This window comes from Crocodylus siamensis, chromosome 5 (assembly GCF_052110815.1).
Source record: "Crocodylus siamensis isolate JL-2025a chromosome 5, ASM5211081v1, whole genome shotgun sequence".
In the NCBI taxonomy this organism is placed as follows: Eukaryota; Metazoa; Chordata; order Crocodylia; family Crocodylidae; genus Crocodylus; species Crocodylus siamensis.
In genome coordinates this window covers 136156316-136691007 of record NC_143399.1, presented here as the reverse complement: position 1 = coordinate 136691007, position 534692 = coordinate 136156316, and the positions used below count along the sequence as shown (strand labels likewise).

Sequence of the window (534692 nt, the reverse complement as noted above, 5' to 3'; positions counted from 1 at the left end):
AAGCGGTTACCAGACATGTCTACACAGGAGGCTATATTAAAGGAAGTTTATTACTCTCCTGATGAAGCTGGCAGTTTTGGAGGGGTGAACACGCTTTTTGAAGCCACCAAAAGGCAGAATAAGGTTCTGAACAGAAGTGGGGTTGCCGCTTGGCTTTCAGATCAGGATGCTTACACCCTACACAAACCGGCAAGAAGACATTTTAAAAGAAACAAGACTGTTGTTTTAGATATTGATGTGCAATGGCAGGCAAATTTGGTGGATATGCAACAGTTTTCCAAGCACAATGGTGGGGTTAAGTTCATCTTAACAGCGATAAACATATTATCAAAGTATGCCTGAGCCATGGATCTAAAAGACAAGTCAGGTGGTGAAATAGCTCAGGCCTTTAAAACCATTTTTACGGAGGGCTGCGTACCTCAAAAATTACAGACTGATTGGGGAAAAGAATTTTTAAATAAGTCTTTAGCAAGCTGTTAAAACAGTATAATATTCACCATTTCGTGACAAATAGTGAAGTGAAAGCAGCGGTGGTAGAGACGTTTAACAGAACATTGAAATCAAAGATGTGGAAGTATTTTACAGCCTGCAACACCTTTCGCTACATTGATGTGTTACCAGAGTTTATAAAGAGCTACAACCACAGTTTTCACAGAACTATCTGCACCAGGCCTGTTGATGTGAACTTCTCAAACCCCCAAACGGTGTGGAAAAATATGTATGGGGACTATTTCAAAATAAAACCAGCAGCACCCGTGTTTAGAAAAGCAGACCACATGAGAGTGTCTAGGACCAAAGGGAGGTTTGAAAAAGGTTATGAACAAACATTCACCGATGAGATTTTCATAGTGGATGAAGTCCTTAGACACGTGCAGACGCCTAAAAGATTACGAAGACGAACCTATTGAGGGTTCTTTCTACCCTGAAGAACTACAAAATGTGAACCCCAAACAGGACAGAGTTTACAGGGTTGAAAAAGTTCTAGCAACGAAAAGAAAGGGAAGAAAGAAGCAGTTGTTGGTGAAATCGTTGGGGTGGCCATCTAAATTTAACAGCTGGGTGGAAGCCAACCAAGTTTGTAATATATAGGGGTACCTCAGTCAGAAGACCGAGATGTGTGATGGCGACTTTTACATTAATTTGCCCAGCAACGCATGTGTCAGCATTTTTCCACAGAACACCAGCTCAAGCTTTACCATACAACTGGTTAAACCTCTGGATCTGCTGGGGAACTGGGAGATAGGGTTAGCAGAAATACAATACCCGCACAGCTGAAACAACATCAGTGAAGGCACACCTTTCAAAATCATTTCTGGGACTAAAAAATGGCGGTGCAGCCTGCCTCAGGAGTATTATACAACCATCACAGAATTACTGGATCTCATAAACTACAATTACCACCAGTCCTGCTCTGCCCGAACTAGTTATGCACTATGACCGAGCATTCGGGAAAATGAGACTTAAATCCAAAGATAACTCTTATGGTTTTTATACATATGGTGAGCTAGCCTATATTTTGGGAATGCTACCCAGAGTCTCTGCTAAAAAACCACCCTTCCCTACTGATATTACCGGTTGGTTCAATTTGCTGTATGTCTGCATGGACATTGTGGAATATCAGCTTGTTGGGGAGTTTTCGGTACCTTTGCTATGCTGCGTCCCTATCCGTGGGAGCACAATGAGTTTGTCACCATCACATATAACAACCCGCATTATGTCTCTATCAGCCAGCACCATGTTGACACAATCAGCATTGAAATAAAGATGGATCAGAACAAACATGTCTCATTTCACTTTGGCAAGGTGATCGTTAAGCTTCACCTACGTCCCTGGAAGACATTGAGATTTTAAAATAAGTAAAAGCATGATGGTGATGGTAAAAAACTATGGGGATCCTAATTTGTACAGAAACTATTATAAAGCCCAGGCTGGGTATGGTCTTCCTGGATATCAGGGGGTGCCCGTGATGTACAGGGCTGGTGTGGGAGGCATATTTCACAGCCTCTTTAGAAAAGCTGTTCCGCTTTTGAGAAGGGGTCTGGAGATTATTAAGCCCCACGCTAAAAATGCGGCACAAAACATAGCCAAAGATGTGATTGGTCATGTCTCCCGAGCTGTCCTAGATAAGGTAGTCAAGCCGGCAGTGCAGGAGCGGGTCCGGTCTCATGTATATTCAAAGAAAGAGCCTTAAAAGAAAGAGAGATGCAACGGACTCCGGACATGCAGGACCTCCTCAACCCCTTAGAAAGAAGAGGGTAAGTTGACGGGGAGCCAGACACGAAAAACCAAGAAGCAGCCTGGGAGAAAGAAGGGGTGTTCTCCTGGAGGAAACAGAAATATATTTTAACCGCCATGGCCTTTGTTCACTGCAGGTCTGAAGAATGCGCCAAATCTGAACTGGATGTGTCTCAAATAACTCTATGCAGACCTGCATTGAGAAAAGCTTGTATGTTGAGATCCCCCTGCTCTCAGCTATTACCGAGTCCAGCCCCCTTGACATTTTCATAGCTGAGAATGGTGAAGATTACATGGATTTGAACAATACGCTGCTATACCTTTGCTGCAAGATTGTAAAAGGCGATGGAACTGATCTTGATGCTGGGGCAGCAGTGGGTTTGGTGAATTACCCACTAGCCTCTGTCTTCAGTCAGCTGGATGTCACTCTGGAAGACTGTCTGATAAGTCAGAGCAACAACTGTTACCCCTACCGAGCTTTCATTGAATCGGTTCTCAACTACAGCAATGACACGCTCACCACACAATTTTCTGCCGGCCTGTTTTATAAAGATACCCCCAGGCATCGTGAAATGGTTGTGCGGGATGGTGATAATCAGGGGTTTCGGAGACGGGCAAACCTGACAGACTGGAGCAAAAAGATAGAGCTACTTGGTCATCTCCATAGCGATTTGTTTTTTCAAGAAAAACTGTTGCTGAATGGTGTGGATGTGAAAATTATGCTGACACACAGCGAAGATGCCTTCTGCTTGATGGGTGCTGCAGCAGCTGGCCCCTGTAAACTAAAAATCACATCTGCCTCACTTTTTGTGAAAAAAGTGAAGGTAGCAAGAGCTGGTACACATGCAGCTGGTACAGATACAAAAGACTGGGCCCTGATAATCAACTGTGAGGAGTTTGCTCTGGGGTACACCTTATTTGCCTTTGACCTGTCCCCTGACCAGGAGTGTGCTGATCATTATTCGCTGATTAAAGCCAGGAACCTGAGAGCAGAAATACGCTTTGCTGCAGCTTTGCCCACTATGGTTAACATAATCGTGTACAGGGTCTTTGTCAACATCATAGAAATAAATCAGAGGAGAAATGTCCTGCTTGACTATATGTGAAGATGGACACTGAACAGCTCGTCAGGGTTTTATCCTCAGACCCTTATGCCAAAGAAACTTTCTTAGACATTTTCCCCTGTGACTGGCTTCCTAAGACTTGACTGTCTAAAAGGCCCCAGAGCTTGGTGATCAACACGCACCCGCATAATCAACCCAGGGAACACTGGTTGACTGTTTACTTGGAGGATCGGAACTGCGGAGAATTTTTTGACTCGTATGGTCATCCCCCAAACAGTGCTCTCTTTCCTCAAAGCATTATGTTGTTTTTAAACAACAACACTACTGACACTGTTTTTCAGACAAAACAATTACAAGACCCCAGTCTGTTGCCTGCGGATACCGTTGTGTTTTTCCTGCACCACCATAGGGCTATTGTTTGAACAGATTTTAAAATTGTATTATTCCAACAATTTAGCACAAAATGATAGGGTGGTGATGCATTTTGTAAAAAGTAAATATAGAAATTTCCATGTGGCTGGGCCTGCTCAAAACATGTTTCAACATATATTTCTTGCTATGACTTTCACAAATGCTTTGTCTAAATAAAACACTCAGCTGATGTTATGTAAAGTTGTTGTTATTTAAATGTGTGTGTGTGTGTATGTGTTTTCATTCAAAAAATCCTCTGTAGACAAAAACTTTATAGCAGTATAGAATAGTTTATTTCAAAGTGTAAAACTTTACATGGAGCGCCAGTGGCTTTTAGAGACAATTTTGCGCTTCTTAGGTGACTTTGTTGGTGTTTCTTGGCCTGAGTCAGATACTTTCAGGCATTCCAGATGATCACGATTCACAACATTGCCCATAACAGAAGATGGTACATTCAACTTGGCCATGGCTTTCATAAAGATGTCCCAGCCTTTAGGCGGGCACTTAGGAGTCCCAGTGTGAGTCTGAAGGGTTCTCTGGACCAAGTCAAGCATGTTAGACCCCTTGACGAAACCCCCTTGATCATCCCAAGAAGAAATGTCCTTGTGGTGGCTTAGCTTAGTAAGCAGTACTGTAGCATTTTTCCTGTATCAGGCATGCACATTATCCAATACTTCCTGAACGACTGTATCAGGTTTTGTGGGGGTTTCTAGGGGGTAGCCGGCTTCTAGGGGGGTCTGTACTGACAGAAATAGGGTTAATTTCCCTCTGTCCAGATCACCCAGCTTTATGTAAGTCAGGTATTTCTGAAGCACGGATGCATACAGTTTAGTCTTATCATATTCTGCTAAACCCGGCCTTTGGAGAATATCCCTCATTTCAACATTCAATAAGTGGGTTGCCTCGGTTCTGATATTTTCCTGAGGCAGTGGGGGAGCCCTTAATTGTTCCAGCTCGTGTTTGGGCACCAGGTACATTTTTGCTGCGTGCTCCATCACCGGCTATCAAAAGCCCCATAATCAGAGGAAGAGCAAAACTTAGCAGAGGTCTGATAAATCCCCCAGACTGTTTCACCAGCTGTTTCTTTTTTTTAAGAGGTAATCTTTTGTTACTTGGGTTTTTTATGATCCTGCGTCTCTTTTTCAGCACACAAATTTGATGCGGTGTCAAAGGGATGTTTCCTTTTAAGGTGTTCAGAGCAATTTCTGAAATGGCCACTGCTAAATCATCAGAGGCCGAGCAGAGTACAGCTTTTCTCTGCTGTGGGGTGAATTGAAGAAGCAGTTTTAAGAGAGCCAAATTTCTTTTTACATGGCTAGACATGTTCCCCTTCCACAGTCTCGAGAGCTAAGAAGAGGCCACTGCTACATCATCTCTTTTTATTCCCACCCGCTATTTTTTTGTACCCCTCGCCTTCTTCAGGCTCTTTAATCTGATGCATAAAGCACCAGTGTTTGTTTACATCTGTGATTTTCCCATAAGACTGTTTGCACTGCCGTCCCTTGCACTCGTGCTTTTTGTCCACGTAAGATTTACACTCATCGCACAGAGTTTTAGTCAGACATTCAATCCGTTTTTCAGAGGCCAGGGCCATGTGCCTTTCTAAGCAGTCTTTGGAATGAGAGAACAGCTTACAATTAGGGCACCTCTGTGTCCTGCCCACATTTTCAGAGCAACTTGGGCTCAGGCAAAGATGACATCGGAACCTGCACTTGTGGCTATGGCTATACAACATCTGACAAAGATCGCAATAATTTCTCATGCCAAACACCTTTTTCACATCCAAAATACCATACTAATGTTCACCATGTAGCAGAAGAAAACAGGTGTTGGGGTATCTGGGTGCGTCCTGTGTTTTAAGTAAACTCCACCCAGTTTTTTCCTTATGCATCACTATGTGAATGTTAACCTGTTCAAGGTCTTCAAACAAAGGTACTTGATGGAACATAACCTTTTGATATATAGACATGCCTAATTTCCTATGCAGTTCTTTGGCACCATCTAGCAACTCGACATCTCTGGTCCCGCTATGTTTTGTAACAGCCAATAGACTGCCTGCAAAACACAGGTTAGTATCATAGGTATTCAAGTCAATTAAATACTTCCTCTTTTTAGTAATGACCTGGGAATAGGGGATAGAGCTTATAACTCTACGGCTTCCACCTCCAGGGCCTTTCACAACGATCACAACCAGCCAAAATGTCAAATGGAGCAATATTTCTCTCCGGCTTTGTAACAGGTTACTGAACCACTCTAAAAACAGTTCTGGGGTCAAATTGTTTAAATTAATAGCTCGTGAGTATAAACAGTTTGCCATGCTATCTGCCTGAATACATAACTGTGCATAGTCATTGTCTGTGAATCTCTGTCGGAGTTCTGCTACAATTTCTTCTACCCCTCAGGTTATGGTTTCGCATGCCAGGTGTAATGGTACACGCTCCAAATTCACAAAACGGAACTCCTCAGTGTACCTCATGCCACCAAACCAGGCTACAGACCACTCTTGCCTTCTCACCCTCACCATATGTACATCCGGTAAAACATCCCCTGATGACTCAGGAGACCCAGGGGCGCTTGAGGGATCCTCTAAACTGTCTTCTACACCAGATTCATTATCCCCACCCTCCAGATCTTGGTGGTGGGGGTGGTCTGGGAACATTTGAGGGACCCTCTAATGGTCTTCCTAAATCATAGTCACCATCTCCCCTCTCTGGCTCTGTGGGTCCTGGTGAAAGGTCCGGTCTGGGAGGCTGGGGTACATTTGTGGAACCCTCTAATGGGCTTCCTAAACCATATTTTCCACCCCCTCTCTCTGGCTCCAGGGGTTCTGGTGAAGGGTCAGGACTGGAAGGAGATGTGTTTGAGGGGTCCCTAGGGAATCTCTTTTTTTCTTTCCTCAACCAGTGTTTAGCCTTCCCCATGCTCCTCTTTAACCAGACCCTTACTTTTTGCCCCGCAAGCTACTTGCTGGTTTGCCACCCATTCTTACCCCCGTGTTTACCGTGACTCCCCCTTCTATGATACAGACCACGCCTGCTGTCCGAGTTACACAGACTACCTCCTCTCTGAGTAAAATTTACCCGTTTGCTCTGGTAGTAATCACAAACTTTCAAGGCACTCTGCACACTCTTTCTGAGATGTATATGTCTGCTAGTATCACCCCCAAACCCTCTCAAGACAAGTTGTTTATACCCACCCTGAAAATCCACCCTCTTTTTTTCACAATAATCATGATCTTTCAAAAAAGGAGAAAGACTCTCCTCTTTCTCTAAATTGTGTGAGTAATCAGTCCAAGGTTTCTTATTCAAGGGGTCCAGATCACCTGTTTTGGGGGTATGAATCCTTGTCTTTTTACATATGGTTTTCTCAGAGGTATGTGGCTTGTTTTCCTTTGAGGAATCATATCCTTCTGCTCTGTCCCGGTGGTCTTCTGATCCTTGAGTATTATGATCTGCAGGCTGAGTATTTCTGGGGTTTTTTGCTTGTGCTTTTAGAGGTCTCTGTCCAGACCCCCGCTCTTCTTTGGGAGTGGTGGTGTGATCACTTAGGAAATATAAAATTTACATCTCAGCATTGAGAATTCACTTTCCTCAAATTTAAAATTTGCTTAATCGCCTACACACCGCTTCTCCTCCCTCAAGAAACACAAAGTTTCAGAAGCTGATTTAAGAAAAATTACCTTTTACTACTGGATAAAAATATGGCTGTATGTGCTTGTTCTGCTTTTCTGTTTTAGACGAAAAGGTTCTGTTTGAAAACAAACAGCTGTTGTAACTTAGTGTGATTATAGTAATGCTGCCACAAATAACCTACCATTTTAAAACAATTTTTACCTTTCTGTGGTAAAATTGCATGGGGCTTCCCCACCTGATGAGCTCTCTGTAATATAAATGAAATGATACAATAAGTAAGTCCGCTGTATTAAAAAATTAAATAATAGATTAAGGAAAATAGTGTATGTATAAAGTAAAATATAACTGTATTAAAATGGTCACCACTAAAAGACAACTCCACCCCTTTAGTCTTAAAACATGTAGAGATCTGGACACACTGATCAGCTTTTTTTTATTTATTTTATTTATTTTGATCTGGTTTATCTTTATGATACACACCCGTCACCCCATACCATACACAGTCTGTGAGAATATATATTTTTAAACTCAATCTTTATTTCCATCAGAAACTTTTATAATATTTACTGATTTCTTTTGTTAAACCTTTCTTCTAAGAAGTGTTTTTTATCATTTCCTGTGACCATTAAGCCTTGTCGGCCTTATCTTTACAGCTGGCCTTTTAGTAAAAGATAACTTCTTTAGTCTTAAAACAAGAAGAGCTCTGAACACAATGGTCATTTTTTTTTGTGTGGTCTATCTTTATAACACACCCCCCCACTAGCCCCCTACCATACAAAAGCTGTAAGAATATGTATTTTTAAATTCAGTCTTTAATTCCATCAAAAGTTTTACAATATTTACTAGTTTATTTTGTTACCCCTTCTCCTAAGGTTTTTTTTAATCATTTCTAGTGGTCATTATGTCTCATTGGTTTTATCAGTACAAAAAACCCTATATGTATGTGATTAGAGATCCAAGACACTAAAAGCAAATGCTAATGTACATTAGTTGTAGAAAACTGTTAATGTGCTTTACAACCTCACATCCCCCACCCTCCCACCAAGATCAGCAAAAGGTATAACCCCCCAACCTATTTTAAACAGTTTTTGCTAAGCCCTTCTCTTAAGCAGGGTTTTATAATCTCTAGTACCAATTAAGCATTCAATATGGGGTATGCGTGTTTTATCTTCCTCAGTGATCAAATCATGAAGGGCAGCATTAGGATCTTCTGCAGAATACAGTGTTTAGAAGCTCTCTAACCTGAATTAAATGTCACAGTAATTCTGAGAATGTTCCTGGCAAACCCAATGGTTATAACAGCATTGAAAATGCTATCAAGACATATTTCCTGGCAAAGTTCCTGAATTATTTGTTTTATGTCTTCATGTAACCAAGTAAGACTTTCGTGGCTTCTTGACCCCCTCAGTCAAATGTGCACCCCCAGCATAGGTCAAACAGTCTCTTCCTCAAGCAGTATTTCACTGCGCCATAAAAGGAAACGTGAACAAGAGACTTCATAACGACTTTACGTTCGCGTGATGTAATAGCTTGTGTTGATTCAATACCTAGATGTCTTCTGAATTCTTCAGGCTCATCCGGTCTTTGTTCTCTGCAAAAGAATACACCTCCTTCTTGTGTACTGGTGAGTAGGTTTTCTGGAGTCATTAAAAAGGCTTCATCTAATTGCAAAGGAGAATTGCAAATAAAGGACTTAGTTAGTTAGTTGCTGTTTAATCAGTCCTAAGCTACTTCTAAACACTGCACCAATACCCTAAAAACCCAAATGCCCCCACAAACATGTTCCAAATCTCTTACTGGTCTCTCCTCTGTGATGACCTCTACTTCGCATGCAGGCTCTGGCACAAAGATACTGTCTTCCAAATTCTCAACGTCTGCTTCGAGGGTCTGGGCCTCCTCCATTTGCCTGTTCATTGGATCTTCCCGAACAGGGTCAGGCGTCTCAAACAGTCTTTGGGCAAGGGGCCGTGTCTCCTCCTCAAAACTATTTCTACGGTAACGCTTTCTCTAAGGCTGTCTTGGAGTTGTAGTGAGTGGGCCTACAGGCATTGTGAAAGAATCCATATCCACCCCTGCTCGCCTTAGCATGGTCTCAGATAAACAGAGGGGTCATGTGGGAAAGCAGATAGACCTGGTGGGGTTGCCATCCAAATCCCACTCCCTCTACTCATTCCAATTGGTTCAGCATCATTCTTGGGAGGTCTGAGGCCTCTGAAACCTCTGCCAATTGGTTGGGGGTGGTGGGGTGGGTTGTTAGAGGGGTCACACCACCACCCTGCCACCCCATAGACCACGCGTGTGCTCCGGCAGGGGGCTAGATCAGTCTGGGACCTGATAGGGCATAATTACACCATGTGATCTAGGGTGGTTCTTGCAGCCTGAGGGGTTGGGCTTTGGGGGTTTGCATGGGCTGTCCTTCTGATGTCATGGACCATGTGGTGCTGGTGTCACACACCACGTGACTTGGGGTTGGGGCGGAGTTGCTAATGTCATGCACCACATGACTGGGGATTGGGGTGGGGTTGCTGATGTCACATACCACATGACTGTGTGTGGGGGTGGAGTTGCTAATGTCACACAGCACGTGACTGGGGGTGGGGGCAGAGTTGCTGATGTCACACACCACGTGACTGGAGTCAGGGGGTGGGGCTGGTGACATCACACCCATACAAGGGAAAGGGGGCGGGACTAAGGGGGCAGGACTTCCGGTCCCTCCCACCTGTCACATTTGCATTGAAGGGTGGTGAGCCTATATACTACTATTGTCCAGACTTGATCCTACATTGACTCAACAGATTGCAATGTCTCCAAATAGCATCATAAACATTGGTTACATAAGAAATCCATCTGAACAGAATAACTGCCAGTATTTTCTTGACTAGGAGAATCATGGTAGAGCAGTTATCTGTCACTATAGCTCAGAATTTAAGTCTTGCCCTCGACTTATGCCATAGGCTGTCCCCAATTGATCTAGCTGTAAAATTTTACCTAGTCAGGCAGACTGGGGAGACAAAGGTGTCCAAGTCTGATGGTAGTCAAATCATTTCCATATGTGCTGCTGGCTATAGAAACTGGTATGCCCTAACTCGGAAGCCAGGAGCAGGGAGGAGAGGAGGGATCCAGGCACACATGTGTCCCGCGTGCACTTGTGCCCCCTTACCTGACCCAAAGCAGAGGCAGACACAGCAGCAGCAGCAGCAGCACAGCCAGCAGCGGGGGCAGCAGCAGCTGATCCCCCTAAGGTAAGTAGGCAGAGGGACCAGATGCAGCTGAGCCAGATCCAGAGGGGAAGCCCCCTGGATCCCTTTTAGCTGAGCCAGTAGGGAGCTGTGCTGTGCAAGCAGAGCGTGCAATTGCGTCGGCGTTCACTCCAGTGGGTGAGCAGGAAGGGCCAGGAGGGAGACTCCTGCTAGGGCAGGGTGAAGGCACCACACTAAGCCATAAACAAGCAGCAACTCCTACGATGGTGTCGACGCAGAGTGCTGCCAGGGCCCCTGCCTGGGAGGCGCAGCCCACCTGGGGCTTGTCTGAGGCCTCCACCCAGACAGAGCACATAGAGGGGCTGGCGTTCCCCCACCCCCTGGCCTGCGGGAGTCACCCAGCAAGGCCTGGGGGGGGAGGGATTGGGGACCCCCACACCTGTCCTGCAGGCGTCCACCTCAGGGCCCTGGAGGCGCAGGTGAGGGAGCTCCAGGAGGAGGTTAGCAGGCTGAGGGGAATCAGGGAGGCAGAGGATGAAATTGACAGCTACTTCCATTCCCTGCAGGGCCACACACCCAAGGAAGAAGCACCTTGGGAAGTGCCCTCCACTGCAGAGTGGCAGACGGTCACCTCCAGAACCAGGGCTGCTAGTAACATAGCAGTACCTGTTACTCCAGTCCAGCTGGAGAACAGGTACAAGGCCCTGGCAACTCTGGAGGAGAAGGAAGGAGAGGAGGCAACTGGAGAGGAGGCAACTCCACACTCTCCACGATCCGAGCAGGCCAAAGGAGCTAAGCAGTCCCAGAGGAAAAAGCGTCGAGTGATCGTCATAGGAGAGTCCATCCTGAGAGGTGCAGAGGGCCCCATTTGTCACCAGGACCCCTTGACACGCGAAGTCTACTGCCAAACCTGGAGCAAAGATTCAGGACATGAAGGGGATGATCCAGTCTATGATCCAGCCCACCAATTACCACCCCATGGTCCTAATCCATGTAGGTACTAATGATGCAGCCAGGAGAAGCCCTGATCACCCGATGGTGGACTACCATGCTCTGGGGGGCATGCTGAAGGAGATAGGCGCACAGTTGGTTTTCTCTTCTGTCCTACCAGTAAGCAGACATAAAAGATGGCTTGCGATGTGCATCACAGACACCAACTGGCAGCTTTGGGAATGGTGTCTCGAAGCAGGCTTGGGTTTTCTCGACAATGACCCGCACATCACGACAAGAGACATGCTCAGATGGGATGGGCTCCACCTTTCCCCTAAAGGTAAGCATGTGTTTTCTTCTAGGTCGGCAGATCTCCTCCAGTGGGCTTTAAACTAGGCTCACTGGGGGAAGGGGAAGATAAGGGTGGAGGAAGCCTTGGACTGCCAAACCAAGCAACACCCACAAGCACAGCCCAGCCTAGACCGATGAGCAGAACATATACCCAGGTAAGCAACAGGGGCCAGGGTAATACTGAAAGTAGGGGGCCAGTGCACATATCCTCAGGAGGCCTCAAATGCCTCTACACAAACGCTTGTAGTATGGGAAACAAGCAAGAGGAACTTACCCTCCTGCTAGCTGACACCAACCTGAACATAGTGGGGCTCACTGAAATGTGGTGGAACCCAACACATGACTGGGTGGTGAATATCAAGGGCTATAGGTTGTACAGGAGGGATAGGACAGGGAGGAAAGGTGGGGGCGTGGCACTCTACATTAAGGAGGAATACACATCTTTGTCAATTAGCAAAGAATCAGAGAAGGGGCACTCTGAAGTGCTTTGGGTTAGAATACAAGGCAGTTGAGGGGAAAGAGATTTAATGGTGGGGGTCTACTACAGACCACCCAACCAAGGGGAAGAGTTTGACCAGGAATTCTTAAGTCAGCTCACGGAGGTAGTTAGGTCAAAGGACGTGGTCTTCATGGGTGACCTGAACTTTCCAAACATCTGCTGGGAAGAGCAGTCAGCCAGGTCTGACCGCTCATGTTTCCTAGCCAGAATGTAGGACCTTCATCTAACCCAGGAGGTGCACAGCCCCACCAGGGGAAATGCCTTGTTGGACCTGGTACTGGCCACCAGCAACGACCTGGTGAGGGGTCTGCAGATGCTCGAACACCTGGGCAACAGCGATCACCACCTGCTGAAATTCACCATCCAGCACAAGGTGGCAAAGGCCTGCAGCAAGGCAGCAGCCCTAGATTTCAGGAGGGCAGACTTCAATGAGCTAAAGAGAATAGTCGGGGAAGCACTGAGGTCCCGGAGGGGAGCCAGGTGTCCAAGAAGAGTGGTTGCTCCTTAAGAAGATGATCCTCCAAGCCCAAAGGGAGGTAATCCCAACACAGATCAAAGGGGGTAGGAAGGTGCAAGAGCCCCCATGGCTCACCAAAAGCATCCGGGAGTGTCTCCTAGTGAAAAGGGAGGCGTACACCCAATGGAAGGGAGGGGCCATCACCAGGGAGGATTATACTGCAGTTGCTCAGGGATGCAGGGGGGCAGTCAGGAAGGCCAAGGCGGAGATGGAACTGGGACTAGCTTCCCAGATCAAGGACAACAAGAAGTCCTTTTTTAAATACATAGGGGGCAAAAAGAAGGTACTGGGTAACGTGGGGCCCCTGCAAGACACGCTAGGAAATTTGGTCGTCACACCAGACGACAAAGCTAACATATTTAACAATTTCTTTGCCTCCATTTTCCTGAGCAGGGACCGGAACAGTCACCCCCCCTCTGGGCCCCCCTCAGACCCCAAGGGAAGAGCAACTAGGCCAAGGGTTAGTGAGGAACTAGTCAGGGAACTTCTGGAGGGACTGGATGTATTCAAATCAGATGGTTCGGACGATCTCCACCCCAGAGTACTGAGGGATTAGCTGAGGTCATTGCAGGACCCCTGGCACGGCTGTATGAGTACTTGTGGTGCTCTGGCGTGGTGCCAGAGGACTGGAAGAGGGTCAATGTGATTCCCATCTTCAAAAAGGGGAGGAAGGAGGACCCAGGAAACTATTGGCCAGTTAGTCGTACCACAATCCTGGGCAAGTTTTTGAGAGAATTATTCTGGCACATGTCCATGAGGGGCCAGTGGGGGAGATCATGCTTAGGGACAACCAGCATGGGTTCATTAGAGGCAGGTCCTGTCAGACCAACCTGGTGGCCTTCTATGACCAGGTCACAAAATCCTTAGATGCAGGGGTAGCAGTGGATATAGTCTTCCTGGACTTTCAGAAGGCCTTCGACACTGTCTCTTAGCCTGTTCTCATTAAGAAACTGGGGGACTGTGGTGTCAACACTTACACAGTCAAATGGGTCGCCAACTGGCTGGAGGGCCGCACCCAGAGAGTGGTGGTGGATGGGTCATTTTTGACCTGGAGGGATGTGGGCAGTGGGGTCCCCCAGGGCTCGGTCCTCGGGCCCGCACTGTTCAACATCTTCATCAGAGACTTGGATGAGGTTGTAAAAAGCACCCTGTTCAAATTTTCTGATGACACTAAGATGTGGGGGGATGTGGGCACGCTAGAAGGGAGGAATAGGCTGCAATCAGACCTAGACAGGTTACAGGGGTGGGAGGATGAGCATAGGATTCAACACTGACAAGTGCAAGGTGATGCACCTGTGGAGGAACAACCAGCACCATACCTACAGGCTGGGGAACTCCCTTCTCGGCAGTGCAGAGGCAGAAAAGGATCTTGGAGTCATCATTGATGCCAAGATGAACGTGGGCCGGCAGTGTGGGGATGCAGTTAGGAAGGCCAACCACACCTTGTCATGCATCCATAGATGCATCTCAAGCAGATCCAAGGACGTGATACTCCCCCTCTATGTGGCACTGGTCAGGCCGCATCTGGAGTACCGTGTCCAGTTCTGGGCACCGCACTTCAAGAGGTATGTGGACAAGATGGAGAGGGTCCAGAGGAGGGGCACTCACATGATCGGGGCAGCAGGGCAAGCCCTATGAGGAGAGGTTAAGAGACCGGAACCTGTTCAGCCTCCACAAGAGAAGGCTGAGGGGGAATCTAGTGGCCTGTTACAAACTAGTCAGGGTGACCAGCAGGCACTGGGGAAGTCCCTGTTCCCCGAGCACTACCAGGAATAACAGTCACAAGCTGGCAGAGGGTAGATTTAGGCTAGATATCAGGAGGCGCTACTTCACGTTCAGGGCGGCTAGGATCTGGAACCAACTTCCAAGAGAAGTGGTGTGGCTCTTACCCTGGGGGTCTTTAAGACAAGGCTGGATGAACACCTTGGTGGGGTTGTTTGACCCCAGTACTCTTTCCTGCCATGGTGGGGGGTCGGACTCGATGATCTGCTCAGGTCCCTTCTGACTCCACAAACTATGAAACTATACTAGGCTGATGGACCACCTAGACTTATACTTTGACTCCTGTTTTTAAATGTTGTTAATTAGTTTATTGTACAGCAAATAAGAAAAAAAAACTTGTATGATACAACATTCTTAACTGTGTTGGTTGTAAATAGACTTCAGCAATGTTTTGTTTTATATTAACATACCATTTTACTACTTTGAACTTCGTGATGAAATAAGCAGTTGTGCAACAATCTGGTATGGTAAAGGAACAGGACGTATTTTCTGGGTAGTTACCTAATATTTGTTTTGATTGCAGTACATGGATTTCTATTGTTAGTACTATTGAGCAATAATATAATACTGTACATTTTGGTGTGAAAAACAAGTTTTTGTTTGTGTGTGTATAAATTAGCAGAATTTTAATATATTATTATTTATATAAATACAAATAATTGATGTATCATTTTCAACTATACTAAATAAAGTCCTGATTGTTTACATGATTAATGTAAAGAATAATTATGTTGACTAGGAAATACTTATTGCTGTATATAAATGTGTAAATAATTTTTTGAAAGTGGTTAAAATTGTTTTAAAAGTAAATCATTGATACCACTTTCTGGCCTGGACTGTCAGCTGGTATTTGTTGTTGTTCCTGTTAACAAATCATTCTTGTTAATAGTCAGAACTTTCTTTGATGCAATCTGTTTATTTCAAAAAGAGAATACAGGAAGTTCTTTTTTCCCTGAACACATTGGAAATCATACAGCAGGGAAAGATTTCTTGGCTCACAGTTATAAGTCCCTTTCCAGCTCCTTGGTTCTCTCTCAGTGCCATATTATCAATGCTTCTCTTGCTCCCCTGGTTGCTTTCCTGCTTGCTACTTACTCCGTCTTCTTGCTGACTGCTTATTACACACAGCTCCACCAAACAATAGTAAGCCATTGCATTTGCATTCAGACCGCAGAGGAAAGCTTTCAGTTCACAACTCAGCTCCTTCCCCAGCCTTGCTATGCTGAGCTGGGTTTGACTAGTGCCTTCTCTTGTTTTACTTATTAATAAATAAAAGGCAATTAGCCTAAATGGGGAATTCTGTCACTCACACTGTCTTCAACAAAGTTGGAGATCTGCCACAGATCAGACACACTCCCAGGGAGCTATCTAACCTCCAGCATAACATCATGTATACAGGTTTTTTTTAATGCATATTTAGATATTTTCAACTAATCTCCTGCTTTCCCTTTCAGATTATGTTATACAGTTGAAGAGTACAACTAAAGAGATGGGAAGAGTACACCTAAAGAGATGGCAGCAACTCCAAGTGTTTCTATAACAAAAATAAATCTCTCGATATCCTTTGGGGATACAGGTTGTAGCTGTATTGGTCTACAGGCAAAAGGAACTGGAACTCGTGACAGAGGTGATATCTTTTATTAGACCAACTAGATATTTGCAACAACAACAAAAAATCATTATTTGCAAGCTTTTGGGCACATTCATCCTACCTCAGGTATAGGAGAAATAGGTAAAGATTGTAAAATTAGAAGTATCTAGTTAATCTAATGAAAGATATCATCTCTGCCACCAGTTCTGTTTCCTGGGTATCTTTTGAGCAATTGAGGACCTATAAGAAGGGATCTGCTCAATAGGCCTGTGTGAACAGGCAGCTATTTGATTCGGCTTTGGCCACTTCAATGTCACTGATCCAATCTGGAGCTCTGGAAGCTTCGGAGCCACTTCAGAGATCTGGCCATAGGGTATAATGGGGAATCAATTAAATATCTATAACTTTGTTGTTTTTGTCTGATTTAGATGAAACTTGCAGTGGTAGCCTCTGCTGTGAGCATGAAGTCCATCAAGTTTCAAGAAGATAGATGCAGGTGTTTAGGGGGAACTGCCCTCCAAATTATTGAAAGTAAAACTCATGTCACATGTACGTGTTACACCGCAGGAGGGTGAAAACTGCAGGAGCTGTAGCCCCTGGTGAGGCCACAAAGCCTACCAAGTTTCAAGAAGATAGGTGCAGGGGATTGAGGGGAACTGTACCCCAAATTCTTGAAAGCAAAACTCATGTCACACTAACAGGCAAAACTCATGACATGGGTATTTGTGCAACTGACTGTCCCTATCTTGGGGCAGTTGATTGTCTGTTTTGATTATTTCCTCTCCTTAGTCTTTGGTTTTATAGGTGTTAATCCTTGCTCAATTAACTCACCTATCTAAGAGCTAGGTACTGTGTATTGAGCTGGTCCCTGAGTGAATCATGATTGATTGGTAACTGGTTACACAGTAGCCTAGCAGCCAGGCCTGCAGTAGTTTCCCCACCCACCCACCCACCCTGTACCCCAAGATGGACACAGCTGCACAAGCACCCATGTCACAACAGCAATCATCAGCTACTAGCCTAGTTCAGGTGATTTGGAAATCTTTGCAATCATGGGCATGGACGATGACATAGTCAGGTGTCAATGCTTAAATCATGTGTGTTGCTATGATGTCTTGTGCCTGTTTTTCTGGTGGAAGAGGGTGTTGGTGACAGTGAATCCATGTTCCATGCATTTGGTCAAAAGGAGGATGTCATTGAAGTTGACCTTTCCTACTCCTTCATTGCCAATGATTCCATTCCAGAGGTTAGTGTTCATTCTGACTCTGACATTGAAATCACTGAGAAGAATAAGTCTGTCTCCCTCTGAAACTTCAGAAAGGACTTGGTAAAGGCTGGCAGAATTCCTCCTTGGTTTCATCAGTGGTGTCAAGAGTCAGGTCATATGCACTAATGACAATGGCTCCCTGCCAGTTTAAGATGGAGAGTTGTGAGGCACTCATTGAGTTGGTTTATGAGTTAATTCTTAATGGCAAAACCAACTCATAAAGTTGGGATTCTGTTTCTTGTTTAACCTTTCAGAAGAAGGTACAAATTATATTCTTTGAGCTGCCCATCTCTCACTTGCTGGGTCTTGCTAAGTGTAGCTACATCAATGTTGTGTTGCCTGAGTTCTCAGGCTATGATTGCAGTGTGGTGCTTTAGGCATTTGCTATTAGAGTTGTTCATGGAGGTCCTGATATTCCAGGTCCCAAAAATGATTGTGTGTCTTTGCTCATATTTTCGACTGCAGTAAGGGTGATGCACTGGATGTGGTTATCCAGTCAGAAAGAAATACAGAATACTGTATTAGACAGGCTATGTTTAGGGCACCTTTTCTAGCCCACTCCCCATGTAGGGTGAGGAGCATAGATCCTGAAGTGGGCTGCTCAGTCACAGCTGCCAAATCTTACACCCGTCTTATCCAAGTGCTAGATGACCTTCTTGTAACTGCCGCCTTCAGGTTTATTATAGTGGTGACCTGTACTCACCAAGTATAAGTCAAAGTATAAGTCACAAGGATATATGTGGCTTTTCAGGAGGGAAAACATTGCTATCTTCTGTCCTCACCACATCCTGGTGGTGCTTCTTGATCCATGGCTACTATTCATCAGAGTAACCCCTACTTATTTCCCTGATGGTCAATCCACTATCCACCACCTGTGGACACTCTGGGTACTTATCACCACAAGTACTATTCTGTGGTGGCATGATTTACTCCACCACAGTGTACATGTAGATGCTGACAGGGCTGGCTAGGGCAAAAGGGTGCTTCAATGGGGGGTTTGCCTGCTTGCTAGTTCCACACTGAAGGACCCTCATGCCCCAGCCAGTCCCTCTGCAGCACATTGAGCCAGGTTGAAGCAGCCCCAGGCTGGCAGGCTGATCCCCCCGGACCTCCTGGAAGCCAGGGCTGCTCCAACCCGGCTCAATGTGCCATGTGTAAACACACTGGCCAGGAACAAGAAATTCTGTCATGAACTATGTCAGAGTGTATTCAACTGAATTAATAGCACATGTAGACACCCCCACTAGGTGCCTATGTGGCCTTAAATGCCCAAACACAATCCTGTCCAACTGTGCTCAAGTGCCTGAAAAACTGTTAGGACAAAAGGTGGATAAGTCCTCTGCCTGCTTCTTCACTGCTTTCTGCAACATAGTCTTAAGGCTAAAGTGTCAGGACATTACAAAAAATAACATGTTAATTCTAAGTTTACTTACATACCTAACAGGCAGGATAGAGTTTGACACTTTTAAGTAGGGACCTACTCAAATTGCAATTGCACAGATTTTGCAGAAATTGTGAAATCAGGCGTAAAATAAATTGAATCTCCAACAAGCCAAGGCAGAGATCCAAAAAAGGACCCATGATATGAAGAACCAGTGGTGGGAACACAAGACTAAGTAGATTCAACATCTTGCTGACATCCGCGATATGAGGAGTTTCTTCAGTGCCACCAAAAGCCATCTACGGACCAAGCACTCAGGTACCAACCCCCTTGAGACCTAAGGATGGAGGAGACCTGATCAAGGAAGGGATAGCCACCAATGCCCATTGCAAGGAGCATTTTGAAAACCTTCTCAATCGAGACTGTTTTTGATTAAACTGTTCTCAACTCCATCCTGCAACACCCTTGACATGATCTTGGAATCCCTCCAACATGTGACAAGGTGAGGAAAGCTATCAAGCAGATGAAGAATGACAAGGCATCTGGAGCAGATAGAATTGCCATGACAATCTTCAAGCATGGAGGAGAGGAGCTCATATCACAGCTTCATGCTCTCATCTTGAGGATCAGGAATTCCAGATAACCTCAAAGATAGCATGACTGTGACAATCTTCAAGAAAGGGGACAAATCCAATTGAGGAAACTACAGAGGGATCACCTTGCTCTCCACCACATGAAAGATCACTGCAAGAACCCTCCTAAACCATTTCCTTTCACTTGCTGAAGAGCTTCTCCTGGAATCTCAGTGTGGGTTTAGGGCATCAAGAAGCACACCCAACATGATCTTCACAGCTTGCCAGCTGCAGGAGAAATGCCTGGGAACAAAATATGCCTCTCTACATGGCTGTTTTTGACCTCATAAAAGCTTTCAACTCTGTCAGCTGAGAAGTGTTGTGGAGGATCCTTCTGAAGTATGGATACCCACCATTCTCTGCCTGCTCTGTGGTGGTATGTGAACCATGGTTCTCAGTAATGGATTTTTCAAAGATCCCTCTAAGGTTAAAGTGGTAGTTAAGCAAACCTGCATCATCATTCCAACACTCAATATTCCTTGCTGTAATGCTACACCTGACCACCAACAAGCTTCCAGCTGGAGTGGAGCTAAACTACCAAATGAATGGTAAGCTGTTTAACTTCAGCTGACTCGAGCCAAAACAAAGACCACCCTGACCTCAATCATTGAGCTCCAGTATGTTGTTGATGCTGTAGTGTGTGCTCACTCAGAAGCAGACCTTCAGGCAAACATCAACATCTTCACCAAGGCATACAAGAAAATGGGACTGATGCTTAACATTCAGAAGACTAAGGTCCTCCACCAAGTTCCTAATGAACAGTCCCCAGCTCCAGGAATCCAGATCCACAGTGAGACTCTGGAGAACATTATTTCCCACCAGACTCCTGAAGCCATCTCTCATAGAAAACTGACATTGACAAGGAAATCCAACAACACCTCAAATATGCAAGTGCAGCCTTTGGACACCTGAAGAAATGGGTGTTCAAAGATTGCAACATCAGATCTGAAACCAAGCTCATGCAGTCATGATCCCTGCCTTGCTGTATGGAGTTGAGACAGGGACAACATACAGGAGACATCTAAAGTTGCTGGAGAAGTACCATCAGTGGCGGGCCAGTAGGGTGTGCTCCTACATTGAGCCACCCATCTCACTGTGCCCAACCACCTTCCAGGCTCTGAGAACCTCACGTCTGGCTGACTCTCTTCCTGGAGCACACCCACAAGCCTGAGGGTAACACTACCACTAACCAGGGTCTGGACTGATCTTGGACCTGTGCCCTCCGGGAAACACAGGCCTACTAGTCTGTAACAGGGGGCCTTCTTGGGGCTGATCTACCGATGCCCCACCCACCTGTTCTGGGCCTTCTTGCCTGCTACACCTTGTTGTTATCTAATTAAAATGTTAATTAGGCAGGAGGCTGCCCATTTCTTACCCCAATGCCAGGAGGCACTGTCTGTGGCTCTGTTCCTCCCCTACACGGCAGCCCAAGCCTCTCAGATGGTATTCACTGTTTTTATCATCACTGGCCCCACACTGGGCCCCAGAACCCTCCAGTCCAGACCCCTACAAGATCCCTCCACTCAGGCAGCCTACTGTACACTCACTCTGGGTTGCCTAGCTCTCTGAACTATTTCTCCTCTTGGGCGTGGTCCCCCAGGGACCTTTGGCCACACAGGCCCTGGCCTCACCTCCAAGGCCAGTCAGAAACCCCTGGCCCTCAGCTCTGGGCATCCCTCGTGGTGACCCCTTGCCCTTTTGACCATTCTGGTCCTGACCCCAACATTGACCAGTCAAGGGCACTCTAAGTCAGGCCTCTGAGCCTCTAGCCCACTTTCTCTCCCTGGGTCTACCTTCCAGGCCCACTAGGTATAACCCACCCAGTTGTGGGAGCTGGGGTTATTAAGGCACCTTGATCCACCTTTCACCAGGGTGGTAACTGGCTTGGCATTTCCATGGGACTCCTGTGCTACTGAGAGCCCCACCAGGCCACCCACTCCCGGCAGGGTGCAGTTTTAGGTCATGCCCAAGACCAGGAGCCTCCAAACCATCCCCTACAGCTCCTGCCCTTACCTCCAGGATGTTGCATGCAGCTAGGCAATGTTACTGCCTGGCCTGCCAGCAGCAAAATGCTCTGTTTATATAGGTGGCCAAAGATCTAAAATGGCCACTGCAATCAAGTACCTGCTGGCTGCTTAGTTTAGTTCTTAAAGTGGCAAGCACCAATAGCACCCTGCCACATAGTCCTTGAAGGTACTTGACCCACTGCAAGAACTTGGGGTGCTCCCTTCAATCTGAAGCACAAATAGTGGTCTCCCTTAGTCAGCTGAACCAAGGGGACCCCGAGGCATAATCTAGGCCTCCCCCAATAAGTCTCCCATGCTAGGTACAAAGGAAAACTTTATTGGTTACCAGGAGTAGGTTTGGAATAGGGTACAGAGTAGAGCAATATCATAGAAATACCTTAGAGCAAACAGTGGCATGGTAGCCTTTGATTATGCATCAGTGTTACTGCAAGCTATATATCTAGTTAGATCTCAAGTAGCTTACTCACAAGTATCATCCAGAGGCAGTTGGAGGTTCCCTCTGGAGGCAAGCAGTTTATTGAACATGAATTTCAAGAGAGAGAGCAAGTTTTAGATGGTCCAGCTTCTCTGAGAATTCTCATCATGGCTGCTGCCCTACCTTCTGGGCAGTCCTCTACTTATATAGACCTTATGACCTCATTTACCTGATCCAATGAAGGTCAGCAGTTGTTGGCTGCCAGCAAACCAATTTGAAATGCATCACTGGTTGCTGGCTAGATTGGCAGGGTCTCTAGCCTGCTCCCATTGCTTAGAACAATAGGGAGTTTAAGCCCCCACCCAAGTGTGTGAGGCCAGTCATGTAGGCAGAGGGAGCAGATTTCTCCCTCCTTCAGAAATGTATGCATCTCAGGTTACAACTCAAGCTTACCTGAAGCCGATGGGTCCAGAGGTGCCTGCCCTCTGTAGTGGCCATGGTAACCAAATTGTCAGATTAGACATCCACCTGAGAGTTTGAGGAGAGACAGAGATGGCATTCTGCTACATCATCAATGCTGCCTGCAGAAGATCCTCTGAATCCAGTGGGAAGACAGATGCACCAACATTAGCATCCTCCTGGAAGCAAACAACAGACTCCTGAAGCAAGTTTTATTCTCCCTGTTCAGTCAAAGCATACACTCAAGAGGGGGGTAGAGAAAGCACTTCAGGAATGTCCTCAAAGCCAACTTAAAAACATGCAACATTGATGTCAGCTTGTGGGAAACTGTCGTATAGGACAACCCCAAATGAAGGAAGAGTCTGCCGCAGGGATCTCAGTACTTTGAAACCTCCTGACAAGAACAGGAGATGGAAAAGCAGGAGTAGCAGAAGCAGTGTGTTGTGGGCCAAATCAAGAAGCCAGTGCCACCCACCCCACAGGGAAACACGTGTCTGAGCTGCAGTAAAATCTGTTTCCTGGATAGGCCTCATCAGCCACTTTCAGACACGCAGATGAGACAATCATGGAAGACAATCATCCTCGACTGTGAGTGATTGCCAAAGAAGGGAGACTATTTTACAGTAGCATTTATTTAGCTTACTGTGACCCAACAGAGCCACACATGTAGACACCAATACTTTACTACAGAGCTAATTAAGCAACTCCACAGTGAACATTGCATCCCAATGAGATGAGATCTGGCTTCTTTAGGTGTCATTTAGAATTCTCAATTACTCATAGGTGCTCAGGTATTTATTTTAGTTACAGAACACTATGAACCTGAGTAAGAATTGGTGGAGAAATTCTGTCAATAAAGAGAGCAGGGACATTACTTCTACCATTTCTCCTAGTAACTGCCCTCAGGACAGAAGTATTATTTCCATCTTACCAGAACAACTAGCTCTCATCCACCACACCTCCATGGCTAAACTGCATGAACCTCCAATGAAGCAGGCATAGAATTGGATGACATGCTTCCTGAACAACTGAGGTCTATTGTAGTTTTACTGCTAACTTGAATATTGGCAGGATATAATCCAAAGGCTAATGCATTCAGTAGGAATCTTTTCATTGAGTTTTAGATCAAGTCCTTGTTACATCATGGTCTCATTCAAAGTTAATCTATCTATAAAAATTGAAAATTCTGATTATGAAGAAATCAAACCTTTGATGTAAATCAAGAATAAAAAAGTAAAATGTAAGCCAAATTCTTCCTTCAGTTACTTTAAATTTATATAAATGTAAAGTGGTTGGCTACACTGGAACATTTCCAGGGCTTTTGAGAGCTGAACCTAAGGCAGGACTGGGAGGCAGCAAAAGCAACCACATGCCCAGCCAAGCTGGAAAGGAAAAACCCCAGGGTAAAAAAGACAGAAGGCCATTCTGAAGTTGGTACCCTTTCGTGGGAGCTAGAGATGGGTATAGCTTGAAAAGAACAGTAAGGGGCGGGGGGACTTCCTTGCATGTGAGGCAGGGGCATAGGAGTGGGTAAGGAAAGGAGGAAATACATGTTTGAGAGAATTGTTGTTTTTTTCATGGTGTTTTTCAATGTGGGTTAGGAAGTGAGGTGGGGTTGGCCCAGGAAGATGCTCTCCTTGGTCAGAGGCAGAGGAACAAGAGTGGGTAAGGAGAGGTATATTTCTTTTGAATTTGTTCCTCTCTACAGGTGGGTGTGTGGACAATTGTTTGCTCTTATTTTTAATATTTTATTTTCTTTCATCTCTATTTCTTTCGTTCTTGTTCTCTTTTATTGTAAGCCACCATGAGCCTTTTTGGGAAGGATGGCATATAAATCTTAATAAATAAATAAATGAATAATACTGCTGTAACTGAGAGAAGAGTTTTAGCCATAAATGTTTTGCAGTTTCATGAGGTTTTATGACCAGAAATCCTCACAGAAATCTTTTTGGTTTTATTTTGAAAGTCATTCCATGAAGCCTTGCAGCTAGAAGCTAACCTTTCCTGCTCAAGATACATTTGATTATTAAGTTTGGGGCTTCTATTCACATGACCTATCTCCTTTCAGTCTTAACACCGTTGCTTGGATACGTTTCCTTCTGCCAAGCGAGACATCTGATTTCATCTGGCATTTTTCTGTGCTTTGGACAAGGAAAATTAATTGTTATTGAATATCTTTCCAGGTTCTTTAACATATGCCTGTTTTGTTTCAAAAGAACTTCTGTCTTCTGTTGCAGATCTAAGCTAGTATTAGTATTTTATATGTTATATCTTGTACAACACGGAATCCATCATTTTTCTTTCTTTTTCCTGAAACATCTAATGAACAAAAAACATAATAAGTGAAAATGACCAATCCTTCAATATATTACAGATCTGCTAAATAACATGGGAATGTGTGTGTGCATACTTATGTGTGTGTATGTATTCTGTAGGCTGAAGATTTCTAGGACAATTTTCTGCATTGGATTCAGGCACTTTGTTCTAAACCTGGGTGAGCAATGTTAGAAAATGAGGATAAATTAAAGCAATTTAATTTAAGTAGAGGTACTCGGCATGGTTGTCCCATTTGGTATCCATGTACACGGAGGCCTGGTGGCCCCAGATTCTGTGGCAGGCCATCCATCCCTGGGCACAACTCCCTAACTTCCAGTAGCCCACCAGTAGCCAGATGGAGAAGCTTTTCAGGCAGGATCCAGTCCACAGGCCCTATATTTGGCACCCCTGTTATAAATTAATAACTGCTTGAACTTTTCTGTGGTATATGCTATGTTATTTTTCTTATATAGTCCTCTTAAGTTCATGCTGGAACTTTTGAAATTTGTTTTGTGGTAATAGTTTCAGGCCCTAAAATCCACGTGCCCATATGTTCGGCATATGTCCTGAAGTACCATGCCAAACTAAAACAAACATTTAAGTTACTTCATGCCCTTTTAAAATATCAACAGATAACTTTAAGTGCACAAGGATCTAGTTCTCTCCGTCTACCAATTTCTGATTAGGAAAGTTAATTTGGTTTTTGGTTCCTCAGATTAAAATAGATCTAAAATATTGCTTAAACTAGGAGCTTTCTGGGATTGCAAATTTTATTTGTACCGTTTTCTATCCTTATATTTTTTATCTGATATAGATTTAACAATTGATTTAAGTTGTTTTTAAAAAGTGGTTAATTTTTGCTTAAAATTCAGAAGTCAGTTGTTCCATACAGAAAGGGTCATAGTGCAGGGTAACAGCTGTCACATTAGAAGCTAGCTACATGAGGATATACCTAGTACCTCAGAGTGCCTTAATCCAGCACCGGGATAGGGACAGAAATTATACATAAACTGGTCGGAAACTGGTTTGAATCTGTAACACAACAGGGCTAAGTACAGACAGTCAAAAAGCCACAGGCTGAATCTGTTCAATCTTTGCAAGTTAGTCTAAACTGCATAGATTGACCTGAGAAGCAAATGAAGCCTCCAGCTTTCCCTGGTGGCAACAGGGGCCCATTGCAGGGCCACAGAAAATGGGAGCAGTTTGCAGGTAGAAGCAGCAAATCTACTTCCATGTCCCTGCACATGTAAACTCCTGCCTCAGAGCATTTACTCTAGAGTAGTTTACTCGAGAATAAACTGCTGCTGAATCAAATGCATGTGTAGATGCATGCACAGTTAAGTATGTATATATGCTTTTATTGAATTGAGCCTTAACATTTACTACTGTCTTCTCAGAATTGCCTTGAGGTTATAGCTATAGAATAAAATGAAAGTATGATTGCAGGAAGCTAACACAGGTACCAGTAGCAGTGAAGACACGCATAAGGAGCTTTAAGCATGCTACCAACCAGCATATAGATCCTCCATGGGCTCTGGCTTTGAAGTCCATTTCCTATCATATGCTGAAGCCACCTTGTCCATGATGCCACCAACATCCATGCTAGCTAGCAAAAAGCTAATCTGGGTGTGCTGCAATTACTCTTTCATTCATTCACTCCCAAAGTGTTAAAAGGGTCTGTACCTTGAGTAAACAGTATGTTCTTTACAAATGTGAAGGAGCTGCATGTCATGAAGTAAATATTAATTGTAAGGAAGTCTTTGCAAGGCTAAAAAAAGAATGTAGGCATAATTTGTATTACCTAGATTAGATGATACTTGTGTAAAGAGGAAGCTATTGTATGCAATGTGGAAGAAAATTAACATATATGTTTGTTTATTTGATTTTGGCCCAAAGACATCAACTCAGAAGTATGCTGATGCTTTTGAAGGAGCATGAACACTAAATAGACAAAACTGTGACTTGTACTTAAAAGTGACCAGAAAGTTAATAAAAGTTTTATTCATAAAAATACATTATGGACCAAATCCATAATAATTATTTAGGGAACATTTGTAACTCAATCAGTTAGGGATTTATTGTGCTAGACACTGTATATACATATAGTAAATGATACCCTTATGTCCACAGAGCTTACAATTCTATTTAGAACATCTCAAATGTGAAAAGAAAGTATGTTGCAAACATTGGTGATAATTTATCCAACAACAAAGGAGGATAAATTAATGTATTGGATAATTCAACATATGCAGCTTAGCAACAGATAGTTCAGCAATAGATACAGAAAAACACATATGATAAATGTATGTGTACCATCACAGCATTTTTAATACTATAATGATGCTGCCAAACTGCTTATTAACTACAGTGGAAGGGACAAAGCAAACCATAATTAAACCATTGAATATTTCTGTTACTCAGCCTGCTGCATTATGGCATCTTTCTGCTTTTGTAAAAGATCTAGTAGTCCAGAATGCTTCTAAACAAGGGCCCTGATGCTGTAAGCTGCTCCATCTATACAGAGCACTGTGTAAAGACCCACTGATTTAAAGGTATACAGAACAATCATATGGAGCAGAACCATGACCTAGCATGTAATGTTCTATCAGATGCTACAGGAGGTTTTGATTGTCTAACATCTGGGAAAACCTGATAGAGCAGGTTTAAATAGACACATTCACTCTAGAAGCTGTCATTGCATGCAGCTCCTGGAGTTCTCCTGAGGGGATGTCATCTCTTCACAGTTAACTTGGGCTCTTATTTGGGCACTGTGCATAAGAAATAAACCAGTCACAAAAACTTCTCACCTTAGTTAGTAACACAAAGTAGTTGGCTGATCTGGGTTTATAACAGAAGCATAACAGGACAGTTCTGTGTCTTGGGGGATGGTGGTGCATGTGGCAGTGGCTAGGCTGCATCCCCTTCCTCCCTCAAATCGACACCCATTTGTGTGTGTGTACTTCTATACATATATATGTATGTGTATATGCGTGTGTCTATATATATATATATATATATATATATATATGTATTTGTGTTCTATGCATTAAGGTCACTGTAACAGGCTGCATATTTGCAGCCTGGAGCAATTAGTCAGCCAGTTCGCAGGCTACCTACCTAAGGAGCTGCAGCCAGCTCAGCCAATTAGTAAATGAAGGGAAGTTGACTGGTTGACCAGGAAATAAAAGGGAACAGGAAGAGGAAAGGAGGGAGAAGAACTGGAGGGTAATTGCTCATATAAGGAGGCAGGTCTTAGGGCTGTGCAAAATGACACCATTCTGTTTCGACTTCCATGTCAATGTTTCAACAGAACAGCATTTCGTTTCAAATTTTGTTTTGATTAGAAACTGCTGTTCTGTTTCGTTTAATTGAAACAGTGACACTGTTTTAACATTTCACCCATAGGCTATAATGGGGAAGCACAAAACAGCCTCTCTCATCTGGCAGGCAGATAGGGGTGGGGAGGGCTGTGGGGGCTGTGCCAGTCCTCCCGGGGTTGTGGGCCCCCCATCTGCCTGTCATATGAGGGAGGGAAGTTGGGTGCTCCCACCTGGGACCAGCGTCAGCATGCCACTGGTCCCAGGCAGCAGCACCCAACTTCTTTCTTCCGGCAGGCAAATCAGGAGCCACGACCCAGGAAGGCTGCAGGTGTTGTGCGATTTGGCTCAGTTCCCAGAGTTGTAATCGATTGGGCTGAGGAAGAGAATTCAGCCCAGCTGATCCCCTCTCCAGCACTACAATCGGGCTCAGTTCCCTTCCTCAGCCCCATCGATTGTAGCGCTGGGCAGGGGAACTGAATGATAGGGCTCAGTTCACTTCTCCAGCCTCATCAATAGCAGCGGGGCTGTGTTCCCCTCCCCAGCGCCCTTCATAGCACTGGGGAGGGGAACTCACCCAGGCAACTTCGAAACATGAAATGTTTCAAAACTTTCAAAACATTTCAACTGCCCTCATTTTGTTTCGAGGCTGTTTTGAAGACTTTCATTTCATTTGAATTTTGCTGTTTCAAGCCCAAAGTGAGTTGAAACAGTGTCGAAATGAAACAGCCAGCAAAATTTTGCACAGCCCTAGCAGGTCTCTCCCAAGAGGAAAAGAGAGTTCAGGGAAAGAACTAACCCAGGCTTCTGGGCACTCATCGTGGACTGTTGGTATTTTATGTTGCTCTCTGTGGTCTGGTTTAACCCAGAGCTTGAATTTGTGTTGGAAGCTCAGAGAGACTTCCGTGGTGACCAGGTAATCTGGACCTGGGAGTTAATTTAAGGATTCAAAGATTGATTTGAGCCTGGAGGTGCCAGGCGAACTATGTGGCCTGCTACAGCTGGTGGAGAACACAGGCACTTTAAGCTCTCCCTCCAAGGATGGAAAAGGAGGCTCTTTTACAGCAGCTTCAGCTGCAACAGCAGCAGTTCCATCAGCTCCAGCTGCACCTACAGCAATTTCAAAGACACTTGCAGCAGCAACAACACCAATTGCAAAAACAGCTGTAGCTGTAACAGCAGGAATTCTTGCAACAGCAAATGGTATGGCAGTAGAACCTGGGTCAACAGGATGGAGACCTGTGCATCCCAGGAGTGAGCCTGGTGTTCTGTCCAAGATAGGGGCCAATCAATAACCCAGAAGTCTTCTTAGCCATGTTTGAACAAGTAGCAGAATTGTACTAGTGGGCCTGGGTCACCTGGGCTGTATGGGTAGCCTTACTTCTTATGGAGGAAACACAAGCTGCTTATCATGCCTTAGGGTTGGAGGCAGCTTGAGACTACAGGACGCTTAAGGCAGAAATTCTCGATCACCTGGGCCTTACTGAGGAAGCCTACCAATGGTGGTTTAAAACCAAGGCCTGGGACCCACACATCTGCCCCTGAGCTATGGTTCAGAGACTAAAAGATTTATGTACCCAGTTGCTCCACCCAGATACCTGATCAGTGGGGGAGATTGTGGAACTGGTGGTACTGGAGCAATTTTGCACTGTCTTCCTGGCAGAGATGCACACGTGGGTGTATCACCTCCATGTGGCCACTCTAAAGAAAACCACTAGGAGAGCAGAGGGCTTTCTGGGAACAGAACTTGAGTGTTAAGATCTCTGAGGGAGTCAGCCATTAAGTGGTAGGGGAAAACTCAGGGGGTGTGGGGTGTCTGCAGGGAAATGGAGGGTGCCGGACCAAGCAGCAGCCCAATCATCTCCCTGACCCCAGCTCAGGAAGGGGCCAGCAACTGATTTTGCAGGACTCTGGTACCCCTAGGGCAACCCTACAGTCTGCACAGAAGGCCAGATGCCCAACTAACCTGCTTCTGGTGCAGGGAGAAGAGCTACTGAGCCCAAGACTGCCCCCAGATGGGCTGTGGATATTAACTTATTGGACAAGGTTGCAGGGGGGACCCTGATGTGAGGAGCTGTGTGGTCCCTATAAAGATTTGAGAGGTCTGTGTCAATGGGCTTGTAGACTCTAGCTCAGGCCAGACATTTGACCAGGCCTGAGCTATGTGAAAGTTGAAGACTTCCCAGTAGGGGAATGTATTTATGTGGCCTGTATCCATGAGGAACCCCCCCCCCCCTACCCTGTGGCATATCTGTTACTGACAGTTGGTGAGACCAAGGGCCCTAACCAAGCAGAACCTACACTTCGGGAGATCTACCCTTTTTGGGACCCCCGGTTACTTGGGTCACAGCCCTGGTCATGCCAAGAACAGAGGCAGACTTGGCAAGAAGCCCTCCTTGGGCAACAGAAGCATCCAGGGAAAGGAGTTGTAGTCTGGTGTAATTTAGACCCTCTAGAAGGGGAAGTAACATATCAGGGCCCACTGAGCTGGGTCAATTGTGGGTGACCCAGAATTTTTTGTGGGACCAGCAGGAAGACCCTGTTTTGTTTGCCTATGTGGCCAATTAGCCCATTTGACCCTGCCTGACCAACCAGGATCCCCAACTTGAATTGCCTGGGGACTGGATGACTAAAGATCAGGCCATGGGAACTTGGCAGTTCCAGCTGTTGGTGACCCAGCTTTACTGCAACAACATCTGTCCAAACTTTCTTGGACACTTTCTTTAAGAAAGCAGACAAGACTCCAGAAAAACCTGCAGCCAAGACTCCACAGAAGACTCTAGCCAAGAACCCTTCAAAAAGTCCAGTAAAGTCACCTCAAAGAAGTCCTTCCAAATCAATATGATTGCTATTTACAATATAAATACATTGATGTGGCTATATTATGATCTATAATTGATTGAGTACAAAATTCTGAGTTATTTTTTATGAAAATAGGGTATTGGGTCCTTCCAAATCAATATGATTGCTATTTACAATATAAATACATTAATGTAGCTATATTACTCATCTGTAATTGATTGAGTACAAAATTATGGGTTATTTTTGGTGAAAACAGGGTATTGGACCTTAGTTCAGGAACCAATCCCCCACTTATAACATTGTTTCCCAGAGGAAAATTGGTTCCGAGTTACAACGTTTCAACTTAAGATGCTGTTTTCAGGAACCAATTGTGTTGTAAGTCCGAGGGCTGCCTGTATTACATGGGAGGCAGCCCTGAGGGGTGCTGGACTTACTGCAGGAATCATGGCAGTTCCAGATCTCCACTGCACAAAATGTTGTACAATATGTCCTTGTGGCAGGGCACTGTTGGTGCCTGACACTTTAAGGACTCAGCCGAGCGGCCAGCAGGTGCTTGATTGCAGCAGCCATTTTAGATCTCTGGCTGCCTATATAAACAGAGCAATATTCCCTGGCTGCAAGGCTGCATGCAACAACTTGGAGGTAAGCTGTAGGGGATGGTTTGGAGGCTCCTAGTCCTGGGCATGACCTAAAACTGCACCCTGCTGGGAGTGGATAACCTGGTGGGGGCTTTCAGTGGCATGGGAGCCTCCAGGAAATATGAAGCCAGTTACCACCCCAATGAAAGGCGGGTCAGGGTGCCTTAATAACCCCAGCTCCCAGAACTGGGTGGGTTACCCCCTCGTAAGCTCCAGAAGATGGACCCAGGAGAGAGAGTGGGGCTATAGACTCAGAAGCCCAACTTGAAATCCCTTGACTGGTCAATGCTGGGGCCAGGATCAGAAGGGTCAAAGGGCTAGGGGCCTACCACAAGGGACACCCAGAGCCAAGGGCCCAGGGTTCTGACTGGTCTGGACATGAGGCCTGGGCCTGTGTAGCCAAAGGTCCCGGTGGGACCACACCCATATGGGGGAACAGCTCAGGGAGCTAAGTAGCCCAGAATGAAGGTGGGGTAGGCCACCTGAGTAGAGGGATCTTGTAGCGGTCTAGAGTGGAGGATTCTGGGGCCCAGTGTGGGGCCAGTAAGGTTAAGATCCATGGATGCCATTTGTGAGGCTTGGGCTGTGGTGTAGGGGAGAAAAAGAGCCACAGATAGTGCTCTGTGGCATCAGGACAAGAAATGGGCCTCCCACCTAATTAATATCCTAATTAAATATCATCAAGGCATGGCAAGTGAAAAGGTGGGTGGTTGGCCCAGAAACAGGTGGCCGGGTCATTGGTAGACTGGCCCTGAGAAGGCTCCCCCTGCCGTTACAGTGCTAAAGTTACATGAATAACTGGATCTGGTGGGGATGCTCACCAAAGCAAATCTGGAAGTTGTCCAGAACAAGCAAGAACAACATTATAATAAAGGGGCCTAACTGCAGATATATCAGCCAGGAGACCAAGTGACCAGGAATAACGGTCACAAGCTGGCGGAGGGTAAGTTTAGATTAGATATTAGGAGGCGCTACTTCACAGTCAGGGCGGCTAGGGCCTGGAACCGGCTTCCAGGGGAAGTGGTGCAGGCTCCTAGCCTGGGGATTTTTAAAAGGAAGTTAGATGAGCACCTTGCCGGGGTCATCTGACCCCGGTGCTCTTTCCTGCCAAGGCAGGGGGTCAGACTAGATGATCTACCTAGGTCCCTTCCGACTCTAGCTACTATGAAACTATAAGTGATACTCTTGCTGCCATCATCAGAGAGCAAATTACTGGTAAAATGGCAAAACCCATTCAAAGTGCTACAGGTCATTGGCAAGTTGCCTATGAAATCCACCTTATAGGGAAGCATCATGAGTCACAGGTGTACTATGTCAACCTCTTAAAACCCTGAATTAGCCAAGAAGTCTGTCCGATATCCCAATAAACTGGGTGGTTTATTACTGATATTAGCTAGCCAAACCTAGGAAGGATTTTACCTGTCTTTTTGTTGAGGGTACTGGGGATTGTACCAGGGTCTATACCTTGTCTATCAGAGGCCAGGTCTTGCCATTGCCCAGGATATACCCTAGATACTTGGTCTCAGTCTTGCCTAGGTGACACTTGGTTGGGTTGATCATAAGTCTTGCCGTATGGATTGATTGTAGGACTGCCCTTACTCCTTGAATTCTCCAGTTTGCAGCCCTCACACCCCCCTAACTGATCTCCTGTGAAAGGGGGCCCTGCAATAAGTGCAGGGGTCACTGGAGTGTGTAACCACATTTGGAGAGAGAAAATGTTTGCTCTGCTGTGTCCTGGTCCTACATTCCCCAGACATGCAGAAAGAATTTATAATGCAAACAGAAGCTTCAGAATATGGTCTCAGGGAAGTACTCACATAGGAATTCAAAGAGAGGGCACACCCCTTTATGTACCCAAGCCAGAAGCTCCTTCCCCAAGAACAAAAATATGCAGTGATTGAAAAGGGGTGTCTGGTGATGAAATGGGCCATAGAGACCCTCCAATACTATTTCTTGGGGACCCACTTCTGATTAGTTACTGATCACGTCAATCATTTTCATCCACTTAACTTCAAGAGAGGGGTTCATTCCTTAGAGAAGGGGCAAATAGGGAAATAAGGCCATAGCTTGGATAAATTTTTCTCTTATGACTCAAAGTGGGTTTTATAAACAAGAGAGAAGATATAGTTATTCCTCAGTCTCCTTTTCTTCTATCTATTCTAGGAGAATAGATAGATTAGAAGAACAAAAATGTCATTCCTGCTCTTCAGCACATTCCATTTGTAATGTCTCCTGGAGGGTTTCCTAGAGTAAGTTCTTTTCAAACACATCTTTGATATCTCTCATTATACATGAGACTCTTTCAAATAAGATTATAGCATAGTATGCTAGATATAAAAGACAAAGTCAATATCATATATCCTTGGTCTAGACCATCTCTTGGAAATCTGATGACAACATGGGCTCGGTTGATGAAGAGCTGACTGAAGGCCAGGACCTCTTTGCTACACATGAAACTGGCTGAGTACAGGAAGATCAAAAAAATCGTGAAGTGGACCTATACATCTAGCCTTCTATTTGTGGCTACACATAGTCTTCTAGTCCTGAGTACACTGAGCCTTGCAGAAGACAACTCGAACAATAAGCAATTTGGCTTATTACATTTGCCTTCATTCTAATACCTGTGTAGCAGGGGGCCTTCTCAGGGCCAATTTTCTTGTGGCCTGCCCACCTGTTTCTGGGCTAACCACTCACCTTCTCACCTGCCACACCTTGTTGTTAATTAATTAGTTAATTAAGCAGGAGTCTGTTCATTTCTTGCCCAAATGCCAGGGGGTGCTACCAGTGGCTCTGTTCCTCCCGTAGACCGCAGCCCAAGCCTTGCAGATGGCATCCAGCTGTTGTCAATATCACCGGCCCCACACTGGGCCCCAGAATCCTGCTATTCAAACCCCATCTGGGATTCCATTCAGGTGGCCTATGATGCCTTCATTCCAGGCTGCATAGCTCCCTGAGCTGCTTCCCCCTTATGGGTGTGGTCCCCCCGGGACCTTTGGCTTTATTGGCCCTGGTGCACCTCCAGGCCAGTCAGAACCCCAGGCCCTCAGCTCTCGGGCATCATTCACGGTGGGCCCCTGGCCCTTAACCCTTCTAGTCCTGGCCCCAGCACTGACCAGTCAGGGGATGTCAAGACAGGTTTGAGTCTATGGCCTGACTCTGTCACGGGGGTCCACCTTCCAGACCCTACAAAGCGGGTAACCCAAACAGTTGTGGGAGCTGGGGTTAAGGTGCCCCGACCTGCCTATCACCAGGGTGGTAACTGGCCTGGCACTTCCTGGGGGTTCCCACACCACTGAGAGCCCTACCAGGCCACCCACTTCCGGCAGGGTGCAGTTTTAGGTCAAACCCAGGACCATGAGCCTCCTGACCATCCCCTACAGCTCCTCCCTGTAGCCAGGCAATGTTGTTGCCTGGCCTTCCAGCAGCAAAATGCCCTGTTTATATGGGCAGCTGTGAATCCAAAATGGCTGCCCTCATCAGGCACCTGCCGACTGCTGTCTTCAGGCCCTTAAAGTGGCAGATAGAAACAGTGCCCTGCAACAACCTGGTCTTAGAGCACTGCTTGCTTTGTTCTGTTGCACCAATAATTTCAAATGGCATTGTTCACACAACTATACTTTCACTTTTTGTTTCCAATGTTATTACCTTTTGTATAATTTCACATATGCCAAGAAATGGGTTTATTCAGCTTCCATAATTTGATGAACATGTTATAAAAAGTTATCCCATTATATTGGTATAAAGTTATAATCTGTATGTATAATCTATGAAGTTACACAGAGCATAATTTTTCTAAGTAAATTTCCATAAAACAGAGTTCTGAAACCATACTTTAAAAGAACTTTAAGTTAAATAGCACAAGTACAATAGAGTGGTGTCCTCAACTACAACACCAGAAGCAATTGTATCTTGTGGTGCTTTGGGTAGGATAGTCAACACTACCAAGTTAGAGTGGAAATTAGTAGGGCTGTACAAAATTTTGACCCGCGTTTCATTTCAAAGCTGTTTTGATGTGTTTTGAGCTTGAAATGACGATCTCAAAATTAAACAAAAGCCTTTGAAACAACTTCAAAACAAAACAAGGGCACTCAAAACGTTTCAAAGTCAGACTTAATTGGCTTCAGTGCTGGCTCCAGCCACCTGGGCAGCCTCCTGTCATCCGGCAGGCAGGTCAGGTCCCGCAGTACCAGGAGGAGTCCAGCACAGCCCCTGCAGCCCTTCCAGGGGTGAGGGTGAGCCCCTGATCTGCCTGCTAGTTGACAGGAGGCTAGTGCTGCTGGCTGGGGCACCGATATTCCCGGTGCTGGGTGCAGGCTGAACTCCGTGCCTTCCCAGGTGGCAGAAGCAGCCTCCTGAGATCCAGCAGGCCTATCGGGGCCCCCTGCACCCCTGGGAGGGCTGTGGGGCTCTGATGACACCTCCCGGGGTGCAGGGGACCCCCAATCTGCCTGCTGGATGACAGGAGGCTGGTGTTGCTGGCCGGGCAGATCTGGGGCTTGCCCACACCCACGGGAGGGCTGAGGGAGCTGTGCTGGACTCTTCCTGGGAGTGCGGGCCTCAATCTGCCTGCCAGATGACAGGAGACTGGTGCTGCCAGCTGGGGCCAGTGGCAGCACCGATCTTCCTGGTACTGGGTGGTTGAAACGTCAAAACAGCATTGAAATAGCAAAACATTTTTGATGAAATAAAATGGAACAGTGCTTTCAAAATTAAACAAAACTCGAAATGAAACACTGTTCTGTCGAAACATCGAAACAGATATTAAAGAGGAACGATGCTGTTTCACACAGCCCTAGAAATTAACCTACCTACCTAATTAACTTGCTGCAAAGCTGTGTAAATGCAACCACCTTGCTTCTGCTTTGGGAAACAGCCTGTCTAAGCAACACAGCATGCTTGAGGATGCCACACTGGAGCATGGTAAAAATGGCTTCAGAAATCTGGCCTAGCAGGTAAATGATGGCATATATTCCAGCTATTTCCCAGTGCATTTGGGGAGCTCCATGCATGCAAGGCTATCAATATTTTGAGGACTGGAAGCTTTATAATATATACATGTGCAAGGAGGCTGCTCTGATGTGCTATAATTCCAGCTTGTCAGAGCAGACTCAATTAATCGAGTCTGCTGGAGCATGGTAATTACCATGCTGCAGCAGACTCCAGCATCACCTGTATCAGCGTTCCCACACTAAAAAATAGCAGTGGGGTACTTTGAACTAAAGCTTGTTCAATAAACTTTCATTCAAAGTGCCCCACAATGATTTTTCAGCATGGGGACGCTGATACATATGACGCTTCAGGCATTTTAATTAGCACGGCTCTCAGAGCATGTATTCCAAAAGAAGTGGCTGCAGGACTTCTGGAAGAGGTGTAGCCGCTTTTTGGTGAGTGAGATCTGCCATGGGGCGGCCTGCCCCAGTCAGTATGATCGGCTGCCAGGGCCCTGCGCCCCCAGGCAGTGAGATCGGCTGCTGGGGGACTCCCCCCAGTTGCTGACTAGTGTCAGGGGGGTATGTGCCCCCCTGACTCAAGAGTCACCAGTCACCCATGGTGAACCTAATTCAAGAAAAGTTCCTCCCGAACTACTTTGTCTGCCTCCTTTTCCAAATCCACTCCCTTCTTCCTTTTTAACTCATCCTTGTACCATGCTTCTGCTATGCCTCCCATAGTTAATGAAGGCACAAAGGAGCATGCATACCCATCCCAAAAAGCTAAAAGCTTAGTGTAGAGGAAGTCCCCAGTGTGTGGAAGCAATGATTTGCACTGGAGTAAAAGTAAACTATCTATGTGGCTACAGGGAACACAACAGTTAGTATGCCCCAGCTCACTGAGAAGTAACTTACCCTCCTGTCATGTAGACAAGCCCTAAATGACTGTGCTCACCTCAAGACAATTAAATGCGGAGGTTATCATGTTTCTTGGATTGACAACAGATGTAGGGCTCTTGATTCAACTGGCAGTCTGCAGGCTACACACAGCCCACAGGCTCCTGCCCAGCTGCCACTCCCCACATTGCTCCTGCTGCTATGGTAGCTGTGGTCTTCAGCATTCTCCTCTCTTTCAGCTTCCCCTTCCTGCCACCATTCCTATGGCACAGCAGGAGGAGGCTGGGCTGCTTGTGGAGCATGCACGACCAGGGCTGTAGGGTATCCATGCTACACATGCAGCAACAGAAAGAGCTGGGCTGCCCTACTGTGCAAGCAAAGTTACTCATGCAGGCGGAGGCAGAGTGTCAAGGGGGCTGGCTGCCTGCATGGTGAGCAGCCCACATGGCATGTGGCCTCTGGCAGTCCAGAAGTTGGGCAACCTTGATCTATGAAATGGATGCTGGCTTCTCCTAGTGGTCAGGTGCCTATGTAACTACACAGCCTTTATGATATCTGTGATATTATGACATCTAGGACATTGCATCTAAAAGGATTCAATAACCAAAAAGTTGTGAGGGAAAAAAATCACAACATTGTACTAAGGAAAAGGAATGGGTTGTGTTAAAAGGAATATCCTAATATTATAAAAGCCTAAGTCCGTCTGTCTATCCATAATGCTTTATTTGTGCTCTGATTGGCTGACAAACAGCTAATCAGAGCGTGAAGAAGTGTTCTGACAGAAGGGAGCCCACCGCAATGATGGTGGGGACACAGAGGACAAAGTGTGTGTGTGTGTGGGGGGGGCCCTGCTCCCTGGAGACAGCGGCAACAGAGTGGACAGAAGACAGGGGGAGTGGGCCTCTCTGCAGGTAACGTGGCGAGGGGAGTGGGCCTAGGCCCAATGTGGGGGGGGGGGGGGATAGGCCTGGACCCCAAGCAGCGGGAGGGAAGGGGGAGTGGGCCTGGACAGGGGTGGGGACCCGGGGCTACGTTCCTGCCTGTTTCCACCCCCCACCCCGCCCCATCCTTCTTGATGGGCAATTGATAGATAAAAGTAAAAGGAAAATGAAAATACTGAAATGCTAACCATGCTGTAACTATCAATTATGTTCCCACTATATTAACTATACCCACTCCAAGTAATATTCTTGGTCATGTTACTAAACAGAATAGAAATGTAAGTGCAACCCCATATTTTACCGTCAGGTTTCATCTCATTAGTATTTGCATACTGCCGCCTATGCTAGAGCTCTTTAGGACTGATTAAAGAAAAAGTTAGAGTTGATGCTAAAATAAATGTCACAGGTCAAATCTTCACTTGGATACTGATGCCTTTTCCTTCGATGTCCTGTGAGCTGTGATCTGATTTTACACACAACTCTGTCTCAGACTTGGTCTTCACAGTTTTCTGAGTACTTTGTTTTGAGCAAAGTGTTCTGCTACAGTGAGAGCAGTGACCACTCAGACTGGAGCAAAGCCCTGTTTTGCTCAAATTCTGAACTTAATTTCCTTATTAAGGAAGACTGACAGTCCTCCCATTCTTTCTGAACCATATTCTGAGGGCTGTGCCTCTCCTTTTTCCTCTGGCCAGAGCTGGCCAGACTGGCCTTCTTTCTTCCTTCTTGCTCTGTTTGGGGGCTGGTGATTGTTTGGCTGGGGAGACAGGTTGCAAAGGTAGCAAAGAGGTGAAGCTGGACACTTATAATCAGCTGCACTTCTCTCAGTAGAAAAGGGAAAAGGATTTGCCTCTCTTGTGCGCTTCAGATTGAAAATAAACTTCCTTCCCTTCCTCTAAAATACATTTAGGTTGGATAAACATATCCAGAATGACCATATGTATACAATTTGGATGCAGTTTGCTGCCTAGGCAGACCAATCAGACTCCTCCCCCAGGAACTTCTCTTCTTCTATGGCCAAAATGTTTATAATCTAAATAGCACCCTGACCTAAATAGACAAAGGCTATCAGGGGAAACTGACAAGAGAAAGAAAAGACTAATTCAAGGTCACCCAGTACATCAGCAGCAAGTTAGGAATGGAATCCAGGTGTCTTGCCTCGCAGATCAACCTGCTATTGTCAGATTCCCAAGCACCTCAGGCAGTGAAGTTTGGTTTCCTGTCCCCTGTCTCTGTGTTGCTACATATCTATAGGAGTGTTTTTTTGCAAGTCCCCGAAAAAACAAGGAAGTTATAACTGGTGGGAAGACAAAATGCGTGATATGACTGGAAAAGTAATTTCTCTATATCTGTAAGGAAAACAATGGCATTTTAGCAGCACTCATTTCACTGCTGGACTTGAAATGGTCCTGGAGAGTCTATTCACAAAGATGCAACTGCATGTGAATAACTAAAATGTAACAAATATACAAAAACAGATCCAGCACTTTGTAAATGAGATGATCGGCACTGTAGGGGTGGCTGCACCCCCTTCCTAGCCTTTCCTTACCACCAGGGTGGGCAGACCATGTCACAGGAGCAGCAGTAGGGGATATTTTTTAAGTTACCGAATCAGGTAAGAGTCCCCACCCCCACCTCAGCACCCCTTCTCTTCCCCTCCATGCACAGTGGTACATCTCTTCCCATTCTCTGCCCCAGTGCCCACTGCTGCTGCTATCCCTGACTGACCCAGAGGTTCTGGGAGGTCCAGAGCTGCACCTGCCCTAGGCTGTATGGTGAGCTGGGCTCAAGGAAATTGGCAGTGTTGGAAGCAGTGAGCAGGTTCCCCCATCCTGAGCCTGCTCCCGGGCTGGGGGAACACCTGGGCAGATTGGGCAGGCAGGAGAAACCTGACTGTCGCCAGTTGTGCCACTGTTCCCAGCTGAGCCCAGCCCTTGCACAGCTCAGCTAGAAAGGGGCAGGAGCATCTCTGGTCAGCAGGGGATAACGGGGACAGTGGCAGCATTGAGCGGGGGAGGCGGGGAATGGGAAGAGAAGGGCTGTGTGATTGAGCACAGAGTGGAAGGAAGAGTGGGAGAATACTTACCTGCTAAGAGGACCTAAAAAATTCCTTGACTACTGCTCCCATGGCAGGGTCCAAAAGGAGAATGTGACCATGCCACTCTGAATCTTCCCCTGCAGATATATTAATTTTAAAGTATTACATAATTTACGTATTGTTTGTTAAAAAAGAAATAATTTAACCTTTAATATACTATGGTCTATCTTCCACTTTTTACTTAATCCAGCAGAACACTTGTTTGTGAATGAAACACAGTATTTTGTCATTGGTTACTTTAGGTTTTAAAACTATATTTTAAAAATACAGTTAAAAAATCCCCACTTCTTAATCAGATTGCAGAAGAGTATAGTAGAAGGTGGGCCCATACTTTCTTGTAAAGAGAATAACAATACAATAGTTCTGCTATACGGGTTTCAAGATTTAAAAAATGTACTTAAATCAACAACAGAGAAACACGAGTAATTTCGTTATGCTCTTGGGTTTTATACAGTTACTAGAAAATCATTTTTTTCTTTGGGTCTAACTGCAGTACATCTATTGTTTTCTGTCTGTAATTATGTTACACTAAGTTGCTGCTCTGATTGATGCTTAACACAGATGTGCTACTAGAGCACAGGATCCAGCCAAGAGCATCTCCAAACTGGACAGCAGAGTGATTGGGGGACAGATGGAAGTTAAGCAACAATTTGGATGATATGTCTGCGTCTAGTTATCCCTGCATCTACTTATCTACATCTAGAATTCCATTTTGATTTTGATAACATAGTGCTATATTTCAGCCTCCCTTGGGAATCTAACCTTTAGTGTGGTTTTGACCATTCACTGTGTAGCAAGAAATCAACACCTTGACTGTGGCTGAAAAGCTCTGACAGAGCAGGCACGGGCTATCAGCACTAAGTGGCTCTATTAAGTGGAAGAAAGAGTTTGCTAACAGCAGAGCCATTGACCTTGAACGACTCTGTCCCCAGAGCTAAAGGGCTTGGAGCCTGAGAATTCCCCAATGGACCACAGAGGCAAGAGTGTCAGAGGTTGCTTTAAAAGAATGCTCTCTCAGTCAAAGGTAGCCATTCCCTTGCCAGCTACAGGATGGGCAGGCCAAGAAGGCCAAAAGCACTGAGGGGCCTAATGAGTGTAGATCATCCCCAGGAAGAGTGGCAGAGATCCTGAGAGGGATGAACCGAGGTATTTGGTGATTTCCAAAGATCTGTAATTCTCTTCTGCTTTTTAAAAATCAAGTATGTATGTAAAACCTGTTTGTTCACTTTATTTGCATTGTCCTTGAAAGGTGTCAGTAGGAAATCAGAACTCCCACAGCCAGGGAAACTGAGAAAAACATGTCTAACCAACTGAGGGGTTGGGAAAACCTAGGTAATACTGAACAAGAGAGACTCAGAGCTAGGAATAGTAATCACACACTACTGAGACTGGGACAGCAGTTAAAAAGGAAGTGCGTTTTAGAGCTTGTGGAAGACCAGAGAGAGAAGGCAGGCGTGGGCCAAGTTCTGACAAGTGAAATCTTCCTTCCTGTACTAGAACTTCTGAGTCAATAACAGCTGTAGTTTTAACCACCTTTAACAATAAGGGAGAGTCAAAGATTTCATGGAACCATTTCTACAAGTGGTGCTCAACCATCTAGCCCCATGTCCTGGACACATGGGCGACTGTTGCCTCCCAAATTTGGGGGAGCACCAGATTGCCAATGGTGGGGGGACCCCAGCCGCCGATAGCTGACTAAGTGGGGGGGGTCCAGTTTCATGGCTGGTGCTTACAGAGGTGCACAGCTGATCTTGGGGGCGGCGGCATGTGCACCCGCATGCACCTCCTATGCCTGAGTCACCAATGCCTGAGTACATGGTGCAGGACTAGTCCATGGGCTGGATCTAACATGGCATCAGTGATTGGGGTTGGTTTGCAGGTACTATCTATCTATGTAGTGACACTGTACAACGGTGTCAGCATAATCCAGCACAACCTAGTTTGCAGAGCTGCATCATCTGATCTACAGGGCCAGAGGTTGAGCTGGATTTGACCTGTGAGCTGGAGGTTGAGCACCTTAATTCAAACTCTCTCTCTCTCATGTTAGAAATGACTAAAAAATAATTATTGTTGTCCTCAATCATGAGAAGCAATTTCTGGAGTAACTCCTATCATTCAACCTTTAAATTATACTTTCTTTCAGCTGAGCCTTGAATTACTGACAGAATTTAGAACATTTTTCATTTTGTAGCATCAATTTGGGTTCACTAGGGTCAAATGGTCATATATCAAATAATCAATTTCCTAATCACCTCGGGGGACGGGAGAAAGAAACAAGGAGCATTAATAAAAGTAGATCTCTTCTAAATGTGATGCTTCCCTTTCCCAGCTATGATTTTTCTATTTTTTAAAATCTTTTCTTATCTTTATTAAATCTCCAAGTTGAAGGCCACAAAGGACCTGAAGTCTCTCCTTTTCTGTTAACACTTTGCCAGTGAGCAGAGGGATAAGGAGCTGACATCTGAAGCACTCAGTCCTTTACTCATTAGAGGCTGGTGTCCTAAAGAGCAAATGATACTTAGTAAGAGATTGGCTAACAACACACTCTGGTACTCTTTAAAATTAATTGGGGTACCCATCCACTTTCACTCTGCAAAAGGCATTTAAGCAGTAGAAGATAACAGTGCAGAACCACATTATTTGCAGTTATATTTAGGGTTACCATATTTCCAGTTCCAAAAAAGAGGACACCTGTCATGTGGGAGAGGGGGATATATGATTGTGGGGGCCGTGATATGTTGGTGCCCTGCCTGTGCCCATTCTGTTTCCCCTCACTCCCAAAGCCACAGCCCTGCTACCCCCCCATCCCTAGCCCTGCTGCTGCCACTCACTCCTGACCCATAGACCTCTGACCCTGCTAGTGTCCTCACTCCCAATTCGCATTACCCTGCCCCTACAGCCATGGACCTCTGGCCATGCTCTGGATATATGATTGTGGGGCAGTGATATGTTGGTGCCCTGCCTGTGTCTATTCTGTTGTCCCTCACTCCCAAGCCACAGCCCCCGCCCCAGCCGTGCTGCTGCCACTCAATCCTGACCTGCAGCCCCCTGCTCCATCCAGGCCCGCAGCATCTCCCAGCTGCCCCACCCCTGTGAGCACAGGCACTAGCCCCAGTGCTGCAGGCCAGGCCACACAGCTCTCTCTAGTCCCTGCTGGAGGGGCAAACACATCCACCTTGCCTCCCTTGTCCTGCTGCATCCCCAGTGATTGGACAGCTTCCCCCAGCACTGGCAGGCACCTGCACCCCTCACACACCCATCCCTTACACACACCCTGCCACACACATGCACACAGCCCCCCAGACAGTCCCTAAGCCCTTGACCTCCAACCCCTGCCCACTATAGACTTACCTGCATGTAGCTGTCAGGGCTGCTTTCACCACTCTGCCTGGCTGCATGCCAGCCGCGTGTGTGTGTGTCCTGCCTCCAGTTGCCCTTCCTTCACTCCCCTCAGCCTCAAGCGATCCTTGTTAGAGCAAACCAGAAAAATCTTTGAAGCTGAGCTGACTAAAATCCCAGACATTTGATCATATTTAAAAAAACTGCCTGGACGGAGATTGGAGGATCCACAAAGAGACCATGTCCAGGAAAATCTGGACACATAGTAACCCTAGTTATGTTCATTACCACCCTTGAAAGTTTGGGTTTGCCATCTAGCCTGGGGAAACAGAGCCACAGCAAGCAGCTGTGCAAGACTGCTGAAGCACAACAGCATTTTGCTATTATTTTTATTTAAAAGAGTTCCAATTCTCTGATAATCTGCACAGGACTGCTGATAAGCTCCAGCTCATGAGAAGAATGGTACTCTTGGAAGTATGAGCCACAGCAAAGAGATGAGCAATTTGTCCTTAATTTAGCAACCAGGTGTGAGTTAAGCAGGTTACAAACCACCTAGATAGGAAGGATCTGGACCTACAATTTATGTTCCTCAGCTGGTGACAAAGAGCATTGTGAAGCCTGCCACCTGGTGGCTGGATTCATTATATCTACTAATATGTGAATTAAACCTCAAAATGGGTAAACCTGAAAGCTGTAGCTCTGCTGGATGAGCCAAAGGGGAGCCTCCCTGTGGCTGATAGATCTGAGTTAAGCTTGTCTTATCTGGAAACCAATCTCATCTGAATTCCTTATTTTGGGAAGGATCCAGGATTTGGTGAAAGGGGTGTGGGAGCAGTTACAGTGCTGCAGGTGGCTGCACCCCCCACTCCCATCCCACCCCTAACACCAGGGCAGGGAACCCACATGGAAGAAGCACCTGCCAAATTCCCCAATCAGCTAACAATCTTTCCCTTCCCCTCTGTGCACAGGGGTATGATCCCCATTCTTCAGTCCCATTCTACCTGCCCCCACTGACTGCTCTCCTTGCTGTCCGGATGGTGCAAGGAGGTTCCAGAGCAGCTCTTTCCCACTCCAGCTGGACTGTACATAAAACCAGGTTTGGCTGCAGACAGCAGCAGCAGCAATGGCAACAGCAGTGGTTGGGTTTCCTTTCCCCCTCACCTGCTCCTGGGCTGGCAAGGAACACTTGGTGGGACCGGGCAGGGAGGAGGAACATGTCCGTGTCCCAACTCATCACAGAGTCTGGCTGGAGCACGCAGGAGCAGCTCTGGAAACTCTCCCTACCACCACCCTTGGGGCAGCTGGAGACAGCGACAGCAATGAGCAGGTTGGGGAGTGGTGGGGGAAGGAAAAGGGAGTGGAGGAGATGCGCTGATGAGCATGGAAGGGAAGGGAGTGAGGAATTTTTAACCAATTCAGGGACTTAAAAACAAATTTCTGGATACTGCTCAGTCAAGACTGAAAGGGCGGGTGTAAGCCCCAATCTTTGCAGTTCAGAAAGACACATGGACAGAGGAAAAGGGGTCTTTTGTGCTCCTAGGCAAAGCTGTGCTGTGGAGGATGTCCAGTCCTGCAACAGAGTTACTCACAAAAAACATGTAGATAATTGCCTTCTCTAGTAATCTCATTCCAATGTCTGACTCTCAAAAGTTATCCAAGAAATGCCCCAAACAGATCAAAAACCCGTCAAAGAAAGTCTTGCATTTGAAAGCTTGTCTAACTTTATCCCAACTACAGAGCTGGTCCAATAAAAGATACCATCCTAAGAAATTCTTGCCTCATAATTTCTGGACAAATTGCAGTTACAGCATCACTCTTACACTACCCAACATTAGAAAGCAGAGAAGAGGGTGAAGTCTCTTACCTGCCACAGTCTCTCTAAGCAGAGCTGTACAGTAAAAGAAACAAAAATGCAATGTTTTAGAAAAACACAAACTTTTCTGCATGCTAAGAAAAATACCTTATTAGACCACATGCAACAGCTCCCAGCAACTCCCACCCCAATAAGATTTTTTGTATGAAATTTTGCAGTTTTATTCTTTACTAAAAACATGGTGAAATGAATGGTTTGGACTGTGTTGTGAAACGGGGCATTCTGTTATTCCAAATGTAAGAAACAATTTTTAGGAAATCTGTTTTGTAATTTTTGGAAAAATCCTACATCTGTCTGTACCCTAAATATATCTGTGCAGATTTGCACGTTTTACAAGAAAGAGCAGGCACATAATTGTCTCTAAAAGAGAATTATTAGTGGAATAGAAAATTATCTCTGCAAACAGGCCCTCAAGCTGGATAGACAAGCCTCTGTGAACAAGCCATTAAGCTGGAATTCCAACACATCGGAGACTCAATTAATTAAGCCTTCTGCATCTTCTGTATCAGTGTCTCTGCACTTAAAAAATGACGGGGGGGGTGCTTGAACTAAAGCTTGCTGAATGAGTTTTAGTTCAGGTGCTCCTGCCACCATTTTTAAGCGTGGGGATGCTGATACAGGAGATGTGGTGGCGCTTTAATTAGAGTGGCTCTTGGAGCCGCTCCTATTAAAGCGCTGCCCTCCACCCCAGGAGCATGTGTCAAAAAGTGCCCTTAATAACATATTATTTAGTTGTTGCTATATTGTAATTGCAATGCTCATCCTTGTTGTTCATCTGGCAACAGGTGGTTTAGAAAACAAACTATCCTTTACAGCAGAGGTATCCAACTCACCCCAGGCCCTAGGCTGGAGCTGGACCACAGGAGCTCCTCCTAGGCCGGAGGTGCCATGTTCAGATAGCAGTGTGGGTCTGAGCCAGGTGGCAGCTTTGATCGGGGGACTGGGGGTGGCATGCGGAGGTGAGGAGCCAGAGGCTTGTGGTGGTCTCCAAGCTTTACACAGCTCTACACATCCCAACTCCATGTGGATGCCCGGCCAGAGCTCCTCCTCACAGGATGCCTTTGGACTGGCCAATGCTGGAACCTGGCTCTGACCAACCACATGCCCCCATCTCAATGCTGCTGCTGGGTGGCACAGTGTTCTGACCAGTCAGCAGGGCCAGGGACATGTGGCAGGTGGAAACAAAGACGTACACTTACGGTAGCCCACTAAACAATAAGCAGGCTAGATGCAGTGGTTCCAGGGGCCCAAGCCTGCTTGCAGGCCATATGCTTGACTCCTGCTCTCCTACATCACTGTGTCAAAATGGCAGACGTGGGTTCTCTGGGTTGCAGGGCATTACAGAAGGCCCTGTAGTGGAGTTAGCAGTTCCCACTGGGGGGAATTGTGGGACACCGGGATGTCAGTGTGCAGGACTGTGCCTCTGATCAAGGCATGAATGAAAAGGGAACAGCCAGGCAAAGGGAGAAGAGAAGAAGGGGAGTGGTGGCTAACCCCAAGCAGGCATTGGGAAGACCACTGTTGACACATAGGGGGTGCACATGGGTGCACATCAGCATCTGTGGGCTGTTGCTGATTGCCGATTGCCACGCACCCCCAGGCCCGCTGCTGACACCACCGCGGACGTCTGTGGGTTGCTCTGACTCACTGCTGCCACACCTCCTCTGCCGCCAACACCGCCACCAGGCAGTTGCCGTGCCCCCCCCGCCTCAAGAGGCATGAGGTGTTCATGGGGAAGATGGCCCCTTTCCATGAGCATGCTAGTGCAGAACGTGTGATGGCAAAAGCACAGGTTACCATGCTGGGATGGCTGTGCGGGACTACCAAGGGGATGCGCGAGGGCTGTGGATGGGCTTGCACCCTGAAGCAGCCCCTTGGGGAGCCCCCCTGCCCAGTGTTGCCAGGTCTGAAATACAAAATTATCATATTGGAACCTCAGAACTACTGTATTTGCTGAAAAATGACTGTATGCTGAAAAAATATGCAAATGAGTACACAAATAAATCTTTTTCTTATTTATTTGATATTGTTCACTTGTAAAGCGCCAGTGCGTGAGTGAGCACTGGGTCATCATAAAGGAAGCATTCTGTATTTCCAGGCAAGCAGCCATAAGGAAGTGTTGCCGGCCAACCCCAAAGTCAGTTAAGGCTCCTCGAGAGCGATTCGGATTTTGCATGCCCTGCACCAGTTTGGTGCCTCACAAACGACCGTCCAATTTTGCAGACAAGGGTTTTGGGGTAATTTTGGATTACCCAGATAACCGCGTACAATTGCAAACACTTTGCAGATCATCCACCCTACGTCACGCCAGGCTGGACTTCATCCTACAAAGAGGATAATGCTCGTACGCCCGGCAACACTGGGGCTTGCAGTTGCGGGGGGAGGGGCACCACCTCTGACGTAGGCGGCGACTGAGCATCTGCCCCGCCCGCGCGAAGCACGAACCCCAGAACTGACTCCAGCGGGGGCGGGTCCAAGCGCCGGCTAAGCCGCCGGGGAACGCTCCAGTCCGGCCCCGCCCCCTTGGCGCGCGTGGCCCCGCCCCCGCCGCAACGCAGTCTCCTTGCATCGCCCCGGTCCCCCCTCCCCCTAGCTGCTGCTCCACCCGTCCCTCCCTTTGGACTTGGAATCGGGCCGTGGCGGGTGAGTGCGAAGGCGGCGCGAAGCCTCCGCCCTGCTTTCCGCCGCCCTGGGTGAGAGCAACGGGGGTGGCAGGCTGATCCCGCAGGGTCGGGGGCCCCCCGCCCCCTCCCCGCCCCACGCACATAGAGGCCGGGAAAGGAGCCGTTGAGGCTGCGGCGGTTGCCGGCATGGAACGCGGCGACGTCACGGACAGCCGTTAACGGGTTGGGGGCTCTGGGGCCCGGGCGGCGGTGGGGGAAGCTCCCATTTGTGACAGGGCCCCTTAGTCTGACTGCCCAGCCTGCTCTCGCCACCCTTGCCCCAGGGTCCTTGGACAAATTTGCACCCAGAGCAGCAGTTTGCATCCAGGGGGGCTGGTGCTGCACCCTGGGGTGCCTTGAGGTCCTTCCAGGGGTGTTGTGCTGTGCTAGGCATGCGAACACCTGCACAGGATTTGGAAAACCACACTGGAGATTTTGGATGGATGTTCACAGTTTTGGGGGGTGGAAATCTGTCCCAGAGCGAGCTTTGGTACAATTGTAGAAAATCTGAGCTGGAAGAGACCTCAGGAGGGTATGTAGCCCAATCTCTGCTCAAAGCAGGACCACCCCCAGCTTGCCCATAGTCGGGGTAGCTGTTTTCCTTTCTGAGCTCTTGGCTGCAGAAGAATTGCTCAGTTAGTCTTCTGTCTGGGGGGAAATGAGTGACAGTGAAGGGCTGGCACAGGTGCCTTGAGTCTTAACCTTGGGTGGCCTCCCATCAGAAAGGGGAAGCACCGATCTAGGATGTGAACCGATACGTTCTGTGAATCGCTTTGGTTTGTAATGATGTTGCCCTTCAATTTTTCACAATGCACTTTTAAAGAAAACATGCAAGTGTTTTGCTTCAGGATAGTAGCCCCAAAATACCACGTGGCCCTCGTGTTTTGCAAGAGATTCAGCTGCTCAGCCTGCCTTGTCAAATGGAGAGGAAACTGATGGGGCTAATTTCATTGTCCCAGGCAAAAGTGTCCAGCATACTGTAAATGATAAAAAGTAAAAATCTGATTTTATTTTCATGTCAGAAGAAGAAGATGACAGACATTTTCTTTTGACCTGAATCTTATATTGTCAAGAGGCCTGTAAATTGTAGCCTTACTTGGAACTGGCAATAAATATCCTTTCTTGTGTGTTTCACAGGGAAACTGGGAGAAGTTGTCATGTGAATACAGGATGTTAGGTGATTGGCTTGGTCAGTGAAGGGTTTCTGCACAGGTACGATATTATTTTGTTGGCTGAATAAGAGAGTAACAGGATTTAAAGTGAAGACTAATGGGGTGAAATCCTGGTTCTGTTGAAGTTTATGGCAAAATAATGTCACGTAGTAACATGATATCTGGTGTCCGTTGCTGTGGCTTGAACAGGCTGATCAGCGGATGCCCAATTTTAATTTGGACAGTGACTCTCAATTTTTTCTGTGAAGCATAGAGAAGACGGTTCATTCATTGTCACAGGACCATTTACTTAGAAATGTAAGAGATAGTGTCAGCATAAAGTTTTAGCTGTGGCCAGTGGGACTACTTCCATATAAAGCTGTTTACAAAGAATAAATGGCAAAGATGAAGGGGAGAAAACTTGGGCAATCTCATACCTAAATTTCTTTGCAATCTGGCTTTAACTTTTTTTATTTCTGACTTACACTTAAATGTCAGTCACTTAACCCCTCTGTGCCTTACTTTACACATCTGTCAGATGGCAATACTATTTTATTATCCATCTAACAGGCTTGTGAGGCTTTACTTAGCAGAGACTTGCAAGATTATAATGAAAATGTATTGCCTAGACCTACACACTTTAATTACATACTCTTATTAAGATAAAAAAATACTCAAGAAGAGTGAATTAAACCAAATAAATTACAATACATAGCTGCTTAATTAATTCCCTCTTTTATTAATGCTTTAATTCTCTAACAAATATGCTGTTGGCGACTACATCCTTCCCTAGTTATGGGAGTCCTTGCTGATTTTTCCCTCTTTGCTGAGGAAAAAGGAGACTGCTTGAGTGCCCTTTTTTCATCAATGCTATTTATTTTCCTTTGCTTTCTCACCACCAGTCTTGTGTCATAAATGGCAGCAATGGATGGAGAACAGGATGTAGCTGATAATAAAAGTAGCTCAACATTGGTCCAAGTGACAACCAGTAGAGATTGTTCAAGTGCTGAATGGCACTCCCTCCAGCAGACTAAGTATGCTATCTGTATTGCATACAACCATTCCTGTGCTAGCTGCAAACATTGCCAATCACTGTCGCGAGACTTGTGTGTTCTACAGATTGTATCACAAGTATTTTGATCATTGGTATGTCTGTTGTTCTTTTGTGTTTAGCCAGGTGTTCAAAGATGAAGGAAAGCTGGTCTGCGTTTGATACTTTTGAGCCTCATTTCAGGCCTCTAGTAGTAATTGAGCTAGCAAAAGATACCAAAGAGGAAACCAAAGAATGGCTCACTCAAAGAATTGAGGACAAAAAGAAAAATGGAGGTGAGTATAATGATTATTTGGTATATTAAAATTGTGCTAGTTCATGTTATTGGAACAGGTTCAAGGTACCATATTTTCACAAATAGAAAACAGCCCTGATTATAAAACAGCCCCCCCAATAATTAGATTCTGTGGATGAAAAATTTATAAATTTGTTATAATTTTCCAGGTGTAGAATCTGATTATTGGAGGTTTGCCTTGAATTTGTACCCTTCCCACTGCTACACCAGGGAAAATAAATCTGTGGTGGGGGTCAGGTAGCCCCTTTGATCTCTGTTTCTTTCTCTCCCTTTCTTCTCTCTGTAATGTCAGGCCCTGCTCTCCCTAAGCACAAGGTAATGAAGAGCAAAAGAGAAAACAACAGCTTTAAAATGAAAAATGGCTGTAGCAATTTGTACATAGTATTCATGCACTTAGTTCATCCAGAATTAATGCATGTTACCCTTTTTTTGAAACTGCTGCAAGTTTCAGCACATGTATTCCATGAACACACTTTTGAGCAGCACTTTGGCACCTACATCTATATAGTAGAAACCTCACATGATGTTAGTTCAAAGCTAAAGGCTTATAATTTATGACAGTTCATTGGGCTGGGCCCCAGTGGTCAACAGTGTTTTAAGCTATGATGACTCCACAGCTCAGCACTGCTCCAGATGTGCATGTATTCCACATAACCTGCACAAAGGATCCATATGCTAATTAGCCCCCACTCACGACTGGAACTGGGTGTCCTTGTCATGAGTCCTGGGATGCTCCAAAGTCTAAATGTATGCAGGGTAGTGGCTCACTGTGACTTGAAAAAGAGTCGGTGCCGAGAGGGACTGAGCGCAATGGACACTGAGCGCAATGGGTTTGTGTCTTTTGTTTTTTCACTATGCTAGAAAATTGGGGATTATACTTTACTTACCTGGCAGGGGAAACACCGTGTATCTGGGTGCAAGAAGGCAGTTTTCATTAAGTGTTCCTGGGTATAACTGCGCTTCTGGCCTGGTTTAGTACCCACCAAGGTGTTGGGGCTTAAAGTCCACTTTATGGAAATGGGAGGCTCCTCCCTGGCTGCTTCTGCGGCCATATGGCTGAGGGCAGGAAAAATTTGGGGTCATCCAAACCCCAAGCCTCTGAGCTTGGGCCTGCGTGTAGGATGCTTGCCAAAAGACTATGGAAATATCTGAAGCCCCTGGTGGGGGTGGAGAATGTTTGCTGGTTGTAGGGTCACTTATTGTTCTGGACTGACTCATGGATTTGGACTTGATGTGGCTGATTTGGCTTGGAACATGAAACATTTCTTTAAAAAAATAAAAATCGGGGATTATGATTAACAAATCTAGGGCATCATGTTTTCTGGAACACAACAAAATCAACAGTATTTTAGAAGTGAAAGGAAATTTTAGTGAATCTGTTTAAATTATAACCTGTAGAGTGTCCTTTCTTGAGCCACTGCAGGAAATTTGTAAGTATTGGAGTGAAAGTATATATTTCGCAGATACAGTATGTACAAATAAAGCAGGACTAAGTAATTTGTACTTAGAATAATTTGTACAGTTTCATTTAAAGTAGACTATAACCTGGAGTTTGGGAATACCGCTCTATTTCCATATCTTGGTGGAACATTCATTTTTCTACTTCACAACAGATGTTTTCAGTATCACGGCAATAGTTCTTCATAAATTTATGAGTTGCTATAATGTGTATTTACAGCATTAGGTATAGATGCATGATCTGTCTTCTGTATTGCTGGAAAAAAAGTGTCACCAGAGTTTCCCAAATTACCTTTTTGCCTGGCACCCTCTAGAATTTTATCTATTATACACAAGTAGAATTGTATACTTAAACAGTAAGGGAAAAAGTATATGTGATCAGATTTCTATGAACTGTAAATGGTTCAGGATAAAAAGGTTTGCAGAAGGAATCTAGGCCTTATTTTACTTGTATCCCAGGTACAAAATCATTGGGACTTCACTATGGCCGTGGATTTGCCTCTAGGCCTTTTATATAAATGTAGGTGATATTTCTATTGAGCTATAAACCTCACTCGTGAATAACTTGTCGAAGTAGATTGGGCTGTATAAATTAGGCTTACTTATGTTCTCTAAATAAACACTGCAGGAGTAACAACTGCCTGGTAACTGTCCTCCATATGCCTCACTGTCAGTTGCCTGTTGATTCTCCTGCAAATTCCAATTGGTCAGGATTTTTACAACAGTCAAACAAAACCCAGACCTAATCCTGCAAGGTGGTGAATGCCTCTTGTCAGATGCTGTAAACTGTAAATTCCTGTTGCCTTAGAGAGTTTTGGGTGCTTTACAGTAAACAGGTTTGGTTTTAAAGCGATATGGATTAAAATAAATAATTTTTGATGTGTGCCTTTATCCTATAAAGGTGCCCAGCTGTTGGTTAAACCATTGGCAAAAGAAGATGGAGGAAAAATAGATGGAAATGAAAATATTTATCTTGTTGGAGCCTCTCACTTAAGGCTGCTGCTGGGAGCTGAAACTGTGGGACTGGTAAAAGAGTGTAATGATAACTCAATGAGAACCTTTACGTATAGCAGTAGGAACACTTTCAAAGGTTTTGCAGGTGAGCATTTTGGGTTTCTTTCTGAATCACTTATAGCATTGGTTTTCAACCCTTTTTAACAAGTGTACCCCTTCTGAGCACATGGTGGGGCGTATGCTCCTGGATCTGTGCATAGGGCATGGGCAGGATGCTGCTAGGGCTGCACTGGGCTGTTCCCAGTGGGGGTGGGTGGGCTGTGCTCGGGGTCAGAGGTGGCAGCGCTGGGGGGAGGGCTATGTGGAGGCTGCAGCCACCCCAAAATTCGCCGTAGCCCAGCCCGACTCCCATTCCTAGTGCATTCCAGCCCAACAACTCTGCTGGGAACAACCCAGCACACCCCCCACCCATGCCCTCCTTGGGTGCATGCAGCAGCAGGAGCTGTCCTGCCACCCCTCTCGCGCCCCCTGGATGACCTGCTCATGGCTCTGTCCCATGCTGTGCTCTGTCTGGGCAGTGCCTACCCCTGCTCCAGCCCCACTCCCTCCCTTACTGTGGGGGGCATATGGGAGTGGGGCTGTGGGGAGGGGCACTGCTGCCACCCCAAAATTTGCTGTAACCCTCCCCCCCCCAGTTCCCTTCCCAGCACCACCACCACCTGCCCCAAGCACGGCCTTGCCCCGCACGCAGATCTGGGGACTCATGCTCCTCATGCCCTCTGGGGATGTGCATAGTGGCAGGAGTTGCCCCACCCTGCCCTGGCTGGGCAACCCTATCCCTGTCCTCCCCCACCCCCTCGCCCTCCTCCCCACAACAAACTTATCCTCCAGGACTGGCTGTTCTCTACGTGGCCGGGCTGTGTCCTGGCCACCCATGTGCTGCGCTGTGGCTGCACGCATGAATGCACAATTCCGTGTACCCCCTACAGCCCTTTTAAATAACCCTAGGGGTATGCATACCCCTGGCTGACAACCATGCATTTACAGAACTCTTTTCCCCTTGAATCCTGCCAGAGCCCAAGACTGGACATTTTCCAGATGTACTGCAAAGCCTTTCTGTTTGGGCAAGTATTTAGAAAGCAGGGCTAGAACAGCAGTATTGTTTAGGGAGTTCTTGTTTCATGTTTTATTTTGAATATTTCACTTTTTTTTATTTTGTGATAGTGGAAGCTGCCCTGAGCCTTTATTGGGCAGAACAGTATATACATCTAATAAGTAAAATTAGGACTGAAGATTAATGAATAAGGACACTAGTCAGCTGTTTAATTGCCATTTTGTTTCTTTTAACAAAGATAGATAAAATAAGACAGTGCTTATATAATCTTTTTGACCTATAAAAATTCAGACTATATTCGGAATTCATCCATAGTTCCTGTCTCTGGCTGACCCTTAGTCTTGGAATGTACTTCATTTTTTTTATATGATGAGTGATCATTTATTAATCTGAAAAGTGATGTAGAAAATAACAAATTCTAAAAAGAAAGTAGTCTACATGTGCATGATTATTAGTCTAAAAGAGGAAGTAAGAACATTTTTCTTAATTCTTTTATGAGGATAGTTAAGCACTGGAGCAGATTGTCTATGGAAGTTATAGAATCTCTGTCATTGGATGAGTGCAAGTTGGCTAAACCTTTATCTGAAATGATTTAGTGACAGATAATTTTTTTGTCCTGAACAGGGGTTGGACTAACAACCACTTGAAGTTCTGTTTTTCCAAGGTTCTGTGATTTGATTTTTTTGGTTAAATAACTTGTGAGTGAATGTTTGACTTACTGAGTTATGATTAGCTGGAAAAATGGGAATATTTTGCCTCATTATATTTAGACATTAAATATTTGGAATTGGAATCAAGCAACTAGCATAAAAAGTCAGGGTTATGTAGCCTTCTGCCTGACTTCAGAGTAACATGACTAACTGCCTCTTTATAGCATAAGAAATGATAGACTTCAGGTTTGTATGGATTAGATTGTGAGATGATTGTGTAAGGAACCATTCTTCTCTTTTTGTTTTGCATTTTGAAATTACTGCTAAATATATTAATACATTTCTCTGCAAAGGCATCCTAGACCCTCCTTGTAGGCTTGGTAACACACCTGCTCTCCAAGACTGCACTGTTCCACCTTTAATCTTGCCAACATTTTTATTTCTATTTCATTGGGGCCCTTATTCACATTTTCAGTATTAAGGTAGTTAAAGTTCTATTTCTAACAAGTAAAGACACTAGAAAGTTGATTCTGTTTGTTGTGGATTTTGACACCATTATTTGACATCAGTGTTGTTATAAAAAAAAAAAACCAATGTACCAGTGCATTTCCTTTCTTCTTTGGTGATCTTGGTATTGAAAAAGCATGCCAAGGCTCACTTGCTTATTTATCTCACATAAGTATTTACTTATTTAATATTCTAAAAATGCTTAAAAGGTATTTTAGATGTGTTTGACATAACTGAAAAAGTACAACTTAAATGCACCAGTTTCCCTCCCTATCCATCAGTTCTTCACCCTTCTAATTCTCTCATTCTTCCTATTTTCAGATATAGCCAAAAAAGTTGATATTTCCAGTGTCCAGTTTGGATTATTTTGAACTGTGGTATGGAGTAAATTTCAAATTTGGTAGACTTCTTTAAGGGATGCTCTGCCATTAGTGCCCATTTCCTTTATACCAGAGGGGCTCAGCTCAAGCATTTCTGTTGATTGCAATATGGCAGTTGGGTATGGGGAGAGAGATTATCTTTTAGCTATGTAATTCCTAAGTAATTTTAGAGCTGTAATAGGCAGAGCCAGGACCTTAAGCTTTACCTGGAAATCTACAGCCAGACAGTGCATATTATGGAGTACAAATTTTTAGTTTGCTTTTGATAGCTGTTCCACTTTCCAAGTAGCCTTCTGTTTCTGTCCAGGATTCAAGACTGAATGGGTTTAAGCAGTGGAGTGAATTCCATGACTCTGATCTCGAGGTGATAAGCTAAGGACACTATCCAAAAGGAATGGTATCAAAATTCTAGATGTAAATTATGATATAAAAGCTATCTATCTGGGAATCTAGCTAGATGTCTTTGCTGGAAAGCTGGTCAGTAAATGTTGGATGCAGACGTTTAGTCAAAAGGACAGATACGACTTCTGCCATATCCATGAGGTGCTTCTCTCAAATCTCAGTCTTGAAAGAAAATGTTAAGATGCATATTGTTAGCATTCAGAAGGCACCTCTGACCTTTTTGAGTGTGATCTTATTGAGGATTCACATGTTCCAATTATTGTATATAATGTTATAAGTCTCATTCTCCCTATTGGCTTTGATTTTCCTCCTGCTTCTTTATTATATTCTTACCTAGTATTTTTTTAAGGACATCATTTTTAATCTCCAAGAATAGAAATCCAATTGGATGCTATTTTATTAGGAGAAAAAGGGTTATCTGAAGACAAAGTTCCAACAGGACTCCCAGTTCAACCTCCTTAGAGTTCAAAGTTTCTATCTTAAGGTTTTTCATTGCTTATACTTTCTTACTAATTTTTGGTCATGACTAATCATTTTGAATTGGTTCATCATTCTGTGAACTTCACTTTCCATAAAGGACAGTGTTTGTAGCCAGTGGGTATGGGTGTGTAACTGCTACTAGGTATCTGGCATGTGCTCTTTTATGTGGCTTTGCCCTCTGAAGGTGAAATAACTGAAAAGTTTCACTTATTGTACATTGAGGATCTAAGACCCCAAAATGAAACTCCTGTCAGAATTATATGTACAGAGGAGCAGAAATTCAGATGGATAACACTGTTACGAGCAGGAATACTTTCTCGGTATTCTTTCAAGGCACTTAGTTATTCAGATTAAAAGTGCGCTGTTTGAAATGTTTCAGTTGTGTTATGCCAGTGCTCAGAGGTGACTCGAGCAGAGTGTGGGGGCTGGGGCAAATCAGCCCGTGCGGGGCCCCACGCCTGCTCTGATCCCATGGGCCCCAGACCCAAAGAAGCTGCCACCAATATCGGTGGCGGCTGGGGGGAGAGGGGTTGCGAGCCGCTAGATGTGGAGCCACGGCTCCGCCCTGCTCCGTGCTGCTGCTGTTCCGCCCCACTCTGTGGGGGCCTCCCAAAGCACAGGGCCTGGGACAGTCACCGTGATTTGCACCCCCTAGGGATGGTTGCCAGTGCTTCTGCTGGGACCCAAGCTGGGGTTTTCTGACTAAAGGGTCTTGCTTCTCAACTCAGGGTCAGACTGATCATCATGTTTGGGGTCAGGAAGGAATTTTACCCCATGGTCAGATTGATACAGACTCTGAGGGTTTTGGCCTTTGTCGGTAGTGGGGTATTAACCTTTTCTAGAAGCAGAACATTGACTGCCATGGTTCCCCTGCTTTACCTGTGTCAGATTAGGGTGTTATGTGTTGTGTTATGTCAGCATTGACAGTAGTCTTACAAAGAGTTTAGATTATTGATTGTATAAGATAGTCGATATCCTATACAATTGATATTGTGTTGTATTCTGCCTCAGGCAGGAGGTTGGATTAGATGACCTCTGGAGGTCCCTTCCTGCGCTACTTCTCTCTGACCTCTATGTTTTCTATTGCTGAAAGTATATATTTTTTAAGATTACTTTTCTCTAACAGATACTTGGTTGAATGGCATTGATATGCAGTATTTTGGATCCTGGACATTTTGGTTTCAATTTTTGTCTTCAGAGTCCAAATTAATTATGTTCTTTGACATTTTGGGGATGCTGAGGCAAAGAGTTACAAAGCATTTTCTTCCTGCTTTAGAGGACAATCACAGTTTCCTTACAATGGCAGAGTGTCAGTACATAATCAAGCATGAACTTGAAAATTTGAGAGCCAGAGATGAAAAAATGATCCCTGGTTATCCTCAGGCAAAGCTATATCCAGGAAAATCAATTGGTAAGTAATGTCATTTTATAATCTCTTTATCTAACTGCTTTGTCATAATATTTGTGAAAAATCTGGAATTGTGAAACCATGAACATGCAAAATAAAGGGAACTTGCAGTTTCCTGTGGCTGTGAGTGAAAACTTGTCCTCAAATTATTAACTTATTTTAAAGAAATGAAGCTTATTTTTTAAAAACCTTATCAGTGATCTTCTCAAAAGACAAATGGATACTTTAATACCACATGACACAGTTGGGAAAACTGCTTTTCTTAATATATTCCCTGCGTATTAAATTAAATAAGGAATTTATTAGCAATATGCATATATATGAAAATCTATCTAAAGTATGAATCAAGAAAGGAGTTCAGAATCTTATGGCCATAACACAATCTTTGTTTACCAGGCCTAAACTTTTTTCTTTTGCTTCACTTTCTGATTTTCTTTTCCCACATGCCTTTTTTACAGGTTTTCCTAATTATTTCTTGGCTTTTATATGTATTGTGATTGATATTATCTGAACAATAATGCTGAAGAACTCCAGAATTCGAATGTTAGTGATAAAGAACATTTATTTGATGCAATAATTTTCCCATATTTATTATTTTCTGTAATAAGTCAAATCGTATCTAGAATTCTCTGTCAGTTAAGAATATTTAAGGTTAGGACTCTGGAATTTCATTATTATGCTGTTTTAAACTGTATATAACATGCATACGTTTTGATAACTGCCATTCATTATTTTCTACCTTTGGTATCCAAAATATTGGGAAACTTTCTTTTTATCACATTAGTGAAAAGAATCAAGAGAGATGATATGGCATCTATTTGAGTGATACTATACTCATATTAGTGATGAAGTACTCATTCTGTGTGGCTAGATTATAACATCTTTTTTTAAAGCAGATTTTAAACAATGAACTAATCATTGATCTCAGGACTAGATTTTGTCTTGCTTTTGGAGAGGTCTTGCAGTGAACCTTATTTGATGTGGTTAAGATTAGATGATACATTTGGACTGTTGCCTTTATAGAGATGACAAAAACAACATTCATATTTACATAGCTATTAACATAGCATTGTGGAGAAATAAAGTTTGGTTTCACTTTCAGGAATTACTTGGAGAATTATAAGTTTACTTTCTTCCTATAACTTCTGTTTTGTGGGGGAGCAGTGAGGTGTTTTTAGGAAAACTGGAACTGGACCATTGGCACAGATGCTTCAGTTCATATAAAACTGCTTTAATATCTGTGAATCATGACTTGTTTTTATATGTCTGTGTTAATTGTCTAAAGAAAAGAAATGTTTCTGCCTTTCAGTAACTTGAATGATAGACACCCTTTGATGTCTACCTAAGTTAGAGCAATAAAATGAATTTTGCTTGGAGCAGCTATTGTATAGATCTAGGCATCTGTACCACATATAGTTAGTTGTCATGTAATTTGCAGAGCTGTATAATAAATTTAAGATGTGCCTTTTGCTGCCTTGTTCTCACCTTGTTTTTAATCTATTTTCCCTGGCACAATCTAAATTTCCGGTCCCTGAGCAGGTTCTATTAACAAATATATAGCAAATGGTACTTGCTTTCTGTTTTAAAATGTAAAAAAGCAAAAATGTTATGGAATGAGATGACTTTTACAGCAGACACAATATTCATGTGTTGATAATTTAAAAAGAAATATATGGTAATTGTTTAAGACTACTTTAAGACATGTAACAAGAGATTGAATTTTACTATTCCTTTTAGTTTGAATTTAAACATTACTTATTATTAAAGTATAATTTAAAATGTTCATCGTTTGTGGTGTTCATGAAAACCCTGTAGACCAGGAATCAAGCCTGATCTACATGACTTGGTTTTACTGGCAGAACTTAGTAAGTCCACACTCAGAGCTCCTGTGCAGCGGTGGAGCACCTTTCTTCTGGCAGAGCACCACCCGCTCTGCGAGGAATGGAAGGCTTTTGCTTAGGGATGCACCAATAGAGATTTTGGGGGCTGATACTGATAACTGATTTTTAAGGAAACATATTGATCGATACCAATCAGATTTCTGATACAGCTGCATGCAGCTGGTAAGTCTCTTGTGGTGGAAGGTGATCTGCGTGGGGCAGGGTGGGGGGGGCTACAGCTGTGGGCTGGGACCAGGGCTAGGGCAGTGTAGGGCTCTTCCCAGCAGGGGCTGGGCTGGGCTGTGCTTGGGGTGGGTGGTGGCAGTGCTGGGAGGGGAGCTATGGGGTGGGGTGGGGCGGGGCTGTAAGCCCCCCCCACCCTGCAGTCCCAACTCCTAACACTGCTTGCTCCGTATGCTTCCTTGGCCCAACCCCCACCCCCCTGTGCTGGGAAGAGCCACGGCTCTGTTCCCCCCTCCGGCTGGGCAGTGCCTGTCCCAGCCCCTGCCCCACTCTCTTCGTCACCGTGGGGGGCATTGATGTGCTCCCCCATGCCCTTTCCCTACCCCTTTCTCTTCCATCACAACAGACTTACCAGCTGTATGCTGCTAAACTGCCAGGCTATACTTTTCGCTGCCTGTGTGCTGCACATGCATGGGTATTTATTAGGCAAATTATTGGCCACACAAAGCCGATTTCCAGTGCAGTCAATTTTCTTCATATCGATGCCAGTCCAATATTGGACCGATGTATATGTGCACCTCTACTTTTGTTACTACTTGGAATTTTCCAGAAAACTCAGATAGGTGCGTCTGTGCTATCTGTTGAAAACTGGTCTCTTAACAGCTGGTGCCTGTTAGGGTGTGTTTGTGTACCCTCTGGTACAGCTGTTGCAGTTGAGCTGTGTGTCTTCTGCTGGCCCTGCATAGGTAGGGGCATGCTTTGACAGCCTACTTGTGGCAACAGCTGTTTGCCAGCAGAAGGCTTGTAGTGCAGACAAACCCTAAGCAATCCATAATTTTTGCTGCTCCATTCTGGTACAGTAGCAGGTTTGTCAAAATTTCCTGACATGAGTGTCTTTCAGTTTTGATTTGCTGTTCAAACCTTACTTGAATAGAATGCTGGCTTGTGGATACCAACAGACTCTTCTTCTCTCATAGACTACAATTGAGCCCAGGTCTTTGGAGTGCCATTTGTGCTTTCAGCCCCTACATTATATAATATATTATTAAATTAGCATGTAAGGATGTGAATATTAAGGGATTAAATTGTAAGTTAGATTAGAGTCTTTTCTTTGAAAGAAAATTTAATTTTGTTAGCAATAATGTAATCCAATGCAAGCACCAACTTTAATGTGACTTTGCAGAAGCAATAGATGCATGTTTTTTTCCTTTTCTTTTCAGTGAGAAGATTGTTGACCAATGGCATCCTAATTCAATTTTTTCCACTTCATGATAAAGATGAATTGAAGAAGCTCCGGCACACTTGGTATAGCCGAGTGAAAATTAGTTTTCAGCCATTAGGTATGTTAGTACTTCTTTCATTGAGGGGGGAAAAAAAAGCCTTGATACCAGAAATGGTTCCAGTGTTGATGAGCTTTTGGAAAGCTAGCTGGCCTTAGCAGAGTCTTCAGACCCTTGTCTCTCACTGAGCAATTCTCTTGAGACTCTTAGTTAATTGGGGTTGTATGGTACTAGGTTAAGGGAGGTGGGACTTGCTTGACCAGGGCAGCAGAGCCTGCAGCTGTTGAAGACAAGGTTCTCTTGTTTTTATTTCACGTTACTTGTTTTTCCCTTTTTAAAAAGCCCTAGGATAGTAAATGTAGAGAAAAATGCGTTTAATGATGTACTAAAGTTGGACTGTGAAGTATTTTAAGTAAGAAAATGCAAGAGAAAATATCTGAGTTTGAGTAATAAGGCATTTTTTCCAGTGTGAGAAGTAAGGGAAAGAAGCTTTCTTATCATAAGAAAAAGAGTTCTTAAAAGTACTTTTTGAATAGCTGGCTTACCAAAATAGGTTCCATAATATCTTATTATGACTTTTGGTGAAATTTTGTTGTGTAATCTTTTGTAGTAAAACAAAGTTCCTGTCAGCGTGATATATGAACACCTTGTTCTAAATTACATTTTTGTTTTTTCGGTAGAAGATGCTAAATATCTTTCCCTAGGAAAAAATGGTGTGATATGAATTGAATGTTTATATAACCATGTATTAAAAGATCAAATTGTAATTCATACGCTCTAAGAGAAGGGAGTCTAGGAAGCTGCATATTTAATTCTTGGATTTAGAAATTTTTATTTACTTTTTTAAATGATGTATCGTGTACATTTTTAAAATTCATTTACTTACAGTAAAAGAATATTAAAATAGCCTATAATATTACATTACATAATTTGAAAAATACTGTAGTCGTTTAACACAAGCGAACTTTGGGTTTTCAGACTCGTATGATAAAGAAGACTTCCTGGGTTACGACACCCTGTCCCCGATATTGTTGGCAGCTACATTTTCTAAGCCTTTCCGTAGACTGATTAAGCTCCAACTTAAAATTAGGTTGGCTATTTGCTATCAGTTGAAATATTGTTCCAGACCTTACTGCATCAGGTGTGAGAAATTTTCTTTTAAATATAGTTTAAATTAATTCGTGGCCAGTTTATACCCATTTGTTCTTATGCTAGCATTGTCTTTTAAATTAAATAGTTCTTCTCTCTCTGTGTTTGCCCTTTTACAAAGTAGTTAGATCCCTACTCAGTTTTCATTTTCCTAGGCTGAGTGAGTGAAGCTTTCTCAGTATTCTCTCTTACAATAGGTTCCCAGTTCTGTGCTTTTCCCTACTAGCCCTTCTATGCACCTGTTCAGTATGAGTTTGTCATTTTTGAACACAAGTGACCAGAGTCTTACTAGTGTCTTGTACAAAGGCATTTACTTCTTCTGTCAGTCACATTAAGCCTTGGAAGTATTAATATTCATATGTACTATATGGCCAGGGATAGAAATTACACACAGATTGATATAAATGATCAGAAACTGGTTCAAATCAGTAACGCAACAAAAATTCAATGCACTTAAACAGCTTTCAAAATGGCTGAAACCGGTTTAAGATAAACCTGAATGGATCTAGTATCAGACTTAACTGATTTAGGTTAAATCGGTTTATTGAACTTCTGTCTCAGATCCCCTTCAGATGCAAGTTAACTCACAGTCTCCCAGCACCCCAGGATGCTTTGCACCACTCCTGCAAACTTCCCTCCCCGCCTCCTACCTGCCGTTGCAGGGTGAGTGGGCTGGCTTGGCCCAAGCTGTTTGCTCCAGCCAAACAGGGAGGTGTTCTCCCTAGCACCCCCTAGCTTCTGGTGTAGGCCACTGCAGGCGCATGGCTACATTTCCAGAATCAAAAGTGAATGTCTGTTTGTTTGCTTACCTATTTAATCTGTACAGCTTGGACTAACCCATGAAAAGTGAACTGATTCATCCTTGGGCTTTTTTGTCTGTCTGTACTGTTACAAATTAAACTTGTAAGCCATGTGCAGTTCGCTCTGGACTGGGGCAGTGATCACGCAGAGCAAGTATCCAAAATCAGATAAAGAATCTTTATTTGCTGCAGCGAGGTGCCTCCGAGGAGGAACCCCGCCTACCAGATATAATACTATTTTATACTTTGTTAGTACGTCAGCATTAGTTCTTGATTAGCTCGTGCTCGTAAAAATACCCAATCATCTATTAACTAAATCACTGTTCTATCCAATCAAGTGGCGCTGTGCGCGTGAACACCGAAGTTTAACTCTCGTGACTACATGCCCCGTATATTCTTGCCAAGATGCATCTTATCTTACAAAAACCATCCTTGTACTGTTTTCAAGGTTCCTCTGTTGACGAGGCTCCTCTGTTGACCAGATTCAGCTAGTTTCATATCTTATCAGTAGCCCTTACACAGCACCTCCCCTCTCCCAGCTGTCTCGTAAGTGCTGTGTCCGCTTTTATGAAATGGAGGCGAAAGGACAAGGAAATGGCCTCACTTTAGCACATAAAAGGCCTTGCTTTAGCCCTACAAGATGCATATACAACAGTACTTAGCCTGTTATATTTGAAGTTCCAACAGAAACTGTAGAGACTTTAATGACAGAAATTCTCATGGCTTTGCTATGAGATTGTTTGGGACATTTCTGTTTTGTTTTGTACTCTCCATGCTTTTATAAGTTGTTTTGTTCTCTTGCTTTGTTCTCTAGTTTATTTTCCTGTTTTATAAGTTATTTTTGTTCTTTTACTGTAAACTGTCCTGATCCTTTATGGCGGGGGTGGGCAAGATATGGCCCACCAGGCCATTTTATCAGGCCCGCAAACCCCCTAAAGAATTTAATAAATGAATATTTATTTGCTCCTGGCTGCCTGTCAAAGATGATAAGAGCAAGAGGCAGCATGACCTAGGGGGAGCTGGCAGGACAGAGCAACCCAACCCCACCCCACCCCCAGCTCTTTCCCTGTCTTCCTACCCCTGCACTGCCTCAGCATGTGGCTCCCGGCTGCATAGCTGGAGCATGGGGCTGTGCCGGTACCCTGTGTGTGTGTGTGTGGGGGGGGCAGTGTGTGTGTGTGTGTGTGTGTGTGTGTGTGTGTGTGTGTGTGTTCCTAGGGTGACTCTCACATGCACACCCTACCATACACATGCACCCCCCCATACTGTCCTATACGCAGACCTCTACACCTCACACACCCCAGCCACCCTCCCTCCCACAGTCCCCTACAAACCCCATACCCACCTACACCCCATATCCACACACATACCCACACCCCTCACACCTATCCACCTCCCACAGACACACACACACCCTCCCCCACAGACCCACACACCCTCAGCCATCCACAAATCTATACCCACCCACCCATACTCCCCCCTCCACAGTATAAAAGAGTAAGACTTCATTTTAAGGTATTATATACAAGTACCTTGATGTACACCACACAAACGCATGTAAACCGGGACAAAATTCTTTTTTAATCAATTAATGAATGCTGTAGATAATCATTTTAGAATATAATTTGGTATTTCTATGGTTCCAAGATGGCAAAACCCCTTGCTGAAAGGAGTACTTCCAGGGGTAAGGGGAGGGACTTCTGGTGGAATAGGTCAGGAGCTAGGGGGCAGGACTTCCAGTCACAAAATGGCGACCAAGGGGTGGGGCACCTGTCAAGGGGTGGGGCTACCCTTGCAGCCCTCGACAGCTTGCCAAATCTTGGTAAGCAGCTTTCCACCTGAAATAATTGCCAGCCTCTGTGTTATTGGGAAGGATGACGTGTACATTCTAATAGAAAAACAAATAAATAACATTCCAGCTTGGACTTAAATTAAAAAAAAATGGGACAAGTCTTTGTGCAAGTTAAAACAAACATTTGGGCCCAGTGAAGGCTTCTGGCATGCTGGCAAAGTACATTTCAGGGCACGTCTACACTACATTTGACAGTGTGTGCTGGTACAACTAGGCTAGTTTTAATCAAGCTATCTAATAGCAGTGAAACTGCTGTGACACTGACAGAGTAGGTTAGTTACTTGAATAAGTAACTATGCCGCCATGGTTTCGCTGCTCTTGATACCTGAGTTATCTAAGTAAGCCTAGCTCAGTTATGTGTACACATGCTTCAGCCATGCAAGAGATTCAATGAAGACATACTCTTGGTTTTTCACAGTCTGTGTAGACCTCTAGTTCAAGCCCACTTCACCAAAATCTTTTAGGGCTATAACAGATCTTTCTAACCAAGAAGACTTTCAAGGCTGGGACAAGCTCCTGAATGTAGTCTCAGTAATCTTAAACCAATCAGCTATTGGTCTGTGGTAGACCATTCTGTCATTGTCATCCCTTAAAGACAGCGTATATGTGAAGTGCCTATGCTGTTGTATTGTGTTACACTTAATTTTCAAATCATAGAATCATAGAAGTAGGGTCAGAAGGGACCTTGTAGATCTTCAAGTCCGACCCCCTGCCTGGGCGGGAGAAAAAACTGGACTCAAATGAGTCCAGCCAGGTAGGCATCAAGCCTTTTCTTAAAGATCTCCAGGGTAATCTTTACAGTTGACTGACTATGTAATCTTTATATTACATTAGCATAGCATTTTGCATTACATCTTACTTTACTTGAAGCTAGTATTTTATTTCTACTAGATATTTAATACCATGGCTATAGACACTAAGAGAAGTTGTGCTAATAGCTTTCCTTCCATTTGATTTTTTTCCCGTTCAAATAGACCTTTTGGTGCTTTGAAAGTTGGAGGAAGAAATAGAAAAAAGTTATGTCTGTCTCCTGTATTTAGAAAACTGAGCCATGGTCTTTATATGAGTTTATTTAAATTTTTATTGATACCCATGTTAAAAATTGTTGACTGTAATCAAGTAAGAGGTTTGTAAATGGATAAACTGTTTAATTTTGGTAATCCCTGAGAGGCAATCATATCTTCAGAACACTAAAACATAGCAATCAACTGTTTGTGTCCTTTAGATCACTTACTTATATTGCTTTAGAAGCTAATAGGGAGCTATATGTATAGTTAACCCCCAATTTCTTTTTTTCGTTTCCCTTGGCTAATTTTTTCTGTCTTTCTCTCCACAGATGAAATACGCTGCTACTTTGGTGAAACAATTGCTCTCTATTTTGGTTTCTTAGAGTATTTCACATTTGCTTTGGCTCCTATGGCTCTCATTGGGATTCCTTATTATGTATTTGCATGGGAAGACTATGATAAGTACGTGATGTTTGCCTCATTCAATCTGCTTTGGTCTACGGTGATTCTTGAAGTTTGGAAGCGCTGCTGTGCCAGAATGACATATAGATGGGGAACACTGTTGATGAAACGGCAGTTTGAGGAACCAAGGCCAGGATTCCATGGGGTCCTGGGTATCAATCCTGTCACTGGCAAGGAAGAGCCAGTATACTCAAGTATTAAAAGGCAGATACGAATTTATCTGGTGTCTTTGCCATTTGTGTGCCTTTGCCTCTACCTCTCACTCTATGTCATGATGATTTACTTTGACATGGAACAGTTGGCACTGGATTATCATGAGGAGAATGAGTCTTCCTTTAGCAACTTAATGCTTTTTGTGCCTAGCATCATCTACGCAGTTGTGATTGAAATTATGAACCGCATCTATCGGTATGCTGCTGAATTCTTAACCTCATGGGGTAAGACTCTTTTTGTTTTGTCAGAAAGTAATAATCCGAAACGTTTAGGAATTATTTATAAATAAATCTCTTAGAAACATTAAATGTTATGCTCATAACAGTTTGAAAAAAATCCACCGTTTGCTTGTTCAAAATATGTTAGGAATTCTTATTGAATGGCATAAGCATACAACAGATGTTTAAGAGTGGGGGTGGTCAACCTGCAGCATGGCTGCCACAGGTGGCATGAGGAGCCTCTTTGTGGCACTTGGTAGACTGGAGATAGGACGGCAGCACAGCAGCCAGCCAATAGGGCAGGAAGCAGAAATCAAAGCAACAAAGCAGGGAGGGGGAGCACAGGGAAGGAAGCAGAAAGTAGAACAGCACAGGGAGCATAGGGCTGAGAGCAGAAAGCCGAATAGCAGATGGCAGAAGGGGATCAGCTTGGCACTTGTGGAGGTGCAGGGTTAATTTGTTGCACTGCTGTCAAAATATTGGCCCCCATTATTTCAGGGAATTCTTGAAGCAAATTTTTACTAGTAGTATAGTAAAACAAAAGAGTTTAACTGTCCAATGTTTTAGTTTTCTAATTGCAGCATTCTGACAGTGATGCTATAGGGATTTGGTGAGTGATATGCCCCATAGGAGGAAATAGGCAGGAATATGGAAATATAGATAATGACAATTAAAAAACCTCCAAAAAACAAAACCTAAAACAGCATCCTGTAAATGAGTTTTTTTTTTAAATTCCAGAACTAGATTCTATATGGTTATCAAGAGGTGGTGGGAAACATAATGCCTGACTGTTTCTATGACTTATTTTTAATGAATTGGATGTGATATTTTGTGGTCCAGACTGCAATATTGTGAAGCATGGTTTCAAAATATATTTTCCGTTTTGAACTTTTATCACTTTTGTGGACAAGGACATTTGGACTGTTCTGAGTAATGGTCAGATAAGTTGTTTCTATAGCTCAATGCAGTATATTAGTAAAATCAAAATTAACAAGACTGGGACCCTGAGGACCAATCTCAGGAAGAGTAACTAAAGAGGAGAGCAGTTTAGCCAATAGACTGAACAGATTTCAGTAATGCATGCTAACACCTTTTGTGCAGTACTAATACTACTGGACACCAGCAACAAAAAAGCAAAAATTTCTTGATATGGATATGTTTGGGATCAGCATATGTTCAACATTCAAAGACTGTTCTTCTGAAACTACTTTTTAAGTTTCTATTTTGTCTTCAGTTGCCTATCTTGTTTTATTTCTGTCATTAAATTGTGGGGAACAGATATTGCAGGATGCCAGTGACTACAGGTTTTTTGGTGCTAATTATGGAGGGTTAAGGTACAAGCTCAGTATATTTTGCATGCAACTCCTTAATTTAAATATTAAAAAAGCTAGGAGCTACTTTTGATACCAAGTGTCTTCTCCAAGTTCCGAAAACATATATATGCTTTGTAATCCTAATGAACCTCTTCAATCCTTTCGGCTTGTACAGGTTTAGACTTTTGAGTGGTTATAGATACTGTTTGATTGAGAATGCAGGTATGTCTGACTATGCTGAACTAAGAAGTCTTTTTACATCTTAACCTGTGAAATTAGAGATTGTGAGGCTGTAGTGTTTTGAGTAAAGTAAAATCTGCACAAGCCAGAAGGATTGAAGAGGATCGTTAGGATCACAAAGCATATACAGGCATACCTCGCTTTATTGCGCTTCGCAGATATTGCGCTTTTACACATTGAAGGTTTGTGGCAACCCTGCGTTGAGCAAGTCTATCAGAGCCATTTTTCCATCGGCGCCATTCGGCTCAGATGATGGTTAGTATTTTTTAGCAATAAAGTATTTTTTAATTAAGGTATGTACATTGTTTTTTAGACATAATGCTATTGCACACTTATTAGACTACAGTATAGTGTAAACATAACTGTTATATGCACTGGGAAACCCAAAAATGAGTGTGACTTGCTTTATTGGGATATTTGCTTTATTGAGGTGGTCTGGAACCAAACCTGCAATATCTCCAAGGTATGCCTGTATGTTTTTTTGAACTTGAAGAAGTGACTCCTAGCTTTGTTAATATTTAATTTAAGAGTTGCAGGTGAAATGTAGTTTCAGAACAGCAATCTCTGAATGTTCAGCATATGCTGATCCCAAACATATCCATATCAAGACACTGTATGCTTTTGTATTGCTGCTGTCTGGTAGTATTAAGTCCTGTGCAAAGGGGGTTACATGCACTACTGAAATCTGTTTAGTCTATTGTCTAAACTGCTCTCCTCTTTGGTTCTCAGGGTCCCAGCCTCGTTAATTTTGATTTTATTATGTTAAATTGTATACTGCATTGAGCTATAGAAACAACTTATCTGACCATTACTTAAATCAGTCCAAATGTGTATGTCCTTGTCCACAAAAGTGATAAAATTCAGATGGAAAATATATTTTGAAACAACACTTCACAAAATTGCAATCTGGACCACAAAATATCACACCCAATTTGAGTGATGTGTTGGGGAGGCACATTTCTCCTCCAAGATTTCTGCGCCAACAGTAGGGCATGGGGCTGCCATCTAGCCAGAGCCAGGGCCCAGCAGTAGTGGGGGTTGTGGCTGCAGTGCAATTTCTGTGCCAGTGGTGGGGTGTGGGGCAGAAGCCTGGCTGGACCCAAAGCCTGGTGGCAGAGACACCAACAGCACAGAGTTGTGTCCCCCTACTGTCAGCTCTTATGTGTCACCTATGAAGATAAGAAAGTATGATGGTTACAGGGTGATTCATATTTTAGAACCCTTTTGGTAACTTTTGAGTGTTTCATAGTTTCTAGGGTTGGAAGGGACCTGAGGAGATCATCTAGTCCAACCCCCCGCCATGGCAGGAAATAACAGTGGGGTCAAGTGACCCCAGCAAGATGTTCATCCAACCTCCTCTTAAAAACCCCCAGGGTAGGAGCCAGCAGCACTTCTCTTGGAAGTTGGTTCCAGATCCTAGCCACCCTGACGGTGAAGTAGCGCTTCCTGATATCTAACCTAAACCTGCCCTCTGCCAGCTTGTGACTGTTATTCCTGGTCACTCCTGGCAGTGCAAGGGGAAATAGTGATTCCCCCAATGCTTGCTGATCCCCCCTGACTAATGTATAACAGGCCACTAGATCCCCCCTCAGCCTTCTCTTTTGGAGGCTGAACAGGTTCAGGTCCTGCAGCCTCTCCTCATAGGGCCTGCCCTGCTGTCCCCTGATCATATGAGGGGCTCTTCTCTGGACCCTCTCCATGCTGTCCACATCCCTTTTGAAGTGTGGCGCCCAGAACTGGACACAGTACTCCAGCTGTGGCCTGACCAGTGCTGCATAGAGGGGGAGGATCACCTCTTTGGACCTGCTCGAGATGCATCTGTGGATGCATGACAAGGTGCGGTTGGCCTTCCTAACTGCCTCTCCACACTGCTGGCCCATGTTCATCTTGGAGTCAATGATGACTCAAAGATCCTTTTCCGCCTCTGTGCTGACAAGAGGGGAGTTCCCCAACCTGTAGGTATAGTGCCGGTTGTTCCTCCCGAGGTGCATCACCTTGCACTTGTCTGTGTTGAATCCCATCCTATTCACATCCGCCCGCCCTTGTAGCCAGTCTAGGTCCGATTGAAGCCTGATGCTTCCTTCTAGTGTGCCAACATCCCTCCACATCTTAGTGTCATCAGCAAATTTGAACAGGGTGCTTTTTACCCCCTCGTCCAAGTCACTGATGAAGATGTTGAACAGTGCGGGCCCGAGGACCGAGCCCTGCGGAACCCCACTGCCCACGTCCTTCCAGGTTGAGAAGGACCCGTCCACTACCACCCTCTGGGCACGGCCCTCCAGCTAGTTGGCGACCCAATTAACTGTGTGGGCGTCGACACCACGGTCCCCCAGTTTCTTAATGAGAATGGGGTGAGAGACAGTGTCGAATGCCTTCCGGAAGTCCAGAAAGACTATGTCCACTGCTACCCCTGCATCTAACGATCTGGTAATCTGATCATAGAAGGCCACCAGGTTGGTCTGACAGGACCTGCCGCTGATGAACCCGTGTTGGTTGCCCCTAAGCATGCAGTGCCCTGCTGGCCCCTCATGGATGTGTGCCGGCATAATTTTCTTGAACAGCTTGCCTAGGATCGAGGTAAGACTAACTGGCCTATGTGTTCCTTAGATGACAGGCTTGGCTTCCTGCATTTCTTTTAGAGTGAAACCCTGCTGTCCAGTCACCCCAAGTGTTTTTTTTCCATGTTTCTCAACTGTGTTGACACAACTAGCCCAGCAGTGTGAAACCATTAAGCACTTTTCATTCAGGCAGCTTTGCTCACAATTTGATATGTTGTGATTACATTTAAATAGATGATTGAGTATATTAGTCTAAGGCTGCTTGCAGACATTAAAAAAACAAGCAAACAATAAAACCCTGTACTTTACTGGAAGAAGCAGCATGTTAGTTGCGTGTGGCTCGCCCAATGTCTGTATAGATCGAGTGCCTTAGTGGGGCTTTTTTTTGCACTTTTTTTTTTTGCACAATAGCTGAATGAATCGGCTTTAGCTAAATCACCAAAAAGCCCTACTGAAGTGCCTGATCTATACAGATGCTGCAGAGCCAGGTTAAACAAATGCACTGCTTCTTCTGATAAAGCACAGGGTTTTGGGTTTTGTTTTGGGTTTTGTTTTTTTTCAAAAACGTCTACAAGCAGCTTAAATGTCCAAATCAGGATGCTATGACAGCTGTTGAAGGGTGTTGCCAGGAGATATGTGCATTCTCCAGTAAGGAAATAAGTGCAGGCTTTTCCCTTCCAGCCACTCCACATCCTCCCTGCAACTCACTGTAGTGCAGACTCTTGCCTTCCGGCTGCTCCTTCTCTTTTCCAGCCCCTCTTCAGGCAGATGAACACTACAATAAATAAATTTGATTTTTGAAATGGGGAGCCACGCAATTCACAAAAGATGAGCAGTTCCTTGAATCTTTTTTTTTTTTTAAAGTTGAGAACCACTGGTCCAAACCATTTAGTTAGCTAGCTGAGTGAAGTTCAAATTCAAGTTTAAGGGAGCTAAACAATCCTTGCTGATGAGTGCAGCTTGCAAGTATGTGAAATGTATCTTAACTGGTACATGAAAGGGTACAAGGGGGCTAGAGAGAAGTTTGTCCAGAGCTAGGAGGAGGCATGCCAAGGCTAGGAGTAGAAGTCCGAGAGCTATGTTTGCTACTTAAGTCAGTAGACAAGATGAAGATGGGACCCCAAGACCACAGTTAGGGTCAGACAACAGAGTCAAGAAACAGTGAAGGGTGTGTAGGGGGCTTAAAAATGGGGATTCTCAACCGGGGAGAAATGAGAATTCTCAACTGGGGTAAGGCGAGATCTTCTGAGTGCCATGAGGTGCCACACAGTATTAGCGAACACTTACACATGATACAAAAGATAAATTCAGATGTTTCAAATAGGAATCCATAATGCCATTCTGACCTGTTGTAGTCTTTCTGAATTATTTGCAACAGAAGAACTGTCTGTTGTTTTTCTGTAGTCAAAAAATGAGCAGACACTTTCTGAGGGTGCCTTGAGTCTAAAAAGGTTGAGAACAGTATACTGACTTAGAACAATAGTCAGAGGCTTCTGTATTGACTAGCTGAAGAGTAGCTGCTAATGCTGAACTCAGTATTAGGGCCACAGTTCAGTTGCTTGGGATGACCATACTTGTAGATGCAAATACCAAGCTGTGATATATGGATCATCGGGCTACAGCTTCAGCTACAGAGACTTCTGGGCCAGGTTGACTGTTAAGTCTTTGCAACCCTATCTGGTTGATAGAATCACTGGCAACAGCAAAAGGAAATGTCATGATCACCCTGCTCCATAGTCCTTTGCAGTATATCTGATCACTGCACATCTGAAGTAAAGTAATTAAACGGATGTGGAAGGTCAGAACCAAGGCACTGGTCTGCTAGATTGGTATTAACTGTGCTTGAAGATACCTTAGAGAAGCATTGTTCAATGAAATTACCTTGAAGTCAGGTGTTAGTTCAGTGGATTAAGGACACACATGGCCTGTCTTCTACTTTACAGAACAGATACTGGAAGACCACTTGTCGCCTGTTATCCGGAGGGATGATGTAGATCCCTCCTTCTTGGGGTGCATGTTATATGCATGCCTTCATTAACTTCATGTTATATGCATATCTTCATTAATGTCTGATAGTCCTGTGTGAAGAGATTTGAACCACGCTGAGGACTGATATTTTGCAGAATAGTTCAAAGCAAACCTAGAGCTAAATTGCCTCAGTTTTATCCTTGGATGAAGCAGGGATAATGTTGGAGTGGTTTTGCTCCTGTATAATTAACTTTTTCAGTGTATCAGCTGCTTATGTGGAGCAACAACTTAATCTCCGTTTTTTGGGAACATTTGTCCATACCCTAAATGTCTGTGAACTGACTCCTTAGTTTGAACCAGCTTGTTGGCTGATCAGATTGTTTCCTGTCCTTGTTTTCAGTGAAGTTTTGGTGAGATGTTCATTGAGATTTAAGGCATACTCTGATATAATGCCCAGGAAAGCTTTGAGTCATGGTTTTTTCTGTGACTATTCAGATAGATGCTGAGGTTTTTGTTGACATTTGTGTGTGTGGCATAGATGGAAACTGTGGCACTTGACTTTAAGTCCTTATCTTGTGCAGTATTGAGCCATCTTTGTCATAAGTATTCAGGACTTCTTTTAGATGACTGATGTCCTGGTCCTGTACTGTCAGACGTGATTTCCACGTAAATGCTTGGCAGTGATGCTGGGAAGAAGTCATCCTCAGTATAGATAGATGTAGAGCACCAGCACTTAACCACAAGTACTATGTGGTTTTGGGTTCAAATCTGCTTGTTATGTTTTAGCCAGGTTATGATTGCTGTGTCAGATTGTAGGTGTTTTATTCATCTGAATGATTAAATAGGTGGCTAGGCAGTTTCTGCTAATTTTTCCCAGGTTCTTTAAGAATTTGCAGATTTGTTGTCAAGTCCATAGATTTAACTGTTTCAGTTTCCCTTTATATTTCCTTTGCATTGAAAGGCTGGAAGTTGTTTTTGTTTTCAGGTATGTAGTATTTGGTTTGCTGCCATGTCGTCTTTGCTCCTTCCAATATTTTTTGTCCTCTTTTCTCTTATCAGTTTGGCATTCATTTGTTTGGAGAAATGCAGGAATGGTCTGGTACTAACAGCTGCTAAATTTTCTGATCTGTTCTTATGCTTCTTAGATGTATCTTTGTGAGTTCAGTTTTTCAATGGCCTGTTCCTACTTTCCTTTTTCGACAGAATCCAGCTTCTAAAAGATGTGTTGTGATACTTGGATTGATCAGTTGTGATAACTGTTTGTAGTATTTGAGGAGTTCTGCATATTTTTTATCTAGGTATGGGGTCTTAGTTTTATAACTGCTTCTTAGAATTGGCTTGGTGGCAGTTTGATAAATGGCTTTGCATGCAAATGTCTGCATTGGAGAGGATACAAAAGATATACCGTAGTTTGTGAATAGTGCAAGTGTGAGCCAGTTTTTTTCCCTGTTGAGTCCAGGAGGGTTGTTGTTTGTGTTCATAGTAGTTCAATAAGGATCAGATGGTGTTTACTCTGAGAAGCATCTCATCTGGATAAATGAAAAATACTTGCTGTTTTGGGTCCCAGATAATATGAAAAATATAAAGTGAAAACCAGTTCAGAGAGCAGTTTCAGTTTATCTGATCTTCTGTAACCCCAGGTAATGTTAAAATGCTTGGATTGGCTTAAGTGGGGCTTCAGGCTAGCATGGTTAAGCCACTTGAGTTTCTGTACCAAGTGTATACAGTGCAATGATGTGGCAGGCATCACATCTGGCCTCCTTTGACTTGCCAGTCTGAATACCACTTAGAGCTGGATTTAAGTGGGTTGGTCTGAGGTAGAAGTGTTGATCAGAACTTGATTTTACACCTTTAGGTCATACCAAGATGTCTTAACTGATCTCTCTCTGCTTTTCCTCCTATCATAAGTGATGTGATAGCTCATAACATTTCCACTATTGATGGCAGGGTGTGAAAACGTAGGAGAAATATTTGGAGTGGACCAGGTTGCTGCTGGAGTGGACATTTGCTGCTGTGAAATTATTGACCCTTACAATATATCAGGGGTCTGAATTAGATGGGAGTGGTTCTGTATTAGTATAAGTGTCATAGCTTGCTGTTGAGAAAGTAGATCATAAGGCCACTTGACGTTAAGGCAGCTGGCAGAATGGGACTATTTGACATCTGCAGGCATCGCGGTTTTGGACTGCTAGGAACTATGGGCCACCTCTGGATGGCAGCCAGTGTTGCTTGAAGTCCTCTGGGCCCCTTGTGGGAGCCCAGAGAAAGTCCAGATGTGACGTCCTCAATGGAGGATGAAGTAAAAGCCGACTGCTGCTGCATTGGGCGACCGATGTCATAAAAACATCAACTGAGTAAAAGAAGGTGTCAAAGGAGTCTTCTTGGCATCCGGTGCTTGGTGGGCTTCACGGTTAAATGGTTAAAAGCCTAAAAACCGCATTCTGGGGCCGCCACTGGGTCGGGCAACCAGTGCCTTAAAAACACCAGTAAATTACGGGGGACAACAAAAGAGAAAACAGGGCGTGCACGTGCAGGGTCACAGAGCCAAAACAAGTGCTCCACGGGGACACGGAGCAAAACACCCCAGACAGCGCCCACCGGCTCGCAAACTTGGAGAGCTGGCCAGCGGTACTCTGCCCAGAGAAGCTTGGGAAGGACACCAAGGAACAATGCCCCGAGGTCACCGGGAGCCTTCCCGGCCAGAGCCTCCTTCCTAGATGGCCAGATGACAAGCTGGGAAAATGGGAGTCAGCATGTTGTTTAGAGGGCAGGGCTGAGAGAATGCAGTGTTTAGTTGCTGAGAGGCCATCAATATTTAGCTGAAGGTTTTTTTTTCAGATTGGTCTAATTCCAAGATATTGTTAAGATAATTGAGTTAATTAGGAAGTCTGAGTTGGCCAGATCTGAAAGATTTTCCTTGCTAGCTGCAGCTTTGGTTTCCTCTTCCAAATCAACTACTTTTGCATAATCAAAACTTGGCTGCATTATTTCCCATTGAAAATTACAGACAAAAATCTTCTTAAAAAAAAGAAGCAGCATTTATCATGTGACTAAAGGTACAGAAAAAGCATAGTAAAGGGTAAAAATAATTAGTGTACATGCATATGTTCTCCCTTACCTAAACATTAACCTTGACTTACAAGTTTTCATGATTTCTGTTCATCCTCCTTACCTCCAACTCTGGATTAGAGTGCTTTGCAACTGCCTGCTCTTAAGTGTCTTCCATGCTTGATGTTGGCATTAGTCAGCCACCCACGTTTCCGTGCCCCCCGGAGTAACATTTTTTTAAATTGTAGCATTCTTTTGGCTGGCGCTTGGGTGCACATGTGGGAAAACCAACTTTACTAGTCTAGTTGGGGCATTCCTAATAAATAGGTTCCTCCATTGTTTATTCAAGGAGTATTGTTGTTCTCTTGGCCTCCTACTTATCTTTGCTGTTTTTTCATTTCTTAACTCTTTGCAGTATTGCAGGATAATGTTAAACAGGTAAACTTCAGTGCATATGATATTAAAAAGTATACTTAATGATGATAGGTGGTACAGAAGAAGAATATTTCTTTCTTTGCTTTTTCACAGTCTGGATTACATGCATCTTCCTTCAGAATTTATTTGACAGTTACTGCACTGCCAAAATGTATTAAAAAAATAAATATCTTTTGTACAATGATAGAATACACCTAATACATTCCGAATTTCTTCCAAAGGGATCAATCTGGTCAGTCTCCTAGAAAGATTTTTCTCATGCTTGCTTATTTATCTTATGGTAAACTTAGTATTAAGCAGTTCCAAAGTTTTGGCCATCTGTAAGATAAAGCCCTTAAGGCTAGGGACAGAAGTTGCACATAAACTGGTTTAAGTGATCAGAAACTGGTTTAAACTTGTAACAGAACAGAATTTCAGTGGACATAAACCAGTTTCAAAATGGCCAAAACCAGTTTGAGATAAACCTGGATGAATGTAGCATCAGACTTAACTGATTGAGGTCAAACCGGTTTATGGAACTTCTGTCCTAGACCCCTTCCTGGTTTAAGTTAAATCAGAGTCCCCCGACATCTCAGCATGCTCTGCAGCCCTGGGCTGGGCTGTGCTGTCTACTCCAGCAGATCAGGGCTGGCCACGCTCCTCTGCTTTTTAGAGAGAGCAGGGGTGGGCAGACGCCACCCCCCCAAGGTGAAGTGGGCAGGGAAGGGGTTTATTCTCCCCTCTCTCCCCTGTCCCACCAGCACAGACCTCATCTGGGGTCTGTCAGGCAGGGGTGCAGCAGCCCTGTCAGGCATTTCGCCCCACTTGAGAAGCAGGGGTGTGTGGCCAGCCCTGGCAGCAGCCTCAAACTAATGGGGGACAGAGGAGTGTTTAATCCCCGCCCCCCCCTTCCCTGTCCCACTGGCATTCCAGGATCTGCCTGGCTAGGGTGGAGTAGTCCATGTCAGGGCCTCCCCCTCACTGAGGCAGGGGTGGGGGCATGGCCAGACACTGGCCAGCATGCCCCCCTGAGGTGAAGGGGGCAGTAAGGAGGTTTATTCTTCCATCCATCCACTCTCCTCCTGGGGGGGCTGCACCTCTGCCGTTGGCCCCTGGCCAAATGGACCCCAGCTGGGATTCTCTGTGGGTAGAGGGGGAGGGAGGGAGGAATAACCCCCTTCCCTGCCCCCTTCAGCTCAGGGGCATGCCAGCCAGCGTCTGGCCATGCCCCTGCCCCAGCTGCTGGACTGGTGAGGGGGGGGGTACCCTGATGGGACAGCAGCCCCTATTATGGTGTCCTGGGGAGTGCAAGCCTCTTCTGGGGTGGGGTGGAAGCAGGGTGTGCAGAGCTGCTGCAGCCTGCGTGGGACAAATGGCAGTGGTGCTAGGGGGGCTTGGGGGATTAAGGCAACCCCAAAATTCAGCTGAGCCCCTGTAGCCATCCCTTCAAGCTCTGCTGCTGCTGTATGCCCTGTGCAGGCTGCAGCAGCTCTGCCCACTCTGCCCCTGCCTCCAAAGCAGTCCCCCCACCAGTCCAGGGGCAGAGGTGTGATCAGACACCAGTTTGGCATGGTCCCCTGAGGTGAAGGGGGCAGGGATGGGGTTTATTTCCCCCCTCCCTCTTTTCTTCCCTTGGGGAACCCTAGTTGGGGTCTGCCTGGCAGGGTACAAGTGGCGGAGGTGGCAGCCAGGGACTGGCAGACCCTGGCTGTAGTCCTCTGAGGGGAAAAGGGGTAGAGGGGGGAATAAAATCCCTCCCTTCCCCCTTTGCCTCAGGGGGCCATTCCGGCTGGTATCTAGCCATGTACCCACCCCTGCTGCAGGAGCAGTGGCAGGGGAGTGACCCTGAACAGGGGCTTCTGTATCCTGGCCAGGCAGACCCTGACTCGGGGCTGTCCTGGCGGGACAGGGCACGAGGAATTAAACCCGCCTCTGTCCCCTTTTTGTTTGAGGCAGCTGCTGGGGCTTGCCATGCCCCCTGCTGCTCCAGTGATGAGGTGGGGTGGAATGCTTGACGGGCTGCTCTGCTCTAGCCAGGCAAACCCTGCTGGCTAGAGTCCTCTGGTGGGAGAGGAGAGAGAGTGGGGAACAAATCCCCTTTTCTGCCTGCTTTGCCTCGGGCCCATGCCAGGGCAGTTTCTGGCCAGGCCCCTGCTACTGCAGCAGCAAGGCGAGGGGACCCTGATATGGGCTGCTCTGCCTTGGCCAGGAAGGCCCCAGCTGTGGTCTGTGCTGGTGGGACAGGGGAGGGAAGGGGGAATTAAAACCCTCTCTGTCTCCCCTTTCACCTGAGGCCGCTGCCAGGGCTGGCCATGTGCTCTGCTGCATGAGTGGCAGGAGGGGAGCGTGGGAAATGCCTGGCAGGGGCTGCTTTCCCCTTCCCCCTCCCCTTCCAGGCACACCCCAACTGGGGACCATGCAGGCCAGTATGGAGGTTTAAACCCCTCCTCAATCATACTCAGTCTTCCAGGGCCTAAGCCTGCCTCCCCAGCTCAATTTTCCTGCAGCCAAGGGCTTGCTCTAGCACCCCCTGGCTTCTGACCTGAACCACCAGAGGCATGTGCTTGCATTTCTGGAATAAAAAGTGAATGTCTATTCACTTGCTTGCCAGTTCAATCTCTGCAGGTTAGATTAACCTGCAGAGATTGAATTGATACAGGCTCAAGCTTTTTGTCTGTATGTAGCATAGAAGTGCACCCTGCCTTTTGTTTCAAGACTCAGATTCTGTTGTTTTCAGCAAAACATCTTTTCTTCCCATTAGGGATTCATTTTACAGCATTTAAAGCACCATGTGCACATTTATTATTACATTATATAGGTACCTGACCCTTCACTTATACTCCAGGTGTATGTAATTCATAGTGTATTTATTTTTGTGGGTTTAAATAAATACACAGAAAAATGTGCTGGGCTTTGGGGATCCTTGCCATAATCTAAACGTATAAGTACAATACAAAAAATCATAACAAAACTTAAAATAACAAGTATTCCCTACATATCCCTAAACATCAAGAACATTACAAGCCATATAAAAATCTCCCCTTTCCCTCTGTTCCCTAAAGAAATTCTTCCAACTACCTAAGCCCTCACAAACTCTAAAAATATTGGAGTTGAGTCATCTTTTGATAAGGAAAATTCATTTTATGTCTCATAATTAAAACTACTCCTGAGTCTGTTATTTAGAAAACAAACATTTTCACTTCTGATTTCCTTAAGCCTTCAGATGATTCATATATGACCAGTCTTTTTATTTGAAAGTGAAGTTCTATTTTGAAAAGTAAGGATTTGCAAATATCACCCTTGTGATCTTAATTGTTGCTTAAATAGGAACTGTGAGGTTGAAGATACTGAAAATTTGCATTGATAAAATAGTTTAACCCCCCCTCCCCCAAAACAAACAAAAAACCCTCAAAACCAAAAAACTTCCTCCACCAGCTGCCAGGGACTCATGAGAGGTTAAGCAGTATCAGAATCCTAAAGCCTGAATCACTTAAAGTACTAATATGCAATGACAGATATGGTTTGTACTTTTAGTATTGTTAGGGTAGGGAGAGAAAGCATGGACTTTGGAGCAGCTTCAGAAGAGGATGGTCAGCTGTTCCTCGGGGTTCAGCAGTTGTTACACTGTTGTTAATGAACCTATAACCCTATATATGTAGTATATATAACACTGGCTATAAAACATCAGTATTGCTTTTCCAACTTTAGCCCTGTTTCATTCATTTGGGGTGAGTTAGCTTCTTTGGGCTGTATTTGACTGTGGACTGAGTGTCCTGGGTTTTGACTTGGATCAAAACAGCTGTTTACACACACAGCCCTTTCAAGTTGCTTTGCTGCTCTTCTGCCAGTACATGATGCTGAAGAGGGCACAACCTGACAGACTTGTCCCTGGAATGAACCACAATTAAGGTAAATGAGCCTTGATCAGCTTACAGACGTACAGAGCATTGTCCCGAGGAAAAAGTGTTAGCACATTTTATCCAACGTGTTTTACAGTTACTTGATGTGGAAAATGGATGTGAACATTGTAGAATTCAAGGACAAAAGGCTTTGTCTCAGGAGATATACTGTGTCTGTTTATAGCTTTGTATTTCTATAGGATCATGCGCCCATGAAGGTTGCACCATAACAGCTACTGTGTACTCCTGAGCATCATATTGCGACCTCTTCTGAAGCCACTCCAAGTGTACATTTGACTAGGTCCTTTCTAGTCATAGGGCCTGATCCAAAGTCCATGGGAATCCATAGGAGGTCTGTTCATGGACTTTCGTGGGGTATAAATCGGATTCAATGTTGTTTGGTTCAATTTGCTTTACTTCCCACATCAAGTATTTTTCCATTTGATTTCAATGGGAGTAGAATCAGAACCCCAGTATTTAATAACATTTTCCTACTATATATGATTATAAAATTGTTCTTCTACAAAGACAAATGTTTTAGATGCAAATACCCTTTTTCTAAACAATACTGATGTTTTCTAGCCATTGGTTTTTTTAGTGTTACAGATGAGATTAATTGTGAGGATAAGTTAACCATTGAGGCAGTAACAGCACAGTTCATACTTTTTCCCCTTGGACATTGTTTAAATATTTCCCTCTCAACTGGGGAGTTGTTTCTTGTTTACTTTTGCAGTGGCATAAATTGTATCTAATGTATTTGGTTTGTACTGCTTTTCGGTTAATCATTATCTTAATATTTCAGAGAATCACAGATTGGAATCCTCTCATCAGAATCATTTAATTCTGAAAGTCCTTGCGGTAAGTATATTTAATGTAAGCAGTTTTCATTTTCTAATAAAGACAGAGTATGTTGTGTCTTTTGAAGTTCCTTTCCTCAGTGGCTAACTGATATTGAGAAACTGTGTCAGGTAGAAATTCTTACTTTCAGGATTCCAGATGTATTGTTTGTTTTCATTTTTCTTCAAGGGATACTTTCTTAACTGGAAGCTGTCATGATTTTTAAAAGATTACATTTTCAATTTACTTACCAGAAACTTTTGTCTTCACTTTCACTTGTCTATTAATATTCCCAGATATAGTACTTGGTTCTTAGATCCAAATTGTACAATTGGTTGAACATACATTACCATATTCACATGAACAAACACAGAACAGTTATGCATGTGTATAAGTGTTTGCAGGTTCAGGCTGTTGTAGCATGTGCTGAACTGTTTACTGTGCAACTGACAGTAAGTTGCATATAGATGTTTGCGTGCTTTTTTACGTATATCTCCTAGTACAGCATGAATTAGAAGGAAATAACACTACATAATTAGAATCATAAATATAAGATCTTTAGTATAGGACTGTGGTCAATTTTGGCTAATTTTTTGTAACTTACGCTACTGTATTCCTTTTGAAAATAACTTAACTCTAATACAGTATTTCCAAATGTATTCATTAATGTCTGCTTTTTGAAAAAAATTGGAAAGCATTATTTCAAAAAGCGCTCTGTCTAATACAGCTGTTACAATATTAAGCTCCAGATCCAAGACTACACCTTAGCTGTCAGCCATAGCTTTGCTGTCTTTCAAACATTTTTCTAAAAGTTTCCTTTAAATTGGCACATTCCATACCTGATTTCAGCCCAGAAGGATTTGCGTATCAAAATCAGAAATAAATCCATTTAGCCATATTGTTTTTATATATTAATTTAAAATAGAGTCCTTTTTGTTTTCAGAGACAATTGAGTATCTGTCTTCTGAAAAGCATGCCTGGTTAATATGTTCAAGTTGGACACCCAAAAATTGAGGTATCCCAAATCTTATTTTGAAAATATAATTTTTAAACTCCTTTTATTACTAAACAGCTTTTCTGTTCCTGCTGCTTATTCTTCTTGAGGTCATCATCCTCCACTTTGTTGTAATCCCATCTTCAAGTGAATGCCATTGCAGCTTATTATAATTTTATAATCATCAGGAACAGAAAAATGTGTAAACAAGTTCAATTTTATACCTCCAGTGATTAAAAAAGGAGAACCATATTGCAAACAAACATTTCCTTAATGAAATGTTTTTCCATGAGTCACCAACTAATATTTAAAATTGTTTAAAATAAATGGATTTTTCACTTTCCTAACTGAATTATAAATGTTAATTATAGGCTTATGTTGTATGCATTAGAGGGGTTTTTATTCATTTATTTATTTTTAGTAACTGGATTTTGCTAATTTATAGGAGTTCTTTCTGTATGTTTCTAGTAAGTCACTCCCAAAGTACAGTACTTTTTTTTTATTGAGCTTGCTCTTGTAATGGTACTTTATGCAGCAGTAGAGGGTAGGTGCTCTTGGTGCGACACGGGCAATAGAACATTGGATTCTGTTTGCAGAACGTCTCCTGTTATCTTGTTAGAAAATAAAAATCACTGGAAATTAAAACATGGGAGACCTCAGAAAACATGTGCTGATTTGTAAATGAAAGAGATGCTTTCCAAAACCATTGACTGCCTAATTGTTCATAACCAGATTTACATAGATAAATTTTGTTTCTGTGCATGATTACATAATATTTTATGGCACATTATTTGCAAAATAAGCTAAATAGTGAATATTATTTCCCTGTATGGGTTTATGGAGCCTTCAGACAAGTTTATTCTCCTAACTTGCAGAATTCGCAGATGACAAAGGTAATGATAGATTTGTATTAACAAATGCAGAGGAGGGATTGAAGCTGAGGTGGAATGAATAGAACTGCCACTTTTCCAAAACCTTGCCGCATTGATCATTGATAGTGAATAGGCTTATGATCAGCTGGGCAGTCTGCTGAGAGTTGTATTTAGGTGTGATGTTTATTTGTGATACCTAGATACAACTCTTAGTGGATTGTCCAGGTAGTCATGAACCAAAAAATTAATCCTACTTGCCATCAATGAGCAATGCTAGCAAGGTTTCAGGAAAAGGGGGAATTCTATTCCTATAGAACATGCACATATTATTTTTGTGTGTAACATATTGCCAATCACATAAATATAAAGATATGTGTATATAATGTGTAAGATATGAATATCTGTTTGTAAAAAATATGCAGAACATTTATCATACTTACCAAAGTGCACACAATCCATGTATTTAGGTGAAGACTTCTTTCATTTCAGTGGGTTGCTAAATACATATATTGATCACACTTTACACATGCTAGCTGTCTGGTTACAGTGATCTATCCCATTTTAAATATGGAGAGTATTTATCAAACTCGTAGAATGAACCTTGCATCCAAACAGCGTACATCTTGTATCCATATGTCCATCCTGCAGTAAATAATCCAGCAGAATCACATTTATAAATTATTTCCAACATTGAGACATACATTTTATTTAAACTAAGGGGTTTTTTTAAAAGACCAAAATTTGTCCTGCTTCAAATATCTTTCCAAGATCTATTTTTGAATACGTTGCCTATGGGAAATTGCCAGTGGTTTAAAGCTAGCTATATAGCTATAGGAATTTTTAATATTTATTTTATATATCCCTGTTTATATTTTATATTTGTAACATAACTATGCTCCACTTTAGGAAAGCAATAATCTTGTTCATAAGTGGTTTTTTTCAATAGCAATGCTTCCCTGAACAAGGGACAAAGCTAGCTTTATAAGTCTGATTACTCTTTCTTTTCTTTTCCCTCCAGCTCTCCTTTTGATTTTTTGTACCTTTGTGTTAAGTACACTTTTGCTGTAAAGGATGTATTTGCAGAGCTAGCTTAGGTACTTGTAGAAACATAACTGTGGAAAAAGGGACCTCATCCAAAAAATGGTAAATATTTCAGTGATTGATCTAGCTGGTTTGAAGCCAACTCATGTTTGGTTTCATGAATAGCAGTCATGCCTCTGATTGCAACATAGACACTATGGAACAAAAAATACCTGTTTTATTCTATTTGTATAGTACCAATTTTGCTTGGAACTTTGAGAAGTTAGGTGTATAACTGGCTTGGGATTTTCAAAGGTGCCTAAAATACAAACGGTCTAAGTTCATTGCCCATGGTGAGAAAAGTGCAAAAAAAAAATCACATGGATTGTTGAAAAGTAGATTAGAAAATCTAAGCTGAGTTATACAGATAAAAATATTTTTAATGCATAGTTTTCACCTGGACAACAACTGTTTAATTTAATTTGATTAACTATTAAATCAGGTGCTACCATGGATAGATCCAGGAGGTGAATTGAGGAGGAGAGTGGCCAAGTACCCCTTCTGCTGTATGGTGCGCACACAGCGAGTTCTCTGCTTGTCTTCAGCTTGTCAATGTAGCTGCTGACCAGAGCTGCCGCATCGGTACAGCCCTGAAACCTGGGGGAAGTGGAAAGGGGTGAGCAGTGGCAACATTCACCCCTTGGGTTCCAGAATCATGCAGAAAAGCCAGTGAGCTCGGAGAACTCACTGAACAGGTACCATACAGCCAAAGGGGTGGTGCAGTGGCATCCCTTCTGGATCTACCCTGGGATGCTACATACTGATCATATAATCCATTTGTTCTTATACAGTGAACTTCCTGTGTAATAATATTATTTATTTATTTATTTGCAGTTCAACTTCTTAAACTGCTTTGCCTCCCTCTTCTACATTGCTTTTGTCCTTTTTGATATGAAACTTCTGCGACAGGTGAGTTCTGGGAATAGTAAGATATCTAAGTAGTACAAAGTTTTTTGAAGCAGAAATATTGTAAGCTAAATATACAGCACATCCTTATCCTCATGTTAATGTTATCATACCAATCCTGTTATGTCCATATTTTAGTGCCTCTAATATATTTGCAAAATCACAGAAGTATGAGCAAAGCATGAATAAAATGTATGGATGTTTTCAAACAAGTTGACTTGTAAATGAAAAAGGTAAAAGATTGCATTTTTCTGATTTTTTAGATTAGAAAGTCAAGTTTTCTTTGCTTTCTTCCTGAGAGTTTCTGTTGATTTAAAGAACAGCAGGATTATGTCTATCACAAGAATTCAACAAGGAGTGAAAGAGGGGAATCATTTTTAGTTGTATTTTAAAAATTACTTTTTACTTTTGTTTAACTCAAATGTATGGGAAAGTAATAGGAAGGAAACATCCTTCTTTAAAGCAACTCAATGGTCTTCTCTTCGTTAATGTTGAAAATTTCACTTCTAGTTCTCTGGCCTTCTGAGGAGACCTCTGGCAGACTTGATTTTAATGTAAAGCTAAATGATAAAAAGGGAAACAAAGCATCAAACAAAAGCAGCCATTTTTCAGTGGTTTTCCTATATATCAAAAATCATAAAACTTATTTTGATGTTTGAAATTAAAAATGAAATGTTATCTTATGTATTACATTGCTTTAGATTGTCTATGATTTGGGGGTGTGGTTTTAGTTTGTGATCTACAAAGTTTCCTTTATTTCCCTCTTTATTTTTCACAAACTCTTTTTGTGTATGAAAAGGGATTAATTTGGCTTGCTTTTGAGACTGTGAAACACTGTCTAGTCTGGTTTCTGTGGGCATTTTGCCACCTGCTGTGGGACACAACACCAGACGCATTAAGTAGGGAGCAGTGCTAATTAAAAGTGTCCGTGCATCATGTGAATCAACATCCCTGCGTGTCCCCTCACTGAAAAAATGGTGGTGGAATGCTTTGAAATAAATTTCCTTGTATGTGTTTTATTTCAAAGTGCCCCTGCTGCCATTTTTTCAGCATGGAGATGTGCTGGGATGCTGATACACATGACACAGAAGGCTGCTGGAGCATGTCAGTTTCTGAGCTCCAGCAGACACAGCTAATCGAGTCTGCTCCGCCACACTGAATTTCCAGTGCATTGGAGTAGGCTCTGTGCTCTTGTATAGGAGCCCTTAGTTACTAGTCTTGGTGCATATTAGCAACGGACTTCTCTCACGTTGGAGTAAGCCTAAAATCTCTAAAATCTCCACAGCACTTAGACACAGATCCCTAAGAAGTCTTTAGGCATCTAATTTTAATTAGTTTCTACTAACCCATAGCAGAAACTGAAAATTGGATCCATCTGTTGTACTGTGATATTGCAAGACCACTAGCCTGGCTTGAGACTTGATTGTCTCATAATAGCCATTGACAGTGTTATCTCAGTGCACAAGTTATTTAATGATTATAAGTACATGACCTTTTTGTTAAATAAATATTGTTTTATTTCATTTTCTTTAGAGCTTGGCCACTCTGCTAATAACATCACAGATCCTCAATCAATTTGCAGAAGCCCTATTTCCTTACTGGCTCCAAAAGAGACATAATAAGAAGGTAAAGAAAAGGATGTGCGCCTTAAAAATGGATTCTGACCTCTCATTACTTGAGCAAATCAATATGGAAAAAGAAATGGGAACCTATTTGGTAAGTTGAATATATGTTGTCAGTGTCCTAGTCTTGAAATGCACAGCTTCTGAAAAGTAGCTGTAAGTTACTTTTAGGCAACTCATGTGGCAGTTTGCAAAGGCCAAGAGTTATTTTAAAGGGTGTGGTGAAAAACTGTATGTTTTATACATTAGTCATGATATGCCATGTACAAACAAAGAACAGAACACTATGTAGAAAGCCAGTATTCTAAAAACAGTAGCTTCAGTATCTTCTTTTTCATCATAGGGTAAGATGGAATTTTGTTTCCTCAGAAATAATCTTCTGTCAGAATCCCTGTGTAGGCTGCCACCTCCTACCTATCCATCTAATGCCTGTAGTATATTTCTTTAAAATGAGGGGTTTTTGGTGTCCCTTTTTCTTTGGTATGGGACCTGCGCTCCATCCATTCCTCACCTGGATGTTTAGGGTACACGCCTGGTTGTACAGCTAGGAGTCTGTATTTACCAGGCTTAATAGATCTGTCACATTCAAAAGCTTCTATTCAGGCACATTAGTGTGGACATTGATTAGATGCAGTGACACAGAAGCAGTTTCTGTAAAACGGTATAATTTATTTTGCCAAATGGTCTATACCACTCCAGAAATGGCACATGAGACCTATGTGCATGCTAGCTTGCATATTTTAGATGTCCTTCTTAAGAACCAAAGTAGATTCAACTTATCCTTAGTATACATGAAGCGGTTTGTGATATTTACAAAAAAAATTATACAGGTATTTCCCGGTTCTGAACAACTTTTTAATTAACTTAAGGTAAGTTACATTACCGTTCTGTGTTAATTTTATGTCATGTAGGTACTAAAAAAAATCATGTTTTAAAATAACTGTGATGAAAATATACTTTCTTCAGTTCTTAAATGGCTTTGTCACAACATATTTCATATCTTCTAGTAATAAATGTTGTAAATCCTATCACTTTGTAATCCTTATTGTTGAAATGAAAGGGCACGTGCTGAAGTTGTATTTGGTCTCATTGTTTAATATTTTTTTAATTGCATACTTATTTCTGTTGAATGCTTACTATATGTTCCAGGTTATGCTTATTAAAGATTCGCTCATTCTTGTTATAAGTAAAGTAGGAGACCCCAAAGATGCTTGTCTTACTGGGTTTCTGATTGTTGGTCTTTGCTTTTGGCAAAAGACTGCATGGGAACCCATAAAAGTTAAGTTCTGAATTGCTGAAGCACATGTACCTTAGACAGTGGCTTTGGCAGTCTCCAATTCCTAAAGTCAGTTTATTTCTAATTGCTTTTGGGAAAGGTACTTCTGAGACTTCTTGGTGCATTGGCAGCTTCTTTCTAACAACACCCCCCCTTTAAAAAAAAAAAATACAGTATTTTTGTGTCCTGAATATCCTTTGGATCAGATCTCTAATAAAAAGAAAATAAATATATGTTGGCACACTGGTTTATACTTTAGCTATCAGTTGAATAAGCTAGTCTTCTTTGAAGGTTTCAACCTTTGTTATGTTTATTAATCTTTTGAGCTGTTCTCACATCAACTTATTATTTGTCCTCCTTTTCTTTGCCTGCTTGCCAGGTGCTTTCTTGAAACATTAGACCACTTCTCCTTTTCTCTCTTGTCAAAATTAGCCCTTTGAATTCCTCTGATTATGAACTCAAAGGTCACTTCAGAGGAACCTAGTTTCTTGTGCAATGAATAGCGGGGTCAGAGGTGTTCAAGTATCTTGGAGAGGGTTTTTTTTCTGTTTGCTGTCTATTTTGTATCTCTTCTTGCATTCTGAAGTAATTTTAATTTATTGCCCGTCTGTTACTCCAGGCTCTTTACAAAATTTAAAGCCCCAGATGCTCAAATAATATTGTGAGGGGGCCAGGACCCTGAGGGGCCCGGCCCGAGCGGGGAATCCCGGAGTTCCGCCCCGCTTCCGGGTCCGGGCCCGGAAGCCGGGCGGGGAACTTAAGGTTTCCCGGAACTGGAACCGCGCCGACGCGGGACCGGCGCGGGGAGATAAAAAGGAACCGCCTACCCTGAGCAGGGGAGGACGGAGGCTCCGGCGGGAGCCTGCCCCGGGAGCCGCGGAGCTGGGAGCTACGAGGACTGGAGCCGCGGAGCCGGGAGCGGCGAGACCGGGAGCTGCAGAGCCGGGAGCGGCGGAGGCAGGTACAGCCGCGCCGCGTGCCACGCGGCGGGAGCCGGCAGCGGCGGGGCCAAGTGCCGGGGAGCCGGCGGCGGCGAAGCCAGGAGCCGGAGGTCCAGAGGCAGCTGGGCCGGGTGCGGCAAAGTCGGGAGCCGGGCGGCAAGGACCGGCGGCAGTGAGGCCGACCGCCGCGAAGCCAGGAGCGGCGCAGCACCAGCCGGCAAGGCCGGAGGCGGCGGAGCCGGGGGCGCAGTGGGCCCCGAACGGACGGAGGTACAAAAGGGACCGGTGGCCATTGCACCGGAGGAAGCCGGGAAGGGAGGCTGGGTCGGAGGGACCCTCCTCCGGCGGCTGCGGGCCGCTTGGCCGCGGGGAAGACCCGCGGGCAGGGGGGACAGAGTTGTAGTTCCCCCGGGTCGAGAGAGTGAGACCCTGAGTTAGAGACGCCTCAGGACGAGTGGAGCGATCAGCACCCGGGAGACTAGGTGCTGATAGGACTCCTGGGGAGGGCCCAGTGGTGTGGGGTAAACCCCCCCCCCCAACTGCGGAGCCAAGACGAAGACAAGGGAGCCCCAACAGAGGCTCCCCACCCGGCGGACCGGGCGAGGGTGTAGGGGAGGAGGAGCCCTCAGGACCCCTGGACCTTGGAGGTACTGTACCCCACGTGGACCGCCAGCTTCCCGGCAAGGGTGAACCCCATATTTCCATCAAGTCGTGGCAGGCGAGAGCGGCGAAGCAGGACGGTCCAACGCGTACCCCTCGTCTCCAGGGGACATCCGGGGATCGGGGTCCCACGGTAAGTGGCACACCCCCATCCCCTTACAATATATTTAGTATAAAGTACTTGGCAGCCTTCCGCAATAATGTAATTAACCCATAAGTAATCATGACTTTCCCCTAACCATCAACATATGTCCCCCTTGATACAGTAGAGCGAGGGGAAAAAAGAATGGACTTTCTAACTTATCTGTAATGGTCAAAAAGTCTGGCAGAACAGCAGGAGAAGTGAATTCCAGATTGGAGAGCATGTTAACCAGCAATTCTGCCAACTTGTCAGCAGCCCTGAGCTGTTCTAACTAAGTGGATTTCATCTGGCATGCATTCACTCCTTTTTGTTACTGCTGAATTAAATAGCGAGAGAAGTGTCACAGAAACCAGTCCTAACCTTTTAAGTTCTAGAAGGCTCGTTGGCAGCCACTGGCAATCTTGAAACACTGCTTTTGACATAATGAAAGCATAGATAATAGTTACAAGGTCCACATCATAATGAAATGATCCCACGAATAGATGAAAAATAATGCTCTTTATAACAGATGGTCTTGTTGGTAGCCTCTACAGACCACATTTAGATTATAGGCCCCAAGTGCACAATTCATTGTTCAGCTGGGAGAAATCTAGGTTCTAACAAGAATTCCTAAATTGGAAGCCTGTATTAGAAATGCCAACTGCAGCTCATCAAACATAATCCTTACCAGTTATTTTGGTTGCTTTTCTCAATGTTACTTGCAGTGAGTCAGTCCTGTTTGGTGTGCTCACCTGCTCCATGGTTCCATGGCAAATTTGGCCTAGCTGGAGAGGCTGGTCAGGAACAGCCTTGTGCTGCTGGCTGGAGGGACGGGGACAGGGGAGTGGCACAAAATGACAAATCTGTGCTACCTGGCCAGAGGCAGAGAAAAAGAAAGCTGGCTGGCTGGAGGAATAAGGAAAAGTCAAAACCCTGTACTGCCTGACTGGGTGGACTGGAGGTGGAGGAAAGCCTCATGCTGGCTGGCTACAGGGGTAGAGAAGAAGAGGAGGAAGGTGGGAACAGCCTCGTGCCTGTGCCCTCTGGTTGGAGGGATGGGGGAGGAAGAGGGAACAGCTCTGTGCTGCCTGACTAGAGGAGTTGGGAGCAGGTTGCCTCCCTGGGACATATAAGACCGACTATGTTTCTTCCCTCCCTGTTCTCCAGCACTTAGTACCCTCCCACATGCACCTTAGGGAGGTTTGGCCCAGCTCACAACATTTGTGATTTATGCCTTTGCCTGGGACTAGCTCAGCTTGGCAGTCCCAGAGCAGGACTTGTATGCCCACAGCATGCTCCAAATCGGGAGAGGCTAGAGTGAGACTGGGAAATTCATTGCCTCTGGCCAAGGCTTCCATGCTGGGTTCCCACAGAAATATAGCAGGGCACTCCTCATACAGCCCTGTGTGCCCCATTGCTGCCTCTGTCCCAGGTGTCCACAGTTACACCCAAACAGTGGGTTTCAGCATCAGTCCTGCTGTATCCCATTATGACACTAGGATTTCAAGGGGTGCACTCTCCCAAATCCAGTGCTTAGGGACACTCCATTCTGCTGCCACATGGAGTCACTTGGACCCTGAGGGTGGTGCCCAGCTGGGCTCTGAGAGTACAACTGAAGCCATCTGCATTGAGAGACCCAGTGAGAGGGAGAAGACTGCTCCAAGGGATCCCAGAAACATCTCATGGGCAGCCTGTGACATACAAGATTGTGTCATTGCTCCAACTTGGTTATCTATCTTTATCTCCACCAGAACGCACCTCGTCAACAGAAAGCTCCCACCTTGAGCTGAAATTGTGTATAGGATGGATGGAATATTCTCCAACTGCAACAGATTCAAGTCCAAAACAAAGACCACGACATAATGGAGCGCCAGTATGTGGATGACAATGCTGTCATTGCTCAAGCTGAAACAGACCTCCAAACCCTTCTTAATGTATTCTCTGAAGTCTACGAGAGTATTGGTCTAACTCTAAACATCAGGAAAACTCAAGTCCTTTCCCAACCTGCTCCAAATGAAGAAACAACCCCCTCCTCTATTCAAACCAATGGAGAATTGCTGGAGAACATGGATCGCTTCGTCTATCTTGGAAGCCATCTTTCATCAAAGGCAGACATTGATGCGGAAATACAACACTGCTTGAAATGTGCGAGCACAGCCTTTGGACAGCTGAATAAGAGACTCTTCTTAAATCATGACTTCCTTGCTGAAATGAAGCTCTTGGTTTATCAAGCTGTTGTCATTCCAACTCTGCTGTATGGCTGGGAAACTTGGACCACGTACAGAATACATATCAAGAGCTTGGCAAAGTACCACCAGTGGTGCCTTCACAAGATCCTTTGGATTAGCTGGGAGGATAGATGCAAAAACATCAGCATTTTGGCTGAAGCAAATTCCAGCAGCATTGAGGCCATGATCATCCAAAACCAACTTTGCTGGACAGGTCATGTTGTTCACATGCCTGACTCCCGCCTTTCAAACAGAATAGTTTCCTCACAGCTGAAAGAAGGTCAGCGAAGTAGCGGAGGGCAAAGAAAGCACTTCAAAGATGCCTTGAAGGCAAACATGAAGAGGTGTAACATCAACATCAACAGTTGGGGGGACCCTTGCTCAGGGTTGACCACAATGGAGGAAGGCTCTTTGGGAGGGACCTCAACACTTTGAAACAGCTTGTCCACAGGCAGAAGAGGAATAGAAGAGCAGGTGAAAAGAACATCCAACACAGTGCCCATCCCTCCTAGAAACACCTGTCCTCACCGTAACGAGGTATGTGGATCTAGAATTGGGTTATGGAGCCACTTGCAGACTCCTTGGAAGACTATCTTACTCATTCGTGAACGATTGCCCATCATCATCATAGTTACCCAAGGATGCAAGTCTCTATGTCAGTGTCACTAGCTTAAAGGTGCCACCTCACAGGGCCCTCTGGTTACCTGAGTGCTGCTCCATCCCCAGGCATGGAAGCACCAGCTAATACAAAGCACAAGTGCTGAAGGCCACACCCTGTCAGAAGGGTAGGGCCCTGCTTATTCTGTTCCATGAGAAGTGTAAGCCCCAAAACTGTCCCTAGGTACATGGCAAACCCATGACTGTGAAGGTGTCTTCACTAAGGCTGCCACCTGTTACAGGTCTGGTTGTAAAACAGCAGTGCTATTGCAGTTAATAAGGGGCATGGAACCCTCTAGTCCTGAGGCCACCAACCTTACCAACAACACTGTGCATGACTAGTGTGCAGCAGTGTTTTTTCATACCTCTTTAAAGTGTTTACAAGATAAGATTTTATTTTATTTTTCTTTTTTAATTCTCAGCCCAAAAGATGCAAAGCAATCAAATGGGGGTGGCCAACCCACAGCACATAGGCTACAGACAGCTACCTTATATGACATGCAAGCCCTGCGCGCTCAGTAAAGGGGGCGCCGTAATAGAGGTAGGGAGCCTCAAGCTTCTGGCGACATGGAGTAGAGAGAGGACAGAATGCTTCTATGAGAGGTATCACTGCCAAGAGACAGGTTAAGACTTCACTGGCTTCATATAGCGGCTGCCAAATGACGGGCTTTGGTTTCTTGTCATATAAAATTTGCTGGGCTGGTCAAGAGTTAACCTTCCTTTTAGTGCTTCTCTCAGCATTGTCCTGCTGCTGCTCTGATCTGTAAGAGATTTGAGGGTCCCCCCCCGCCTCCATTTTGGCAACCTCAGAGTGTAAGCTGTATCCTTACCTTTGCGGGGGCAGGAATCAGTGGTACTTTGGGAGAAGAGGGGCTTTCACATAGGTCTTACTGGATTTGCAGCTCTTTGGGAACTGTGTTTGAAAGAGTGACTTAAACTTTTAAAAACAAATTTAATCTTAAGAGCAGGTGCAACAAAGTTTTAAGAAAAGAAAGGCCTTAAACAATAAACAGCATATACTTGCCTCTCATCAAAAGGCTAAAATAGGCCTGTTTTGTCATGGCCTTCTGAGTTTCTGAGTCTGATGTCAATCAACAGTTTCTGCTTTAAACATGCTTGTTTTAAAACCAGTCAAAGTTTTTGAGCCTGTTTATACTGGTTCAACCAGCTCAACAGGGTGTTGGAGGTGCTTTTCAAATACATTGTGTATGTTCTCTCTTATCTCTTTTAAATGTTTAATAGGAGCAATGAATATCACTATCCCTCTCTTGGGTGCGTGTCCTGACAGATTACTAGCAAATTGACTCGGGCCAGGTTTATGCTACAGTCTAGATAAAGCATTCCTAAATGATTACAAACAACTTCAGACCTATTGCTTGATAACTTAGTTGCCTGTAACATTTAAAAAAGCTATATAAAAGAATTAAATGTATTGCCATTTTCTGGGGCATGTTTGTTTTTGTCATTTTGCCACTTTGGGGTATCGGTTGCCTCTTTTTAATTGTATAAGTTGCCTTTAAGCTTTTCTAGTTTCTGTGCTAAGGGAGTTCATCAAACAAAACGCTCATCCTTGGAGAAAAATCAAGTTGCATATTGGAAATGTTACTTTTATATGTTTCTCAGTGATTGCTGTTCCTTCTCTCTCCTCCTATTGTTGGAAGGGCTGTGTATTTTTTGGGTGCACTTTTACTGATATTTCAATTGCCTTGATTTTTGTACCTAAAATTTCCTTTTTTTAAATGAACTGACATTAGAAGATAGGCGTAAGTGTGTAAGTAAGGGCTCAGAGTTCCTTTGAGGCCAGATTCTGGAAGCACAGAGCTAAGAAAGTTAATATACTGTAATGTGTAGGTTCTGTATAAATAAAGTAGACAGTGGTGAATTTGAAATTTGGTCAGAACACCAGATAAGATGGATTTCTTCCTGCATAAAATTCTGTAAAATGAGAAGGGGAGCAGTAAATATAGTATTTTAATCTCTTAAATTCTATTAAAAAATATTCTTGCAACACCTCTGGGAGGTAAAATGCATTACTTGCATTTTACATTGCTGAGATTCAGAAAGCTTAAATAATTTACCCAAAAGGTCCCAGCAGGTCCCAGCAGAACTGGGATCATTTAAAAAAAAAAATTTATATAAATGTTTTTTTGAATTTCTGACTCCCAAACTTAGTTATAATTCAGTGGACTATGGCCATCCGTTAACACCCTCAAACACTGCAGTACTTTGTGTGGACTGCCTTCTTTACCAGAAGAGGTCCAGCCACCTGGTGCAACAGGAAGGAAAATTAGCATGAGGGTGGAATAGTTGACACACATTCAGCAGTGTTAATTAGCTTGCGTGCATTGCCATACAAACATGGGTTTGTTGGCTCTAGTTCAGGTGGCAGTCCCCTTAGAGCAGCAATGCATGTTTAAAGGGAGTGCTGCTGGATATGGTGAAGGTACAGTCTAGAAATGCCCTCAGTGTATTTAAGGGCCTCAGTTTTACCTCTCATTTAATTTTGCATTCGGATTGTGGAAGTGCAGTATGACACTTGTGGTTTTCTAGTAATGAACTGTTAATGGGCATCAGAACATTTGCACAATTACATCTGTCACAAGGGGGAAGCATCTGCCTACCTTTAAACACTGATGTTTCTAGGAGGCTAGCATAGAACAGTAACATTGTAAAATTTCTAAGGACTTTCTACAAACTACACTCAGATAAAACAAGGTGATCCTCAGCCCCAAGTTCTGTGTCATACTTTATGTATTCATTATTAGGGTTTTTTTTAGGGAATATAAAATCATAGGTTTTTAGATGATCTTATATTGGATGATGTGCCAAACAGAGAAGACAGAACCAAACGTGTGTGGAGAGATGAAATCTGTTGGGAGCTGCTGGCAGTAAGAGAAACTAAATAATAATAATGAAGTAGAGTCTTTAATTTAGAGAGAGAAATCATTGGCACATATACACAAGCTTTCAGTTGCATCCATTGCCTTAAAGCGCATCATGTTACTTTAATAGTGTCCTTCACTTAGCTTTATGTTTCTATAAGGAGGATGTAGAAATGGGATTCATTTTGGTTTTAGCATGTTTGCAGCCATATTCTTTTGTAGCTCCAGCATCCAGTTGAAATGTGGTTATATAGAGCACATTTTACACAAGTCCCTAGATGGGGACAATACCATATTTACGCAAATATAAGATTATTTTGATTGTAAGACGATAATTAGACGATAATTAGATTCTGTTTTCTGGACATATCATCTAATTATTGGAGGTTTGCCTTGAATTTGTCCCCCTTTCACCTCTATAACAGGGGAAATAAATTTGGGGGGGGTCCATGACACATCTACAGTTAAACCATCATCATCTCTGTTACAGTAGCCATAACTGCACAACTGCATGCCCATTACTACCTCCTTTACTGTCAAAGTCACGCAGAAGACCACCTTAGCACCCTCTTCCTCACCTCTGCTCACCCTCTTCCTCACCCCAAATCCCACACCTGCTTTTCCCAGTCCTTTCAGTCATCATTGTCATAGTCATTGTCATCATTATTGTCCTCTCCTGTGGTCCCACCTCTGGACAGTCTCTGCTAGTCTTTTCTCTTCCATGTGTCCTCTGCTGTCTTCTCCTGATTGTCTTCCTGTCGTACACCTGCAGCTCACTTGCTTCCGTTCTGACACAGTCCTCAACTGGGAGGTTTGTGTGCCTTCACATAACCAAGTTCCTCGTCTTCCACAGGGTGCTCCTGAAGCAGGAAATGAAGTAGTCAAAGTGGGTAGTGGGGTCCCTTGCTGCTTGGTTAGGTGTCTGAACAGCACTGCCTCTGGTGAGGGTCTTAACCCCTGTCACCATCATGAGGAGTACAGTTACTGTCCGCCACCCTTCCCTGGTGTGCGGGCTGTTCCATAGGAGCTGGTCAGTTGTTTCCTCCTTCCACCAGCAGTTTGCCTGGAGCAGTTTGGTTGGCTTCTCTGCCCTTCGCTGTCTCAGTGCCTGCATGGGTAGTGTCTGGTGGGCTGTCTAGCAGTTCAAGTCCCTGTGCTCCTTCTCCAGGTCTTTGTGGAAGATTGGCTCCCACGTTGCTTGACAACTGTCATCAGGTAGGTCCACGGGTGGCAGTCTGTCTGTTGCTCTTACCACCTCCTTCATCATTCGATGTTTCTTCAGGGTTCATAGATTTCATAGACATTAGGGCTGGAAGGGACCTTGGAAGGTCATCGAGTCCAGCTCCCTGCCCCAGGGGCAGGAAGTCAGCAGGGGTCATAGGATCCCAGCAAGATAAACATCCAAAAGTCTCTTGAAGGTGTTCAAGGTGGGAGCTTGAACCACCTCCGGCGGCAGTCTGTTCCAAACCTTGGTGGCTCAGACAGTGAAGAAGTTCTTTCTTATGTCCAGCCTGAAACAGTCATGGAGGAGTTTCTGACCGTTCAACCTTGTCATCCCTTGGGGCTCTCTGGTGAACTGATGGTCCCCCAGATACTGGTGAGCACCCCGATAAACTTATAGGTGGTCACAAAGTCACCCGTGAGGCTGTGCTTTTCCAGCCTGAAGAGTCCCATGGCTCTCAGCCTCTCATCATAAGGTCTGTTTTCCTGATGTCTGATCATGCGCATGGCTCTCCTCTGGACTCTCTCCAGCTTTTCCACATCCTTTTTGAATTGTGGAGCCCAAAACTGGATGCAGTACTCCAGCTGCAGCCTCACCAAGGCCAAGTACAATGGGAGAACGGTGTCCTGGGATTTGCCAGCGTTTTGGTCACTTTACTAGCCACAACATCACATTGAAGGCTTGTGGTTCATCTTGTGGTCAGTCATGACCCCCCAAGTCTGTAGCGCTAGCCAGCATAGCGTTGCCGAGCCTATAAGTATGTTGCAGATTTTTCTTCCCAAGGTGGAGAACCTCACGTTTTTCATTGTTAAACACCATCAGGTTCTCATCTGCCCATTTCCTGAGCCTGTGAAGGTCAGCCTGGATCACCCCCTGCCCTCACGTGTAGACACTTTATCCCAAAGTTTGGTGGTGTTGGTGAACTTGGCCAGTCCACTTCTGATTCCAATGTCCACATCATTAATGAAGAAGTTGAATAGTATAGGTCCAAGGTCAGAGCCTTTAGGGACCCCATTGGTCACAGTGCACCACGATGATGGACTTCCATCAACCACCACCCTAGCCAATTCCCCAGCCAGCGGACTGTGGTGAGGCCGAGGCCGCAGTTAGCCAGTTTTGCTCAGAGGTGATCATGGGATACCAGATTGAAGGCTTTTTTAAAGTCAAGATATATCACATCAATCTCTTCTTCCTTGTCCAGGTGGTAGGTCACCTGGGTGGCTAGGGCCATGTGTAGTTCGTATTTTCTCTGGAAGAATTGCAGGACATGTACAACCTTGGCAGCTCCAAGGTCCAGGGCATGAGTTATGCAGTGTGTGCACCCACCAGTATCACAGACGATGCCTTGCAAAGTATCTTATAAAGCAGGCTGTTTTGGATTCTGTTCCAGTTGCCAGTATGCAGATCTGGCTCATGTACTTGGCCCCGAGGAACAGCAAGATATCTGACATTCCTTGGCTCCCAGTTGGTTTAGTTTTTTACAGCATGGTCCTTATAACCTTTTCCCAACTGGAGCTCCGGAAGACACAGTTTTTCGGATTTTATGGATGATTTGCTCTGACTAAAGGAAGACCAGCGTGGTGTACAGAAGCACTGGTAGCAACACTGCACTCATGAGTGCCATGTGTACCCCCACTGACAAGCGGTCTGTATTCCACAGTCCCAATCTCTGCTTGACTCTTGCCTTGGTCTTTTACCATGGCTTCTGTTTGTTCAGCTCCAGGTCAAACTCCACCCCATGGATCTTCACCCACAGGGCTTACAGGTCCCTGTGTTTTCCCCGTCCTAGGCAGGTACTCTTGCTCACTGCAACAGGGAGACTGGTTCCAACCCTGTTATAGTACTTACCCCCTGGGAGTCCAGGAGACAGGGTGCAGAGAGATTGTCATCAGGCATCTCTCAATCTGTAAAACCTGACACCTGTAAAGAGAAAGAAAAAAATGAGTGAAGTACAGAAACAGCTAAAAACTGCCAGCAACAAGCTTAATTACCTGGAAGGGGGTGGAGAAAAAGAAGCAGCCAGTCGTGGTTGCTGCAGTCTGCATGGAGGTGCAGAACTTTACCAGAATGTTGAGATTTGGCTGTGACACCATTTGGGCGAGAGTGGGAGTACTTACTTGTGACAGGTTGGTGAATTACCTTCTTAAATAGAAGGCAGCTTATGACCCAGCCATAGAAGACTGAAAGCTGGGAGAAAATTGATGAGAATTTCGCCTTAAAGCAGACTAAATAACAGTCAGTATATTTATGAGTGTCTTTAAAAATGACCTGTTAGGTTCTAAGTGAACTCATTGCAGCAGAAGCCAAACAAAGAAGTTGGACTACTAGCTGATAAGAAGTAAACCAGCTGGTTGGTCCTGGACAGGGTGAAACAGGAGACAGAGCCCTGCTACAGTCATTCAAGAAATAAGTAAACTGCCTTGGTGTATATGCCAGTGACCATTTTTGTTACGATTTCTATATATTTTTTCCCTTCAAGACGTGGCAGACAAGTCTTCAAAGAAAAGCCAGCAGCATATCTACCAGGGCAGCTAAAAGATTGAGAGACGCTGTGAATACCTGTCACACTCGAGTTGAGTTTGCCCCTGCTACCACTCTTTATACCTGGGTGTGTTTTAACACTCTTTCCACTGACCACTTATCACTGCACAGGATGTTGAGGTCATCCATGTAGACTAGGACCCTTGTCTCTGCCTCCATTTCCCTGGGGATCATCATTCAGCTGACCCTGGGATCTTGCCTGAGAACCACTAGCCCAGCAGTGATCATGCAGGTGAACAGGATTGGGGAGAGTGGGCTGCCCTGCTGGATGCCTGACTCCACTGTGATCGGGGCAGTCAAAAACCCATTCACCAGCACCCTGCTGATCACATTGGTATACAGTGACTCTATCCAGGTGATGATGTTTGGTGGGACCCCCATCTTCTTCAGTGTTGAACAGGAGCCAGTGGATCACTTGATCATAGACCTTCTCCAGGTCTAGGTTCAGCACAGCAGTGTTCAGGCCTCTCTCCTGTTGGTACCACAGCATGTCCCGAGTTGCAGAAGGACCCTGTGGATCTGTTGCCCTAGCACCATGTACAATGTGTCTTCGTGGATTATGGCACCAATAATAGACTTAAAACACTCGGCCAAGACTTTGGCCGTCAAAGTTTGGGAGCTTTATAGGTCTCTGGTTTTTCAAATTCTCCCTTGCCCCCTTCTCATAAATAAGGGTTATGAAGTTCTGATCCATCTTGGCCCCTAGGTGATCCCCCTGCAGCTGCTCCCTATACACATCCAGCAGGTCTGGGCCTACTTGGTCTGAGAAGATGACATAGTACTCCTTGGATGGCCTGTATGCCCCAGGAGTTTGACCATTCTTAAAACTGTGGAGTGTCTTGGTGATTTCCAGTAGTGTCCACATCTTCAGCAGCTTCTGCCCTTCATCCCTGCTGAGGACCTGGGAGGGCTCTTTCAGGTAGTCCTGCATGACCTCTGGGTCCTCTGGGCACGTCACATACAGCTTTTGGTAGAAGGCTGCTGCTGTCTCTAGCATCCCTTCATTTGGTTGATGCGTCCACTCCTGCTCTGTCTACTAAGCTGGTCATGGCCTCCCTTTTGGCTTTCTTTAACATTCTGAATCAAGTAGACCACTCCTTTTCCTCCACGCTAGGGGGCTAGTATCATGCCCCGATCTGAGCTTTCACCTTCTGCCTGGCCTCCCTTACATCCCAACCCCAAGCTGCATGCCTGTGTAGGCTCTGCAGCTTACAGTTTAGGTGCTCGTGGTGCCTCCTCAGGAACTAGATTCACCTTCTGCTGCGTAGGGGTGTGCGAAGCTTCGGTCACCAATTTGATTTGGAGAAGATTCAGCCTGAATCAGAGACCAAATCACCAAATCTGAATTGAATCCGGAGACTAGAAAAAACCTCCGAATCAATTTGGAACCTTTGAATCAATTTGGAAAAGCTTCAGAGATTTGGAATGCAGTCTTTCAGGGGAACAGGAACTGAGAAGAGGGAGAGGGAGAAGAGGGGGAAAGACTGACATCTGTAGCTGGCCAGTGACTGTGATCTTTCCCCAAGTCCCTTCCCAATCGCGGTGCTCTGGGGGAGGGCCATAGAAACAACATACAAGCCTCTGTCTTTAGCTTTTCTGTTCCTTTTGTAAGCTGCTTCTGCCTGAGCACTGGGAAGGTAGAAGCATACAGGCTGTTGCAGGCTACCATACCTGCTGTTTTCATCCTGCTGTGCCTTAACACACACACAGTCACACATGTCACAAGTTTTACTTGTCAGCACCTTGAGGTGCAGTTTCCCAGAAACCCCTGCACCTATCTCCTTGATACTTGACAGGCTTCATGCCCTCAGAAGGGGCTACCATCTCTACTGTTTTTATCTAAATCTGCCAAAAACTGACAAAGTTATAGGTATTTCAGTGATTCCCCATTATAGTCTATGGCTGAATCATCGAATCTCTCTGAATCCGCGCTGAATCTTCCAAAGCTGATTCAGCCGAATCGATTCGGGACAACGATCCGAATCTCTAAATCAAATCACTGTCCTCCGAATAGGCCAAATCTGAATCAAATGCTTCCCTATTCGAACAGGCCTACTTTGGGCTGTTGGAAAAAGGCCAACACTGGCCTGCCTTAACATTGGCCCAAAACTCTGCGTGGCTCCAGTACCCAGCTCTGAGGGTCCTCCACCCTGCATAGCACTGTCTGAATTCCCACTGATTTTTTTTGTCATCCAGAGGTGGTTACACACCTCTGCCCCTTTTGGACTGCCCCTCTCCCCATCTCTGCCATCCCTGTTAGGAGACAGTGGTCTAAGAAGCAGACGGGTGTGGATTCAGCTTTTGCTACTGTCCACTCCTTGCAGAGGAAAACGGAATCTCTGCACAACTTCATCTGCCCCATGAGGTCCACCAGCGTAAAGTTTTCCTTGGGCCTTTGGACTCCTTGCCTGCACCCACCAGGCTTTCGTCGTTTCATAGTTGGTAGGGTCAGAAGGGACCTGAGCAGATCATCAAGTCCGACCCACTGCCATGACAGGAAAAAGTACTGCGGTCAAACGACCTCATCAGGGTGTTCGTCTAGCCTCCTTGTAAAGACCCCCAGGGTAGGAGCCAGCAAGGAAGTTGGTTCCAGATCCTAGCCGCCCTGACAGTGAAGTAGCACCTCCTGATGTCTATTCCGAATCTACCCTCTGCCAGCTTGTGACAGTTATTTCTACTCACTCCTGGTAGTGCTCAGGGGAACAGGGACTCCCACAATGCCTGCTGGTCACAGGCAAGCTGCTTCAACAGCATGGAGGATTTGTCCAGGCCAGTCTTTTGGTCTCTGCTTATTCTGTCTTCCTCTGATACAGTTTACATCTTCTGTGATCACTGCTGGCCAGATATTGGGCATTGCCACAGCCATGTTCTCTAGGAAAGGACAGCTGGTTTTTCTTTGTTGGATGGGGAGTAAATATTAAGGTCAAATTTTTCTCCCTTTGTTTCAAAGGTGGCTTGTAGCAGCCTGCCTACAGTAATCTTTCTGTGCTGTAGAGGCCTCATTTTGTCTCATCCGCAGGCACGTGGATGCAGGGGTGCATCTATTGTAATGGGTGCGTGGGTTTTTTAAATGCGTTTTAAGGTGTGTCAAGGAAAGCTAATGTGGGATACACTCTCTCTCTCTCTCCCTCTCTGTGTGTGTGGGTGTATATGTGTGTATATGTATATAAAAAAAAAAAAAAATTTTTTTTTAAAAAAAAGTTCCCACTTTCCACAAGGACCTGCAGAAGGAACACAGAGACTTGAAATTGCAGGCAACCCACTGGGCACTCCCTGTGTGTGCATGGAAAAATAACAACACAGGGCAGAGAGGTGCACCTAACTGCCCAAGGCAGTCCTGCTGGTAGTAGCTGGAAATCATTGACCACCTCTTCTGGGACTGCCCACATGCATACAAAGAAAGTATGTGCACCCCTCCTGGTGGCAATGGGATTCAGAACCCTGACCAGAGAAGCAGTACTCTATGGGCGCTTGACCAAACAGCCAGGGACCCCCACAGCCCGCTTTGACCAGTTCATTTTGTGCTTCAGGTATGTCCTGTGGAAGGCCAGGAACCTGCTCATAAACAGGCACTCAGACCCCACAGTTGAGGACTGTATTAAAATGGGATTGAGTGAAATGGTCTGGTACTACAGGAAGACAGAAGAGGATGAAGGGAATGGGATGGTGGACTGCATACAGAAGAGAAGGGTCTGGCATAGACTTTTCAGAGGCAAGCCCTCCGAAGAGAATGAGGAGGAGGATAATGGTGAAGACAACAATGAATATGATGATGTGTGAAAGAACTGGACAAATGGGATGATTGAGGAGAGGGGAGGGAGGATGGAACTGAGGGAATCTTTGATTAAACTAATGTTTTCAAGGGAATGGTGATGGGTACGTGGGCATGCGAGTGCACAGTGCGAACTTTGTAAAAGGACTAAAATAGCTTAGTAGTTAAAGTGCATTTTTGGTCTGTCAAGTAAACCACAGCAGTCACGTGACAGGTTGTTAGCGGTACAGTTATATATAGTTGTTTAGGTATGTAGACATTGTTTCCTTTTCTCTTATTCCCTGTCTCATTCCCAATCTTCCTCATTTCCCTTCTTCTCTTGATATTTCTTTTCACCTTTGTCTTTGGCTGGAATCTTCCTGAAGTAATCTGTTCCCCCTTTTTCATAGTCTACTCCTTTCTGGAATTTCTTTGAAAACCTTGTTTGTTGAGTTCCCCTTCTAGTTTGGCTGCCTCCTGGGAGAGGGGTGAGGTGGGGTGGGTATGGTATGCTACTAGAGTACTCTACAGGAAGAAGAAATGATGACCATATTTTCTTCTGAGGCTGTGCTACACTGGAAATGACAATAAGAATAGGACAAGGGTATCAGTAGAGGGAGCAGAGAGGGAAGCAGCGCTGGGAGTAGCCTGCAGTAAAGGTGGGGGTAGGGTGCCTGTAGCACTTTGAGTGAGTGACAGCAGGGACAAACATGTGACTGTCACTCCAGTTGAGTGACGCTTGGCAAGTATCCTTAAACAGGAATGAATTAAAAGTCAGAGTGTATATAAAATTTTTCTATGGGTAAGAATCAGTATATTTAAAGGTTGGGTGGCTCCCCTGGGATGTAGTCTACAAATTAGCATAGCTGGATCTGATTAGCTATATGGGTTAATAGCGAGCTTGACTGAAGGATGCAGCTGAAGGCAGCCATCCTCTCATATTTATGTGCTGATTTTTGTGCCTGTAGGCTTCTACTGCCTCTTTGTGTTTCCTAGAAAAAATACATTAGATGCTAGGGAGCCCAGCCAGGCTGACAGCTAAACTGTCAGCAGAAAGAGGTTGAAAAGAACCATGCTACTGATTCAGAACCAAAATTGGTTTTCTTTCTTTTTTAATGTCTTTGCTACATTTACTTAAAATGCCATCTAAATTTATATTTTCCCTTATCATATATAACATTCTAAGCACGAGAAAGTGTTGCATAGTAAAAATAACTAAATTGGGATCCAGCTAATGCTTTTTCATGGGCAAGAAGCAAGCATGACAGTTCTTTTGTTAAGTAGACATTTTTTCACATAATGTTTTTATGGTATTTTTGACTCAGATTACATGATTTCTTTTTAAATAGTAATTTTTAATAATTCTTTTTAAAAGCAATGTATTAAGTATGAAATTTGCCATCATAAAATTATTGATTAAACATGTAAAGGTTGGTTTAAAGGTCAGATGTTGTGTGGTGAGAACACTTCTTGTATTTCTTCAATATTCTGTTCAATTGCCAGTGCTACTTCTGTCTTGTTATTTTGCTGTTTCAGCCTTTGTCCTCTCCAATGCATTGTGGGTTACTAATTTTGTTTGTTGATCTTGAAATGAAGTATCTTAAACCCACAAAAACCATAAATAAATCACGTTTATGAATCTATAATCTCCCAAACTGTTAGGGCTTTTCTTGTTATACCAGACTATCTTAAGGGTTTTGTGCTGGTTTAAATCATGGCGACAACATTTTCTTACTAGGTGGTTCTCTTTTAATTAGAATTTAACTGAGGTACTTAGAAGATTCAGAGTGTTTATAGGATTAGTTCATATGTTTTATATCAATAATAAATGTAGCTATCAGTAATATTGAAGAACGTTTGTTAGACTAAAGAGCAAATGTACCCCTAAAGAAGCAGATTTAGAATAATTAACTCCAAATTAGACTAGAGTTGATCTAAATACTAACTTGAATGGTAAGTACTTTTATTTTTTTCTCCTGCTGCTAATTCCAGAACATATCCCAAACTTCCTGTTTTGGGGTTAGAAAGCATTTGGCTTATGTGTTTTTAATACTGGTTTTCATCATATGTTGTGTAGAAATGGATAAAATGTTCTTATTTTGTCTCTTTTCACAGGGTACCTTTGATGATTACTTGGAGTTGTTCTTGCAGTTTGGCTATGTGAGCCTTTTTTCGTGTGTTTACCCATTAGCGGCTGTGTTTGCAGTGTTAAACAACATCACAGAGACTTATTCCGATGCCTTAAAAATGTGTAGAATCTTCAAACGTCCATTTTCAGAACCTACAGCAAATATTGGTGTCTGGCAGGTAACTATTTTTCACCTGGTTGTTTATTGCTGTGTGAATGACACTAGGAATTGATGCCCCTACCACCCCCCACATTGCATCTGCCTCTTGTGGCTAGGGGGCAGGCAGGAGATAAAGACTGCAAGAGGCAGAGATGGTGGTGAGGAGGCAGTGGCAGGGCAAGGGGCAGGGGTCAGGCTACTTGCCTCCCTACCATCTGGCCCTCCACTGCCTGCTCCCCTGTCACTGCTTTCCCTGCTGCAGTGGTGGGAAGGATGAATTTAAGACTACTCTCTAATAATTAGATTCTTTATATGGAAGATTATAACACATTTGTAAATTTTCCTTGCATAGAATCTAATTATTGAGGGGTCGTCTTAAATTCAGAGTCAACTTAGATTTGGATAAATAGGGTATACATGTACATTCAGTGGGGCAGAATTATAAGAGAAGCACTGCAATGTTAAATAACATAGAGGGGTGATGATGGACAACCGTAACATATATAAATGAAAGTGCGATAATATTTTAACACAGCTTATTTTTCTAAGCCAGGTCCATACTATGGACATTTGCTGGCTTAGCTATGTTGATCAGAGACGTGATTCTGAGTGACATAGCTCTGCTAACAAAGCACCTAGAGTAGATAAAATCATGCTAGTAAAATTGCATTTTCGCTGATATCGTTTGTTTTACTTGCGTTAGAGGTGGGAAGGGGCAAGACTGGGCTGGAAGAAACTGTTCTAAGAAAAATATGTGGATTTTTTTTCTTTATTTTCAGTTTATATGGTTCATTTTAACTAATAGTGCAAATGTGATAAAAATGTTACTCTGTGATAAAAATTAATATAGATTCTAGGGTTCAGTCATTTATTTTGTGTGAGTGAAAGGAATAAGGAATTAGCTGAAGAGTTTTCTGTGGAAAGGACATTTGAATTATTGTATCAGACAAGCAGAGTTAGTGCTTTGCTGTCAAGGTGAACATTGCTTCTGCTGATTCATCAGAGCAGTCATTACATTTCAATGTCAGTCTTTTTTACTCACAAGGAGATTTCTCATTTACAGGGTCAGCTTTTCAAAGGTAAGTGTTGTATAGCAGGCAATTATATCTGTGTACACATTATTTCTGTATGCTCTTCAGACCAGGAGCTTCTCAGAGCAAGATTCATCCTTTTTGAATGTATAGAATATATTAAAATACCTGTGGGTTATACCAGAAAATAAATTACAACATCACCCATCTCAACACCATGCAAGTCATGCACCTGTATATTCACACATGAGACCAGTAAGTCACCTGGCTGGTGTGTGCATGCAAATACCCAATTTTGTAGGTATTTGCGATTATGCATGCTTAACTGTATCTCATAATGTTCCAACAAAATTTGGCATCCAGAGCCAATTTAAAATTTTACTCTGCGTTGCCATGGTTGGCGACATTAGTTTTCTGTCATCTAGTAATGAACATTAAGTCAGTGTTTTGGCATAGAATGTTGACAGTATTCATTTTAGTATTATTGAACTCTGAAATACTCTAAATTAAAAATGTCCTTTGGTATTGTTTACTTTAAAAGTTATCTTGCTTTTGGAATGTGCTATACATCAGGGGTTGGCAACCTGTGTCTTGTGGCCCTCAGAACCACTGGATCTGGCCCACAACATGGGGGCTTTGGCTTTAGGCATCATGGAGACAAGGGCAGGCTGTAGCTAGGTTTTAGTGCCTGCCCATCTACATCTGACTCCAGGTGAGTCATTTCTGCTTGCAGCCAAAAAAAGTTGCCTTTAAATTCTGGGTCAGTTGAGGGTACTAGAGATATCATTCTGTTTACTTTTTTCTATTGGAGTTAATCCTGATTTTTTTTTTTTTTAGGAGACAATTTCATGTCTCACAAATTTAGCTGGTGGGATGAGTTTCAAGACCTGTTAAATTCTATCATATTATGACAAATAACCCTTGTGTTTTCCCCAGCAAAATATGCAGGGCAAAGGTTAAGCTTGCAGAATGTCAGTGATGGATCCTGTATTGGTATAAGCCTTGTTTTGGCTCTTACCCATTTTAGAGGATTTATGGACCTTGTTTATTCATTTTAGATGAGATGTTGATAGATTCTAGACAGAACCTCTTTAGTTCTTTATTTGCCAGAAATCAAAGTCTGAGAGAATGGGTAGTACATTATTTTTTAGCTTTGTTCAAAATCTGATGAAAGGGCAGAGGTTTTGTCTTAGGTCAGGGGACTCAGGAGGTAGACGTTGTTTGAAAATTATATATGTATTTTTGTTTTATTTCAGTTGGCTTTTGAAACCATGAGTGTAATATCTGTGGTTACTAATTGTGCACTGATTGGAATGTCTTCGCAAGTAAATGCCATTTTCCCAGAGTCAAAAACGGACCTCATTTTGATTGTGGTATTGGTGGAGGTAAGTTTTAAGCTTTAAATATCTGCATGGATTTAATAGCAAATGGCATTTACAACAGTGAAAGTTTTAGTATTTCACTTTGTCAGTAGATCTTTTTCTTCCATTTACGAGGAAGTAGAAATTCCAGGATTACAACTAGTGTTTTTTGGCATTGTAAATCATTGTAGTTTCATCTTTTGATGTTGTGCTGCTGCTTTACATATTTGCAAAGTATCATTTCCATAACCCTCTTTTAATCTAGCATACGTTCTAGAAAGATACCCAGTCCAGTGTCATTCAAGTAATAGTCTTCACTAGTGCTTCTCCTCCACCCGCCTTTTTGGAGCTAATAACCTTTCATTTCATTTCACTGTCACAGTTGGCAAAAATAAAATAATAATGTGGTAAAAATAAATAATAAAAAAATATTCTGATTACATAGTTTTTAGGAAATTGGTTTCCTTTTTATGGCCAAAACTTTTAGGTTGCTTTTGTGAATAGATTCAATTGGATAGTGGCAGAATGATGTTCTTTTTCTCTTTTTTGTAGTACCTACCATCTTGTGTGAATGAGTCTGAGTTTTCATTTAAAAACATGTTGGCATATTTAAGCATTACAAAATTTACAGTTGATTCAGCTCTTGGGGTTAACTGTTGAATCTGCATGCATTCTGTATAGTCAGACATTAGACAATTTCTGTTAAGAGCACTGGCAGCATTAAGTGTGAAGTCTATTGTTGACAGGTTAAATGTAAACAACAAAACTATTATGGTTGATCACTGTACACAAGTGGGAGATCATACTGTGAAATCTGCACAATCAGCTCTGACTGGAATCTCATGTTAGTGTCAAGTAGACAGTTAAGTTTCTAGGTAGGCATTTATTTTTGGAGTACACTTCAGGAGAGCACCACTACTAGCCTCTCAAAATTTAATTGATGTTTTATGCATTTTTAGAATAGGAGGCAGGACCTCATTGCATTTGCTCAGATATCTCTTGCACCACCACTTTAATAATATCTTTCACATAATCCTATGTTCTATAGAGCTAGATTATAGCAGAAAGAATGAATAAATGAAGGAGAAAGATTTGAAAGGAAATGATAAGTTGATATTGAGTTATTCCATATGCAGCAAGAGGCTGCTGAGGGAAGGGTGCCCATCTCAGAATCAGCAGAATGGCGTAAAGGGACAGATCCCAAGTTGATACTGTGTGAATAAAGAATGTGGAAAGAAAAAACAAATACAGTAAATGAGATGAGAAAGGTTCCTTCCTAAGGGAAGACAGCCATTCAGATAAAGAAAAATCACCATCTTAAATAGCAAAAGTTAGGACAGAATAAGCATCCTAGATGTCTGCTTTGTATAGATATACCAATCCATTGATACAAAAAGTAATTTGTACAGAATTAAAAAAATAGAGTTGGAAGGGATTTCAAAGGATCATCAAGACTTGGCTTAAGACACAACTTGTCTGAATCATTCCAGATAAATGTTTACCTCCTAGAGCCAAACAGCCCAGGGAGATTTTTTTTTTTGTTTTCAGAAAATTCATTTTTATATTTTAGTAGTATAACAAATACTCTTCAAATTGAACATACTTTGTTTACACAATAACATTTGACAGTATTCAGTGCTAAAATCAGAGTTGTACAAAGCCTTTTTAAGCATTCTGTACCAGGCCCCTATACATGTGTGCAAAAGAAAATAAAAAAATCCCTGTGAACTCTGTTGCTCCCTACTGTTTCTATGGGAACAACATTGTAACAGCAAAATCAGACTAAGTGCATTTAAAATAACCAGTGTTTCCAAAGTGTTAAATCAGTAGTTTTAAAGCAGCTGACCCACTTTCATCAATACAGCATCTGCTTCCATGGCAACCTGATTTGAACTAACAACTAGCAGCAGAGTTACTGAAACTCTTCTTTCACTTGTGGAGAGATGGTGAATGAATGCGGCAAGTTCAGTTTTCACACAAAGGAGTAAAAGTAAATGCCACCATTGCCTGATGCAGCTTAAGAATACTTACTGGCCATAGTAGTAATGAGGGGGGGGGTTCCTTTTTTTAAAAAAAATTGTTTTTAAGTTCATTGCCCAACTAATTTGTCTTCGCTTGTTAGAGAAATGTGCCCTTTTGACGGATTCTAGGAAGTTTCTAGAAAATGAATATCCATTGAGGCCAGTTGGCTACCTACTTTCTTATGGGTACAGGAACCTAAGGACATAAACGGGAGAAATCTTCAAATCTATTTGAGTTTTTTTGAACCAATTTCATAATATGCAAGGAACATCTGTAAAGAAGTTTGGCACAGGGTGTGCATGTATATACATGGGTCAGTATGGCTCTATGGTAAGTAATAGTGTCTTTTTTTTTTTTACTTTGAAAATTGGCAACATAGATCCTTATTCCTGGTAACAACTGCATCGTAATTCCTCTCTAAAATGTCAAAAGAGTAGTTGCAGGACTGCTCTTCCAAAAGATCTTCAGATCAAGGCCAGGGAGTTGGGCAAAATAGCATTTTATATACAACTTCAGTTGTAAGTCTTGAACAGTTTGTTAATGAGGATATTGTGAATGCAAGCTTTGAAATCTAATTTAGGTAATGCAAGCTTTGAAATCTAATTTAGGTCTAAATGAATGTGTCCTAATCTCCAGAAGTGAATCAATATGCACTATGTCTATAGCAGTTAAATGTAAGAAACCATTTTGGACAGGTTTTTGTGCACAGGTGGATTTATTGTTTGTTTTATTTCCATACATCATAAAATGTGTGGGCACTTTGGGATCAGTTTGGTTGTATTTAATGGTAAACTAAAAGTCCTTAAGGGCCCTTTTGATATCTATACTATGAATCTATACTGTCATTTCCAGGATATGAATGTGGTTTTGGGAAGAATATAAACAAATTAATGCTTTGTTTTAGATGAAAATTAAAGACCACTAATAATTTGGGAGGAAGGACACATGACTATAAAACATGATGTAAAGGATCAGGCATCTCACTATCTGGGCTTTTATGAGAGATAATATCACAACAATAGTTCCATAATAATGTAAGTAATAATAGGAGTCCTGAGAACTTTGCCAAAACCATCTTCAGTTTTCTGATGGAAGAGATTCACACCTTGAGCAGGAGAAAATACAGCAGTCCTTTCAGGAACGTTTTTTTCTCTAAGACAGGGAAAGATTCACTCTTTGATCTACAGTAAAAACTATGGGAATTTTTGCAGATTACTTTTAAGGTAGTGTCTATGTGACAGGGGGCCCAGTTAAGGCTGGCTCTCAGCATCAGCCTGCCCACCTGTCTAGGTAGGGCAGTCTGCCCAATCTCTCCTGCCATGACTTGCTGGTCCATAAACTGGTGTAAAATGTGGGAGGCCACCCATTTTATTTCCCTGATGCCAGGGGGCATTGTGCAAAGCTTTACACCATCCCTACACCATTTCCCATGCCTCACAGATGACATAAGTTGATTATAACTCCAGCCTGAAGCCGAGCCAATTCTGCCCCTTGCTGGGCCTTTCACATTCTACTCGCACATTCGCCCCCTCTGACAGGGTCACATTCACTTCATCTCACAGGGCTTCTTACATACTGCCCCTCAGTGGCCCATTCAACCCACCCTGCTCCTCCTGAGTGACCCCCTGGGCCATCAGGCTGACCTACTCTCATGCTGGCCCATGCACAGGCAGAGCTTTTGGGTCACTCGAGCAATCCCTACTCTGCAAAGCACTGACTTTATGCCCTACCCTGGGCAGAGCTCATCCTTTAACCCCTTGCCAGGCAACTTGCTTCTGTTGTCCTCATGTCGGGGTTGACCCATGTACTGCCCTTCAGGCTCCCCCTGCAACCCTACTCAGCACACCCCTCGTACAGCCCTTCAGGTCACCCTATGCAACCCTATTCTGTACCCACCCTACACCCGTTTAGCATCTCACAAAAGAAGGGAGTAGGTCATGTTTCACAGTGGGTGTCTCACAGCAGAATTCCTGGCTGTGCTTGGAGTCCACATAGGTGTGGGCCTCTGGTTATCTTTAATGGAAATAGAAGCTTTTTGTCCATCACAGCTCAATCAGTTTATGATTGGGACCATAAAAACTGTAACCAATTAGTAATGTAAAGCATACATTACCAGTCCTTGCTTTGTTCTGGTACTGTAGCAATTCACATAGAGGAAGCTTATTGTATTTTAGACAGGTGTATACCTAGGGATCTACCTACAATGTGTGTGTGTGTGGGGGGGGGGACTTGCCAGTTTTTGTGGATCATGGCATAAAGTTCTAATTCCATAGTCTTTTTGCAGTGACCTTACCTCTTGGTACTGATTGGCAGAGGCACCTTGGGGATGGGGACAGGTGGACAGGGAGGCAGCTGCCATGTTGGCTGCTGCCTGCCCTTGGCACTGATTGGCAAAGAGGTCCTGATAGGGGAAAGAGGCATGAGGGGGCAGCAGCCATCTCATCTGGTGCCCTTCATGCTGCCCTGCTAGCTGGCATCTTCTCTTCCTGGCAGTGAGGACCGCTGGCTCCCACTGGGGAACCAGCATTTTATTTTTATTCAATTTTTTTAGTTGTCAATTTTTGTGGACAAACCCGGATTTCACGGTTTCAACAAAAATGCTAATTAAGTAGGTCCCTACCTATACCCCACCTGTTTACAACAAACAGCTAATAGAATTATCCAGTCTCCATCTGCTTACATCAAAAGTAAAAATGCAGGAATACCAAAGTACATTCCATTTTAACTGCCATTTGTCAGAATTAAAATGAAAAACTTGAAAGTGTAAGACACAAATGTAGAGCTGGTACAGAAGATAATTGGGGACCTACTTAAATCACGATGAGACAGAAGGTTTACGTGAGCTGCTCAGAGCTGCTTCTGCAGGCATTTTGTGGTGACCCTGCCCCTTTGTGCTGATTGGCAGAGAGGCCCTGGCTGGGCGAGGCAGGAAGGACAAGGGGGAAGTTGTCATCTTGCCTGCTGCCCTTTGCTGCCCTGCCAGGTGGTGCCTTCCCCTTCTGACAATGAGGACTGCTGCCTTCCACTGGGGAGCCAGCATTTTAATTTTGTTGATTTTACGGACAGTCCCAGATTTCGTGGTTTCCATGAAATCTGTGAGACTGCAAATTAAGTAGGTCCATAAAAGATAATTATTTTAAATTCAATTCAAAGATAATTCTTAAAAATAATTTCTAGGATAAAGGTTATGCAAATTTAGCTGGACCCTTAACATAAGGGAACAAGTATCACAGGTGTTTGGTTTACAATTTAGCAAAAGGCCTTTTTCCTTGTTAACGTAACAGCTAAAATTAGGTACTTAAACATATTTTTAAGTAGCATAACCTAAAATATATGTCCAATTAGCCAATAGAATTGAAATCTATAATGGTAAACAGATATGCCAAATGTAGCTCATACAAAGATACAAGCGACAAGGACAGGAAAAAAATGGGAAATTAAGTAACTGAAAATTCTGTTAAACATAAGAAGTAAAGAAACGGAACACAATTCAGAACAATAATTAGTCCTATTCAGATCAATGATTCTTCATTTTTACCCTAGTATATTCCATTGATGTTAACAGAGTAGCACCAGTGTAAAGCTGGAGTAAGACAGTGATGAATAGGGCTAAAGTATTTTTTTGTTGCTTTTTCAAAAATCATAATAATCTCTTATATCTAGAGAAGGTACATGTTTTTCAGATTGCAAATATTCCTTTAAAAATATGAAGCCAGTGGTTTTCACATACAGTTTTGGAGTTACTTCTACATCTTCTAGTCAATTGAAATATAGGTTCTTTTTGTCAATTAATTATCTTACTCCGTCACCCAGGGGGAGTATTGTGACCACTTCTGGAAAGGTTTGGGCAGTCGCATCTCCTCATTAATGCAGTATTTTTTATGACAGTTGTTAGTATTTGCTTTTCTGTCTCAGGCTATTGTTTTCTGTTGCCAGAGGTTAAGGCAGTTTTGCCTATCTCTATTCCCATAGGTTGCATTTTTGTTTGTTCAAATTGCATAAAATACCTAAACATTTTTTTTTATATAAAACAAGAACAATAAAATATTGTTGGTTAAATTATATTTGGTGTATATTTATATTAAACTTATTTCTTTTTTGGTTTTAAATAATGACTTTAAACATGTAAAAAGATATAAAACTAGCAGTTGTATGTTTAGACGCTAAACTTGGAAGCTAAAGGTTTGGCTTTAATTATATATACTTGTATACAAGGTAGAAACCTTACTGAAAGCTTTGAATCTTTTTGACTGAATAATTAATCAAGTTATTCAGCAGGTATTTTAGTGTCGTTTAGTAGATATCGGAGCCAAGAGCCGTCTGTGCTTGCAAACATAATGCAAAATTGAAAAATTTAGGGAGATAAGTAGAAAAAATGCAGTTTATGGAAATTGTGCAATTATTTGGTTCAGTGACATATACATATGTAAATCATTCTGAAGCATTACTAATTCAGAATGTTAAGGAAGGTTAATCAAAACCACTAGTGATTTCAATTAACATACTGTTTTTATTTATGAGTTCCTTTTATTTTAGCTACAAATAAGTCATTCTTATAAAAAAACCAAGCCCTAAATCCTCCTTTAAAACACAAGCTCTTCATGTTTTTATGTATTTTTATGTGGTACAAAACAAAATAATTAAAATGTATTACTATATGCTGGAAAGCTAGGCCACTATAGTCCAGTTTTTATGAGGTTACTATGAGGACGGGAGAAAAAATAACTTACAGATATTGATGCTATAGTTTCAGACTGCAGGCTTGTTAAGTACCACTGCCAAACTGAGTATCATTTATGCTGTGCCTCATTGAAACTTCTACATGCTACATCAGTATAAAAGCTTAATAATGAGTAGTTTTAAAATTACCATTCGATAAGCTTGAATGACTAAGATACCATGAATTTTGAAACAAGTATTCAAATATGTATAATATCAATTATACACCTACACTATATGGTAGAAAACATTTTTAAAATTTTAAATCAAATTTGAATTTATAGTAGTTAAGTCCTTTTAATCATTGAAAAGGAGGATAGATTTTACTCAGTTCTTTTTGTAATTCTTATCCCTGTAAGGAATTCGGTCTTTTCAAATAGGAGAATAATCTTGGTTTGATTTATCATTTTAAGTTGATGAAGTTGTTGCTGTTGAAACAGTCTTTTGAGGCCATGTTGCTAAGGTCAAAAAAGACAATCAAACTATAATGCTAATTATTATCTAGAGTAAAATTTCATTTTTAACAAATATATTCAGGGGTTTATTTTAGATCTGTTCACTGCCATCTAGTGTTTCTTGAGATATTTGTGCCAATTACTTGTGGATTTGTATTTATTTTGCATTTCAATAGTAATGATTAATGCAGTGTAGCCTAGATGAAAGGGGAGAAGGATTCACATCAAAGAATGCAGAGTCTTGAGTAGGTTTTCCAGGTGATAGTGTTATTCCATAGTAAAGATAAAGTGAAATTCCATTCTGGTATTACTGAGGTGGAAAGTAATTTCCCCCTGCCTTCCCTCCACATCAACCAGCTTCTGTTTCTAAACACTAAAGCAGCGGTTCTCAGCCTCTTTCTCACATCATCCCACGTTAGATCCATGCCCACATACCTGCTGCTAGTTAGTCATTGTAATGCTTACAGATGTAAAAAAAAACACTTTATGCTCAGCACGCCCCTGCGCCAGGTGCAGTACATGCACAGAAGAGGCATTGTGATAGACTGACCCAGCCTGTCCATTATCTATAGATCATGCACTTCTGTGGTGCTTTGTGGCACTTTTATCTAATAACTGATTGAAAAAAACCCACTGAAGAATGTGGTCTATTCAGACACTGGGGAGCTGGGTCCAAGTAATCTGCTTCCTGTTTCAGTAAAGAGCTTGCTTTTTTTCACATCTGTCAGCAACTTTAATTACAAATATTGTCCTGTTTGGTACTACAGGTACCCATAGACTTCATACAGAATTGATGCATGTTTCCTTTTTTGAACGTGATGCAATTTTTAGCATAGGTACTCCATAAACATACTTTTAAGCAGCACTTTGGCACCTACTTATATATAGTATAAACTATGCATGATATTAGTTCAAGGCCAGAGTCTCATGGTTTACCATATCGTTCATTGGGCTGTGTTCCAACAGGGTCAACAGTGTTTCGAGCCATGGTGACCCCACAGTTTAGCACTGCTCAATGTGTGTGTGAGTACTCCAGATTACCCCTCCCCCCATATACACAAAGGATCCATGTACTAATTAGGTCCCACACGTGACTAGAGCTGGTGTTCTTGTCACAAATCTTGGGATCCTGCAAAAATTTATATGTAGTTGCCTGGTTCGACTTCACCTCCAGGAGGGTGGGGCCATACTAATCATATGTGGCAAGCAGGGGGAGGAGGAAAGGGAGACAGGGATTCTAGTTGAACTCATTGGGGCCCCGTTTCATGATATTTGCCAGTCATTTAAGGCTGGTGAAAAAACAGGAATCATTGTTAATGGGAAAGAAAGGCATAACTCAGCTTTGGAAGTGAAGAGGAAGTTGAAATATATGCAGTGTACTGGCTTACCATGATGTGAAAAGAGTCAGTGCTGAGGGTGACTTCCTTCAGTGTGCCCTGCTATATACAGTGTTCAGATGGGCTGCACTTGTCTGTCCTTGTGGTTCATATGAGCTGCACTAACTTATCCATGTGACAGTGTTCCTGGCAGGGGAGACACTGGTAGGGGAGACACCATGATCAATCAGGTGGTTTTCCCAGGGCAGGTGGTTGTCTCTGATATGTCCTCCATCGGAAGTCTATATTGCGCAGATTCTTTTTGGTGTTGGGTGGTGGAACAGGAGCTTGTTCCATCCACTCCATGCATTGACCTGGTATTGCAGTGCTTCCAGGACCGGTGCAAAAAAAACAGAGAAAAAAAAAAGGGGTTTCTGAGCTCTCAATATAGACCTCTGATGGAGGACATATCAGAGACAATCACTGACCCCGAGCCAGCAGGTCATGTGAGGGGCCCGGAGCTTGCTCCATCCACTCCATGCATTGACCTGGTATTACAGTGCTTCCAGGACTGGTGCAAAAAAAAAAAACAGAAAAAAAAAAAAAGGGTTTCTAAGCTCTGCTCAGTGGATAGGTTCCAGTGCTGTTTTGGCATGAGACATGAATTTTCAAAGATAAATAAATAAAAACAGTATGTTCATCAACTTCATAGTTGATTTCCATTGCTGAGCACATGCTGCTTTTGGTAGTAGTTTAATGATAGGGAATTCATTTAATGAGGCTTCTTTGTATGTGAATGTAAGATGAGGGGGGGTTTCCCCCCCATGCTGATTGGAGGGGAGAATAATTTGTCTTTTATTTGAGTAAATATGGGATTGATTCTGTTACGAATTACGCTAGTAAGCCACGTGCAGTTCACTCTAGGCTGGGGCAGTGAGCACACAGAACAAGTATCCAAAGTCAGATACAGAATCTTTATTCGCTGCAGCGAGGTGCCTCCAAGGAGGGACCCCGCCTACCAGATATAATACTATTTTATACTTTGTTGGTATGTCAGCATTAGTTCATGATTAGCTTGTGCTCGTAAAAATACCCAATCCTCTATTAACTAAATCACTGTTCTATCCAATCAAGTGGCACTGTGCACGTGAACACCGAAGTTTAACTCTCGTGACTATATGCCCCATATATTCTTGCCAAGATGCATCTTATCTTACAAAAACAATCCTTGTACTTCTGTCAGGGTTCCTCTGTTGAAGACGCTCCTCTGTTGACAGGATTGAGCTAGTTTCATATCTTATCCATTCCCAGGTAATTGCCTTATGGATTCTGATGATGGGAACACTCCTGTAAGACGACATAGGTGCAATTAACTGCTTTAACCAGGGAGTTCTATATTAGCTAGTTAGTAACATAGTTTAATGAAGCTGGACCTTCTTGGATAAGCTGTGGATGTTACAGCCTGAACCATGCTTCTTTTTGCAGAGACAACAGTGAGGCTTTTGATGGTAGCCTGAGTCATTCACTTCTGCTCAGATGGAATGGGAGTCCCTGATTACATCAGAGACTTGCCTCTCATTACTTAGAGTGATGTTTAGGGAAGAAAACTAAGATATATCATCTTTTTTAGTTGAAGATAACTTTTGGAACACATTTTGTTTGGGGTCTGAGCTTGACCTGGTCTCTGTGGAAGGTAGGATAAGGTAGACCTGACATGTGTTCTTGTGAAAGGATAAAAGGGGATGAGGCTTTACTTTAAATCTTCTGCTCTGTAATAATTACCCATGTGCACTTGAAGAACAAATAATTAGCATTTTAAGCAAAAAAACCCCACATTTTTCTCCAGGTAATTACTGCAAACATGGATTTTTTTAAGAGTAACAGGAAGCAGGGAATGGTAGAGGTTTGAGAAATGATTTTGGTAATTTCAGAGCTAAAGGACAGTATAAAAGAAGGCACAAAAACTGGGAAGGAAAGCAGACAATTGAGTTACTAACATTAACATCTTTTGTCAGAACAGAAGAGTTTGGGAAGTAGCATGAAGAGAGATGATATCTTTGGATGCAACATGTTAACATTAATGCAATTTGTGTTTGTTTTGTATATTGACGTATATGTTATACTGGGATATGGTACAGACAGATGACTGTTTATCCTGGGGTAGTTGCAGCAGAAATGCTATTACAGTGCTTCACTTTTGGTGGTGGAACAGGTATTATTCTGCTTTCACTGGGCAAATGGCTACTGCAGAATAACTACAGACACATGATACTTTTCACTGATATAAGCTACGCAGTGTGTTTTTACTCTTTTTTTTTCTTTTTTTTCCTGCAGTAACTACACTGAATTCTAGTAGGTTACATCAGTGTAAGGCCTTGTCTCTGCTCCTTTCTTATACTGGTATAAAGATGGTTTACACAGGTATAAATGTGTCCAGGCCCTACATCAACTATATAGGTTAGGGGTAGGGAAATAAGAATTTAGGAATGGAGGCAAAAATTATTGAAATACACCATTTTTTTCTTTACCTAATGTTCCTGAATATGTTAAGTATTCTCCTGTAGAATGTTTTAAGCATTTTTCTCATGCTTCTTGTGCAGTCGCCTTGCTTATAGAGGCAGGATTTCATTTTGGAGGTTATATTTCCCTTGGTTAACGTAGGTCTTCATCTTTATTTAGCATTTATCTACCTGTTCAGAATTGGTGTATTTTAGAGGCCTTATATTCAAGGAGGGATGGATGAAATAAAGAAGGTGAGAATTAGCAAGTGGAGAGGAAGGAGATGGTAAGAAAGACCTCTGTTTGCAAAACATTCCTATACAAGAGAAGCCAACCTTGCAAGGGTGATTAACTATTAGTGTCTTCCCTGAATATATTAATAAAGACTTAATAGGAGTTAACCTTGACAAACAGGAGACCCAGTAGAAGTATTTTGCCTTCTCATCTGGAATCAGATACTGTTGACAAGATGACAAAACTTCAGAAAGAAAGATTAAAAGAAAATTGCTCTTAGGAGATGATTACAAAGCATTTGAAAAGATTTATGAGAATCGGACTTTACAGGTCCCTTTAAAGCCCACTTTGCTTAACCCTGCCCAGGATGAGATGCATCTGTTTTGTTTTGTTTTTATAAATATGGTATTTGCAGCTCATATCTAATTTTTGCCATTGATCTCTGTATGTTACAACCTATGTCTTCAGTAGAAGGTTGGTGTGGAAAAGAGGCAAATTGTTATGTAAGATAGCTTAGTTGTTGGTATCCATCTGATAGAGCACTGTATGTGATGGAGTATGAACTTTAAGGATCTGGTTTAAAACCAGGAAGCCTTAGAAGTTATTCAGTAATTTATATGACAGAATTGATCCTGATTTTTGTTTTTAAAGTAAATTCTTTGTTTATTCAATAAAATTCCTAGATAAAACTTTCCGTACTTCGTGAAAAGTTAAAACAAACAATACAACATTGGTCTGTAGTGAGCTGGTTTTACTGAGTATCTATGCAGTGGGCTGCTGGCAGTTGAAAATGTTGCCCAATTTAAGGCATTGTGGTAGTAAGGTGGGGTTTTCAAGCACAGCTGAACATGGAGTGGTGGCTCAAGGTGGTAGATGGCGACGGCTACCGTTGCATGCAAGCTCCTTTCACCCGCCGCTTCCCCCCCCTCCCGGTGCCCCCTGCATCCAACTAGCTGGGCGATGCTTGTGCAGCCCGCAGAAGGGCACTGCTGCCCTCACCTCACCCTGGTCCTGCTTCTGGGAGGCAGTGGTGCAGGTTGGTGGGTGGCATTGCTCCATCCCCACCTGCCAACATGTACCTCCTATGATCTTCCTAAGTACACCCTCTGGCATAAGGCATTCTGAAACACTTATGGTCACCACCACAACCAGCAGCACTTGACCAAAGAATCCACAGGATGACCTAATTCAGTATATTCCTGACACAGTCTCTGCTATGAAGTTCCCACTTAGTTCTAGGAAAAACGTTCCATTCTCTGGGCCTATGAATTCCCTCCTCTCCTAGATTTATTTGATCTTCTTTATTTAGACGGGTACAATTTTAACCTGCAGAGGAGGGGACTTTATGTAATTTATTCATTGCATCTTCAAATACTTTAAAGTTAAATACATTTATATGAAGAATAAACAGTTGCAGGTGCATATTGGGGGAGATGAGAAAATATAAGCAAAGGAGAAGATGAGTGGTTATAATTGCAGTTGGAAGGAAGATAGCTTATAGGCACTCCAAAAAGCTGGTTTTAGATGTCAGGAATTGTAGATTGGCAGTGGAGAGACTGAATAGGCTCTATTTGTCTGTTAAATTGCTGTCATTCAGATAGTTTCAATTTCCCAATGTATAGGACATAGTTGAACAACATTTTAAAACGCTTTTGGATTTCTTGAAACGGCTTGCATTTTAACTGACTGATTTCCAGAGTAATTGGGTGACTTGTTTTGCTATATTTTAAGCTCACTTAAGTGGATTGAAGCTATTCTGATACTACTTCAGGTCCCATATTCTGTTATTACTACTTCAGCAATCTTTATAAACTGTGGGCCAGAGCAGCCCAGTTCTGGTCTAATGCAGGCCACGGGGTTCTGGCAACATGTCTTTGCCTGTGCCTATATGTTCTGTGCTGGTGCTTTTCTTTGCCCCCTGTTCCCCAGTTATGGCACAGATACAGCCTCCAGGCAATGGAGAACTGAACCATGACTGGACAACTGGAAGCTGCATCTATAGCTACTTCTCACTTTCCCCTACCTCCTGCCCTGGCACCAGCACAACTTTACATATGACGGGAGTTTAGTCTGTTCAAAGTAGAACTTGTGGGGTGTGCGTATGCGTGTGTGTGTGTATGTAGCAGAGCAGGATGAAACCAGCACGGATGGTAGCCTGGTTAGATCTCCACCCACCCACTTATTTCTGGGCCAAGCGCCTGCCCCTCTTTTTCCTGCCACACCTTGATGGAAAACTGATTCAGCTGTTTCCCAGGCGGGAGGCTGCCCATTTAGGTGTCTTGGGGTCATATCCATTTTGCAGCTCTGTACCTTGCTTCACACTGCAGCCCATGCCTTGCACATTGCATCCTTCACCCTCTCTAGCTGTGGTCTCTTCTCTGGGACCTTTGGCTCCCTCCTAGGCCCTGGCCCCACCTTCAGGCCAGTCAGAATCCCGAGCCTCTTGCTCTGGGTGTTGCTCGTGGTGGGCCCCTGGCCCTTTGACCCTCCCCCCTTTGGGTCCTGGCCCCAGCACGGACCAGCCAAGGGTACCTCTGATATCTTTTATTAGACCAAATGAATAGTTGGAGAAATATACCTTAAGAGCTTTTGGGTTTAAAAACCCTTCGGTAGGCTGAGGAAGCATCTAGTTGGTGTGTGTGTGCTCTTCCTGGATGGAATGAATAATGAAGAAGCCAGAGGCTGGCATGCAATGCAGGCAAGAAAGCCAGTCAGTGAAAATGTAAATTGAGGTGTCTGGGGGTAAGGGATAGGCTGGGAGGAAAGGGGATGTAGCAGGTAAAAGTGGAGAGGTACCTGAGGAGTCAGATGTCAGGCATGTTACAGTGTCATAAATCCAATGTCTATATTGAGTTCATGAGTTTTTGTATCCAGGAAGTTGATGAAGTGAAGTTCATAGGCTTGTCTGTGAAAAGTGGTTTGTAAATTCAAACAAGCACCAAACCTTGCTAATCTCATCACCAGCAGCAAACTTCCTATAGCCCAAAATGCACCAAATGGATCCAGACCATGCCATAAGAAATGCAAAACCTGTGAACATATCTCCAGTACCCCCACAATTACTACATCCCACAACAGAACCATCACCATTCCTGGTGGTGATGGTGCTTACAGCTGCACGTCCTGAAATGTTATACATTTCATCCAGTGCACCAAATGCCCTGATGGAAAATATGTAGGAGACACCAAGCAAAAACTACGCCAGAATGAATGCACACTGGAAAGCTATTGCAGATGAGAATACCCAACTACCTGTGGGGGCACATTTCTCACAAAAAAGCCATTCTGTCTCCAATCTCTCAGGCCTGATCCTCAAAGGGAATTTACAAACTACTTTTCACAGGTGAGTCTATGTACTGTACTTCACCAGCCTCCTAAATACAGGAACTCATGGACTCAATATAGACATTGAATTTATGACGCACTACAACCTGTCGGACATCTGACTCCCCAGGTACCTCTCCAGTTTTACCTGCTACATCCCCCCCCCCTTCCCCCCACCCCAGCCTGTCCCTCACCTCCTGACACCTCAATTTCTATCTTCACTGACTAGCTTTCTTGCCTGCATTGCATGCCAGCCTCTGGCTTCTTTATTATTCCAGGAACAGCACACACACCAACTGCAGGTGCTTCCTCAGCCTGACAAAGGGTTTTTCAACCCTAAAGCTGGCATCCCAGGCAGCTAAGCTAAGCTCACCCGGAGCCTCATAACTCCACTGCAACCAGCAAGCCTCAGGCCTGTCAAAGATGTGACAGGGCTGAGCTTTTCCCAGCCAGGACTATGTTGTGGCAGCTGGAGGTTATAGCACCACCTACCCGCTTTTCACTAGGGAGATTCTCAGTCCTGGCATTTCCTGGGACTGCTGGCAGTCCCACCAGGCTTCCCGACCCTGGCAGAGTGCATTTTTAGTGGTCAGGACCTGGGGCCTCCTTCTTCCTCATAGCCTCAGCCCATACCTCGAAGTTCGTTGTGGCACAGAAGCTCAACAGGGGCATGTTCTTCATCTGCTGGCTGGTGATGCAGTGAATGCTGCCTCCAGCTCTGAGAGTGGGGCATTAAACAGTTTTTAAAAAATGAAAAAAGGAAATAGGTGTGGACAGAGTGAGGAGGGTGGCATTCGCTCCATGTGCACCTGGAACTTGGGGAACCCCGGCACCGAGAGGTTCATCGTCAAAAACACCAGCTGCTCCACCAAACCAGGAGGTGTCATGGTGTATCACTATATCACCAGCAATGCTGAAAACCCTCTAGCTTGAAACACTGGTTGGTGGACAGGACAGGTGTTTCCGGGAAACCATGGCCATGTCTGGCTGTGGCTTGCCCAGTAGGCTAAGGGGTCGCACAGCAGTGTCTCCATGTCCTCAGTGAGATAGGTAGCCTGATGGTGGGGTCTGGTGCCTCTGGACCCTACCATGGAAGCCATGCCTTTGGCCCACATTGGTAGTGCCTGTGGTGGAGGAAGAGCCTGGCTGGTGGATGGTGTGCTGGCATGAGACAGTGGATCCCCCTCTTCCATGTTCCCTTCCCTCCGCTCTTCTGCCTCCCTGACTGTTCACCAGCCCCTCCATCCACTGATTCAGGCTTTGGCTGCTGCATATGATATGCTTCACCATCGGGTCACACATGGAGGCCAGCACATGGATCATACTGGGCTGCAAGGGACTGTGCCGTTACCTGATGCCCTCCTTCTGCTGCTTTACCAGTGCCTGCATGTCTGGTGACAGTGGCTTGCCCCAGCCAGGAACATGATCCCCTGAAACTTCTTCATTTGGCTCTGAAGTTCCCTCACTACAGAGATTACCTGGCTAAAGAGGGCCTCACCAGTGCTGAGGGTTTCATTGGCCTTGAGGAAGGGCTTGAGGACCACCAAGATCTGGGTAATGGTATCCCACTCAGCTCTGATAAGGGGGGCGCTGATCCCAATTTCCCTGAGCAAAGCCATTTCATGGATGGCCTTCTATTGCTCCACCAGCCTCTCGAGCATCAGGTAAGTGGAGTTCCACCAAGTTTCTACATCCTGCATGATTTTGTGCTCCAGGATGTTCAGCTCTGCCTGTTTGTCCCATAGCATCTTGTCCCCCTTGATGCTCTGGTAGAAGTAGCCTGCCACCTTCCTGCATTTGGAAATGAGCTTGCTGGTGGTACTGGCACCATCACCAGCAGCCCTGTCCCCCTCCAAGGCATCCCTGACAGCGAGGTGAAACTTGTGTGCCACGCAGTGGATGCCAACCAAGTTGGTATCATGGACTGCCTTGACTATATTGGCCCCATTGTTGGTGACCATGAACCCATGGGTGAGCTTGCCCTGCCCAGCGAGCCACCCCTGCACCAGGCGGTCCGTGGTCCCCATGATCTCTGTTGCCATGTGGGACTCATCCATCACCTCAGCTTGAAGGAGAGCCCACTGATGACCTGTCTGGTCGCACCTGTACCCTGTGAGGGAGAGGTATGCATGATCTCCACCCTAGCTGCTTCAGATGTCCAAGGTGAAGTGTAAGTCCACCTGCAGACCTCCCTTGCGCAGCTTCTCCTTCAAGTACTCCCTGCATGCCTCATACAGGGAGGGCACTGTCCTGAAGGTGGTCCTTGCAGACACTTGGTATGATGGGGCCTTGAGTGCCATGAGCCTCCTGAACCCTGGCTGCTCAACTAAGGAGAAGGGCTGGCCATCAACAGCAAGGATCTCCCCAATGCTCTGGGTGATCTCACTTGCCCTTGCAGCTTGCTCCCCCCTTTGTCCTCACCTTTCCCCAACTGGTCCAGGGTGGCCCACCTCTGCTTCTAGGGGACGGGGGCTTTGGAGCGAGAGTGGGACTTGCTTTTGGAAGCAAGGGCAGGGGGATGATGCCTCTTGATATGCATCAGCATCCCTGTGGTGCTGAAGTGTTTCTCATTCTTGCCCCGGCTGGTATTGCATCGTCAGTGCAGGCAGATAGCATACTTGGGATCATCTGCCACCTCAAAATAACCTCACACTACAATATCCCCTTGCTTCTGAGGTGCAGGTGTGGATCCTGCCTTATCCCCCTTCTCAGCAGGCAGAGGCATGATGACAGGGGAAGTTGAGCCACCTGCCCCCACAACCTCCTCTGCAGTGCCTTCCAGAGAAGCAGACCTGGGTCTAGGGAAACTTTGAGGGGTGGGGAGCAGAAACTCAGATTTCCCCCTCCTTCCCCAGAATTTCCCTGGCTATGGCTATGAGTTCCCCTGGTTCCAGATACAGCTCTTCTTCTGGCACTGGGAGGCTCAAGCTGGGAACTGAAATTGGGGTGGAGGAGACTGTCATGCTGGTGCTTGTCATGCTGATGGTGTTGGGGGTTATTATTGCTGGTGTTAGTGGAGGTGGGGTAGGTGAAGACACTGCTCCCACCTCCTTGCTGCCACTGTCAGCAGAAGCCTGCTAGGGAAGAGGTTGCATCTAAGTTTGAGGTGGGGTGGGGAACTTACAGCTCTCCCTCTGCCCCCTCTTGGTCCCCTGCCAGAAGACCTGGCACCTGCCTTTCCAGCATGCTTCATAATGTTTGCTGTGCTAGAAAGTGTGTGTGTAAAATATATCTTCTCTGTGCAATATACCTTCTATCTGTTTAATATGTATGTGTTTGCTATATTTTCTGTGTATATTTTCTATGTGTTTACTGTATTTTCTTCTGTTTGCTTACTGTATCTTCTATCTGTACTATATTGGAAAGGTGTATCCAATCCTTTCCAAAAAGAGAGACTAGCAAGAGACTGACTAGGAAGCCAGTCACTGCAGCCAGCCAATACCTTTCACATACTGTTGCTTCCAGACAGACAGCTCACAAAAGGCAGAGAGAGGCTTCACACAGAGTCTTATATGGTGTTGTTGCCCCAGAGCACTGGGATTGGAAGGGACCTCAGGGACAGATTGCAGACACTGGCCAGCTGCAGATGTCAGTATCAGAGCAGTCCTTTCCCCCGTCTTCCCCCTCCCTCTTTTAATTTTGTTTCCCCACAAGCCAGCCTCTGAAACATTCTGAAACATCCAAAACGTTTCAGATAGTTTTGTTTCATTTCAGAGATGTTTTGAACCTCATTTCCTTTCGGATTCAGTGTTTCAGGTGCCAAAATGGGCCCAAACACCTCCAAAATGAAATGGCTGCTGAAATTTTTAACAATCCTAATGTCATTGTCCTGCTGGAGGCTGCTGAAGGTAGAAGCAGCTAAGGGCCCAATCTCTTATTTTATTTTATTGGCAGAGCCTGCTCACCTCTCCCATGGCCAGGAGCAAGCTGGCCGGGAAGGCTGCTAGCTGGCTAGGTGCTGCCCTAGCTCAGCGGTGCCCGATCCAACTCTTCCCTGAACCTACCTGTGCTTCCAGCACCCTGTGCAGTGTCCCTGTTGCCTTCTCCAGCTGCCAGCACACATAGTCACTATCCTGCTGCCTCCCCATGCTGTCCCAGGGATAAGCCAGCCCATTCCCAGGTGGCCCCAGGTGCCTGCTGAAGGCAGAAGCAGTAAAGGGGCCCAATCCTTTTTTTGGCAGAGCCTGCCTGTTTCTCCCATGGCCAGGGGTGAGGTGAAGGATTAATGGCTGCAACATTGCAAACTAAGCTACATAGGGATGTGGTTTAGTTTGTGACAATGCAACTCATTTAAAATCCCCAAAATTGCATATGTGTAAATTGTGATGCCATTAAGCCACACAAAAGGAAAATTTCATCTTGTGAACATGGTAACATCATTATGTGTACAGGTGCCCACAGATTTCAGCTGTCTGACCCTAGCCTAGGCACAAAGACCTCCAGCGTGGTGGGCTGGATAAATGGCTAGATTGAGTTCATTGGTGGTATGTTGCTGGCCCCTATCTTTAAGTAATCCATTCTACTGTTTAACATCTCTAGAAAGGTCTTCCTGATATCCAATTTAAATTTGCCTTGTTAGACTTCAAACTATTACATCTCCTGTAGACACAGAATAGTTGATTGCCATCCTTTTACTAAGACTTTTTTTGTATTTAAAGGCTACTTTCAGATCACTTCTCAAACTTCTCCAAACTAAACAATCCCAGTTCTTCCAATCTTTTCTCATTTGTTATGTTTTTTAAACTTCTAGTCATCTTATTAGATAATGCTAAGTATATTTTCTAAAGAAGTATAGTAAAAATGTTTGGAAAACTGATTGTATGTACTCTGTATTGTTTTATTAAAGTGAATTAATTGCTTTAATTTTATTTACCCAAAAGCTTCAACTAATGCACACTGTTAGTGGCTTATGAAACATCAGTTAAAAAAAATCACTTTTAGTTATTCAAGTGTCAAGAAATCATTAAAATAGGGGTTTTTGGGGGGTTTTTTAAACTTTAAACCAGTTTTGTTTTGTTTTTATTTAATTTAACTAAACTCAGTTCTGGACAAACAGTATAGTTCATAATGAATTTTCTACGATTGATTTTTATAACCTCTGTGAAAAGGGATTTATAAAATAAAGGCTGATAGACAGTCATGAGTGATGGTATGAAGTAAATGTCAGGAAAAGTAGCATTTATTTATTTGATTTTTACAGTTTTTATTCTGTACTTGAAGGAAGTGTCAGTCTAAAATGACACTTCTCTGATCAGGAAATTAGTAGAGTGAGATGTAATTCTTGAAGGCATATTTCATTAACTGTGGCACAGTTAAGTAGCACAACATGAAGCTGTTTTCTGTTCTAATCCAGTCAACAGTCCTTTTGAAGTTGTAGGATATTTCTAATGTAGGCTTATCAGCTGGATCTGTATAGTAGATAATACAAAGCAGGCACATCTGAAAGCTGCTGAGAATTCATCTATTGCATTATGTTTGAGGTTAATCAGTCAGAGGAGTTGTCATGCGATATAAAGTATGTACGTGTCTATGTATGTGTATGTATGTTTCAACAATTGTATGTAAACTTATACAAAATATGAAGGAGCCTTATATTAAGTTTGGAATATTACCACAGCACTCACAAAGATTGTTATAGCTTAGGGTTATCTGCATCTTCATAAAAAATTTGATGACATTGTAAGTGTTAGAAATCATGATTTTGAACTGCAACTTTATTTAAAGCCTGGCTGGGTGCAAAATGAATTTTAACTATTAAAATAGAAATATTTTAACAATCTTACATTTATAGTAGTGCAGATAAAAAAACAAAACAAAACCTACTGAATTCAGATGTTTTTGTGCACCTGTAGCTTTAAAAAGATTTGGCTGAATTCATTGAAATGCGTGTAGTTCATAATACGGATGAATGCATTTGTGCACCTTCAAAAATAATACATTGGAAAGATGCAATTTTTTATTAATGATTTATTCTAGTAGTAAAATCATCACACTGTGTATTTTCCATATAGCTGTGAGAACAAACAGCTGACATGAATAGGTGAAAAAATAAAAACTGATTTTACTATTGGATCTTGTTCAGAAAAATTGGCAGAAAATATTGTTATTTTTAATTTTTCTTTTTTCTTTTTAAAGATTGCAGCCCATTCTCAATAGCCAGAACCTTATTTATGGTCTTGTAACGTAAAGCCTACCTTTTCATGCCTGTAATTTTGTGTCCACTTTACAGGGCTTCTTTCCATTTGTAGTTAGAATCGCCTTTAAAAGTTAGTAGTGCAACAGGCAATTGAAGCAGCAGGTCAGGGCTGTAGTTTTTTCCCACCATGACACTGTACCAGAAAGGGACTGATGTAGGAACCATTATGTTAGCATTATACACTCTGTATATTCTTCTTAAATCAGGGTGATATTCATATGACAAAACAAGGAGCAATGGTCTAAAGTTGCAGCAAGGGAAGTTTAGATTAAATATTTGGAAACAGTTTCTTATAGTAAAACACTGGAATAGGTTATCTGGAGAGGCTGTGGAATCTCTACCCTTGGAGGTTTTTAAGACCTAGCTAAACAAAGCCTTGTCTGGGGTGATATAGTTGGGGATGGTCCTCCTTGTAGCAGGGGGTTGGATTAGATAGCCTCCTGAGCTCCCTTCCAACCATCATTTTCTATGATTCTATGACGAGATAATGCTGATTTTGATAACAGATTCCATCCGTGGTGTGGCAGAAAGCAGCTGCATTGCATTATGGGAGGACCTGGCTGAACTGAGAAAAAGGAGAAAAATGAAATATTTTTCTCTGTCTTTCAGTTATAGTAATCTTGATTGTTACAGATAGCTAACTATAATGCTACTATTGTACCATGCACTTGACTACTCTACTTGTTTATAGGAGCATCTTAGTCTCTGGGAACAAGGGAAAGTGAGGGTCTTTTATTTTGTTAATGACCACTCTTTGCAGCTTTGTGCTTTCATGTTTGGACAGCATTTAGATCACAAAGTAAACATGAGTCAGCAGTGTAATTCTGGCAAATGGAAAATGCAAAATGTAATTTTGGAATACATATTAAAAGTATGTCATATGTAAGACATATGAGGTAATTATTTTGGTCTTCATGCTGGTGAGGCCTCAGCTGTCATACTCTGTCCATCAGTAGATAAATTTCTTATAGTTCCAAGAGCAACAAAACGATCAGTTTTAGGAAAAATGACTTATGAGGAAAGGTTGAATAAAACGGCATCTTAATTTAGGGGGGTGCACCAATATATTGGTTGGCTGTCGGATTGGTACTAATGAAAGGAGAAGTGACGTTATTGGCTATCATCTTTTTTTGGTCATTGTAGTTGGTAATTATAGCCACATGCCCAGAGCATCCTGGCGAGCATAGCCCAGTCTCTGTGCCCAGCTGCCAGCCTGAACCTGTGGCAGACTACAGGTCCCGGAAAGTAGTGGGAGGTGGAGGAGATGCTAGAGAACAGTAAGAGGGCATGGCTCTCAGCAGCAAAGGTTGGCACAGCAGGGGGCTGAGCACTGGGGCGGTCTTGAAGATATTGAACTGCATGTGGGTGGGTTTAGATGCTGTCTGTCGGGGAGTGTGCGTTAAGTCACTACCGTCTCCCCACGTCAGGACCGCTCACTTGTTGCCAAGGAGTGGCTCACCTGCCGTTGGACATTTTTGCACGTGCTTGCCTCGCCTGCCACGACTTTGATGATAATACCGATTGGTTCAGATGGTCCGGCGCATGTCGTCCAAATATGAGACTCCTGAGCTTCTCGCGGGTCCGCTACCCCTACACCCTCTCCTGTTCCACCGGATGGTGACGGCCTATGCGGGCCGGTCACTTCTTCGGATATCCCTCAAAACGTCCATAAGAGAAATGCAAAGGTTAACATAAAAGGTTACAGCCAGGGATTCACGAGAGCGGGGAAGCTTCTTCGATCCTCAGCAGACATCCCCCTATATTCCCCTGTATGCCGTGGGGTTGGAACCCTTTCCTTAACTCTCAATGAGCTCTTCAGCCCTCACTAGGGCCTCCCGAGGCCACTCAGCCCCTAATTACGGGAGCGAAGGTTTCACTGTCAGTGATTGCCCCTATATTACAGTTTATATGGTACCCGGCTCCCACCGGGTCCCAGCCACTCCCGGCGGTGTCAAACAGTCCGCGGCCTCTGGGCCGGCTGCCTGGGCTCCAAAGCCCCGCTGGGGCTTACCCTTACCCCAGAAGGTCCTGCCGCGTCTCAGGACGGCTCGCATCTGCTCGAGGGTGCTCTCGCCAGTCTTGGCTCCTCCACTGCCTTCTTTCGGTTCCGTCGCTGCACTTGCCGGCGTCGGCGGCTCCTTTATGCTGGCCCTGGCCAGCCCGGCTCCTCCCTCCTCCGTGCACCTGGAAGAGGTGAGTTCCCGCCCGGCGTTTTGGGCCGGTGTGCGCACGATTAGTGTGATTGCATCAAGGCGGGGAGCCTCAGAGCCCGCCATCTCCTTCTCTCCCTCACACTGTCCAAGGGACATTTTGCTGTGATGGGCACTGGTCACCTTTGCAAAAGCGGCTTCTTCCTGGCAGTCACAGAAGCTCAGCTGCATGGGGCCCACCAGTGCTGAGGCAGCAGTGTGTCCTGTGGATCCAAATGTGCCTGGCACTGCTGTCTGCATGAAGATTTGCCCTGCTTACCTACGACAGCAGCATGGGCTGTGCTGGGAGCAAGGCTGTATAGGTGAGGGGGCGATGTACATGGGAATAAGGCAGTCACAGCCTCCCTCATTGAGTGCCAGAGCAGGCAGGAGGTGTGTGTGTGTGTTATATATGTCAGATAAACAAAAAAGGTTTATTTATGTCAGTAGTTTAAAATGTCTTGTACTATTATTAAATATCGGTTATTGGATTAGCATTAGCCAATATTGCTGGTTAATCATTGGCTATTGGTATCGGTCAAGAAAATCTTTATTGGTGCACCTCTAATCTTAATCTAGGGAAGGGAAGATGAAAGGAGTCACACAATGAATCATCAAAGACATGGATTTTTGGGCACCGTACTTCAAGAAGGATGTTGATAGACTCGAGAGGGTCCAGAGGAGAGCCACTCGTATGGTCAGGGACTTACAGGACAAGCCCTATGAGGAGAGACTGAGGGACCTGGACTTCTTCAGCCTCCACAAGAGAAGGCTGAGAGGTTATCTTGTGGCTGCCTACAAATTCATTAGGGGGATGCAGCAAGGGATCGGGGATGCTCTGTTTACAAGGGCGCCTCTTGGGGTAACAAGGAACAATGGTCACAAACTGACAGCAGATTTAGGCTAGATATCAGGAACAACTTCACAGTAAGGGTGGCCAAAATTTGGAATGGGCTTCCAAGGGAGGTGGTGCTCTCCCCTACCTTGGGGGTCTTTAAGAGAAGGCTGGATAGGCATCTGGCTGGGGTCATGTGACCCCAGCACTCTTTTCTGCCTAGGCAGGCAGTCAAACTCAATTATCTGTTGAGGTCCCTTCTGACCCTAGCATCTATGAATCTATGGAAGGTTGCCATAAAGCGAATGATGACCAGAGGTTCTCCTTGTCCACCAAGAGTAGAACAAGAGGTAGGTCGGCTTACTTTGCAGCAAAGGAAATTTCAGTTAGGTAGTAGGATAAACTTTCTTAAGGACAGGTGAGTACTTGAAAGGATTACCAGGATAGGCTATGGCATCCTGGTCTTTGAAAGGTTTTAAAAACAAATTTTAAAGACAGATTTGATAAACATCTGTCAGGGGTGGTGTAAGTATACTAGATCCTTTTTTGGAACGGGGTAGATGAGATTATTTTTGAACTCCTTTCTAGCCCTGCATTTCCATGGTTTTTGTTTGTGGAGATTACTGAAAACAGATAACAGCAGCAGGAAAAAAGGTCAAATTTAAATGTGAGAGTGCATTTTTTAAACATACTTGTAGCTGTTGTTTAATTTTAATGGAAAATAAAGGATATTTTAAAACTAATGGAAGTAAAGTAGATGTGGAAAAGTCATTTAGATTTCCCAGTCAGTGAGTGACACATTAACCACCTGTGTTTTCTTAAAAGGGTAGATAGTGGGTCTAGTGGGGAGTGACAGGGATATGAAAATGCTTAAATGGCAAGTGCTGGCATTGTCATACAACAGCATTTAAAACCTAAAAGGCAGAACAGTCAAATATTGCATTAGAAATGCAAACTAAACTGTTGCCAAGGTGTGGTATATACATGGTAAATCCTTGTCTTGTGTATATACGTTTAACTTAGAGGAAGACAAAGGGATTTTCATGGCCTGTTAACAGTGCAGAGCCAGTTTCTTGAGCATTCTGTGGTGGCCCTGACCCTCGCCACTGATTGACAGAGGGTCCCTAGTGGCCCTGGCCCTTGCTGCTGATTGGCCCAGAGGCCAAACCCATATAAATAGCAAATTTAATTTCCATGGAAATCTCATGTAAATTACCATATTATAAATATAAGTATTGAATTTAAATCTAAATTTAAATATATTATTAATAGAAATTTATAGAAAATATGAATCGTAACATATCATCATAATTTATTATTAGCATTCTACAAAAGGTTAGAAATATTAAGTAATGCTAACTTTGATAGAAACAATTCATGTTAGATTTTAAATGCTAGCATGCAGCATTCACCAGCAAATACAGCTGACGTCTTCTTTTTCTGTGGTATGAGCACTTATCCACGCTCTGAGAGCACATGTTCTGCATCCACTGAATTGGTTGAAACTGAAAAGCAACCAAGTTGTAGAGATACGGAAATGAGTCAGAAGCAGAATCCCAAAACACAAGTCACAGTCAAAGGCATCTGGCATTCTTTGACAAAGTTCATGGAAACAGCACATTCATAGTCATGCTCTTTTTGCCATCCAGTGATTGATATAAGTAGCTGAGACTTGCAACTCAGAAAAGGTACCTGATTTTGGTAAAAAATGCGAACAGATATAAAAAAGGAGGCAGCCAGTTGTTTAAACTGAGGTGGTAGGGACTGATCAGCCTTAAGTACTGATTCAACTTCGCACCTGTGCCTGGAATAGTTCTTGTCTCTGCTGGTTTTTACTTTGACAGTTTGAAAGTTGTTGTGAAGCCACGTTGTCAGTCCAGCTTATCAAATCCATTAGCTTGTTGTGTGCTTGGTGAATCAAAGCCTGCTGACTTTCAAACCACGTTAAAAGTTCCATGAACTGGATTGCATTTTCAGCCACAAGCTTAACTTGATCTTCAGTATCGCCCTGTTTTAAGAGATTGGGTAATTTGAATGTACATTGTGTTCTGGATGTGATTTCATATTCATTGCACAAAGATTTCCTGATAGTACTTAATATTCTTTGCATTATAATGAACTGTGTTAAACCACAAATTCCACCTCATAAGCACTGATTCTGGTGGAAATGACACAGTTGATTTAGAACCCTGTTTCAATTGGTAATGGACTCCTTGTTTTGAAGCTTACAGTCTGGACAATGTTTGAATGCTTTTTTAAAAAGAAACCAGTTTATCCACATCAAGAAAACTTGTCCGCCAGTTATCACTTACTAAAGAACAAATGTGTGCATTGTAGGTAACATGAATTGTGTTGGGTATCATTCTATGGAGCACACCAGAGAAAGCTTTGCACGTATACAGTGCATTATCACAGAAATGCTTGAGATCTTGTTAAATTGTAAGCCATAGTTTACAACAGCCTTCACTGCAGTTTGTGCCACAGTTGAAAATTTTACAGATGTAAATTAAACTGGTTTTGTTGAAAACCAGGCAGGTCGCGGTCTTTTCAGCTCCCAGGTACAAATAAAGTGTGGAGAACATAGTTATCCTGGGCAACTTTGTCCGCTACAATTGAAATTGATTCATATTCTGCCAATGCAGATTTTGTGGACTGAACACGTGAAGCAGTTACTTATGGTAGATAATCCTGTCTAAGTTTGTTTGCACATGGGGAACTGCCAGCATTTGGCACGTGCTTGTTCAAGTAGTCCCTTAATTTCAGGTTATCAGTTTTCTCCAGAGGTATGCTGGCAGCCGTGAATGCCTCCACTAGCTTGAATATAGCTTTTCTTTTCGTTAAACTGTTTTTAGTGGTTCTGTAAAATATTGGGGACATTGTTGCTTGTTTCTTGCTTTGACCTTCAGCCTCTGCAGAAGCCTTTCGCTTTATATTCAGTTTGGACTCTAAATGCCAATCAATGCTGTTTTTCTTTGACACATCCAGAGTCACGTTGCAAGATGAACAAAGCAATTTACCACCCTCTGAATGCAAGGTTCCTACAGGGAACTGTTGCACAATCCTGAGCTGAAATATATTTTACTTTTTTAGATTCCTTTTTTACTCGCCTTCGGACTATAGCATTGCTGCATTACATCTAACTTCTTAACAGGTGGCACCGAAACACTTTTTCGGGGAGAGGGGGTGATTCTACAGGAAATCATGGCCAATGCCATTTTTTGTGGCAATTGTGGAGATTGTAGCTGTGAATTGTGCAATTGTGAGACTGCAGTGAAACTACAATTTAAGTAGATCCCATATATATACATACTGTAGCATTTCTGCAAACAGCTTTTTGTCTTGCAGAAAAACAGGAAACCCAGGAAAATCTCCTAGTGGATATCAGTCTGCTTCCTAGTTTCAGATTTTTCAGTGTTAATCTATACTTAGATATGTCACTGGGATCTTACTAGTATCTGACCTCTCTCTTTCATTTCCAAACCTTGGAGCTTTTTAGTTATTTCCCCACTGGGTTCCCAACCCTACATGTGCAAGCCAAATGTTTACTACATTTTTAAATGATGCCAGAGGTCAGATACTGAAATGGTGCTTAACAGTCTAGAAGTTGGTAATGACATGATGCAGCAGGCAGCTGTTAGGACCATCTTGTTATCATGTGCATATTAAGGTCTAAAGATATTTATTTTAATGAGGCCAGAAATAAATGCCATTTTATTTTTTTAAATGAAAATATTACTAATTAGAATAAAAAGCAGAGCTTTTTAATATGTGGAAACACATAGAGAAAATATAGTTTATAAGAACATTGAGAAGAGCTTGGCTGCCTTGAAAGTCTTTGTCAGATGTACCAGTCTTTCCTCACTCTGTTACAACCAATAATGAAACAAAAATATTGACCTCCTGCACAATGACAAGTTCATAAAGTGATTTTTCCCTGCTACGTGCATTTTTTGGGGTTGTTTTTTTATATGGAACAATTTATAGTGGTAATATTCTTTTAATGAACATTTTATTTCTTAGTTGCCTAGGATCTTTGCACATAAATTATTTTCAAGTGAGTTTTCTTTTTCTTTTTTTTCTTTTAACATATTTGGAGAAAGGAAGGTGCATGTTAAAGGTTCTAATCTTGCTGCACTTAAGAATTCAAATGCTTGTCAGACATTGTAACTGGTCTGTTATTGGCAAATCAGGGAAGATAATGCTGGTGCATGAAAGAGAAGAGTTTCTAAAATATTTGTTTCTGGTGCATTTCTTAGAGCTTAGTAAAAGCTAAACTACTTAAACACCCTAGAGTTCTAAAGGAACTGGCCGAGGTCATTGCAATTTGCTGGGCACGGCTTTACGAGCACTCGTGGTGCTCTGGTGAGGTACTGGAGGACTGGAAGAGGGCCAGCGTGGTCCCCATCTTCAAAAAAAGGCAGGAATGAGGACCCGGGAAACTATAGGCTGGTTAGTCTCACCTCGATCCTAGGCAAGCTGTTCGAGAAAATTATGCTGGCACACATCCAGGAGGGGCCAGCAGGAGACTGCATGCTTAGGGGCAACCAACATGGGTTCATTAGAGGCAGGTCCTGTCAGACCAACCTGGTGGCCTTCTACGACCAGGTCACCAAATCCCTAGATGCAGGGGTAGCAGTGGACATAGTCTTCCTGGACTTCCGGAAGGCTTTTGACACTGTCTCTCACCCTGTTCTCATCAAGAAACTGGGGGGCTGTGGTGTAGACACCCACACAGTCAAATGGGTCGCCAACTGGCTGGAGGGCCGCACCCAGAGGGTGGTAGTGGATGGGTCCTTCTCAACCTGGAAGGACGTGGGCAGTGGGGTTCCGCAGGGCTCGGTCCTCGGGCCCGCACTGTTCAACATCTTCATCAGTGATTTGGATGAGGGGGTAAAAAGCACCCTGTTCAAATTTGCTGATGACATTAAGATGTGGGGGGATGTGGGAACATTGGAAGGATGCAACAGGCTACAATCAGACCTAGACAGGTTACAAGGGTGGGCGGACGAGAATAGGATGGGTTTCAACACAGACAAGTGCAAGGTGATGCACCTCAGGAGGAACAACCGGCACCATACCTACAGGTTAGGGAACTCCCCTCTTGTCAGCACGGAGGTGGAAAGGGATCTGGGGGTCATCATTGACTCCAAGATGAACATGGGCCGGCAGTGTGGGGATGCAGTCAGGAAGGCCAACCACACCTTGGCATGTATCCACAGATGCATCTCGAGCAGGTCCAAGGAGGTGATACTCCCCCTCTATGCGGCACTGGTCAGGCCGCAGCTGGAGTATTGCATCCAATTCTGGGCGCCGCACTTCAAGAGGGATGTCGACAGCATGGAGAGGGTCCAGAGGAGGCCACTCGTATGATCAGGGGACAACAGGGCAGGCCCTATGAGGACAGGCTGCGGGACCTGAACCTGTTCAGCCTCCAAAAGAGAAGGCTGAGGGGGGATCTTGTGGCCTGTTATAAACTAGTCAGGGGGGATCGGCGGGCATTGGGGAAGTCACTGTTTCCCTGAGCACCGCTAGGAGTGACCAGGAATAACGGTCACAAGCTGGCAGAGGGTAGGTTTAGGTTAGATATCAGGAGGCGCTACTTCACAGTCAGGGCGGCTAGGGTCTGGAACCAGCTTCCAAGAGAAGTAGTGCAGGCTCCTACCCTGAGGGTGTTTAAGAGGAGGTTAGAGGAACATCTTGCTGGGGTCATTTGACCCCAGTACTCTTTCCTGCCATGGCAGGGGGTCAGACTAGATGATCTGCTCAGGTCCCTTCCGACCCTACAAACTATGAAACTATGAAACAAATGGTACAGTATTGAACAGATGATTTTGCTTTTACTGAACACTTTACTAGTAAAAATGACTCAGAATAACATGTCTAGTACTTTTACAGTACTTTTTCAAAATACAGATGAGCACTAGTCTTATTTCTTAGTAGAGGTTATCGTCCATCTAATACTTTCAAGAAGGACCTAATTGGTTTAAGAGAAAGGAATACTCTAACGAAACTTGAGAAATCCCTGCTTCAAAAAAAAAAAAATAAAGGCTGGAAGAAGAAATTTTTAATTGAAGAAAGGATTATTTCAAAAATACAGGATTTTTATTCTTATACTAACATGAAAAATAGGAGCAATTGACAGTTAATGTTGACATAAGCAACTATATTTTTGTAGGTCAAAGCCATGTGAAATAGTTCAGCTAATACAAAGTGGGAAAAAAAAAAATTGTATACTTAAATGTCTCTGTATTGATGCATAGCAGTGTATCAGAGCATAATATTTATTAAAACTAGTTTACTACTTTTGGGCTTTGACAAAAACAAATATTTCAACATCCATGCAAGGTATCATCAGTTTATTTAGGTTTTTCAGGCTGGTTGTGGCAAGTATGTAAACGGATCATTTTCCTGTACCAGGCCTTATTTCCCACAGCCTTCCTGTAAGGGTTAGATGCATCTTGTATAATCTAATTGAGGGAGGAATGATATTGGTGAGCTGAATGAAGAAAATTGTTGTGTATAGCCCTTAACTGTAAACACTTTAGTGAAAAGCTTATTTTTCTTCTAAGGACTACACAGTTTGGGGGTATGTCCATGTTTGTTACTGAATTTAGAAGGTTCTTTTCACCTTTGTCTGCTCAGATATGTGCAACCTTTTCATTTTTGTCTTTGTGACTTGGACTGCATTATGCTAGTACAGGTTTTGGGAGCTGGGAAAAGACGGAACCTAGCTGGTGGGGTGTTAGGTAATCAGCATCTTCATATCCTTTTCTGGTTGCATTCAAGGTACTGAGCTTAGTCTGTACAGAGATTTTTGTTGTTTGATTCTGGATTATCTGAGAAATTATTCTTTCTCATTTAGCCTTCAGAACAATTAAAGTTGTCTGGAGTGGTTAAACTAAGACCTTGTCTATGCAGAGAGATTGAATGCAATGGCTATTGCAGAAAAAAACTTTTCTGGAATTGTTCCCTATGAAGACACTTCTGGAATAAGAGTCATTTTATTCCGGGATGGTTAATCTGGACAGAGAGAACCACAAGGGCATGCTTATTTCATTTGGTCCCACAAAAAAACCTGTGGTTACTATATAGAAAGTAATGTAAGAGCTTCTTTTTAAAGGTATTGAAAGACCTTTCATCACTTTACTGGTTTATGAAACTGAGTAAGACTTGTGAAAGACAGTTACATTAATGCAGCAGCAGGAGGTTTGCCTCACTGTTTTGTATTGGTATAGTTATACTGGTGCAAAAAAACCCAGATGGAGACAGAGCTTTAATGGGTACATATAAGACAGAGTCAAAGATGATCCCAAAGATGTTTTAATAGACAGTGATGCTGTCACTGATAGTTGTTTATCTTACCAGCTGTTAAATCTCTAAAGACAGGGATTTCACAGCCTCCCTGGTAACTTGTTCAAGGGCATAACTGACTTGCCTGCTCTTTAACTGAAATCTCCCTTGCTGTAGAGTTGACTCTCAGTGGACAAGGAGAACAATTTATCTATCTTTTTATGGCAATCATTTACATCAGAGCTGTCTAACTGGCACCCCTCAGAGGTTAGCATCTGACCCATGAGCTCTCACGTGGCTGCCATTCCCACCTCCCCCCACCCTTTCTGCCCCCCCCCCCCCCCCCCCCCCCCCACACACATAATTACTTCTGTCAGAGCTGGATCGCCTGGATTGCCCACATTGCATTGCAGGTGGGTGGTGCATGCAGCCAAGAGAGGGGGTGGGTGGGTGCTGCATGCGTGTCAAGGAGGGGCCGTGCTGCTTGTGCAGTGGAAGGGCTGGCTGCCTGCATGGCATGCACAATTGGAGGGAAGTGGGGGGCAAGCTGGGCTGCCCGCTCTGTGTACATGGCAGGAAGGGGTAGTGCTAGGCAGTTCAGTTGCTCCCTCCTTCTTGCTGGGTGTGCCATGTGCACGGCACTCTCTCATCCCTGCCACTCCCACCATTCATGGCCACACACTCTATATGGGGAAAGCTGCAGAGCCAGGCTGTACAAGCAGCACCATGCAAGTGGTGGGGCTGGTGGGAGGGGGTGGGTGCTGGGCAGTCCACTCAGTGGAAGGTTCCTGAGGGCACTTGCCTGTACAGCATGTGGTTTCTGGGTCTGTAGCACACAGCATGCAGCTGCCCAGATGTTGGGGAGGCTTGGTTTACCTATTGGAAAACTGTTCTCCTCAGTCCCTCTTTCAAACAAAAAAACCCGAGATCTTTCCAGTATTTACATCTTTCTTGAACTATGCTGCCCAGAGCTTAACCAAGTACACTAATCATGGCTTCTTTGGTGCTGAATAGAGCAGAGTAATTACCTCTTCATCTGATATACAGTATTCCTATTATTACATCTCAGAAAACATTTGCTTTTTGTGACAGCACCATGGTTTTGACTGACTCAGTTTGTGGTCCATTATAAGCCTTAATGCTTTTCTTCAGTTCTTCTGCTGTTTTTCCCCATTTTGTGCTTTTGTATTTGATTTCTCCTTCTTAAGTATAGTCCTTTTCATCTGTCTATTGAATATCATCATCATATTGATTTCAGATCACTTCTTTAATTTAACAAGATCATTTTAATACCAAGTATGCCCTTAGAAATTCTTGTAGTTCTTCCCAGCTTGGTATCGGCCATAAGTGTTATAAGTGTATCCAAGTCTTTCATAGGAATATTGAATAGTGCCAACCCAGGGCAGATTATTGCAGGCCATACTTCATATGACAGTGAAACATAAATAACAACTGTTTGAGTATGAGTATGGTTCTTCAAGTCATTGTGCCATCGATCCTTTAGCAATTTTAACGTAGGATGTTTTATGAGACATCACATGGAATTGCGCTAAAAGCCTTCCCAATAAAGGCCAAGGTATATCGCATCTACTTTTTCCGCATGTAGCATTCTCTTCCTATGCTTTCGTACGTTCTTTTCTTTGCTCCTGTTTCTCTTGTTTCTGTACAGACTGACTGGCAGTAGCATAGCACATTTTCCAGTTGGATTATAAATACCAGAAGTGTTATAGGGAAGTTTGTGATCTTCATCCATCTGACAGTGGCCTGCATTTGTATGAAATGTGATTGATGTGGAGAACCAGATTGTAATATGGAAGTGTAAGTGCATGAAACAAAATCATAAGGCAGACATCAAAATCATAAGGTAGACATCAGCCAACAATTCCAACATTTTTTATGCATGCAGAAAAAAATTGGCTGTTGGTGGAATAGTGTCTAACATATTTTCTTTCCTGTGGAAGAGCTCTGAATTTCAAATCACAGCTGGGAAATATGAGCCTATTTCGGCAACAGAAGATAGGGCTCTTTGAGGTAATGGTGTTAGTTTAACACCCCACATATATCTGTTCAGAACAGAAACCAAAATAGGAAATTATGGAGTGTTCCTCTGTAAACGTCCCATGATAGTGTTCTGATGAGGATGTTGCATGATCTCTTAGTACTTTCTCACTTACCTTATGACTGTGTTAGATCATGTCATGTTATAGAAAACACCCCATTAGGGTTAGCATCCCAGTAAATTTATTTGTTTATGTATAAACACTTTCTCAGAATATAAAGGTCTTATCTGACCAAGTGTTGGGGGGGTAGGGGGGAAGGGATCTGTTTCATAGGGACTGCTGAATATGTGCAGATTGCCTCCTCTGTGCACATATGTTGATAATACCATATTTTCTCACATGCAACATGCTCTGGAATATAATGTACACCTTGTTTTTTGAGAAGTGGAATAAAGAAAAAATCCAGAGTTATGGCTGCATAGAGCAGGGACAAGCCTAATAAGCTGACTTGCTTTCCCTTTTCTGATAAACTAAAACTGAAACCCTAGTTGCTACTGAAGACTGGCCTTCCTGGGTGGATCTATGATTCTGAAAAATGATAAACAATCTCTTTGAGAAGAGATAAAAAACTGTGAAATGGGAGAGGAGAGACCAGGAGCAGGTAGCAGACAACAACATGGCCCTAAGAGTGGTTAGCTTGATTAGTGGAACATCTGGACCATTAATAAGGGAACATCTTTCTTTAATACCTGTAGTACAGAACAATGAGCCGTTAAGTCAGTTGACACCCTCAGCTCTCTGAATAGTAATATCACAGCTACTGCAGTGTGGAGCAGGAATCAAAACAAGGTACTTGTATTTGGGGCAGAAAATCAGCTTCCCTGCTTAATACCTGCATCCCAATTTTGGGGAGCTGATTTTGGGAAAAAATGATGTATGATATATGTGCAAAAATACAGAAACAAGTGGTTTAGCTATTATAGTGGAAAGCAGAGTAAAAATAAAAAGTTGGAGGGACATTATTATTTAGTCTACAGTTCTTGGATAACACAGTGGTATGCTGGTTTCATCTCAAGTCTTTTCTGTTTGTACACAAGGTAGCATGTTTGGACTATTTAACAGTCTTGGCTCAGAGATCAGCTGGGGTTTTTCAAGTCATGATTATGGTATATTGGCATAATTCTGCATCAAAACATGTATGCAACCTAAAGCTCTAAGAATCTCTTTTTTGAGCTTTCTGTTCATGCATGAGAGTTGAATTTATTGAAAAAGGAATTAATACATTTGAAGAAATTTACCTTACAGTAAAAAGAACACACAAATATTTGCTTAAGGTTTTGGTATGATCAAATGGTTTGTCATCAGGGTAACAGCTAAGTTTGGGCATTTTCCTTTAACATCACTGAAGGAGAATTTGGTGAAGGAGAATTTGGTGACAGAATGTTATGTCATACTAGTTTTATACCTAAGCCTGTTCTTATTTGTGAAGTTAGGGTTTAGATCAACTTAAATGCAAGCTTGTCATTTTAGATAAATAACTTGAGAAGAGTTTAGAGTTCTGTCTCAGGTGGGTAAGCCTTGCTTCTAGCTAATATCAGAAAGCACCTTCAGTCTGGCTAGAAATTCAGCGTACATACATATTTAGATAAAGCATACATATTTAAAGTTGCCTAGAATAATAATATTATTCTGCCACTAGAGGGCATATGAGTATTTAGGTGTTTATTTGTAAAAACTTATCAGAAGTCTTCATTTTGACAGCCTTCTAATGATTCACAGGATCTAAGAAATAACATAGGAAATGTCAAAAATGGAAATGTGACAGCGAAAAAATGAGTATCACTGAAGCCAAGAACCACCATACTCAGTAAACATGAGCTAGTACCCTCAACTCCCTAGTTTTGCTGAATTCTGAAAGTTAAAATTAAAGTTTGTTAGAATAATCTATACCAAGGCATTGGCTGCTGTAAATGATGGGATTTTAGAGAAATACAAAACAAGATAATCCATCAAATTTTATTTTAGAAATATTTTGCTTTCATTTGCTTCAGTGAAAGCAGTTTTTGCAGCATGTTTTTATACGTATACTTTTATAAAATTGTCAGGTATAAATTAAAAACTAAAAAAAAATATTAGCTCTTGGGATGTTGTATAATTTCCTTGCCAACTACAGCACATAGTACAGACGTTACTAGAAAATAACAGCCAAGTAGTAAAAGAATAAGGAGTCACGATGAACACATTAGACCAGTGCTTCTCAAACTATCTGATGTGGCAGACCAGCAATTTTTTTTTCTGGTGGGCCAGGGACTGGTGGTGTCCTGTTCAGCCAGTGTCAGCAACTGCATGTAACAGTGCTACACAAATGCGCGACTGGCTGTTTCTTTCTCTTTCCTCACCTCACACGATGTGACGTCACCTGGAGCATTGAAACATATGAATTGTGGTGTTATGACATATCAGTGTTATGCTTCTGAAAATATATTTCTTTCTTTCCTGGCAACTTGCTGCTGTCTGGTGACCAGTGGCTCGCGGAACGGCACTGGTCTGCGGACCACCACTTTGAGAAGCGCTGACATAGACCATTTCGTAAGAAAATTTCCCTCCTACCTTACAGCATAATGCTAGCATTGGATGAAAGATATATTGAGAGCAAGAGGCTTCAGACTAATCATCTTTTACAAGATGAAGTAAATTCCTTTCATTCATCAAGGATTACAAGAATATGAGAGGTATTATAAAGCTTATCTGAATCTTTTAAGTAGAGCAACTTTCTCCAAAACATATATTCGATACATCTCTTCAGCAAACACAAGTATTCATTTTCTCATAAACTCTAAACCTTATTTCTGCTTCCACCTCAACTTTTTTGAAACAAGATATTCACTGTGCTTAGTTTTTCAAATACTTTATAAAACATGCTTCCAGGCAAAGATGTTTTCCAGTGAATCTGTTTGGTAAGGAATATGCCTTATTTTATAGCATTAATGAGAATCCCTGTGCAGCTTTTCTCTTTTTCCTGTTCATAAAGTCTAAATAGTAACTGGAGTGTGTAAATTTCTTTTTGGCCTTTTCTGATGGCCTGTCCTTGTTTGTAAACATTTTTGGCAGTTGCCTGACTAATCAGCACAGGTTCCAAAAACATGGATTTCCTAAAAATAATTGCTGGCTTTTGGTTTATATATACCTGTCCACTTAAATTAGTACAGAGGCAAGGGGGTTGTTTTTATTCTGTGCTTTTCACTGAGCAGCAGATCTGTTTTAGACTTAGTCTGGATATGTGGGCAAGGCGTATTCCTTAACATTTCCAACTACTGCACCGTGAGTGGTGAATCTGTCAGAAGTAACAAGGAAAGGAGCTTAAGTTTGCAAGGCATCCTCAATTTTACCAGTTTTCTACTGTAACTCAAAACATATTCACAACATGGTGACAAACATGTTGACATTTACTGAACATTAGAGCTCCTACTCCTGCTGCTGTCGATGGAAGTTAAAATGAAGGGAAGTTTTAAGAAAAGTATTGGTGCAGAAAGGTCGTGGAAGATTCTTTTCATTTTCATTTATTTTGAAAGTTAGATCAGAAACACATACACAGCACTCTGAGAGAAAACAGGACATGGTCTCATAGCTTCAAAGATGACAGCAGAATGAGTAATTTGTTGCAGAATAGGTACCAGTTCTTCAAGGTAGATGCACCTTATCAGTTTAATATAGTCCCAGCATGTTGGTCATCATCTTCATAATCTTTTTCCTGAAGGCTAAAAGGTCACCTGTCTAAGACACTTCACCTTCATCTGTATAATCCACTGATTTTTTTTCTGAATTAATATTTGAAATCAAAGACGATTTGCAAGGTCCCTTCCAGCCATAACAGTCTATCTTGTTCTATTCTTTAATTGAGCAATAAGCTCTTTCTCCCATTTGTTTCAATTACTTGCATGCAACATTCCAATAGCAAGTTGTCTTAGATCTAGTGGTAGTAACATTATGATTTATACTCTGTTTTGTACATCTTTTGCCTGATGGGAATCAGTTTTTCTTCCAGGGAAGCCTGGATACAGCTCTGTCAGAAGCCCATTAAGACCTTTTTGTTGCAAACATTCATGCGGTCTCCAGGAGGAGCTAAAATATGCTGTTGACTCTGGAATCAAGAACAAATGCTGTATTTCGGCTGTCACTAGGCCCACTAGAATATTAGGTTGGTGCTTTATTTTCTCATGGGGAGAGGGGTGGGAAACATGGAGTTGCTATGAGATTCTCAAGATACAAAATTGCATAATAATTCAGTGCCAGGCAGAGAAACCTACCTTGCTTGATTACCAGCAGTAGTATAGCTGCGTTAGTTGCTGTGCTTGACCCTATGTACCTTTGTCTTAGCAGAACTAATTAGTTTGGTGGAGCACCTTGCAAATACATCTATACTGCTTCCAGGACCCGAGCTAACTTGTTGGCTAAGTATAGACAGTCAAAAAGCCTGAGATTGAATCAGTGCAATCTTTGCAGGTTAGCCTAAGCTGGGTAGATTGGACTAGTAAGCAACCAAAAAGACTCGCTTTGATTCTGGAAATGCAGCCACATGTCTGCAGTGGCCTTGGCCAGAGGCTGGGCAGCATTAGAGCATGCCTACCTGCTCAGCTGGAGCAGACAGCTTTGGCCAAGGCTAGCCCACCCACCCTGCAGGGAGAAGATGGGGGTAGTTGTAGGCAAAGCACGCTGGAGAACTGGTGAGTTAACTTGAATTTGGAGGGGGTCTGAGACAGAAGTTCAGTAAACCAACTTAACCTAAATCAGATCAGTCTGATACTGTATCCATCCAGGTTTTTCTTAAATCAATTTGGGTCATTTTGAAAGCAGTTTATGTGCAGTTAACTTCTGTTGCGTTACGGATTTGAACCCGTTTCGCATCATTTATACTGGTTTATGTGTAACTTCTGTCCCTAGCCATTCAGTTTGGGTATCTCGGTGCACTACTAGATTGTGACATGTAGCCATATACTTGGTGTGTTTAGTTATAATATTGGTATTTGGCTTTGTTACTATGCACATAGAATTATTTCAGTAACCTTTTTTGTTATGTTTGCTGTGGTAGTCAACAGTATGTTAATTCTATTTTGTGTAGGAAAAATATAGCAAAGCTAGCAAGCACTGTTTTATCCATATTTTAATCTATTTTTTTAAATAGATATTATCCAAATTTTCTTTTCCTACCTTGCTCACTGATACTTCTTTCCAAAATGGTAAGATCCAGATTGTTACATAGCTGTATGTTTGTGCACACAGTGCTGCTGTAGTTGCTTGTTGTGATATATCTGAATTGCAATGCCTTGACAAAGCAAATAGTGGCACGCATCTCCTTTCAGCACTGACTTGGCTCTCTTATTGCTAGAGATATAGATTTTTTTTCCTTTTCCCCCTCATTCTAAGTGTTTGCAAGTTATGCAGACAACACTGAGGCTACTCATTGAGTGTCTCTGACAGCTGCAGGACCCATATGCCAAGATCTAGCTCTCAAACCTTGACCTCTTCCTTGGATTCTAGTTTGGTCTCTTGGCTGGCTCTGTTGCTGGTTGCTGTGGCAGCTGCAGAATACCCTACGGGAATGATACAAAGCTGGCTTGTTCAGAATCTGCTTTATTGTTGGTGGATGGCATTTGCCTGGGACTTATCTTAGTGGGAAGTATTCCTCTGTATTTATTATATTCTGAAAAAAGGGTTCTTAACAGATTGCTCATAATAAAATCAGCGTATAAAGCTTCTTTATTTCACATTTAATCCTACTTCTTTTTTTAAATAAAAGCATAATGGATTTTGTATACATGGTGCTCATAAAGTGGTATTTCCCCTTGGACCCTTTTGTGTGGCATTGGTCTTATCTCTATTTAAAAAAAGTATGGTAAATTTATGTGGGGGAAGATGAGAAGAAATGTGTGGCACATGAAGTTGGGCTGAGTAAAGAGCCTCTGGATCCTGTCTGGACCAACTGAAATTCATAAAAAGGAAATGTTTGAGAAGTATAGTATTCCATATAGTTTCCTTCGGTGAACAAAATGACCTCCAAAACTCATATTAAAATATATTATTATTATTAAAACCAGACTTAAACATCAAAAGTAAGAACATCCAAACTTATGGGTAATGATGTCAAGTGAGAAAATTGGTATTAAAGATGTAGTGATATTTGCAATTTGGATAAAACTCTTAGATTTGAATAGGAGCAAGTAAGCTTCTCAGTGAAGATTATGACAACAAGAAGTTTAAAAAAGGCACTTCAACACAGAATATGAAGGCCTTAAAGAAAAGCTGCTGTAACTAGATAACTTCATAGTAAATTTATTAAAATGCCTGTGGTTCTGTTTCCAAGCAGTGTAGTAGTAGGCATCTGTTTGTCTCATGAGACAATACAGTTACACCGAGTGAGACATCAGCTCACTGAACATAATCTTCACTTGAAAATAAAGTGAAGCTTGAATGACCTCTCCAAGACACAAAAGCCTGGGTAGTGTATATGGAGACACTGAGCTACCCATACACCAGTGTCCCGGTCTCAGCCTTGCTGGTTTTATCCAAAGGTAAAGGAAAGGCGTGTATCAGTACATTTGGAACCAGCTTGGCTGCAGGAGCAAAGCAGAAGACACAGTAATAAATACTGAGTAAAAAAACTTGAATTGTGTTAGAGACTTTTAATTAAATAAGTTGATGAGAAAGGGTTGCCCCCCTTGGTACGTGCAATATATTATGATGTTGGTATTTTCCCTCTTACACACCCAAATAAATTAGGGAAATAAATGTAGAGAGGAGTCAGCGCTCTATATACTTGAGAAGGTACTGAATGGATGTTGTGGGGAGAAAACAATTAGAAAAGAATGTATGGTAGCCTATCAAAGCAAAATTAGCAACAGCAACCGATTCAGAAAGACCATTTGACTGAGACAACTCAGTCCAAGGGGAAGTGCATTCTCAAATCTTTTCATTCATTCACTTATTTATTTATTCATTTATTTATTCTTATCTGATTCTGGTATAACTGCATCTTAAATGAATGCTTGATCATTGAGTATATTGGAAAGAGAACTGTAGTCTGAGATTCTTGTGAAGTTGTCAACCTGAGCCAGTGGAAAAAGGTGAACCAAACTGGTACAGTATGTATTGCAAGCATGAGTCATGTTTAATATTAGTGAGTTTTTTCCACAGTTAGTTTCCAATCAGCCATGTGACTGTACTGTAAGTTGCAGAAAAGAAGATTCTGTTAAAGGGAGAAATCTAACATGCTTGATTGGAATTAATTCATGTCACTCATTAATACTTTCAGTCATAATTTTTAAGGTACCACATGATCCACACGAGTTCTGTTTTTAAAATAATATATGATCCATCAGATTCTAAATGTATCATGTAAGTATATTTTATTTTTTGTGTTTTTCATAAACTAAGTGTACAAATATATTCATATAGTTTCAGTTTATCTAGAAATATTCTGTCACTGATTTTGAAAGTAATTAGTGCCCATGCAGCAGCAACCAGTATATTTTTAACTTCTGCTAGTTAAACATATGCACTGGAAAAGAACAGGAATGCATTTTACATTAGGGATGAGCAGATTTCAGTAGTTTAGTATATAAACAAAGACTTTTTTTGAAGTGGCTAAGTGCAAAGTTAGTCCAGAAATTAGACTGATTTTTATTTTTGGAACATTATATTACTTCATATGAATCACCCAGTTTTAAGATAATTAGAATATCCAGGATATTCTTGAATTTTGGGACTCTGAATTTGTTTTCAGATTTTGAAACCATGCAATGATGATTGCTTGAATCTGGAATTTTGGTTTGGGTCTATCTCTGTTTATGAAGATGGAATTACAAAGTATACATACAACTACTACAAAGGCTCTTGTTAAGTATTCTTTGTAGTAAATGCTACATGTTTTTAAGACCTTTACTATAGCTTTTTTTTTTTTTTCATAGATTTCATAGACATTAGGGCTGGAAGGGACCTCGGGAGATCATCGAGTCCAGCCCCCTGCCCAAAGGGCAGGAAGTCAGCTGGGGTCATAGGATCCCAGCAAGATAAGCATCCAATTTACTCTTGAAGGTGTTCAATGTAGGTGCTTGAACCACCTCCGCTGGCAGACTGTTCCAGACCTTGGGGGCTCGGACAGTAAAGAAATTCTTCCTTATGTCCAGCCTGAAATGGTCTTGTAGGAGTTTGTGACCGTTCGACCTAGTCATCCCTTGGGGCGCTCTGGTGAACAGACGTTCCCCCAGATCCTGGTGGTCACCCCGATAAACTTATAGGTGGCCATCAGATCACCCCTGAGCCTGCGCTTTTCCAGGCTAAAGAGTCCCATGGCTCTCAGCCTGTCATCGTAAGATCTGTTTTCCTGACCTCTGATCATGCACGTGGCTCTCCTCTGGACTCGCTCAACCTTCTCCACATCCTTTTTGAATTGTGGAGCCCAAAACTGGACGCAGTACTCCAGCTGCGGCCTCACCAAGGCCGAGTACAAGGGGAGAATGACGTCCCGGGATTTGCTCGAGAAGCATCTATGGATGCACGCCAGCATTATCCTTTTTTTAAAGGATTTTCTTTTGCACATACTTTTTCATTCCATTATTATTGCCTCCTGCTGCTTACCAAAAAGCACTTTACAACCTTATCAAATTAGAAATTCTGAATGCTTTTGTAATTTTCATACATCTTTTTCTGCTACTGACTTTTTCGTCTTTGCTCATTCAGATCAAGAGTGAGCTTGAAGCCATCCTAGCTGTATGTTGATCTATTTTTATCTAATGATTGGTTTTCTTGCTTCAGGGATTCACACATTGTAAACGAATATACTGATTGCCTTGTCTCTGCCTAGTATATTTGTTTCCTGGTGCATTGCCATATTATATGGTAAAATTATCTTGTTTGAAATAATAATTTCAAATATTTTGAAATAAATAAGTTAAATGAAAAATTAACTTTATACAGCTCATCTTTTATTTTTAAAAATTATTTTAATGTATTTCATTTAGCAGAATTTGACTACACAATGCTTCAGTTTTGTGGGGATACTACAGAGATGTGCACAACATGGATAATTTAACATATGCTTTTTAATAAAAATTTAAACGTATGACATTTATCCTAAAGACTGGTTTTAAACTACTTTTGATATTTAATTACATTGGGGTGAAAAACAGAATGCATCAAGTTTAGCATCAAGATACACATTCGTAGATGGAATGTGAGGAATTTATCTAATTTAAATTGTATGGGAGTTTGGCCAAATTATTGGAGCTAACCTCATAATCTGACAGTAGAATAGGATCCAAGTATTAGTGGTCAAAGCCTTGATTTTGAGATTAGCATCTATATGTATTAGCCTGCTGATGAATTCTTGAGAAATGATTTGGAAACACAAATTGTACTAAATATGTGTCTTCTAGAGCAGGGGTGCAAACATATCTGTCACTGTGGGCCAGATTAATTAGGCCCACAGACCCCCCTGCCAGGTCCCTGCATGCTGGTGCCCATGTGTTGCCCTCTCTGGCTGGTCCAGGCCTGTGTGACATGGCACCCATTCTAGGACCTGTGCTGCATTCTGGATGATCTGGGACCCACACTGTTGGGCGGCCAGTTTCAAAATGGCTGAAACTGTTTTAAGATAAACCTGGTTGAATGTACTATCAGACTTAACTGATTTGGGTCAAACTGGTTTATGAACTTCTGTCCCAGACCCCTTCCTGGTTCAAGTTAAATCACAGTCCTCCAGCATGCTTTCTGGCCCTGGGCTGGGCTGTGCTGTCTCTAGAGAGCAGAGATGGCCCTGCCCCTCTGCTCCCCAGCTGGAGCAGTGAGGGCTGGTTGACAAGGGTGTGTGGGGGTGGGGAGGGGGACAAACTCAGCTGGAGATGCAGCCTGGTCTGCAGGGGTGATGGGGGGGCTGCCCCCCAGGCAAATCCTAGCTGGGGTCAGGGAGGGGGGTTAAACACCCCTTCCCCTACTCAGACTTACTGCTGGCTACAACTGTGAACTACAAACCCCAGAGGTGCCTGGAAGCAGGACAAAGTGATGGGCAAACCTGCAGAGTCCTGCTGCTGTAATTCTGGACTACAAATCCCAGAGACCTCAGGGGGAGGAGGAAGAGGAAGTAAATACAGAGAGCTATGCTCTAGTGCCCCCAGGCTTTTGGCCCAAGCCGCTGCAGGCACGTGGCTTTATTTCCTGTATCAAAGGTAAATATCTGTTCACCTCTTTTTCAGTTTTATCTGTGCAACTTAGACTAACCTGCAAAGACTGAATCCATTTAGCGTCGGGCTTTTTGGCTGTCTGTACCTAGCCCTCAAGTCAGCGTTTGCCCTGTGCAACATGCATTTCAGGCCCTGCACTGGGACTAGTCCAGCACATGCCACATGTGGTATATAGACCAGTTCTGAGACCCAGGAGCGCCACGGGGCTGGATGATGGGGCTCTATAAGTCAGATCTGTTCTAGGTTTATTTCATAACTTGTTTGCAAAATTGGAAACCCTGAAAAGGTCATTTGAAACTAAAGTAAAATGTTGACAGTAGTATGGGAAATTGCTTTAAAACAAAGAACAGTAAATCATAGATTTCATAGACATTAGGGGTAGAAGGGAACTTGCAAGATCATCCAGTCCAGCCCTCTGCCCAAGGGGCAGGAAGTCATAGATTCATAGAAGTTAGGGTCGGATGGAACCTCAATAGATCATCGAGTACGACCCCCTGCATAGACAGGAAAGAGTGCTGGGTTCAGATGACCCCAGCCAGATGCCCATCCAACCTCCTCTTGAAGACCCCCAGGGTAGGGGAGAGCACCACCTCCCTTGGGAGCCCATTCCAGATTTTGGCCACTCTAACTGTGAAGAAGTTCCTCCTAATATCCAGTCTAAAGCTGCGCTCCGGTAGCTTATGGCCATTATTTCTTGTGACCCCTGGGGTGCCTTGGTGAGTAGAGTCTCAACAATTCCCTTGTGTGCCCCCATGATGAATTTATAGGCAGCCACAAGGTCGCCTCTCAACCTTCTCTTGCGGAGGCTGAAGAGGTCCAGGTGCCCTGTCTCTCCTCGCAGGGCTTGCCCTGCAAGCCCTTAACTATATGAGTGGCCCTTCTCTGGACCCTCTCCAGGTTCTCCACATCCCACTTGAAGTGTGGTGCCCAAAGCTGCATGCAGTATTCCAACTGTGGTCTGACCAGTGTCTGATAGAGGGGGAAGTATCAACTCCTTGGTTCTGTTATCATGCATCTGCTGATGCATGATACAAGTGCAGTTAGCTTTACTGATGACGTCATCACACTGATGACTCATGTTCATCTTGGAGTCCACTAGGACCCGCTTGGTCCACTAGGACTCCAAGATCACTTTCTGCTTCTGTGCTACCAAGCGGGTCATTTCTTACGTAGTAGGTGTGCTGGACATTTTTCCTCCCTAGGTGCAGCACTTTGCATTTCTCTTTTTTAAATTGCATTCTGTTGTTTTCTGCCCATTTGTCCAACCTGTCCAGGTCTGCCTGTAGTTGTTCCCTGCCCTCCGGTGTGTCCACCTCTCCCCACAGTTTTGTATCATCTGCAGACTTGGACAGGGTACACTTCACTCCCTCATCCAAGTCACTGATAAAGATTTTGAAGAGTATCGGTCCAAGAACTGAGCCCTGCGGGACCCCACTACCCATGCCCTACCAGGTCGATACCGACCCATCCTCTACCACTCTCTGGGTATGACCCTCTAGCCAGTTTGCTACCCTGTGTAATCATCCAAGTCACAGCCTCTTAACTTGTTCACCAGTATGGGGTGGGATACCGTATCAAAGGCCTTCCTGAAGTCTAAGTAAACAATATCAATCCCTACTCCTGTGTCCAGGTGTTTTGTAACCTGGTCATAAAAAGAGACTAGATTAGTCAGGCATGATCTACCTGCTACGAACCTGTGCTGGTTTCCCCTCAGCATAATTTTGCCTGCTGGGCTGTCACATATATGAGCCTTAATAATCTTTTCAAAGACTTTGCCAAGGATGGAGGTGAGACTGACTGATCTGTAGTTGCCTGGATCCTTCTTCCTCCCCTTCTTGAAAATAGGGACCATATTGGCCCTTTTCCAGTCCTCTGGGACCTGTCCCATGCGCCACGAGTACTCAAATATTCTTGCCAGTGGCTGTGCAATGACATCAGCTAGTGCCTGTAGTACCCTCGGATGGAGCTCATCTAGGCCTGCCGACTTAAACACATCCAGTCCTTCCATGTGACTCTGCAACATCTCAGGGTCAACGCTTGGTAGTCTGCCCAGCTGGGATCAAATGATCTCAGCAAGATCCAAGTGTTCCTTGAAAGTGTCTAGAGTAGGTGCTTGCACCACTTCCTTGGGTAGTCTATTTCAGGCTCTGGGGACTTGGACAGTAAAGACATTTTTCCTTATGTCCAGCCTAAAATGGTCTTCCAGGAGTTTGTGACCATTGAACCCTTGGTGTGTCCTGGTGAACAGACGTTCTCCCAGTTCCTCATGCACATCTCTTATGTACATATAGGCTGCCACCGAGTCACCCCTGAGCCTATGCTTTTCCAGGCTAAAAAGCCCCATGGCTCTTAGCCTCTCCTCATAAGGCCTGCTCTCTTGTCCTCTAGACATGAGCGTGGTTCTCCTTTGGACCCTCTTGAGCTTCTCCACATCCTTTCTGAATTGCGGAGCCCAGAACTGGATACAGTATATGAGATGCGGCCTCACCAAGGCCGAGTAAAGTGGGAGGATGACATCCTGGGTCTTGCTTGAGATACATTGGTAGATGAGAGCCAGAGTTCTGTTTGCTTTGCCAGCTGCAGTGTCGTATTGATGGCTTATGTTCATCTTGTGGTCAGTCATGTCCCCCAACACTTTCAGTTGTGATACTAGCAAGTGTAACACTGCTGAGCCTATAGGTGTGATGTGGGATTTTTCTCCCGAGGTGGATTTTTCTCTGTGTTAAACGCCATCAGGTTTTGATCCACCCACCTTGCAAGCCTGTTGAGATCGGCCTGGATCGCCAGCCTATCCTCTAGGGTGACCATACTTCCCCATAGTTTGGTGTTGGTAGCGAACTTAGCCAGTCCACTTCTCACACCAGAGTCCATATGATTTATAAATACACTGAAGACTATAGGTCCGAAAATGGAACCCTGGGGGACACCACTGGTTAGCATGCACCATCTTGATTTGGTTTCATTGACTATCACTCTCTGGGTCCATCCATGGAGCCAGTTCGCCAGCCATTGGACTGTAAGGTTGTTGAGGCTGCAGTTTCCCAATTTTCCCATGAGGACATCATGGGACACCAGGTCAAAGGCTTTCTTGAAGTCCAAATATATGATATTGACCTCTTCTCCTTTGTCCGGGTGATGTGTCACCTGGTCATAGAAGGAAATGAGAGTGGTCAGGCAAGACCTACCCGCAATGAAGCCGTGTTGGCTATCTCTGTGTGTTGTCTTCTGTTAGCCTGTTGTTAATGGTTTCCTTGATGATTTTTTCCAAGATCTTTCCAAGGATTGAGGTCAAACTGATTGGCTTGTAGTTGCCCCGACCTTCCTTTCTCCCTTTCTTTAAGATAGGCACCATATTGGCCCTCTTCTAATCTTCAGGTACCTTGCCTGAGCTCCATGAGTTCTCAAATACCTTTGCCATTGGCTATGCTATGATGTCAACCAGTTCCTTTAAAACTTTTGTGCATTCCATCTGGGCCAGCTGATTTGTGGATGTCCAGCCTTTCAAGGTGTTCCCTCACAAGATCCATGCTAATGATGGGTGTACGTTCACCCTTTTCCTGGTGATCGTTCATCTTGTCAGGCACGGTGGTTCCTTTGGGCTGGTGGAAAATGGACACAAAGTAATAGTTAAGGAGATTGGCTTCTTCCTGGGTGTTGGTTATTAGTTGCCCCATTTGGTTTAGCAAGGGTCCAATGTTGCCCTTGTTTTTTTTCCAGCTTCCCAGGTATCTGAAGAAGGACTTTTGATTGTCCTTGATTAGAGTAGCCAGTTTGTGTTTAGTTTCAGCCTTGGCTGTCCTAGTTTGCTTCCTACAGGCATAGCCCAGTGCTGAATACTCCTCCTTGGTGGTGTTTGCTGTCTTCCATCCTTTATAAACTTCTCTTTTTAGACACAGGAGGTCCATGAGTTGCCTACTAAGCTGAGGGGGTCACCCAGCCCTTTTTCTACTTTGTTCTATGGGCTGGAAGGTATTTTCCTTGTCCTTCAAGGATCACATCCTTGAGGAGTGACCATTCATCATGGACTCCCCTCCCTGTCAGATTATGGCCTCCTTAGGGCCTCGACAACTAGTGTCCTGAGCTTGTGAAAGTTGGCTTTCCTAGAGTCAAGGACTTCCACATTGCCTACTGACTTACCAGCTTTATGGTGGGTAGAGAAAGTGATCAGCTTGTGGTCACTGTCTCCCAGCTTCCCTTCAATTCTCAAGTCGCTCACTAGATTGTCCTCTTTGGCCAGTACCAGATCCAGCAGCTCCTTGCCTCTTGTCAGCCTATAGACTTCTTGAAACATGTAGAATTTGTCAATGTATATGAGGAAGCATTGCAACCGATTGGATTTTTTCATCTTCCCATCAGATGTCAGGATACTTGAAGTTGCCCATGACAACCATGCACTGACAGCTTGCAGCCTCAGCCAGTTCCATAGCAAATTCTTGGTCAAGTTCTTGTTCCTGATTAGGAGGTCTTTAGTAGACTCCTACCATTATATCCCCTTCACCACATTCCCCCCCCGTATTCTAACCCAGAGGGTCTCAAGTTGCCCTTCTTGATTGCCAGTCCCCGCCTGTGGGGAAGTGTATTGCTCCCTCACATAGAGAGCTACACACCCACCCTATCTTGCAACTCGGTGTTTAGCCATCTATACCTGTGATCCAGTCATAGGTGGAATCCAAAACAGGACAAGCAAAGAGAATTGAACTTGTTCATATAATTACGTAATTATAGCTAGGTCTTGCAAATAAAGACCAGTATATTTGCTTTAGATTTGTATTGAAATGTATAAAGTTACAATATTCTTAGGTTAGTTTATATTTCTGATGACATACCATCATAAAAGAAATTTGGAAAAAAAATCTGTACAGGAAGAATTGATTTACATTTGTGCTGAACAAAACATAAAACAATCTATATAATTTTTGAAAGCAATAGCTTTAAAACATTTTTTTAATTGGTCACATTTTATATTTTAAGTTTACCTTTTAAAGTTGTGAGAGCTATATTGAAGTATGGCTGCCCCAATTGAATGATAGTAGTAATTGGTATTACCCCATTGAGAGATACTGTATCCAAGTCAGTATTTTTAAAAATAACCACAAACAAACATCTTTAAGACAGATACAGGCATTGTCAAGCCAACGGTTAATTAGTCAAGGTTAATAAAATGGGAAGTAGGTGCGTTTACAGTGTGTTAGCAGTACTGAAAATATATCAAGTGGGATTGAGGAGCTGCTTTATGGGACAGAGTTAATTATGAAAATGGAACCCATGATGGAGAAGATAATTTTACAGTCCATATGTTAGTCATATCCTTGACTGAGATGTTAGTTGGCAGCATTTTTAAAACTGCATCTTTGAAATGTTTTTATTTTTTGAGTTTGCTGATTTCATGGTATGTTTTTTTACTTAATAGCTTGTGAGTAGATAATTCAACTGTATTACTGCATTTCATGTTGTCACTTTTAGACAGAAATTATTACTGTGCTTTAACCAGCACAAAATAAATTCTCAGCGATTGTTAAAAGGAAGAAAAATGTGTTATCATATAATGGATGGAATGAGTTGTTCTACTGTGCTAAGCACGAATAATTTAAAGGAAACTGAGTTAACTGAAGTGCCAGGCCATCATTTATCTTTATAATATCTTATCAGTTCATCCCTATCTAAAAAATGCCATTTAAAATACAAATTTGAAGTGTTGCATTGTAATTTGAATTGTTAGCAAGAATCTTGTACCATTTTACATCAGACTTATATTAGCAGAGATAAATATGCGTTATCACATTGCCCTTCAACCGTACATGTCATTCAAAGAGTTTCAAAGAGGTTTGCATCTAATAATTGTTTTCCAATGACCCTGTAAACTAAGCACTTCCAAAATACAATACTCATATATCTGGACAAACCTAGTGGTAGTTATATTGTTTTTCCCTCTAAATTTCTGAAATCTGGAAATGTAGAAATACAGAAGTCAAGTGACGAAAACAACTTTCAGCTTTTTAAAGTTTTTGTTATACTGTTTTTTAGGGGATTTTCTCATATTTTAAATAGCAGCAGCTGACAGTTGATTGTTGTCAGAGCAAAATGTATTGTATATTTTCAAAGGTTATAAATAGCCAGTAGTTCCAGAAGGAATCTTGAATGAATGAAAGTTAAGATCTACCTGGGCAAATACTCTAAAAGTGAGGAGCATATCTGCTTTCATAAATTCTGTTTGCTTCTGATTCTAAGTGCTTGTCTACATAAGGGAGTTATGCAGCAAAGCTATTATGCTGCTGTGGTTATACCATTATAACATGTTGACATTCTTCTTCCATAATAATTCCAAAGCAATATAAATTAAAACAGAAAAAAGTTACTCACTTCAGAATGACTGTCTAATTAGCTATAGCAGTATAAATTCACACTTTATCTTTCTAGGCATATTCTCCTAAGTACTGAGTGTCTGGTTTTGTGCAGTGCTTTCCCTGTCTTTCTAGAAGTTGCCCTTCTTTCTCCCCACTAGGTTTCCTTGATCTTCTGACACGCTGCCTGTTATTACAACTTTGCCTCAGCAACCAGATGGTTCAGATAACTTTAATTCTTCTGAGGTTTCAGTGCTAGAATGTTATTAACCTTTGTCCATGTACCTTGCAAATTCATTTGAATTCTGGTAAAAGATAGTAGTCTTTGCAGAGAAGGGCAGTGGAAGTTGATTTTTGGAGTCATATTTTTGACACATTAAACAGTGAAAAGTGTTTCACTGTAACAGCATTTTGAAACCAGTTTTCAAAATGACTTTATTATTTATTTTTTGTGCCTTACCAGGTATGATGGGGCATTCATACTTTATTCTTCTGCTCCCCTTTGTCCCAAGTTCAGTGGTATGAAATCCAAAGTGGCCTGATCTTCACTAGCATCCCTTACGTGGCGGGAGTATGTGTGCTATTGTAAGTAAGCACAATACAATTTTAATTAACATGGGTGCAATTTTAGAACATTTTTACGAGCTTTGTTGTTATAAGAAGTAGCATGATGTCATGGCAGGGAAAATTCTGATTTTCCTCCATGGAAAGAAATGAGTGTCTGCTGAACTGAGTTTCACACTTGCTATTTGAAGCTCTTTAAACAACAGGTTAGCATAAAACAAACCAAACAGGACATGTTCCTTTATTGCATAAAGCTACCATGTTTAGAGATTACAGTAAAACTTAAACCATTGAATGTATGAATCTGGGTATTTGTCCTGTGTACATCACTTTGTTATATAAATGCATTACAAGATTATATAAATGCAGGCAGATGGTCTACTGTAGACCTGTACTTTATTTTCTTTCTCTTTTTCTAAAGAATCAAGAAGTGGAGGTATGTGAAGAAGATAAATTGCATGCAGTTTCTTCCCATTGACAGACTGGGATGGTCATTCAACATCATGGGTGCGTCCAGACGTTCATGGATGTTTGGTTCCCTGGGGACGAGTAGCAGCAGCATACCTTATGCCACCACTTCCTATCCCCGGGGAATGCCTGTGCCAACTTAACTGGGATGGGGGGGTAGGAGAGGCTGAAGCCAGCACTGCTGGCCCCAGCAGCCTGTCTTGGGAGCCTCCTGGGGCTGCAGCTGTGGCGATTCTGCTGCGCAGAGCGTGGCTCTGGGTGGGCCAGCTCTGCTTTTCAACAGTGCTTGCTGGCATCCAGGGGTCAAAAAAACCTGAGAGGAAAAAAACGGTGCAACACATGCTCAGGTAGTATGTCCTTGCAGCATGAAGAATACCAAATTGTGTGTATGTGGCACTGCAAATGTGTTTGTGGTGCCACATATGCATGGCCACGCTCATCTGGATGCTGCCAATGAGTTGATGGACTTGATTCCTGTTAGGACCTGTTTTAGATTTTTCAAGAATAATTTAAGTCATGGGGCAAGCAAACATCCTTGTTATACCCTGTCTTAGTTGGGAAGCTGTTGGACATGGTGCAGTCAATCCCATAATGCTGTATATGAATAGTAAGTAATATTTAATTATAGAGAGATCTTTATCCATTGATGTTATCTTCCATGGTTTTTAATCTCTGGAGTCAAAAGCTCTCTTGAGATCTGTGAAGGCTACATACAAATGATTTTGTCTTTTTATGTAGTTAGATGCTAAATAGTACAACACCAAGTAATGGTCCATGCAGGAATAGCCTTCTCTAAAAACAAGCCTGTTCATCTCCTAAAATATTATTTTCAGAAATCTATGCCTGAAAATGCAAAAGTAAATGTCTCCCAAGTATTTTGGCAGGAACACGTATAAGACTAATGGGGTGATATGCTGCAGGATCTCTCTTATCACTATTTTTAATAATTGGGAATATTATATTTTTATTCCAGTGCTTTGGATAAATGTCTTCTAAAAATTATATTAAAATGTTTGGTCAAAATTGGATACCACCAGTCAGTGAATTCCTTGAAGATTTCTGGGGGAATTAAAAAGAAAAACAACAATGTAGCTTCAGGAATATACACATCAGGAATTAAGTTAAAGTTTTGTGTCCCTTTGGCTATAATCTGTCAAAAACATTGGTAATTATTATTTTCCTTATGGCTACCAGTTTCTCCCATAGCCTTATTTGATATTGTTTAGTCTTTCTGTCTATTAATTTTTTACAGTCTATATTTTCAATCTTGGTTTGTTATTTTTAATTTTTATTTTTCCAAGGCATCTATTAAATCATCTTAAGCTGTAGAATAGCCCTCATCAAACCATGGATGATGTCAGTGACACTGTCTATTCCCAACAAAGATGCTTTATTTTGTGAAGGCATTTTCCAACTTTTGGACGGCTATTTCATACTGAGTAACTGCTTCTTGGGGTTCTTATACCTTGCGAATGTGAGATAAGTGGGCTGAGAAAAAGTATCTTTCAATCGTTGACATAGAAGTTATTTAATATCCACAGCTCAGATATTGAAATGAAGCATTGAAAGGCTGTGCCTTGATGGATGTAAAAGCCCAGGTGCCTTTTTGCAATGCCTTCCTTCTTTGATGAACTCTGTGATTTCTACATGGTTTCCTTCTGATTCTTTGACTCTCTAAGTAATATCTAAGATCATACAGGACAAGGCCTTCATAACCCATATTGACTAAAATCATTTAATTTCTAACAACCATTACAGGTGTTCAAGTGCCTCTCATTGCCCTTCTGACCTGCCTGTTTAAACATGTTGGCATAACATTTGTTTAACTCCTTAAAATATGCCTTGCTGAAATATAATTGACTCATGAACAGCATAGTTGTACTGTCTTCTCAGACCCAGTGGTATTGAAATTCCTGTTAAAATGTGCCATGGTTCTATTTTGTAAATTTATTTTATTAATTCTAGTTGTTCTTTTAATTTGTTCTGCTTGTCTTTCTCTAAGCCACTCTGAGCCTTTGTTGGGAAGGATGGTGTATAAATGCATAAATAAATGCATAAAATATGTTCCTTGCGGGCATTCTTCATAATTGTTTTCTAGTCAAAGATTCAGCTGTGGTATGGGCATTGATGTCATGCTTCTAAAACTTAGGAAGACTCTCATTGAACCACTGTTTGTGTGCCTTGCATACCAACTTTTGCTCATTTTGCGCCATTAAGATTATCTTTCTTGGGGAAAACTTTGTCAGCCCAGAAAGTAAGCAAGCTCCATATGTTTGTTGTGCTAGCTTAGACCATCTTCCCCAGAAACTAGATAGTGATAAAATCACAAAACACAACCATCCTGGCAGTGGTCTTGGAATTCTAATTTAAGCAACATTGTACTTTAAGCCATATTCAACATTAGGAGAGATGCTCCACACTTCAGACCCCAAGATGTATTCAATACTTCAGTACTTTTATGCATTTCATGTTCTTTCTCTGCCTTTTTGTGGCCATGTGAAGCATTGAAGGCCACCCATATTGTCTGAGAGAATCTTGAAATGTCTCACCATGTATTTCAACTTACTGTCAGTTAGCTGATAAGTCATTCCTTTCAAAGGCATGTTCTACTAGAGCACAGGTGGAAGCATCCACCTGATCAAGATGTGTCCAGGGTGAGAGATCTGCAAAATAGGCTATATGAAGCAATCAGTGACCTATATCCATGGCCTGACAGGTACTTGTCAGAAGAATCATATCTCATGCACATGATGCATGTATTGGAGGATACATACTAACTAAGTCATCTTAAAGAACCACAGGTACTATCAAATAATTAACCATTCTTTTTGATCGAAGAAGTTTATTCTGTCTCATTCTTAAATACAGTAATCCTGGAATATGAACAGACCCCAAATAATAATAGGCTATTGACTGACATTCATTTGCTTTTTACAAAGTATTTTATGAAAAAAAAGACCAGTACATATAAGTCCATTTCCATACAACTTGTTTAAAAAACTCTATTTGCATCTCCCACTTGTTTATCCGAAAAGACATCCAATATTGTGTGTGACACATTTATGATTACACATGATAGTTTAAATCTAACTGCCCTCTTTGAGAGCAGTAAACATTTAATAGAGTAACAGCTAAGTATGAAATGACTGGTCATGTGTGCTTGAAGCATTAAATTGTGCATTCAGATGTTTACTAGATCCTCTGCTCCCTACATATCCATTCAGAGCATCTGATGAAATAAACTGTTATTTACAAAAGATTATACCTCTCTGAATTAGTCTATAGGTGCCACTGTGCTCTGCCTTCAATATAGCATGTTTTTTTTCTGGAAATTTTGATGATCTTTTAAATGGTGATCTTTTAAAAACAATAGTTCTGAGTAAATATTTAAAAATATCTCTATTGATCAGAGTGGACATATTGTTACTGTGATTCCTTTGATATACAGTATGTTGGATATGGGATGAGAAATAGTTAGAATAGATTCTTTCCTCTCCAGCTTTAATTTGTCACGCTGGAGATGGTTAAATGGTGTACATGATGTTGTTCTACTTTTATGTTGCTACTGTTATGTGTCATTAAGTATGACAATTAATTAAGATCGCTTTATGTATTTGGAATCTGAGCTATGTAGTCATATGAACGGAAAATTCTTGCGAATTCTGTTAGCGTTAAGGGCAGCATATTACATGACTCCTCTTTCTGTACCTCACAGCACTCAAAAAAACCTTGTAAAATAAAAACCTATAATGTGTAGGGAAGGAAATGCAAAATGAGAAATTGAATTTTCTTAGGAGCACTGCAGAAGTAGTGTACTTCTTCAGCTGGAGACACAGCAACATTTCCATTTCAATAAGTACTAGTTTTAACATGTTTTCAAGGGAGTGCCATAGTTCTGAAAGATGGTGACTGTAATGCAGGGTCTGGAGAGTGGAAGAAATGTGAGCTAAGGCAAATACTTTAACAGGATTTTTTTTGCATCTTATGAAGTTACCATAAAAATATTTCATTTTAGTTTAATAGGGCATGTATAAATGCTAACAAACAATTACCACCACACCATTTTTTGTGTAAAATACAAGTCTATAATCTTTGGGTTGTCACCTTTTATATGGAGAAATCCTGAATTAATTTCTTTTATGGTTCCTCTCATCAAACTGACTCCAAATTTTCACTTTTCTGGTCTTTCTGGAACTTCTAAGGTGTCTCTTCCTCTTCTGCTGGAGCTGGGCATCTTTTGTTTCATTTGCAGTCCTGCTTGCCTTTCATGCTCTTTACTGCTTTTTTTCTTGGCTGCTTTTCCACACAGTTTTCTTACCATTGGCTCCCTTTCTTCATGCTATAGACAAATTTTACCATAGTCTTTTTTTTTTTTTTTTTTTTTTTTTAACCTTGTCTCCCAATGCTTGCCTTAGTTTCACAAAGGTAGGACTACTTTGTGAACTGCTTGCTTATTTCCAGCTGCTTAATTTTGCTCAGCACTTTACCATAAATATACTAAGCAGAACAAGTAGCACGTCGGTCAGCAAAAATCTTACCTAAAACTCCTGCAGTAACACCAGGATTGCAAAATCTGAAAAAGGCAGTAAGTAATGAGGGAAATCAGGTAACTACCTACAGTGCCAAATTGTACGTATAATAACTTTACATTAGCTATGCTAGTAAGTCCCTAATGGGGACCTGCCTGCCAGTTTCATAATAAAAAAAGCTTTAAAGTTGATCTTAGTGATGAGATTGGAGATGGTGGCAAGACTCATAAAACAGCTATTTGTTGTTAATCTGCTTACCCTTTGTAGGTGAATACTGTTGCCTCTGAAACTCATTAGGTCAGTTTACTAACAATGGCTATTGACAGGCATAGGGAGAAAAAAATGCTGCTTTACTGGAAGAGGTGCTGCCTCAGTTTGACCTGGCTTGCCCAACATCTTCATAGATTGTACACTTCTGAGGGGCTTTTGGGTGCTTTTATCTAATAGCTGATTGAATCAGCTGACTCAGCTATTAGATAAGTGTCAGAAAGCCCTGCTTTGGGCATGCTGAGCTTGGTGCAGGGGTGTTCTGAGCTGAAAGTAAAGGCACCCCTGTTGACACTGGATTTTAGAAACCCAGTCCTTATACCTTTGTTCTGGGCAGGCACAACCCTCAGACTGATCACAACACCTGCCAGTTGATACTAAGAGAATTTATTGATCCAGAGTGATAACAAAAAAGCAACAGTACAAAAAATCAAACAATTCTATATCTACCAATCCTAGGGCTGTCATCAGAGTCCAGGTAAATCTAGTCAGGATGCAGGCTCCACTCTGAGGCTCTCTCTCTTAGGTGTCAGCGGCCTGGAGGTGGGATGCCGAGGCTCACAGCCCCCTTCCAGTGGATGCATGAGACAGACTGCTGGTATGCTGTTGGTCCATGGTGGCCTCAGGGACCTTTCCCGGGGGGCAGGGATGGGGTGGGAACTTTTCTTAAAGAAGAGAAGGAACAGGGAGGGAGAGGAGCGACCCTTTGTTAATCTCAAGTCTTTGCTTTTGTATTCTTCTTCCCCCTTCATGACTCCTGATGACTTTTTATCCGTGGCTATCTCTAGTTGGTTGTCTCTCAGTGTTCACATATCCATGTAGCCTTCTGGGCCTTCTCCTAATTTAGTCTGTTCCCTCAAAACTGGAACTCAGCCCCCCCTGCTCCTCTGGGACCTTGTAGCTGGTGTCACTTATCTTGTGTTATGGGACAGTATGGTACATACTTCCTTTGGTTCCCAGGCTGTGTGTCCTTGTTGTGTTAGACAACCTGTCTGCCTTAAAGGCTGTGGTCTTGTGTTATGACATGCCCCCCTCAATTCTCAGGCTGTGTCCATCCGTTGGCATTGTTGTGCTAGACATCCTGTCTGCTCTCAGGGCTCTGAGAAGCTGTGTGCATGTCTCCCAAGCTCTTTAGAAATCCATTTAACCCCTGCTGCCCATCTTGACCCCTTATAATGCATATATCTATACCTATAAGCCAGTTCCCCAAAAAACAGGCCTTTAACTACTGTTTCTAAGCCAATATATTCCCCTCCTTGAAGATATATCTTCATACTATACTGGAGCATAATCACTGGCATCACCTGAAATGTTCATGACATTTGTGGGGAGGACTTCCACCAGTCATCCCGGGAAAAGTATGATGGCATTCGTGGTCAGGGGCTCCAATGGGCTAGACACTGTGATGCACCCTTAACCATTGTTCAGATGTCACCCATAACCTCCTCTGACTCGGTCTCTTGCCTCAGCATTCCCTAGCTCAGCAACCAAGTTTTAGCTAATTGGGTTTAAATAGGCCTCCCATACTAGGACTGGGGAATGTATGGTTCAAGATGCCCACCAAACCTTTTACTCAGCATTTCAGGTAGCATGCCACTCCACAGTCAGTGTCTTATCTGACTGTCAAGGTGGCTGTTCAGATTAGAAGAAAATTCTAGGGTCAGAATTCCTGGGGACCAGACATGTATTTGGCAACTTTACCCCTCCTGTATATTGGGCAATGCTTTCTTGTTGTCTCAACTGGATGCTTGGTAGCACTACCAGTGCCCCTCCATCCTGTAAAAGGCTGGAGAAATGCCAGAGGTTAGAACTTTCCCAACCCACCTTAGAAACCAGGCATGCTGTCTGCACAGGAAGGTCTGGTCTTCCTGGGATCCCATCACTTTACTCTGTGTTCCGAATCTCTGCACAAATTCTGGGAAATGAACAAACTATATTACATTACTACTACTACAATACAAGCTAAAATATGTGTCTAACACAAACAAAACAAAAAAGAAAAAAAGGAAAGAAAAAAACCCACAAAAGGATGACAATAAAACAAACAATCAATCCAGCCTTCTCGATCTTTGGCATGGCTGAATTCCGTGAGGCCTTGGAGGCGATGCTTTGCATGATGCACCATTTCTTGTAGCCACTCTGCAAGTATTTTATAGCCTATCAAGAAGTTTTGCTTTACATTTCACAGTCCAGTACAGTTGACATCACAATCACTTACAGCAAAAGCATGTTACAGATGCAGCAAAACACAACCACTACGCAATATAGTCCAGCTCGATTCCTCTCTGTAGCTAGCAGACTTCATGATACTTCAGTGGTGGTTCCATCCTGCAAAACACAAAGACAAAAAGAGAAGGGCTCACCCTTCTTGGTTAGTTTTAATTTCAGGTGGTACACTGTGGCTGGCTTTGCTTGGCCTATAGCCATCCTGGCACTCATCTAAAATATTCCCTTTGCACCTGGCAGAGGTTGCTTTTACAGCAGTGCTCTCCTCTCAAAGTGGCATCAAGGTGTATCTTGCCACATATCTCTTTTCCTTGGTCTTCACTGAGGGTTTTTCTGTCGGGGTATGCTGCCCCTAGCCTTTTCCCAATGAATGGTAACCCACAAGGCAGTGGGACCTAGAGTTTTAAGGTGCCCTATATTCACTCCTGCCCATTCGACAGTGTGGTTATTATGTGTCATTTTGCAGAGACTACCCCGCTACGAATAGCTCCACCACACTAACCACACCCAGGAGGGTGGCAGTTTCAGGTCATACCCAGGACCAAACTCTCCACTCTCATACTCTGCTCGTCTTCATTCCTCATGGGCACAGTGTCTCACTTCTGGGTGCAGGCTTCAGCTCTGGGAAGCTTTAACAGTGGTCTTTTCTCTGTGCCCCTTCTCTGGACTGCCAGATTTCTTGGTCTTCTAAGGCCCTGCAGAGCCTTCATCAGATCTTTCTCTCTCTCTTGGCTTCACTCAGAGCCTCTGGACTCATCCAGTTCTATTCTCTCCTGATCTAACCCTTCCTGGACTCCAAGTCACTGACTCTGCCTCTCACACCTTTCAGACTGTGAGTTCCTGGCTTTCCGTGCTCTCACAAACTTTGGCTGGACTCTGCTCTTTAGCACCCACTCTCAATTATTCTCTGTGCTCTGTAAGTCTTATTTATTCTCAAATTATTCTCAAACCCTTCATAGATCTCTCACTTTCCAGCAGGTCTTTCTGGATTCTCTCTCAACTCTGATGGCAATACTCCAGCAGATCTCTCTAGCAGCTTTTTGGAATACCCACTCTCTTCTGGGTCTTGTTGAACTTCCAGCTTTCCTTTTCTTTAACAGATCTTAACCATATGCTTTCTGGGATACATGCTTCACTATCCGTTCTCATCAGTGGGCCCTTTTCGCCTTGCTCTCTGCAAACCAATCCATCCAGAAAATTTTGGTCTCTCTCTCTACCTGTGTCTAACAGCTGCATAATCTGTGCTGGCCTTGCTTTTTACAAACTGAAAACAATCTCTGTCTCTCTATCTCACAGACCCAAAGTCCAGAAAGCTCCATTTCAGGACCAAGAAAACCTCCCTCTGAAAGATTGTGGGTGACAAGTTACATGCCACACACAATCCCTTCAGGAAAACTCTTCCTACCTCCAAAGGAACCCTCAAACTATGCGTCTGCAGAGGAGAAAAACAAAAAATGCCTCTGATAAGCTCACTTCTCTTTCTCTGCTCAGAGTAACTCAGAGTAATTCTGGGCACGGATCTCTGTTTACACAGCTGTACACTGATGTTTCCCAAAACAAGCTGTTACACTCCTGTAACAATCTCTTCTAGGCTCTTCACTGTTCTTGGAGAGGTGGGGAGGAGAACCAAGTTTCTCCCTCACTGTCCAATCACAAATTCTCTGCCATTGCCTGAGCAGATGTCCAGTAATATACCTTGTTTCTTTCTGTGCTACCTCCTGCCTCTATTTTCTGGTCTACACAGGATCCCAAAGTATCTTTAACAAGTAACATACCTCTCAACTGTCTCTCTGATCTCTCTGAAACTGCTCTGCCAGGATAACACGGTGCCTTAACTTACACCTTCACCTGTATCCTACACCTTACAAACCCCACAACAAACACATAACTGCTCTTGACCTCTCTCCACACAGAAGACTAACCCTTCTGAAAGACCTTAGAGTCAAAGGACCCTGTTCATTCACACAGCCTTTCCAGCAGAGAGATGACTTTCTCTGCTATCTAGCTTATTGCAGACACAACAGGAGGTTCTTACTTAATCCCAAGTGGACCACAGCATGTAGCCACGTCCACTACTCTGCCTGACCTAGACGGACAGTTTTCTGGTCAGCAGTAATAAACAACATTTTCTGCACAACACTTACAACCTCAGTTAATTACCATACAGCTCTAACTTACTACAAATCTCAGCTAACCCCTCTAGAAAGGGTCACTCTGTATCAACAAATTTCCCAATCAGTTTGGTTACTGCCCTTGTGTCCCGACAGAGTCGCCAGTTGTTGACACTGGATTTTAGGAAGTCAGCCCTTATTTATACCTTTGTTTTGGGCAGGCACAACCTTCAGACCGACTACAACACCTGCCAGTTGATAATAGGTGAATTTATTGAAACAGAGCTATAACAAAAAAGCAACAATATAAACAATTAAACAATTCTGTATCTACCAATCCTACGGCTGTTGTCAGGGTCAAGGTACATCTGGGCAGAATGCAGCCTCTAGTCTTAAGACTCGCTCGCTCTCTTAGGGGGATAAATTCAAGACAAGCATCCAATAATTAAATTCTATACCTTGAGGATTATAACAAATTTATACATTTTCCATATATAGAATCTAATTATTGGGGGTGGGGGTTGGGCAGTACATCTTATTATAAGGTCATCTTGTACTCATTAAATATGTAAGTGTGGTGGAGAACAGGATCTGAATGCAGTGAACTTTACATAAATATTCATTAAATATTTTTAAAAATTATAGAAAGTGGATTATACTAATGAGGGCTTGAATATTATAAATTATAACTTGATTCTAACTAGAGTTCCTTATTCTATTTATTTTGTTTACTGATATTATTAACAAAAAACAAAATTCATTTCTATAATCAAGAGACATTGCTACTTTTTGGCAAAGTAAATGAATTGAAAGAGAGAAATATAATCCGTGATACTGTGACTCTTTACTGTATATGACATCATCCTAAAACTGGCACTTTTTTTGAATTATGCCTAATGACACAGGGTATTGCCTAGATTCACTCAGTGGTGGAATTTAATGTGGAACATGACACTGCAAAACTATGATTAGAAGTATAATCAACTTGGGCAGTGCTAGTGTTGGGTTTTTCTGTTTTGTTTTGTTTCTTTACCTCACCTCTGTTGAGCAAATAGTATGTTAGCTGAGTTATACAAGTAGAATGATTTAGTGCCTTTTTTTTTTTTAACTATAGCGTCTTTATTTTAAGCAGTTACATTTCAGCATTCATCATGTTTTTTGTATATGTGGAGAGTCATTTCACCACTATTCTTTTACTTTTTCTAAACTTTTTAATACTTACTTTTTTTTTCCGTGACAAACTGTATGTTGTCTCAGAATTATTCTTTGGGAGTTGAAGTAAAACTCAGGGTCAGGAGTTTATGGCCCTCTTGCTCCTGACGTAAATGGAGACAAAGATGGCAGAGGAAGGCACACTTGATGCTCTAGGGCCAAGAAAACAAGCTGCGTGGTTCACTATCTGTCTTCCATGAGTAGCACAGGTGTCAGTTTCTTTAGGACTGATCGCTCATCCTTGAGGATGAAGTGGATATGTGGTAGCTGTCAAAAAAAAAATGACTTTCCTTAAGAATTTCTGATGCTGTTTTCTTTCAGGTTCTGTACTTAAATAATTTATTATTATTATTATTATTATTATTATTACTGCCATTAGGTAGGAGTGAGATCTGGACTCTCGGACTCCTTCCATGACAGATCTATGCAACCAAGAGGTGGTGGCAAGAGTCCAGCAGCAGCGGGGAAAAGTGGCCCTGTATCACAGCCCAGGCTTGTCCCCACATCACTGGCTTTGTGTAATGGGACCCAGGTGCCCTGAATTATGCAGTAGGCCATGGTCTCTAGCAGGCCCCCAACTTCCAGAAACCCAGTAGGCTGAATGTTTGACACCAGTGGTTTAAGGCATATTCAGATAAAAAGCTGAACTGCATTCTAAACAGTAAGTAATTTAATTTGTGTCAGTTTATATCATTCCTTGGGGAATAATAAGCATATATAATAGAGGCTGAAACAGAACATCTATTTAATAGAGTCTGAAATATGAGACTGAAACTTCTGTACCTTTAAGACTTACTTCATGTGTTGTAAATAATGTCAAACTGCTGGCTAAGTTGACATAGGGATTTTTCAGTTTAACTTACTTGACCAAAACAGCAGTAAGACTTGAGGCTGAATAATCACAATATAAGATTAAACTTAATTACAGTATTAGAATGATTCTTATTTCTGGTCTTCACGAAAATATTTTTTTAACTTTATTGATGAAGCATCCATTTTTCTTTTCTTTAAGTGTCTATGAATTAAAGCAGGACTGAATTAAATAAAAAAAAGTTTAATTTAGTATGGATTTTTGGGTACTTGGTATTAGATCAGTTAATTTAACATTTTTACCCAAACATGCCCTATGAGCTTATTCAAATTATATTTAAGATACAATATAGATTTAGTATTTAACTTCCTGACTTATACTATATTAACATCTGCACGGGTATTTTACAGCTAAGTGATTGCTTCCTCCTGTTTAAGGAGATGATCTTCTTTCCATTTAAAGAATGTATCTTTTGTTCTTGCTGAAGATATGAATAGCATAATTTAAACTTCTGAATATATAGTGTTAGGACTGTTTGGGAGCTCTTACATAAATTTAGTTGATTTGAAATACAAGTCAATGGAATCAAGTACATTTACTGATTAAGCTTCCTCCTTTAGAGTACTGATATTTTACAGATAGATCAGGGTGCATTAGAAGTAGCTGACTAATCTGGGAATGACAAGGGCTTCATGGATTTTTTTATAGCTTACGCTCTGTTTTTAAAAACAGTATGAAATGAGCCTGTTGTCCTTCAGAAAGCTTTGAGCATCTCTTTCACATGAATATATGCACAGTTAGTATAATTTAAAAGTTGGATATTTATCTCCTGCAGTTTTTTAAACTTAGCTTCATACATTTAGAGGATGGTATAGTAAAAGTTAATATGTTTTGTAATGGTATCCAGTTTGTGTGTATATGTTTCCATATCCATATGTTTCCATATTCCATATAGCTTCAAAGGGATTGGACATACCCAACTCCCAGTGACTCCAGTGAGAGTAGCAGATGCAGGGGACTTTAAGGATTGGCATCCTAGTGATGAAGACAAGCTTCCTGTATCCAAAGCTCTTGTAATTTTAAGTAATTGTTAAAGTAGGATATAGAAATAACAAATAAGGAGAATGGAAGAAAAGCACAACTACTCAAGGTTATGTATTTGCTTTGGTTGTACATTATGCATCCTTAGATCCAAACTTTTTATGATTACACCAAATTCATTACATATATTTAAAAGAAGTATTCAGAAAATCTGGCTGAGGGATGACACTAAGCAGCCTGGCCTGAAAAGGAAGGGTGCACCAAGATACGGGTCAGAATGAGAAATGGTAACAGTGAAGGCATAGATCGAAGTAAAACTGGCAAATTTCAGGATCTGAACAGATGTGTGGTAGAGGTCAGAGTTGTGAAGCTTAAAGTAGGAATGATTGGAAAACTGAGGAAGAGGAAGTTTGGAATCACTGTGCATATAAAGTATACATGTGTCTAGTCCTAGATCACTGATATGTGTCACTGTGTTGTGTATGTGTGTAATAATATAATATGCCTATGTATTATACAGCCTGTATGTCTGTATAATTTTTTCCCTCCTTTTTCTCCTTAGTTGTATTGATTTTTTAACAGAAGTACTCTCCTTTTGAAATGCTATTTGTAAGTAATATTTGTGATAGTAGCTTGTTAAGGTGATATCTTATATTGTACCAATAATTTCTGAACTGTCACAGCTACAACATCATTCTTACACTTAGTAATATTTGGCATAGTTATAAAAAAACCAAAACTTTTTATTTCTGTCATCTTGAATAAGGTTTGACTATTTTATTTTTAAATCCTTATATTCTGTGTAATTAGTTACTATTGAATTCCATTGCTCTTTTGACATTTGAGCTTCAGATTCATGATTCTGTCCTGTCTTCCATTCGGTGCATGCTTGCCGAATATGATAGATTGTTTTAAAATGGCTTGGTAGAATGCAGAATTTCTTGATTATAACCAAGGATCCTGGTTTTCTCTGTTTAACAATTGCAAATTACCTGATTTAAACCCCCCCCCCCAAACCCATGTTCTCCACAGTTAAAATGGAATGCCACTTTTATTTTTATGTGCATGCATGCATGTATGTTGAACACAATTTTTTGATGTATTTACAATTTTAAAAGCAGTTTGGGGGCCTACCAGTGCCTCTATCGCTATCATAAAATACATTCTAAATACCTGTAAATTTTGGCATTTCATTTTGGTTTTTTCATTATGGAAACTTAGAGCTCTCCTTGGCCCCTTAGCTGTTGTTCACCCCTCTGATTTCCCCCCCCCCCCGCTTTGTGGCGATGAGCAGCCCTGATATGCCAGTGCCCTACCCATGCCCCTCACTCTCAAGTCATCGTCCCAGCCCTGCCAGTGGCCCTCACTCAGGACCCACAGTCTTCCAGCTCAGCTGGTGCCCCTCACTCCCCACCCACAGCCCCCTCCCCCAGCCCTGCTGGTGCCCCTCATTCCACACACACAACCCTCTGCCCCCCTTCCCAGTCCTGCTGGAGGAGCCCCCCAGCTGCTGGGGATGCAGGACCACAGACTCATGGCAAATGGAAAACCTGGATCCCTGATTATAACTAAAGTGTGTCAAGTGCTTCTAAGCATAAAGCAGAAATGAAAATTTGTTCCTCATGTAAAATACTGATATCCTGATCTCAAACTATATCAACTTAATTTGAAAATATTATTTGAATATTGCTGAATGTGAGTTCTGCTACAGAAAGCAGGGCTGCTCCCAAACCCATTTCCTCTTTTTCATTTAAAGTTAAGGACTACAGCAAAGGTTTAAAATAAAATTATCAAAATTCTGATTGTTCTGTGACTTATAATTTTCTCTAAATAATGAAAGCACTCTTGAGCAATTACGTTAATAAGATTTATTTGAATTATGGTGGGTAATAAAATGTAATAGAGGAATAGAAGATATATTTTCTTTTTTTAGTATCTACTGCTGCATAGTTGATAAGAAAGTAGAGGTGGTTAGTGGAAAATCTTAGACTCTGTCTCTGTCTCGGACAGGTCTCTTAATATTACCATCTTTAGAAATTGAGGATACCTTAGAGCAGATCCGTCACTTAAGTTGGCCAAAGGAAGGCAATTTAAAAAAAAAAGAAAGATCCTGCTCATCAAAATAATTTTAATCTAAAATCTAATTTTATATGTCTAAGAGGTTGACCTGACCGGAATGGTAGAGAGAATGATATCAGCAGTCTTACTTTATATGATTTGAATGCTGTATTTTTTTCTTTTTGAAGCACTGCCTATCTGGGCACACAGATGCAAGCTATGGAGGCTAATGAATGAAGAATTCAGTATATATGAAACTGTCATCTTATTTACCAGTAGCTGCACTATACAGAATGACAACGCAATAGAAACAGAAATTATTCAAGCATAGAGCTTGTGAAAGGCCTCAAAAATACTGACAAGGAAAAAAAAGGAAAAATATCTCACAACTTTTTATAATTGTATTAGGCAATGAGTGCCACCTTTGAGTTGGAGAAAAAAGTACTTATTTTAATATCATAACTAGTGCATAATTTTTATATGGACTAAGTTGTGAAAATGAGCTGTAAAAAATCTCTTAAAGTTTGAACAGCTCTTTACTTGAATATTTTACTATTTATTTTATCTTGTGCTATGCATTGTGATTTGATTTTATTACTTATCTCATAACTGAACTGTTGAATTCTGGGAGAAAATGACTAATGGCAATAGCATAAAATTGAACATATTCTAGGCGTTGCTTAACCTTTGAGCTTCTGTTTTCTCCTCTGTAAATCCTTAAGTCAGCCTGCCTCTCAAAAAGGTTGCATGTTCCTTTATTGCTCACACTGAAGTAAAAGTGAAATGAACAGTCTGCATTCATTCATTTCTTTTTTTAATGTGAATGGCATACATTGATGTGGCTAGACATTTCTTCTCTTAAAAAAGAGACTTCATTTGCAGCTACAAAAAGAATTACAAATATTAAGGGATAGACACCTTTTTTTATTGGATTATTGTAGTAAAACTTGTCTGCAAAACAGGAACTGCCCCTTTGTTGTCAGTTTTTACTTTGAGCACATCAGGACACATATTTATCTCTGATTGCTTGTTACAGGATGACATTATGTAATTTTGACAATTTGAGAAAGGATCCACTTTTATATCCAGTTGTACAATATGTTTCATATTCTGACATGGTGGAAATACAGTAAACCTCTGTTCCATTTTAGTGCAACTCTAGCACTGTTTAGTTGGACAGAGGAAATTGAGCAGCTTTCCTTATTTTGATCCTCAGAGTAAAATTCTGATAAAACTTGACCTTTGTCCAGCTGACTATAACTAATTTCAGTGATTTGTTGATACCCAGCTAAAGAGGAATACTTTACTGGTTATTTTTACATTATCATGCTAGCAAAACTTTTTCTTTCAATGTGTCATGCTCCTCTACAAAGTTAAATGTCAGTATGTTAGCTTTAAGAGAGAGAGACACTTTTTAAAAAGAATCAGTCAAAATCTCACTCTTAAATTGGGCCTTTAGCAGGTCTCTTATTACATAACCATCTCCCACTGGAACCTACCTTGAAATGTCTTGTTTTCCTCTGCTTATTTATTTATTTACATTTATACAAATTTATTTATTTATTTATGGCGGCAAAGACTCCCAGACAATACGTTTGTAAAGAGATAGTATATTTTCGTATTGGAAAGTAGGGCTGGAAGGGACCTCATGTGAGGTCATCTAGTGCAGCCCCTTAACCCAAACTACAACAATGAGAAAAGTACAATTTAAATAAGCCTTTAAAAGTATAGACGGGTGACACATGTGAAACTGGAATTGTGCTTGGGATGTTTCCACATGGAAGATGATTGTTGTTAAGATGGTTACAGTGTTTTATATATCTAAAGGTTTCAGGTTAATAGATTTTTAGAACCAGAAAGGACCATTGTAATCATTAGTCTGACTTTTTCTTAACCCATGCCATAGGACTCTCTTGAATTATATTCAGCTTCAATTCCAATAGCTGAATTAAAGTATATTTTTAGAAAGACATCTGGTCTCAACTTCAGATTTTTCAAAGACAGGAAATTCTCTATTAAATTATTTTAGTTGTTCATTATCCTTACTGTTAAAAACGTACACCTTAGCTCTTGTGTGAATTTGTCTAGCATCAACTTCCAAGCAGTGGTTCTTGTTTTGCTGTTTAAATTAAAAAGCTGTGTCATCAAAGTTCTATTTCCCACAGACATACACTTTGATCAAATTGTCTCTTAACTGTTGTTGAAAAAATAGATTAAGATCCTTTCAGTCTCTCATTATAATATTTCAGTCATTCTTGTGGTTCTTTTCTGCACCCTCCCTATTTTTTCAACATCCTTCTTAACCTACTGGTTATCAAAACTGGACACACATTCCAGGAGCAGTTGCAATAGGGCTGATTATAGAGGCCGTGTTAATTGCCTTCTCCCACTTCAGATTTTTTTGTTTATACATCCATGAATAATAGTCTGATCAGCCACAGCACCACACTGGGAGCTCATGTTAAGCTAAATATTTACCACAGTCTTTTTCGGTCACTGCTTTCCAGGCAATAATCTCCCATTCTACATGTGTATGGCTTTATATTCGGCCGTATAAAAGTGCATTTTGTTTGTTTGTGCTCGGATGACCAAGTGATTTAGATCTCTGTACCAGGGGACTGTTCTCTTCATTATGTACCTCTCCCAGTCTTTGTCATTTACAGTTTTTTAATAAAGATTTATAATTTTCCCATGCCATAAAAATGTTAACACCAGTATCATAGAGCCAAGAACTGATTTCTGTAGGACTGCATTGAAGGTATATGCACACAGTGATAATTTCCTACTTACAGTTAAGTTTTGAGGCCTATCTGTTAACAAGTTTTTAATCCATATAAAGTGTTCTATGTTCTTTCCATAGCCTTTCTGGTTAGCATAAAATAGTGTCAAAAACAAAAAACCTACCTGAAAATAGGACACCATCTTGTCCTTTGAAATAAAGATATGTATAATAGGTTAAAAAACAAAATAATCTTCTCCAGAACCCTCAGCCAAATAAAGATCTGGTTTCTACAAATTGTCACACTAGAAGGAGGGAGTCATTTTTAAATTTTCAATCATAGGAGCTCTGACTTCAGATATTGATTTGGGCTAGATCTTACAAATATTATTATTTCAGGATGGTCAAATTTGAGATTTTCATTAGCATAAAGCACAAAACACACTTGTATGTGTAGGTCTGGGCCCTCTAAATGGTGTTGTTTCCTTTACAGCAAATTGAATAGTTACATCTCCCCCTGTCATTTTTATAGGGTGAACCATATAAATACGGCATCTTTTTTTTTTGCTATTTGCCATTTGTACCTATAAAATATTTTTATTAGCCATAACTTTTATATATGCTTTAGAAAAATACTGAGAATTAGTCCATAATTACACTGAAGTAAGTAATTAGAAGATCAAAAAAACAGCACCATCTGAAATGGTTGAAAACACATAGCTAAAATTAGCTGCCATAGAGAGCCCATTCATTTTTAGAAAGGCAACTGAAATTTTTAGACTGGCAGATAAAAGCTACAGTTTGTTATAAAGTTTAATAGTCAAAATGCTGGAAGTACTTATGTACCAAACTTTGGGAACATACAAAATCTCAAAAACAGAGAACCACCTGGATAGCATTTGTGTTTGCATACTTTGCTGGCCAGATAGATACTTAGGTGAATGTGCAGCCTGAAAATACCTGCATCCCAAGGATACTATATTTTCTCCTCTTTTACAAAGAATTTTGTGTATTTTAATAAATTCCAAATATTTTTGAAGATTTATTGAAAACGGGGTAAATTATTTGCAACTCAGAGAAAACTGTATTAAAAATTCTTACATAACCCTGCTTGAATTTGAGCTCTGCCTCATGAGTAGAAGGCAAATACTTTATCCACCAGTGTAGCGAGACTTCGTTTAACATTCACTGACATTTTTTAAGATGTTGTTTTGGAACTAGGAAATCCTATACTGTTCCTTTAATACAGTAGGAATAAATTGAAAAAAATAACAAAATTTGTTAACAAAAAGTTGCAGAGCTCAAAAATGTGAATTATGTAATTTCTACAAGGTCCCCACACAGGGGATTTGGCCCCCCACAAAACTTGTATGAAAATCATATGTGGTTGGCTGTTTAATTTTTGTTTTGGAAAATAGTAAGATAGGTAACATTCTTGTTATTTTCCTCCAGCTATGGAATCAACTGTGTCCTCAGTATGTGATAAAATGGTCAGATCTGTGCAGCATTACATAAATAATGAAATTCCAAAACTTGTACTATTAGGATAACACCTGGATATTCAGTCTGCATATGTGGCAGCGGTACTGTGTGTATACTTATGAGTGAAGTTACACATTACCCTTAGACTGTACAGTATTACATTTGTGGAATTTTAAGTGGTATTAAAGTTAGAACATGTTGGGCACATCCACACATGCAAGCACGTGTGCTTGCAGCAGCTCAAATAAAAGTGGTGCAAGTTTGAGCCGGGGCTTTTTGCTTCAGTGCACATGCTTGGACATGCACTTTGGTGTGGAGCGAATTGTGCCATTTGGGGCAAAATAACCCTGCCTGGCTCCTCCCAGATCTGAAGCTAGGGGGAGCTAGAGCCCGGGGCCAGCACCTGTACTGTCTCCAGCAGTATAAAAGGCTGCCCTGTCCTGGCCTCAGCAGTATAAAAAGCCACCCTAGCAAGTAGCTCAGGCCTGCTAGCTCTCAGGAGCTTTTGGGGCCCAGCCAGTTAGCACCTGGGGACACTCCCCTTGTGCCAGCTAGACTGCTGAAGCAGCCCTGAGAGTTCCCTGCTCCCTCTACCCACTGCAGAAGTCTGGCAGTGGGGGCTGCTGCCTGGCTGAGACCTGCTGTGCACCTGCCAGACCCAGATGGAGACTGCATAGCCAGTAGAGACATCTGTCCCTGTAGGCCACCTGCCAGTGGACTATGATTGCAGGGTTGACTTCTGTGCGGCACTACTGCCACATGTGCCCCGTGCCCCCTGCCCGGCCATTTGGGCAGCTATCACCAGGAAGATGTTCTGGGTGTGGTGGCCTGCTTTGAATTGTCAAAGCATGTCCTCCTGGCCCCATTTGGCCAGGAGGTCAGTCACAGCCAGCTGGGTCCAAGGTGCCAGCTCTGAGCAGGCAGGGTCCTGCCACCGGCCTCCCTAGCAGGAATTCTGGTGTTCCCTATTGGAAAACTGAAAAATCCCTGATTTAAAAAAAAAACCCCAAAATCACTCTCTAAAATACCCCGAATCCACATTACTCCACAATTAGAACAAAAGACCACTATAAAGAGAGTGAGACAGAGACAGCAATTAGTTGGACAGTGTTTTATTGATAGATCTTACAGTGTAATAAATAAAGTGAACTGTAAATACATGTTTCATGAATACATATTTTGCTGCCCTCCCACAGGGCATTCAGCCCCCACTCAGGGGGTTTGGCTCTACACAAATGGCCCCCACAGGGGGTACTACCCCCTGCAAGGCCCACAAGCCCCAGCCCAGCCCCTTGATTGCTGCCCCACCTGGTCCCATTCCCCCAACAGGTGCTGCTGCCCCACCTAGCCCTACCCCTGTTCCCCCAGACCCCCAGATGGCTGCCCTACCCAGCCTCAGCCTCCACCCTTAGGCCCTCATGGCTGCCCCCACAACCTCAGGCACTGTCACTTTAAAAATAAACCCAGAGAAAGAACAGGGAAAAAATGGGAAAAAAAGCCTCTGCTTACCTTAGAAGCAGGGGTGGGGGTGCTCCATGGCCTCCTGGCAGAGCCCCCCGGGGTAGCACAGGACAGTGGGGGACAGGGCAGGAGGGCCCGGGCTGGGGCTGTCATCCTGCCCTCCACTGTGCAGGTGGGGCCCCAGGCAGACAGACAGAAGTTGATAAGTGCCGGGGTTTTTGGGGGGAGGGGGGGTTAAACTATGTGGAGACGGGGAAGGGATGGGAGGGCTTGGGGGGATGGGCTGGCCGCGTAATTCAGCACCAGGATGAGGGGCCAACCATAGAGATGCTCTGGCAGCCAGAGCATCTTCATGGAGGACCCAGCTCCTCTTTTTTTAAACTTTGATTTTTTTTTAGACCCCTGGATATCCAATTTGCAGTGCGGGGAACATTTTTTCATTCCCACACATGCCTGTTGCCCCGCCTCAAAGGGATTTGAGGCGGGGCAAGAGGCATGTGCACGCTCATCTGGGTGCGCCCACTGTGAGTAGTCACACATTAAAGGTTAATACTGTTTCTTGAATGCACAACTTTGACTTGCCACTAGAGGGCTGGCAAGCAGGGGTGTGTCTAAGAATCAGGACATCTGGGCTTTATCTGGTGGCGGTGGGGGCAGGGTTCAGAGTGATGCATCCTGGGATGCTGGAGGATACCAATTGCTCATTGCATCTCCATGGAGGAGACTGAAGTTATCTTAACTTTGTGAGACAAGCTTTTTCCTGTTGAAGATATATCCGAGTTCCAACTTCCTAGAAATAAAACATATTTTATAGTACATTACAATGAATAACTGTTATTTTTAAAGAAACAAAGAGCAGAAAGATGCAATTATAATTAAAAAAATAACGGTTTAAAATTGAGTGAGGCTATTCTTCAAATTCAGTGCAATGCTAGTGCAGTTGGCACTTTTCACAATACATTAATTTTATTTTTATTATAAAACTACAGTTTATTCTGTACACACCAAGTGGCAACATTTAAGTGATTTTATTCAGTTTCCTGTAGGTTTAAAGAACCTTAACCTGAACCCTTGATGCCGACAATGAAGTCGTTGCTAACATTATATAGTTCCTGAGCATTCCATAACCATTATTTTCTAACATAGTTCCATAAGTACTATAAAATTAATATTATTTCATAAGATTTCACAGGTTGTGCACAAGGTGCTGAGTTTTGAGTAGGAAAGGTATTTGTTTTGAATAAAGTGTCAGGACTCCTGTCTGTAAGAATCATTTAGCCCTCACCTGTTTGTATATTTATGATGCACATCTCCAGCATCATCTGTCTGCGCTGTAACTTTGTGGTAAGAAAACATCAGCAGCAAAAAAGCTACTGATACTGCAAAACAAAAGTAGTCTTCCTTCATTTTACTAAAGCAGTGGTTTTCAACTTATTTCATATGGAGACTCTTAAAAAATTTTCAATGAAGGTGTAGACCCTTTTGAAAATTTCAAGTGAAGGTGTGGGCCCCACTGAATTGTAAGGGTGGGCATGTATGTAGGTAAGCGTGGGTATTCACATACTTTTGATTGATAATAGTTATCTTTCATGGACCCCTTAGGCATAGTCTGCAGACCATCTGGGGTCTGTGGATCACAGGTTGAAAACTACTGTCTTAGAGGGTCTTTTATTATTCTGAAGACACTGACCTTGAGTCTTAATTTTTTCATAATTAAAATAAAAAGAGTTTTCTGGTCTTGTCTCCTTTTTCTTTGTTGTATTATACTTATGATTTTGGATATCCTGGTTTTATTTGAAATCTTAAGATACTGTAAAGATTGATTCTAAATGTAATCATTTTTTACCTTGTTAGTTGCTTATACAATTCTTTCCCCATCCTATATTACTGCTAATAATACTTATTTGGTGGAGATTTCGTCATAGATTTTAAAACAAACTGCAAACTAACAAGGCTCAAACACTGTTTTTTAATGCCAGTGTGAAGTTCTTTAAGTTGCAAAAACACAAACAAAAAAACCCAGATCATAATAGCATTATAAAATTCATTGGGAAAAAAAAGCCAATAAAACTGCAAACACAATATATTGAAGTGACTGAGAAATTCTTAAATAGATTCAGATGGCTGACACTGTATACAAAATGAGAAGCAAAAGAGGTCAGTGAGATTCCATGGCAGTCTTTGTTTAATTTCCAACCCTTTTCTTCATTTAGCATTAGAAACTTGTTTTGCAAAGAATTTTGAAGTTGTGTAAAGCAGAGTCAAACATCTGGCCTATGGCCCTGATCTGGTCTGGTAAGCCAACATCTGGCCCATGGGACTTCCAGAAGGACCAGGAACTCAGGGGTGGGGCAAGTACGGTGGGACCTGTTGCAGAAATCTATTGTTCTGAGTCATGTTGGAGTGACGTGTTGGTGGCAAGGGGGGAAGCAAAATCTGTGTTGACTTCCATCCCAGTAACATTCATCCCATCACCACATCTGATCCAGGTCAGGAGGAGCCTCATGGTCCAAATCTAGTGCAGGAGGAGGGGTGAGGTTGACATAAAAGGGTTCATTTTATTGACAGTGTGACAGGGATTTGTTTGCAGAAAGAACAAGTATACTATGTTATATTACCTGTCCATTGAAAAAGTAAACAGTCTTGTGTCGAGGACTGTTTTGTTGGCTGCTGCACACAATGCAATTGATTATGATTATTATGTAAAACTCCATTGGAGTAGAAAAATCTGGCTGGTTTCCTTGAAGCGCAGATCTTCAGAGTACATTCCTGCCTCCTTAGCTGTACTAAGTGTATAGTAACTGGTTACTTCATAGGTTTAAATTCAGTGGTGAATACAAAATGTAACTCGGATACTAATTTCCATATCATGGTGGGAATGGAAAGAGGGAGAGAGGTGGTGGTTTCTTTTCATAGCCCTAATGATTTGTTTTGCATAGTTTTTTGGGTTTTTTTTATTAAATGTTACGGCTCTGATCCTCACAGATTCTATTAATTGCAGGGTTAGCTGTAACACATTAAACTTTCAGAAGCAGTTTGAGAATGTAGGCAAGGCATGAATAGTAGCATAGTAGAACAGATGAGTATATTTATGAAATTTTCTAGTGCATCAGCTGCAGATTCCCCCTTCCCCAAAAAGGAAGCCTAAAATATTAAAGTATATCCTGTACAACAAAGCTATGTAATAAAATACCATTGAAAAAATTGTAGAAAACGTTGACTAAAATGCCATTGTATGCAACAGGGTCATCAAACTCTTCAACCCCCAGACTGGCCCTCTGTGCCAGATCCAGCATGTACCCCAGACCAGCCCTGCATGCAGTGCATACTGGAATCTAAACTTATGCGCCACTTGCAGCACATGTACAAGCCCCAGCCCTATATGCCACATGGCAGGATACCGGGCCAACCAGGGGTGCATGAGGCATGATCCTGGTTTACAGGCTGGTCAGAGGCAGTATGAACCAACCTTACTTCAGCCATCTGGCCCCCACTGTCCTAGCACCACTGGCCTAGACAAATATATATTTTGCAACTGGTGGTCTTAAAGGCTTTCTCCATTTTTGTTCTGCACAGAACACATTTCTTACTGTTTTACAAATGTTTTAGTGTTCTTACAAATACATGGTGCACCTGTATCTTGAATACTGTGTGCAGTTCAGGTCTCTACATCTCAAACAACATATTGTTGAGGAGAGAGCTATTTGAAGGTTGTATCTGATGCGTTTAAAGTGTTTAAAACATTAAAATTAAAGATAAGAATACAAAGCCTAATAAAGGACGGCACAATGTGGGAAGATAAGAGTAGAGAAAGGGATGTTATAGTGCAAATAATTTCTTTTTGTTCAGTGCATCCGTTTAATTCTGTATTCTAAAAATCTTAAAGCATACGTGTTGGATCACTGATTTCAAAAGTGTTTTACAGTACTTAAAAATCTTAACATACCATCTTACCTGTAGAAGAGTTCTAGAATTTCTGGGCAATTCTCTTAGGGTGCATCTACACATGATACTACATCATTGTAGTGATGCGCTTCATCGTAGCAGTGCACTTTGCCACAGCAGTGCACTAAAAATGGGGAAGTAGATTGCAAGGGCAGTAAACTTTTATGACGTGATGTGCATATATGATCTTTGCAAAATATAATTCCACTTCATTGGAAAAAAATAAAATGGTGTAATGGAATGTTCTACTATACCTTGAAGTAACTACTGCCAGGATTGTTTTATGTTGACTATAATAACATAATTGTTACATTTTTCTTTTTATTGATTTCCTATTTCCCTGCTGGATAAAAATCACCACACACACACACACACACACACACACACACACACACACACACACACACACACACACACACACACACACACACACACACACACACACACACACACCCCCCCCCCCCGGTGTTCATTATCAACATTACTTTAAGTATAGGGAATACCTGTTTGAAGAAGTTATAAACTACTAGTAGTGCACTGAAATCATGAGACTACATTTGAAGTGAAAGCAGTAATGGTGTTACATTATTAGCAGTGGAAATCTCTCAAATCTTTTTGGCAGCATAATAAAGCACATTGCATCAAATACATAAAATACCACGAATAAGATAAGAGTTCAAATTTATTATTGCTTTTGGTAAATTTAAAGATGTGTATCTAAGGGAACTGTTCAGCTGTTCTCAACATTTTTCAGGGTTGTGTTTTGTGTTTTTGTTTATTAAATAGCAAATATGCAGTGCAGATAAAAAGCAGATTTGCATATGGAAGTTTTTATTTTAGTGAATTTGAAATTACCTAATTTATGAGGGAGAGAAGGTTGGGATTGTGGCAAAGACTTGGATTTGCAGTATGGTAGCATTTTAACTTGATCCATTAGGAAGACTGATGTAAGCCTGTTTTTGTTTTGCTTTAGTTTTATTCTTTAAAATGAATCATAGTAATCTTTTTGGAACTGTATCTCTGCTAAAAAGCAAGCTTATAATGATTGATTGATATTTATTGTAGAGATTAAAAAAGTTAGGAAAGATATTTACTCATTAGGAGAGTGTGATGGTTCACTGAGCTCATCCTATCTCAGAGGATTTCTATCACGCTCGGACAAAGCCATAGTTTCATTCATGTTCAATCACAATGTAAACAGCATTATAGCTCTAGATCTTATCACCTGAGGAAAGTGTGTGTTCTGGAGATGGCTTTATGTATATACAGACTGAGAAGTAACAATGTAAATATGTGATGAACAGAATTTTTAAAAAGGCTTTGTATTTTTAAGGGTTAATGTTTATCTTCAAATATATGCTTCAGACTCCCATTGAAGCCAGTCCAAGTTGTCTGTATATAGCTGAGTGCTGATTTTGGCAAAATGGGTAAAGACTGTGATTACAATTGATTTTTGTGTAACAGTCATGTTATGTACTTCTGAGTGAGAAAATGATGCCTATAGATCTATGCATTTTACTTTCCATTTCCTGTGTTTTGTGGTAATGTTTGCCCTTTGTGACCTTAAATACTTTCATCTAAGTTTTAAATGTTTGTGTAACTATGACTGGGAATATTAAAACAACTGAGGTAGAAAGTCAGTTCGTATATTCCATTTACCTAAAAGTTACAAAGAAATTTATTTGGTCATTTATAAACTAGTTCTTTGGGTTTATTTTTGTTGGCTTGTTTGGTCTCTGAAACCTCTTGCTTTGTATTTTATATAATTCCTTCCACCTGGGGATCTCCAGGTGCGTTACAAATTATAAATGAACCACAAAACACTTTGAAGTTTGGTGGTATCTCCATTTTTTTTTTATAGAAATAGATTATTATTTACCCAAATTACGTAAGGAGACTAACAATGTTGCTCTCGTTTTTTCAGTCTTCTGATTTGTCTACTAGAACTCGCTTTTTTTCTTACCATGTTAGTTAATCATCATGTGCTGTTCAGACATGCAAATACTTACTGGAATTGTTTAAAAAAGTGACTTTCACACCATATCAAACTTGAACAAAGAGAACATTTATAACAATAAGAAAAAAAAAGCAAAGTGCCTTTCACACTGCACCAAACTTGAACAAAAGAACATTTATAACACAAAGCAGTTTTCTTGGCTCTTTCCCCCTCCCCATATTTCTCTTTCTGTTGTTCACATGTTTAGTTTTGAATAGGCTTTCACAGTCTAGTTTATCTATATGAATGAACCTTCAGTAGCTTTCAAATCCTGTGTTCATGACCTCAGTATACGTCTGTGGCAATGAATACTGCATCACAGATCTAGTGTTGTGGCTTTAAGGAATTAGCACATGGATGGAAAAGATGGTTGTTAGAAGAGAGCCCTGTCTAAATACTAATATCTTAAGAACATGCATGGAAAAATATTAAAATATGAAAAATAGATTTATTTTTTAAATTCCTAATTTAGGAATTCTTCTTATACTTTAGTATGAAAATATGATGTGGCTTTAAGTTTATTTCAGAGAATTGCATTTTATTGACAATAAGCTAACAATACAGGCAGTTTCATTTTCCAGCTAGCTGTGTTGTGAGATTTTTAACCTGTGTAGTTTCTCTCAGTGGGATCTTCAATATTAAGTAAAACAAAGAGTTGAAAGGAATAATTTGGTATGTCTGTTGTTATCAGTAAAATCCTAAGAAACTGTCCTGTCCTCATGTACAAGAGAGCACTACCTATATTATTGACTGATTAACCTGAAGTACTTAAAATAACTTTTAAAAACATCTCACAGTGACTATATCTTTACTTTAGGGACATTTAAAGAATTCTCATAAATCTAGTAATGTTTTAAAACATGTTTCTCAATCCATAGTTGGTTAGCATACTAGTATATTAAGCTTTTATAACTAATATTCTGAACTAATTATATACAGTAAAAGCTGTGTTAACTGATTTTAGTAACGGGCACACTCTACTAACTGGAATTTCTGGCTGGCTGGCCAGCCACTGGAGCGCGGGAGAAACTTGCATGTGGCTGCCACTACCACCCACCACCCTGCACTGTTGCTGTTCCGCATGTAGCTGCCACCACACTTTCACCCGCTCTGTGTGCCCCCCTCCCCCAAGTCCAGAACTCTAATATTGGCTCTACCTGTGATTTGCTCAGTGGCCTTGGGAGAGCACAATAATCTAATTTTTCCCAGCAGTACAGTGGAGTGAACTAATACTTTCCAAACTGAAGGATGCTTTGTTTTTTTTTTTTAAGAAAATTTTAATTTGCCATTTAAGAATAGTATACCTAGTAATACAACAAAAATTAAAAGTAATTAATACTTGGTAATATCTCTCAAAGCTGCTTTGGACTTTTTTAGCTTATTCTCTGCTAAAATAGTATAGAATAAAAGAAAAAAGAAGGTCAGGAAAAACTAATTTTCATTAAAACAGAAGAAGAGAGTTTGACTTGTAACCAAACTTTAGGTTAATATAGTTTTGCTGAAAGTTGTAGTTGTTGTTGCTCATTGTTGCACTATAGGGCCTTAATGTCTGAATCATGATTAAACTCCCATTTGTTATATAGTGTATGACTATTAACATGTATACCACCTGTCTCAATAAGATTCTAAACTAAAGAGGAAAGAATCATCAGGAAAAGAGAGAGGTGCCTGGGTAGGGATTTGCCATAGAATACAGCACAGATCTGAAACCAAGCTTGTGGTTTATCAAGATTTGTGATTCCCACCTTACTGGATGGAGCTGAGACATGGACAACATACAGATAACACCTTAGGTCGTTGAAGAAGTAAGTACCATCAGTGCTGCCTGTGGAAGATCCTTTGAATTGAGTGGGAAGATAGGTGCGCCAACATTAGTGTCCTTTTATAAGAAAACACCACAGACATCAACATGATGATCATCTGACATCAACTTCACTGATCCAGCTATGTCATCTGGATGTCCAACTCCAGACTCCCAAAGCAAGTTTTGTTTTCCCAGCTGTCAAGGCATACACTCAAGAAGAGGGCAGAAAGTGTATCAAGGACTTCCTCCAAGCCAACTTGAAAAAAATGCATCATCAAAATGGGAAACTATTGTTTAGGACCTCCCCAAATGGAGGAAATCTACTGCAAGGATCTCAGTAATTTGAAACCTTATGACGACACCAGGAGATGGAAAAGCAGGAGTGGCAGAAATGGCATGTCATGTTTCTTGCAAAAAGAGCATGTCATGGACCAGATCAAGAATCCAAAGCCATGCTCCCACATGGAAACACGTGGCCAAGTTGCAGCACAGTCTGTGGATCCCACATCAGCCTCAACAGCCATCTTCAGATCCACAGATAAGAAGACCATGGAAGACCATCATCCTTGACTGAAAAGAATTGCCAAAGGAGGAGAATACAGTAGCAAAATCAAAACTAGATCTGCTGATCTTGAGTCCAGTGCTTTGTCAGCAGCCTTTTCAGACTGACTTAGAATGACCAGCTTGGATCACCAGCCCTATGTGGTTTAATCTGAGCTCATACAGCAGGATGAGAGAATGGATATATTGGTAGTCTGATTCAACAATTCTAAGATTATGAAGCTCTTTTTCTAAGATTCCCCCCCATAAGGAGGGAAATTAGAAGTATGACATCTCATGGGGAGTGATGAAAACTACAAGTTATAAGTGTTCATTTGAAATTCCTTAGCACAACTTGATAGAAAAATAAAGAATGAAAATCAAGTTTAAAAAATATATTTGCCTAGACCAGGGGTGCTCAACCCCTCGCTTACAGGCCAGATCAAGCATCCGGTATCATGTCATCCGGCCTGCAAGGTTCCCCATGCTTATGAAAATTTGGTGGCCAAATTTCCAGGCCCATGGGGAGTCCTGTGAGTTGGATAGCATGGCCCTTCACATTGGATCAAGTGAGCAAGGCAACATGGGGCCTGATGCGAGGCTGGGTGAAAGCAGCACAGGACTTCAGGACTCTGGTGCATTGGGGTGTGGAGCCTAAACCCGATAGAGGATACTTGCCTGGTCTGCAGGCCGAAAGTTTGAGCATCACTGGACTAAACCAATAAAATACAGAAAAAATGCAGACCATTTTTTGAGTTGCTTAAAATCTAAGGACCTGTGGGCACTTTTACATGTGCTCCAGTGGCTTTGAGAGCCACCCTAATTAAAGCGCTGCCACATCATTTGATGAGCTTTAGTTCAAGCGCCCCCACTGCCATTTTTAAGCCCAAGGATACTGATTCATGAGATGCAGGAGGCTGCTGGAGCACGGTAATTGCCACACTCCAGCAGACTGGATTAATCTGACGTGCTGGAATTGTAGCATGTTAGAGCACCCTCCAAGCTCGTGTCTAGGTGCCCTAAATCTGCAGGCCTTATTTTTTTTTTTTTTTTACATGATTTACTGAAATTACCTTTTCTAATGCTTTTATTTGAATTAATGCTGGAGTTGCCTATAAACTAAAATTATACTTGAAAAATCATACTGAATTAGTTGCATTCAGGAGCTTATTTGGACAACAGTAAACAGTTGGCACTTTTTTAATGGAAACTTACATTTTGCCACAACCTTGGAGGCTTTTAGAAGATTATCAGTATATTCTTTCTGATAACATGGGCCCTGCTTCAGGAAAGCATCTCTGGTGAGCTTACGTCTGTTTAAAATAATAAAAAAAAACCCCAAATGCAACAAGATAAGTTTGGATTTTTACGATTTTGTCTTTTAAAATTAAACGTGTTTACAACTAATTAATTTATTTATGCAAAGATTTCCATAGATAAGGGGTGGGCAGTTATTTTGGCTGGAGGTCTGCTTAATGAGTTTTGGTGAGCTGTCAAAGGCTGCAAGGGTAGCCCCACTTCTTGACAGATGCCCTGCCCCCTGGTCACCATCTTGGGACCAGAAGTCCTCCCCTTAACCCAGGGGCGGGCAATTATTTTGGGCCGCTTACTGAGTTTTGGCAAGCCATCAAGGGCTACATGACAGGCAGCCAGGGGCTGATTAATATTTATTTTCTAAATTTTTTTTATGGGCTCCGCGGGCCGGATAGAATGGCCTGGTGGGCCGCATTTTGCCCACCCCTGCCTTAACCCCTTACCTTTGACACCAGAAGTCCTTCCCCTTGCCCCTGGAAGTACTCCTTTGGGAAGGGGGTTTGCTATCTTGAAACCAAAAAACCCCCAAATTATATACTAAAAATCAAACATCTACTATAACATATTTTATTATGAAAACTATTTTTGTCCTCATTTCCATGTGTTTGCATAGTGTATATAGAGGCAATTGCGTAATAGCTCAAAATATGGGTAAGTGGGTGTGTATAGGGTTTGTGGGAGGTTGTGGGGATGTGTATGATGGAGGGTGCATGTGGGGACCCCCCCCCCACAAACATGCCATCCTTGCACATGCTTCCCCATTGCAGGCCCTCAGGGCGCTCACAGCCCATAACAGGTGGAGCCCCCTGGTAGTGCATGGTCCTACCAATCCCCAGGACTGCATGTGGCTGGGCCACCAGCTCTATCACACAGGGCCCACATGCAGTTCCCAGGTTCTCCACCCAAGCCCTTTGCCACCAGGGGGAGCCCTGTGTAGCGAAACTGGTAGTGCAGGTCATAGGATTCAGCCAGGGAGGCAGGGAGAGGGGTGGAGCTGGCTCCATACCATGGAGCTTCCCGCCATGCCCCATGACCTGCACGTGGTTGTGAGTGGGGTCCAGGCCTCTCGCTGCATTGCACAGGGCTCTCCCCAGAGGCACATGGCTTGGGTGGAGAACCCGGAAACTGTATGTGAGCCCCAGGGAGCTCTATGTGATGTGCCTGTGCACTGTGCTTCTGCTAGCCCACCCTGGACCCCCACCGGCGCTGACCCTGACCCCGGGGCACTGCCATGGGCCCTGTGTACCCACCCAGCTGCCACTTTGCTGCCATCCATCACCACCATTACAACTCCCCGCTCTCTGCCCACCACTGCTGCCACTTCACCCCCCGCCTGGTGCCGCTGCCACTTCTCCCCGCCCACCACCTCTTTCTTACCTTCCCTCCTTCCTGCTCTCCTACTGTCACTTCCTTCCCGCTTGCCTGCCACCGTTGCTGCTTCCTGCCTGCTGCTACTTCCGCCTTTCCCCTGCCTGCCACTGCTTCCCTGCCTGTGGGGCTGGGGTCAGGGCCATCCCATGGGCAAAGGTGGGAGCACAGTGTGTGCTGCTGCCATGGAAGGAAGCGGGGCTTGGCCCCACACAAGCACAGCAGGGGCACCCCAGTGCAGGGCCAGATACAGTGAATTGGTAGGCACCTGAAATTGCCTGGCAGGCCAGATGTGGCCCATGGGCCATATTTTGCCCGCCTCTGTCATAGATCCTTCTATGTGTATCTGTTTTTAAATGGGAGACGCAAATGTGGAAAAATACAGGGTCAATAGTTATAGGAGAATTATAAAAATAATCCTATAAAATTAGAGCTCCTATACAGTGAACTGAGTGTCTGAACATCTCTAAATACGTGATAATAATATTACAAATAGAAGTGAAAGTTTTCAAGCATAAATGCCTGACTTCAAGGATTCATTGTTAGACACCTTAATAATTGACTTTGACTTGTTTTTCAGAGTTATTAAAGCACTGCAAATGAAGTCAGTAACAGCTGAGAATGATCATTGCCTTTCAAGAAAAGGCTGATTCAAAAGCTCTCACTCAGATGTTTTAGACTTGTAGAATAATAGAATCATAAAAAACCACTGGCTGTACCTCAGGATGACATCTGCTTGTAGCCTTCTGTTGAGTGCAGGAACATCCTATCTAAACCACCCTGGATAAATAGATGTCTAATTTGTCTTTGAAGACTTCCACTGATGAGGATTCCACAATATCTCTTTGTTCCTGTACTTAATCACCTACATAGTTGAAAAGTTCTTTTTAATATCTAACCTAAATCTAACCAAAATATATTGCAATTTAACCACATTACTTTTTGTCTAGTTCTCTGTGGACTCAGGGTAGGGTTGATCACTATTTTCTTATACACTCCTTAATATATTTTAAAATTGCTATCAAATCTCACCCTGAGTTTTCTCATCTACAGACTGAATCCAGTACTTCCAACCTTTCTTAGGTTCCCCCTCACCCCAACAGTATGTTGTTGGCTCATATTTCCTATCTACTATAACCCCATTTCCTTTCTTGCAGTAATTCAACATAGCCAATTTTTCCCCACCCTGTACTTGGGGATTTGCTTGTTCCCTCTTAAGTGCAGTACTTCACTTTTGTCTTTTTTGAATTTCATCTATTTTATTTCAGACCATTTTCCATTTTATCAAGTTCATTTTAAATCCCCATCCTGTCCTCCAAAATGTGTGTTACAGTATCCAGTTTGGTGCCATAGGCACATTTAATTCTTTCTCCAACTCATTAATGAAGATAGTGAACAGTAGTAGACCTAGGACAGACTCCTGAGAGACCTCACCTTCGTATCTTTCCCTAGTTAAATATTAAACCATTAATGACTACTTTTTGAGAAGGATTATTCACTCAGTTACTCGTCCACTTAGAGTGGTTTCATCTAAAGCAGTGATTTTCAACTAGGGTGTTGCAGGGTATTGCCACACAATATTAGCACTGTTAGGTGTGTGAACACCTACACATGATTCATGAGATAAGGTGACTTAGAACCTATTTTTAAATGCCTTTCTTTGATTATAAGATCATAGTAAAGTAAGACTGGAAGGGACCTCACAAAGTCAACTAGTTCAGCCCCCAGCTCAAGGCAGGATCATCACTGATTAAACCATTCCAGCCAAGGGTCTGTGCCCCTGCCCTTAAAAATTTCTGGGGATGGAGATTAGACAACTTCTCTAGGTAGCCTTCCAATGCTTGATTGACCTCATACTTAGAGTCTGCAACTCCACCCAACTTGGTGTCATCTGCAGATTTGCTAAGCATGCAGATGCACTCAATCACTTCGTCCAGATCATTAATGAAGATGTTGAACAATACTGGACCAGGACAGAGCCTTGGGGTACCCCTCTAAATACCTCCTCCCAACTACACATTGAGCCATTGAAAACTACTTGTTTTGAACAGTGATCCAGCCAGTTACCTTAGAGTATGTTTGCTTCCTCTGTATTTCCTTAGCTTGTTAATGGGAATGTCATAGGTGACAGTGTCCAAAATCCTGCTAAAATCAAGGTATATCACATCCACATCACCTTTTCTTCCCCTTTCTAAACCTATTTTCTTTTATCTATTTATTAGCTTTACTTGTGATGCTGTATCTAATAAATACAATGGTTTTTTGAATTGGAAAAGACTGATTCTCTAGTCTGGTTAGGCTGTTCTTAGGGAAGTATTCGATCATCTTCTAGCAACTACCTGATTCATGGTCACTTCACCCTAGGGTAGGTTAGAGCTACTTTTCTGCAGCACCCACTAGTGTGAGTGTCACAGAGTTCCAAAGAATGGTATGTCAGTGATGATTCTTTGTTTCCATCTCTCTCCAAACTGAACATGATTCTACCTCACTCACTCTTCCATCCTTTTTTGTGTGTGTAGGGCAGCTGACACAGGACGTGGGAAAACCACTTTCCCCCTTGTGTTTCTTTGTACAGAAATAATTCTTAACTGGTCATCTTCAGTCACTTTAAAGCCACTCTTCGCTCCTTAAGAGAAAGTGGCATAAAGTAGTTTAAATAGACAAGAGAATTCAGCCTTGGTCTCTTGGTAGCAGGTATTGTTGGATGTTAGTTTGAAAAATAACCACTTAGGTAATTTAACTACTAGCGTTTTTAAAGATAACTTCTTTTTTATAATGGGTATTAATATATTGTTCCTGTGTTAGAGCATTGTTTGATTTTAACTGTTTAATATGAATTAGAGATAATCAATTAATGTTTTTGGTTAATATCTAGGAGTAGAAAACATAAGCTATATATACACTTTAAAATTAAGGCTTTTACTCTGCAAAATTAAAAAGGTAAAATTGATACATTTTATTGAAGAATAGATTGTCCATTGTGAAACTAATGGTTACTTATAAGGAACAATTGTGATTTAACAGAGAGGTTATTCAGTCATCTCTCCTAGTCCTTTTATTGATTTAGAGTAATAACATATAGATTTTGGATAACAAAGTCTGATGGATATTTCTAAGCCCTTAGTTGTTCTCATAGGCTATTGACCAGACAATCTCAGAACATGGGGAAAGAAAGAGAACTGAAAAAAGAAAAATTTCTTGAACACTGTGGCTATTAATCATATTTAGTCAGTAGATGATGTTTATTAAATCAATATTTTTCAATCTGCCCCATCTTGGAATTATATTTCTTAGTGCTTTATATCTAAAAGCAAATGGCTTCTAATTTTAATACATTTTTCTCAGCACTATACCTGTTTGCAATATAACAAGACCATTTTCAGTATATATATATCTGTATATACAAATACATATGCATGCATATAAATAAAACTTATATTCAATTCGGATAAGATAACATCTGTCTCTTCTATATTCCTTATTTTTAGTGGCAGAAGTTGTGTATATGATTTCAGAAATCTGAAATCATTTACAAGAGCAAAATAGTGTATTTAAGTGAGTATAGAAAGACAAATTCATATAGCTTATGATCAATATGGTGTTCCTGTGTAGGTACGTTAGAGCCAAAAAGAGGGCTGACTTAACATGCAAAACTGAAAGCATCTACTTTAATTAATTAAACTAAAGCACTTCTTAAAATGCTAAATAGCTAAAAGGAGATAAATATATTGAATGGAATTCAGTAATAATAATAATCTTCTATTTTGTTCTTTTGTTGAAAAGTGACCTTGGCTGAAATGTCCAATGGATAAGTGATCTTGCATCTAGTGATCTTACAAATGAAATAATTAGCCTGTGCTTGAATATCTCAGGGCTCCCTCAATTAGAGGAACAGTAGCATTCTTATCTGAAATATGCAGGGGTGCTATGTGGTATTTGGTATATATTTATATAAATCATGCTTTTCTTACTGTAAGATCAAGAGTGGGGGCTGGAGTTCAGAGAGCTGAGCTTCAGGTATTTAATTGGTATGGCTCCTGAGCCCTAAATCTTACAGAAGTAGCTGCACTTTGGTCTGAAAGGAGGAGGTCATTGGTGTGTGTTTGCAGAAGGAATACATTCAGGATGTATAGTTGGTAATTCATTTTTTTCATTACAAGATTGCAAGTTATAAACCTGTGTATAACCCCTATCCCCTCCTCTCTGTAATCTATCAGATTATTGCAAAAGGAGCTGAATTTACATGTTTGATTACATAGCAGCAGATCTGCGTAGGGATAGTTCAGGATTTATCATCTTCTACTAAAAGTGCAAGAGAGTGTATATTAAACTGGAAGTTAGCTTAATCTGTTAAAGCCTTAAAAGAGAGAGAGAGAATATCAAAGAACAATAAAGTGAACAGGCCACATCAAGCTCAGATTTCCAGCATGATGGCAAAGAAGAATTAAGTTTTGAATCTTTGACCCAACAGTAGTATGTCACACCCTTCTTTAATAACTGCAGAAAAATCCTCTCATTTTATGACTCCTGCACTGTGCAATCTGTGAATATTACTTTAGTTACCATGAATGCTCAGGAAGTTCATATTTGGATGGAAGGCTTGAGAGATCAAGTTAGTCTGGTGTAGGAAATCTGTTAATTTCCAAAATAAAAACAAAACAAGAAAAACCCAAAACTCTTCGGTTGATAAAGGAAAAGAAGCGAATTCTAATTATATATAATCTTCTGCATTGTCAGGTTTCAAACTGTTAGGGTTCAAATTGTGGCTATCATGGCTTATTTCCTCATCATTTGAAGGACAGAGAAATTGCCTTTTCTGCCTAGTGGAGAGCCATATATTTGGCAGACTTATGGTGTACCAGACATTTTTCACCAGCACCTGTAAGTCTAGAGATACTTGTTTCATGTTATGTCTTGAAGGAGGGCATTAGCAATTTATGTAGATTACTTCAGACCTAGAGGAAATTATAGGTACCAAAGCAGAACCAGAGGAGTCAGCATTGGCCAGCACTGCCTTGAGTGTCCCTGGGATCAGGCTCCAAAAGAAAGATGATGGAGAGGATGCCATCAAAGCCAGTGCTAGCATCATTAACCATAATGATTTTGTCACTGGTAACTTTAGCATAGATGATTTCAAAACAAAACCCTGAGCATAAGAATCAGCAAATCTGCCCTGCTAACAGAAAGGCAGTGGCAGGACCCTGCAAGAAGCACAGGCACATTTCCAATATTGTGGCCAGCAGCAGCTTGGTATAGAGTCGGTATCATTGTAACAGTGTGTTCTGCCCCCTTAAGAAGGGGCAACCAGCCGTATTAAGTATCTGCAGCCGTATTAAGTATCTGCAGCTGTGGGGTGCTCTGTTAATGTGGGAGCACCCTACTAGGAGCTCAAAATGCTAAGAAAGAGTAGAAAGGTGGTAATCTGTGGAGGAACAGCTTGCAAGGGAGAGAAGACAGGTTGCTGGGCTAGGGAAAAGCCACAGTGGAAAGCAGTGGTTCTTATGCCCAGAGAGAGCAGAGGATTTGGGGTTTGTTCTGTTTGTGTTTAGAGACTAGAGTTTTTGTTTTGTGGGAATTGAACTACTCTCCTGCAAAAGGTAGCAGAGTAAAGGATCTGCTTACAGTCATCTTGCCAGTTTATTTCTTGTCTTTCCAGTATCCCACAGGGATGCTTTCCCCATGATTCTTGAGAGGTACTCTAAAAGCAACACAAAAGCTCCCTTTGCAAAATCAGTTTTTTTTTTTTAAGTGTTTTTTGCTCAACTCAGATAATAGTCCATGGCATGCCATCTATACTATACTGGCCTTAGTGAAGAATCATTATTGCATATCTCCTGTGTTGGGTAGACTACATGTTCTGTGCCCTTGACACTGCCTTCCTAAGGCTTCAGTAAAATCTTGACTCAACAAGGTCTCAATTTCTATCAGGCCTCCCTTCCCTTTCACTCCCCATTCACCTTTAATTAACAGCATCTCTGCTTCTAACCAAGTTCGGCCCTTGCAGATCACACCTGGAGAACAAGGAATACCACATTTTCCAGAAAGATAAAGACATTTGACAATAAGGGAAGAACTAATTGCTACATTTACTGAAGTTGTGAAATAGGTTAAACCTGCATATGTAATGACTGGTGATTGGTTTTCTTATTTGCCCATTAGAATTGGATTGGTTTCTATTATTATTTAATACATAATGCAAGTATAAAAGATGCAACTGTTCTGTCACGCTTTTTACATGTAATCCCTGTGCACTTCTCTGCTCGCTGGTCTAACCAGCTGGCCGACAGTAATGAAAAGCTCACTGGTTCATATTCACTGTTGTTTCTTGATGCTTAATCAGTACTACATGCATTAAACCAAAGATGAAGCCAGACTATGTGGAACGAAGCCTAGCCAGCTCAATTACTCACAACATCCTGTACAGATACACTTTTCAAACATTGAGAAAGAGGACAAGATCTTACTTTCATAGTGTAATTGGCCAGCCTTCCAATATCAGTCACCACAGGCAGCCACAAATTTACAGTTTCAGTTTGAATATAGATTTAACTTTTCCTCTTTAGATCTTTAAATTAAACTTAGTACTCACATCGTATGGACAAATTTGAAAATGAATCACTCTGATCCTCTCCATAATCATCATAGAATGGGTGTTATTTATTCATGTGGCTCGGTGTGTGTCCATACTGTTCTGAAAGGGCCAACTCTAATGGTAATGAAGTAATTCTGTCTCCATTTCTGTTGAGTCTAAGGCTTTGGAGAAACTGTCCAAAAGCATACACTTTGAAATGTATTATTTGGCATGAATACTTGCCCATTTTAATCCTGGACTAAGATGAATGGTATTGAGGGGAACTGGAATGAGATACCGAAGTCTTCAGACCTTGAAGACAGCTTTTGTTTAATACTGGCTTGGAGCAGACACAAACCACTGATACTGAGATAAAAAGCCTTATATCCATATACTAATCCCCTGTGTAATTCAGTCATTAACTGAGGATGTGTCTGCACCAGATGATGCAGTGATATGTAGAGATAACCTTTAACTCTGAATGACCTAACCTGGGTGCCAGAAGTAGTATAACTGTTAGTGGAGCACTCTTCCTGAAATAATATATCCTTCTCAGGGTATATTACTGAGTGATAAATTTGGAATGAATTCCTTTCATAGATAACTGTGGTGAATTATATTGTAGTTTACCTATACTCTTCATATTTTTTGTTTTTCATGTAGCAAAGAAAGAGACTTTGAGGTAGAAAGGAGACTACATTTAATAAATTAATAGGCTTAGCAATTTTTTTTCCTGGGGTGGAATGTTAGGGCATTTTCACAATAAACTGTACCCATCAGGAGACCTGCTGATATATAATGTTAGCCATCAGCTAAGAGGAACTTCATAAGGCCTGGTGTTAATTACAGTGTCAATTTCAATTCCATGAACATCTTTTTTTCCACATTTCATTTAGAATTTATTTCAGGGCATGTTCGAAACTTTATTGTTCATTAGTTAATTTGGCTTTTGGCAACCTATGTCCCAACCTACATCCTATTAAACACCATTCATAAATTGAGATAAGGATTCTGCCGAAATATTTCACGATTATAAAATGGTAACATGCTGTTGGATGCATTATCACATGGTCTTATAGACTGCTGTGCTGCAACATTGACTCTTAACAAATATTTAGAAACTCAAAGGATGAAAAATATACATCTACAGTGTGTGTGTGTATGCATTTTAAATTGGCTGAGCACTGAAGCAAACATGAAAATCATATGGTTGTATAGCACTTGTAAAAGATATGTTTGTGTTTCATGTATTTTTTGGAGAGAGCAGTTTAACAAATGTGCTGTAGCGTGGCATATTTTTGGCTATATTGTATATATTTTGTACTGCAAAATAGGCAAGTCAAGTTTAGAGATATATACATATGAGTATTTTCATAAATAATTGCAACCAAGCAATAGTCCTACATACAAGAGATTGATGTTTACAAGAGACCTTTTCTTTATAATTCTTGCTTCATATCAGTTCTGGTGATTAGATCAAAAAATAGCAATTTGTAGGGGTGCAGAGAGGGAGAACAAATACCTTCTTGGTTTAGCAAATCATTGTCCATAGTTATGGAACCCACCTTCTTGCTGATGGCCTTTTTTTAAATTTTGTTCTTTAACATTTTATCCAAAATGAACAAAAGTTTACTGTCTCTGGTTGTCTATATTCCTAGCTTCTCACTGTAGCTGTTAGACATAGGACCAGGTTCTAATCAGCCTCTAAAACTGGCATATTGCATGTCTCAGAACCTAAAAAATAGGTAGCATGCCACAGATGGACAATCCTAGTTGAGAGGATTATGTGCCTACATTTCCTATATGGGGAATGAAAAGATCTACATGTCAAATCCGTATTGCCTCATCACTCAGAAGGGATGCATCAATTATCAGGCAAAAGTAACACTAGGCCTAGGGATGTATCCGAGTTCCTCAGAGCTAATCACTACTTCCAGGACTTTTTATACTGTTGACATTAGACAGTCATGGTGTTTTTGTTTTTAAAAGCAAAACAACAATCAGAAACAACCCTCTCACCAGGCTCTAGACATTTACAAATCTCTCATCCCAGAAGAGGGCCTTCCACACTGGCCTTCAACAGCTGGGCCACAAGAGTTGTTTTCCTTCTCACCCCTTAATCTTGTACCTCTGGCTGCTCAGTGGTCCGGCTTCAAGATGAGCTGTGGAGAGTGTCCTCAGGCTCTGGAAGCCATAGCTGCGTCATTTCCAAACAGTCACCTTGAAGCACTGATTTGAATCACAACAAGGCTAGAAAGGAGGTAGACACATAGGTGGCCAGTCTGGATCACTTTCAGTTATATACAGTGACAACTCTAGATTCCTACAGACTTTTTTTCAGGACAAAATGGAAGAATCTAATGCCGTGGTTTTGGAGCTATGGGCTCGAACTACGTGACTGGGGTGCAAGGCAGGTAGGTGTTTCAATCTGGCTACTATCACTTTTCCCTGCTGCTGCTTCTCCCTACCCCTTGGCTGTAGTTTTGGCATAGGTCCTCACCATCCAGTCATGGTGTAGGTGCAGGTGAAACCCCAGGCCACCAATGCTCCTTGGATCCAGTGATTCTGCAAGTTGAATTCAGCCCTCAGGCCATATTTGTCTCTCTCTGTCCTAATGAATTGTCCAAATTTGGCCAAGTTATAAGCTTCTGAAAAATTTTAGTCTGCACAGGTGCTTGTACATGTGAGGGGTGTTTAGTTTCCTAAACTGTGAAGATTAAAAACCCACGACTTCACTTTAGGAGCTTCTGATCCTTCTCACCTCCCCCTGACCCATAGAGTCTACCTGTGTCTCTTGCAGCTGGGGGGCAAGCTGCTGGCAGGCCAAGTGGCCCCTGAGCTGCAGGGAGCGAGACCCAGTCCTTCCCTTCACAGCGAAGGTGGCATCTCCCCCATGCCTGCCTGCATGGGCAGCTAGTGGGCAGGTGCTCCTCAGGTTGGGTTTGGGAAACAGTTGGATTGGGTTGCCTCTGAGCTGGGACAGCACTCGCCTGGGTGGCCCTGGGGGGCACTGCCGCTAGGGAGGAAAGGACCAGGGTCCGCCACAGCTCAGGGCCTGCAGGCAGCTTACCCCCTGGCTATGGGAGAGGTGGGCAGGCTCTTGTGGGGGGCGGGGCAAGGATCAGGCCCCTCACCGCTTTTTTTTTCCTAAACCTATCCTCCCTCAGCTTGTGGCCATTGTTCCTGGTGACTCCAAGGGGGGGTCCTGGTGAACAGACTTTCCCTGAGTCCCTGCTGGTGGCCCCTGATAAGGTTGTAGGCAGCCACAAGATCCCCTTCAGTCTCCTCTTGTGGAGACTGCAGAGATTCAGGTCCCTCAGCCTCTCCTCATAGGGCTGGCCACGGAGGCCCTCAACCATACAAGTGGCCCTCTGGACCCTCTCCAGGTTCTCCACGTCCTTCTTGAAGTGTGGCGCCCAGAACTGGACACAGTACTCCAGCTGCGGCCTGACCAGCGCCTCATAGAGGGGGAGCAAGACCTCTCTGGACCTGTTAGTGATGCCCCTGTTGATGTACGACAAGGTGCAGTTGGCTCTGCCTATTGCTTTGTTGCATTGGCGACTCATATTCATCCTGGAGTCAATCCTGACTCCAAGATCCCTCTCTGCCTCTGTGCTGCTGAGAGGGTCAGCCCCTAACCTATAACCATAATGCTTGTTCCCTCTCCCCAGGTGCAGCACCCTGCACTTGTCCTTGTTGAACCGCATCCTGTTCAGATCCACCCACTTCTCTAACCTATCCAAGTCTGCCTGGATGCGGTCCCTGCCTGCCAGTGTATTCACTTTACCCCACAGCTTGGTGTCATCAGCGAATTTGAACAGGGTGCTCTCCACACCCTTGTCCAGGTCGCTAATGAAGATGTTGAACAGCACCGGCCCAAGGACTGAGCCCTGGGGGACTCCACTGCCCACACCCTCCCAGGTCGACATCGACCCATCCACTACCACCCTCTGGGTGCGCCCCTGAAGCCAGTTTGCCACCCATGTGACTGCATTCGTCAGTGCCACAGTCCCTCAGCTCGCCCGCCAGAATTGGGTGTGACACTGTATCGAAGGCCTTCTGGAAGTCCAAGAAGATGGCATTGACTTCCTCCTTCACATCTAAGCTCTTTGTTACCTGGTCATAGAAAGAGACCAGGTTGGTCAGGCAGGATCGGCCTTGCACGAACCCATGCCGGTTACCCCTCAACATTACTTCCCTTGCAGGGCTTTCACAAATGTGGCCCTTGATAATTTTTTCAAAGACCTTCCCCAGGATAGAAGTGAGGCTGACTGGCCTGTAGTTGCCAGGCTCTTCCTTCCTCCCCTTCTTGAAAATAGGGACCACATTGGCCCTTTTCCAGTGCTCAGGGACTTGGCCCAAGCACCAGGAGTCCTTGAACAGCCGTGCCAATGGCTCCGTGATGACACGAGCCAATTCCCTCAGCACCCGCAGATGAAGGTCCAAATTTTTGGACCCGCAAACTTGGACACATCAGTAGCTACTGAACACAGGAGTTAGGGATACAGCTTCTGAATTAGAACTTCCTAGAGCTTAAATGTTGGAGGCTGCAAGTGAGAGAGGAACAGTGGGAAAAACTCTGGTTATACTCTGTTCACTCTGCCTTTCAGCATCTATTCTCTGCCACTGTGTGACACAGGATGCTGGGTTAGATGCACCTATGGTCTGACCCAATAAATGGCAATTCTTATGTTCTTATAGGACATGGGAAAAATATATTGAAGAGAGACTGGGGTGATAATCTATAACGGGAACACAGGGAATGGGGCATGAGTAAATTTAAAGAACTTTTCTAACCACCAGAGAATTGAGATTTTGGAACAGTTTTCCAGTTTGGTATAGTGGAGACAAAACCCCTAAATTATTTAATGATGGATAAGTTTGATAAGCTTGGTAAGTTGGTGAACAGGGTTATATGATATGAATGACAATGGTAGCAGTGCCTGGCCTTGCCCCAGAAAGTCCTTTCCAGCCCTGTGCCCTTAGGAAGGGATGTAGGCAAAGGGCAGGAAGGACAGAGGCAAAAGAACTGGTACTGCAAGAACACAGTTCCCCCCAAAATTTGGAATTGAACCTAAGATCTGAACTCTTAAGTTTTCTTTCACTATCTGTGAAACATGATGGCAAAATGTGTGCCTCTTTTCTCTCCATCAGCTGAGCCCCATGGAGGATAACAACTTACTATTCCTTATTGTTAATCCATCAGCTTGAAGTGACAGAAATCTCTACTGTAAATCTGAAGGATCAGTGGGATAAAAACAAAATATAACTTGTATAAACTGTTACATCTCATGAATCATCTGTTATCAAATGTGGAATGAATATATATCAGTCATTTGATAACAGATGATTCATGAGATGAAACAGTTTATACAAGTTGTATTTTGTGCCTGTCCTACTGATCCCTTAGATTTAGTGTGTGTGTGTGCGCGCATGTGTGTGAGAGATTGAGTGAGAGGGAGAGCCTCCTCATGGCTAGAAACAAGTGTCAGCTGGAAAAATATTCTTCATGCTGTTGCATATAGGAAAAACCTTTCTGAGTAGTTGTCCACATTCTTACATGCTTAGCCCATGACCCTTTTGATTAGAGACTTTTGTCATAAGACAATCACTCTCTCCAGTCTCTCAGCTCTATTCCTCAAAGGGAATTTACAAGATACCTTTCAAGATACCCTACGAACTTCACTTAATAAAACTACCAGATAAAATCATGGACTAAATATAGACATTGGATTTATGGTACATTATAACCTGCCTGTCATCCGATAAACCCAGGTAACCTTTCTACATTTTACCACTGGTCAACATTCCCTTCTTTTGTTTCCTCCCCACCCACATGTCTCGCACCAATTAACTCCTATCCCCTCTGATCTTCTCTGCCGCACACTTGCATTTTCATAGACCGGCATTTTGCATATTGGCTCTATTTTACCCTAGAGAGTACACAAACACCAGCAGACTCTCTTTATGCCTGAAGAAGGGTGCTTGTGTTCAAAAGCTTGTAAAGCTCAGTTTTTCCAAATATTCACTTGGTCTAATTATGGTTATGTGGCATCCCATAGTTTTTAAGCTTCCTTATGGGAGAGTTAGAGAGATGTACTGCACTCTCTCTGCAGGAGGGAAGTCAGGTGCATTAAATTGTGAAATGCACAAAAAGTAGAATAGTTGGCGCTTCAGATATTTTTTCACTGCTCACAGTTCTAAAATGCTTAGTAGGCACAATTCTCATAATGATCAAGCTAAGTTTTAGAAAAACAAAACAAGCTCCCAATAGACTGCTGTCTCCAAATATTGCCTGGATGTTTCTTGTGCATAAAATGACATTCTGAAGGGCAGAACGCACATTTTTACCAAAGCAGATTCTGTTTACATTTCACAAAAAGATTAATAACATGGGGATGTGAGGTTTTAGAAGCAGCATTTATCGCTGTAGCAGAAGATTGCCCCCTGTTATTAGAGCCCTTCAGCTGTGATGATTCTGTTCCATTAGCAAGATCTGTAATGAATGTAGTTTAGCTTAAAAGTGGGTGGAAAAGTTTGATCATGCTTTCTTTTTGTGTGTATTATAGGAGTATTTTCTAATAAATTTCTTTCATTGATATGTACTAGATATAATTTAATTTAATGAGCATCCTGCGTTTTACGAAAATTTCTCTTGGCATGTCTTGTATCCGTAACTGAATTCTCACCTGTTTTTACTCAAACATATGAATTTCAGCTTCTTGCAACCATTTCAAAATACCAAACCAATCTAGTACAGTTAGTGAATTTGGAATGTAGCTATCAGATTAGGGATTCAGGATTTTGAGAATGACGTGTTCTACTTCATAGCCATGAAAATGAACAGGTTTATTCTCCCTGATCTGGAATATTTCTTAACTTTGATTTTACTTGAGTTAAATGCCAGAAGAGCAGGGCAACATATGACTTCCACATATTTTGCAGTAGAACAGTAAAGTGATTATGCCTTCATTCACAAACCTGGTAGAAAACATTCAAGGCTTAATTAACTCAAAGTCATATAATTTTACACATGGACGCTCATATGTAGAGTTTCCAGTTAATGAATAATTATTACAAGATAGTGATCAATTAATATCACAGGTACTGGTTTGGACTGGATATAGACAACTGGACTGTTGATTTAATTAAATATATTTGTAAACGGCCAACTTTTGGAACAGGCTTTTGATGTGAAATTTCACTAAACTCTACGTGTTCTAAATGCAGCTTAACTGATTGTCCAAAGGGATTACATTGCATATATTTTTTTGTTTAATGGTGGCTAGACTTTAACTGGAATACAATATTGCTGCAGCCGTACCAATATAGAATCAAATGAGCTGTTAAAAATTCCAAAAATTCAGACTGAATTTGCATTTTTTATTTTATAAGAAGCCAGGTTAGGGCCATGCTGCTGAAAAGTGCAGGTGCCACTGCTACTCACTAGCTTTTACAGAATAAAATAGTTCTATTAGCTTTCTAAGCACCTGGCACAAGATCGCAAAGAGTTTGATAGCACAGCAGTTATCAAGGGTGAAAGACACATTGCCATTTCTCTCTGTACACACTTGGCAGATGGCAAAATGTGAGGGTACTACACTATTGGCATCAGGGAGCATACAGCTTGTTAATGTTATCCTGTTTTTAATACCAAGACACTCATCCTGGAATCATTATGAGGGGCATGGTCTTGAAAACAATATCTTTTTTTATTAGTTTATTAGTTACTTTTTAAAATAAAAGTGTGGTTTTGTATTTTTGGAATACTTAGAGGCAATTAAAATATATTTTGTAAAGAGTATAAAAAAGTCTTTAGTTTTGTCTAATTTTTTTAGTAGGTTTTTATCAAACTATACATTTTCTCTTTTGTTAGTAGTAAATTCAGATTATGCTGACCTTGTTTTTATTACAGAATTTTAAATTGTTAAGAAGGCTTTAGCCACCTCTACTTCTGTGACCATTTACTCTTAACACTTTGTGGGAGGGTGGGTTCTAAGAGTAGATTTCATTTGTTTTTTTTACTCTTTACTCTTTGGAGGATTATTCTACTAAAGGATTAGGGTACTGACAAAGATGGATTATAAAGTGAACAAAATACCCTGTACCTCTTTCTTCTCCCAAATTTCCCTTGAACAGTTCTTTGCATTTCTTTTGTCAGCTGGAAACTCTTGAAGAATTAGGCTGAATTTTGAAATTAAATATATTTTGTTGTAGAAGAGCTCTCCTGAAACAACCATGCCCATGTTGATATGTGGGTACTAGATTTTTCAGGTATTTTCCTCTGTTTTTATTGGTTATCAAGAAAAGGGGAAAATGCAGCAGGAGAAATGGGTAGGCCTTATTGGGATGGGGCACATAGCAATGGATTTAGGTGCCAAATTGGGAGCTGTAGTGATGCTAAATCTCCTTTGTAAAATTTGTAAATGAGTGCTGTTTCCAAATCCCTCAGTGCCATCCATTCTCATCAGTTCTTTTTGTATTTTTCCCCTTGTTTACCTTCAGGTTCTCCTGGTTGCTCCATCTTTCTGTTTCCCTTAGAAACCAAAACACTCAAACAGCATACAACAGCCACATGCAAGGTCCTAATCTAAGGACAAGGATCCTCAGTTATGCTTACAGAATAACCATATCTTGAAAAAACCAATTCTGAAAAGGCTCATGATAGATAAATTAATTGTGAGTTCCTAATGTGATGCTTTAGCCAAGAGGGCAGACTTGATTGTTGTATGAATAAAAGAAGTCTGGATTATTTCTGTATGTGGTATTAGCGAGACGACTGATAATACATTGTGTCCAGTTATAGTGTTCACACTTCATAGAAGATGCTGACAAAGGTGAATGGTTTCAGAAAAGAACTAAAAATGATTCAAAGCCTGGAAAACATGCATTACAATAGAGACTAGGGAAGCTGAAATTATTTAATTTATCCAAAAGAAAGTTAAAGAGGTGACATGATTATAGTCTATAACACCATTCCTGGTGAGAGATTTCTGGTGGGAGTTGTTTGTTTGGGTTTTTTGGGTGGGGGTTGGTTTTTCTTGCTTGTTCTGTGTAGGAGATGAGGCTTCATTGTAAAACCTATTAATATATAGCTTTTTACTCCTCAAGGTGGGAAACATCTACATGGTAGGCCCAGCTGCATGAGCACCATAAATTTACAGCTGTAGCCATGTAAATTGCTCAGGGTGCCAGATTAATTTGGGAGTAGCTGTAACAGTTTCAAAGAAGCATTGCTTTGTTTCAGTCTGTGGGAGCAGGTTGTCAGACTGTATGGCAATGGTTCTCAACCTTTTTTTAGAGTTGAGGCAGCACTGAGTAGATTAGAGACACCCCTCAGAAAATGGCATCTCATTTTTTGCTTGTTTTTTAACTACAGAAAAATAATAGAGCAATTCTTCTGTATAAAGAACACAGAAAGACAGGAGGTCAGAATATGTTTAATACTATGAATTAAATCTATATTTTTTTCATGTGAAACATGTTTGCACACCTAACAGTGCCAACATTGTGCAGCACTCCATAGCCCCCCGACAATGATCTCGGGACATCCTGGGGTGCTATGACATCTTGGTTGAGAATCACTGGTGGATAGATAGTCATAAGTGAAATAATGCTTGTGGAAGTTTCCAATTTCTACTACATTTCCACGCCCCCCTCATCTCTTGTAGCATAGCCTTGCAAACTAGGATAGTTTCCCCCCTCAGTTTGGGAAACTGATATTCTAATATCCTCCTCCTGATATACCTTCTGATATTTTTTTCTTGAAAAAAGGAAGAAATAAAGGGAAATAACTCAGAAAATTATTACTACTTACAATCCAAACTGAAGTGCTGCTGAGATCATTTTGGTCTGGCCAATGAGGGCAAAACCCTATTAGTTTTAAAATAGAGATTGATAATTTTATGAAAGAGATTGTATCATGTGATTTCCTATAACAGCAGAATACCAGGTGTGATGACTCCCCTGGCAATCCTGTGTTTATATACTGGGTATTTAAACATAAATGCTATGTATATTATGTTGTCATATTTTTATCATGTATGTTATATCTTGTAAAACATATAAAACATCAGTTAGTAGTGATTGGTCCTCCAGTTTTGTGAAATATTTTTGCTGCAGTTATATCACTTATATCACTTGTCTGGAAGTTTAGAAGAGAAATCCAGTTGTATATATTAGGAATTCAGCTGCTGATATAGTTTTAATAAAAAGAAAATGGGGAGGAGGGGAGAAATATAGGTAGGATTTTCTATTGTAATTCCACATTCAGTTCTACCAGGTTACACCAGTGTAACAGCAGAATTTATGTATTTGTGCATGGGTGTATCTACATGCACATTTTACTGCAGAATAGACTAATTAGCTCCTCAGTAAAACATCACTGTCTACATGTGCAGCAGTATTAGGGCTCAGTAAACTAATTTGCTCTGGTGTAAGATAGTGCTACTGTCTTATAGCGGAGTAATTTACTACACTGGAATGCACATTTAGACTCTGACCAAGTTGTACCTGGTCAGCCCAGCCAGCCAGGGGCCTGCTCCACCCCTTCTCAAATTGCAGCTGATCCAGGTGCACGTATAGATGCTGTGCCTGGGAGCAGTTTACTCTGGCTCAGATTGCTCCAGATTTTATTGCTTTGCATTAATTACATGTGTAGATGCACCCATCGTTATCTAAATTATTACTTATTATATCTTTGATCTTTGTTTTTTTTTCTAATGTGCTTCCTGCTGGTTCTGTTAAGGTTGCATGCCTGTAATTTCTTTGCATTCTCCTGGGCGCCACTCTTAAGGGTTCTAGCAAAAGTTATAGGCTAATATTGCACATGTTGGTCTTGCACATCTGGGTAGTAAGATGAATTCTGTCCTGCTTGGAGTATACCTTAATTTTTCTTCCAGGATGATTGTAGTTTTCTTCAATATTTCATTGTTTGATCTTTGAGAAATTCATCTGGCACTGTCACCTGTTTTCTTTTTGTAGTTAGGAAATAATTTGTTATTTCTAGTCATACTGACTAGTATCCACTAGTCATAGTCTGTTGACCATCAGACTATGTTAGAAAAAATAAATACATTACTTGGGATTTCTCAAAGATGGATACTTTGAGACTAAGAAGGAAATGTGAAAATTATTCTCCATTTATAGAATGTTCACTGTTTGTACAGAATGTTTTATAATGTGGTACTAATGAGTATGTTGCTCATCAGCTTGAACATTGAGAGCAAGAGTATTTCACAAATTGAAATAGATAATACTATTTTGGCATTTCTTGGTAGATATCCTGAATCATGTACTAACTTCTTACATTGGATGCACAGTTCTTAATAAATATAGTACAGTATGTGTAGTAAATTATATCTTAGCCTTTTTATCCTCTTTGGATTAATTATTTTTGGATTAGCAATATAATTTTCTAAATTTATATATTCTTTATCTGTATTTAATTTTGTATGATTTATATATATTTGATTTTGTATATTTCTTTAATTTTTGGTGGTGGTGGTGGTTTTTTGTTTTGTTAACTACTTTCTATCATAAATCTAGCTTTATTACCAGGATTGGCCTTTAAATATTGTCATATGTTTGCTGTTAGATAGTTCATTAGGTGTAATAGTTCCCGAACTAGGAATTATGACCCCAAATGAATTCATGGTCTATTACATGTAGGGGTGCTAGTCTTAAAAAAATTCAATAATAGCAGTTGAACTTGGAGAAGAAGCTAGGTTACTACCAAGAAAGATTGGAAATCACTGCCATATGCCCAGTGTATAGATTCATATTTCTATATTTCATTTTCCATTGCTATTTTATGTATCACTAACACTAAATAAACACCTGTGATTTAAAATTTGCAGAAATCTTTTATTCTAATTGCCTTTCTTACTACAAACACTGTACTTCAATCATTATTTTTAATTTTTTTCAGCATATCCTATTAGCGATGAAGTTTGTCATGGCATTCTTAATACCTGATAAACCACGAGATATCCAGATAAAATTGGCCAGGTTGGAATTTGAATCTCTAGAGGCTCTCAAACAACAGGTAAGGGCAGCTCACTTGGCAGAAACACCAAGAGAGGCAATTAATGGAAATTTTTACTGTAAGCAACTAGCATTTTAACGGGTATGTGTTGTATAGATAAAAATGTAAAAAAAAAAAAAAAAGAAGGAAAAGTTGCTTATCACTGAAAAAATGTTCATTAAAAAAAGATTTTATTAAAGGGTCTTACTCTTCTGCTTTAGGGTCATACTGATCACCAGATTTAGGGTCAGGAAGATTTTTTTCCCCCAAGGTCAGATTGGGAAGCACTTTGGACATTTTTGCTTTTCTTTGTGTCTTGAGGTTTGATCCTCAAACAAACATCCCCTCAACCTATATTAACCAAAAACTTTTCTGACATTGCAGTGGCAGGACGTTGGCAGTGCCCTTATTTATGTTTTTTTCTGTAGTATGTTGTAGATTATTCATGTTTTTTCTGGTTTTCTTCCACATGATTGTTTGAGGTATTGAAGTAGTGATCTGGTGGATTCTTTGGGTAAATGCTTGCCTGTGAATGCAGAGAACTAGACTCTGGCCCAGGATGGCCGTTCTTGTCTTGTATGCCATTGAAAACCATTTTTGATTGGAATTTAAGTATCCCTTTGTAAATTTGCAGCTAAAGCAATGCTCATCACAAGCAAAGAAAAACAAATATGAAAATGAATAGTATATTTTCATTGTGTACTTTGAGTGAAAAACAATATGGAAATAGCATTGATGTTTAAAAGTCAATTAGGTTTGCAGAGATGTATTCATATTTTGATAGTCAAATAGGGATTAAAGTTTGTTAATCTGACATCGTCCATTTAATTTTAGTCAAATATGTCACTTTAGATGCTGTTTAGTTATTTTGAATGTTTTTATTTATAGTAATATTTATTTTTTCTTCACAAAAAAGTTCAAGATCTGTGAATGCAAAGCTCTACATAAGGATGATGTCTATTATTGCTGGTCAATGAATATTTTTCTTCTCTGAAATGCTACTGTATGTGAACAGTGGTTGGCTACTTTATGAATGTTAGGCCCCTGCCAGATGTACAGATAAAGGTGCAACAAGATCTCATTTGTGATCCACACAATCTCCTGTTTGGGATTGAGCATCAGACCCTATCAGGCCTTGTTGCTGGTGCAGGGGGAGCCTAGGATCATGATCTTGGGCTACCCCTGCCACAGTAAGCAGCAAGGTCCTGTGGCTAGGAGCCCCATCAGCTGATCTGCATCATGCCTTCGACAGCTGGGAGCCCCATCAGATGTGGGCTCCCAGCCTCATGAGTGTTTGGTACACCCCTACAACTATGAGTTCCATCACATGACGGGGCTCCCGGCCACAAGGGCACACCTGCCCACACGTTCAACTAATGGCATCATAGATACTAGCCACAAAGTTATTACACTTGTTTTTTAAATACCTTTGCAACTTACTCATTGTTTTATGATGCCATTGCTTTAGTGAGTGGCTGAGTCACAAGCTAAGATGTAAATAACTGGTTAATCATATTGTAAGTGTAATGTGTGACAGGGCCTTATTGTAAGCGCATTTGGTATGGAATTTTTAAAATCACTGAAATATTTGTTGAGAAAATTAATCAAAGACTATAAGAAACATTAAGTGAAACTGATGATTTAAATGACATTTATGTTCAGAACTTTCTCCTCTTATTTTAGGAATCAGATACATTTCAGCATTGTTTAACAGCCATCCAAGGTGCCCAACCAAAATAAGGAGTTAAATTTTTGTACTGCAAAATATTGTAGGCAAATACTTATGGAGCAAAAATAATGGCGATATTAGTACAAAGATAACTAGTCTGAGGAGCGGGAGAGAAATCTTTTGGGCGGAGCATGCCCATGTGGCTACCCATTGCAGTCCATTTTTGGGGAAATCTGTGATGAAGTGGGAAGAGCAGTGTAACTAGTAAAGAAGAAATTTTGGAGAGACTTCAGTTTAAAAAGAGTTTTAACTGAATGATCATGTAACAAAGTATGGATTTACAGGGTAAGGATTAGCAAATCTTGTAGTTAAAGTACATAAAATGTGAACAGAAATGTACATCACATTGCAGTGTAGGCATACCCTGAGAATATTGTAGGTATAAGTGGGTAACCTCCCTTACTTTGTGATCTTTGTGTGGAGATGGAAAATACACTTTTTATAAATTCTTCTGTGACATCTGGCAAAATGCTGTTTTATTAATATCAGACAGAGTCCTGAAACTTTATACATTGTCATCACAGTTAAAAACCCACAGGCTCATATGATGCGTGTCCCTATCCAGGTCAAGACTGTCTTCCAAAATAAAACCACAAAAATAGAACTGAAATTAAAGTAGAATATAAAGCATCATAGTTTAGTTTGCAGTTCTCTAATGTATTGAATGTGTTACCAGGCAGGAGTCAATAGCAGTCTCACATATTCTTTTCTTAACATTAAAAAGAACAGAATTGCTCTATTTTAGTTGTTCCTTTTCTATTTTCATTTGGTAGACAAGCAAAACTAGGTCATCCACAGGAACGTTAAGCACAAGTGAATACAGCTACCTTCGGTTAGAATGTGCCACTTGGAATCTACTAAGTCTGTTTCAATGTGAATGTATTTGTCAGCAGTTAAGAATTAATCTCCTACCCTTGTATCTCTGCATTCATTACCATAATATATGCCTGAGCCCCAATTCTTCGGGGTTTGTTTTATTAATCCTGCTGACAGATGGGCATTCTGAATTTCAATAAGAATCAAAACCCTCTGGTTCTTCTGTGCTACTTTCAGTTTTCATCCAACTGCAGGACAGAGGAAAAACCATTCCTACATTTAGGATATCTATGATAATATGCACAAGTAATCCCCATTAGATTTTATTGGTAAATTTCCCTTATCTACCTTGCTTTTCTATATATGTTCTGGCAAAATATCTACATGGAAAAAAAATCACTGGCAATGTGAACAAGTATTGAGCCATTTATTTAGCATGATTACAAGCTCTTTAGGCTCCAGATGTTAAAGAACATTACAGGTGGATCTTCTGCCAGGAAGAATTACCTTTTGGAGTTTAACTCTCATTTTAATTTCTCCAATTTAAAGAATTTACGTGGAGTTAGTTGCCCAGTGCCCTAAGTTTCTCCAAATTAACTTTTTAAAAAAAGCAAAGGCCAATATGTTTGTGGCTCAGTTGTCACTTGACAGCTGTGTCCTTCTCACTGTTATGTGCTGTGTATCCTCTCCCTTTCTTGATTGCTGTCCCTAACACCTGCCAACACGCACACCATTTTAATGCATACAATCAGTATTCAAATCATTTCTTTTTCCTATTATTTATTCTTGCAGAAGATTCTGACTGAGAAACAGCTTGCAGAGTTCTGCTTCCTGTAGATAATAGATATTAAGTGTACATCACTCGTGAAATTTTGACTTTTTCATTAGTGGTTGAGAAGACTTCCAGCTCTTCCATGTCCTAGCTGATTCATAGCATCTCCTTGAGTCTGATTTTAGGGACTATCATAGGGCGTGTCCAGACGAGTGCTCATTTTCCTGTTGCAGCATCTCAAAGCAGTTTGAGATGCTGCACAAGGCACTCTGGGAACAAAAAAATGCAATGCAGTCTCTTAATTTGATACTGGGAAATCCTGGTATTAAAAAAAAAACAAAAAAACCCGCAGAAAAAAAATGATGCAGGGATCGTCGTACTCCAGGAGCATGCTCTGAAGCAATCAGAGACTTTGCTGTTCAGAGAGATGCTCTGGCATCTGGGAGCAGGGCAAGACTTCAGTGTGACCTGGACCCAGGCACCATCTCCAGTGAGTAGGGGGTCAGGGTTTGTGAGTCCCAGTCATGGGCTTCCCAGGAACAGCATGGGGATCACTGGGGTCTGGGCACAGGCAGAGTGAGCAGAACAGCAAGGACTGGCACTGCTTAGAGCCACAAAGTGGCAGGTGGAACAGCTGAACTTGTGTCCTGGTGCTGGGATGGAGTTGCTGTTGGGAGGAAGCTAGTGGGAGGCAGGCAGGGTTAGGAGTGAGGGGCACTGTGGGGATGCTGTGGGTTGAGAGTGAAGGGCAAGGCCGTGGGCAGGGTACCGGCATATTGGTGTTGCTCAGCACCCCACATCCTGTTTAGTGAAGGGGGCAGCTCAAATATTTCTACAGTAAAATAAACAAAAGCAAATGCCAAAGTGTAGAGGTATTTATAATTCATTTATTACAATGATAGAGGCACTAGTAAGCTTCCAGATTGCTTTAAAATTGTAAATATATCAATAAAACATTGCCCAACTGATCTCTATATAGTGGTGTTTCAGTTTAATCACAGAAAAACACAGATTTTGTGTATTTTAATGAGAGAATTTGGGTTTTTTATCAGAGAATTTGCAAGTTTTAAACAGGGAACACCAGGATCTGCTGGTGAGGCAAGTGTCGAGACCCAGGCACAGTCTGCCCAGGGCCAGCACTGGGGACCCAGCTGGAGGGCAGACAAGAAGCTACTTTAGGTTAGGGCTGCTTTAGCGGTCCAGTTGGCACAAGAGGCTAGTGTCTTCAGGTACCATCTGGGTAGGCCTCAGAAGCTCCTGAGGGCAAATAGCCCTGAGCTGCTCACCAAGGCAGGGTTTTATACTGCTAGCACTAGCAAAGGTGCTAGCCACAGTCTCTAGCTCCGCCTGACAGAATATCCTGGAGGAGCTGGGCAGGGTCAGTTTGCCTCAAGTGGCATGTGTTCAGGCACATGTGCTGAGGTACAAATCTCTGGCACAGATTTGTGCTGCTTCTGTTTCTCCTGCTGCAGGTGTATGTGCCTGCATGTGCAGACGCTCTAATAGTTCCCAGAAGTAGTTAAATACTTGTTACTGGAACTGGCTAAAAGGTGGAAAGTTCTGGTTCTTGAAGTTTCAAAATCTGGTTCATCTCATAGGAGAACAAAAACATAGTTTTTGCAGAGCTGTAATTCCAAAAAACTGTCATTAAGAAAACATTGAAATGCTCCACTTTGCATCTTTTTCTTTTCTTTTCTTTTCTGTTAAATCCAAAATGAAAGTCTGTTCTGAAAATGTCAAAACAAGACATCTTGTTATGTTTTGATATGGGCCTGGTGACTGAGCAGCTCGAGAGGCAACACATGCTAAGTTCTAGATGCCGTAGCATTGGAACAATCAGTGAAGGCCTAGAGCTGTCTGCATGCCCAGCTGGAATGGCAGAATTTGGAGTTCCTTCAGTGTTAGGCCAGTCCAAACTGCAGCCAGGATTTGAGGCTAGTCTTCTGAATCGCACACATTCAGGAAAGGGAACATTGAAGGAGTCTTGTTATTTTTGTTAGTTAGCTTGTTAGTTTTTAATCATGAATTTATTGTTAAACTAGTGAATTCTTTCTTTGTTGTTATTTGGGAGCTGAGGGTTTATAATACAGGCAGTCTTCGACTTACAACGTTTTGAGTTACAATGTTTCACATTTACAACGTTTATAAATGGACACTCTGTTTTAACTTTATGACATCAGTTTCGACTTTACAATGCTTGATCTGATGCAAGGCCATGCCAGCGAACAAATTTGCTGTGTCACCTATCTCCCTGGAGAACACCTGTCCAAACTTCCTTGGACACTTTCTTTAAGAATGCAGACAAGACTCCAGAAAAAGCTGCAGCCAAGACTCCTGAGAAGACTCCAGCCAAGGACCTTTCAAAAAGTCCAACCAAGAGCCTTTCAAAAAGTCCAGCAAAGTCACCTCAAAGAAGTCCTTCCAAATCAATATGATTGCTATTTACAATATAAGTACATTAATGTATCTATATTACTCATCTATAATTGATTGAGTACAAAATTCTGGGGTATTTTTGGTGAAAATAGGGTATCGGGTCTTGATTCACGAACCAATCCCCCATTTGTAACATTGTTTCTTATGAGAAAATTGGTTCCAAATTGCAATGTTTCGACTTAACCCATGATTTTCAGGAACCAATTGTGTCGTAAGTCCAAGGACTGCCTGTACTACTGCACCATGCTGGCTCCCTGTTTATATATAAGGCTATATTACTACAATCTACAGTTGTACTTTCCTTACCATCTCCATCTCCTTGTGCTTTGGAAGTTTGTGTGAGAACGTCCTTTGTAATTACTCCTTTGTCATCATAATTCTTCCCCAAAACTTTGGAAATAAAATGTTCCAGTTTTGTTTTTTTCCTAAGAAAACTTTTCCAAAACAACAAGAAGAAACATTTATTTTTATGTACAACTTCTCTTGGGAAAGTGGAAAAGCTGTGTGGTCTTGTGGGCAGATACAGGATTTTGAAAAGTGGGGAACAGATGATGTGGTGTATCGTCACATATAATGCACACATTTTTCTCCAGTTAAAGAGAAACTAGATGCTTTAAGAATATGCCAGGGGTCTAGCATTATATTATTTGGAAATGTTGCTGGCTCTCCCAAGAAGATGGTTTTAAAGTTTGTGTGGAACAGGAATCAAAGGGTGGGGGGAGGTGCAACTGTATCACTGCACCCTCCCCTGGACCTGCTATGCCATTGGGAGTTTCAGTTCCTGGTATGGGCACCCAAGTTAGACAGGTGAAAAGGTAGGTTCACATGAAAGGAATTCAGCTGGCCCTGTAGATTTTGGATTAAATGCTAGACAAACAGCATGTCCTTGTGATACAATGCTAGGCAAGCAACCTATCTTTAACTGATAGGTACTGGTAATTTCATCATGGCTAAACTGCGTTCTTCCACTCAAATGTGATGCATGTGACAGAATGCAGTGAAATTTTGACTTAAATGTTGAATTTGCAACCAACACAGAAAAACAGCTGAATGTGAAATGAAACTGGAAACTTGGTAACCAAATAGGAAAGTCAGAAGTGCTATAGCCCATTTCAGTTTGAGTTGTTCAAAAGTTTTTCTTGAAATTGATGCACGTTTGCAAAACTCTTTAATTTTGATGAGTTTCTGCTTCAACAAAAGAAGTTTTTTTTCCTTAAAATTTCCTGTGATTTATGTATTTAAAAGGGCAGACCTACAGGCTGTATAAAAATAAAATGGGGTTTAATAATTTCTGTTTCCTATATTTTTAAGAATCCAAACCTGTTGAATTCAACTTGCAATCGCAGTTCCTCCTTAGTAAGTCGTCAGGTGTCCCAAAATATCTTTTAATCTAAGGTTTGCATGTGTTTAGTTGCAGAAGGAATATCCTGCCAATATCATTTACTAGATTCTTGTAATTATCTTTTATATAAATTTTTCTGTCAATGTTAGCATCTGAGGAAGTGAGAGAAATATAATTAACCATCATGGAAACACACTGTGTTTAAACTTGCTCTCATGGTTCTAGCAATAGACTTTAATCCTAAAACAAGACTGCAAAAAGTAAAACCCAAAGTCCAAAATTAATCATGAGGTTTACTTCATTAACCCAAGTAGCATTTTCTGCATCCTCAGTTGTGTGACTGTATTTGTGATAACAACTGAAAAAGTGAGATGACACCAAGTCTTTGCAGATTTAAAGAAAATTTAGGTTTATAATGAAAGACACTTAAGAAATAGAATCTTAAATACAGATTTTTCAAATATGTATAAATACTATGTGGTGATTAATTATATTCTGTTAATTGAAAAAAAATACCACGGCTTCACACTTCTCCAGAAAACTTAAATTTTTCTTTCAGACAGCACATTGTCACTTTTTTTTACTGTTGTCGAAAATAATTTGTCACTGCAGCCATATGCTGACAGCAACTAACCATCCCTCCAAAGATACCCATCTCTTACCTTTCTCAACTTCTGACCTAGATCCTAATCCTGGAATTCAACAGTAATCAAACTTAGCCTTTTCTTCTCTTTACCGACCATCTTGCCATTGGAAAACATTGATAAATAATATCATATCTACAAGGAATTCTGTAAGTAAGATGAGAGGGTAAAATTAAGTTAAAATTATTCTTAAACCCAAGAACTCTGCAGTTACAGTAGACTCCATAGATTTAAATTCTATGAATCCCTTAGGGAATCCCTATTTATATTCACTATCACCACTATATTGTTAATGCTTCCATAAAAGAAAATGCAAAAAGAATACACGTAAATAGTTTACTTTCAGTCATGGGTAGGGATCTACTGAAATCACAGTCTAAGTGAGCTGTGCAGTAAATCCTTTGCAGGCTCCCCCATTCACCCTCTCTCCTCCCTCCCCCCCCCCCCATTGCTGATTGGCTGAACCAGTCAGAAGGCAAAAACAGCGCCATGTTTACACCTCAGTTTTTGCTTCCTTGCTGATCAGGAGTGAGTGGCAGGGTCCCTCCATCAGTCAGCAGAGAGGGAAGGGGTACAGGAGAAGATTAAAGGAGTTACAGCACATCCCACTTCTGCCATGAATTCAGCAGGTCCCTAGTCATGGGCAGCCATGGAACTTAATAAGAGAGATGCTCTTAGTTACAAATACACCATGGACACTTTTATATCTCATTAGAAATAATCTGTTCTTTATATGACATAAAATATCAAAATAATAAATATTTAAGACCACTAAATAGTGAATTTAATGTGATTTATTTGATCCTTTTTAAGGATCACCTGCTTTAGTTCTGGTAAGTAGTGGTATTTCTATTAAACCATAAACATACTGTATAAAACAGGGAGGCAGAACATTGTGGAAAAATATGTCAGGATTATACTGAAATTTTGTTAACCTTCTGCTGTTGCTGATAAGTCTCTTAGGACTTCTCAGCAAGAGCAGAAAGTTAACAAAATTTCAGTATCATCCTGAAATATTTTTCCACAACATTCTGCCTCCCTGTTTTGTATAGCACATTCATAGCATTCCATTTAGAAAGAGCTCTGTTCAGTAACAGCAAGAGGACAAGCAACAGAAGTCTTGAAAAAGAAACATAACCTGAAAAGGGTATAAGGTGAATCCAGCGGAGCATAAGCTTCTCATCCCATTATGTAAATTACCATTATATTAATCCTTTATAGCACTGTTATGATTTCTAGTTTTGTATCCCCCTCAGAGCCAGCATGAATGAGCAGGAAGATCACTGTGATATTAGTGCTGACACTTGTGTCATGATTAGTCCCTACATGTGTTAAGGAGGTGTGAATGTACTACTAAATCCTTGTAATTATAAGGACTAGTATCAGAGTTGATGTGTTTGTGCCTATCCAGTCACCATGATTTTAACCATTTGATATGTAAAAGCGAATTCTCCTGACTGACTGCCTAAATACTTATGCTTCTGTATATTGTATGAAAAATAGCACTTTACTGATTGTCTTCACATCAGTGATGTTCACTAATACAGTTTTTACAGCCCAATGTGACAAGAACATCTGTTTCAAGTAGTATCTTCCATCTGAAATGCACTGTTCTTTGTTTATAATTGCACAGTGTCTACAGTCATGATCCAAAAACAATGCTCCATGCCCAGCATTTTTAGTAAGTGTTGCCTGTATAGGAAACTCTCGGTATTCACAGGTTCAGCATTCGTAGTTTCAAATATTCGCAAATGCTGAACCTGCATTTTAAATACATTTTAAACACTTGTAGGAGAGCTGCACTTGCTGCCGCCGGGCTCCCGCCACTGCTGCCAAAGCCATTCATCCCACTGCCCCCAGCAGCTGGGGGCACTGCATTCATGAATGTAACAAATAGGGATATGTTCCAAGACCTCGACTGTACTGACCCCCAGACCCATTTCTACCACTTTTACAAGACAATTTTAGTACTCACCAACAGCAGACAAGCACAGGGCACTATCATAATGGGGATGGCAACTACAGAAAAATGTCACAGACAACGAGTGAGGAGCACAGATCCACACAGGAGACTATATTTTGGTGCTCGTCACTCCCACAATGCACCACACAAAGCACTGACTGTGGGCTTCCACCACACAGATCACATAAGAGTGAATGTACCTTGCATATAGCTAATTTTTGGTATAAAAAGGGTCATCGCATAGGAGCGAATTGGCACATACAGAACCTGCATGAAGTGAAGGAAAACCGTACTGCAATGCAGTTGCAATACTGTATATAAGTGACAAAACTGCAGTATAGTTGCAATACAGTACACAAAGTAAAGACAGTACTTTGTAAAGTTGAGATCCTTTTGTAATCTGTCTCCTTTTCCATATTTCCTTAGTTAACCTGTAGCAATGGCAGGGTTTACATACTTGAAAAAAGTAATGAGGGGGCAGAATGAAGAGGACATAATGGAAGTAAATTCATTTTATGATTCATTATGTTTCTTCCCCACTATGTGCCCTATATTTTTTTCTTTTTCACTTTATTAACAAATCCACTTCATCAAACACCAAATTTAACATTTAAAGATACCTCCAGTCTCCTAAAACATACATAAAGACAGATATTTATCTGCCTTTAACGTTGCTTCCTTAATCCAAGTCAGTGTCCACAGTTTCTTCCTTCTTTTCAGCCTCTGACGGTTTCCTTTATTTTTAGTTGATGTTAAGTTCCCAGTATTTTTCAATGTATTCATTCTGTTTCTTCTCTTTGCATGTAGGATTTGACATTTATTAGTACAAATTATCCTGCATCCACGTTAGTGTAAACTTTTCAGGTCACTTGGCAACTTAGTTCTGTCTTCTTCCTGTTTTTTTTTTTCTTGCCTTGTGAATTTGTGATCAAATAGAAATTTGATTGTATTGGAAATAGCACCAAAGAAAACCCAAGAAAGTGAAAAAATTAACCTGAAGCAGCATGATTAAATGAAACTGGCTTTATCTGATTTTTAATTCTCTACACTTTAAAAAAGAAAAAGGCTTCTGGAAACCTAAAATGCTTTAATCCATGTTACTAGGAATCGTAACTGCTCTGCACATCTCCACATCAGTGAAGCTGTACTGCTGACAAAAGCAGTTCTGAAAACCACCGCCTGGCCATAGATGACAATTAACAAACCATTGGCCTTTGTATACAGCCGACTTTCAAGTGATGCTGTACCATTACCAAAAGGCCCTTAATCGATCCTCTTAAATTATACTATCCTTTAAAAGCATTCAGATTGATGTCTATATTAAGTGTGACCCTCAGGAGTTTCAGATTTAGGTATGACTGCTTTGTAGGCTATGAAAGGTTACATCTTCTAGAACAGCAAAATACTTTCTTCTGAATCCTTTCTTGAACGAGAGGCTTTTTTGTTATTTACATATATCACCAAAAAACTAGACAAAAAACAAACCAAAAATAATTTATTATTTGCTTTCTGGAGCACAAACTAAATCTAGTTTTGAGAATTTTCTACCAAAAAAATTGGCTTGATTTGGAAAAGGAAAAGCCTGTTCACCATGTAACACTGAAAGAGATTTATGAGTTTCATTGAAGAGCAAATTTGACATAAGTTTAGTGTAATGTAGCCAGTATGATGTGGGCTACATATTTTGTAGGAGGTGTCACATCATGAAATAGTAAAGTAATCTATCTGGTGTGATTCTGCTTGGGATACTACATTCACTTCTAAGCACTGTCTTACTAAAATGATACTGATAGATTGGGCAGGACCCCAGGAAAGATGAGGGATGGAAGGATTACTTTATGATGTGTATGTTTAAGCAGAGTTTAAGGCAGGGTGGTACCTTAGATACTAGTTGATTCAGAGAAGGTATGAGGCTCTGTAAACAACAACCTACTTTGTTTAGGTAATAACATACTACTTCAGCTTTTGAAAGAAAAGATTGAGTAGGGATAAACCTGATCACTGCATTTTGGTACTTATGCATGGAAAAGATATCTGCTACAAATGTACTGACAAAGTTGTAACTGTATTCAGTGGCTGAATGCTTAAGTTACCATATTTCTTTGGGTATTGGCTACTCCTGAATTTAAGACATACCAAACATTCCTCATCTCAGTTTAAGAAAGAAATAAGCCATCAAATAACAAACACATCTTTGATGCAGATTAGAGGGGTGGGATTTCCTTTTCACTCTAAGACATGGGCCATTTTAAAAGAAATGTTTTGCTTTAAGAAATGTCTTGTATTCAAGGCATATGGTGGATAAATTTGGATTTGAAAAAAGCCACGATTTCCAGTGTAAGAGGCAAGGATTTCTTAGGGTGATCTCTTTTATTGGACCAACTGTGTATTTGGGATAAAGTTAGACAAGCTTTTGAATCCAAGACATTCTGTTTAACTTTATCCCAACTGTATAGTCCAGTAAAAGATATCACCGTAAGAAATCCTTGCCACTTGCATAATTTCTGGACTGTAACAGCTATAACAACACTTTTACGCTACCATAATTTCCAGTATAATTGAAAATAATTAAACATTAACATTACTTAACATCAGTTAGAGTATATAAAATGAAATACAGTATCTTTCTAACAGACCTGGTTTAGTCCAGCTTTGGGAAGAAAATCTTCAAATTCTTTGACTTGAATGTGGCCAGAAGGTCAGGGTTGTGAAAATCTTGAAATCTGTAAGCCTGAGTCTTCCTCTTCATCCTATTCTTTCCTAGGCTTCGGGAAACAAGATTGTGTGCTTTGCCTTAATTCCACCCCCCACCCCAATGACCATTTGGCTAGGTGGCTAGTGGGAGGCTTTTTCTCATCATCTGAAACATCAGAGATTGGCTATAGCTAGAGACTGTGTTTTGAAGAGTACAGAGGGATCCTCTTTCTTATATGCCTGACTAGTCAATCTTCCTACTATTCTGAAGGTCAATGCTCATTTTCAGATTTGGGGGTCAACATTATCATCAAGGGGGTGGGAAGGAATTTTTTTTCTCACAGGTCAGATTGCCAGGGTTATTGGCAGCTTTCCAGCTTCCTTAGGACTGAATTATTTAGTCAAACTAATGTTTTTGGTATTGATGTAAGATTTCATAGTTTCATAGTTAGTAGGGTCAGAAGGGACCTGAGCAGATCATCAAGTCCTACCCCCTGCCATGGAAGGAAAGAGTACTGGGGTCAAAGGACCCCAGCAAGGTGATTGTCTAGCCTTGTCTTAAAGACCCCCAGGGTAGGAGCCAGCACCACTTCTCTTGGAAGTTTGTTCCAGATCTTAGCTGCCCTGACAGTGAAATAGCGCCTCCTGAGGTCTAATCTGAATTTACCCTCTGCCAGCTTGTGACCATTATTTCTAGTTACTCCTGGTAGTGCTCAGGGGAACAGGGACTCCCCCAATGCCTGCTGGTCCTTCCTGACTAGTTTGTAAGGTATTTTTGTGAAATGTACTGTCCTCTGTATATGTAGGAGATAGGTTACATGTTCTCTTTTTATACTGTATCCTAAACTCTGTGAAACTTCTACTGTATTAGGTACGGAATAGTTTCTCAAAACAGTAAAAATCCTATATTCTGGGACTGGAACGCTTAGAGCTAGATTATTTTCCTCCCATTGGCTTGAAGAAACTTCCTTCATCATCACAGTGGTGTTGCATCACAGGATTTTGCAGTTAGTTGATTGTTTGTTGTTAAATCCTGAATTGAATAGTTGTAGCAGGTTACTTGCTTGTGGTTGTAATCTGAATGGTAATTATACACTGGCGGGAGGCAGACTATTATCTGTGGCCACAGGGGACAGGACAAGGAGCACTGGGCTTAAATTGCAGTCGGGAAAATTTAGTGTGGATGTTATGAGAAACTTTCTCATCATGAAGGTTATTAAGCATTGGAACAGACTATCCAGAGAGGCTGTGGAATCTCTATCCTTCAGTGTTTATGAGAGAGATTAGACAAACACTTGACTGGGGTAGTTTAGACCAGGACTGCCCTATTTCTGAGTACCTGAGGGCTGCAGACTCCCCCTGTTCACTGGTCACTAGGTGCATGGCCTGCATATGCTGCCAGCTACTTGCTGCATGGTTCACATGCCAAGGCACAGGATTTCATGCACTTCACTGCTGCACTACATGTGGTGGGTACCCCCCTCCACCCATCCACACACACACATTGTATCATGTGGCCCTTGTTGTACTGCGTGCCCCCTGCCATGTGGTGGACACCACTCTGGGAACCACAGCTTAACTTCTCACGGGCTGCAGGGAAGATCCTGCCTTGCACGGGGTGTTGGACTAGATGACCTCATCAGGTCCCATCCAGCTCTACCTTTCTATGAATCTGTTAGGTTTTTAAGTGGGCTTTTGGGCATCTAAGTGTGGTTCTACTCCACCCTCCTTAGGTCCCTGAAAAACTTAAAATGAAATATGAATGGGTATTGCTCCTCCTCCTCAGGGCTTTTAACTCCAGTTTTAAGGGTAAAATGAAAGTTGTTAGAGAAGTTGGTGCAGTAATGGATTTCCAGGGTTTCTAAAGCAGCACTGCAGTGCTGGAGTCTACTTACATGTCTGGTAGGTGAAATAGAATCTTACCCTTAAAGTATACCTCACTCAGCATGTCTACGCAAGATGCTTCAAGCACAGTAGACTACTTCTACTGCACATTAGTGTGGCGGGCAAAACCCATGCTAATGCACTAATGCTCAGTAGAATTAGTCGACTGTGCATTAGCATCACCAAAAAAGCATGCGCCGGTGCTAATGTGCAGTAGTGCCGATTACAGCACTTTAAGGTAATTACCTGTAAGGTAATACAGTACCATAATTATGGTGCATTAATGAACGTGTAGACATGCCCACAAAATGCTGGTAACTGTACAGGAGGAGTGTCGCCGCCGGGATGCAACTAGCTGTTCTCGGGCCGCTCTTCCCCGGGGGATGGTGTTATCCCTTGTCGGTGCTCCCGCTGCTGCCTGAGCGAATAGTCTCTGCCCGACTCCATGATGCTGTTCCCGCCTGCCACAACTTGATGTTATCAGTGTTAGGGGTCAATTGTCGTGCATGCCCGTGGCCCAGGGTTCCCCGGCGGTCACACTCGGGGCTCCGCCACTCCTGCACCCTGGTCTCACACCTCCTTACGGTGCTGTCAAGCTGTTAGTTGTCTTGCTCTAGGATTATTACTGAAATAGGGGCCAGCTTCCCTTCTGCGACCGAGACTATACCTACTACCAGTCTAATGCCCCCTGGTCTCTCCTAGAACTCAGGGAATAGATAAGCATAACACAAAACATGAAAAAGGCTCAACACAAACTGGGCATACTGCCCCTTTAATTGCCCCCCCCCACACCTTACAGAAGCCCATCTGCTTCATACCTAGGCATTCAGTTCTAGCCCCATTCCCCGGTCCTTCCTGGTCCAGCGGCGGTGTGTCCTCCGGAGGCACTTCTCTCTGGGGCTTCCCCATAGGCTGTCTGCCTCTGTCTGCCGTCATCGGTGTTACCCTTTGTAGTACTACAGGGGCAGTTGCCAGTTGCCTCTGCGGTGATGCTCCCACGGCATCCCTGCCTCGTCTTTTCCCCGTCTGGGGTGCTTCTCCTCTCGTGCTCTGCTGTTCTTGCTGGTCCAAGTGGCGAGGGCGTTGGGAGCAGCGTCTCCCCCTTCTCCCTGCCTCCCGTGGCGTGTGCCGCTATTTTTATTCGTGCCGGCAGGCACTCCGCGCTTGCGTCACTGGCCGGCCGCAGCTGTATAAACAAGTGGCTGACGAGCCACGCGGGTTTCACCTCGTGGTCTCCCTTCCCCAGCTCAGGAGTTGCCGGTAAGTATCTTTGCGTCCCGGGACAAGGAGAAATGCTGCATTGGTAGGGAGGTAGCTTATATGGCATAACACAGTAGATCTTTTCCATCGCTTGACTTTTCCTACAAAAAATGTACCACCACATATCAGTGGTGTTTTCTATTAGCTTACATGTTTTCTAATGCTTATATGTAAATTTCTTTGCAGAAACTTCAAGATTCCAACTGCTTATAAACTAGTGTAAATTTGATAGTTATGATAAATACGAAGTGATTGAATCCTTGCTTTAAGCAGAAAATGGAACTCAATTTGCAGAGTTGTGACCAGAACCTATGTGATTTCTGTAGCTGACACAGAAAAATAATTCCGTAGTAGCTATTTTGTGTGCAACTACTGCATGTGTTTTCATTCATAATGGCATTGTTTTGATCACAGCAGGCAGTTTTTGAAAGGCTTAGCAGCCATTTTTCCCTAGAGCAGCTGTATTTAAAACTGTCTACCTACAGTGTACTGTATATGTCATTTTTTCAGCAAATACTAATTATACTGAATAGCTTTGAGGACGAAACTGTTGCACTAAGATAAACATTTCAGGAACTTTCCTTTAATGTGCACAGCCTCTTAGTTTTTTAGGTCAAATTTTCTTTTATCCCATGTCCTTCACAGGCATTACACCTAAATGCCACTTTTTCTACTTCAGATTCTGTGTTGTTTTTTATTTTAAAAAAAATCTTAAATTAACAATATCAAGTAATTAAGGCCTTATCTTTATACACAATCTTAAGATTCTTAGACTCTGATAGTGAAAGTCCTCCATGTTCTACTTTATTTTGTACTCAACTACTGAACTTTTTTTTTTAAATTTGCATTTTAGACTTACATATATAGTACAATTTCTGCTTTTTGTACTGTGCTAATATAATTCTAATGACGTTTGCAGAAAATGAAAGGTGTTTTGTCACAACAGAATGTGATAGAAGTTTGCATGTGATATTTTTATTTTTGTTAAATAAAAAGTATGATTTCAGTTCCCTTAGAATTGGCATGTGGAGGGAGGTCAGGGTTTCCTGAAAAGGAATGTGTTATGTATGTCTTAATAGGGAAAGACGTTATTCGAAAGCTTCAGAACGAATGATTATATTGGAAAAATGGTTAATAAATATTAAGGCAAATATATTACATAATTACATGACTGCTACTGTTTAACAGAAAACAGAAAATGATTTTGTAAAAGTAATATAACTCATTTTTTGCAGTGATATCAGCCAAGAACACTACCTGAATTGAGAAGTATGTCCTAGAAAATATTTTTCAAACAACTCTTAAATTGTGGTGAAAATATTAACGTGTTATAGGGGATTCCTCCCCACACACAGACTGTCTGCAAATATTTATCGATTGCTTAGCTAAATATCGCATTAGTAATAAATGAGGGGAAAGACATCTTGTGAAAAACTGGAGCCTCCCAAATGTTTGCAAATAACTTTGCTGTGATAGGAATTTCTTCACCCATAGCTAAAAGACAAACACATTTCTATCTCCTTAGTCTGTTACTAGAATCCATGTCTGATTTTAGGCTGATGAGTGATATGAAACCTTTTAAATTTGTAAACCTGAATATACTTAGTCAAAAAGTCTGAAAACCAGAAATCTTCTCAGCAGTATGTTGTTAGCAAAGGTGACTCCATTAGGATACTGATACCAAGTAATCTAAGTGGCTTTTTTTCACATCTCTTATCCATGAGTGGAATGGAAGGAAGGGTGAGGGAAGCTATCTGGTGGTCAGAAATCCTAGTGATCGTTTGGCTGTCACTATATATGAAAGTTATGTAACATGATAAGCATGTTACATAAGTGTTCTCCAGTGCTGGTCTGCAAACTATTCTTCCCAAAATAACTACAGCTTGAGTATTAAAGAACATTACACACATTCACATAAAAAAAAAAATTATATCTAAATGATGTGGTACTGTTGTTGTAGCAACAGCAGTTTTGAATGAATGAACATTTCATGAATGTATTAACAAGTACTAGAATGATTTATAATAAAGAGAAGAAAGTGCAAACTTATTTTGTTCTATAGTGAATTTGAGTTAAAAAGCAGGTTGTCCACTAAAGTTTACATCACAATCAAATATTTTTGTTTCAGTGCTAGGTTTCAGATGTTTGGTTGGATCAATTAAAATATTGAAGCCATTATTCGTTTATAGTCTGATCCAGCATCCTTGCCCCCTTCATTTCTAAAGAGAGAGTTCCAACTTCGATTACATAAATTAGACTGACATCACTATTCAGGTCATCCAAAGATTTTGTAAAGGTTCCCTCATGAAAAGGACTGGATATTTTAAATGTTTTTAAAAGTAGAAATTACAAGAAAGATCTGGAGGCCCTTTTTATTCATCATAATGAAAATGCAAAGCCAAGAAGGTAGTTTACCTAATAGATAGTAATAAATTTGTACTACTTGATTGTAGACATTACTGAAAAAATACTTGACAGTTTGCATGCAATCTCACAGTGCATTTACCATAGCAATCTAAAGCAGGTCTGTCCAACTTCTAAGCAGCCAGGGGCAACTTGAGTATGAGGCACTGTCCCCTGGGCCACATCTCGCCTCTATTCCGTAGACAACTCTTGCATTGTACAGGTGGCCCCCTCCCCCGGAATCAGGTGCACAGGCAGCCTTCCCTCAGCTTCCTTGCTGTACCACACCGTGGGTTACAGCAGCATCTGGAGTGGTGTGGGGAGTGGGCGCTGGGTGGGAGCCTTGGGGCCATACATTGTGCTGTGAAGAACCCATTTGACAGCTCTGATCTAAAATAAAAAATGTTTTGAATGAAACTGATATAAAGGTTAAATGTTATTAAACCCAATGTGAGTTGGGGTTTTATCCTTGACATTTTCTGCTTTGTGTCCCATTGTGATTTGGTCCATCAGAGAAGAGAAGGAGTTGCATTTTTCCAATGTGACTAGTGACTATGGGTAGCCAATATAAGATGGCCTGATTTTCAGAAAGTGCTTTGCTTTCCTGTCCTGTGGAAATAAAGACACTCTAGGGTGTGCCAAATTTAGAATGCAGAAATCACCAGTCCCTTCTGGAAAACTGTGTCTCAGAATAGAAACATTCATTAGTATAGGTCAAATACAAATCATAGGATAGTTCATATAGGAATATCAATAGCCTCTCCAAAGCCATGTGTGTAAAAATGCACTTCCATTCTTTTCTTGTCTCATCCTCTGAAGTATTTCTTTGGAATTATGTTGTTTTTCTTTGAGTAACTGTCTGAATGGATCACAGTTCTGATGTGCATGTGCATGAGATTTGAGTTCTTTTGGCTAGGAGTGTCTTTTGGGGCTGTGTCTGTATAACAGATGCACTAATGCCGCTCTCCTATTCAAGAGTGTAAAGCACAGTTCCTTCTGACCATGTCCTAGCAGCCAGATGGAATTCTTGCAGTATCCATCTGCTTCTCAGCAACTTATTTGTTAGCCAACTAGTCTTTAAGGGTATGTCTACTTGCACAATGCAGTGTCATGCAAAGATATGCAAACTAATTCTGAATGGTTTTGTGTGAGTACTGTTAGCTCTGTAGCTGCAGTGGAACAGCATTTTGCCCGGACTGATAAATCCTGTTTGTCCTAATCAGCCTAGGCAGAGTCCTTCACAGATGCATCTGTTCTCTTAACATTACCTGAGCTAGCACAGGTATTTGCATGGCATTGCATTGTATAATATAAATACACACAAACCCTTAGTTGCTTATGGAGATTATAAAACAAATAATAGAAATGTGATGTGTTAATACCAGGACTCTAGCCATTGTTGTGCAAACAAATTCTCAGGTTTAAAATATGTCATTATGATGTTTGTATTCTGTTTAATGATGGGAACTGTGTTGCCTTTTTTGCATAGGTAAAGGATGCATCCGTCACTCTTTTTTAAAAAAACAAAATTGGAAAGCTAGAAATTCCTGCTTAAATCATAACTAAATTATTAAATCATAAAGGAGCTGGGATAAGATTGTGGAGGGGAAACAGAAAAGGGAGTTCTGGTGTCCAGAAAGAGGATGTGGTGAGTGGAAGAGGATGTGGTACATGGAGTTATGTTTGGTGCCCTCAGCTTGCAAAGCAGAACTCAGCTTGTTTAGTATTTTCTGTGCTTCTAGGCGTTGCTGGTTGCCACATGGCGAAGAAAGAATTTTTCCCTCTTTTGTTACAGATGTTGAGGGGCTCGGTTGGGGAAGGGTATTCCACCTTCCTTAGAAACATTGGGTGCCGGCTGCAGCCCGGGCTGGAAATTTTGACTGCTCCCGCTGGCACTAAAACCCAAAGGTTCATAGTTAGATGGTCTTATCCTGAGCAGAAGGATAAGACCAGTCACTGCATTTGGGATCAGAAAGGAATTTTATATCATGGTCATATTGGTATGGACCGGGGGGTGGGGAGGCTTGGCTTTCTTCCCTGCATTTCTCATGTGCATTTTAATAACTCTTGCAGCAACAGGGCACTGACTACTCTTGTCCCCCTGCTTTCCCTTTGGCAAGTTAGGGTGCTGTGCCTTGTAGTTGTATGAGTGGGCTGATTGTGTAGTTTTATTAAAGGATGGTTTGGAAAGGGATGATCCTGCCTCAGCAGAGGGTTGAACTAGATTAGGGTTTTAAACATGGCCTGCAAGCTACATCTGACTCATGATGTTATATGATCTTCCCTGTGGAACTCTGGCCCTACCCCCACAGACTGTTTCGCATGTGGGCTGGATTTGGTTCCACACATGCCATACATGGCACAAGGGAGCGGTCTGGGGTGTGCTGTGCATATGGTACCTGTGTCAGCCAGGCTCTGTGTGCTGGCTCCAGGGCCAAGCAAATAGGGCTGTAGTCACCCAAGGCCCTGTGCACATGATGCACAGACTGGACCCAGTATTGTCTTCAAGACAATGTCCAGGGCATGGGCTGCATGTAGTGTCCCACATGTATGGCCAAATCCAGAGCCAGTGTGCAGGGCTGGTGTGGTACAGGTTCCACATGCACTCTGTCCCCCACATCCCTGTGCTGCATACACATGGCATGCAGGCTGGACCTGGCACCATGGGCATCGGTCTTGATCCGGCCTGCAGACGGGCCTGGCAACTGGCCTATACAGCCGGGTGAGTGTGACACACCTGGAGTAGACCTCTGGACGTCCCTTGCAGCCCTACTTTTCTGTGATTATGTGATAAACGTATGTCTAACTATAACATCCTTCTCTGAGCTAGGTAGGTAGAGCCACTTATATTATTGCAGTCCGTTTTGGATATCCACTTTGGTAATGCTGTCCTGTAATCCTAATTAATATGCAACTCAAGCACCCAGTTCCAAGCCAGGAGATAACTTTTTGCTAGTCACTAATAATGAGATCCAGGTGGGCAAAGAGAGTGGTTGCATATTTTTATGCAGTAAGCAATTCTTCAAGGTATGTAGGCCAAACTGATCCCATGACCTACTCTCATTTTCTGTTTTTATAGTCTTATAGCTCAGCAATTTGGTGAAGGAACTGTGGGAGGGTTGGGCCCACTCTATAATTTATGTGCTCACTTGTGGGGTACAAGGCCATCGAGAGTTCAGCTTGATGGATGGAGCTGATCTCAGACACATGAGGATCACGTGTGCCAGGTTCCATGTGGACTATGTATCTTGAAAAAACACTGCTACTGAAAAGGAAGTACCAGCTTTTTCACATATAGTTTTAGGTGAGTAAGAGGAAGTAGCTTTATCTTTACCACTGTACTTCATTGCCTAGATGGATGGCCTCCTTTAGCTTGCGGGGGGTGGGGGGGAGAAAGCTAGAACCTATGACTACAGAGTAAATTTATGTCGAGTCCGTCCCCCCGGTTTGTTTTTTGGGAAGAGTTCTCTTTTCTGGATTTTTGTCCTGGCTTTTGGACTAGTTTTTACCTGATGATTTGTTTTATTTTTAATGTTTTAATAAATTATAAGATTTCTTTCATCCCTCTTTTTCCCTTTTGGTCTGTTTTGCATTATATGTAACTTTTTAGTAAGTATAATCTTTTAATCTTTTTAATTCTATGTTTCCTCATTCTTGCTTGTTTACTTAAATCCTCATGTTTATGATCTCCATGACAGAGACATTGTTAGTTTATATGCAGCCAGTTTCACAAACCTGATTTCATAAATGTAGCTGTTTATATGATTGCAGCTTATCCTGAACTCTAAACAGCTGGTAGGCATCTTAAAATGTCCCTGTACTGTGAGTATTTTGAAAACATCAGTTTATTTGCCTCTTTATGTTCTACAGCCCTAAACACAATGACAGTGGAATAAATCCAGGAAAAGAAGCAGTCTAAAAAAAGTCATTTAAGTACCCATGCCAACCGTGTTCCACTAGGCAGTTCATTTACATTGATTTTATTAGGACACAGACAAAAAGCAAAAGAAGAGAGTCTATTCTGAATTGTGCTGTTGCTCTCATCACAACATTCTGTATTTGAACACAGTCTCCTGGCCTCCCAACTAGATTAAATTGCATTTAATTTACTCTCATTATGCCCACATTTCAGCTATAACATTCAAAATGCTTGGTTCTCAAGGACTTTATTGCAGTGAGAACAGAATGTGCTGGTTTTGGAGGAAAGCCCAATGTGAATAAAACTGAATGTTGAAACCTTCTTAAAATGAGGTTGAGGGAGATGGGGTATGGAGGTGTAAAGGTTGTTGTGTATAGTGCATTTGCGGATGTGCTTTGGCTTCAGTCTTAATATTACTTCCACTAAATTTTTGGGTTAATGTCAAAGTCATGTTACAGGCATGTTTTCAATTTCAAAGCAAATAAACAATTCTTGCTTGTACCAGTTATGCTGTTGAAAGATGATATGGATGCAAGCCATCCAGAAAATTTATCTACCTATTAAAGTACATCTTTCTTTTCTAGTTGTTGAATGTAGGGCGGGTGGTGGGGTACGTGTGTGCATATTTTGTGTGCTTTTATAGCAACTGTTTGGTGCTACTAAATCAGCTTGCAGATTTGAACCGGTGACAATTTTAACAGTAATGTGCATCCTAAGTCACTTAGCAGCAGTCATTAGAGATCATAAAGAAAAGGCCAAATAACCTGCCTAGAGTTTTATCAGGATCTCTCCACCAGCTTTCCCTACAGATGTTTCAACTTTAATTATACATAAAAACTTTGGTCATGTTACTATATATTGTGAACTAGTGTTGATTACGCTGAATTGTTATAGGTGTCATAGGTATAGCAGTGATGTTGTTTTTGATTTGAAACAAGTGAACTTGATTTTTTTACAAAATTAGGAGTCCTTGGAAATTTTGCTGAATTCCTCTCGGGTTGCTAGTTGTTTACATTTATGTAATTAAGTGGCACACCGCACTGCAGGTGGCAGTAATGTTCAGTGGTCTTAGGAAAGCCTTTATCGTTGGATACATACAAAGCAAATTGCAAATCAGTAAATAATACAGGTAATGATGAAGTTAAACAATAATGCCCTGGGGAAACTGATTTTGCTGTGGCAAGGCTCTATCTAATCTCTTCAGTTACTTCTTTTTAAATGAAATTCTATTCTAATTTACAATTCATAAAAAGAGTTTAGATTTCAGATCCTGATTTGATTTTTTTTTTTTTTTTTTTTTTTTTTAAGTTTAACTTCAACTTCTTCATAGTGCAGTCCTTCCCCACCCAGAGATTCATATGGGTATCCCAGTGAAGCAGTGCAGTTAATCAAGACTAGCACAATGAACCTGAAGACTTTTGTGAAGGCAACCAGTCAGACATTTTCTGACATTATATCTTGAATTGAAGTGAGCAAAATGGAAATTTTCCTTTTATATTACATCAAATGAGATCAACTGGAGACAACATAGAGAGAAAAAGAAGAGGAGAGGTCACAGACTTGAGTCCAGAAATGTGGAACTCTCTTACCAGCACAGTGAAGGAACAATTAGAGAGGGAGTAGGAGAGAGTTAAAGAAAGGAAGACCTAATCCAGGAATAAAATTTAAATAGTGGAGTTATATCTTTCTGTTTACCAATATTATTTTGCTGTAAAAATAATATTTTAAAAATACATTAGGGTCATTTATAGTTCCATCCCCTTTTTTCTTACTGACTGGACAGACAGGATGATGTAGCCACGATGGTCTAGGAATTATGCAAGAGGCAAGGAATTTTTGGGGCAATATCTTTTATTGGACAAACTGCATAGTTAGAATAAGAACATTGGTGAAACATAGACAATACAAGCAGTGTATACACTCTGTTTAAAGATTTAAAATAACTCAGACCTGAGGTGCAATTACTTGCTACACTTAGACCATACTGAGGGTACTTAAAACATGAGCATCTGCACATTAAAGCTCATTAATTCATATTAAGTGCCCCAGACCCCCACTCTCTCCCACCCTGCCCCAACTCAGAGCAGGTGTCTTAGCTAGTCGCACCTTTTGCAACAGACTCATTTTCATACATGAGTTAAGGCTTTTGAAAAACTATCATGGAAAATGAGTAAGTTACAGTCCTGTTTGCCAGTCTTCTAGTGGCAAGTCAGAGCTGTGCGAGCAAATAACACTGTTAACTCTTAATGTGCAACTGCTCACAGCATATTCTGACTTCTACACCACTTAACATTTCACAGATTTAGTTCCTAACTCTTTTTCCCGTGATCTGCTGCTGGGAACAGACTGTGGTGGCAGTGGCGGCATGGGGGCAGGGGGGGTAGCTCCTGGCATGTAGCTTGGTTGTCTTTTGTGTGCGGTGCTGCCAGCATTGCCCCAGCAACCCTCATTTGTAACTGCACACGTGCACATAGCTAGGAATGCAGTCAAGCAGTTGGGAGAGCAGTGCCCTGCAGGTAAGTCTGTGGAAAGGAAGAGGCATGGAGGGGGCAGATCAGGACTCCCATGGTTAGCAAGTGATTGGGGCAGACCCCAAGGCTGGGGTGGGAAGTGGGATGGAGCTGCAGGTGGCTGGTCCAGGGGGCACAGGGCATTGGGAAAGGGGGTTGGCTCCCTGGTGTGTGTGCAGCCCCCAGAGGGGGAATGGGGGGTATGTGCCCCCCCTCCCCAGATTTGTGTACCGGGCTGTGGGTCAGTGCTCTCCATTCTGTTGCCTTTGCCTTGAGAGCCGCATGCTGGGCATTTGTCCCCTGCCCATCCAGTAACAGTGCCAGTGGCAAGTTGTTCCTCCTACTGCTGCACAGGCAGGAGACATGTGGCCAGCATGTGGCTCCCAGGGCAAAGGCAGCCCACAGCGGGCATCTCTGCTTGCCCCACTCGACTCCATGCCTAAAAGCGTTCCTGCACTTAAAAATGATTGTGGCAGTCCTTGAACTAAAACTCATTTGACAAGCTTTAGTTCAAGCTCCCCTCCCACCATTTTTAAGCACTGGGATGCTGGATGAACCACCTGCAGCTCCATCCTGCTCCCCACCCTGCCCCTGGGGTCCCAGTAACCCCAGCCTGGAACTGTGCAAGCCTGCAAGGGGAAAACCGCAGTTTCCTGCATTTTTCTGTGGTGAAATGAAAACCCAGACCCCTGCACATGATACTGGGATGATAGTTGCTATGGTTTCACTGTGTCGAGGACAATCCAAGACAAATGCTGTCCTGGAGTCATTCAGCCCAGGACCAGGACCTGATATTTATATTTTGGGACTGTCCTGCCCAATTAGGGACAGATGGCCACCCTAGCCCTGAGGCTGATGGGTGAGAGGCGGCGGCCAGCTCCATCCCTTGGCATTGATTGGCAGAGATGCCCAGAGGGAGGAGAGACAAGGGGTTTTGCACCATCTTGGTTGCTAGCAGGCCTTGATAGGCAGGGAGGCCCCAGGCAGGGAGGAGGGATGAGTGTGTGGCGATCATCTTTGCTGCCTTTGTGCTGCCCCACCAGCTGGTACCCTCCTCTGCTGGCAGTGAGAACCTCTGGCTCCTGCTGGGGAGCCAGCATTTTATTTTTAATATGTTTGTTTTTGTTGATTTTGTGAATAATCTTGGATTTTGTGGTTTCCATGACATCTGCAAATTGAGTAGGTCCCTACCTATACCTACTGCTTCTTCATTTTCACTTTCAGTTTCAGGTTTGTTGCTTCTGTTACTGTAATCATAGTTTTGCAGAGGGAAGCATGTACAAGTGAATTCTCTGTAGAGCAGCATTTGAGGATGATGCAACAGACTGTCATCAAACCAGTGCAAAACTGATTATATGCTCATTCCTGTCACATGCATACAGTTAACATGAAAATCAATACAAATATTAAAAGCAAGCTCTTTCTGTCCTAGAAAGCTCAAGGGTTATTTGTAGCTATAGTGGGTATAACCGTTTCAGCTAGAAACATGATTTCAAGTTGACTTTTTCCCTTCAATATGCCACAGTGTGGAGCAGCCTTTGTTACCGAGGAAACAATCAGCTGTCATCTTGAGAAGATGGAGGTTATTTAACTGGCGAGATTACCTTTAGAGGATGTGTTACTATATTTAACTTTTTAGATCCAGTCAAAAATATCTGGAGCTCCCATAATCTGCTGTTATGCAATTAATCTTCCTTCAAACAATTATGAGTAGAAATTTCTCCTGGGAAATACAGCTCCAAATCACATCACTTCCAAAACAGTGAGATCTTTGTTAGCTGTTACACTGCCATGCTATACTTATAATTTCTTACTATGTTTATTCATGACGGACATAGTTAAGGTGGTCCAAGACTTTTGAAGCCTTTATCCATCATTGGATAAAAGACGGAATAGGATGTGGGCGGTGACAAAAATTATGGCATAGAAGAGAGAGCTGTAACAGAATAATCAGATGTTTTAGCATGGATAGGTTGCATACTAGCTTTCTAGCTTATCGCTATTGCTAGCAGTAATAACAGCAACTCATCACCTGTCTCATCTTTATTGTGTAACTTTTTTCAGTGTGCATCATATTGAAAGAAGGTTGGTGTCAAGGAACTCAAAGGATAGGGGACAGGCTTATAGATGTTCACTGGAAGCTTTTCCTACACATTCTGAGGCAACATGGGATGACAGTACCGTAGTTCTTGTGGAAAAAGCAAACTAGCAGGAATTAGAAGCTGGTATTGGCAGAGCAAAGACAGGAGTCAACCTCTCAATAGGATAATGGGCTTCTTAGGTCAATTAAGACTAAACTAGGAAGTTTTTTTGAAAGTTAGAACAAGAAGTTTGTGTTGAATATGATAGAAGTGGGGGAGCCATTCACAGGACTGAAAAGTGGGAATACTAGAGTTAGAATGACAAATTAAGGAAATTATTTTAACCAGTAGTTTTTATGGACAAGCAAGAAAATGGTACAGACATCAAGTCCAGAGAGGAAAAGATTTCAGTTATCTAGGCAGAAGGTGATTAAGGTCAGATCAGGGTTCACATTTACAAACAAGTCTTCTTTCCTTTGTAGTCACACATTTTACTTGATAACATGCACTGATTTAAACTAACACATATTGGATAATTTGTCTAACTTAATTTAACGATAGCAATAAATTTTGGAGATGATCCTGAGGTAGCATTCTTGGGAAAAGATAATTTACTGAGTAATGACAGTACTTGCACAAATCCTTAGTGACTGAATTCTCAAGATAGAATTGTTAGTTCCCCTTGAAGATACACTAACCTGAAAACATTTAATTCTCTTAGAGGCAAGGATGGGTTTTGTGTTTGTTTGCTCACAGAGGTGTGCCTCTATGAGCTGGCATCTTACTAATTCTGAAAGCTGTTCAATAGTTTTCTAAAATATAGGTGTCCAAGCTAAATGCAGTTTTCTTATTGACATCTAAATCAGAAGTTCCCAACCAGCTATGAACCGGTACCAGGTTGCAGTACAAGTCTCCTGCTTGGACCCCCATCTGTCCGCCTGGGTGAGCGGCTTCCACTGCCAGCAGTCATGTGCAGGGTTAAAGCTGGGCGGCAGGGCAGCCCCAGGGGGGAGGCAGCTGGCTCCATTTACCCTGTCCTGCTCCCATACCAGTCTGCAGTATAAAAAAGGTTGGGGACCACTGATCTAAATGATGAACTATACAAATTTATTTCACCACACTATTTTTTATAGGCATCCAAAAGCTAACTTTTCAGCTGGTGTAATCAGCATAGTTCCATTAGATTTTGTCCATACCTAACTTACTGAAGGACTTTATAGTGGCACTAGCTTATTTTAATTTTTAAAAAGATCTGTTAAAAGAATGCTATAATTGTACAATACTGAAGCCCTCAAAAGTTACGACTGCCTGCCAAGCCATAATTCTTCTGCCTGGTGCTTATATATTATGAGTCAGAGTTGAATTGCTTGATCTCATGCTATTATTTTTCCAGGACCCCTCCCTCATTCATAGCACAAGTTCAATGGTATGCGTTGACTGAGGCTGTGAAACATCATTTTATTTTATTCTGGTCAGTGACTGGGTCCAAACTTCTTTTTCTGTACACAGACTAATCTTTGCATGAAATGAGACGGAAATCTTCTGAGTTCTTGTCTTACTTGTAACACATCTTGGTGTATTCAGAAGACACTGTTTATCTTGTTACCTGGAGACCAAATGTGCACTTTGGCTATTAAGCAGAATAGTTGAAGGTGAATTCTCTGGCATCTCTAACCCAATGGTGGTGGATGCCAGGAAGAGTAATGAATAGGGGGTAGATCACTCTAGAGATACCTGGTTCAGTGCTCTCCTTCTAAAGCATCCACTCCTGCCACTATAGGAGACAGGATACTGAGCTAGATGGACAGTTGATCTGGCCCAGTACAGCACTTCTTATGTTCTTACTTACAACATAAATTCATAATTAGTTTATTATGGCACTTGCAAACAGATGTTGTTTCAACATATGAGCCATGAATCCAAGACCTACATCTCACTCATTCTCTTTTTTCCATACACTGCCATCATCTGTCCTGTCATCTAATGAGATGAGGTATCTGTAGGAAAAATGTAATCATTTACGAGAGAATCTACATGGAATTTTCAAAAGTGCCTAAAGAAGTTAGGTCTCTAATTTGTGCTGATTCTGAATGCAAGGTATTCGTCCTGTGAGCTTTTAAAGCACCACTATCATAATGCTTAAAAAAAAGGAGCAGTGTTAAAACCATGCATGCAGCCTTAATTTTGGCATATCCTGATTTTGAGCGTTTTGCTTGCAAACTTACTATTTTTGTTATATGTCGTTGTGTGGAATATTAAAGCCCCTTTACAGAAAAATAATAAAACATTCTATAATGTGGATGTATTGCTAAGTGTTATTAGAAAGCAGGCTTCAGCACTGACATACAGACTTATTAGTGGATCTTAAGATTGCTGCCAAGTCAGAAGTGATTCCATAGATAAATTTCAGGCTAAGTTTGTGCAGAATATTATGCATGTCGGAACTAATTTTCACAATTCCCCCTTCATTACATTCTGTATGAGTCAGGTATTATTAGGCACATAATGGTAGCTATTCAGAAATATATTTCCTTAAAATAAAAATGAAAACAGCAGTTTTAATACCCTTCTGAGCTGGGGGAAAAGGCAAAGACAGACTGCATAATAAATTTTGAAAAGGCAAATCAGATTAGCCTTCCAGGACTGGTATACTGCTTATTATGGTATGTGGGATCCTCTTATGAGTCTAATTCCTGAAAGCAGAGAAGTAAGAAACTAAGAATATAGACATAAGGGGCGCACACATGCCTCTTGCCCAGTCTTGAACCCCTTTGAGGCGGGGCAACAGGCACGTGTGGAAATGAAAAAATGTTCCCCGCACTGCAATTTTGCAGTGCAGGGAGAAAATTAGACCCCTGGATATTCAGGGGTCTTTAAAAAATTCAAGTTTAAAAAAGCAGAGCATGCCATGGCAGGCAGCAGGCAACTGGAGGCTGCGTCCTCCACAGAAATGCTCTGGCTGCCAGAGCGTCTCTGTGGTTGGCCCCTTGCCCTGATCCTGAAACATGTGGCTGGCCAGGTGAGTAAGGGGTCAGCAGGGCTAGTGAAGTGGGGAGGGGATCATGGGGGGAAACCCATCCCCCCGCCCACTACCCCATCCCCTCCTCCCCGCATCAGCCCCTCCCCCCCGAGGCCCCCTGCCCTGCCTGGTCCGTCCCACCACCAGCCTCCCGAGGCTCCCAATCACTTTTCTGCCCTGCTGCCCCCCCCGCCGGCCTCCCCAAACCCCACAAATGCTGCCCTGCCTGGCCCCATACCTCCAAGCCTCCCCACCCTATAGTTTAAAACAAAAACCAAAACCCCAGGACTTACCAGCAGTTCCAACTACTGTCTGGCTGACTGAGGCCCTGCCCGCAAAGTGCGGGGCAGGGTGACAGCCCCAGCAGGCCCAGCCTGGGCCCTCCTGCCCCACTGCTGTCCTGTGCTGCCCTCTGCCAGGAAGCTTGGAGCTCCCCCCCCACCCCTGCTTCTAAGGTAAGCAGCGGCTTTTTTTCTGTCTTTTTTTTCTTTTTAAATTGACGGTACCTGGGGTTGGGAGGGTTGCCATAGGGGCCTGGGGGTGCAAGTTGGGGTTTAGGCTGGGCGGGACAGCCACTGGGGGGGTCTGGGGGAGCAGGGGGTGGGGCTGGGTGGGGCAGCCATTGGGGGGCTGCAGCAGCTGGTGGGGGATGGGGCCAGGTGGGGCAGCAATTGCAGGGCTGAGATGGGGCATATGGGCCTTGCAGGGGGTGTGGTAGCCCCTGCGGGGGCCATTTGGTCCCTATTAGGGGGACCAACCCCCTGTTGGGGGGCTGTAGCCCTTGTGTGGGCGCTGAACACCCTGGTGGTTGGCTGTAGCCCTTGTTGGGGGGCTGCAGCCCTTGTGTGGGGGCCATAGCCCCTGTTGGGGGGCCGTAGCCCTTGTGTGGGGTCAAATCTCCTGTGGGAGGGCAGCAAAATATATATTCATGTATTCATGAATTCATGAAACCTGTATTTAGAGTTCACTTTATTATTATGATGAGAGACTTGCTTTAACACTGTAGATATATCAATAAAACATTGTCCAATTAATGTCTCTCTGTCTTTATAGTGGTATTTTGTTTTACTTGTGGAGGAACATGGATTTGTGCGTATTTTACAGAGTGACTTTGGGATTTTTTTTATCAGGGATTTTTCAGTTTTCCAATAGGGAACACCAGAATTCCTGCTAGGGAGGCCAGTGGCAGGACCCTGCCTGCTCAGAGCTGGCACCTTGGACCCAGCTGGCTGTGGCTGACCACCTGGCCAGATGGGGCCAGGAGGACATGCTTTGACAGTTCAAAGCAGGCCACCATACCTGAAACATCTTCTGGGTGATAACTGCCCTGATGGCCAGGCAGGGGGCACATGTGGCAGTAGTACCACACAGAGGCCAACCCTGCAACCACAGTCCACTGGCAGCTGGCCTACAGGGACAGATGTCTCTACTAGCTGTGTAGTCCCCATCTGGGTCTGGCAGGTGCAGAGCAGGTCACAGCCAGGCAGCAGCCCCCATTGCCAGACTGCTGAAGTGGGTAGAGGGTGCAGGGAACTCTCAGGGCTGCTTCAGCAGTCTAGCTGGCACAAGGGGTTGTGTCCCCAGGTACCAATTGGCTGGGCCCCAGAAGCTCCTGAGAGCTGATAGGCCTGAGCTACTTGCCAGGGTGGCTTTTTATACCACTGGGCCAGGACAGGGCAGCTTTTTATATTACTGGGGGCAACACAGGTCGTGGCCCTGGGCTCTAGCTCCCCTTGGCTGCAGATCTGGGAGGAGCCAGGTAGGGTTATTTTGCCCCAAGTGGCACAATTTGCTCCACAACAAAGTGCATGTCCAAGCACGTGTGCTGAGGCAAAAAGCCCCAGCTCAAATTTGCACCACTTCTTTTTCAGCTGCTGCAAGTGCACATGCTTGCATGTGTGGACGTGCCCAGGGACTGATAGCAAAAGATATTCATATCAGTTGTTTAAACTAAACTGTTAAGTCTGGTTGATTCTGTAGCAGTACAAGTGTGAAAGAACTGACCCTGTTTCATTCAAGGTCAGTTTAGGGTTCTTTTATTACTATAGGATCATGCAGATATAACAGATGGTAAAAGCTAAAGCACACTGCCAAATGGCAGTTCCCCCTTCTTTTTTAAAATGGTTGCAAGGTATGTTTGTGTATAACCTAGATCATTGAGCAGGGGGGAACAACCTTTTCGAGAGGTATATCACAAATTAGCCAAATACCATCTCTGAGTACCACACTCATCTCCTTCCCCTGCTTGATTGACTGCTCTGCTTTCTGTTTCCTGCCTTGTGCTCCCTGGCCGATCTTCCTATCTGCTTCTGTGTTACCTGTCTCACACAGTGACTGCCCATATCACTTGTGATGCATGTGCCATAGGTTGGCCACCCGAGATGGGTTTCTCAACCCATGGGTCACAACCCAAAAGTGGGTTGCAAGAATATATGAAAGAGTCACAAACGAACTTTAAACATGGATTCTCCTTTAAAGGAGAAAAACATGGGGAAACTGTGGCTTTTTCAGTTGCAGGCTGGCAGAGTGCCAGCCTGTAGGGGCTGTTTGGGGCTCCCCATGCCCCCCCCTCGTTTTTCCACACACCCATCCCCTGCCCCACACACTGTGGGGCTAGGGCCTGGGGGTGGGGGGCAGAGTCAGAAGTGAGGGGCACTGGGTCAAGACTGGCCATCAGTGTTTACAAATGGGTCTTAGTAGATAAGTGGTTAAGAACCATTGCCCTACATGATCTGGTCACTGGCAAAACAATGTGCAGTTCTTCCTCACAATAAAGGTTTGGGTACTGTGCACATTTTAGCTTAAATGAGGCAGTGGACATTCTGCTACTTCTCTTGATACTTTATGCTCTTTTCTCTTCAGTGCAGTTTTTTTTACTCCTTGTGTATATGCTGAATAATGGCTCTGTTTACACAATGTTTATGCCATTAAGGTATGTATGTGCTCTTATTGTTTGGTTCTTATAAGATTGTTAGCTTTAGCGCTCACTGCACAACCTGACACATTACAACAAAATCTGCATATTCTGCTAAATAGCTTGTCACAAAAACATGAAAAAGAAAAAAAGATTATTGTTCTTATAGAATTGTTTAATCAAGGTATTTTACTCTGTTTCTGATTTTTTCATTAAGATCCATAATTATATTTCTGGTTATTCTCTGAACTCCATGTAATTTATTGCTGTCTGTCTTATGAGGAGTCCAGAACTGAATGCACTATTTCAAACTCGAGTCATTTTCAGGATTACTTCCTCTGACCTCACTTGTCTTTACATTATATTAATATGCTACAATTCCCAATAATAAGCACTTGTATAGTGTTTTCTCTCATCAAAGCACTTTGCAAACATTATGAGATTGAATTAATTCTTTTAGGTAGAGAGATTGCATTATCACCACCAATGTGAAAATTTTGTTGACTTCTCAAGCCCACAGTGTCAGAGCTGATTTTGGAACTTATAAGTTCTAACTCCCAGTCTGATGTTCACTCTTATGGTCTGTCTCCACTGCAGTCACAATGGACACTGAGCCCACTGTAGCTTGGAAGAGATATCTACTATGGGTGTATGAAGTGGGCCCTATTTGATTCAGATTCAGCCCAAATCAAGGACAGTGATTCAATCAGTTGATTCAGATCACTGTCTCTGATTCGATTCAGCCAAATCTGAAGATTTAATGCTGATTCAGAGAATCAGCAATACGGACATAGACACAGCTTTAAAAGTTTTTTCTACATAGCTTGAGGTAGCAGGCACAGCTTCTGCACACTGCAATGATGGGTCACATGGAGTGTCCCACAGAAGTGGGAGGGGCCCTCCATGTGCTTGGTGGCAAACCCAGAAGTGGACTGGAAAAACTTCCAGTCCACTTTTGGGTCCACCAGGGAGCATGCTGAGGGGACCTCCCTGGCGCCCCGTGCCTGCCCAGCTCGGCATTTGGCCACAGGGGGACCCCAGGTGCCCTCCCCAGCACATGTCACCGAGCTGAGGGGTGTGGGGGGGCCCCCAGCGCGCTCCCCAACAGACCTGGAGATGCTTCTGGTCCGCTTCTGGGAGTGCTGCTGAGCGTGCTGCAGAGCCCCTTGTGCTCCTGTGGGATGCTCCATGCGCCCAGCATCACAGCATTCACGAGTCCCTGCTAACTAGAGGTATGTAGAAAAAACATTTAAAGCTGCCTTTGTGTCCAAATCTCCGAATCTTTCTGAATCTCTCTGAATTGATTGGGAGGGTTCCGATTCCATTTGGAGGGATTAAAGTGTCCCCTGATTTAATTTGAATTAGGAGATTCAGCCACCGAATTGGGCCAAATCTCATCTGAATTGAATTAGGGACCGAAGCTTTGTGCAGCCCTAATATCTACACCAATATTAAAAGTAGCTACCTCCAATTTCAGTATCAGTGTAGCTGCTTCATTATGCTTGTGAGAAGACCTATACTTCATAATCTTAGAAAGAACCAGAACAGAGGCATATCCAGGGAGGTGCAGTTGCACTCCCCTTGATTCCTGTTCCACCCAGACTTTAAAGCCACTGCCTGGCAGGGACAGAGGCATTCAGGCAGTGTTGAGAGAGTCAATTGGATGGTGGCTCATTATCAACTCCCTGATTCCTGCTAATCTCTCTGCTCCACAGGTAGTAATGACTCTGTTTTTAATGGTCTTGATTTGCCATTATTCATGCTATTCCTTCATTTGCAAATGTGATGGTGATTCCTGGTAGACTGTAGACTGTTTTTAGGTGTAGCTAAAAACCTTAACTCAGGTGTTGTCATATGCAGAATTAACTGACAGTGAAATATTGGAGGCATTACCAAGATGCTCAAGAAGGCTAGATTTTGTTTTATGAGTCTAGTAAGAGCTGGCTGTACATTTAATTACAATGACTACAGGAAAAATGGCTGTCTTTTTTACAATTTTGACTAATCTTTGCCTTATTTGTTGTGTTTTTTAAAACTTTATATATCAATCTAGCAAATTAATGCACATTCCAATAGTTTGGGGGTTTTTTGCTTTGATCTTAATCTGAATAATATAGTGCTCACCCCGTAGCATGTGAGCAAAACTTCTAGTTTCTCTTCAGTTGGAGAAAAAAGTGTGGTGTTATATGTGGTGATGTGTTGCATCAACTGCACCCCCTTTGCAAAATCCTGTATCTGCCCATGAACCACAATGCATCATCTTTTCTGCATTCATCTAACTAGCTGACTACTACTTTTATGCTGTGCTAACTTGTGAACGGTAAGGGTGGGCAGTCAAGCTCATTAGTGGCTGCTGCTGCTCAAGGTGCAGAAACGGCTTGTTATACCTCTACCTCTGAATATTTCTGTTCCTGTAAATCTTGTCTCATAGCAAATTTATTTCACTTTGAATGTTGTACAGCATAATAAGTCACAGTATTAAGGACATACATAAATGACATAATCTTACAGTAAATTATCTTTCCATGGAAGGCTAGGCTCTAGAGTAATTTAAATTCTGATGAAGCAGCTAGTTGTTTACTCTTCTAACATCATTTTTAAAAAGCTACACCTGCCTTTAAAATGAAATATATTATGCTCATCAGATTCAGTCTTTGCTGAAAAAGGTGTTTTGACATTTGTAAATAGAAAGACATACAGTTACTGATAGAGGTTTGTCTATATCTTTTGGATCTGATTTTTTTATTTATATATATGAAGCATGAAATGTATGAAAGAGAATGTTGCTAACCATTTAACATGACTATTACATGGCAATACTTTGGGGTCCTATTCATGGTTTTATAGCAAGTATATCAGAGTATCTGTGTGCTTAACTGTTCATAGCTTTTTATTTCATAGTTTCATAGTAGCTAGAGTCGGAAGGGACCTAGGTAGATCATCTAGTCCGACCCCCTGCCTTGGCAGGAAAGAGCACCGGGGTCAGATGACCCCGGCAAGGTGCTCATCTAACTTCCTTTTAAAAATCCCCAGGCTAGGAGCCTGCACCACTTCCCCTGTAAGCCGGTTTTAGGCCCTAGCCGCCCTGACTGTGAAGTAGCGCCTCCTAATATCTAATCTAAACCTACCCTCCGCCAGCTTGTGACCATTATTCCTGGTCACTCCTGGCAGCACACGGGGGAACAGGGACTCCCCCAATACCTGCTGATCCCCCCTGACCAGTTTGTAGCAGGCCACAAGGTCCCCCCTTAACCTTCTCTTGTGGAGGCTAAACAGGTTCAGGTCCCATAGCCTCTCCTCATAAGGCCTGCCCTGCTGACCCCGATCATACGAGTGGCCCTCCTCTGGACTCTTTCCATATCGTCCACGTCCCTCTTGAAGTGTGGCACCCAGAACTGGATGCAGTACTCCAGCTGCGGCCTGACCAGTGCCGCATAGAGGGGGAGGATCACCTCCCTGGACCTGCTCGAGATGCATCTGTGGATGCATGACAGGGTACGGTTGGCCTTCTTGACTGCCTCCCCACACTGCTGGCCCATGTTCATCGTGGAGTCAATGACGACTCCAAGATCCTTTTCCGTCTCCGTGCTGGCAAGAGGGGAGTTGGCCAACCTGTAAGTGTGGTGCCGGTTCTTCCTCCCCATGTGCAACACCTTGCACTTATCAGTGTTAAACCCCATCCTATTCTCATCCGCCCACCGTTGCAACCTGTCAAGGTCAGCTTGTAGCCTATTGCACCCTTCTAGTGCACCCACATCCCCCCACATCTTAGTGTCATCAGCAAACTTGAACAGGGTGCTTTCTACCCCCTCATCCAAGTCACTGATGAAGATGTTGAACAGTGCGGGCCCGAGGACCGAGCCCTGCGGAACCCCACTGCCCACGTCCTTCCAGGTCGAGAAGAACCCATCCACTACCACCCTCTGGGTGCGGCCCTCCAACCAGTTAGCGACCCATTTGACTGTGTGGGCATCGACACCACAGTCTCCCAGCTTTTTGATGAGGACAGGGTAAGAGACAGTGTCGAAAGCCTTCCGGAAGCCCAGAAAGACTACATCCACAGCAACCCCTGCGTCTAATGATTTGGTGACCTGATCGTAAAAGGCCACCAGGTTGGTCTGACAAGACCTGCCACTGATGAACCCATGTTGGTTGCCCCTGAGCATGCATTCCCCCGCAAGGCCCTCCTGGATGTGTGCCAGGATAATTTTTTCAAAGAGCTTACCCGGGATTGAGGTAAGACTAACTGGCCTGTAATTTCCCGGGTCCTCTTTTTTTCCCTTTTTGAAGATAGGGACCACATTGGCCCTCTTCCAGTCCTCCGGCACCTCACCAGAGCACCACGAGTGCTCATAGAGCCGCGCCAGGGGTCCCGCAATGACCTCGGCCAGTTCCTGTAGAACCCTAGGGTGAAGATCGTCCGGACCAGCGGACTTGAACACATCCAGCCTCTCCAGAAGTACCCTAACTAACTCCTCGCTAACCCCTGGCCCAGGCGTGTCTCTCCCGGGGCCCGAGGGGGGCCCAGCAGGGAGGTGGCTGAACTGGTCCCTACTTAGGAAGACAGAGGCAAAGAAATCGTTAAATATGTTAGCTTTGTCATCTGGCATGATGACTAAGTTGCCCATCGTGTCCTGCAGGGGCCCCACATTACCCAGGACCCTCTTTTTACCCCCTATGTATTTGAAGAAGGACTTCTTATTGTCCTTAATCCGGGAAGCTAGTCCTATCTCCATCTCTGCCTTGGCCTTCCTGACTGCCCCCCTACATCCTCGGGCGACTGTAACATAGTCCTTCTTGGTGATGACCCCATCCCTCCATTGGGTGTATGCCTCCCTTTTAGCAAGGAGACATTCCCGGATGCTCCTAGTGAGCCATGGGGGTTTATGTGCCCTCCTGCTCCCTTTGACCCTTGTTGGGATTACCTCCCTTTGGGCATGGAGGATCGTCTCCTTAAGGAGCAACCACTCACCTTGGACATCTGGCTCCCTTCCCCTCTGGGTCCTCAGCGCTTCCCCAATGATCCTCCTTAGCTTGTTGAAGTCAGCCCTCCTAAAGTCTAGGGCTGTTGCCTTGCTGCAGCCCTTTGCCACCTTACGCTGGATGGTGTATTCCAGCAAGCGATGATCACTGTCTCCCAGGTGGCCCATCACCCGCAGCCCCCTCACCAGGTCGTCACCCGTGGCCAGCACCAGGTCCAACAAGGCGTCTCCCCTGGTGGGGCTGTGCACCTCCTGGGTTAGATGGAGGTCCTGCACTCTGGCTAAGAACCAATGTGAGCGGTCAGACTTGGCTGACTGCTCTTCCCAGCAGATGTCTGGGAAGTTCAGGTCCCCCATGATGACCACATCCTTAGCCCTCACTGCCTCTGTGAGCTGACCTAAGAATTCCTGGTCGAGCTCTTCTCCCTGGTTGGGAGGTCTATAGTAGACTCCCACCGTTAAGTCTCTATCCCCTGGACTGCCTTTTACTCTAACCCAGAGCACCTCAGAGTGCCCCCCCTCTACCCCCTTGCTAATTGACGAGGAAGTATATTCCTCCTTGATGTAGAGTGCTACTCCTCCACCTTTCCTTCCTATCCTGTCCCTCCTGTATAGCCTATAGCCCTGACACTCACCGCCCAGTCATGCGATGAGTCCCACCACGTTTCTGTGATCCCCACTATGTCAGGGCTGGTGACAGCTAGGAGGAGGGCGAGTTCCTCCTGCTTCTTCCCCATACTTCGAGCATTCGTGTAGAGGCATTTGAGGCCTCCAACGGTTGTGCCCACTGACCCCCTAGTCTCAGCAATGCCCCGTCCCCCATCACTTACCTGTTTCTCCCTTTTGACCATTGGTCTGGGCTCGCTGGCTGTTGCTGGACCTGGTAGTTCATCGTCTCCTCCGCCCTCATCTTCCCCCTCCCCCGACGAGCCAAGTTTAAAGCCCGCCGAAGGAGGTTCACCAACCTGGAAGAGAACACACGCTTACCTTTAGGGGAAAGGTGGAGCCCATCCCATCCCAGCATGTCTCTCATCACGATGTGCCGGTCATGGCTGAGGAAGCCAAAGCCCGCCTCGAAGCACCATTCCTGTAGCCTCCAGTTGGTCTCCGCTATGCACATCTCGTGGCGTCTGCCTCGACCGCTCACTGGCAGGATGGAAGAGAAGACCGCCTGTGCACCCATCTCCCTCAGCACGCCTCCCAGAGCATGGTAGTCCTCCATCAGGCAATCAGGGGCTCTCCTGGCCGCATCGTTAGTACCCACATGGACAAGGACCATGGGGTAATAATCGGTGGGCTGGATGATGGACTGGAGCATCCCCTTCACATCCTGAATCTTCGCTCCGGGCAGGCAGTAGACCTCACGTGCTGAGGGATCCTGGCGACAGATGGGGCCCTCCGTACCTCTCAGGATGGAGTCACCAATCACGATGACGGGACGCTTCCTCCTCTTAGGCCTCTTGACTCCCGCCGCCCGCACAGGACATTGTGTGCGCAGAGTCTCCTCCCTGGTATCTTCCACTGCTCCCTCCTCCTCCAGGGCTGCCAGGGCCTCGTACCTGTTCTCCAGATGGACAGGAGGAACTGGTGCCGCAACATGGTTAATAGCCCTGGCATGGGAGACCGTCTGCCACTCAGCAGTGGAGGGCTCATCCCGGGCTGCCCTCTCCTCGGTCGTACCACCCTGCAGAGAAAGAAAATACCTATCAATTTCCTCCTCTGCCTCACGGATTCCCCTCAGCCTGCTAACCTCCTCCAGGAGCCCCCGCACCCGTTCCTCCAGGGTCCTAAGGCGGATACCTACAGGACAGGTGCAGGAGTCCCCAGTCCCTGCCCCCCCAGACCTTGCCGGGCAGTTCCCGCAGGCCAGGGGGTTGGAGGACGGCAGCCCCCCCGAGGGCTCCGTCTGGGTGGAGGCCTCAGACAAGCCCCGGGAAGGCTGCGCCCCCCGGGCAGGGGCCCTGGCAGAACTCCGTGTCGACACCCTCGCAGGAGTTACTGCCCTTACTAGCAGAGCAGGGGTCAGCCTCTGGGCCCCGCCTGCTCACCCGCCGCCGCAAACGCCGGCGCGCTCTTACAGACCGCGCCTGTTTGCGCGCTCTATTCGCGCGGCTCGGGAGCGCGGCTCCCTACCGGCTCGGCTGAGAGGGACCCGGGGGGCTCCCCCTCCGGATCCGGCTCAAGGATTTAAAGGTTAGATTGAAGAGTCGTTTACAATGGCGTCTAAATAGAACTACGTTTAAAATAAAATCCACAAAACTTCACTGATCTGGTTAACAAAATACCATATTCTCTTTGATCACTGTTCAATTAAATACCATTTTTTGGTAAATGTATCCAATAGAGTATGTGAAAAAGGTGTGACACATCATGTGGATTTAATCTGTTTCATATAAATTTGCTATGAAAGCTCTAGTTCAATATAGGTAATGTGCAATCTGTTCTAAACATGCAGTTGTACAATGAGTGTAATTTGTGGGAGACAGTTATGGATCTCAAGAGCCCTTTCATCATTCTGAGTATTGAATTAATCTCCTCCTAAATGTTCATTCAGAAAGTGCCAGAAGACTGCTCTGGTTGGTTGCCATGGTAGATATTATTTTTCTGGCTCTTCTGAAAGCTAAATTTCTGTAAACTGTGAATGTTTTCAAGTTTATCAAGTAGCAAGCTTTAGTTAGACTGCCTCTTATGCTGACAGTTTCTTTCTGTATTACAATTACCTTACTTTTTTCTCTATTCACATTGAACTCTTTAGGATAGTTAAACTTTCCACACCTGCCTGTACTCTGTGCCAATGGGAACATATTTTCTTTATCTTCAAGGCAAAATAAAGAGATAAAAGATATTTCATACATTGTATCCTACATTGGTGACTGTAATTCCTACAACTGAGTGCAAAGGAGCTAGTGAAAATGACAGAATTTCTTAATAAGCAAATCTATTAAAAGTGGAAAGCAAATCAAGATTTTCCCCCCTCAGATCTCTGTACTCATATAGGCCATTACAATTAAAGTGAAGAAAGTTGTGCTGATTTCATGCATAATAGTAGTAAATTTCAACCACATAGAGTTATTAAAAAGTCCTTGAGATATTAAAAAAGTATTCACTTTGATATGGATTCAATTTGTATTATAAATGTGAAATAGCCATATGTAAAATTTGGAAATCCAAAACTGAACCAACACCATGATATTTAGTATCCGTTGGCTAAAGTGACTAGGAATAACATGTGTTTGGATTTTTCCCCCACTCTACTTCATAGGAGATTGTCTAACTGGAGTCACAAATGAGAACAGGAAACTTAGAAAGTTAAAAGTACTTCATATTCCTTACAGATTACAGGAATTGCAAGCCAAAAATGACCATTCATGGTGTCAGTATTAGTTTGCAATTTTGTGGGGTAGGTGTATCCAAAGTGCTTTAAAATTGGCAAATTCAATTTACTCCCAAAGGAACAGAATTTGGTAAATTCTGGGCACTTTTAAAAACTCTCAAAATCAATCTTCTATTGTGCTAGTGTTTGATAGCTTGTAGGAGTACTTCTCATGCTATCTTTTCTGTCTCGATGTTTATTTGGCTTAAAACTAATGTTCGTAAATATTGTAAAAAAGTGTTACAAAATATTGTAAAAAAAAATTATTTTTATCATTAAAATTAGTTTTTACACCAGGGGAATTTATGATTTAACAGTGTCTATCTGAGGGTATGTCCAGACATACAAGCCCTTTATGGTGCTGCAAACTGCACATTTATTTTTCTTATTAAACCATGTGTGGTGCTGCTCATTTGCAGCACAGAAGCAAAATTTGCTATCAGGATTTCCCAGTAGCAAAAAAAACTCCAGAAAAAAAATCAGTGCAAAGCGCATGCAAATAGCATGCACCAGGACGAATGTGGAGACAGGAGGCTGCCTGCTCCCCCATTTCCATGTGCTGCAGAGCCCCGTGCTGAAGCCAAGTACACCCCAGCCAACCATGCAGCAGCTGGCTGGGGTGCAGTGTGCCTCAAGAAGAGGGAACAAACAGCCCAGGGCTGCCTGCTGCCCTGTGTCTATGGGCTGCTTACTGGCTGGCTGGGGCACAGGGTGCCTCACCGTGAAGGCTACCTGCTGGCTATGCTGTGTCCCAGCCAGCCAACCCCTATAGCACACCTGGCTGGGAGCCAGGAGAAGCTGGGCACAGCCCACAACAAAGGGCACATGCAGGGGCATGCGCTGAGGCACAATGCCACTACTATTTGTGCAGCTGCAAGTGCATGCCCTTTCTCGTGTGGCTGTGGCCTAACAGTCTCATCTCTAAGGCTAGGTACAGACATTCAAAAAGTAAAGGCTGAATCCATCTAAGTTATGCAGTTTTCTGTAAGTGGTGTAGTTTAGATTGGTAGCCAACAGAAAACACATTCTCCCTTTGTCACGGGGCGGGGAGCAATACAATTCTTAAACTAGGTTCTCCCATTTTTTAAAGTAGTCTATTTGTGCCAAGCTTCTATTCTTTTACGGGTATAGAGTGGTTTCCAATCACTTATACCAGTAAAAGTGTAATAGAGCCACTCTATTTAAAATGCCCTCCACCCTAACCCACTCCTGGAGCACAGGTATAAATGCCCCCCAGTGTGAGGTACTAAAGTGCACATTAGGCTGCCTTAATGCACAGTAATGAATCCACACCGGTTTTAGGTGACACTTAATGCACAGTAGCCTATTTTCCTGTGCATTAGCATAATCACATTTTTTTTATATGATGCTTTCATGTCCAGTACAGTAGGCTATTGCGCAAGTGCAAGTGTAGGTGTGCCCAGTCTTATCAAAAAATGTAAGAGTACATATGAAAGGTGAACAGATATTTGGTGAAATGAATTCAGAGAAGGCTAATGGATAATAAACCACTTAAGAGGGATGGAAAAAATACATACATTTTAGCTGAAATTTTATTTAAGTCCCATTAGTTTTTGAAGCAGGGAATGTGTTGACAAGTGTAGTCATTATGGACAATTCTTGGGTATTTTTCAATAAATAAAAATTGTTTTACTAGCTGTCTCACCCCTAACAACTGAATTGTGAAATGATTAAACAAATGAAAAATGCATCTGCAAGAAGGTTAGTGTGCAGTAATAGATTTTTCACTTCCCCTAGGCAAGAGTCACAGTGTATTAACTGGAAAAAATGAAGCCTGAGATATATTTATGGGAGATAATTTTTAACATAATAAAGCAGAAAATAATAGGAAATTATAAAAATGGAATTTCAAAACGATTTCATTTTCAAGAAGCCAACTGTTGTATATTATTCATAGATTCATAGATGCTAAAGTCAGAAGGGACCTCACCGATCATTGAGTCCAACCCCCTGCCCTGGGCAGGAAAGAGTGCTGGGGTCACATGACCCCAGCCAGATGCCTATCCAGCCTTCTCTTAAAGACCCCCAAGGTAGGGGAAAGCAGCACCTCCCTTGGAAGCCCATTCCAAATTTTGGCCACCCTTACCATGAAGAAGTTTTTCCTGATGTCTAGCATAAATCTGCTTTCTGTCAGTTTGTGACCATTGTTCCTTGTTACCCCAAGAGCTGGCCTGGTGAACAGAGCATCTCTGATCCCTTGCTGCATCCCCCTAATGAATTTGTAGGCGGCCACAAGATCACCTCTCAATTATGGCATATTGTTACTAGAACTGGGAAAGGCATGTGTTCAAGAATGTATATAAAATAAAATATGCAGACTCATTTATTTCCAAAGGGAGTAATAAAATGTTTGGATGGACCCTGCCGTCCTCATATATGTTTAATAGTGCCTTACCTCCTGAGTCTCATTGAATTGGTTTGGTATTTAGTGTGTGCAAGGGGCAGAACTTAGTCCATAGGAAGAAGAGAAGACTGCTCATTAGGTAAAAAGAAACACTTTGGTAAAAGGACCCAGCTTATTGCACATTTTTTCACAAAAAAATTAATAAGCTTCAAGTAAGTTTTCAGGTTCGCATCACCACTACCAATAGCCATAAAAGAAAGCAAAACAAACCAATCAAGTCATTCAAAATCACATGTACAACACTTCCAGTTTTTAGTTGGTTGTAATCTTCAAGTCCAACTCCTACTAAAAGATTACGAGAGACTCAGTTTTTCTTTTTTACCTTTTTTTGTTTTAGGTAGTTACAGAACATAAACATGCACCCAAACCTAAAACCTCAGACACCAGAAGACCAAAAGAATCTAAAATGTATTATTTTGCTTTTAAGTTGCTGTGGTTTTCTGTATTTTATTTTGAATATTTGGGGTTAGCAACTGCTAAATCTACATTCTATTCTTCAGTTCCCTTCCTCAGCCTCAGCTACTTCCCTTCCACTGCCCATTGCCAAATACCTCCACCATTAGTCTGTTCAGCTTTGAAACTAATCACATTCATAGATTATAGATTCTGTGGGTATTTCAGGGGCTAGTATTGGGTTGTTTTTTTCCTTTTACAATTTACGCTTTATTTGCTTTTATGCTTTAGTTTGTATTGGAGTATGCAAGTCATTTCGATATAGTGTCAGATTACAGATACTTATATGTAGACTGACATTTTTCTCAATTCACAGTTTATATGAAATAAGTGCTTAGTGAGTGTTTTAAATGATTTGATTGGAGGAATTATGGAATGAAAATTTGCATGTGTGTGTGTGTAAGATAGAGAGTGCGAGTATGGGAGAAGCAAGGGACTAAGTTTTTACTGGATCAACTATACAGTCAATGCAGTAAAAGACATCATCAAAAAAGAAAATGCCCTGCTTCTCACATTTCCTGGACCATCGTGGCTACCACAACACCATCTGGCTGGTGAACTTGTGTAGTGTGGGGCTCGGTGGCAGGCAGCCTGTGTATTATGCAGCCCCAGCTTCAGAAGTAGTTGGACAGCTGTGATGTAAAATAATAATTTCTCCCTGCCAGTCTCATCCTTATACTTTTTACCATACTTTCTTCTGGAAATCTGCATTCTTTTTCAGTATCTCTTGTAGGGTCCCATTTTTTTTTCTTCTCTCCATGCCAATTTTTCCCTAAATTCCTTTATCCTCACTTCCTTACATTTGTATATGAACCTTTGGGGGAAGGGAAGCATATACATTGAATGAATAAAGATGTCCCTGCCATCTTAGTTCCCAGTCTAGTTTAGTTCTTAAATGTCCATGCATATCAGTACCAGGACCTAGTTCTGTTTAAAGTTGCATGTAAGGGAAATGCATATTGAAGAGAAAAGGGCTGCAAGTGAGAAGGAGCATGTTGAATAGGTACATGGAGGGATGGGGCAATAGTCAAATGTCAAAAGCCCTGGAAGGTGGAGCATAGAGTGATCAGGATAGATAAGCACTGGGAAAATTTCTGAGGCATGAGAATACTCCAGCTAAATTCCCACATCCCTGTCCTACATCTCGCACTCCAAGTTTCCTTTATGCCGCTTAGTCTCCCTTCCTCCACCCATCCTTGTATACCTCTTTCTCCACTCAGTTTTTTCGTCATATTGCACTTCTCTCTCCCCTTCATCCCCTTGGATACTGAAGGACAATCAGTTACATGTTGCGATTCCAGTGTATTCCAGTGTATAAAACCACTTCAGATTTTGCATTACAGCAGGTGATGATCAGCCTTTACAGCTGCCTGCTTCATCCTTCCTCCCCGCCATGGTGCAGCATAAACATTATTTCTGCTGAGGTCTTCCATGACTGCATGGAAAAGCAACCAGATTTGTAAAACTGACCACTAAACCTGTTGCATTTTCAAATGCAATTAAAGCTACATGGGCCAGCTACTGAGCATGGCAGTCTTTGTATAAACAACTTCATTTTCAACATGCCATGAAAATACTTATTTCTCAAGTAATTAAATTCACTGTAGGGCATGCTGTAAATACAGCAAGAAAAACAGATTTGCAAGGCTGCAAGTAGCCATTTGTAATCTTTCCTGCAGGGAAACTGAATTTTTTATATATATATATATATATATATATATTTTTTTTTTAATCTGAAGAAAGATTTTTTTCTTTTTTAACTGGTGAAGTACTAAAAAGCATGCTCTGACATTCTAGGTCCTGCTATTTAGGAAGTGGATGCATAAAGAAGGCATTTAACCAAAGGACTTGACATGTATTGTTGTCAAGCAAAGGGAATACTATTCTGAAGTCTTTGTGAAATCTCTTCTTAGACTGTAACTCTATAATTGGGTGTATATCCATCATTGTGGTTAGCACTAGGTCACGGTTGCATGGTTCAGGAAATGCAGTCTGCTCTGTTCTATATCTGTCTTGTGGTTAAATAAGTCTTCAGTTTCCAGTTCTGTGACAGTGATAAATTTCAACAGAAACAGTTTCTTATAAACACAGAACAGAAGTTTATACTGAAAGCCTTATATCATAGTGTACAAACATATAAGTATGTGGACAAGAGAACAGTTTGTCTGTATGTAGATTGTTGTAAGACATTATATATAATACTTCTCCTGTTCCTATCTTTTGGGTAGTCATATCTACTATGAATAATATGGCATGTGGTGATAGGTAGTTAACGTGCAAAAGCGAATGCTGTGTAAGGCAGGCTTTGATTGGATAATGTCTATTCATTTTGAAAAAGTAGTCTGTCAGGAAGTTTCAATGGTATTGTGAGAACTCTGCATACCAAAGCTGTATTTTCAGGTGCCAGTTCATAAGCAACAGCTTGGAGAAGCTGGGAAGCAAGAATCTCACAAAAGAACTGATTTAGAAGCAGGTCCACATTCAGACACCTACATTTTGACGTTTATTAGAATAAATGAAAATTAAACAGAACATTGAAACTGGGAATGAATAGAAAGAATATTTTTCTGAGTACAAGTACTATGCTATTCACTTTCCTCTATTGATGACTGACAACTTCAGAAATAATTTTGGAACTTGATTTTTTTGTGGCTTGCTAATTGTTCACCCCATAATAAATGTTGAAATGTGAAGTGGGGCTTAGCCACATTTTCTATTAAATGCATAAGAAAAGAAGGATTTTCTTTTCTAACTTGTTTTCTGGGGTCACATCTTACTTGGATTTTCTTCTTTGTGGGTATTTATTGACTTCTCTTTTAGAATTGTAAAGCAAAGTGAAGATTTCTCTTAATTTGACTCTCTTCTCTTCCTAGGAGAATTCATTTTTGGTTTTTATCTTTGTCAGTGAAAAATGCTATAATTCTTCATAACACAGGTTCATTCACTGTACATTGTTGCCTCATCTGCTGTCTATCCTGCTCACACAGCATGTAAGAAGAGCAGTTGTGCAGAGTTGCACAAAAGCTTTCCACATTTTTACTTGGGAAGCATTGTTTTATTGTTTATGGAATAAACAGTGATTTTCTTGGAAGAATGCTGTAAATTTACACAAACTTTAATGTATTTGACTGTTGTAGGCTTTGGTTCACCAGATTAAATGAACAAATTCTTGGAGACACTTGTATTGTTTGAGTAGAAACGTTGTATGGTTCTTTTGACATCAAATGAGTGAAAAGTGTCTTGTCATTGTTGGAAGAAGGCATGTGAAAGAGGAGTATTTCCTGATTCTAGACCAAATCAGTTGGTCAGTTAAACCTAAAGGATGACGAGATGCCTAGAGAAACTTTATACTTACCTGTTATTTGGTACCAGAGGCAGAGGTTTATTTAATGAAATCTTTAGGGACTCCCTACATCAACCCAAAAATGTTAATTAGAAAGAATAGGAAGCCCTAAATACTTCTTCTAGGAAAAAACTTTGACAGGAAGATTAATTTCAAAGCTGTTTGAAGAAAGATTTATGACCAACGGCAGGCCTGTGAATGATTTTCTAGTACAGGGGTAGCTAACTTATGACACACGTGCCACGAGTGGCACGCCTCTGTGCATGGCATGGGGTAGACTGGGAAGGAGGCAGGCAGCACAAGAGTAGATATTGCAGAATCACAGAAAATTTGGGTTAAAAGGGACCTCAGGAAGTCATCTAGTCTCATCCCTTGCTCAAAGCAGGACTGTCCTCAACTATGTCATCCCATCCAAGGCTTTGTCTAGCTAGGAATTAAAAACCTCCAAGGATGGCAATTCCACAACCTCTCTGGTAACCTGTTCCAGTGCTTTACTACATACCCCAAGAGTGTTTTTTCCTAATATCTAACGTAAACTTCCCCTGCTATAACTTGAGACCATTGGTCCTTGTTCTGTCATCTGCCATCACTAAGAACAGTCCAGCTCCATCTTCTTTGTAACTACTCTTCAGGGAGTTGAAGGCTGCTATTAAATCCCCCCTCAGTCTTCTGTTCTGTATACTAAATAAGTCCAGTTCCCTCAGCCTCTCCCAGCCCCCTAGCCATTTTCATTTCCCTCTGCTGGACTCGCTCCAATTTGTCTACATCCTTTCTGTGATGGGGGGGCCTAGTGCAAAGGAGAAGAAGACAGAGCAGCAAGTCAGGTGGGGAACAAAAAGCCGAGTAGAATATCAGTCAGGGGAAGATAACTGGAGTGGAACTGGGGAGGACATGTGGCTTAATTTTGGCTTACCTGCCAAAAAGGTTTGTCCCCCACTGTCCTACTAACACCCAAAGTGAATGGCTGTCCTTTGACAGATCTGATTCACCTTCTTCAGAAGCTTGTTAAGGGGGGAAACCTAAGTTTTTTTGAGAGAGGTTTTTTTGTTTGTTTAGCTTTAGTGGACTTCAGCATGCACTAACAGTCAATTGACTTTCAACCTCAGTAATGGTAAAGCAATACTAATGACTTTAAGAAAAGGCACCTATATTGAAACAATTTCATATAGAAAAATTACTCTCTCAAACAAGTCATCAAGTCCTGGTGCTTATCAAATGGGGGAAACATTGGCTCATGAAACAGAGGCACTGTTAGTTGTGTTAGCTGTGTTGTAGTTGCTTCTCGGCCTCTTGAAGACTCAGATTGTTTATCTTATGGTAGTGCTTAGTGGCCTTAACCAAGTTGTGGGCCTAGACATTGTGCCTAGGTATTACATAAACACAGTAAATGATAGTGCCACCCTCCCCCCTCTCCCCCGCTCCCCCAAAAAAATCAATCAAAGGCATATACAGTCTCAAATAATTACCTACAGACCTTTACATTGCAAACAAGTAAGTGTTTTCTTGGCCAGGGATGAACCACAAATCTTCAGCCCTTCTGTCTTTGATTCATTTTTAGTACTCTGCAAAGAACAGAGAAGCTGTAAGAAAGTATACAGAATAACTTGGTTCTTCAAATTTAATATGGCATCTGCCTGCCAAACTGAAGAACAGAACAATGTGGAATAAAACCAGGAGTGTTCTGTGGGCACTGGAAAAGAGATCTGTATTGGGAATAGTGGGCATTTTTACACGTGTAAGCGCATCACTTCCAGTTGTATAAGTGGTGAAATGCACGTCAGCAAGCAGAAAATGGCAGTGGTCTGGTTTTGAATTAAAACACGTAGAAGGTGTTCTCTGTGCTGATGTGCTTTTCGCTGCTTGTACAACTGCAAGTGACACAGCACCCTGTGCATCAGCTTGCATGTGGAGCAGACTCGGTTAATCAAATCTGCTCTGACGCACTGGATCTCTGGCACATCCAGGCAGGAAAATGTATGTGTATGTGCCCAGTGGTGTAACTAAGGGAGTGCAACAGGGACAATCACCCCAGGCACCTACAGGGGTAGGAGGTAAAAATAAACCATCTTTTGCTGCAGCCATAGATGCACTTGAAGCAGCTGGAAGTTGCTGTTACCCCTGTGGCAGCTGCCCCAGGTGCCCAGCTGTTTGGGAAGATCTGCCCTGCTCACCAGGGGCCGAAACACTAGGAATCCTGTTCCCTGAAGGGCTGAATTTTTTTCTCAGCTTGTGCTGCTGCTAGTAAACACTTGGTATCAATGAAATAAAGTCCTAGAAAAGATGAGACAGTAGTTTTTCACACATTTTAACAGGTTGAGGCAAACACTAGGAGTTAGTGTATGTCAGTTAGATAACATGTGGTAAGAACATTTTCTGAGTATAAACACACAAAGTTTCCCTGAAGGGATGGGTCTTGCTTACCTTTTCTTTCCTTTATTTTAATCTCACATAACAGGCACTGTCATAGCAAATCAAACAAGTGTTCTCTCTAGTCCAATATCCTTCCTTTATCACTTGTAATTTAGTGTTTGTCCTGGATCAGACTAGTTCATATGCCTTCTTTTAAAAAAATTGTATTTAATATCACTATTATTATCCATATAAGTATATAATTGAATTTGGAATGTTTATACAGGGTTTTATTCCAAGCTGGGACTCTGTTCTTTTCTACACTTCCCCTGTAAAGCAAAGCACCTAAAAAGAGTTGTCATTACAAGATAATGAATGTTAAACAGAGATCCCCTTTGTCCTAGTGGAGTCCTGGTGGTAACCTAATTCTACTTATAAAGGGATGTTTTTCTGATTGCGCAAGTCCTGTTCCCAGTTTTCTGTCTTATAGAAAGAACAATTACAAGATCCAGAAGCAAGACCAGGAAATTGCTTATGTTAGTTTCAGTGGCATAAATGGGTCCAGAGTGTAAAGGTATGAACAAAACTTAGTCACTGTGCTTTCCTCAGTTTTGGGTGTCCTGAGGAAAGAAGCCTCCATGTTCAATGCCATGGGAGTGACCATCAACAAAAATCTTTTAAACCTTTTATTAAAAATACTGAACAGTAATAGCATTGAAACCATGAAGTAGTAAGCTTTTCATTTTAACAAAATCCCTTATTCCAGAGAGAGAGAGTTTAATCGTCTTTTAGATGGTCTAAGCTGACCTTTCTTGGGGAGAAGGAAAAAGTTTTGTTGCAATGGGCTGAAACTGTTGCTATGGCTACTTAAGCCTTATCCTGCTTCCTTGGAAACAGAAACAAGAAAAGTGCATGTAAAAGAGAGAGGAAAAGAATAACAAAGAAAGAAAATGTTTTTCACTGATTTTTACTTAGAGCCTTGCTGCTAAAGAATGGCAGCAAAGCACAGTCTTATTTGCCACTTCAAAACTTGGCAAGCTTGAATCAGCCTCAAATGGTTTGAGAGACTGCTTTTAACTACTTTTTTGGTTAAAGGCTCTGTTGCAGAGACAGTCTTAGCTGGCAAAGATCACCTCTATTAAACATATGGCAAAAGAGAGCAAGAGAAGAGAAGAAATAAATCAGGAAGGAAGAAGTCACACAAATGAGGGGATGACAACAGGGAATGCAAGTCAGCAGAACTAGTGGCAGGTGACCAGGGCATGAGACCTGTGTGCTAAGTTAAAGGGCACTGGCAATGAGATCTGAGGCAGTACTTAGAAGGGGAGTGAATGGAGGAGGGGGGGCACCTTGAGGGGTTGCCCCTGTGGGAGACATCACTGCTGTGAGGGGGAGGTGCTACCAAATTCACTGTTACAGTGTCCCAGTGATGACAGGATTTGGCAGTACTGGGTGATGACAGTGGATATAGGTTGCCATGAGAGCATTTATCCCTTAGCTGCTGGATGTGCTGATACCTCTCCCAGGGAAATGGCATCTCCCACAGAGGAGGGAGACAGGAGGCTGACTGAGAGGACTCGGGCTACTAGGTTTTTGTGCTCAGAGTACAAATCTTACCAGTTATGTCTCTATTCATGGTCTGAGTGATGTGTAGGATTTAGCTGAAGCCAACTGAGGTGGTGATTTCATCTGGGTCCTTTTCACAGAATCAGAACAACAAAGACGCAGTGCCATCACGAAGGAGACTTAAATTGCAGGAGATGATAAGGATGGAAGCCATGATTGCACCCTTTAATCCTTAAAGTCCATGCAAGTCTTCTTGCATCAGTGTCAAATTAAGTTTCATCCTGGCTGGCTAGGATCATAGAAAGGAGGGATGGGTGAAACATCTCAGCCTCTAATTTATTTTTCACCAATGCCTCATTTTACGGCATATCAGTTTTGGTCCTTGACTTCCAGTTCTGCACGTCTGTTGTTTACCAGACATGATCTTGTCACCAGTCTTTGAGTTATATCAGGAGAATTTTTGTTTGGATCAGTTCAGTCTTTCTACTTCAACTTTTACTCATTTTTTAAAACAATTTTATGTAACAAGCAATATAGACATCAACACAAAAGGCCAGCTTAAGGCGATGTGCACAACAACTGATCAGATGCATTCTTGGTTGAAGGAAACAGCTGGGGACCCCTAGATGACTGATTTTGCTTTGGTGATCCTCTTTACAGAAAGAAAACCCACAAGTGAAATGGATAATTACATTCATTCATGTATTCATACTCAACTTATTGATAAGTTCCTTTATTGCTCTGCTGTGGTATGATAGGTTACTCAGGAAGTTCCATCTGTCTTTTGTCTACTTCTTTTTATTTGCTGTTCCAACAAGTCTAACTTGCAGTGGCTACAATTAACTAGTTTACTGAAGTCATAATTGGTTTTATTACACTTCACCAAAATTAGAGGCAGCAAAGAAAATCTTTGCTGCACAAGTTGCATTTTCCTGCAATATTTTGTTATAAGAAAACCTGATTGCCATTATTAAATGCAAATAGTTTAGGCCTGCGTTTTCAGGTTTTCCGGTAATATGAGTAAACGGCCCCAAAATCAGTATTTGAACAAATGATTCAATGATTCTTTTTGTCACAATGCTGGAGGGAAGACTAGAATATAAACTGAGTTATCAAAATCATGTAAGAGCGTATCACCTTGTCATTATTTTAAATCTCGAATGAGCTCTCATTGCATGTGAAACACCAAATAGGGTGCAAGAAATTAAAATACTAGGATTTGTCCATAATTGTAAAATAGAATCTAAATTTGTTCTTTCATCCAAAATCAGCGTTTTTCCTTTTAGTCAGTTGTGTTTTTTTTCCAGACTAGATTGCAGGTTGCCATTCTTTTCTGACTGTTGGTGATAAAGAATTTGTTAGTATGTTGTGGTTATAAAATATGAACAGAAGCCAAAACTAAGTCTTCTAATATCTTGTTCACTGTGGTTTCGGAAAGAAGTGCTGTCAGAGGAAAATAAAGTTCGAGAGGAAGTAATCAGGAAGCAGGTTGATTACATGAAGGCTTTTTCCAGCAAAACAAACATACAACTAACTGGAAATTATGAAACAAATAGGTTTGATATCTGACAACAGGAATGTGTTTGGGAGTTTTTTGGCGGACCATTTTCATACATGATCCAAACATGTCACTAACAGATCAGAAATAAATTGCTATCACTCATCCCCATGAAATTTCCAGAGAACTTTTTAAGGCATTTCTAAAAAAAAACAAAACCCACACAATTGGATACAATTGACCAAAATTATAATTTTCCAGGGTCATTGTAGGTCAGGAGTTGCCTAAGAAAATATTCCAGGTATGACAGTGCTGTGCCTACTTTTGTTAAACTTTGTAAGCCTTTTACATTTTGCTTCACATCATCTCTCTTCACTTGTCACTACAGCTAATGCTGCCCACTTGTGGAACTTGGCAGCAGTCCAGTTTTGCTGCTCTGGCTCCAGGACTAAGCAGTACCCTTCAGCTTAAGCCCCTAGGCATTTATCCTCCGATGAAAAAACAAATTGGTGGTTTGGTTTCTCCCAACCATTTTGTTTTATAACTTACATCAGTAGTGATTTCATTTCACCTTTTAACTATAACTGTCTCGAGATTGCTGGCTTTGGCTTCTGTAGTAGAACACTTTTCAAACAGGCTCTTACTGACTCCCATTCTAGAACCACAGTTCTGTAAGACTAGACAGGATCCAAGTGGGTCCATTGGCAGCGTGCAGAAGCATGAGAGAGAGATCCATGCCCTGCCGCAGTAAGCCACTGACTTGTTCTGCCAGGGCACAGACTTTGAGTCACACTGGCATATAGGGCCTAGAAGCCTTCATGGAACTGTAGCTCCCCTAATGAGGATCTTGACAAAGAACTCGATAAGGGACAAATCATGCAAACCTAGAGGTTTCAGATCACCAAAGACAAAAGAACATGCCTGCCCCACAAGGCAACAATTAATGAGCATGTGTGATAAAAATCAGTGTTTAAACACTTTTCCCTTTATCTTCCTGTCCTGATGAGGAAGTGTTTGCTGAAGCTTTTCTCTTAGCAAAAGCTGTCTCTCAGAGCGTGTAGAAATGAAACAGGGGCCCTAAATTGAAGCAATTGATTTTTAAAAACACCACTTCAGTTTAGGGCCCTTTAAACCCCTGTATTGCGCACACACCCGAAGTTACCTGCCTCCGCAGTGGCGGGAAAGGGAGGGCAAGCTGCCAGCGGGTGGAGCAGTCCCTGGGCTGTGGGGGGAGCTGGTGCTTCCCTCTGCGGCAGCCCCTCCCAGGTGACACCTGCCCATAGGCACTCAGCTTGGGTGGTCCCAGCAGGCACCGCAACTGCGGAGGGAAGCCCCAGGCCCCCACACAGCTCAGGAGGGGAAGCAGGCTCCTAGGGGAGGAAGAAAAAAGATCAGGCTCATCGCTTTTTCTTGGGCGGAGCCTGCCTTCCTGGGCTGCTGCCAGGCTGCCTGCACAGGCTTCCTGCAGAGCTCCTGAGCTGCACGGAGCCCGGTGCTTCGCTCCATGGCTCTAGGGCAGCAAACTAAAACTCCCCCAAGTCATGTAAGGCACATTATGCTGCCAAATTTGCCACAGCAGCTGCAATTATTGCTCAATATGCCGCTGATGCATGCAAACACCAACACCATTAAATCAGCATTTAACCTGCTTTGAAGTATCGTGTACACATGCCCCACACTTCGTCTACACATGGCCTCTATGCTTAGTATTAGGAGCATCCCTGCTTACCATCATGCAACAAGTATGGACAGAGAAGACTGATAATTCTGTGAAGCTCTGCCTGAGTTTCAGGGGACTAGGAACTGCTCTTGGCTGGCTTGCAGCCCATGGAACTGCCTTCTGCCAGATAAAGGGGCTGTGTCCAAATGTTAGAAGGGATGGATAGTTTCAGTGATATTTCCCTTAGCTACCAGCTATCCTGGGGAAAGAATTAGGCATCTTTCCAGGCTTTTGGGGCCATCTGTTAGACTTATTTCCATGATCAAGCTGTTTACCAATGGCTCTTCTTGTTGATGGACCCCAAACTATGATGAACACAGTGCTGCCTCTTTTCTGTAACTGCCAGGACATGGCTTGAAACGGGGATGGTCAGCCTGCAGTATGTGTGTCACAGGTAGCACAGGAAGCCTCTGTGTGTGTCATCTGGCAGATCAAGGAAGGAGCTGGGAACACAGTGACAAATAGGGCAGGGAGCAGGAAGGACAGCAACAGATCAGGCAGGGGAAGGGGATTGGAGTGGCATTTGGGAAGGATACATGGCTTACTTATACATGCTAAAGAGATTAGATTGGTACATGTCTGAGAAACAATAATTCAACCAAAAAATGCTTAACTAAAGTGTTAAATAAAATCATAAATGAATTCCATAGTTTTGAGAATTTAACCTTGGTGTAGCAATAGCTCCACCAGTGAAAGGTAAATCCTGACCTTCAGAAGAAGACTTCCTTTCTAAAGACACCATACACCATGAGAGCAAGTAATGGACAGAAATTCCAGAGACTACACTGAAGCCATTTAGACCAAAGATTTTCTTGTACTTAATAAGGAAAAAGTACTGGGTGCCAAGACAGTGGCTCATCATCCTGTTTCTCATCTGGAATTGGAGGTTTCAGATTCTGTTCTGATCAAAACAGTGGTTATAAGGATCCTCTTTCACTCCATGAACAGCAATCACTGGTCATCATAAGCAGCTACTGTGCACATCCAAATTTCCAGCTGAGGAGCTTTTTGGGAAAAATCAAATCAATATCTGAGAAAACAAAGTCATTGTCAGACCCGTAATAGCAACTGTTGATTGCTGTTGCCAACACCAGTGGAAAGGAAACAAAGCAGCTGTTCAAAATCAAGAGCTTTTCATACTTGGTTTACACACCAAGGTGTCAAACTAGCCACAAATGTCACCATCATATTTACCACCATGAAAAGATCTGAAACTTCATTGCATCAAGCATTTACTGGCAGTGATCATTTGTAGCTGCTGACCCCTAGATGCCATTTTTAGGGTCATGCCCAAGTGAAATTCTCAGTCTGCAACTGTAGAACTTTCTGTTGAAGATGTGGAACATTTCACTAGATAAAATTAGGTGTCACTTTTTGATCATATCCTAATGTAACTTTGTAGGCAGATCACAGACAACAGGCTAACAGCAGCCTGGGCATTGAATGACACATGTAGTTCAACCTAGGTTCTCCATTACTGTCATTGTTACTGTCTGATTTCCTAATGGAAGTCAACCAGGATATTTCATTTACTGATCTGCTCAAATTATATTTCTCATGTAATATGAGCCAAAAGCTCTGTGGAGTGGGGACTGTCTCTTTATTTGGACAGTGCTTAACATAAATAGGGCTCTGACCTCTAGCTACTTACTGCCTTTCAAATAAGAGTATTAATTGCAACAGTGTAATGATTGCAGCTACCTTAGAGTTTCTGCAAGATGACTAGAGTCATAGATGTTGGCCTTACTGGTACTATTTAGGCAGACACTTAAGACTTCCTGTTTTGAGTAGCAGCAAATTAAAAATTAATCAGAATGGCACATTAGACAAGCCTGTGCAGGCCTTTCTAAATTACCTCCAAAAGACAGATTTTGAAATTAACTCTGCTGTCTGTACAAGAGTCATGTGGTTGTTATGTCAGAGAGGTTAAGCCTATAGTTCCAGAAACCTTTCTGTTCAAGGTAAGGTTCCCTCCCCGCCTCCCCTTTCTTTCATGAGAAAAATATCTTCCATCATTTTCTCCTATTCCTTACTAACTCCTTTGAAAGATGGTTGCATAAATGGCTATTACCAGCACTATAAAAATATATCTCAAATATGTGGAATACATGCACCAGTTGTACCAAGCTGTTTTTATTCCATACAAAATGTCAGGGCCTTATGGCCTCAAAGTCACTGCAGGCAAATTATTAAAATCTTAAAGTTGTTGGCATACTAGGCATCAGGGAAGCTACACAGAGAGGAGGAGTCATGGTCCATAATCATATTACTGGGAAAAAAGGGTATGAACCTTGTATATGAAGATTTGCAAAGTAGATTGCCAGTCATCTGCAGATGTTGTTGAGCAGCTTCTCAAATAGCTTTTTTTTACTTTACATGGATTATTCTTCACATGGAGGATCTTTTGTTTATGTTATTCTACTAAACTGATTTATCTTTTCTTCTTCACACTTCCATGATTCACAGCTCACTCCTCCCATTACTGGTAAATGAGGATGAAAGGTGTGCAACAGAATGGAAAATTCATAGATTGTAAAGGGCTGGAAGGGACCTTGGAAAATCACTGGATCCAGTCCCCTGCACTAGGCAGGAAAGACAACTGGAGTCAGGTAACCCCAGCAAGGTGACTGTTCAGTCTCCTCTTGAAGATTTCCAGGGTAGGTGATTGTATCACCTGTGGAGGAAGTTTATTCCACAGTCTGGACACTTACTGTTTTTCCTAATGTTTGAGCCTGGAATGGTTTTCCCGGAGTTTGTGGCCATTACTCCTGGCTTTCCCCAAGGGTGCCCTGGTGTAAACAGTTGTTCACCGAGCCCTTGATGTACTCCCCTGATGTAGTGGTAAACTGCTACCAAGTTCCTTTTCAGCCTTCTCTTCTTCAAGCTGAAGAGCCTCAGGTCCTTCAGCCTTTCCTCGTACAGCTTGCCGTGCAAGTCTCTGATCATATGGGTGGCCATTCTCTGGAGTCTCTCTCAAGTTTGACCACATCCTTGTTAAAGTGTGGCGCCCAGAACTGGACGCAGTACTCCAGCTGCGGTCCCACCAATGCCGAGTAGAGCAGAAGAATCACTTCCTTGTTTTTGCTGGAGATGCATCGATTGATGCATGCCAGAGTGTTATTTGCCCTGCTGGCAACAGCATCAAGCTGCTAGCTCATATTCATAATGTGGTCTTTATTATTACCCCCAGGTCCCTTTCATTCGTGGTGCGGGTCAGTTTGGTGATGCCAGGCTTGTAGGTATGTAGGTGGTTGTTTGTCCCCAGAGGAGCACTTTACATTTCTCAGTGTTGAACTTCATCTGGTTCTGACTCGCCCAACTTGGTAGCCTGTTTAGATCCACCTGTATCTGTAGCCTATCTTCATGCGTGACCGAGCTTCCCTATAACTTGGTGTCATATGCGGACTTGGCCAGTGTTGTATGATGTACTGAGTAATTTTTCATCTGTCATCAGCATGTCTTCCAATTCAACCCATCCTGATAGAGTCTGGTAAATGATAAGAATACATTTAGTAACACATTTATTTTATTTTGATCTAAGGGGAGATTTGTATGTATAATTGCCTTGAGTTTCCCTTACATGTTATAGAATCATATGGTGAAAATACCTTGAAGATCATCTTGTCCAACCCCCACTATAGCTAAACCATCCCTGCCAAATGCCCATCCAGCTTCTTCATAAAAAAAACCTCCAATGAAGGAGATTCTATTAACTTTACTAGGCAACTTGTTCCAGTGACTTCCTGTTCTGACAGCAAGGAAGTTTTTCTGAGATTTAATCTAAATCTGAGTTGTTGCAGTTTAAATCCATTTCTTCGTGTTCTTCCCTCGGTGGCAAGAGAGAACAGTTGTTCATCTCTTTCTTTGTAACAGTCTTTCACATATTTGAGAACTGCTATCACTAGGCTGACCAAATGGAATTTCTGGAAATCCAGGACATTGCAATACTTGCCTGCCCGCCTGCAAAGTACTTTGCGCCACTCTGACTCCTGGCCACATCCCTCCTCTCCACATCTCTGCATTTCCAGGATGCCCATTATCATTCCCAACAGTCAACTGGAATCAGTCTTTAAAATCCTTGACTGCCCTGGCTAAAACAAGATACATGGTCACCCTAGCAATTGTGCCCCCCCTTAATTTTCTTTTCTCCAAATGAAATATACCAAGTTCTCCCAAATTTTCTTCATACAGCTTGCATTCCAGTCCCTTTATCATTTTCATTGTTTGCTTCTGGATTGTCTCCAATTTCTCTAAAATCCTCTTAAAATGCAGTTTTCACAACTACACACTGTATTCCAGCTAAGGACTAACCAGTGCTGAATAGAGTGGTGGTAATATCTCTTAAGTAGAGTGGCACTATAGCTTACATACAGCATTCCTGTTAATGCATGCCCAAATTGTATTTTCTTTTTTGCGACTGCATCGTACTACTAGCTTGTGTTTAGTCTTTTATCTACCAAACCCCACAGATCCTTTTCAATGGCATTACTGCCTTGTTATTTGTGCCTTTGGTTTTTTTTCCCTAAGTGTAGCAGCTTACATTTTTCTTCGTTGAATTTCATGTTGTTCATTTCATGTCTACAGCCCCGTTCTTCAATCTATCAAGATATTTTAAAATTAAAATCCTGTCCTCCGCAGTGTTTACAGTCCCCTCCCCCGCCCAGGTTTGTGTCATTTGCAGATTTGATCAGGAAGCTCTTTATTCTGCAATCCCCATCATTAATAAAAATGTGAAACAGCACTGGGCCCAGAACAGACCCCTGGGGAACCCCCAATTGAAACCTTTCATTCTGACATTGATTTGTGTTTAGTAACTCTCCTTGTAGTTATTCAACCAATTGTGTGTCCATTTTGTAAGTAATTCAGTCTAGCCCATATTTGTCCAGTTGACTCCTGAGAATGTCATGTGGAATTGAATTAAAAGCCTTACTAAATTCCATCTAGATCTTATGCATCCTCTTCATTCACCATACTCGTTCCCCAGTCCAAGAAAGATATCAAGTTGATATGACTTAATTTGTTCTTACTGAATCAATGTTGGCTGTTAATGGTCACTAGCAGCTGACTGACTAGCAGCTCTATGCTTCTCCAGGTCCTCCTCTTCTCTCCTTTTTAATGATGGACACTATGTTAAACCCTTCTTTAGCCCTCAGATCTCCTGTCTTCTATGCCAACGTTATTGCTAAGTTGCTGTCTTAATGCTACTGGTTGGTTGCTAGAATAGATCTATGACTGTGTCGGCCTGAGCTGCATAGTTGGTGGGACTTAACTTGGAATTTACAACAGCAACATTGGACCATCTCCAGATTACACAGATGGGAGGTATTACCCATTAGTGAGAAATGAGGAGAAGCCATAGAGCTGGAGACAATTGTCAGGCAAGAAATTTCTCATTCATAATGTTAAGAACACACACCTTACCTAAGCAGTATACTACAACTGATCATCATTACTAAAGAGTTCTACCTTCTATGGCATTCATAGGCTCCAGCCTATGACTGCCACTGCATTTTCCTTTGATATTAAACACTACAACCTCTAATTCCCTTCTCTTTTGTTTGGGACATGTTTGGGCGGGGGGGTTGTCCTTACGGTATTAATTGGTGGTTTCCTGTTAATGTGAATAAAATATTCTCTTTTCCTGTATGAGAGGTATTAAACTTTGCTTAAATTACTAAGGAAGCCCAGACTTACAGCTGTCAGGTGTTTATTTTGAAACTTTATCTTGGTTCTAAAAGGATATATAGAACTTTCAATTTTTCTTCATGATTTTTTTCAATACATCAGAATAGCACCCGCAGTGTGGGCTGATAAGTGAGTACTGATGTGTTGTCAGGCTCAAAGTGCAGAAAATAGATTTCCACAACTTGTTAATATCTTATAATTATTTGTCATGTCCTAGCATGCTTATTTGATTTGCCCTGTGGAAATACACACACACCTTCCATCTTATAACATCACATAAATTTACAGCAAACTAATGAAGTGACTCACTGGATAATATTAACCAACTCTACCAGTACAAAATCATATGATGTCTGAAACATTTATTTAGAGACCTCTAACAATAATTTTAGCATTTTTATTTTAACAGATTAAATTACCCATATTTCAAAAGTTTTACAACAGAATTTACAAGAGTTGCAGTTTCTGATACACATTGCAGAGGGATGCAGTTTTCCTATACTGTATAGTTTATCAAAGTGTAATGCATGCATATACTGAATACAAATAACTTCATATTTAGCTTGATATATTAGATCTGGGGCATCTAAGATGCAGCCTGTAGGCCAGAAATGGCTCACGGAGTTCCATTATTTGGGCCCTGGTGCTGCTTCTGGATCTGACCTGACCCACACACCACCAGGCCAACCCCATGCACAGGGCCCAAGATGTATACCACATGTGCCAAGGGGTGGGGTGGAAGGGGGACTCTGCTGGATCTGGGAGTGGAGCATAGAGGAACAGAAGTCCATAGGCCTGATGTAGCCTGTGGACTAATCCAGAGCCACACATCTGCCCACAGGGTTGGATGGGTTTGACACCCCCATATTAGATTATATATGTGTGATTTTATATATATATATGTGTGTGTGTGATTATATATTTGAATTGTGTTAAAGTTTAGGAAGAATAGTATCATGGAGTGCTTGTAGCTCCTAGTCTGTAAACAGCATTTGTAGTCTGTAAGAAATCTTTCAAAACTAAACCTCATGGTGTAATAGTATTAAATTTTTATGGCATTTGAATATGAATTACAATATCTACTTCTTCACCCTGAACACTAGCTGGCACCAGTTGTTTTAATCTCTACTAAAGCAAATGAAGCAGGTCAGCTAGCCTGCATAACACAACCATTCTTTCTTGGCTTCAGTTTTCTGCCCTCTAAACATGCTCAGGAAAAGGAGGGAAAAATAATGACAGTTTCAAAAAGGAAGAGAGAAGGTTTAAGATATGAGAAATACTCTCAGGTGACTAGAAGAATAGTGTTCATTGAGGCACAGGGCAGAGAGTGGGGGTTCAACTTTAAAAAAACATCTTGACTTCAGTATCTTCATTTATGGTTTTGGTTAGGAGTAGAAGCTTATAGTATCAATTTTTATCATTATAAAGTATCAATTAAACTTACAGGTGAGGTTCTGTTGCTAAATTAAATATCAAGCTCTTATAAATGCTTGTTAACTTTTTTTCCATGTCATACTTGGTAAGGTTCACTTTTAATCTAATTTTCTCGTAGTTCTAGATATAGGAAATGCAGGAAAACCTAATATAGTAGTTGTGGCAAGCTTGGAATTATAAAGTTATATAAGGGGTTTGGTGAGGGGTGAAGTCTGTGATTATAGATGTGGCAGTTAAGCCTTGAAAATGAAAAAGTAAGAGAGAATGTAAAAAAAAGTAATACAATTTATTTTCCAATTTAGTTCTTGGTCTAGATTTTTTCCTCTTTCTTGTTTACTTTTATGCCATACTATTTCAAAAGCACTGAAGCCAAACTCTGAATTCTAAGTAGAGGACAAATTGGATGTTAGTTTTTGGTGGGAAAGCTTTAATATTCAGCTTTTTCATTTTTCTACACAGTCATTTGAAAAATTCAGGCCATTCAACCTAAAACAGTAGCACTTAATCATCTTTACCATTCCATACCATAATACCACCAGCAGTACAGCAGCATTTACAAAATGGTAAAACTTTGCAAATCAACTGCTAGTGCTAGAGAAAAAAAACTGAACTACTGCTGGGCGTTGTGATAACAATTTGGAAGTAGCACTGAAAAAAGACATATGGAAAATAGAGTACTTAAGCATTCCATTCCTTCAGCTTGTCTTATACAAATAACTTGCAAGAATACTTTATTGCTCTAGAAAAAGATGAGTAGACAGGAGCTTTACAAATATAAACAAAACACTAAATCTTTTCACTTGTCTAGCTTTTAAACAGAAGATGCAAACATTCTGATGCTAAAGAAGTTTCCCTTATAGCAGTTCATTGGAAAACATGAAATAATTGGCCCTGAATAAACAAGTAAACACTTATCATGAAACCCTGGCCTCTCTAGACCGAGTAAGAGTGCTGCCATTTATTTCAATGAGGCCAGAATTTTACCCTCAGTCCCATAATTTTAAATTATATAACACACACACACACACACACACACACACACACACACACACACACACACACACACACACACACACACACACACACACACACACTCTTTCATGCCTTGCATGAATGTTTAACAATATTATACTTTAGAATGATCGGTGTTACCCATAATTTTCACCATGAAAAAGAGAAAATGGTTATATTTTACAAAGTCCTTGTTTTTAAATTTTCTCTGCAAGCCAGTACAAAGTTTATTTTGACCCTCATACATGCTTACTACTCAGTCTGCTCTGTTCCTCTAAGAATACGGTTCATATCCAACTTGCATGTTACAAATGAGAAGGGGAAGTTTGGTAACCCACAGATTTGTCCCTTATTTATATGCCTACCACATCATACAACTGCCATAGCTAAATTAAAGTTACTGTATCTGACTAGGACTGAGTATCCCAGCATTTAGTTAAGTCTCTAAATGACCTCTTATTCCATGTATGAATCATTTTCCCAAGTAAGGATTAACTTTCTTTGCTGAATGGGAACCTACCCATTGGGGTAAGTAAAGGAATTCTGTCTTTCACAGCATTTTAGTTGCACATGTAGTCAAGTCTTGACTCCTATTTTAACATTTTTAAAACCGGTTTCTTCCAAAAAATTGTGAAATCTAAGAATATTTTGCCCATTTCCAATTCTTGCCTATGAACTATATGACTGTAGCATGTTTTCTCTGCAGGAAATGGAATAAGTTATCTTTAAAGATTGATAAAAGAAGTTGTGCAAAAGTACAAAATGCTATATTGTAGAGAAAAATAAACTATAGCGAAAAGGGGAAAGCACTAGATAAATACAACATAATAGATGACTTTTACTGCTAATTTAGGATTCCATGAACATAAGTCATGGTGGATCAGACCACAGTCCCTCTAGCCCAGTATCCTTGTCTCTAACAGTAGCAGGAGTGGTTGGCTTAGAAGGGAGAGCACTGAACTGGGTATATCTAGAGTGATCTATCCCCTGTTTGTTACCCTCCCTGGAATCCAAATTCTTATTGAAATACCTAGGTAGATTTAATAGTATTTCCTCTTCACCAGATAATATACAAAATGTTATTAAAATAAATATACTTTGCTATAATAAAGTTTTATTTTATAAATATTATATACAATAATAATATAATTTCAGAAATAAAGCCACACCTAATATGGACATTTTAAATATCAAGCATCCAAAAAAGTAAATACAGAGTGTTAAGCTGTTGTTTTTGTGATACATTTGCTTAGAAGTGACAACTGACATTTGAGTCTGCTCTCTTGTGGAAGACCCACAGAGTTCTTGGTCTCTTGACATTTTTTGATCTTTATAAAGAACAGTAGCAAGATGGAGCATAGACCATTGTCAAGAGCCAGCCTCTGAGCTTAATGGCTAGGTACAGATACTTAAAAAACATGAAGTGGAATTGATCTAAGTTGCATGTTTTTTTGTAAGCGGTGTAATTCAGATTGGTAGCCAACATAAGGTACATTTGCCCTTTGGTTGGGGCAGGTTGGAAGGGCGCAAAAATGGTTTTGCCATTTTTAAACTAGCCAGTGCATCCTAAACTTCTGTCCTGTTACGGTTATAGACTGGTTTGTGTGCCGAACTTCTGTTCTGTTATGGATATAGACCAGTTTCCAACCACTTATACTAATAAAAGTGTAATGTCTGTACCTGGCCAGTGTGCTTGTTGCATCATACTTGTTTTCTGGGTAATATATCCAAAATGGACCCTACAGCTAGTGTAATTTTTACAAGGCATAAACTTGTAGCAGCTTCCATTATCTTCAGTGAAATAGTATTTAAATGCCAGAATATTTCAAACTGTAAAAGAGTAACTCCATAGAAAAGCTTATGATTCCCTCCTCCCCCGTTCTTTTAGAAGCTGAATAAAACCAAAATACCTGGTTTTAACTATGTACTGGGTCAGAAATCTATGCATGGTGTAATAAAAATGGGATCACAATATTTCTCAGTAGTGTTACCATCCCCTTGAACTCCCTGGATCAGCTTGTGAAAAAGGTGGTCAGACAGAATCCTAAGCAATCCTAGTTGATGCAGAGGTTTTTTCAGATTTTAGATTCATGATTCTTGGTTGTAGCCCTCAGAAACATGGAGGATGTCATGACTGTAATGTACTGAAGACAAAAGCTAGGTGTGTAAATTAGCCTACACTGAGTTCCATGTTGCTGTAGCAAGACTGTTGGCAGTACCAAACTAGCTAATTTAAAGCTGGCTTGAGTATGTCTACATTATGCAATGGTCATTGTTGTGACTAGAATATAGACCTGTCTGTGGACCCAGGACTTTATGGCCAATGACAAAGTTAAACTCTGGGAAAAGGGGTCTGTCCAAGTTAAGACTCTTCCCTAGGCCATGTGCTAAGAGCTGAAGGAATTTGTGCCCAAAGTGTAGACCTGTAAAGACCTAACTGCAGGAAGAAAAGCAAATGAAGTTGCTAACTGGCATAGTACAGGCTCTCCCCACCCCTATCTCTTGCTGTGCCCCGGCAAGGTCATTTAGATCATTCATGTGGTCTTAGCTAATATATAAATTAAAATCTTGTATTGGTGTATGATTGATTTGGCTGAGAAAACTGTCAAAGCATCATAGAATTGTAGGGTCGGCAGGGACCCCAAGAGACTGTCTAGTTAATCCCTCTGTTCTAATGCAGAATTCAGTCATGTCATTTTGAATATTTTTGCATCATTACTCTCTTAGTTGGTCAATAGATTCTGGCTCCAAAATCTATTGACTGGCTGCCTATTGGATGAGACAAAAAGCATATGACCTAAAAGAAGAATCAGCATACAAACTTCTCATGCTGTGCTCAGAGTGAGAAGAGACTCTTGGTGAGACATGTAACCATGTTCTGTTATATTCTACATTTCCTTGCTCTCTTCTTTCCACCTACAGTGTTGAAAGAAATTAATTAAAAATAGAATGAAGAGAAAATTAAAGTAAGTTCAGACATTATGCATAAAAGTAAGTCATTATGATAATGAAGCAGGATAAAAAAACAGCTATTAGTTGTGAGGAAAATATTCTGAAAACTATCTAACATGGTGTCTGCTATTACTACTGCAGTTTTATATTATTGTATGAACCAATGTGTAGAAGATTCAGCAAAGTAAATATAGTCACTGTTCAGTGCTGGTTTACCCATAAGTGAAATGAGAGCAGCTGTGGGGACCATAGCTAGTTTATATAAACAAGTAAATTGACCGTCTTGGGTGACCATTCTTTCCATATGGGGATAGATCTTTTCTAATGGTTGGCAGGGAAGGCACTTCGCATAGCAGCTACATGGTTAACTACTTACTACAGCATGTTTCCTTGTTTACCTAAAATTTCTCTAATGCTTTACCTAAGGCTATCCCTTCCCACTCCCTGAAAAGATATGTTTTACCTGCGTAGTGCCTTATATTGTTTTTTCTTCTTAGATCATTGTTTTTGTTAGCTTAGAGCTTCACAGGGCTGTTGGCTTTGGCTGTACTGAATAAGATGCTAAGTTGATCCAGGAGGCCTCAAAGAACAAAACCTTTTGTTCTTTATATACACGATGGGAGATTGTATCCTGGATACCAGTGAGTCTGAAGATTTAGAATCATGCTAGGTAATTAATTGACTTTGAGCTCCAAGTGTTATGACTGAGGACTAGCATAGTTTTGGATTTATAAACAGGAAACTATCAGAGAATATGGGAAGTATGAACTATCACTGTAATAATTAGCCTAGCCTATTGTGCCTAGTTTGGGGGCCCATACTTTAGAAGGAAAAAACTAGAAGGGATTCTGGAAAAATGCACAAGAAGCATCTGAAGTCTGCAAAACGCACCTTCTTGTACTCCTTTTATCTTATCAAAGAAAAGGTCAAGAAATGGCATATTTTATGTAAATATCTAGATGGGGAGAAGATTGCTGGTACACCATACTCTAAGCTTTCCTCACAGTGTAGGAGATATTTTATTCTTTTTGAAAAAATAAAAAGTAGCTGTTAAGGAAAGAAGGATCCTAGCTGTTTCCTGGCGAGTGCAGACAGGCCTGTTCTGTAAGTAGATGAGACTAAGACTTAAGTGGTATATTTCTGCCACAGGCAAGAAGTTCTTAGGTAAATCTCTTTTGTTGGACCAGCTGTGTAGTTGGGATAGTCAGACAGGCTTTCGAATGCAAGACATGCAATATTATAATGCTTTTAAAACAGTGAATTCAAAATGTTAGCAAGTTAGGAGGAAATGGTCGGTTAGAGGAATCTATCTCTTAACTTCCTTTCTTATGCATTCTCTCATCTGCTTGTTTATTTTTGTGTGTATATTCTGAAAAGGCTGAACTTGTGTTAGTGAATTTTGGTTTCAGCTCAAAGTTTTTGAATTTTCCAGCTATTTTGGCTGATTTCTCTCTCGTCCACAAGTTAGCTGCTGAATTACAGTCTGATGGCCCTGTTTCTCTGCTTATATGTCAACCTATGTCAAAGAATGATGACAGTATAGTTCAAGAGTGGTTAACCTGCAACACGTGTGCCTCAAGTGTCTGTGTGTGGCACATGGCAAATCAGAGAGGGTCTAGGAAACAGAACAGCAAACCAGGCAGGAAGCAGAAAGCAGAGCAGCAGATCAGGCAGGGGAAAGGGATTGGAGTAGCACTCAGGGAGGGTGTAGGTCTTAATTTGTGACAGGTCTGTCAATGAAGGCTGTCCTCCGCTGGTAAAGCCTATGAGCGTAAGATCATAAAAGAATACTGGAAAATGTAATGTTGCTACAATGCATAAGAGTGGCATGGAGTTCAGGAAGTATAAGAAGAAAACATCATTAAATGAAAGTAGAAAAAGCAGAGGTAATGCACATAGCAGAGCATGTCTAATAGAATTCTGGAGAAACTTTTAACTGTGTCTTTCAAGAACCAGACAGAGAAGCTGAGAACACTTTGGTTTATCAGTGCTCTAATACTGTAAAAGATCTCTGAAGTGAACATTGACAAGAATAGAAATTCTGGGCTCCCTACGTCATCCTTATTACAAAAAGGTCACACAGATTGTCTGTGGTTGTAATGCCCATTGGGCTCTACAGCAGTAGCTCAGTGAGACTACAAATCATATGGTGAAATGCTCTATCTTGATCAGTGCAGCTTAAGAAACAACATATTGTTGCCTCCAGTATCTGCACTTTGTTTTTAAAGATGAAAGCAGCTCTTCACATCATGCAAATGAAGTGTAAATTGGGCAAGGTTTGAGTACTGCTATAATAAAGTCCCGCTACACCTTTTTCTCTTTTTTTGTAATCCAGGCTTATAATGTAACTGTACCTTTCTACTTTACTTTGTGTTTGTTTTTGTCTATAACTATCTTTAATCAATGTATTATGGTTCACGGTATTAAATCCAATAGTTTACATCCTCCTAACTTCAGAGTCATCTGTAATTACTCAAATATAAAATCAGCATCTTTGCCTAAGAGCATTAAAATTTATTTTAAATAGATACTAGAACTACAGCAATCTCCTGACTTTTTTGCAAGTTACTTTGTGGTTTGATAATACCTGTGAGGTTTGATTAAAAATACTTTAAAAATCTAGTTTTGAAGTATATAATGGAAAAATCCAAATTCTTGGATGGAACCTACTTAAATCTACTTAAAAATTAAAAACTTTCAAGAAATACAGAATAATTCATATGGTTTGCCCATTCTTTTGAAAAAGATGGTTTTAACTGTATTTCCTTTGGGTATCTAAATATAATAACATCTTATGTCAAGTTCACACAGAAATGTGGGCTTTATAAAATGATTTTTAAAGCCCTATCTTTATTACAACAGATAAATAATAAGAAAAAATACTAAACAAAATGTTGGAATATACCACAATATAGTCCCAGTACACAAATGTTTTAGGCGTGTGTTTGACTTCAGTGGTTATAAACATGTGAGCAACTTCCTGGAAAATATGCATGAGCCTAAGTGCGATACTACGTCAGTAATCAATGTTTTCATGTTACATATAGGTTATCATATACTATTATCCAGTTGTCTAATTAAATTAATCCATTATTTGTCTCTTTGGGAGAACAATTAAAAACAGAATGAAATCACTGACTTAATTAAAAACTTATGAGGGCATGTGCTGGATTCTGCTTGTTCAGATTGAATCTTTAGTAGTTCTCAGCTGGTAGTGTAACAGGTGTTTTAACAAAGTATCTCATTTCTGAACTATGTCTTTGTGTAATGTAGATAGCACTTCAAAAAAAATCACTGAGCTCTTCTTTGGTTTTCTTCCCTCAATATTTATATCATGCATTTTTAAAGTAGAATAATAAGTGCATACAGTCCCTCTTTCAACTTTCTTTAAAAGATTCAAATAAAATTGAAAAAAATACCCCAAATAAATCAGTAATCTAGTAAGTGATTAACCAAAGTTCCCCAGGTTATCCAGTTAGGATAAGCCAAGGAAAAAAAAAATCTTAATAATCTGTTAGCCAATCAGTTCTTCTCCATCAACCCCTTTCAGTCAGTCTGAAGAAAAGTAAAATGTTACAGTGTTATTTATTACTATAGGTAAAAAGTGATCTCTACAGACTTTCTTTATAATATATTAGCGTGCTTGTAATTAGCTTAAATCCAGTTTTAATGTCTTTGCGTTTAGCCACAAAGCTCTTGGATTTTTGCAGAGTAGAGAAGCAAGGGAAAAGTTTTCATAGCAGGATATTGCACTTGCAGTTATGATTCTGTAGTGTGAGAAACTTGACCCATTTATATTGTTTTCTTGCAAGTGTAATATTTTAGAAATGTGCCAAATCTTCAGTCTCCAGAATTTAAAGTTCTTTTTTTTTTTAAACCACACAGTAGTTAGTCCAGGCCACAATGTCAAGTTTCTTCTCTCAGACCGACCTGAAAGAATTCATAGGGCAGATTGGTATCCACAACAATCCTTGACCTTTCTGCTGAGACTGACCAATTTTTGGTTTGAGGACTGTAATCTTCAGTCATTAGCACAGAACTGAAATAGGGAACCATCAGATTATCTTGCTTAGGTCATTTGGTGGCCATCAAGTGATAGCAGTTATTAAGTATTGACAGGGTCATATTTTAGAAGCTTGTAATTTTTAAAACGCCAAGCATAATGTCATCCTCCCTACTACAGGAATCTGTCAGGTTCAGAACTGTTGGGTTTTTCTGTGGTTTGCAAGTTTGAGACAGGCAAGAGGTTACTCCCATGCCACCCACATTACAGGTCACCTGTTGGTGCTTTTTACAGGTTCATGTAGTGAACTTTACTCCCCAGTCCTCCTCCTTGGTGCCTGGAGGTAGAGGTTCCCTGAGCAGACTGCAGAGATCTCTCTTCCTGTGGATTTTTGTCTGCAGTTTGGTCTCTATATAGCAGGAAGGAAGTGTGTGGGCAGTACTTTGAAGAATGGTGCAGGTTTTTCAACCTTAGATGTAGACCCCCACCTAATCCAGAGCTTCATTAGCAGAGAGAGGGGTGCTCTAGGCAACATCCCGAAAACTTTTCCTGTGTTCATTATTCAGTCTTCCATAGTTCTGTTTTAGGGCCTTTTTATTAATGCATCCTTAATTAAAATTTTCCTCAGCTTAGTTCCTGTATTTAGTTCCATCCTCACCTTAGTCAACCAGAAATGAATGTAGGCCCTCTAGGATGAGGTAAACTGCCATAGTGGCAACTCCTGTTACCCTTAGCATTACAATGAGAACATCTGCTTCCAGTGGCTTCCCTTGCCTTGTTCCTCCAGCCACTCATCCTGTTTCAGCTTAGAGTGCTCCCTGCCTAAAGAGATTTCTCCAAGCCTGCAAAGGATCTACTTTCCTAATATTCAAAGTCTCAGCAGGCTAAGTCCACGCAGAAGCCACAAAGGGCAAGTTCCATTTTGCGCCTCAGAGAAGCAGTATCGAGTGCTACATTGCACATTTGCTAGTGTCTTTCACCAATTCCATCAGGATTAATTGGCACCATGACATGAAATTTTGGTTTGGCATGGGAGATTGGCTTTTTACTGATCTAAGAAATGTGTCTCTTATTATGAAAGGAGTTTGAGAGGATGGGCATGTCTGGGGCTGGACAAAGGCTTCTAGATATTTTTGTTGCCACAAAGAAAGTGATCTGTTTTGCTTGATGAGACTAGGTTTATTCCTCCAGAGAAAGACTGTTTGCTAAACAGTTCAGAAAACCTTTCTTTCTTGATTCAGTATTGAAAATAGGATATGAAAGAAATATTAAAGAGAAGTTTTTTTAACATGTTAGAAAGCTTTATTTGAGACTAGTGTGTGTCTGTTCAAAGTGATACTGGTCCAGACTGAGAGGAAATTCTTGATGCTTTTTGCCAAAGAAAGTTTGCAGGGGCAAATCTCCATTCAGTTGAAAATCTCCATTCAGGTGGTGTTTGGAAGAGTTTTTTTGCCCCAGGCAATCAACAGAGGTGAAAGAATTGATCATGTTGGGTATGGTTTTAGGGAAATTGCCTCACAGCACATGCACAGATAGATAAATGGGGGGATAACTGGCTCTGGCAATACCATTGCTGAGAAAGATCCGGGGATTATGGTAGATTGCAAACTAATGAGTCAGAGAGTGAGACTGTACTCCCAAGAGGAATTAATGCAGTTCTAGGTATTGTTAACAGAATATTGTATGCAAAACATTGATAGTACCTCTGGACTTCGTACTGGTTACATATCAGCTCTGTCCAGGTCTGGGCACAACATTCTGATAGGGAGAGAGAGAAATGGAGGAACTTCAGAGATTAGTGATGAAGAGGATTATGGGATCGGAAGGCAAGTCACATGAGGAAAGTTTGAAGAAAAAAGTATGTTTAGTTAAAGAAAGGATATTTTCAAATATTGGACAGGTTGCCATTAAGAGGAAGGAGAAAAGAACATGTTCTTGGTGGCCACAGAGGGCAGGACAAGAAAGAACAGTTAAATTACAGCAAATCAAATTTAGATTAAATTAAAATAAACCACTTAACTTTAAAAACAGTGGACAATAGAGCGAGCAACCTACTTAAGAAAGCTGTCAAATTTCCTTAGTTGGAGGTTTCTGAGAGGCAGCTGGATAGACATTTGTCTGGGATAGTTTTGGAATAATGAATCCTGCATGTGGGAGGGCAGTGTACTAGATGAACCTTACGATCCTTAGTAGCCCTGTGCTCCCGGTAGCCTCTATCAGTGATGGATCACAGAGCTTGATTGTATTCAAGTTTAAGGAAGTATTTATTTTCTAGGAATTCAAAAGGTTTCACCCTGTCAAATTCAAGGCAGTATAAGATCTCCAGATGCAAGTGTCTGTATCTAGGGTGTGGTGCCATAGTATTGGAGATTATCTAATGATATCACAGGAATCATGGAAGAGAAAAATCTAATATCCAGGTGTAGCAAGCTTTGGGTTCCAGCGGTGGCCTTGACACCTCCTGGAGACCACACAACCCTTGCCCTGCTCCAACTCTAGGGTGAGCCTCCCCTTCTCACTTGCCTGCCACCTCTTGATGTATTTGTGTGATCAAAAGGGAGGCTGCATAAGGTTCCTAGAGCAAGCCTCAGTTCTTCTGGCCTCCAGCAGGTCCCTCCCAAACCCTGCTGATCTCAGTTTTGCCCCTCTTGGGCTAAGTGGGCCCTCCTTACACATCTACACCCCCAAGGCAATCTATCCTTAAGGGCTATTCACAACTTGACTTTCCCTACAGCTGTGCCCATGCCTTGCAAGTGTTACTGTACAGTCACTCCCTTGTCGGGGCCTTGGTCTTCTCAACCTCCACCCCTTTTCTCTAGCTGGACCTTCTAACCCAAGCTCACTGTGCTGGACCTGGCTTCTGAGCTCCAGCTCTTGTCTTGATTACTTTGGTCCTGAGCCTCTCGTGTCCTCAGGCACTATTGGGACCTCCATACCACAAGAGTCCCAACCCAAACTGTGGGTTTAAATTCCAATGAAGAAACATCCCACTGGCTGTAACGAAGTAAACCCATACAAGGTGCAAACATCAACAGTAGCTTCCTGCCTGTGTAGCAAGGGGTAGCTTCCGCTTCCCTTGGGGGGGAGGCATTCCTCTGTAAGCCATCACCATCTTACTGGCGGGCCCCATGGCAGCTCAGAAGTCAGCCCAGAATCTTCCTGTAGTCTTCCTAACCAGGAGCTTGTCTTTCTGTGACTTGCAGGTCCAGATTGCCTGACTACTCAGGTCCTAGGCTTTTATACTGCCTAAGCCCTGCCCCTTCCAGTCTGTGGTGCTCCAGCCCTGCAGGGATTTCTCATTGGGCCCTGACAGCTGGTTGCCATGGCTGGTTATGACCACTCCAAGCAGCCCCCTGTTGCCCAAGCCAGGCTCTGTCCTACTGTCCTATTGCAGAGCAGCTAGCAGCTGCAATAGGCAGTCATAGCTGTTTATCCTTTTCCCTTGCAGCCAACTCACAACAGGCAGAGTTCTCCTGCTTAGTTGCAAGTGGACCCTTCACTCTCACGGGCAGCCCCTACCTAGACAGCAGTGTTTCTTTGATGTCTTTCCTCTTGTGGCTAGCTCCTTCTCAGCTGTCTGGGTTCCATCTGCTGCCATTTCCCTCCTTAAAGTAACAGGAGCCTCAGTCTCCCTGTTGTATCACCTCAACCTAAAGAAGAAAGTGCATTTGAAAATTTGTCTAAGTCTATCCCAACCATGTCATTAGTCTTATAAAATATATCACCCCATAGAAATCTTTGCCTGTCATGTATTTCCTAGGCTATTGTAGCTACAACAGCACTGCAACACTAAAATCCACATTTCTAAAGTCTCACACTATTTGATTGCTATGGATCTCTTTTTCCCAAGAATGAAAGATTTGAACAGATTCAAATCTTTGGATCAAGATTTGGACAATATTGTGTATGACGTGGCAGCCTGGGATACTGTAAAGAAGTTTCAAAATACACTTTAATGTTATATTTTATAAACGTAAATTGAAGTTAATAAAGTTACCCTAAGGAGCCAGACCAGTGAAAAATAGGAAGTAATTCATAAGGAAAGGATGACAGTCAAAATCAATGGTATCAGAAAATATTATGTACCAAATTTCTGGTCATATTTATTAGTAATGTTATGCTGTTGATCTTTTCAGATGTCTGAGATTTTGTTTAATAGATACATGCACAGGCTAGAGAACACCTTGTTTCTCAGATTTGCTCTAAATCACACTGTAATTACAACAATGCTAAGAATTTAAGAAAATCTTTCCAACATAAGTGAATTGGTTTTCAGTTTGATGAGTCATGAATTGAATTAAATAGCTGTTCTCTGTATCTTTCTAATGCTTTTACATTAGGGGTAGAAGTCACTTTAATTAAGTTGCCTGTAGTTTTAATCAGGCATTTATTTAAATAAATGAATCAGCAACAATACAGAAGGGGAATATGAATTCCATTATTCAGCTATGCCTTTTTTTTTTTTTTTTTTTTTTGCTGTTGCCACGGAGAAGTATACAAATATTTGTACTGCAAACTAATTTTATTTTGTGCATAGGTAAGATGGAAATGTAGATAGAAATTGAAAATAACAGTTGTAGGTGGCTTATATCATACAAAACATATTTTGAAATGCATACAGGCAAAGAGCAACCACAAGGTTTGAGTATTCTTCTGCATTAAAGAAACCTAGCATCCCCAACAACACTCAGTAGAATCTGAATGAAAGTTTCTATTGTACTTGCTGTAGACAAATGCAGTTTACCCTTCCAGTTTTTGTGATGGTACTGTTATACGTCTACAGAGAGAGATGTGTGTGTGTGTGCTCATCTACCTTTTTACCATTCTATCTGTGTTATCAAAGTCAAACATTATTTAACGGAAAGGCAGCTTAAACTTCAGAACACAAACATTTTTTAAACAGCCAACATGTGAATGATTTGGAGACTCCCTGGTTAGGTAATATGCAGTGATTTTGTAAATGTTCTTTGCTCATGTTTACACTGAGTTCTTCTTATTCTCTGTCTTTGAATTGTCTAGAATGAAGTCGTATTAAATTCAAGGCTATGAACTCCAGAATCTCAAATACCTGCTTAGTATGTCCAGCCTTTCCCTTCCTCCCCACCTTATCCTTTAGGATGATCACAGCTTGTTCTCCTTGCTTGGACTATATCTTTCAATCATCTTTCTCCTCAGAGAATAACTAGCTATTTCTTACTTATTTCAGTGTGTGTTTAAGGAATTAATTCCCTCTATTCATTGCTCAGCATATTTGGATGAATTCTAGCCTGCCAAATATTGAGAGACCTTTATCTGATAATATCAGGCAGTGTGCAAACTATTCCTTGGGCTCAAATTCACCCAGTTTTTCCTGCCTGTGCTTATTCTGGAATGATCATACAGTCTAACAAGAAGCTGCACAAATGGTCCCAGTTTCTCCTTCGCACTGAGTCCTCTTTCTAGTAACACCCAAAGATAAGAGAGAAAACCTTCACAGTAGGCTTGGAGATAACACATTTCACCACCACGGCCTTCTTTCCAGATTTTGTTTATATCAGGGAGTAAATTCATCCAATTTAGCAGCAGATAACTTAGAAAAGCGAAAGAACTGACTAGCAGTGAAGTCTAACTCTTTTGGAAGGAACGTGGGAGTCCCTGTGACTGTAATGCATTGAGCAGTAGGCATTCAGAAGCATGTTAAATAGCAGTGCAACCAGGACAGCCCCCTGTGGAACCCTACCAAAACTTCCTTCTGATATTGATCCATCTATAATTGCACTTTGTTTGAGCCAATTTTCTATTCACCTTGTAGTAATTTTATCTAGCCAACATTTCTGCAGTGTTTGCATGAGACAGTCTAGGATGCTTTTGAAAGCCCCATATAAGTCCATACACGCTACATCAGCTGCTTTCCCTTTATCTATCCAACTAGTTACTTTACTAAAAAAGGAAATCAAGTTGCTTTTTGTTAGTATAATTTGTTTTGATCAAATCCATGTTGGCTGCTAGTGTCGAATCTCCCCTCCTCCAAATATTTACAACTTGACTTAATAAATTTCTCCAGTAACTTCACAAGTATTGAAGTCAGGCTGATCAATCTCTATTTCCCCAGATCCTCCTTTTTTTGCCATTTTTTTTAAAGATGGGGGCACTATATTTGTTATTTTCCAGTTGTTTAGAACCTCATTTCTCCCATATGTTTGTAATTATTACTGCCAGGGGTTCCAAGATCCTTTCTACTGGTTCCTTCAGCACCCTGAAATGAAGTTCATTCAAACTAAGCAAAAACTCTCTGATGTTCTCTTCACGTTTATGGCACATTCACAGGAATGAATTAATTAATAAGGAATAACAAAGTATTGGGATACTTCTGAGATTTCAAGTATACAGCAGTAGTATGTGTGACACATAGCATAGTTTTAATTGCTTTTACAGAAATCATGATATTAAATATATGCAGCTGTTATTAGTAGAGACGCAACAGATTAGGGACCTGCTATGCAAAAAGTTTGGTGTAGTGACTGACAGCCTTTTTGCTTTGTTTCTCTATCAAGACAGCTCTATTGTCAATCAAAAACAGCCCTAAAATGACTTCCTAAAAAGTTGTGTTGTAACAACCTCTGATATTTAAAAATTGTAGTTTTATAGATCTTTGTATCTGTGATTTGCCAGTACACCTATGAAGCAACATTATAGGAGAGAAAAAATGAATCATTCTTCAATACTTACTCAATATTTCAGTGTATTTAGAAATTGGAGTTAGGTGTTGGAGTTATATCTAACTCCTTCTGTAGTTGTTTTAAAAGGAGAACAGGTTATTAAAGTAATGTGAGGCACTTTTCCAGTGTTTGTAAATTGCCATCACCTTAATCTTTCCCATGCTACATTTGTAGGGTTCAGTTCGTGGCAGATCTGGGATGGAGCACAGTCGTGCAGTTGCACAACCTCCCACCAGTTCCTGCTCCGCCCAGACTGCCTGGGAGGGGAGTGGTATTTCTATTCAGGCAGGGGCGGGGGTGTCAATTGACTTCATGACTCATTGTAATCTACCTGGTTCCTGCTAATCTCTCTCCACTTCACAGGTGTTAACAACCCTCTTTCCTTTTTAATAATCTTGATGCTCCACTTTGCAAACTATTCTTTCTTCTACAGTTTCACTGTCTGTTAGCTACTCCTAGTAATGTCTCTCCTAGTTCACAGCCCTGCAGACTGTTTTTAGCTGTACCTAAAGCCTTAACTCAGATGCAATAACATTAACTTAGACTTAGGTGTAGAAATGACTGTCACTGAAGTATTGCAGACGCTGTTAAATCGCTCAATAGATTTGTTTTATGAATAAGAGCTGTACATTTAAGTATAATGACTACAGGACTAATGAAACAGTATATCTTCACTATTTTTTGTCTTGTTTGCTTTTTTAACTCTCTATATAATATAGCAATTAGTCCACATTCCAATAAAGTTTATCTTTGTTGTTGTTTTGAGGCTCTTACCGTATTAATGCTTCTAGATTCTGTTTAACTGGAGATAAAGAGTTATGCTGTATGTGTTGATGTGCCACACCACACTTTTCAAAATCCTAGATTTGTCCATGGGCTCAGTTATTCTATTTGAAGGATATGTCCATAGAACTATGTAAGTGTTATTTATCACAAAAGTAATTAACAAACTGACTGTTAGTTCCTAAGTGTTTTAGTGAGAAAAGCAACAAAGCAGGTAAAGCCATGCCTTCCTGTGTTTTGCTGTAAAATTCATACCTGCTGTAAGCAGTGAAGTGTTAGTTAATTTAAAATTCTTTCTTATAGTTTAAACATTTTTATCATTTTCAGTGATACTCTTCCTCAGTTTTGCATTTAGGTTCTGATGTTTTGTTGGCTTTGATAAACAGTGACACAACTCTTATTTATTACACTTTTTTTAACCCTTACAGCAAATGAAACTTGCAGCTGAGTCACTGAAGGATGAAACACATGAAGGAAAGAAAAGGATTTAAGAATTAACGTGGATATTTGTATGATGACCTGATATAGAAACTCATGGTACATTTGTACACTTCTACATTTGTATAATGACCTGATATAGAAACTCATGGTATTTGCACTCTGCAACATATTACTCAATAGATAATGTCAATTATCTGTACTCAGGCATCACCACTAAACGCTTAAAACTATGAAAAATCATTTTCCTCCTTTCCTCTTTGCTTTTCTTTCCAGAATGTCAACTGATGTCTAGTGACACAAGATATAGATCATCACTCCAGCTTATGTTAGGTCTTGTTGCAATGCCTTAATCACTTGTGCAGTATGAAATAGATTTTTAGAATAAGCATCCTGGACTCTAGTCTTAACTCTGATCTTGAATTACAACTCTTAAAAAGAAAAAAAAAGACACAGTACTACTAGTACCAGTAGTAATTCTAATACTAGTATTTCATTCAAAGTGTACTGTTCCTTATGCTTGTTATCCCATTTGTCCTTGTAGTGAAATAGTTAATCGACCCTTGTATCTTTTCAAAGACAACGTATATATTATTCACAGCATTTCTAGGAAATGAATCTAAATTTTATTATATAATGTGATTATCAATATTTTCCAGAGGACCAGTCACACAGTTATTTGGGAGTGACAGGTATAAAATATACGTTATAATATGCTAATTTTATAAATGTGTTCCAATTAAATTATTTTCAGAAGCTGAGTAAAAAACATTTAGCTGGGATTGCTGATCAGTACTTTATTATAAAGATTAAATGGTGGTCAGATTGTATTTAATTCAGCATTAACATGGAATACCATTTTTCTTGCTTGTGAAACTATGCCGCACTAATGGGTCCTGTTGTTAACTGAAATAATAGTCATAGAACAATTAAAATTGAGACTGTATTTGTATGTCTAATGCTTTTACACATATACTAAAGTAGTTGACTGTTTCTTGCTCACCATGCAAATATTTTCTTAATCTTCAAGTACATCAGAGGTGATAAACACCACAATTTAGGGGAACAACTCTTCAGGAAGGCAGCCCAAGGGAGGACAAGGACCAATGGGCATAAGTTAGTAGAGGGCAAATTCAGGCTAGATGTAAGAGAGAATTTTTTCTCTGTAAGGATCACCAGAATCTGGAACACACTCCTGGCAGAGGTGGTGCAATCAGCCTCCTTGGAGGTGTTCAAGATGAGGCCTTGTTGAGCCCATCTGAGCCCAATAAGTTCCAGCCCATGGCAGGAGACTGGACTTGGTCTTATAGGTCCTTTCCGGTTCTGATTCTAAGTATTCTCTGATAGTAACAAGTTCAAAGTCCATACTGGCTGGTTACGGCACATCATGCTAGTTTATTATCTGCTGCTAAACTTACCTAGATGTGAAAGCTCTTGAATAAGCCCTACAATCCCATTTGCATGGATCTGTACACTGATTTATACTGACCTACACACTCTTCAGAAATCTGTCATGAAAACTTGACACCTCATTTCATAGCAAAATGTGACAGAGCCTAATGGTCAGAGCCACTCCCCCAGAATAATATATTTAAGCAAAAGTATTGCCTTCCCAGTGGAGTCTGAAGTTCCAGTTTTTAGATTTGTAAAGCTCTAAATGATCTGGAGACATCCTATCACAGTTATGATTGGGGAAGTTCTCAAGTTAGGATTCCCTTGGTTTGAGAGAGTTTTTTGGCAGAACAATCTGTATGAAGGACCCTCAACTTTGGAATCATTCCGCATTTGACCTTGAAGTAGCCCAAAGTTGCTGAAGTTTTGGACCTGTCCAAGGGCAGATTTTAAGAATTGACATTTGAGGACAGCTGAAGATCCTAAATGGTGGATCTTTTTTGGGAATGTGGCATTCTTTTCAAATGTGTCCTTGTGAGCTCATGATATTTTAGAGAGACTTGTTGTAGATTTGTATTGGGTTTTAGAATCCAAGGATTGTACTTTAATTGATGACAAAGGTGCCCAGACCCTGGCAAAGGCATCTTACAGTTGTTTAAATACAAAATAAAGATTAGATCTCATGTAGCAGGGGAAAGACCAATGATAAATACCATCAATAATCAATACTCCAGAGTTCATGTTTGTAGAACTGAACCAGATCTCCTGGTATTGGAGAAAGAGGGAAGAGGCTGTGAGGTACTGAGTGCCTTGCAAAATTACTACAGCTCCGAAGTTAGTGTTATGATTCAAAATCCATGGTACAAAAATTTCTTCACAAGAAACCCAGTGTTTCAAGAGTGTTAATTTATTCTGTTGACCTGAAATGGGCTTCTTTCCCATCTTCCATATGCCCACACAGACACAAACTTGCTTCCACTAGGTTTGCATTATTAAAAACTACGTAGGGAGTGGGAGAGGCCACTAAAAACTTGATGAATGAGTTGGGTTGACCACAGAATGCTGCAGCAAAATGCTGCAGCAGGTGTCGTAATGAGCTGCTGAAACTGGTCACAAGGGCCCATCTTCTAGAAACACAGAGGAAGGAAGCTCTGAGCATGGACAGAAAGCATAGCAAAAATATACATGGTAAGTAGCCACAGAAGAATTTTAAGCCAATGACCATTACTCACTTGTCCTTCTAGTCCTTAACATCCTCTGGCTTTTCACAGTCCAGCTGAGAAAGATGTAGCGCAGGAGTTTAAACATTTTGCAAACTAGTAGGCTTAATGTAAATTAATGTCAATCCCTGCTCTTGGGGAAATCTCAGCACTTCTAACTTTACTTTCCAGATCTGTAAGTGGAGATGAAGCTCATGAGTTCTCAACCTTGACCCCATGCAGTCTACCTAAATGGTAGGGAGGACTTGAGTGAGGGAATGCCTGGCAAAGATTTAGAACCAATGACCATTATTAAGAGATGTATTAGAGTACTGCAGAAGGTCCCCTAGATAGGCATCAAAGCTGCTTTCAGCACAATACATTACTTAGTGCAATACAGCACAATACATTACTTAGTGCAATACAGTGTAGGAAAGAGGTTCTGTAGTAAAGAACTTAGTTTACCCCTATAAACTGCTAAGTTCTGTAGTTGAACTGTAAGTGTCTCCCTTTTTTGTCACAGAACTCTTGCTGTCCCTTCCTCGCCTCTTGCTAGTGTAGGAGATTCCTACCCTGGAGCTCTGGGATTTTGTCTCTTTGTCTCATATGCATCGTCTGTTCATCCCCTGGTGGGAAAGAAGTCTTTCTACCTCTGCATCTTACTGTTTTCCACCTGTTATTTTTATTTTTCCTGTCAGTCACCCTTACCTAATGTTATAGAGGGTTTGAGGAAAATTTTTGTATGGAACTTGCTGACCAAGTAGAGTTGAGTTGGTAAGTCAACACATTGATACCCAAGTTGGAGAACGAAATGCCTAATCTGTGCCTGGAGCATCAATGAACTGCATGAAAATAACAGGTGAGGAGGGAGTATTGTAAAGCAATTAAGAAAGAAGGGACAAAGAAATGTAGCCAAATGGTAAAGTTTTCTTTTATTTACTGGTTTTATTCAGTTGTGGAAGCAAACTGAGACACTTAAGGGACAGCCAATTCATGCTCATGGCTGTTGTCAAAAAAAAAAAAAAAAAAATGGAAAACTCTCCTTTAAAGACCCTATATTTCCCCTTCCTACCTAAAATAGCATGAACAGATTGTTAAAATGGATGAAGGGGAAATTCATTCTGTGCCACACAGAACCATTAATGGGTGCATCTACACATGCGCTTTACTGCAGAATAGACTAATTAGCTCTGCAGTAAAGCATCAAGGTCTACATGTGTGCCAGTATTAGGGCATAGTAAATTAATTCTGCCATAAGATACTATCAGGGACAGTACTATAGTATGGAAAAGTAAATTACTGTGCAGAAACATGTATGGACACTGACCATAGGTGTAAATTGCATCTGGTCAGCCCAGCCACCTGGGGGCCTGTCCCTCCCCCACCAAGTTCCTGCTGTTCTGGGAGCACAGGTAAATACTGCACCCAGGAACAGTGTACTCCAGATCATACAGCTCCAGAGTTCTGTGCATTTGTTGCATGTGTAGATGCACCCATGGGCATGTCTGAGTGCACATTAATGCGCTGTAGTTACAGCGCATTAAGTGTAGTATTTGTAGTAACTGGTTCTAAATGCACTGTAATCAGTGCTACTGTGCAGTAGCGGTGGCACACATCTTTTATGTGATGCTAATGTGCAGTAGACTAATTCTAGTGTGCATTAGCATGGCTTTTGCCATGACATAATAATGTGCAGTAGGATTAGTCCACTGTGCTTTTAGCATCTCATGTAGATGCACCCACTGAGTGCTAAATTACTCCTTGGTACAACTCAGTGTGAAGAGTTGCAGTATGCATCTTGGTATCACTCAAGGGATCACAAATCTACGTTTAAAATTGCCCGATTTCTACTTTAAGGTTAAAATGACTAACTAATGGAGTTGCCAAATGATGACAACATGCATCAATTGTAGTACATGATCCCAAGGGTTGAAATACTCCATTCAGGCTCCATGTTCAATGCTTTTATACTTTGTTCTTGATTAAATCTCTAGGACCAGCTAGTCTCCTCAACATGCAGGTGATTATCTTAACACTCGAGTTTGGGGCACAGCTCAGTTACTTTTCATTTGGACACTATATACAACCAAACTGTTTGTGTTTAAATGCTTGCGCCAGTTTACCTAAAGATGTGATTTTAAACTGGACTGTCCGAGTCCAGTTGAACACAAAGTTGAATTAGTTTGAGCCATGTTTGTAAGCTGGTGCTGCTTAACTTGAGGGAGTTATAAGTAGCTAGCTTTTACATCCTGGACTACAATGTGCCGTCTGAAGTGTACGCTCCAAGGAAACATTCACAATATGGAAACATCAGTTTCAGGTACTAACTGTTTCAACCAAAAGATGCTCCTTCATGTTAGAGTATCTGTTAAACTTTGGGTACTGGTATAAGAGCAGAAGATGATTTTATTTCACCCCCACAATATTAAATGAATTTTGCAATTAGTAAATGGCATAAAGTTGACAGGGAAATCATTGCTTATACGTCAGTCAAGATGTCACTTTTATTAACTCGATTTTCCATTTCTGTCACACATCATGAATTTTTATACAATGAAGAAAGCCAAACAATGCTGAAAGCAACCAACAGGATCAGCTGATATTCCTGTACCCTCTTAACACACACACACACAGATGCTTTCTTGGTGAGAAATTCTTTTAATTCTGTTCCTTTCATTAATTCTGCTTAATTTTACTGCTACTCTTAAAACTCTGTGTCAAGATTGTCACATCTTAAATACAGATAAAGTTGCTAGAGGTACATTATTATATATACACACATACAGAAAAATACAAGACTAATTGTTTTTTCCACAATATTTAATTTATACTCTACTGTAACTAGATGCAACTTTTAAAGACACATTAAGGGGTACAAGAAACTGTTTACTTGCTCTAAATAGTTTGGTCCAATATTATCTTAATGTAGTGGTTATTCTCGCCCTTCCTTTTACATGACAACGTAATACAACATACACCACATGCACAATCATTCACCTATGAACAAGTGGATAAAGGACAACACTCAAACTAACATTTGTACACCCAGAGGTTCAACCAACCATACACAACTAATAAGGCTATAATACAGCTATGCAGCATAAATGTCCAACACTGCTGTTCTAAAGTGAGCACCATATATACATTTGTATATAAAAACATTGGAAACAAAATACACCTGGGGTTAGTTAAAAGGTGCCATTCCAAGGCTGTACATAATATCAGGAAAGAGTATTTACAATACTTGGAAAAAAGCTGCAACAAATAGTTTATTGCCAATGCCCTTTATATACTTTTATCCTACTTTAATATAGATGTTACGCTCACTCTCTGTGAACCACACATCTTATTTCTGGCCCTTTATAAGATCCCTGCTCAAAAATTTCAAGCAAATATGTTCTATGGCTTCACCCACACATCTATTCTTGTAGCTTTCATTTTATAAATACCACGCTGACTGAATGGCAACTGTATCTTAAAAGTTAGAAGTGTAAAAGATTTTTATCATTTGCTTTGTTTAGGAAGCAGAATGAAAAAATCCCCAACTAGGCTAGTCAGTAAGACTATCTGGTGCAATTTCACCTATCAGCAAAATAAGTCAAAGAGCTGTTGTGAACTACAGAAATTGTGACCAAATGTAACACAGTTCTTTGGTGCTCTACTCTCTCTATGGTATACATGAAATGCATCATATTTGACCATTCTGCAAATATTACAAGATGCTAAACAGTGTAAACTCCTCTCAGACATTCAGTTTCTGGCTAGGGTGCTGCTACATAATACCACCAATTCTTACTAGCATTGCTTTGAAGATCCAGTGCACAGCATGAAAAAATAAAACATTCATGTCCTTCCCAACATTAGGAATCTGCAATATATTTTATTCTAGATAATAAAATTCCACAAAAGTTAATCTGGTCAAAAGTATCCTTCCGTACAGAAATATACTAAAGCATGAATTTGCCATTAGTTCCGTGACAATGGAGAAACAAACAGAAACGCTAATTGCTGTTAAGCATATTTTCATACATGCCATACTTTAATTCTGGACTTGATGTTCAAAGAAATTAACAACTACCAGCTGGGTGGTAACAATATTTTAAGTCCTGACAAAAGTAAAAAAAAAAAATGCTAATAATGAGAAAAATTAAGGAGATTAGATGATTATAGGAATTGATTTAAATTTGCATCCAACTATCCAAGGATTTTTCCATCCCTTATTTCATTTTGATGCATATAAGGGTCATACTTAAGAAATGCCAACAATTGGCATGTTACACTAATAATGGAAGTAATTTATACAAAGTTTTTCATTTTAGAATGCAAAAACTCAGATGTAGACATTATAATTTACCTTTGTTTCTAGTAAAAAAGATTGTCTGCTTGTAATATTAACATATTTCTATGGGAAAAGCTGCCTTACAAATCTAGTTGCTTTTTAAAAAAAAAAAAATCTTATGTATAGCAAAACAGGATTTTTTTTTTCATTTCGATTTTGAGCCACAACTTTATCCATGTTATCGCTTAAGACAAATAGGTGTGGGTTTAAAATCATAGTTTAAGATCACTAATTTTCAGTGCATCTTTGCTTTGTACAAGCCTTGGAACATCTGAAAGCTCCCTGAAGAGTTTTCAGCATCAAAACGTTATTGCTTTGGTTCTGTTTCAGAGACATAGAAGTATGCCACATATCACATATTTTAGATATCACAGAAGGTCAGAACAAGAATTAACGTTTCACAAGCAAACAAAAGCTCTCGCGCTCTCTCTCTCTAGTCTAAGTGCAGAACATGAACTTCTAAGTGCTCCATTTACATTAGGATCTAGATATACATTTTAATTTAATCCAGATCTTCCATAGTAAAATAAAAGTGTAAAAATTACACAATAAAATATTCTATTCTGTTGGGAAAGAAAAATGTATTGGCTAGCAGCATGCACAAAGACCATGCATTGTCTTACTATCAAGCAAACACAAAATTAAAATGTAATAAATAACTGCTCAAAGCCCACTTTAAAATATTAAGACAACAAAAGGGGTTCAGTTGAAATAAGGTGTTCACAGCTCTGAACAGGAAGAATGGTGATGTCAAGTAGATTGAGCTATTAAGTCAGGCCACCGTCAAATGACATGACAACAACTTGTTTGACCGGAGGTACACAGCAGTCCCTCCTTGGGGTTCCGCTGAATATTCACAGATATTGTCTTTTCACAGAGAGGTAGTTGTAACACGTTATTTTTCAAGTTCCTGTTCTTTATCCGTTCCAATTCATTTTCTGTGTTTGACATCTGGTCAGAGAAGAATTTTATGCTGCCCAATGCTGTAGCCTGATTTGCACTCCCAGTGGAACTGATGCACATTTTCCACATCGATTTCTCCTGCACTTTTACGCTGGAAAATGCCAGATTGTTTTGAGGATCAATAATGTATTTAGCACTGCCGTGAATCTGTGAACCTAAGCAAAGGCTCATCAATTTTAGGCTTTCAACCAGTTCCCCTGCACTTCTAGTAGACAACTGCATTGAGTTTCCAGATCCAGCACACCTACGGGTGGAACCTGAAGTGTTATTGGTGCTACCACTGGAGCTACTTGAGGGACTTCCCCCACCTTTGTTGTTATCACTAGGGCTTGTTTTGTCTACCCCTCCGTTTCCATTGCTTGGTTTGCTCTGTCCACCACCATCTCCTTGGCTGCCAGGTGGCCCTTCACTACTATCCCGTCTATGCCAGGAGTAAGTAAACCCGCTATCTTTATCTAGCCGTCGCCTACTTTCTGAGTCATCATCACTGGTTTCTGAGCTACTGCAACTAGATCCCCGACCCTGACTTTTCCTTCTGTGGTAGCGTTTATGCACTGTACTAGGTGAAGCAATATTCATTTTTAACCTGCTAAGCTTTGGGGGCAAGTTCTCATCCATGTCGAATTCATCGTCTGATTCCCCCTCCTCAAAGATCTGGTTGAGGACTGGTGCACTCTTCCTGGAAGTGAGACGATTTGTAACTGAAGGCTTGCGGCGCAGAATAACTTGAGTTGAAAGAGAAATGGGTTTCTTATCTTCTTCATCTTCCTCTTCATCCTCTTCTACTCTAAACAAGCACTTCCGGCCACTTGCAGCAGGTTTCAAGCTCACTGAAGGAACCACTGAAAGTGCTGGTCCAGCTAATTCTGGGATGTCTTCTTTCTTTGCTGAATCACCAAGTGCCTTGCTTCTGTGACCGTTAAGAACGTTTTCAGCACTGCGAGCTGGAGACTGAGCAGTTGCATGGGAGAGAGGAGAAGCTGTAAGATCATCTTCCAGGTCCTGGGGTACATCGATTTTTGTGGGCCATGATTGCCTTGGTAAGTAATTGTAAAAAGATGAAGGGGAGAGAAAGAGAGAAAGAGACAAATTAGATTTCATACAGGGAGTTAGCTGTAGTAGTCTGAAGTTAGGCAAAATGTAGGGCAGGGTGAAGCTTTAGAGACTACCTGGTTCAGGAGGGCATGAGCTTTCATATGCAAGAACCTACTTCCTGAGTACATCTGATATACTGATGAAGTACACTACTGCCTGCAAGAACTTGTGTCCCTCTGAACCAGTTGGCCTCCGAGGTGCCAGTCTGCCCTACACCTTTTGTCAAATTAGATTTTGGTGATAACTTAAGAATACACTATAAAATCTTTACAGGAAGACATCAGAAAGGCCACAGTAATTATACCACTTCGCAAGCCACTACATTTTGTAAACAGTAATTTAGAGAAACAACTTAAGGAAAATGAAAAAGAGAGTAATATACAAGTCATGTTGGTTGCTGCCAACTTAGATCACAAATTCCAATACTTTTTCTGCTCTCAGAAAAAAATGAATAATCTTATATGACTTGAAGAAAGTGCTTTTTTTTTTTTTTTTAAATCAGATGTTTGCAGGAGGTCTAGAAGAACAGGCGCAGGACAAAGAGGCCTTGTTCCATGACCCGTCCAAAATCAAAGGACAGTGGTATTGCAGACAGTATGAAGCCTTTATTCTTCTTCCCAGTTTTCAATTATTAATATAAAAGCCACCAATTCAATGGTTTTGTATTTTCAAGTCACGGTGTTAGTTTTACAGTCTTAAGTTAAAAAAAAAAATTGTGACATTTTCATAACGTCTCCTCTGAACAGCTAATCTAAGTTTTCTTTAACACAATCTCTGTTTAATTAAAATGTACATGAATCCAGATGATTCAGCTATTTTCATCTGACAATTTCAACTGTATACCACATGTGATGTGTTATCACTGAACCAATATCTTTTCTCATCATTTCACTATTAAAGGGCAGTATCCAGGCATCAAAGTGTTTAAAATCACAATACTGAAAGCTATTTTATCTATAACGGAAATTTCTAACGTACAGTTGTATTAAGCATGATCTTCAAAGTAAAGTGGTTATGAAAGAGGTGATGCTTGAGATTAACTCAGTCTTACAACTAGTTAGTGCTGTTTTATCTTCAGCATCTAGCAATTCTATGATTAAGCAAATAACTTTCAGTAACTGATGTTTTAGTTTAAATCCTAAAAATATACTGTACATTGTTTCAAATGTTCAAAAACTAAACTGTTGTGCTACAAATAGAAGAATGAAACGGCCACCATCTCGCATCTCAATCATTTGTACTTTTTAAAAAGGCCTCAGGAAAATTTAACCAAACATTTACATCTAACAGACTTGCTTAACAGTGATGATGGTTTTAGTCTATGAAGCAACCACCAGACTTAAGCAACTAAGCCAAAAAAATGCTCTAGGTACTCAAATATTAAAAGATACCATCTTTCAACTGTTACTGGCTTTACCAACTACAGCTATTTTATCTCGTAACCACGTTCTCATTTGGTGTATGAAAAAGTAACGGTCATGGCAGGAAAAACACAACCCTAAGTGCAGAACCTTTCCATTTGTGCCCAGACAGTACTGTATGGGATACCCCCAGGCAGACACTTGGATAATGCTGCAGTAGTGCTTGGGGAATATGCATGGCTTTTTGGCACAGATTTGAATAGAACAGAATGGCAGGGTACTCTTCATTCTCCAGCCTAAGATCCTGTTCACAGTTATGCACACATTCAAAATACAATATATTGTACTTTCTCAACTCGGTTCCCCTTGGTGGGAGAAGGGGGGCTCAAAATAGGCTCTGCTGGGATGTAAGAGGAGGAGGGAGGGAGGCTCCAAGACTTCTAGACTTCTTAAACTCAGCTTCCCCTTGACCAGGGCTCAAATGGTCCATCGTAGAGCTGTCCAATTTCTCAGCCCCCAAGGGCCACACCATGGAAAGCATGGGTCACTGAGCTATGCACTGCACAACTGATTCCTGTCCCCACCTCCACCATACCAGCACCCACTCTTCCCACCACCACATGGGGCACCCTCACCACCACCGCTGCACTGTGCAGGAGTAATCTCCCCCACTCCATGATTTGTCCTCAGCTCCCCATGCAGCATGCCATGCTGCCCCATCTCCTGGGGCAGAGACAGGAAGTGGCAGCTGGAGGAAGGAGGGAGAACTCAGAAGCCTCAGCTGTGTTGCAGCTGGAGCCATGGGGAAATAGGAGCCAGGCAGAAGCTTGGGGGCCGCAAATGAATTTCTTATGGGCTTCGTATGGCCCATAAGATGCACAGCCTTGGTTTACTGACTTGGCTCTTCCTTGATGCGAGCAAAAAAAGAACTATCCCCCCAGACTGCACAGATGTTCCGTGAGACAAGTGAGAGTAGACCAATTTTGCAGTTAAAATTAGTTCCCAAACAAAAGCAATGACATATTTGTCTTCTTCCCTACAAATTTAGTTTATGCAATTCATTTGGATTGCAGACAATATCAACACAACAAGTAAGACTTTGTGAAAACAACTTGGAACTCTGAAGGGAATTTATAAATTTATGGACATCTACTTATCATAGGGAGCAAAGTATTATTAGCAGGACAGCACCAAGCAAACCACTCCAAGCAGCTCTACCAATGCATCTCAACCTTGATACGCAATACCATTATTATTCCAATTCTTGATGTCTGTTAAGCAGACTCTACCAGTTATATTGCAGATATGGACAGACAATGGAGCTCAGTTCCATAACTGCAAAGTCAGGGCTATAAGGACTATTACTATGACAGGTTCGGTTTCCAGCCATTGCACTTCATTTGTCTAATTGGTAAGGTTTCCTCCTAGACAGATTTTGGTACTCTGCTTCAGAAGTCCCAGTGTGAAAACCACAGTACTACAATGAGAGAAGTGATTTCTCTAGCAGAAAGATGGAAACCATTTAGATTAAAACAAACTTATAGCTAGTACCATGTAACCATGCAACAAAGCAACTTTCCTGGAGGAAAGTCCATTAATTAAACAACTGCTAGATACACTGTTGTAAAATCAAAAGCAAGTTAGACAGACATTTGCCTGGAATGGTTTAGACACGGATGATCTTGTTGAGCAAGGGGCTGAACTGGATGACCTTGTGAGGTCTCTTCCAGCCCTACTTTCCTATGCTCCTGTAATTTAATTTAAGTTTTCAAATGGTCTTTGGAAGAAACATAGAACTTTGTGACGACAAAAGGTGTCAGAGCTTTTGTCAAATCCAAAACTGCAAAATTTCAGGAAGGTATGAATGAAAAACTGTGACATACTGCCATCCAAAAAGCAGCTCTACTAATACAGCCCTACCATAAGCAGGAGGCATATTCCTCCAGTCATGGGGCCTGATCCTGTAAATGCATGCCATTTTACAACATTCTTAGTCTGAGCTGAGTCTCAGACTATTTGCTTTCAATCACACCAATTGGTTTGGATAAAGCATGGAAATACAGAAGCAGGGCATTATAGCCCACATCATCCTTTCTAATGAATATCTGTGTTAACCATAAGGGTGACAAAAAGGAAACCTTCATAAGGAAACCCTTGTTGCAGGTAAAAAATTATGCAATTCCATCTTTGTACAGAAAAGCACTGAACTTCTCAGAAGTATTTTCACCTTCCTCTGCTAAAACCCAGAGATAAATAGTGCGAGTAGGCAATAGTTCTCAAGGAATCAGCAGGAGCACCCGATTCTCATTCATCAGAGGGGAGATTAACTACCACCATTCTGAATGGTACGCTAGGGGAGGGAGAGGATCAAAGAGATTTCAGAAACACAACTATTAATGGAAAATGTCTTAGCAAGGCCTCCACAAGAATTCCTAAAATGATACTTAAGACAGAGCAATAACTGAAAGACTTTTTCCCCCAACTTCAGGTTTCCCAGCTCAGGAAAACTAACAACTGCTGGTCACTGCTTAAAGCTCACTCAAGCATTTGACAACAAGCGTAGTTAAAGAGTTTTAGCGTATGTCTAAACTCTAAAGCATAAAGAAGCAGGGAACATTAGTCACAATGCTGTACTGCCCCCAAACTGCTGTACCACTTCCAGTTAAAGAACTCATGCAGCGTATCTCCATATAGCGCTGCCATGTACTATAAAGACAGACCTTCAGGGCATGTCTACGCTGCCTCTCTGCCTAGCCCAGAAGTATGGCCCACTCTCCCTCACATTCTGTACAAAATCCCTGGGAAGAAAAACAGTGTAGCTGCCTTACAGTGGCCCTGAGTATGTGCCAGTAAACACACCTGAGAGAGTGAGAACAAGCCTGAGAGCATCTCTGGGTGTGTGCTCAGCACTACTCTCAAGCAGCCACGCTGATTCAGCCCATACAGCACAGGGGTTCCCCAGGCTCAGCATGAAAGCAACACAGATGAGCCCTGTGTGTCCTTTGAAAAAAACAAACCTTTAATCAAAACTGGTCCTTCTCCAGAACCCCCAGGGAGAGGCTGATCTGCTCCTGAAATCTTTAAATAGTTCAGAAACTACAGAGTCAGGATGTTTCCAATAAAATCCTCTCAAATTCCTTGAATGTCTGCAGCAAATGGCAGACTGAGTAAACTTTAATCAATACTAACCTCACAACAAACAGCACCAACAGAATTCTTGTCATCTTTACCACATAAGGTGGCATTCCCACAGATTTCAGTAGGCTTTGCTGATGGCTATTTATTAAATTTTGATTTGGATAATATAAAGACCCAAGCTGTGAACTGCTTACTGCTGTCTGGTTTTATTACTAAAAACTGTAACTATGAAGCATCTCTCACCTATTAATACCACCTCCTGTACCCTTTGTAAAAACTGTGTCCTTTATAAAGGCCTGATCTTGAGATGTTTGAGCTACCTTGGATTTCAGGATGCTCAAAAACTTTAGGATCGTGCCAGCAAGGCAGGGCTGATCCTGAATCCTGATAAGAAAAATCAATGTTCAGCTCATTCTAGGTGACAAATGCCCAGCTGTGCACTTAGTGGATTACACCATAAGGATAGTTTTTAAAGGGGAAATTCATGAAGTGTAAAGAGCACTAAGAGAAGAACATAAAACAGAATCATTTCTCTATCAGAAATGTCACAGACGTGAATTCATCATGAAGGACTTAAACTCATTGAATGTGACACCTCCCGTGGTACACACAAAAATTATTGTAAATACAGCCTTCAAATTATCAATAGCTCACTCCTGGAAAATTCTGAGAAAACTTTTTTTGGCAAATGATTTTTAACTAACTTCTAACATGGCCTTTATAGGTTGTGCTACATTTCTCCAGACCCTTAGAACTCGCAATGAATGAGCATTGTGCTGTTCAACTGGCAGTATCTTAATAAAACAGCATTTCCAAACATTTTGATTAAATTTGCTAAATTACCCACTGTTTTAAATCTTACCTGAACTGAGCTTTGATGTTGCTAGGGCTTGCAGACCTGGTTTGAATTTCTTTTTCCTGTTTTTCTCTCAGAATCCTTTCAGCTAGTAAAAAGTAAGTTGCAGTGATGTGATTATATTTGTTAGTTTCCAATGCCCTAAAAGGAAAAAACACCAGAAATGGAACACATCACGCATCAATGATTTGTTAAAACTGAACATTTTGCTGACACAAGTGACTACATTTTGCACAGCAAGTAAAAGGCCCAGAAATAGAATGTTGTACCTCTGACATCCTGACAAAAGATTTTTGGCCTATTAGAAGAGGGACAAACCAATATGGCAAGTTCAATAGATACATTAGGATACTTTTAGGAAAGCATCCAAAAGCTAAATAATTGTTCCTTCATCGCACATATTTAAGCAATAACATTAACTGAAGCAGAGTTTATGATCCAATAATGGCCTCTCCCACTGACAAATAAATACTCAGGCAAAGCAGCGCATTTAATTTTGAAGTTGGCATAAAATTTCACTTTTTCTCAGTGTTAAAAACATACTAAGTTTACAGTTTACTGTAAGGCTGCTAAATCATCTTAAACCACTTTAACCACTGCATACTTTAAAACAATTTTAGATATAGGATGTTTCAAGTGCCTGAATTCTAAATTTGTTTTTTCTGAAAGCTAGAAAATTCTCAACTCATTTAGATTTTGGAAATAAGATTTTAAATATACAGAATAAACCTGTTTACAAAATTACACTGCAAAAAAGCAACCAGCTTCCCAGCAGCACAATTCAGTGGCAAGTTCTATTTGTTATAACAAAAATCAGACTATTTTAAATTACAGGACTCAGATCACAATATAGTTAATGGGTTTTTGGTTGTAGCTGTGTTGGTCTAAGGACACAGGCAAGCAAGGTTCTTTGGTTAGATGTGATATCTTTTATTAGACCAACTGAGTAGTTGGAAAAAAGTTCCTAGCAAGCTTTCAGGCACAATAACCCTTCTTCAGGCATAGGGAGTCTCTGCTGTTCTACAAGGATGAAAGATATCACATCTACCCAAAGAACCTTGGCCTCCCTGTGCACATAGTTTTAATAGTTTTAATGATACTGTATAACAAGCGTTTGCAAAAAATACTTGGAAAAAAGCTGTATTTGCTATCCCTAATTAAACGCTCTGAATGAAAACATCTTAAGGTGACAGGAAGGTGCCTCTGGGGCAATCAAATCCAGTCCCCTTGTGTTCACTGGTAACCATTTACCTGAAGATTCCCCCAAATCACAAAATCACTATTTTAAACCCTCACACACAATTGCAAGTTGTAGGGACACTCTACAATATACCACAGGCCTCAAGTAAAAGCAGTACAAGCCCTGGCAATGCTCTGCCACTACAATGGCAGAGAAGAAGGATCCTTAGATGAGGGCTCAGGCCCCATTCTACAGAAGAGGGGCAACCTCTACCCCCCCACCCCCACTCACTTTGCCATCTGACCCCGGAGAAAAACTGCTTGCTGATCTCAGATTTGGTTTTCAGTTGATGACCATTACTGGAACAGTAGGACCTAACTAGGAAACTCAGTTCTCTAAGAACTGAAAGGAGCACCATCATATCCTAATCAAGACCTCCAGCCCTACTGGGGCCAATTCTTCAAAAGAAACAAGTCGCCTCCCCACTTCCCAAGTAACTCCCCAAAATTAGTAGAACTCATAAAAGAAAAAGAAAAAAAACCCTTCCCGGTCCCCAACCAGCAGAAGCCATGAAGGCACAGCATAAATGAAACTGGGGATGTGACATCTGAAACAGGTCATAGAAATCACAAATCTTTCAAAAAGTGATCAAACACAATACAGAGATTGATTTTTTGTAATAAATCAATAATGTAAGGCTGTGACTACACTTGCCTTGTTCTATTAAAATAAATCACCCTTAAGCCCCAAGTGGACTTAAAACTTTTTACCTGTAAACTGAACGGATTTGAAATGTAAGCAGGGGGACTTTAAAAACAGAATCCCACAATGCTAATCTTTATAGCATTATTTTTCAGCAAAGTACCATACTTAAATTTATCTATCAGATTTAGTCAATGCCTTTTCAAGACATGATATAACTAAACTCTCTCACAGAATCAATGGTCTCTGTTTTGTCTCTGGTATTGGATAGACAATTGCTATGGCTGCATTTGCAACCGAAATCATAATGTTAAATTTATCAACCAATAACTTACTCTACTATTGTATCTCGATCTGCTATATCACCAAGGACCATGCGTTGTATTATACTGTTGTGTTCTTCCTCAGATAAGTTTTTATATGAAACAAGAGGGATATTGTATTTTGTTGCAGGTGATGGATCAACTCCTTGGAGCCATGCATGATTTTCAATCTCTTCCAAAGATGCTCTTCGCTTTGGGTCTCTCTGCAACATCCGTGTAATTAGACTGTGAACAGAAAATAAATCTATAAATGCAATGTGCTAGCATGTGTGGAAAGTAGCCATCACAGCAGCACTAGGAATGCACTGCTGTCCCTCTGTTACTCTCAGTTCACAGCAGCCCCTTTAGACGCCTTCCAGTAAGAATAATGCAATTGTGACATAACTGGACACTGAAACTACAGTCAAAAGGTATTATGAATAACACCACCAAACTAAAATGAATAAATTGGCTTCAAAATGGCAACCAGCACTCTCTACAGTTTCCCTTTCATTTACTTGGGCTCTTAACTTCTGCCTTTCGTTTTCTATAGGATGTAAAGCAATATTCATGGTAGGGTCCCAAGCTGCTTAGCTGGTAGATGCTACTAATATTTTAGATGTTGTTTAATATTATTAATACATTTGCTATTTTCAACAAGAATATGGAAATGCAAAGAAAGCAGGACTGCTTTATTTTAAGGTAGGTACCAGATACTAGGTTTCTTCAGTGCCAATAAGAGAGAGGACAGACAGCTGGCCCCCTCTGTGAAGAAAAAAATTGTTTAGGATCCTCCAATGACAAGTTTATCTGTTGGTTTCATGTTAAGTCAATGTTATGTCTCCAGCTTCTGGCAGGGAGAAATGTAATTAAAGCTCACAAACTGCTATAGAAGGTACAGAGAAAGGATATTATCTAACTAGCACCTCTCCACTTGACCATCATGTGGAATTTCAGTATATGCCCTAGCAAATTACAGCATTCACCCTTATTAACTGCTCTGCACAGTGCCAGGATATGGAGATGGCTGTTCAATGCTGAGGTTCTTGCTCAAACCTTACATACTATCCTGCAGTGTAAAAAGTAAGGAAATAATGCAATTCTAAGGCATGGTTTTATTCTTGTACCAGCTTGCGGGGTAGCACAACTGCACATAAGCCAGTACGTACCTCAGGTTAATTTTTCTTTTAATATGAGGACTGAGATATGGTTAGAGATATGAACAAGAGGGGTGCCCCTACTGCTTGCACCGATTACACCTAAAAACTGCAAATATCATTAAAAGGAGAATTATATACTGAATAACCATCCTACATCTTTCCTTTTTAATTTTCAAGCCCCCCACCCCCTGCCCAAAAACATAACTGCATGAGATCTATGAAAGCAAAGGATGAGACTGTTCTCCACTGCCTTGCTAATAAGGTCTCTTCCCTTTTCTCCAAAAGATGTTCTGCCCCACATGTTAGCTCCCAAATCTTCACTGTATCTTCTGTTAAAGAATGCAAGTATCATCAGTACTAAGGTTAAAAACAAACAAACAATCAAAAACCCAGAAGAGATCCCTAGGACTCCACACACCTCTCTGGCACCGAGGATGTTCAGCAGCATATCCTCCTGTGTTCCCAATGAATGTATTCACTAAAAATGTAACTGCTAATCACACTTGCCAGATCTGGTAGGTGACCTCATCATTCCAACCCTCACCCCCATCTCCAAAAGATGAGATGTGATATGGCAAAATTACCAGCCTTTGTTCAAATATTAGAAAATACTAAGTTCTATATAAGCAGGTTTCAATTCTAAATGGGAAATGAAGACTAAATGTAAAGAGGACTGCCCATTTTTTATTGGGGAAGAGACTTGAAGACACTGAGCATTACATACACTATGCATATAGGTAGCCCCATTTTGGATAGCTGCATCTTCTTTCTCTTTTTTAAAACTTGCCTTAGATTGGTAATTGTTAATAGCACAGAAATGTCTCACTAGAACAGCTTTCCTGTATCACTCATAATTCTAAATACTGATTACTGCAACACAAAAATAGCTACGGCTCAGGGATAACACCAATAGCAGCACAAGAAATTTCAATCGACTACACAGGTCATATGTGAGTATAGGCGTGGCTGTTAAAAACTACAGCTGTAAGAGGGAAACCATTCCCTTGGACCACTGAAAAGCTCAGGTTCTGCTTTGAATTCTAGTGTTCGACACAAATGGAACCTTAATGTCTTCTAGGCCCAAGGATATTCAAGGCAATGTCACAAAGAGATAATCTATCACTAATCAGGACTTCAGTTATGCTTAGTGAAAGGTTCCAACTGAGAGGGACTCTAATGTAGTAGGGATTGTATTAATCATACTAGAGTTGAAAGTGTCATGCATCAATCTCCAACATATGGAAGTACTGGAACACATCAAAATCACTAAAGGGCATCAGTGAACATCCCAGAACAGGCCTCTCAATATGAATCATAATTCCCTGGTGGCATATGGTATTTGCATAGAGAAATTGTCCTGAAGACCTAATATGTTGATTTCCGGCTGCAACTTGAATCGGAAATAAGGAAAAAAGTCTGATGCAGTATTCCTGAGTGTGACAACTAGAGGCAACATTCTTGAACAACCAGTTAGACCAGGGGCTCCCACTTGACTTCTGCCTCTCTCATTGCTTTGTCTATGGAAGTGCTGGGCTCTCTGGGTTACCTCTCCCTCTGCCCAGGGGGTAGGGTGGGACAATGTGGCACAGCCCATAGTGATGGGGCTCAGGATGATGCCTGAGAGGTGCAATGTAGCAGGGAAGCTAGGGAGCTTAAGGTGAGGTGGGGAGCCCAGGCAGACAGTGTGAGGTAGGGGGGCACTAGGGCACATAGTGCAGCAGGAGGTGGCATGTGGTGTGTGCCCCTGGGTGCCCATAGCTGCTCAATGGTGTGGCCTGCAAGACATGCGTCCCCCAGCTGCTTGCAAGTAGTACAGCCCTGACTTAGAACAATTCTGGTGTCGTGTTCCCACCCTCCCCACCAATCATTCTTCTTATGAGTATTTTCAGACTACTCAGGCCACCACTTGAAGTTGCTTAGCAGTGTCTCAGACCTTTTATAGAGTGACATATAAAATACACGTACCTTTAAAATATATACACTTTTCCCTAATAAAGCAAAACAAAAATGGCATATAAACAAATACATGGAAGGTCTAAGGCTCAAAACATTTAAAAAGGAATAAATACAATGAACTTTGATTACAAAAGGTGAAAGATGCAAAGAGAATAAAGAAATGGTAATAACCAAGTACCTCCTACCGCTGATTGGCTGAGCCCCAGTGGCCCCGTTGTTGATCAGCCAGGAGGCAAAAACTGAAGCACATTTAAAACCAGTTTTTGCCTTCCTGCCCATCAGCAGCAAGAGGTGAGACCACAAGGGCCCTTCCACCAATCAGCGGTGGAGGGGGAGGGAGGGAGAAAAGTGAAAAAAGCAAGATTAAACAAGCCACTGCATAGCACACTTCCACTGCAATTTAGGTAGGTCCCTAGTAATAACTGTGCACTTAATAGATGGTGAGAAAAAAAATTAAAGAAGGTCAACAATTAGAGAAAAGGTCTACATGTTATATCTTATGAGTCAAAGCATGTTTGTCCATCAATAAAATGGTATGGAATTTCAGTTTGGGGAGCTCTAACAAATCAGTGATAAAAATAAAAGGTCAGTCCACCTAAAATAGCCGAGTTCATTAGTAACATCCAAGATGCCTATCAATGTTCCACCAAGTTACTTAAAGCTTTACTTACTCTTTACATTCTTTGGACACATGTGATGGCACTGTGTATTTGCAGTCCATTATCATAGTCAGAGTTTCACTGTCATTTGCTTCTTGGAATGGTGGCTGTCCACATACCAACATGAAAAGGATGACCCCCAGGCTCCATACATCTGTAAATAGTAAAATATATTTTCAATTTATTTTCAAGAGCAGAGAAAATTACTGCCAAATTAAAAAATGATTTTTTTCTATCAAAGATTCTAATAATTTTAATCAAGGTTACAATGACACAATCTTTCTAGGCATTATCAGAAGGATACATAATTCCCTTGTAATATAATACAAATGTACCATGCATCTTTTATTGACAGGTTTATGGTTTTGGATAGAAGATCCAAAAGTAGCAACTTAAAGCTACACACAAAAAACATTGGGATGCATAACAATCATAAATAGGCAGTCATTCTGACTTTCAGGTCTTACTACCTTTAATATTAATTTTCAAAGAAAGTTAATTGTTATAGTGTTAAAATGTTTCCGTGCTCTTGATTACAATGCAAGTATCAGAACGTTTCAAGATTTAGTTGTGCTAAGAAAGAAGTTATTTGGAAGCAATTGCTTATCTAAAAAAAATGTCTGGTCTGTTCAGAAGTTCATTAGACTAACACTGGACACGCATCTATATGTATAAAACGAAGTGTATGTCTGTATGTATGTTCATTTCTAAGTTGAGAATGGCTGGTCCCATCTATTCCAAACCTTCCAAAATTACTGAACAACACCTGAGGAAAATTCTAGGCAGGTTATTTTTCACTTGACCTTTGTTGGTGTTTCCAGTGACTGGGATTACTCCACTTGTCAGATCACAAACTGGTACCACTCCATTTTAGATGCAGTGAATTCAGTTCAACTGTCATTTCATAATAATGAAGTGTCTATCTGTATGTTCACTTATAACTTGAGAATGGATGGTCCTATCTACTCTAAGCCTTCCAAAATTTCTGAATACTACCCAAAGAAAATTCAAGGTGGGATATTTTTCACTTGACCCTTTTTGGGGCTTCCAGTGACTATTTAAGGGAACAACGCTTTTCACACAGACAGTTATATGTGGCCTGCTCCAGAGGTGGTATGCGAAGAAGGTTGTGTATACTGGAGCCAATAGGAAACACCATGAAGATGGTTTATAAATAAGTTCTAAATAAAGATCATTCATTTGAAATGTTGCTCCACACTACATATTTAATATGCTGTACTATTTTCTTTAAAAATAAACTATATTTTTTTACCTAAATATGTTGTACTAAGTTCTTGGAAAAGAAACAAAAACTGCAACTACAAAAATAACAACCCAGGCAAAGAATGGATCCTTCCGCTAGTATTATATATACTATAAACTATATACTATACTATACTGTCTCTGTACTTTCCAAAAGATTAGAATGGGACATCATCAATATTTAAATGTTTCTGTACAAGGTGCTGTAACAATTTGAATTTTTAGAAATATGAGGAAGATGGAGAATTAGATTTTATTTTACTTAAAGTTATTATATATTAATGCAATTCACCACTTATAACTGGTAAGCAAATTAAGGATAACCATATTAAATAAAATGTAAAATTTTATGAATTATTTAGGAACAATCAAACATTTAACACAGTTAATATGTATCGATTTCTAATGGATTCCACTCAATTATCACTGGTAGAAAAATGAAATGTTAAAAATTAGTTGCTGTTTCTAGATAAGTTGACAACAAAAGCTTGCAATTAATCATGACAATACACAATCATTTATTTATTGTAGTAAACAATCTATATTGACAAATTTTTAAAAAGCTGAAGCACAAAATGAAGCATGACTAAATTTTCCTGTGTTTATTTATATTCAGCAAAGAGAAGTGAATCATTACAGATAACATAGAGAATGGATGGCAACAAATTATGCATACATGAGTGACGACAGTGCTATAAACCAGGGATCGGCAACCCCTGGCACGTGTGCCAGAGTATGGCACACAAGGCCATTTTCCTCAGCACGCCACAGCCAGGCTGGGTTCTAGGCAGCTGCCACCAGCCACAGAGCCCAGGCTGTTAGCAGCAAGCAGCTGGGAGGCTGCAAGCAGCCCAGGCTGTGGCAGGCAGCAGCTGCCCAGAATGCAGGCCAGCTGCAGCTGGGAGGCTACAAACAGCTGCACTGCACTCCACAGCCCTGGCACCAGCTCTATGGCTCTGCGCCCAGCTCTGGCACATGGCCACGAAGGGACCCAAGTGCAGTGCAACCCTGAGTCCAGTGTAGCTGTTTGCAACCTGTCTGCTGCAGCTGCCCAGAGCCCCAGATGGCTGTGGGAGGCAGCAAACTGCTGCACTGGGTTCCCTGACCTGGCTTTGTAGTGGCATCAGTTGCATGTGCACCTTGGGATGGATGACAGGGGAGGGACCAGAGTTGTGCTGCCTCAAACCCTGTCCCAGCTGTGTGCCCAGAGGCATGCATGAAGCTGCAACCATGGAGTCAATACCAGGGCTGTGGAGCCTGGTGCAGCTGTTTGCAGCCTCCTTGCTGCCTGCCGCAGCTGATCCAAGCTCCGGGCAGCTGCAGCAGGCAGTGGACAGGCTACAAAAAGTTGTGCCAGGCTCCATAGTCCCGGCATCAGCAGATACACATGCAGTGCAGCACATGGTGAGGAGGTGGCTGGGGCAGCGCAATCCTGGCCCCTCCCCTGCCATGTGCCCAGGAGCACGTGTGCAGTTGCTGCCAGTAATGAGGATCAGGCCCCTCACAGCTCCCCTGCCTCTGGCATGCCAAGCCACAGCATGGGTGGAGATTGCCGACCCCCGCTATCAACCTAAAACTTCCTCCTGTATTCCATTTGCTATTACTTGCTCAATACTTTATATCTACTTGAAGCTAGGGAACAATTATAGTTCTCTCTAATTATGTAAACCATACACATTTATCTATTTCTAAAACAAATAACTCATTTTGCTACTTACAATCTATTCTTTCTACAGCTCAGCTAAAAAAATAAATCAGCTCAGTTTAGCCTAATTTTCTTTACTTTTCTAATTTATTCCAAGGAATCTACTGTTAGAAATATTATTAAAAATGCATTATCAATAGCAGATTTAGAAAAAACACAGCTGCTAGCCCTCCTTGTCTCCTTAATGGGAGAGGGAAGGGGGGGTTGGAAATTGAAGGGAAAACCACCAAAGGCCCTTCGTACTAAGGTATCACTCTCTCTTTGTTCTGCAAATTTACTATCTCTTTGTTACACTAAATCACACTTTCTTTCATGACCCCCACATTCTTAGGCTAAGATAAGAGCAATTGCCATTTCAGCCTTCAGGTTGAACCTTGAGTAACCTTGGATCCCTTCTACGCACGCGTGATAACCTAATGCATATTAAGCCTACCCGCCCCGCATACTTAAGTAGTTAATTATAATGCACGTGGGACGTATGAAGCGACATGTTTACATATATGTTTGTATGAACCGGAAATGAGTTGTAAAAGTTCCTCCTTCTGCACACGTGGTCAGGAGAGAGGGGATAAAAGCCTGCTAATGATTGTGCCCGGGGGCAGAGTGTTTGATCTTTTGTCTCTCTCTCTGACCCTATTTGCAAATATATACCTTTTGTGTTGCTAATAGAGTGTGTCTGTAGCTGAAGGTTTTTTTCCTCCTCCCGAGAAACGAACCACGATTTTTACATCACTACTTTAATTTCCAAGGAATCTTTTGATTTCTGCTACTGCTCAGGCAGAGAGGTCAATCCTGTAGGTATTGAGCACTCAAGCCCCAACTCATGAAAGCATATGAATTCAGTGGAGCTACTCACGACCTTAAACTTAAGAATGTGTTTCAATATTTTGCTGAATTAGTGCCAGGATGCTGAATATTTTGGAAGAAAAAAAAATCTGGTAACAGCAGCCTCACTAAAGAGTTCTACAAGGTGGAAAGAAAATTTCTAGGAAAGCTTTCTGTCTCTAAACCTAAACAAGTGGTTCTCTCTCACCACAAAGTTCCAAAACAGTTTGAAAATATTAGCATCCATACTGTTGTTTCCAAAGCAAAACACTGTAACATTTCCATATATGAACAGACTATGTTCACTTAACCTGCTTCATTACAAAAGTCCCATTATTTGGATGCAACTTCAGTGAACTCATGACAAACTTTTCTTTAATTAGCCAACATTACATAAACATCCTGGTTTAGTACATTATCTGCAATCTGGTATCCCAACTAGCATTTTTAGAAAGAAACAAACAGTGTATCTTTTTTCACACAGTAAAAAGTTGTGACTGCTTTAAGTTGCAAACATTTTAATTCAAAGATTCCACATTGTGTTCATGACAGGACAAACAAGTGTTACTATTCTGTTTGTAATAAGGTAATATCATAGTTTCATAGTTAGTAGGATTGGAAGGGACCTCAACAGATCATCGAGTCTGACCCCCTGCCATGGCTGGAAAGAATGCTGGGGTCACATGACCCCAGCCAGATGCCTATCCAGCCTTCTCTTAAAGACCCTGAAGGTAGGGGAGAGCACCATCTCCCTTGGAAGCCCATTCCAAATTTTGGCCACCCTTACCGTGAAGAAGTTTTTCCTGATATTTAGCCTAAATCTGCTCTGTCAGTTTGTGACCATTGTTCCTTGTTATGCCAAGAGGCACCCTGGTGAACAGAGCACCTCTGATCCCTTGCTGCGTCCCCCTAATGAATTTGTAGGTGGCCACGAAATTACCATTCACCCGTCTCTTGCAGACGCTGAAGAAGTCATAGGGCTTGTCCTGTAAGCCCCTAACCATACGAGTGGCTCTCTTCTGCCCCCTCTCATGTCTATCAACATCCTTCTTGAAGTACGACATCCAAAACTGGATGCAGTACTCCAACTGTAATCTGACCAATGCCACATAGTGGGGAAGTATCACCTCCTTCGATCTCTGTCATGCATCTGCTGATGCATGATAAAGTGCGGTTAGCTTTGCTGATGATTTCATCACACTGCCGACTCATGTTCATCTTGGAGTTCACTATGACTCCGAGATCCCTTTCCACTTCCGTGCTGCTGAGAGGGTCACTTCCCAGCCAGTATGTGTGCTGGATATTTTTGTGCCCTAGGTGCAGAACTATCTACTGACTGGTTACAACATCTACATCTAAAGGACGTGTTTCTTTTGAGGAGACAAAAGACCAAAGAAATCCAGCTTACCACAAAAATGCTCTGGAACCAAGGATACACATCAGAGCAGGTATGATTTAACAATGTAAAAAAATAGAGTTCGGTAACATTTATTACATGTAGGAATTTACACCAGATCTTGAAATGTTTTAGTTATGGTAAGGCAGGGGTGTCAAATTCATTTGACCCTATGGTATGGATCCAGAAAGCAAAGCTTTTATGGGTCAGAAAAGGCACCTCGACAGCAAACAAGCGGCAGTAGTAACCCCCTGGCGCCACCAACACAGTGGCTCTAGCAGCCGTGGGGGTTAATGCTGCCACAGCTCACACCACAATGACAGAACTGCATCCCTGGTAGAGAATTCAACCTGAAAATTCAGCAGTTGGGTGAGCAGCTGCCCTTATGGCTATTAGAGCCACTGTGTCAGTGTGCCCAGCACCTAGCAAGTTAACATGGCTGCACAACTGCTTTCTCCATAGAGATCTCAATCCAGAATTTCACTGATGCTGTTAACTACTCTAGGTGCTGGACATGCTGACACAGCAGCCAACTGCAGAGGTTAATGATTGCTTGCCCCAACATCAAATTTTCAACCCTGTGGGTTGTATCCAGCAGTGGACCTTCTGGATCCCAAGAAGCCCTGTGGGCTGGATGACCTGCTTCTGCAGGCCAGGTATTTGACACCATTGCACTGAGGGAAAACTGAAGGGCCTACAATTCTTGTCCTAAAGAAAGTAGTCTTTTCACTGCCAGCAATGCCCTGTATTATTAGGCATTGACCTAATATTTCATTCGCTTTCCAAATAAAGGCCATTTATCTATGTAAAAGGTAGCCACTGTCTAAGAATTTAATCTTTTTTCCCCCCCATCAACTAGATATTGCACTTCATGTACACAGCCTTTAACTGATAAAAAATTAAAAGGGTTTTTTAATACCATCACATGAAAAACCAAGGCAAACTCTTGATCACAGTATGACTTCAATGAAGCACTAACCTACAAGCATAGATTTATAGCACTACATACTTCTGTATTGTTACTAACTAAAGAGCCCATCACTTACACATATGCACAACACAACAAGTTCAACAAAGATCAAAAAAGGTACTGGAAGGCTTTTTGTTTGAATTTTTTATATTGTCTAGATATTTTTACCTTCTCTGAAATTCTGCAGCTACAGTGATTCTGTGCTATCAACGTTCAGAATTTAAAGTACTGTGAACATTATTAACTGTGATGTATTATGAAATAATCTATGCCACTACTAGAATCTCCTTAAAAACTATTTTGTTAGCCTGGTTTTTGTAACACCATGTACTAGAGCAGTCAGGAAATCACTGTGGGTAAAAATAGACACATTTTTAAAAACAGAACCTATTTCTGTGGTTGAAGAGACAGAACACTTCAGCCTCTTTGCTCTTCATATCTCATACTACAGCTACTAGCAAAACGATTCAGGCATGAGTCTGAGCCGGTGTACAATTTAGCTTCAGTGGGACTTACAGAGTTTGCTGGTAACTAGAAACAGCGGTGAAACAAATTACACGCTGAAAAGACAAATACTAAGCAGACAGTATTGCTCACTGCAAGGTGCACCACAGTCCTTTCCTTCAACGGTACTAGGAACTCAAAAGATTGACACAGCAGGGCCTTTTGAGAGAAAATAAAGCATCAACAGAAAGATCTCACATATAAGGGATTATGGCTGCAAAAGAATATATAAATCTCATACTGGCCCCTGAAAAGAAGGGAAGTTGAAAGAACTGGCACTAAAAACAACAGAGAACAAATCAATAAGCAAAGATCTTAGCACATGAGATCCTTGAAAAGCAAACTTCCTATTCCACGTGGAAGAAGCATGAGTTTGAAAGCTCCCCTTAAGAGAGGCCTCTCTTTGCGATGGTAGTAGATGAACTAACTAGCAATTTCTTCTTAAGATGGTTACTCTTACCTAACTTCTCCAGACAGACCATACCTGACCCAATGAAAAGAAGTGACAAGTTGGCCAACAAACACTTTCTTAAAACCTTTTAAATACTGTTTTCTTTTTCACTGGAATCTTGAAGTGACCTTCCTTTCAAAACAGAAAAATTTCAATCAGTTGGACCAAGAAGCCAAAGTTTTACTTAAGAAAAAAAGAAAAGGAAAAAAAAAAGGCAGCAAGAATGGGATAGGGGGCTAAGAAACTGGAGTGAAGCTCAGGATTCCTGGTTTACATTTCCAGCTCAGTCACAGACTTTGAGTGACCCCTGGCAAACACTTACCATATCCAATGTATTTGAGTGCTTTTTCCAATGATGCAAGCTTCATTTTTTCAGGTATTGAGAAATTAATAAAGACTCGTTCACATCTATGCAATCAGACCCTAGTTCCACTCAGGCTTTCAGTGGTGAAACACTAAGCTCTAGTAATTAATGTAAATTTTGCCAAAAAATCATATGCTATATTTTCACATTCTATTGAAGTTTAAATTAAAATTATGAATGGGATCAATTTCAAGGTCAAAGTCAGGAGTTACAGGCAGTTGGAAAAAAAAAGTCTGTAAATTAGGTAATAAGTTTTTTCATCTGCATTTAGATGTTTGCCAGTGTTTTTCTGGTGTTCATTTATAATCAATGAAATAACATGCTTCTACAGAAGTCAAAGAATCAGTGTTGTTCAGGCAACAATAAAGTGGCTATGAACAAAAGAAAAATACCAACTGGGTCACCTTCTCAACAAAAGGACAGGACTGGTGCTTATGAGTACTTCTAGGTGAGGGTTAACTAAGTGGTGGGAATGCCATTATGTTTCTTACTAGAATATTCAACAGTAAAACACCTGACTGAAGGTCTTCCTTTATTTGCCCCCAGTATAATACACTGTCCTTCCTTAGCAGGGCTTACTGGATAGAAAAGAGTGGTGCGACAGCACAGCGAAAACAAAAACAAAAAGTTTATTTTAGGCATTGTGACCCCACAGGTTTAAACACCTCACTCAAGCCACACTAAAAGTACATCGTCTCAAAACAGTTAAGTGATCTAAAACTGTATTTGCTGCCCACACCAAGTGCTGTGTAAAAGAAGATAGTGTGTGAAGGAAGTGGTAATGAAAGAAAACAAGAAGCGTTAAAGAATGCCTGGAGTAACTTCATAGTCATTGCAGAAACACTTTAAAAATAGATAATGGAAGAATTACTACACAAAACTGAGTTATTTACTGACATTTTAAATTGCCTCAACTAGTCAAGGATCAGTAAATAAACTCAAAATCTAACAAGATGCCCTAATGAAGTACTCCCTTTCCCACCCAGCCTAGGAAAGTATCTAAAATCCATACCGTTCCCATGTTTTATATAACACTGAACACCTTGGTAGAATATTTACTGAGTATATGGTAAAACTCACTGCTGGAAATATTTAGAGATTTTAAAGTCAGCCACCTACAGTGATATGGTCACCATTAGCTATATACAACACCTTCTCCCACCCCTTCACCCCCCTCAAAAAAAAAAGGCTTTAAAAAGGGTGGAAAAACCTGACTTCATTACTAGAACTCACAACCTAAAATTCTTGAACAGGAGAACTGCTAACAATATAAAAATCTATGAAATATTAAATTAACAAGCTTTTCTGTTCCACTACTACACTTCATAGCCATCTTCTTACAGAAGTTTGCAGTTACATATGGCATAGTTCACCACACAATCTTACTCTTTCAAGAGTGACAGATGCTTATTTTACTACTGCTTTGTTACACTATTATGGTTACAGAAAGCGCATTGTGTAGTTTTGATAGAAACCAATGTGCATCACTAACAAAAATTTCCCCTACCCCAAAATGTGCATTTTCAGGAATGATCTCTTTGGCTGCCTCCAAGTTAGATGCCTAAGAATCTGTGCATATCTGTGGTCATCTATCTTTCCTCTCCTTTTTAGCCATCCAGAAAGATTTCCAAAATCTTCAGGTAAGTTTATTTATTAAAAAAAACAAAACAACTTTTGTTAAACTTTATGCACATCAGTGAATTGTAATGATCAATAACAGAGATTCTGAGATAAGAGATGTACAGCAAACAGAACACAACAGGAACAAGCTACGTAACAAGAAAACTAAAGAGGCAGGCAGACTCTTTTTACAAAAGAGTGCACAGAGCATGGAAGTAGATGGAATGTGATTGACATCATGTATCCTTGGCCCTAGTGATTTATGTTGAGCCCAGAGGAGCTCATTTTGAATCAGTTTGTTCTGGAAACTGTAAAGTAGGGGGCAGGCTGGGAAGGACAAAAAAATTGCATTTAGATGTGCCTGAATTCCTAAAAGGATTAATACCATAACTTTAACAGACATAAATAGTAACATTTTATAGTCAAAGCTCTTACAATCCAAAAATACAACTCATATTCTGGTTCTATCAGGGAAATACCAAACATGTACCATACTGTATATCAGTGGAAAATGGGAACATGTAGATTGCTTTTAAATGGTGTCTGGCAAGAAGTCAAGCAGCCAATTGAACATTTGATCCAACGATTTAGAAAGAACAAGAAATGGTGAAGTTAATGTGTGAGATAGCACTTGGGTTTTTTGCAGCACAGAAAAAAGCTGTGCTGGAGTACAGGGACGCACAGTCCACTCTGATGATAAAAATAGAGTAGGAATAAACAAATGAAATATTTATATAAACTGATTTAGGAAAGTCATAGATGCAGTGTTCAAACAGCATGTGAAACTATGGTACTGTAAACACAAACTGTACAAATGCTTTCGCTGGTACAACTTACATGAATTCAGCAAGTAAATAAAACTATTCTGAGAAAAAACACTTTTCTTCTGATTAAAGTGCACCCAGAAATCATACTAAGATTTCTGGCAGTATGTGTCATTATGAACATCTCATTTGACAGAATACATTGCAATTCCTCATTACAGAAGAAGTATATGGTTTAGTGGTTTCTCACATTTTTCCATCAACAAGTATCTAAAGTGTACACACTGTTACAGTTCAGAATACTGAAATAATCTACAACTCTTAGACCTATGACGTGCCTAAACCAATGTCAAAAGTACCAGATGAGCAACACTGTTCCCTAAACCTAGGTAGCTTTACCCAATCCAGTGCAGTTATCACTGGAAAAGTCATTGGGAAAACTACACCATTATGTGTTACATAAGTTTAGTTGTAGTATGCCCACCTCTATCGCAGGCCAACTGTCTGTTGCAAGCAAGAAAGCAAGCAACCATTTAACAATTATCTTACCACCTAAGCCACAGGATAGCTTCAGATCTGCTCCTCCTCATTCTGGGGCATAAAAACAATGCAATCTCACTGTGCTCATCTCATCATGGCCCACTATAATTCTGCAGTCTTCTGAACAATGATGTACAAAACAGATCTTATATTTACATTAGAAGTGCAATGACTTGACATAATTCATTCATCTGTTTCACCAGATATTCACTATCAGGCCCCCTGTAGACATTCAGGTAAAGGCAAGATAGGATCTGATGCACAATCCACACAAAATGCTATATGTACATGGCAGGAAGCATGATTCTGGGATCCAGCATCAGATCCTATCACACCTTATTGTTGGAACACATGGAGCCCAGGATCACCATCTAGGACTCCCCCTGTACCAGCAAGTACCGAGCTCCAGCAGCTGCAAGTCCCGTACCCAATGTGTTAGTGCCTCACATCTGTAGAGACTGAATCCCACAACTGCAGACTCCTCCGGGTCCCAGCAGCACCCCAATGTAGGCCAGAATCCACAGCTATGGTACTCTCAGTCCCAGAAGCTGTGGGGAGCTGCCAGGGCCTCTGCTCAGCTGTGGGACTCCAAGCCTCAGGGCAGACCCTGTTACATGTGTAAATTAAACCATTTATAAAGTTACTACATATTTTCCAGCAATAGCTTTGTAGCTGAGTGGACTTTAAGGGGCCACAGTTAATTTGCCTGTGTAGCCAGCCCAACTTAATTGCTCAGTTAACCCTGTAATTGTTTGATACATGTGTTAGAAATATTATTAAAAATGCATTATCAATAGCAGATTTAGAAAAAAAAAAAAAAAGAACACAGCTGCTACCCATCCTTGTCTCCTTAATGGGAGAGGGAAGGGGGGGGTTGGAAATTGAAGGGAAAAACCACCAAAAGCCCTTTGTACTAAAGGTATCACTCCCTCTCTGTCCTGCAAATTTACTATCTCTTTGTCACACTAAATCACACTTTCTTTCATGACCCCACATTCCTAAGGCTAAGATAAGAGCAAATGCCATTTTTTGCCTTCAGGATGAACCTTGAGTAACCTTGAGTCCCATCCACGCACGCGTGATAACCTAATGCATATTAAGCCTACCCGCCCCGCATACTTAAGTAGTTAATTGTAATGCACATGGGACGTATGAAGCGACATGTATGAACCGGAAATGAGTTGTAAAAATTCCTCCTTCTGCACACGTGGTCAGGAGAGAGGGGATAAAAGCCTGCTAATGATTATGCTCGGGGGCAGAGGGATTTGATCTTTTGTCTTCTCCCTCTGACCCTATTTGCAAATATATACCTTTTGTATTGCTAATAAAGTGTGTCTGAAGCCGAAAGTTTTTTTCCACCTCCCGAGAAACGAACCATGATTTTTTTAATTCAACAATTGGCGCCCAACGTGGGGCTTCTCGAGGACTACCCCGGAATTCAGTGACGGAGCACCTCCGGTACCAGGGATTTGTGCACACCGAGCCGACTTTGGACTCACCCTGGTATTTGAGGTTTAAGTCCAAATATCCGGGAAGTTAAAGGAAGTATCCTATGTAAATTCTGAGTTTCTGGAGAGGCAGACACACTTTGGAATTTGGATCGAGATCTCTGGGGTATCTGAGTGAGTATACGAATTCCCTTTGCTCAATCTGGTGTACGGATCTAAAACAAAGGATGTGTAAGTTTGCTGAGAAATTCTAGGCTTAGCTCTCATTGTAAATCATCTGTTGTTGAGATCTTTTTGGTATTTGGTGTGCACTGGGCGCATTTTTGTGGGCAAATGGGTACGAGTAGCTCTCGTGTAGAAAACAATATTGATACCCCTCTAAAAGTCTTATTACGTCATTTTAATAAATTTGCAAGGCCGGCCGATTATGGAATAAAAATGAAAAAAGGTGATTTAACTAAGTTTTGTCAACTCGAGTGGCCAACATTTGGGGTCCACTGGACCCCGAAAGGATCCTTTGTGCTAAAAGAAGTGATAGCTATCCATGAAATTGTTATGCAAAATGGGTATTGGAATCAGTTTCCTTATATTGATTGTTGGTCGTGGGTGGTTCAAAATCAGCACCTTGGATTAAGAATTACTTAGCAAAGTCTCATGTGATGCTTGTTAAGAAAAAGGCTCGGGGGGGGCGCCTGTACTTCCTGAGTCTAATGAGGGGGGGGATTCTGAATTGGCTGAGTACCGGACCCGTGCTCCGGTTGCCCTGTCGGGTAGCGAAGATGAGTCAGACGCCTCCTCGGCATCCAGTCCTTCTGCACCACCGCCCCCTCCCTTAGAGAGACCACCACCGACGTACCAATGCATACCTAATGAGTTAGAGCGTGAGCCTCAGCCAAGTGCCTCATCTGAATCAGGAAATAAGGGTTATTATTTGCGCAAGCCTGTAGAGTCACAGCCGGTGTTGAACTGTCCGATGCGAGAGGTTATTGGGGAAGGAGGCACTGCAACTTTTGTCTACACCCCATTTAGCACTTCAGATTTATTTAACTGGAAAAATCAGAGCCCCTCTTTTCGTGAAGACCCTGAAAAGATGAGGGATTTGTTTCGATCTATTGGGCAGACTCATCGACCCACTTGGGCTGATGTCCAGATGATGCTCCAGACTCTCCTAACACCGGAGGAGAGGAGATTAGTGTTAGGTACAGCAGAGCGTATTGCGGCAGCCAGAGTTGAGTCAGAGGGTGCTGCTGGTCATACTCTGCGTGATACCTACCCGGTAGAAGAGCCGGGATGGGACAATCATACTGCAGAGGGCAGAGAGCTGAGTGCACGGTATTTGGGAATTAAGTGGAAGCAATGGGAAAGGCAGTGCCTCGGATTACCAATCTGTCTAAATTGTATGAGGTGAGACAGGGAAGAGAGGAGGATCCCTCAGCTTTCCTTGGGAGGCTGTATGAGGCGTTTCGCAGGTTTTCGGATCTGGATCCAGAAGCCCCAGATAACCAGCGCATGGTAAATCTTATGTTTATTGGTCAATCTGCTGCTGATATCCGTAAGAAGTTACAGAAAACTGAGGGAGGTGCTGGGAAACCGATTTCAGAGCTGGTGGAAATTGCATATAAGGTGTATGGGAATCGTGAGCAAGTGCAGGAGCGCAAGGAGGATAAAAAGGCTCAGCGACAGATGGCAGCACTAGCAGCTGCTATAACTGGAGGGAACCCTGGAAAGGCTGGGATACAGAAGAGGAAGGGAGAAAGAGTGGGAGCAGATGTTTGTGCTTATTGCAAGGAGAAAGGACACTGGAAGAGGGAATGCCCGAAGTTGAAGGAGAAGAGAGAGGGGGAACCGAGAGGTCACCTCATGCGGGCAGAAGACAAGGGTGAGGATTCAGAATGAAGGGGACAGGGATCTAAGACCACTACCCTTCGGGTTGGAGCCCGAGAAGATCCCATGGTAACCATTAGGGTTGGTGGCAAAAACTTTGAAGCCTTGGTGGATACTGGGGCTACATTTTCAATGATTCCAGAAAAAACCCCCTGTGCAGGAACTAGTGAACAGCATGTACTTGTAGAAGGGATTGAGGGAATGCAAACTCGACTCCCTGTTTGTAAACCACTCCTCACCAAGGTGGGAGACCATTTGCTCGAGCACTCCTTTGTGTATTCTCCAAGTTGCCCGGTTGCACTCCTTGGGCGGGACTTACTCACAAAATTGCAAGCTGAGATCTTTTTCAGAGACGATCAGATGGTGGTCCAGCTACCTGTCAAGCAGAGCTCGAACTATCAGATGGCTCTCCTGGAGGACCGACGCCCTGCAGTAAGTCCAGAAGATCACATGACCGGAGTAGACCCCTCGGTATGGGCTGATGGAACCCCTGCGCGAGCTAAGTTCGTCTCCCCGGTAAGGATCGTACTCAAGGAAGGGGAGGGGCCCGTTCGGGTAAAGCAGTACCCACTCAGCCGAGCGGCCAGAGCTGGACTCAAGCCGTTAATAGAGAAATACAAGAGGTACGGATGGCTAGTGGAAGGGTCTTCACCCTATAACACCCCCATTCTTGGAGTGCCAAAGGCAGATGGGGTCTCATACAGACTGGTCCAAGACTTACGGGCAGTAAATAAGAAGGTCCTTTCAGACCATCCTGTAGTCCCGAACCCTCACACGATTTTGACACAAGTACCGGGGGAAGCTGAAATATTTTCAGTGCTAGATTTGAAAGATGCTTTCTTCTCTATTCCTCTTCACCGAGAGAGTCAAAAATTGTTTGCTTTTGAATGGGAGGATCCAGATACTTTCCATAAAGCCCAACTCATGTGGACAGTTCTTCCACAAGGATTTATAGCAGCCCCCCCATATTTTCGGACTTGCCCTTCAGAAGGACTTGGGGGAATGGAAGGGATCACACCCCGCAGTGACTCTCCTCCAGTATGTGGATGACCTGCTAGTTGCAAGCCCAAACTTGCAGCTCTGCGAGGAAGCCACCAGGTCACTCCTAAACACTCTGGGAAAAAAAGGATATAAAGTCTCTAGAGAAAAAGCCCAAATATGTCAGCCTGAAGTCACATTTTTGGGATATAAGCTCTCAAAAGGAGTCAGAGCCCTGAGTGCAGATCGCATACAGGCGATTCAAGGTCTAACCCCACCTAAGTCACCCAAGGAGCTGCGAGCATTCCTAGGGCTAACTGGGTTCTGTCGACTATGGATACCAGATTACGGTGGGAAGGCTAGACCACTGTATGAATCCCTGACTAAGGAGAGTCTCACTAAATGGAAATGGAATAAAGAAATGCAGCATGCTTTTGATCTGCTGAAGGCAGCATTAACCCAGCCCCCAGCCTTAGCCATCCCAAACAGTAAAAAGCCATATCGACTGTATGTTCATGAGAATCGAGGGGTTGCATCAGGGCTGCTGACACAGCCATCGGGCCCGACCTGGAGACCCGTGGGATATTATTCAAAGGTTCTAGATCCAGTTGCACTCGGGTGGCCAGCCTGTCTTCGGGCTGTGGCAGCCACAGCAGTGGTTGTTGAAGAAGCCCAGAAGATAGTCATGGGTGCGGATATGGAAATACTCACTCCTCATGGAGTTCCCCAGATCCTAGGGACTGAGGGAGGGAAATTTCTTAACCCCTCCAGACAATCACGGTATGAGATATTTTTGCTCTCTAATCCAGGACTTACTTTCAAACATACTACAGCCTTAAACCCTGCAACCTTGCTGCCAGAGCCAGGGCAACCGACGCATGACTGCCTTGAGGTCCTGAATCAGACCACGCAGGTGCGACCTGATCTTGCTGAGGACCCAATTGAAGACCCAGATGTTGAATACTTTGTGGACGCCTCCAGCTCTGTCATCGATGGAAAAAGACGAACAGGATGTGCAGTGGTAACCTTGGATAAGGTAGTATGGAGGGAGTCATTGCCGAGCTCATGGTCGGCACAGGCCGCAGAACTCACTGCGCTCACCCGAGCATTACAGCTGGGGACAGACCAGCGAGTTAATATATACACTGACTCTCGCTATGCTTTTTCTACAGTCCATGCGCACGGACTATTGTGGAAAGAAAGGGGTTTCATTACTGCCTCTGGGAATAAGATTGCTAATGGCCCCCAGATTATCAAACTACTAGAGGCATTCCACCAGCCTAAAGAGGTAGCAGTCATTCATGTGCGGGCCCATGGGAAGGCTGCTGAGAAAAAGCATAAGCTTGGAAATGCAAAGGCTGATGCAGCAGCAAAGGAAGCTGCATTTATTGGGGGAGAAGCGGAAGAGGTATCCAAGCAGGCTATGTCCCATGCCATATGGCCATACGTTCAGGATTTAGTCCCACAGTATTCCCCTGAAGAAGATAAATTTGCACAGAAAGCTTGTGCAGAAAAGAACTCCCAGGGGTGGTGGATAGTACCAGGAGGGAAAGTCATGATACCCAGGCCATTGCTTCGGGAGGTGCTGCAACAGCTCCATGCAAGAACCCATATGGGAGGTTTGGCCATGGGTGATCTAGTGATCCGCCAAGCAGTAGCCCCAGGGCTATATGTAGAAGCTCAGCGCATTGCTACCAAGTGCATTACATGCCAGAAAGTAAACCCTCGAAGGAAACCCCCTGTGCCAATGGGAGGTAGACCCTGGGCAGCGTACCCTGGACAGGCATGGCAGATTGATTTTGCCGAGCTCCCACGGTCCGGACATCACGGGTTTTTACTTGTCATGGTAGACCAGCTCTCTGGTTGGGTCGAGGCTTGGCCCACCAGGACTGCCACTGCAGCTGCAGTAGTGAAGTATTTGTTACAGGAGATCATTCCCCGGTATTCCCTGCCTGAGTCCATTGAGTCGGATCAAGGACAACACTTTGTGGGAAGAGTGGTTCAAGAAGTCGCACAAGCTCTCAAGGTTACTTGGAAACTACACACACCATGGAGACCACAGAGTTCAGGACAAGTGGAACGCATGAATAGAACTTTAAAGACTTTGCTCACCAAAATCTGTATTGAAACACGCCTTAAGTGGCCTCAAGCATTGCCGCTAGCTCTTACTTGTATTCGAAACACTCCCCGACGGGGCCTCAAATTGACCCCATATGAAATTATGTTTGGCAAGCCGCCTCGAGTCTTACCTCCTGGGATGCGAGAGAATGTAACTTTTGAATTAGGTAATAGTGAACTTCATACATATGTTATTGCCTTGCAGTCTGTCTTGTTTTCTCTTCACAGGTATGCAGCCTCCTTTCAGCGTCTGCCTTTAGATGTACCGGTACATGACTTCTCCCCGGGAGACTGGGTCTTGGTGCAGCGGTGGAAAAAGGAGCCTTTGACTGAGGGGTGGAGTGGCCCTTTCCAGGTACTTCTAACAACCCACACCGCTGTAAAGATTACTGGCCATGATCGTTGGATACACCATACCCGTGTGAAACGACATCCACAAGCGTCAGAGGACAACAACTCCCAAGACGAACTCACTCCGGAAGCTGAGTCGTCTTCGGAACAAGAAGCCAGCAAGTGGAGCTGCGAACCTACTGGTGATCTCCAAGTGCGCCTGAGACGGCTTAATCAAAGCTCAGAAAATTAGACAAGAAAGTAAAAGGGAAAATATGGTGGGAATCTTAATGTGCCTTGTTGTTATCTGCATAATGAAAGAAGCAGAATTGAGCAGCCTTAACCGCTGGCTCACACCCTCGCTTTCCCAAATTGCTCCCCCAGGGGCAAATTTGTATGTTGATATGATGGAAAGAATTGCAGGTACTTTTAATCTTACCAACTGCTGGGCCTGTGGGGGGCTTCGGGAGGCCAGAGGCCAGTGGCCTTGGAGGGCTTTTCCTTTGGCCCCGAAATGGCTAGTAAGTAGTAAGGCAGATGTTAAAAGTACTAGTCAAAAATGGGATGAGAACCACAGTTGGGAACTTTCCCAAGTGGCGTTAGGAGAGTATTGCATCAGTAATAATGGTACAGGAAAAAGGTTGGGACACAGCCGTTGCATATGGACTTTAAAAGTAAGGTGGATGAACCTTACAAGATTAGAACGGCTTTATTATCCTAATAGCCCAGGGTATAATCGGCTAGTGTGGCAGCATCCCAATGGAACAATTGTGTGGTTTAATAAATATTGGAGTGCCACAAATCAAAGTGATGATCGGACAGATTGTACAGACAAGAACCAGGATGGGCTATGGGAATGTTCCATGAAAGGAGGCCACGCAGTTGCTGGTCCTTTGGGTCCAGAAGGAGGCTTGGGGTTTCCCGAGATGCCCTATGGTTGGGCCCCTCCAAATGCCACCAATAGAGAAAATAGGGCCTTAAGAGGATACTATTGGATTTGCGGACGACGGGCCTATACAATACTACCACAGGGGTGGACAGGAACTTGCTATATGGGAGTAATTGTACCAGCTTTCTTTTTGTTACCGTCTGAGGTTGGAAATAAGCTAGGAGTCTCTTTGTATGATGATTGGAAAAGGGCCAAGAGAAGTATTGATGTAAGTTTGACACAGGGTAGCTCCCAAAAGTGGAAGAAGGATGAGTGGCCTCCTCAGAGGATTATTGAGTATTATGGACCAGCTACATGGGCTAATGATGGGAGTTGGGGATACCGGACACCAATATATATGCTGAATAGAATCATCCGCAGTCTTGGAAGTAATTACTAACCAGACCGCCACTGCTCTCGAGTTATTGGCCCGACAAAGTTCTCAGATGAGAGCAGCCATATACCAAAATCGGATGGCCTTAGACTATTTACTTGCAGAGGAAGGCGGAGTCTGCGGAAAGCTCAACCTTTCTAACTGTTGCCTCCAAATAGATGACAACGGGAAAGCAGTCTTAGAGATTGCCAAAGAGATTAGAAAAATAGCCCATGTACCAATACAAACGTGGGAAACCACATGGAATAAGGACTGGTGGTTTCAATTATTTGGAGGACCCTGGTGGAAAAAGGTAGGGTTTGTGCTTTTGTGTGCTCTAACTGGTTTGATTTTTATCCCTTGCCTTATTCCTTGTCTCACTAGATTGATAACCACCACAGTGGAAGGAATGCAGGTCGCAGCAGTCCCTCTAAAAGCACAGACTGCTGCAAAGGTCATGGTCCTCAGAAAAATTCCTCATAATTATCTTGATATGCCCGAATGAAGTAAAGATCAGAAAGCATCTCGAGGGGGGATATTGTTAGAAATATTATTAAAAATGCATTATCAATAGCAGATTTAGAAAAAAAAAAAAAAGAACACAGCTGCTACCCATCCTTGTCTCCTTAATGGGAGAGGGAAGGGGGGGGTTGGAAATTGAAGGGAAAAACCACCAAAAGCCCTTTGCACTAAAGGTATCACTCCCTCTCTGTCCTGCAAATTTACTATCTCTTTGTCACACTAAATCACACTTTCTTTCATGACCCCACATTCCTAAGGCTAAGATAAGAGCAAATGCCATTTTTTGCCTTCAGGATGAACCTTGAGTAACCTTGAGTCCCATCCACGCACGCGTGATAACCTAATGCATATTAAGCCTACCCGCCCCGCATACTTAAGTAGTTAATTGTAATGCACATGGGACGTATGAAGCGACATGTTTACATATATGTTTGTATGAACCGGAAATGAGTTGTAAAAATTCCTCCTTCTGCACACGTGGTCAGGAGAGAGGGGATAAAAGCCTGCTAATGATTATGCTCGGGGGCAGAGGGATTTGATCTTTTGTCTTCTCCCTCTGACCCTATTTGCAAATATATACCTTTTGTATTGCTAATAAAGTGTGTCTGAAGCTGAAAGTTTTTTTCCACCTCCCGAGAAACGAACCATGATTTTTTTAATTCAACACATGTAACATGTAGAAAGGCCTCAGAGACATCTATAAAGAGTTTATTTTAAAATGTTCCTAAATGCCACACCAATCAGCTGAATTTAATATATGCATACTTTCATTTTTAAAAATTTACTTTAAGTTATAAGCCTCCATCCCGTTTCACTGTTAAAGCTTCAGACATGGGAAACTTTAATTAAAAATGGAGAAGCCATTTGCTTAAGTATACTGAAAAAAGCCCCCCACAAACCAACACTACCATTCAGCCCATTTCTGAGTTAGAAAAGGACTTTTTTTTTTTTTGGTTGTTTGAAAATCTTGGTTTTAATTTTCAATCTTAGTTTCCTGGACTTAGTTACCTAAATGCACTTTAGGTTTGAGTAACTGGTCTAGCTGCTCTAAATGGACTTACAGCCCTAAAAGAGACATGTAAGTTTGGAAAGTAGACTTATAATACTTGCATAACCCAAAGAACTGAGTTTTAGAAACTGAGGCCTTCTAGGTGACTAGTTCTCACTTACAAAGAGTTTCTCATGCCACCTTACAAAGTGAAAGAAAATAAAGTTGTACATGTAATAAATTTCAAAATAATGACTCATACTAATTATGGAACAAATCTCAATAATATATTATTACATGTCTGTGGTTTTGCATTGCTTTTTTGGGGGAAAAATGTGTAACTAAGTTCCCAACCTGCTAAATCATACCACAAAAATGAGTGGGGAAAAAGATGAAAATGCAAATCTTTTGTTTTTCTCATCACCCTCCACCTGATTTAGACTACATTTAATGTAATGATAAGCATTTGCAAATCTGTAAGTCCTATCATTATCCATAATATTACCTCTTTAGATGAAAAGTAGCCACAGGCCAGTTTCCTTTGAGAAGACAAATCAGTAAGGCAGAATCAGAGTGGATGTTTAGTAGTATGTTTATTTTCTGAGTATACACAAGGTTCGCTTTTCCTAAACATCAGTATACACAAAACGTCATGCAAGTAGCTCCTTTCTGTAGAAGTTTCAAATTGGGCACATCAGTCCTGTCCCATGAAGTAATTATCTTTTAAACAATTCTTCTTTGGGTCTTCATTAGCAAAAAAAGAAGGACTTTTATCTCATTAGCTAAAAGTGTTTCTTTGGTGTAGAGTTAACTGAAGGGATTAGTGCTCAGGTGTGACCAGGCACAATGTAAGATATATGTTACTATACCCTCAGTCCCTGGCATGATCTGCATCTGGTGATTTAATCCACAATCCTTTGTGATGCAGTAAGGTAAACCTCACAATTTTGTCCAGCTACTTACAGGAGAACGTGTCCATGTTTTTGAGTACAGAGGAGTAGTTCTGGGAGGACACTTTTGCATATTAGCACTTCAGTGATTTACCACATAACTTCAATGCAAAGTGAGCAGGTTATCATCTGATGAAAAACCTTATTCAGGCCAACCATCCTGGGGAGACAACTGTGTATGTGGTGTGGTAGGGGATTAAGGGCAACAAGAAAATAAAATCTTGAGATAATTCTGAGATGTGCTTTTTAAATTGAGGTAGTTTATTTGAGTCAACTAATCCAGGTAAAATCAGAGTGAAAGCCATTTGTAATGTTCATGCAACAGATAAAGGCTGTAAACCCAGAGGTTTTTTGACAGTGAAAGCAGCCTAACCTTGTTTATTCCACATTCTCCCTCCGGATGCATGGGTTTGCCCACCTGGCTTCTTCCTTTGTATCCAGCTGTTCTGAACCACAAAGCTTTACCTGGGTCACACTGCTCTTGGGTGTGACAAGTTGGCAACATGTCTGTGTCAAATTAGGAACACCATTTTGTTTTGTAAACTTTTTCTTACTGTTAACTTCATTATGACCCTTACTCAGATTGTACTGTAACTCCTATGTTAGATTATGATATCCAGTTTGTGATGACAATTAGCCTGATTTTGACAGGGTCAGCCTACCCTATGCTTCCTTGCTCCTGCTAGCAGCTGAGACATCTCAAAGAAGGCTAACAATGAGGAGAACATGAAAGGCAGCCCAGCCTAAAGACATGGACCTAATAAAAAAACCTCATAGAAGGGATGAGATCATGTTACAGTGGCACTGAGGATTTGTTGTTTTTCTGCAACTGTGTGCTTTGTTGTAAGCGAAGCATCTGTAGTTCAGAAGTTATTTTGCTAAACTTGTGTTCTCTGCTTTCATGCTGCAATTTATCTGAGAAGATCAATTAGCAACTCCAGAACTCCCACAGCCAGGTGGAGTCTGGATAAATGCATCAAAGCAACTAGGTCTCAGGATGGCTAAGGTATTCACATCAGTGCCCAGACTCTAGGGCAGTAGTTCTCAAGCTTTTTGGACTCAAAGCACTTTTCCACAAGTCTTGGGACTGAGGCACACTCAATTTTAAAAACATATTTATATATAATAGTGTTTATCTCCTTGCAGAGAGACTGGGGGATTGTTCAGGCAGGGACAAGCCTAAGTCTACATTTATCGACTTAGTTTGTCTGCTCATCTCAGTCATCACTTCTTTGTACCTTGCAGTACCTTTTAAAGGAGCTGGAAAAACCTCAGGATGCCCTGGAATCCTGGTTGAGACTCACAGCTCTCAGGACTCCTTGCTTAAGAAGGGTCATTTACAAGACCAGATAAGTATACTGAGCCATCTTGAGACAACAGTAGAGTACAACAAAGGAGAATATTGGCCCATAATGTCAAAACCGTTCATTTTACTGAGGCCTGTGACAATCTATGCCTTCAAGATTCATGATGGCAAGATGGGGTGTGCGAACCGGGCCACATTCAATTCGGATTCAGCCCGAATTGGGGGACAGTGATTTGATTTGCTGATTGCAATCACTGTCCCAATTCAATTCAGCTGAATCCGAATCTGAAGATTCACTTCTGATTTGGAGAATCAGCGAATTGGCCACAGACATAGCTTTATATGTTTTTCAACTTACCTCAAGGTACCAGGCATGGTGCATGAACACTGAGATGATGGGGCGGATGAAGTGTCCCACAGAAGCATGGAGAGAGATGGGGGGGGGGGGGGCATGTGCTCAGCAGCAGACCTGGAAATCGACTGGAAGTACTTCTGGTCCACTTCCAGGCCCACCACCAAGTGCGGGGTGAGCCCTCCACCCCGCCTTGGCGACTGGCTGTGGGGGGACCCCAGTTACCCCCCAAACCAGGGAGGCACCAGTTGCCAAGCCAGGGGGGGGGTCCCCCACAAGCTCTGTGATGGATCCAGATGAGAACCAGAAGTGCTTCTGGTTCACTTCTGGGTCTGCCAACAAGGATACTGGGGGCCCCTCGTACTCCCGTGGGAGGGTCCATTGTGCCCCACCATCTCAGCATTCACGAGCTGCCTGGTATCTTGAGGTATGTAGAAAAACCATATAAAGCTGTGTCTATGGCCAAATTGGCAAATCTCTCTGAATTGAATTGAAGGCTTCCGATTCAATTCAAACAGATTAATGGGTGTCCTGATTCGATTTGGATTCAGAGATTCGGCCACCGAATTGGGCCAAATCTCCTCCCAATCAAATCAGCAACAGAAGCTTTGCATAGCCCTAATGGCAAGCTATTAACATTGTTCACTACAGCAATAATACTGTACATACAAGACTCAGTCCTGATCTCACTGATGTGCAACTCCCACTAAAGTTAACTGGTATTCTACAAAAAACAAAAGAGTAGAACTACAACTGTAATATACTAGTTGTATGTTAAAAAACTAGTTTCTTGCTTGGGAACCTTTGATTCTCTGTAAAACTGAAACAAGACTCTTGAAGCTTAAAATCTGTTAGGTGTAATTTGTAGCATTTGATAAATACCGTAACTTTGCCTGCTGCTAATTAACCCTAACGATAAATCATTTAAAAGCCCATTAAAAATACTAAGAACTGGGTTTCAACTCCCCATAATTCCATCTAATTGGTTAGTGTTCCAATACCAGGAATCATATATTGATTTCTTTTTTTGGTTCTTCTAGTGGAACAGGTTTGAAAAGAAAGACAATTATGTAAAACTTAGAAATGGGATGCATGAAAATTAGGTCTAGGATTATCTTATTGAGGCCCTTGAAAGTCATCCGTTTTAATTATCAACTAAGAAGCAAAATTCAACTTCCTGCTTGCCATTGGACACCTTTGAGGTAAACAGACTGGTTCCAACTTTTATTCAAGCCTAATTTGCATAAAACAAACTTTTCCACCCAGAAGAACTTATACCATCCTCCAGTTCTCCTGGGCAATACAAAGTTTCATTTCTACCTGGGAAAAATTTTACAATCTTTGCATTCTCTTTTGCTTGAGGAAGGGTGTATGAGCCCAAAAGATTGCAGATATTTTATATATATATTTTTTTTGCAACTATCTAATAGAAGAGATCACCTCTACCACAAGACTTCTGACTGCAATTGTCAACTAATGCAATTACATGTTGTTTGCAACATCATTGACGTACCGAGTGCATACTGCTCACTATGCTGTTACCTTCCAACAGTCAGTCATCTTTAAACTTTTGCCTCCTTCACACCCAAACTGCTCACTCCCTCAAATTGCCAGGTTTTTAGTCACACTGTTGACACTGTAATTTTCTTCTCTGACATGTCAGACTACTGATGGAAAGGAATGAGAATATGTAGCACACAGAACTTAGCAGCAATAGCATAGACTGCTCCTTTCCTCTTAGCCCCTGCAACCAGCTGGCTTTTACAGTTTTGCCTACAACAGTGCAATCCCCTAGCCCAAATTTTTTGAACACAGCTGGAAGTCCCAACCCTCACTCTGAGAAGCTATAATTGGGGACCTACCTAAACTGCAGTGAGACGAAGGGTTTTTTTGTGGCCTGCTCTTGGCATGCAGAGCCAATTTCACCGGAATTTGGCAGTGGCCTCACTGCCCGCCACCCTCCAGCTCTGACTGGCAAAGAAGCCCAACCCCTCAGCACCGACTGGCAGAGAGGCCTGGTGGGTAGAAAAGACGATAGGGAAGCCACCATGTTGTCTGCTGCCTTCCCCTCCTGGCAGCAAGGACCATGGGCTCCAACTGGGAAACCAGCATTTTATTTTTATTGAGGTTGGTTTTTTTGTTGGTTTCAGAGACAATCTGCAAAACCTATCTATAATGCAAGGGATAAGAGTTCTGCATTTTGAACACAGAATTAAGAAAGCATGCATTTGTTCCACAGACCTACAAATTTTTTAACTCCTCTCAGATATTAGTTAAGATCACTGGAGAAAAAGTTACTTATGCAGAGTGAACCCTTTCCTCAGAAATGGATGCAAGAGGAAATATGATGTATACCAAGACTGCCCTTTTGATGCTTACTGAATGGACTCAAGCTACAAGATTAGAGTTACACTGACTTCAGAAGGGGAGGTCTGTAGTATTCCCACACGGGCCAACGCGCAGCAAGATAATCCTGAGACAAACACAGGGAAGGTTTTAGAATGTGATTTGGCTTCTAGAACTAAGGGCCGCTATCCTAAACATTCCCATATCTACTTCTCTTAGTAATGAGGGCAGAGGTAAAGGTTTAAATTGTTAGCCAACTGAAAGCATTTGAAACAACTTGGCATATTTGTAATTCCATTTAAAAATGTTGATTGAGAAAGGGTTGTTCAAGCAGGACTCTTGTAACCATGACAACCAGGGCAGTGTACATGCAACTTCCTTACATAACATGAAGTCACTACCATGGAAACCAAGCTACGTCATTAGCTGTCCATGCCATCCCTGCCTCAAACCAAGTGAGCATCAGAGAGCAGTCAAGCACATCTGTTATATTTAAGCCACAGACTACACAGAATATTCATATTCATAAACCTAGCATAGAACTCCAGCCACTGATTTAAAGCAACTCAAAACATGTATTCCATTCTAAGAACCCGAGTCAAGCTCAACAAACCTGAGAAAGTGACAATTTTTTACTTTGTAAGCTGCTTTTTCTGCTTGAGTTTCTGTCATTCTTCAAAAGTTGCACAGCTCTACACAGTACACATCTTCCACAATGATCAAGGACAATACATGCTATATTAATTTACTATGGTTCCAGTGTATTATTTTGTGTATTTTGCTAGCATAATTGAGAAGCGTGGTACACAGGAATGCAAATATATTCATGTTTCCTAGTCATTCCTAAATTGTCTAAGCAGAATATTTTTATTTTATTCTTTATAATCGATTAAATCAGTCAGTAACCCAACCTGTGGTTGGTAGCAACAGGAAGATTAGACCCAGATCCAAAAAAAAAAACAACCCAAAAAATCCACTGCAGAGGAAGCCCCACAGCCCTTAAGTTCAAAACCTTGGCTTCCTATACAATTCAAAAAGGGACTTGTCCCAGACTTGAACCCATAAAGACAGCACACAACTATCTCTGGCAGTGTAAGTTAACAGAGAAACAGTCATAAATCCCTTCCTCCTTACAGGGGACTGAGGACCCTAAACTAGCACCACAAGAAGGTGCATCTTCCACTTGGGATTCACAGGCCTAAGCCATCTCTTTGCCAGGCCCTCAACAAGCCAGGCACTCAAGCCCCGCCCTCTTTTTTTCCAAAATACATTCTTCTAAAGAAGAGCAAAAGAAATAGTTCCTTTTGTACAATGGAGAATCACTGAGCAGTTCACCAAGGATTAGCAAAGCCAAGTTCAATTCCTTCCACTTGAAGGTTTCAGGAGTCCCACATGCCTGCCTAAGGTAGCAGGATATCAACTAATGAAGGCTGGAGGCCTACAACCCATCCTGCGGGAGCTGTTTCCACTTATACAAAATAATTCGCAGTTCATTGGCCGGAGCAATAAGAATAAACATGATTCTAGGCAAGTGGTTAAGAAAGATTATTGGATAAAATAAACATAGTTCTCAGAAAATGGAGTAAAACCTAAGATGCCTAGAGCTTGGGTGCAGGGTGGTAAGTACCCTAAATATCACACTAGAGAGTCAAGTTCACTCTCACTCTGTAGTTCAATAAGTGGTTTGATAACTTTTTTGTAGGATGGAACTGCTTCAATCCAATGGACTGAATATATCCTTACCTCAGAAGAACAGGGGCAGGCAATTATTTCAGAGGAAGGCCCGCTTACTGAGTTTTGGCAAGCCATTGAGGGCCACGTGACAGGCAGCCTGGGGGCAGATAAAATTAATATTTATAATTTTTTTTAGGGGCCCCATGGGCCAGATAGAATGGTCTGGCGGGCCGCACCTGGCCCCTGGGCCACATTTTACCCACCCCGGCCTACAAGGTAGGAGATATGGGTTTAAAGTCCCTCAGGCAAAATAGAGAACTGAACTCTACTTACCTACACTTTAAAGTGTTGAAGCATTTTAAATCAGTAGGTCAGGGTGGCCAGCCTGTAGCTAGTGTACCATAAGTGGCACAGCCAGCCTCTGTTTGGCATGTGGCAGAATGGGGACACGGGAGGCAGCAGAATGCAGAGCAGCAGATAAAGCAGGAGAAGAGGATCAGAGTGGCACTCTAGGAGGGTCTTAATTTGTTGCACATCTGTCAAACAGGTTGGTCTCCACTGCACTAGGCTATTTATTAAAACAAACAATACCCATTCCAGTGGGAATTAAGTAGAGAAAAACCCAGTCTGTGGGTTCCTAAGACTGAGACTTAGGCAAGACAAAGGCACCAGGGCTACTCAGTCCTGTCAAAGGCCATGTGCTTCTGAAAATGCCCAGAAGCAGAACTTTGAAGTTACCCTTGCTTTTAAATGTCACAAACCCAGAATGGAGCAGCTGAATGGAGAGTTTGATGACTGCAATTTTAAGTGAAATTTTGGGACTTAAGATCACTTCAGACACTGAAATCCATTTTTGACTGGGACTCAGTGCTAGAACTGGACACAGGCATATGTTGGCTTATGAACATATGTGTTGTAGGATTAATTACATTCATCAGAAGTGGAAGCTGGGAGATCTTTTTAGAGTTAGGGATATAAAATAATGAAAAAAGTTTAAGAAGAAACTGGGGGGGTAAGATCAACTAGCATTCAAGTATCTGATGAATAAATATTTCTTGTGTGCTTTCCACCTCTCCACCTTTCAGGGGTATTAGAAGACTAAGTAGTTTCAAATAATCGACAGAAAGAGACAGCATTCTAACTAAATACAATACAGAAGAGTTATAGAAACACCCCCTAACATAAATCTGCAAATCAAATACTAATAACTTAGAACTGAGTTGTAGACACATACATATATGAAGGAAAATTTATACTCAAGTACAGTAATGAACGTACCATACCGCTATGTTTAAAATGAAGAAACCTGCACTCTGGGCATGAGGTATCAAAAAAAGACAGAAAACAGTATACTGCAACCCTTGTATTAGTAATCAAAGTGTTTTTTTCTACTACAGAGTACACCAACTGATGTGAAGAAAGGATTCAAGGATTCTATGGGAATTCTGGGGAATTCCAGGAAAAAAACCGTTACCACATTTACTCAAACATAAAAGACAGCCCTGATTATAAGATGATCTCCTAATAATTAGATTACATATAAAATCTAAAGTTTATAATTTACAAATTTAGAAATTTTCCATAATTTTCCAGGTTTAGAATCTAATTATTGCCTTGAATTTGCCCCTCTTCCACTACTACAGCAGGGAAAATAGATCTGGCGAGGGAGTAGTCAGGTACCCCCTGCCCTCTGCTTCTCCCCAGCATCTTCCCCATGCAGCCCCTTGTCAGACCCTGCTCCCTCTGAGCACATGGAAGTGAAGAGCAAAATTGAAAAACACTGACTTTAAAATAACAGCTGCTGTAGTAATTTGCATATACTACCCCTAGACTTAGTTCATCCAGAATTGATCCATGTTATCTTTTTTGAAATTGCTAAAAGTTTTAGCATGGTACTCAAACATTTAAGCACCTACCTACATATAAGACAATCTTTTTTTTTTTTTTTAAATCTTCATCAAGGCTAAATCAGTTCCAAATTCAATGCGGCAAAGCCCAATAGTCAATTCCCAAAATCTGACTAAGCAAAACTCAAATCATCAAGTCCATGTGGCTCTACCACCAAGCAAGTATCCTCCTTTCCAGACCCATCAGTCTGGGGCTTCAGTTACTCCCTAAATCTATGCAGTTATTCTACATGAAAGCCCTACGCCAAGAGGCCTTGGGGTCCAGTGTCACTTGATCTTAACACTTCAGGCTGAGAAACGATATGTAGGACAAACAATGCATATTAGTCCACAGCCCAAAGGCTCATAATTTACCATATAGTTCACTGGGCTGGGCCCCAGCAGAGTCAACAGCATTTCAAGCCATGGGGACCCTACAGCTCAGCACTGCTCCAGATACTCTCCACAAAGATTCCATGTGATAATTAGCCTCGCACTCATGACAAGAATACCCAGTTCCAATCACAAATCCTGGGATCCTCCAAAAATTTAGATGTAGATTAGGCACAGGACAACTTAGTCCAGCTCCACCTGGATAGGCTGAGAGAAGAGCTGATAGAGGATCTCTAGGTAAACTGTTAGGGGTTCCACTTGGTAATGTTTGTCAGACATTTAAGGCTAGTGAAGAATCAGGAATCATTGGAAATGGGAAACAAAGGCACAGCTCAACCATGGGAGTGAAGAGGCAGTTGAAATGTATGCAGTGTCATGGTTCACCATGATTAAAAAAAAGTCAGCAGTGAAGGGGACTGCACTCAGTAAACACTACTCTCGGCCTGGCTCTTTGGGCTTGGGGGTTGTGTGCTGAAGCTGGAGCCACAGAGTTGTGAGTTCAAGCCTGGGTATGGGCTCAGATTCACAGCAGGATCCTCCCGTCTGGGGATTTTGCGTGGCTGGACTGTATGATCTTCCAAAGTCCCTTTCAGCCCCTAACATCTATGAAACCATACATCTTATCAAATGAGCTAAACTAACTTATTCTTGAGCTAGGTTTCCATCAACATCTTTGCCTAATACGTGCCATGCATTTGGAGTCATGTTCATCATTGGTTGCATTTAAATCAACTATGTAGTTGGTTTCCATTACTGAGTATACACAGTTTTGACAACACTTCAAAAATAGATAATGTATTTAAGTTTCCAAGCATGTGAATGCAAGACAAGGGGCTTTCTTCCCCCTACCCCATGCTGACTGGGGGCAAGAGGAAAGGGGCCCTTGGCCTGTATTCAAGTAAATACAGTAGTTTTTGTGCCATGAAACCTGTATCATCACATCTATACCAGCAAAACTGGCAGGCTAGAAATGGACATAAATAATGATTAAAATATGAAGTCACTTGTGAATATATCACATGTTGATGCCTCTGGACATAGCATTTTTCAGTAACAAGACACAGCTCTTCAATAGCAGAAGACCATACTATGCTCTTGGGAGATGTACTCTTTTCACAGGAGATGCACAAGAACCATGGACTACACTGGGGTACAGGCTAAAAATTTCAGTAATTAAAATCTGCTTTGAAAGACTTTTCTGTTGTTTCACTTGAAATTATTCTTTACAAACCCCGGTGAAGTCTGAATTTAAAAGGGAATGTATTCATCCCTATGTATATTTTGGTAAAGTAAATCTGAAATTGAGCATGAAAGACTTATATACAAGACACCATTATCAGTTGCACTTAATGTCCCAGGTTGTTCAGGAATGTACAAGGATCAATCAATAAGAGAGAGTGTTCAACCAAAAGGTACATGAGAAGGAGTTTACTGAGGGAAAAATCCAAGTTTCTCCTTCAGTCAAAATACAATTTCATTAGTTTGCATATGAACTGTAGCAGTCAAACTCAGAAATGAGTATTAGTTACACAGTGTTAAAAGCCAATATACACCAATTTTTAAAGCAAAGTTGTAATAAAATCAAGACTTTAAGTATGTAGTAGCCACTTTTACAACCTCTTCAAAAGTATTCAAGTTATACTTTCAAAGCTTGTTTTTTGCTCATCAGTTCTAGTTAAGCAAATTTATCTTAAAACTGAATCTTCAAATTAGTTGCGTCTTTATACCTCTAGCTTTATCAAGAAATCTCCAAATGCGCAATCTAATCACAGATGATTTTTAAAACAAAACATAAATGAATTTCAGCTAATTTAACTCTGAATTTTCATACAGAGGAGTAATATCCAGACTTACTTCTATTTGGGGAAAAAAATTGGCTGCAATCTCATTTTAAGTTAAACCTAAAAAAAACATTCAACACAGGACAGCTATAAATATTCTATGACTATATAGTTGTTAATTTTCTCAAACTTTATAACAGAAATTCAAAAAAGGCATTTTTAAAGCAGAAAAATAATTGCCATGTCACCACTTGAAATATATACATCCATTATTAATGCATAAGAGACTGACAGAAATAGCACTTGATGTGTATTAGCCTAATATGGGGCAAAAGAGATGGACCATTATAGGCATCAGGCTCAAGGTACAATACATGCACATAATGTACTGTCCCTATCACTACACATCCATTTTAACTTTCATATTGCCTGCATTTAAAGTGTATAATGCTAACATTTTAAACTATATCATAATTTTAAACTCCTTTTATGACAACCTCAAAAATCATGAGTTATAGGAATACACCAGGTGTGGCCAGAGTTACTCACCCTGCCACATCCGATCCTCCACTAAAGCCAGACAGGAGGGCAGAGGGGAAGGAAGAGGTGCTGAGAGACGTCGACTGGAATGGTTTCCTCACCCCCCCACTGCACTGCCAAGCTGCTCTGGCTTTCCTCACGGGAGGCACACCCCGGGGTAAGAAGCATGGCAGCAGTTCCTACACCCGGCAACCCGGTTTCCCACGAAGCCACCTCGGGAAGAAGCGGGCAGGGCTTCAGCAGAGACGCTCCAGAGAGTCACAAGTACCATGCCAGTGAGCCACATGCTGCTCTCAAGCTGCGTTTTAGCCACCGTAGGAATAGACAGAAGAGGTTACTAGACCCCTGCTTAGCCATGCTGATTTTATGAAGTCTACTTTGAAACCATCTTTCGGTTTCTGCTCTGAAAAAAAGACTGAAACACAATCCCTTTATGCACTTATACCTACAAAAAATGGTTTCTTTATTACTTGTACTGCATAGCATCTTAGAGAGATGTTCTCGGTTGTGCTAGGCCCAGGAGAGAGACATAAAAAAAAAAACTCCTACCCACAGAGCCTGCAATTCAGAATAAAAAAGTTTTTCAACATAAATTTGTCATTTATCTATAAGAATTGAAGTCATAAAAGCAAGTTTCACATTGTAGCTACAATGCTAAATATAGCATCATAGCTCCCATGGTCATCACAAGTAACAACATTCCCTGAAATGTTTAGCAATTATATGAGGTTTTTAGCTTAATCAAAAATAACAGAACTTTGTCCTCTGTAAAAACTTACCTGATCTACAACTTTCTAAATGTAAAGTTCTATTATATGAACTACAATTGAAGTAGAGGCCTTAAGTTCAGATACAACAGCAAGTTTCTTTCAGCTTCCCATGACAACACCAGCTGGAGAAGTTCTTTTCTATATGTTAGCTGAAAGCAAACATGCGACACTTCAGCCAACAAGAGTTTTTATTTTATCATTCAACCCATAACTTAATAGGCAGCCTTTAGGCACAAAAGGTGCCTACTACCCTCTTACTCCAACTACAACCTCAGGACAGAAGAAAGCATACTTAAAAATGTTCATACTTCAAACCAAGCCATTCAGTTAAACCTTCTACAAGGGTCCACAGGGAATAGTAGGGGTGGTAAATGCAAAGAACTGGTTTTTTTTAAAAAGAAATTAAAGGCCTTTCAGTTTCCCTTGCATTGTTTTATTGGTTGTTACATTTATTTATAAACCCAAATTAGTTGCCAATTCTGTAAATACAAAGTTATTGCACTGCATAAGGGAGCATATAAAAGGTTGAACATTATAGCACCAAAGTAGACAACAATCCTAGAAAAAGTAAGGGATGAGGTTCCACCAATGCAGTTTAGGCTTTTTACAGCAGGGCTTCATCTCCCCTTTCAGTTCCTGTATGTGGAAGTACAGAGGCAGAGATGTGGGGTAGAAAATTTTCTTGTGCTTTATTTTTCCATGGGAAATTTTCCACTTCTAAAAATTCATTGTTTCATTAGTAACCGTAAATGGATGCCAGTGCAATATTAGGCATGCTTGGCAGTTTCAAAGTTGTATGTAATTAGTGTTTTTCAGGTGATTATCCCCAGGAAGTATATGAGAGAGTACATATATATTTTACTGACTTGTAAACAGGAGGGTTTACAGATCAATATATAATAATCCAAACCAAAAATCAAGTTATGAATTCACCTAATTAGCTGTGCAGGTGAAATAAAAAACAAATGAACACACTGCTAAGCTTGTTTCTATTTCTCAAAATCTCTTGTTTCTGGAGAATCAGTCAGAAGCCCAATCAGTGGAAAAGATGCAGTGTGATGATATGGCCCTTGCCCATAGACTCATTGGTAAAACCAAACCTTTTTTAGCAAAAGAGAACGTGGCTCACTTTTTATTTTGAAATGAAACTAATAAGTAGCACAAGTGATTCTATAGATAGTGACAGTGAAACTGGAGGTGCCACAATGACCTCAGTGGAAGAGAGTTAAACTCTGAAGTAGATGAGTGGACAACCATGGCATATCATGCACAGTTCTTCAGGTGTGCTAAAATTAGTATCACCTGTTTTCAGTGCCTTCATTTTTTTTTCTTAAACTTACACAATGTAAAGGGAAGTACACGGTACTGTGTGTCTTTACATTTTTACAAGTATTCCAAATGAAAATAATTTCTTTCCACATACAGCTTTGAATTTGTTTGAATACAACATTTAAACCACATTAAGTGTGCACTTATTTTTTTCTTAATCAAATATTTCAGTTCAAATACTGGTGGCTACTGAGACATAAAATTAACATAGGTGTACTTTTTTAGTTTTGTTTACTAAATATAAGTTGCATAAACACGCTAAATCAAATCATGCTCTATTTAGGGCAATGGAAAATTTTCCAATTCACAATTTTCCAGAAAACCCACATCTCTGTACAGAGGTGACTGAAATCAAAAGCAGAAAGGAGTAAAACTCTGTATTGCACAACCCTTAACAATCAACACAACCAAAGTTACTGCCAAAATCTAATGACTATCAAAATAACCAGCTCACTACATGGAAGCAGTTCGCACTTATCTGTAACTGGTTCAGGTTGCATACAGTCAGGAAGACACCAATGCATTAATTTATATTTGAGAGTTATTCTTTTTAGAAGGAACAAAAAGCCCTGTGCCACTATGGGTGTAAAAACAATTTGCTACACAAGTCTGTGGGGGGCCAACAGAGGTGCAAGCCCCCACACTTGGGGGGGAAGCGGGGCGGAACTGAGCTTGCCTGCCCCACAATCAGGGCTGGGCAGATACAAACCTCCCCTACTCCAGCTCAGGCCAGGCAACCCCCAGCCCACAGCTCCCCCTCCTTTCTCCCCACTCCCTTCTTGCAGATAACTCCAGAAGCCACACTGACAGACTGAGTTCCCCAAGGCGCTCCACTTTGGAGTGCCTTCATCTGATCCCTCATTAGATGAGGGTTAATTTGTCATGCAATCAGCCACTTTTAAAGTGCTCTGCAGCCATGCATGCACATCATGGCACAGCTGTAGAGTAGTTCAGGGGGCTGATCACATGACAAGTATAACTTCTGCCTGTGCCCTGTGATAAATACTGACGTCACTTGATCTTAGCCAAAATGCCAAGAAAACCCTCATTCAAAACACAAAAGTTGGTCACCTGAAAGATTAAGTTCTTCCTAACTTCTCTCTCAAATATAACAGTGCAAAATTAGTTGTATTTTGTTGGTATGCAACTTTATTTTGAAGCACAAGCTCCTGGCCACTCCCTAGGGTCAATTATTGGTCCATGAGTCAAAGATCTAGATCAGTATAGAGCCTACGTGGAACTAGTGGTGTTTCCAATGGAAGAATACAGTGCATGGAAATTAGTTTAAAAGGTTGAAACAGTAATTTCAACAGATGGGGCGAGGGAGGAGAGTAATATCCTGCCTAAATTTCCCAAGAGATTCAGCTTTCTTTTGTCCACCCTTTCTGCTTGCTCTGCTCGCTACTTTCTTAGGTTTCTATCTGCCTCAGCTAGACCTACTGCCTCTCACACAGGTGTTAAGAAAAAGTTCTCAAGGCTAGTTAAGTAGGCAGCATTACTTTGCTGTGTGGAGTAGGACATAACATACTGCAGCATTTATAAAATGAGACTTGAGGCCTGTTTTTATCTGCTTTCAGGTAGAGTTTGGACCATTTTTAAGTGCAAGCTATTTCAGATCAATGTAACAATTTAAAGTTCTCTTATTTCACATTTGGAATATACTTCAAGATGATAAGCAGAGAAATGTTTATCTTCCAAAACATAATACTGAGAAACCAACATATCTCTTCTGATGATCAAAGTCAGACATATGGGAATAGCTTAAACAATATGCTCCCAAGCTAGGTTACCCTGCCTAGAAATTTTATGAAGATTGCAATTACACTGATTTTACACCCTGGGTTTTTTTCCCTTCAAAAATCCCCCAAAAGCCCACTATATTTTTAAACCCAACAAACCTGGAACAGTTCTGGTTTAGTTTAAAACATACTCTAGTAACCCTTTTTAATCAATTTCTTTCTACTTTTGGGTGAATTTGAAGTCACTACTGTGAACCACCATAACAGACTGTTTATTCAATACCGGTCAAGAAGTTATCTGATAAATTGCAATAGGCCTACAACAGAACAGATGGCTATACATGTGAAAGCAATATAACCTCCTAGAATGAAGTTCTAGGATTAAAACTTCCAGCACAATCAGAAGTGGGTATAACAAAATTGCACCATGCATCCATTTTGGTCCTACTCTGAGCAGAGAGTTGAACTAGGTGACCTCCTGAGGTCCCTTCCAACCTTAATTTTCTAAGATTTTCTATTATCTGAAAGCTGTGTCCTACCAATGCATGCATCTTACAAGCTGTGTCATATCCAAATTTGCAAATATTTCAGGCTCACTCAATCTCTGCCTCATGTCTTTCTCTTCTTCCTATAACCTTAGCAATGTATCCCTTCTTGGTTTAAGCATATGATTTTTTCCCCATCATAAAAGCATGCTAGTCTCTTTAGTGCTGCCACCATCTTCTCAATTCCCAGAGACACTTTCTGATCTTATTTCTTTCCTCTTACTAACTGCAACAGGTTGCAGTCCCAAAACTTCAGCTTCTTCCCCATTCCTCTGTAGCAAGGCTTTTTCATATCATATGACAGAAAGACTGGACTCAACAAGAGCCAAGCAACAGACTTTCTACAACAGGTGAATTCCAGGTAGGCACTAAAACTGTACTTCTAGAAACTCAACGCACAGAAGAACTTAGTTCCTTTTTTCAGGATCAAGAGACCCTTTAAGGACACAGGGGGGCTGCTAGCTTTACATGCCAATGAGGTACAGGTTTGGAGGGCATGAATCTCCAGGTGGGAGCATTTAAAACAGGCTGTAGCTGATGGTGGGAGAAAGAGGCTGAAGGAAGGTATTGCTTCAGGAAGAAGCAGAAGAAACTTTGAGGGCTGAACTGAAAGGACAAGGCTATTTTAATTTGATTTGCTTTGATAAGGATAATAGGCAGAACTACCTGAACTTCTGTGATACCACAGAAGAATCCAAACAAAGAACCTGTTTTTTAAATTTTAAAAAAAAGATATGGCTGTGACTTGTCCTAAATCACTTGGCCAAAGGCATGACTAGCTCAATCATCAGTTGCTAGGTACAGCTACCAAAACTGAAGACAAGCTTAACTTTAAGAGCATCTTGATATTGGTTTCAGTCTCTTCCGTCTTAGAGTTAATAACTGAGCCACCCTGAAGTCTGCTATTGATATGGATATGCTAAAAAAATTCCTATTTTTCTTAAAACTAAATGTCTTAAGACCCACCTTTACTAGTCAACAGATTGTTTAAATAAGGTACAGAAGAGACTGGAAAGTACAATAAACACCTACATTCAAAACTAGAAAAAGACAAAGTCAAGTTTTGTATTTAGATCTTCTTAGGAAGAAATTTGAGATTTCAGATTGAGAGAACTACCTCCCCCTAAGATCTGCTCTTTTATCCAGGAGCAACCTACAATGTCTTAAGCAATAACAAGAGGCAAAACATTATCAAAAGCCTGAAACAAATCAGCTTTAAATATTTTGTTAGCTATCACCACCAGAAACACAACCCTGAAAAAAGCTTGAGTACATGCAAGACTGAAAGTTCTATTATGAAAACAGAACAACGGAATAGATACTTGCATGGCTAGTACAAGAAGCATTTGACCACAGTAAAAGTATTTCAGACTTCCAAAGGATAGTAAGTACATCCACTGAAGCTTTTCTTTTTATCAGATGCTTGCCCAGTTGTACAGTAATATGCTACAAAAGTTAGTGGCAGTTGTGCTAATGGATGGGTAAGCACAAGTGACCAAATTAAAAAGAATTAACAGGGGTAGGACGAGGATCAGCTCTGCAGTAATGCTGACAGCTCCTGCCCCATTTAAATAAAAAGTTAAGATTAGGCAACTTAGTCTTTAGCTTTTACTTACTGAAAGTCAACAGCAAGCATTTACTACAGAAGACTTACATGCTCAGCCCCTTGTAACTTGCTACAGTTTGATAATTTGTCCCAACCTGACCCCAGTAATGGACCTCAGAGGGTATACAACTTTGACCACTGACTTTGGTATACAGCTACCAAAAGGAGAGCAGTTCTATATTTTGGTTGTTGGCACAAGTAGTTTTCATTTCATTTTTCTAGTAGTGAACCTTTGTCGACTGTCCACCTTTTACGGCCAAATCACAAATCTTATGCATTAGATTAGTTACTACTTCCCCTTAGGTCATCTCAGTCACCCTATAAAAGGTGTTTCACCTCCAAATGTGCTTCTATTTCTAATACTAAGATAATGATTCTCTTCTGTTCCATAAGAGATCTTAAACTATTGCCTTTCTGGTCCCACAAAGGAGGCTGAGTTTTGTTTACACAGATACACAAAAGATACACTGCATCCATCTTACTACTGGTAAATTGTTATAATCCACTGCATGTTTTCATTTTTAACATTTGATACAAAAATATAAAAGATTTAAGACCAGCTTTGAAAGTTCTTGAGCAGGCTAAATATTATCTCCTTCAAATAAAGCTGTTGCAACCTTGACTCACAGGTGATTGTAGGCTTACTATAATACTTCTTGCTGATTACTCAGCTTTCAACCATGGAATTATCTTGAAAGGGAAAACAACTGATACAATATCCAAATATGCAAGTCAAGATTACTGTTTAAACTTAACAATATGGTAACTTACCCACTGCTGGTGCATCATATTCATCCCCAAGTAAAATTTCAGGAGCAGAATAGGCAAGAGATCCACAACTTGTTGTGAGCTTCTTCCCAGGCTGAAATTTGTTGCTGAAGCCAAAGTCAGTCAATTTCACAAGTCCTTGTTTTTCAAAAAAGACCACATTCTCTGGTTTTAAGTCTCTGTGAACTACATGTAGTTTATGGCAGTAAGATATGGCATGAACTATCTGAGCAAAATATTTCTTAGCCAGTTCCTCATTAAGACCCTCTTCATGTTTCATGATGTAATCAAACATATCTCCTCCATCACCAAGTTCTAAGATAAGATAAAGTTTGGTCTGGGTGTCAATCACTTCATACAAGCGTACAATATTTGGATGCTGCACTAGTTTCATGCATCTAACTTCTTGGAAAAGATGCCCAGTGGCTAAAGTGTCCAGTTTGGTCTTGTCAATTACTTTCACTGCTACTTTCTCACCTGTGAAGACATGTCGGGCAAGTTTGACCACAGCAAAATGGCCTCTTCCCAAGGTTTTATCCAAATCATACAATCCAGCAATTTTCCCATCATACCCTCGTTTGAAGCCTGCCATACTGTTCCAGGAGAAGGAAGAATGCTTAAACTGTTTGGAATTGCAACCTTCTCATATAAGAGTGTCTGTTGAAAATAAATAATCCATTGTCACTGACAAACATATCTAAAATAAAAGGAGAGAGATAAGATTACTTCTAGGATATATTCACGTTACCTATAACACGTCATTCTTCCAAATAAAATTTAACACAAGCATTACAGAATTTTCTTGCAGTCATCCAACAAACGAGTTTTTTTAAGAGATTGGTTTGTGACTTTAAAATTATGCAGCTGTGACTGGCATCTGGCGGGGCAAAAATCAAGCCAACAAGCATCTTTTATATAATTTACTTCAAATGCAATATAAAGAGAAATCATTTCAACAGTTTACTGAAAAGAAGGGTAGAAGAATCTTAATGCTTAAAATCTCTGCTAAAAACTGGATAAGTGATTTTCCTTAAATATGGAAAATGAACAAACACTTTAAGGAAGCTGTATCTTAGAAAGATTAGTTGTTTCAAGTTACAGTATTAAAAACTGGCAATTCAACAAGCATTTAAGAAGCAGTATATTTGTTAAAAGATAAAAGAGAAGAGTCAAAGTAATGCCAAAATAACTTCCCATCACAAGATAACTGTTTTGTGCCAAATGTTAAAATATACCAGAAACTGAGATGAATATGCATTCCCCACATCAGTGTTTTACTGTACCGACTATAAAATTAGAAGCATAAAAATATCTCATTTAAAAATGAGTATGATGAAGTAAAGGAATTCACATTATTCCTTTAAAAGAGACTAATAATTAAATATAAAAACAACAGCAATTAAAATAATAAGCCAAAATTAAGTGTTTGGAATGGATTAATGCATTGTACCAAATAAAGTTATTAGTATTCATATTTTAACCAGTTTTCGAATTTGCTATCTAAATACCTTATTTAAGCTTTTAAACTGAAGTACCCAGAGCTATAAATATTCAACAAAAGAGAGAGAAATCAAGACACATTACTTAAAAGCCCACATAGGAATATAGGTACTCAGCAACTCACTAATCACTTGTAATATTTAATACACTGGTAGCTGACTCTTTTATGTAATGGTCAAATCCATAATCACTAGTGAAGTTCTTGAGCCTGAAGAGTCCACTGCTATTTTGATTTGCTATACCTATACATCTTTCTCCCAATATCTTTAACTTAGGTTTAAATAAAGTCAAACTGTAACTTCTAGTAGTTACTTATACCCCACTGGAATACACAACAACTAAAAACTTAAGCATTAAAAGAGATCATTTCAAAACAAGTGAAATGCAGGAAGAAAATCCTCACTGCTCTGATTCTACACCACAACAGTCAAGTTTCAAGCACTGCATACCAGATGCTACTGAATAGTTGGTTCACTTCCCTGTTAAAAACCAAGTACCAAATTTTGATATCAAAGTCAATGCAAAGACCCCCCATATGCTTCACTATACATCTCTTTTTATTTAAAGTTACTCAGGATTTTTTTGCAAGAGAAGTACTAGGGAAACTGCCAGCCATGGTACTGTAAGAATAACACCCAAAGAAACCAGAGTCAATGGAGTGCAATGAGTCACTCAATTCCGGAATCCAAACCTAACACCACAGAAGACTCCCAGAGTACTTGTCAGGAAACTACTCAAAGACTTCTTCAAAGAAATACCAAGATAACATGCACCCCATGCATGTGAGAACAGATGCAACTGGACAGACAGGAAAGTGCAAATGCATTAAAAGGAGAGAGCCACAACCTCCAATCCTAACTCACACCTTTGTCAGAGAGCAAACAGAGAATCTATGCCCTTGAAATATATATGCCCTTTGAGACGAAAGATGCATCACCTCCCTAAATAACACATGCTGAACTATTAATGAAGGAACTGGTATTTTATATTGCAGCTCTCATTCTCAATCAAGGGAGAAGCTTGCAAAGATCACCGTCAACTCCTCTTGGACACTCTCAATATACCCAGGGTAGGCTTCAGAACAGGACATGAAACAGTTGATGCCATTGATAATCTCCTCTAGGCCATGAAAAGAGTAACCTGCTGCCCCTCAAACATGGTAACCGTTATAAGCACTGGGTTCCAATGGCTTCAGTTAAGGATCTATCATGGGCCAGCCCCAACTGGCCGCATGGTCAATTTAAGATATGATACAAATGAGCCATGAAGTTGTATGCAAAACAACTTTGTGGCTCATTCACTGTATTATCACACCTTAAATAGAATTCCCCTTAAATAACACGTCAGAGGCCAAAGAGAGATTGAGTGGACTCAAAAAGGACAATGAGGGCTTTCCTTAATGACACGGTCCCAATTTTATGGAAACAAGCTAAAACCAAGTTTCAAATCCTTCAACAAGCACTTTTCTCCTCCCAACTGTAAACCTGAGCTAAGGTGTATCCAAAACAAAGATACAAAACAAATAAAAACTCAACCCACCAAAACAAAGCAAACCCCCCCCAACCTTAGGATAAAAAGGACAAGACATCACATAATTTTATGCTTCGTACAAAACAGAGTACAACACATGCATGTGCCACCTAAATTTAGAGCTTAGAATGAATGCTTGACAAATGCACCTGCAACTCCCATTTTTGGTTTACAGGTTACCCGTGAACCCACGAGGGTTATTGTTAAAGCCATGGTTTATTCTTGGCACTACCACTAGTCTACCAGGCTGTTTTAAACAAGTAATAGTGTTAGTGCCTCAGTTTCCTCATCTGTAAAATAACAGACACTTCCTTTTTTTTGTGCAAGGTAGCAAGCTTGAGTGTTCCAGGCAGGAAATCCTGTAAGCAGCTGGAAACATTTTAAGTGTCACGTCAGTTATATCTACTTGAAAAACATTTTAATCAGGATTTTTGTAACTGTTCTAAATGCTGGTCATGCTACTCTATGCTTGCGTTCAGCCACACCCATCTGACAATAACTGTCTGCAATAAGAGTCATCTGCAAGTAACTAGAATTCAGAACACAGCCTCTGCAAAACTCTAGAAGTCGCATGTCTTTCCTCATAAACCACTATGAACAGTTTCTACAAGGATCTTCAGAGACAGTTTTATTACAGAAAGAAGCATGCAATTGTTACTGAAACCCCAAATTAAGTGAGAATGCCAATAAAAAAAATATATATCAAATGGACATATACTGCTCTCCTCCTACTTTCCCTGCCAGAACACACTAATTCACCTAGTCACTAACGATTTAGGCTTTGCGTGAGATCTAAATGGCATCTGCCTACTTCACTGCATCTAACTTCTACTTATTAGATAAAGTCTTGTTCCAAAAGTAGTTGTATTGTTATCAATAGCACTGAAGTCTTCATTGTTCTTGCCTGGGCAATGCACCTGCTCTCTAAAGAAGTCAAATCAAGGCACATCTATTACAATCCTGGTCCCTCTGCTGAACAAAGGGGGTTTCTTTTGTTTTTGCTAAGAATGGGACTGATGGCGCTTAAACCTATTTGACAAAAATGTAAGTGTAGTAAGACAGTAAGTGCAGAATGTCACAGAAAATAAAAGCAGTTGACAAAGTAGGATCTACCTTACTTAAGTGCTTATTAGCTATTCCTTTTCATTTTATTTATTCCAGTAGCATCACCATAATTGTTTTATATTCTACTTTAAATAACTTATTTATTTACCTAAAACTCTCAGTCCGCCAAAACACTTTACCAGCAAGGAAAACTAGAAGACCTTCTGAATTTTGGAGCATAAGAAACCAAAAAGCTAATAATAAAAACAAAGCAAACAAGCAAGCAAGCACACGTTTATTTTATCACAGCAAGTTTTAGTATATTTATGTTATAAGCTGGAAATGTACTCCACTAAAATACACTAAATAATATACAACGTTTCAAGACACAAAAGATTAATTGAAAACAGCCACAAAAAATAGTTTTCCCTTTTCCTTCAGTGCTTTATTATAGTTGCACTGCTACAGATAAAACCATGCCAACATTCAAGTCCTATTTTCTGCATTTAACTGGGCCATTAAAACATACTAAGTCAAAACATAGTTTTTGAAATAGCCCAAGAAAAAATGTTAATTTGAAATGTCATGGAATTGGTAGAAGTACAAAACTAAAGTTTTATAGTAAAGGATGTTCTGCTCTACAAAACTCTGTTTTTACTGAAAATAAAGTGGATTCTCAAATGCATCTAACCTCATTCAATAGATGTTCCAAGATTTCAAGCCTGTGTGAAAAGTGGGCCAGGACCCCCAGCATGGGGCCTTGAAGGAAAATTGCAGAGGGAAGCAGAGTCCAACTTTTACAAATCATCTGCAAAAGGAATGAAAGCTGAGACTACTAAACATTCAAAGTTTCTGTAGTTCTAACTGGATTTTTTCTCCAGTTCTGACTTTTTTGATCACTTGCTCACACTCTCTCTCTAGCTCTCACTCTTGACTCATCTCACTCCAAGCTTGCCCCAGTCTCCCTTATTCCCACAAACCCCTTCGTAAAAGGTTAGGGACCATGTTTGCTACTAAGATATTGTTCACTCAACATGTGCATCCACCACTCGCCCTGTGCCTGTTTGCCTATTTTAATCATAAAACACTTTGGGACAGGAATCATTTACCATGCTACACAGCAGGGTCCTAGCACTATTTTTAGTTGGTCCTTAGGCACTACTATAATAAACATTACCAGCAATCATCCTGCAATAGGGACTTATGTCGGGTCCCTATTATGTGTGGGTTGTTTTGTTTTTTTTTAGATTTTGGTCCAAAATTAACAAAGCATCAGGTAGAATGTTTCACTAGATAAGAGGATGAGAAATAAGAGACTCTTTGGAAGTGCAGGTCAGGGTTAGTTTTCCAAATATGGAGACATTTGAGCGGCAGACTCCCCATGATACAGCTCCTGGACTTTTAAGGTTAACCAATTCTACCATATTTTTCTTCTTGCAGCCAAGGACCAAACCACGGTTCTCATCATGCCCTAGATCAGGCTTGTCCAACATATGGCCCCCGGGCCACCATGGAGCCTGCCAAGCCATTTTCTCTGGCCCAAGGTCCCTCGCTCGGGACAGGCAAGGAGTCCTGGTGCCTTCTCCACGGTGGTGGTGGGCCAGCAGCAAGGCAAGGCGGGCAGGGCAGGGCTGGACCACAGGCCCCAGCTGACAGCGAGCAGAGGCGAGCTGCTTACCCCCGTGGGGTCAGGCTCATCACGTGAGCCGGGTCCTGCTGCCGCTGCCCCAAGGGCTGTGCGGTGCAGGGCTGCCCCAGCCATGCCCGATGAGACGAGCTGGGTACAGTGCCTATTTCTCCTCTGGCTCTGCCCCTTGCCCCCAGCATCCAGCTCGCCTCTAGGGACCCACATGCAGCTAGCTGAAGCCAGATTGCCACGTGCTGCTGGGGGCAGGAGGAGCCCAGCCAGGTCAGCACCAGCCAGCAGAGGCAGAGCCATGTGCCACTCAGGACTGACTGGTGCAGGCAGGGGGAAAATGCAGCTGAGCCCCTGCCTCTCTGGCCGGGCTCATCCCGTCCCGAGTGGTACATGGCTCTGCCGCCGCTTCTGCTGGCCGGTGCCGACCTGGCCAGAATCCTCCCGTCCCTAGCAGCAAGTAGGAAGCCAGCTTCAGCTGCATGCTGCTTTTCCTGGCTGGTGCCAACCCGGCTGGGCCCATCCCATCCAGGGCAGCATGTGGCTGAAGCTGGCTTTGCACGTGCTGCTGGGGGATGCCCAGCTGGGTTGGCACTGGCCAGCAGAAGCAGCAGTGGAGCCTCTTGCCTTTTGGGAGCAGCTGGCGCTAGTAGGGGGAAAATGCAGCAGCACGTGGGGAAGCCACTGCTTGATAGGGCACAGGATGGGCTGGAAGGGCTGCACCAGGGAAGGAAAGTTGTGGCTGAGCCCCCTGCAGCTGTGCTGTATGCTCGTTTAAGACTGAACAATATGCTCAAGAATAGAGCATGAATGATCTGGGTTCCTACATAAATTTGGAGCAGGTAAAAATCTTTGTAAAAATACTGTCCAGTATTTGGATTGTGTTTGCTTCTGTTTCTCTTTGTGCGGGATTGGGGGTTCAACTTGTTACTACTCATTAAAAATGTGTTACTAACAAGTTATTAATTCAATAAAAGTAAATCTTTTTGAAGATTATTCTCAAAAATGCCCATATTTTGTTGCTTTGATTAGCTTCCACTGTGGCTGATACCTTTTCCACATTTGATCTGTCGACTTGCATTATGCTTCTTTCATTCATTGAGAAGTGAGTAGAAGTGAAAGTGTTTATTTTAGTCAAGTGTTTGGTATTATTTCATTCTTGCTTTTATATCATTTTTATTTTGGATTTTAAACCACATTTCCAGACCCATTTCATTGTCACTTCCTGCAACTTCATTGGTGTCAAATGACATCACTTCCTGATACGATACCACTTCCTGTGAGATCTTTGAATATGGCTCACCGGCCCACTGGATGATAAAAAGTTCGTGACCCAGCCCCACATTCAAAAAGGTTGGACACCCCTGCCTTAGATCATGTCATCTGTATAAAAACATCTACCCCCCACTAATGCATGGTACCCTCAAGACTTCTGGGGAACCAACTAGTGCATGCAGATACTGGGGTATAAGCATGAGCTTTCCCATGGAAAAAATAAAGTGCACCCTAAGACCCTAGTAAGATGTGATCCACACTATGAAAATCTAAGAACCCCAGCACTAATAGTCTCCAGCAGAAACTTATGCTTCAGGCTGTAGCTCCAACACCAATTACTTCCTGTACTGTGTTTATGTACTTTGATCCTATACTGAACACGTACTAGTACAAAATAGTGTATAGACAAGTCATAACAGACAACATGCAGCAAAATAAGAGTTTGCAGAGTTCTACAGAGCAGTTCTCTACATATTTTCAAATAGTGCAGTGGAGAAAGATGAGCATTAGACTTAAAAAAAAAAAAAATTGCTCCACCCATTCCATATTATTCCCACTGGCATTCTATTTTTGCCATTTTGAGCATTAGGCTTTTTCTTCTACTCACACCAAATAGGGACAACATCAAAATAAATCCATTTTGACACTAAATACAGCCAACTACTTTTTTCTACTGCAGAGCTCCCTAAAGTAGCAAAAAGCTCTTTCCTTAGCCCCCAAAATATTAATTAACTTGATTACAAACTAGCCAATAGATAAATGATGATAATATAATCAAAGAAGTGGCAAGCTTTTTGATTAACTTTCCTTGATTCCAGAAATAAGACCATATAGTCTTCTCATTCCAAACAGTTCGTTTTTCAAAGGCCGGTAGGCACTACCCAAGTAATTTTCGCTCCTCTTTGGAACTCTAAATCCCTTATCTTCCTACTTCATCCTACTCCCTATATTTTTTTTAATAAGCGGAAGCCTGAAACTGTTTCAGAAGGGCTGCCTATGCAAATACAATATGTAAATAATATTGTTGAGGGCCATATCATGATTGAGGGTACTGTTTTCTATCAAACAGAGAAATCGCAGTGTTCATTTGGAAAGTTATTTGTACGGATTTTATCGAAAGAAAGAAGAGACAGGTCAAATTTCTGTTCACCAACCTTGACAGTGCCCCTTCAGAGGGATCATTTGGGTCTATTCTTTGCTCATGAAGTCTCATCGATGCATTGTTTTTTCCAAGGGTCTACTTACTGGTGTCTCCAAAGGAAGTTCTGATGTCAGTTTTGCATTCTTTTTTCCCTTAGTTCCTAAGCAAGCAGAGATGTTTTTAATTATTACTCCTTACTATATGTAAATATTTATAGACCATAACAAAATTAACTACATTTCACACCATTTTATCCAACATTCCGATAGTACCTCAATGCCAGTCAATTCTTTCTAGCAACTGAAATACCCCAATACTGCAGCACATAATTCAAAGAAAACAGCAGAATAATGCAATGTGGGTTTTTTCCATCTCGTGGACTGGCATAGGTAGGTTAAAAAAAAGTCTAACATGAACCAAGCTCTGAAAGCTTAGCTACAAATAGACACAGGTACTGCTAAAACCCAAAGCAAAATGTTTGTAAGCTCAAACATTTCCCATTAAAATAAGATTTCAACAGCACCTCTTTGACCTAAATTCGAGAGAGCTTCACTTGTTCAGCAAATGTCTCAGATAGTAGAGCTCAGAGACAATTGGTTTAAGCATAATATGCATTCATAATACTGAAACTTTTCCATTAGGACCTGCAACCACAAGCTACTTCACCTTAAGGATTCACAATGTCCTTCCTCACCTACAGTTATTCAGTTTGGTTTTTTTTAATCTTCATCACTAACCTCTTAAGTTAGTTTTGAATTGGCAGAAAAGTGAAATTCATTGTGCTTTAATACCTGTAGACTGAAGCCATAAAATCCTGAGCCACTGTCTTATATTTCAAGATCTACCAGGTTTGACCTGGTAGTAACTGAATGAGAGACTGCTGAAGAAGACAATGGATAATACAGGAGTCATGCTGGTACATCTTTTCCAAGCTGGGATAACATCAGTGCACCAAAACAACTATAAGGGGGGCAGTGTGCAGATGAGAGACGCAGGCTTTCAGATGAAAGATCTCATCCATTTACAATTATTCAAGATAATATGGCACTTTTCCTTCAAGAAGTTCTTAACAATAACACCCTGGCCAAATTCATTGCTGGATTCTACACTCCGCCAATTTACATTCTCTCCGCTTTTCAAATAGATGCACAATTTCTCATATCCTACTGCTGTGTAGAAGCTGTTGCAACATCTCTTTATATTATATATGGGGCTGCATCACAGATACATAAACCACAGAACATATTATTATGTGCCACCTCAAAAGTGGTTGACAACATGCCTAATAGTACTTTGCAGCACATGATGGGCTCATTGTTATGTACAACATCAGGGTCAAACATGGCCCATGGCCAGATCCAGCCCATGATGATGGGTCATCAACCTCATGGGGCTTCTTGTGAGCATCTTGGGGGGCCAGATCAATCTTGCAGGGCTCATCATAGCTGCTGCCAGACCTCCTGCAGTGACAGCATTAATCCCCATGGCTGCCAGACCCACGGTTTCAGTACAGCTCCAGAACCAAGAATGTTAACATCACTCATTTCACCTCCCCAATTACCCCCACAGCTGAAATTAGGGGGGTTTGGTCACCCTGGTTTCTAAAATTGTCTGCAGGGGAAAAGGGGAGCCAAGCAGCAGTGGTATTAACTCTCTGGGTTCCAGAGCTGCACTGAAACAGCAAATCTGGCAGCCGCAGGGATTAACACTGTTCACACACTGTCCCAGCTGCAGGGCCAAATGAGTTTGACATCCCAATATAAAACATAACCTAAAATAAGAAACAGATGACTTAATTAAAAGAAAGCACTAGATGACCATACAGTTGAGATGCACAACAGTGCAGCAAAAAAGTTTTCAGGTTAACAATAAAGCGCTTTATGAGATTTTGGGGAGAAAAGAACAAGAGGAATAGTATTACTGGCAAGCCTCATGAAAAAGATGCATTTTGAGGAGGAAGCTTGCTAAACTCTTACTAGTGTGTGCCTGGCAGAAGAGACAGCATGGAGATAGACAAGGCAGCAAAAAAAGGCAGGATAAGTGGTAGTGGTCATGCATAAAATGATGCCAAAATGAAGAGTGCAAGATTAGATTCGGATAGAAAAGAAGTTGCATAAACCTGATATAGAAGGCATACAGGGAGCAAGCAGAGTGAACTGAAGGGAAGAGGAGGCAAGGTGATCAGAACAGCATGAGACAAAGGTTATCTTCACTGTATGAATACAGAAAAAGAGGCTGCAGCTAAACTAAGAGGTTGGGTAGACACATATATTTACACCCATTTTAAAGAGATTTACTAATAGTTTTAAATAAATGGAATGTGAAAACCTATTGGAATTTAGACTACCTCTTTTATTGCACTACTGGAAAAGGTTATAAAGGTTTTAGATCACCTACACTGGGCTGACTTGAATCCTGTTACAATGCCTACTGATCCTAGAATGGGAGTGAATTTAAGTTCAGGGAACATCAGTAAAACTGAAAAGTTAAGACACTGACTATACAAAGGAAATTAAGTGAGTTTTTTAAAATTTTTGACTGTTTATACTGTATAAAAGAAAAACAAAATTTACCCTTTTATTCAACCTTAGCTGAATCAGAAATGTCAAATCCAGCCTTCCCCAAATTTGATGGAAGCTTTGATGCTTCAGATGTGGATTGCAAGGTCTATAAAATGTAATTCAAAGGATGAGGACCTGAGGTCTTCAGGCATTTGAAATTTGCAAAAAATATTTGCATTTCCTAACTATCTGAATAAAAGTTAACTTCTCTTCCCAGTAATTCAGGTTTCACTTAACATAACCCTAATCACCAGAATCTTCTAGTGAAAATAGGTTAGGCAAGACCTGAATTGCTAATATAAAAAACAAAACAGGAAAACTCTCAAAAACATTGGTATTTAATATATCAAATAAAATAAGAACAGACCCTGTTTAAAATAGTGCGCAACAGATATTTATAAATTTGTTCTGTTTCACGAATTATAAGAGCTATCCATCATTGCTACCCAATGTAATCAACAGACTCCCCAGTACTTTTTGTTGATAACAGCTGAAGTCAGCTGCCTTTTCATTCTACATGATGTACCTCAAATAACAAACACAGAACTAATCAATTCCTCAGTGGGACATTGCTTGAGAGACCTGTTTAGCATTTTTAGAATCCGTAAAACACTAAATTTATTCCCACTTTGCCTGGATATGTATACTATCCCCCAAAGTCTAAAGGTTTCCCCACAAAAATGCTCTCAAAACAACAGCCTGCATGACTAAGTAGTGGCTGCAGCACAGAGGGCAGGCTTAAACAGATCTCAACTCTCACCATTTGGATGCGATTCATTCATGCTAGAAAATGCCTATAAGTCATTCAGCCAATTTCTATGGTGCCAAGAACTGCTCTTTTACCATGGAGGCAGCTATTTCCCCTCCCCCCACATTTCTAGTCTTAACAAGACGTTTAAAAGGAGGATACACATAAAGCGGCCCAATAGAGCCAACAAGCAAAGCATTCCTACAACGTTTCTGTACCCCTCAGTCAAAGCTCTCTCCTTCAGGAACTGACTCCGTGCTGGAAGAGCCTTTCCACAGGTGTTTCAAGCCATAAAAAGGCCAACTGGAAGTAGGTCACATTGCTCTCCAGCCAGCCTCCTGTCACAGCGGGCATTTTCCCCAGTGGCAGCTCTTCAGCACTCAATGCAGCCGAACACCAAGACTCGCGCATCTCTCCCTATGGCTCCCTCTCTACGTAGGGCTTGCTGAGCACCTGCCATCCAGACCAGAAACCGCTGAGAAGTTATTTCCCAGAGACGTGGCCACCTGTCAAGCGGCTTTACTGCAGGAACCGCAGGGAGTGCGAAGGGCACGTCGATGCCCCCGGCCGGCCCTGCCCGCGGGCCCCGCTCCCCGCCCAGGGCTGAGATGCACTGTCATCTCCCCACCGGCCCGGCCTGGCGCTACCCTGACCTGCCCTGCCCTGCCCTCCCCTGCCACCGAGGAGGGCGAGGCGGCCCCGCTGCCACACAGGGGCAGCCGCCACGCAAAGGAACTGCTCTCGCTCCCGCGCCGCGGGGGTTGCGATGCCCGCACACGCCGCCAGCCCGCGCTCACACCTGCCCCCACGGCTGAGGGAGGCCTGCAGCGGCCCCGGCCAGCGCCCCCTCCCCTCGCAGAAGCCCCGGCCCCGCCCGGGAACTTACTCCCCGCCGCGTCTCCTCCAGCCACCGCCCCCTTCATGGGCACCGGCGTCTCCGGGAACCGGCCGGTAGCACCGCGGCGGCTCGGCCCACCCCGACTCCGGCTCGGGCTCGGGCTCGCGGAGGCAGCAGCAGCGGCGGGTACGAGGAGCACTGACAACAACGGCCGCTCCGCGAGCTGGGGGGGTGGGGGGGGAAACGGGGCGGGGCAACGGCCGGCCTGGGGGGCGGGGCAGCGCGAGTGCGAGAGAAAGGACCGGCACTGCGCCTGCGCCGGGGGCGGGGTCGTCTCGCAGTCATGCCGGGCCAATGAGGAGGGAGGGAGGGAGCGAGCGCGAGTGGGAGGGGGCGGGGAGTTTGCGGGGGGGGCGAGTGAGAGGGTGTGGCGGGAATGGAGCTCAGGAAGCGGGGGGAGGGGCACTAGGGCAGGGGTGAGGCACTGGGGGAGGGGTTGTATCCACCCGTCGTGGCGTGCTTCCTGGAGCCGGGGCTGTTTTCTTCACGGTGGGAGCGAGGGATAATTCAAGTATTAAGACTCTGGTCAGGGACACTGCAAATAATAATAATAGCAATAATTATTATCATCTTATAATCTTCTTACTATTATTATTATTTGCAGTGTCCCTGACCAGAGCCTTAATGTTTGAATCACCCCTCGCTCCCACTCCCATTATTAATAATAATAGTAATATTAAATCATTTAAAAGCATGTATTTCATATCTAGAGATATGAAACTGTAGCATGGTATATATTTCCTGTTGTCAGGGAAATTGCAAATAATTGTTTTTATTATCATTATTAATACTGATAATATTAAAGAATAATTTTAAATTACTTGTTCATTTCATACCTATAAGTAGATAACTGTAGCATGGTACATATATTCTCTTGTCAGGGAAATTACAAATAATAAGGAGTATTACTATTATTTATAATGATATTTAATAATTCAAAGTTACTACTCATTTCATATGTATAGATAGATAACTATAACAGCACATGTTATCTATGTGTTATGTGATATACATGCTGTATAGAATAGTTCCTATATACATTACAACAGCATTAAGTTATGTATTGGATTATATCACAACGTCAGAACATAAAAGTATAAATAAACGATACAATCATTTTATCACTATAAATATATACATCAAATATTAATGGAATGGCCATCGCACTTACCGATTGGGGCATAAACCAACACAGCGTTAGCTGCCTGCTGGGCTAATTCTCTGCTATCTGAGCTTCAGCTAATCATCTCCATGGGGGTGGTAAATCAGAAGTCCACTTAAGGCAGTTTAAATGTCGACATTGTTCAATATTTCAGGCAGAAGGCAAGGTGGAGATGCACCTATTAGACTAATATATTTCACATCACAGAAGAAAGTAGTGGAGGAAGGAAAGGAAAGGGTAGCACCAAAGCCCAAAGTCCCATTGTGCTGAGAAAACCAAAAGAGAGGACTAGTGTGAGTGAACTGGTCTCCAGGTGTAGATCCTAGTAAAGGTCTAGTCTCTTCTAGATGTCCTACACAAATAGCGCTTGGTTATGGAAGCTTACGGTAGAAAGCAATATGTCCCCGGCCTGAGGAGCAGAATGAAGAAGTGAAGATAAAGATTGATGAAAGAATTAGATCAAAGGAAAGGGTGGAAAAATGAAGGGATGAGGTAGTGTGGCAAGAGAAAATGAGGAACTGAGGCTTCAGGGTGTTTGAAGAAACAACACCCTTGTACCTAGTTTACCTGTGTAGAGAGAGAGCATTGATTTTTCTACTGCAGTATCCAACACATAGGCAGATTAATGTCTAGGCCCAGGGGCCCCAACCTTGGTGTGGACAAAACCAGTGGCCAGGCTAGGTGGCAGGCTGTGGGTTCTAGGCGCCAGTTGCTGGGAGCCACTGCAGCTGGACTGAGCCTCGGCAGGACAAGGGGCCACTCCTAGAGCTCAGTCCACGCTACTTGCACCTGGCAGGCAGTGGCTCTGCACCCATGGTGCAGCTGCAGGGCAGGCTGAGACTTAGGGTGGGCCCTGACCAATGAATCTTATTTCACCTCTGGTCTAACAGCTGATACTGGACTGAAGATAGTGACAGAATTCCGGGCAATATCAGTAGGAGCATTCAGGCTCCTAGATGCAGAAAAGTGAGAGAGAGAGGGAACAAGTATCTATCTGAAATGATTCTAACAAAAGGTGGAAAAAGGAAACTTCATGACCTTTTAGAAAGGAAACAGATGGTAGCAGTAACACCTCGCTACATAGTATCCTGCCTCTGAATTACATCTGGCCAATCAGAACAAATGACAGAGGAAAAAACCTCAGGCAGCAAAAACTCACTTCTAGACAGATGCTTGATACAAGTAGCTCTAAAAAAAATGTGGCTTTTTATTTCTCTCCTGCTATGACAAAACTTATGTAGTACATTATTCCATTAAAACATGGCCCCAGGCGCTTTTATTAGCTAGCCACGCTAATTAAAAGCTCCCACGCATCATATGTATCCGTGTCCCCACACTGAAAAAATGGCAGCAGCAGGGGCAATGCGTAGGGGGTGCACCCTCTACAAAATGGCACTGCCACACTGTCAGCGGTGCCTGCAGCTGGTCCTCTCTTGCCATGTTCCCCCTTTGCTGGTGGCATCTGTGGGCAGTCAGTGATCCCCCCTGGCTGCTGCCAACACTGCCGGCAGCATCTGCGGGTGGTCGCTGACTCCTTGTCGGCACTTGCCACCACCCCTGCTGCTGCCGACAGAGTCTGTGGGAGCTCCTGCTTACCGCAGCCATGCTCTGCCCACCGCTGTGCCCCTCCAGCCACTGGGGCCAAGCATCATTCATGGGCAGCAGGGTACTTTGAACTAAAGCTCATTGAATGTGCTTTATTTCAAAGTGCCCTGCTGCCATTTTTTCAGTGCAGGGACACTGATGCACATATTTTCCATTGGAGCATGCTCTGCTCATGTCTATAGGAGCCCATAGATTCATAGATGTTAAGGTTACAAGGACCCCTAGAAATGCTTCCTAATCAGCTAATTTTAGCCTTTAACACAAGGCTTTGGATTTCATGCAGAAGTTTCTGTACTGAGCTTAAAAAATTGTGGGCAAACTTTGATAACTCTTTCTGAAAGATATATTCAACTGAAGTTGTGTGAGCATATTAAAGGAAAAGGACTCAATATTTTTATAACAATTTCAGGGTATAAGGAAATATTCTAAATAATATACCAGGCTTTGGCCACTGTAATCTCAAAATGCTATACATTCCATAATCTTCATCAGAATTAGGAATTTCTCCCTTTTCATCAGCATTTACTACAGTTAACAGACCTGTTACAGCATTTTACAACAATGGGGCACAGTTGTTCAGTTCAGCACAGTCACACCAACATAAAACTGAAGTCACAGGTTGAAGAGGACCATTGTCTGGCTGCCTGACCATTGTGTTCTCAGTCTTGAGTCCTGAGTTGTCTTAGAAAGACAAGCATGCCCCAGTCTGATTGCTTACAAAGCCACATGGAACCTCAAGTGTATTGTTTACTAGGAGACTGCTGTAGATTGTGCTTACTACTTTTCTAGTTAATAAACAGTGGTATTATGATTGCTATTTCCCCTTTTTTCCTCCTAGATTTCTTTTCCTTTTTCATTCCTGAAAAGACAGCATATTCTTACAGAGGGTACATATGCTTGAAAGTTATAAAAATCCATCCATGCAAAGTAAATAAAATCCTTCTGCAACAGATATTTGGCCTATTTGGCATTTTGTAGCTGCTAGAGATAGAATAAATTGCCTTATTTCTGTAAAACAGCTTAACAGATTGGCATGGTTCAATGTACATTGCTGCAGCATGATTACATTAGACGTATGTGAGAGAGAGTGTGGGTGAGAGGCCTTTCTTACTAAAATATTTTTAATATGTTATCATAATTTCTCCAAAAACTACTGTATAACTATTGGGATTTACAACATTTTTGTCATTCTTACAGAATTACATATTATTTTTATTTAATATAGTAACATAATGTTTGCAAAGGAATGGGTGAGATTTTTAAAGAGATGAGACAGGCAGGTGTCTATATGAAACTGAGAGTCAGACCCTGTGTATGTACTAAATATGTCTACGCTGCAGTCACTAATGTGACTGCAGCATAGTATAGACATACCCAAGCTAGCTTTAAACTGGCTAACTGGTACCAGCAGGAGTCTATCTGCAACAGCCTGAAACTCAGTACAGATTAAATTTACCCAGCCTTTTAGGTAGTTACAGCCAACACCAGAGGTCTGTGCTCCTGTTGCTGATCTGCTACTGGTACCTAAGCTAGCTTCAATGGCTGCTTGCAGATGTTAAAAAAAAAAAAAAAAAAGGCATTTTACTGGAAGAAGCAGTATGTTAGTTTGACCCAGCTCCATAGCATCTGTATATATTGGGCCTTACAGTGGAACTTTGTGGTGCTTTTAGCTAAAGCTGATTCAATCAGCTATTAGATAAAAGTGCCGAAAAGCCCCACTAAAGCACCCAATCTATATAGACATCAGGTGAGCCAAGTCCAACTACTGCCTGCCTCTTCTGGGCTTGTGCTGGGATCAGCCCAGAAGCATGCAGAATTTAAAGTAAAGCACCATTTTGTTTGGTTTCTTTTAATATCTGCAAGCAGCCAATATGTCTATGCTATACTGCAGATACTGGGCACATTTTACATGAGATGTTTACTACGGAGGTAATTAGGCAATTCTGAAGTAAAGTCTCAGTGGGTGTGTCTACACATGCACTTTAATGCACAGTAGCCTATTCTACTGTGCATTAAAGCAGTACATTAAAAACCATGATAAAATACTAATGCTCAGTAGAATAGGCTACTCCACATTAAGCAATCAGCTGAAAAGCATGCGTTTGCACTACTACACATTAGTGCAGCACATCGCGCATTTATTTAGTAGCTCATATTGGAAGAACTAAATTTAATGTGCATTAGTAAAAGTGCATTAGTGCACATATAGATATGCAGTGTCTAGACATTTTGCTGTATTCAGCTTCATTAAACTAACAAAGGCTGCTGTAGGTTAGTACTTGTGTTTACAAGTATTATGCCTTGGCAGCATTATTTACTGCACCACAGTACATGTGTAGACACTCATGATGCTATCTAGAGCCCAAGGGTGCTTCAGTGCTGCTGGATAGCCCTGCCCTGGAGCACCCTCATGTGCCAGCTAACCCCTCTGCAACACATTGGGCCAGGTCAGAGCAACCCTGGGCTGGAAGGCCAACTCCCCCGGGCCTCCTGCCAGCTGAAGCTGCTCTGACCCAACTCAACATGCTGCAGTCCTGGGTGCACATGCAAGCCTTGAAGCAATAAAAATCTGGCACAGACTGTGCCAGAGTTTAGTGAGGCACATTAATTGCATGTGTAGATGCCCCCACTATTGTGCAGGTATTCCCAGTGTCATTTAGATGATGTTTTGTCTTCACCAACAAAGGTGGTTTTTTTCAGAGAAATAACCTAACATGTGACAGTTATCCCCTGTAAAATCCTAAGAGTAGGAAAGGCAAGTTATTAGGGGAGGTCAATACATTTTCCTGTCCACAATTGGTGTCCTCACTGTCACACTAATCGCCAATATTTTTCCACAATGAAACAGCTAATGCATGTTAATTCTGCCTCAGTAAAAACATACCTCATACAATGTCTGATATATTTGCCTAAGAATGGTGACAGCAGGAATCTTGTGTATGTTTTTGAAAGAGAGTTAATTGTGTGAATGCCTGCAAGGCAGACAAGACAGCACTCTCCTTTGCCAAGGGCAAATTTGTGCTAATAGAGAAAGAAGGTAGTTAATAATGTTTGAATTTACAGAGATCTTACAGCTTGCAGTAAGAATAACCTTACAAATTCTTAGAACCTTTTATTCTGATGAGTCTTGAGGTGTTTTACCACTCTCTCATATCCAGAATTTTAACAAATGATTTTGGTTGCCCAACTGAAGACACCAAAAAAGTGCCCGATATTCAAGTGCTTAGCTTCCGCTCAAAAAAAATCAGCTTTTGCATTCTCCTAATTCTTTAATGTGTCACAAGACAAGCACCCAAACACTGAGGTAACAAAAGCAAGAGTCATTTTTGAAAGTGTTGGTGACTACAGCCCCTCTCAACACTCCCACACACGATACATGCTTGATTACATATTATAAATCTTCTAGTGTGCCAAACAGAAAAAGAGGGGAACATACAGGGGGTCAGTTCTATATTACAGTCATGAGACAAGCACAATACAACTGATTAACCCACAATAACTTTAAGTCAGTCTTTACAAATTTGCTAAATGGTTTCACTCACTAATAGTGAGCTGTACCAGGACAATTTCAACAAAACAAAAGGAAAATTCACTACTTAGTTCTGCAACATACACCAAATTAGGCTTTTACAGGCCTATTTTGCCAAGTTGTTAGGGAAGCAGCATTGACTGGTAATTAGAGCACCAGTAGTAGTCAGGAAGCTTAGAATAAGGTTCTGTTCTGCACTTTTAAAAGGAACAACAGAGTTTGTAGCCATGGAGAAAAGCTCTATAGTTGTTCTGAGCCACCTTTGTGTTCTCCCAGTTCTGGGCTGCTCCAACCCAACTTCTTTCAGTGATCTATGTGATGGCTGTCTGCCTGTGTTATTGTGTAGGTCACACTGTTCTGCATACCCACAAGCCTTTGAAGGCCATCTTTAGGCTGTGGTCATGGTTTCTGCACTGGGGGAAGTCTGATCCCCAACAGGTATAGGGTTTTGGAGCATTTTTGCAGTACTACAGTCATTTTGCTCAGTGGCCTGCAATAAAGCACAGGGATCTCCCTCCTGGCTTCTAGTCTCAGCTTTGTCCTGATGCACTGCATGCAGTTGTCCAAATCGCTGCGCTTCCTCTGTAATATGGGAATAATATTGATCCATCTTTGTAAATAATTTTATATTCCTTAGAGAACAGGTGTTTTAAGTGCAAAGTATTGTATTATGTGATATTAGATTACTAACAGTTACCCAGAGGAAACTAGCCAAAGCAGCTTTCTTTGGGCAAAGCAGTAAGATACATTTTATTGAATCTTATAGACATTCATAATTACATTTTTTAAATGTATGTCAATGCTTACATTTCTACGATAAGAAACAGCAATAGAATTCTGAAGGAATCATACAATACCTCTTTTTTGGATGCATATTGAAATTCTACAAGACACAAGAGGATATTAAGTAATATAATAGGAGTGGAAATTGGATAGCCCAGGAAATTGGTGATCTTTCACCTCAGTTTCTAGTCTGAATTTGGCCTGTGTTGGTAACCACAAAAAAACATTACTCTGACAGCCATTCAATGAGCCTCAGTACACATGCTGTTAGACAGCAGTCCACATTACTGAAGCCACCTTAAACTAGTACAAATTAGCACCTTGGTTAGCAGCCTCAGCTAAAGGGACAGGGACTGAGACTTAACACATGTTCTGTCCAGGTGACGGCTGGAGTTTAGTTCACTACTCTTGCCCTTGCAGTCTGTTTAGGGCCATCAGTCCTCCTACACTGTCCACTAATATTCAGTTCCTTAAATAAAGTAGGGCGAGAAGAAAATAAGATGTGGAAATTATGTGCAAGTCCAGATGAGCATGCATGTGCACTTCGCAGCACCTCAAAGTCTTTTGAGGTACACCAAAACACATGCAGCACATGTGAAAAGGTTCTCCTGGCCTCATATTTTCAGCACAGAGCCAGAATTAGATACCAGGAAAATCACGGTATCTAAAAAAAAGGTGCCAAAAAAAGCAGGGCAGTGCATATGGCTGCAGCGTGCACCACCTGAAACTAGAGCCTGGCTAGCCACACTCAGGTTTCCACCGAGGCTCCATGTGCCCAGATCACTGCTGCTGCAGACTCAGGAGCCCCCAGGACTCCAGATAAGGCTGCTGGGGCCAGCCCAGGTGCAGCATAACTATGTGCCCACTGCTATTTGTCCCCAAGGAAACACGTGCATACTCATGTGGACATGCCCTACAAGTTACTACCGGTATGACATGCTCTTGTTATGCCTATGGTCTGAAGCATTGTAACAAACAGAACTTTCTATAAGAAGATAATGGCAACATGTCCACAGGCATGCCTTGAAGTACTTTAGTATTTTAAGTGATAAACTAATTAGATATGGTAAAATTAGGGATGGCTTTATAGCTCATAATTTGCATTCCATTGCAATTATAATCTAGGGCTCAGCCCTAGTTATTTAAGGCCCAAAGAACCCTCCTGGGAATTCAGACTAAGAAAGCATGTGGATCCTAGTTCTGGAAATGAATTTCCCAAATACTGATATAGCATGATAGCTATGATTATGTTTGTGGAGTGCTACCCGTCTTCTCCTATGGTGGGAAAGGTTCAGAAGCCTTCATCAGGGAGGTAACATCAAATATGATTATGCAGTGAACCCCTTGAGCAACAGAGGAAGTGTACTAATGAGCTTCTCAAAATTTCCCATCTAGTTCCTTATAGCCTGAAGGAAGATTTTGAAGGGAAGAGGGGGAATATAAAGTTTGAAGAAAAGGAAGGCAGGTCCACAGGATTCTGAAGAGCAAGTTCAGGGTCCACTAAAAATGAATCAAAATAAACATTATTTACAATATGGAAAGTGTAATATGAGGTTTGAATAAATCAAACAGTAAGAAGTACAACAATCATATGCTGGCTGCTGCAAAAAAAGTGGCCACAATAAATCTGTAGTAAATCTGACTTATTTCCTCATCATCTCTCTGAGCAGAAAAGAATATAATTAGAATAATGATCATATGACAGATTACTAGCTCAACCAGTGTATGTCATTCAGGCATAAGTGCTACTGGCTAGGACATGACCTATATACTTCATTTGTAGAGTGGCACTGCAGAGTATGATCGTTATGTCTTAATAAAAAAAATATTAAAAAAAAAACCTTATTACAGATGTATTATTGTTACTTATGTCCAAATATAAGGAAACACATGTATTAGTTAATGAAGTGGCCTCCGGACATTTTCCAATATGCTTAGCTGCTTTAACCAAAACAGTTCCTTTTATGGACCTAGTAAGAAACTTTAATTGTAACCTATGCAGTGTAAAAAGTGACAAGATGGTCATGAAGACCTGTAGCTGAATCCTTGCAAACCACATCTCAACAATGTGATACGATTGATTTAAAAAACAATAATAATTTCTACGAAAGAAAGTTGGGAACACAGGAACTTAGTTTTTTAGTACAACTTTAGTTATGGGACTGCATTAATCATGCTTTAGACCAATAAAACGTGTTAGCTGGAATAGCTGATATTTACCTTAAAGGGACATAGTCCAGCATTTAACAAGCTCAACACTTAGGGTTTGACATTAAAGAAGACGGGAAAAATACAAAATTTTAATGTGAACAAAAAAGGCAGGTTAACACTTTCAGGTTTAATAATTTAAGGAAGCACTGGCTACACTCACTAGGTGCGTACTCATTGGGATACACATGCGGGGTGCACATGTTTCCCATGGGACAAATAGCAGCAACACATATGTACTATTTGTCCCCAGCTATGTCCCTGCACACACACTCTGGTGTGTGGCAAATTGTCCTGGGTGGGATAGGGGAATGGCACCTATGCTGGCCCCAGCAGCATATGTGGCCTGTAGGCTGGCCCCAGCAGCTTTACGTGGGATCCTGGGGGCCTCCCAGGACAGCAGTGATGCCAAGACAGCTGCTCAGACCCTGGCCAGAAGCCAGAGCATAGCTGTGGCTGGCCAGACTCCATTTTTGGAGGTGCATTCTGTTGTCATGTGCTCCACAACACATTTTTTAGCAGTGGTTTTTGTGGGTTTTTTTGACCCCGGGATCTCCCAGTGTAAAAAAACCCAAAAAAACAAGAAAAAACAAAACCCCACCACACTGCAAACTAGCAGTTCACTGAACAGATGCATGTGCCACCTCAAACAACTTTGAGGCGCCACAAACCACACATATACTCATCAGGATGTGCATACTGGGTGCATCTACACATACCTTTTTGCTGCAATTGACCAATTAGCTCTGCAGTAAAGTGTCACCATCTACACATGTTGGTATTAGTACTGTATCACAGTAAACCAATTAACTCCACCTTAAGATGGTACCATTTCTGATAGTACTATCTTACTACAGAGTCATTAACTGTGCTGAAGTGCATGTGTAACTAGTGGCTGTGCAGGGGCCAGACTCCTCCCTAGCCACATGGCTCTGCAGTGACTAAGCACCTTTGTCCCCCAGCCAAGCCCTCCACCACCTAGTATCATTATTTGGAGCTTGGGGCTGACCCTGCCAGCCCAAGCCTGCTCCACCCTGGCTCAAATTGGTGCTCTCCAGGGCACACATGTAGATGCTATGCCTGGGAGCAGTTTACTCCAGCAAGAATTGTGCCAGAGTTTGTCACCTTAATTACATGTGTAGATGTACCTACTAAGGGCCTTTGTACATGCAACAAAATAGGCCTTTAAAAGCAGCTTAAATGCCTTTTTGCATTGCTTTAATGGCACTGCTATTTACACACATGGCAGTGCATTTCACTTTAAATGACTCTGTAGTGTAGCAAGGTAAAACCCCTCTGGGGTGTTTTCATTTACTACCTAACAAAATGCAATGGTGCACAGGGCACTGGAAGCCAATGTACTCAGGGAAACTCAGGCTTGGCAGGCTTCCAGCACCCTGTGCACCATCCCTGCCACCACCACCACACCTAGACACACTTCTGCCACCTTGCCACTGGGGCAAACCAGCTATTTTTGGCTGGTACCAGGCAGTGGGAAGGCAGCAGGTATGGTGCACAGGGTGCTGAAGCCTACCTGCCTCTCCCATGGTGGGGGGGCGAGCTGCAGGCAGGCCAAGAGGTGCCTGAACTGCAGGGGACTCCAGTCCTTCCCTCCATGATGGTGGTACCCCCCCAGGCAGCACCTAATTGCTGGCACCCTAGCACAGCAGTCCTGGGGGGGTACTGCTGCCATAGAGGGAAACACCAGGGGTGGGGGGGAAGGGAGAAAAAAAAAAGGATCAGGCTCCTTGCCACTCCGCCCCCCCCCCCATGCCCTCCCCAACCCTGTACCCCAGTGCAGTGGAGCCTGTCTGCATGAGCAGACAATTTGCTGCATTCATCAATTTGCCACTGGGTCACACAGCCCAAGCTGCACGAGGCCTAGTGCTTCCCTCCACAGTGGCGGCACCCCCTGGGACCACCAGGGCTGGGGGGGTGCTGCCACCATGGGGGGAAATGCTATGCCCCATGCAGCTCAGGGACTGCTTGGCCTACTGGCAGCTTTCCCCCCCCACCACCACCGTGGGAGAGGCAGGTAGGCTGGAGGGGGAAGGATTGGGCCCCCACACCCATGCGCACACAATGAGGGTTTAGTGCTCCTTAAATTGAAGCGGTAGAAACAGTGGGTTTTTTAAAATCCACCATTTCAGTTTAGGGAGAATTAAACCCCCGCTGCATGTACAAGCACCCTAAGAATAGCAAAACTCCTGTGTTTTGACCTGTGCTACCTTAGAAGTCTTGAAGGAATTACATCAAGCTCCTACCTCATCTCCAACCTGGTCTGTTTTAAAATGCACCACAAAACCCTTTTGCTTAGTTTCATGTTTCTCAGTTTCTATTCCTTTTGTATCTCACATACCTAAAGAAATGCTATTGGCCCACCCCAAGATTCTGATTTACTAAGTTTTTAACAGATATATACATTTTCTCAATTCATGCTACAGAGAAAATACACTTTTCTAAAAGTGATGACAGTGGCTTTGATCTCGATAGTTTTAATGTATACTCAATAAAATTAAGCCCCTTAAAGAGGGAAAAAGAGAGAATCTTTCTGATAGAACTGCATTTGAAAAGAAAAAAAGAAATTTCAATATCTTTACATTTATAAAATTTGATAACAGCATAGCAGGACATATCTATACTCTTTAGCAATTGCACTCTCCAAAAGAGAAATAATATTAAAAGGCTGGGGGTTTTTTTTGTTTGTTTTAAATCTTCAAGTTTAAATGTAAAGCAATTTAAAACCAACAGCAAAGCCATACAACATGAAACTTTGAGTTTTATTTCCACTTTTAAAACACAACTCCCTCTTGTCTTATCATCAATAAGAAGTATTTGTTGTTCATTTGCAACTATGATTTTAAAAAAGTATAGCAAGGCACCAGGACCTGTGTGCTACTTCAAAGGGCAGAAGTAGCCTGGCCAGGCTGTTCAGAGGGCTAGGCAAAGCTCCACAGCTGTGAGTTGCCTAAGCAACAGGCTAATAGGGTAATTGGTCACACCTGCAGGCAGGCAGTTGATCAGGAGACGGCAGGACCCTGGGAAACATATAAGCTAGGGTTGGAGCTGCCAGAAATATTCTTTATCTAGCAACTGCCAAGGAAAGGAGCCTTTGCCCAAGCAAGCTACCTGAGAGTAGATACTACTTAGGTTGCTGCCTACAACAACTGTGAGGATCCAGGGACCTAAGGTACCCAGGGCTAAGAGATGTGTTCTCTTAAAAGTTTTACCCTCTTAAAGAGACAAAACACAGGGCACAGGAGCTGGGTAGGGCCCAGAGAGAGAGGGAGGCATGGAGAAGTGGCCCAGAGAGAGAGGTGCGTGGAGAAGCAGCCCAGGGAGGGGCCAAGAAACAAGTGAACCTGGGGAGAAGATAGGCACTTAGAGTGCCAGCCAGGTGAAAAACATCTGTGAGGCACAGGACATGTGTAGGGGTGGCTGGAGTGTGTATTTATTGCCCATGTACAGGTGGAAACATGAAGGGCAACCTCCCAACTTATTAACAACTTAATTCAATTACAACAAGGCATGGCAGGTGAGCAAGGTTAGCAGTCTACTCATAGACAGGTGGTGGGCCTGTGCAGAGATTTGGCACCTGTCACAAAAAGAAACAGGGCATTTCAATTCTTAATTGGCTAATCATTCATTTTAAAAGACTGTCAAGTGTGTAGTTTCTCTGCTTACCTAACCATTCCATGGTTGAAGCGTATGCATCACTGAACTCTCAGAAGTGATGTTGACACTTCCTTGAAGTCATAGGGTGTTGTATAATCTCCTTCCCTCACATCTACGTAACTGTGAATCAAAGGAAAAAGTTTATTTGTAGGACTAACTGAGCAAGATCAAGCATGAAGCAACTGTTTTGCCTTGTTCCTTACAAAGACCATGACTCCTTAAGCCAGCAAAATCTGGGAGTTTTATTCTCCACTTCTTTCTACTACCTGAAAACTGGTGGAACAGGAATGGAAGTAATAGGTGCTCTATTTCCAGCCTTGATTCCATCATTTGGATTTTCCCTTTGACTATTTGTATAGCAGTATTTGTCCCACATGACCAAAATTGTGTTATAGAAAATGGGCAAGATTTTCTAGTTTTTAAATTTCTCATAGATGTTGGTAAAATTGATCTTTTATTTTTAAACTGTTCTCAAATTAATTAAAATGTATTTATAAGTATCATCAGAACTTGGTAGACTGTTTCAGTTTCCTGTTGCTCATTGCCCTTACCACACAATGTGCTATGCAATGAACAAAGTTTTTTAGGCGTTGTTTTACATGACTTAATATCCTAATATATCTTGACATAACATCAAAGATGTATTCTCCAGAAACAGCTTATGCAATATTTGTAAAATTATAGTACAATGTCAGAAATATTAAACCTCAACTATTACTTACTATTTAAGAGAGTACATTTTTGTAGTGCTTATCTACAAGAAATATAATCCTCTGCTTGAGAGAGAGAAGCATGTTCTTTATCTATTTGAACGGAGAAATTTCCCCACCTTTCCTTAAGTAAACTATATTTCTGTACAAAATCATGCCTGATGATTTTACAATTTAATAGAATATATTACTTGTCTGAAACATGTCTTGCAAGGATACAAAGTATATTTAAGATTTTACAAATGTTAATATCACATATTGTGTGTCATAATACCTTATTTTTCTTACTATGAATGTGAATTACAATCACAACTTGGAAAAGACTTCTTAAGCTCCCAATTTTCCCAGCACTTTTAAAATGACTCCAGGCACACACTAACTTTTAATTGCTTTTCTTAAGATGACTGATGATCATGCAGTTTGTTTTCATTGTATGTCTCAATGAAACACAAGCATGTACATGTAATAAAGCTATGAAGGTATCTGTGCACTTTGTATACTAGCTGACAAGGCACGCAATTATACTAATCTGTCTGTTAAACATACTTATTACTTATACTTGAGTTACTACCACATCTGTTTCCTGTAAGCAAAAACCATTTCAGAAAAATGTATTGAGGTACAATTCTCCAACTTCTTATTTCTATGAAACACTTTGGAAGAGAGAGTTCATCTCCAGAACCACTCCTCCTTTTCAACATCCCAAACTCTTTGATTTGCAAAATGAATCATTCAGTGAACAACCAGGAAAGACTGCAAGGATCACTGCAGGCTTTTTCCAGAAAAAAAAGGACAACACTGTGCCTGCCCCATGCTTGGTCAAAATACAAGAGGGCATAAGCAGAAGCTGAATCATTCTTCTTTGCACTCCCTATTATGGACTAGACATGATTATAGCATTTGCTTCCTACACTCAAGCCCAAAGGCGCATTAATTATAGTCGGTCAGCTACAGAAGAAAGTGTATGTGACACCTTCCTAAGGGGTGCTACTGTGCATGCATGTTCCCAAGGTATCAGGGAACTCCTGCATAAATAGTGTGCATCTACACTACTGCCAGTGGGGATCTGCGTCTTCATGGGCAACTGGTGCCACCTTAGGCAGGGGGCACCTGCCCCCCCAGTGACCAGTGTCCCCCTGTGGTCAATCTCGCTGACTGGGAAGCAGCTGCAGAGCTCCCAGAAGCAGCCATGGCACTATATCTGGTGCTCCCACTCCCCAGCCAGCGTTCCCAGGGGGGCACTAGCGCTCCTGTCTGGCCCCGCCCCGCCCAACATTCATGCAGGGAGTGCAGCCCGTCAGGGGACGCACAGGTGCTCTCAGGGGGTGCACATGTTGCCACTGTGTGTTGCAGTGTAGTATGGCCTTATGATTTTCTTAAAGTGCTGGCAATCGTCTTTTTTTGGATAAATTAGTGATGTATCTTTTCTTTCTTTTACTAAGCTCCGAAAGAATTTATGCAGCCAGGAACTAATCTATCCAGCCTCCTTCCCTTGCAGGTGCTCTTTAATCCAAGACTCCCCACATTTAATCCTACCAACAGCACTTCGGAGTTGAATCACATACCTACTAGCAACACTGTTTAGAGCACAATTGAATAACTGTCAGCTGGCCAAGCTTAAAAAATGCTTTGGAGAGCATCTTGTTTCCTAGGGAACCTCTTCTGTGTCCCTTTTGGATGTTCCAAGGCACCCAGGAGACACTTCATTATAGTTACTTTTCATGTTTTTGTACATTCCTAAATAATCAGCACATCAAAGGTGCATTTGCATTTCTTATTCTTAAAAGTTTCTAAAGCAGTAAAATGAATTACTGAACATAGAGAGCTGATGGTATTGCTCTGAGTAAAATACATGAGCCTTCCTCTGTAGTCTACCTTCCTAACCAGAGCCAACTTACCTCATCTACATTTCTAGTCTATAACATGGTAAGTGTAGCAGCAGGTGATGTCACCTGACATATACCAGCTACAAACAGCCCTTCTCTAGGGCTCATGCTCATTATCAGCAGGGATACTGTTTTTTTTCCCGTTTGTTTTTTAAAGCCAAATGCCCTGATATAAATAAAATTTAAAAAATTGCAAATCTTCCAGTTAAAAAAAACAAACAAACAAAAAAAAACCTCCACTGAATCTGCATATTTTCTTGATTAAAATAAAACACCACTAATATGTATGTATAGGTATCAGTTGATCACAATGTTTTATTGATATATTTATAATTTTAAAGCAATTTGGAAGTCTACCAGTCAGTCACTATCATAAAATAAATTCTAAATACCTATACATTTTTATGTTTGGGGGTTTTTTGTTTCCCCCCCATGATAAACCCAAAAGAGCTCCCCCTGGCCCCTTCACTCACCAGAACACAGGTCCACCTGAGGATGTTCTCCTCCAACTGCTTTGTGGTGCTGAGCAGCCCTGATATAGAATCTTAGAAAGTTAGGGTTTCATAGTTTCATAGTTTGTAGGGTTGGAAGGGACCTGAGCAGATCATCTAGTCCGACCCCCTGCCATGGCAGGAAAGAATACTGGGGTCAAATGACCCCAGCAAGATGTTCCTCTAACCTCCTCTTAAACACCCCCAGGGTAGGAGCCTGCACCACTTCTCTTGGAAGCTGGTTCCAGACCCTGGCCGCCCTGACCGTGAAGTAGCACCTCCTGATATCTAACCTAAATCTGCCCTCTGCCAGCTTGTGACCGTTATTCCTGGTCACTCCTGGTGGTGCTCGGGGAAACAGTGACTTCCCCAATGCCTGCTGATCCCCCCTGACTAGTTTATAACAGGCCACAAGATCCCCCCTCAGCCTTCTCTTTTGGAGGCTGAACAGGTTCAGGTCCCGCAGCCTGTCCTCATAGGGCCTGCCCTATTGTCCCCTGATCATACGAGTGGCCCTCCTCTGGACCCTCTCCATGCTGTCGACATCCCTCTTGAAGTGCGGTGTCCAGAATTGGACGCAGTATTCAGCTGTGGCCTGACCAGTGCCGCATAGAGGGGGAGGATCACTTCCTTGGACCTGCTCGAGATGCATCTGTGGATGCATGCCAAGGTGCGGTTGAAAGGGACCTCAGGAAATCATCTAGTCCAAACCCCTGCTCAAAGCAGGACCATCCCCAACTAGATCATCCCAGCTAAAGCTTAGTCTACCTGGGTCTAAAAACCTCCAAGGATGGAGATTCTACCACCTCTCTGGGTAACCTGTTCTAGTATTTTACTACCCTCCTGGTTAGATACTAGAAATATTTTTCCAACTTAAAACTTCCCTTGCTGCAACTTGAGACTGTTGATCCTTGTTCTGCCATCTGACACCACTGAGAACAATCTAGCTCCATTGTCTCTGGAACAACCCTTCACATAGTTGAAGGCTGATTTCAAATCCAACCTCAGTTCTTTCTTCTGCAGACTAAAGAAGACCAGTCCCTCAGAAGTCATGTGCCCTACCCCGCCTAACCATTTTTGTTGCCCTACGTTGGACTCTATCCAATTTGTCCACATCCTTTGTCATGGGGGGGGCTGGGGAGGGGGTCCAAAACCGAACACAGTACTTAAGATGTGGCCTCACAAGTGCTGAATAGAAGGGAAGAATCACTTCCCTTGACCTGCTGGCAACATACCTACCAATGCAGCCTAGTATGCTGTTAGCCTTCTTTGCAACTAGGGCACACTGTTGGTTTATATTCAGCTTATTGTCCACTGTAACACCCCCCCCCCCCCGTGTCCTTTTCTGAAGAGCTGCTGTCCAGCCAGTCAGTCCCCAGCCTGTACTGGGGCATCGGATTGTTCCATCTCAAGTGCAGGACTTTGCACTTGTCTTTGTTGAATCTCATGAGATTTTTTTGTGCCCAATCCTCCAATTTGTCTAGGTCACTCTGAATCCTAGTCCTACTCTCCAGTGCATCTACTACTCCCCCCAGCTTGGTGTTGTCTACAGACTTGGGGTGAGGGTGCACCCCATGGCATCTTTCAGGTCATTAATGAAGACAGTGAACAAAAGTGCCCCAGGACCAGCCCCGGGGCATTCCACTTGAGAATGGCTGACAACTAGACAGACATCAAGCCGTTACCCTCTGAACCCAACAATCCAGCCAGTTTTCTATCCACCTTAGAAAGGGGGTCATTCATTCAACCCATACTTCCTTAGTTTGCCTATGAGAATGTATCAAAAGCCTCACTAAAAATCAAGGTATACCACATCCACTCATCTCCCTGCATCCACAGAGCCAATCATCTCATCATAGAAGGCAATGAGGTTGGTCAGGCATGACTTGACCCTGGTGAACCCATGCTGACTATTCCTAATTACTTTCTCCTCCATGAGCTTAGAAATGGATTCCTTAAGGATCTGCTCCATGATTCTGAGGTACTGGGGTGAGGCTGACAGGTCTGTAGTTTCCTGGATCCTCCTTTTTCTCCCTTTGTTAGTATGGGCACTATAATTGACCTTTTCCAATCATCCAGGACCTCTCCTAATCACCATGAGTTTTCAAAAATGATGGCCAGTGGCTCAGCAATCTCATCAGTTAACTTCCTCAGCACCTTTGGGTGCATTCCATTCAGCCCCCTACACTTGTATATGTCCAACTTTTTCCAAATAGTTCCTAACTTGTTCTTTCTGCACTGAGGGCTGCTCATGCCCTCCTCAAACTGCGCTGCCTGGTGTGGTAGTCTGGGAGCCAACCTTACTTGTGAAGACTGAGGTGAAAGAGGCATTGAACATTCAGTCTTTTCTGCATCCTCCGTCACAAGGTTGCTTTCCCCATTCAGTAAGGGACCTACATGTTCCCTGATCCTCCTTTTGCTATTAAAATACTTATAGAAACCCTTCTTGTTACCCTTCACATCCTTTGCTAGCTGCAACTCCAATTGTCCTTTGGACTTCGTGACTTCATCCCTGCATGCCCAAGCAATGCTCTTATACTCCTCCCTAGTTATTTGTCCAAGTTTCCACTTACAACCTTTTTTGTGATTTAATTTACTGAAGAGAGTTTCCTGCCAAGCTAAGCTGGTCTTCTGCTGTACTTGCTAGCCTTCCTGTGCATCAGGATAATTTGTTCCTGCTCTCTCAGTAAGGCTTTTTTGAAGTACAGCCAGCTCTCCTGGACTCTTCTCCCCTTCAGACTGGCTTCCCAGGGGATCCTGCCCATAAGCTCCCTGAGCAAGTTGAAGACTGCTTTTCTGAAGTTCAGGGTCCTTACTCTGCTGTTCTCCATCCTTCCTTCCCTCAGGATCCTGAACTCAACCATCTCATGGTCACTGCTGCCCAAGTTGCCATCCCCTACTACGTTCCCCACCAGTTCTTCCCCATTTGTGAGCAGCAGGTCAAGAAGAGCATAGCCCCTAGTTGACCACTCCAGCACTTGCACTAGGAAGTTGTCCTTAACACTCTCTAAAAACTTCCTGGATTTCCTGGACACTGCTATATCGCTTTCCCAACAGATGTCAGGGTGTTCAAAGTCCCCCATGAGAACCAAGGCTTGGGACTGGGAAACTTCTGCTAGCTGTATGAAGAAAGCCTCACCCACCACTTCCTCCTTGTCTGGCAGTCTATAGCAGACACCCACTATAACAACATCACCCTTGTTGCTCTCCCTTCTAAACTTAGCCCAGAGACTTTCAACAGTCCTATCTCCAGTTTCATACTGGAGCTCTGAGCAATCATATGGCTCTTTTACATAAAGTGCAACTTCTCCTCTTCTCCCCTGTCCGTCCTTCCTGATCCACGACAGTGCTCCAGTTATGTGAGCTATCCCACTGAGTCTGTTATTCCAATCATGTCATAGTACTGTGACTATGCAAGGACTTCCAGTTCTTCCTGCTTGTTTCCCAGGCTCTGTGCATTCATGTACGGACACTTTAGTAGATTGCTCTGATTTCTCAGCAAGTACAAGAGCACCTCCCCTGTTGCCCAGTCCTGCTTGTTCTTCCTTCTGCTTCCCCCTTCCCCACTTTCCTCAGGGCTTTTGTCTGCATCCCCCAGCAAACCTAGTCTAAAGCCCTCCTTCGCTAGGTTAGCAAGCTTGTCTGTAAAGATGCTCTTCCTTCCGTCAAGTGGATCCCATCTCTTTCCAGCCATGGGAACAACATCCCATGGCTGAGCCTAACCTGGTCATCACTGGAAGGAACCTACAAGCCACAGTCCCCACACCTGGACCTGGGTGGAAGCCTTGATAGTGAGTTGTCTTGCCTAGATAGAAACCTCACAGGTGCAAGCAGAGGCAGTGGCTCTGGCATTGCAATGCCCTTCAGCCATTTCCCTGGATCTCTTAATCTGCTTTCTCTCTTACAGCTCTTTTTCCAAGCACACCTTCCCTAGAGAGCTCACCTGGAAGCTGACCTGTTTACTGCTCATTGGTCCCAAAAGGTTCCTCTTTTCCTGCTTCTTCACACAAAGCTGAAAGGCTATCCCCTCAAAAGCAGGGGTAGGGCCCAGCAGGGAGCAAACTGACCTGCAAGCTACTTACCCTGTTTGCTGGCTCCCTGGTCAATCAGGGAATTTCATTTTATACCCTGCTGGGCCTGGACTGGCTCCACCCCTTGTTAGTGCTTCTGTCCCAGGCAACAATCACTCAACATTTCCAGCTTCTCAGAGCATATGGCCCAAACACATACAGCTCACCAAACAAACACTCAACAAACCAAAGGCACAGGCAGCTCTGGATCATTTACCGTCTCTGGGCGGGATCTGGTGCCTGGTGTCAGGCTTCTCTCCCTTTCCTTCTCTTACCCCGTGTGAGGGGCTAGCTGGTAGTGACTTAGCCTAGGGGTTTTGAAAAGGCAAAAGATGATTGGAGGACTTGGGATTCCCTTTCCTCACCAATCAGGCCCCAGAGACTCACCCTCCATGTCCCGCGATTAGCCCCTTGGGTCACCTGGAGGGGGAATAAAAGGGGCAGCACAGGTGACTCAGGGGAGACCAGTGAGGGACCACAAGGAAGGAGCTTCAAAAGCTGGCAAGAGCTGAGCCAGTGGGGCAGGAGCAGTTGCCCCAGAAGCACCTGAAGGAGTGGGACCTGTAGGCAGCAGTTAGACCCTCAGCAGCGCAGCGTGCGGCCGGCAGGAGAGGTTACCCACTGGGCTCCAGGATTACCTACAAGAGGCTGCAATGAGAGGCCAGGCAGCTCAACGTGAGGCCGTGGCTCCTGCAAGGTCAAGACCCCAAGCAGTTTTGCCTTTTCAAAACCCCTGGGCTAAGTCACTACCAGCTAGCCCCTCACACAGGGTAAGAGAAGGAAAGGGAGAGAATTTCTGCCTACTATGTGGGAGATCTGAATTTAAATCCCAGCTGGGGTGACTTGGGGTGAGTGAGCTAACAGGGAAATCCTTGTTGCAGTAGAAAGAGGTTGTCGTGTTTTCTCCTGCTCCAGGTACCTAGGCCCTATATATTCCTTGTCATCTGACATTGTGTATTTTGTGCCTTTTATATTTCACCAACCAGTATTGTTTGTTCTGCTGTTTGTGTTTTACGTTTTGGTTAACCCTGTCAACTGGATGAATATGTCTATGATTGTAAGTGTCTAATCTTCGTTGAATCCTGCCCCGTCAGGGCATTGTAGTGTCCCCTATACCCCTGGTTTATACTAGTTATGTTCCCAGTACTGTTCTGTCATTAAGATGTATATGATGAAGTCACCATTGGTGATCTGGCTGTGCTCTATAGGAGAGCCCCTACATCTTGCACAGTGCTTGCGCACCTGCTTTGATCTCTTCAAATTGGAGAGGGGGTACCTCTTGGAGTACTGCCTGGGTTATACTTGTTTGCAGCCCCTATTCACTGTCTTGGTCTCTGGCTTTAATATGTTACTGCCAGCAAGTTTCCCTCTAAGGTACGCATGTGCGCAGCCGCGCACAACTAAAAGTGTGGTTGCACACAGCCTTTTCAAGTCTGCGCACAAGGAGAGGCTGGCACAGGAACCTGGCATGGGCTCCACCGGCTCTGGGGAAGTACTCCATTCCCCCGCATCAGGGCTGGGGAAGAAGCACTTCCCCAGAGCTGGTGGAGCCCATGCCAGCCCTCCTGCCCCAGTCTCCATCTCCCCAAAGTGAGGCAAGGCAGGGGAGCCACTGCCTGACCTGAGTGAGGCTCCACTGGCTCTGGGACACTGCTCCACTCCCCTGCATCACCTCAGGGAGCGAGGAGGCACATGGCATCAGGGCCAGGGAGCAAAGCAGTGTCCCGGAGCTGGCGAAACCTCACTGGGGCAGGCAGCAGCTCCTCCCTGAGGTGAGGCAAGGCAGGGATGGAGGCTGGAGCGAGGGGCTGGTGTGGGCTCCAGGGAAGTGCTCTACTCCCCGGCCCTGTTGTGGGGGAGTGGAGCACTTCACCAGAACTGGGGAGCCTGCGGCAGGCTCTGGCCCCCAGCTCTGGCTCTGGCCCCTGGCCCCCAGCTCCAGCCACTGGCCCCTGGCTCACAGCCCCTGGCCCCAGCCCCCTTCAGTAAGTGTCTCACACCGGCCCAAGGTGGTGCGCTCATGGACCACTGCTCCGTAGAGGGAACATTGACTGCCAGTGCCCCTCACTCCTGACCCATAACCATCTGCCCCCCCAGCCCTGCCAGAGAGGACCTCCAGCTGCCAGGGCTATGCGGCCAGGGACCCAAGTCCCCAGCCCAGTCCCCCCCAGCAGCACCCAAGCCTGAGCTGCCACTCGTGGGAGGTGGTGGCTGCTGCAGCTGGAGCAGACCACAGAACCCAGCTCCGCCTTTCCCATGGGAGTGGAGCCTGTGGGGTGGTGGTAGATGTGGGCTGGTAGCTGCAGGCTTGGGGCTCCCCACCCTGCTGTCCTTCTCCCCAGGGCTTCTGTGGCCCAGCAGGTGGGACCCAGTGCAACAGGGCAGAATAGGGTGGGGTGTGGAGACTCAGTGCCACCTCTAGGAGCACTGTGCTGCCATGGCAAGTTACCCCCTGCCCACCCAACAGCAGCAAGGGGTACAATTCTGCACTGCCACCCCTCTGCCCCGCTGCTGGGTGGGCTGGGGGGTGCCTCACCATGGTGCCTAGGAGCTCCCGGCTTTGGCACTGAGCCTCCCTGCTCACTTTTCCCTGCTGCACCAGGTCCTGCCTGCTGAGCCATGGAGGTCCCAGGAGAAGGGCAGCAGGGCAAGGAGCCCCGAGCCTGCAGTCACCAGCCCACATCCACCCACACCCCATGTACAAATCTGGGGGATACATGCTCCCCATGCCCCTCCCTCCAGGAACATACACAGTGGTGTGAAGCCAGCCCCCTTGCCATTCCCTGGAAGAGCAAGCCGTGGCTCTGTATCCTCACATTCTGGCCCTGGGCCCCAAGTCCTACACCTCACATACCAGCCCAGCTTGGCGGTGCCCCCAACCCTGCACAACTCCCTCCTTCACTATGGGGGCCTCAGTCTCTCTCTTCCACCTCAGACTTAACTGTGGGGAACTGTAGGAGCTGCTCTCCATGCTGGCGGGGGGCGGTGTGTGTGTGTGTCACCCCCTGCCTGATCACCCTCCTCCTCCCACTCCCCCCAGCTCCTTGCAGGCTGGAACTCTACCAACCTGCAAGGGAAAACCTGCCTTTTCTTGCATTTTTCTCCTTTAAAGGAGAAAATCCATGTTTTACCACATTTTTCTGTGGAAAATGGAAAACCTGGATCCTGATTATCAGACAGGGATACTGATATCCTATTTCTTACTCTCAAAAGATCCAAATTCCTCAGAGCCTAAGGTCCTCATATGGTCCAGTAATCTAAGAGCTCATTTTTTATCTTCCACATAAAGCCTGGAGATGGTATTTCCCTCAAACATTTCCTCAAACCCAAGCTTTGTATCACTCTCCTACACATATGCAGAAGAGCCGATGTAAAAAAAATTCTCTCTCAAAAAAAAATTAACTTAGAAAAACAAACTCCACTGTAGGGTTGGGAGGAAGGGGTGGGCATATTTTTTGTTTTGAGTTCTAAACTAAAACTCAATACATTTCACAGAAAACAGACACTTTTTGCAAAAAAAATTAATTTTGGTGGCATATTTTGTCAATCCTAATGTACAATATATATCACATTCACCTGTTTTATGAGTATCAGAAATTCCAACACAAATGCAAAGATGCTTGATATGCATATCTTGTCTACTCTACACACACTAGTCACAGATGTCTTAGTACTACATTTACCAAAACATGCTTAGGTTTTCCCTGGAGAGAGGTAGGAGCTAGAACATAGGTAGAAGACATTATAATTTTCATTTCTAGTGTTCAATATAAAAAGTTTCTAAAATTTGTCATAATAATGATATAGCCTTTCTCCATTAGGCAGAAAACGTGGTTAGAGATTTGGGGTAGTGCTGGAGTGATATTGTAGCCATGATGGTCCAGGAAATATGTAAGAAATAAGGGTGATTGTGGATGATATTTTTACTGGACAAATTGCATGGTTGGGAAAGATTTAGACAAACTGTTGGACACAACATACCCTTTTTCAAATCATTTGAAAAATTTGGAGTCATCTGAAGGTGTGAGTCTCTGAAAGCTCCTATAAAGCACTTCCAACCATGCAGTTGGTCTGTTAAGGTATCACTCACAAAAATCCTTGCCTCTGGTTAGAAAGATGATTTTTTTTAAATTGAAAAATAACTTTTCTTATTATAATAACTCGTAAGCATTCACCATCACTTCTGTCTCATGTAATGAAACACATAAGCATATTGTTTACTGATTTTTATTCCTTATCTTTCTCTATTTAATATATTTCAACCTTCCACTTGGTAATAATTTACTTTTTTTTTTTTGATTCTCCAACACAATTTACAAGTCATTGTTTCATTCTCTTTCACTTTTATTTGTGGAGATAGGAAACATCACTAGGTCTTAATTATCCTTAGAATTAGGTGAATTCCTTACTTCTGCTGTTCATTAGAACTAAAAATGTGCATTTAAATAATGCTAAAAGTTGTGACATCAGGAAAGGAGACATTTCAAAGTCAAGGACAGCTTTCTGTCCTTAGCTAACCCTGTTGGAAGTTGGTATTGCATCCTTTGCAATGTCTTAACCTCCACTCTTTAGTGATATATGCAATATCTGATGTAAGAGAGTAACTTAGGGATATCAGTCAACATGTTCAAATGTGGATGACTGAAGAATGAAACTTGTAAATAAAAGATTTGGGAATGCAAAGGTGAATTTAGGAACCTAATAATGGGTACCCTGGCTTGAAAATTGGCCAGAATTCCATAGCTTTTATGGATTAAAATAAAACTCTCAATTTCATTTTAATTGCTTTAAAGTTAACACCAAGTGTCTGATATATGGGGCAGCTCAGGGATAGTATTGGGCATTTTTATATGTGCTGTGGGAATTGGGTGGGGTCCTTTTAATTAGAGCAATTCCAAGAGCCCACAGCGTCTCATGTATCAGTGTCCCCACACTTCAAAATGACAGTGGGAGAGCTTTAACTAGAGCACCCCACTACCATTTTTAAGTGTGGAGATGCTGATACATGAGACATGGAGGCTGCTGGAGGCACACTGTGATAAAGATAACCCCAGAGAGGAACTCATCTTGGGTTGGAGCACGGCATGGTCTTGTGCCAGCTCTGATCTAAGGGAACAGCAGGCACAGAGCTGTGGCCAGAGAAAGTGCCACAGAAGAAGAAAAAACATCAAAAAAACCCCAAAACCAGCTGGGTTAGGAGCCAGGATTGGGTCCCCTGCCAGCATGGTCATGCTTTATGGCCACGTACCGGTGCCGATTTGCCAGCCAGGGATAAAAACCCCGATGAACAGGAACCCTGGGGGACCAGAAGTGGGTTCCCCTGTGGGCACTCAGCATTCCAGGGCAGAGCCATGCCCTGCAGTGGGCAAATGGTGGCAGCCCCAAGAGGGGACAGAGAGAGTGTGAGCTTAGGAGGGTACCATTACTTACCAGAAGCAGATCCATGGATTCCAGATGTCTTCCAGGCAGACTGGGCTGTCTCAGAGCCCGTGGAAAGGAGAGACAGCTGTCCATGCCACAGCAATGACAAGCCAACAGGATTAAGACCCACACCGGGAGACCAGGTATCCTGGGAACAGATAGAAGCTAAGTCAGTCCCTCGGAGGCAAGTGCCAAGTGAGGTGAACTGATGTCCATACATGGCTTACCATCTCAGATGGTCGAGACATGTACCAAGACTGTGACCCAAACCCAGAAGACCAGGATACGACATCACTGGTTGGCACTAGCTGGGGTGTAGGGGAGGCGAAGCCCCCAAATGGGAAGATCAAGGAAAAATCGAAAGAGGGGACCAGGTGGGACGGAATGTACAACTTCCTCCTTACTAAACATTTATTTCAGCAAAGCCATGGCAGGAAAGAACCACTGAGGACCCTCTGGAACCAGTCTCAATCACTGACTATCCTTCCTGTAGACAACACAATCACAATCTCGCCCGCCACGTCTTTGATGTTCTGGAGTTATGTAGGGAGACTGCCCTTCGTTCCCTTGGCTACAGTTCTGCTGGTTCCCCCTGTGGTTCAGTTCTACAATGGGGTTCCGGGCACCCCAGCCTTACGGGCTACGCGTGGTTCCAACTGCACCTGTGCCACGCCCCAAGCCTTGCAGATGTACCAGACATTGTTTGGTCTATTTCAGCAGTTGGTGTGTGCTCTTCCTGGATGGAATGATAATTTTAAGAGCACACACCAACTGCTGAAACTTCCTTAGTCTGATGAAGGGTTTTTGAACCCAAAAGCTGGCTTAATAATTGTTTTCCAACTATATAAGTTGGTCTAATAAAAGATATCAGATTCATGCAAAGAACCTTGTCTGCAAAATTCCAGAAGAAGTTTCAGTAGATGCCACTAGTGAATGGGATTAAAACAAAAGAAGACATTTTCTTCTTCTTTCTTCTTCTTTCTCATGGTGGGGGATGAGGAGAGCATGGGGGAATTGCTTCCTAGTATCTCCATTTTGATCTATGCTTTACTGCTTCAATGCAGTGCTTTTCCACTACTGATTGACTTTGGGCTGTTTCAGTGTATCGGGAGAAAAGATAATTGTACAAAGTAATAGTGGGTGCATCTACACATGCAATTAATAAGAAGCAATAAACTTCATTGCAGTTCGAGCTGGAGTAAACTGCTCCTGGGCACAGGATCTACGTATCTGCCCAGGACAGCAGTAATTTGAACCGGGGTGGAGCCAGGCCCCCAGTTGGCTGGGCTGGCTGGGCACAATTTACACCCCCAGTCAGCATCTACACATGCATTTCAGTGCAGTTAATTACTCCATCATAAAATAGTACAGTCCCCAACAGTAGTATCTTACAGCAGAGTTAATTAGTTTACTGTGCCCTAATACCAGTGCACGTATAGACAGTTATGCTTTACTGCAGACCGAATTAGTCTACTCCGTAGTAAAGTGCATGTGTAGATGTACCCACAGAATAAAAGTTCTCATGCTGCTTTGGAGCTCTGATGTAGATCTTCCAAAACATCTTCCAAATGTAAATGACTAGTCTTCAAAACCTCCAGTGTCTCTGCTGATATTGTTAGAGCTGTTCTTGTTATCATCTGCAGTTTCCAAACCTGCTGACTGAAAGGCATTGTTGCATGTCCTGCTGGTGGTAGGAGGAGTAAAAGGTTGTTCTTAGGATTTTGCCATTCCTTCTACACTGAACTTTCCCGGAGGTGCTTCTGGATTCTGCCTTGCGGAGTTCCAGGTTGTCTCCACTCCACTTAAGTTTGTATGGGAGGCATCAGGAGAGGTAATAGGAGCAATGGACTTCAGTGTTGCAAATATGTTAACAAAAACCCACTCTTTATTTCTAGCTAAACTGACAGGCCTGTGCTGTGTAACATCTTGATGAATGATTGAGGAAGATTAAGGATTTGGAGAGAGCCAGATAGCTAAGCTCACCCACAGATAATGCTTCTGGGCCAGAGGAGGCAGTCAGAAGATATGATAAAGACTGTGACTTCCTCTTTTCACTGAGGACTGTCATTGTTGGGTTGCAATGTGAAGGTTCTTACTGAATTCCCAGCTGCTGTTACACAATCACATAGTAGCAGTTTCTAGTAAGTCCTTTTCTCATCTGTGCCTGGCCAGGAGATTGTGACAGGTCCTTCTTGATGCAAACATTGGTACTGCAATACATGTTGCTGTCATTTCAAGATTAGTATACTGTTACAAACTGTTCCTAGGATAGATTTTAAATCCACTCTTTCAGAGTAACCAGTCCAAAATGCAATCAAACCCTTAGAAAGTAGCACGTCTAACAGATGCATGAGGCAACAGTGTTACAAGGCCTGTTACTGGTTTTGACATGTAAAATCCAATGTGATTGGTGCCTGCCTACCTGTGAGATCTTATTTCCTTCTAGAGCAGTGATCAGTGGAGGTGTATGCTTTGGAGGCTTCTGGACACAGAATAATGACAGCTTCCTAGGAGGAAGACCTATGATGAGCTGGACCACCAGCATCAAAGAGTGGACAGGATTAAAACTGACTGATTGTACAAGGACTGCAAAAGGATTGAATAGAGTAAAGTTATTGTTACATCATGCATCAGTGATTTGGACAAGGGCATAGTGAATACACTGTCCAAATTTACAGATGACACTAAATTATGGGGCAAAGCAGACATACTGGAGGGCAGGGAGTGGATTCAGGCAGATTTGAACGAGCTGCAAAAGTGGGCAGAACAAAATAGGATGCAGTTTAACAAGGATAAGTGCAGAGTACTGCACCAAGGGAGAAGGAATCATCAACACACATACGGATTGGGGGAAGAGACTTTCTAAGCAAAACAGCAGCAGAAAGGGATCTTGGAGTCTTAGCTGATTCAAAGATGTACATGAGTCAGCAATGTGATGAAATGATCAATAGAGCTAACTGCACTCTATCATGCATTAACAGGTGCATCATGAACAGGTCTAGGGAGGTGATACTTCCCTTCTATGTGGTACTGGTAAGGCCACAGCTGGAGTACTGCATTCAGTTTTGGGCACCACACTCCAAGAGAGATGTGGATAACCTTGAGAGGGTCCAGAGGATGGTTGGGGGGCCTGCAGGATAGGTCCTATGAGGAGAGGTTGAGGGACCTAGATCTTTTCAGCCTCCATAAAAGAAGGCTGAGAGGAGATTTGGTGGCCATCTACAAATATGTTCGGGGGTGTGGGAGGGGGGGCAGCAAGGAATAGGAGATACTCTTTTTGCCAAGGCGCCCCTTGGAGTAACTAGAAACAATGGCCACAAGCTGACAGAACAGATTTACACTAGACATTCTGGTAACCCTTCTTTACAGTAAGCGTTACCAGAATCTGGAATGGGCTTTGAAGGGAGGTGGTGCTCTCCCCTATCTTGGGGGTCTTTAAGAAGAGACTGGACAAACACCTGGCTGCGGGTTGTCTGACCCCCAGGGCAGGGGGTCAAACTCAATGATCTGCTGAGGTCCCTTCCAGTCCTGAAAATCTATGAAATCTATTACTTTCTGGAGAAACTCATATTTTTTTTTTTTATCAAATATTTTTCAAGCAATTCTTTTTGGAATGGAAAATTGGAGTATCTAAATTATTCTTTTTCACAAAAATATCTGCTTTTGCTTTTCTTGAAAAAATGTTGAATTTTAATAAAAAGAATGTACAAAAACTGTCAGGACTTTTTTCCTTTAGGCAGTAACCATCCCATCATCCTTGGCCTATTCCCTTTGAATGGGAACCATCAAAGTATATCAGTTCTCTCTTGTCTGACATTTTCTTTGTTCTGGAGGATACACGATACAACCCTAACAGCATATGACTCTTCTTATAGTGAGGCATAAACTGAAAAGAGCAATTTGAAAGAGTCTATCAGAATGCATATTACATATGGACAGATTTCTTGAATCATATTTCTTGAATCATCAGAGTGGTCAAACAAGGCCTTAAATTCCCATTAGCCTTCTCTACTGCAACAGTATAATGGACCCAGAATTTAAATGTTAGGTCTATCAATACCCTCAGAGTCTTTCCCTCTATGCTATTAACTAACACGGTGCCATTTAAACTGTGCTTGCTCAGGCAATAGTTCTTCCTAAATGCATCACACTACACTTAGGCACACTCTTGTTTCATCAGCTGCTCCTGAGTCCATTCATATATTTTATCCCATATAATAGCTGCATGCTTCTAATTGTTTTGGTCTGCATTAAGTTGAAAAATTGGCATAGAAAAATGATCACAATAAAAAATGAAGAAAAAATTAATGAAGGCTTTCGACTAAATAACACAATTCATATTCCTAAGGAATGATGGCTTTTGAATATGGATACTGATTTTGGATGTTTGTGGTGGAGCACCAGGACGGTGCTTGCCATGGAGTGTAGGCTGCACCAGGCTGGAGGAGTGCCTGTATGGAAGATAGAGATACCCCAAGGAGTCAATTTTAGCGGGGAGGTGTATGGCAGAGCACCAGTGGGGTACTCGCCACTTTTAGGGCTGTCACAGGCTCTGGGGGAGTCTGTTTTTCTGAGCAGCAGGGAAAGCCTTCCCTGCTAAACATGGTAAGGGGGAAGTTTAAGATCTGGATCAGGCAGCAGGCAGGTGTGGCCCAGTCCTGACGAGTGGCCATCTTAAGCCCTAGGCCAGCAGGGCTGGTGACAGCAGTTTGCTCCTGGACACTGAGGAAGCAACATCTCCCAGAGGAGCCACTGCTCTGAGAACAGCTTGGAGGAAGGGTGAGGCTATGGGGAAGGAGGAGACCTCATTGGTTCCAGACATGACCTAAAACTGCACCCTGCTGGGTTAGAGAGGTCTGGTGGTCCTGCCTGTGGTGGGGCAGGGCCAGCAAATGCCAGGTTTGAGGACCACCCTGGTGTAAGGCAGGTTGGGGCACCTAAACCCCTAAAACTAAAAACACAATTAATTAATCTGCCCTGTACTCAATCTATGCATTTCATAAATGTATTTCTATTTAGTTAAATTAAGGTGGTAGTTCTAGTTAGTTTCTTAGAAGCCTACAATGAACAGAACCAAAGAAACCCAGTACCTTGGCATTTATATGCATCATATATGCCCATTAAAAAAGGAAAGAAACTTATCTTCTGGGGAGTAAGCTAGTGACCGTGCCCAAATATTGGTCTTCATCTCACTCTTCAAGCTAACAGTTACTGAAAGGGCTCCCAAATCAGAGTAATATTTAGTTGTGGAGGGGGAAGTAATGCCTAGATCACTCAAGTATTGGCTAGTTGGTCACACATGGTTAAAAATAGCATGGCTGACAGTTTCTCCTTTTCTGCTCAGCCTTTCTTTAGTAACAGGAGAAATATGGAGTTTCAAGTGAAATTGGGAAAAGTGAGAGGAATCTTTATTGCCCATCAGCAAAAGACCCATTTCTCAGGAAAGAGAAATTAATTTTCAGATGATTGTGTTGTAGTATTGTGTGAGGTCACTCTCACTTTGTGCATGAATAAAAGACAACACAGTTGTGCTACCGTCTGTCTCTATTAACCTACTGCCAGGTTAATTATTTCTATTTTACTTCCCACAAGAGAAGTACTGGCAATAGTTCCAGCTAAACCAGATTAGTATTAACGGGCCTTTGCCATAGATAATGCCAATCCATCCTTCCTCCTTGTATTATATGAAATATGCTCCAAGATTTTCCACTAGGTGAACAAAAAAAATGCCAGAACTGCTGCTTTTCACTAAACCTCAATTAAGAGGTATTCACTAATCCCAAGACATATCATAGCTTTTTCCATGTAATTGCAATCTCTTTTTATAAAAAGGTGTTTACCTGCAGATGATTCTCCCTTCTCCTGGCATTGAAATTTTATGTGGGAGGAGACGGGGGGGGAGAGAGATTATTTCAGGTCTAATTGTTCTGGTCTAATTGGCCAAATTCCAAAATTCTTTTTCAAACAAAATCTTCACTGGTTTCAATGTTTATTCATTGGTTGGCATTCACATACAATTTAAAAAATTCAGATATATGAAAAACTACCTCCACCCATCCAGTACTACATTATGAATTAAGGAGAAGAAAAACTTCTGTTTTGGGGAAATAAAAATCAGGCTATGCAAATTAGCACTCAGTAGTGGTAAAATATTTTCTGTAAATAACAAATACTATGCTAGAGCCAGGGAAATTATTTCCAGCTACTAACCAAGTGGAGACAAAAGTTTTTAAATAATTAGTCATCATAGAATAGAAGGACCAGAAGGAGCCTGTAAAATCATACTTACAAAATTTAAAAAGAAAATAGTTCAAACTATTATTCAGTGGCCATTGTAAAAATCAAAGGCATTTTGCTACTAAAAGTGTATTTTAAGTATGTTATTTTTATTATTGCATTTGAAAAAAATCCTTTCTTTGGCTCATTAGTTTTACACTTAAAATTAAAATTGGGTTAGCAATTACCAAAACAACTTGATAACAGATATATCAGATCATGTTTTTAATATTTATTGCCTTTCCATAAAAAAATACTGTATTTTTAAAGCTGCTGTGGACTGTTTTAAAAAAGTGTTTGTTAGCCACAGACTTTTAAGAGGCTCCCATAATGGTTATTCTGATAGTATAAAGCCTGATATTTAAAGTAAAAACATTATTCAGATGTATTAATTACATCATGGTTGCAATAAAAAGATTATAAGATTGAAGAGACCCTAAGGGTTCTATAGTTTTTAATTCCCCACACAGATAAAGAATCTTAAGTTTCTGAACCATTCCAGGCAGGGATCTATACTGTCTCTTGAAAACTTCCAATCAGATTCCACAACTTCCTTTTTATCTCACAGCTGGAAAGATTCATTCTCCTCCACCCTCCAAGATTTGATCTAAATTGGGTTAATGCACTGAATGTGCAGTCTCTGCTGTTGTCAAAAGCAATATTTAAACTTTAACTGATAGCTGACATGATGTCTGTAACTCCATTTGCAATGACTGAATAATGAATCATTGCTGGATTAAAAAATGCACTTACCTCTCTCCTCTCCACATATGCTGAATTCTGATTATACATCATATATATCACAATATTTTCCCTCCACTTCATCAGGATGGTTAAGCAGGTGGCATACAGTAGCTTGCATTCATTTAAGCGAAAGTGCTCAAACTGACCATTATTTTTTCCCTGGCAACACACCAAAAGTATTTCAGTAGTGATTACTTATCACAAGTAAAAACAAAAGTTTGTTGCACCCCAATTCAGAAATCATTCCTTTAGATGTAATATCATTCATTTTTTATAACTATACTATATCTTTATTGATATTTCATTGGATTGTGCGTGCGTGTGTGTGTGTGTGCGCGCGCACACGTGCATGTAATGTATATATTATATTATATTTACATAGGAGCAAATAGATTATACTACTCAGTGGTACCAGTCAAGAGGTTTGCAGTTTTAGTACTATTACAAAATGGAACATTCCTGCACGTTTCATGCATGTCTGTGTATACACACATGTGCGCACAGGTATGTGTGTGTGTGTGTGTGTGTACACACACGTGTGCACGTGTGTATACACACGTACACAAGAAACGTGCAGAAATGTTCCATTTTGTAATAGCGCTAAAACTGCAGACCTCTTGACCGGTACTGCTGAGTAGTATAATCTATTTGTTCCAATGTCAATTGCATCTTCTCAAGAATCAATACAACAATATAGTGTTTGTCTGTTTACTGAATTGCCTACCTACTTTTTAGACCTTTTGAAATTGTCTTATTATTAGCAAATACTGGAGCTGTACCTTCATCCTGGACTTGATCTTACTCCCACTGATATCAACTGAAATTTGCTATTGGATTCAACAGAAGAACTAGAGCCTATACTTGTATACTGAGATTTTGACTTTTGATATTATGGAGTTATCATGTAGCTGTTACTATGAAAATTTGCTATTGTAAATGTCTCTCAGTGCTTACAAAGATCCAACATGTACCCACCAAACTACAGATAGTGGGTGGTTATTACATCTTAACGGGCTGTTACTGATATGCAAACAGCTTGGGACCATTGGCTAACTGAGTTCTAGCAAACTAGTTGGGACATATTTGTTTGGGCTGGAATATGAAGCAATAGAAAGTTATGAGCAACAAGATCAAGCGACGGAGATGGCAAAGAAGGGTTTAACAGGCTTCCCAAGCATGCCTTCACTGTTCCCAATGGGCCTATGGGTTTAAATGGACCTTTGACTTTGGATTTTTGAATGGTGCATTCACTGGTCGAAGCTGATCCTTACCATTGTGACAGCTTTCTCATGTCTATCACACTCCTATAGATCACCAGCCAAAATATGCCTACACTACAAGACTCAAACTTTTGGTGAGAATCTGAGAAAGGAGTTAAGGTAGGATGGACTTGTAAAGCATCAGAGCTGGATCAAGTAGGCCATGGGTTCCAGCTCTCAAATGAGAGGACTAGAGAGTGGGTCTTCAGCCCAGGAGTCAGTCTAGAGGCCTCGAGACTGAAGGGCTGTGCCTAGACTCTATTATACTCCAGTGGCTTAAAACAACTGTAGATATTTTAGTGGCTGAGTCGTTCACCTGCAATCTGATAATTGGCCAAGAAGGGTCACTCAACCAGATGCCACTCCATTACTCCACTGGGGTGTGTGTGTGTGTGTGTGTGTGTGTGTGTAGGTTACATCAAGATACGTGGACAGTTCTTGAAAATAGACTAGTTGAAGTCAAACAACAAACTTCAGCAAAGACCTTTTCAGTGATAAACACATATCATGTGCTGAATCTTGTGCCTCATCAGCACTCTGCTTAGTTATTTATTTAATGATTGCAAAGCTGTCCCTGGGATTTCTAAAACACGTGCACACAATGATGATGATATTAATGGAGTTGGCCAAGCGGCATGGTTTTATGCCTCTTTGAATTGCAAGATGTGGCTTGCCTGCACTGTCTGTGACTCCTCGAGGCTATGCTGGAATCTGAGTAGGAGAATTTATGCAGGAATGAGCTGAAGCATTGGCAATAAGCACATTTTCCACTGGAATTAACGCACAAGATTAACAAAGCTATAAAATTAGCTGGGAACACATGCGTGGTCCCTGTCTGTTTCCAATGCAAGAGATCAACATTTTTTGTCACTGAAAATGAGTGTACATGTCAATTAATTACCATCTTTCAATTCATTGTGACTGTGACATATTTCCCTAAAAAAATACTATTGTGCAATGCTAACAGCAGTACAAAAATTTGAACTAACTCCGTTACTGCTTATGTTTTTGCAGGCAGTGTTTATAATTTCTACAGAACAGATATCCCACATTTCTTCAGGTAATGGACAGAAGCACTGAAGGGGTAATTCAGGATAGATATCTCTATTCCAGGACCTCATTGACTAACACTCAGCTTTGTTCTTATCTTGTCAAATTAGCTGTGTGTGATGTTGATAGTTCTGTTAGTCAGTAGTCTCTATGGAGATTAAAGAACAGGGATGTTTGCAAATGACTGCATAGTTTCAGTATAATAGCAACTAACGGAGGATCTCTCCAGAACGCTTCATAATTACTTGTCCTTATTAAAACCATGCTGATGACTAGCTCTTTCCTGATTATTATAAAATCCTGGACAGATCAGTTTTCTATTTTTTATACCCTTAAATCTTGTCTATAAGAACTGTCTGTGAAATCTGATGTATGCGTAACCTGGGTGCACCCTATTCTCAATTGGATGGGGTGGGTAGGCAGGAGGGGGTGCTGTGAGAGGGATGCCAGAACTTCGAGCAAATCCCTCTTTTCTCTGTAGAGTTAGCCCAAGCCCAAAGTTCTTAACTTGAGTTATAATATACATAAACAAAACTAAATATCATATACATATATTTACACAGTGAACATTAACCAATAACCAAGGTCAAACTCTAAATAATACTATTTACCCATCACAGTAAAACAATTTCACCAGCATCAACACAATACAACATTTCAATTACAAAATATAAGGCGCAAACAGGAACAATCTTAATAACATCTATTCCTTAATATAGTCCCTGACCCATGGCAAGAGAGAGTCCTCCTTCCAATGGGATTCTTTGGGGGGGTGTCCAGGAAGCATAAGCACCCCCCCCCACCTTTAGGGCCTTGACTAAGTGGCGGGCTGCTTACCCAGCCCCTTCTCTGGGTTTGCCCACCCCAAACGTCTTTCTCCTGTGGGACCCAAGGGTCCAATGACTTATGCTCCCTCAGGTGCTTGTGGTCAGGGTGCAGCTCAACGGGGTCTCCTCTGCTGGAGCATCTCTCCAGGCCTTTCCTGCACTGCTGGGCTCCTCCCCACCCTGTGCCCCACTCTGGGCACTGAAGGCTCAGCTCTTCTCAGCTGCTGCACCACCACTGCTGGCTTCTGGTGCTGGGTCTCACACTGCAGCAATACTATTTCCCCGTGCCCTGGCTTGGCACTGAGGGCTCTTTTAGCACAGGCCAGGCCCTTCAGGCTCCAGCCATACATCTTCATGGTGGGTGGCTAATCCAAGCAGCCCCCGCTGCTCCCTGGCTCCTAAGGCTTGGGCCTGTGCACTGCCCTGCACACTGTGGGACCTGACTGCTTCCCAGGAGATGGGACCTGAGATGCTTCACTGTGGTCCCCAAGGTCCTTGCCCCATGCGCTGCCCTGCACACTGTTTGGCCCACTGGCCCTGCTGGGGTTGCAGACTTGAGCTGCTGCTTGCAGCTCCCAAAGCCTGGGCTCAGTGCACCAAACTGCGCACAGTGATAGGCTCGAGCAGTCTCACACCACTCCCAGGGCCAGGTCATCCCATACCGTCCCCATACACCAACAACAGCCTGAGCGATCTTGCACCACTCCCAAGGCTGTTCTTTCAGTGGCAACTTCAGGAGCCTTGAGTCTATTGCTGGCTGGGGGAGAGCTCCCCAGCTTTTCTTGGCTCTGCTCTTCTTGAGTCCCTTGCTGCATCTGCCTTTATGCTGGGCACACAGCTCCTTTTGTACTCTCCAGGGCTCCACCCCTGAAGTCTTCCGGACCTGACAGTGTTGCAGTCTTTAATCAGGTCTGGAGGAGCTCTTCTCCCTCTCCCCTCAGGAAAGGGGTGTGACTTTATTTCTCTTGCTGTCTCCTGATTGGTGGGTGGGCTCCACCAATCAAAACAGCAGGGTCTCAAGCCTGGATTCAACCCAAGCTCTGAAAGGTAAGCCTGCTACATATGCAATCTACACAGACCCTTAACCTAAGCGTAAAAACTGGTGTTTTGAGATAAGTTTTGGAAGCTAAATTGAAAGCTCAGTCTGTAAATGTTTCTAAATCCAAATGCACTGAGTGGGTCAAATTCTGCTCTATAACCACTTAGGTTAGCAGAGTTCAGCTTCATTTCTCACCTTCAGTTTACTTAGACACTTTTCCAAAGAGTGGGAGCTCAAATTCAAACAGGCAGAGACTTCCTGTGGGATATACATTAGAAATGAAGTCAGGGTAGATATACACTTTATAGACTACATCAGGGATGTACACCTTTTCTTCTATGTTCCTTTGTAATAAGGAACCCGATATTACTGAAAGAAAAAAAATGTGTTTTTCTTAAAAAGTATTTTCAAATCTCTACTAAACTTGAAAGTTTCTTGAAAGAAAGGAGATATCCAATTTTCTGAATGGAAAGCTGGGGAAGTAGTGGAAAGGAGGTAGCTTTACACTTGGCATCCCAGTGTGTATCCCCCACCTGCAACAACTTCAGTAGCAGCAGCATCTCCAGTATACATCTTGCCTCCTGAGCAACACAGAACAATACAAAAAAAAAAAAAGTTAAAAATAAGTGAATAGGGCTGGAGGCAAGGATTGTGGTGGAGCTGATATCGTTTATTGGACCAATTTCATAATTGGAATAAAGTTTGAACACAAAATACTCTTTTTCAGGTCTGACCTGATAAGTGAATAGTGTAAGATGGAGGTTGTGAGTGAGCAAAAAAGGATTACAGTATGTGACCACCGGGCTTCAATTAACCGTTCTCGAGTGGTTCTTGTCAAACACCTGTTGGGATCTTGTCGGTGTCAGAGTAGCTCTCTTCTCTCCATGTCCCCAACCCCGTTCTTGCCCGCCATGACTCGATGTTCTTCAGTGTAAAGGGGTCGATACGTGGGATACTCCATGGCCCAGGATCCTTCGGCAGTCACTTCACAGTGCTCCGCCACCCCTGCACCCTGGCCTCACGCCATCTTCAGTGCGTCCTTTATCTGCAGGTCTTGTTCCCCAGTCATGGGGTAACACTACCTGACCAGCCCTTAAGCGACCACGACTCCCGGTCATGGTGATCACCGGCCAGCTGGTCCCCAGTCTTCCTTGTCTGCTCCCCTCCCTTCAGGGGACCTAAAATCAAAGAAAACTCAGGTCTCACTTAGGCTTCCCTTCAGCCCCAGACAGCAGGCACACTCCCTTAGCCATCTATCCCTTATCCAGGGTGAAACGAACAAAACAACTAAAAGAAATGCTGCCTGCCCTGTGCCTCCCTATCCACTAGATAGTCTGCTCTGAGCTCTTCCCAGCTCCCTTCCAGCCCGTTGCTCTCTTGATGCCTGGCGGCAATGCCTGCCCTGATTGTACCCTCTCGGGGCTCTCCCTTGTCTCTCCCCCCGGTGAGACTCTCTCCATGCCCCGTCATCCCAAAACCCCACCTGTGGGTCACTTCACTCCTGGGCGCTCTTCCACTTGCAATCCCTGGTGCTGTGTCTCCTGCTTTGGTGCTGCCCGATGCAGTCTCTGGTTGAGAGGTCTGGTCCTGGTCTGTTCGAGTCTCTGCCGGCTCTTCTCGCTTACCCACTCTTGCAGCAGAGGCTATTCCTCTTATCAGTGATGGTTGCTGCTCTCCACCTGGGCTATCTGCCCCCTCCTTGGCCGCAGCTGCCGTTTTTATCACTGCCGGCCGGCGTCCAATGGTGATGTCATCAGCTGGCCATAATTGAATAAAAAGGTGGCTAACGAGGGCTTCTCCCTCTGCCTCATACACGTCTCGTCCTGAGCTGCTGGTGAGTTCTGTTCATTACCCTGTTCCCCAGGACACATTACATTACAGTAGAAACCTGGCTGGATCTTTTAGGTGTTCCTTCCCAGACATTATATGCTATTTCTTTTTTCAGTGTTATAGGATTTTGGTAGAGCAAGTGTTACATTGTTTTGGGGTTTTACCTGGGTTTCACTGAGGCACCCTTTCAACCTTAACTCCTTATTGTTCGCTTGTCTCTCTATTTTTATTGAAGATGAAGTAATATCCTCTCTTCCTCTATTGGATGGTGGATAAACAGTCATATGGCCTGAATGCTGTTGGTTTATTTAATATCGCTGCAAAACTACAGATGGAAAAAAAAGGCATTTATATAAAAAAAGAGTGTACAAAAGAGAGCTTTTGCATGTTATCTTTTCCATTGCTTGTGTCATCAGATGCAATACAACCCAATCTATTTTCTCTGCCAAATCAATTTTTTTCTGCATGAAAATAACCCACAGAACTTGGGGATTCATAAAAGGAGCTGCTTAAGAACTCATTTTTTTGCCCAGCAGCAAGATTTTTTTTTAAATTTTACCTACCACTGACACATACTCTGAAAGCTTGTAAAATGGAGGTTAGATTGTTGGTTTGCCATTTGTTGATGTCAATGGTGAATTCTTTGCTCACTCAAAACATTTCAGCCATTTTTTAAAAGAAGAAAAACACTGGCATATTAAAAAAAAAAGCAAAATTAGATACATACTAAGCATTCCCATAGATTGCCATAGATGTATGGTTTGTTGCATTGTATAGCTTTTTCCTAAAATGAGCAGAAGACTTGGTTAACAGGCATGGTTTAGATTGCAAGAGACAAAAGACAGGCAACTTCTTCACATTCCATTTGATCTTGATCCTAGTGGGGTGCTGTAACAGGGAACCCTAACCCTGTTACAAGCAAGCATGTGCGCCATGTGCATCCAGAACTTTCTAGGCATGGAGGGATGGTGAGGAAGGTGTTAACTGCTGGACCTGGACGGCTAGTCAGCTGACCAGAAGAGGCAGAACTATAAAAACCCTGGGTTCAACAGCAGTAGGGAAGCTGGCAGCTGAAGGGGAAGCTGTGCCGTTGAGAGCTCCCTGAAGAAGCTTGGAGAGACCCACAGCCAGAAGGGGGAAGCTACGGAATGATGATAGCTGCGCCCCAGCCAGGACTGTGGACAACAGTGTGGAGCCGAGGCCTGAAATAAGTTTGTGTAAGCTGACCTGCTGCTTTGCTTTATTATTATTATTTTTTTTTGTGATTAGTGAATAATCTGGTGGTTTGGGTGAGGCTATTAGGGGATGGAGGAGGCCTCATTTTTGGGGAACCCTGGTACCAGCAAGGATGCAGGTTGGGGGCGGGAACACAGCACCAGTGAGGCAGGGCTGCGGAGAGCCCAAGTGCCAGTAAGGGGACAGTTTGGGATGACACAAACACCGGCCCTCAAAGGACGATCTTTAAAAGGCCAAGGAGGCCGGGTGCACCTGGGGTGCCAGTATATCTTTATTTTCGTTTGGACTGGCAGGGTGAGGGTCCAGGGTTGCATTCTGGTTTATGAACTGGCAACCCCCTGGCTCTGGGGCCAGCACCTATGCCTCTGGGCCAGGGAGTGCCATGCTCCAGAAGAGAGCAGAAAAGGGGGCCACGAGCCTCCAGACAATGGAACTAAAAGCTGGAGCCTCAGAGTCAAACCCTGTTTGGTGGGTTTGGACTGGGAGGCCTAGCTAAAGGAAAAAGGGGTCTAGCCATCCTAGGAGAGACCCCAACATACTAGGCAGTCTCCCACTTGCATAATAATTTCCATCAAGACATGGCAGGCGAGATTAGGGTGGGACAGAAGAATTCCAAGGAGGATTCCAAGGGTGCCCCATGTAAGGCGTAGATGACCAAGAAGATGATGCTGGGGAGAGTGACCTGTTACAGGTGCCATACATGTTTTGTTTGTCTTTTCAGAGAACCTGATTAAAATGATAGAAAACCAATATTGTTAATTCTGTAAGGAGCATGAACTGTAATTAAGAGCCCTTCAATTTACACTCCTAGTCTAGTTTTTTTGCCTTAAATTCATATTGTGGTTCTGATTTGTAATCTGAGGTTAAAAATTGTAAAAGTGTTTGCACTACTCAGTTTTCATTGCACTGGTTTAGCTACCTAGAATTTATGCCAAGGGATGAACTATTAATTTACCAAGATCATTTATATTTATTTTAGCTCTAAAATAATATACCTAAAATGCATTAATTGCTCCAGATACAGCGCACATTGTTTTAGCTGTAAAAAAACCAAAACAAAATACATTTTAATACCAAAGCAGAAATCTAATCATTTGTCTAACCTAATACAGACTACAGAATTTCATCCAGTAATTCCTGCAATCTTTAATTCTGAGCTGTCCAAATGTAGTCACTAATTAATATGGACCCCTGCTGCTCCTAAGTATGTCATATAGATGGAGGACCAGTATGGAATTCCTTATCACATAAGTGAAACACCATTGTTAACAAAGCTGTTAAATTGCTGCTGAATGCACACATCTTGGTGAATAAATCATCATTCATGAATAAAAAATTTGCATGAGTTTTCATGCTATTTCCATCTTTGACCAACAAATGAGGTAGTTAGTATCATTTGTAATGGTGCCTATTATGATGTCAGCATAGAGGGTCAGATACTCAAAGATTCAAAATGCAGATGGGTGCCTAGCAGGATTTTCAAAAGCACCTAAATGGGATAATTGATCAACTTCCTTTGAAATCTCTGTGGCCCTTACTACTTAGAAATCAGAAAGAGCCCAACTAAGCATGTTTCATACAGGACATCAAATGATGCCACGTAATCAGTGCTGCTCCAACACACTGTCTCACTATGATATAACAGTTAAGATTCACAATTCCACATTCAATTTCTATAACAAGCATCTTCCCCCCTGACCTTATGGTAAGGCTCCCAACTGTTGGAACCTAAATCAGCCAAACAATTCCTAACAAAAATCATTGCCCATTTTGCATTATGAACCTCAAACATAATGGTAAACATAACATAAAAGGTTATGAATCTTATAATTTTCCATAATGTAAATGACATTCATTTAAAATAAGCAATAATATTGCTAAAAAAACTCTGGTTTTCATGAAAGCAATGCTTGCTGTTGTATGGGATGGAGATAAAGTTATTTCAATAGTAATCTCTTAGATAGGAATCCTGCCCTAGATCTACAAGGTGGTCATAGGAGTTGCCCCTTTAAAAAAAAAATTATATATGTGTGGTTACAGAAAAATAAAAGTTCTGAAACCTGCCAATTTTCTTTAATAATACAAGTGGTTCTTACAAGAGCCAAAAAAAAGTAATACTCTTAAGTGTGGCTAGGCACTTAGATCTTACTTGTGGCTTGTAGCCACAGCCAGGGGCAGCATTTAGCATCATAAACGACCCTAGAAATCAGAGGTTGCAATTCATGTATCCACCATTCAAGGAATCAAAACAGACTTTAAATGGGAATAAAGTGGTACAGAGACAGTATTTTTGCTAGCCCACTGCACAGAGAAATTCACTTTGTATCCTATCTCACCAAAACTCCAGCTTATGCAAAGAACTGGCACAATGCCCTGGATAGGCATCTGGCTGGGGTCATCTGACCCCAGCACACTTTCCTGCCTAGACAGGGGATTGAACTTGATGATCTGTTGAGGTCCCTTCCATCCCTAGCATCTATGAATGCCCTTTTGAGCACTTTTGATAGAGCACTTTTGAGGCTGGAATGTTGCCTTCCATTTTGTGAAGGAAAAATAGTCCAGAGAAATTATTCTAATATCCTCATTCTGATGAATTGGGAATTGCAGTGTTTAACAGCCTTCCAGATCATGCTTCAGCCACAAAACTAATATTAGCTGAATGAAGATGGACAAGCAGTTTGCATAAGGGTCTGCTGCTCTGCTGGTTTTCCTTACAGCAATGTAAATTCACTGTCCTTGACCACACATGTAACTGGAGCTCTGTGATTCTTGCATTTGTGAAAAGGCATGTTTTAGGAGAGCTAATGGGTGTATAATGCTGGTATATTGTGATAGCTTTTACCTGGAAAGGTAAAATGTCGTCTTGTTACAAGCCTTGTAAGAGTTAGCTCTTAAGACACTTTGGGCTAGATCCTCAGCTGGTCAAAATCAACATAGTCCTGTTAAAGCTGGCCTAGACTAGGTGAGGATCTGGCCAGCATAGGCATATAAACAGGCTATTCTTAGTTTTCCTAACTCACATGGCTTATGACTTCAGCAGGTTGTAAAAACTGGGACAAAACACTTGAGTTTTGTAAAATAAGTACCCTGGAATGAGCCCTGAACAAAGATACTCCCAGAGCTCAGGAGCACATCATTGCCTGACCCTTAGGCAGAAGGCAGTGTGCACTTTCTAGACTAACTGGCCACATCCAGACGAGCATGGGCATTTGGTTCCCTGGGGAAGACTGGCGGTGGGACACCCTTGTGCCTCTGCTAGTTGTTGCTGGGAAATGCCCATGCCACGCACCTCTGGCATGCAACAGGTTACCCCACTGGCCAGGGGTAACGGTAACCTCCGCAGGGGTAACAGGTTACCCTGGTCAGTGCTGGCCCCAGAAGCCTTACCTAGAGTTCTGGGGCTGCAGCCACAGCAATGCAGCCACTGGTCAGTCTTCAAGTGGTAGAAGTGTGGCTCTGGCTGGCCAGGCTCTGGCTCTGAGTGGCATGCGCTGCACCCACATGTGCCACTCTGCTTTTTTGCTCCGTTTTTTTTGACTTCTGGATATCCAGGGGTCAAACCCCACCCCACCCTGTGCTGCTCCCTTGCAGCATGGAAAACAGCTGAGTGTGTGGCATGTAGCACCATAGATGTGTCTGCAAGGCCACCTACCACACAGCCACGCTCGTCTAGACATGGCCGCAGAGTCAGAGATGCACCACTACCCTGACTTTCGCCTGCCTTTAGGCTAACATAGCAGCTCCCTCTCTCCTAATACTTCAGCTGAACAATAGAATTCACAGCCTATATTAGGTGCCTGGGCTCCCTATTCAATGCATTGGGAAGAGCTGGCACCTAGGAATGAGACCCATAAATGCACACTGGGCAGGGAGTCACCTAAGTTTGCTAGAAGGAAATGCTGAGGAGAGGTTTGTTTTAAGCCCTGTTTCTCTCCAAGCTCATTACTCTGCACCACAGGGAAGCACTTGCATTAAACCAGGATTTATAACTTGGAACTGTAAACACGTATGCCAGTCTTTCCCCACAAAAAATGGCTGAAAGAGAGCTAGTTATGGCATAGCTCAGTGATCGGATCATTCATCCAGAATGTGAGGGACATAGGTTTAATTCCCTCCTCTGTCTGAGGGTATTTGAATCTACATCTCCTGTTTTCCAAACTGCCAGGTAAGCAGGTATTTTGCAGTGGAGTGTACTCAGTCCTTCCTGTTGAAGCTGCTTGCTTCACTTTTTAAAGTGGAATAATTAAATATTTGTTATTTCAATTCTTACGGGACCCAAATATTTTATTTTTCCCCCTATATATTTACTCCTGCTGTTTTTTGTTTGTTTGTTTTCTGTATTTTCCCTTCATAGTATCTGAATCGTTGACCTGTAGTTATCATATGTCTGACAGACTTCAACCAGGTGATGAAGATACCAAAAGGTGAAAATGTTTTGGACAGAGCTGCATTGACATTTTGCTGGCATCCAAATAATGTCAGTTTTGCTGTCTGTCTCTGAGGAAAACTTTACTTGTGCAAAGTCTTCTAGGAAAGGTTATTAGCAGTTTTCAGAATCTCCATATACTTAAGATAGGGGAACTGTTGAGTGTTTATTTTGCAGTGAGTATTTTACACAGCTCCTTGTTTAACTTCTGGTTGTAATAGAAGAAAATAAAATGAATAATGACTATTTGTTTCAGGTTTTAAAAAAAAGCACATACAAACAGGGCCTATCTTCTTTGCACATTCACGACTCACTTACTTCACTTGGTGCTGTGCATAACTAGTAGTATATATTCTTTCGGTCATCTCCCTGTCCTGAGAAATCTGAGCTAAGATATACTTGTGTATCTTATTAAAAGACAAATTACATTAAAAGTCTGTTATTAGATAAGTTGCTCCTTGGAAGAGGTGTAGTGAGTTCATCAGTGCCTGGGACTGGGGTGGGGGAGGTATGCTGACCACTGTGGGGTGCAGGGGAGAGAAATGCAGCTGCTACGTCTACTGCCACTGAGTGCAGGGCTGTGTCTAGTGTGAGGAACAAACACCCAGGGGGAGAATGGGGAGTACCATTCCACTTGCCTCCTCAACCCCCAGATGCAATGTTGGATGCAGGGGTGTTCCTGTGGCTAGGAAGGGGCTGCTTATGGCTGCTGCTGATGTGGTAAAGACTCTGGGGTGGATGGGAGAAGAGATTCTGGTCCCTCCCCGCTTATAGTTGGTGCCAGGGAAAGGTACCCTGCTCTACCACCTGTACTGCTCCTAGGACACTTTTCATAGACTTACATTTCTATCATTGACTACACTTTCATGAAACACTTTTTCTAGGTTATAATTCAAAAGATGTTGATTGACTCCTGTAAGCTCTGGACCAGGCACCTAATGTAAAAGAAAACTCCAAAGATTTAATGGGAGGGAGTAACAGATGTATTGCTTGACTCTGAGATCTGCTGGAAAAGAAACTCCTGCCACTTGCAGCTTTAGGTCGCTCCCCCCACTTCTTCCCATTTCTGCCTCCCCTGCCTGTCCCTCAATGTTCCCCTCCCCCGCCCTTTGATCCATGCTGGCAGGCTCCATCCCTACTGCAGCCCAGTCCCATAGCAGTGGTGTGCAGCTGGCAGTGCTGGTCCATCCCAGCCCTGTAGCAGCAGCAGCAGTGGTAGACTGGTGCTGCTGCTATGGAGCTGGGCTGGAACAGCAGTGCCAGCTTAGTGTATCAGAGAGGGAGAGAGATGGAGAAGTGGTAGGGATGAGAGAGACGGGGGCCTGTAGGGGAGGAGTAGCAGGGTGTGCAGAGCCAAGGGCATTGGGTGGCATTAGTGGCTCCAGCTTTAGCCCCATCCTTGAGTTGAGGGCAGAGCCACAGCAGCTGCCTGCCCAGCCCCACCCCTCTGCCTCATGCTTGATTGTAAGGCAAGGAGCTTCCCCCCTGCCATGTTAAATAAAGGGAAAACCTTCTAATTGAGTAAATATGGTAATATCTGTATTTTTTTTTAAATCCCCATTTGCTGCAATTTGTAGTGATACTATTAACAGAGTTCCATGTTCAGGATTATACCTTGTTGTGTATTTCCACAGCCTGATGTGATCAATAGCACCATATTAACATTTCTCTTCGGTGCCTGCTCAAAGCATGACCTGTGTGGCAGAGTTCCACTCCAGATCCATATGGCAAATGTACCTTTTTAAAAACTATGCTTTCCCTAAGGACGTGATCCAAAGCTCATTGAAATCAATGGAAAAGCTCTCATTGACTTCAGTGGCTTTGGATCCATGCTTAAATGCATTGATTTTCTATTGACATCAGGCAGTTTATCAGGGGCAAAATGTGCTGTGCACTTCCAAAAGCAGCATTTTGCCCTTGGGGAATGCTCTTGCTTTAGTATGCTTAATATTTTGAAGGCATGGTGTTTTTTTTTTTTCCTGTATCTCTCCTTTGGCATGCTAGACTCCACTTCTAAAGCTAACTCTTGGTAAGCAGGGCATTCTTTTTGGCAATATGTATGTGGATAAGGAAACAGAAGGACATTTGCATTAAGATAATGAAAGTTCTTCCTCTTTACAGTTTAAACATCTTTGTACAATATGCACCATAACTCAGGAAGCAGGACTGAATGTTTTAATGATGATCAGTGCTAGTAGGAATACAGGAGAATTGCTCATCAATGTTTTCATTCAGTGAAATGGGGAGGCAGGCAACCTGGCCTCTTGGCTTCCATACAGGACTGGTAACTCATGTGTTCAGACCCCAGCTCTGCCAAGACTTGCAATCAGGCTATAGGCAAGTCATGTGGCCTTCTTTTGTCTCAGTTTTTCCATCTGCCAGAGGGAATAACAACCCTGATGCTTAATCCTACCTTAAATAGGTCTTGCAAGTTCATTCAGTTCATTAATTAGTGGACTTGATTCTGCTTTCAGTTACGTGTTTAACACCATTGGGCAACCTACAGAGTTACCTGGTTGTTAACAAGAGTCTCTGGTGAACTGATTGTAGAAAGTTTCAAAGATGGAAAATGTCTGTATAAAGGCCAGCTATGAACTGCTTAAATCATGGTAGCAAACATACTTTTGCAAAACCATTATTTAAGGGTTTTTGACATGCAATGGAAAGTGAAGACTTCTCTAAGAGTACTAAGTTCAATTCTCTCCTAAATCAGCTCTTTGCTGCTGCTCCATTGGGACAAGGACCTAGATTCTGTCCATAGCTGGCCAGCTAAGAATTACTCGAACAGTAGGCATTCTCAGCTGGCAGCACCGTGGCAGTCCAGAGTAGCATCCTGGTCCCTCGGGGATCTTTGCCAGCTGTCTTGGATTAAAATATCCCCCAGGCTGTTCCCCATGCTAGGCTGGGGAAGCAGTTGGAGCTGGGGCTGTGCAGAGCAAAGATAGTTTGCACTGGTATAGTTGTGCTGATGTCTTGCAAAGGAGAGTGTGGCTCATTGTGCTTGCTATTCCTCTGGCTGCAGGCTATCCTGGTAATAAGGACACTGTAGGTTAACACAGAGTGGAGAGAAAACAGTTCAGCTTTGTCTGCAAATGGTAATTCTATGTGGATGGTAAGTTTGAACTATCTTTTGTGCAAATGTTATCTCTGACATCAGTAATCCGTCAATCCTGTAGTCCACTGCTAAATCTCTTAAAATTATTGTAATTGCAGCTACCAACCCCTAACATAAATTTAAGGGCAAGCAGCTACAAAATATACACTCAGAAATGTCTTCTCATCAACATGTAATATCCTGCTGTTCACAGTTTACAGTATTTTTTAGAAAACATCCAAAATACATGCTTAAATCATCTAGAGAAACTACTTGCTATCTCCTTTCTTAGAGTGAAATTTCTTTTGCAGAGGCCCAACACATGACTTCTGTGGCCCTGAACTGGAGAACAGATCATGTTCTGTGTCTTGGCCCAGATATGTGTTTTTCCTTAAAAGCAAACTTTTACACTCAAATTGATGAGGTAAATTTCAGCTCTAAAATGTTGACCTGTTTAGATACATGTCTTCTATTGAGAGCAAAGTATATCAGAATTGACAGCCGCTGTTCAAATATGAGACCAGATTTTGCACCATGAATTATTTTTGTATTGAATACTGGCAGTGTACAGTGCTGTACACAACATACGGTAAAAAAAATCGTTGTTCCAAGGTGCTTACAGCCAGTAGACAAACCTGACAATGGACAATACAATTCTGACACATGATGAACTAGGTAGACAGAAGAAAAAGGCTGGTTTTAAGATTCCAATGCTTGACTGGCATGTAGCCATTGGGGTGTCTGTCACATACTGCCTGTTTGACCAGAGATGAGAGAAAAAAGACACAAAAGAGGCAAGTGAGAAGAGTTAAAGAATATGATTTGGCCAGAGGTCTCGGGGGAACAAAAAATGTAAAGAGCTGGGAAGGGGAAAGGGCTGTCTAATGTACCTACAACCAGCTCAACAGTGGCCATATTTAAATCGCTGATGGCTACATTTCAGCAGAGGGTTGTAACACTCTGCCATAGGTGTTCATTGTTCAGGCAATAGAAATGCTACATAAATGTAAGCTCATTTCTCATTCAGCCTATTGCCCGCCTGCATTCTTGAAGAAGGTGCATAACCATATTGTTATCCTACACAGGTCCTTGTTCATTTTTTAATTACAGTTCACTATAAATCCAGGGTTTTACAACGCATCATCTCTACCATTCAAAAGGACTTATACATCCCGGGGGAAAAATAATACCACTGAAAGAATATGTGCATTTTCTGATGCCCAGCAAAAAGTAAACTGAAGGAGATAAACATATAAATTTATCTATAACTATATATATTTGCTAATATGAAGCCAATGGGAATTATCTGTGCAAATCCCTCAAGCATCCATATGTAAATGGACCCCCTCAGGCTGGTTTTCATAAATAAGGGAAAATATAGTATTTAGCAGCTGACTTTCCCTTCACTAAATCAATACTTTTGCATTTGGAAAAGCAGTTTATCCACAAAACTGAGATCCAGAAAAATGACAGTCATGAGATTTTTTTTTCCCATACAGGCATTCACATCCCCATGCTGCTGGCTGCTGAGAGCTGCAGAAAATGAAATGTTGCCATCAACCTAGGAACTGCAGGCAACATTTCCCTGCTTGCCTGTGGGAAATAATCCTCTTTTAATTTAATTATTCATTTTTCAAATTATTTAATGCAGTACCCTGGGATAGTGGTGAAGCTTTTGGTTGGCTTTCAAATTACTGCCACACCAGACAAGTACAGTAGTGGAATCTAGCTTCAAGAGAGGGAGAGAGCTATTGTCACTGAGTCTGTGTTTCCATTATGAGAGATAGTGAGGACCTTGTCGCTGGGATATCCTTTGGGATATCTCCATTTACTCTGCCAACCCACACAGGCCCCTAACATGGCAACCCTCACTCAAGGGCTTTATCCTGTTCCCATTGAAGTCAGCTGAATGTGGCACCATCTGGAGTCTGTCAGTGCTGTTCCTTTTGTCAGCCAAAGGGGTTCATTAAAGAGCAATGTGAAAGGCCTCTTTTCTGCCAGGAGCCGAGAATGCTGCTTGTGCAATTCTTTAACCTTTTCCCGTATGGGGGTAGGAGATCGGAAACAAATGTATACACTACTTGGCAGCACATCATGTTGTTCTGCCTTAATTCACCAAAGCAATCTTTAGGTTTGATCCTAGAATTACAGGGGTCTTTTATTTTGACTAGTATCTCATGATAAGAAATACTGGGGCTAATTTTTCAGCAATTTTTAATTCTGCCATGGTAGGCAATGGCATTATTCCAACATTGCTCTAAAGCCATAAATAAAAACATGTTTGTACAGTACAAAACAACAAAGACATATGGGTTGGATCCTGCTCCTACTTGTATCATCTCTGGGTGGTATTAATTCCGCTGACTTTGCTATAGTTATCCCTAATTTACATTGGTATAAATGATAGCCTCAGGCCATGATACATATTTTCTAATTTAGAATTAAAGGCTGCCTATACACATTCTGGTTTGCATTCTAATTAAACTGCATCAGAGCAGATATGATAAATCAAGTCTGCTCTGCATTCTAATTAGAATGCTCCAGTTGGCCTCATTGTCACGTGTATAAGCCCCTGCATATTTAAAAAAGGCCACTGGGGCACTTTATCTACACCTTCTCCAATGAGATTTAGATAAAGCATTCCACAACTACTTAAGCCTGCAGGGGCTCAATACACAGGATGGTGAGGCATTTCAATTAGAGCAGCTCTCTGGGAACCACTCCAATTAAAATGCCCTCCTGCCCCAGAGCATGACTATAAGCAGCCAAAATGACTTTTTGCTGAAGGTTAACTCTGGGCATGGAGGCCTGGAGTGTACTTTAAATAGAGTTGTCAGATGCGTAGGGTGCTTCTGGAACAGGTAAAGTCCTCAATTTAATTTAGTTTTGTTCATTTATAAAATGTTTATACATTTAAATTTTTATAAGTTTTAAGTTTCTTGTCTGCTTTTTCTTTATAGTGTGATTTTTTTTTTTTTTTCCTAGTGAAGAGCTTCTTTCAAGAGTTCTGTAGAGGAGCCAAATGGCGAGGAAGCAGAGGTGTAGAACAGCCAGTCCAAATAATGTGTCCCCTTAAAAACACAGAATCCCTGGTGGAAATCTTGTTCTAGGAGGAGGATTAACTTCAGCTATATACCTTCACACTTGGGATGAGGAGACAGGATTTAGGACATGTATGTTGCAGGGGTTGCTAATGTCAGCGCTGCTTTTGAAAGGAATATGGTGCTAGGACAATGGTTAGAAAGTCATGCAGAGGATCCAACTTGTGCATGTCCCAGCATCCTCAGGGGTAGAGTGTGATTCTTTTCATTAGAAATGTTCTGACTCTATTGAGGTAAAGGGCTACATTCTCCCTGAACCCTTCATTCTGCAGCAAATACTTCTTTATGGGGAAGAAGTGTTCAGTTGGGGTCTGTGCAGCTTGAAAATCAGAGACTTTTTCGCCTTTATCCATAAAGAAGAAGCTTCCATCATGCATAGAACACTAGTCATTATGAATTGAAAAGACAAATAGTATTTACAGAGGAATGCTTTAAATCAGTAGAGAGGTTCTTGATGTAATGGGAAATTATAGAGTCAAATGTTCATACTGTGTGCATGCAACTTTGCATGCCCAATTAGTTGTGCAAGGAAACAGCACAGAAATGCATTGTCTGTATGTACAAGTGACTGTATACAAAGACTGTGCTAAGAAGTGAGTTATACTTTCTAGGTCGTATATCTGCTGGATGAGAACAGGCCACAGGACAGGATGCTAGCCTGAGAAAGCTGAGACCATCATTTAATTGCCTTTGCCGCTACCTGCTTCTGGGGAAATGCTGGGTGATTCACTTCCTCTCAATGCCTCAGTTCCCCATTCATAATATGACTTCACAGGGGTGTCACAAAGATGGATAATATTAAAGAATGTGACGGGGGCCATATATGTAGCATAGGAGGAAACAATTGTAAAAAAATTGCTATTTAAAGCCCCCTTTTCAGTTGTAAGGCATACAATCAAATTTAACTGATGTAGTTATATTTGGCCCCTACTTGGTCACTACTTTGTTCCCTATTTTCTCCATCTGTGCCAGGCACAAATTCTGTTGTGTTGCAGAATGAAATAAAAAAAACTATATAAAATATGAAGAAACTGAAATCAAAGGTACCTTTATAAAGAAGAGAAAAAGAGGAATGGTACATATAGTATTATATTAGTGTACCTAACTGGAGCTCTACAAAAGCTGTAAGTCTGCCATGTTTAAAATAGCAAATACTTTGTGACCTTTTTCTTTATTTTTGTTAAAGTAACTTTTCTCTGGACTCCCATTCTGTTATAGTTGGAAGCATAAAGCCTTTCAAATCTGTATACCAGAGGAGTGAATAATCTATTTGTACCTGAGGTGAGTCTTTCCAGTTATGTAAAACAGTTTTAATAGTGGTTGATGTCAATGTATCTTTATATTCATTGTCATTACTTATTATTTGAAAGCACTCACAGCTGTGCTTGATGCTCTGCAGCAGGTACCTAGAAGCCAGATATCTGCCTGGAAGAGTTTACAATGTAAAGCCCCAATCATTCCAAGACTTCCTTATGTGATTAACAAATCATGTTGTTACCATTCCAGAGGTGTGAGCTCTTGTCTCACTCTACCTTTACTTTAGGTACAAGTGGTCAATGGGTACTTGGATCACTTGGGCTGGGCTGAGAAGTCTAAACTGGCTGCATGTGAATACTAGCCACATCACTCTGTTGTGATCTGCTGCTTGCAGGAAGTAGGGTGCCTTATCCATCCCTTATCATGGACTTGTTCAACTCAAGTAGACATTTGAGTATATCCAATTGATTCACAGGGCCTCTACATACCTGAGTGTTTACAGGACAGGGTTCTTTACTTTCTAACATTTGTATCGGCTTTTTTTAATGTCTGTGATACAAATTCTCATAAACCAATTGGGTTACTTGACTTTTTTATATAATTTAATTTTGCTTAACTTAATTTTAAGCAGTTTCTCTTCTCAGAAGCCTATTAACCTTACAATGAACTCTTCCTGTAAAGCGAGACTGGGGAAGGAGACTGTCTACATCTGTTAAATTCTAGTCTGATTTTTTTTATAAGTTGTAAAGGTATTATACAGGAGAAAAATACTTGATAGGCACATTGTTTAGTCAGCTGGTATCTCCCTATGTGCAGCCACGGGATACTGTACTGAGGTAAAGGCTGATCTTTTCCCACTTATGCCAGGAGAAAAATTAACACTGGCTTTAATTCAGCTCATTGGTTCCAATTCATTCTTGTGCTGGTACAGAAAGTAAGAAGTGGCTTGGGCTTCTCGCATTTCAAAGTTGTCAGGAGCTGGCTTGGCCCTTAGCAGAGGTTAGGGCGACCCTGAGGAATTGGGCCGTAGTGACACTGCACCCCTGCTGTTAGGATCTCCATGGGACATTGTAGGCATTCAGAGTCAGTGGTGCACAGGATTTGCCTTACTACTTCCTTCTTTCCTGGCTTGCCTGTGCTCCAGAACATCTCTGCATTGCAGGCTCATGCATAGGTGGTACAGAGCTGTGGGGTTAGCGCTGTGCCTGGTGGGGGCCTCCCATAGGCCAGGGAAATTTACCTGTGAAGGAACATGGCTGAAGTGCAGAGCTCAAATCCCATTTAATACTTACATCAGAACCTCCTCTTCCCTGCCCCCCAGTATTCACCATTTGGTTGAATAGGAACCTGTGTTTGTGTTTACTTTCATTTGGACAAACAAAAATTCCACCTACTGAGTTTACGTCTTCCACTGAATAAAACTGTCTTTAGCGGTTGTACGATTATAAAAGATTTAGAATTGTTCCACCTGTTTCTGTTTTCCATAACTCTGTCCAGCTGGTAAGTGTCCTTAATCAGATCACTGCTCTGAGCTAAATCCAATATAGATAGTGGCCAAAAGTTAGAATGTGCCTTGCTAAATCTCACTGTAAATCGGCAATGATTTTTTTCTTTTTAGCAGTACCTCAAAGAATGTCAGTCTTACAATATTGAGCTTAACATGGTATTAGCATAATTCTGTCATTTTCCCCCCCTCCACCCCCTTGCAATTTAATGTTTTGGGTTTTTTTAAAATGAAACAAGATTAATAATAAAGGGAGTTTAGCTGAGAAGGGTCTGGGGAATGTCCAATTATAGCACTGTTTATAATCAATGGATATGAGTCATTGCTCATTTATAAGAACAGAACAGCATTGCCAACTGTGGATGTTTAATATCATGAGTCAAATGCTTCAGTCTTTACTCAGTTCTTACTCAGGAAAAATTCCCAGCAACTGCAATTGAGTTTTGCCTGGGTAAGGACCGTGGGATTAGTGACTGAAGCTGTTAAGACTTGACGTTTCTTTTGAAAATAGGTACCTTACTACTCAGACCATTTACAGTTGATGTGCAATGCATTTCAGTAAACCGACAGCTCTCAATCTGCAATCTCTGGAAAGGTGGCCAGCTACATGGTGCTGGCTCTTTTCTATTAATCTAGTTATTAGAAAGAAGCTAGAACTTCACTATTTTTCCCCCTAGAATTACAGCAACTGTTTACATAGGAAAGTATATGCCAAAATTGAGGCTACGTAGTCATGAATGGAAAGAGAGGTACTCAGTGTGATTGTGAATGGGCTAGAAGAGATCCACAATATGAATGAGTTTGAATACTCCTGTAATGAACAGAACTGTGTCATGCTGTTGTAAAGTATTATTACTATTTGTGTTACTCTAGTTCCTGTGCCCCAGCTGAGGTCACAGCTCCATCATGCTAGGACTGTTTTTACAGATGAGTTTATATTCCAGAGAATTTATAGTTCAAACAGACAAGATGGACAATGTTTGGAAGAACTTTTACATATGTGGATCTAGGATACAGAACAACTTAAATGACTTGCTCAAGGTCTTCCAGAGAATCTATAGCAGAGCCAGGAATTAACCCAGATCTACTAAGGGTGGTGTCACATGTTCAACTAAACACTTACTAAGTACAGTTAAAACTTAAGTAACCTCACATTCAAGCAGTTTAGCATGTGTTAAGAGTGCTTCTGTGAAGTTACATATTACACTTAGGCCATAACAAAGGCACTCCTGGCTTCTTGGAGTGGGGAGTGCCAGCTGGTACCCCCCCAAGTACTCCCTCCCCTCAGCAATCAGCCGCTGGTGTCCTCACGTAAAGTCCTCAAGTGTCCTCATGTGAAATCTCACTAACTTGTGCTAAGTGTCTTCTGAGAATCTCAAAGTTATGCCACTTTAGGCAGAGTTAACTCTGGGCCTTGCTACCTAGCTCATGTGGTGGTAACTTCAGTCTGCTCCATGGAGATAAAATGAGCAATTTCCAGTCCTCCAACATCCTAAAATGCACTGCTCCCAGCCTCCTCCTCCCACTTAGACCAGGGATAGAGCCTGGGTGTCCTGCCTCCTAGCCATGCCTCTCCTTGCCAGCTCTCTAGTGGCAAATCAGAGTTGTGCAGGCAAGAAATGGTATTAACTCTTAATGTGCGACTGAGTGATCACCATAGGTGATGTGTAGAGCAGGCACAGGGGGAGGTGGAGTGGGGGAGCACACCAGTCACCCATGCTGCTCACAGCTTGTTATAACTTTAGCAGTGCTTAATGCTCCATCAAGAGCTGTGGGACGAGGCGTCTGCAGTCCATATTGAGCAAATTCTTTTTGGTATTGGGTGGTGGAACCGGAGCGTGGTCCATCCACTCCATGCATTGACCTGGTATTGCAGTGTTTCCAGGACCGGTGCAAAAAAACAGAAAAAAAAAAAAAAAAAAAGCTTAATGCTCCATCCACTCCATGCATTGACCTGGTATTGCAGTGCTTTCAGGACCGGTGCAAAAAAACAGAAAAAAAAAAAAAAGCTTAATATTCCACAGAATTTAATTTGGCCTATGTATAATATGTAACTTCACACTTAGGCTAGGGACAGAAATTACACATAAACTGGTATGAGCAATCAGAAACTGGTTCAAATCTGTAACAGAACAAATTCAGTGCACATAAACTACTTTCAAAATGACTGAAACCAGTTTAAGATAAATCTGGATGGAAGTAGTTTCAGATTTAACTGATTTTAGGTTAAATTGGTTTATTGAACTTCTGTCCCAGATCCTGTCCAGATTCAAGTTAACTCAGTTCCCCAGCATCCCAGGATACCTTGCACCTCCTGTGTAACGCCCCTCCCCCCCCCATAGGGTAGGCAGCTAGCTTTTGCTCAAGCTGTTGTCTCTAGCCAAGCAGAAAAATGTGCTCTAGCACCGCCCCTCCCTTTCCCTCCCTCCCCCCCCCCCCGGTTTCTGGCTTGGGCCACTGCAGGCATGTGGCTGCATTTCTAGAATCAAAAGCGAATGTCTGTTCACTTGGTTATCAGTTCTATCTATGCAGCATAGACTAAACTGCAAAGATTGAATCGATTTCAGCCTCTGGCTTTTTGACTGTCTGTACTTGGCTTTAGTGTTGCAAAGTTGTTTCCTTTCAGGAGAGGATTTTCTCCTTAGCATATATTAACTTTAAAGTCACAGCATTTCAATGACTTGGAAATGGAAGTTGCAAAATAAGAAAAAAGGTTTCATATCGATCAAATATGTGTTTAATACTAAATGACCAATTTTGGTTTTGACCTCTAAAACATTTTAAAGATATGTTTGTAACATAATATGGAACATTTTGAAATTAAGCATCGTTTAGTAACAAAATTAAATTAAAATATGCCTTCAAAATTGGATGTTTCAACCTTGTTAAAACACTTTTTTTTTTCTTCTTGTTTTCCTTGAAAATTTTCATTGAGCTCAGCTTGTTCCTACAGGAACTGTTAATTTTGACAAAATGACATTCATTACGGATCCATTCAGTCAGAACCCTTTTGACCAGTTCTGTTTAGCTAACCAAAGTGAAGCTATGTTATATATAGCAATGCTTCTCCACATGCTGCTTGCAAAGTCATTAGTGTTGCATGAAGAATTGGCTTATTACATGATTTTAACAAACCTTGTTTTGATCTTCTAAATCACAATAAAAAAAGAATAAAAATATGCTGTGTACGTACTGATCTGATATGTACTGTCCACCTAAACATTTGAAGAGTGTGTGTTACAGGTCCGTCTCTGACTAATCACAGAAGAAGGATATGACTTTTTGACTAAAACTCCAGCTAGAGTGGATTGCCTTGCTAGCTCAAGCTGTAATTCTGCATGTTACTCATGTTTGGGCAGTTAGCAAATTAGAGGAGAGATGCCCACACTTCAGGTTTACTATTAAGGTATTCTAGATGCTCTGAAAGCCTTGAAGAATGTCTAAAATCAGTACATTTTAAATCAATCCTTTTGCATTGTAAACTGAACATGCATGTACATCTAACCATAACCAAACTCTTCTTTACATGTACTGGTATGATGCTGTTGAAATAAGTGGGTTGCCATATAACTTTTGAGGGCAGAAATTTGGCTCAGAATGAAGTGAATTAGGCACCCACCTTCTATTGAATCTCAAAAAAATTGTGGCTCCCTCAGGTTTCTTTGAAAATCCCAGCCTTGCCTCATGATGAGTAGAGACTGCTTTTAGCTCAGTGTTTGGATTTCTGTATTGCTTCTCCTCTCATCTTTCATTAACTATTTTATCCACAATCAGAAGATTTCAGATCTTATTCTTACTGTGGCAGGGCACTGTTTGTGCCTGCCACTTTAAGGGCCTGAAGACAGGTGCCTGATGAGGCCAGCCATTTTGAATTCAGGGCTGCCCATATAAACAGGGCATTTTGCTGCTGGAAGGCCAGGCAACAACATTGCCTGGTTGCAGTGCTGCTGGTATCACCTGGAGGAGCTGTAGGGGATGGATAGAAGGTTTCTGGTCCTAGGCATGACCTGAAACTGCACCCTGCCAGGGGTGGGTGGCCCGGTGGGGCTCTCAGTGGTGCAGGAGCCCCCAGGAAATGCCAGGCTAGTTACCACCCCAGTGAAAAGTGGATCAGTGCACCTTAACCCCAGCTCCCACCTTCAGGTGGGTTAGGACATTGGAGGTAGAGGTGGCCAGGCACAGCTATGGCCACCTGAGCCCACCCAAGGAGGATCTCAGAGTAACACCATGACTCACTGCTTCGGGGGGGAGTGAGAGTCCCCTGTAAGACCCTGGAGCACCCATTTTTCATGCAAGTCACCCCATCTCCCTACATCCAGGAAGGGGGACCTGGAGAGAGTGTGGGGCAAGTGAGGACAAGGGTAGAGTGCCCCCTTGACTGGTCCATGCTGGGGCCAGGACCAAGAAGGTCAAAAGGGCCATGTGCCCATCACGACAGGCATCCAGAGTTGTGGGCCTGGGACCCTGCCTGGACTTAGAGATGAGGCCAGGGCCTGTGTATGGCTGAAGGTCCCGAGTGGGGACCATGCCCAAGAGGGGAGCCAGCTACAAGGAGCTCAGCAGCCTGAATGAAGGTGGCGTAAGCCGCCTGAGTGGAGAGATCAAAGGAGGGTCCTTCCAGGAGTATTCTGGAGCCTGCCATCTGGATGCCATCTGTGAGGTTTGGGCTATGGTGTAGGGGTGGTACGGAGCCACGGATACCCCCCTAATAGCAGGGTGCAAAGAAAAATAGGCAGCCTCCCACCTTATTTAACAACTCACTAATTATCTAACAAGCCATGGCAGGAGAGACAGGCTGGCGGCACGCCCAGAGGCAGGTGGGAATCCAGCGATGGCTAGCCTGAGTGAAATCCACTTTGCCACGCTTGCCCTATATCCAGTTTGTCTGTGAGAGACAAAAAACATATATTCTAAGATAACTCCTTCATGGCAGAAGTGAGCAAAGGAGCCAGTCCTATTAGCAGCTATACAGTTATAATTTAATCTTTTCTATAGAGTTATGCCCTCTTATTTTGAGAAAATTGAAATTAATATTGCAGAAGCTAATACTCTGGCAAGTCCTAGTACTTCAGCCTCAATAATGTTAAGCCTCTCCAGCTCTTATTAACCTTAATGGGAATAGTAGTGGCTCAGTATCTTTTAGGATCAGCTGCATTGAATGAAGTGCGATTTATTTTTGTTTAGGGCTTCTGTGCTGCTTATAGGTCCTATTGCAGAGGAGCATATGATCTCTTTTGAATGACACTTGATCCAGAAGAAGTACATCTTTCCATCTGTATGTGTCTTTTATAGCAGACTGCAGAATCTATTGGATGCTGTGCTTATGGCATACATTTAAGACCAAGGCTGTTCAACAAGCAGCCCATGGGCCACATGTGACCCAGGTAACCTATGAGGGGTTAAGTTGTGCAACAGCAGCTGGAGTCTCCAGGCTCTCTCTCCCTCCTCAGGCTTATACATCCGGCCCTCAAGGGGCCCAGCAGCATGATGTGGGGAACTGTGGGTGAGCCTGGGGCCATGTGACTACACAGTACAGTAGCTAGCAGATTCATGGTGTGGCCACAGGGATGGGACGCAGGTATACAATGTAACAGGGGGGTCACCTATACGGTGGGGGAGGCGGGGAGGGGCACCTGGCACTGCAGTGGGGAGCATCAATGCAGCCTGGGAGGCCTATGGGTCACACAAGTAGGAAGAAAAGCTATGCATGCTGTGAAAGATTTCTGAATACTTTTTCTTAGGAGCTGCATGGATTCCATTGAAGGCTTATCAAATTATCCCTTAGTCTGATATTTTGAATACTTTGTCTCCTTGACAACAGACAACATCCAGTAAGGAATGTTCCATCGTCATTATGTGCAGGTGTCTGTCCTATTAAGTAGCTGGCAGTCAGTAGAGATTAGCTGAGGTCAGGAGGCTATTAGGACAATGTCTGGCAAACTGTAGAAGTGACCAAGTCAGCACACCTCCAGCACAGCTCCTGTACTAAAGGCACAATAAATCTGAAAATCCATGAATCACAATAATAACTTTCATGCTTTTCTTAAAGGTAAACCTCATTGCAATGGAATAATTAATGCAAAAGATTAAAGGAAAATATTATGCATTAACAAAGGAAGATAAGAATTTAATTTCCAACATTATTGCATTTTAGACTTGAATATTGGCTCCAAAGGTGGCTGAAGACATGTTTGCTTTTCAATATATATAACTGATAGCAATCTTTCACTCTGCTTTAATAATATACTTAATTGCTTCCTCACCACACCTCAAGCTGGTTAAATTCATTTCGCAGGGAAAAGATTATTTTCACTTGGCCTTTAGAAAATAAATTGTCTGCCATCCTTAATCTTGGTACTAAAACATATTGCATCAGCCTGCTACTGCAGGTCTGAATACGGCGTCTGCTCCAGTACAAAGTAGTAATGACAGCTATTTTCCTTATGCCATCACAAACAAATTGGGTGCATAAAGTGAAATGTAAAACCAATAGATTTGTTGGGGTTGTTTCCATTGTCTTCCATTACTGTTGTAGTGACACTAACTAAATTATCTGCATATGACACTTGCAATACACATTACATACGGGATGCTATTTTAAACATTCACCATGCATTATGGTAGAGACTAAATATATACAGCCACACATGCCCTGTAAACTTGTATGCACACAAGAAACACTGATACAGCCTCTGTTTTGGGGGCGGGGGGAGGTTGATAGGCTTCCTCCACAGGTATTAGATGGATGAACACACAGAGCTGGAAGTAATAAAAGAATCATGGAATACTTAAATGAAAGAAGAGACCGTGGTCAAAGTGGATTATTTTCATTGAGGAAAAACTAAGGACAGTTTCCTAATATGATATTTTTCTTTGGAGAAGAGGAGGGGGAGTCAGGGATCATGAGGCCCACTTCAGCTCTGTAATGTGGACCCATTTAACACACAAAGGCCACAGTACCATGGATCATCTTCTTAGGGAACTCTTCCAATGTACTTATTCAGGTCCTAGACTGAATAATGTAGCTAGCTTTCAGCTATACTCTGCAGCAGATCTGGTCACAGAGCTATAGCATTAAATCACAGTAAACAAGCGTTTTAAATTTATAAACAGACACTTTCCCGTATTGGGTCCTGAGTTTTCCATGTTATGGTCAATGGAAGCCAATATGAAAATATCAGTTCATGCTGATGTAATTAAAAAAAAAAACTAAAATAAGATTTTGACAGTTGCAATGGAAATGAGTTTCTGGAGTTTTTTGTTTTTGGATCTCTCTAGCCTTGCACATGATCAAACCAAATGACCTCAGATGGTGGTATTATGCAAAACAAAAACTGGTTAAAGCAATACAAATAATGGGAAAATTTAGTAGCAGGGTACCCAGTGTACATATCCTCATTTTTAGATTAATCCAATGAGGAGATAATTTAAAGAACATGTTAAGGCAATTTCAACAGCTTGCTTGCTTCAGATCTGCACTTCAAATTGTGGTGGCATTTGTTCTTGTAATTCATTAAATGCATTCAGTGAAGAAATACACAGCACCTGGAACATCCCAGCTGTTTTATTTTGATCAGAGAGAAAGTGGAGGAGGTCACTTTTTTCCTGATAAACATCATACACATTTTACAATTAACTTATCACAAAATAAGGATAATGCTAAGAAATGTCGGTGCAAATTACGTTGTTGGCCCTTTTTGTCAGTTTTGTGCAGCTTCTTGTCAATTCAATGCAAAGGAATTATACAAAATGACAAGAGACAGGGAGACTGTGGGAAATAGAATGCTTGTATGGCAGAAAAATTGATAAAGATTGATTCATGACATTAAAAAATGCAGGAGACTGCATGATGGATGTGGTGTGTATGTGTGGGTGGGGGGTTTCTGGAAGCCTTAAATGCTCTTCTCATACTCCCAGCTGGTCCATATTTAAAACCACCAGACATTGAAACAGATGGGATATATTGGTTAGCCTGGCTTAAATTACAATAAAATATCATTCCCAGCTCAGGCAATGGGTGCTTGGGGTCTCCCCAAAGGCAGGAGGTAGAGGCAGTAATTAAAGTAGATTGAAAGAGGATGATGAGCTCTTCTTGCAATAACAAATGAAGAAGGGGAGATGTCCTAGTGCTTTTAGCAGGTTGGGGGGAAGCTATACTTATTCCTTTCTATCTTATTTTAACTCCTGGGTGGAACAATTCTTTCCCCAACCTGTGGAATGACAGAACTACTCCATTGTTGTTGCTGAGTACTAAAATAGCAGTAATCCCAAGGCTATGTCTACACTAGAAAATATGCATACACTCTCACACATGGCCTGAACATTTTGTAAATCACCCTTCCCCAGTCCATGCTGGGGGGCGGGGGGAATGGGGGGGTTTCTGTCCATTCCCAAAGCCTAGCTTGCTCATATCCCCTCCGTGCTTAGTGGATCTCATGTGTAGTGCTAGTATTTGTAGAGTAGTCCCAGCCTCCCTAGGACCATACAGAACAGAGGCTTTCTAGGAATTGAAGGGTGCGTCTATACATGACACTATTGTTATAGCAACACTCTATGGTGACATAGCATCCACGGGCAAAAACCATGATGCCACAGCTACGTAGCCATAGCGACGTGCTCCCTCATTACAGCACATCACTACAGTGACATAGTACTTAAAAATAACTGGGCATGATGTGCACAGTACAGTAACAACAGCACCATAGTGGTACATGCAGACGCGCCCAGTCTGTGGCATATTGTCAGGCATCTTATTTTTCAGTAACAGCCTTAAAGGTGGAAGGTATATTAGCTGGCCATCCAATGCGGCTTTCATGAAATCATAGAAACTTAGGGTTGGACGGGACCTCAGAAGGTCATCTAGTCCAACCCTCTGCTCAAAGCAGGACCATCCCCAACTGGATCATCACACTCAGGGATGTGTTGATCCAGATCTTAAAAACGTACAAGGATGGAGATCCCACCACCTCTCTAGGGAACCTGTTCCAGTGTTTCACCAAACTCCTTCTGAGGAATTTTTTCCAAATATCCAACCTAAAACTCTCTTGATGCAACTTGAGATCATTGCTCCTTGTTCTGTCATCTGTCAGCACTGAGAACAGTCTAGTCAGGTAGTTGAAGGCTGCTATCAAATCCCCTCTCAGTCTTCTCTTTGCAGATTAAGTAAGCCCAATTCCCTCAGCCTCTCCTCAGAAGTCATGTGCCCCAGCCCTTGAACCGTTTTGTTGTCCAATGTTCGACTCTCTCCAACTTGCTTGTTCACATCCTTTCTATAGTGGGGAGCCCAAAACTGGACACAGTACTCCAGATGTGGCCTCAACAGTTCAGAATAGAAGGGTATAATTACTTTGCTTGATCTGCTGGTAGTGCTCATACAATGCAACACAGTATGCTGTTAGCATTCTTTACAACAAGAGCACACTCTTGACTCACATTCAGCATATTGTCCACTGTAACCTCCAGGTCCTTTTCTGCAGAGCTGTTCCTTAGCCAGTTGGTCCTAGTGGTGCATGGGATTCTTCCATCCTACGTGCAGGACTTTGCACTTGTTTTTGTTGAACCTCATAAGATTTTTTTTTTTTTTTTGGCCCAATCCTCCAATTTGCCTAGGTCAATCTGAATCCTAGCTCTACCCTCCAGCATATTCACTATGCCCTGCCAGGCTGGTGTCATCTGCAAACTTGCTCAGGGTTTACTCAATGCCATCTTCTAGGTCATTGATGAAGATATTGAAAAAAAACAGTTCCAGGTCTGAACCCTCTTTTTGAGGCCAGCTGCCAACTAGACATCACGCCATTGCTTCCTACCCTCTGAGTCCACAATCCAGCCAGTTTTCTATCCATCTTACAGTTCATTCATCCAACTCATACTTCCTTAGCTTGCTTGTGGGAGAATGTTGCAGGAGACCATATCAAAAGACTTGCTAAAGTCAAGGTATATCATGTCCACTGCTTTTCCTGCATCCAAAGAGCCAGTCATCTCATAGAAAGTAATCAGGTTGGTCAGGCATGACTCGCCATTGGTGAATCCATGCTGACTTTCTAATCACCTTCTCCTCCATGTGTTTAGAAATGGATTCCTTGAGGATTTGCTCCATGATTTTTCTCGGGACTGAGGGGACTGAGACTGGTCTGTAGTTCCCTGGATCTTCCTTTTTCCCTTTCTTAAAGATGGGCACTATATTTGCCCTTTTCCAATTTCCAGAACCCCCCTGATCACCATGAATTTTAAAAAATAAAAGCCAGTGGCTCTGCAGTAATATCACTCAGCTCCCTCAGCACCCTTGGATGCACTCCATCTGGTCTCATGGACTTGTACATGTTCAGGTTTTCTAGACAGACCTGTTCTTTCACCACTGAGGGTTGATTACCTTATCCTCAAACTGTGTTGCCTGGTACACTGAACTTGCCTGTGAAGATGGAGGTAAAAAAGGCATGGAGTATTTCAGCCTTTTCCTCATTTGTCGCTAGGTTGCCTCCCCCATTCAATAAGGGACCCACACTTTCACTGACCTTCCTTTTGTTGCTAACATACTTGTACAAACTCATCTTGTTGCCCTTCACATCCCTTTATGCCTGCAACTCCAATTGTGCTTTGGCCTTTCTGATTTCATTCCTGCATACCCGAGCAATATTCTTATACTCCTCCCTAATCATCTGTCCAAGCTTCCACTTCTTGTAAGCTTCCTTTTTGTGTTTAAGCTTACCAAACAGTTCTCTGCTAAGCCCAGCTGGTTGCCTTCCATTTTTGCTATTCTTCCTGCACATCAGGATGTTTTATTCCTGTGCCCTCAGTAGAGTTTTTTAAACTCTCCTGGACTCCTTTTCTTCTCAGACTGGCCTCCCAGGGGATCCTGCCCATCAGTTCCCTGAGGGAGTCAAAATCTGCTTTTATGAAGTCCAAGGTCCATACTCTGCTGCTTTCCTTTCTTCCTTTTGTCAGGATCCCAAACATCTTGTGGTTGCTGCTGCCCAAGCTGTCATCCATTTCTACATCCCCCACCAATTCTTCCCTGTTTGTGAGGAGGATGTCAAGAAGAGCGTAGCCCCTAGTTCATTTCTCTAACACTTGTACCAGGAAGTTGTTTCCAATGGTCTCCAAAAACTTTCTGGATTTCCTGTTCACGGCTGTATTGCTCTCCCAGCAGATGTCAGAGTTATTGATGCCCCCCATGAGAACCACAGTCTGTTATCTGGAAACTCCCACTAGTTGTCTGAAGAAAGCCTCATTTACCTCATGCTCCTGGTCTGGTGGTCTATAGCAGATACAGACCACAACATCACCCTTGTTGCTTTCCCTTCTAACATCACCTCAGAGACTTTCAACGGGCCTATATCCAGTTTCATACTAAGCTCTGAGCAGTCATACAACTCTTTTTTACATACAGTGTACTTCCACCTCCTCTTCTCCCCACATCTGCCCTTTCTGAATAGTTTGTACCCATCCATGATAGTGCTCCAGTCATGCGAGCTATCCCACCAAGTGTCTGTTCTTCCAATCGCATCATAGTTCAAGGATTGTGCAAGGACTTCCAATTCTTCCTGCTTGCTTCCTAGTCTTTGTGCATTTTGTGTATAGGCACCTGAGGTAACTAGCTGATTGCCCTACTTTCTCAGGAAGAATGAGAAGGCCTCCCTTATTGCCTGATGATGTTGCCATCATTATGATGTGGACTAGAGGGAAAGTAGAAGGTCTTTTGGAATGTATGTGCAATTTGTGGAGAGAACATGCAGGACATATTTAGATAGCATAATGTCTGGAATGGCTACTACCCTAACCACCACAGACACACTAATGTGTCTAGAAAAGGAGAACTAGGGAAACATAGTGGGATAGTATCCTGATGCACATGCAAGATGACCAAGAGTAACAACAGAACTTCTGCATGAGGAAGCAAGTCTTCATGGCCATGTGTGAGGAACTTGTGTCAGCTTTCCAGTACTGGAGCGCTGAGGGAACCTATATTGGTACAGAGGTGGGATTCTGTTATTAACAGAAAACTGACTATCCAGACCATTATAGGTCCACAGCCATCCGGTTTAGTGTTGGCAAGTCAATTGATTGCTAGTGGTGGTGGTGCTTTGTCATACTTCTATGAAAGTTGCTTACCTCTGGTTGCTGGAATCAAGCATGATAGCTGGCATTTAGAAAATGGAGCTTCCTAACTGTATTAATGTGAAAGCTGGCACATATATGCCCATAGTTTGCCTCCTTTCCCAACAGAGTTGAAAAATATTTAAATTCCAAAAGGTACTACTTCACAGTTCTGCAGGATGTGAGAGACCAACAGTACATAAATACCAGTGTGGGAAGTATGGGCTAGGCCACTAGGTGCATGATTGTGTAAGTATCCATTATGACATGGGTGGCCAGAGTTACTCACCCTGGGACCCGCATCTGGTTTGTCACAGAAGTTCAAGAGCCAGAAGGGGGTGAAGGGGTGCTCAGCAACCCCGAACGGAGCCCAGGGGGGAGGGAGTTAAGTGACCCTGAGTGGAGCCGGGCTTTCCTATGGGGAATGCAACCCTGGGGTAAGCAGCGTGGCTGCAGCCCCTGTTCCAGCAGCCGGCACCTGAGCCGGCAGTCTTGGGAGAAGTGCGCAGGGCTTTGCCCAATTTCCGGCGAGTCACACACATAGTGCCAGCGAGCTGCAGTTTGGCCATCTCTGCATTATGAATTTGAGGGGACCCTGCCTATCATTTCTGCCTGTGGTGTCTTGAGCTACACAGAATATTCAATGGCATTCTTGGCAGTGGCATAATGGTGGCTGAGTGCATTTGGAAGACAGAAAGAAAGAAGGCACTGTCTTCAGATTAATTTGGGTGTCATATCTCTCACTGTGGTATGCTGAACTCTAGGAAACATCTTTTGGATTAGAGGTCAGGTATTTTCCATGCGCCATATGCTAGATATTGATAGGCTCCTTAGCAGATTCACACAACTGGAAAGCACCTTATATGCAACATAGGCCTCAGGGTCAAAGGAGGCAAGGGAATTTAGAGACAGCATATGGGTTTGCATCTATGCCATGTGTGATGCTTTTGATGAATAATCACTTGCTAATGCATGAGTTGTTTTGGAGACTGCCAGATACTGTGAAACGGGCAGTACTGACTTGGTATAGAGCTTCATGAACTAATTTTTTTCAGGTTTTAGACTGAGGGGGCTGCTATTCTGTATTGGGTATTTTTTCCTGATTAATGTTATGAAACATGGTGGACAATAGTGATTTTTTTTTTTCCAAATTAAATATCAATTTAAATGTATGTCTCTGTGTTTGCTAGTTTGGGGTCTTGGGATGCCATTTTATTGCCCTGTATTGCTTGTTTACTCTTTGTTATATTCCATTAAAACCATTTGGCAAAACTGCAGTCTCCCTTTCTTTACAACTGCATGGGGAGCTACTAGTGATTAAACACTGAACTTTATTAAGCTCAGACATGCATGCAGGAAGAAACTCCAGAACAGTGAAATCAGCCCAGCGTTCTACTGATGGCAATAAATTCAGTTTTAACTTTAGAATATGGTGCAAACTAAAATCACAATGCAGGCACTGATTTCTGGCTGAGGTTCCAGTTCTCCCAGGGTGTTCCGCTGTGGGGATATTTGCAGACTTGCCATTGAACAAGCTTTCCCAAGACATCCTGAGGAACAGCTTGCTGAGCATCTGTTCCTCATTCAGACAAGAACTCAAAAACTACACGTGCTTTGAGGTCATATCAAAATGATATGACCACATCATTGTGGTCATATCCCAGGAACCTCTCCATGACAGCCACGTCTCCCTTTTATTCCTTGTATAGTAAGACTCCAGGGAGAAGAATGGGGTCATGGGGATGGCTTAAAAATGGTATTTAAAGGTTTGCTTTCTGGGAATTGGCTTATAGGGGTGCACGTGCATGTCTGTGCATGTGTGTTAGAATGGTTCAGGATGGGCAGCAGGGGCTAATAGATTTCTAAAAGCCTGGGTGTCTTGCACAGTTTTTTCAGCCTTCAGGAGCAGATAGGCTGTCTAAACCGGAAAAGCCAACAGATACATGCATAGTCTGAGAAACGGGGCATGTACCACACTGCTCCATAACTTGAAATAAGGTGGCACCAGCTCAGAAGGCCAAAGAGGAGGACCTGAAATTCCTGTTTTGGGAGGAGTGTGCATGTGATGAGCTTGGAATGTGCTGATAGTACAGAACGTGGACAGTGTGATAAACACAGAGACTAATCAGCAATAGCCATGGATGGACAGTCATCAGGAGGGAAGAAGAATACAAAAGCAGAGACTTGAGAGTAACAAAGGGTCCTCTTCCTCCCTGTCCTCTTCACCAGGAGGGTCCCTGAGAGGGGTACCCATCCCCCAGGAGGGGTCCCTGAGCCCACCATGGACAGAAGGCACACCACCAACCCATCTCATATACCCCACTGGGGGTGGGGTCAGTGGCAATGCGTAGGGGGTACACGGGGGTGCACGTGCAACCCCTGACAGCCAGTGTTCCCAAGGCAAGGGGAGCAGGCAAGAGCGCTGGTGCCCCGCCCCTGAAGCGTAGGCTGGGAAGCGGGGGTGCCAAGAGAAGCGATCTCCATGGTTCCCCCATGGTCGATTGCACACACCCAGAAGTGCCAGCAGCACACCCGGAAGTGCCAGTGGTGCGCCGCTGCCACTTCTGGGTCAGCGTGATTGGCCATGGGGGCCCCCTGCCCCCAGTTGTTGCAATCAGCTGTGGGGGGACCCCCCCAGTCACTGACTGGCTGCTGGGGGGGCAAGTGCATCCCTGACTCAGGAGGCAACAGTCACACATGGATGGGGTGGGCCTCAGCATGTCACCTCCAGGCTGCTGCTATCTGACACCTAAGAGAGAGCCTTCAGAGTGAAGCTTGCATCCTGACCAGATGTTTCTTGGCTCTGACAGCCCTAGGGTTGGTAGATATGCAGAATTGCTTGATTGCCTATATTGTTTCTTTTCTTTTATCACTGTGTATCGATACATTTTCCTATTATCAAATGGAAAGGTCATAGTTGATCTGAGAGTTGGGTCCACCCCATCTGCCCCCCAGAACAAGGCATCTGGGTCCTAAATCCAGGCCCAACAATGGGCAGTGGCAGGTCCAGTTCTCAAGCAGTGGAACCGAGTCCGTGTTCTGAATTCCATGTAGCAACAACATGAAGCAGCAGCATTACTAGACCTGTTTCTTACATTGAGCAGGTCCAAGGAGGTGATCCTCCTCCTCTATGCGGCACTGGTCAGGCCGCAGTTGGAGTACTGCGTCTAGTTCTGGGCACCGCACTTCAGGAGGGATGTGGACAGCATGGAGAGGGTCCAGAGGAGGGCCACTCGTATGATCAGGGGGCAGCAGGGCAGACTCTATGAGGAGAGGGTAGGGGACCTGAACCTGTTCAGCCTCCACAAGAGAAGGCTGAGGGGGGATCTAGTGGCCTGTTACAAACTAGTCAGGGGGGGATCAGCAGGTACTGGGAAAGTCCCTGTTCCCCCAAGCACTGCCAGGAGTGACCAGGAATAATGGTCACAAGCTGGTAGAGGGAAGATTTAGGCTAGATATCAGGAGGCGCTACTTCACGGTCAGGGTGGCTAGGATCTAGAACCAACTTCCAAGAGAAGTGGTGCCTGCTCCTACCCTGGGGGTCTTTAAGAGGAGGTTAGATGAACACCTTGCTGGGGTTGTTTGACCCCAGTAATCTTTCCTGCCATGGCAAGGGGTCGGACTAGATGATCTGCTCAGGTCCCTTCCGACCCTAGAAACTATGAAACTATTGTTTGCCTTTAGCTTTGATACTCTACAGCAGCAGTTCACAACATTTTTTTCATTTGTGGACCCCTAAAAAATTTTGAATGGAGATGTGGACCCCTTTGAATTGTAAGTGTGGGTATTACATACTTTTGAGTGATCATAGGCATCTTTTACAGACACCTTGACAATAGATTGAAACCATATAGGCATTGCCATCTGGTCACAGCTGAACAAGTTGGCTTGAAATAAGATAATACAGATGAATATTCCTGCTACAATTACTGGAATGTTGAAGTTTTGGGTATTTCTTTCAAATATTGACTCAGGTCTACTGTGCTTCTCTGGCCATCAAGCTACAAATTGGGAGCAAAGCAGGAGGTAGCAGGCTGCCTGGAAGAGTCCCCAAGGAAAATGAGGGGTTAAGAGCTAAACAGGGAGTTATAAAGTTCCATCCTGTTCTGGGGGTTCAGTCTGTACTACAAAGTTCTGCTGAAAGAGCTATGTTGGGTAGGGTTATACACACAGTTAAACTGGGAAAAGGTAGCTTCTGTGAATAACGCTTCTGTCATTTGGAGGATCTGGTGTAATTTTGATGTCAGAACTCATTCTACCTTCAACGCTTTATGCAAACAAATAGCTCAGCTACCATAATGCAGACATTGCCAGGGAATAGAGGAACTGAGGACAGGGTGGTAGAAGGGCCAGGGCAGGGGACACAGGAACAGGGTATTATGAGTTTGCTGATGGAGGACTTCTCATATCTGAGTCCTGAAATTCATGGCTACACAGCAGGGACAATGCAAATTGGCCCGGTACAGAGGTGGGAAGTTGCTTGATAGGTTATAGATTCAAAGCACAGGCAGAAAAGCAGCTTCCCATTGTAACTCACTTACAACACTCCCCTGGACCCAACAGAAGTTCACTGGGCTTGGAGAATCCAGCTGCTGGCTGTGAGCCTACAGCTGGTTTCCCCTAGCAACACCCCTCCTTCCTCCCAACCCCAGAGCTGTTTTCAGAATGGGAAGGGGGAAACGAGGTAGAGAGAGCTTATTCTGGGGTTCCAGCAACTAGAGGGTGGGCTCCAATCCACCTGCCCCATGCTTCAGCACTGGCAGAAAAAACCCCAGACTGAACTCCCTCTGTTCCCTTTTCCCCCACCTCTTCTGCAAACAGTGCCAGGGCTGGGAGGCAGTGCAGACACAAGTTACTGAAGCCACTCCATTTTGGTGCATCAGATTTTCATGGGATTGGGCCCTGTTTGTGTGCTTCTGTTGGGTCATGGCTGTAGAGTGCTTTCAGGGGCCAGATCAAGTGAAAATTGTAATTTCTGTCTGTGTCTTCAGAAACTAAACTAAGCCTACAGATTCATTCTACAGGTGCTCTGGGAATAGAAGATTGGGACTTCTAGTGCAATGGGCACAAACATGAGACTGAATGTACTGCTCTACTGACTGTCAGTATTGATGTATCTTATGTGATTCATGCAACTAATCCTAACTGAGTGGAACCTGGTAGAAATAAAGGCCTCCAACCTCCCATTTTGGGAACAAGAATTAGGGTGATGTGATTTTTGGAGGGAGGGGTAGCTGCATTTGGAGAGTTGTTACAACTGTAAACCCATTCCCTCCCTCTCATAGTCCTGACAGAATGCATTCCTATTAGTGTCGGTAGTCCCTGATTATTCCCACAGTAGTGCCTACACAGGGAGCTGGATTCTGTTCAGAGCAGATTCATGCACTATCTCCAGAGTCTTTTTAAATCCTTCCTATCCCTGCACAGTGGAATTACACTGGGTCTGTAGCATATGTACCATTCACAACTACTGACAAGCTTTATTGCTAGAATGTCAAAGTGGATGGAGCCGTATGTCAATGTGGGTAATGAATTAGGAGCACTGGCGACGGGTAGGGGGTGCACATGCACCCCCTGAGCTTGGCGGTGCACCCCCTGCAAAAAGTGCTGCTGCTGCTATCGGTAGCACCTGCAGGTGTTCGCCTCTTGCCATCCACTCTCCACCGCTGACACTGCTGTGGCTGCCTGCAGAAGCTCCCTGCTCACAGCTGCCACATTCCCACTGCTGCCACCACCACCATCGCCTGCGGGCAGTTGCTGTGCCCCCACTGCTACCAATCCTCATAGTTTCATAGTTAGTAGGGTCGGAAGGGATCTGAACAGATCATGAAGTCCGACCCCCTACCATGGCAGGAAAGAGTACTGGGGTCAAACGACCCCAGCAAGGTGATTGTCTAGCCAGCAAGGTGATTGTCTACTCCTAATCATGAACACTGTTTCAGTCAAAATAGAAGGATTTCTGTGGGTGATATCTTTTATTGGACCTACTGCATGGAAGAAAAAGAAGAAATAAATAGAAGAAGAAATTCGGAAGTCAAAATTTTCTGTTTAGCTGAGCCCTGGGATTAGATTTTAAATTTTCTTTTTGGTAGAAAATCAGCTTTAAATGGTATGGGTTTCTGAGAAATGTAGTTATCTGTTCTCTTTCTTCTAAAAATGAGTTCAAACGAAAACCCTGGATTCAGACCCATCTGAACCCCAGTGCTGAGCACAAATTAAAACTTCACAAACAGCCTCCATTGTTATCTTGTGCTGAATCTAGGTTTAGCACGTCAGATTCAGATGCCAGTGAATGTGAAAGTGTTCAAAGTGCAGATCTGGATAGAAATTGTGCATCTTGAGTCTCCTCTACTTAATTTGTTTCTAATGAGATCTGGAGTGATATGTGTATATAAATCACTCTTATTATCATATTTTTATTATGACACCATATGTGCTCGTGGCACTTTCCAGACATAAAAATACTGTTTTCATAACTGTGCATGTATATTTACATATTGTATATGGGCCTGATGCTGTCAATTCTCTACACATGAAAATCCCTCTGCAATGTCTGTAGCAGTGATGTTTGCCTACTGTGAATTTTCATGTTGTCTCATGTGATATAGAAAGCAAAATGAACATCCTGAATTGTTTCAAAACATTGGTATATGGTAAGTGAAATTCTGTTTAAAACTTCTGTTTATAGTGCTCACACCTGAATTCCTTACTGATGCTAAACCTTAGTGAACCTTATTCTGTGACTTTCTGGGCTGAATACATAAAAAAGTACTGAGCACCTTTAGATCCCATTGGCTGTCAGTGAAGTCAGTGGGAGTGAAGGTTCTCAGTATGTGGCAGGATTTAGCTCTAAAAGCATAGAGGGATGTAACTTGCTGCTTTTGCAGTCATTGACTAAAATGGAAGGAGCCATCCCTTGATCCATTTTAGGATAGAGTTAGGCAACAGAGTAGTAAAAACAGCTATGCTATCACATTCCTACTTCCATAAGCCTGGGTACTGCCCCAGCCAGTGCCAGAGTAACTGGAAGGGTTGCTCATGTCAGTGCAGACAAAGCCAAAAACTGTTCCAGTGGGAGCAGTATGTTATCAGTTCACCTGAGAGAACATCTGTTGCATGGAACACGTCCTGTTTCCAGTTATGTTTAATGGTTTAAGAGCCATAAAGACTTTTTAGTTTGGAGCTCCAAAGAGACTATTTATTCCCAGTCTCTATCTCTTTTATTCTTTAATGCTAAAAAGTGCTAATTGTCTGGAGGGGCATGGAGCGCACCTACATTCGCTCTAATGGAAATGCAAAGGACTCAGGAATAGACTTTTAGTCCTTGAGCAGCAGGGCAACAGTTCCTATTTGGCACAGAGAAGGAAAACTAGTGTACCACCAAGGATTCTGAATAGAACAGAAGAACTGCCATTTACAGGGTCAGACCATCTTACCCAGTATCCTGTCACACAGTGGCAGAGTGGATGCTTAAAGGGAGAGTGAACTGGGTGTGACAAATGTCTCCCCCTCCCTGTTCCTCTTTTACTTGCAGCCTCCAACATTTAAGGTCTAGGAAGTTCTGATTCAGAGACTGTATTCCTAACTCCCATGCTCAACAGCTACTGAGGCCCCTTTCCTCCAAAAATATGTCCAGTCCCTGTTTGAATCTAGCTCAGAGGTGGGCAATTATTTTGGGTGGAGGACTGCTTATTGAGTTTTGGCAAGCCATTGAGGGCTGCATGACAGGCAGCCAGGGGCAGATAAATATTAATTTTCTAAAGTTTTTAAGAGCCCCGCGGGCCAGGTAGGATGGCCTGGCAGGTGCATCCAGCCTGTGGGCCACATTTTGCCAACCCCTGATCTAGCTGAACTGTCAGCTTCCACAACATCTGGTGGCAATGATTTTCCTTTTTTAATTACATACTATGCAAAAAACCCCCTTTTGTTTTGTTTGTTTTAAACTTACTACTTACTAGTTTCATTTTGTGACCCTCTAGTTCTTATGCTCTGAAAGATAGTAACTAATAAATTCCTAGTTACTTTCTCTTTGCCATTTAGTGTTCTGTAACTATCATGTCCCCCCACCCAAGCTTCTCTTTTCTAAACCGAATAGACCTAGCCTCTTTAGTCTCTCCTCATATGGAAGCCCCTCCCCACCACTAATCATCCTTGTTGCCCTTATTTGTACCTCTTCTAGTTCTTCTATGCTGTTTTTAAGGTATGGGGACCAGAACTGGGCACAGTAATCAAGGTGTGGATGCACCATGGATTTATAAAGGGGTATAATGACACTTTAGAATTTGTTCACAATTCCCTTAATAATCCCTAACATTTTGTTTGGCTTTTTGACAACTGCTGAGCACTGACCCAATTATTTTTAATGAACTGTTCACAATAAGTCCCAGATCTCTTTCCTGTGTTGCACCAGCTAATGTAGAGTCCACCATAGCATAGGAATAACTGGGGTTATTTTTGCCTACATGCATCACTTTACAGTTATTTATATTGAATTCCACCTGCCATTTAGTTGCCCATTCACTTAATCATGCCAGATTGTTCTGTCATTATCATAGTCTGCCTTGGTCTTTACCACTTTGAATAATTTTGTGTCATTGGCAAGTTTGGCCACCTGCTACTCACCCCCTTCTCCAAATAATTTATGAATATGTTGTTCATAAACTGCCCCAGTGACAACATGGATCCCTGGGGGACCTGACTGTTTACTTCTTTTCATCCTGAAAACTGACCCTTTATACTCACATGTTGCTTTCTATCTTTGAGCCGATTTCTAATCCTCGAGTGGACATTCCTTGTAATACCATGACTACCTAACTTAGTTAAGAGGGTCTGATGAGGGGCCTTATCAAAGGCTTTTTGAAGTCCAAATTCATTGCAATGTATTAGTCCACTGCTATGAAAGACATTAGCATGTTTGTTATAAGGGGAACCTGCACAGAATGACCAGGGGAAGCATCACTTTGGAACTCAGAAAGCAGAGCAGACCTGTGGAAAACTGAGTGGCTGTTTAATGATATAGTAAGTGTAAAGGGTATAGGAGCCTCCCCACTTCTTGTCCTCTTCCCTAGATTATGAGAGGAGAGTCTGTCTCCTGAAGATTAAATCATGGTTTCTTATGGATGAAAAGGTTTCTTGTGAAAACCTTAGTGCTGCAGCACATGCTCAGGACTGAACCAAGCTGCTCATGCAAGCCCCAAGCTAACTATGCTGCCTAATTTGCAGTTTGGAGCAGAGGTAAGGGGGTGGGACGTATTTCTTGCTGGTGGTTAGGCTCAGTCAGGATACAGTGTAGACATACCCTAGGAGGCAGACTTGTTCTCAATGAAAATATTTGCCACCAGGCTCCTTTTCTCTGGTCTGTCCGAGATGGATGGTTTTTCAGGAAGCCTTTGGTTGTTACTTAATCTCCTTGCCACCACTGAAGAAGATGGAGACTTCCAGATGGAAAGTAGCCTCCAAGATTTCCCCTTGGGTTGCTACAGCAGAGAGGAGAAGCTGAATTTGAGCAATCCCAACAAAGCCAAGGGCTGTTTTCGTTTCTGGGGAAAATGGAAGAATCCATCTTCAGAATAATGTGGCCAGATATCTTCTAGCAAGATGTGCTATTTGGGAAGGATATCCTGTAGTGAGAAGATGTGCTATACTTGGGAAGGATATCCATAAACCTATATTTTCCTACCTAACATAAATGGCCTGATTTTCAAATGTAGGTGCCTAAATATGCGGCCGGTGTCTATTGTAATGTTTAATAAGCTCCCACAAGGTTTGTCGGGAGATAAGACAGAGCATTTTTTATTAGCTCAGCTCAGTATGACTCTGCTTACTCTTCTGGAAACAGCCAGTTCACACTGCTCAGAGGCTTAACAGAGCAATTAGCATAGTCACACACATATTATTTAAGTGCCAGCAACGTGCTTTTCACTGTGCAAGACACAATAACATTACATTATCTCATCTCACACACATCCATAATTTGATATGCATCCATTCAACTATCATTTGGTGACAGATCATTCTTTTTCTTTAGAAGAGATACCTTTTCTCTTCTCTTTTGCCTGTGCATAGCAGTGAACAGTATGTTTTGTGTGTTTTGCATTCAGTCTGAGCATCTGTTTGCAATGCTTTTTTAAAAACAGCCACATATGATGGTTCACACAGCTTCCCAAACCTCATCTCACATGCTGGTGTGCTTTGCCATGCTACTGGCACACTTTGTTCACCAGGACTCAGGCCATGATAGGCTCCATTAAGCTAATTAGGTCATATCTGTACAGGAGCTGTGGAAGTCATCCAGTGTGTGGGTGGGTAGAGGGAAGGGCCCACACCTTCACCCCTACTAAGGATCCTCAGAGTCTAATGCTGACACTGTCCCTGTGATGATGCCATTCCTGTTCAGCCTGTTCTGTACTCCTTTTGGCCCCTTACCTCCCTCCCTCCCTTATCTTATCTTACCAAACAGCACATAAGGGTGTTCCCCACCCAATGCACCACTTCCTACACGGCTTCTCCATGCACGGGATGTCTAAGATCCCCGTGAAGCTGCAGTCTATCTACCTTAGAAGAGCAAGTAACATTTGCATGTTTGTTACTTGGAATGCTTGTTCAGGCAAGGAAGGGTTGTCATGCGTGATCTGCAATACGGCAAGGAAGGAGAAACAGAATATTGAGTATCTGTGTATGGCAGGAAAAAGAAGATTAGGTGTTCTTACAGAATGTAAGAAAAACAGTTGAGGTATTTCTAGGGAGGTAAGAGACTGAGGGCCAGATTCTCACTTGGTGTAAATAATTATAGCTATATTGGTTTTGGCTACACAATTTTACACCAAGGATCAAATCTGCATGTGCGTTCCAGCAATGGCAGCCTCACTCTTTGGATCCAAACAAATGCACAGAAGGCAGTTGCCTCTCATTGCTGTCTTAACATTTTTATGGTAAGTAAACTTAAAAAATTGGACAAGCTGAGGTGAATTTTCAGCACAGTGAACTGGGAATTGCTCACAGAACTCACAGTAATGATATAATGGGAAATGCTTATGCATCATAATAACTGCTTTCAAGGGAGACCATTTCATTGAATATCCTATTAAGCAAGCAAGCCTAGTAACAGAATACATTTCTAAGCACCAAACCAAAACACACAGATATTGAAATGAATTTTGTTTTTTCTAGTGGCTGCCTGATAAATTAATTTTTATTGGGCAGATCCTATTCTTCATAATGTTTCTATAGGACAATTTAGCCATATGCTTAAAAAATTAAAATAAAACAGGACAGAGAGAATGAATCCATTAAAAGAGTGATTGTTTGTATATTAAACAGAAGTAACATTTCCAACTTGCAGTAACATATAGTTTTAAATTAAGTACAGTTTTTGAGTTGTAAGTATATCTAGTTATGTCTATATTTGTAGTTGTGGAAGGAACACCAGCAAAGAATTAAAGCCCAAAACACTGGGTGTATAAAACAAAAGTCTGATGGGACTTTTTGTTTCAATTAAGAGAGTTTAATATAGTTAAACAATTCCCATTACTACTGGAAATTGAAACAAACCAAGATTTCCAAATGAACGAGAACCAGAAAGTGACATTTTGTCAGTCTAGTTTCCACACTTAAATTTAATATAAAACTTAAATCCCCTGAATAAATCGCAAGAAGTATATTACATTTTGAAAATATGTTCTTCTAAGAGGTCTTAAATGTAACTCAGGTAAGGACAATTTTAAAATATTAAGGGGTTAAATTCATTTTCATCACAACATTGTTCCTTGAAATAGGTCTGTAATATATCTGACAGTACTTCACACGTCTCAAAACACCTCCTTACTGAAGAACTTACGGGTTATATGAGTATTTTGCGTTATTTTCTTAAACACAGTCCATTTCTATGACTACCAATAAAAGATCTGTGTGTAGATCCATCTTCAGTTTTGCATTGCAGGGATATTGGTTACTGTGAAAATTCTGAAAGCATTGTTCTAGTGCTTGCCATGCTCTCAGCTGAGGCTATTCTACTTTAATGTGTTTTCTGCTTCCTGGTTGTATTAGGAGCAATTTATTTTCAGTGGTTTAAATTTATACAGCAGTTGTGGTAACATAATTGAGGATTTGATCCTTCAACACTGCCTTCTTAAAATGATATAATGGGAAATGAGGCTCTTCTCTGTGCTATTTGAAGTTATACATAAGCACGTTAGGGAAGAAGAATGCTCAACAGCTGGTCAGAATCCATTATTTGCATGGAGTGAGCTAAAGGGTAGGCTTGGGCCACCACCCATGAAGAAGAGTTGTAGAGGTTGTTCTTTTTAATTGCTTTAGTCTGATTTCCTCCTGAGGCTCCAGAGAAGACGCATGTTTGAATAGCACCCCAACTGCCTTTTCAAGTAGTGCAGAAGACACTCACCTCCTTGCTGGGGTACTCTGGTGGCCACTGAGGAATGAAAAATCCCTGTTCTCCTTCCTTTTTTCACTGACCAGTGATACCAGTTGGGAAACAGTGAGCAGAGCTTCTGTTTTGATTGTATCTGGCCTTTGTGCTGGGCAAAGATTAAGAGGAGGTCACCTTGCACCCTCTTCCCACTATTACACAACCAAGGAGGGCCACCTCAGCTCAGTTTGTAGGTGGGAGAAGCCAGGTTTTCTCTAGACATTAACAGATGAACTGCATAGCCATCTGAAGAAATTTGCAAGAAACCAGTGATTGGAACAACATGGGCTACTTTAGGTTTGTAGAATTATGACCGGGAGCTTTCCTGAGATTCAGAATGGGATGGCTGATCCTTGTCTTTGTGGAAGTAGGTTCTTGCTGCACAGTCTTGCATTCCCCCGGTAAAAATCATACATTCCATGAGAAAAATATCACAGTCTGAAACTTTGTAGCTTTAACCAATTTGTTTTCTGCTCCTTATTAGGGTTCAGGTTTAAGTGGTAGCATTCCTTGTAGTTGGTATTATTAGCAAAGGACATATGTGCTGTACTAGAAAAACTTGCAGGTTGCAGTTTGGTGACAATGCCTTGTGTTTGTACAGTAAGGTTAAAAAAGGGGGTGAGTTTTCCATCTGCATTTCTTTTAACTGTGGTAATTTATGCCCTGTTGAAGTGGTTCCAAGCCAAAACAATAACAAAAAAGGCATGGTCTCTATCATTTGAGGTCTTTAAATCAAGGCTGGGTGACTTCTGAAAGATATGTGATAGTTCAGTGCAGTCTGGGTGAGATTCTGTGGCCTGTTATGCAGTGTTATATATAACAGACCCTTCTGGCCTTAAAAATCTATCCATCTATTAATCAAAGTACTGTGTAAATCCTAGGGGAGATCACTCAGCTCAGGGGAGACTGCAGCATCAGGAAGACTGCATGTCAGGTGGATCATGGCCTTTGGGGTCACAGATGGAAGAATACTGGCTTTTCCCTGGAGGACTTTGGAATATGCACTCTGTTGGTGCTCCAAGGGGGGAAATAAGGCAATTCTGAAAATGGTATCTCCAAATGTTACTGTACTATCTAAAGTCAGGATTTTTTGTTTGTTACTCTGTTTGCACAGTAACCCATATGAAAACAGCCTCTGTGAAATCTTAGTGCTCCACCAGCTATTATGAGATCCTGTGTTCAGTGTAGCTGAAGGAACACTACTGGCTTATATCTTCTGAAAGAAGCACTGCATTTGTGATGGACCAAGTGTGGTATGAATAATATCCAGATCCCAGCAAAGGGTTCAGGTGTTAGTTCAGGCAGTGGGATGTGCCACTTCTGTTAGAAAGTAAGATTGCAAACATTCCTTAGAGTAACCCCCGATGGAGAATCAATGGTAAAAGCCAGTAGTATGCACTATGGATACCCAATACATGTCTGGGTTATTTAGTCATACAGGTGCCTTCTTTGAGAGAAGCCCCTAATAGCTGGTGAGATGCAGGAAACTTAAGAATTGGTTTCATTTCTGAACATAGTCTTCCAGACATAATCTTTAATTTTATGTTGAAAACAGATCTGGTTTTTGCAAATTCCCCTCTCTACCCTGCCTTTCAGCCCTAGGTTAAGTGATGTACCCAGCTTTAGCTTCTCTTGCTTGGGGTAGGAGATGAGAAGGAAGTAAATGTTCAGGACATTTGAATGGTGATTAATAATGAATAAAATGCTGCCATTCTGAAAACTAAAGATTATCCCTTTGCCAGAGGAGGAAAGCACAGCAGGAGCAGGTGGCAGAAGAATGAAAGCTTCACACTGCCTTTTGTACTGTCCCTTGAGCAGATGGTGAAATAAAGTTGAGGACTTGAATTAGGAAGCTTCAACTTTTATGTTCACAGGGAAAAAAAAGAAAACTAAAACCAGGGAGTTCTCCTTTATTAGGTTTCTCCAGCGCCATCCTAGCCTGTCTGGTTTAGGCCCTGTACAGATTCCAAGTCTATATTTATCATATAAATATGATAAATATAGACTTGGAAAGCTAAGCCTTTCGCTACTCACTAGCTATGCCTCCTGGACCTTAGCTACCACCTGTCAACAACAAATAGGATGTTTGTTTTAAAATAAAATAATATTTAAAGCTGGATGCCAATGGAATATTCCAAAGTGCCTGCCACTGCAGTGCCACACGCAGCTGACAGTGGCAGACACAGGGTAAAAATCTTTATCCGGCCAGTGATGTAAGTGAGGACCATCAGAAACTGGGCAGCTGGAATTTTTTCTTTATTTTAGGAAGAAATGAGCCTCAGGGTGACTTCAAAGCAATTCCCAGCTTTCACCGGTGAATCCCAGTCTTGGGTCCCTCGTGATGGCGGAACAGCCAGATGAAGTGTCTTAACTGTGCAGAATATCTGCAAACTTTACTGCACCATGAACCATACACAGAGACAGAGATGCACCATCAGGAAATAGCACTAGCAGAGAAAGAGAAGTGGCCCAGGTGCCCAGGACATTCACCTTATTCCTCCTCCCCACAACCTAGAGCAACAGTTTATCTCTTTTAACTCATTCTCTTCTAGCCAGGTCTACAGTTTTAGGGAATGATAAACTGATCTTATTGGTAGTCTGGGTGTTTAAATCTTTTCCATAAGTATTTCCAGGTGACAGGAATAGCTATTCTCAGTTGAACCAAGGCCACTGCTCATGCAGGTTTCTTCATCCATTCACATAGCTGTGTCCTGTGATAAGCATGCTTCTCTATCAAGAGTTCTTGGAATGCTTATACAGTTCTGGATCCCGTCCCCAGAACATTTGTTTGGCCTGTGGGGTCATATTTTCCATTAAGTGCTTCCAAAGAAAATATAGTGCAGAGGCTCAGGAAAAGAGCTGGTTACTGACATTCCTTTACACAGTAGTGTTTGATCACAAATATATCCCCTAGCAAAAGAAAACAGTTCTTGTTGCCCTGGGATGGAGGTCTCAGAAGGCTTCTTCTCACTTTTATCCTCCAGGGACTGAGAAGACAAAGTCAGTGAGAGGGTTTTTGGAAATTGTGATGAGCAGCGATGTGCCCTGAAGGTGGAAAAAGGCTTTTTGACTCCACCTTTTACAGAGGTGAATGTTTAAGGCAATCCCCACAGCTAGTATAAATGAAAATGGATGTGGCTCCACTGACTTCATTGGACCCACCCTGGCATAGATCTGAGCGTTCTTGTCAACAAAGCTACCTTTTTAGGTCAGTGGTGTCAAAATATGGCCCACAGGCCAGATTCAGCTCATGGAGCCTTCCCACCTGACCCATTGGGCTGCCAGAGGGCACCAAAAGTTGGGTCCTTTGGCCCTGGGGGACATGGCCATCAGCAGCAAGCAAAGATTGCTGCCACCAGACCATGTACTTCTGTTACTCTGGCTCCTGCTGGTCCTTGCACTGCCTGTCCTCCGTCCTCCCACACCAGAGCTTGCACCACACCCATCCCTGCTGGACCCTGTGCTCCTGCTGCCACTGTTTCCAGTGGACCCTGGACCACTCCTGCTCTTGCTTTGTTGGACCCTGCACTTCAGCTGCTGCCAGACCCCGGACCACCCCCAGCAGCTGCTGTGGTAGTCACTGGGGCACTCAAGCCTTGGGTTGGATCTGACCTGGGGCAGAAGTAAGTTGGACACCCCTGCTGTAGGTGGTACGCAGAGAGCTCTATCAGTTATGTATCACATATACAGCACTCACTTCAGTCTCCCTTTTCACAGCAACCTCTAGTCCTGCAATAAACAGCAATGACACCCTGTCCCTTCTTTTAGCACACAGGTCCTAACATGAAAGACAACTGATCAGCTTGCTCCTTTGTCACTCCAGATTTTGAGCTCTGCAACTCCAGTTTATCTATTGTGACTGTAAGGACCAACATTTCTTCCTCCTTAATGAAGCCACAGGCATTGGGAAGAGATTTCAATTTGCCTGTCTCTGTGTCCCATTTTAACAGCTGGGACAAAATGGCTGCCAATTTTATCCTCCTACTAGTGATACCCATAGAGAACTCCCATCCCCCGCCTGCAATCACAAAGTGAAACACGAGATAAGAAGCAGTCTCAGAAAAAAAAGTTTTTAAAAGCAAAAGTCCAAAAGAAAAAAAAAAACAATTGGGATTTTATCCCTAAATTAATGAACCCTGGTTGATGGGTGAGCCACAATATCTGGCTAGCACTGGGATGACCTGCCTCCTCAAAGCTATTTTCCATTGAACACGCTAGGAAGGCCAGGTTTTGTTGGGTGGAGGTTTCCATATAGGTTCTTTCTCAGCTTTAGGTAAGAGGAATGGCTTGGTGGCACAAATCCAAACAAGCATCTCGACAGTAGCCTTGCTAAGACAGAAAACTAGAGTGGCTACAAGTATTCAACAGAGTCACTTGGTTTTTTTTGGAGTCTTTACAATTCTGGTCAATTCTGGTCCGACTGGTCGATCAGGGAGCCCCTGACAGTTGCTCTCAGATCAACTGAGATTGACTGTTAAAGGCTCCGTGATCGGGAGCACCAAGACGGGTGTGGGGAGTGGCCAGGATGCAGTCCGGGAGTGACGGGACATACCAGCGGCAGGATGCATGTGGCTAGGCTGAGCTGTGCCCCCTGCCACTGGTGCTGGGCCAGGTGAGTGGGACAATCGCCCTCTGCACCCCCTGTCACTGGGTTAGTTGGGCCCTGGCCAAGACAGGATCAGAGCCAGGGTGGCTCGTCCAGGCACACGGGGGAGCTCCCGCTGCTGCACACACCCCGATGGAGGCCTGGGAGGCACGTGCCCCCCCAATCTGTGTGCAGGGCATGGAAGCTGCTGCTGCGTACTGGGTTTTGCGCCCTGAGTCCTGCTGCAGCTCAGGGCTGAGGGTGCAAAGCCCAGGGCACCAAGCCGAGTGTGCAGTGGCAGCTGCCTCACCCCATGCACAGATTGGAGGGAAACGTGTCCCCTGGACCTCTGCCAGGGTGCGTACAGTGGTGGGAGCCCCAGCATGCACCTGGACAAGCCACCCAGACTCTGACCCTCCCCTGGCCTGGCCCAGCCTGGCTTGACTTCCACTCACCCCTGCCCCTGCCTCACTCCCTCCCTCATTGTGGGGGCCTTGATCTGTACCCCCTCTCCAGACTGACATGCTGGGTGGGGTGGAGCGGGGCGGGAAGCGGCAGGCGGTGGGGAGCGTGGTAGATCCTGGGTTGCCCTTTACTTCAAAAAGTGATCTTCACCTTAAAAAAGTTGGAGACCACTGCTTTGCATAGAATTATTATGTGTAATTCAGTCTTTTGGAGTGATCTTCACCTAGTGCCTGAAGCCTGACCCACTGAAATCAGTGGGTACAGAGCAAGCTCCTGTAAATTTGGATCACATTAAAAAAAAAAGATAATATATCCCTCTTTGTACTGGGGCAAAACTAGCAACTTTTGTATGTCAAGAAAAAGCTTGAAGTGAGTAATGCAGTTTTGACTGATGAACAAGTGATTTTATTACCACCCACCTGCCCAACAGTTGCTATAATAATGTGAAATAAATATCCCTCCCTCACCATGGTATCATTTTACAAGGATAAAATGACAATCAATGAAACTGCAAGGCAGCAAATGTAAAACTAATAATGCAGAATTCTGATTCACCTGTGGAACACATCCCCAAAAGATAGCACTGAAAACAAGAACTAGGTAGGAATTAGGGAAAGGACAGTGCCTTTATATAGATAGAGCATCCAGATTTACAATAGCTATATATATATATATATATAGAGAGAGAGAGACATATGATATATGTCCCAAAGGATGAAGAAGTATATCCTTGCCAAGGTTTGGCAAGGATATACTTCTTCATCCTTTGGGACATATATCACCCTCAGGCTTATAAGGTTTAGAAAGAAACTTTCCATGAAGCAACTGTTCTCATAACTGTCCTGCAAGGTGTTTCTTGCACTTTTTCCTTAAACAGTGGGTGCTAGCTGGTCGAATCTAGATAGGCCATATGTCTGATCCAGCCTGGTAATTCCTGTGACAGGCACAATGCATAAAGGTAGTTAATTATGGCATAAGGCAACAGAATGTGCTGTAGCTGTGGTTGCTAGCAGTGTTACCTGTGGGCTTTATGACATGACTTCAAAGGGTTTCTAACTTTCATAGTATGCATATGTGCATAAAACTGCAGTGCGGCAGTCACATTTACAGTGTCAGTGCTGCACCTTCTCATGCTGCCAACTGCATGAAAAATCAAGAGTAATTTGAAGATTGTGTCATAAAATGGCACTACTTCTAAATTAATCCTGCTGGCTACCTAGTACTGTGCTTTCAATTTTATTTATAATTGCCCTTGTTATAATAATATCACTTCATAATATCTGCTGGGCAAGCTAGAGCAATCCTAAAATAAGGGAGAAATATTTATGTAAATAAAAATAATTTGCAGGTGTGATAATCTTTTTAATTTGTTATTCATTTTTCATACATAAATCTGCCTATCCCATGCTCTAGGCAAAGGAACAGCTTTATGCAAACAGGTTCAGATTGGACTGAGGTCAATGGGAAACCTTTCCTTAATCATTCCCCTCTCAGCCTCTCCCAGGCCATTGGAACCAATGATTAAGGAAAGGTTTCCCATTGACCACAGTCCAATCTGAACCTGTTTGCATAAGGTCCACTTATGGGTTCGCCGCCAAGCACATGGGGGGCCCCCGATGCTCCTATAGGACACTCCATCTGCCCCAGCATTCATAAGCTGTGCTGGTACCTCGAGGTATATAGAAAAAACATTTAAAGCTGTGTCTATGCCCAAATTGCTGATTCTCTGAATCAGCATCGAATGTTCAGATTCAGATTTGGCTGACTCAAATCAGGGACCTGAATCAACAAATTGAATCACTGTCCCCCAATTTAGCCCAAATCCAAATCTGAATCAAATAGGGCCCATTTCACAAACCTCTAATGAACAGTACTTAATAAATGAGTAAATGCTTAAGCAAATACTAAATGACTGAGCAGTAACTGCTGTTACTGCACAGTCCTGGCGCTGCATGGGTTGTTTCTGACACTACTGCGCAGTAGTGTTGGCATCATGGTTCATGCCCACTGACACTAAGTCACTGTAGCTTGGCACTACAGTGATGCAGCGTCCCGTGTAGACGTGCCCAGTAAGAAAGACTAATAAAGGGTGTGCCTATGAGCTTTAGTGTCTGGTTTAGGGCTGCACGTTAGATGTCTTCATCATTTTGGGACTCAGAAGTGCCCATCTGACACCTGACTGTCTGCAACACTGAATTCAGCATAAAGGGCAGCATATTTCAATTCACACTTGACTGTGACCAGTGACTATTTTTGCCACTAGCTTGGTGGTTAAAGTTCTTGCCCAGGAAGTGGGAGACCTGGGGTCTAGATCCTCTCGAGCCTCAATAGACTCAAACCCACATCTCTCAGTGTGTGGGTCAGAGCATGCCCTAGCCACCAGCCTATAGGTTTGGTTAGGAAGGAGACACCCCCTGCTCCTCCTGTGAAGCTGGGCCATTTGGCAGCCAGCATGGGGCCACAAAGAGAGCAAATAAGTGGTGTAATGGTAACTCAGGGAGCGGGGAGTCCTGAACTCCTGATCCTGATTTAAGGACTGTTTGTGCATGTTAGACAGGTGGTTAAACAGGCTGCAGAAGGTCAATGTGACATCTTTAACAAACACTACCTAGTTCAAAAAATAAAATAAGATAAAAGTAAAATACACCTCATCTTAAGCTTGTGAAGAATTAAATGACTAGTATATGCTCCCACTGTCAATGATGTGTTCCAGAAACAGTATTGTTTGCTGCAGCCATGATCCTGAAAATCTCATGACAAGATGGGGATGGTTATCATTTTCCTGTTGTCTTGGGAGGTCTGCTGCTTGCCTGAAGCCTGGATCTGTGGTGTCATGGAAGGATTACCAGGATTCATCCAGCCCTCTGACTACTACCCCATGCTACTCCTCCATGTGGGGGCCAATGATACTGCCAGGGGTGACTCTGAGCAGATCAAAAATGACTACAGGGCTCTAGGTGCAAGGGTGAATGGGATGGGGGCTCAGGTGGTGTTCTCCTCAATCCTTCCTATCAAAAGGAAGGGCCCGGGCAGGAGCAGATGCATCCTGCAGATCAATGCACTGCTGCACAGAGGGTGTCGCAAGAAGGGCTTTGGCTTCTTTGACCATGGGATGTTGTTCCAAGAAGAAGGATTGCTAGGAAGAGATAGGATCCACCTGATGAACCGAGGAAAAGAATTTTTGCAGATAGGCTCACTAACCTAATGAGGAGGGCTTTAAACTAGGTTTGCTGGGGGATGGAGCCCAAAGCCTTGGGTTAAGTGGGGAAGTGGGTGACCTGGAGGAAGAGCAAGCAGGCAACAAGGAGGAGGAGCCTGGAAAACAAGCAGGAGGAACTCAAAGTCCTTGCACAGTCCTGGAACTATGATGCAGTTGGTATAACAGAGACTTGGTGGGATAGTTCCCATGATTGGAGCAGTTTGGGTGAGTGAGTATAAACTATTCAGGAAGGACAGGCAAGGGAGAAAGAGTTGCTCTTTGTGTTAAAGAGCTGTATGATTGCTCAGAGCTCCAGTATAAAACTTGATAGGCCCAGTAAAAGTGTCTGGGTTAGGGTCAGAAGGGAAAGCAACAAGGATGATGTTGTGGTGAGTGTCTGCTATAGACCACCAGATGAGGTGGATGAGGCATTCTTCAAACAGCTAGTGCAAGTTTCCTGATCACAGGCCCTGGTTCTCATGAGGGACATCAAGTACCCTGGCAAAGCTGGGTGGGTGAGCAGCCAGACTGGCTGTATGAGGATGCCTGGCCACTGCAGCATGACTGGCAGTGGGGGAGTCAAGCCAGGAGCACCCCAGAGAGCACCATGGTAGATCTGCACTGTGCAATCCTGGGTTAGCCCAAACCACACTGCATCCTGCAAGGGATGCTGGCAAGAGGAGCTAGCAGACAAGGTGCCTACCAGTAGGGGCAAACAGCTCAGACAAGGGCAGGTGGAGATGGTGTCCTAAGCCACCCAGGACTTAGTTTACTACCCCAGTAGGGGGATGGGGCTCAAATAATGCTGGAGCATCAGTGCCATTCCTTGCCAATTCACTTGAGCAATTTACACTTAGTTACCAGTTTTGTTGTAATACTTTGGGAGTAAAGGCACAGGCACTGTCCTGAACAAGAGGCTAATAAAGCATGACACCTGGAGGAAGGAGAATCAAACAGAGACCTGACTTAACAAAGGCAGTACCTGAGTGGAAAGGAGTGAGATGTAGGGGAGAAGGAGCCCCACAGAAGACCAGCACAGATCCAACCATACTATACCTATCAGGTAAACAAAGGATAAATGCTCTGCGACTTAAAAACATGCTTGAGCTCAATATTTTCATATATATAATAGTGTTTTGGTAGCAGCAGGGAAGTGATAAAGTAGTGTTTGATGTAGCTCAGCAGGGATTAATAAATCTTCAAAACAGCTCATAATAATAATAATAAATATATGAAGAGTTTATTTCTCTTCTCAATCTAGTTAGGAAATGAGTACAAGGGAATCCTTGCTAGCTACTGGGACTCTTTAAAATGATTACCAAGGCAATCTATTTGCAGCCTGTGCCAACTTCAGCATCTTAATAATTAAAAGGTACAACTTGTAACTAAAGTTGAGGAAGATAAATGTTTCTCCTTGGTAGTTCTTTGACAATGCACAGGTTATATTGATTTTATCTAAGCCGTCCCCAAGTATCTTTCAGTTACGTAAAAATGTGTATTCCCTTAGATTCTATAAGCCTATTCATGTCCAACTTTGAACAACTGGCCAGTTTCATTAGGGATAATTTCCCTTTTTTCTGAAATAGTGAGTATTGACTACTTTCAAAAAGCAAGAAACTGGATCTGATGGTCCAATGATCCAACTCTGGAGGTACAACTGCATGTGCGCTTTACTGTGGAGCTGACTAATTAGCTCTGCAGTAAAATGTCATCATCTACATGTGTGCCTGTATTAGGGTTCAGTAGATTAATTAAATCTGCTGTAGGATAGTACTATCCAGGACAGGTACTATGCTACAGTGTAGTTATGTGTGCTGAAATGCACATGTGGATGGTGACTGGGGCTGGCTGGGGCACAAGGGTACTAGTGTGGTGGTTGCCTCCATAACATGTTGAGCCTGGGGGGAGAAGCCCTGGCTGGTAGGCTGACCCCTCAGGCCCCCTGCCAGATGAGGCTGCTCTGCCCTGGCCCAATGTGCTACGGTTCTAGGTGGATGTGTAAACCCTGAACCTGTGAACAATAAACTCCGGAACAAAACTGTACCAGAGTTTATTGCTACATGCTAATTGCACATACAGGTGCACCCAGTGTAACAAATGTGATATTTTTCTACTGTGTGCACGCTTCATTAGGTACATGCAATAGACTTGGAGCCACAGTCTCTGTACTTCAAAGGTAAAGTGAATCTTAATTCATTCAAGTTTGCTAAAACTGTTGGTGCCTTTTGAAGTGCCACAGCATTACAAAATACAGCGTGTCCACATAAATGTCTTTATAACACAATCCAGTTCAGTTAGTAATTATAATAAGGACAGACCCTACACTAATGCAATAGAAGGTGTCTAAACAATGAGTCACATATTCTAGTGTATTGTCCTACACTGCTCTGATATTGTAGCTTTTATGATATCTGGTCTGTCTAAATAGTCACCACCACACACCATGTTATTGTTACTTAGTAATTCCAATGCTGAACATGCCAAAGTCATCTGGAAGGAAGAAGCTTTTTCCCTTCCTAGATGTGATCATAGCCTTTTGTTTCTGTGGTGAGAGAGTATTTAATCTATAACAACATCTCTGAATGTGATACATACTCCAGTCTGAACAGCTTGGTTGTTTTTCTTGCTTAATTTGTACTGTGACACAGTATCATTGCTATTTGTCTTATCACCTGAGTCAGTTATTAAAGATGTGGGACCTGAAATTTGACAGCTCCAGTACCAGGATGCTACAGGCCACAAAAGCAGATGCTGGCAACAAAGCATTACAATATTTGCTTACTTTAAATTGATTTTTTACATGCCAACTGTAAGATTTATGATCCCACAGAACCCAGGACTTGGCTAGAAGATGAGCAGATTTACTATTTTCTGGTCTCAGTGGGGTACATGCTGTCCTTGCAGGGCTGTGACACAGCAGCATAGCAGCCTTATTAAAATAGTCTCCTCATCTGTTAGCTTGCCACTGCGTAGACCTGATCCCCTTAGTTATGCATGGTGCACAAAGGACATGACAAAGCTTGAAGTGACTGATCAGCTCCTCTGCTTGGAAAATATACATGACTTTAAGCTGTAAAAAGTGCATGAAATGCTGGACACCTGTTATAGACTAAAGCAGCAGTTCCCAATCTGTAGTACGGTTACCACCAGTGGTACGCAGACAACTTGTCTGTGGTACACGTTAACAGATTTATTATAATTACTTTGTATGACAAAAATTTGCTGGTGGTACTTAAGGTTGTATCATTTTAAATTGCTGGTGCACAATCTGTCAGAGCTTGGGAACCGCTGGACTAAAGGACTAGATTGCCAGTTAAGCTACACTGATTTATCCCAGGTTAGGATCTGACCTAATGCATGCAACTCACTGGCAGCTGCATCAAAGGTCATAGGGCTGCTGTACTCAGCAAGCACACTATGGCTGCAATGCTGAGGGGTGGATGCTAAATCAATAGGGGATTGAATGACCAAAGCGAAAGGAGGCTGAAAACCCCCTACCGTCTCTTACATTCAGCTGTGCATGTTTATGCACTGCTTGTGCATTTAATACACTGAAGCAAGTTGGCCTGCTTTACTTTATGCCAGGGGGCCCAATACACAATCACAACATAATGAAGCATCCAACAGGGCTCAGCAGAGCCAAAAGTTACAGAATCCTGCATTAACTAGATATGGGCCATGCAAGCAAAAGTGTGCTAGAAAAGAGAAATAAAACAGAACTAGCGGCATAACCAATTGCTACTGCCAACACTGTACTGAGGCATGGTATGGTACAACCCTGGACTATAGGTCTGCCTATGGATGGACCCTGCTTCTGTGATACAATTGTGCCTGTGGCTTTTTCTCTTGTTGCTGCTAGAGCACAAGCGCTGCCCAGATTGGCTACCAGTAACCCTGGGAAAAGGAAGGCAGAAGCAACAACCCCTCAGTCATTGCACTAGCACAAATACAAATTGGAGCCTGCATCTCTGAACACAGTTCTTCCTGATGTCAAGAGAAGTGATGCACACAGGCTGGTCTGTGGCACAATTAAGCTTTAAACTTTAAATTCCTGATATATTTGTATCCTTCATGCAGTACTGGGTGGGAGGGAGGTTGGGGGAAGCATGACTTGAAATTGCCTTACTTCTGCTTGGGACCTGAACACTTTTTGCTCCTGAATTTTACAGTGTGGGCTTGTGACCATCCAGATCAGGCAGCACCTGTGTGTCTTAAGGGGAATTTTTAAGTAAGCACTTTAGTGACTTTGAAGCCTTTGTCTTATTGGAAGTCAATAGAAGTTGGGCTCCTTTGAAAGTTTCCCTCTGCCATTGAAATGTTTTTAAAACCACTCATGAATACGTAAGTATTTGAGTACAGTCAGCCACATTCTAGACAAATGAAATAAACTGCAGTGACTCTTGAAGATGCCAGCAACATGCTGGCAATCAATCTGAGATTGTTGTCTTGGTTGAAGCTGTCAGTCTTAGCTTGCTCATTTGATCAATTTGATGTTTTGATCCCACCTCCTCAACTTCAGGCCTCTGAAGAGAAATTAAGTGTCAGAATTTATAGACAGACATTAAGGTATGTGAGCATTTCCAGTTATCTACCTCTCTCCCCACACCACTACTAAAGATTGCTGTACTCAAGAGCTCTCTGAAGAGAGGCTTATCTAAAATGAATCCTTGCACTCATCACCCGTAAAGATTCAAAAAGAATCACCTCCTCCTCCTATTATTGTCTTGTCTGTTATTTTAATTCATTCATATACAGACAACAGCATTAAGCCCACAGGAGAATGAATGAATTTAAATGAGTCAATGCAATAATGAAGTAAGAAGCAATTCTTTTGGAAAGTTACTGATGAAAATGCCTACTGGGAGGTGGGATCTATTACAATTAATACACATACACAAATTCCAGCCACATGGACGCATAGCTTTTGAGGATTAACCAGATCTGCTGAAGTTCACTTCTCTTGTGAGCATGTGCTTAAATTCATACTTTAAATACTTTTCTCCAGCTGAAAAATGAGAAGCTCAGTTTCTACCTTCTTTTCCCAGTTTGTTACAATAACCCATCTCTGTCGCAAGTAGAGATATGGTCAGAGCCTTGGATGGAAACACCCCCAAACTTTAGGAAAGTTGGGATCTAGATTAAGGGTACACATGAAAAGTATTATGGAGTAAATTACCCCAGATTTTACTCTGCAGTATATTTACTCTGGAGTGGGTGCATCTATATGTGCAAATTTTACTCTGCAATAATTTGTTCCCAATGGATGGGACACAGTAATTTACTGCAGAGTAAACTCATCCAGCAGTATTTGTGAACATGACAGATTAAATATACTGCAGAATATATTGCATGTGTAGTAAATTACTGTGGAGTAAACCTACCCTGGCAGATATCTACACGAGTGGGCATTTAGGAGAATATTTGCTTCCACCCTGCTTTGCCCCCTGCAGCAGCCAGGGACCAGCAGGGAGCATGGGGCCACGAGACAGCTGTCTCCTGGAAGGGGACTGGGAGATTGTGGGCTCTAAATCTGACAATGTCCCCGTCTTGGCAGCAGGGAGCTCCTGGCCCCAGTTCCCTGATTGGGGTTGGGGGGCTTTGAAAGAGCTGTGGGGAAGGGGAAGGTCCCAGCCCCCTGCCCTGATCCACTGGTGGGACAGCTAGCAACAAGATTATCCACCACTGGGGCAGCTAGCAGTGACCCCAGCTGGGCTCTTTCCAAGCCCTATGCCCCAATTGCCCAGAAAGAGCTGCAGGGCTGGGATCGCAGAGCCAGGGCAGAGAGCTCCCTATTGCTGGGGGTGGGGGACATCGTCCCAGCCTGGGTTCCACCACTGGAGCCTGCTCTAGCAGCAGGCATCTCCCAAGGACATGAAGCAATCTCCCAACCCCTGCACCAATCTCAGAGCCAGGGCCAGGAGCTCCCTGTTGCCAAGGTAGGGGGACTTTGTCCCAGCTTGGGCTCCCTCACTGGAGACCACCCTAGCAGAAGGCAGTTCCTGGGGGCAGGGAGTAATCTCTTTCCCCCGCTGCCTTACTGACCGAGAGCAAATTTGCTCCCCGTCGGCCATCTACATGCTCCTTACTGTGCAGTAACTACTTGGCAGTTAATTTGCTACCTGCATTTGCAGAGGTATAGAGCAAATTACTGTTCAGTAAGGGTCTGCAGGTGTAGAGAGTGATGCTTACTGTGCAGCAATTTGCTTTACTGTGCAGTAAAGTGTCTTGTGTAGATGTGTCCAGGAAGGAGTAAATTCTGAAGCTGGCTGTCTGCACTAGGCACTATTCCAGCACCTGACTGAAAGGTAGCCAGGAGCCAGCCTGCATAGAAATGAAATCGACTAGAAGAGCGGACACATAACACATTCCATATAATAACTTTTCTACCTAATAAAGTGACTATGCATTTTCTGAGAGAGAGCTTTATCCTGTGTTTGAGTGATATTTGAGTGTTTGATTGCATAGCAGGGTTGCGCACCATGTATCTACTCTACTTTCACTGTGTACTGAAATCAATGTTACTACTTAATAAATGTATCATGTGGGAATTCTGGATTTTGTGATCATCAGTAATTGCAAAGCACACCTTCAGTTGTTTACAGAACAGACTGTCTTCCTAGAAAAGGAAGGAGGCAGAAAAGAGACGTGTATGGAAGATGTGTGCGTGTATGATAAAGACTGTCTAATCTTGAACAAAGACTCCTTTGCCAACTACATTCTTCCTAAAAAGCGTACTGCCTTTATTCATTGTTAGCAAGTCAATCTCCAGCACTGTTATGCTACTTCATGATTCCTTTTTAAAATCTTCCTTTTACATTGTAGATGTTCACATGCCCAAATATGTCTAAAATCCGCTTTTCTCCCATTCTCTCTCAGTAAACAAACAGATGCACAAATGCAGCCTGGGGAGCTGAGAAGCAGTGTTGAGCAATGGGCTTTAGTAGCATGACAAAGGGGTAGGGGAGCGGCAGGCTCATAAAAATGGATGGAGAACATTTTTGTTTTATTACTTTTAATAAAAACCATGAGCGTGTTCAATGTTTTTATAAGAAAGAAACTCGAAGTCCTGGCCTAAATGGGGAAATTTGGGCAGACACAATGCAAGCTTTCCCACATAGGAACTAGTCCTTACCTGGCACAGCCCTTTTGTTATAGCCTGTGGGGTCACCTAGAGAAACACTGTACTCTGCCAACGCAGTTCTTAAAGGGTCTTGGATCCATCACCATGTTTCATAGTTTCATGTCCCCATCCCTAATTCAGCTTTTACTCCTCTGCTTGTTCCCCAACCCTAATTCAGCTTTTACTTCTCTGCTTGTTCCTCTGGGTCATTATGCTGCTTCAGTTTTTCCATTGCTGCAATTATGTAATGCCAGATACAGTAACCTCTGGAGTCCATCAGTGATGTTCTTGAAATGGCCAGAGGGAACAATGTGTGATGCAAAGTGCTTTCTCTAGGTCCCATAACCCCCCTCCTCCCCATGGCCTCTGGCAGCAGGGAATGAAATCTGAGCATTCAATTCAGATTCCACTTAGGAAGCTGGCCAGAGTAAGTCACATTTACAAACTTTGATCTCTTGGCCTGAGTCAAGGAGATACTGATTGCCTCTCAGGCAGAGCAGACCAGCGTGGAGTTTTCTGTGGGAAAAAAAAAACTGAATGAAGGTGCAAAAGTGTACACAGAAAGTTTCTACCTTCTGATGCAGATTTTGGTTTTTAAATTGTTTTTCAGTTTTCTGAAAATGAAAACTTTCGTTTTCACTGAAAAACTGGAACTCTCCTAATGAAGTGAGCATTTTCCAGTAAATATTTTGTTGTAAGGAAAAGAGACTATTTTGGGTCGAAAAGTTTAGGCATCAAATCTTTGACCAACTCTACTCCATACCACACCACACTGTACAAGAGGGGCTCAGAAGCTCCCAGAATGGCATCTGTATCTGTACAGTGTCAATTACAGGTTCTGAAATAAGTAGATTCTTAAAAATACAGTTCAAAATAATGAGAAGCCAAAATGGTGAGATATGTTAAGCCAGGTAGGAAATACAGGACCATAAATAGCTATATTGGTATTTGAATGCCCTATATTATTTATTACTCATAGTAAGGTAGAACCATTATCTCTGGCATTATCAATCACATATATTGAATATAAATGCAAAGAGAGGGCAAGAGCTGACAAATAGGAGAGAAAGAAGAAAGATCAAGAGCATGGTAGGGGTCACTGGAGAGCATGTGTTAGGACTGGGGGCCAATGGTTATGTAAGACTGAGGAGAAAGTAGCTTGCCAGCTGGACTAGGAGGAGGAAGTTCTAGGGTCATGGAACAGAGCTGGGCTCAGACCTGCACAGTAGGTGTGTGGAGAGCTGTTTAAGCAATCTGGAATCAGTGAGGGCTCATGGTAGAGAGGTGTCTAGTAGGTGGGATGAAAAAGACTGGAGTCAGAGAACAGAATGGCAAGAGGCCATGGTGTAGGAGTGTCCATGTATCCGCCAGGGAGCTATAAGGCAGGGGAAAGTTGGTGGTATGCACAGATGCACTTGTCAGGCAATGGCCTCACTTCCTTAATCCCAGCCATTGTATTTTTACTGCCTCTGCTATAAAAAGCTGAAGCTGCTGTAAAAGTACTACCATTTTGCTGTTCTGACTCCCTAACAAGAAAAACAAACCACAGATGTGTAAGCAATCTGTGCTGGAGTGTGGTTATGGTCAGAAGAACGACTTTTCAATACATCTCCTCTGCCAGCCTGCCAAGGACCAGTTCTATTGCAGAGTGAGTGGTAGGGAGGCTGCATAGGGGAGCTGACAAAATACAACCCAGAAGTTTGAAATGCCATTAGTATTCATTTCTCTGGCATGTGCACATTTTCCTATAATTTCAGTTTCCAGAACCAGCATTTCTGATGTCAGTAATTTAGAGTAAAACACACTGAGCTAGTACTGGGGTTGTGCAAGACAAAATAAAGTTTGTATCTAAAATGAATTATAAAACATTTAAAGCTTCCATTTATTATTGTGACCACTTTCCCTGCTGCCATCCTAGTACCTGTGTGACTGTGATGAGCTGGCTTTCAAAGCCACATTGCAGGTGCTTTCATGGCTGGCCTTTTTTTCCTCTTTGCTTCTGCTCACAAATGTATTTCACCTTGGATATATATGTCAACCCTTACCTACTCACCATTACGTCCAGGATAAACTCTTCTTACCTCCTAACTCTTAGTAATTGCCCTTTCAGTCTGAGAAAGAGGGTAGGGAGGTAAATTTGACTTTGATTATGAAATGAGTTGAATGAACTCAAACTTCTGACTGATGACACTAGAACACAGATAAGAGAACATTTCTCACAGAAAAACCTCCCTTTCTGACCTTACAGTTTTCGAGTAAGCCTGGGAACAAAAATTCATTAGTCTACTATAGACACTAAAAACAGAGATTTAACACAGACACTGACTTCATGGCTCATTATAACCTACCTGATCCCTGATAATCTCTCAGCACTCCATAGATGATAAAGACCCTCTTGAATGGTCTTGCTCTTGCATTTACCAGGTTATCCTTTCTACTGACTTTTTCCTGTCTGTTAGCTACCTCATAATGTCTCTTATATCCTGTTTTTTTTTTAGAGTGAAGTTTTGCACAAGGACAAAATTTCCACAATTTACATTGAAGTTTTGCACATAGTTAATTCTCTTTCTGAGGCCTGAGGAAGGGCACTTTAAAAGCTTGTCTAAATCCCTCCCAACTATATTCCTCCTATATCACCCACAAAAATCCTTGCCTGACTGGTGACATGTAATTACAGCTGAGAGGTGCTCAAGTTTATATAATCAATCATAAGCCTAATACTGTAGGGTCCACAGTACTTTCTGGGCTGGTTCTGTGCTCATCAGAATTCATGGAAAGCCTTCCACTGACCTCAGTAGATTATGTCCCCTGTGAGATGCTCTTCCCAACTTCTGCTCCAGAAATGTTAAGAAACCACTTTGAACCCCCAGGAGATGCTCAGTATCATGCAAAATCAAACCTCATATTGTGCCTTTTGAAGGCAAACTATCACTGAGTTAATGAGAACAGGTTACCAAGTTGTATGCTACATTCTTATATAAAAACACATCTTTACAACTGGATAACTAACTTGTATTGAATCATCCTTTGTATGAAAATACTTCCTTAGCTCAAGCTATTTTGGCAGTCATGCTTTACAATCATATATACTTAGAGCGTTTTGGGCATTTCTGGTAATAAATAATAATAGTGTAAATCTTATATCCATCAAAATTAAAATCCCAGCTTAAATTTTCAGCCCGAACTGCAGAGTCATTTAAGAACTCACTAACATTTTTTTTTCTGTGAAAAAAGACTAAATGCTGCCCTCTGTCAGAAATTTGGTAGTACTGTTCTGAAGTCATTCTTTCTAACGCGTAAGAAACTTGCATCCTTTGAATAAGATTAGCACAGTTTTTAAGCACTAACCACTCCTCATCACATACTTCTACATACAAAATCTGAGAGGAACTGTTCGATGGCTTTCAGCCTTCTTGTTTGTTTGTGTGGACCATAAGACAGATCTTGCTCTGATTAACAGCGCACCTCACTTGCTTAGCTATTTACAACAGGCCTCTAAATTATGGAAAGCAAGGACTCTCAGAAAATATTACTGCCTAGGAAGAAAATGATGCTGCTATTAAGCTTGTATTCCTTGCAAATTAATTGGAAAGAAGGAACGTGCATATGCTTTGGCCCCTATTTTTAAATGAAATAGCTCGCAATCTACTTTCTTCTAAACATCACAATTCTATCTGATAAAGTCCATACTCAGGTGCCCTCCTCAGTATCTGGGGAAAGAGACAAACCCTATGATGTTTTTACACAGTCCTCAGCTATTTCAGTTCACTCCTCTACAGAGTTTAAGCAAGGCCTATCCTATGTACCACTTGAATTTCACTTGACTGATTCTTGCTGGTAGATGGAGCATTGCAGTCCTTGTGCTGTCTGTCTGGACCTCTGTAGAGCTGAGAATTTAACTTAATAGGATAATTTATTTCCTCTTGAGAAATTAAATACAGCTTTAACCCTGGTAACTACTGAATAAAAAATTAAACTCTGGCCTGCGCCACATCAGTGCACAAGAACGGATCATAATCTCTTTACAGTGATCCAAAGAAGGTGCTGCCCTAGGGGAGGAGGTTGGCTAATTCACCCATCTATCTACAGGATACATCCCCACACAGGTCTGTGTGTTAAGACATTGTTTAGCTAATTTGCATATTGACATCTGCCCCAGGCACTAACTGAATGAGACTTGTGTTTAGGCTCTGAGGAGTGGTGCAGAACCCTCCACAGCCAGCCTTGTAGTCTGCTATATTCAGTCCTGCCCTAGACAGCTATAGCAGGGGAACAAAAATGTCCCGTGGCCTGAGTAGCCTTGAAACGCATCCTTTCTGCTGCCTGCTGTGAGCTAGCCTGGGATCTTGTTCCAAAAAGGCATGGAGCTGCAGGAGTTGAAAGAAGTGTCACAGTTCCTCTCTTGGCTCCCAGCTTGCTCCAGGGGGCATGCTTACTCATACCTCTGCAGCCAAATCTGGTTCTGCCACTCCACTGAGGCAAGAGTCAAGGCCTTATTCACCCACCACCCTTCTCTGGCCAGCACTGAGGGCAAAGAGGAAGCACAGCTGTATTTAGTGCGCTTTTCTTCAGCTTAGATCTGACCCTCTGCTTTCTCCAGAGGTAGATACAGCAAACAACAACCCTGCCTCATGTGATGTCAGCATCATATTTTTGTCATTAAAACAATCAGATAAGTCTTTACTTTTTCCTCCTGCTTAACATGGCAGAGCCAATGCAACAAAAGAGTGAGTGGGATTCTTATTTGTTTGTCCATTATCAACTCAGTGTTTACTCAGTCTGAATCAAACACATCTATTCACACCCATCCTAGGTTCTACAATTGAACAAAAGATTCAGCAGACAAATCTAGAAGACCATGGGGTGGTGATTGGTGAGGATGCTTGAAAGTTGGAGTACACAAGGTGAGCAGTTAGAAAAAAGCAAGTTTTACTTGTAAATGTAAAAGTCATTGAAGGACAATAAGCACAAAGCCATATATTGCCAGTTTTCGGAGTGGAACTGCTCTTGAGGCTGTGAAGAGGGACCTTCTGCTGGGAAGAATACCACTGAGTGAGAGAATAAATGACTAAAGAAGCAACTGATTTACCTTAGTTTCATAATGAGCCACTCAAACTACAGAAAGGCAATTCACTGGGGAAATCAAAAGGAGTAATTAAATGAACATGGTAATTAAAAATGTATCCTAAGAGATCCCATATGTGACAACCCCACCAGACACAGAAGCACACAATGCTAGCTTTCCTTTTACCCATCCCAGGTTTAAATTAAGTCTCAGTGAAACTACATCACAAAGTTGCCATGGATACAAATAGGCAGAATTGAAAGCTGTGATCAGTCCTGTTCTGTTGTGACCATACTGTGCGTCTTACAAGCACCACTGTTTAATTGACTTTGCATTAAGGAATTTAGAGATGAAAAAAGCAAAGGTTCGTTAACATTGTATGGGGTACGTAAACTTGTGAAATAGAGGGAACCTTATAATGCACGCACATGCACTCTTTCTTTCTCTGTCTCTCACAGACATACACATACACTGTGGGTAGCAGATAGCATAGTACAGTGGTGTTCAACCTCTGGCCTGCAGACCAGATCCGGCCCATGGAGCCATATCATCCATCACACAGGGCTTCCAACTGGTGTACAAATTTGGGAGTGGGGGAGTGGTACAGCAATAGTTGCCACTCCCTCGCTGCCAAATTTCTGGACTCATGCAGAGCTTCACAAGCCAGGTAACATAGCCCTTCTCTCTAGATCATACTGGCATGAGGCCAGATACAGCATATAAGGCTAGGCTGGTGCCCTGGATCACACCTGTGGACTAACCCTACATCCCAACCCTGCATGGGATCTGACCTGAGAACAACTCCATGTCACTTATCTGGCCTCTGTGGCTGGAAGGTTGGGCACCAATGTATAGTACGCATTTGCAAATGTGTACTAAAGGTGTATGGTAGTCTTCACTGTCCTGCAAACGATTTGCACAGTATGAAGTTAAAATCTCTTTTTCGGAGGTTAGCCTGTTATTTTCCTGTGTGCTGACCTCACCTCCATCTTGATGCTGGGGAGGTTTTCCTTGACCCAATAAGTGCTGCCTCAGTAAACTCGGAGAGAACTGTTCTGTTTCAGATTGTACAAGCGTGGCCCTTACTGCTGGGGAAAAGAAATAATGCTTCACATATAGGGGCCCCAAGAGACAGGAAAGCCTCAGTCTTATACATGAAAGTTGTTGGTCTAAGGACATAGGCAGATAAGGCTATTTAGGTACATCTGATATCTTTTATTGGACTAACTAAATAGCTGGGGGAAAAATTCCAACTATTTAGCTGGTCTAATAAGAGAAATCACATCTACCCAAAGAACCTCATCTGTCTTGTCTTGTGCATGTTCTTAAGAATGTGTCTAATATGTGGCCTGTAACAAGCCCCTTTGACCTGGAGGCTGTTCTTTCTATATAGACTTCCCTTTTCCCTGCTGCAGCCAGCAGCCAGAGGTCTGAGAGAGCAGGGCTGAAGCCAGACTTTCATTCTACCTTGACTATCTCCAGCCCCATCCATGACAGCTGGAGAGATGGCAATTAAACAACAGATGCTTCTTGCATGGGTATGCTAGCAGAAGGTAAGCTCTCCCTCCTCTAACACATCCACACAAAGGCAGGCATGATTTAGTCCTCAGTAAATTACACGTTTGGTAAAATAGCTCCTTTGAATGCATATAGTCTCTTGCTGAGACTTTAGTGCACCAGAAAGGGCATATATGCATAGTTCCCACTGAAGAGTTTTAGGTACCAACTTGCATTAAATTACATGGTTACTTGCATCCCATCTGCTAGCTATTGGGATTATCTTCTGAGGAAAAGTGAGCTTTCAATTGAGGCATCATAAATGCCTGATAACCTGAGGAAATTTTAATGGTCCAAGCATACCATGCTTGTGGAGGGAAAACTAGTAATTGTTTGCTGAGAAATTTAGATTTTCTTTTCTTTTTTACAATGATAGAGTTGTTTAAACTTGTAAATTATGAATAAACAGCATAAGTATAGTAAGTATATTGATTTCCTTAAGAAGCACTACAAATACCTACTGTGTGATATTTATCAACAATAAGGTATAATAAAGTGCAATAACTAAGGATCAAAGGCCACTCTTGGTTTTAGAAGAGCAAACCGATGAAAATCAGTGAGCACATCTACACATTCATTAATGCACCCTAGTTACTGCCATTAAGTTTAGTACTCAGTTAACCAAGTACTAATTCAATGCACAATAACTCAAGCTATTGCACAGTAGTGCCAACACAAGGGGGGGGGGTTATACTTACTGAACAATAGCCTAATAACATTGCTCCGTAGCATATTAGCATGGTTTTTGACTGGCACGCTACTGTGCAGTGTTATTAGGCTACTGCACAATAAGTATCTCGTGTACACGTGCCTGGTTGGTTACTAAATGATTATACCCACTGGACTGGTAACTGAATTTAGATAATGGACAATACGAAGTAGAAGAGTTATCTATCTGCTTACCTGTAGATGATCCACATCAGTCATGTCACATAACCTTTTTGCCTCACTTTTCTTATGAGTGAAGACAATACTGCTCACCATAATGTAGGGTTGTGACCATTCAACATCTTGTTCAAGATTTTGAGTTAAGCTGTACTTTGTGGCCCCCATCCAGCTCCAGTTTAAAATCAGTGCAGGGGCTCCCATTGGCTTGACTGAGAGCTGCATCAGGTCCTCTAGGTGCAAAGTATTACAATCCTCAATTACTAGCGACTCTTAATCATTCAGTCTTAAGAAGACAGACTGCATCCTCTGGCAGTTCTCAAAATCATCATTTACTTGAGAGAGAATTTTTCACTTTGTTTCCAGTTCCTTTAACTGTGTGCACCATTCTGCAGTAAGCTTCCCAGCTCTGCTGCTCTCTTACTCCTACAGATTTGTTTCAAGACATTGCTTTTTCTTTTGTATTGTTTGGATATCAGTAGGGGGCGTTATTGTCTATGCTTGTCTTATCTCAGTATATTTCTACTATTCTTCTCTAATTTAATGAAACAACTATCAGTGAGATTCTTGTGTAACTACTACATGGCTAACTCTTACTCATGTGAGTAATCCCAGTGGGATTTGATGGGACACACGCAGGAGTAAGAGTTGAGTGACTGGGTTTATGTTTAGTTCCCTTGCTCATTAGATCTATTGTCTGGAAAAAAATGTCTGTCAGGTGAACACATCTGTAAAACTCCTGTCATCAGAATAAGACTTTATTAATTGATCAGTTTTATGCTTACAAGAAAAGATTATAAATAATCCTTATCCATCAGTGGAGGGCTTATGTTCTGCACTATGGAGGTTTATTCAGCTTCTAAACCTGTTTGATGCAACTGTGGATATTCTAATTATCCAAGTGGCATCAACTCACTTCAGTCTTGCACTAAAAAAGGGCAATATTAAAGAAAAAGTAAGGCTAGTAAAATGGTGTATGTTCATGTGTTTAAATAAATGCATATTAAAATATTGTGTCTAAAATAAATATCCACATTGTTAATATGTTCATGCCACAGACTGGCAGTTATCCATTCCTAACAGAATCATACATTGTGAAGTAAACTAACTTTCTAGATCAATTCAGTGCCTTAATTATTAAATACGTTTTGCAAAACTCATCTGCAAGGAATAATTTTTTATAAAATGATTGGAATGCCAAAGAAGCTGTCTAGCATGGCTCCCTAGTTTCAATGGAAGCTTCTCTTTTCACATGAAGCATCACTTTTGCAGGTGGAAAGAAGATTAAAATCATTTCACTACTGCGTGCAACTGTATAGAATCACAGAATCATAGTGTCACTAATTGCTACACTAATCTGCAGAAGTTCTTTTGATAAAACCTTTTTTATGTGCTGCACAGCAGGTTGTTTAGTTTGTCTGTGAAGAAAATGGGAAGAGGCCCCAGTAGGGGCCTGAAGTATTAGGTGTTTATTATTATCAATCTCACTCATCAGAACATCCTCTGGGTAGACGTGCTTATGATTTCTTTAACTATCTAATGCAGTCACTAGGAGTTACCACTGCAGTGGTTCTGTCTCCTGAAAACAAAAGAATCCAAGGAGAAAAGAGAGATTTAAAGTGCAATATAAATTCAAATGTCAGAAATTTTAAAAAGGCCTCACTTTTTTTATAAGATGTCAAGAGCGAAGCACAAGTGCTAAAATAAGTGATCCCAGGGAAACCATTTTAATAAGATGGTATGCATAGCCCCTAAGTATGGGAGGGGGCTCACTTAAGCTGCCCTTACTTCAGTGTGCAGTGAGATTTAGCCAAAGGAAAATAGACTGGGGCTTACAGGTGAATAATTCTGTCAGCAAGAAGTATAGAAAGGCAAAGTTTCAGATGGATTTGCCTACACCTGGTAATGGGTGCTCCATGAGATGAAAAGCTGATACTGCCTCCAGGCTGCTGTGTGGCATGTCACTGTGCTAGCTGAAAGGAGCCAAATTCTCTGACCAAGACACAGTGTCTGAAAAATGTTAGTTTTTGCTACAACAGGCCAAAAACATGGGCCCAGAAAATAACTGCAGCAGAAAGCTCATGGTTCAGGGTACAAATTCTCTCACAATCAGCCAAATGCTGAGTATACACTTCAGCTTTAGGGTCCTGTTTCCTCAGCAGAAAGAGTCTTCTATTTTTCAGTTGTGTTTTGTTAAAATTCAGGTTGCAATTTGCCCTGTATTAGGCAAGACTCTGGCCAGGGGGACCTAGATTTAACCACAGCAGCTGGTGGGCTTTGAAGATGTCCACGGTTTCATTTAGCCCTTACAAATAAAGGAGCAAAGAATTCCAATAAGTTCTCTCCAAGTTCACAGATTTTAAACACACTTACATAAAGGCAATGCTATGCAAAAATTATTTAATCTTTACAGTATGGCTGAACTGAGTCAGTATAAGATAATTAGAAACCTACAGATAGTTTCATTAAACAATAATAGTTCATGTATTTAAAACATGAAGTGGAATTCCAAACCAAGAGTCTGCTTTGGTATAACATCTACTATTAATGTATATGTGCTATGGATGTATGTTGACAAAAGTGAGGTCCGTATTTATCTGACCTTGCTCTCTGAGCTCACCCTATTTTCTAGGCTAAGCTGGGTCATCAAACTAGAAAAAAATGCTGCAGAAAATGGGAATTATGGTTTGGTTGATGGCATGCCCTGAATCAGTTTTGAAGCAAATCCTCAAGATAGATGTGACAGGATGTTTCTTTACTACTGCTGCCCTCTAGGGTCTTGCTCCCAGCACAAAGTCCCTCTTTACTCGCTTGCCACAACTTGATTACTCAATTACGTGTGTGTTGTTGTCTTTCACAAGCAAAGACAACTGCATCCAGCAGGGGAGGCGGGAGGGAGAGAAGAGAAAAAAGAAGTGGAAATAAAAAGGGACGGTGAAAAGAAGGAGGAGAAAAGAAAGGAAAAAGGAGAAAAAAGAGAAAGGAAAGACAAAGAAGTGGGGTGGAGGCTAAGTCACATGGGTACATAAGTGACTTATAAGCCCAATCTTTGCTTTGAACAGTCTGCTGTAGCAGGGGCAGGAAAGCTATGAGGACTGGATATGAGAAGTTTTCATTTTCCTGGACATATGTTTCTTCATTGCTTCTGCTGTGCATTGCTGTTTGAAGACCAGTGCTCCATTCTAGATTGATGACCTCCAGGATGGATGGTTGCAAGCGATTTGCTCCCACAACTCTGGGTTGATGCCAAAACTCTTTAGGGATGCGTTTAACCTTGTACAGCTTGGTCACTGTATTGGACGGCATCCAGCAGCATGGCAGAAAATATCATGCTGAAGAGAGTACGTGTGAGCACACAGCCCTGCTTAATGCCATTTGTGACTAGAAAGGGGTCAGAGCATTCGCCATCTGCAAGGACACATGTCATCATGCTGTTGTGGAACTGTCAGACCATACTGATGAATTTTTTTGGGCATCCATACTTCATGATTTCCCAGAGGCCTTCACATTTCACTGTATTAAAGGCTTTGGCTAGGTCGACGAACGTGAAGAGAAGGTTGATGCTGTGCTCCTGGCACTTTTCTTGAAGCTGCTGGGCTGCAAACACTATGTTGGTGGCTCCATGTCCTTTTCTGAAGCCACACTGACTCTTAGGCAGTAGGTCATTTAGATGGTTGGCCAGCCAGCTGAGGAGGACTCTTGCGAGTATCTTGCTGCCAGTTGGCAGGACGGAGATGCCCCTATGATTGTCACAGAGCTGGTGGTTTCCCTACCTTTCGTACAGGTGGGCAATGGAGGCATCCTTAAATTCTTGAGGGACTACCTCCTGAGCCCACATACTGCAGAAGATCTCAGTTAGTTTCTCCATGACGCCGTGACTGCCAGATTCGTAGACCTCCACTGGAATCACATTGCCTCTAGGAGATTTGCCACTAGACATTTGTTGTATGGCCTTTTGGACTTCCACAATCATAGGCAGAGCTTCAAGTGAGGTGTTGATGGTGATTTGAGGCAGCTTGCCTATGGCGTCCATGTTGATGGAGGATGTTTGATTGAGGGCGGCCCTGAAGTATTCAGCCTCTCTGAAGGATCTGGGTCTTGTCAGTTAGCAGTGTCATCCTGTCAGCGAACAGCAGGGGGGAGGATCTGTGGACTGTAAATAGCCTTTAGGGCACTGAAGAACTTCTCTGTGTAATTTCAGTCAGCATAGTGCTGAAACTCATCTGCTTTGCTCTTCAGTCCTGTGTCCTGTGTTCCTCACAACTTGTGTTGAATGGTCTTCTGTATTGAGCTGCAAGCATGTTGTGCTGATACAGACTTATCATAGAGGTAGATTCTGTGGAGACGTTGTTTCTTTTCCAGCAGCTGTTATTTCTCCTCATCATTTTCATCAAACCAGTCCTGGTGTCTGCAGATGCTTGGTCCCAGGGTCTCAAGGGTTGCAGAGTGTATAGGTTCATGGAGCCACTTCTAGATGGCTTTGATGGAGCCAGAATGGAGCAGTGTAGTGTGAAGCTGATTTTTCAGATGGCTCGCTAAAGACAGCCTGGTGCTGTCATTTATCAGCCCTGCAGTGTTGAAGTGCTTCAGTCCACTATATCCTCGCAGACACCTTCTAGTTTTAATCACAATCTTTAATGAGGAGATGATGAGTCAATGATCAGTCCAACATTCAGTGGCACACATTGCTTTGGTTACATAGACATCATGTCTGTCCATCCTTCAGATGAGGACATAGTCAATAAGATTCCAGTGCCTGGAGCGAGGGTGCATCCATGATGTCTTTTTCCAGCTGCGGAGATGGAACACAGTGTTAGTAACCAGGAGCTCATGTTCATAATCTAAGCAGGAGAAGTCTATTGCTATTGCAGCTTCCGATCCCATGCTTCCCGATGATGCCATCCCATGCTTGGCAGTCAGAGCCAATCCTGGCATTGAAGTCGCCAAGGAGGATGAGACTTTGGTACAGCAATAATTATGGAGTGGAGGTCATCATAGAACTGGTTTTTGACTTTGTCAGAGCTGGTCATAGCAGCAGCATACATACTGATGATAGTGGCACACTTTTTGCCAAGCAGGGGGAGCTTGAGCACCAGCAGTTGGTCATTCACTCCCTTAGGCAGGTAGGTCAGCTTCTTCACGAGGCAGTTTTTGTCAAAACTGACACCTGCTTCCTGTTTGGCTTTGCTGCCATGATGACTCCAGAAGAATGTGTAGCCAGCCTTTCCTTCTGAGCTGTCCTTCGTCAGATAGGTGAGTCTCACTGAGGGCAGTAATATGGACATTGTATCTTTCCTGATAAGGGCAGTTCTCCTTTCAGGTCTGTTAGTGTTTCCATGCAGTACTCCCGAGTGACTTAGCAGCCCTATTCAGGATTGCACTCCTCACCTCCTAGAATGTGTAAGGGGCTAGAAAAGGTGCCTCAAATATTGCCTGTTTCACATCACCCTGACCAGCATACTGTGGCTGGCAGGGGTCCCACTACAGTGGTCAAAAAGGAAAGAAATCAATTCCCCTTAAACTGCGCGCATGGCATTAAAAATTGAGGCAGTGACCTTGTACTGGACTGTATGTTTTGTGTGGAGTTGTATAAAAAAAAGCTTATTTTAATGCTGCATTCTGGACAGCATGTTAGGCTGCTGTAGTCTGAACATGCTGGGACTTCTTCTCTACATAAAGCGAGTTGCAGTAGCTGTAAGGAGCATGCAGGTCAGTGGTTAAGCTTGCATTTTATTGTAGTTAACACAATCTTCTGCCCAGTTGTAGATAGTAACAATTATTTCTACTAATGTAGGTGTTTGTGTGTCCTCACATATTGCAGTCCAAGAAAGTCTACAGGACCATTTGACAATCTGAGGGTGACAACCTAAAATGGCTGAAGAAGGGTTTATTGAGGTACTTCTCCCTTCCCACTAGCATTCCCTCAGACTAGTCTAAGTGCAACTTCAGAAAAACTACTAAGAAAAGCAGTAAAAAACCTTGAGGTGGTGGTATGTTTTCATTTAATGCAAAGCAGCTATACAGCTGGCTCACTTAGACACAGATGATGCTTCAGCACAACGATAGGGAGAGTGAAAAATGAGCTCTGCAGGATGCTGTAAGGAAGGTAACTGCAGAAGAGCAGTTACCCATGATGATCATTTTCACTTGATATGAGACGAAAGATATGAATCATTGTAGGGAGTTCCTTTCATACCTGCTTTCTCTTGGAGCTGAGAGAAGGGTTTTGTGGTCCACAGTATCAAATGCCACAGAAAGACGCAAGAGGATTAGTAGGGCCATACAAGTACTTCCCCTAATCAATACAGAGGTGGAAGGTCATCTTCAGTAGTATCATTTTCCCAGGCCCAGGCTTGGCAACCAGACTGTGAGGAATCAAAGGAGTATTAGCAACAGACAGATGGCATTGAAAAGAATGTCAGTGATGCTTTCAGTTAGCCTGCTTAGAAATGTAAGGTTATAGAAATAAAGGCAGAGCTTTGAGATTTCACACAGCTACCGACCTTGAGCAAGGGCTCTTTTGATAACCAGAAGAATATTGTGATTTGAGGACTAGCATTAGAATTTCTCCTTAATATTAAGTACTGATAATATCTGTTAGTATTAGTCCTAAATGTTCCACATTTTCTTTCACAAACCAGGAAGGACACAGGTCAGAGATGCAGGTCAGAGATAGTACAATCATGTTCCTGGAAAGACTCAGATTTTTTGAAAAGGGAGAATTGACTCCCTTGCCTTGTATGGGTGTCATAAACTCGAGAGGACAAGGCTATGACTGTTCTGAACATTGGGACACCATTCCCATCGTGACCAAGTAAATTGAAACAGCTGTAGTTTGAGTTTTCGTGACAGTATAGCTATCAGGGGATAATCTCACCTCATACTTTTTGGGCTTGTGATATGGCCACAGGGAGGTAACCTTCTTCCCTCATCTCTAAAATTGCTCCTTGAGGCCATACTTCTTCTATACTTCTTCATGGGAACAATCTGCAGACTGAAATGTGCAGACTATCCAAACTCTTCAGTGTTTCTATCTGCAGGAATAATTTGGGCTACTAATGCCATATTACATCTACAGAACCACATTAATATAGGAGGACTCCAAACTTCATAAAATATTTATAATGCCATGGGTAATTATAGTTTTGCCACCACTGAAACACAGGAATCTTGAGGTAGAATAAAGCAGTGGTTTAATAATGTGCAATAAAACATTTTATGGATAACAGATATCACAGTGAGTTGTAACTGCAAAAAGTGAGAATGGTAGAATGTTCTACACAAGAAATACTTTTCAGATAACAAAAATTGAATTCAATTCCATATCTTGGCCAAATGTCAGTTTCAGTGATCACATAGAATTTCAAGTGGATAATCTTTAAGTGACAGCTAGAAAGACAGCCACCAGTTGTGTCAATACTGCATCCATCTGGACTGTATTGTTTAGTTAAAAGTGATGTGGTAAATATAGTTGGTATATTTCTCTTTGGCTACTTATTGATTTGCATTTAAATGTTCAGTTTTTAAAAAGTATAATATAGTGAAAAGAAATAAAGTATTCATATTTTGCAATGCCATAAAGTTCTCTGTCTTTTTTTCCCCCAAACTGGCTTTCTTTAATTTATTGTCTTCATATAGTCATATACTTTAAACAGCTTTTTTGTCCTGATGTGCAGCAGATATTAAAACTCATATAGCAGCAACTGGACCTAGATAGTCCTATGTTATTCTCACTAGAAATCTCAACAGAAGTTCAAAAACCAACACTGAAATCACCTGTTCGCATAGGTTTCCCAAAATACAATCTAGCCCCTGGCTATAAGACATTTTAGTAAAGAATTCAGCTGGATAGTTAGAAACCACAATACAGAGATAAAAAGTACAGAAAACAAATATTTTTCTAACCGTAAGTTGGCATAAAATCTGTTCTAAAATCTCCATCCCAGAGGATCTTATGAACAAAGGAAAGAAATTCTTAGAAAAGAGTAAAAGATAGAGTGTATGAGAGAAGAGATCAGCCAATCTTCTTTTTTTGTCAGCATGGAATGGAAAAAAAATACCTGATACCCTCGCCTTTATTTTGTTACAAGTGGTCACATTCAGTAAAGGTTTGTCTTCTTTGTTAAGATGACATAGTCGATATAGTTGGGGATGGTCCTGCCTTGAGCAGGTTATTGGACTAGATGATATCCTGAGGTCCCTTCCAAACCTAATTTTCTGTGATTCTATGAAAACCTCATTTAATGGTTTTTTTTCCTCAAAAAGGAACAAATATCATTTTAGGTTTCCTGATTATCACTCATTGATGTCACTAGTCCTGTTGCTCTAGTAGTAATAGCCCATATTACAGTTTTGAGCCCCTGCTAATGAGTCATGATGGGAACGTTTTTCCCACCTTTGTTTTCCTTTAAACAAAATGTAGGTAAATACATGCCCCCCCACCCCCAAGACCATTATATAGGTTGCAAAATCCAAGTCCTGAAAGTTAGGCAAAGCCAGATTTATGGTTGCTGTATAACCTTTAATTACAGGAGTATACACATTTTTTTTCAGTGCACAGGATGAACAAGGTTCATTTAATGACATCCTCTTTTGTGACATAAAGACAACTAAACATTTTAGTATATGTGACTGAGAGAATGAGGAGGACATTAGCTACGAGAGACCTGTGAACCTGTAAGTTAATTTTAATATGCTAATGATCCAGAATTTACGTGGCAGCAAAGTCCCACAGTCTGCCCTACAGAATTTGTTCACTGTTTAAGTCAAGCCAGGATTTTTCAGTAGTGTATTTTAATTCAGCTGGAGAAGTGGTTCTTTTCCAGATTTAAGCAATGATATTTTGGGTTGTAGGAGTTAAGTGAAAATTCAAATAAATTGCATGTTTTCAATAAATCTTGCCTCCTGACAACAATCCTGACTGGACTGGTGACTGATCCTTTAGGATCCTCAATAGGACCGATTCCATCACATCCAGGATCCCCAACACACTCACCTTGTTCAGTTGCCCTGCCCATGTAATTATTCTCTACTTTTAGGGGATGATTATTATTAATAAAATTGTTCATGAATGAGGTAAAACTAAGAAGAGAGGTAAGGTGTTCCAAGGACAAGCAGGATTGGGGATCTGAGAGATAATGATGGATGAAGACAAGGTAAGCTTAGCAGGAGGACAGTAGGTTGAAGAAAGGGGAGGAGAAGGAAGCCTTCATGAAGTGCATTAGCAGCAAATAGCAGCAAAGGACCTTCTGTCAGGGGGAAGAGGAGCTTGAGGAGTATGGAGCTCCAAATGAAGGCCCTTGCTTATAGAGAGCAGCGGGAATTAAGAGGTGGTGCAGGGCAAAAAGGGGATAAAGAACTCCCTGTCAAGTGGTGGGGGACAGGCACACCACAAGATGGGAGATGGGAGCTGAAAACATAGGAAGGTTCACTTATTAATATCCCATTTCTCCATGGTTCATGAGGAGCTATTCAGTGTTGGGGGGGGTTCTAAATACTTATTCAAGTGTAGGGTGCTTTGACATGACAAGGCAGGTGGAAAGTGGGTCTCATATCAGTTTCTAGTCACTGATAGCTGGGTGAAGTGGAAGAAAGAATAGCTGAGCCTGTGTAAAAGTTCATTTTGTTCTCCCTGTTTATGTGGGAAAGTCCTTTCAATCCAGGGGTGCTCATGACAGTAGGCTACCACAGCTCTGGAAGCTAAGAGTGCTCAGAACATCACTAAATTGGGCCTTGAGATCCTGGACTGCAATACAAAGTTGCCTAACTCTGTTCAATTATCCTACCATAACTGCCTACTCTGTCTAGCCCTACTGGACTGAACCCTACCTCTGCTATTAAATCTATCATTGAGTCATCCTTTATAATGAACAGATTGCAGAACACCAAAAGCAGCAAACCAACATCCGCTCAATCACTGAATGACATGAAATGCTAAGAATGATGAATCTCTTTTACCTAGACAAGAAATGATTGATTTAAATAATTGCCTGAGAATATTCACATGACACTAAAACATCATCTTCTGTCATGATCATCAGTGTCTCTCCTTCTTACAGCAAGTCTATAATTGACACAAATGTCTTAGATAATTTATATAGCAACAAAAATTTCACACTTTCCTAATTGTGGATAGCTGCTAATATGTCATAAGACAATCACTTCATCATACAGTGAACCTTGTAGGTATCACAAGGTTTTTTGAACATCTATTGATGCAGATTGTTACAGAGTCCCTCGGTTTTGATCTTTTCAGCTTATTGACATTATCAGCCACCTACTCACTCTTTTCTATTGTGGGTACTTTTGCTTAGTCATGCTCTTAGTTCAGTGGTTTTCAACCTGTGATCCATGGACCCCTGGGAAATCTGCCAAAGATGACTAGGATCAATCAAAAGTATGTGAATACCCACATTTTCACTTCAAAGGCATCCACATCTCCCTTCAAAATTTCCAAAGGGGTCCACCTCCATTCAAAATTTTTTAGGGGTCTGCAAATGGAAAAAGGTTGAAAACCACTGTCTTGGATTCATGTCAGCTTTTTCTGTATCCGAAGGGGGCATCTACATAAGGTCCTGTAAGTAAATCTCTGTTGTTCCACGGCAGGCAAATTATTCTTTATTTCTTATCCTCCTTTATTGCTTGCTTATATCACACCACGAATGCTGTGTGCCCCCGCAGGCTGGGGGTGGGGCACAGCGAACTCCCGCAGGCAGCGGCCAGCAGGGAGCTCCTGTAGGGAGCTGCAGTGCTGTTGGCGGCAGGGGGGAGGGAGGTGGCAAGCACTGATTGGTGGTCAGCAACCACCCACAGATGCCAACAGCAGCATTGGCAGTGAACAACTGCGATTCGGGACCACCCCCAGACACTGCCGGCAATGTTGGCGGCAGTGGGGGAGTGGAGAACAGCAACCACCTGCAGGCACCACCAGCAGTGCCGGCGGTGCCTTTTTGCAGGAGTGCTACCACCAAGCTTAGGGGGTGCATGTGACGCATGCCTCACCAATGTACAATATGGTTTAATAAACTTATCCTGCATATTCAGACATATTTGTTAAACACCATTTGGAGATAATTGCTCTGTGATATCAGACCAAACTAAACAAGCTCAGTTGCCATTTCTTTTTGATGGCAGTTAAAAAAGTATCTTTGATAGTTCTGACAGGTACTTCCACATGAGATGGACTTCTGTGACCTGTTGATGCAGATTGTCACTGCTGGGCACTGTGGCTTTGTGGACTGATCATGGGGCTAAAAGCCAGGAACTCCTCATTTCTTCTCTCAGTTTCACCACAAACTTGCTGTGTGACCTTTACTGAGTTTCCTCAGCCCTGTAACTCAGTAATCTCATTAAAAAATTGGCCTAGTAATTCTAACCTGCCTTGCAGGAGTGTTCAGACACAGTAGCAATAAGAATATTAGCACCAGAAATATAAGTGCTGTGGGTACTCAAGTGTTATATAAGTCCATATATCTTACTTAATATTCTATTTGCTTGTATAAGTTATTTTGTTTTTTATACTGTAAGGTGCCCTGAGCCTTTTTAGCAAGGGTGGCACATAAATAATGATAAACAGACAAACATTGCGATGCAGCTATAGAGGTGAAAGCACCAGTTCCTGTATCAGGAAACATTTTGCCCACAATGCTGATAGGTGCTGCTCAAAGCTAATATTTGCATCTCATGTTGGAGTTAGTGTGAGCTCCCATTCTACCTATTGTACTTCATCAGCTAAGGCAGTGGTTCTGAACCTTTTTCAGTTGATGTACCCCTTGGTCTCAGAGTGAGACTTCACATACCCACTTTCAATGGGAAATTAATTTTTATGTCAAACTACATGTAATCCCATATGCACATTTTATGGCAGTTTCAAATTGTCAAGACTTTTTTTAGGCCCTTCGACCTGTGTTAGACAAGGTATGAAATATATCTCACGCACTCCTGATGAGGCTTCACGTCCCCCCTGGGGGTACATGTACCCCTGGTTCAGAACCACTGAGCTAAGGGAACAGAGGTCCTCTGTTTTCTCAGCAATGAGAACAGGTCTTATATCCTTATGTCCTAACACTGCTACATATTGATCTTACTCCACTTTTATTGGTATATAAATTGTGTACACTCCCCTCACCGTGGCACAAACACGCAAGCCAAGCACAATGTTATAGAAAGTGAGGATGCTGCTGAGCAGCAACAGTAAATCTCTTTTGTTTTTCAACCTTGGAAGTATCTGACATGACTTTTTTGTACTAACTACTCCAGGTGAGGATTCTGTAATTTGTAACCTCTGGTGTAGGTTTTCCAAGGAACTCAATTTATATCAGATGCCATAGGTATGATTGATATGAGCCTTCTATTGTAGACCTTTGTCCTTGTTATTCAGCAAGCAGAAGTCAGAAAAGTTGTGATGTTTGCAAGAAAAAATACATGTATCCAACACCTGCCCATCAAGACCAATTCATACACATTGGGAACAGTGATCGATCTCAATGCATTTTAAATATTCACTAGATTTCATGCAGAAGTTTGGGACAAATAGCATTTTCAGACTCCTTAGTGATACAAGCTTTACCACATTTAGAATATGCACAACATATTTATGATGACCCTCACTTTAATATTGTTTTTTTTTAACAACTGATGTATTTCCTTGAAGCAGTGCTCTTTTTCAGTCTCATCAAAAGAGTACAAGAATATACAGACTTTTGTTTATTAAGACTTAAACCATTGGTGTTTGTCCATGATTCATATATTTACATGTACTGATTGGCCCACAATCTATAATAAGCTGTGACTACACCACAGACGCACATTGCCACATTCCTTAATTGTTTTCATTTAACAAAATTTGCAAGACTGACAGTTTTAATAGACTTTTGGTTCAGGCTGGAAGACATTTGCAGCTACAAACTGCTTTAAATTATAGGCTTACTCCTTGTTGATAGAGGTTAATAGGATCCTTAACATAGATGCACGTTATGTTTTGACACATACCAAAAAATACTGAAAAATGATAGTGGATTTTGGGACATTAAACTCTTACTATATTACTATACTACATAATTAAATATATGTTACAGGAGAACAGTGGGGATGATTGGACAAATATGTACAGCAAAAGAAAAAGAATGGCTTCATTTGTGAATGGTTACTTGACCGTGCCAGAGCATGGACATATCCCTAGAGGGTTCCCTGTTGGAGAGACCTGAAGTATTTCTCTGCCGCCCTGACCCCTTAGCCCGGGAAGTCTGCTGCTTCCTGGGGGCCTGCATCCGAGACATTGCAGAGAGGATCCCACAGCTCCTCCGGCCCACAGACCACTACCCCATGCTCCTTATTCACGTGGGCACCAATGACACGGCTCGGAGCACCCCCAGCCAGGTCATGAGGCGCTACAGGGATTTGGGAGCGGGGCTTAGGGGTCTGGGAGCTCAGGTGGTGTTTTCGTCGATCCTCCCAGTCTCGGGCTATGGGCTGAGGAGGGAGAGGAGGATCCACGCAGTGAACCAAAGACTGCGGAGCTGGTGTCATCGGGAAGGCTTTGGCCTCCATGACCACAGCCCGCTCTTTGGCGAGAGAGGCAGTGAGCTGCTGGGAAGAGATGGCCTCCACCTCTCCCCCCTGGGGAGAAGGCTCTTCTCAGCCAGGCTGGCTGACCTGCTCCACCGGGCTTTAAACTAAGCCCGCTGGGGGATGGGGGGACTACTGCCACTGCTGGCCCGCTGAGCAACACTTGCAAAGCTAGCAGGCCAAGGCACTTAAGGGAGCCCACCCCTGCCCCAGCCCTGGCACAATCTGTGGGCAAGGCAAGAGCCTCCCAAGGGGACACTTGCCTGCCTGTACACTAATGCCAGGAGCCTGGGCAACAAGCAGGAGGAGCTCGTCCTCCTGCTCAGTGCAAAGAATTATGACGTCACTGGGATAACGGAGACCTGGTGGGACTCCATCCATGACTGGACCACGGGTATAGAGGGCTATACCCTGTACAGGAGGGATCATGTTGACAAAAGGGGCGGGGGCGTAGCTCTCTATGTGAAGGAAAGCTACATGTCCCTGCAAGCTGATGTTGGTGACCAGCATGGACAGCTAGAGACCCTCTGGGTAAAAATTCGTGGGGAATTCGGCACAGGGGACACAACAGTGGGAGTCTACTATAGACCTCCCACTCAAAGTCCTGAGCTTGACCAGGAGTTCGCCCGGGAACTGACTGAGGCCGCTTGCTCCAGGACCTTGGTTGTCATGGGTGACTTCAATTACCCATACATCTCGTGGGAAGATCACTCAGCAAAATCCAAGCAGTCGCAAAGCTTTCTCTCGTGCGTGGATGACCTCTACCTGACTCAAGAAGTCTATGGGCCAACGAGAGGCAAAGCGCTGCTCGACCTGGTACTGGCTACGGGGGACAACCTAATCGGCGACCTAATGATCGAAGGGAAGCTGGGTGACAGCGACCATGAGCTGATCACCTTCACCATCCGCCGTAAAGCTGGCAAGTCAGTCAGCAACACAGAAGTCCTTGACTTCAGAAAAGCCGACACTGACAAGCTCAAGAGGCTTGTCGATCAGGCCCTTAGGAACCATGACCCCAGGGAGATGGGAGTTCAAGAAGAGTGGTTACTTCTCAAGGAAGCAATCCTCAATGCACAAGCTAAATCTATTCCAACATGGAGGAAAGGCAGCAGGAAGGCACAGCAGCCCTCCTGGCTCTCCAGGGACCTAGCGGACCTCCTGCAGCTAAAAAGGAAAGCCTACAAAGGATGGAGGATGGGATTCACCTCCAAGGAGAATTATTCTGGCCTGGTCTGGTCCTGCAGGGAGCAAACCAGGAAAGCCAAGGCTGCAACTGAACTCCAACTAGCTTCAAGCATCAAGGACAACAAAAAGTCCTTTTTCAGATATGTGGGGAGCTGGAGGAAAAGCAAGGGCAATGTTGGACCCCTGCTAAACCAGATGGGGCAACTGAGACCCAGGAAAAAGCCAACCTATTAAATAGGTCTTTCATCAGTCCCATGGGATGCCCATGCCTGCTATGGGACAGGGAGATCCGGGTGATGGGGATCCCCTACCCTCCATAAATGCTGACCTCGTGAAGGAACATCTTGAGAAGCTGGATACCTTCAAGTCAGCCGGCCCTGACAATCTGCACCCCAGGATACTCAAGGAGCTGGCAAGCGTCATAGCCCAGCCCCTGGCACGGATCTTTGAAAACTCCTGGCGCTCTGGTGTAATGCCCGAAGACTGGAAGAAGGCCAATGTGGTGCCAATCTTCAAGAAAGGGAGGAGAGTGGATCCGGCTAACTACAGGCCCATTAGCCTGACTTCTATCCTGGGGAAGATCTTAGAAAAGTTTATTAAGGAGGCCATCCTTGATGGACTGGCCCAGGCTAACATCCTAAGGGATAGCCAGCATGGGTTTGTTGCGGGTAGGTCTTGTTTGAGCAATCTCATTTCCTTCTATGACCGGGTGACCTATCACCTGGACGAGGGAGAAGAGATTGATGTCATATATCTTGACTTCAAAAAAGCTTTTGATCTGGTATCCCATGATCACCTCTTGGCCAAACTGGCCAGTTGTGGCCTTGGCTCCACCATGATCTGCTGGCTGGGAAATTGGCTTCGTGGTCAGACCCAGAGGGTTGTGATTGATGGCAGTCACTCATGGTGGTGCCCTGTGACCAGTGGGGTCCCTCAAGGCTCTGTCCTTGGACCCATACTGTTCAACATCTTCATTAATGATGTGGACATTGGAGTCAGGAGTGGACAGGCCAAGTTCGCTGATGACACCAAACTTTGGGGCAAAGCATCCACGCCAGAAGATAGGCGGATGATCCAGGCTGACCTGGACAAGCTCAGCAAATGGGCAGACGAGAACCTCATGGTGTTTAACACCAAAAAATGCAAGGTTCTCCACCTTGGGAGGAAAAACCTGCAGCATCCTTATAGGTTCGGCAGTGCTACGTTGGATAGCACTACAGAAGAAAGAGACTTGGGGGTCATCAGTGACCACAAGATGAACATGAGCCTGCAATGCGATGCTGCAGCTAATAAAGCGACCAAAACGCTGGCTTGCATCCATAGATGCTTCTCAAGCAAATCCCGGGACGTCATTCTCCCCTTGTACTTGGCCTTGGTGAGGCCGCAGCTGGAGTACTGCATCCAGTTTTGGCCTCCACAATTCAAAAAGAATGTGGAGAAGCTTGAGAGAGTCCAGAGGAGAGCCACGTGCATGATCAGAGGTCAGGAAAACAGATCTTACGATGATAGGCTGAGAGACATGGGACTCTTTAGCCTGGAAAAGCGCAGGCTCAGGGGTGATCTGATGGCCACCTATAAGTTTATCAAGGGTGACCACCAGGATCTGGGGGAACGTTTGTTCACCAGAGCCCCCCAAGGGATGACTAGGTCGAACGGTCACAAACTCCTGCAAGACCGTTTCAGGCTGGACATAAGGAAGAATTTCTTTACTGTCCGAGCCCCCAAGGTCTGGAACAGTCTGCCAGCGGAGGTGGTTCAAGCACCTACATTGAACACCTTCAAGAGTAAATTGGATGCTTATCTTGCTGGGATCCTATGACCCCAGCTGACTTCCTTGCCCTTTGGGCAAGGGGTTGGACTCGATGATCTCCCGAGGTCCCTTCCAGCCCTGATGTCTATGAAATCTATGAAATCTATGAAAACTACTGCTACAAGGGAGCAGCAAGTTTCAGTATAGCTGAAGTTCCTTTTGACAAATAACTAAACTGGCTTTACCCTCTTCCCCAACCATAAATGTGGGAAAATTAATAGGACCTTCATTGGAAGCTAATAACAGTAAGAACTTCTAGAAGTAAAGTGCTTATGACTCTGTATAAACAATGACATCTTTTTAAGGGGAAGGGGAAAACATAACAGGGCAAACACAGAAACAGAATAAATATGAGAATAATGTCTAAAAATACCTCCTATCTCCAAAATGAATCCCTTTCTCTGTTCCGTAAATGTAGCAGTAGTCCATTTAACTCCCTTCTCACCAACTAGCCAAAATGTCTCATAGATCACAGTCACTTGGTTACACTACCTCAACTATCCACCTAATCCAGGGGTGGGCAAAATGCGGCCTGCGGGCTGGATGAGGCCCACCAGGTCATTCTATCCAGCCTGCTGGGCTCCTAAATATTAACTTTCTAAATTTTTTATCTGCCCCTGGCTGCCTGTCATGCGGCCCTCAATGCCTTGCCAAAATTCAGTAAGCGACCCTCCGCCTGAAATAATTGCCCGCCCCGACCTAATCCCACTCACGGTTTGTATCAGTGAGTAGCAGTGCAGGCATCTCTTTGCAGGGTCTGTTTCTAGGAGGTACAACCACCAAATCCAACTAGGATTCAACCTTGGGAAGGTGCTGGGTATGCAGATCTACTTAAGCTCTACTGCTCTCTCCTTGTTCTCTCTCTTCTCACCCACAGGAGAGCCAAGAGCACTTGGGTCTGCCAACCAGAGTCATTCTGGGTGCATCAAAATGACTGCTTTGCCACAAGTAAAGAGCTTTTTCATGACTGTGAGCCTCCCTGGGTGGACATCTGTGGAGTGCCTGCTTTTTCTTAAAATAGTTTTATGTTACGCACAGTGTTTTGGTATATGGTTCTTGTTTGCTTCTGACTCCATTGTTTAGCATTGTTTAACCCAAAGTACAAAAAGGCTTTACCAAGCACAAGAAGAAACTGCTAAATCTCAGGTCACTTAGGATTTTAGATTCAACCAAGAAGGTTACTGTGAGGCTGACTATTTTGTTCCTGAGTTGGTGCTGCAGTGTGGAATCAAAGTTGCAAAAAGGTGGTGTGTAGAGTCAAGTATAAATACTTCTATATTATGAGCTGAGGTCTGTGAGGTGTTGAGCACTCTGGTCCCAGTTTGATGGTGGACTTATGCCCATGCTTAATTATAGGCACATGGCTCACTGACTTAATAGAACTGGCTACCTTATGGGACCAGGATCCGTCTTCCTGCTGTCTTCAGAATAGGTCACATTTGGTGCTAGAGGGAGTATCCAGATGAGCAGGATGAGTATCCAAATGAGCAGGAACATGCATTTTCCTATGGATGAGAAGCAGCGGCACACTTTGTGCCACTACTGGTCCTCAAGGAATGCCTGTGCCCTGCACACTGTGGTGTGTAGCAGCTTACCCTGGGTGGGGTCAGAGCTGTCTGTAGGGATGTGTGGAGCCCGGAGCATATCAGCCTGTGTGGGGCCTGTGCTGTGGGGTGGTGGAGGGTGGTGAGCGGCTGGAGCATGAAGCCAAGCAGAGTGGTAGCGCCCTCAGCGGGGACTGTATGGCACTGTCCGCAGGGCCCCCTGAAGTGTGGTTGTCCAGATTCACCTCCCCCTCAGGACAGATCTGGGTAGAGTGATGACCTTTTTAGAAGTGGAAAGTGGGACACATGCTTGTCTTCCTCTCTTCCCCCATCCCAGTGCTGCTGCCACCCAACCAGAGCAGAGTGGAGTCGTGTAGGGGTGGATGTGGGCTGCCTGCCGCAGGCTTGGGGCTCCCAGCTGCTGCCTTTCCCTTAGGAGCCCTGTGCAGGCCATACACCCCCTGTCTTCCCGGCAGCAGAAGGAGGTGCAACTCGACACCACTGCCACCCTCGCTGTTGATGGGCAGGTTGAAGGTGAGTTGCCATGGTGGCACGACCAGCGCAAGGCCCCCAGGGAAGGGCAGCAAATCAGGGAGCTTGAGCCCAAAGCAAGCAGCATGCACCCACCCCAGCTTCACACACAAATGGGTGGGCATGTGCTCTCATGCCCACTGCCCCCTAGATCAGCTGCTTGTGGCTCCATTCCACTCCCCATGCACCACCCTGGATGGGCAGTGTGCTCAGCCCCTGCTCCATTCCCTCTCTCACAGTGGGGACCTTGATCTGCCCCCTCATAGACTCTTCTCCCCACACAGACTTACCTGCAGGGAGCTGCTCTCCAGGTTGCCCGGTTGTGTTTCCATACATCTGCATAAGTGCGGGTGCGCATATGTACGTGGCGCCCCCTGTGACCTGTTCCCGGCAGCCCCTTGCAAGCTGGAACACTGCCAGTCTGCAAGGGGAAACCTGCCGTTTCTTGTGGATCCCTGTGTGATGCTGTGAATCTGGGACAAATGCTGTCCCAGAGTCATGCAGCCTGGGGCCAGGACATCAGGTTCCCATTGTGGGATTGTGCTGGCCCCAGAAGCCTTACCTGGGGTCTTGGGGGGCATCCAGGAGCTGCAGCCATGGTGCTTCTGCAGCAGAAAGTCTGGCCAGCAGCCAGAGCGTGGCTAAAGCTGGCCAGGCTCTGGCTTTGGGTGGCATGCAGTGCTATCATATTCACCACCCTGACTTCTCTCCACCCTGCATGTGTTGTGTGTGCATCTGTGCTCATATTTGTGCTCATTTGAACATGCCCATAATGTACATACAAAGGATAGAGATTTGGGGCATCTGTACACATCACAGGGTTTAATTTTCATTCAATTAAATAGGTTTATAAAATTTAAACTCGTTTATTCTGGAGCATCGCATAGGTGTTTGCACATACCAGGTTTTCGAACAAATTAAGCCTGGTCCCAGCCAGTGCTGCAAGAGAGTGAGATAGTCCCATGTTGCCACCCCACAGCCCAGGGCCCACCACCCTGTGCCCTGCCATGCAGCTGTGGGAGGAGGGAGCTGGCACATGGCACAAGAAAAAAAAAGTGGCAGCAATTCAGAAGTAGAAGCAATTTGAAGGGATGAACTACAAAAAAGTTGCAACACAATCTGATGGACAAAGAGGCTTATTACACATCTTTGAGTGCCTCTGTGTTTTCATGCAACAGATCCATGGACGCAACACTTTAATTCGCAGTGAGCCAAACAAACTACATCCAAGAATTTTTACTTTAATGCACCAGAAAGTCTTTTAAAGCATCTGGAAAACCTGCTTGTGCAAACAGTTATGCTCTTGAAGCACAAAAAAGGGCAAAAAACATGGCATATACAAATCCTCCTGTATACCAAAACCTACTTTTTGTGTTTGTTTTGTATTGGAAATAAATCTTACATCTATTCAACAAGGAGTTCTGGATTAGCACTTCTCTTTCTGCACCACTGTTGTGGACCTATCCTCAGCCAGTCTTTAGAAGCAGATTTTAATCACAGTAGTCATCTATGGCCAAATTCATAGCAGCTCATATAGGTATTCACTGTACATCTTAGTGTTAGATAAAACACTTCCCTTCCCTTTAAAATATATACAGTTAAGCTACTGGAGCATCACAAAGATGAAATTCCATTGCTGGCTGATGAGAGGTGATGAATTATTTATTATATTATTTGCAAAATTACACCTGTTTTTGCCCAATTATGCATCATTTGCAAGTTATCCTCAAACCTATGTATATAATTAATCATAATGATTTGGTCTTGTCTATACTTAATTCTAATGATTCTGTGAATACTTTATAAAAATATTTCAGCCTATTGGTTTTTCACCAAGTGTTATGTCTCACAACATTTTATGTCCGTGTCTCTGGCTCTTTACTATGGTATTTGCCTTCTGTGACGGGTCACTTCATTCACATGCAATAATGCCTCCTTTTTAACTAGATCACTGAAATTTTCATAATGTGGAGGAGAGAGAGATATATTGGTGTATTTGCTTAGGCTTCTATAGCTTATTTGCAGATTCACTGTTATTGTATATCTGCAAATTAGTATTCCTGAAACACTGACTTTTCCACAAAGATTTCCACCTGTGAATATTTCTGAAAAATGAATAGTGTCACAAATAATATTAAAATGAAATGGATATTTTTATTCAGACAACTGTTAAGTAATTTTTATGTTATTGCCCAGTTCTAGGGATGATGGAACCCTCTGAAGCCTCCTTAAGAGAATATAACCCAAAAAGAAGCTTGGTTGAGGGCACATTTTCAATCGGTTAGTTCACAAACCAACATCTCATGAAGATTTTAGTGATTTAAACGAAGCTTATACTGATCTTAAATGGGATTTTCAACCTGTATAGTGTGGGCCTCATTGTTCCAGGGTAAAATTCTTATTAATTTCAATGAGAATATAGTTAGACCAATATGGAGTGTTTTTGAAAATCCCTCCCATTGTGTGCATCTCTTTTTATAGAAGATAGCTCACTAATTATATAAACTGCAACAAAGCACACACAGATAGCTAGATTGGGGGAGGGAGTGTTAAGCTATTACATTTGATTTTCCCCAAATGACTATCAGCTTATCGGGGCAAACATTTCAACAGTTAATGCTTTACATAAATTTAGTGAAAGCATGTTTAACAATTTTGTCACTCTGGGAATATTTAATTATGCATACAGACACAAGCTAACATGAGAGATGCTACCAAATTATAAATTGTTATTCTCATTTATTAGGAGTACTGTGTGGGGGCGGGATTAGGAAGCTCCCCAGGCAAACAAAGGACCTCAGCGAAATGAGGGACAAACTTCAGTAGAAACACACTGATGCACAGACTTTGCAATCTCATGTTCTCAGTAAGGGCTCTGTGCATTACTATCTTTAGGCTCACCATTTTAATCTGGGGTTTATTTTTTGTAAATCTGATGACAAACCTAGGAGAGCCTGGAGCTTTTTCATGAATTTGGATCATGTTAAAAATGACTACTTATCTTCAAGTGTATCCTCAACTCAGAAGTCCCACCATTTCCTTAGATTTTTTGGTGGTGGAAAAGGGCATGTGGGGAGCAGGCAGAAAGCTCCTGGGGATAGAAGTAGGCTATGGGTTATGAAGAAAAACTGAAGAGAAAGGACGCATGATCATACAAAGACTCTGAGGAACAAGAAAAAGAAGTTGAAAGTTGAGGAGAATAGGCAGGAAGGAATGAGAAGCAAGGGGGATCCATATAGGTGGACAGAAGACTGGGAAGAGCAGGGAGAGACACTAGGGGGAGATGATCAGGAGAGGGACGTGAGACTGAGGTGGCAAGGAGAGGACAGAATAGGAAAAAAACTGTAAAAAAAAAGATTGTTTTTTGATCCGTGAATAACTTCTAGCCCTTGAATAACACGTGTGTGCGTGTGTGCGTGCACACACACGTGAGAGAGAGAGAGATAGTGTTGCTCATCCTCCCTTATTTATTGGGAAAGGTGATTTTGGCCCATGCAGCAGGATCTCTCCCTGGCCAAGCACAGCTTTCTATATTTGCCTTTTTTAAAACAGCCTCTTCTGTCCTTTCCATAACACTGCTGTTTTGTCTCTTGAAATTTAGGAATCTCTGGCAGCCTGTTGCTTTGTTTTAGGAAATATACAGAAGCCAGGACCCATTTGGGGAGACCTCAAATGAGGATTTTTTGTAAGATAACAGAAAAATAGAGAGCTGACCCTTCTCTTTCCAAAGATCTCTTAATCCTGATCAATGGCTCTTTGCTCCCCTTCTTCTTAAAAATGTATTTGGCCCTTCAACTGTGCCAGTACCAACTGGTATCAGTTTCACTGCTAAAGAAATGTAAGCGAGCACTCATTTATTTTGTTTGCCGGGACCCAAAGCATATTTACTGCTGCATACTGCTTCTACCTAATCTCTGTGTGTAGAACCATCATGGGTACAATAGCACACCAACCTAAGACTTTATTAAGTCATCCACCATCCTGACATTTGGGGACTTCTCAAGAGTCATTTTTTTTAGCGCGCTTAAAACTAGACCAGCATTTTAGGTGCAGATAATAGGCAATAAAGTCTATTAACTTGTGGGTGCTCTGAGGGATCCCTAGTTTAACTGGACATGTTTACACGTTCATTAATGCATAGTAGTTACTGTGCATTGAGTTAGTACTTCCTTAAAGACATACTAACTAAATGGGCAGTAACTGTAGTTTCTGTGCAGTAGCGCTGGTGCATAACTTCTTTGTGATGGTTACTGCGTGTTAGTCTAATAAAACTGTGCAGTAGCTTATTAGCACAGTTTTTGACTGGCACGCTAGTGCACCGTGTTATTAAGCTACCACACTGTAAGCATCTTGTGTAGATGCACCTACTGAGAAGACAAACGAAACAAAAACAGTGCAGATCAGATTTAAAATAACAAGAAACAGAAGATTATTCCTCCTTTCCTTCCCTAACCTCCTACACCTGTGGTTCAACCTTTTTTAGACTCAAGGTACACTTCAGAAAATCCCCCTTCTTAGCTTTCATGTGTTTTTTGATGATGGGAAAAAAGAATAGAACAATTCTTTTGTTGCAAAGAACTCAACAGGACAAAAGGTTTTTTGACATGGTGGACTCCTATTCAAAATCTCTGGGTGTACCTTGTGAATAGGGTTGTCAACTCTGAATCTATTCCAAGAGGTTTCATCACATGACATAATGACATTAATTATGGTGCATAGATTTTACATCAGGAAGGCAAATGCACATTACTATTACATTTTAAAAACCCACTGGACTATTGTATAAACCAGATTCAGCATTTCGTATTTATTTTAATGAATGCCCTATCATTTATCTCCCCAGTGATTCTCAGCAGTCCCCTGGAGATCTATATCTAATTCCTAGAGGCTTCAGGGCAAAGCTGTGAATCATGTGGCTAGTGTCTGCACACCTAATGGTGCTCAGTACCTGGTAGCACCCTTAAAAGGATCTCGCAGCACTCCATGGTTCTGTAGCACCCCAACTGGACACCTCTGCCCTACACACACAGCAGACCAGGTTCTTTTGTGCCCAAAAGCTTGCAAAGAACCATTTTTCCAACTATTTAGTTGGTCTAAAGGATATTACATCTACCCAAAGAACCTTGTCTGCTTGTGTCTTAGACCAACACAGCTATAACCAACAACCCTACACATGCATGTTCTTCCACAAAAATGTGAAACAAAGGAGGCAACTACCTTGTTCTTGCAGCCTGGATGGTCCAGGGCAGAGCTGCCCCTTGAGGGGGGCGCGGCGCAAATCAGGGCGACCGCCTCAGGCCCCGTGCTTTGGAGTCCCCCGTGGACACTGCTGTACAGGTCCTATAGACAGTGCCATTGGCACATGCCAAGCATGCCACCACTCTGCATGGCCATCACGCACTGCTGACTTCATGCTCCGGCCGCTTGCCACCTGTCCCCTCACACAGGCTTATATGCCCTGGGCCCCGTACACCCCTAGGGTTGGCTGTGGTCCAGGGAGATGAGAAAAGCTGGATTTCTGAGGTAAAAGGCTGCTTTCCTATTCCCCGCTAAGGACCCAAGATGAGGATGGTACCCAGAGAGGTGGTGCAACCTCCATCCTCGGAGGTTTTCAAGACCTGGCTAGACAAAGCTTTGGCTGGGATGATCTAGTTGGGACTAGTCCTGCTTTGAGCAGGTGGTTGGACTAGATCAGCAGCTCTCAACCTTTTTTTTTTATTATTATTATTATTTTTACTAGGACCCATTTATACACATCCATGGCCAACCCCGACCCAGTGCCCCCCAGCGGGCCCCCCGCCCCCAGCGTGTGGGGAAGGGGGGCCTCAAGCAGCCCCTCACAGGCTGAAACTCTTCCAGTCTACAAGGGAAAAGCCCCAGTTTCGCCCAGTCTTCTTTAAAGGAGAATCCATTTCTAAAGTTTGTTCACGACCCTTTCAGCTAGGCTTGCGACCCACTTCTAACTGAGAAACGCTAGACTAGGTAACCTCCTGAGGTCCCTTCCATCCCCGACTTTCTGAGGAGCCTAGGATTCACCTCCCAAAGCTGGCTGGAAAGTGCGAGGGAACCAACTACAGCCCCCACAATGCACCTGGTGATTTAAAAACGGAGCAGGTCGGACTGAGCATGAGCAGGCGCCTGTCCTGCCCGGGAGCGCGCCGGGCTGCGGGAGGGACCGGGCACAGGCGAGTGCAAGTGCAGGCGCGGCCGCCGCGGGCAGCGGCTCCCTGTGCGGCGGGGGTGGAGGCGGGGCGCGCCCCGCGCGGGCTGCAAGTTGCGGGGTCCCGCGGGCGGCAGGTGAGCGGGCGGGCGGCAAACCCGGCCGCCGGGGGGTGCTGCGGGGCCCGCTTCATGGGCGGCGCTTGCTCGCTCCGCACCGCCTTTTTTTGTTGCTGGGGGCGGGTCAAGGCCCTGCAGCGCTGGGCCGTGCGCTCGGGGCCCTGAGCCTGGCTCTGAGGGTCCCGCCCCGCCAAGGCTGTGTGATGCCAGGGCCGGGGCACGTGAACGGGAAGGAAGGACTGGGGGCGCTGGGAAGCTGCAGGGGCTGGGGGTTTCGGGCCTCGCTCTGTGGCCGGAAGGCTTTCAGCCCCCTTCCTTAGCACCCTTTGGTTTCAGTGCAGCACTTCAGACTTGGCACTGGGAAACTGCTGGGATGGGCAGGATATGTTGGCTGAAATTATCCGATCGCTCTTCAGAGGCTTCCTCCACACCACACTGGACGTAGGCTGGCTAAGTCTTGGGGAGATGTTTGTATTCCTGGGGTCAAATTACACTCCAAGTCTTGGGGGTCTGCAGCAGCCAGAAGCTGGAAAGAGCCACTGTTGCTGCCCGATGCTTAGGAAGGCACAGGGTGAGCCCAGGACTCTCATCTCTTATGAGGGGGGGCTCAGCACCCCCAAACCCTCCTGCATTTCAAACCCTGCCTAAGGCGTGTTTTGTAGCTTATTGATGGACAAGGGAGGCTTACAGTGGATACTGGAGAATACTCTCATTAGGAGGGTCGTGAAGCACTGGTTACCTAGAGCAGTGGTCTCCAAACTTTTTTGATTGCGTACCCCTATCAGTAAAAAAAATGTCTGAGCATGCACCCCCAACATGTATAACTCCCACTCTTCCCTCAGGATACCTCACGTACTGTACATGACATGTGATGGTCTGACGTAGGGACTGAATGAGGGCACCAGTGTTGATCTGTATATTAAATATTAGTAAAGCTTAATTTCTGTCTTATTTTTTTAGATAAATAAATATAAATAGAAGTTCTAATATTTTCTTCCTGCACCTCAATGGATTATCTTGCGTGCCCCACTTTGGAGACCACTGACCTAGAGAGGTGGTGGCAGCTCCATCCTTGGAGGTTTTTAAGGCCTGGCTTGACAAAGCCTGGGCTGGAATGATCTTGTTGGGGACAGTCCTGTCTTGAGCAGGCAGTTGGATGAGATGACCTCCTGAGGTCCCTTCCAGCCCTCCTTGTCTCTGATTCTGTGACAAACATGGGCCCTCAGGATGATCAATATACCACCTATCCTGGATGGTAAATTCACTGTGTTCTTTTTTTCCCCCCCACACCCTGTTATTTTAGTGTTCGTACTGTGTTTACTTCTCACTGAACCATGAGAAATAAGGTGGGAAGAGATCTGGCAAGGGCAGCCTGCCTACTTTCAACTATACAACTAGACATAAGTTTGTCTAACTGGTTCTTTAAAAGGCTCCAGTGATGGAGATCCCACAACCTCACTCCATAATTGGTTCCAGTGCTTCACTGTCCTTACAGTTAGACAGTTGTTCCTAATGTCTAAGCTTAATCTCTCTTGCAGCAGTTTAAGCACGTTATTCTTGTCTTGTCCTAAGGGAAAACACTTTATTACTTTTCTTTTTGCAACAGTCTGACTTATAGGAAGGCTATTATCATGTCTCCCCTCTGTTTTCTCTAGACTGAAAAAATCCATTTTTTTCAGTTTTTCCCCCAGGTCATGTTTTCTAGACCTCCGATTGTTTCATTGTCTTCATTGGACTTCCTTCAACTAGACACCATTCTTCTTGAAGTGTGGTGCCCAAAACGAGAGAGTACTGCAACTGATATATTTAATATCATGGTTGTTGTTACAAAGACGGTAGTTGCCAGAACATGCACTCTATTTATCCATATAGGAACAGCAGATTCTGAGTACCAAATACATGCAAGGGAAAATGTAGATAAATTAAATACCACAGTAAGATAACTATTGATAAATGCTGCCTTTTAATGGCAGCTACTGAATACTGCACAATCTATATTAGAAGACCATAAGGGAGAACATGTTAATATACAGTGCTTATTTCAGGATTTTAAGATGCTTGACATTTCTACAATACCATACTGTCAAAATACAATAAACCTCAGTATTCTGACAGAATTATGGCTTAAGCCTCGACTGACCTCTGTGCTGCAGTTGAAATGGTCCCATCCTCACCAGTAACTTCCAGAGCTAAAAGAATAAATTGAGGAGCCAAGCTGCCATAGCTGGTGTCTGATGACTCATATCCTCTGTGGATTTGGCACAGAAAGCGTCTTACAACACATGCGATTTAGGGTGGTGCAAAATTTCACCAGGTGTTTCATTTCGAAGCTGTGTTGATGCGTTTTGAGCTCAAAACAGTGAAATTGAAGGGAAACAAAAAGCTTTGAAACAGCTAACAGCTTCAAAACAAAAAAAGGGCACTAGAAACTTTTGAAATGTTTTGAAACGTTTTGAGTTTCGAAGCTGGGCTTACTTGGCTTCAGCTCTGGTCACAGGCGGCAGCAGCAGCCACCTCCTCTCATCTGGCGCACAGATCCGGGGGCTTGCACCCTTGGAGGGGCTGTGCTGGACTCCTCCCAAGGTTGAGTTCCCAGATCTGCACTGAATGAGAGCAGGCTCAGGCTGCAGCAGCAGCGATTTTGTCTGGTGCTGGGTGCAGGCTGTGCCCAGCACCGTTCTGAGGCAATAGTGGCAGTCTCCTCTCATCTTGGGCACAGATCTGGGGGCTTGCACCCTCAGGAGAAGTCTGGCACAGCCCTGCATCCCTCCCAGGGGTCCAGGCCCCCGGATCTGCGCGCCAGATGAGAGGAGGCTGCCACTGCCAGCATGTCATGACATTTGCTTTGAACAGTTTGAGGAGCAGGTTCTCAGAAAACAGTCCTCTGCACCTATCTCCTTTAACCTTGGCAGGCTTCATGCCCTCAGAAGGGGCTACCGTCCCTGCAATTTTAATCCAAATCAGGCAAAAAATGACAAAGTTCTAGGCGTTTTCATGATTCCCCATTATAGGCTATGGGCAAAACACTGAAACTGTTTCGACAAAACAAAACGGGACAGTGCTTCGAAATGAAATGACTAAACGAAACACTGTCCCTTCAAAATGGTGAAAAGGACGTTGGAACAAAATGATGGTGTTTCACAGAGACCTAAATTGCTCATGTACTAACAAGATCAAGTTCTTAGTCCCAAATCTGTAAACATTTAGGTGCATGCTTGTATTTGCATTCATAGTGCCATTTACCTCAATGGGGCTGCTCTTGTGCTTAACGACAAATACAGCATTTGCAGGACTGGGGTCGTATTTTGAAATATCCTCCCTAATTGTAATTATGGCATGCAATAAATACTGGTAGCATATCATGGAGCCAGCCTTTTAATTTATTTCTTCAAAAGCAAGTCTGTGACCATTTTTCTCCTCTTGGGTGGCTGCTTTACTTGAATCCATGTACATTTGTTTTAATTAGCTATCACTGAGGCCAGAGTTCAACCTCCAACACTTGTAAAGTATGCCATGGACATACAACCTAGTTCCCTGTTTAATGTTTCAGGACTAATCATCTAGAGCCATTTCTCTATTAAACAACAGTAGAGAATGTGCTGAGTAAATTGAAGTCTTCTTTTCCAGTTACATTTTTTGAGCTATTAACTCACTTTGGCCTTGAGTTTCATGCAACTGAACTAGCCCCACTGAAAATTGTGTTCAGTAGTCCCTCAGTGTTCTTTCCCCATAAAAGTCATATAACCTCTTTCTTAAAATCTTTTGTTATGCTGGTTTCTTTGGCCAGAGCACACATTTGTTTAGTAGCCATAGGTGGCACAGACAGCCTGTGTGTGTGGCATTGTGTGTGACATGCAGCAGACTGGGGAGGGGACAGGCAGCCCAATACCAGGCATGACAGGAAGCAGAAAGCAGCCTAGCTTGTCGGGCAGGGAGCACTTGGCAGAGAGCAGATGGCAGAGCAACGGATTGGGCAAAGAAAGAGGATTGGAGCAGCACTTGGGGTGGACACGGGGCTAATCTGTTGCATGCCTGCCCCAAAAATTGTCACCTATCGGTTTAAGTAGTTCTTACAGTGAAGCACCCTAGACCTCTATGTTTTTAATGAGTGTTCAGAGGGACCTGGGATGGTTTATAGTAGCAGAGGACCTGCCTTATGTCTAAAATGGCTTCCTTGTATGTGGGACACAGGTGTATTCAGAGCCTGAATCTCTCTTAGTATTAGATGCTACAGATGTGCTGAGGTTTCCTTGCAACGGCAAAATGTTTCAGAAAAAAGTATACCACTGAGAACAGGTAAAAACCAAAAGAGTGAACTCAGCATGACTGAACTTAAACCTAGACTTTCCCATGAACACTGCAGTAGTCTTATTATTGACTGGCTTCAGTTTCATTGTGCTTCCTTCCTTCCCCACAGTACTAACCAGTTCAGTTTACTGACACAGAGATCAGGTTTTCTTCTGTGGTGTTACTGGAGATTTTTTTGTTTTTTTAAATAGCCTCATTGGTCATGTGTAAGAGAACTATTCTAAGCTGGTAATGATACCCATAGATGCTTGTCTAGCTAAGGGGCTGTGCCACTTTTTCTTCTTTTGTCATATGCAGAGGTTCTGCTCCATGTAACTAACAAAAAGTTTTCTGTAAACTTCCAGTTCTGCGAATTCTTATGTGCCTGCAGTCAATCATACAGAATTCAATGGAACTGCTTGCATATATGCTGGGCTATGGGGGCAGAGTGATTAAAACATCTTGTTTTGACACCAGAGAGCATGAGTTTAAAGCTTTGCTGAAGGCTGCCTCCCATCTTCTCCAAGGCTACTAATACTTTTTTGGCTGCTACTAGAAGCCTTAAAACTGGGAGAATAGTCAGTTTCTGGGCTGCTAATGCCTTAACATTGAAAAGGCTGTGCATTTCAGTGAGCAGTCTACAGCACCACCAGGCCCCAAACCAACCAGACATCCTCCTTTTCAAGGCTTGTAATAGTGTCACAGCTGCCATTAGGAGTATAGGTTGTAGCTTTGTTGGTCTAAGGACATAGGCAGACAAGGTTCTTTGGGTAAATCCAGTATCTTTTATTAGACCAGCTCAAATAGTTGGAAAAATTATTTGCAAGCTTTCAGGTATAAATACTCTTTGTCAGGCTGAGGAAGCATCTGCCACTGCCATTAGGAACCTTGGAAAAGAGAGATCCTAGGTGTGAAACTTGTTGTCTCCCATTATTTTCAAGGCTTCCAGCAGCTGCCTCACATTCATTGTTTCTGGGTACAGTTAGAAGGAATAGAATTACTTATTAAGTAGACACTAGATAGCAATGGGGAGTCTGCTGTGGTTCAGTGGTAGAATCCTTGTCTACTATACAGGAGACCTGGGTTCATATTCCCAGGCACTTTTACAACTACAGCTATGGAGGCACTAAACATCTGGACTCTGTCTGGTCTTTGGATTCTCTCAGTGGCCTAAAGGGAGGATGGAAGGTCTAGGCAGCTTCTACTCCTCCAAAAATTCCTGCCCAGGCATATGCATCGAAGGTCTGGGGGGCCCTCATGCATACACCATGCTTTAGGTGGATTGATGGTTGTCACCAGACAGCAATGGACAACAAATTGGGACTGGCATTATGTTATACAGCTAATCAAATTTGCACTTATCTAGTATGCATGGAAGTAGAGTGTGTAATATCATGGCAAATGGTCATCAGCCACAGTATTTTATTATGGTATGTGGGAGAACAAGGACTTAATTTACTCATTTCTTTGATATGTTATGAGCAGATGGGATCTTCGAACCCCCCCCTCCCCCCCCAAAAAAACAACAACAATCCATTAATCCTCCAGGAATTTGATAACAGCTAATTGCCTGGGGATCAGAAGAAAGTAGCAGTGAAAGCAAGGCATCTGACTTCTCTGATCTTGAAGGAGGGGGGGAATGGTTTATTTGCAGATAGATTTTTAATCTGCTTTAATTAAAAAAATACTTACTGAAGAATATTCTCACTCAATTAAAATAGAAATTGAAAACCCATTATATGCTATTGATTGGCAAACAACAGACCTTGAGTATGCTTTGGGAGGTGCCACTAGATGTTAGCATACTGCAAGAGCTCTGTTAGATTATCATTTTATTGTCAGCCCCCATCTCACTAGTAGGTTTTGATTTAGCATCTTCTCACCATCCCATGCTGTCTCATTGGCCTTTCCCAGTTATGTTTCTTGTTTTACTCACTTACATTTGACTTGGATAGGGCTATTTACATGTTTAAAGTTAAGCACCTGCATATGTGTTTGCAGCTTTGGAGCCTGAACAGCTGTTTGTACTGACAGACTCCCTTGGCATGACAGGACCATGTTTCAAAATTATAGCTCATTCGCTCGCTCACTCTCTCTCTCTCTTTTAAAAAAAAAAAAAAAAAAAGGAAAAAAAGTTCTGTTTCTATGGTGATAGGTGTTATAGAAATGCTTAGAAATAAATAAAAGCTAACAGCTGATTATTAAACCTTCATTAGGGCTACTAAATAAATAAAAGCAAACATTTGATTAGTAGACTTTCATTAGTGGTACTTTTGTTCTTTCACTAATGAGATATTATTGAGAACCAAAAAACAGAAGCAGGTGACATTTTATCAGTGTGTATTAAACATATATTGTTGCACTTGTGTCTGCTGTTCTCCTGTACTTTTAATTAAACTGATCAAATATCAAACTTAAAAAGGTTTGATAATCCTGAAAGCTGGAAGTTCCAAAATATCTTTGTTTGTTTGGCTGCAGACCACATGTTTCAGCAGTTCTAAATACTGGTGCATTCAAGAGATGCTGTTAATTTGATATTTGACCCAGAATTTAAATTCTGGGCTGAACTAAGATTTTCTAACTTGTAAGACTTAAGGGTCCTGCCACCCAGTCAAATTAAAGCTGGATAGAAGCCAGCTATAGAGTTTTTACATATTTTCAGGCACTAACTTTGTAGCTGGTTGGCTCTTTTTATAGCTGGCTAGTTCTTTTTGTGCTGCAATAATTACTTTGCACGTGTAGCTGGTATAAATTTATGCAATTAACTGGTTAATTGTGCAATAATACAGGAAGTGTGTAGCAGGAGCCTTAGATCAAAGTGTTGTCATGACTTATTTTAAAAAGTTCCAGTAAAAACTAGGGATGCACTGATATATTGCTTGGCTGTCAGAGCAGCACCAATAAGAGGAGTGTGAGGGAGTGGCGCCTAGGGGCGGCCGTGAGCTCCCTAGCGCCGCCTACCGTCACGTTAGGGTGACGTAGCACCCTCAGAACCTCGCCCGCCACGACTTTGATGGTTAAATATATAATGTGGAGGCTGCCAGTTTCCCTAATGGATGGTCTTGTTGTTCGTCCCTATTCCAGACTGGGGATTCGATAAGCGTCCTGCCTTAAGGGCAATGCGTGCCTCCAAGCCTCCCCCTCAGCACGCCCCAAGCCTCGCAGCTGTTCTGGGGGACGCTTGCGCGGTCCCTCGCCCCTCTGGTGCCCTTGTTCTCTCTCTCGGGCACTGGGGCTCCTCGCCCACCGGGTGCCTCCTTGGGTCGGGCCCCTCTCTCACCCGTTCCCCGCGCCCTGGGCCTGTCCTGCTGGCGCCCAGCTACTTGCTGGCGCCTCCTGGGTCCGACTAGCTAGCACCGCTTGATACCGGCGCTCCTGGGCCGGGTTCTAGCCGGCGCCTGGCTAATCGCCAGCTCTCCTTGGAACTGGAGCGCTCCCGCCGCCCGAGTCTCGGCGCCCTCGGGCCGGCACGCTCCCGCCGCCCGAGTCTCGGCTCTACCGCTGCCCTGGTCTCGGCGCCCTCGGGCCGGCTAGCTCTCGCTGCCCTAGTCCCAGCGCCCTTGGGTCGGTTCAGTCCCTCTGCCCGGATCTCGGGTCTCTCGCCGCCCTTGGGCCGGCTTGCTAGGCCTGGCTATTCGGCCCCTCTCTGGGGCCTCGCCCCTCAGGGGCCTCTACCACGCTCCCTGCGCTTCGCCCTTTTGGGCTTCCCCACTCTGGGGCCGACACGCCACGCGCCCCGTGCCCTGTCTCTGCCCCGCTCCGGGGCCTTGCCCTCTCTAGGGCTGACTCCGCGCCTCTTGCGCCCTGTCTCTGCCCCGCTCCAGGGGCCTTGCCCTCTCGGGGCTGACTCCGCGCCTCCTGCGCCCTGTCTCTGCCCCGCTCCAGGGGCCTTGCCCTCTCGGGGCTGACTCCGCACCTCCTGCGCCCTGTCTCTGCCCCGCTCCAGGGGCCTTGCCCTCTCGGGGCTGACTCCGCACCTCCTGCGCCCTGTCTCTGCCCCGCTCCAGGGGCCTTGCCCTCTCGGGGCTGACTCCGCGCCTCCTGCGCCCTGTCTCTGCCCCGCTCCAGGGGCCTTGCCCTCTCTAGGGCTGACTCCGCGCCTCCTGCGCCCTGTCTCTGCCCCGCTCCGGGGCTAAACACCGCCCTTATGGGCTGGGGTCTGTAACCCCGCACACTGCGCCTCCCTGGCGCAATATAATGCCCAGCAGCACCGACACTAGTGCCCCTGGCACTGTGCCTCAACTGGGCACTGGGAACCCCCAAGCTGTTGGGGAGCTCCCCTGAGGCCTCCTCGCTCCCCTACAGCCTCACCCGGTCCTCCGGTGTAAACTGTAACTTAAACTCCAGCCCTCTGGCTACAACATAAACAGAGGCTCCACACGCCTAACAATAACTCCAAGCCCTGCCAGGGCTCTCAGTCCTACCTGCAGTCAGGGTAATCTTGTTCCCTGCATCATCGCAGCCTGTTAGTGGGGTAAGGCTGCAACCACTAACACGAGCCACAGAGCTCCTACTCCTGCAGCAGCCAGAAGGGAACTGTGTCTCAGGCTCTGGCCTAAGCTGGTTATAAAGGCCTGGCCCTGCCCCCTTCCGGCCATGTGACTACCTGGTTGCCCCTGGCAACCAGGCACCTGGGCTGCCTGGGTGATTGGCAGCTCTGCCAATCACCTTCACAGTCACGGGGCACCTCTGTGACTCCGTGACAAGGAGAAATGAGGTTATCAGCCCTTTTTTTGGTTGTTGTAGCTGATAATTGCAGCCACATGTCCAGAGCACGCTGGTGAGCATAGTTTGGTCCCTGAGCCCTGCTGCCAGCCCAAGCCTGCAGCAGACTACAGGTCCCAGCAGGAAGGGGCGAGGGCACTGGGGAGCGGTCACAGGGCACTGTACTTGGCAACAAAGGGACCATTACAGGCTTCTGCTGCTGCTTTGGCAATACCATGGGCACAACAGAGGCCCCGAGTACTGGGGCTGCTGTGGAGACGTTGGGCTACATGCAGGCAGGGTAAGGTGCTGTGCAAGGGACTTTCCACTCTGCTGGGCACCAGGTGCCTTTGCAAAAGTGGCTTCTCCCAGTAACATCTCCCTGGGAGCTTGGCTGTGCACAGCCTGCCAGCACTGGAGGCAACGGCATGCTCTGGGACTCCAAACATATCTGGTGCCACTGTCCATGTGAGGGTCCTCCCTGCCTACCCAGGACAACAGCACAGGTTGTGTGGCGAACAGGGGGGGCATTGTGGGTGGGGAATAAGGCAGTCACTGCCTTCCTCATTGAGGGCCTGAGCAGACAGGAGGCATGCAAGAGAGATTGTTTGCATCTAACAAAAAAAACCCAAAACAGTGCATGTCAGTAGTTTAAAATGTCTTGCACTATTACCAAATATCGGTTATTGGATCAGCATCAGCTGATATGGTTGGTTAATCATCAGCCATTAGTATTGGCCAAGAAAATCTTTAGCGGTTCACCCCTAATGAAAACAGTTTTCCATAAACATACTTGCATTCTTCCGTAACATTTGAAACACTAACACCAACATTGACTTTATTGATTTGTTTTTCTAGCATGCAAACTAGGAAAGATGCAGGCCATGTTGATATGTACATTAGCTGTTTAAATACATTTTAAACTTCTTAAAATTATCTTCAGTAAAGTAAGTAACAAAAATGAGTTCTCCATCTGCTTTTACCATGTGATTTTTAAGCTGACAGCATCCCTGTAATATGTTTCTTTCCTGGTTTGGAGAGACTACCAACTGACAGTGTATTTCAGTCTCTGGCCCATATTCTCCATTCCATCTCAGCTACATTAGATGCAGGGAAGAGAGCTCATGGGGCAAACATCTTTAAGGCAACTTTGTACCTTACCTTCTCATCTGCCTTGTAGGCTCTGCTGAAAAATTCTTAATAGAAGTCCATTCCACAGCTGAGAACAGAGCCACAATTCAGTGTATCCACTCCCAGAGGAGTAATACAGTAGAATGGAGGACATGAAGTCAATGTTCTGTTTCTGGGCTCTTTAGAAAACCCCCTTATACTCAGGGTCATGCAAGCAGGATCTTGTTCTGGGATTGGGGCTTCTTTTGTTACCAGAATGGCACAGAAGGGTTACATGGAAGAAAGTCTAGGCCTGTTTAATCCATGGGCTTCTCTGAGCCTGCTGAGAAGGTTGCCAACTGTAATAGGACCTCCATGGATTGGGCCAAAACAATCAACTCATTTTACATAAGCCAATGAGTGGCCATTTTAACAAGGGGCCTTCCTGGGGCCAGTCCACCATTGGCCCACCCATCTGTTTCTGGGCCAACGGCTCACCTCACTCATCTGCCACACCTTGTTGTTTCTCAATTAGTTCCAATTAGGTGGGAGGCTGCCCATTCTTGTCACAATGCTGGGGGGCACTATCTGCAGCTCCATTCCTCCCCTACACCACAGCCCAGCCTTCATAGTTGGCATCCAGGTGATAATGCTCCCAGCCTACAGCCAGACCTAGCTTAACCCTCATTGTCAGGCTTCAGACACACATTCATACCATCCTCCTGTCACACATCAAGATCTTCTACCACCTTGTTCCCTCTTGGAGCAGGCCCCTTTAGCCATTGGCTTTATCTAGTGCACATCTTGGATGGCAGATGTACCATCTTTTGGGCCTCTCCCACAACCCTCACCAGGGTAGTAGCCAGCCAATTACCTGACCAGGGCCAAGTTTGCCCTGGCCCCCTCCCAGGGCAACTCTATACAAACTCACACACACCAGGCCTCTGGCTTCCCCCTCACTGGGGCTCCATTTCTTGTTCCCTTCCTGGTGGGGGTTCAGGTGGCCATAGCCATGCCTGGCCCCCAACTGCTACCCACAGTGATGTGGGGGCTAAGTGTTATGGAGGCACCCCAACCCACCTTCCACTGGGGTAGTAACTGGTCTGGTATTTTCCCGGAGGCTCCTGTGCCACTGGGAGCTCCACAAGGCCACCCACTCCTAGCAGGTTGCAGCCAGTACCAAGACCCACCCCCTTGCTCCTACCTGTAGCTATTCTCCAACAGCAACTCAGCCAAGCAACATTTTTGCCTGGCTGCCAGTAACAAACTGCTCTGTTTTTATATAGGCGGCCACGGTTCTAAAATGGCCGCTGCAGTCGAGCACCTGCTGGCTGCTTGACTCGGCCCTTAAAGTGACAGGCACCAACAGTGCCCTGCCACAGCCATCAATAAAAGGCTCTTCCATTACTAACCCCTAGAGTCATCATTCTCTTTTTTCTCTTAGGGACAACTGCATTCCTCTTCTCCCACAGTACTTCATGTCGGGGCATTTTACTTCTGTAATGGGTGTACACTTTAGTTAGTAGCAAAGCACCCTCCACAGTAGATTAACCACTTTAAAAAAAACAGCTATTATTCAACACTCTCAGGCTCTGAGTTTTGGATTGGAACATGTAAGTGATTGGCTTTACCCATACCTCCAGACACTGTAAATATGCATTACAGCACACTCTTACATGGATATTGGCTAGGTGCATTTATTCCCTTAATTTACATACTATATAAGCGTGGCAGCTATTTTCTACATTGTATCAAATATTAGTTTTCTGCATATCCATTAAGTGCTTATACTGCTTAAGTGTATAGGAGCCCTTCTTTCTACTTTCTACTGTGTAAAATGACTGTATTCCATTTAACTGATTAATTGGTGAACCTTTCTAGGAAGCCCTCAATTTTAAGGGCTGGATGATTAGAAAAGGAAAACTATAGTGCCCATCTTTTAAAAACAGGAAGGAGAATCTGGAGAATTACAGACCAGTCAGTCTGACCTCAATACAAGGAAAGCTTATGGAACAGGCCTTAGAGTCTATTTCTGAGTTCCTGGAGGAAAACAAGATGATCAGGAACAGCCAGCATGGATTTATCAAGAGCAAGTCATACCTGACCAATTTGATTTTCTTGTATGACAAGGTGACAGGCTCTGTGCATTGGGAGAGAGCAGTCAATATGATTTAGCTTGATTTTATCAAGGCTTTTGACACTGTCTCCCATGACATTCTCATTAGTAAGCTAAGGAATTTCAGATAGAGGAAAGTATGTAAGGTAGATACATACCTAGTAGGTCATCATAGTGAGTAGTCATCAATGGCTCAATGTCTAGTTCAAAAAAGGTACTGAGTGGAGTTCCCCAGGTTCTGTCCTGGGCCTGGTATTGTTTTTTCTTTTTATTAATAATTTGAAGGATGGGATCAAGTGCATGCTTAGCAGTTTGCAAATGACACCAAATTTGATGGAGTTGTAGATGTTCCAGAGGGTGAGGTTAGGGCTCAAAATGACCTTGATAAACAGGAGAAATGATCCAAAATCCATTGAAAGAAATTCTGCAAGAACAAGTCCAATTAACATGCACAAATACAGACTGGGGAAGGAGTGGCTAGGCTGTGGTATGACAGAAAAGGAGTCACAGAGGACCACAAGCTGATCTGGGTCAACAGTGTGCTTTTGTTGCAGAAAAGATCAATAGCATACTGGGCCGCATTAGTAGGAGCATAACTTGCAAATCAAGGGATGTAAACCGGCTGCTCCAGCGAGAGGCTGTGCTCTTACTGACCTGCTGCTCACAGGAAAGAATTGGTGGATGTAGAAGTGGATGGCAAGTTGGGCAACAGTTATCATGAAATGACTGAGTTCAGGATCCTGACAAAAGGAAGAAAGGAGAACAGCAGAGTACGGTCCCTGGACTTGAGAAAACCAGACTTTGACTCCTTCAGGGAACTGATGGGCAGGATCCCCTGGGGGACCTATCTGAGGGGGAAAGCAGTCCAGGAAAGCTGGACTTTACTGAGGGTGCAGGAACAAGTCATCCCAATATGTAGGAAAAATAGCAAATATGACAGGTGACCAGCTTGGCTTAGCAGAGAACTCAGTGGTGAGCTTAAACAGAAAAAGGAAGCTTACAAGCTTGGACAGATGACTAGGGAGGAGTATCAGAATATTGCTTGGGCATGCAAGGATGAAATCAAGGAAGTCAATGCTCAATTGGAGTTGTGGGTAGCAAGGGACATGAAGGGAACAAGAAGGGTTTCTACAAATATGTTAGCAACAAGCGGAAGGTCAAGGAAAGTGTGGGTCCCCTATTGAATGGGGGTGGTAACCTAGTGACAGATGATGAGGAAAATGGTGAAGTACTCCATGTCTTTTTTACCTCTGTCTTCACAGGCAAGATCAGCTCCCAGACTAGTGCACGGGACAGCAGTTTGGGAAGATGATGAGCAGCCCTCAGTGGTGACAGAAAACATTGGACTATTTTGAAAGGCTGGAAATGTACAAGTCCATGGGTTCAGATACAATGCATCCAAGGATGCTGAGTGAATTGGCTGATGTGATTGCAGAGCTGCTGGCCATTATCTTTGAAAACTCATGGTGACTGGGGGAGGTCCTGAACGATTGGAAAAGGGCAAATATAGTGCCCATCTTTAAGAAAGGGAAGAAGCAAGATCCACGGAACTACAGTGACCCTCCCCTCAGTCCCCAGAAAAATCATGGAGCAAATCCTCAAGGAATCTATTTCTAAGTAGAGGTGAAGAAAGTGATCAGGAACAGTCAATATAGATTCACTGAGTGCAAGTCACTCTGAGGGTGTTTAAGCATTGGAACAGACTACCCAGAGAGGTTATGAATCTTTATCTTTGGACATTTTTAAGAGTAGGGTAGGCAGACACTTGATTGGGATGGTTTAGTCACAGATGGTTCTGCACTGAGCAGGGCTTGGACTTGGTAACTTGCTGAGATTCCTTCCAACCCCCATATTCTATTAAGTGTACAGTTCCTGTTAAGATATAGCCTGGTTTCAGGCGTTTAGCCTTATATTTAAGTGGCATGTACTGCATTCATTGGAACTTTGAACCATTTTCTTCGACCTTTGAAATGCAGCTCTGATCGAAAAAGTGATTGCTAAAATTCCCTGCCTTATTCCTAAATTCTGCTCCTCGGGTGGATTCAGTGCCACATCTGCTTTTATAATGATTAAAATCCATTCAGTCAACTTATTTTTATTCTTGGTATCCTGCTGAGCCCACACTGCTGAGAGTGGAACTGGATTCTGTTCCATTTTGCAAGCCAGCTGCAGAATTGCTTACTAAGGTCCAATCAGCTATACCTGCATGCCAACCTGTGAAAACAATGGGGTCAAATTAATCTCGGAGCTCATGCAGTTATAGCCAAGGTAGATATATATTACTGCAGGGCTGTTGACAGAGCAGCGTGCTGCTGTCCTTCCAGATTGCTGATGTGGCTAGGCTCGTGACATGGGTATAAAAAATAAAATGCCAGCTTAATTATATGCATAGTGATGATCATGGCCAGAACTGCAAAGCTACTTCTGTTTGAACCTAATGGCTCAGGCTTGGATATTGCCATAAGCTCTGAGCGCAGTGCACGCTCTTGACCTTTAACAAGGCTCCAAGCAGATGCACGACTGTAGTTGCACAGAGCTTGCTGTGGTAGCTGGGGTAAGAAGCCTGCAGTTTGGTGGTATTAGGCTGCTACTTGCGATAAGGATCTCTTTTATAGTGTAACAGTTTACTCATTGAGTTTGCTTTGGGCACAGAGAATGAAATGCACGTAGTTCCCATTATTTACAGAATGTGTCGGTGAGGGCGGAACAGCGGTTAGCGTATGTCTCTCATTCGAGCATGGATCAAGGGAAGAGAAATTCTGAATTTCTTTTTTTATTTGCAAAAGTCATGAAGAGGGGCTAGAACCACATGTGGTTGCAGGCACTACATTCTTTTCTTGATCCCTTGCCTGTCAAGCTTCATTGTGTGTTCAAATATTATCATTATTTTATAACATGCTAATAGCTTTTGACAACTCTAAATTGATCCTGATTTGGGATCAGGGACCATCAGGTTTAAGAACATGGCTTTGCTTTCTGTTGATTTTTCAAGACTTTTTTTGTAGTGCCTGTAGTTGGGATGGTTCCTAGCCTTTTGTATAGTAATGGTGAGCAGAAACATTATTTTTGTATGAATCAAGTAGAATCACTAACATCTTAGAATAAGGAAGGTCTTGGCGTTAAGGCATTGGGCAGCAGTTATATGGAGGATGCAGGTATAGACATAAAGCCAGATCATACATACCAAAGCAACAGGTGCCTTAGAAATAACTAAAATAGACATTCACCTTTCTGGCTTACTAATCAACTAATTATAGCACATTTGTGTATGTAGGCAGTACAAATATTTGCATTTCTTAATTCATTCAAGAAGTTAAACCAGTTGTTAGCAAGCAAGCTGCAGACAAGGTATTTTTTTTAGATTTATTCTAAAGTTCTATTTAGAAATTATGCCTCTGCTAACCTATTACTGTTCTTTGTCTTTTATTGATGAGGTCAGCTTGAATGCCTTGTTCTTTATATAGATCTTGGTAGAGAGAATAATTCATAAATTGTGTGTGTGCAGGTGCACAGAGGATGCAGCAATTGGTCTGAGTCACAAATCCACATTTAGGATCCAGTTCAGATTTTAAACTCTTCACCCTGCAAGTCTCCCAGCAGTTATCTCAGGTTTGGGCATAGATCATAAACAGTGTTTTTAGGAAGAAGTTGGAAGCAGGCAGGTTACATTCTAGCTTTCAATGCAAAGCTAACAACAGCTTTAATTATGAAGTTGCTTTTGTTGTTCCCGAATGAACAGATTCATTTTATTGCATAAGGAGTCTCTATTTAGGTGATTTCAGGTAGTAAAAGTTACTTTTCAAATGATAGTGTGTGACCTGCATCTTCTATTAGCAAACTGGGGACTGGACTTGGTCAAGAATACTTCTTCCAGTCCTCTGTTTCATTTTGTAGAAAAATGAGGATACGACCTTCTCTCTGATCCCTTGGGTATTGAATGCTGCCAAGATCAAGATACAGTACCAAACTTAGAGGGTTAGTGTTCCAGTTCCCTAATGAAAATACATTCAGGCACATGTACTCTCATCTGTAAGCAGTGGAAGAGTAGGCACAGTACTTCTAACGCACAGTCCCTTCTGACCTTAGAGCAGTGGTTCTCAACCTTTTTAGGCTCAAGGGACCCTTGGAAAATGCCAGCTCTTAGGTTTCACTTATTTTTTCACTACAGAAACATAATAGAGCAATTTCTGTTGTGGTCTTTGTTAAGCTCTTTGCAATAGGTCAGAAGGTTTTTGACACTGTGGATTCACTTTGAAATCTCTGAATTTATCTTGTCAGCCATATATAGATGCTTGCACATCTAACAGTTTTAATATTTCATGGCATCTTAGGAAACTGGTATGCTGCATGAGAATCATGATCCTAGAGACTTTCAAAGGCCTCTGTAGGGAGACATGACGTTGAGGCTCTTTAGATGGAATGGGATGGGCTTGAGACAACTACTGTTTCTGGCCTCATCCCTTCAGAAATTTCTGGAAGTTGTGGGGATAAAGTAATATAGAATATGGGGCCATTCAGACAGCTTTCCACCCATACCATGCAATCATGTGAATTGGAGAAGGCAGGAACCAGTGTAAAGATGCAATGGTGGTGGTTCTTCCAGACTGAGAAGGTGAACTATTTTCCTATCCTGGTTTGGTGCAAGTACAATGCCCTACTGCAGGATTTGGTTTGAAGAAAATCCCATAAAAGGGACTCGGTTGAATTTCCTGTCTCCTACATTTTTGGTTTGCCTTGTAACAAGGGCTTGCCTCAGGGGTGGCCATGACACCGCCTGGTGGCCACTCAGCCTTTGTTGCTCCTTGTCCTTTAAACATCCTCCCCTTCTGCTCATCTGCCATACCTTGATGTAAATATGTATTTGTGAAAAGGGAGGCTGCCCCAGAGATCCATGAGCCAGATCCCATTTGCTTACAAGCTAGGCTCCAATCACATGTTGCCTTCAGGGTTAATTTCATGGCCTCCTCATCTCTCCTTTTAGCCACACTGAAGCCTCGCAGATGCTACCACTGAATCAATTATCAGTCTAATGGGCCCTCAGCCTTGGTCCACCTCACTCTCTGGGCCCTGGGCTCCCTGTCTCATCCTCTCTGGGCCTTGGGATTCCTAGATCCTTTTCTGCCCTTCTGCCAGGCTCTGGCCTTACTCCCCAGGCCTCTCCCTCTGCTCTGTTCCCTAGCTCTGGTCTTACTTCCAGGCATCTGGCCCTGCTCCCAGGCCTGCTAGGACCTCCTTCTCCCCAGAGTCCCCTCTAACCACCAATTGCTGGGACCTCCACCTTCCCTTAGTCCCACTCTGAACCACTGGTGTAACCCTTGCTCTAAGGCTTTATTGCCTGCAGGCAGCCTGGGTGTCTCTCAGTGGTCTCACTCTCTAGCCTGCTCATGAGCTCTTTTCATGTGAGGCCAGACTGCCTGCCCAGCTCAGGACCTGCATTTATATATACTCTAAGCCTGGTCCCCCTTCTGGTCAGATGTCTCTCCTGATTGTGGATCAAGCCTTCCCTGCAGCCTTGTTCCTCTTAAACTAGCAGGAGCCCTAAGCTCCCTATTACAACCTGCATGAAGGTCAGCGTAGCCTTTGGTTCATAAATGGATCGATCAATTAAACCTCACCAGAGGTAGTGAGCTGAGGGAGAGTTATAGAAGCAAGATCACAAAATTGCCTGTCCAGGCACAGTTTTTCAGGAGGTAGAGACTGTCAGAAAGGAAGTTAGCAAAGGAATGGTGTTGAAGAGGCAGTCAGTTGTAATGATGGAGGGTCCTTGAATGGATGTGACACATGCTGCTGCCCTACAGGTGGACTCTGAACCCATTGCAGCTGAAATTGTTTTAGACCTGTAATAGTGGAGGGAGATAAGTCACTTGATCCATCACTTCCATTATTCTTGACAGCAGCATGTGTTGGAGGGATCTGCAGATTGATCAACATGTGGTTCTTCATCTATATTTACTTACTTCATGCAAAAGGAGTGAGGGTGCATGGAGGCAGTTGGAAATGTTGGGTTGGAAACAGACCATTGTTTATTGGCATTTATTGGACTGGACAGATACACAGCTTATTTATTATTTAGAAACTTGCAAAATAGGGAATTGCTGTCTTTTAAAGTCAACTAGCAATCAGCTCTGTTGATTGGAAGTCCTAGCACATAGATGCATAAATGTATTGCTATGTATCATGTTTATAGCATTTTTACTCTCTAACCAGCATTCCTGGTAATCCATGACTAGAAGAATTTGGGATCAAAGACCCTGATGCAGCAAAGTAGTTAACCACGTGCTTACTTCCAGGCACAAGGATACTTAAAAGTATACTCATGTCCTTACAGTTAATCCCATGTGTGAGTGCTTTGCTGGATCAAGACCCCAAAGGTCAAGGGGAATAAGGGAGGGATCTTGGAATAGTGGTTACAGGAAGAGGATGAGGGTTGCAAGACACTCATGAGTTGTAGGCTGAATTCTGTTCCTCGAAACCCCCATGCACATAGGGCATGTCTACACGAGATGCTTTATGGGCAGTAAACTAATTCTACTGGACATTAGGGCATCATGCCAAAAACTGTGCTAATGCATAGTAGAATTAGTCTACTGTGTATTAAGCTTCATGAAAAACCAGGCACTGTTGCTACTGCGTATTACCACGAACTACTGTGCATTTATGTTAGAGGTACTAAACTTAATGCGTAGTAGCAATGGGACATTAATGCACGTGTAGTTACAACCACAGTCTGGTTATTTGGGTTTTCACAGGGAAGGGTGTGTTTCTCCCTCTGTGCTCAGCCTCATTCTGAACATGGGTGAAGTTCAGGTACTTCGGGTGAACTTTGAATGAAGAATAAATCCTTTCTCCCTGTGCATGTACCAGGATGTACTACTTCATTCTTCAACACAAGCATGCTCCAGTAAGCAGCTGCATCCCTGAGTTTGTCTTTTCATCCTAAAGATGGACAGGAGACCTGAAGTGTGATCAGTACTGTTAGGGTTTCTGTAGTGTAAGAATGATGATGATGGTCCAGAAATTATGTGAGAGGCAAGGATTTCTGATATCTTGATACAACTGTGTAGGTAGGATAAAGTTTGACAAGCTTTTGAATGCAAGACACTCTTCCTCAGGTCTCAGGAAGCACACACAAGCAACAAGGCCTCTTTTTTCTAGAGGGGCTGAAGCTCATTGTTTCCACTGTCTTTTTGAGCTCTACCAGCCTGAGCAGTGAGACATCCAAAGAGAACGTCTGTCTAGTCCTAGGTATTTCTGCTTCTTGTTATCACCCCACCATGACAAAAGATCAAACCCAAGTACCTTCTTTCTCTGAGTCTTGAATTTCATGCTTTTTTAGCTGTTGGATTGTGCAGTCTGTTTTGTGTTTCATTTTCTTTCCCCAGTCTTGGTTTATTGTCTTGCTGTTTTTGCTTGTTGGAATTTTGTTTAAATAAAACGGTGTATGCTTTACTAATAGAGATTTGCTATCCTTCACTGTAATCCAGCTGTTGGAAAGCTGTACTTCATGTTCCTGTTTTATATACATTTACATTTGAATTTAGAGTGAAAAAACATCATTGCATGAAGAGCTGGAACATGATTTTGGTTTCATTTTTGTTTTATTACCAGTAGAGCTCTTCACCCTTACCTTTTTCGGACTGTAGAAGGAGATCAGGAACCATATATTCCCGCCACACCCTTTTTACAACAGCCTAACAGCCGTCATTCCAGTTTAATGCAATGAAGGCTGTTCTTTACACCATGATATTACAGTCAGGCCTTTTGTTTGTACATTTTTTCAACTGCTGAAACCATTGCTGGTTTCCGTTAAGCATTGCCCTGCCAATCTAAAGGTCATGGATTCCATCCCTGCTTCAGGCAGGCTGTACTTCTGCATTTCCCTTTCCCAAAGAAGCCTTTAACTTTTGTTATTCAACTTCAAGCCTTGCATCCAATTCAAGGAGAGAGAGAGAGAGAGAGAGTGCAAGAGCACTTTTGGCAGGTAGCAGAGTGCAACACATTTAGGATGTGTATTATCACGGCATTGAGGAGCTCAAACCGTAGACCAGGCCCTCAGTGCTCTGGTTACTGTATAGAACACTAATAATAAAGAGACAGCCTTTTTTCTGAAGCGATTATAGTCTGTTTCTTTTTCTTGGGTTTCTTGTTGTAGTGTATGTTCACCTTTACTCCATGTAGCCTTTGTGTGCTTTTTATACCTCTCTTGTAATTTCTCTTCTCATCCTGTGAACTTCATTCCCTTATTCACTCTCTATTTTAGTATCCTCTCATCTCATTTTTTGCTTGAAACTGATTTTGTGTCTCAAGGAAGAGAGTAAAGTTGGCCACTGTGTCTCAACTACTGGGTCATCTTCAAAAATAGTTTGAGAGGAAAAGGAAAGTGATCTGGAAGTCTTCTTTTGATGGCCAGGTACTGGCAGAAATGTTCTTCCTGCATGACACTTTGATTATCATTTGACACTCAGCACCTGGATTGCATGTACTCACATGGAGCTGTGCTGCATAATCTTGATACCTTCACCAATTGACATTCTCTATTTCTGTCATAAAGTATTTTAACTCTCTCTTTCAAGACACAAATGGAAGTGTCTTCCTCTTCCCTGGCCCTTGATTGTACCATGTAAAATTTAACCTGAGATACAGATAGTCATTGACAGCTGAACTCCTCCATACACTCAGCTCTGAGAGCTTCTTAACTTGTTAGATGTCTTAAGAGTGAAAGAGCGTACAAAGAGGCGGTGGGGCATTTTGATGTTAAACAAGAGTTCCTTGGTTCTTTGCATGAAATCCAGCACTTATGGAAGTGGAGATTAAAGACTAGAGGAACAAAAGCTCATTTGAAAAAAAGATCTTTTTATTTTTTAAGACGAGAAAAATTTGCTGGATCTAGTTTTTTCAACAAAGATCAAATGAGGAAAATGTGACCGAACATGAATAGGGCTGTTTTTTGTTTTTTTAACTTGATAGTTTCCTTTCCACCCTCTTATCAGAATATTTTATATCTGTGAAATGTTCTGATTTATGCCATTGGTTTAACTTAGGAACCATTTAAAGTATGTTTTTTCTGCTCTTGAGAAGAGAGGGGCTTGAGGAAATCTCTCTCAGTTATAATCGGTGCAGTTAACATGGAAACACGAGGCCAGATTCTCCAGTATGATGTGGGTGGGTCTGGTCAGACGCTTAGTGCATAATTCTCCATGTGAAGGAGGAATTCTTGGTTGGTGTAAACTTGACATAGGTTATTTCCGTTCTAGCAATCTTTCTCTTTCCCAGCATAGGGACTGAGTGGGTGCCAGGGCCTTGCTGGCACCAGGTCAGGAAATTGTAGCTGGCTTTCTGACTGTTTCTACTCATTCCCCTCTGTTGGATGGGCAGGGTAGACCCTGGGCTAGTGTCTTTGTTTTATACCTAGTCTTTTTCGTTCCTTTCCTGATCATATCCTCTGACACAGGAGTCCTCTGGTTATAGCTTTAAAAAGGCCCTCTTGCGAAATCCCGCAGTCCCAGAGCGCAGTTTCTCAGTCAACATTAGAAAGCTCCTGCTTGATCTCCCTTTAAACAGTTTTGTGTGTGGCATTTGGGGTATTTTTGATGTGGGCTTTTATATAGCATATTCTCAAAGGTATACTGTGGGATTGCATTGGTCTGAATGTCAAAACTTCAGTGGTAATATTGAAGGCCTGATTCTGCTCCCTATATCCTGAGCAGCACTTCTTTATGAGACGGGTCCCATTAACATTGGTGGCATATTGATATGAGGTGCAGTGGACAATAAGCTGAATATGAGCCAACAGTGTGCTCTTGGTGCAAAGAAGATTAATGGCATACTGGGCTGCATTGGTAGGAGCGTTGCCAGCGGATTGAGGGAAGTGATTCTTTCTGTCTGTTCAGCACCAGTGAGGCTACTTCTGGAGCACGGTGTCCCGTTTTGGCCCCCCTACTACGGAAAGGATGTGGACAAGTTGAAGAGAGTCCAGCAGAGGGAAACAAAAATGATTAGGGAGCTGGGGCACATGACTTCTGAGGAGAGACTGAGGGATCTGGGCTTATTTAGTCTGCAGAAGAGAAGACTGAGGGGAAGGGGGGATTTAATAGCTGCCTTCAACTACATAAAAGGGGGAGTTCCAAAGAGGATGGAGCTGGACTGTTCTCAGTGGTCACAGGTGACAAAACAAGGAGTAAGGGAAGTTTAGGTTAGATATTAGGAAAAACTTTATCACTAGGATTAAGTACTGATATTCAGAAAACCTGAGTCTGAATCGATTCGATCTTTGCAGGTTAGTTTAACCTGTGTAGACTGAGCTGAGAAGCAAGTGAAAAGACATTCTCTTTTGATTTCAGAAATGCAGCCACATATCTGCAGTGGCTTAGGCTAGAAGCTGTGGGGGCGCTACAGCGAGCCCTCCCTTCCCTTCAGCAGTGGCAGGAAGCTTGGAGGGAAGCTGAGCTGAGGACAGGGGCATGACCAGGCCCTGGCAGGCTGAGTATGATTGGGAAGGAGTTTAAACTCCCACCCTGGCCTGCACAGTCCCCAGCCGGGGTGCCTGGAGGGGAAAGGGGGAAGCAACTCCTGTCAGCTTCCCCCTCGCCCCCTGCTCACCACTCAAGTGGCAGGAGCAAAGAGTGTAGCTAGACACTGGCCCAGCCAGCCCCCTTAGGCGAAAGGTGGGGAGGTAAGCAGGGTTCAGTCCCCTCTCCCTCCCCTCTCCCACCAGTACCCTGGCTGGGGTCCCATGCCAGTGATAGCGGGGAGGGAGAGGGGATTAATCCCACCTTTTACCTTAGCGGGCGGGCCTGTGTCAACATCTGGCTATGCCCCCGCTCCCACTGCTCAAGCAGTGAGCTGGGGGTGCAGGGAAAGCTGACAGGGGCTGGTGTGCCCCTTTGAGGCAAACGCCAGCTGGGGTCCCATTTCAGTGGGAGAGGAGAGACAAAGGGAATTAAACCACCCTTTTCTCCCCGCCCTCCACTTCATGCATCCAGCCCAGGCCTGCATCTGGCCATGTCCCTACTCCTACCACTTGAGCACCTTGAGGATGGGGGCAGGGAGCTGGCAGGGCTGCTGTGCCCCTGTGAAGCAGACCTGGCTGTGTCTCCAGCTGGGTTTCCCACCCCCACCCCCTTGTCAGCCAGCCCTCACTGCTCTGGCTAGATAGCGGAGGGACGGGGCCAGCCCTGCTCTGCTCGAGCAGATAGCACAGGAGTGGAGAGCTGGGTTTCCCACCCTCACCCTCTTGTCAGCCAGCCCTCACTGCTCTGGCTAAGGAACAGAGGTACAGGGCCAACCCTGCTCTCTGGAACAGACAGCACAGCACAGCCCAAGGTTGCAAACATCCTGCGATGCTGGGGACTGTGATTTAACTTGAACTAAGAAGGGGTCCAGGACAGAAATTTCATTAACTGGTTTGACCTAAATCAGTTAAGTCTGATACTACATTCAGCCAGGTTTATCTTAAACCAGTTTTGGCTATTTTGAAACTGGTTTATGTGCACTGAACTTCTGTTCTGTGACAGGTTTAAACCAATTTCTGATCACTTAAGCAAATTTGTGTAAGGGTTTTGAATCTCTGCATGTCTGCGAAACAGTTGAGAACCTTCTGTATAAATCAAGCTGGCAGGTGCAGTCCCCAAAGGGATTTTATGGAGTCATTTTTGGGCAATGAAAAGCTCTGCTTGGGTTGGAGAAGTGTCTCTTGTGTGCTTTGTGTGTGAGGGATGATTGATGTTTGACTTTATGGCGATGGAGGGAGGTCAGTTTCCACATTCCAGCCTTGTTTCTAATTCAGCTGCATACCATTCTAGAGGATGGCGGCAGGTGAAGTCTTCAATGAGCTGGAAAACAAGTCAGTTGTGAGCTGTCCGTGGCTCAGACAACTTGTTGCTGGTTTCTCCTCCCAGATCTCTGCTGTGAAACTTGCCTATAGGACTCACACCTCTGACAGTTGCCCATAGGATGCCACAGAATGTATGAAGAGATGTGTGGAGTTGTGTGATAGAGCAGCCATCCTGTCTGCTGTACATTGCCTGTAGGGAAGCATGTTGGTGTTCATCACTGTCACCCATGGTAACTAACTATGTGCAGTGACACCTAACTGTGAATTGGTTGTCAGTGGCAACATGTAGGAGTTCAAAATCTGCTCAGAAAGTAAACTGAGTAAGAGTGAGATTACACATGAGAGTTAGCAGGTGCCGCTTCTAAGGAATGTTTGTTAGTCTGTGTTAAGGTTAAGTAAAGCTTAAGGGTTTAAAAATCTAAACTACAGTGGCCAATCTAAATTTCATGAGTAGTCAACGGTTTCCACATGCTATGCAAGTAAGTATTACCCCCAGGTCTTATCTGGACCTTGGTCTTTCACAGAACAGCCTATGTCACAGATTTCACTCAGTATCATTGCCGATGCAGAAAGATGGCTGCAAGTGTTTGAGCCAAATCAGATTCAGCCCAGAATTCTTGCTTTTATGAACATTTTCTCCTTCATCTTTCACAGGAGGTGGGAGGGACATGGGGTGGCAGGGGAGAACAAAATAAAATAGAAACTGTACCAGGATCAATTTTCCTTGTAATTTCCTTTATGCTGTGCTGAGAAGCTGGAAAGGAACACCTGGGAAAATAGATTATCTGAACATAAGAGCACATCAGTGCAATGCACTTCCATGTACCCACCCTTTATTACAGATGCACACAGGCTGGCTAGTTCACTGGGCACTTATTCAGCACAAATACTGCATGACTAAGTTCACATTGAAGGGGGAGGACAGAATTTGTTGGGGGGTTACATCTTTCAGCCAATTTAATACTCCTGGTGCTGATCGCTTCTTAATGATTTGTTCTTGTCTTTGCTTCTGGCTCTTTGTTCTCTTCTTCTCTGGCCATTACTTATGTTCATATAAGGAGCTGAGAATTAAAAGAAGATAAAGATTGCAGTAGCTCTCCCCTTCCTCTGTCCTGTGTGGTTATCTAGTATAGCCATGTTGTGAGTCAGCATAGTGTGGTACCCAACCATGTTACCCGTCCTCATGTGCAAAGGTGTCATGAAGTGTAAAACTAAATCTGAAGAGCAATATACTTTAATGAAATTATAATTTCTTTAGACTCATGAAGGTGCTAATTAATCATCTCTAGATGTGGAGACAAAGCTTAAGTGCAGTAATTATTTTAAAAGAACATTTTGGTCAAAGGGTTACAATGTTGGGTCATTGTTTAGAAAAATATTTTAATGCCTGTTTAACTTAGGGTTTGCATCCAAGTTGCACTAAATTGCACATATACTTAATGCTTGAAAATTGTGCCCATACATACATATGTCATTGATGAGCATTTTTGGTTGAATGTGTTTAATATATAGTCATGCATAACCAGGGAGACTGGTTTTCTATTTAAATATCACAATTTCACTGATGAAAATGGCAAATTCTACCAGTGCCCCAATTATTATAATAAAATACATTCTAGACACCTATAAATGTTGGTGTTTGAGTTTGGTTTTTTATCATGAAAATCAGAGTTCCACCTGCCCCATTTGCTCACCAGGATGCACCCCCCCCGCCCCCACTTTGTCGTGGTGATATGCTGGTGGCCTCCCTATGCAGTTGCACAGATTGGGTCCATATGTGAGATCCAGTGTGTTGGCCCAGCTGTATACTCCCAAAACAGCTGCACACCTGGATCAGGCCCTTATGCCTGGCTCAGGCTGTGTGCCAGCCCATCTCCATACGCCTGCATGATTTATCTCCCAGGGCCACATCTGGCCTGGAAGGCTTCTTTGCCATCAATTTTCTGGCCCCATGGGGAGACCCACATACTGGACGACATGGTTCCATGGGCTGGATTTGGTCCATGGGCTGAGGGCTGAATACTCTTGATGCATTACATTCCAAAATATGTTGCTACACTCTACCCAAACCCTTAGATGATTGTTTGTTCTTTTAAACACTTATTCTGTGAAGATAGGGCTAGATTGTGTCTCTGAGAAAGATGCCTAGCAGAGTCTTCTATTCAGGGCTTCTAGTTCACCTGTATGGCAAGGGGCTTGGCTACATTTCCAGGCATTTTATTATTCTGAGGGTCCACTCTTAAAAAAGTGACATTGGATGGACCAGGGAAGGATGAGGCTGGCTAAGAAGGATGCCTGTTGTCCCCCTTCTGGCCACACACATCCAGCCTAGAAGTTTTCTCTGGTTTTGCCTCAAGTGCACCTATGGAAACCTGAAGCCAGAGAGGGCAGGGTCTCTGCTAGTGTTGCTCCTGTGTTCAGGAGAGTGGGTCAGTGTGGGAGCCAGAGTCACAACATAGATGTGCACGGGTTCCCATCAATTCCTGGGATCTGCTGAATTCAGGCAGTCTTTCCATGGGTGCACATAGGGATGATGTGGGGGAATGTCTGTGAGGAAAGCCTAGGGATTTGGGTTTTTATTAATCTTTTTTTTTTATATATAAAACACCCTGCTATAGCTCTTCTGTGTGATGGTTCAGTCTGGACTGTATGTTTTTTAACTTTTTTTCCTCTTTGATCATAAACAATCTGTTTTTCCCACTAAAGAGTATCTTCTATTTGGGGGTGCATTTATTTTTAATTTAACCCATTTTAGGAATTTGTTGCAACTGAGATGGTTTGACCCTAGTTTATCAAACTTTGTGACTAACACTCTGATTGTCTTGTGGGGATGTATTAATTCTCCAGGAATCTTTAAGGTGAGCACATTCTACTTCTATCTTGATCTGTATTCAGTAATGGCCATTCTCATAAGATTTTCTTCTGTTAGCCAAGCGATGCAGCTGTGTTTGACAAACCCAGATGGGAGGACTGAGGAAGTACATCTCATTGTAGGACATCTCCTGGAACACTGTTGATGTTCTGACATGGTCTTTCAGCTGCTTAATATAATATTTCCCCTGGCTTTTTGAATGTCTTTTGTGCTTTGATTCAGAGCTTTTAATTACAATTCAAGCAAGTAAAGCAAGAAACCTTTAAAAACCCTTTTTCCCTTGTTGCTCTGGCCTGGATAAATAAGCCTCGATATAATAGCCCTTCCATGCATTTTCTAGCTGCCAAGGTTGTGAAGAAGTTCTTCCTGGCTATTGAACTGTAAATTGCTGCATATGACACTGAACGGACTCAGAGTGACTTTGTACAAGTAATCCAGTGTATTCATCACACCTTCCCCCCATTGTGGAGTGGCTCACGTTGAACTTGAGAAATATGATTCATATTGCTTTATTTTTTTTCCCCTGTCAGTGGCAGCGGTAGCCCTCAGAACATTAGAAATAAAATGCCTGGCCTGCAGCCATGTGTTACTGTTGCTCTTTTGGCTCCTCTGATCAGATGAGAGGTGAGGTAGGTATTGTTCTTTCCCACATTGAATGTTAGAGTTAGTTATGTGGTGAATACAGTATTTCATAGATTGCAAGTCCAGAAGGGACCTCAGAATATCATCAGATCCAGCCCCCTGCACCAAGGAGGAAAGACAGCTGTGGGTCAGGTTACCCAACAAGGTGACTGTCTAGTCCTCTTGAAGATTTCCAGGGTATGTGATTGCACCACCTCTGGTAGGAGCTTATTTCCCAGTCTGGACACCCTGACTGTGAAGAAGTTTTTCCTATATTTAAGCCTGAAACAGTCTTCCAGGAGTTTGTGGCTATTACTCCTGGTTTTTCCCAAGGGTGTTCTGGTGAACAGTTGTTCACCGAGCCCTTGTTGTACTCCCCTGAAAGGTAAAGTGTGAAAAATTTCCTACAGCCTATTTAGTCCTATGACCCAAATCCTCAGCTAATGCTTTCTGTCCACCAGAACATCTCTAGGTAAGGGCCCAACTTCTTCACCACTTTGTATCTTATATGTAACCAATGCCACCAAATCGAAACAGTCAGATACAGATAAATAAAATACCACTTCCAAATGAATAGTCATTCATGACTGCATCTCTGTGTTATACAGATTGGCCAGCAGGGGGAGATGTTATCCTCCCTCCCCCCTCCCTCCTCCTACCAGTTACCCCTTTCAATTTAAAACAGAAGGAAAACATGGATGCAGTTAGCTTTTGCTTTTGCATGACCTGAAATTATGTTCTTGTCATGGTGTTCCGCTAGTCACTTGCAGGTGTGCCTCATGTACCAACCTAATTGAAGCACATACCTGCTTTGTTTGGAAATACCATTATAATCAAGTTTTGCATGTATCATCAGTGTCGCCTCTTACTGGAAGCAATGTCTATATCTTTCTAAATGGTTGAACTTCATTTGGTGGGTTTTAATTTTTGAGGACAACTCAGAAAGCATGAAACTTCTGAACATAACAAGAAAAAAGAGACTTTGTAGGAAGCTACATACTCAAAACAACCTATTTATAAATCTTGTAAATCTTGCTGGTAAACAGAGATGTGTTCTAATCAGCACCATGACAGTTGTGGTCCATGTATCAGTGAGTATATAATTTAGTGAAAACAATTACATTCCTGAAGACTTTGTCCCCAGTCTTCCAAACACCCAGACACACAAATTCAATGCACTTAAATGCATTCCTATGAAACTAACATTTTTAGATTTATAGACTTGCTACTGTTTGCTTTAAAAGTTTAACTTAATCCCTTAATTAAACTATTTCCATTCCTGTCCCTTCCCCCTAAGATGTTAACATTTTATATGATTTTTTTACTTGATCTGCACTGTTTTCATAATCTGTACTAGATATTATCTGTGCACTAGCTGAGATAATCCTGCCTATTTACTATCATTAGATTATGAACATATTCTAATACCTTGAGCATGACTCTTGGTCAGCCTTAACTTTCCCAGACACCTCCCTGTCAGATGCAGGCCCTTTTGATACTTTTTTTTCTTATGGATGCTGCAGGGTTATTTGTTTTCTTCTCCCAGTTCCAGCATCTTCTAGAGCATGTGTTGTGGAGTTTGTCTTTCTTGACATCTAGGCTGTAACTAGGCAAGTATACATGTGCGAATGCTCCAAGCTTGCCCTAGAATAATTTACTCTAAAGTAAACCCACCCTAGGCAGGCGTCTACCCATGCACGGAAGCAGGAGCAGATTTGATGCTTATAGAAGCAGATTGCTCCTGCCCCTGCTGGCCCTATACCAGCCTCCCACAACAGCCAGGAGGAGCTTTACACTCCCCCTGGGTGCTAGCCCAGGGAATGGCAGGGAGCATGGGGCCAGGAGACAGCTGTGTCCTGGCAAGGGCTGGGAGACTGCTCCCTGCCTCTGGGAGCTGCCTGCTGCCTGGGCAGGCTCCAGTAGTGGAGTCTGGGCAGGATCAATGTCCCCCTACTCTGACAGCAGGGAACTCCCAGCCCCCATTCTGTGATTGCAGAGCGGTGCTTGGGAGACTCTTATCTCAGCCCTGGTTCTGCAATTGTGGAGGGGTGGCTGGGAAGGTCTTATCTCCCAGCTTCAGCTTGGCAATCGTGGAGTGGGGGCTGGGAGGTTCTAATCTCCAGGCCCTGACTCTGTGATTGCAGAGCCAGAGATGGGCGCTTCTTATCAATTGGAGTGGGGGCTGGGAACTCCCTGCTGCTGGAGCAGGGGAACATTGTCCCTGCCTAAGCTCTGGTGGTAGAACCTGCGCCAGCAGCAAGTAGCTCTCAGGGGTTGGGAGCAATCTCTTACCCCCTGCTGCCCAGATGACCAGGAGCAAATTTTCTCCCAGTCAGCTGTCTACACATGCCTTACTGCACAGTAATTACTCCCAAGTAAATTTGCTACTTGTATTTTCAGGTAGCAAATTTACTGGCAATTAGAGCAGATTACTGTACAGTAAGTATCTTCACGTGTATATGGGGTTCCTTACTACACAGTAATTTGCTCTAATCTTGAGTAAAGCATCTTGTATAAATGCGCCTGCTGTTTCTTAAACCTCCTTTGTCACGTCAGTCTTTGACCTATTTAGCTTGTAATTTCTGAACTTCACAGCCATTATAGCATCTTTGTTAGGTCCACAAAGCCAAATTCAGCTGCTATGTATGTAAACTCTGGTGATTTCAGGGCAGCTGCATGAGATTACTTTTATAACTGTGGTCTGGTGGCTAGAACGTGATCCTTTGATTCAGGATATATGGCTTCTGTTCCTAGCTTACTCACTTTCATTTGCTTTCTGTGGGTCTCTGTTTCCATTTGCAAAATGGAGGTTGTGCTCTTTTTGTGATAAGGGCCTAACCCTGTGCCCGTGGTCAGAAAATAAACTAAGTGAATATCTCTTTCCTGCCACATCTGCTCCTTGAGCATCTGAATTATATCTGCTTCCTTCACTGATGTACTGATTTTTTTTAATTATGCTTAACAGTGTACAATAAGCAAAACCATGGAAGAATGAGCTAGGTCCTGTCCTGCCTTGTGTATCAGCCAAGTAATCTGTTAAATTCTTACTGTGGAATTGCTTAATACTGGTGATGAAATGTAAACCGAATAAACATAGCTTGATTTTCCTGATCCCAGACTGAGTTACAGGTGTGCATTCTGAGGCTGTTTCTTAACTTAAAACTGAGCTAACATAATTTTGAAGCTGCCTGCAAAATAAACGTGACACCCTTTTTGAATCATTCCACAGACCTTGGCCCTGCCATATGTTGTATCCTGGCCCTGGCCCTGCCATATGTTGCACTCCTGAACCCATAGCAGCCACATTAAGATCATGGAATTTTCCTTCATATAAGTTGCCCTGAATGCAATTAATGGAAGGATCGGGGCCTATATAATATTTTAATATGCTCAATGTGATGATCCTTGATTGGATGGGGAGGAGTAGTTCAGGTAAATGGTGTAAAGGTAAATAATTCAAATAGCCGATATATTTCATCTCAACATATATGTGCTATATAATATGGACAAAGAAAGTGTGTGTGTGTGAATTTTCATATGTGTTTATGACTATGCATAAATATATATGAATGCGAAGTCTGTATATTAGGTTATCTCCTTTCACGTAAATTATGAGATTATTTGAGGAACGTAGGTGAAATAGAATTTTGCTGTTGAAACTGAGAAACAATTGTTATTCCTTCTGTCCAAAAAAACCCAACCTTTTCCCGAGGGAATTTTTAGTTTGTGAGTGAAGTTCTGGTGCCAATTAAAGTCAATGAGAGTTTTCCTGTTAAGCTCTATGGAACCAGCTTCTCATCCTATATGCTTGGAGTTCTGGTTTTGGTGATACTCAGTCCAACTCCTCAGTTTCTTCCATTGTCTCCTCCTTGGAAGCTCAATGCTTGTCATTCAAACAATATTTTTGTAGTATCAGATGTGTTTATTTGTATACTCCCTTTTTCAACTGAGAAACATTTTTCAGTTGAAATACACTGCAGGAAGAATAGTTTCTTATAGAGTGCACTCCTAGGTCTATAAATAATAAATACTATAACTCAGAATGACGCAGGTTCTCCTGCAACATATATGTGCCAAGCAAAGATTCAGTAAATAACCATTTACTTGCAGCTTGTCATTCCTTACCTAAGAAAAGGCTATTCAAATCTCTCAACAAGTCTGATGACTGTTTTGATTTACATGGTAACACTTTTGCAGGGTTCCAAATTGTAAACGGTCTCCTTTACATGGTGCTGTTCTTAGAGGTTGAAATTTTACAGTGTGAATTAAATATTTATCAAACTCTTAGTAAGGTTTGAATGGCTTAGAGCTGGCTTGCAATATGTTGGTGATGGTGATTAGTTGGTTACAGCCTGGGGCTGCAACAGTTACTGTTTTATATCACAGTAGTGGCAGACAAATGGTTATTATTTTGTGTCTTACAAAATCAAATTACATTTAGATCACTTATTTATGCCCCATTACTGGGTGGACCTCTGGGTCTACACAGAGCTCCACTGACTTCTGAATAGAGGTCTGCCTACAAGGGGTTATTACAGGATCAGGGCAAAGCGTCTTAGTGTTCTTGGCCCCTGATCAGCAGAGAATGCTCTTAACTTTTAGTGTATGAGTTGCCCCTGTGAAATTACTTGTGTGCTTAAAGTTAAGCATATAACTGGAACTTTTTAAATTATGAAAATTGAACGACTGCCTTTTAAAAGGACATTGATGTTGACAGATATCAAAATTCCATGAAATTCCATTTTTTATCTGCAGTGCAAGGACATTTCAAATCTAGGTACTGTAACAGCATTTATGTACATTTTTGGGAACATCAATCTTGACAGTATTCCTGTGGGTATGTATTTTGCTACACAAGCAAGCTATAATATATGCATTATTTTACAATATCCTATAGAAAGGAAAATCATGCCTCTTGTCATCCACAGAAATGCCTCTTTTCTTTGTAAGAGAGAGTCTTAACTGTACATAAAGACAAGTGTTTGTTTGTTTGTGTGTTTTTTCCAGACAAAGTAAATTTTCATGAAACAGTAATTTTGTTTAAGATGAAGAACACAGTGCTGTAGTACATGGACAACCAACGGTCCCAAAAAATAATTGAGGGTCTGATCTGAGGACCTCCGAAGTCAAAGACTTTCACTGACAGCAGAAGGGTTAGACTGGGCCCAGGGGCATTTGTATGTTCAACAAATGCTGAATTGAGCTATGTCAATGCCAGTGGAGTTAGACCTGAAATAGTTTTGTTTTCATATATGGTTAAACTTTCAAAGCTCCGTAAGTGCAAAGTAAAAACTCCTCCTTCCTCACAACGTTCTGTCCCTATTATCTTTAGACCTTGAAAAGCCAAGGTCTTATAAGATGCAGTACAAAAAAGGTGACTCTGGACAGGGTTATGTTCACAGGTTTATTAGATCCTTTCTTATTCTCTGTGGGGACTGCTAAAGTAGAAACAAAAGTCCTCTAGAGTAAATCAGAAATTATATATTTTATTTCTGTGACCCTTTGGCTTACTAGGAACAATACTCCTTTCTGTTCACTTTACCTTACTCAATTTTGAAAGTCTTGCTTTGTTAAGATCCTTTGTCAGTTTTGCAAAGAATTTAGGGGTGCTTTCTCTGTTTCTTGCAGCTTAGGTTTTAATTTGGCTTTTTCATGTTACAGGACCTTGCACTTCAGTCTTGTGGGGTTATAAACAAACCCAGACCTTAATCCCGTAAATGTTTGTGCAGATAACTGTGCACGCACAAGTAGTTCATCCCCTTAGGTTTGACTGGACTACATTGTAGTGTACAAAAGTATTTGCATGTTTGAGGCCCAAATCAAGTTAATATGGTGCTCCTAAAGGCAGCTATAGTAGACTTGATCAAATAACTGATAGCTCCAGTTGCTCGGGCTCCAGAATGCAAGACTGTATTACGGTAACCCACTGTCTAGATAGCATTTATCTTTTTCCCTTATTATTTACAGTGTGAGTGAAAAAAATCCCAAACAAATCATGGAAGTGTTTGTTTGACTGCTGTGAACTGCCCCTCGTAGATGTTTAAAATAAGAGGTGGGTTGTCATAATGCATATAGTTTTTTCTTTTGTGGCTGAGACCTTTTCTATTTAAAAGCATATCCCAGATTTTAACTACTCATTTTTTAGTGCAGGAATGCAAACAGGATTAGGAGGTCCTGGGCCACTGAGTCTGGCTCCCTGTATTTGCAAGAAATTGTTAACCTAAGCAATCCCCAAAATTACCACTTCAAACTCCTACCTACAGTTATACGGAACAATACCCAAAGCACCAAAACACCCTATAATGTGCCATAGTTAAAGGAAGGGGAAGCAAGGGAGACAATGCTGTGCTACTACAATTATAAAGAAGGAACTGGTTGATATATGCTCAAGGGGTCCTAGGTCAAGGACCAACCTTCATGCTACAGAGGAAGGCAAACGCAACCACAGCCCTTGTCAGTCTGACCTAGGGGGACAATTCCTTTGAGAGTTTGATAGTCAGTATGACCCTAAGTGGAAGAGCATAATCCTCTAGTTAGGAATTGGGTATTCTTAGTACCAGCAGGAGCATCAGCATACCTCCATCAAAAAACCCCAGCATGATCAGCAGGGTTTCTTAGTTTCATAGTTTGTAGGGTCGGAAGGGACCTGAGCAGATCATCAAGTCCGACCCCCTGCCTTGGCAAGAAAAAGTACTGGGGTCAAACGACCCCAGCAAGGTGTTCATCTGGCCTTGTCTTAAAAACCCCCAGGGTAGGAGCCAGCACCACTTCTTTTGAAAGTTGGTTTCAGATTCTAGCCACCCTGACACTGAAGTAGCGCCTCCTGATGTCTAGTCTGAATCTACCCTCTGCCAGCTTGTGACTGTTATTTCTAGCCACTCCTGGCAGTGCTCGGGGGAACAGGGATTCCCCCAGTGCCTGCTGGTCCCCTCTGACTAGTTTGTAATAGGCCACTAGATCCCCCCTCAGCCTTCTCTTGTGCAGGCTGAACAGGTTCAGGACCCTTAACCTCTCCTCGTAGGGCCTGCCCTGCTGTCCCGTGATCATGTGAGTGGCCCTCCTCTGGACCCTCTCCATGTTGTCCACATCCCTCTTGAAGTGTGGCGCCCAGAACTGGACGCAGTACTCCAGCTGCAGCCTGACCAGTGTCTCACAGAGGGGGAGTATCACCTCCTTGGACATGCTTGAGAGGCATCTGTGGATGCATGACAAGACATGGTTGGCCTTCCTGACTGCATCCCCACACAGCCGGCCCATGTTCATTTTGGCATCAATGATGACTCCAAGATCCTTTTCTGCCTCTGCACTGACGAGAAGGGAGTTCCCCAACCTGTAGGTATGCTGCTGGTTCTTCCTCCCCAGGTGCATCACCTTGCACTTGTCAGTTTTGAAACCCATCAGGGTTGCCAACCTGAACATTTTTTTTACTGATAATTTGCAAACTTTATACTGACAACCGAATTTTATTACTGACATGCATTTTACATAATGTAAATGTAAATCTTCTGTCAGGCCCTGGATGGCAATAATACAGGCTAGGTTCACATTTAGGGGTTCAACACCAACCATTAGTAAAAAATAAACCATATTGTGAGTAAAAGATTTGCAGATTCTCAGTAAAAAAATGTTTGTGGGTTAAGAACCCTGCTTGACTGCAGTTTCACACTATGATGCCCCTACCCCAGGTACCCACAACTGGACCCCACATTGTGCTGCCCTGCCCAGCTCCCTCTCCAGCCTTAGTCCCACCAGCCCCTCTGCCCCAAGCCTGGCACAGACCCCCTACTCTCTACCTTTCCCTCCTTCTAGCTCCACAGCTCCACTCCCTCCACTGCTGCCCAGGGCTGCATGACCCTGTCTGCCTATGAGGTGACCAGCATTACAGGCAAGCATTGGGATGCAGCAGTAGTAGCAGCATGTGGCTGGGTGGCAGGGAAGAGCTGATACCAAGTGGTGCTTCCCTGCTCTGTCTGTCCTTCAGCAAATTGTATTCCTGGCTCATTCCAATGACAGATCTTCAGTCAAGGTCATGGTTGTTTATTTTTTTTATGGGCTGTTTGTAAATTTATGGACAGTTGGCAACCCTACTTATCAATGGCCAAAGCCTCAGATGAAAACAACAGCCTCACCCTAAACCTGCACTCCCCAGAAGCCAATAGCAATCATTAGGGAGAAAAAGGGGTATCATGCTGTTGATGAGCTAGGATAATTCTTGTCATGAAAGAGGGAAACCACCTTCCCTATGTTCTCATCTGACAGTAACCACTTTATGTTTCTTAAAGCCTTTTTCTACATAAAATATGTATATCCATGATGCAGAGGCTGAAGAAATGAAATGTTCCATTCATCAGTTTCATTTCATCTTTACAGATTTACCTGAAAAAAAATGTGGGGGAGATAATCTGGAGATAATCTGAATAATATTTGGTCCTGCAAATATTTAGGCCATGAATGAGCTTCATGTAGGTAGAGTTCCTGTTGGGCCAGTTTGCAAGACTGAAGCCTTACTTAAATCAAAAGTCAAAGCCAAAGCTCTGTCTGAGCCTTGCATCTGGCTGGGCTGGTGAGGTTAAAATATACCAGTTTCTGTAGCGGACACACAAGAGGAGATGGGGAGGAGTGATGCATGTAGCATGACTACATAGCCAGCTCTTTTGACTCCCCAGTCCAAATGATCAGATGCCCATTTACAACTGGAGCCAGCCTTCAACACAAATCTGAAGTGAGGCTTCAGGCTCATGCCTTCTGGAACCATAGCAAGATGCCATAGCCACCCATAGCACTACACCCCGTTGTGCCTTACCACTGGGAGAAATCTAAAAGGGCCTATTATATATTGGGACCGTTCCCTGTCAAAAGCAGTTTCTTCAGTGATTTTGGTGGAACTGGGTGCTTGATCCTGCATTCAGATCTGATTGCAGGACTGGGGACTGGGTTTCTCTTCTATTTTTCTTGTGCTTAGTTTCTCTTCTAAACCACCTTGGTGCTGGTGGGAGTGAGCTGTGCAAATGAGGGAGGAGTGAGGTGCACTGGCTAAAATCACAGCTGAGCTTGCACTGAGAAATGATCACTCCTGTCTAACTTGGACTCAGTTAAAAGTTTCCATTCTAGCTACAGGTTAACTGTGTGACTTTTGTATCTATTAAAACTGTTTTCATGGTAAGAAGTAGTTGGCTCAATCCCCTGTGTTTTTGAAGGAGTATGTTTGCAACCTCATTCTATACTAAACCATTCACTGACCATCATGGCTAGAAAAGCTCTTGCAAGAAGCTAAGGAAATTGCTAACGGCATTTTTATTAGCTTTCTCTTGTTCTGCTTATAGACATATTTTGTTCTCTCTTTTGTTTCTTTGTATGGAGCATTTGGGGTTTTATTGTATGATTACCTAAAAGCAAGCTCTCTAAAAACAGCTTCCTGTCTGTCTCCCAGACATGCTCAGCTCTGTAAAACAGCACCATCGTATTTGTTTCAGCGTGGCTGCCCTTTGGGGATTTGCAGGAATACTGCAGCAAATCATCCTGCATGCAACGCTGACCTCTGGGAGGCTAACAAATTGAGGTGAGCTGGCTGGAGCGATAGGACACTGCTGACAGACAGAGCATGCTCAGAGCTGGGGGAGAAAGGTAGATCAGTCTGCAGATGGTGCGGTGCACTGGTTACTGCTCTGAGAAGGTTTTTTTTTTCCCATAGTGGATGGTAAAGAAGATTGGAAAGAGTATTTCGCTGCTCTGGCAGCCCTTGTATTTTTATGATTTTTCATTTTCCTGTGAAAGAGAGAGAGAGACACTGGATAGCATTTCTTTTCATTTAGCAACATCAGGTATGCATGCATGTGCTGAAACCCTAATCTACTAGTGATACTACTTCCAAGATTAAAGAAGCTGCAGATGCTTGGAATTAATGTGCTTCTTTGGGTAGTGTTAATTGTAATCGTGCTCCGTTTACTGTGCTGAGCACAGGCAGCTCTGACTCCAGTTTTGCAGGTTGTTCTGTCTCTTCTGGTGTACTCCTTGGCTTTTTAGCATGTGTGTCAAACCACTGTTCAAACCGAGAGCTGTTTGAATCTTTCCTTCGTGATTATGTGGGTGGTCAGTCATTTATTTCAGAATCCCAATTTGATGCAATTATTTTTTCTTTTGGTTTTGCTTAATCATTTTAAACAAATAAATCCTGGGAAGAAAATTCTGTCTGTGACGGAATGGACTAAATTTTATAGATGGTTTTAAAAAGAATCTTTCCTGGCCAGTTCTGTTCTGTCTGTAGTCTGTGTTAACCTAGGAGGTTTTTTAACGTTATTGGTTGTGCTAGGCTTGCTAACGTTTTTGGCTCCTGCTTAAAATTTCCAGCACATAGATATTGGTTCTAGAAACCATGCTAAAAGGGAAACCTGAAAGGCTCATGCTAATGTCTTGAAATGTAATTGTGTAGTTGTCCTTTAAAATAGCTGTCCAAGGTTTTTTTTTTTGAAGGAGGTGAAGGCAGAATAAAAAGAAACTAACCAATTGCTGCTAAAATCCAGATGTGCAGCAAGAGTGACTGAATCTTGTGTTGCATGAATGGGTTTGGTGAGTGGTGCTTTGGGGGGTTTATAGGAAAGAGGCTATTTTTAATTTTAGTTTTACGGAATTAGCCCTTTGTTTCTTTCTTTCTTTCTTGCAGTTATTGTTTTATGTAGTTGTAACTGGCTGTTGTATCACGATTTCACAGTCTTTCTGCCATGTCTTCTTTACTGTTTGGGAAGACTTCTTTAAAAATACGTGCCCAAAGAGAGAGAGAGAAAGAGAAAGAAAGCCAAACAAAAAGGGAAAGGGAAGGTTCCTGCGATCCTTACTCATGTCTGTAGTGCTCTTAACTTCAATATAGTCCCATTCACGTGAGCACAGTGATTGACTTCAGTGGGATTATTTGCATGTATAAAGCGTAATAGCAATGAACTCACTCTTCTTTATTAACAGGTTCATCTATCCCTCCTCCCTCAGCCTGACTTTCATTTTTTGTTGTTGCTGATGAGTCTTCAACAGGTAACAGTCCCAGACTGACACGCATACACAGACCTTACAACTGCTTTTATGGTTGCCAGCTGTTGTCATAGCTGGGGGGTTTTCAGAGTAGCCTTTATTCCAAAGTTGTGCATTTTTTCGATTTTTTTTCGAAGAAGGAAAGTATCTAACCTTCCTGATTAAAACAAAGTAAAAAGATCCAAGTGTTCTTTTATATCTCATGATTTTTAATGCAGTTTCATGATTTTTTTGAGGCCTGGCTCATGGTTATGTGAATGCTTGGTGATCGTAATTCTGGTATGAAAATTCATCTTTTGTGGGTCAGCTATTTGGGTATAGAACAATTTTATGAATATTATTTGAATGGAATCCAGTAACTTGAATGTGAGGCTAACCGGGTTCTTTTCCCCACTCTCTGTTAACACAAACTTAATTGATTATATGGGAGAAAGATTTTTTTCCAAAGATGCACCTGGCAGTTAGGTGCATGATAGCCATTGTTCTCTTTTTCATACTGAAGATCTATTTGAAACAGAGGTTTTATCAAAGGGAATTGCCTGCCTTCTTGTTTGCTTTCTCTTTTAAAGTCAGCTTTTTGACTGCTTTATAGGGTTTGTTTTTTTTTCAAGGATTATTGGAAGCCTTAGAATGGAGATAAACCTGCTTTGGTTCTGAACACCAGCAGAGACTAAGGTGGCTGTAAAAGACTTGCTTTAAAAATGTCTTGATGTCACACTATGTTGATTCTGCTTCAACCCTAGTTTACATGTCCTGAGTTGAATAACAGACTCTAAGGGTGTCTATACATGTGCTCCGTGGCCGGGGAGTGTTTTAATTAGAGCTGCTCCTGGACAGCCATTCTAATTAAAACACTACAACTTCACATGTATTCAGCATCCTGTGTTTCAAAATGGCTGTGGGGGCACTTTAACTAAAACTCGTCAAACAAGCTTTAGTTAAAGCACTCTTGCTGCCTTTTTGAAAAATGGGACACTGAATACACATGATGCTGCAGCACACTGGAGAGTTCTAATTAGACTCAGTTATTCGAATCTGCTTCAGTGTGTTCTAATTAGAATGCATCAGAGCATGGGTATAGGCACCCTAGGTACCTAGAACTGCAGTTACAAGGTTGCATCCATGACATCTAGCATGTACAGAAAAATAGGTCTGGCCTTAAATAACAGGAAATCAGTGGCTTCAGAACTCTTGAATCTGTCCTTTTTTTTTTAACATCCCTTCCAGCACTTTTCTTGTGTGAAAGAAGCAAGAATTTAAATTAGAGGTGAACTGATATATCGGTTCCATGTCAGATTGGCATCGATATAAGAAAAATTGGCAGTATCGGCAGTCTGCTTTTTTTTGGCTGATGAGGCTGATAATGTAGCCAATAAATGTCCTGTGCATGCGCGCAGCCACAACACAGCATGCAGGTGGCCAGGAGCGCAGCCTGGCAGTGTGGAGAGATTGTTAAGTCTGTTGTCAGAAAAGGGGCACAGAGGAGTGGGGGCAGATAAAGGCCCCAGCAGTGAAGGAGGGAGTGGGGCTGGGGCAGGGGCAGGCTGTGCATAGCCGGGGTGGGGTGCAGGATGGAGCCGTGAGCAGCTTGTCCAGGGATGCTGGGTTGAGAGGGTGGTCCCCACCGCTGTACACACCCTGGGAGGGCATAGGGAGTGTGTGCCCCTTGATCTGCGTGTGGGGTGAGGGCAGGCTGCCGCTGGGGCCAGGACAGCACTGGGCTCTTCCTGGTGGCGGGCTGAGTTGGGCTGCACTTGGAGCAGGTGGCAGCAGCAGCGCTGATAGGTGAACTGCAGCAAATTTTGGGGTGGCTGCAGCTCACTCTGTAGCATCGCTCCCAGTGCCACTGCTGCTAACCCTGAGCACAGCCCAGCCCAGCCCAGGCCCTGCTGGGAAGAGCCTGGTGCCACCCCCAGCCCTAGCCTGCAGCAGCAGCCCACCCTCCCAGGGCACATGCCCCACCTGCCCTCCTGGGATGCATGCAGCAGCAAGAGCCAGCTGTGCCCCCCAGATGAGCCATTCATGGCTCCATCTTGTGTCCTGCCTTGGCTGTGCAGCATGTGCTCCTGCCCCTGCCCCAACTCCATTCCCTCCCTCACGACTGGGGCCTCAATCTGTCCCCACCACGCCCCTTCCTTCTCCCTTCACCCCTTCCCCTACAATAGACTTACCATAGTCCCAATCAGATCAGTATCAGCCGATGTGGCTCGTTAAAAATCGGCCATCGGTATTAGCCCCAAAAATCTCTATCAGTGCCTAATTTAAATCTGTGTACGTGTGTGGGTGGATTCAATTTTCTGTTTGGCTTTAGAAGGTGAGTTGTTGGGACCAGTAATGCCAAAGTGTTTCACTTCAAGCAGTAGTGGCTAAATATTGCTATTTTTGCTGTTACAAATGCAGTCCCTGAGCTTCTGAGGTCTTACCTACATGACAGCATTCTCTTGGCAGAGCTATGTGAGCTTGGGATGTGAAAAGATCATGGCTGATATGGCTTTATTAGCAAAATCCTTATGCTAGGGACAGAAGTTACACATAAACTGGTTTAAGTGATCAGAAACTGATTTAAACCTGTAATAGAACAGAAGTTCAGTGCACATAAACCAGTTTCAAAATGGCTAAAACTGGTTTAAGATATATGTGGTTGAATGTAGTATCAGACAACTGATTTATGTCAAATTGATTTATGAAATTTCTGTCTCAAACCACTTCTTGGTACAAGCTAAATTACAGTCCCCCAACATCACAGGATGCTTTGCAGCCTTGGGCTGTGCTGTGCTGTGCTGTGCTGTCTGCTCCAGAGAGCAAGGTTGGCCTTGCACCTCTGTTCCTTAGCCAGAGCAGTGATGGCTAGCTGACAAGAGTGTGGGAGTGGGAAACCCAGCTCTCCACTCCAGCGGCAAACCCATGAACTGTTCTGCTAGCTATGGTAGCAAGTTAGATTCATTACTAATTCATAGAAAATAGTAGGGGTGTGCAAAGCAGGCGAATCTGAATCTGAAGATTCGATGCTGAATTCAAAGAATCAGTGATTCGGACGTAGACACAGCTTTAAAAGTCTTTTCTACATACCTTGAGGTAGCAGGCACAGCTCATGATCGCTGCGATGCTGGGGTGGATGGAGCGTCCCACAGGAGTGCGGGGGGTGGGGCCCTCTACATGCTCGGCAGTGAACCCAGAAGTGGACTGTAAGTACTTCCGGTCTACTTTCAGGTCTGCTAGGGAGTGCACTGGGGGCTCTCTCCACCTCCCCAACTCAGCAATTGACCACAGGGGGACCCCAGGTACCCCCCCACTAGACCCAGGAGGCACCAGTCTGAAGCTTCTCACAGCCCTAGAAAATAGTTCACTGTAACTTTTGTTCCATCCAGCCAAAGATTTCCCTTCAAATATTCTCCCCTTCAAAGCTATTCCCTTCTCCAGTGTTACTTATTCTTTTCTCTGCCTTCATTCACCTGTTTTGCAGCAGGTTTCCTCTTCCCTGTTCTGTCTCAGCTCTGTCTCCACTCTCACTTGAACTGGCATCAAGCAGTCAGATCCCAGTGCGTCTTGTTCACCCACAGAGGCAGAGTGTGAGAATCAGCTTTGGTTCTTTGGGTAGAGATGATATCTTTTATTAGACTAACTAAATAGTTGGAAAAATTGTTATTTGCAAACTTTTGTACACAAACACCCCTCTTCAAGCATAGGAGAGTTTGTTGGAATTTGTGTGCTCTCCTGGGTAGAACAGAAGCCGATCTGCAAAATGCAGGTCTGTGAAAATGCAAACGCATGACAGTGAGGATGAGAGGAAATGAGAGACAATAGGTGGGAGACAGGTAGGTGTGGGAGGAAAGGGGGAATGTTGACTTGGTGATAGAATGTAGCTGGTGAAAAGCAGGCTACCTCAGAAGGGAGCTTTCCCCTTCTTGAAAGGGCCAGGCACATTAAAAATGCTCCAGCCCCTCAGCAGCATCAAGTTTACCAGAGGACATGCACACAGCTGAAAGCAGAGGGCTTCGGCAAACCCTGGCCTGGGGCTAGCGTACTGAGCCAGGGATGGGGGGTTTAAACCCCTTCCCTGGCCCTGAACCTCAGCTGGGGTTCGCCTCTCAAGCTGTTGCTCCCTCCACCACCCAACTCCAGACTCGAGCAAAGAACAGGGAACATGGCCACACACCCTCCTCTTGAGCCAGAAGCAGGGAAAAGCCTTGGAGCTTCAGTCCCTTCCCTTTGGCAGCGGTTGGCAGGCTGCAAGGCATGCTCTAAAACCCCCAGCTTCTGGCCTGAGCCATTACAGGTATGTGGCTGCATTTCTTGAATCAGAAGTGAATGCCTGTTCACTTGCCTCTCAGTTTAATTTCTCCAGTTTAGACTAACCTGCAAAGACTGAATTGACTCAGCCTTGGGCTTTTTGTCTATCTTAGTATAGACACCGTTCTGCCAGCAGAAGACAGTTTATGTCAGCAAAGCTTTGGCTATGCAGGGACAATTAGTGTAGCCATGGTGGCAGACAAACTCCTGCTAGCAGAGCTGTGTTTATATCAGGGGGCTGACAGCTATAGCTCTGCAGTCATGCTTAAAGCAGCAGTTGCCCCATAATGTAAACTAAGGTTTCATTATGGTGCTGTACCCTGGCCATAGGGTCATGCTGAGTTCCTGCCATATTTCTGGCAGGCTGGGGGCCAAGGATCCTTTCCAGGCTGGTGGTAGGGATGGGTTGATTTATACATGCCTTTGGGGCTTTTACATTCGTGCTTTATTCCATGCATATGAGCTTCGTCACTGAAGTTAAACTGTTCCTGGACTCAGCTCTGGCCTTGAAGCTCTAGCCTCCCATGAATTTACAGCCCATGAATTCTTCCCTTAAATTTACAGGGTTTCTCCATAATCTGCGGACAAATAATTACCAGCAATTTTATAACTAGAAATAATTTGTTGTCTTAAAATTAGCATTTTTTCCAAATAAAGGCCACCCCTACAAGTGCTTAGTTATGTGAGCAAAGTGACTCAGATCCTAAGGGGATTTGGAATCCCACTCTTTACACTTCACCCTCCAAGAAATTAGATTAAGTTATAAGAGAACAATCCTAGTCCAATTTCTTACTATGCATAAGATGAATGCAGGTGTTTATTTCTCACATTTTAAAAAGCAAATCACTTGAAATTATCTTGCCTTTGTGAATTCTCACCAACTCTACCCAGCTGTCTTTGAGGGGCCAGAGTGGAAGAAAATTACAATTAAAAACTCAAGTGGATTCAAGATATTCTTTTTGTGGCCTCCCTGTACAGGGTGCATTTTTCCATTTGTACCACTCTACCATCAGATACCTTTTTCTTTTTTCCACCTTACCAGAGACAACAGCTTTGTCTCTTGTTGCACTAGTCATTTCATGTTCCTCAGGCCCCTGACAGATCCTTTCATCTTTCTTTCCTCCTCTCCCAAAATCTGTCACCTACAGACAACTGGAGAGCAGAGCTGCTGTCTCCATTGCTCATCCCCATGGTGTCCTACTGCCTGTTCCTCTTCCATTTTCCCTCCACTCAGAGCAAAGTACAGGAAACAAGCAAGAGCCCCAAGAGATGTCAGGCTCAAACACCATAAACACTTGGGCAAAGGGGTCTCATTCCATGCTCATCACCCTGGTGTGAAAACCTGAGTAATACAGCCACCAATGATACCTCCTCTCAAGGTTCGATCCTAGCTGGTAGGCAGGAGGCAAAGGCTTCGTTTCTTTCCTGGTAGCCTGGTGGAGACAAGAAAAAGTCAACAGTAAGTCTAGTCTATTTCTTTTGTTATTGCAGAATGAAATGTACAATACAAAAAATAGATAGCAAAAAGTCAGCTTGGTCTCTAAAGCTTTCCTTTAGAGTCATTTATGGATATAAAGGATAAGGAGGACTTCTTTTTAAAAATATACACATTTTGAGCAGAGGGTCTGCCTTCAATTATCTCCAGCTACCTATCTTACTGAAGCAGACTATAAGCAGGCAGGCTTCAGGCATGAGCTATGGTGTTCCAAAAAATTGGCACCAATTAACAGCAGGAAGCTAAGCTACTGTGTCAAAACTTAGAGCACAGTAATAAAAATCCTGCCAGACACTCAAAGCCTGTGCAGCGTGTACTTCCTGAGCAGATAAGATGATGTGTGCTCCTGAAGTCTTTACTGCTTATCAGCAATAAATTTTAACTAGAGAAGCAACAGTCAGATGGAAAATACTGAAGATGGTGGGGTGGTGGGGGAGCATGATCCTGTTGGTACGTGAACACTGAAAAGCCCTCTTCCTTGAGAATGTGATAGTGCTTTTTTGGCAACTTCAATTAAAATGTAAGGAGCCAAAGACTAGCTGACCCTTCCTCAAGACCCTGCTCTTCTCTTTCTCTACTTGTCTTTCCTACCAGAACCCAGAGAGGGTTTCCACAACTTTCTAGCTTTCTTGGTGATTGGTCCACCATGGTTTAGTCTCTGCCCTTGCCTCTGTTTGTTCTCTGTAACCTGTGTTGCTGAATGATTTGGCCTTATTTTTTCAAAGCACTTTAGAAATATAAGTTGGTCCTTGTAATCTCTCTGATAACTGGGACACAGACCTGGAAGGTACAATGGTACAGCACTCAAATATGTCATTGTGGGTGGGGGAAAGCATAGAGCATGGTGGGTCAGAAATTACAGAAATATAGGCCTCTGGTATGGCTGCCTAGTTTTGTTTTAAGGAGGCTTCACTCCTTAAGACAATGCATCTTAGCTGCCAGTGCAATACTTCTCATTCTGAAATTAAGTTATTCTTACAAGGCTACTCTGCAGGAGAGGGGGACGGACCACTGTACCCATACCTGTGGAGCATTCAGAGATGCCTATCCAAGAGAAATGGAGGTAGAGAATTTAAGTACCTGAGACTGTTTACATTGTGAAGGCTGTGTCCCAAGTGGAAGGCCTCAAACTTTTAAGTATTTCAAGATTATCTGCTTCCTCAAGGACAGATCTTTATGCCCCAGAAGCACCACGGCAGTTGGGATTCTTGGTATCAAACTCCGCAGGGAATAAGCAAAAGGCCTTTGTGACCAGTACTGTCAGTCCAGTGTCTCCTTCTAGTGCTGTGCTCACTCACAGAAACACAAGTGGTAAAATCCTGAAGAAAATGGGCCAAAATTCTGGAAGAACCCCAAAATGGTAGAGTCGACTATTCAATTGTGGCTGTGACTTTTTTTTCCCACCCCTTATCCCCACTCTTGCCCATTTTCTTTTGTTTAATTTCAATTAGAAGCAACATTCAGCCAAACAACAGGAAGCATGGATTTATGAATCTCTGAGCAGCTGGGAACACCTAAGATGATGCATTGCTAAAAGACTCCTAGCTTTTAACAGCCATTCCTGTCACTCAGATGGCTAGAGAAAACATACTTACCTCTGCTAAGCGTGGAGAAATTGAAGATCTGCAGAAAGAGAGAAAATGATTGAGAAAGAAATATAATTTTGTTGTAAAAGCTGAATTATTCATTATAGCCATCTTGCAGCTATTGATGCAAAAATATGAGTGAGTGTAAAATACAGTAAAACAGAAGAACAAGGATTTATCATTAATCTTGGATAAATTATAAAACCCTGTCCCACTGTTCTTTCCATACTTCAGCAATATAGAAACCATGTAAGGCCACTCTCCTCTGGTTTAGAATGCAAAGAAATCAATGTCAGTTCATTGGACAGCCTAAAAGTGTTCAAAATTTCTCTTAAATTTAGAGTGAAATCAGTTCAAACTCCACCCTAAAACACAATTATAGTAGTTGGATACAATATAGACCAATGAGAAATTTCCGTTTCAGTAATCCCCAGTGAGTCATGGTTACAATTATTTACAGCCTACTTAACAGTGAACTTGATACCTAATGAAAATCAGGGCCCAGAAACACTGCAGGTAAATCAATACCTAAATTGAATTCCTAAAGAGTAAGATATATTTGATGCTCAGACATAAACTAATAACAAACCTAAATGAAAGGATGATGGTGCCTACTCAAATGGAAAGTGCCAAGACCTCTCCCGCTACAGAAAATGGAATGGGGGGATCTTCCAGCATCACATAGCAATGAAATAAATTCATAGATGTAGGGTCAGAAGGGACCTTGTAGATCTTCTAGTCTGACCCCCTTCCCTGGGCAGGAGAGAAAACTGGGCTCAAATGACCCCAGCCAGGTAAATGTTGAGCCTCCTCTTAAAGACCCTCAGGGTAGGAGCCATCACCACTTCCTTTGGAAGTTGGTGCCAGATCCTAGCTGCCCTGACTGTGAAATAGCGTCTTCTAATGTCAGCCTGAACCTACTCTCAAACAACTTATGGCCGTTATTCCTTGTTACTCCAGGAGGTGCTCGTGGGAACAGGGTCTCTCCCATTCCCTGCTGGCCCCCCTGGTAAGTTTGTAGACAGCCACCAGGTCCCTTCTCAGCCTTCTCTTGTGAAGGCTAAACAGGTTAAGTCCCATAGCCTCTCCTCATAGGGTTTGCCCTGCTGTCCCTGGATTGTGCGAGTGGCTCTCCTCTGGACCTTCTCAGTGCTGTCCACATGCCTCTTGAAGTGCAGTGCCCAGAACTGGATGCAATACCCCAGCTGCGGCCTAACCAGTGGGGAGGATCACCTGCTTGGACCTGCTTGAGATGCATCTGTGGATGCACGACAAGGTACGGTTAGCCCTACTGACTGTGTTCTTGCATTGTCGGCCCATGTCCATCCTGGAGTCAACAATGACTCCAAGATCTCTTTCTGCCACTGTGCTTTCAAGAAGGGAGTTCCCCAGCCTATAGGTCTGCTGCTGGTTCCTACTGCCCAAGTGTGGCACCCTGCACTTGTCAGTATTGAATCCCATCCTATTTTCATTTGCCCACCCTGTAACCTGTCCAGGTCCTGCTGTAATCTGTCCTTGCCTTCTAGTGTGCCCACCTCACCCCAAATCTTGGTGTTGTCTGCAAATTTAAACAGGCTGCTCTTCACCTTGTCGTCCAAGTCACTAATAAAGAAATTGAACAGTGCGGGCCTGAGGACTGAGCCCTGGGGGACTCCACTGCCTACTTCCCTCCAGGTCAAAAATGACTCGTCTGCCCCCACTCTCTGAGTATGACCCCTCAGCCAATTTGCAGTCCATCTGACTGTGTAGGCATCAATGCCACAGTCACCTAGCATTTTAATGAGAATGGAGTGGGAGACAGTGTCAAAGACCTTCCTGAAGTCCAGAAAGACTATGTCTACCACGACACCTGCATCCAATGATTTTTGTGACCTGATCGTAGAAGGCAATCAGATTGGTCTGACAGGACCTGCCCCTAATGAAACCATGCTGGTTGCCCTTGAGCGTCATCCCCACTGCTGGCCCATCACAGCAGCTCCTTGATAACCTTCTCAAAGAGCTCCCCCAGGATTGAAGTAAGACTAACAGACCTGTAGTTGCCCAGGTCCCTCTGTATTCCCAGGTGCCCTCTTCCAGTCGTCTGGCACCTGGCCAGAGCACCACACGTGCTCTTAAAGCCATGCCAGGGGCCCTGCGATAACCCCTGCCAATTCCTTCAATACCCTGGGGTGGAGAGCATCTCAACCTCCTGATTTGAATACATCCAGCCCCAGAAGTTCTCTAACCCAGTTCTGACCCTAGGCTTGGCGGAGTTTCTCCCGAGTCCGTCCTGAATCATGGTCAGGGGAGTCCCAGGAGTCCCGGTCCCTGCACAAGAAAATAGAAGTGAAGAAATTGTTAAAGAGGTCTGCTTTCTTCTCTGGTGCAACCAACAGATTGCCAAGCATATCGTGCAGGGGCCCCACATTACCCAGGGCCCTCTTCATTCTCCCTATGTATTTAAAAAAGGACTTTTTGTTATCCTTGATGCTAGCTCTAGTTCCGTATCTCCCTTAGCTTTCCTAACAGCCCCCCTACAGACCTGAGCGGTGGAGGTATACTCCTCTTTGGTGATAGACCCTCCCTAGGTGAGCCAGGGGGGCTTTTGGGCACTCTTGCCCCCTTTGCTTCTTGTTGGGATTGTCACCGCTTGGGCTCTGAGTATCGTCTCCTTAAGGAACGACCACTCATCTTGGGCACTCAGTTCCCCTACTCTCTAGGACCCTAGTGCCTGTCCCACTAATCTCCTCAGCTCATTGAAGTTGGCCCTCTTAAAGTCTAAGGATACTGCCTTGCTGCAGGCCCTTGACACTATAGCATAGCATCTGAGCTTAGCCAACCCTGGACACCTTGGAAAACAAGGTGAGAAAAATAACTGGAGTATGTTTCCTTTTAAGTTTGTCCCAAGTTTCTGGACTGGTACAAGTCAGACTTACTCTTGCAAGGAAAGGGTTTGCTTAGTTTAATACAATGTGGTCATCCCTGACAAAGGTAGGCTCTCTCTATCAAGCTGTTTCTTTCATAAGGAGGACAAAAGTCGTAGTCTTTATTCCTTGGTTGCAGCAGTGTGAGAGTGTGGGGTGCAAAGCCACCTCTGGACTGTCCTTACAGGGCTGGCTTTACATTGGACCAGTTTTCTGCCACCCTGAGGTAGAGCAGCCTCAAGCATGCACTGAATTACTTGCACTTCTGCTATATGCTAGGAGAGCAATGGAGTGGGAGCCACATGTGTCATGGAGGAGTCCCTTGTGATTGATTTGCTATTTCAATCTTGCTCTCTAAGGATTCCCTTGGCTCGTATTGTGAAGCAAAGTGGCTGCAGAAATATCTGAGGATCAGGGCCATAACTTCCACTTGTTCTTTTTACTGCTGATAGATTGGTCTGTGTACAGTTTGCCTGCTCATGGGTTAACCGCCAGCCCACAGCAATGTACAACTGAGGAGTTGTACAGCTACACTGCTAGCCCCTCTTCTCTGCAGTCAGCACCAGGATTGAGTCAGCTGCCATTTTCACACCTGTATCCATCCATCCCTATTCATGGCTCTACATCAGCAATCATGGGGTGGGGTATGGATTCTGATGCTGTTTGAGGAAATGGTCACATCTGGCCAAAAAGCCTGCTGTGACAATGTTGTAGAGAGAAGCCAGTTTCAACATCTGGCCCTACCTCTGCTCACCTGTGGAGGCCATAATATGAGCAGTATCTTGGTGTGGTGCTGGAACTTGTCCATTTCTATGTCTGGGGCATGTTTGCCACTTTATACATATGCCCTTTTAACACTGTCAGAGTGTAAAAGGATGTAGGTGTAAATTAGTCTCCGAGATCTAGGCTGGTTAGTGCTGAAACCAGTAACTTGTACTCCTTGGTGCATTCCATACTACCAGAATAGTAGTGTTTAAACTTGATAGCTGTCAAACCTTGCTATAGTGTAGTGTAACTTAGTCTTTCCAGTGCAAACAAGAATAAACATGTAATGAGCATTTTAGAGAGCTGTAAGGCACACAAGGAACCCCTGAAACAGAGGTTTTAAAGTTCCTGCACTAACAATTGTATGTTTGCTTTTGTTCATGTAGGAAGAAAAGTTGCTTATATAATTTGTGTACTATGGCTGTGACCAACCATATTTAGGCATGGTTTTTGTGTAGCGTGTATATAGCTGGACTTTTTTATTGGAACTGTAAATTTTTTCTTGCAAGGTAGTGGAGCAAGCATGAATTATTATTCAATTTGGGGGTATAAATTACTTGGTCTTTTAGTCTAAGCTACCCTAAGCTGTTTGTTGGATGGAGTTGGGGGTGGGGAAGTGGAGTTGAGGTGTGGGGGAGGACACAAGTGACATGTATACCTAATAAATGTCCAATCACAAAAGCAGGATCACAGACTTTCTACTCCTGTGTCAGCATCATGGGATCTTTATTTTTTGGGGACTTTGAATTTTTTTTTATTTAAAGGCTTTCCTACTACACCATGAAATCTTGAAAATGGGTAGCTGAAAAGAAGAGGGTCAGTGTATTTTTTCTGGAGAACAAGGGATCTAGACAAGCCCATAAACTACAAAAATGGCTAGAACTAAAAACTCTGTTGTACTTATTTATCTTCCGCTACCATGCTCCCTGCAAGATTCACAGTTGTGACTTCATTTATTTTCACAGTACCCCTGAGATATAGGGAAGTGCTACTATGTGCGTAGTACAGATGAAGAGCTGAAGTACAGTGAGAAAAAGTAATTTGTACAAGGTCATACATAAAGTCTATGGCAGAAGAAGGTATGGCGTCCTGGTCTCCCAAGCCCTGACCATTGGGCCATCCTTCCTCTACTACTTTACAGAATGTGTTATGAGAAGGTTAGACTGGAGATGCATTCTGAATGGGAATAATTGATCAGGTTCTTTAATGAAATTGCACTAAGCTTTTCTTGACATTTATTCAACAGGTGGAAATCAAAATTAGAGAGGGAGCTGCTCCTTGTAGCCAGTCCCTTTTTTATTATCAGTGCTCTCAAGTTTAGTTCTGGATAGTATCTTGCTTGCGCCTCTGCCATTTCTCAGAAAAATGCTGAAAAAGCAGAACTCCTTTGAATACTTCATAAAACATGATTTACAGCAGGGCTATAAAAATCATATTCAGATGGTTTCTTTCTTGTTTTGTTTTCCCCAGGTCTTTGCTTTCACCATGTCAAAGAGGATTAATGATGCCTTCCCTTTCCACTGTGTTCCCCACCTGTCATCTTGCTAGGATCTAGCTACAGAATGAACATAGCAGCAGTGTTTAATGCTCTGCTAGTGTCTGTCCTTGCAGCTGTGCTGTGGAAATACATCAGGCTGCGAGAGCACGTCTTTGTGGTGGAAGAGGAGCTGATTCTCACTCGCCAGTCTCAGGAGCTCTCTCAGGTCCGGATTGATTACCATGCAGCTCTTCAAGCACTGGTGGAGGATGGAACCAGGATGGTGTGCACAGGCAGGATGCATACTGACCGCATCTGCCGCTTTGAGTCCCTCTGTTATTCCACGGAGGCAGAGGAGTTTGTCTTCTTTCACAGCAACTCCTCAGTCATGTTGCCCAACTTGGGCTCTAGACGATTCCAGCCAGCCTTGCTTGATCTCTCCTCAGTGGAGGACCATAATACCCAATATTTTAACTTTGTGGAGCTGCCAGCTGCTGCACTGAAATTTATGCCAAAGCCAGTCTTTGTGCCTGATGTGGCACTGATCACCAACAGATTCAACCCAGACAACTTGATGCATGTCTTTCACGATGATCTCCTCCCAATCTACTACACCATGCAGCAGTTTCCAGACTTGGACCAGGAGTCACGGTTGTTCTTCATGGAGGGGTGGAGTGAAGGCCTGCACTTCGATCTATACAAGATACTGAGTAACAAGCAGCCACTCCTGAAAGAACAGCTTAAAACTCTGGGCCGGCTCCTTTGCTTTACGAAATCCTACGTGGGACTGTCCAAAATCACCACGTGGTACCAGTATGGGTTTGTGCAGCCCCAAGGCCCAAAGGCAAACATCTTAGTTTCCGGCAATGAGATCAGGCAGTTCACCAAATTCATGATGGAGAAGCTGAATGTCAGCTTGGAAGAAAGCTCCAGTGAGGAGTATATTATTGTATTCAGTCGAACAATCAACAGACTAATCCTAAATGAGGCAGAACTAATTTTGGCACTTGCCCAAGAGTTTCAGATGAAAACCATTACAGTCTCCTTAGAGGATCATTCATTTTCTGATATTGTACGTCTGATCAGCAATGCATCCATGCTGGTCAGCATGCATGGTGCCCAATTAGTGATGTCTCTCTTCCTGCCAAGAGGGGCTACTATGGTGGAGCTGTTTCCTTATGCTATCAACCCTGAACACTACACCCCATACAAAACACTGGCAACACTCCCTGGCATGGATCTCCAGTATATTGCTTGGCAGAACACTGATAGGGAAAACACTGTTACCTACCCTGACAGGCCTTGGGATCAGGGAGGAATTGCTCACTTAGACAAGGTGGAGCAGGAGCGCATCATAAAGAGCAAAGAGGTCCCGCGGCACCTCTGCTGTCGGAACCCCGATTGGCTTTTCCGTGCCTACCAGGACACAAAAGTAGATATCCCCTCCCTTATCCAAGTGATCAGGCAGACCGTGAAGTCTAAGCCTGGACCCAAGAAGCAGAAGTGGACTAGTGGTCTGTACCCTGGCAAGGTGAGGGATGCCAAATGTCAAGCCTCTGTCCAGGGCACTAGTGAAGCTAAACTTGCTGTGTCTTGGCAGATTCCTTGGAACCTTAAGTACTTGAAGGTCAGGGAGGTAAAATATGAAGTATGGATACAGGAGCAAGGTGAAAACACTTACATGCCTTATATTTTGTCCCATCAGAATCACACCTTTTCAGAAAACATTAAGCCATTCACAATATATCTGGTATGGATACGATGCATCTTTAACAAAAATCTCCTTGGACCTTTTGCAGATGTGCTTTTGTGTAGTACATAATCCGCTGTCAAATCGGCAGCATTCTGTCCTGTGCACCAACCCATTAGTGGCTTAAAAACCTATTGTCCTGTAGTTTTTAGAGGGCTTCAAAGGACTAGACTATGTCAGTGCCTAAGTGGCCATTTTATTGCATTTCCTGTGTGTTCTAAAGGTGGTATTTATTTCCATTTAATGTAAAAAAAACCAACAAAAAACTCTCTGTTCTTGAAAAGAACTTCCAAAATTGAAATTACAAACCAAACACCTGTAATTGAAAAGCATAATGAAAGTAAATTGTGTGTACCTTGGTAGTGATTTGAATCTCTTTCTATTGTGTAGTGGGTATTTAAGCACAGCATTTAACTGCAATTAATTACATGGTTAGATGGACAATTTTCATCAGTTTCTCCGTTGTAACTTATTTTTTAAAAAAGACAAGCTGTATCTGTACCACTGAGTAAAAAATTTGGTACAAGAACATTCCTTAAATTGTTGTAAACTTCTTTGAGACGCCTTTCCTTTTAATGTCTGCAAGAATGATAGTTCTTACAGAAGAATTATCCTTGCTCTTGAAGTGCATGTGTGGCTAGCTCTTTTTTCTTATTTTGGCTGAGAAGAGGAAGACAATGACACCAGTCATATGTAAAATCAAGTTTTAC

At 42.6% G+C, this 534692-nt stretch overlaps 3 protein-coding genes and 1 pseudogene across 14 annotated transcripts; 3 read left to right on the top strand and 1 right to left on the bottom strand.

Annotated features, from left to right (window-relative positions):
* The first annotated feature begins 48040 nt into the window (after positions 1 to 48040).
* Positions 48041 to 286018, top strand: ANO10 (anoctamin 10). 3 transcript variants are annotated; one of them, XM_090046444.1, is made up of 14 exons: positions 48054 to 48182; positions 49340 to 49414; positions 50527 to 50679; positions 53059 to 53256; positions 57921 to 58055; positions 61336 to 61455; positions 66533 to 67102; positions 81339 to 81394; positions 85154 to 85228; positions 86759 to 86941; positions 105242 to 105433; positions 107702 to 107830; positions 207878 to 207994; positions 285063 to 286018. In XM_090046444.1, the coding sequence occupies exons 3-14, from the start codon at positions 50541 to 50543 to the stop codon at positions 285123 to 285125; spliced, it is 1977 nt and encodes a 658-aa protein (XP_089902570.1). In that variant the 5' UTR covers positions 48054 to 48182; positions 49340 to 49414; positions 50527 to 50540; the 3' UTR covers positions 285126 to 286018. The 3 variants fall into 3 exon arrangements, with proteins under 3 accessions (XP_089902572.1, XP_089902570.1, XP_089902571.1); XM_090046445.1 differs by having other exon boundaries at positions 48109 to 48232; XM_090046446.1 differs by lacking the exon at positions 49340 to 49414 and having other exon boundaries at positions 48041 to 48182.
* LOC149864652 (U2 spliceosomal RNA) lies at positions 116553 to 116729 on the top strand (annotated as a pseudogene).
* Positions 286019 to 290153: 4135 nt separating the features above from the next.
* On the bottom strand, positions 290154 to 355831 carry SNRK (SNF related kinase). Of its 5 annotated transcripts, none has more exons than XM_090046439.1 (7): positions 355652 to 355831; positions 351470 to 351616; positions 343334 to 344027; positions 305387 to 305528; positions 301633 to 301845; positions 299422 to 299556; positions 290154 to 294001 (listed from the first exon to the last, which is right to left on the bottom strand). In XM_090046439.1, exons 3-7 carry the CDS (start codon positions 343920 to 343922, stop codon positions 292786 to 292788), a joined length of 2295 nt encoding a protein of 764 aa, XP_089902565.1. In that variant the 5' UTR covers positions 343923 to 344027; positions 351470 to 351616; positions 355652 to 355831; the 3' UTR covers positions 290154 to 292785. The 5 variants fall into 5 exon arrangements, with proteins under 5 accessions (XP_089902565.1, XP_089902567.1, XP_089902566.1 ...); XM_090046441.1 differs by having other exon boundaries at positions 351561 to 351616; XM_090046440.1 differs by lacking the exon at positions 355652 to 355831 and adding an exon at positions 354984 to 355455.
* Positions 355832 to 480989: 125158 nt separating this feature from the next.
* Positions 480990 to 534430, top strand: POMGNT2 (protein O-linked mannose N-acetylglucosaminyltransferase 2 (beta 1,4-)). Of its 6 annotated transcripts, none has more exons than XM_090046433.1 (2): positions 480990 to 481060; positions 532226 to 534430. In XM_090046433.1, the coding sequence occupies exon 2, from the start codon at positions 532318 to 532320 to the stop codon at positions 534052 to 534054; it is 1737 nt and encodes a 578-aa protein (XP_089902559.1). In that variant the 5' UTR covers positions 480990 to 481060; positions 532226 to 532317; the 3' UTR covers positions 534055 to 534430. The 6 variants fall into 6 exon arrangements, with proteins under 6 accessions (XP_089902559.1, XP_089902558.1, XP_089902562.1 ...); XM_090046432.1 differs by having other exon boundaries at positions 481035 to 481172; XM_090046436.1 differs by lacking the exon at positions 480990 to 481060 and adding an exon at positions 518157 to 518256.
* Positions 534431 to 534692: the final 262 nt, after the last annotated feature.

Excerpts from the sequence above, each read along its gene's own strand:
- POMGNT2 (XM_090046433.1), top strand. The coding sequence starts at position 532,318 with ATGAACATAGCAGCAGTGTTTAATGCTCTGCTAGTGTCTGTCCTTGCA.
- SNRK (XM_090046439.1), bottom strand. The coding sequence starts at position 343,922 with ATGGCAGGCTTCAAACGAGGGTATGATGGGAAAATTGCTGGATTGTAT. Across the intron at positions 301,846-305,386 it reads GTGTCCAAAGAATGTAAAGA|TCTAATTACACGGATGTTGC; the intron begins GTAAGTAAAGCT and ends TTCTGTTCACAG. Across the intron at positions 299,557-301,632 it reads GATCGAGATACAATAGTAGA|GGCATTGGAAACTAACAAAT; the intron begins GTAAGTTATTGG and ends TTTTCCTTTTAG.
- ANO10 (XM_090046446.1), top strand. The coding sequence starts at position 50,541 with ATGAAGGAAAGCTGGTCTGCGTTTGATACTTTTGAGCCTCATTTCAGG. Across the intron at positions 53,257-57,920 it reads CACTTTCAAAGGTTTTGCAG|AGGACAATCACAGTTTCCTT; the intron begins GTGAGCATTTTG and ends TTCCTGCTTTAG. Across the intron at positions 107,831-207,877 it reads TGATTGTGGTATTGGTGGAG|CATATCCTATTAGCGATGAA; the intron begins GTAAGTTTTAAG and ends AATTTTTTTCAG.